The following is a 576,716-nucleotide window of genomic DNA, read 5'->3' as shown; positions in this document are numbered from 1 at the left end:
ACGCTCACCTGGATGAAGCGTCCGCCAAACGTCAAGAACATCTAAAGAAGAACAAAGTAAAGAAATACCCCTCGTAGGCTGCATCCGGTCCTGAGGAGCCGGGAGCGACTTATCCAGCAAAGGATCATGAACACAATTGAAATCCCCTCCCACAAGTAATGGTATATCAGAATGTTGGCCAAGAAGACGAATAAGTGAGGAGAAAAATCGAGATTCATAATTGTTAGGCGCATAAACATTACAAAGAATCAGGGGTTGACGATGAAGAAGCACCTTAGCAATGATATACCTACCCCCCGGGTCTACCCACTGCTCTTGGATGACAAAGGGTACCCCCTTCCGAATCAGAATCAGAACTCCCGCCTTCCGATCGATCGCCGGTGCTCCCAAATGCTGACCGACCCACCATGTTTGAAGCTTAGCATGCTCTGCTGCTGACAGATGTGTCTCTTGCAAGAAGGCTAAATCAGCCTTCTGACGATTCAAGGCTCGTAAAATTTTTGTCGTTTAATAGGTGAAGTGACACCATTTATATTCCAGGAAATACATCTAAGAGGCTTCATGAGAAAATGTAGAAGGATAATGAGCCGGTACCAAACCAGAAAGAAAACCGAGAGCAAGGCCGTCCCAGCCATCGACCCGCTCCCAGCTCCTCAATCCAGACCCGAGTTTCCACCAATGGACAGAAGGCCAAATACCAGGTTTCAAGAACACGAAAGAAGAAGAAGAAGAAAGAAGGAGGAAAAAGAGAAAGAGAAAAGAAGAAGAGGTAAGAACAAGAGGAGAGCCCAGCACACCCTCCCCCCCACTATCCCTCCCCCCCACCACCATCCCCCCTGTGCCATTTGTTTAATATGGATCATCAACTGGTTCAGTCATTTCGCTATCTACAGGTCATATTTGAGTCACAACTCTCCTTTCAAGACCAGATATCTCATGTACTGCAGGTCAGTTTTTTATCTTTTCATCATCTTCATTAAATACGAAATGCACTTGATTCATCTTCTCTGTATACTCTTGTTCAAGTTTTTATCATTTTACCACTTGATTAAAACTAGAGAATGACACGGGGAAAAAATCTGTCCCCGTCACCGCCCCGTCACCGCCGTTCCCTTCACCGCCCCGTCACCGTCACCGCCATCCCTTTCACCGCCCCGTCACCGCCACTGCCATCCCATTCACCGCCCCGTCACCGTCCCCGCTGCATCCATATAAGCCTTTCCGACTTCATCCCCTTGGCCCAGAATCATTTTCCCTTTCACTCCCTCCTTACAATTTGAGCCCGGAACACTAGCGATCGCACGGTCCCCGCAGCCACTACCTGCCTGCCCAATCGATCCTAGTGTTTAGCCAGCTCTCTCCCTTCTCCTCACCTTAGTTTATAGGTTTTCTTTTTTGGCGACCTGCACGCTTTCCCAAAGAGCCGCGCACGCGCGGCTGCTCAGTGTTCAATCTTCTGCTCTGCTGCAACTTCCTGTTTCCGGTTACGTCAGAGCAGAAGATCGAAACTGAGCAGCAGCGGGTGCACGGCTCTCTGATAGCGTGCGGGTCGCCGAAAAAGAAAATCTACAAACTAAGGTGAGGAGAAGGGAGAGAGCTGGCTAAACACTAGAATCGATAGGGCAGGCGGGTGTGAGCTGCGGGGACCGCGCGATCCTTCATGCCTCACTGTGGGGACAAGACCCATTCACCGCCCCGCGGGCGGTGAATGGCCTTGTCCCCGTCGCCGCAGCGACTGCTAGTTTTCTTCCCCGTTTTCGGCGGGTGACCCGCGGCTAAAATGCGGTGGCCGCGGGTAAACCGCCACCGTGTCATTCTCTAATTAAAACACTGTCTATATATACTGAGTAACAAAAATCATAATTGCTCCACAAACACGTCAGAAATAAGAAAGGAAAAAGAAAAGGAGAGAGGAAGACAAATGGGAAGAAGGTACAAGACAGTTTAAGAAATACATGGAACATGATAATGCAAGCAAAATTGAGATATATTTTGCAGGAGATATATTGTACATGCCACACGCCTTACTGAACATCAATATAGCTTGCACAGGGCTTGCAAAGGCTTAATATCAACATTTCCTCAGACTGGAATTACTGACCAGTGCCATACACCGTCAGCTCTTAACGTAATTTGTCCTTTACGCACATGGATAGAAACGCTTGCCTGGAGATTTGCAGCACTATTCTGCAGAATTAGTCACACATCAGAGAGTCAGGCTGTCCATTTTCTCTGTCACACAAAGGAAGTATGATTATGTTGCACCCTGCTTATATTCCCTTCATTGGCTTCCTGTTCAATATCAAATTCAATTTAAGATTTTGTGTTTTAAAGTTTAAGACTCATCACTATTTATTTAGCATCAATGTTTGTTCCTTTAGGTCTGCTGCAATCTCTAGATGGCCACCGTTTGTCACTTCCTCCACTGAATGAAAGTCCATTATGAAACAACTCATAATTCAACTTTCTTTTTTCGGAGACTAAAATTATGGAATTCGCTGCCCACTTACATCTGGTCAGAATTGTCATTCACCAATTTAAATGTCATCTAAAGGCCTTCTATTTCTGATCTGCCTGTAATCTTGAGGAGCCTGGAGTCTGGACCATGACTACTACAGTAGTAGTGAGAGAAGAACATAAGAATATAAGAATTGCCGCTGCTGGGTCAGACCAGTTGCCAATCCTGCCCAGCAGTCCACTCACGCAGCGGCCCTCAGGTCAAAGACCAGTGCTCTAAATGAGTCCAGCCTCACCTGCGTACCATCAGAGGAGAATCCTGAGGCTCAGGGCTAAGAGACAAGGCCTAATGAGAAAAACAGGCCAAGGATAAAATGAATTCTATAAGACTTCATCTCTTATCCATAACTGCTGACAGCATTTAAACAGTTACTGGGGAAAGTTTCATGGAGAAGTAATGGTCGCAAGAAAAGTTATTTCAACAGGATAGCATGAGGTGTCATGGAATGATGGTCACAGGGCGGTGACTAAAAATAACTCATATGTGCTAAATATACAACACACGGGAAGCACTGATAGAAACATAGAAAAAAGCAGCAGAAAAGGGTTATAGCCCACCAAGTCTGCCCATTCCAAGTATCCCCTCCCCTGAATTTACTCCCTTAAAGATCCCACGTGAGTATCCCATTTTCTCTTAAAATCCGTCACGCTGCTGGCCTTTATCACCTGGAGTGGGAGTCTGTTCCAATGATCCACTACTCTTTCGGTGAAGAAGTACTTCCTGGAGTCGCCATGAAACTTCCCTCCCCTGATTTTCAGCGGATGCCCTCTGGTGGTCGAGGGTCCCATGAGCCAGAAGATATCATCTTCTGACTCGATGCGTCCCGTGATGTACTTATATGTTTCAATCATATCTCCCCGTTCACTTCTTTCCTCAAGTGAGTACAGCCGCAATTTTTTAAATCTTTCTTCATACGTGAGATCCTTGAGCCCCAAGACCATCCTGGTGGCCGTTCGCTGAACCGACTCGATCCTCAGCACGTCCTTTCGGTAGTGTGGTCTCCAAAACTGAACACAGTACTCCAAGTGAGGCCTCACCATGGCTCTGTACAATGGCATCATAACTTCAGGTCTCCTGCTGACGAAACCTCTGCGGATACACCCCATCATTTGTCTTGCCCTGGAGGAAGCCTTCTCCACTTGATTGGCAACCTTCATGTCCTCACTAATGATCACCCCTAGGTCGCGTTCCGCCGTGGTCCTAACCAAGGTCTCACTATTTAGTACATAAGTTCTACGCGGGTTTCTCTTACCCAGGTGCATTATCTTGCATTTTTTAGCATTGAAGCCTAGCTGCCAAGTAGTTGACCATTGTTCCAGCAACAGTAGGTCATGTGTCATATTATCAGGTAATAAGCTTTTGCCTACTATGTTGCAAAGTTTGACGTCGTCGGCGAACAGAGATACCCTTCCTCTAAGTCCTTGCGTCATATCTCTTATGAATAAGTTAAATAGAATCGGGCCCAGGACCGAGCCCTGCGGCACTCCACTGATCACGTCCGATGCTTCGGATAGGGTACCGTTCACCACCACCTTCTGAAGTCTACCGCTCAGCCAATCCCCAACCCATGTAGTTAGAGTGTCTCCTAATCCTATCGATTTCAGCTTGTTCAGTAATCTTCGATGAGGGACGCTATCAAATGCTTTACTGAAGTCCAAATATACCACGTCCAGTGACTCTCCGGCATCCAGTTGTCTAGTAACCCAGTCAAAAAAGCTAATCAGATTAGATTGGCAGGATCTACCCTGGGTGAACCCGTGTTGTTGTGGATCACACAGTTTTTCTTCATCTAGGATTGTGTCAAGATTCTGTTTGATCAGTGTTTCCATGAGTTTACACACTATAGACGTGAGACTCACTGGTCTATAGTTTGCTGTCTTTGTCCTGCAGCCCTTTTTGTGGAGTGGGATTACGTTGGCGGTTTTCCAGTCCAAGGGGACCCTTCCTGTGCTTAGGGAAAGATTGAAAAGAACAGATAATGGTTCTGCCAGGATTTCCCTTAACTCCCTGAGCATTCTGGGGTGTAGGTTATCCGGTCCCATGGCTTTGTTTACTTTGAGTCTTGATAGTTCGTCATAGATGCTACTGGGCGTAAATTCAAAAATCTTGAAATGGGTCTCTCTGGTTATCTCCCGTCTGCAGCTGTGGACCAGCTCCCGGCGCTTCGCAGGTGAACACTGAACAGAAGTATTTGTTTAGTAGTTCTGCCTTCTCAGAATCTGATTCCGCAAAGTTACCGTCCGATTGCTTCAGGCGTACTATCCCATCTTTGTTTCTTTTCCTGTCACTAATATAGCTGAAGAAAGATTTATCCCCTTTCTTAATTTTCCGTGCTAGCTCTTCCTCCATTCGGAGTTTGGCTTCTCTGACTGCTGTTTTGACAGCTTTAGATCTGTCTAGATAGTCCTCTTTCGCCCCCTCTCTGCCTAAATATTTGTAGGTGATAAATGCGTCTTTTTTCTGTTTAACTAGGTCTGAAATTTCTTTACTGAACCATTGGGGTCTTTTGTTTCTCCTGCGTTTACTTACTGTCTTTATGTATTGGTCTGTTGCTTCGTGTAGGATGGACTTCACGATAACCACAAGGCCAAGAGGTCAAAGAAGGAGGAGGCCACTGGGAAGGGAGGGGTCTAGGTTCATGGGGGTCTGGAAATTAGCATGCAACAAAATCACCTCCAAAACCAACCACTGTGGTATTAGAAGAAAAACTGCTTAATGCCAAGCCTCAGAGACCTTGTATTCAAGCAGCAAACTGCTGGATACACAGACAGGTCAGAGTCTCAATCACTGGCTTATGGCATGTACTTTTTTCTTTTCTTTTTTGCTTTTAGATAGTGTTTAAATTCTCATATAAATTATTTTGACTTATAAGTTTTAAATATTAGAAGCATGTTGAAAATATCAAACATTCAGTGATCGTGCATAAACTGAAAGAAAGCACTTATCTTTAGAGTAGTAGCTATCGGCACTGCAGTTAAAGCTACTACTCTAAAGATAAGTGCTTTCTTTCAGTTTATGCACGATCACTGAATGTTTGATATTTTCAACATGCTTCTAATATTTAAAACTTATAAGTCAAAATTATTTATATGTTACTGCACCCTAGCAAGTAGGATAACTGAAAATACAGCTGCGCTCAGGGCCCCCTCACTGTACTACCAGCAGTTAGTTAGATGGCTACAAGCCTTGCAATTGAGAACCCTGATCCATAAGACAGTCAATCAGTCCAATTAATTATTTATTTGAAACATTTATATTCTGCAAATACCTATGAGGATTACAATAGCACATTCGTAATCCAATAACAACATTGCATACTATATAACAAAAAAAAAAAATACCATAAAATCATTGCTCTTCAACATACTTACAGAAACAATAATGGCCTCAATCTTAATACTACCCTCAACAAGTAACTCCCCATCAAATATTCCTTGAACACATCAAATAATCCTCCAACACATACTCTCTTCAAGAGATCCCACAACCAAAAGCACCCCTCCTGAGTAGAATCTCAAAAGCACCACCCCAAGTAGATTCTCCCCCACCCCCAATGATTTTCCCAGGACTCACCTAGATGTCTCTCTGATAATCAAATGCACAAGACAGGAGCAGTCTTCCTCTATCCTGCCCAGAAGCTGCTCTGGGTTCAAAATGGAAGCTATGACCATAGAGGAAGTCTAATGATTCTACAACTAGCATTCAATCTGCCATATCTACTGCACAAACTTAATGAATTTTAGTAAACATGCCCCAAAATGTACTATAAGTAAAAATAAACTTCAAATTGAAGGAAAACATAGCGTTAGAAGAATGAAAACAACATTTGTATATATCATAATTTAAGAAACAGTATGGGCCTAAAGCAAGTTTGTCCAGATTTTAATTGAGAGTAGAGCAGGGGTGTCTAACCTTTTGACTTCCCTGGTGGCCGAAAAAAATGTTTCTGGGGCCACACAAATGCGCAAACGCTGCAGCAAGACAGAGGAGGGAGCTTGCAAGATGGTAAAACCTGAGGGCAGCAGAGGAAATCACTGCATTGCCCTGGACCGGGACCGCACAAAATACTTCACGGGGCCGCAGGTTGGACATCCCTGGAGTAGAGGGAAGTAGAAGGAAGTTGTAATCGACTTTAAATTCCTACTAGGAAATAAATAGGCTCAACAGATTATAAACCTACTCTTTAAATGACTGCTGCTCCCAATAGTTTGGGTAATTCATCTCCCTTTCAAGTGGATAAAGCTGTTTGAACTATATTGGATTGACCTGAACATCAGAAATAAGAAAGGAAAAAGAAAAGGAGAGAGGAAGACAAATGGGAAGAAGGTACAAGACAGTTTAAGAAATACATGGAACATGATAATGCAAGCAAAATTGAGATATATTTTGCAGGAGATATATTGTACATGCCACATGCCTTACTGAACATCAATATAGCTTGCACAGGGCTTGCAAAGGCTTAATATCAACATTTCTTCAGACTGGAATTACTGACCAGTGCCATACACCGTCAGCTCTTAACGTAAATTGTCCTTTTCGCACATGTATAGAAACGCTTGCCTGGAGATTTGCAGCACTATTCTGCAGAATTAGTCACACATCAGAAAGTCAGGTTCTCTCCCCTGAGATTCACTTCCCAATTCACTCTGTTATTTCTTTACGTTCTTTTGCTAATTGACGGAATAGAAGGTACAAGTGTAGGAACTGGACGGATATTTTCCCAGCAAATTGGTTCATTAACTTTTTGCAGTGTGCAGAGTATCATTCTATAAAGAATGCATTACACATTCATAAAATATTCAGAAAACTAGTAATTAAACAGAAAAGCATGCTATAGTTTATAACAGTGTATGCAGCAAATAGCTAGTTAGGAAATGGGGACAGCTTTTCTCAGAAAACATAGATGAGAGCCAAGTTTACTGCTTTTACTTCAGTAATAACTCACTCCCCTCCCCCCCTTTATCAAGCTGCACTAGAGGTTTTTAGCACGGGCCATCGAGGTAAGAACTCTGATGCTCATTGGAATTCTATGACTGTTGGAGCATTTACTGAGGTTCCGGCCCTAGATGTATTTATGTGGAAGGGTCCAAATGTTTCTAGAGGTTCCGGCCCTAGATGTTTTTATGTGGAAGGGTCCAAATGTTTCTAGAGGTTCCGGCCCTAGATGTATTTATGTGGAAGGGTCCAAATGTTTCTAGAGGTTCCGGCCCTAGATGTATTTATGTGGAAGGGTCCAAATGTTTCTAGAGGTTCCGGCCCTAGATGTTTTTATGTGGAAGGGTCCAAATGTTTCTAGAGGTTCCGGCCCTAGATGTATTTATGTGGAAGGGTCCAAATGTTTCTAGAGGTTCCGGCCCTACATGTATTTATGTGGATTACTTATTTGTTTTAATAAAGCCATCAACTTGGACATCAATTCTCCACAAGTTTTTTTGTTTACGTTTGTGGTTTTTTGAGGAGGAAATAGGGTCAATTCCTTTTGTTGGTTTGGGAGCTTTTACTGTACCAGCTCATGCTAAAAACCTCTAATGCAGCTTGAAAAAAAATGCTCTCAGTCTGCAGATTGTGAAACATTGCAGGCACACCTGGATCGGTAGCATGGAATATCCTTGGGTTTTGGTCAGGTAATAGTGACCTGGATTGGCCACCGTGAGAAGGGGCTTAAAGGACTATTGGTTTGACCCTGTAAGGCTATTCTTATGTTCTTATGACTTTGGGGTTCATGCATTTTTCCCAGTGCCTAAATCTGGGTACCATTTACTGAATTTGACCCTATGTTTTCTATTTCACATACATAATATTGGCTAGAGCAAAAGAGTAGAAACACACTGGATAGATGCATATCTTTTAGACCAGTGTATCGCAAACTGTGTGCCGTGGCAAGATTCTGGGTGTGCCTTGAGACACCAGCTGCCAGGAGAGGTGCCAGTCCAAGCTGACTGCCTACAGGATGTGCCTCTCATGGGAAGAGGCAATCAGCCGGCACCAACACCTCTCCTCCTCGCTGGTACCTCTCCTCCTCTCGCCCCCCTCGCTCCCACTGGCGTGGTAATAGCAAGCTCAGGGCCCTGTCTGGAGGGCCTCAGCACATTTGCGGATGTTGATGTGGTGACATCACACATGCTTGTGATATTTATTGCATTGACATCTGTGCCCTTCAGACTTAGCCCCAAGTTTAGCGGCTCTAAAAAGTTTGCGAGACAGTTTTAGACCTTAGGAAATCCAAGATTAGATCTTGATTTTACCTGAAGAATCAGAGTTGGATGAAATCCAAATTGAATCTGAAACAGATTTTGTTTAGCCGATATAGGGCTCCTCTTACTAAATGGTGCTAGAGATTTTTAGCATGGGCAGGCAAGAATTCCTATGAGCATTGGAGCATTTACCTCACTAGCCCACTGTCATTTGCTAGGCCCCTGTCTAGGTTAGCAGTTGGGCTTAACAGCATTCTCAATAAGACTGGTGTGGTTCTCCCTAGAAATGGGGAGGCCCTTCAGTTGAACCAGACTAGGCCTCTGCCTAACATACAGGATTATACTGAACAGTGGAAAACAAAAATAGCACTCCAAGGCAAATAGTAATAATTGAAATAGGACGCTCTCAACATCCTATTTCAATTTTAGAAAACTGGTAAAAACGAGCTTGTTCAATCGATTTGTTAACTAAGAATCTTCTCAGCTCTGCTTACTCAACCAGTAACATTACACTATATTACATTAGTGATTTCTATTCCGCCTGTGCCTTGCGGTTCTAGGCGGATTACAGATTAGAAGAGATATGGACATTACCGAGAGAATTACATAACAGTGATTCATGTACTTTACATGATAAGGTAGAGAGTTACAAATTATAAGATTTCTGGATTTTTCCGAAAGAATTACATAGCAAAGAGTCAGTGTTTACAGGATACAGTGGAGAACCCCAATGAACTACACAGCTTTCATATTACTTCACTATGTAAGATTGTATAGCTCTCATATTCCTTCATCACGTAAGATTGTATTGTAGACTTTACATTACATTACATTAGGGACTTCTATTCCGCCTATACCGTGCAGTTCAAGGCGGATTACAAAAGAGCTAACTGGACATTTCCAGTGAAGTTACAACAGTTTGGGGGGGGGGGTTGTTGTTTTTTTTTGGTTACAAGGGAGGAGGGTACCTGGATTAATTCTGGAAGAACTTGCAAATTGGATATTAAATTGACTGTACGTTACTGTGTGATATAACAAATAGATTACAGTTAGAGTACAAATAAGATTACATTACATTTCAGGGATCTGAATACTTGGTTGGTGTTTTGGGGAGGAAGAGATTATTTAAGTGGAGGTTTTGGGGGAGAATTTATCTAGGAGGAGGGGGAAGGGTTGGGTTAAGATATCTGGATACATTTTTTGAAAAGTAGGGTTTTGATTTCTTTTCGAAAAGATTTGAAGTCACCGTTGCTGTCAACAGGTTGGAGATGGAGTGGTTAAGTTTTGCTGCTTGCGTCGCCAGAAGGTTATCAAACATCTTTTTGCACTGAGTGCCCTTGAGTGGAGGAAAAGCAAAAGGGTTCGGAGTTCTTCTTTGTCTTGAGGTGAGGATCTGGTTTAGGCAGTTGTTTAGATAGGGGGGGGGGGGGGTAACGTTTAATGCTTTGAATAATAGATAGTAGAATTTGAATTGAATTCGTGCTTGCATAAGTAGCCAGTGAGAGTCTAGGAAGGCAGTTGTAATATGATCATATTTTTTCAGGGAGTAGATCAGTCTGAGGGCAGTGTTTTGTATAGTCTGAAGTTGTTTTATCATGTTGGCAGGACAAGGTAGATAGAGGGAGTTGCAATAGTCCAGTAGACCTAAGACTAGGGATTGGACAATTAGCCTGAATTATGCTGGGTCGAAGAATTTTCTTATTTTACGTAGATTTCTCATAATTAAAAAAGCTTTCTGGGATGTTTTATTGATTTGGGACTGCATTCTGCAGCATCTGTCTATCGTTACTCCTAGGAGTTTGAGTTCGGGCTGTATTGGGTATTTGGTGTTTTTAATTTTCAGTTCTGTAATGGTGGGAGTTTTGGCCTTTTCGAGCAGAAATAATTTTGTTTTATCTGAGTTTAGTTTCAGTTTGCGGTCTACCATCCATTTTTCCACTGCATCTAGGGTTATTTCCAGTTTTGCTGTAGTGGTGGGCTCTAATGGGTCAAAGGGGAGGAGTATGGTGATGTTGTCTGTGTAGCTGAAGGATGTAACATTTAAGTTATCTAAAGTGGCTCCAAAGGAGGAAATAAAGAGGTTGAAGAGCGTAGATGATAGAGGTGATCCTTGTGGAACTCTGCATGGGTTGGACCATGGTTCTGATTTGATATTATTGGACTTTACCCTGTAGGTTCTTGATTTGAGGAATCCTTGGAACCAATTGTAGACCTTGCCTGAGATCCCAATGGCATCAAGTATCTGTAGCAGTATGGAGTGGTCGACCAGGTCAAATGCTGCGGAGAGGTCAAGTTGAATTAGCATCATCTTTTTGCCTTTGCTAATTTGCTGTCGAGCTGTGTCTAGTAGTGTTACAAGTAGTGTTTCTGTGCTGTGGTTGGTTCGAAATCCTGATTGTGAGGGGTGAAGTAGATTATGGTCTTCCAGGTAGTTGGTGAGGTATTGTGCAACTAGACCTTCTATTATTTTAACGTATATTGGTATTGAAGCGATTGGTCTGTAGTAGAGAATGACACGGTGAAAAAATTGGTCCCCGTCACCGCCCCGTCCCCGTCTCACCATCCTCTGCACCGCCCCGTCACCGCCATTCCCTTCACCGCCCCGTCACCGCCACTGCCACCCCATTCACCGCCCCGTCACCGCCACTGCAACCCCATTCACCGCCCCGTCACCGTCACCACTGCATACATAAAAGCCTCAAACGGGTACGATTTTATATACTTTTCTTACATGCAAAGGGGTTGGAAATAAAATAATCTTATTGGCTTTGCACTCTGATTAAAAAAAAAAAAAGAACCAGCTCAGTGCTGCAAGAGTAGCCCAGCCAGACTTCAGCACGGAGCTGGTTTTTTTTTTTTCAAACAGTCCTACTAGAAACTTCGAATATGGCTTAGTAAAAGAGACCCTAAAAGCAAATAATCTCACCTGCATCAGAGCAAATGAAAATTTCAGCATGAGAATGTGTATGCTATTGGAAAGAGTAGCTCAGCCAGACCTCAGCACGGAGCTGTTTTTTTTTTTTTACACAAACATTCCTTTCCTTACCTCAGCTTGTAACCGACGAAGTTTTCAGGTTTTCAAAAAGCTGCGAAATCCAAATCCTCTGCTCGGCTCCGAAATCACAATCGCTACTGCTGCACTACAAGCCATTAAATATCATGTGCGGCAGTAGCGATTGGTCCCCTACTTTGATCTGACAAATGAGGAGCCAGTATATTGGGGGGCGGAGTCAATGCGGCAACGTGCAAGTTGGATCGAGAGTTGGAGGAGACAGACAACATGGCGGAGACATCAAACACCCGGTCACGAACACGGTGAAACACAGGTAAATAGCGGTTCCTAGAAGGGGGTACATTGGCCTGCGGGGACAAATCTTTTCACCGTTTTTGCGGGCGGTGAAAACTTTTGTCCCCGTGTCTGTGGCGATTTGGCTATGGAGTCTCCATAACCCGCAGGCAAACCGCAGCCACGCCGCGGCTCACTGCGGGGATCGCTCCCCGTGTCATTCTCTAGTCTGTAGTTGGAGGGGTTATCTATTGGGCCTTTGTGGTCTTTCATGATTGGGGTGATTATGATCTCTCCAAGGTCTTGAGAGAATTGACCTTCTGTTAATGTGGTTTGAATCCATAGCATGAGGTTGGCTCTGAATGTGGTGGAGGAGTTTGATAACAGGTAGGTGGGGCAGTTATTTAGGTCGCAAGAAGCTTGGCTGTATTTTTTGTAGAGTCGATTCATATCCGACCAATGTAATACGGGGAAGACTGTCCAGCTTCTGTCTGCGGCGATGGCTTCTCCTGTTGAAGGGTTTGTTGTTATCTTGTCAAGGTGGGTGTGAGTATTGTTGAATGCGGTTCTGATCTTGGTGATCTTATTTTTGAAATGATCTGCTAGTTGAATAGCTGTCGGTGGGTGGTTTCCTTGTGTAGCTAGGTGAGGTTTGGTGTCGGTGAGATTTTTTACTAGATTGAATAGCTTTTTGTGTCTAGGGTTTCCGTGCCTATCATTTTGGAGTAGTAGGCTTTCCATTTTTCCTTGAGTTTGTTCTTGTATTGGTTGATTTGAATTCTCCATGCTGTTTTTGTGTGTTCTAGGCTCTTTTTTTTCCATTCTCTTTCTAGTTGTCTGCAGAGCTTTTTTAGTTGGAGAAGTTCAGTGTCGAACCATTTGTCTGACGGTCTGCAGATTCTGGATTTTGAATTTTCAGGAGCTAGCTCATTCAGGATGGTTTTGCTTACAGTATGCCATTGTGTTATAAATTCGTTGGGGGCTATATTGGTGATTGCGGGGGTCTGCTTTGTCCCAGAATGTGGAGGGTTCAATTTTTTGGCGTGTTTTGAAGGTTTTGGGAGGGGGTTGCTTGTTATTGCGTTGAGCCCAATTGATGTTAAAGGTGTATTTGTAGTGATCTTACCAGAGATGAGGTGCATTTTGGAGATGGGGTGCATTTTGGGTGGAGGAAATTTTTAGTTTGAGGGTGAGAATTGTGGACTGAAGATCTTGGTTTTGGGGGTGGTCTTTTTCCCCAGCTAGTAGGTATGCTGATATGGTTGAATGAGGAGCAGTCTATCAGGTTTCTGGTAGAGTAGAGTTTTCTGGATGGTTGAGGATGCCTGTAGGATTCTGTTAAGGTTGGGATTGAGGATGTATGGTACCCTGCTGTTTTTCTGTTGGTTAGGAATAGGAAGAGTAGTAGATGGATGAGTAAACTTGTTGTTAAACCGGGAGACATTGTGTTTTTGTGTGTAGAGAGGTATCTTCTTTTTGATTGTAACCTCTTTGCTGATTGTCCAGCGCTTCTTGCTGTAAACCGCCTCAAACTTCTATGGCTTTGGCAGTATATAAGAATAAAATTATTATTATTATTATTATTCATGGATAAGTTTAAGGTTTTATTTGGTGCATCAGCTGGTCAATCCTGTTTATAGCCAACTTCAGTCAAGTAAGCACAAAGAAAAACAAGCAAGCATTAAAGAAACCAAAAACACTTATCATTTCCAAAAGGTCATGAAGCACACTTAGTAAAACACCCTGGATTTTGAATCTGTTCATTAGGACTTTTTAATCCATGAGGTCTTACCATAGGACCTATAGGGACCCCTGAGTAAGACTGTATTGTTGAAACACGGACCGTGTGGGGTCCAAAGTTCCCAGTGTATTGAGTTCTAGATATTTTTATGTGGATTACCAAGTTTAATTTTTAATAGAGCCTACATCTTGAACATCAACTGTCCAGTCTTTTGTTTCTCTTAAAGTATTATTGCCACACAGAAACCCTGGTGACAAGAACGTTCTAGTCAGCTGCAGAGAAAACTCTGCGCTGATGAGAAGTTCTCAGGAGCGGAAAGAGAGAACTTTTAAGTCCATAACTTGAACACAGGTGAGTGAGTTTAAAAAAACATACAGTAAAGAACAAAACATCTAGGTAGCCAGAACCTCCAGGCTTGAAACTCAGGTTCTCTGCACTGCAGATGAATTAAACACTGAATTTGGTAAACCTTTCAAACAGCCGTGAATGAATATAATGTCCTTGTAGTATAGTCTGTAACAGTACTGGGGCAGAGAATGATTTTCCCCAGCTGCCTAACTTTTCCAGCACAAGTTCTTAGAGCATTTCCTTGCTATTAAACTCTGCTTATCAGGCTTATCAGCAGCAGATAAACTTTAGCAAACCCAACACAGTGAGTTTCTCAGTGGAAACAATTATGTAAATCAGGTTTTTTATCTGAGCAGAGTGAACAGTCCCGGTAACTTATTTCTGGATTCTCAAAAGTTTAACGTCTTCACTAAACTGTTTTCCTACGGTTTAGCCTGCACACAATTTAGTGGTCGATTATCAAAACGGTTTATCTCTGTTTTTAGTGAGGTTTCTAGCAGTCTCCAACACTAACATGCAAATGGGTTCTTCAACATTAAAATGAGCACTCCAGTGTATTCTTTAAAATTGCCGAGCCATACTCCATGAGCGGCGTCGGCTTTTTGCGACCAAAATCAGCGACTGGTCCAGGGGTGCCGGTACAGTAACAGCACTGTTTAAAACTCTGGCATAGTGCTAGAAAAGCCATTTTGAGAAGCACCCCCCCAAAAAAAAAAAAGTGGGAGAGATGCCCATTCTCTCCCACTGGCACACAACACTCTTCCCTTCCCCGCAGCATAAGAGAAGCATACTCTCTCCCGCTGCTGAGCGAAGCCCTCCCCCAGCAGCGGAAGAGATGCCTATTCTCTCTCACTGCATCACAACACCCCCCCCCCCCTGACTCCATCCCTTCTCCCCTGTATCTTTAATTAGATAGCTGACCAGAGGGATGCCTACTCCCTACGGCCAGCTGGCCCATCTCTTCCAAAATGGCCCTTCCCCTCTCCAATGCATCCTGGGATTCACCAGGGAGGGGCATGGGGCTCTAATTGGCACATGTTGTTTATACAACCTGGGCCAATCAGAGCCTCAGGCCACTCCTCGGATGCACCAGGAAGGGGCCTAAGGCTCTGATTGGCCAGGACGCTTAAGACCCCTCCTATGTTAGCTCCATTGGCAGGACTGATGTATCCATAGCTTCTTCCTCACCTGTGCTCTCCTCAGCCATCTCTACATCCTGCCCTTTCCATGGCTGAAGGGAATGGCTCCTCCCTTCACCTTCCTGCCTCCCCTGCAACAGATTCAGGGCTCTATCTTTAAGCGTGTCATGGTTCTACCCATCTCTCCTAGGGAGGAGTAAGGGCTGTAGCTCTCTCGGGAGCTGAGCCTGGCTTCTCTTAAAAGGCATTTTAGTACGAACATAAGAATTGCCGCTGCTGGGTCAGACCAGTGGTCCATCGTGCCCAGCAGTCTGCTCAAATGGAGGCCCTTAGGTTAAAGACCAGTGCCCTAACTGAGTCTAGCCTTACCTGCATATGTTCTGGTTCAGCAGGAACTTGTCTAACTTCGTCTTGAATCTCTGGAGGGTGTTTTACCCTATTGCAGCCTCCAGAAGAGCGCTCCAGTTTTCTACCACTCTCTGGGTGAAGAACTTCCATATGTTTGTATGGAATCTATCCCCTTTTATCTTGAGTGCCCTCTCATTCTCTCTACCTTGGAAAGGTGAACAACCTGTCTTTATCTACTAAGTCTATTCCCTTCATTATCTTAAATGTTTCGATCAAGTCCCCCTCTCAGTCTCCTCTTTTCAAGGAAAATGAGGCCCAGTTTCTCTAATCTCTCACTGTACTTCAACTTCTCCAGCCCCTCAACCATTTTAGTTGCTCTTTTCTGGACCCTTTCAAGTAGTACTGTGTCCTTCTTTATGTACGGCGACAAGGGCTGGGATGAGTTTCTTTTTTCCCCTCTTCCAATGTCCTCTCATTTGACTCACTTTAAAAACCTCCAGGGTCCTTTCCGCATACCCCCTCTCCAACTGGTTTGGCAACTTCTGCTGAGTGTCACTGGACTCATACCTATCCTGCTCTGTTTCACTGTCTGAGAGGTAGTCATTCAATTCCAGAACTTTGCTGCTAACCTGGTCTGCTCTTCTGACCAGGGACCGTGTTTTAATTCTACTTTCCCCTGAGACAAAGCCAGGGCTAGCAGTGGGTTTGCCATATCATGCTAAAAACCTCTAGTGCCTTTTAGTAAAACCCAGCAATTATTAGGGATAATTTGAATTTATGCAAAAATTAATGTACCCAAGCACAGACAAGTTTTTAAAAAATAAGCAGAACATAGGTAAAAGGGTGTGTCTATGGGTGTATCTGTGATACATAGAGATTTAAATCAAAACAAGAGAGGCTTTTAATTATATTTATTCAATTCTATTTGTAGTATGTCTCTGTTCACCTCCAATTAGTGGACATCCAGGTTTAAAGGAGGAGTATGGAGGTAAATCAGATACAAGTAGATATGATTGCTCCCATATAATGTAGCAGGCTGCAAATCCATCCCACTCCTACAAAGGATCTGAAAAACTCAGACACGATGGACAAATAATACCCCTAAAACATGTGCAACTGGCCAGAGAGATAGTCCCACAAAAAAAAAAAAAAAAAAAAGGCAGAATGAAGGGATCTAGAGGAGGACATGGTGTGAGATCATGGAAGCAAGGCAGGATGACAAGCCCGTATGAAGGGCTTTGTAAGTCAGGGAATAAATAGTGATGGAGTGGAAGAGAAGTGCCACTCAATCAAACCATCTGGCTTTAGCTAGTAGATGAATGGACATGTTTTGGATGGTTTGTAGACACTTTTGAAGATCTGGAATTTAATCCAGCATTATACTAGGTTGGAATAGTCTTTTGGCTCCGAGCACTGTTGCAGAAGTTCTTTTACCATAGCATTGATTTGAGAGACCACACATTCATTCACAATAGCATTTGATATAACTTTGAAGACTCCTGAAGCAGGCCTGTTTGGCCAAAACATGTACATGTCGAGTCATTGAGCTATTGGATGATTAAACATTACATTACATTAGTGATTTCTATTCTGCCAATGCCTTGTGGTTCAAGGCGGATAACATCAACGTTATCAAGAATTACATAAAAGTTTACAGGAATAGCATAAGCATTAGCAATAGCATTAAAAAATAGGTGTTATGCACGTTAGGCATGGGCGTGGCTACGTGTTAGGTGTCTTCTTACAGAATCACTGCTCTTAAGCAGTTTACACGCTCAGCTAGGTGCCTAACTTTTAGTTATGCCTAGAGCTGGTCTATTTATTGGGCGCCTCCAAAATAGGTTCCGCTCAGCGTGATTAATTAAACAGCACCCAATTTTACTTGAATCGCACTGAACAGTGCCTAACTTTTGGGCACTTCTTATAGAATTTGCTCTTAAGTGACTTGACTAAGATCCCAAGGAACAGTGTGGGATTTGAACCCATAACCTCAGGGTGCCAAGACTGTAGATCTAACCACTACACCACACACAATTCTGGCAGGCTTGAGGCTCTCTCTGCACCCTCCCAACACCATCCTTGACATATTCCAGGTTATTTCTATTGTGCATAGGAAGAACTGTCTATCTTGTTTCTTTGAAATTGTACTACATGCAAGGACATGCAAGGGGCTTCAGTTTAATTTATATTTCTAAGTTAGTCTGTATTAGGCATTTGTGTTCTCTGTGTGTGACTGAGATGTTCTGTTAGCATGACTATTTCATGTAGCATTCTGTAGTAGTTGGACTTGTCCAGTTTTTGCTCTGGATGTATTGATATTTTAGGGTCCCGCTGTAATATTTAGGGCACTGTATTTCATAAGTAGGATCCTTGTTTTGGAAGTTAGTGCTGGTTTATGCTTGATTTCAGGAATTATTTGTGTTTATTGTATTTTCTTTTAAAATCTTACATATTAATCGCAAATAATCACTATTAATGATTGTTACCGGACAATGTGATTTATTGTGATTAAATATTTTTTTTACCTTTTTAAATTTCAGCAGCGGGGAGGTGGTAGGTGGAGGAGTCGGGACTCATGGAGGTTCCTGTAGAGTGTAGTATCAAGCGCACAGTCTTCGCAGGCCGCATAAAACAGCTAGGCGGGCCTTGTGTTTGACACATGCTCTAAAACAGTGTTCTTCAATCTTTTTACACCTATGGACCGGCGGACAAAAAAAAATGATTTTGTGGACCGGCAAACTACTAGGGCTGAAATTTAAAAACCCCATTTCCGCCCCGTCTCCGCGAGCTCGGTCCTCGCAAACCATCTGATCCCATCCGCACAAGCCTCAGTTATGATTTTATACTGAATGTATTTTATTAAAGTATAAAAAGAAACAATATTCTGTACAATTGTCATTTTATAAATACAAATAATACAGAGCAAGGATCAACAAAACCCCTGTCTCCCCTCCCCTTCACATATAATAATAATAATTTATTTCTTATATACCGCTATACCGTGAAGTTCGAAGCGGTTTACAATAAAGATACATTTGACAGTACATGGGATAGAAACGGTTTACAATAAAGATACGTTTAGTCAGTACATGGGATACAAGTGGATTATAGTAAAGATATATTTTGTCAGTACATGGGATGCAAGTGGGTTACAATACAAGTGGTTTACTATCAAGGTGCATTTTGTCAGTGTAAGGGATACAGGTGGGTTACCATAAAGATACATTTAGTCAGTACATGGGTTACAATAAAGATACGTTTTGTCAGTACATGGGGTGCAGGGGTTACAATATATCCCCTCTACTATCAAGAAAACTGAATAAGCCAAATTATTACAGAATGCTACACAGAAATATCATGCTAACAGAATACCGCAGTCACACATAGCAGGAATAGGGTTAGGGGAGTGCAACTAGGGCAACTGCCCCCCTGGTCAGAAAGAGCCCTAAGCCACTGCCTGCACTTTGCAGTCCCCAGTTATGTCTAACACCAGCTCTAGTAGGATATATATTTCAAATCTGATATATTCTAATCACAAAATAGAAATAAAATTATTTGTTTCTACCTTTTTGTTGTCTCTGGTTTCTGCTTTCATCTTATTTTCACTCTCTTCCTTCCAGCATCTGCCCTTTCTGTCTTCAATCCAGCATCTGCCCCTTCCATCTACTGTCTGACTTCTCCCCCTTCTATATGGTTATTTGTCTTCTTTCTATGCCCCTCTCCCCTTTCCATCCAGCCTATGCCCCTCTCTCCTTTTTACATGATTCATTCCAGCTTCACTGCACTCTTCATTTTTATCTCTCCTACACCAGATCTAGCATCTTTGTCCCTCTCAATTTCTCTGCTAACCCCCCTTCCCATCTCATTCCTGTCTCTCCCCTTCCCCTCCTCTAATCTCCCTGCCAGCTGTTTCCTTCCTTTTTTCTTCTTCCTTCCCTCCTCCCCCTGTCCAGCAGTAACTCTCTTCCCTTCCCAGCAGCATCTCTACTTCTCCCTCCCTCCAGGTCCAGTAGCAGCTGTCCCTTTTTCCCGTTGCCCAGCAGCTTCCCAGACTCCTTCCCTCCTCCCCTCCCAGCATGATCTATCCTTCTCCCTCTCCAGGTCCAGTAGCAGCTGTCCCTTTTTCCCCTTGCCTAGCAGCTTCCCAGACTCCTTCCCTCCTCCCCTCTCAGCATGATCTATCCTTCTCCCTCTCCAGGTCCAGTAGCAGCTGTCCCTTTTTCCCCTTGCCCAGCAGCTTCCCAGACTCCTTCCCTCCTCCCCTCCCAGCATGATCTATCCTTCTCCCTCTCCAGGTCCAGTAGCAGCTGTCCCTTTTTTTTTCACCATGCCCAGCAGCTTCCCAGCCTCTAACAGTGGCTTTCTGCCCTCCCTGCAACTCTTCTTACTTGCCTGTGCGGCGATTCAATATGGCAGCCTCGGGTCCTTTGTTGGGTCGCACCGCCTCTGAGGAAAGCGGAGGTTGCATCATCAGAGGCGGCCCGACTCAGCAAAAGCTCCAAGGCTTCCTTCCTGAATCGCTGCTCTTGTAAGTAAAGAGAGCCGCTGGGAGGGGAGAAAGCACGCTGTCGGAGGCTCCCCATTATCTCTCCGGCCCTGCGCAAACTACAGCTCTTCAATCTTGCCGGTCCTACGCAGACCGGCAGGAAATTAAAGATGTTGATCTCGCCAGTCCTGCGCGGACCGGTAGGAATTTTCTGCAGACCGGCACCAGTCCGTGGACCAGCGGTTGAAGAACTGTGCTCTAGAAGGCCCAGCAGGACCTAGTTCATTCCCCCGACCCTCCCAAACTCCCACTCATCCCTAGCACATTTTTTCATTTACAGTCTTAATTCATAATTAATTATTCTAGTTAAGATAACAAGAGGGGCATTTTCATTTCAGAGTTTTAATTATAGTACCTGGACTGAGCTTTGCTCAAGAAAGTGGGTGAATGGTTATGATGGGGTTGTTGTTTGGGTTATCTTGTGTAGGTATTAGGGTGCACATAGACAGGCCCAGAGCCCTATGGGCATGGTGGATTGGCCTAGGTCTAATAATTGTTTTGGGAAAGGCTAATAGTTGTTTTGGGGGAGGGAGGGAGCGGGAATTGGGATGGGGGGGTTCGTAAAACCTCCCTGATGCTACCCTGAGGCACTGGCCAATATTCAGACCAGTGCCTGCTTATCTCTGCTTCTAAAGTTAGGGAAGGTTTTTTGCTGATCTAACTTTAACCACTTAGGGGCTGATTCTATAAAAGGCACCTAAATCCGCCCGCACCTAGAAAAATGGCGCCGGCTGCATGTCAATCACATGTAGGTGCCATTTACAGAATCATAGCTAAAACGGCACCTATGTAAAAACTTAGACGCCTGAAATGTAAGCGAGGGTTTTAAAGGCCTACGTTTTTGGAGAATTATACTTAGTGGAGCCACAGAAATGCCCACTTAAATGTTAGGCACTACTAAATGCACTGCGATAGATACCTACTGCCCAATTTTAATATTTTTTTTTTTTTTACCAGTTATTGAGTCTATTGATGGTATTTTGCCAATTAAGTTATCCAGTTAGTGGTGTGAATTTTGTCACTAACTGGATAACTACTGGCTCCTCCTTGACTCTTCCAAGTACTACTCATGGACAGATATGGCACCAACCGTGAAATGCAGGAATGTTTAGTGATGATATTCAGTGGCACTGTCCAATTATTGCCTCTGAAAGTCAGCACTTAGGTGGGCACAAGTCATTTAAGTGGGCAGGAGTCTCTCTCACCTGGTTACAGACCCTTTTACTAAACTGCGCTAGCAGTTTTTAGTGCCGGGAGCTACGCTGAATGCTGTGTGTGGCTCCCAATGCTCACAGAGTTCCTATGAGCGTCGGGAGTAGCGAGGGGCATTCAGTGTGGCTCCTGGCACTAAAAACCAGAAGCGCGATTTAGTAAAAGGAGGCCTAAATATCTTTAAATATTGGATGAGTAGTTTTTATATAACAGTCCAGATTGTTGTCTTTCCAAATGCGTGGTAATCTCTAAGACCTGGTGTAATATTTCCAATGTTGCCTTTTAACAGATTCTGTGTCATATATACAAAATGGAACTCACCATTGCAACGCAAAAAGGTTATGTGAGTAAATTTCAGAAAGTCTGGGGACCGTTAACAGATTTTTGTAATGAATGATTAACTTTTTCCATGATAAGATATTTGATTAGAGGGGAAAGGAGTGGGATTTTATTTCTGATTATTACATAATATATCAATATTTGAATGAATTCACAATAAAGATGATTTTATGTATTATTGAATTGGGAGGGAGGGAGGGATGGGGGATTATTATATTCAATAAGAATGATATAAATTTAGATTTCTTACATAATATTTTAACATTATAGAATACTAATTTTCTAATGAAATGTTAAATTTGATGCTAATATGTGAGTTAATCAAGTGTGTATCTTTAAGTTTTATATGAGTTTATTTGATATACTTGTTGTAACATACAAAAACGAATAAAGAATTATAAATCAGATTCTGTGTCTAGTTTCATAGGGTGTGGCCATTGCGAGGATGGGGGGATGGAGGGGGTCCCTCAATGATCCCTCTCCCTCTTAAGGATAGCTTGCATGTTAGTAGCAATGCTTATGTTATAAAGGAAAAAAATCACTGCCTGTCCTTATCTCTGGTGTTAAGAAGCTCGATTTCATCATTCCTAAGGGTTTCTTCAGTAATCTACTCCTTTAAGTTCATATTGCAATAGTTAAGTTTTACTTTTCCCCACTGAATCTTGCTGTTCATTTCCTGTGGGTCTGATAATGGCTTCACAGCACAGCCTTGAATCGAGTTTTGCCAAATAGCCAGAATGTTCCACTGGGTTGGTGTGTACTGCTGTTATTACCCTGCTAATCTATGCCAAAACATCAGCTTTTAATTGCATGTTTTGTTTTCCCTTTGATTTTTTTTTAATCTATGCTCAGTTTAGCAGTTGTGCTACAAATGAAAACTATCTCAGCTGGATGTAGCTTATAATTTCGAAACACTTCCACTACAGTTTTCTTCAGAAAGCCAGCCTTAATAAATGTCTGATTTCTTTCCCTGTAGCTCGCTAGCAAATCTTTCATTGGCTGTATTGCTCATTAGTGAGACAGATAAGAGAGACTTGATCATTAAAACAAGATGTCATTCCAGCATGAGAACCAAAAAAAAAAAAAAAAGGAATTAATTCAAAAGGTTCTCATACAGAAATGTCAAACAGGTTACAGTGGATCCCTTTAAATTGTTATAATTAGACATAGCTTTGCGGATTGAAGTAAAAAACTTTAATATCACTTGAAATTTTCCTGCTCCTGCCAGTTAAATACTTTGCTGTCTATATGGTTCTTGGTTGCTGTATGAGTAGTACATTTCTCAGTTTAATACATTGAAATAAAAGGAAAAAAAATGAAAGAAAAAGATAATACTTCTTTTACTGGACTTAATACACATTTAGACAAGCTTTTGAAACCTCTTTCAGGTCAGGATAGTATAAGCAAAAATTAACCATATCCTAATATGGGTCTTTAAACATTGACAAATTTTATGAAACATTTGTCCCTGTAAAATTAACCCCTCCCTTTTACAAAACCATAGTGCAGTTTTTAGTGCTGGCCGCGGTAGTGACAGCTCCGACGCACATAGGAATTCTTTGAGCATCGGAGCCATTACCACTGTGGCCAGCGCTAAAAACCATGCTATGATTTTGTGAAGGGGGGAGAGGGGTAAGTGAACTACCTATGACAATGTTCTTTCATTGTAGCCTTTGTACAATTTTAATCTACCTGAACTTTAGATGAGGTTCTTATATACAGTAGTCTGCTACCTTTATTTTAAATGGATATTTTTGTTTAAAATGTACTGAACTTTAGTCTCCATGTTTCTTGCTAGTTTTTCCATATAGTTCTAAATTATGGTCTTTAAAAACCATATTCTATAAACAGCGGCTGAAGTTAGGTGCCTGCAACAAAGTGCTTAGCCAATCTAGGGGCCTAACTAAATTATTCAATTAGGCTTAAAAAAGCACCATTAAAAAACAATTTTTAAAAATTAATTAGCAGGTGGGCACCTATCACTTCAAGGTAGGCATCTACTCCAAGGTGCCTACCAGAAAGTGGGCATAGTTAAACTAAACTAAACCTTAAGTTTGTATACCACATCTTCTCCATAAAGATAGAGCTCGACACGGTTTACATGCAATTCAATAAATGAGGGAACGACATAAGAAATTAGAGGTTATGAAGAGGATAGCTAGCTTTACATTTTAAATAGATAACTTTATGTTTTGGAGAAAAGCCAGGTTTTCAGATGCTTTTGGAATAATTGGATTGAGCCTAGGTTCAGCAGCGGGGCAGGGATGTTATTACAAAGCTCAGTGAATTTGAAGAAAAGGGATTTCCCTAATTTACCTGCATACATGATGCCTTTTAACGAGGGGAAAGATAGTTTGAGTATGTGGGCGGATCTGGTAGTGTCAGGTCTCGAAGAATTCCAGGATAGTGGGATTAGGGGAGGAAGAATGCCATGTAGGATCTTGAAAATTAGGCAGGTACATTTAAAGTGAATCCTAGAAATCACTGGAAGCCAGTGAAGTTTTGATAGAAGCGGGGAAACATGATCAAATTTGCTTTTTGCGAAGATCAACCCAGCCGCAGTGTTCTGGATCCGCTGAAGTCTTTGAAGATTTTTCTTGGTTAGACTTAGATAGATGGAATTACAATAGTCCAGTCTGGAAAGAATGATTGATTGTACAAGGACAGCAAAATGTTGTTGGCGGAAGCATGTGAAGACTAAAAAAAAACAACATTTTTTTACCAGAGAGTTGAGATGATCATTAAAGGAAAGTGTAGAGTAAATAATGATGCCCAAAACTTTGCTTGAGAATTCGATCTGAAGTGAGGGACCAGAAGGTAGTGGAATGAGTGTGGGTGACTGATCTAATTTTAGGCCAAGCCAGAGTAGTTTTGTTTTGGAATCATTCAGCTTCATTTGTACAGAGGGCCCAGGATTAGAGTTTCGTTATGCAAGCTGTTATATTTTCAGTGAGGTTAGTGAGGTTCGAATCTATCTCAAGAAGGACAAGGATGTCATCTGCATATGTAAATAGAGTTTCAAAGGGAGATAGATGGAAGAATTTCAAAGAAGACATATAAATGTTGAAAAGAATAGGGGATAGGGGTGATCCTTGGGGAACACCACTTCAAGGAGAAGACATGGTTCCATTCATGTTAACAGTGTAAGAGCGGGATCGTAAAAATTTGGAGAACCAGTCTAAGACTGTGGAATCAATGCCTATCTCAGAAAGTTGGTAAATTAGGATATTATGGCCATAGATAGATCAACATCAAAGGCCATAGATAGATCAAATTGTAGTAGGATAGCAAACTTATTACAAGATTGAAGTTGTTGAATCTTTGAGATTAAAGAGGCCAGCAGGGATTCAGTGCTGAAATTGGGTCTGAAGCCATATTGGCAAGGTAATAGAATGGAGAATCTCTCTAAATAAGATGAGAGCTGATTGGATATAATAGCCTCGAGCATTTTGGTCAGGAGAGGAATATTTGCTATAGAACGATAGCTGGAAGGGGAAGATGGGTCTAGATCAGCTTTTTTCAGTAGTGGGGTCAGGGCAATGTGTTCCATTTGTATGGAAAATAGGCCAGATAGTAAGGCTGAGTTGATAAGTCAGGTGAGAGATGAAATAGCCTGCACGGGAATTTTCTCATAAAGGTAGGAAGAAAACGGGTCCAGGGCACATTTGCAGGATCTTAATTTGTGGCACAGTTTAGAGACCTGGGCTTCGGATACATGCTCAAAGACTGTCCAGGATCTGTCTACTGGGATAGGGTTAGTGTTGCTGGGCACCAGAGAATTGTAAGTGACTGCTAATGGAAAAGAGCTTCTTATAGTAGCAACCCTTTGTTGAAGAATTTTGCTAGGTCGTCCGCTGCTGGAGAGGAGGGGAGAATAGGAGTCATTTTTAGAGGTTAAGGAGTGCCAGATGTTAAACAATGTGCTGCTATGGTTATTGGATCTGGTGATTTTGTCACCGTAGAAATTCTTCCTTGCTTTTTTTAGTACTGTATTGTAGAACTTGATACTGTCCCTCCAGGACTGTCTATCTGCAGGGGATTTAGATTCTTTCCATTTATGCTCCAGTACTTGGCATTTCTGCTTCACTTTTCTGTGGTACGGAAGATACCAGGGGGCCTTACGGGAGTAGGAAACCGTTTTAGTAGATAGAGGGGCAAGAGAGAAGTATGTAGACTCAAGAGAGGTTTACCCAGTTGTGCCAGTTGGTTTCTGGGGTATCAGGTTTGGGACAAAAGGAAAACTGGTTGAGAAATTGGGTCCAGAACTGTTCACTTGCAATTTTTTTACAGAAGGTAATAGATTTTGTGGCACGGGGTTGAACCCCAAGGTGAGACATGCAAATGGGGAGACAGAAGGTACCTTGAAAATGGTCGGACCAAGGGACATGTTCCCAGTGAACACCTACGGCTAGAGTTTTGTAGTCCATAAGGTCAAGGAAACTAATGATGTCTAGGGTGTGCCCCTTTTCATGAGTTGGAGAGGGTTTAGAAGAGGGAAAGCACAGAGAGGTGAGAAAGTTGTTTAATTCCTTCGCATCCTTGCTGGTGTTATCGTCAAGGTGGATATTGATATCACCAATAATCAGTAATCTTTGAAATTTTAGCAAAGCGCTTGTTATGGTCTCGAAAATGAGTTCAGAGGATTTATTCCAAGGGATTAGTAGACAATATAGTAGCAAAATTGGGAGTATCAAGCAGAGGGAATATTATCATCCTCAACCGTCGGCACAGTCGGCCAATCAGACCTTAGACTTAGTAGGGATGGGCGGACCCGCTATGCCTAAGGCCTGATTGGTCCAGGCTTCTAGAGCCTGGGCCAATCATGCCTTAGGCTTCGGCGGGAAGGGCCAGGAAGGGGCGGGCCCGCCTCATTTCGACGAGATGTGCCTGCTTGCTCGACGTGCAAGACCCATTTGTAAGAACAGGTTTGGTGGAGTGGGGGTTATTAGCGCCGGGGGGGGGGGTGCGTCTTCGGGCAGGAGGGATTAGGCACCCTCCTGCCAGCGACCGATATTGTCGGGGGGGGCGGTCGGTAGTGTCGGGGGGGGCGGTAGGTAGTGTCGGGGAGGGGGGTGCGTCTTCGGGCAGGAGGGTTTGGGCACCCTCCTGCCAGCGATCGGTCAGGGGGCCACGGCCCGCTATACTTATAGCGGCAGAGAGATCCCTTGCCGCGATAAGTGTAGCGGGCCGTGTCTAATCTAACCCGATTCTCTAACCCGCGTCTGTATACAGAATCAGGGCCTAGGTGTCTTGCGGGCCTCGCCTTCAATATAGGCGGCCTGCCTGGGGAGCATTTAAAAAAAAAAAAAAAACGTGCATCCCGATTGGCTGATTAGACAGCTGTAGGACGCCTACAGCTGCCTTAAATCAGGACGCACTTTTAGAGAATCAGGCCCTTTGTGTCTCCTTTGGGAGCTTGTTCCATGCATTTGCCTTTTTCTGTGAAGAAATATTTTTCAATTTAACTCCCGTATCTTATATCATGACCTCTTGCTCTAGAACTTCTCTTCCACTTTACAATATTTGCTCTTTCTACATTATTTATGCCTCTAAGGTTATTTGAATATCTCTGGTAATCTTGAGTAGAGGGAAAACAGAACACAAAATATGCCGCTGATGGGTCCTGAACCGAGGAAGGAAACTGAAGGAGCTGAAAAGAAAAAGACTGCAACATTTCTTCCCTCTAGTATTATTATTCCCATGCCCTGCATTTTAAAAATACATATTTAACATATTCACAAATGTGAAGTATTAAGAGGATTAATTCAGAGGAGAAAAGATAAAGCATAGACAAAAGAAATAAAGAAAGAGAACACCAGGAGTGGACTTGGAAGAAAATATTTGCTTTCCTTTGATCCTTTCTTTGGGTATTGTGGTTGCTACTGGGAGGGAAGGGGGAGAGGAGTTTAGGGGGGCACATTGAAGAACAAACGGCATGCCCTCTCTTATGGAGTACAAGGGGGGAAGGGAGGTGGTGTTTTTGCTTTGTTATTGGATAGGAGAGTATTATCTGTTATGGGGTTCAGCTGTGGGAAGGTGTTCCTTTGTTAGCATGGAATTTGCTGTATTGGGCAGCAGGTGTGTGGGAACTGGAGCATCTCGACTTGTGTGCTGTGTTGTCTTGTGCATTTTGTTATTCTCTATAAAACGTTTAATAAAAATTTAAAAGAAAGAGAATACAAATAAAATTAGCTATTAGAATAACAATATGTACCCATTCCACCAATGCTATAAGGAGAGTTGAGAATTCTTGAAAGAATATATTGCCCCTTGTATACACTTTTATAGCAGCATTAGAAACTATTCTCTGTTTTACCTGAAACCATTGAAATTAAGAAAAATGCAAAAATAGTGAAGTAAGTGTTTTACAGAAATTGCCATCTGTATAGTTTTATATTTTAGGAATCATTGCACTTCATGAAGTGTAGGTTTAAATCCTTGGGCAAAAGAGGCATGGTTTAAAAAATTTGCACAAGCAGAAATAAAGATCAATGAAAACATTTTAGGCGATTTATTTTTCTTGGATTCAAAATAAATACAGTCAACTCCGCTTAAGTGCACGCCTTTCGGACCGGGACTCCACGTGCGCTTAAACAAAGTGTGCGCTTAATAGGGGAGGGGGAGGCTGTAGTTATGCCGGCTCAGTTTAAATATGGCGCATGGGCTGCTGGAGCCTAAAGTACATGAAAGCTATGCCCTACAGCTTGATAGGAAGCGGAACATTCTCTTTTCCAGCTGTCCCAGCACTCACTTTCCCAGCTGTCCCAGCACTCACTTTCCCAGCTGTCCCAGCGCTTATGCTGCTGTGTGAAGCCTAGCCATTTCCAGTCAGAACGTGATTGCATTTAACCGGAGTGAACGTAATGTGAAAGAATAGAGGTTGGACCTATGATATCAATGCACATAAGCGGATTGTGTGCTTATCCGAATTGCAAATATCCGGAGTTTACATCCATTGACTTTAATGTAAAAAAAACAAAACAAAAAAACCAAAACGGGACCGTGGTAGTAGGCTGCAGATAACCAAAACGTGCACTGAGGTGGAGTTAACCATATTAATTAATTTACTCCCACCCCCTTTACAAAACTGCAGAAGCGGTTTTTAGCGTAGGCCGGTGTGCTGAATGCTCTGCGCTGCTCCCAATGCTCATAGGAACTCTATGAGTTTCGGGAGCAGAGCATTCAACGTGCAAGCCTGCGCTATAAACCACTTTTGCAGTTAGTAAAGGGGGGGGATATTTATTTATTGGAATTTATTAACCGCCTTTATAGAGTTGGGCTCTCTCAAACAAGTTATGGTAAATAAGTAATGTAAATCTGTATCATCCAATACAAAACTGGAAGAAAATGACCACAAATCCCCTCATTCTATAACATGTGCTTATAAAAACTCCAAATTCTGTATATGGTACATAAGGTTGTGCACAGACAATGGTGTGCATAGCCGATGTACACGTACAGCTTAATTGATTAACTGGCCTAATTGGCACTGATAATTAGTTATTAATACCTCATAATTGATGCTAATTGAGAGTAATTAAAAGTTATGTACACAGCTTGGAAAACACAATTCTGCAAAAAGAATGCACCAGTTACAGTGCATGAATTTGGAAAGGGGTTGTGGCCAGAGGCAGAGTGGAGGTGTTCCTAAAAGTTAAGTGCATTGTTATAGAATATATCTGATACACACATGACTTAGGCACAGGTATTTAGGCCTGGTTTTAGCTGAGCCTAAATTATGTATCACACACCAGTGCTAAGCATGATACTATAAAAGGTACGCATACCTTGAACTATCATCTTCAGATTAGAAGGCAAGTACCTTCTAGGCAAGGATGTTCTACCTCTTGAGAGTCTACTATAGCCAGCCCATGACTGTGTCTTGTTTTCCTTTGGTTCTTTGCTTTCAATAATTCCTGAGCGTTTTTTTTTTGTGCTGGATATACTGCAGGAGATACAATGACATTAAGAATTACTTCAAGCGATCCTATTTCTTTTCTTGTTCAAGTTAAGTATTCAAGTCTCAGGAGTCCTTGCTAGTGATTCTATAACAGAATGAACCAGCCAAAGTTAAAAAAAACCCAGATTTATTTACGATGATAATAGAAAGAAATTCAAGTGACGTGTAAAAGTTTTAAATGATGTAATGTTGTGCACTTGTAAGATGGAAAAATGAAAAGAATTATTTAAAAAAAAAAAAAATTTAAGCTAAAAAAATTTTATTTTATTTTACTTGATTACCATGTATTTTACTTTTGAGTATTATTTTCCTGCTTTTCTTCAACTTTCTGTACAAGTGGATACTTGATTTATAACATGTAAAAATTTGATAAATAAATAATTAAAAAAAAAAATAAGATAGGAGAACTCAACCAAATTTGAATCTAACCCAAATCTATAGGGAGAAAAATACCACAACATGAGTGGGTTGATATTCAAAGCAATCAAGTTTAATTATTTTTATTTGAAGTTTATTTAAAATTTGATAAACCACTTATCAGATATTTAAACGGTGTACATAATAAAAATGATATTAATATGGGTTAACAAATACTTACTGGCAAACAAAACAAATTATTCACACAAGCGGAAAAATAGAAGAAATACAAAATTTGATAGGACAGAGATACAAAAAAGGAATGAACAGTAGGAGAGGATCTAAGTACCAGAAACAGCCGCTGCCTGTTAAATCTCCTGTTTGGGGCTAACTAATCATTTATACAGCACTTAATTGGTTAGTACTGTTGAAAATGTCTGATTAATGCCTATCCTGAAACTGGAATTTTTTTTTTTTTTGGGGGGGGGAGTTTCTAGGGCAGAGTCAACACTTGGACAGTTAAGTACTGATATTTAGCATGTAAGCTGACAGCATAACTAGAAAAACAGTACCACACAAAAGTCAATCCTATGTTTATGTGGTACACCATAACTGGTTAAGTGCTGAATATCACACTTAACTGGCTATACTTTAAGGCCCGGATTCTGTAACCAGTGCCGTTGTCAGCAACCACATTAAAAGTGGCCACTGACTACATGTCAATCACACGACAGTGTCGGGTATAGAATCGCGCCTCCAGCAAAGGTAGGTACCAGAAATGTAGGCCAGGGTTTTCCTGGTCTATATTTCCGGCACCTACCTATGAAGTAAATTGCGCCTCCGTAGGTGCTTTAGGCCACCTAACACCACTTCTGGCAAATATTGTGGTTGACAGTGTCAAACGCAGGGGACATATCTAATGTTATCATTAGTTAACATTTTCCACTGTCAAAACCCATCTTGATAGAATTGAATAGTGAAATCAGTAATGTCCCTGTATCATGAAATCCACAATATCTAAATTGATTGTTGTCCAAAATACTACAGCTCTCTAAATAGTTCACCAATTGAGAAAACACAATCAGTTCAAAAACCTTAGCAAAGAATGACAAACACGAAACTGGTCTATAATTCTCAGTCTTTACCCTTCAATAAAGGAGAACCCAGCACCATTTTCAATTGTTCAGGTACACAACCTTCCTGTAAAGAACCATTCACAATGTTCAAAAAAACATGAATAAAAGGGTCCTTCAAAGATTTAATAACAGAGGGATGTAATACATCAAATTTATAAATCGTATTCTTAATTTTACCAAACACACTAATTAACTCATCTTCTCTCACCAACTCAAATGAGAATAGTATAAGAAATTTTCATCGAGACATGCGATTCTGGGCAAAAAGGAGGTAAAGTCTTATTGGCCGTTGTCATATTAGAGGGTGGAGAATATTTTTGGAAGGAACCGATCAGGATCCTGATGCAGTTTGAATCCTTGTCTGTTGGTTTTTGCTTCCCGGCCTGGATCTACATCACAAGGAAATGTCCTCAGTCTTAAGCCCTAATTGTATAAATCCATGTAAGTTTGGTATAGTGACACCTGGTCACCCAGACTAGGAAAGTATATGATTCAAAGTCTAGGAGTGTATATAATGAATGTAATGATGTCACTATAACCGCCACTGTACCTGGAGAGCAAGACCAGAGTACTTTCTGAATCCTTTCCCAGAGCTCAGGAGGAAGGGAGAAATGAGTATATTAAGAAAGTCCATCTGGGCACCCAGAATCTTCCAACTTAGCTCCGCAGGTTCTGGACTGTTATCAATCAAGGCTAAAGGAAGAAGAGTTGAAAAGATCCTTGAGCATCTGAGAACAACATGCCACCCAGGGCACAGCAACATCTCCTTGTAAAAACATAAATAAATAAAAAATCTCAGGGCCAATGCCCAGGCCAGGATTGATCCTGAAGGCCAGAAGGCAAAAAGCCACATAAATATTTCATACTCTTTAAATAAAGTAGACTTTTCCAATAGGATTATCATATGATGCTGGAGACAGGGAAGCTCAATGTGAATGCGAGAATACACTTTCTTACTGAGAGGATTACTGTTTCTTATTGATTGTATGTGATGATCTTAAAGTGACCAAATAGGTTAAAAAGGTGATGGTGAAAGCTAGAAAGATGCCAGGGTATTTAGGAAGAGGTATGGCCAGTAGGAAAAAGGAGGTATTGATACCCCTGTATAAGACTCTGGTGAGACCTCATTTAGAATATTGTGTACAATTCTGGAGACTGCACTTTCAAAAAGTATAAACAGGATGAAGTCAGTCTATGGGAAGGCAACTAAAATGGTTGATGGACATCAAAAAGCATACTGGGACAGATTTAATTATCTCAATATGTATATGGAGGAAAGATGAGAGAGGGGGGAGATATGACAGAGCCGTTTAAATTCCTATGTGGCATAAATACACATGAGGAGGGTCTCTTTCATTTGAAAGGAAGCTCTGGAATGAGAGGGTATAGGATGAAGTTAAGAGGTGATAGGCTCAGGAGTAATCTTTTTACAGAAAGGGTGGTAGATGTGTGGAAAAGGTGGTGGAGACAGTGTCTGAATTCAAGAAAGCGTGGGATGGTCAGTGGGATCTCTTAGAGAGAGAGGAAGAAAGAATGGTTACTGCAGATGGGCAGACTGGATGGGCCATTTAGCATTTATCTGCCATCATGTTTCTGTTTCTATGAAACAGTTAAACTGACTTCCTTTGCTGTAACAGTTAGAGCTGTTCAATAAATGCAGATCTCTAGGGAAGACAGTTAAGTATCCTGAACTGTGAAGAGCACCGATTTTGGTTTTTTGACTGATTTTGTAGACAGTATGTAAAACTGCCTCCACTTTAACCAAAACATTTAATAGTGACGTCTGATCAGGCTATGGCTATCTGTCATCATGACCTTGATAGACTCTGCTCCCGACTTTAATAAGATATAACAGCTTCCAGACTACCCAAAGGTTCCTAGCTTCCCTCCGAGATATCAAAGGTGATAAAAGGTGGCATTAAATTAGCATCCGATAATGGAATTTGACTTCAGAAGTATACATTAAATATGATGCGGCATATAAATAGTCTATTTAGTTAAAGTAATTTTCTTACTTAAAGGTGAGCATCCAGCTGTAATAGATTTTTGGGTCATTTAATGGATTATATAGCTGGCATCTTATAAAGTTAATTAGCTTCAACATTTCATTTAAGGTTCAATTCACTCCATTGTTATAGACAACATCTTAGCAAACAGTGCTGAAAATGAGTTTATATGTTTGTTTTCTTCAAATAGCAACCATTGTAAAAGGAACATTCAGGGCATGTAAACATTTATTTGACAAAATTTGGGAAAAATACATTATGGAGGGGATGGAGCCACCAAAGATACTAATACCTTCCACTCTACCTCCAGCCTGACCCAAAAGGGGCTATTTATCCAATTACTTATGTGGCTCTTATTCACCTTCTGGGAGACATGACACCAAGTACATTTAGAACTAATTTTAAGCCGCCTCCCTTTTGGGAAATTCATTTTATTTTCCAGCTACTGAAAATTAGGGGAGCCAATGTCAGCCTAGCATTGGGTTAGCCTAATCAATAAACTTGCATAAACTTTTGGCCAAAGCACAAGTTGATGTATCCCACTAGATATAAAAGAGAACTTTGAGCGATCTCAAGTGCTCACAGCTAAAAGCCTGATGTGTATTTCAGGCTAATAACCACACGGTGAGCTATCATTGATCTTTTTTTGTTCTCTTTTTCAATTTTTCTCAATTTTTTGAGCATTTATATATTTTTTTATTTATTGACCTTATTTTTTACTGGTCTTCATGTCTTATTTTTTACTGGTCTTCATTAATTTCATAACAGTATTTCTCTTTGAAAATAAACCCTAAGAAGTGCTTAGCTTCATAACTATAGGATACTTAGCTTCAATACGACGATGGAAGATCTCCGTTTCGCTCATGCATTTAAAGGAGCTTCGTCAGGACACCGCCAGCAAACATACTCTTAATACTGACGGCTGCAAACACAAACTTTCAGAAGCTCAGGAAATTCCAATATCGTCTGCCTAACGGTTCAAGTTGAAGTTCAATAGATTCTATATTTAGAATAAGTTTCCAAGCTATAAAAGGCTCCTCTTGTATCACTCCCCTTCTCTTGCTCTATCTCTGGAACCCGAAGCTTAGACCATCACCCCCATCCTCCTTTCTCTCTCTCTCTCTCTCTGCCTCTCCCTGGAACTTCATGCTTCTCTCTGGACTCTGTAAGGCAGGGAAACTGCTTTGCTTTCTCCTTAATTGTAATGCTTATGAATATTGCTTTTCTGTAAGCCTATTTCTATAATATATTCTTTATGCCATCACTTCTGGCTGTGCTTCTTATTTGATTCTACTCCTGGTGGATCTTCTGTAAGGTATTGAACTTGGGACCTGGCATTTTTAAGGGCGCCTAACATAACCCCTACAACCTTACACTAACCACCCCAATACTCTAACCAGCTCCCATGTCACAGGCACCAGTTAAAGAATTGTGTTACCACTTAACTGATCAACTGAGAGGCAGTGCCTCCCCCCTCACCCAACACTGTTTGTGGCAGGAGGGATGCCCAATTATTTCATAAACTCCAGAGATCTTAGTAGCCATAAGCTGCATCATAGAATTGTTTCCAGAAAAGCGTTCATCTGAACAATAAGCAATCATCAGCTCTAATTCTGGTGTGCAACAGAGGGATCTTTTTGGCAGACATTCAAATCAAGAAACCATAATTACATGCTTCCACACTCTAGAATAATGAAAACGATCTACACTGCAATGAAGAAAGGAACAGAAGATTAAAGGCTGAATTAGAGTGCTGAAATGTTTCTTTATCGAAAACAAAAAGCTGGGTTTCCAGCAAGTATAAACAATTTTCACTGCCATAAATATTAGGCAACAGTGATTCAAAAATACACCTTTAAGAATTATGACCTGAGGGAAGGAATAGGTAACTGAGCAATAAGAAAGAGAAGGGCAGAGGTATAACCATTAACAACAAGATGTCATCAGGCACTTCCCTGGAGGTCACTGATTATATATGAAGGGCTGCTGAAAAGTTCTCAGCCCAACCATCAAAGTTAGGGCAGTCTCCATCGAGGGCTATACACTTAGTCCAGTGATTTTCCACTTTTTACATTCCACTGAAAAAATCACTAGCCTAATGCTGGGTTTTACTAAGCAGCGTAAGAGCATTTTACTGCAGGCCAGCGAGGTAAGTGCTCCGATGCTCATAGGAATTCAATGAGCATCGGAACATTTACCTCACTGGCCCGTGCTAAAAATGCTTCTCTGTTGCTTAGTAAAAGAAGCCCTAAGGCCCAGATTCTGTATAAGATGCCTGGTCTCAGAAGCCGACGGGCGTCCTATATAGTATCGGGCCTAAGCCTGCCTAAAGTGAACCCGCACAATCTACGGGGGATGGGGGGTTCTGGTAGGAGGGACTGGGCATCCCTTCTGCCAGTGATCTACAGGTGGGATGGGGGTGGGGGGGTTCCGGCAGGAGGGATTGGGCATCCCTCTTGCTATGTTCATTCGGGCGGGACAGGCGGCTGCTAAACTTATCACAGCAAGGAGATCCCTTGCCATGATAAGCTTAGCGGCTGCGTCTACTTACAATGTAGGCCTGCATTTTGCTGGTCTACATTATACGCATCTCCCGTTGGCCCCTATGGAGACACTTACGACCGCCTAGGTCCGCATAAGGCTACATCCGGGGAAAACCACACCCACGCCTAGCCTTAGGCAGGCTCCCTAGGCTCCTGCCAATGTAGACAGCCTGCCTCGGGAACTTTTTTTTTTTACGTGCATTCCGATTGGCTGGTTAGACAGCGGTAGGACGCCTACTGCTGCCTACAATCAGGATACCGTTTACAGAATCCAGCCCTCAGTGAATAGCCCCCGATGAAGACTATCTCAACTTGTTTGGTTGGGCTGAGAACTTTTCAGAGCCCACGTATAATAAGTGGAGTCAGATTCCTTACAACCCCAAATACAGTGTTGCCACCACAAAAGAAAGGGAAAACATTCTCCTGACATCAAATAATGATAAAAGGATATTTTATGCCAAAAAAATAAAAATAAACTAGTAGTATTTTATTAAATGAACCTTCAATATATGCTCTTTACTGTGGAAATTAACAGAAATGTAATATACTTTGCTAATAGCTAAACACGTACACTTTGGTATAGTTCCAAATACTCAAGCAGTCAATATCTTCTTGAGGTAATCAGGATAAAGCCTGTGATGCTGTTCAACTCCTTGCTACAAGGCCTTATGCTACATGATGTATAAATTTTAGTTCCATATGTACAAGATCATCAGAAGACCCTTGCATCATCCGTACTTTAAAAAAAAATTTAACTGGTGTCCATAGAGAGCAATGGTAGAGGAAAAAAAAAAAGCCACTAAATAACTGACACTATAAAAGTCAAATATGCACCATTCTTCCAAAATGCCCCATACTGTGCTTCTGTCAGGTCAACAATCTGCAAATCAAATTCCTACACCTGCTGCATTTCAATGCAAAATTAATCTTGAACATACACCACGGGTATTTGTAAATGGGAGAAGCTACATCTGCCGATACCATAAATTTTCCAAATAAAGTAAAAAGCCACCAAGTACCAGAAATATTCTTTGGATCCACAAAATACATTCTACAGCTAAATCCTGCAACATTTGAAAGGGTTAAAATCTCCTATTATGCAAAGGTTGTCCCAAAAATCATGGGCTCCTTTTACTAAGCCGCAATAGCGTTTTTAGCACGCGCTGAAACCGCTGTCGCAGCTTAGTAAAAGGAGCCCCATATCTGTCATCTCTGCCAAACCACCCAATTCACTGGTTTGCCTGTGATTTACACCTTTGGATTATTTCATATAGTATAAACAACAAATAATTATCGTTTGCATCTTTACCCTGCACCTTCTCAAGCCTCTGGAAAACAGCCACAGTAGTCTCCATAACAGGAATCTTCTTCACCTTTGAATAGGAGCCCATCCTTGCCAAATAAAAAATTGGGGTAGGTGACACCAAGGCCTCCTCTACCTCCAGCTAAACTGGCTTATTTTTGCAAACCACTTGCTAAAAACCAATAACCACCCGGTTGCAATATACTGTATAAGCAACATGATAATAAGCAAAATTTGATAAATTAAATCCCCCAAATTTCTTATTTTGTTACAAATTTCCATATTGTAATCCTTGAAGACCGATTTTTCCAAAGAAACTTAAGACCCGTTTTATGAAGCTGTGTTACACTTTTTTTTATTGCCAGCTTCGGTAGTATTAGCTCCAACGCTCATAGAAACTCTATGAGCGCCAAAGCTTTTACCGCAACGGCCGACAATGAAAAAGCCTAACATGACTTAATAAAATGGGGGTTAGTAATAATACTCATACTTTCCAGAGCCTTACAAAAAGTCACTGGGAAAAGGAAAGATAACATGCTTATCCCCTTTTACGAACGCATAGCACAGGTTTTAGTGCCGGTAGCGGAGATAACTGCTCCAACTCTCATAGGAATTTTATAAGCATTGGAGCAGTTACTGCCGCTGCCAGCGCTAAAACCCGCACTATGTGTTCGTAAAAGAGGGGGATTAGAGCATAATTAATTTTAGGAGTCAATACCATCTCGATAGTGTCCATTCAACCTCACTAGGATAGATACAATGTTGATCAAAATTTTCAAAAATTCTTTTAAGGAGGTTGACAAAAACATTTTTACTTGTGGTACCCTCCAAGAAAACTCCATACCAAATTTCTAAATATTTAATATAGGATGGCCTTCATTGAAATGGATACCAAGCAACATCTTCTTGTAAACTCTTTTAGATAAGGAAAATATTCAGACTTGTCCAAATTCACCCTATAACCTGAAATCTTTGACACTTCATCATCATCATTTTGTTGCATACAGAAGGAAACACATTTGTCTTTCTGGTATTGTACTGCTTATAGAGTCTGGCTTTCTTAGAGGTTTGAATCCAAGCAAAGAAACAAAGATCTCCACACACAAAAGTGGAGTCTTCAAACTATTCCAATCGTGGTGGTCGAGAGTACTAAGAGACTATGAAAAGATTCTCTACAGCATTCCAAAGTTTTATTCTTCTTATATTACAGCTTTATTAACAACTAGTCTTTAAGCCCATTACATTAACGGGTGCTAGAAAGCAGCCCCTTTTCCCTCTCCCCCTCCAGTTCCTCCCTGATTCTCTCTCCATTAACGGATGCTAGAGTCTGTATGTCTGGTTTTGTTTTGTTTTTTATTTGTCTCTTTCTCCTTGGACGCTCTCTGTCTGTCTGTCATTCTTTCTGTCTGTGTCTGTCCCTGGCCCCCTGTCTGTCTATCTTTATTTCTAACTCTATGCTCTTCCCTCAATCCTGCATGTGACCTTTTTTCTTTCTCCTCTCCACTTCCTTCCAACGTCTGCTTCCCCTGTCCCCCACACTTCCATTCAGTGTCTGTCTTCCTCTCTCTAACCATTCCATCTACTATTCACCCTCTGTCTTGCCCCTTCCATTCACTGCCCTCTCTTCTCTTTCCATCCATTGTCTGTTCTCTCTCTATCTGTTCCATATGGCATCTCCTCCTTCCTTTTCCCTTGGTCTGGCATACCTTCCTCCTTCCCTCCATTCCCTGCCATCTCTTCTTCCCTCCAAGCCATTCTCTCCCCCTCTGCTCCCTTTCCTCTTGGCGGCAGCAGCAGCAGCATTCACAATTCATTGCTGTTGCCGGCTTCAGGTCTTCCTCTCTGGCGGGTTCTGTCTTCATGAAAAGAGGAAGTAGGCAGGACCCGCCAGAGAAGAAGGCCTGAAGCCGGTAACAGCAGCAAATTGTAAACGCTGCTGCTGGCTGAATCACCCGAGGCAGATCGCTTCTCTCCCCTCCCAGCCCAACCCTCGGTAACTCTCTTATGTCTCCCTCCCAGCAAGATGACCTTAAGACACTTCCAACAGTGGACAAACTGCCGGCGCCGCCATTGTGAAACCACCACCGCAACCGCCACTCTCCTGCCGGTTCTCTAAGCGCAAGTAATAGGGGTCCGACACACAGCCAAATACAGCCGCCCTGAACCTACCCGGAGACTCACTGCGCGGGGGGAACCGCCGCCGGCGTCGCCGCTATCACCACCCCCCTGAGCCGCCACTACTGCTGCATCCGTTGCTGCCCCGCTCCCCACGCTGCGGACCCAGGCCGGGGAGGAGGCGGTGGTGGCAACAGCAACAACAGTGGATTCCGGGAGCAGCGGCTGCCTTCTCCGCCTCCCTCGCCGGCCGACTGCCGAGATTGAGGAGCCACCACCGCGAAAAACTTTGTGCGGCCGTTGTAACGCTGGTAACAGGAGAGCAGGATGTCCAGCCTGGAGTCCGCGCATGCGCATTCCTGCGGCCATGGAACTACTGATCATGGAAGCACGCGGATAGGAATGCGCATGCGCGAGTTAGCCTTTTATTATATAGGATGACTCTTTAATATTTCAGTTTTTATCTGCCCATTTCTAATTTATGGTCTTACATTCTGTATTGAATGAGAGCTTGTCTGTGTTCTGCATTTGTGACTTGAGGTGAAGGATTCTGTTAATGTGTAGTTCCTATAGTAGCTTCTTCTAGTTTTCTAACAGTAGCTGTAATGATACTCGTCTAGTACTTGGTGTGATGTTTAAAGTGTTTTTCTAGACCAGTGTCTCTCAAACTTTTTTTTTAGCCTTGGCACACTAAACGGAGCAAATGTTTTCGCAGCATATTATAACTGCAAAGTCAACAAAAGCCAGCAAATTGCAAAGCCAACAAAAAATTAGATTTCAGGGTTATTTATTTAAAGTTCTTTAAGCCATGTATGGGTAATTGTAACAACGATGAAACTAAAGTAGATAGAACAAAATTGCTAATCAATGCAATGGATGTACTTGTTTGAGTGCAAATTAACTCCAAAACGTGGCTCGAGAGTTGGCAAGCTAACATGTATTTCTCTTTTTTTTTTTTTTTTTTAATTTAATTACTGTCAGAACTGAAAATCTAAGTTTGCAAAGATTAGAAGACCCAAATGGTAACAAAGCTTTGATTGCTTTGTTGTTCAAGTTAGGATAACAACTGCATTAAAAATAAATTTACTTGTCTTTAGTTTTCAAGGACCAATCACATCAAAGAATGATGCTTGTCTGAGTGGTTGTATCCTTATGCACACAGACACTCATAACATTGACAGACTCTTGCATACATGACATACATGTCATCTATTACATTGTTTCTCAACCTGCGGTATGCGGGCTGCCTGTTGGGGTACAGGGGCTGGTTGCCACCTGGGATCTCTCCCTGCCTGCCCTCCTCATCTTGCTGAAGCCATCACCGCCGATTTTTCCCTGCCCCACACCTGAAGCCGACACTACCACCTGACAAGCTCCATTCCTCCCACCCACCCCCCTGCCAAGCAGCAACAACAGGGAAGGGACGGCCAGCCCACAAGCCTTCCCCCCCTGTTGTCAATCAGGGACTTCCTTAGACTTCTCCCTAAGGAAGTCCCTGACTGGCCGAGGTGCCCCAGGCCCCACCAAAGGGAGGAGCCCGAGGTGCCTCAGCCAATCAGTGCTTTAGGCCTCTCCCCATGCATCAGATGATGTGCCGGGGCGGGGCATAAGGCCGCTATTGGGCAGCGGCCGGCAGCAGAGTAGGAGCAGGAGGAGTTTCCTCCTGCTCCTGAAGATTTTGGAGCAGCGTAGGAGCAGAAGGAGGGTCCGGGCACCCCTCCTGCTCCCGAAGATGTTCGGAGCCTCCAAGGAGCAGGAGGAACCGGGCACCCCTCCTGCTCCCAACTATTTTAAAAGGTACCGGGGTGGGTGGGCTGGGCCTGACTGTCTGGGCCGACCAGAGTTGGGCCGGGGGGTGGGAGGCCTAGGAGCAGGAGGAACTGAGCACCCCTCATGCTCACAACTTTTTACTACCGGGGGTGGGCCGTGCCAGTTAGCGAGGGGAGGGCGAGGGCAATGCTGGTCGGGGGGGGGGGGGCGGGGCAAGGTCTGTACTTCATGCATGCAGCTTTTTCTTTTTTCAAACGCTGATGGCAGGAGGGAATTGGCATTGCTCCTGCTTTTTTCTCTGGTCGGGGATGGGGGGCGGCCGTGCTTGGAGGGCACGTTTTAATGAGAGGGTACATATTTTTTTGACAGGCCTTCCTGTCTTTTAATTCTTTTTTTTTTTTATGGGGCAGATATTTTTCATGTGTAAAACACGCAAAATATCTGTGCCATGGAAGAAAATGAATAAAAAAGACAGGCAGGCCTGTCAAAAAGCCTGCAGACCTGAAGGTAACTCAGTTACCAACAGTAGTAAAACCCGACTCAAAATAGCCAAGCAGTTGTTAGTGAATCAATCGCGTGGCTATTTTGCATGGGGTTTTACTAATTTGCATGGGACGATCGGGATCGGATCGCTACAGGCGTTAGTGAATAGTGCAGGAGGGAAATCTGGTCATAAAGGGCTCGCAAATCAATCGGTATACGATCGGTTTGCTTAGTGAATCTAGCCCTTGGTTGGCAGGCGGGGTGAAGCACCCCATTCCTCTAGGCATGTCACCCCACCCTGTGCCTGCCCACAGCTGCAGTCTACAGGTGCACAGCTGTTGGCTCTTCTGGCCCCCTATCCAGGAAAAGGAAGTTAATTTCAGAGAGAGCAAGGGATCAGCAGAGCTGAAAGCTGCACGCCTGTAGACTGTGGCTCCACAAGTGCTCAATGCACCCCTTACTGTCTGTACATAGGGTGGGCTTCATCCACCACCCTGCCCTTGGTACGCCACTGAAGCAACCTGTTATAAAATTATTCTCAAACGGGATAAATGAATGGATTCTTGAATCACAGAAGATTCAGCTTCTTTGTAATTAATGCTATTCTATGACTCTGGGGCCCAAAGTGACAAAGTATAATCTCTTCCACTCAGACAGTAATCTTCTAGAGCAGCTCTGCAGGTAAAGAAGTGTTGTATACATAGTTAGAGGCTTTTATAAAGCTGCCTGCTGGATACAAATGTAAAATGACGTGCATGACTGCACATGGACTGAGTAGAGGCATTCCTGCTGGTGGAACTGGATGGGAGTCAGCATAATATGGTGATGCTTTTTGGTGGAGTGGAGGCCTAGCTACGAGTTCAGTTAAGGAAATGCAGGTTTATTTCTCAGTGCTAATCAGATGCAAAGCTCGCTAGGTATATCATGAAAAAAGAGCCAGTTTTCCCCAGTAACAGACTTTGCCCAGCAACAGCACATAAAATCTCTGCTAGCAGTAAATAGAGCCCACTGCTTTAATACCACAGATGCTAATCGGTTCAGCGGACGGCCACCAGGATGATCTCGGGGCTCAAGGGTCTCTCGTACGAAGAGAGACTGAACAAATTGCAGCTCTACACTCTCGAGGAACGTAGGGAGAGGGGAGACATGATCGAAACATTTAAGTACCTCACGGGACGTGTCGAAGTGGAAGATGATATTTTCTTTCTCAAAGGACCCTCGGCCACAAGAAGGCACCCGCTCAAACTCAGGGGCGGAAAATTTCATGGCGACACCAGAAAGTATTTCTTCACAGAGAGTGGTTGATCATTGGAACAAGCTTCCAGTGCAGGTGATCGAGGCAGACAGCGTGCCAGACTTTAAGAATAAATGGGATACCCATGTGGGATCCCTACGAGGGTCAAGATAAGGAAATTGGGTCATTAGGGCATAGACAGGGGGTGGGTAAGCAGAGTGGGCAGACTTGATGGGCTGTAGCCCTTTTCTGCCGTCATCTTCTATGTTTCTATGTTTCTAATGTCCCCTCTGACAATGCCACATCTAGTTTCTTATGTGCAAGCTGCCTCGTTTCCAGGCTGCTAAAGTTGTTACAGGGAGTGAGCAAACATCTGTTAGATAAGAAATTGAGAAGAAAAGCAGCAGTATCCAGTTACACGTGCCTAGGGTTACCTAATATCCGGATTTACCTGGACATGTCCTCATTTTAGAGGACTGTCCAGGCATCCAGACGGCTTTTCCAGGTTTTGAAAAGCTTGCAACCAGGGACCGCGTCAGGAGGGCATCTGTGCATGCGTAGATGCAACATGGTGGTCATATGCATGCAAGCATGTGTGTGACATCATTGCATCACATCAGCGCATGTGCAGATACCCTCCTGATGTGGCTCCACATATGAGAAGAGGTTGGGGGTGTGGCTGGGGAGAATGGGGCGTGGCTTGGGAGGAACAGGGTGGGGATGGGTAGGCATGGGGGCAGGGCCATGGTTCCAGATTTTGCAGTCGTAAAATCTGATAAATCTACACATGCCTATTGAAGAGGATCAGACAGCAAGCACAGAAAAGTGTCTGAGGGCCAGATTCTCAAAATTTAAGGTTGCCTTTAATGCAGTTGCTAGACCAGTTCCATCCAGTTTAGTGTGCATTTATTTTAGCGGCGGATTATCAAAATGGCTTACTGTGGTCTTTTCTAAGCTTCCTAGCCATCTCCAATTCTGCCATACAAATGGGCTCATCAATATTTAAATGAGCACTCCGGGCCATTCTTAATCAGCGCCTGGAATCAAGCTTTTGGCAACCAAGCAATTCATCAGGCATGGCATCAGCTTTTGGCAGCCAAAAAAAATCTGTGACTTGTCCAAAGGTGTCAGTACTGTGAAAAGCACATCTCTGGTGTGTGTTTTGACTATGGCTCATGGAAACCCCCCCCCCCCCCCCAAAACTACACGATTCGCATAAATTATTGTTTTGTTTTTTTCTTTGGGGGGGTAGACAAAAACACACTTCTTGAGTGCGTGTATTATAGCCGTGTCTTATGTTCTTCTGGCTGTGGTTCATGATAAAATTTGACATTAAAAACAAATTACATGATTTACATCAGTGGTTCCCAAACCTGTCCTGGGGGACCCCCAGCCAGTCAGGTTTTCAAGATATCCCTAATGAATATGCATGAGAGAGATTTGCATACCTGTCACTTCCATTATATGCAAATCTCTCTCATGCATATTCATTAGGGATATCTTGAAAACCTGACTGGCTGGGGGTCCCCCAGGATAGGTTTGGGAACCACCGATTTACATGAATTATAGAAGTTCTTGGGGGAGAAAAGGCATGTCTTATGTGCGCTTGTTGAAAGCCGACGTTGCATCTCCCCTCCCTTCCCTTCATCCAATAGCCCTGGCACGCCTATGATTGACACACTGCTTACGGCATTGCTTTTCCAGGCAAATGCACGCATTTGCACCTCTTTGGTGGTGAATTCTGTGCATGTGGCAATCACTATCATCAGTGACTCATCTCATGTAAATTTTAACAAAACTTTGCTACTCTCCACCAACCTCATTTGCATGCACATTTTTTTTGAGAATGACTCTCCTTTTTGAAATTGCTACAATAACGGCTGCAACAGCGGCCCATCTGATTTTATCATGACGTGTTGAGAATCTAGACCTGAGTGTTGGTAAAGAAAAGCTGTTGGAACTGACTCCTTTCTTGCAAGTTTGAATCATTGAAAGTACTGCTGTCAGACTTATTTTTGGTTTGAAAAGGTTTGATCATATTATTCATTTCTACCATGAGTTGCATTGGCTGCCGGTTGAGATGCAGGTCATTTTTAAGTTAGACTGTATCTATTATAGAGTGGTAGCTGGTGAAGTCCCTTCTTATATGATTGATTTTATTTTGCTTCTCCATTCAAAAATATTCTTGAAGCTCTAAAGCCTTGCTGACTTTTCCATCGGTGAAAGGATATAAATTTAAGAGATATCATGATCGCATGCTCTCATGTCAGGCTGCAATTTGGGATAAGGATTTCAAATCTTTGCAATTTTCACTTTAGAAAACAGTTGAAAACATTTATTTTCAAAATTTGGGGGATCTTAATATTTTTTTCATTCATCATTTGTATCTCTAGTTTAATCTTTTATAAACCGCATAGAACTTAAAGGTAATGAGGTCTAAAAATGCATATTATCCAAAGAGCTTTGAAATCATTTTCAAATGAAATATAAAAGAAACAAGAAAATGCATTTCGGTCTCCACTTGCACACTGCACAGGCCATTCGCAAACAGTGCATACCCATAACAGCGCATACCCAAAACTGAAATGACAGACTTGAAATCCCTCCCCCCTCCCCAAGACTGGTATGGAAAATATCAGGTGCATTCCTAATTATGAACTTCATTCATACTCTTAAGTAGATATTTGCACTTATAGAGATGAGATGTATAAATATTAAAATATGACTCAGCATGGTCTTACAATACTTCCATGAATAAGCAAAGGGCTTCTACAATACAACTTAGTGTATCCCACAATTTTCAACATGGAATCAATGCGGCTCACAGCAAGACAATTGTATGTTAATGATTCAAGGTAATCCTTAACCCTATATGTCATGTCTGTCTGTCCAAGTTAGATTGTAAGCTCTTCTGAGCAAGGAGTGCCTATTAAATGTCAAAATGTATAGCGCTACATATGCCTTTCAGCACTATATAAGTGATAAATAGTAGTAGTAATGTAAATTGATGTCTGCAGAATTTACTTAATAAAGATGCAGCCAAGTTTTGCCACTGATATCAAATGATGAAGTGTGGTGTTGTCTATTTGCTATCCTTGGCCCAGGCCAGGGGAAGGAGGTCGCAGCCCCGGCAGGTAGGTGGTGAGAGGTCATTGCTGTCTACGTGGTCACTATTGAGACTGCTAGCATTCAGTTTGTTGGAGTTCTACAGAAGGAAGCATAAAGCTCTGGTAACCTGATAAAAAATACCAGGTTGGGGGCAATTTTGTTTTGCTGGGCAAAGCACAAATGGCAAGTAAATTATATGCATGTTATTTATTTATTTGGACTTTTAACTACTTTTTCATGAAGATATTTACCCAAAGTGGTTTACAATACATTGAATAGTAATAAAGTACTCTTAAATATTTCCCTATCCCAGCAGGAGTAGATTGGGATTGAACTCATAACCTCAGGGTGCTCAGACAGCAGCTCTAACCACTAGGCGACCCTTTGTGCTGAGTAGCCCAGTAAAAAAAAAGGGGGGGGGGAACTGTGCCTGACACCTGTGCAAAAAAAACCAAAGCAATAGGTTCAGCTCTTCTACACAGGAATAGTAAAGCTCCCGATTGCTGAAGCTCACAAGCAGTTTATAAAACTGTTTTATTTTTTATTTTTTGGTTAATATGGATGCAACTGTTGTATATGTTATGTAAGTGTGTGTCCCGCGCCTAATATATGCATTCTGATGATAAGAGCATGACATATACTCACATAACAGATGCACAAACTGCTACTGGCAGCTCTAGACCTGCCAAAAAATTTAACCCAGAAAGAGGTGGGCGTTCCCTTCTGAGCATTATAAGGAGTGCTCATTTGAATACTAATGAGCTCCTTGTAATGCATTTGCTTAGGGTTCTCAGTGGCTGCTACTCTGATTGTAAAAGCCCCTGAGAACTCTTTAAAGCAGTCTTGTACAGCAAGCCTTTGAGAATCTCCCTCTAGTCTAGAGTCAATGTCTAGAGAGCTACAGTGACAGCAGAACAGTTAAGAGTCCTCTAATTATCAACTAGAACTCCTATAACTACTCCTATAACTTAAAGACTTCCAAACAATGCCTTTACCTGAAATATAATGACTTAGGCAGAGAGTTTATCTCATTTTTATTTGAGTCTCTACATCAGTCTCAACCAAAAGTCTGAGAAGCCGATATACAGAGTGATTTAAGTTGGCCAGAGAGGCTCTGGCCTGCTTAAATCGTTGATCAGGGACAAAATGCCAATATTCAGAGGGCACTAAGCTGGGCAGTGCTGCTTAATATTGGCTTTGACTGGCCCCCAAAAGTGGGCTGGTCAGTGGTGGGCCAGGGGGCAATGCTGGGGAGGAGCCAGGCTTATGAAGACTCCAGCGATCTTCAGCCAGGTTAAATTAGCTGGCGATGGGAAGCATTTTAAAAATGCTGACTGCCACAGGATGAATATCGGGTGTGTGTGTGGGGGGGGGGGGTTGTCTCTGAGGAACTGATGCTAGGCGCCTATGTTAATTTTTTTTAATTGGTTCAATCAGCACTGTTAATTAAACAGCGCCTTTAAAACCAATTAAAAACCAATTTAAAAATTTGTTTTCCAGTAGGCACCTAACTTGGTATGTGCGATGTAGGCTTCTACACTAAGGTGCCTACCGGTGCCTAGTGGTACCTACTTGGAAAGTAGGTGCACCAGGAAGGGGAAGGCCCACCATTTTAAAGAGGTGGGCCTGCCAGCCAGAGGAAGTAGGCATCCCTCCAGCCGGCCATCATTGGAAAGATACAGGGGGTGTCGGGGAGGTGGGGTACCCTGGCAGCAGGAGAGAGTGGGCATCCCTTCTATCAGGGGTCTCAGAGGGGTAGAATCCCGGTGGTGGGAGGGAGAGGGCACCTCTCCTGCCAGGGGTGTGAGGGTTGGGGGATGAGGACTCAAGTGGCAGGAGATAGTGGGCATCCCTTCTACTGTCCTTCAATTTGGGGTTCTTTGTTTTTGTTTTTTTAATTTGCTGGGGAGGGAATCTGATCTGTCAAGTTTTACTTTCCTGTCAGTGCCTGAACAATTAGTGCTCAGGTACTGATTGGAAAGTAAGGCTACGACAGCTCAGACCTTGTTGGAAAATTTTGGCCACAAATGTGGCACAACGAGGTTAGGGAATCACCTGGTGATAAGAATTGCCCAGAGTGTTCCTTTAAATATCGATGAGCCCATTTTAACATTAATGACCTCACTGTACTACATTTGCTTGGCAGAGTCAGAGACTGCTAGGAAGTTCAGAAAAGGCCGTTCTGATAATCGGCCAGGAAAATACTGGCACGCTAAACCAGCTGGAACCAGTTTAGTGACCATGTTAAGAGCACGGCAAATTTTAAGAATCCTGCCCTCAGTGTCTAACCCATAATGGAAAGGGTAGAACTTGGTGGGAGTTCAAAACAGTGAAGTCGACCTGCAAAATATTTATTTGGGTAAAACTGATTTGTTCACTTTCAATGGAAAAAAGAAAACTCAGAGTACATTACAATAAAATTACAACACTATAGAAACACAGTAAATCAAAAACAAAGCCTGAACCTGCTAAGGCCTCTATTAGGAGCAGTCCTATAACCAACATCCCTCATCACTGAGTTGACCCTTCAATATTCCCCTATTTACATTCCACAAACAAATAGTCATATCTTTACATGCTTACAGAACTTCAAATGACCAAAAAGGCTGATGCAATAAAGCTAAAAGCTGCATTCCAGGTAACAGTTAAGTGAGCCAGAGACAGGAGAGAACTAGCTAGCAGCTTTTGTTGAGAATCTCAATGACCTATTGGGAATAAACCACATCAGCAAAGCTGCCAAATAGGAAGGAACATTTCTCTACAAACACGTGAACACTAGCATGAGAATTCTGAATTGGATCCTTCATTTGACAGAAAGCCATTTCTCATCAGCCTTGCAGAAGTATTTTGGAGCAGCTGCCAATTGATGCCCTAAGCACAGCCCAATAATGGTGCCCCTCAGACTTTCCACTGCTTAACATACAAGACATTGAAACTCAAGCGCTAAGAAATATCATTATTGTGTGAAACAAATCATCATATATACAGCATTTATAATGATTAGAAAAACAGTGACATTCATGATGGATATAAGAAGGTATAGTATGAATGATATATTTTATATAGGTATATACAAGTAGGTATGTATACGCAGGTAGATTGATATATTATAGGCAGAAATAAGAAAGAGGATTGATTATGGTTTAAGAGGGTTGTATTGAGAACCAACTCAGAAAACGCTAACTCTGTATTGTAACATCTTTACAAAAAGCACAAGTATTGATTAAGATTTAATAATATCTGTATTGAAACCATACCAGGAAATACAAACGCTGTATTGTAACTCCAATACAGAAGCTCATGTATTTTAACACCATTACAAAGCTCATATAAACTACTCTGAATTACATTACATTATATTGGTGTCTTCAATCCCACCAATACCTTTCAGTTCTAAGCGGTTTACAACAAGAGTTGGCCTGGGCATTCCCAGGGAGAATATATGGTTAATAGATGTAGTAAGCGTTGGGATCTGTGTAGGGTCGGTCAGGTTTAGTTAGATCATTTGACAAATTTCTTGAATAGAAAAGTTTTAAGCTCTTTCCTGAATGTTTTGTAGTTGGGCGCTATAGTCAGCAGATTGGAGAGGTGAATTGACTCCCTCAGTCATTAGCAGTGGTATAGAAGCTTTCAATATACAATAATGATTATGAAAGATAGCAATGAAAGAGTTAAGGGTATGATAGCTAGGGAAAAATATCAGTGGTTCCCTCAGAGCTGACACTAGGAGGGGGGTGGGGGTGGTGACAAACAGGGCAGCTGCTCTGGGACCCACAGCTCCAGAGGGCCCCCATGGACTGGGACTCACCTTTTAAAATGCAAAGGGGGTCGCTGGCACAGTAGAGATTCTGTAGTTTTGCCCGCAGCTTCCTCAGTACTGTTCCTCTGCTGCAATCTGCCCCCTCTGACACAACTTCCTGTTTATGCTTGGACTGACCGCAGCAACCCCTTTACATTTTAAAAGGTGAGGGGGGCTTCAGAAGGTGGTAGGGACATCTTGACCCATGGGGACTCCCTGGAATAGCTAATTTTTAAATGAAAGGAGATATGCTGGATAGGAGGGGATGTGGTGAACTTGGTGATGGGAAGAGAAGGAGGAGAAAGGGGGAGAAGCTGGATGAGAGAGCATTGGTGGGTAGGGAAATCAAAGGGGGGGGGGCAGAGAGAAGAGGACCTGTCCTGGACCACAGCATGTCTGACACTGGCCCTGGGTGACTCCTTCCCTTTGTAGCATAAGCATGTGCTTATTATGCTCAATGGCTAATCTAGGGCTGATTTGATCTTATTAATATTATTATAAAACAGATTACAATAAACCAAATGACTCAGTATCAGAGTGAATTCATGTAACTAGATCTTACCTATTCACTAATAACTATAGCTGGCACCATTTGTACTAAAAATAAAAGGAGGTCTTACCCAGTGCTGATATTTGACCCCTAAGTAAGCTACAGATTGTGTTTCCATCAATGCTTGGGAACTCCAAGAGAAGTTAAATCAGGTAAAGCAGGAACCAGTATAAAAATGTAATCAGCATATGAAAATAAATGTTCATCACATTCTAAATTTATAGATCCTAGAGAAGTCAAACATATTTTTAAGAACTGGAGAAATAAGAGAACCTTGCAAAACTTCACAAGATGTTTGCCTAAGCATGAAAGCTTCTCTGTTCATTCCAACTCTAAAAGTTCTATCTATAGCATGCAATTGCAAGGGGTATTAACAGGGAAGAAGCATAGGATGCTATAATAATGGAAGGTTTTTATGCCTATTGTAACCCAGCCCACCCCTGTGAGAACTTCTTACCACATTCAAAACTTTGTAGTCCTGTTGGCCAAGGATTTTCTGTGAAAACTGAATTAACAAAAATGAACTCCTCCCAAATGTTACCGAAGCAGGTGGAATAAAGCTTATATAAGAACTGCCATACTGGGATAGACCTAAGATCCATCAGGCCTAGTATCCTGTTTCCAACAATGGTCAACCCAGGTTCCAAGTATCTAGTTTAGTTCTAGATTTATCAAATAAGGTAAGGTAAAATAGCCTACCTAAATTCTCAAAATACCAGAACTATTTAAGTGCAATAATTTTTTTTTTTTTTAACCCTGATAAAATTTTAACTCCTATAACAAAACTCTTAATAAACAGAGAACTATGTTTAAATTGTATCCTACTGGCCAGTGTTACAATCTAACATATGAACAAAGTTGCAATTCTCAAAGTCTATAGCTATATCATTTACTTAGCCGAGTGTGATTTTATTTCCAATGTTTCTAGCAAAACAGATGTGTCTGGCACGTTACTTTAACTCAATTTTATAACCCAGACCCCAAAACTTTGTTTCTTGCGACGTTTTCAGGCTTGCTTGACTCTCTTCTGTTCTCCTTCTTGCTTGCGACATCTTCTCTCTTCTCTTGGTCTTGACCCTTACTTTTTTCTAATGAAAATAACCTGTCTCCCTCGGTGAGTGCTCTAAAAGACAGCCTGCCAGTCAGGATTCCTTTACTGTAAAATACTGACTAAAGAAAATAAAATTACCCTTATTCTATATTCCTAACTACACTAGAACATATATTCCCTGTCTCAGCTACTGAAGAGAGATTTGGAATGCAGCTCCTGGAACTGCAGCTGCTCTGGAACCCACAACTTGCTCTCTCTTTTTCTCTCTCATACACTCTATAGAGAAGATGTAAAGATAACCCTTTCTGTCTTTCATCACAGGTTCACAAACTTAATATCTTTTTTCAGAGCATTAGGGGTCCTTTTACTAAGGTACACTAAAGATCAATGCACACTAAATGCTAAGGCACCTATTATATTCTATGGGCGCTTTACCCTCTCTTTTACTAAGGTGCACTAACCAATTAGTGCGTGCTAATCAAATTAGCGTGCACTAAATGCCAACGCGTCCATGGGGCTCCTTTTACTAAGGAGCGTTAGGGCCTTAACGCGTGGAATAGCGTGCGGTAAACCTTAACGGCAGCATTGAGCTGGCGTTATTCTAGAAGCATACCGCGTGGTAATTTCGTGCATGCGCTACAAACACTAGTGCACCTTAGTAAAAGGAGCCCATAGACTAACATGCCACACGTTAGCTTTTAGCGCGCACTAAATCAATAAGCGCGTGCTAATCAGTTAGCGCACCTTAGTAAGAGGGCCTTAGTATTTAGCGCACGCTAATCTTTAGTTTGTGCTAAATCGGTTAGCTCGCCTTAGTACAAGGACCCCTTAGAGAAAACCTATTTTGCTTTTATTTACAGTGCAACTGTCAATCTCTTATTCTCATTTATTTTCTAATAGTTCTATAACTAAACTGTTAATAATTATCCCTAAATCCCAATTTATTATTTTTTTACCTAGATAGATTTAAGTACCAGAAGAGCAACTTTTAATGGCTCTGTTTCTAAACAAAACATGACTTTGTTTCTAAGGGCCTCTTCTATCAAACTGCGCTAGCAGTTTGTAGCACGGTGAGCCGCGCTGAATGGCCCGCACTGCTCCCGATGCTCATAGAGTTCCTATGAGCGTCGGGAGCAGCGCGAACCATTCAGTGCAGCCCTAAGATTTTCCTTTTAATTAGGAATTTATAAATTGATTTCTGGATTAATAAATAAAAAGCCAAAAAATAGTCTTAGAGACATTTGGAGCTTCGAGATCCTGTGTCTCGTTGGCCACAAATTTGGAATTGGAGATTAAGATGTACAGCGTCAGCATCTATGAGACAAACATGGTTATTTTTGTTACATAGAATTTTCTGGACCCCAGTTAGATTACATAAAATAGATAGTTCTAAGTCTAAGAGATGCTGGCATTGTCATATTGACATAGGGACTCTGGATCATCTGTTGTATTTTTGTCTATTTATATTAATATTTTGGAAATCCATATGGGGACAAATTAATCTAGTTTTAGATTCAAATATTTCATTAACATATGAGGCTATAATTTGTGGAACAATTTTACATGTTAAACCCACTTTAGATAAGTATAAAAGTCGTCTATTTTTAATTCTTACAGTATAGCCATTCAATTGATTACAAGTAATTGGAAGAATCATGATAGAATAAATTATACTTTCTGGTGGATGAATGTGTGTACTATATACAAATATGAACAAATTAATGCAGAGTGTAGGGGACTTAGTGGAATATTCAACAAAATTTGGTGCCCATTGACTACATTTGTACAAATATAATACTGTATTTTGTCTTACTTTTTTCTTGGTTTATTTTTCTTTACACATCCAGGGAGGGTGGGGGGTTGGGGGGGGTTGTGAGGAATTATTGATAATGATATTTTAGGTAACTTGGTTTCATTTTATATTATTTACTTGGTTCTTATGTTATTACTATATGCAAAATAATGTAATTATTGAATGATAGTTCTGTTATCTACCGTATTTTCGCAGATATAACGCGCACCCGTGTAAAACGCGCACACGGGTATAGCGCGCAGAAATCACGATGATATGTACAAAAACTTTTGTATACCGCGCTCACGGGTATACCGCGCATGATGCCCGACGCTCCTTTCGCCCGCCCTGACTTTCCGTGCGCTGTCCCGACTCTCCGTTCACCCCCCCTGACTTCCGTGCACTGCCCTGACTTTCCGTGCGCTGTCCCGACTCTCCGTTCACCCCCCCTGACTTTCCGTGCACTGTCCCCCCTTGAAGTCCTGTCCCCCCTTGAAGGTCTGTCCCCATCCTGAAAGCCTGATGCCCCCCCCGACGTCCGATACATCCCCCCCCCGGCAGGACCACTCGCACCCCCACCCCGAAGGACCGCCGACTCCCCAACAATATCGGGCCAGGAGGGAGCCCAAACCCTCCTGGCCACGGCGACCCCCTAACCCCACCCCGCACTACATTACGGGCAGGAGGGATCCCAGGCCCTCCTGCCCTCGATGCAAACCCCCTCCCCCCAACGACCGCCCCCCCCAAGAACCTCCGCCCGTCCCCCAGCCGACCCGCGACCCCCCTGGCCGACCCCCACGACACCCCCACCCGCCTTCCCCGTACCTTTGTGTAGTTGGGCCAGAAGGGAGCCCAAATCCTCCTGGCCACGGCGACCCCCTAACCCCACCCCGCACTACATTACGGGCAGGAGGGATCCCAGGCCCTCCTGCCCTCGACGCAAACCCCCTCCCCCCAACGACCGCCCCCCCCAAGAACCTCCACCCGTCCCCCAGCCGACCCGCGACCCCCCTGGCCGACCCCCACCCGCCTTCCCCGTACCTTTGTGTAGTTGGGCCAGAAGGGAGCCCAAATCCTCCTGGCCACGGCGACCCCCTAACCCCACCCCGCACTACATTACGGGCAGGAGGGATCCCAGGCCCTCCTGCCCTCGACGCAAACCCCCCTCCCCCCCAACGACCGCCCCCCCCCCAAGAACCTCCGACCGCCCCCCCAGCCGACCCGCGACCCCCACGACCCCCCCACCCCCCTTCCCCGTACCTTTGGTAGTTGGCCGGACAGACGGGAGCCAAACCCGCCTGTCCGGCAGGCAGCCAACGAAGGAATGAGGACGGATTGGCCCATCCGTCCTAAAGCTCCGCCTACTGGTGGGGCCTAAGGCGCGTGGGCCAATCAGAATAGGCCCTGGAGCCTTAGGTCCCACCTGGGGGCGCTGCCTGAGGCACATGGTCGGGTTGGGCCCATGTGCCTCAGGCCGCGCCCCCAGGTGGGACCTAAGGCTCCAGGGCCTATTCTGATTGGCCCACGCGCCTTAGGCCCCACCAGTAGGTGGAGCTTTAGGACGGATGGGCCAATCCGGCCTCATTCTTTCGTTGGCTGCCTGCCGGACAGGCGAGTTTGGCTCCTGTCTGTCCGGCCAACTACCAAAGGTACGGGGAAGGGGGGTGGGGGGGTCATGGGGGTCGGCCAGGGGGGTCGCGGGTCGGCTGGGGGGGCGGTCGGAGGTTCTTGGGGGGGGCGGTCGTTGGGGGGGGGAGGGGGGTTTGCGTCAAGGGCAGGAGGGCCTGGGATCCCTCCTGCCCGTAATGTAGTGCGGGGTGGGGTTAGGGGGTCGCCGTGGCCAGGAGGGTTTGGGCTCCCTTCTGGCCCGATATTGTCGGGAAGTCGGCGGTCCTTCGGGGTGGGGGTGCGAGTGGTCCTGCCGGGGGGGATGTATCGGACGTCGGGGAGTCAGCCGGGCAAGAGGGCTTGGGCTCCCTCTTGCTCCGATCGTGGATGCGGGTGCGGGTGGGAGCGCGTGCGAGCGGTCGTTCGGGGTGGGGGTGCGAGCGGTCCTGCTGGGGGGGGGTGAATCGGGCGTCGGGCGGGGTGGGAACTATGTTTAAAAACTTTTGTATACCGCGCTCAGGCATATAGCGCGCGAGGGGTATGCGCGGTAGGTAAAAACGCGTATAACGCACGCGTTATATCCGCGAAAATACGGTATATAGATATTAGTGTTATGACTGAATGCAATAATATACTGTTCTTTTATTTATATAACACTGTTCTTGTTTAAAAATCAATAAAGAATTATACAAAAAAAGGAATACATAAATTCTCAACAAAATAAACCCTAGTAGCTCTAATGTATTTTTCTACAGGCTACTAGAATATTTTTACCATCAAAGTTTCTTTTCTCTTGTCTTACAGCTGAAAGTAGTAACAGCCCTTTCCTAAAATTTCCTTAACAGCTCTCTTATCTGCTACTGAGTCTCATGGGAAAACAAACTACAGTACTTCTAAGAACTCACTCACACTATAGTAAATATGTTCCCCAAGCTATTAATCATTCAAACCCCATGCTCACGTTTCACACAAACAGACACTCAAAAAGCAGCTTCCCTGTGCGATGCTTGATTTTGCCAGTGACAGTTGCTAACAGAACTTTTTTTAAAAAAACATTTAACAATCAACATTTATTACATCAGAACTATACTACTCAAAATTCTACTGATGACACGTGCATTGCAGAATTCCAAAAGCTGCACAAGCAGGCACACAGTTTTTCCTTAACAAAGTATCAATTAATATCAATTTTCCTGAATATTATTTCCGCAAACTTAGAACAATGCACTTTTGAATAAATGATGCACTGACATTAGCAATCAGATTTTTTTGCGCTGTTAATTAAAAAATATTTGTAACCTCTGGTTACACTCACCTTTGCAAATTTTACAAATTTTTAATTATATTTAAAATACAAATTTAGATTATTATAATTTTGTCTCCGCTCTACTTTCTCTTTTATTTTTTAAGTAACTGCCCTCTCACCCCCTCACCCCCAGTTTTTAGTGCAGGCAGGTGCGCCGAATGCTCTGTGCTGCTCCCAGCGCTCATAGGAAATCTGGGAGTGTCGGGAGCAGCAAAGAGCAATCAGCGCGACAGCCTGCACTAAAAAACGCTTTCACGGTTTTGTAAAAGGGGGTATGAGTTACAGAGCTAACAATTTCAAATTAAGAACATAAGAATTGCCGCTGGTGGGTCAGACCAGTGGTCCATCCTGCTCGGCAGTCCGCTCACAAGGCGGCCCCCAGGTCAAAGACCAAATGCTCTAAATGAGTCCAGCCTCACCTGTGTACGTCCCAGTTTAGCAGGAACTTGTCCAGCTTAGTCTTGAAACCCTGGAGGGTGTTTTCCCCTACAACAGACTCCAGAAGAGCGTTCCAGATTTCCACCACTCTCTGGGTGATGAAGAACTTCCTTACGTTTGTACGGAATCTATCCCCTTTTAACTTCAGAGAGTGCCCTCTCGTTCTCCCTACCTTGGAGAAGGTGAACAACCTGTCTTTATCTAAGTCTATTCCTTCATTATCTTGAACGTTTCAATAATGTCCCCTCTCAGTCTCCTCTTTTCAAGGAAGAAGAGGCCCAGTTTCTCCAATCTCTCACTGTACGGCAACTCCTCCAGCCCCTTAACCATTTTAGTCGCTCTTCTCTGGACCCCTTTGAGTAGTACCGTGTCCTCCTTCATGTACGGCGACCAGTGCTGGACGCAGTACTCCAGGTGAGGGCGCACCATGGCTCGGTACAGCGGCATGATAACCTTCTCCAATCTGTTTGTGATCCACTTCTTTTTCATTCCTAGCATTCTGTTCGCCCTTTTTGTCGCTGCAGCAGGCGCAGAGGACACACAGTTAGGTAAAGAGGTTTCCTGCACTATTAGTACCAGGTCATACCTAGAGCTAGTATCTAGGCTATTACTACATAGATACATTAGGCCGCCTAATGCTACTTCTGGTGGCGCTGGATGGCCTAAAGTGCCTATGTAGGCACAATTCTGCTGCATTTTATTTAGGCGCCAGTAGGCGTTTTAACAGTGCTGTTTCCTGCCATTTTAAACTGCTTATGTTATCTAACAGGCACTAGTAGGGCACCTACCTGCACCTAAATTTAGGCGCCAGTTCTAGAATTTCACCCTTAGTGCCTGTGTTTGTTAATTAATTTCATCCCCCTTTTACATAACCGCAAAAGCGTTTTTTAGCGCCAGCTGGTCCATTGAATGCTCTATGCTGCTCCCGACACTCACAGAGTTCCTATGAGCATTAGGAACAGCATAGAGCATTCAGTGTGCCGGCCTGCAGTAAAAAAATGCTTCCGTGATTTTGTAAAATGGAAGGGGGGGATTATTTAGATTTGGCTTACACCTTTTCAGTAGTTGGAGGTCATGGAGAGATCTGCCTTTGGATTTTTTTGAGATGGAAGCAAGTGCTATTTTCCCCATTGTTTCTGGTAATTGGCCTTGGTTTAGGGAGGTATTGAAAAGGTTGGTGATCCAGATGATGATTTGCTCGGGCGCGGTTCCAAGGAGGTAGGTGGGGCAGTTGTCCAGGGGACTGTGACGTGCGGAATGCGGTACGGAGGAGAGGAAGCAAGCAGGAGGTAGAAAGGAAAAATTATGTTCTTACCTGTTAATTTTTTTCCTTTAGACGCAGCAGATGAATCCAGAGACCAATGGGATAACACACATCTACCACAGGTGGAGATAAAGAAACTGATTAACAGGCGGTCTATTGGCTGGCACACCTCCTGCATCTTCAGTATTGCTCCTTGTCCAAGCATCCGTAACCATCAATATGCTTAGCAGGTAAAAAACTTATTTCCCATAACAAATTTCAAAAGGTAATAATACAGAATACAACTATCAATAATAACAGACTTCGAAAGTTGCAAAAGAAAAAACCGACAGTCAATATCCAGAAAGGGTGGGGCTCTGGATTCATCTGCTGCATCTAAAGGAAAGAAAATTAACAGGTACGAACATAATTTTTCCTTCCTTAGCAACAGCAGCAGATGAATCCAGAGACCAATGGGATGTAGCAAAGCAATCCTCAATCTGGGTGGGAAGCAAACGCCGCCTCTGCAACAACCACATGCGCCCTCACATCCAACCGGTAATGCTGAGATAAAGTATTCTTGGAAGACCAAGTAGCCGCCATTGCTCTGGCTGAATGGTCATGAAGTTCTTCTGCGAAGTAAGCGTAAAGAATGTCCTCCTGGACTCTTCGAGTGATCGAGGCTTTGGACGCTGGGGGGCCGCTGCGGGAGCGGACTGCTGGGCATGATGGACCCCTGGTCTGACCCAGCAGAGGCAATGCTTATGTTCTTATGCATCCCTTGAAAAAGAGGTGATCTAAATGACTAAAAGTCATTAGAAACCTACAGATTGCAGAGAATGCTACGCACTTTTAAAAAAATGCAGTGATGAAAAGCTCGTCTCCCCATTCCTCATCCCAGTAAGAAGGAAGGAAAAGTGAGAACGGCATAAAAGAAAGGATGACACCACCTTAGAAAGAAATTGTGGTACTGTCCGAACTGACACCCCAGAATTTGTAAATCAGAAATAAGAATCCCCGCCGTACAAGGCCTGCAACTCAGAAAACCACCGAGCTGAAGCCATGGCCACAAGAAACACCGTGTTCAATGTCACAGCCTTTTAGAGTCTCAAAAGACAAGGTTGAAATGAAGCCTTCTGTAAACTGCGAAGAAGTACCTTAAGACTGTACTCCAGACAGGGCTTAAGAGGTGTACGAATATACTGTAATCCTTTTAGGAACTGAACTACATGAAGCTGAGAAGTAAGCGAAGAGCGAGATACCTAGCCCTTGTAACAAGCTAAGATTGCTACTTGAAGCTGAAAGGAATTGAATGCTAAGCCCTTGGCAATACGCTTGTGCCAAAAAAGAAAGAATATAAATCATAGAACTCTGGAAGGGTATCAATGTTGAGAAGTACCCAAGAAAGGAAAAGCCTCCAAACAGAAGCATAAGCCACAGGTGAAGACGTCTGTATTGCTTGGAGAAGAGAAGAAATAACCTGCTTCGCAGAAACCTTACACATCAGCCATGACTTTTCAAAAGCTAGGTCGTAATACCAAAATAGGACGAATATCCATGTTGATCGGACCCTACGTAAGTAAATCTGGAGATACCAGGAATCTCAACAGTTCGGCCGTTGAAAGACTCATCAGATCTGCATAGCAAGGATGGCACAGCCAATCCGGAGATTCTCTAATTACTGTGCCCTGAAAGCGAGTTTGAGATGGCAAATCTATCCAATCATCAGCCAGGGGAAAACATTTAAAAAGAGAAACCAGAGGCGTGAAAGAAGCCACTCCCTGCGTCTGCTGAAGAAGCTAGGAAGCTTTGAATTTTGAGATGATGCCATTAGGTCTAGTTCTAGGAGATCTCACCTTTATACAAAGAGCTGGAACGCCTGAGCAAATAGTTCCCAATTTCCAGGATGTAGAAGATTTTACTACTACTTCTACTACTATTTATTATTTCTAAAGCGCTGAAAGGCGTACACAGCGCTGTACATTTTAACATATAATAGACGGTCCATGCTCAGATTTTGTGGTGAGAAAGTCTATCTAAACCCTTTTCCTGTCCTGTAAAATGATGTGCTGACAGAAGAGGAAGATGAGATTCCACCCATTGAAGTAGAACCATTACTTTACTCGACAACTGAGTACATCACGTACTTTCCTGGCTGTAGAGAAATACCACTGTCATAACACTGTCCTAAAAAGACCTTTATCGTCATTCCGGAAGAATGGTCTGAAACTCCTGAAACAGTAGCATGACCATGCTTCAGTCCAGAAGAATGAACGAGCACTGTGTCTCCTCTTAATACCAGACTCCTTGCGCTGAGGATTGAAGGAACTGAGTCCTACAACCCGACAGCCTGGGATGATTGGTGACTTTGAGCCAGTCCAGAAAACCAAGGCATGCCTTTGAAAAGATTAATCTCGCTGAGCCACTAAATTATATTGAGCGATGCTTGAGGAGCCTACTGGATACTACAATTGGAGCCTTGAGATACCGGGAACCACTGGAACAAAAGCGACTGCTGTAGCATTCTCATGTGAAAGCAAGCCGAAGTTCCCAGTGGAGTCACCACCTTAGATCCTAGAACCTGTACAGAATCCCATACTCTTGTTTTTGGTGACTGATGAAGGCAAACCTGAGACTGTAACCTGTCGCCCCAGTCTCTGGGAAGAAACATATTCCTCTCCTACGTGAGCAACATCCCCTGATATTCCAATAATTAGTACAGGAGGAAAGAGCTCTTTGGAAATTTGAAGATTCACATCCAAAGAATTGAAGAAAAGAAGTTCAAATAAAAGAAATCACCCATTTGTGTCTGACAAATTGACCTGGCTGGAAGACATCCAAATCAAGCAGTCGTCTAAGAAAGAAAGTACCTGAATCTCCTGTTTGCACCAAAACGCCACTACTGCCCTCATTTTAAAAAATGTTCATGGAGCCGTGGCTAGGCCAAATGACATCTGCCAAAACTGATAGCGCTGCTCAATGAGAGCTAAGTGAAGTTAGTGCAAATTCAGTGTCCATAGGGAAATTGTAAATATTCTCACAGTTTTTCTCCAGAAATGTCTAACTCTGAGAAACTAATTTACCAGAATGAGATCCAGCCCCCATCTGACCAATTCTCCCATCTTAGGCACTATGAAGTAAATGGAATAACTTCCCTTAGTTCCGGAAGAACTAAAACTACAGCCCCGAGTACCAGTAACACTTAAAAGGAGTCTCGCACGAACGTAACCTTTGGAAGCTCAATACATAGTCACTCCAAGAAAGAATCTGAAATGGGAGGAAGATTCAAAGTTGCATCCTGAAAAATGCCCAAAGCCCCCTGACCTGACATCATAGTATCTTCCCCCTCATGAGAAAGCATAAAGAGTTACCAGAGGAAGTGAAGACCCCTTCAGAATGAAAAGCAGACAGTCAGGGAACAGATGGACAAGATCTGTAAATGCTGTAAGAAGAAAGGAACTTTCCCAGAAAAAAATCCAGCTTTGTGATGTAAGACGGAGTATGTTGGAATTCTGAAAACAGTGCTAACTCCATGTAATGTTAGCCAAAAACTTACTGCCTTTAAAGTGAAGACGTACTAGACGTAATCTAGAAGATGCATTAACCGCCCCATGGGAAACAATCTGCATTCTGCACCCTAATTGTTATCAGATAAAGCTCACTTCCCTAAAGAAAGCTTCAGGGATGGTTCCAACAGCCACATAGCATTTGCTATTCTGTGGGACTGGGAGAATAGATAACTTGTCCCTGGTTAGAAGGAGCCACACAGTTCTTCCTGCCAGTTTGAGGGACTGTCTAGCAGGTGCCACGAGAACATGGCAACCTGAGAAATCTGTGCGAGAAGCTTTGAAACTTGCAGTCCCTGGCACACTAGAAATAGAAAAGACAGTTCAGGAATCAATTCTATAGTGCTACCAGACACACACAGCGCTGCACAGAGGCACAAAGAATAAGAAAACCTCTAAATCTACATAGACTCAGCCTTCAGGGACCCTGAGAGAGACAAGAACAGTACAGTACAGTACAGAACAGTACTTAGGAAAATAAGCACACGCCTTATGCGCTCAGTCAGGAACCGGCTATGTGAAGAACCCACACCTGGAGCCATCCAAATATTTACCTCCACCCGGCCGTATGAAACACAGAGTACTCTCATGCCGCTGACATCACTGTGCAATAATTTGCCTTCTGCCGACCCATAACGGCAAAAAAACCGAGATTGGGCGGCTGAGCAATCTCTTTCTTAAGCACCGTGAGGCATAACAGTACAGTCGCAATTAAAGTAGTTAAGTCTTTTCAAGCAGAGAGAGTGGAGAAACACACACACAAGGTATATCACCGCAACAGTGGCAAAAGCTGTTGAAACACTCCTGACACGTAGAAGCCCAAAAACAGGGAAGCCACGGGATAGTGATCTAAGTCAGCAGCAAAATAAACTCTGTGAACGCTGCGGTGCTCCCGTTAGCGCTGGAGACCCAAGCGCGTGCTTGTTTCATGCTGAAATGAGCTGGCTCTATCAATAATGCATTAAAAAAAACCTACCCGGAGCCAACCATTAAAATATTTTTCCCACTGTCAAGGTATAAAATGCTTAAAATAAACATTGGAGAGAAATAAATGGATGCTGCTTCATTCTCAATTTAGGAAAATAAGCACACGCCTTATGTGCTCAGTCAGGAACCGGCTATGTGAAGAACCCACACCTGGAGCCATCCAAATATTTACCTCCACCCGGCCATGGGAACTGCCAAGCAGAGTCCGCCTCGGGGAGAAATCCCACTACAGAGTACGAAAACAAGCGTGCGTCTACAACACATAGGAAGGCACTAGTTCCGTCAATGGAGCTCTATCCATACACTCGAAGCCCTTTACTGAATAAACTTCATAGAAATTTAAATTTACTTGTCAGTCACTAAACCATTTCCACAACTCTACAAAATACAGCGTTTGATAAAAATAACATATTCCTTCTGTAGACTCACACCGAACCCACAGCTCCACCACAACCAGAAACCAGAAAAGAAGTTCAAATAAAACATATATTCACAACTTTGTTGATAGTGCCGGGAGATGCCAGTTGCTCAGCACTATGAGGGCAGAATTGTTTAATAGTCACTGTGGTCTCTCTCTCTTTTTTTTTTCTTACAGTGAAGGGAAAGAAGAAAAATTGAGACCCAGTCAGACCCTCTATCATTGGAGGGAGGGTGAGGCAGGGACCTGGAGAGGCCCAGGTGTAACCCCTAAAGCCAGCACCGTTCAGCCGGACACCCCTGTCTCACTGAAGAGAAACCTCAACAGGAGAAAATAATTTTCCAGTCACAGCCAGAATTCAGGAGCTAGTTGAATAGCGACCATCACGTGCTGGGAGATAGAGCATACTGAAGATGCAGGAGGTATGCCAGCTAATAGGACCATCTGTTAATCAGTTTCTCTATCTCCACCTGCTGGTAGATGTGTGCTATCCTATTGGTCTCTGGATTCATCTGCTACTGTTGCTAAGGAAAATTGGATACAAAGTCAGAAGGAAGTGCAACCAGAGACTCATGAAATCACTAGATAACAAAGGTAGGAAAAATGATTTTATTTTCAATTTATTGATCAAAATATATCAGTTTTGAGAATTTATATCTGCTGTCTATATTTTGCACTATATTTGTCTATTTTTCTATAGTTGTTACTGAGGTGACATTGCATATTTTAAAGTCATCTGCCTTGACCTCTGAAAAAAACCTGAATATAAGTGATTAACATTTTCTATGCGTACAATGTGCTTTGTTTTTTAAAATTTTGTGGTTACCATTATGTATTAATAATATTATATTGTGTGTACTATATATGAAAAATAGATGGAATAAATTGCATTACAATTAGTACTATTATTATGGGGGTGGAGTCAGGGGTGGAGCCTGAGCAGGGGTACTCGGTTGATATTTATTAGACTTAGGGGGTACTTGGCTTGAAGAAGTTGAGAAACACCGCTCTACCTGTTAAGTTGGGCCCAGCTCTGGTTCTTACAAATAAACTTAACTGTGTACCCTTTCCCAGCATCCAGGTAAGAAAGGGGGGTTACATATATCCCAGTCATGGTTCTCCATCAACCATGTCTCTGTGATCACCACTAAATCCAACTCAGCCTCCTCCATCACAGCCTCTAGATCCAGAACCTTGTTTCCCTTACTTCGAGCATTAATATATACTGCTTTCCAGACGTTGCCCCCCTTTTCCCATTTGTGTAGAGGTATTTTGTGATTCACTTACCTGAGGGCTTATACTCACCTGGGGGCTTTGATCCCTCTTCATTAGGTAAGAAAATGTCAAAGGCAAAGCTTGGCTGTTTCCTTTATTAGTTTCAAACTCCTTTTCTTCTCTTCCTTTTATTGTTCACATTCCTCATTTTATTGCTCCCTTTCCTCTCTTTACCTGTCCCTCTGTCTCTTTGCTCATCTCTCCTTCTACTGACTCTCTGCCATCTCGCTCCTCTCTCCCAGCCCCCACTCAGAAATCAATTTACTGTCAACTCAGAATTGTTGGCCAGTTTAGGCGAGTGAGGAATTAAACGGCAGTTTAGGGAAGAACTGTTTCTCTGTGGTAATGCCAGCAATTTCAAGGGGCAATTAGAGCTCTCTCAAGCTGGGTGAGTTATAAACCTGTCACTGGTCTCTGCAGTGAGCTGTCTCTGCCCCTCCTGCTGCCTACACCAGTGAAACCACAATTTTTCTCTTTTGTCTTAAATGCCACGGCGAGCACCCATTTAATAAACAGAGAGGCTTAATAATGTACATATTTTTCAAATGTAAGCGGTAAAGTAATGAAGAAACAAATAAACGTCCTGCGGTTTTGTTAACTATCAATTTATTACTGTATTATTTGCTGCGTGGGCAACACTAATGACCGTTTTGTAAACTCATGCAGTTTTTCACTTACCAAGTGATTATTTAGGAAGTCTAGGATTTTTGAGCAGGTTTACTTAATGCAAACAAAATGCATTGCAAACTGAGTCTGGTGTTATCACACAGCGCCCACGGGCCAATGCTCAAAACTCTGGCACTGTTCAGAATAGCGCTAGGAAATACTGCAAAAACACTGCAGCAAAATAACTTTCCAATGTAGCACGCAAACTGTATGCGCACTATTAGTGTTACACATTGGGAAGAACATGCCTGGTGCGTGTGCTCATGAGCTGTGCAATAAGCCTTTATGAGGAGATTCACCCACGATGCTGTATAGCAAGTACAATTCAACATAAAACTTACAATTTTGTTAACAGCATATAAGAGTAGTAAAAAGGCCAAATATAAACAAATATGAGTGAGGTATTAAGTTTGAAGCAGGAGCCAATATGTGCTATCAGTTTTGAATTTGCTCCGACTCATACGAGGGGGACGAAGAAAAGTTCTCAGCTCCGTGGGAGTGGGTTAGTGACCACTACGGGAGTGTGAGGAGTCATGCCTACATCCCTCCATTTGCCATCTGGTCAGTTTGGGCACCTTTTAGGCACTTATTTGGTATTACAACAGATAGAGCCCCAAATGTCCAAACTGTGCTCTGGATGTATTCTTAAATGTATAATTATGGCAGAAAAATGTTCAGTTCTGATTTCTTTGCCTTCCGGGTCAGTTAGGACATAAGCATCGCCTCTGCCGAGTCAGACCATAGGTCCATCGTGCCCAGCAGTCCGCTCCCGCGCCGGTCCCCCAGGTCAATGACCTGTAAGCAGTCTTTTACTTAAAACATTTTGTCCTGCATAGTATCCCTCTAATTATACCCTTCAACCCTGGAGAAGCGGAGACTGAGAGGGGACATGATAGAAACTTATAAAATCATGAAGGGCATAGAGAAGGTGGAGAGGGACAGATTCTTTAGACTAGCAGGGACAACTAAAACAAGAGGTCATTCAGAAAAACTGAGAGGAGACAGATTCATAATGAATGCAAGGAGGTTCTTCTTCACTCAGAGGGTGGTGGACACCTGGAACGCGCTTCCCGGAGAGGTGATAGGACAGAGTACAATTCTGGGGTTCAAAAAGGGACTGGATGATTTCCTGGAAGCAAAGGGAATAACAGGGTACAGATAGAGGTTTACCTTACAGGACATTGAGCGAATAGGGTATGGATATTTTAGGTTAGGTAGGGAACACTTTCAGGTCATGGACCTAGGGGGCCGCCGCGGGAGCGGACTGCCGGGCACGATGGACCCCTGGTCTGACCCGGCAGAGGCAACGCTTATGTTCTTATGTTCTTATGTTCTTAATCCCCTTTGCCTTCAGGAACTTGTTCAATCTCATTTTGAAACCCAAAATCGTACTCTGCTCTACCACCTCCTCTGGAAGCGCATTCCAGGTGTCCACCACCCTCTGAGTAAAAGCTGTGACTGGTGACCCCTCCTAAGGAAGAACGAACGAAACTGGAGTTAGGGGTCAGAAATTTTAACATGGCTATTAGTTTTCTACTATAGCACGTTTAAGCACTGGCACTTTATTTTCACCTGTGGTTATTGATAATATATTCTATCAGGCACCTGCCACTTGCGATAAGTAAACTTACAGTATTCATTATTGATTACATTGAGCGGGTGGTTTTGGGACTGTAAAGGCGATGATGGTCCAAACAATAGCCACAGTTCGGTGTTATCACTGAATAGATGGTTAAAGGGTCTGAGCACTTTACAAACATAATTTTATTACTTTAATGTTACTAAATTATTTAGAGCAGAGATTTAGAAATTGAGATTCGATTTAGTCATCACAGATTACAATTAATTATCTCCCTAGAACAGGGGTCCCCAAAGTCCCTCCTTGAGGGCCGAATCCAATTGGGTTTTCAGGATTTCCCCAATGAATATGCATTGAAAGCAGTGCACGCACATAGATCTCATGCATATTCATTGGGGAAATCCTGAAAACCCGACTGGATTCGGCCCTCAAGGAGGGACTTTGGGGACCCCTGCCCTAGAAGTTTGAGAAAAATGTTCAAGTCATAAAAATGCCCTAGTCCCGCCCATACCATGCCACTAACACCTCGCCCTCTTTGAGATTTAGACAAACTGCAGAAGAACAGCATAGATATTCTTTTAGAAAATAGACTTTTTCACCCCCTTTTCTTTTTCTCTTGCCCTTTATGCTCCTTAAACTTCACGCTTCTACATTCCTTCTAGGGCTTTACCTGTTTTGGTTTTAGATATTGTGGTGAATTGTACACTGCTAGATTCCTCCTCCTGTTCACTACTCCTCATGTACTTTCACTGTATTCAAGTTTGAGGACTGTTATTTTGTTTTACTGAAATATTAATAAAAGTTTTGAACTAAAAAAAAAAGAATAGACTTTGAAAATAGTAAATTGGAACGATTTGGTAAGAAAAACATCCAACTGCCCCTTTATGCCATTTTCTTTTATGTCTTTCTTTTTTTGAAAATGAGCCCCTTAGGGCTCCTTTTACTAAGCTGAGATAGCGTTTTCTGTGCGCACGCTAGACGCTAACGCCAGCATTGAGCTGGCGTTAGTTCTAGCCGTTTGGCGCGGGTTTAGTGCGTGCGGCAATTCAGCGCATGCTAAAAACGCTAGCGCAGCTTAGTAAAACGAGCCCTAAGGGGCTCATTTTCAAAAAAAGAAAGACAGAGCCTTTAGTCTCTATGTTATAAGTGTTCAGCACAATGACTTAAACTCCAGTGCACTCCCTGGCAGGAAATCAATTAGGAATAGGCTGCAAGGGCTCCTGATTTCTGGAGCATAAGACATTGGAAATTGAGTTAACTGCTGGTACATAAAGGATACTTTCTCCTTGATGCACAGGCATCGCTATGGGGTGGCAGTTCTGATCCCAAAATATAGATTTGCTTCTCATTTGCCACCCCAACCAGCATCCATACCTACAAGGCATAAATATGCATGAGGTGAGTCTCTTTCATTTGAAAGGAAGCTCCAGAATGAGAGGGCATAGGAAGAAGTTAAGAATGATAGGTTCAGGAGTAATCTAAGGAAATACTTTTTTTTATAGAAAGGGTGAAGATGCATGGAACAGTCTTTCGGTAGAAATGGTGGAAACAGGGACTGTCTATCTGATTTCAAGAAAGCCTGGGATAGGCACATGGGATCTCTTAGAGAGAGGAAGATATAATGGTTACTGCGGATGGGCAGACTGGATGGGCCATTGGGTCTTTATCTGCTGTCATGTTTCGAGGTTGAAGCATCTAATCTGCTTCTCCTTAGGGCAAGGGTTTCAAAGTCCCTCCTTGAGGGCCGCAATCCAGTCGAGTTTTCAGGATTTCCCCAATGAATATTAAATTGAAAGCAGTACATGCACGTCTCCCTTGAGAAGCATACAGTGATATGGGGACTAAAACTATGCCAGGGTACAACTGGCGGGGCCTCCGCGTGTGCGGATCACCGGACTTGATGGACCCAGGGTCTGATCCAGAGATGGCAATTCTTATGTTCATACATATTCTTTGGGGGAATCCTGAAAACCTGACTGGATTGCGGCCCTCAAGGAGGGACTTTGAGACCCCTGCCATAGGGTCATCGAGCTGCTCCATATGTATAATGCTGCATTTACATTTTTCCTGTATGCCTTTGTGCTGTTCATCTCTAAATTATTCCTCCTAAAATATGCCAGTATAATTCATCACCATATGCAATGGATTCTGATTTGCATACATGAATACAGCAATGCCTAAAATTCTTTAAATAAACTATCTAGGATGTGCCTCTGAAGTGTATTCTTCTAGCACCATGAAAAAGGCTGCCTCCTCCTTTAGCACCAGGAGACTTTAGCTATAGTTGCAGCATCTTTCTGTTCTGCTCTCTAAAGAATGTACAGTGCTGCAACTATAGCTAAAGTCTCCTGGTGCTAAAGGAGGAGGCAGCCCACTCTCTCTCCACTTTCCTTCAGCACACGCACATAAAAACAAGCAAGTAATTTATATCATTTTCATTCTATTCATTCATAGAAATTAAAGTCTAAATAATGCCAGTCACATAACAAAACATGATTTTACAAAAATAATTCCCTGCACAGTCAAGCCTTCAAGGATTACTAGATGTCTTTCAGCAGTTCCCCTCCCTCCCTCCCCCTTACCTTTGTGGCCAAGTCAAAATGATCTACCAACAATAAAATTTTTAAAACACAAAGCACGCTGTACGCAGAGAAAATGTTAATTATCATTTATATTCCGCGGGTTTTCAAAGAGGTCAAGGCAGATGACTTTATGCAATGTCACCTCAGTAACAACTATACAAAAATAGACAAATATTCCCCCTCCCTTTTTACTAAAACGCGATAGTGTTTTTTAGCGCAGGAAGCTGAATGCCCCATGCCCCTCTCTCAACGCTCATAGGCTCCCTGCGCTAAAAAACACTATTGCGGTTTAGTAAAAGGGGGCCATAGTGCAAAATATAGACAGCATATATAAATTCTCAAAGCAGACACATTTTGATCACTAAATTGAAAATAAAACCATTTTTCCTACCTTTGGTAATTTCATCAGTCTCTGGTTGCACTTTATTCTTCTGACTGTGCATCCAATATTTCTTATATTTCTTCCCTTCTTTCAGCCTCCTGTATGCTTCCTCTCCTCCAGACCTCATTCCCTCCCCAAACTTTTTCTTTGTTTCACCCTGCCCCTTCTTTCTTTTTCTCTCTCTCTCTCCATACCCCCTTTCTTTCTGTATGTCTGTTTTTCTCTCTCTCACCCTGCCCCCTTCTTTCTCTCTCCACACCCTCTTTTGCTCTGTATGTCTGTCTTTCTCTCTCTCTCTTTCCGTGCCCCATTTTTCTTTGTTTCACCCTGCCCCCTTTCTTTCTTTCTGGCTTCCTGTCCCCCCTTTCTTTCTCCCTGCCCTCCCCTATGCCACCACCATTGGGAAAATGCTGCCACCGCCACTGGGGAATAGGCTGCCACTGCCGCCATCGGGAACAGGCCGGCGCCGAGTTCGCCCTGCTTCTCTTCCCCACGGGGCCGACCAATTCTCGCCACCCGACGTCAATTCTAACATCGGAGAGGACGTTCTAGGCCAGCCAGGCAGCGATTGGCTGGCCCAGAACGTCCTCTCCGACTCAAGTGGCTAAAGAGCCGTAGTTTGCCAGCCTAGGGAGAACACTGGAGAGTGGCCAGCTGTGCACCCCTTGGGATGTAAACCCGGGGCGGGGCGGACCGCCCCCCCCCACCCTGGTATGCCACTATCTGTACCTCACTCCCTCCCTATGACCAAAAATTCTCCTTTCTTCTATTCCCCATGTACACAACCATCTCTTTCCCTCCCTTCCTCTCTCCCAAATCCATGCCTTCTGTGTCCAAAAACCCATTCCCTCCCTCACCTCAGCTTCTCTTTCCCTCCCTTCCTCTCTCCCAAGTTCATGCCTTGTGTCCAAAACGCACTCCCTCCCCCCTTTTGTGTTCCGCGTTTGCCTCCCAGCCCATCTTTGCAACTTTTTCAGCAAAACGAAGCTCAAGCCGCGAGGCTTGTCTTCTGTTTCCTGCCTGCCCTGCCGCACACAAATAGCCGACCGGAACTATTCTCCGACGTCAGCACTGACGTCAGAGTGCAGGTTTTGCTTAAGCCCTCCCTCCGACGTCAGCGCTGACATCGGGGAACACTTGCGATCGGCTATATGTGAGCGGCAGGGCAGGCAGGAACAGAAGACGAGCCTCGCGGCTCGAGATGTATTGAACTCTGCGGGTCCCCTGTCCAGCTCTCTCCTGTCTACATGGGGCAGTCCGCCCCTCCCCCTAGACTGTGGCCTAGGACCCTGGGGGAGCCCGGGCCCCCTGTCAGCTCTGGGCCCCTGAATGCAGGACTGGTGGTACTGCCCTGATGGCGGCCCTGTAATAGACCTGCGATTCTAAAGATGTGCTAAGGTTTGGTACTTAAGATGAACACCAGCCCCAGCTAAATGCTCCTGCACAGAATTCTCATACATTAAGCATCCAGCCAGACTGGATTGTTTATCAAGAAGATAGGCTACTTGATTAGGACAAAGAAGCCAGAGACTAATCCCATCTACCCTTCCTGCAAGTGTTACACCTTCCTTATCAATTAAGCTAACCATTGTTTCAAACAGTTTACAAATTATAAACAGAAAGATACTGGGAAATACAATAGTTTCTATTTTTAGAATAAGATTCCAACCTATAAAAGCTTCCTCTCTGCAACACCCCCCTCCCTCACTCTCTGGAACCTGAAGCCTGGACCATCACCCCCCTCCCTTCTCTCTGGAACCTGGACCAACCCCTCCCCCCTTCCCTCTTAACTGTAATGCAGGTAAACTGTCCTCTCTCTCTCCCTCACACACACCCAAGCAGTCTCTGAATCCACTCTGTATTTGTAAAGCATACATCTATTTCTTTCTGTACATTTGTAACCCAGTATATGCTGGATGTATAACTCTAACATTGCCTTTCTGTAATATTAAGCCTATTTCTGCACTATATATTCTTTATGCAATTACTTCTGGCTGTCATTGTCAGTAATTTCACTTCCCAAGGAATCTTCTACGAGGGTTTCGAACCCGGGGCCTGGCGGATTGTAAGGCCGCCACAATATATCATTGGGGCATATTTGCTTCAACATTACCTCTCCAAAACCTTACATTTTGGGCAGTTGCTAATCCTTACATTTGGGGGGGCTAATCCTTACATCAACCTCTTTATTTATTTTTAGTATTTATATACCACTTATAGCTTAAGTGGTTTACATTCAGGTACTCTAGCTGGGGGGGGTGGGATGGGGAGGTGTGGCCCACCAGCAGAGCTGCTGCCCCTGCACCCAGAGACTATGAGATCATATCCCAGGGCTGCTCCCTGTGAACCTGTTTAACAACCTATCAGTAATAATTCAAATTCATATATAAATTTACCGAATCATAACATAAGTGCAGTACTTCAGCTAAGAGTTCAATAATCACTTCTTTTGTATCAAGGGATTAAAACTGATTTAAGAAATTTGTACAATTGGTATATGATTACACATTACTAATTCATTCAGTGATCACCCTGATGATTAGAGTGACTATTATAATTGTGTGCAATCTTTTTAATCATTCAGCATTTCATATATTATTGCCTTGGATCATCGGAATTAATATAGTAATCCTTCATGATCGTTTTACAGAAAAACTGCTTAAATAGTCATCAATCCTTTATTATGAATTTATTTAACAATTTTAACAAAATTTTTTTTCTTAAAGCACTTATCTTTCTTAGCTGGAACTAGAGAATGACACGGGGAAAAAATCTGTCCCCGTCACCGCCCCGTCACCGGGCCACCATCCTCTGCACCGCCCCGTCACCGCTGTTCCCTTCACCGCCCCGTCACCGCCATCCCTTTCACCGCCCCGTCACCCCACTGCCATCCCATTCACCGCCCCGTCACCGTCCCCGCTGCATCCATATAAGCCTTAGTACTGTAATATTTAGCTTATTCCTTTCTTATAAATCAAAGTTCCTGCTGCTGAACTAGAGAAAGAGATGTTCAGCTGGCAGGGCTTTGTTTATAAATTTTTATCAACACAACTAATATACTATTTTATCCTAAAGCAAAAAATAAATAAATAAATATAATTTTTTTTTCTACCTTTGTTGTCTGGTTTCTGCTTTCCACATCTTCTCATTGAATTCCTTCCATCCACTGTGTGTCTTCTCTCTGCGTCTTCCATTTGCTGTTACTGTGCCTCTCCCTTAACCCCCCCCCCCCCCCAATTGGTCTAGCACCCATCTTCTTCCCTCCGCTCCCGCATAGTCTGGCATCTGTCTTCTTCCCACTCTGTCTTCCACATTTCCCTTGGGGGTCTGTTCCTCTCCACCCTCCTTCAATGTCTGTTCTATTCCTTTCCACCACCACCCTTCCCTCCCTCCTTTACCATCTGTTCCTTTCTACTACCCTTCAGCTCCTCTCGCGTGGCCTATCTACCTTCCTTCCTCTTATTTTCATGGCACGTTACAATGTAATTTGTGCAAGCCACTGGAGCCTGCAAGCTCGGTCCCTGTCCCATCCCCACAAACCATCTCGCTTCTGTGCTCCTATTTTCTCCATTTCTAATATCTCCCCTATGTATCTGTCATTGCCCCCCCTGTGTCCATATACCATCCCCATGGCATGTCCCCTTTATGTCTCTGTCCCTATGCCCCATGCACATAATTTCCCCTCTTTCTGTTACCTTCCTGTGTCCAGATTTCCCCTATCTTCCTCTTCCATACCAGTGTGTCTCTTCTTTTCAACCCCATCTAGCTTTTTTCCCTCTTTCTTCCCCCCCCCCCTTCTTCTAGCATCTGGCTCACCTGCCAGTCCTTCCCTTTCTTTCCTGCTGTGGGTTTTTCTTTCCGACTTCATCCCCTTGGCCCAGAATCCTTTTCCCTTTTACTCCCTCCTTCCAATTTGAGCCGGGAACACTAGCGATCGCACGGTCCCCGCAGCTCACACCCGCCTGCCCAATCGATTCTAGTGTTTAGCCAGCTCTCTCCCTTCTCCTCACCTTAGTTTGTAGATTTTCTTTTTCGGCGACCCGCACGCTATCAGAGAGCCGCGCACGCGCGGCTGCTCAGTGTTCAATCTTCTGCTCTGCTGCAACTTCCTGTTTCCGGTTGCGTCAGAGCAGAAGATTGAACACTGAGCAGCCGCGCGTGCGCGGCTCTCTGATAGCGTGCGGGTCGCTGAAAAAGAAAATCTACAAACTAAGGTGAGGAGAAGGGAGAGAGCTGGCTAAACACTAAAATCGATTGGGCAGGCGGGTGTGAGCTGCGGGGACCGCGCGATCCTTCATGCCTCACTGCGGGGACAAGACCATTCACCGCCCCGTGGGCGGTGAATGGCCTTGTCCCCGTTGCCGCAGCGACTGCTAGTTTTCTTCCCCATTTTCGGCGGGTGACCCGCGGCTAAAATGCGGTGGCCGCGGGTAAACCGCCACCGTGTCATTCTCTAGCTGGAACTCTGTCGGCTGGGGTCTCCTACTGACATGTTTCACCTCTTCAGCTGTATCAAGGCTGAACCTTGTGCATAAAAAATATAATTATTTAATCTATCATTATTTAACACGTTGGCAGGAGTCCCCAACTGACAGAGTTCCAGCTAAGAAAGATAAGTGCTTTAAGAAAAAATATTTTGTAAAAATTGTTAAATAAATTCAAACAAGTGAAAATAGAAAAAAAATAAAAGGATCGATGAAGATTTAAGCAGTTTTTCTGTAAAATGAACATGAAGGGTTACTGTATTACTTTCGATGATCCAAGGCAATAATATATGAAATGCTGAGTGTTTAAAAAGATCACACACAATTATAATAGTTACAATATGTCTAAGCCATAAAGAAAAAGTGTATTAGCTCCCAGGTGGAATGGAGGAAACAATAATGAGCCAAATCCCTTAACAAGGGGAGCAGAGTTTGTTCAATGACCCAACACAGCCTTGTTTCAGCAAATTGCTTCTGTTAGGTCTAGGGAATACAAAGACAAGGAAAGAAAATCCAACAAATTTGCAGTAAAAAAGCGGTAAACCAAAACCAAAGAAAATACTGCAGACAAATGTACAAGATACAGGCAAAGTTTATTTTGAACAAACAGATTGTTGCGTACACATGAACCACTTTTTACAGAATATGGGACCCAACACGGTCCGTGTTTCAATCAACAAACACGTCTTCCTCAGGGGTCCCATAGGATGGTGGTTACCAAACACTCACAACAAAAATGCCTGATCTGTATGCTGTGTGCTTCATTTGTTTTTTGGCAGAATATGTTCATTGGTAACCACCATCCTATGGGACCCCTGAGGAAGACGTGTTTGTTGATCGTAACACGGACCGTGTTGGGTCCCATATTCTTTAAAAAGTAGTTCATGTGTACGCAATAATCTGTTTGTTCAAAATAAACTTTGCCTGTATCTTGTACATTTGTCTGCAGTATTTTCTTTGGTCTAAGAAATACAAATGCATAGACACAACATTGCCTGCAGCTTCTTGTGAGTCAGCAGTCAACTTCCATGACAGATAGCCCTGCTACTGTCCCCCAACATCTTTCTATTTTCAGGAGCAATGAGGTTTAGAGAGACAGTGAAGGCTTAAGGGATGATGAAGAAGGAAAGAATATGAAGCCTCACACTATAGCCATGTTGGTCATGTATTTTTATGATATATATATATATATATATATATATATATATATATATATATATATATATATATATATTTTATTTTATTTTTTATTTTTTTTTGAGCTGATAAACTAATGTATTTTTTTAAACTATGCTTTGCCTGGAAATATACCGCTGTGTTATAGTGTATTTCCCTGGCTATTTCAGGGAGAGCAACCAGCAGGAGAATCACTGTCCACTAAGGTCCTCATCATCCCTAGCACAGCATTCTATTAGGACGTTCAGAGTTTGGTTTATCTTACCTCATCGAACCTGGCTTCATCCTCACAATTCTCAAGTACTCTTGTGTAAAAGGAGAGTCCTGTGTAGAAGGGAAAAAAGAAAAGAGCTTTGTTACTTCTCCATTTACTCTTTTAAGCCAAATCAGCCACTAGAAGCCAGTCTATGTTCACAGGCCGAGTCTAGCTGCACAATTTACATGATTTTTTTTTTTTAAAGCCATGACAGCTTTCATATTGTTGTAATAGCTTTCATCAATCCTTTATTCGTTTACTGTAACATCTTATTTTTAGGACTTTCTAAACTCTTACTTGATTAAGGCGCATCACATTACTCAAAACGCCACAGCATGTTTGATTTCTGGAATTGCTCGCTCTGACCATATTACGCCTGTGTTAAAATTATTACATTGGTTACCAGTTCAATTTAGGATTTTAAGCTAGCACTGTTACTGTTTAAAGCTTTAAAAGACATTTATTTATTTATTAAATTCATTCTATCCCTTTCTCCCCAACAAGCTCAGAACAGGTTACAATTTGCCAAAGTTACAGTGCAAGATTTTCAATACAAGTTATTATCTCAACGCGACATATACTGAGGATGTAGTACCAATACACATTTCTTTGTAATCCACCGGCCATAGGCAGGGAAATTAGCCCATCCAGTCTGCCTATCTATACCATCTACTATCCCCTCATCTCCCTTAGAGATCCAACGTACTTGTCCCAAGCTTTCTGGAATTCAGATACACTTTATTTTTTTCTCCACCATCTCCACACATTACTTTCTGTGAAAAAGTATTTTCTTACCTTTATCTTATGCCCCCTCATTCCAGAGTTTCCTAAGCTTGAATGTGACAAAATAGATGGTGAAATAACTTACAAGTATTAGCTAGATTTGAATCTGGCTTCCCCGGTTCATGGTCTGCTGACCTAACCACTAGGCTATGCCTCCATTCATCTTCTGAAGAAGAAATGTTTCTTGAACAAAATAATATAGGTCCTACAATTATAATACACTCTGAAATCTACTTTGAAAATATATAAACCAGTGTGTGGATTGAGATCTGCGAATAAGGGATTCCTTGATATACCTTCCTTCAGACAAGTCAGATTGTTTACGATTGCTGGACCAGTGTTTTGGCATTCTTTACCAGGTAATGTCAGAGAAATAGATCTAATTTGAGCTTTACAAAACAAATCCAAGCTTTCTATTTATGCAGACCTATACCTTATTCTGGATAATTTTAAAAAAAGAGTTGAAATTCTTGAGCATATCAATTCCGTGTGTTCATTTTTGATGATGTGTATTTGATTTGTTTTAAATTATGAATGTGAATTGTAAGCCACTCAGAATAGTAGATGGTGCGGGGTAGAAAATTTTTAAATAAATAAGTGTCTCTGCTGTGGTCAAGTGAGGCTAGGTTTACCATAAGGCTCCAGAAAACAGAGGACTGATTGAGACATCCGGGTTTTACTTCCATTGGAAGCAAAAGGATAGACTGAGACATCGGGGGTTTACTTCTATTGCTTTCAACAGAAGTAAAACCTGGATGTCTGGAGCTATATGGCAACCCTAGGTGAGGTTGTAAGCACCAATGAGCTGGTGGTTGTGCAGGATCATACTGAGAAACACAGTTCTAGACCACTAGGAAGAATGTTGCGAAATCATATGAATAAAACAAGTCAAGGAGAATGAGAAATCGGACAAATCCAAAATGTGAAATCAAACTACATTAGTGAATCAAGTAATCCCTTGGTTCTAAAAGAAATAAAATATATTTGCTACAGTGAATCAATCAACATGGTGAGATTTCAGTAACCCTGGCCTTCTGTTTAATTAAGTTTTGGATTTCTCATTCGAATCTCATTAACCTTAGAGGATACATTCTGAGGATAACTGTCTCTTTTCTGACGAAACTAGTCATGTGAGAAGGCAGATGTTCTGTTGCTAAGGATATAGTCTGGAATTTGCAAAGGAGCCATATTTTCTCAGGCTTGCTCTTCTAAGGATGCATTAATGGCACGGCATTGTCGTGTGGAAAACTTGGTTTTGTTTCCCAAGCCCAGCTTCTACTTATTCTGGAAAAGGGCTGCTCATTTTGGGCATTCTCATGGACTGCATTCCTACTGAGTTTTCTTGTTGTCTCCAAGTGACCATGCTGAAGATCTCAGAGATCACATAAGGAATTTGAACAATTGCTCTAAGTACATCTAACAGAGAGATTCTGTATATCATGTTCTTCTTGTTGTTATTATTCCATACCTGTTATTTTGTTTTCAAAAACAATATATTCTTTCCCAAACTAACATACTTTGCCCCACAGAAAGAGTAAAACACACAAAAAAAGAAGATAAAAAATCTCTGTACAAAAAGGAGCAGAGATGACCAGGAGTATCAAGCTGGAAGAACAACTTTAATTACCGTCCAATATATGCTTCAAACACAAGAGTCATGAAGAAGAGGTGCCATCAACTGGGATGTTTTTCATCAAGCAAGATCTTTATTAGGTCTTTATTCAATTTTTTTACTCATACCTAATAAAGATCTTGTTTGATGAAAAACATCCTGGTTGATGGCATCTCTTCTTCATGACTCTTGTGTTTGAATATTCAGTGAAAGCTGGGGCAGAGAAAAAGGGCTTTGGGAGTTTGCTCTAGAAACTGATCAGGAAATGGTTGGACCATGGGACTGGAAGGCTTGAGGCATATGAAAGGGCAAGGGAGTCAAAGTGACAAGGGAGTCAAAGTGACATGAGAGATCCAAAGTATTAAGAACATAAGAATTACCACTGCTGCGTCAGACCAGTGGTCCATCGTGCCCAGCAGTGCTCTAAATGAGTCCAGCCTCACCTGCATACGTTCCGGTTCAACAGGAACCCGTCCAACTTTGTCTTAAACCCCTGGAGGGTGTTTTCCCCTATAAAAGACTCCGGAAGAGCGTTCCAGTTTTCCACCACTCTCTGGGTGAAGAAGAACTTCCTTACGTTTGTACAAAATTTATCCCTTTTTAACTTCAGAGACTGCCCTCTTGTTTGCTCTACCTTGGAGAGTTTGAACAACCTGTCTTTATCTACTAAGTCTATTCCCTACAGTATTTTGAATGTTTCGATCATGTCCCCTCTTTTCAAGGGAGAAGAGGCCCAGTTTCTCTAATCTCTCACTGTACGGCAACTCCTCCATTTTAGTCGCTCTTCTCTGGACCCTTTCGAGTAGTACTGTGTCCTTCCCCAAGTACGGTGACCAGTGCTGGATGTAGTATTCCAGGTGAGGGCGCAGCAGCAGCATGAGTAAAGAAAGAGACAAGTTCAAGTTGAAATAGATCAAGGTCAGAAAGAAATGAGGTATACTGCCTGTTGAAAGAAGCAGGAGTACCATGGTGGTGGGCATGGAAGATGCCCAAGATGACTATATGCCATAATCCTTTTTTATTTCTTGACCAATACTCTGGAATTATTTGCCTCAACTCCATGTACTGAAATGTCTTAAAGGAAATTCAGAACACTATTGAAAGTTCATATTTTGGTTAGTTGTGGTGGGAGCTATCCTGCTAGAAAGTCCCTGCTAGAGGTTCCCTTGCCCCGATTACCCTATTGCAGGGGTAGGGAACTCCGGTCCTCGAGAGCTGTAATCCAGTTGGGGTTTCAGGATTTCCCCAATGAATATGCATGAGATCTATTTGCATGCATACTTTCAATGCATATTCTTTGGGGAAATCCTGAAAACCCGACTGGATTACAGCTCTTGAGGACCGGAGATCCCTACCACTGCCCTATTGTGTACTTACTAGAACTGAAGTACTGTATGTCTGAATATGTTTAGATTATATATATGAGGAATTTTCAAAAAGGTCGCTGTACTTTTATTTTTTTAAAAAAAAAACACCATTACATTACAATACCTTCCAGATCGATGCGTTTTACATCAAGAGACTGTGCATCACAGTGAAATACAAGAGAAAAATCTTCCTCCTTACTTTCCTAAGAATTTTACAAAAAAAGAGATGTCTTTAATAGTTTTTGGAAAGCATATATGAAATCGAAGAAGCAAACAAAATATGCAGCTCCGAATCCCAACTAGAAGCCTGATATACAATTCTTTGATGCAGAAATTTCTTATAAAAAACAATGAAGTTATCTTTAGTAGACAAACCGTTTAAAAAAAAAAAAAAAGTAAATTGTTCTAGTAAATAACCAGGTGCCTGACCATGTACGGCTTTATAACAGAGCATCCCAAATTTAAACCAAACCCGGGCCTCAAAAGGCAACCAATGGAGTAACATGATCTGATTTCTTCAAATCAAAAATTAGGCCCACAGCCGCATTCTGGATTTTGTGCAATCTATGCAAATATCTCAAAAGCAAATTACATCACTACCTGCGAGGTGAGCCAGCTTGCCTGACTGATTAGCCATATGACATTCTACGACAAGTCCTCTTACCACTTCTCCCACCCCAACCATTTCCCATGAAAATATGAAAGTGCGGAAACTGATCGGAGAACCCTTGTATATTTTTTTTTTTTGGTACACTGCTTTATCTTGTGCATCAGTTAAGTAAGTCTAGAAAGTTCCAATAAACAATAAATGATAAGTCAGGCAGATTCTGGAGGTAAACTTGTTCCAGTTTACTTCAGACCTGGGAATGTGAAGAAGATTCACTGGCTATGTTTTGTTTTAAGAGATGACTCAAATATCATTTTGCAGCTGTTATTGTTCCCAGTTGCCTTTATAGTGAGTGTTAGGTGACAAATAACTTATGCTTAACAAAGAAACAGGCTAACCCTCTCAAAATTTGAGCAGTATTTCTCCATTTTTCATTTCAAAATTAATTCACATTTCTAGTTTTCTAGATATTAGAATAAGCTGGGTGCAGGGCAGGATTAATTCTTCAAGGGCACACAAGTACACTGCTCCACCCCTGCCTCATCCCCATTTATTTACCTGTTTTATTTGTTTTTATGCTTTTTATTAAAATGATTATATGTATATACTCTTTTCCTCATCTTCTTCTCATTCTCTTCCTTCCATCTCTCCTCCTGCCCCCCCCCCTCCTCTTGGTCTGGCATCTACCATCTTCCCTCTGTTCCTCTCATGGTCTGGCATCTCTCTCTGTTTCTCCTCCCCTGTGGTTTTTAGCATCTCTCTCTTCTCATTTCCTCCACTCAGATCTGATATCTCTCTCTTCTCTTTCCTTCTCTGGTCTTCCTTCTCTATTTTCTGCCTCCGTCTAAATTAAATTCTCTATTACTATTCAGTTCTCAGTTTCCCTCTTTTCATTGTATCTACTCACAGCTTGCCACCCCTTTCCTTCACCCCTCCACTATCTCACTAACTCTATCTTCTTTACCCCCCCCCCTCATTCAGCATGTGCGAAAGCAGCAGCAATGGAGAAGAGGTGAGGGCCCCTCACCTCCTCACCACTGCTGCTGCTTTCCCATATGCACCTGACGCTGACGGCACAAATTCTCCCCACTTCCATCATCTGCCCCTTTCTCTCTCCACCCCAGGCCCATGTCCCTCCCTTCCCCTCACCTTCGCACGGCAGGTCAGTCACCACACCTTTTTTTCTGTGGGTTTTTTCCAAACGAAGATGGGTCCCGGACTAGGTCCTTAGCATCTCTGATCCTACAAGAAGTTACCAGGATGAGTCTGTGATATTGACTTTACTTATCCCTGGCTTCTCATCTTGGTTCCTATGAGCCTCCTCCCTTCTCTCTACGTCCCCAAGTATCCACAGGACAAGCTTACCTACTCTGTCTACAAACCATCTGGCTGATTCAGGCAACATGATAAAAGAGTTGAAAACCAGAAAATGAAGACAAATCCAAATGTGACAAGCGATTGAATGGCGAAGAAAGTGAAAGCAACCTTTCCATACATCCAAAATGCGAGGCTATTTTATCCTAGGTAGAGTGACAGTCACACATTCTTCAAAATATCCATATCTGGGATATAAACCAATATCCAAAAACTTCAATAACTAAAATCTGAGCTCTCGGTTCTAGAATCATTATTTATAATTTGTTGGTCTCCATTTCAAAGCTGTAAAACGAGAGAGCAAGAGCGAGCGAGCGCGAGAAAGAGCGAGCGCGAGAGAGCTGTCTTTCCTTGTTATACTGACATTTTTGGATAATATTGTGTTTCCGGTCGTTGCCCCCTTGATTCTTGTTTTTAAAAAATCCCTTCCTAATACAGTCCATTGCTAGATTCTTGCAGCTCTGTCCAGTTTTAAAAATCCTTGGTATGTAAATATAAGCTCAGAGACAAACCATTTGGTTTGTAAACATGTCTACAGAGTACGGATGAGCAAGTATTGGCAATTGTCTTCAGATCTATCCATGAGATATCCTCAGCTACTCGTGTCCTGGCCCAATCTGTTAACAGGTCTATTTTTTTTTCCAGTGGAGATACCCTCTCTTCTCCAAACAATCAAGCTGGAAAAGTGAACTTTTACAAAAAAACTGTCATAGAAGGAAGCTGATATTGAAAAGGACAAGTTAAGTACCTAAATTGCTGATTCTAGGAAGATATGAAATGATTCTCCTCTGTCATTACAAACTGAATACTTCACCATCTGTTTTACTCTGTTTTTGTTTTGTTTTAGACCTCTGAAAGGGGGCACTCTTATGTATTTCAGTACTGCCAGAGGCAAAAAGTAATAAGCCTTCAGTTTGGGAGAAGTCTCCAGTAATTTAAAATTCACCTCAACATCTGCAAACTGCTCAAGCTACAGCTTCCTTAATAAATATAATTTATATATCCGGTGGACACTCCTTGAAACACTGGAATCAATTTATATTAATGATCTCTTTATTCACCACTGCGAACTTCTAAATATTTAATACAGTGCAAACAGCAATGAAATGCATTAAACTAACAGAGAGAGGTTAGCCTTTAGTACGGAATAAAGTTATCTCCGACTGAATCTTAAGGACCATAATTATAGAAAGGGCAAATAAACCACACTCTAATGGACGCTTGGCTTTGTGCTCTTTCCGCACCTCCCCCCACTGGGCAATCCCATTGATAACCAAAATTGGAAACCTGATCAATCCCCCCCCAAACCCCCCCCCCCCCCAAAAAAAAAAAACCAACCCACAAAACCCACCTTAAATGACTAGTAATGAAGAAGTGCGAGCTCGCTCTGGTGTGAATTATAATCATAGGGTTGAAATCTCCGGTTGAGCGTTTCAAGCCGTTTGAAAATCTACATTCCACTTAGTAAATGCGATCACACATTATAGCTTTCTACGCCTGTGTTTTAAATGCTATTTCAATCTGTGGCTTCATTAGGACCAAAGCACAACATATTACCTCCTGTAGGATCGCGATCGCGGCAGGACAGATTAGGCCACGATTGTTGTGGTGATAGATGGGCAGGTTGCAGGGGCTGCTGAGCTGATCGCGGCAGCCGCATTCAACTCAGCGACCCCTATTCATAACTTATATCTGTTTTGGCTATAATTGCAGTACGACTAAGTCTAGGTTGGCCACCTCCCACCCTTTCCCTTCCTCTAAAAACACCTCTTTTTGCTCTAGGCATTCAGAAGCAAGATAAAGGAATAAGCTAGTTTTAGATACATCTAAAACCAGCTTTGATTATCGATACTTGGACGATCTGTCTTTTTGATCGACCAAGTACCGATTCAGGCCACTTTTTGAACGTTGGTTTGTTTTTTTTAATTATTATGAGCCCCAGATTGAATCTGTTTGTTAAATAGCTGTGACTTCACGTCTCCTTTGAGAGTCTAATTACTTCATTAAATTCATTTTATGCTCCACAATTTGCATAATTATTTAGAAGGAGGAATTTCAAATTCTCAAACTAATAAGGAAACATGACCAATGTGAATTGCATATTGGCAACTGAAGTTTTGCTATGTAGTTAGCTTTTCTTTTCCCTAACGGGCCGTTTTTCTAAGCTGCACTAAACAAATAGGCTTAGGCATGTCCTTACATAAGAACATAAGAAGTTGCCTCCACTGAGGCAGACCAGAGGTCCATCTCGCCCAGGGTTCCGCTCCCGCAGCGGCCCATCAGGGCCATTGCCTGAGCAGTGGTCCCTATTTCTATAACCTACCTCTACTCCTATCCCTATAACCTACCTCTACTCCTATCTATACCCCTCAATCCCTTTGTCCTCTAGGAACCTGTCCAAACCTTCTTTGAAGCCCTGTAACGTGCTCCTGCTTACCACAGCTTCCAGAAGTGCGTTCCATGTATCCACCACCCTCTGGGTGAAAAAGAACTTCCTAGCGTTTGTTCTAAACCTGTCCCCTTTCAATTTCTCCAAGTGCCCCCTTGTACTTGTGGTTCCCCATAATTTGAAAAATCTGTCCCTGTCTACTTTTTCTATGCCCTTCAGGATCTTGAAGGTTTCTATCATGTCTCCTCTAAGTCTCCGCTTCTCCAGGAAGAACAGCCCTAGCTGTTTCAATCTGTCAGTATATGAGAGATTTTCCATACCCTTTATCAGCTTAGTTGCTCTTCTCTGGACTCCCTCAAGCACTGCCATGTCCTTCTTGAAGTGTGGTGACCAGCACTGGACACAGTACTCCAGATGCGGGTGCACCATTGCACGATACAGTGGCAGGATGACCTCCTTTGTCCTGGTCGTGATACCCTTTTTAATGATACCCAACATTTTGTTTGCTTTCCTTGAGGCTGTGGCACACTGTGCCAACGCCTTCAATGTTGTGTCTACCATAACTCCCAGGTCTCTTTCAAGGTTACTAACCCCTAGTAGTGATCCCCCCATTTTGTAAGTGAACATCGGGTTCTTTTTCCCTACATGCATGACCTTGCATTTCCCTATGTTGAAGCTCATTTGCCACTTTTTGGCCCACTCCACCAGTATCGTTAGATCCTTTTGGAGATCTTCGCAGTCTTCCGTGGTTTTAACCCTGCTGTATAGTTTGGTGTCATCCGCAAATTTAATGACCTCACAATTTGTTCCCGCCTCCAGGTCATTAATGAATATATTGAACAGGAGCGGTCCCAGCACCGAGCCCTGCGGAACTCCGCTCGTGACCCATTGCCAGTCTGAGTAATGACCCTTTATTCCAACCCTCTGTTTCCTGTCTGCCAGCCAGTTTTTGATCCATCTGTGGACCTCCCCTTGCACCCCGTGGTTCCATAGTTTCTTAAACAGTCTTTCGTGTGGTACCTTGTCGAAGGCTTTTTGGAAGTCAAGGTAAATGATGTCTATGGATTCCCTTTTATCCACCTGGCTGTTTACCCCCTCAAATAAGTACAATAAGTTTGTGAGGCATGACCTTCCCTTGCAGAAGCCACGCTGACTCGGCTTTAGCTGTCCATTGTTTTCGATGTATTCACAGATGTTGTCCTTAATCAGCGCTTCCATCATCTTTCCCAGGACCGAGGTCAAGCTCACCGGCCTGTAGTTTCCTGGGTCACCCCTTGAACCCTTCTTGAAGATGGGCGTGACATTTGCTATTTTCCAGTCCTCTGGGATCTTTTCAGTTTTTAAGGATAGGTTTTATATTTGTCGAAGTGGCTCTGCTATTTCGTTCCTTAGTTCCTTGAGTACCCTTGGGTGAATGCCGTCTGGACCTGGCGATTTGTCTATCTGCCTGAGGACATCCTCTTGGCTTACCTCTAGTTGGACCAACTTATCTTCTTGATCTCCATATACGATCTCTTCGGGTTCCGGAATGTTGGTTGTGTCTTCCCTCGTGAAGACTGACGTGAAGAACTCATTTAACTTGTCAGCCATCTCTTTTTCCTCTTTTAGCACTACCTTTCTGCCTCCATCATCCAAGGGTCCCACTTCCTCCCTTGCTGGTTGCTTCCCCTTAACGTACCTGAAGAATGATTTAAAGTTTGTTGCTTCCCCCGCCAGTCTCTCTTCGTATTCTCTTTTTGCTTTCCTAACCACTCGGTGACACTCCCTTTGGTGTTCTTTGTGCTCCATTTGGTTGTCCTTTGTTTGGTCCTTTTTCCATTTTTTGAATGATGTTTTCTTGTTACTTATCGCCTTTTTCACTGCATTTGTTATCCACACTGGGTTTTTTCTTCTATTTTTTTTTTTTTTTGCACCCTTTCCTGAACTTGGGGATGCACAGGTTCTGTGCTTCGTGCACAGTGCCCTTGAGTAGGGTCCAGGCTTTTTCTACGGACTCCATCTTCCTTGTGTTGCCGTTGAGTTTCTTTCCCACCATTTTCCTCATGGCATCGTAATTCCCTTTTTTGTAGTTGAGTGCCGTCATTGTGTTCTTTTCACCTTTGATGATCCAATTTCTAGCCTGCACTGGATCATGTTATGATCGCTGTTACGTGTGCCTTTCCCATATGCTAAGCCCATTTCTAGTGCAGCCATTAAATAGGGCTTTTTTTTTTTTTTCTATAATTGTATTTGTTTCATTTATATTAGCATTAGCACATATCCATTTGAATAAATTATCTCAGGATAGGCTGGAGTTACAGTAGCTTGGTTAGCAACTCCAGCAGTGGGGCACTGTGGCCGGTGCCGAGTGGACTTCTACAGCCTGTGTCCCATGGGTGGCAATATGGATCAGAAGCAAGAATGTACATTTTATCACATTCATATAGTCTGAGTACAGGTCTTGCCTATCTCAGGGGAGAAGGGAAAACCATCTTACAGTAGAACTCAGCAAGTAAAATGAAAAATTACTGGATTGTGGGTTTAACATTGACTGAATGTGATTGTTGGACAGACTGGATGCACCACACAAGTCTTTAACTGCCATCATATACTGTGTTACTATGTTAGGTGTTAAGGGCTCTGAAGTTATGGATGTTTTAACAACTTAACATGGTGGTAATGTCCAGCGCACTAGCTGATTGGCACATCCATACCAGTTTTTTAACCCGACATCCCCCCAAAATAAATTAAATATTAAATAGTGCTTGTGTAGCGTGTTCTGATGCCAAAACTAATGCAGAATGCTTTAACACTTTTGCTGTTAGGCACATGATAACGTAGCACAGCTTAGTAATAGGGCTACTATATCTTTTTCCATATTCCTCTCACATTGCACCATCTTTCTCTTTTATGTTTTCATTTTATCTGCCTTTTCCTCTTATCTGTCTTGCTTATCTTGCATTTTCTATCACCCAATCTCATTTCAAACTTTTTCTCTGCGGTTTCTCAGTCTTCATCTGTTTTTGCAAAAGCTCGTGCTTCATTAAATTGCTTAGTTTATAAGATACCACCTACCGGTACCTCTGTCAATTTTGTTAAACCAGGCTAATATGGCCTCCCCCTACAAAAAGGAGGGGTGTGTGACTAGGATTAAGTTAGGCGAAAATAGATTCTCATGTTTGCATTAAAGGGATTTGAAGGTGGCAGAAAAGGGAATTTCCCGTTTTATTGACCTTTTACAGGAAGGAGTAGTGATGTCACTCATCCAATTTCAAGAATTGGGGGTATGGTTACAATTTTTCCAATATTTTCAGTTGTGACTTTTTTAAAGGCTTCAGTTTGGAGGGGTATTAGATTGCAGATACCTGACCTTCATTCAGTGCAGGTAAAGCTATGAGCTAAGTTGATATAATAAATTTATCTCCCTTCCCCATATATATGAGAGAGAACTAAATATCAGCTGTTAATTTTTCACATGCTGTTCTAAAATGTGCACGTTTTAATAAAAATATTTTCTTGGCAAACTTCAATGTTCAGAGAAAGCGAACATGACAATCTCACGATCAATCATGTTTGTGTGAAGTGCACCCCCTGCTGGCAGATGGGAGTATGGCTTACACAAATGAACTTTAAAATGTCATCTTCCTAACCTGTTGATGATGCAAAGTGCAGAGCCAGAAGTATACAAGCAATAGCACAGTATGAATGGACTTATTTTTTTTACATATTCAAATACAGTACTGTATATGTATAAAAGCTTCCAAACATCAATGAAAGGCAGTCACAGTTTTTGAGAAAGTGCCATCTTCTCTATTTAAAAATTGGGATGTTCTTATTTTGCTTTCTGAAAAGATGAGAATACTTGACTTGGATACATAGAGAGGCAGCTGCCTCAGGCTGAATCATTCTTATTCTGAACAGGCTACAACAAGATTCTGATTAGAACATGTAGCAGACCAAGATGCACTCTCACCATGTCTCTTATGTTAAGCATGCATTCCAAGAGCTCTGGAAGAACTATGGGAATGCTGTAAAATAAAACCATTCTCCACACCATCCTTGAACATATTAATGCCTCAAGTATTCATAAAAGGAAGTGTTTTCTGAAATGTTTCAAGCACGTCAGGGCTTCAAAATATTCTAAAAGATATCAAAGCACTCAGGGCTGCTTTTAGAAACGCTGGGGCCAGGGCAGAAATTAAGAAGGAGGCCCTGATCTCCTCTCCGAACCCCCCCCCCCACCCCCACTGATATCCCCACCTCTCATTACTACCACACATAAAACAATTTTAAATGATTTCTTTACAAACAAAACATAGACAGACCTTTACCAAAGGTTCATAAATAGAAATGGAACTGGGAACCCCAAGAAATTAAACTCAGCAAGTATTACAACACTGGAGAAATAAAAATAGATATGCACTTCTTTCTATATTGAACACACAGGGATCCCAGGCCTAGGTCCATCAAAAATTAGCCATTTCCCTTGCCGTAGCTCAGGGGAGTCAAAGTCCCTCCTCGAGGGCCGCAATCCAGTCTGGTTTTCAGGATTTCCCCAATGAATATGCATGAGCTCTATTTGCATGCACTGCTTTCATTGTATGCTAATAGATCTCATGCATATTCATTGGGGGAAATCCTGAAAACCTGACTGGATTGCGACCCTTGAGGAGGGACTTTGACACCCCTGCCGTAGCTGGTGTGGATCCCAAAACCCTGCCAGTTGAAAACCATTTCCTCCAGTCTGGCAGCCAGTAATCTCCAAGCTCTGCAGCTAGCGGCAGTGTCTCTGAGCTGCCACCAGCTGCGGAGCTTGAAGAGTTCTGGCCGCCAAACTAGAGGAAAGCTCTTCAGCCGCCAGGGCTTTGGGATGCCCACCAACTTAGGTATTTATATTTTGCATTTGTAAGAGGTAGGAGGCATGGGGCATGGCAGGAAGAAAATTTACTGCCTGTCATTTTATTGGACTAATACATTTCTCAATTAGCTTTCAGAGGTCAAAACCTCTTTCTTCAGGTCAGAAAAGTATACTGTTGTCACATGCAACTTCCTGTTTCCGCCGGTTCAAGTCAAAGGAGAAGTTTCAGGGCAGCTGCAACTAGTGAGAACGGCTGCTGCGTCAGGGCCCCTCTGAGAGAGAAAACTTTGGTTTGGGGGGGGAGGGAGATGGCCCAACAAAGGGAAGAGATGCTCCGACAAGGGGAAGAGATGCCCGGGGGGAGCTGTGGGTCCCAGGGCAGCTGCCCTGTTTGCCCTCCCCTAAAAACACTGAACATTTTTGGGGTGAGAGAGAGAAGAAGCAAATGTAATTTGGAAACCTATTTATATTCCTCACTTTTCAGACATACATCAGGACAAGGCAGATTACAGCAATTAACAATAATTGAACACATTAGTGATAAAAGCATCAGTACATTTAGAAACTAATATAAATCAAGGCACGTTTAAGGCTATAATCAATACTGCTCATTCTACCATATCAGAACACATGCCGAGTTTCAAGTTCAAAAACATGAGTCAGTTCGAGTCTGTTTTGTATGCTTTTCCCAATTTACTGAATGTCAGTCTGTGATCCATGCACTCAAAGGCTAAGATATTCTACTGTAAATTGCTGATTTATTCTGAAAGAGCTAATACAGAAGCCCAAGTATTTTAAATTCATCTTCTCTCTCATTATCCTACAAACACCCTCCTAAGGGTAATTTTATAACAGGTTGCTTAGGTTGGGAGGGAAATACTATTTGATGCTAATTTATAAAGACACAGAGGCAACTATGTGTATTTATAAAAGTGCTCCAGAAAAGCTGCTGAAATCATGGCCGAAATTAAACTGCAGATATTTACACAGGATTAGTTACAAAATGGCCATGTGTAAAGTATGTATGTAAACTACAAATCTGTGCACACACCACCCAAAAATCTGTTCCACTTACACGAAGTTATGTAAAAATATGCCTTCAAAAAGTTACCCCTCCCCTATTTCTAAAATGGAAAATTGTAATCTTGGATGTGCACCTTTTGATGGAGATCTGGACTGATCTGTGCATATGACTAACTTATGGGACAAGTGAATTCCACTAATATGGAACAGGAGGATGTTACTGGCCAGACTTTACGGTAGATGTCCTGCAAACAACGGGATGGTTGGATAGGCTGAAGTGAACTTGGATGGCAACTTCAGCATTTGGAACCTATGACAATACCAGACTTTACAGTCTGCAGCCCAGAAATATCAGAGAAGAGACAAGTTAATTACATTACATTAGGGATTTCTATTCCGCCATTACCTTGCGGTTCAAGGCGGATTACAAAAGGTTAATTTAAAAACAGAGTTACAATGATTAGCTAGAGAGGTAGGTTGTAGATCTTATAGACATTTAGCGGGTTGTTGAGGGTGAGGTGGTTTGTAGTAGAGTTGATAGGTGGTCAAAGTGGAGGTTCTTTTGTTATTATTAGTGCAGTAATGGGTAGATCGAGCGTCAGTTTTAGTGTTACTAAGAGGTCGTGATGTTATTGCTGCTTCAGGAATTTCTTGAAAAGTGTGGTCTTTATTTCCTTTCTGAATGTCCTATAGTCTACTTATGGGCAGACTGGATGGACCATTCAGGTCTTTATCTGCCTTCACTTACTATGAAAAAGCAGAAGTCCCTAAAGACCCTAGGTTTCAGTCAGCAAGTCCTAAAACCAGCCCTGTCACCGAGAATAAACCCAGGAGTATTGTTAATCAAGAGCAACAAAAGGCACTAGGAATTAAAGGCTTTCCTAGTCCAAAGGCTTATTTGCCCTTGCATAATAAAGGTCCACTGAATATTAATCCAGTCCCACATTCCACATTTCCCAAACCAGGTGAAGACAAGAGAAGGGGTGGGGTAGAACAGGAGCATAGAGAACACAGGAGAAAACTCTAGTGCACACAAGCTGGCTGCCTAAGCTGCAGACAGTTAGACCTTCAGATTCACTGGTGGAGGTAGTTAAGCAGGCAAGGAATCTGAAACCAGGCAGAGAGCCTCATTCCAGGAGAGAGCTTCCACCACAGCAGACAGCTGAACCCAGAACGCTCCATTCCTTTGATGTAGCAAAGCAATTGCAGATGCCCAACTATCACAGCCACTAAAGGGAGAAAGGCTGACAAAAGGAACCAGGCTAAAGAACCATTGGAACCCAGTCAAGCAGATAATTTTCTACGAGGTATAGCCCTAATACATGAGAAAAGTCACTGTCTGAGGAAAGTGGGAATGAGCCATGTTTAGAGGAAAGTATGGAGTGCGAGGAATGTGCTTGCTCAGATGATAGCAGTGAAATACAATGGGAGCCAGAAGTTCAGACTTAATATACGAGTGGTTTCAGCACTGTGACTATGTTTCATCCAAACGGCTGCATTAGAGGTAAAAAAATCAAACATATGCAATATTGAAACAATTAGTTAATAAAAATAGCAATCCTCCATCCTAATACTATCACGAAGTACTCTTCAGAAACACTGATCTAATGAAGCTGCAGAGGTCCTAACCAGCTACTGTGAGCTCAGTCCTGATCTTCTTGCTCCTGTACCACTGTACCTGTACAATGTGTCACCCACCCAGCCCCCGCTGTGTAGCAGTAGTGCTGGGACGGATGACTAGGCCGACATATGCAAGCCACTCTAGAAGGAGAATGGCCCTTCAGGGTGAGAACGCCAAAATTGCACAAGTCAGGTTCAATACAAAACTCAAACAGTAAAAAAAAATCCAAAAAACACACCAACTTTCAAACAGCTCTGGCTTTTAAAGGATAAGTTCAGTTTTGCTCTATCACCTTTTCCAAGGGTGACAAGCTCAGGCTTTCAGGTAAGTTTATTAAGCAGGCCTCATTATCCTGCCAGCAGAAAGCAAAAAGAAAAAAACAACCCTGGTACTAAACAGTCAGCCAAGACTTTGCAAGTCCCACAGAGTTCAGTTCTTTCTGGGCTGCTTTCAAGTTTCAAGTTTATTAGGATTTTATATACCGCCTATCAAGGTTATCTAAGCGGTTTTTACAATCAGGTACTCAAGCATATTTTTCTGTGGCACACCCACAACCCCACCCCACTCCACCCTCAGCCCCTCCCTCCCCCCCACAAACCTCGTCTCATTTTCCCCGAGCTCGGGGCCGTGCCTAGAAGGTCTCTGACCATGCGTGGACATCGATGCAATGATGTCACATGCATGCACATGATTTCGTGTGTTCACAGGCCCTCCAGACGCAGCCCCGAGCACAGGTAAAATGAAAGGAGGTCCGCTTAGGGGGCAGAGAGGAGAAGAAGCGCCCACGCGGGAAGTGGCTCAATCCCTGGCAGCACACCTGGATCTCGCCGCGGCACAGTTTGCGATTCATTGTAGTCGGGTATATTGCTCCAGGCATGAGAAAACTGGGATTGAAATAATAGTCAGTGATGACATTTAGTCAGGTTGGGAGTCGCACAATGAGCTCCTGAAGTCTGCTACAGAAGGCCGAGTCGAGAGTTGCTGCAGAACACAATGTCTGGACCCAGGTACAGATTTATTTAATTTGATATACCACCTCATTAGAAGAGCAATCTAAGCGGTTAACAATCACAATAAAATATATCACACACTGGAAAGAAACTCCACAAAACCAGATAGGAAAGACCCCCCAAAGCCCCCTCAAACATACACAACAAAAATCCAAGTTACTTTCTCTTGTAACAAAGAACATTAAACATTGATGGGGGAAACCAAACAAACAGACTGAAAGAGTATCCCTCATACCTTCATGTTCACAAGAGAACCTGGAAAGGCTTGTTGAAACAAAATATACCTTAAGCTGTTTCCAGAAACAATTTAAAGAATACTTCTCTCACAAATAAGCAGGTAGGATTGACTTGTCTAACAATTAGGGGCATTTTCAAAACATGAAGACATCCTCCCCAAAAAGGCATAAATTGGCACTTGGACATTTTTCTGGCCAAAATGTCCAAGTGCTGTTTTTAAAAAAACAACTTTCTGGACATCTTACAAGGCATCTTAGCTGCTGAGTATCCAGAACTAAAGGGGGGGGGGGGCATGTGGGAGGTGTGTCCTGGGAAGGCTTAGACTTGGACATCTTGTGGTAATAATCAAATCTTTCCCAAGACATCCTGGACAGAACTTAGACGTTGTGAGCTAGACCTGTTTTAAAAGCATCTAAGTGCCAAAAGGTTACACAAACTGACCAGTTGACCACTGGAGGGATTAAGTTATGGTCCCCCTACAATCTCCCAGTGGTCACTAGTCCCCCTACACCCCCCCCCTTAAAAAAAAAAAATCTGAATGAAACAGTACATACTTGTCTTTAGAACAGCAGCACCTGGTATGGGAAAACCTAGCAGAGTAGCACACCGGTGGGTATAGTAGGTTTGGGGGGAATTTGGAAGGGCTTCCAATACATTGGTGAGATGTACTTCTGGTACCCTTCATGTGAAGTTCACAGCACTGCCCTCTAAGGTGCTCCACTCCTCTATTAGGATGTCCATGTGGCCAGTCCATTACAATGCTGGCCCCTCCCATTTCCAAATGCTTTGAATTTGAACATTTTGAACTTGGCCAGTTTTGAGGTCGGCAGTGGCGAATAAAGTTAGATATCCTAAGGGTTGGACATCCTGGCACCCAAGATATCTAAGTAGGCAATTTTTTAAAAAACAGTGTTGTCGGTTTCGAAAATGGCCATTTCTCCACCTTCGGCTTTGGGAGAAACATCCAGTCAGACTTAGAAGTCTATCAAAAATGGCCTTCCACATGTACTGCAAACTATACAATTGCTCTAACCTTCACCTCAAAGAAATGAAAAATCCTCAAGCAACCTAATTACAGTATAATGGTCTTTCTTTCTATATAATTATTGAAAGCTGGAATAACCTCTCAGCATTGGAGAAAAGAAGTTACAAGCTGTAATATGATCCATCAGTGGGTAATTAGACAATGGCTGTACCAATTCTAGAGGGAACTGCAGGGATGGAACATTGCAAATTATTGGCTTTTATGATGGGAGGAAATCACATACCACTGTTATTTACAAACATAAATAATGCCATCATTCAAAGCTGAAGGGTATGAATATAGATAGATATTGGAATGTATATATTGTAAGGAGGGAGCAGGAATGTGTTCATGGGGAATACATAAACATCGCCCTAATGGGACAGACCAAAGGTCCATCAAGCTCTGTATCTTGTTTCCAACAATGGCCAATCAGGTCACAGGTATCTGGCAAGATCTCAAAACAGTAAAATTGATTTTATGTTGTCTAGCTCAGGAATAAGCGGTGGATTTTCCCAAGTCCATCTTAATAGTTTATAAACTTTTCTTTTAGGAACTTATTCAAACCTTTTTTAAATCCTGCTAAGGAAGCTAACTGCTTTTAGCCCTTTCTCTTTCAACAAATTCCAAAGCATAATTACACTTTGAGAGAAGAAATATTTCCTCAAATTTACTTTAAATTTACTACTTAGTAGTTTTTTGCAGGGCTCCCAGTGCTTGTATTTATGGAAAGAGTAAACAAGCAATTCACATCTACCCATTCTCTCTACTCAGTATTTTATAAACCTTTATAGTCTTTCCAACACAACCCAAAAAGGCAGGATTTCATAAAGAAACCTGGCTACAAAGCTACTAAATAGAAGGGGAAAAAAAGACAGGTGAGACTTTTTACATTTATCTCTGCTTAGTTGTTGGTGTTTTGGAAAAGGAAGAAGGGATCTCTCCAGGCTGAATAACTAGAACTGCAGTCCATGTGCTGTGTTAACTGAAATTTTAAAGAGCTGGTGATACTGAGCTTTGGACTTGGCAGAGAAGCCTTGCATCTGAGAACTGGTGGAACAGTGACTCTTCCAGGTGGGAGGGAGGTCCTTCAGTGGAGCTACAACCGCAAGGAGAGGCAGAGCTCTGAGACCAGACCAGACAAGCCAGGTGGTTTAAAAATTAGATTCTAAAATTCTAACTTTAAGGTACCTCGGAGCACAATGAAAAGCCTTGTTTCTTTCTTACCACTGCTCAAAATTCACATAACTCCTGAAAGCCAAGGCTGGAACAAAAAAACCCTCAAGACTTGATTTTGAAGAGTGGGTTAAATAAAAGCTTGAGCAGATCAGAGGGGACCCAAGCTAATACTACTTATCAGAAAGAATGAACATGGGCCCCATAATTTTATGCCAATTCCTTGTGTATGTGGCAGCCCCTTAAATATTTAGAGATTAGGATCATTTGTGATTATACCTGCTACTGCAACAAAGGGTTTGGGATGGAGGGAGGGGCCATGACCTCGAACAGGTTATAAATACTAGCATTAAATTAAACTTTATAATTGCAGAATAAAAATGCAGGATGAAAAGTGCAGAGCACAGATTTGCCACAGCGATCAGTTTAGCGGCCACAGCAGGGAACCCCTCCCCCTCATGAAGTTGGCCGGCAGGAGGGATTGCCCATTCCCTCCTGCCAGAAACCCTGAAGCCCCCCCCCCTAATGCCTGCTGCAAGAGAAGTGCCCAATTCCTCTTGCCACCACCGAGACATCCCTCGGCAGGAGGGATGCACACTCCCTCCTGCTGTTGGCCCCATCATCCCCTGAACCCCCCCAACCCCTCCTTCAATCTCCCTCCACCCAAATGCCCCCGTACCTTTCTCTGATGGTCAGCAATGAATATGCCCACACCATCCTGTCGGTAGGCCCGCATCCACAGAGTGGCCTAAGAGTCCGATTGGCCAGATCCCTTAGACCACCCCCCCATGGGAATAGTCTAAGAGATCTGGCCAATCGGAATTGGAGGCCTTAGGTACCTGGGCCAATCAGGATACACCAGGAAGGGGAAGGCCCACCAATGGGCATCCCTCCTGTCAGGGGAAGTCTTGTAGGGGGTGGGTGTTGCAGCAGGAGGGAGTGGGCATCCCTCCTGCCTGGGATGTCTCAGGGGGTGGCAGCATGAGGGAGTGGGCATCCCTCCTGCCAGGGGATTTCTCGTGGGTGGTGGCAGGAGGGAGTGGGAATCCCTCCTGCTAAGGGATGTCTCAGTGGCGGCAGGAGAAATTGGGCACGCCTCCTGCCATGGACATTCAGGGGGGAGGCTTTGTAGGTTCCAGCAGGAGGGAGTGGGCATCCCTCCTGCCGGCCAGCTTCATGGGGGAGGATGGGTTCCCTGCTGCGGCCGCTAAACTGATCACTGCAGGGGGTTCCCTTGCCGCAACAGGCTTAGAAGCTACATCTATTTGAAATGTAGACAAGCATTTTGCTAGCCTACATTTCAGATACCTAGGGCTGCCTAAGCTCACCTAAGGCCACTTCTGGGTGAAACCACGCCCACGTCTAGACTTGGGTGATGTCACCTTGAGCCCCGACGTAAGGACACCATCTCTTTAGCCGCTGCCACAGGCAGCCAGCTCACCGCGGGACCAGAGTGCACCCGAAGAGGAAGCACTTTCATCCCGAGAGGCCAGTATGTCAGAGGGCTTGTTGACTGGAACATCCCAGAGTGATTCACTCTTCTCACATGAACCTGCGACTGGGGCACCTCAGGCTAAGGAAGGACAAGGCTTCATTGAGGTAAACCAGCCACAAGAACAATCTTTAATCACACATGCATATCCTTTCTCTGTGGTTAAACCTCCAGAAGTCACCTTAGAAGCTCTATGGGACTTGGTGGCAAGTTTGGGTAACTCTTTGAATCCTCAAATAAAAAACTTGGATAGAGAAATGAAAGAACAAAAATAAGAAATTAACTCTTTAAAACAAGATATATCCTCATTAAAATTAGATACTCAGGAAATTAATAAAGAGTTAAAAACAGTCAAACATAATCAAGACCAACTGGTTAAAGATAACCTAATTATGAGGAGGAAATTGGAAGCTCTGGAGAATAATACTCGGGCTAATAATTTGCGGATTATAAATTTTCCTAAGATCCTATCCATTTCCCCTCGAGACATGATAAAACAATATTTTGTGGAGGTTCTTAAAATACCTGAAAATTCCCTACCTCCTCTCACAAGGGCTTATTATCTTCCTGTTAAATCTCAAAATCCTGATAAAAAAAAGTAAATGTTGGGAATTCTCATGAAGGGCCATTGGATATTTCTGCTATATTGGAACAATCGGATAGAGAAGTGGCTACACCAGCCACTTTTTTACTGTCTGTGGCTTAAGCTCCAGACAAGGACTGGATCTTAAATCTTTTCTTCAAGAACAGATCTAAGGACTTCCTGGGATTCCATATTCAAATATTTCCAGATGTCTCCAGAGAGACTCAAAAAAGAAGAGAATTCTTAAATTTGAAACCTGGAGTGACTCAAATAGGGGGTCTTTTCTTTCTAAGATATCCATGTAAATGTGTTATTAGATATCATTCTTTGAAATATGTATTCGTAGAACCTTCTCACTTGACAAGCTTTTTCTCAATGAAACGTCTTGAAAATGATATAACAACAGCGCCTAATTTAAATTAGTTCTCTGTTCAGTAGTAGCTAATGTGCTTCTTTGATGATTATATTGATTTAACTATTCTACTCATTAAGTCTTGGATCTAAAATTAGAGGACTGGTGTGTGATTAAGTGAAACTGACTTTTTTCTTTTCCCCCTTTTTTATAATTTGAGTGAAGCCCCTTGCTTGACTATATTAGATTACGGGATGCTTGGGCTCGTGATTTAAATGTAGAATTGTCTGAGGATGTGATATTGAATGCTATAAAAAAGTTACTAATTTATGGCAAATATACTGTATTTTGGAAACAACATTACAAATTGGTTCTCCGATTGTATATATCTCCTCGGCGAGCTCATTTGGCGGGGCTTCGTCCAACTGCAGCTTTGCAGCACTGTAATGCCCCTGAAACTGGTCTAGGCCACATGTTCTGGACTTGTCCTTCAGTGCAAGCCTTTTGGGAGTCTATTTTTCTCTTTGTGGACCGCATCTGGAACATCTGTACAGCGTATCTATACAGCGCTCAGCTTTAGTGCTGTTTGGTGCCTCCCCACACTTCCATTTATGTCGACCTGTGGGCAGCAGCATTCCTCCGTTGGACTGTTTTGACAGCAATAAAGTGTATCTTGCTTAAGTGGGTGGAGGTGGAGGCTCCTGACTATTGACTTTGGCGATGTCGCCTGATAACGCCCCTATCATGGGAGTGCAGAGGTGTGCAAGATATTTCTTCTTTACCTGAACAGGCCTTCCAACGCACTTGGGAACCCTTTTGGACCACTATGACACCGGCGGCACATAGCCGCCTCTTGAATTGTTAGCCTTAGTTAACTCTGTAACTCTGCTTTGTTTAGTGTCTCTTTGTCAATGATTACTTTGTTTTCTTTGTATGGAGTACCTCTTGTGTGAGGGGGATCGGAGGAGGGGGGGGAGGAGGGGGTCGGGGGAGGGGTTGCTTATGGGTGAATTCCTGAGCTGATCTTGTTGCATTTTGTACCTCTGTTTCTGGCTGTTTTTTTGTGCTCAATAAAATATATTTGACAATAATTTGAGTGAAGTATCTTTCAATGATTGAAAGTAAACTTAAGTTAGAATGTCTTGGTCACACTTTTCTGTACAAGATGTATATGCTTGGTATAATTTTATAAAATTGTATAAATAAATAAAATAAAATAAAAAAAATAGACTTGGGTGAGCAAAAACAAATGTGTGTCCCAATTGGCTGGTTAGACAGCGGTAGGTCACCTACCGCCGCCTACAATCAAGGCGACATTTATAGAATTTGCCCCTTAGTCTAGTAATTTTCTGCTTTTTTGTTCCGTCTGATAAATAAGGAATGAGTACAAATTGTTTAGCTAGACTGCAGTTAGTGTAAAATACTGCCGCCAAATTGATAGTGGGTAAGAAAAAAAAAATTAAACCATGTAACACCTATATTGGTTGATTTGCATTGGCTGTCCATTGCAGAATGAATTACTTTTAAAATTTTATGTCTAGTATTTAAAACCTTGCAGGGTAAGTTCCAAAGTACCTTTCAGATAAGCTGACAACATATGCACCGTCACGTTCTTTGCAATCATCACAGAAACACGTATTTCAACTACAATCTCTGGATAACGTGAAATTGAGTAAGACATATGAAAAATGGCTTTTTGTTATGCAGGCTCTAGTTCGTGGAATAAATTGACAATTGAAATACAATTGAAAACTTGGCTTTTTGCTAAGAGTTTTCCGAAGTAAATTGAATCGAATTGTTACAAAGTTATAAACTAAATGATATAGGATTGGGGGGTGGGAATTGGGGGTTCCGGGGGAATCGGTTGGAGGAAGTGGGCATCCCTCTTGTCAATTGTGATGTGGGAGGGTGTCAATTCATTTGGGGGATTTCACCACTTCAGAGTGGTCGGCGGCAGGAGGGAGTGGGCATCCTTCCTGCCGACTGAAGGTATGTGTTGGGGGGTCCCCTGTAGCAGCTAGCTCAGCTGATCATAGCCATATCCTCCCTGAGCACACCTTTTGCTCCTTGATCATCCAATGGTCCCATGGATTCCCTTCCAGGTTTTCTGCTTCTGATGTACCTTAAAAAAAATGTTGCTATGGGGCTCATAATCAAAAAAAAAAAAAAAAGCGTCTAAAAAGTGACCTATATGGGTACTTGGACAATCAAAAAGTCTGATCATCCAAGTACCCATAATCAAAGCTGGTTTTAGACGCATCTAAAACTAGCTTAGGCCTTTCCCCAGCCTCTAAACGCATAGAGCAAAAAGAGGCATTTTTAGAGGGGAAAGGGCGGGCGGTGGGCAGGAGGTGGGCCGACCTACACTTAGGCGTACAGAAGGTATAACCAAAACATTTGATAGGTTGCTTAGTCAGCACTTATAAGTTTTGACTTATACCAAGTCAAAACAGATATAAGTGCCGAAAAAGTGGCCGCTGAGCTGATGCCCAATCTCTCCTGCCGCGGGTTGTGGCAGTTCGGGTAGAGGAGTGATCGCATTGCAGCAGGGGAGATGGCCAATCTCTCCTTCTGCGATGCATCACCCCCACCCCCCCCACCCCCGACAACAATCCAGGCAGGAGAGAGCCCAAGCCCTCCTGCCCCACTGAAAACCCACCCGCCTGACATGATCAGGGCAGGAGGGAGCCCAAGCCTTCCTGCCCTGCCGAAACCCCCTACCCCCTTCCCCCACTAAAATAAGGGCTGGAGGGATCCCAGGCCCTCCTGCCCTCGATGCAATCCCCCCCCCCGACCGTCCCCCTGAACCCCTGATCGGCCCTCCCACCCCCACCCCCACTTTCCCTCCCTGTACCTGAAAATCATTGGTCGGATGGATGGGTGCCAAGCCCGTCCCTCCGACAGGCCAACCATCCCCGGAATGGCTGGCCTTAAAGCCTGATTGGCCCAGGCAGCTCAAACCCCGCCCACAGGTGGGGCCTGAGGCGCCTGGGCCTATTCTGGGGTTTGAGCCGCCTGGGCCAATCAGGCACCCGTCCGTCCGACCAACAATTTTCAGGTACGGGGAGGGGCAGATTGGGGGTTCGGGGGCGGTCATGGGGGGGTTGCGATGAGGGCAGGAGGGCCTGGGATCCCTCCTGCCCATATTTTAGTGGGGGTGGGGGTAAGGGGTTTCAGCAGGCAGGAGGGCTTGGGCTCCTTCCTGCCCTGATCGTGTCGGGCGGGTGGGTTTTCAGCGGGGCAGAAGGGCTTGGGCTCCCTCCTGCCCTGATCGTGTCGGGGGTTCGGGGGTGCCGCGGGGCAGGAGGGCTTGGGCTCCCTCCTGCCCAGATTGTTGTAGGGTGGGAGGGGATTCTGTAACCAGTGTTTTTGACAGAATCCAGCTTTTAGCTGAAGGACTGGCTCCTCCTTCGCCTAAAAGCTTTTGTTTTGGGCGTTTGGGAGTTAGGCTTTTTTTTAGGTTGGTTATATGGTGTTAGTGTAGACGTAGTGATGGTCTGGGCGTTTAATCAGCTGAACGCAGAGGCAGGCCCTTATAAAAAAAAACCTCCTTTTGGACGTTTTTTTTTTTTGATAATGGACATTTTCCCTGCTTCTACTTTCAACGTTTAAGGCCATAGGCCAAAAGGGGACTTAGACTTTTTTTTATTATGCCCCTCCACGAGTTTTGCCTCTTTGGCAAGTTTCTCTTCATATTCTTTTTTTAGCTTTCTTTATCAATGCTTGTATCTAACTTGCCAGTGCTTATGTCTCTTCTTATTTTCTTATTTCATCTAGTTATAGAGTACCACCTACTATCATCTGTGATACTCTATAATCAAATTGACTTTATCTGCAGAGAACAGAGATGGAAATCTGCAATTTTGATTGTAAGGACAAAACATAACATAAGAATTGCCCTACTGGGATAGACCAAATGTCCATCAAGCCCAGTATCCTGTTTCCAACAGTGGCCAACCCAGGTCCCAATACTTAGCTACTAGATCCCAAGTAGCAAAACAGATTTTATGTTGCTTATCTTAGGAATAAGCAGTGGATTTCCCCAAGCCATCTCAATAATGGTCTATGGCAGTGGTCTCAAACTCGCAGCCCGGGGGCCACATGCGGCCCGCCAGGCACTATTTTGTGGCCCGTGGTCTGTACTAGTGCTGCCCACTCTTTGCAGCATCCTCCAGCTTCCCCCCTGGCCTCCCGCCCTTACCTTCAGATAATTACCACAGCCTGCAGAGAAGATCGCCAGTACTGTAGTGATCCTTGCAGGCTGCCGTTGTCCTCAGTAGCATGTTCCCTTTGCCATAATCCTGCTCCTGACGTCAGAGGAGGGGCGGGACCACGGCAGAGGGAACGTGCTGCGTAGGCCGATGGCAGCCTGCAAGGAACGCTACAGCACCGGCAATCCTCTCTGCAGGCTGCGATAATTAGCTGAAACTAAGACCAGGAGGCCAGGGGGGAAGCTGGAGGATGCTGCAAAGAAGGGGGGGAACATGCAGGCCTTCGGTGGGAGGGGGGGAGAAGATTTATAAACTATAAAGAGTTTTACCTCATGCAAAATTGTCATTTCTTTAATAAGACATGAACTATTTTTTCTACGGCCCTCCAAGTATCTACAAATCCAAAATATGGCCCTGCAAAGGGTTTGAGCTTGAGACCACTTGTCTATAGACTTCTCTTTTAGGAAATTATCAAAACATTTTTTTAAACCCCGCTAAGCTGACGGATTTCACAACATTCTCTGGCAACACATTCCAGAGTTTAATTACATGTTGTGTGAAGAAATATTTTCTCTGGGTTGTTTTAAATCTTACTTGGTAGCTTAATCACATGTCCCCTAGTCCTAGTATTTTTGGAAAGAGTGAACAAGAGATTTACATCTACCCCTTCCACTCCACTAATTATTTTATAGACCTCGTCCTCTATCATATCACCCCTGAGCCATCTCTTCTCCAAGCTGAAGAGCCCTAGCCGCTTTAGCCTTTCCTCATAGGGAAGTCATCCCATCCCTTTTATCATTTTTGTCAGCCTTCTCTATACCTTTTCTAATTCCACTATATCTTTTTTGAGATATGGCGACCAGAACTGCACACGTTATTCAAGGTGCGGCCATACCAAAGAGTGATATATTTTCATCTTTAACATTCTATTTGCTTTCTTAGCAGCTGCCGCACATTGAGCTGAGGATTTCAACTATGCTCAACAATGACATCTAGATCCTTTTCCTGGGCAGTGACTCCTAACACAGAACCCAGCATTACATAATCATAGTTTGGGTTCCTCTTTCCCACATGCATCACTTTGCACTTGCTCATATTAAACGTCATCTGCCATTTTTACACCCAGTCCTTCCAGTCTCACAAGGTTCTCTGATTGTGATAGTGACCACAAGCTTTTGACATGCAAGATCAAAATAAAACTTTGCTAGAAGAAGATCATGAGAGGCCTCTCAAAATATGACATTGAAAATATTCCTTTAGACTACTGGATAAAACTAGACAACGGATTTGCCTGTCTTGATACAGGAGATAGAGAGCCCAAAGAGTTATGGAATGACGTCAAAACTGTAATTTATCAACCCACCTGCAACTCTGTACTATGACAAAGTCTTTTTGAACTGTTTGCATTAATATGTTGAACATTACTAGAGTTTCAGATTTTAGATTATTGGCAACTGCTAATAAATCACTTCACGGATTTTATTCCAGGATTATGGAACCCTTTGCCTAAATTATATGAGGTTTTAGACAGCTGTCTGATTCATAAGCAAATATTTTGGTAACTTTTAATAATATTAATGGGATGATTACTATATCATGATCATATAAGGGAATTCATCAAGGGGTGCTATTATATTCCTATGGGTGTCTTAGCATTTAGTGCATGCTTATCGTTAACACACGCTAAATCGGTTAGCACCCCTTGATTAATTTTTCCCATAATGTATTATTTTGTACTAATATCTGCTTTTGTTGGTTCCATTATTTTCACTGTGGAAGAACTTCTTACTACGAGCCGGCGAGATAAATGCTCCGTCACGCATTCAATTCCTATGAGCGTCGGAGCATTTACCTTGTTGGCCTGCAATAAGAAGCTGTATTGCAGTTTAGTAAAAGGAGCCCTTTGTAATAATGGGTTTTAATAAAATTATTAATCATTATTTAGGAGTCCTTTTACTAAGGTGCGCTAGCCGTTTTAGCTCGTGCTAAACGCTAACGCATCCATTATAGTCTATGAACGCGTTAGTATTTAGGCCCTCTTTTACAAAGGCACGCTAAGCATTTTAGCGTGGATTTAGCACTTGCTAAATTAACGCGTGCACTAACCACTAACGCATCCATAGGATAACATGCACATGTTAGCATTTAGCGCATGTTTCACGTGCTAATATTTAGCACACGCTAAAAAGCTTAGCGCACCTTTATAAAAGAGGGGGTTAGTAAAAGGACCCCTAGTTACATAGTCCAATTTAAATAGAGTAAATGAAATACATAGTCTACATCAACGGGAGAAGGCATCAAGAAAATTTTTTTAACAATTAATACTATACAAAGAAAATATAGACCCCATCTTTCTTTCTAACCAATTCTTCATTTGTAGTAATGTTTATATTATTGTTACATTTATTCCATTTTATTGGGATTTTTTTATTGTTCTTATTGTAACATGCCTTGAGCTGTTAGTTTAGGCATACTATAAATGCTTGTTTAAATTAAATTAACTTAAATATCCATTTCTGCTTTTGTTATTCATTTATGTATTTTCCTTGCCTTAAGCATTAGGAAAAGCATGCCATAAATCTATTAAAGAAATTATCACATGCACATAGACAAGAAAAAAAATAACTGAGCTGAAGCAGCTGAGCAATGCTGAAGCTGAGACACCTTTGAAGCCATCTATCCCTCAAAATGTATGCCCTACAGGCAAACCTGCCCATACACACACCCCATATCTATCCCCCTTCCAAAAACATAGAGAAGACTAACTGGGTTTTATCACAGAAGAAAATGATCCCAGAGAGAGCGATAGGCACAGATCTATTTTCTGCCAGATAATTCCTAATGGTCAAATTGGCCATACTTGGAGACAGGATGCTGGGCTCAGTAGACCTTAGTCTGACCCAATATGGCTTCTCTTATGATCTTAAATGCATTAGCTGGCACAGAATAATGGTAAAAAAGCATGTGTCAAGTCACATCGACTCACAATTTGCAAATCATATTCCGACATCCCCACACAGAAACACCCACATAATACCAGCACCAAACAACAATAACAGGTTTTCCAGAAATAAAAGAATAGATTGTCCACAACAAAGAAGTAGCAGCATTCTTCATCAGTCCAAAGCATCATAACAATAGCCAAAAAGTTAAAAGTAACTTTGGCCACTTTTCCCTCTGTGTTGAGCAGGGGTCTTCCAGCTGCTTACTCATTTTCCCGTCCCATCCCCGGAAGTTCTTTTCCTGTTCCCCATTCCTGCAAGTTCCATCCTCATCTGCACAAACCTCAAATATTTTAAAATCATAACTATTTGAAGCTTGTGTGGTTAAGGCAGAGCTTACAGGAATGGTGCAGGGACAGGGATAGCGACAAAACTCGCGGGGACGGGAAAATTGAGTTCCTGCGAGGACAAATTTGTCCCCGTGTCATTCTTTACTGCACAGCTCACCTGTCCCTTATTATTGAAAATGTGATTGTGAAACATCACCCCCCACACACACACACACACTGGCAAGACTGTAAGTGGACGACTCCCGCTCAGATTATGTTTATGTTTATTTTTTTATTTTTTTTATCTTTATTCATTTTCAAAAATTACAACAAGTGTACAACATTCATTCAGAAATACCTTAATTCATCACTTGACATTCTTATTTGTATTATTCCAAATAAATAATTATATAAGAAACCAATCCCTCCCACCCATATATCAATAAATAACAACTATCAATATATTATCCGTTATAATCCCACTCCCCCTTATCTTATCCAATATTCTGGTGTTTAAGATGTCTGATCACTAGAATAAATCGTCAATGGCCCCCAAATCTTTTTAAACTTATTATAATTACCATGTTGCAAAGCAAATACCCTTTCCATTTTATAAATATGGCACACTGAATTCCACCAAAAAGTATAATTTAATTTAGTATAATCTTTCCAATTCCCTGTAATCTGCTGAATGGCAACCCCTGTTAATATTAATAAAAGTTTATTATTATTAGCTGAAATTGGGCTTTTAAATCTCATTGAAGTACCAAATAATATAGTATCATATGAAAGGGCAACATGATTTTCTAACAATGAATTAATTTGGGGCCAAATTAACTTCCAAAAGGCATTTATATAGGGACAGAAAAATATCAAATGGTCCAATGTCCCAACTTCTAAACTACAATGCCAGCATCTATTGGATCTTGAACTATCTAACCTCTGTAAACGAATTGGGGTCCATAAAGCTCTATGCAACAAAAAAAACCAAGTCTGTCTCATAGATGCTGCCCTTGTAGTTTTTATTTTCCAAGACCAAAAACGTGGCCATTGAAAGGCAGAAATTTGATGCCCAAGCTCAATGCTCCAAATGTCCCTAAGACCAGTTCTTATTAAAAACTTTATATACCGCTAATATAGCCAAAAAGGGTCCAAGCGGTTTACAATACAGTATATGTAATTCAAAACAATTTTAAAAAGAACTCCATTCAAAATAGAAAAGGAAAGATAAAAGATTTTTTTTTCCTTCTTTTTTTTCTCTAAATACATATCTTCTATAATAATCAATAATAAATTTAATTAATTAATACCAACTAAAAAGTTTATTAAAATGAGCAAAATACAAACTGCAGTCCCAAACTCATTCCTTCAATTTAAAAAAGCCAATTGGAAAAAATGTGTTTTTAAATGTCTTTTAAAATTTATATACAATTCTTCCTTTCTCAGTTCTATAGGCAGACTGTTCCACAACCGTGGAACTAAATAAAAAAACGCACAATCTCTAGTTGAGGCAAGATGGGCCTTTAAAATATGGGGAACAGCTACCCTATTATCATTTAAAGATTGTAATAAACACCTCGGTGCATAGAACAATACCAAGTTGGAAAGGTACAATGGTTGCAACTCAAATAATGCCCTATGTGCCAACATCAAGATCTTAAATTTGATCCTAAATTCCATTGGCAACCAATGGAATTTCAAATATAAAGGTGTTACATGATCCCAAATATAAGCATGGCCTAGCAGCCTAATCGTAGCATTTTCTCCTGTTTATAGGGGCTTTAGTTGTCCTGCTCCTATATCTGCATATACTAAATTACCATAATCTAACATGGATAATATGAAAGCATGAATTAAGTTTCAAATTTTATTAAAATTTGATGTGCTCACAATGTCAAATATTTCAAAGCGTATTACGAATTTAAAATAGGGGAAAAACCATATGGGAATTTATTACAAAATAATGCATACATACAAAATTCAGTATAGATACTAAAGGAAAGGGGGATAAATTACAATCATTAAAGCAGAAAGAGAACATTTATGGGTAACACATCGGGGGGGGGGGGGCAAAAAAGATGCTAAAAGAGAAAAGAAAATTAAGTCCAAGAAATCCATGAAATCTTGAATGGCTCTAAGCTGTCTTAATGCCCCGAAACCCTTGGCAAACACAGATGACACTTATTGCTCAAAGTTCAAATCACAGTCAATTATGACCCCCAAATATCTAAAACTATTTACTAACTTTACACTATAATTATGTTGGGAAAAATCGAATTGCGGGGTTGTCTTATCTCCTGAAATGCAGCATGCCACTGTTTTTGACATATTTAAAACCTATTTATGTTCAGCCATTCCTCTAGACCATCTACAAGAGGACCTAGGTCTAACATTGTGAGAGATAATCTATAGACCAATAAAATGTCATCTACGTAAATATATGTACTAATTCCTAATTCCTGAATACGTCTTGCCAAAGGGCTCAGAAATATATTAAATAAAATTGGAGATGGAACTGAACCTTGAGGAACCCCAGAATCCCAAACTACTCCTTTTAGGCCAAGCTCACTCAAAATAATTTAACAAAAGCCCATGATCTACCAGATCAAATGCTGAACTCAGGCCTAATGATACAACCATAGTGAAATTCCCACTATCTAAGACTGAGTGAACTTCACTAAGAAAACCTGCTAATACTGTCTCAGTACTGTGCATTGTTCGAAATCCCGCCTGTCTTGGATTAAGCACATTTGTTGATTCTACATGACACCAATTGCTCTAAAACTATCCGCTCTGTCAATTTTGCTAAAAAGATTAGAGCAGGGGTGTCCAATGTCGGTCCTCGAGGGCCGCAGTCCAGTCGGGTTTTCAGGATTTCCCCAATGAATATACATGAGGTCTATTTGCATGCACTGCTTTCATTGTATGCTAATAGATCTCATGCATATTCACTGGGGAAATCCTGAAAACCCGACTGGACTGCGGCCCTCGAGGACCGACATTGGACACCCCTGGATTAGAGGGAACATAGAATGTAACCACAGAAAACTAATAGTTGGTGACTAGAGCATTGGTCTGAACATGTAAGCAGTGATTTAAAGTAGAGCACCAAGGTAAGGAAGGCACACAGGCATATGTAATGTACTTATATTAAAAAGGCAGCATATGCGTCTATGTGCCTTGGTATAGTACATATATGTACTGGTAAGAATCGGTGTTTAAATAACAATCACTCATCTAAATGTCTCCAGATCATTGGAAAAGGTGCTTAGAGGGGAAGGGGAGGTTCTTAGGTTCTGGGTGATCTTGTGTACATGCTTACTATTGTAATTGTATTCTGATTTAGTTTTATTTTAATTGGTATTATATCTTTAAATTATGGTTTGGTGTTTTTTTTTTAATTGTAAAACACTGAGCATTTCTTTGATCTGTGATTATGGCATAGAAACATGTAAATCAATGGAGGTTACCTGTGTACAATGCAAGCTAAATACGATGGCTGATTGAAAAGTAATGAGACTGCCTCTGTTTTTCTTTCCAAGAAGTAGATGTGGCAACGCTGGGCTGGTTCTTGTGAAGCTCACAGATCGACGTTTCTGAACCTGCAGTTGGACTCTCTCCGTGACAAAAGAATTTCCTAACATTACTCCTAAGTCTACCACCCCACAACTTCAGCTTATGCCCTCTAGTTCTTTATCGCTGGGTCACAGCGAGAGGAAGAACTTTGTACATTTTGTCATGGCAGACGAGGAAGACATGACTGCGAGAGTGTGCGCCAGAGGTGTGCGGTAATGAAACTCTTGAAATGTTACAGCAAGGATACGGTGGTGAAACACAAGATTCAATGGCACACCTCTGGCGTACTCTCACAAACACTTCTTTCTCACCTGCCATGACAAAATGTATGAAGTTCTTTTTCTCACTGTGACCCAACAATGAAGAACTAGAGGGCATAAGTTGAAGTTGTGGATGGTAGACTTAGGGCTGCTTTTGCAAAGGTGTGTTAGGGCCTTAATGCGTGGAATAGCGCGCACTAAAATGCCCCGCGCTAGCCACTACCGCCTCCTCTTCAGCAGGCGGTAGTTTTTCGGGTAGCGTGCACTAATCCGGGATGCGCGCTAAAAACGCTAGCGCACCTTTGTAAAAGGAGCCCTTAGGAATAATGTTAGGAAATTCTTTTTCATGGAGAGAGGCGGCGGTGAAGAGGAAAACAGTGACAGAATTCAAAAAAAAGTGTGGGGTGAACAACAGAGGATCTCTTAGAAAATGAATGGTATGCATTGAAGAACTAAGGCCAGTACTGCGCCGACTCGCACGATCCGTGTCCCGTATATAACAATTCGGTTTAGGATGGACTTGGAAGGGCTTCGACGGGAGCCCCAGCAATTTGGAACACGAGGACGGTGCTGGGCAGACGTTCACCGTCTGAAGCCCTGCCAACGTTGAGATGATTTGGATAGGCTTGGAGTGAGGCTCGACGGCAGCTCTAGCAGTTAGAACCTAAGGACAGTACCGGGCAGACTTCTAAGGTCTATGGCCCAGAAATAACAAAGAAAAATGACGCTTTCATTTACACATGATCATGAAATTATAATGCATATAATTATAGGGCAGGTTGGATGGACCATTCAGATCTTTATCTGCTGTTGGCTGGTGTAAATGTTCACACCTAACAGTAGACAGTGGAATGCGTAACAGCTAGTATTCTATAAGATGTGTGTGTAAGTGCCAGGCATGTAAGTGCCCCCAACTCACTCATGCCCCGGTCAGACCCATGCTCCCTTGCAACTGTGCACTGTGGAAACTGTACACACATTTTGTAGAATACTGACTAAGGGCAATTATGTGTATACCTGCTAATTAGTGCCATTTACCATCCATTAAGGCAGGGGTGTCCAATGTCGGTCCTCGAGGGCCGCAGTCCAGTCGGGTTTTCAAGATTTCCCCAATGAATATGCATGAGATCTATTTGCATGCACTGCTTTCATTGTATGCTAATAGATCTCATGCATATTCATTGGGGAAATCCTGAAAACCCGACTGGATTGCGGCCCTCGAGGACCGACATTGGACACCCCTGCATTAAGGAGTAGTAGCCTAATGGTTTGTGCAGTGGTTCCCAACCCCTGTCCTGGAGGACCACCAGGCCAGTCGGGTTTTCAGGATAACCCTAATGAATATGCATGAGACAGATCTGCATATAATGGCGGTGCCAGGCATGCAAACCTGCTCCATGCATATTCATTAGGGCTATTCTGAAAACCTGATTGGCTTGGTGGTCCTCCAGGACAGGGTTGGGAATCATCGGGCTAGATCCTGGGGAACTGGGTTCCATTCGCACTGCAGCTCCTTGTGACTCTGGGCAAGCCACTTAATCCTCCATTGGCCCAGGTGCAAAAGACACCTTAAATTGTTGAGCCCACTAGGGACAGGAAGAGTTCCTGTGTATATGTGTACAGTGCTGGGTAGGCCTAGCAGTGATATAGAAATGATAAATAGCAGTAGTAGGTTGGTAAAGCTAATTAGCATCTAACTATTCAATTAAGTTATGCACCTAATTGACCTTATTCTATAATTTGGGCATTTGCATTCTAAGCCTCAGGGTGGGCATGTATGTTTATAGAATGAGGGGGTTAGTGTGCATTCTTTAAGAAGTGTGTCCTATTATTGGGAATGACATTTTGTTGCAAAGGACAGTCAGTCCTTAGTAACCAGCAAACAAGTTTCCTACAGGAAAGTTAGGGTGAGGGGAAAGTACGGTAGTTTGGTGTGACAGAGAACCTCAGAGCAAATAGTTCCAGCAGTGAACAGCGGGTGCTCAGCCCATTATAAACTGAAAATACAGACTGTAAATGTAAAATCTATCACTGGAAAAAAAATTAAATAAAAAATAAAAGCCTGACTTCTGGCATGGCATAGCACAGAGAAAGAAAACAGGAATTAGCCCCACGAAGGTAGAGGTTTTCCATTGCAATCTAGCAATAAACACTTTTTCATCTTAGGCTAACTGCAGAAACAGCATTGTACTGTAAATGCAAAGCGAAATTTCAAAATAGTGGGGGAAGTTCATGCAGACTGAAGTCAGGTGTGTAAGAAAAAAAATGCAAAGAGGCATAAATATTTTCTTCTTTTACGAAGGAAGAAAAAGACCTCAGAGACCCACACAAGATATAAAACAAGTGAATCTGTTTTATATCTGTGGTGGGTCTCTGAGGTCTTTTTCTGGTTATCCATAAAAGAAAAATAAAGATTGATATCCCTTTGCATTTTCTCATATACATTTGACTTCTGATGAATTCCAGATTTGCATTTTGTCAGGGTTTTAGCATCTTTTTTTGGTGAAAGTTCATGCAACCCCAGCCCTGCATAGAAACCCCACTGAGAATCAGCAGTGGCATTTTCCTTAATGCAACCCAAGATCTCGATTAAGTAACTTCCTCTGTCTCCTCTTCACTCCAGTATCACCAACTAGGGAAATCGCTGTACTGGGGTGAACCCGTTCTGAAAAATCCTGGGAGCATGTGCCTTCCTTGATGCGAGTCTTCTCGGTCTGCAGGAACAAGGGGGCACTAACTCTTGCCGAGGGATTTACTGCAAAATGGATTCTATACAGGACAATTTGGCTGTGTTTCAATGACTTGTATGGAAACAGAATGGAGTGGGCAGCCACGGTAAACCGGAGGTTCAACTGGCTTATTTACATCCGTGCAAAAGGCATGAAGAGCACTTAGCATGCCGCAGGGCTTCATCGCCCTCCAGCAAAGTGGCTTCACAGTTTTATTCCAGTTGCTCCCCATCAGCAAGGCTAATGTCATTTAAGGAGTAAGTCAAAGATTTCCAACCCGGGCAGTGCTTTTGGACTTATTTCATTCATTCATCGCCCCCCCCCCCCCTTCCCCCTTTTGCGGCGCATAAAGACCTGAAACCCTACCTCTGAAAGCCACTTTGGCTATCCTGTCGCCTTTGCCTCGCAGATCGGTGACCGTCTTCAGGTGGACCAGGAGAGCCATGCCTGGGGCTGGGCTCAGCGAGCGCGAGCGCCTCCGGCCAGAAGCAAGAGAAGACGCTGCTCACGTGCGGTGCGGGCAGGCTGCTCTCCCTTTCACTTCTGTCCTTCTCCGGCGCAGCCTCCTCGCACGCGCCCCACAAGAGAATTCTCCTCCCACGTCGGGCTAAATTCCGCGCGCGCGCTGACTAAGCCGTTGGTAAATTATTCAGCAGCTCTGGGTCCCTTCTGTCAGCTGCTCTGGCTTCTCGCGCCTTCGTCGCGCTGCTGCGGCTGTTGCCGTGGCTTTCCGGGCGCGCGCTGCTCTGCAACTAGCACCGGAGTTTGGAGGGGACCGACCCGCCCGCGGGCTTCTCGGGGGGAGGGGGGGGGTCTCAGGACACAGCGTTGCCCGAAATGCAGCAGCAGCTTTTGGAGAGCTTCTCACCTTTCAGGACCACGTCTTTTCCCTGTTTCCTTCCATTCATGTACTTCTCCTCCCCCCCCCCCCCATCACGTTTAAATCTGGGATTTTAACAGCGATTGAAAAGTTCACACTCACTAAATCTATATCTCGGGCAGGAACAATATCCAATACTTCTTTTTAGCATACTGGTAGCAGAGCTAGCATCCAGAATTTCCAGCCTACAAGGTCAGTATGTTTCTCATATTGGTGGATCCCAGTTTGCCCAGTGTAAATTTGGAACCTCAAGCACTCTGTTTTAGGTGCAACTAATATTCTGTTATTGAGACAGACATGGGGGAAGCCACTGCTTGCCCTGGATGGGTAGCATGGAATGTTGCTACTCTTTGGGTTTTGGCCAGGTACTAGGGACCTGGATTGGCATCCGTGAGAATGGGCTATTGGGCTTGATGGACCATTGGCCTGACCCAGTAAGGCTATTCTTATGTTCTCTCTTTCCTTTATGTATTTGGGTAGTAATTTTATAAGACTCGATTGAACTGTGGCACTAAAGCATTATGGGTTAGCATTATGGGTTAACAAAAGCATTATGGGTTAACTCTTTAGACACAAAGAATGCACTATGGGCTAGTTTCTGTAAATGGCACCCAAAGATAGGTGCTAAAATTATACACACTCAGGGGCTCATTTTCAAAGCACTTAGACACACAAGGCCGGATTCTTAAAAAAGCTGCTGAAAGTTAGGTGCCTGCTGGCACCTAACTTAAGTGTTTTAATTGGTTTTACGTGGCATAATTGATTGCACCATTAAAAATCAATTAAAATGGATTTTTTAAAAAATTAGGCGCCCTCTGAGATTAGCGCCTGAGACCACGGCGCTAGCGGCTGAAGCCCAGAAGTGGGCATGTTTAAGGGGCAGCGCCGGTCTTCACTGTCACTAGGCGCCACTGGCCGCGGTTCTACAAGGACCCTAGGCACTGGAAATGTATGCCTGTAAAACCCTGGCCTACATTTCCAGCACTTAGGGTCCTTGCTGGCCATGATTCTGTAAGAAGCGCCTGTCCGTGAGTGACAAGTGGTAGGCACCACTTTTCTAGGCACCTGTCGCAGCGGGCGCTACTTACAGAATCATTACATTACATTACATTAGTGACTTATATTCCGCCTTTACCTTGCAGTTCTAAGCGGATTACAGTATAAGACAGCTGGACATTTCCAGGAAGTTACAATTTAAGGGATGCTTACAGTTCTAAGCGGGTTATAGTATAAGATAGCTGGGCTTTTCTAGGAAGTTACAATTGGGGGATGCTTACACAGTAGATGCAGGGAATTACAATTTAGGGGATGCTTACATAGTAGATGCAGGGGGGTTACAGTTTAGTGAAGGTTTAATAGAGGAGGCAGAGGGGAGAAGTTGGGGAAGGGAGGAGGGATGAGGAATACTATTAAGGAAGAAGAGTTTAGGGTTGGTTACTTGTTAGGGTCGGTGGGAGGTTGTATAGTTTTGGGTTTTGATTTCTTTTCGGAATGATTTAAAGTCACTTGTAGATGACAACAAGATGGAGATATAGGGGTCCAGTTTCGCTGCCTGCGTCGCTAGGAGAATCAGCCCCACAAAGTACCATAGTATTCTGTAAAGGGTGCTCTGCGTGGAATGACCTTTACGGAACACTATATGGCACTCAAAACTGTGTGTGCAAATTTGGGAGTGCACCCTGTCTGCATGTGCAATTTGAGTAGCAAAACAATTAGCTCCAGTAATTGAATGCAAACCAGCAATTATTGATGTTAATTGCCAACAACTTGGATTTACGCATGCATTTTGTTTAGCACTATTCTATAAAGATACACTCATAGAAACATTATGGCAGATAAAGACTAAATGGCCCATCCAGTCTGCCCATCCACAGTAACTATTATCTCGTCTTCTCTCTAAGAGATCCCACGTGCCTATCCCAGGCTTTCTTGAAATCAGACACAGTCTCTGTCTCCACCACCTCTTCTGGGAGATTGTTCCATGCATCTACCACCCTTTCTGTAAAAAAGTATCTCCTTAGATTACTCCAGAGCCTATCACCCCTTAACTTCATCCTATGCCCTCTCATTTCAGAGCTTCCTTTTAAATAAAAGAGACTCGACTCATGAGCATTTCCATTACGTAGGAATTTAAACATCTCTATCATATCTCCCCTCTCCCACCTTTCCTCCAAAGTATATAGATTGAGATCTTTGAGTCTGTCCCCATACACCTTATGACGAAGACCACGCATCATTTTAGTAGCCTTCCACCTGACCGACTCCATCCTGTTCATATCTCCAGAATTGTACACAATATTATAAATGAGGTTTCACCAGAGTCTTATACAGGGGCATCAATGCCTCCTTTATCCTACTGGCCACAATCTTTTAGCACACAACTGAAAGGGGAGAGTGGCCACAGGTGGAGCATGTACTAAAAAATGTGCTCCATATTATAGAATTTGGGAGATCCATGCCTAACTTACAAGCAAGGATGTACACCAGGTTTCAGCTGGTATAAATCTTCATGGCCAAAGTTAGGCACAGATCCTGGCACTATACGCTATTCTGTTTGCTGGCCCTGCAGGTAGGGAAGGAAAGTACGAATGCAGGAGTCTGGGGAGGAAATTGAGCCACATGAAGAGAGTAAAAGATGTGAGGCATGAGGGATTCAGGCATTCTATAGATTACACTAGCCAACACTCATTTTGGTGCCTCAAATGGTAGACCTGATTCTGGGTATATTTGACCTGCTGTTTCCAAAAATGGTACCGGTTTTCTCCTATCAGCTCTAGTTTTTGAGATACAGAACATGTGCCATATACCACTCTTCACTCTGCGTGTCCATTATAAAACCAGGATATTTTAATGTAGTGTTTAAATTAATATCTTTTAAGCATGAAGGAAACATATTAAAAATTAAAAGAAAAGTGTATAACAAAAAAATATATTTATTTCATACCAAAAGAACAAGTTTGTGATACAAACTTTCCCGTCATTCGACACACAAGAAGCTCCTTTCGTAAGACTTCCAAGAGTGGGATCTACCAGGACAATCCCGCCCAAGATTCTAATAGTCTGCCATCATGTGTGCATCCTTGGTATCTGACTTTCATTATTTTTATGTCTTGGTGAAATCTTTCACCTTGCTCTTTGTGTAAGTTTCCAAGTTTCTCTGGAAAGTGATCTAAGTGATTGGGCAGATAATGGACTTTAACGCTCATGTTACAGCTAAGCCTGTTGAAATGAAAGAGCATATCCTCTACTAATTGTGTGTAATTGTCTGCCTTCTTGTTGCCAATAAAGTTTTTCACAAGAACAAATGAAGACCAGGCACATGATTCGATTTCGTTCATTGATGCTATGAAATGTGGGTCATTTATAAGTTGTCTGATCTGTGGACCATCAAAAATTCCTGTCTTCAGTTTTTCTATGGTAAGTCCAGATAACATATGCGTAATGGGGCTCATAATCAAAACTTAAACATGTCTAAAAACCCACCCAAGTCGGCACTTGGGGGGATCTAAAAGACAGATTGTCCAAGTGCTGATAATCAAACCGACTTTCTGGATGTGTTGAGGGATTTTTTTTATGCCTTTGAATGCCGCTGTGTGCCCAGAGCTGAAAGGGGCATATCTGGAGGAGTGGTTAGGGCAGTATGTGAATGGGATGTGGGCCGACCTAGACTTAGTCATCCTGCAGAGATAATCGAATGTTATACTAGACATCCTGGAGGAAACTTAAACATTGTGAGTTATATGATGTAAAAACAGGTATAAGTGCCAAAAAAGTATCCAAATTGACTGCAGAGACAAAGTAAAGACCCACACACACTCCCTCTGTGTTCACTGATCCCCTTACACCCCCACAAAGATCATAATAAAAAAGTACATACCTGTCTCCAGAACATCAGTACCTGGTATAGGAAAGTGTAATAGAGCTGCATACATTACATTACATTACACTGGTGACTTCTATTCCGCCTGTACCTTGCAGTTCTAAGCGGATCACAGTATAAGATAGCTGGACATTTCCAGGAAGTTCCAATTTAGGGGGCGCTTTCACAGTAGATGAAGAGGACGCTTACATCGTTGATGAAGGGGAGTTACAAGTTTGGGGGCGTTAACTAGTAGAAGTGAAGGGGAGAAAATTGAGGAAGGGGGAGAATGAGGATTACTAGAAGGGAAGAGGAGGTTTAGGGTTGGTTACCTGATAGGGTCATTGGGGAGATATTAGTGGAGGTGTCTTAAATAGCCTGGGTATAGTCTAGTGAACCATAGAGAAGAGGACCCAGGCCCATAAGCCACTCTAACCATTACATTTATGGTGGAACATGTGTGCCCACCAAATTCATCCCAAAGCTCTACTCTGGAATTCTTTTCCTTTTTTAATTGATGTACACCGCAGTGTTATAACGAAGAGCGGTATATAAATATAAGTAAGCATAAATATAGACATACACTGCTGCCATATAGGTGCTACCTGCAGCCATAAGGGCTTTTGGGGTTGTAAACAGCTAGGTATAGTGGGTTTTGGGGGGCTCACCTATGAGTTCTGGTGAGATGTTTAGCTGGCCCCCTTTTTGTGTTCACAGTAGTGCCCTGTAAGGTGCCCCACTGCTCTGTTCCATGACTGGGTGGCCAGTCCATCACAATGCTGGCCCCTCGCACGTCCAAATGGTATTATTCTGGGTGTTTGGAACTTAGACAAATTTTTGGTCGAAAATGTGGTACAAAGATAGACGTACTGGCAGTCTGGACAAACAATAGTCTGGATGGTAGATGCATAGAACATTCTCCCGAAAGAGGTGGTAGAAACAGAGACTGTCTGAATTCAAGAGGGCCTGGGATAGGCACCTGGGATCTCTCAGAGAGAGAGAAAGAGATAATGGTTACTGAGGATGGGTAGACTAGATGGGCCATTTGGCCTTTATCTGCCGTCATGTTTCTATGGATGTCCAGATAAACAATTTCCCCCTCCCCCCCAAAAAAAATATTCTAGATGTATTTTCCGAAAATGGGCATTTTCCTACTGCTGACTTTGGGCATCTAGCGCCATACACCCAAATTGGACTTAGACTCGTGTTTTGATTATGCCCCTCCACGTATTCAATGCACAATCTGTCTTTATTTAAAGCCTTTACAAATTGTTTCATGAGGCCTAGCTTTACATGCAGTGGTGCCATCATGTGTGCATCCCAACTTCCTTGGTATCTGTCTTCAATTGTTTTTATGCCCTAGGAAAGTGCATTAATCCTGGCCTTATGTGGTGCTAAGATACAGGGTGGAAAGAGCTACCCCGAGGTTGTGAGCTTGATCTCAGCCTAGTCCTTGTGACTCTGGGCAAGTCATTTAGCACTCCATTGCCCCAGGTACCACAGTTAGATTGTGAGCCTGGGAAAAACCAAGATTATCTGCTTACTATTCAAAGTACTGTAAATTACTTTGGGTGAATCTTTTAATGAAAAGGCGGCTAATCTAAATTTTAAAAAAATACATGTTTTAAAATGAGATAAGTATAGCTTTTGGTAGAACTCTTTACGTCACATATTCAAAATGGAAGGGTAATTGCCATGCAGCAGGGGAATTTTAAGAAATTTCAGGTTATTTGGGAGCCATTAACAAGATACTGTAAAGACTGAAATTACTGCATAGAATAAATATTCCCTTTTGTTCATACATGTCCAGGGTGGGGTAGGGGGGTGAGAATATTTTATGATTTTTTATGCTTATAATTAATTGTTGGGTATAAGGGAGGGGGGATATTTGATGCGAGTTAGAATTTGATGATATATTAAGTGATATTAAAGTATAAAATGATTGTATTTTATGTTACACTTATTGTGAGTTTTAAAAATGAAAAAGATTTATAAATAAAATAAAATGAGATAACACACATGCATATCAATGATTTTGACTTCCGGTACCTTGCTTTTTTGTAGAGCTGAGGCCTGCCATATTAAGAACATAAGAATAGCCTTACTGGGTCAGACCCATGGTCCATCAAGCCCAGGGGCCAATTCAGGTCACTAGTACCTGGACAAAACACAAAGAGTAGCAATATTCCATGCTACCAATCCAAGAATTTGTCTTAAAACCAACTACGCTATCTGCTCTTACCACAACCTCTGGCAATGTGTTCCAGAGCTTAACTATTCTTTAAGTGAAAAAAATATTTCCTCCTATTGGTTTTAAAAGTATTTCTCTATAACCTCATCGAGTGTCCCATAGTCTTTGTAATTTTTGACAGAATGAAAAATCGATTCACTTGTACCTGTTCTACTCCACTCAGAATTTTGTAGACTTCAATCATATCTCCCCCTCAGCCGTCTCTTTTCCATGCTGAAGAGCCCTAATCTTTTTAGTCTTTCCTCATACGAGAGGAGTTCCATCCCCTTGATTAATCCTTTACCTGTATCACAGATTGGCAGAAGAGAACAATCTTTCCATACATTTTCTTTAAAATAATGTCAAATTTAAGACTTCACTTTTGTTTGAAAATAGGTGAACTATAGCAGACCTTTGTGTACGTGCCATCTAGTGGTTGTTTGTATAATATCTCCTTTTCAAGCATCATTGCTTCTGTTTCCCGTACTAGAAAATGAAATCCATTCTTCCAAAACAGTTTTGTTAATTTAAAAGCATATCATCTTATTTTCAAGGGTTTAAACAGTCTCCGGATATCAGGAGATGCCTGTAATCTGATAAGATGTTCAGGGAAAATTTGTATTTCTGGTCTGTCGGTTAAAAGGAAATGCAGGGACAAATTTGTAGAGGTTATTTTAATATATAAATTCAGTCAACTGTGGGCCACTATTCTCTTTCTAATAAAGATTTGCTACATGTATAAATAAGCTTTACAGCAAACTACTGCCAGAAACTTTGCCATAGGATTCAGTCAAAAAAGATACTTGCACTTATGCCCACTGGTTTTCACTTGATTTTGAAGTAATGAGCAGCTCTGCATGATATTACATGGCAGCAGCTCATTAATTCTGAATTTAATAAAAGTTGTTGCATAGTGAACTGCTACCTGAGAAATTGCAAAGTTTTTCTATAAATGAGCAACCCCACCAAAAAAAACATTTTTAGTATTTCTGCAGCATTTTAGGGCAGTTTTAACGGTAAAAACACTTCACCATTTAGTACATCGGCTATTTGTTTGCTATGGTTATGTAATTGTATCTAGTGAAAGAGTTCCAACCCCCTCCTTAGTTACTTGGGACTCCTTTTATCAAGCAGCGGTAGAGCGTTTTACTGCAGGATGGTGAGGTAAATGCTTCTACGCTTATTCAATTCCTAAGAGCGTTGGAGCATTTGCCTCATCGGCCCATGGTAAAACACTATTGCTGCTTGATAAAAGGAGCCCTTGGTCTTCTAGAAAATAGCTGAGCAGTTCTTTTTTAAAAATATTCTTTATTCATTTTTAAAACTTGCAATAAGTTCAACAGCATATAACATCAATTTATATTTAAATACATCACTTCATATCCTATTAAAATCTAATTCAGATCCCATATCCCTCACTCCCCCATATTCAATAACTTTCATCAAACATAAGAAGACATATAATAACCCCCCTCTCCACATTATAAACCTAAATACCCCCTCCCCCTTCTCCCTCCACCTTGGATGTGCATATTTAAGGGGAAGCAAAAAACCAAATCCAAGGAGGAAAACAAGGTTCAACTGTCTGCAGTGAAAAACAATCCAGAACAAACAAAGCAAAAAACTGCAGACCTTGTACACGATGCAGGCAGGCTTTATTATGACAAGTAAATTTAGGTTAAAAACCTTTTACCAGGTGAGGGACCCAACACGGTCCGTGTTTCGGACTAACCTTCGTCAGGGGTCCAATTTTGGTAAAGCAGAAAATTATCAAAAGAAAAAAGCCTTGGTTGATTAGCCGATAGGTGACATGCTGAAAAAACCGCCCGGGCGGTTTTTTCAGCATGTCACCTATCGGCTAATCAACCAAGGCTTTTTTCTTTTGATAATTTTCTGCTTTACCAAAATTGGACCCCTGACGAAGGTTAGTCCGAAACACGGACCGTGTTGGGTCCCTCACCTGGTAAAAGGTTTTTAACCTAAATTTACTTGTCATAATAAAGCCTGCCTGCATCGTGTACAAGGTCCATATTTAAGGGGAAACAATGATAGCTGAGCAGTTCTTGACGTGGACTGGGTCCAGGAAATAATCAAATCCAACTTCCTCTCTGTAGTTTACAGTATCTTTTTTTAAACTTTAAGTCCATCTATATACCATCCCACGATTATTACAATTGCACTTGCAATTTAATTGAACAACAAGCTAATTTGCACAAATAATTGGCTTCTTAGCAAGTAATTATTGGTAATAATTAAAAGCAGTTAGAAGTTCTGCACCTAAATTTTATACACAAGTTAAAAAAAGAGGGTGCAGAAAAGGGTGGGTCATGGGCAGATTGGGGACTTTACTTTGTTACATGCGTAGTTATAGAATATGGGCATTCACACTTCAGTTTAGATGCAAGCATTTGCAAATGGCCACACCTAAATTTAGTCATAGTTCCCAGAAGTAAGTGCCATTCTATAAACCACAGCTTATGAACAGCACTTTTTTCAGTGCTGATTTTGGGGTGCCATATATACAGTAGAATTTAACCCCAAACAGTGGTGTAGTGAGGGTAGGAGGTACCCGGGACGGTGGCCCCCCCTGCCCTCCTCTCTGCCCCCTCGCTCCTTCCATGCCACACTTGTGCCCTCCCTTCCCACTCCTTCGCTGGCGTGAGCAGCTTCTTCAGTCTGCTGCTCGCACTGCCTTTCCTTCTGATGTCACTTCCTGGCTCCGCAACCTGGAAGTGATTTCAGAGGGAATCGCAGGTTAGAATAGATGTTCACGCTGGCAAAGATTTTAAAGAGGTATGGGGAGCGGGGAAGGGAGGGCACGAGCATGACATGGGGGCAGAGAGGTGCCAGCGCCCCCTCCAAGATGGTGCCTGGGGTGATCTGTCCCCCTTACTATGCCACTGACCCCATATGAATAAAGGCTGTGAGATAGAGCACATCCATAAGCTAAAGGCAGACAAGGCCCGTAAGAAGTTGCTGGCTGACCAGGCTGAGGCTCGCAGGTCCAAGACCAAAGAGGCACGGAAGCGCCGTGAAGAACGCCTGCAGGCCAAGAAAGAGGAAACCATAAAGACCCTTTCCAAAGAGGAGGAAACTAAGAAATAACAGCTCTTGCTGTCTATATGTAGTATACTTATAATTGAGACTTAATAAAGAGAGATATACAGGCTCTAAAAAAAAAAAAAAAAAGAAGAGGTTGAAGGGGGTATGAATAAGTTATGTGAGTATGGGGAGAAGGGAGTGGGGAAGAGTGGAAGGCTCTATATTGAGGACAGGTTGGGGGTGAATAAAAGCCACAATGGGGCCCTAGAATATTAAATTGTTTATAGGATAGTGGGAAGAAACAAGAACAGGATTGTGGTCCAAGTTTATGTTCACTCTGGGGCTTATATTCCACCAATATGTTTTGTGTATTTGTGATTGTCAACTTTGCCGAAAGAGAATTTGTTTGAAGAAAAATAAAATCATAACAATAATAAAATGCATCATAAACAACACTAAAAGAATATATTCCAGAAACATACATGTGAATGAAAGAAACACTTAAGGAAAAAAAACCCCAAATGCTTTTAGTTTCTTACCTAGAAGAAGGAATCATCAACTGATAACTCAATGCAAGGATTTCCATAAGAATGCTCAAGCATGAGCATTAGATAATTAAACTTAGTAAATAAATAACCACCTTAAAACCAACAGATTCTGCAAATGAACTTACAGGTTTATAAAGGTTGAGGATTTATTGAACATAATTTGGGAACCAAGTTGCTTAAGACTTTGTTCATCAACACTACTATTTTAAACTTAGCTCACCAAGTCATAGGAAGTCAGTGAGAACTAGAAGAAATAAGCTCAAAATAATAATAATAATAATAATTTTATTTTATATACCACCATACCCAAAAAGTTCTAGGCGGTTCACAACAATTAATCATAGTACAAACAATGCAAATCATTGAAATTCAACATGTTACATGCATGCCATATAAAGAGGATGCAAACAATCTTAAAAAGAATAAAAAGTTATAATGATAAAATATGTTAAGAACCCAGCCTGTTAAATAATTGAGTTTTTATCTGCTTTCTAAAATCAAGATAAGAAGAGGCATCTAGCACAATTTTGGCATGCCATGAATTCAGTTTGGCCGCCTGAAAAGAAAAGGTTCTTTCATAGAACCTTTTATAATGACATAGGGCTCCTTTTATCAAGGTGAGTCAAACATTTCATCACACGCTAACCCCTGCGGCACACCAAAAAACTAATGCCTCGTCAATGGAGGCGTTAGTGACTAGCGTGGCAGGTGGTTGAACACACAGTATTCCATGCATTAACCACCTACCACAGCTTGATAAAAGGAGCCCATAGTTTTAATGAGGGAAAAGCAAACAATTGTATTCTTCGAGAGCTCTTATTATTATAACTCAAAGTAAAGTGAGGGTTGAGTATTATGTTTTATGATCATCCAATGAATAAGCAAACGGCATAATTTTGTATGAGCTGTAGAACATAATGAATTACAATAGGCAAGCAGACCAATTTGCCTGTACAATATCTCTACAGAAAAAAAAGAAAGCATTTAATTTATGCAGCTTTCATTTGCAGTTGGTATGATAAATGAATTTTGAAACAAATAACTATGAGGCTCATTTTCAAAAGAGAAAAATATCCAAAAAGTGGCATATAGGGGGCGGATGGACTTTTTTCTCACCAAACCCCTCCAATTCGCTTTTTTCAAACCCTATTTTCTAGATGGATTTCTATGCTGTTCATCTGCAGTTCGTTTAAATCTCAAGGGGGCGTGGTAGAGGTGTGGTTGTAGAATCGTGCCTACCAAGTTAGGTGCTTAACTTTCAATTAATTCCAATTAGTGCCAATTAAGAGGTTGTAAGAACTGATTATCAGCATTGATTTAGCCTATTATTCAATTAAGTTAGGCACCTACATTGGTGCCTAACTTTAGGCATACTTTATAGAATTTGGAGCCTATAAATAGGTGCCTATGAGATGCCTGACAAGAAACGGTTCTATAAAGGAACTAATGTAGATACTTCCTTTCCTTCATAGGTACTAGCGTAACTGGCTGGATATGTGCACATTATTTAGGCATGAGCCCATGCTCCAGCCATAGAGCTAATATAAGTGAGTGCCCTTAAGTGCCAGGGATATGCATATAGGGCTAGATGCTATAAAGAGTGCCCTAGTTAGGCACTACTGGGCACCCCTAGCAATGCCTAACAAAAATCAATGCACAACCCAAATTGTTTCAATTAGCTTAAATGACTGCGCCATTGAAGTTAATTAACAATTTAAAAAAAAAAAATCAAAAAATCCAAGCGGAACTCGGAGCAGCACCTAGTGATGCTTAAGTTGAGGCGCCTTTCAACACCTACCTGAAAAGTAGGCATGGTTTGGGGCAGAGAATAGGTGTGGTTGACTTAGGCGTCACTAAGCATCCGAGTTAAGCACCTGAAAATTAGGCCCGGTAAAATCTGGCCTAAGGTACTGGCGTCTACTGATGCCTAAGTCCGCTTAGACTCTGCTAGGAGTGATTCTATAGGTGGCACCCAATGGTTGATTGACAATCACATGGAGCGGTGCCTATAATGCAGGTGTATTTAGACACCATTTATAAAATCTTGTCCATAATTTATAGTATTCTATAAGTTATGAACATGTGCGTTCTGCCCACACTCTGACCCTGCAAATATGCACTATGCAAGATACTCACAAATTTACAAAATTGCGCAAAGAGAAGCATTTTTGAAAAAAATGACAAAGTGAGAATTGGGGTGTCCTACACATAATGTATGAAAGAAACAACCATCTCACAGCAATTTTTTTAACCAGGAATGAGGGGTTGAAGAGGATTAAATGAGTGTAGGTGGCTTACAAAGTAAGGATGCTTGAGTGTGAGGTAAGAAGATGGCAGAAGGAGGGGCAAATGACTGATGGGGGAGGTGAATGAGGAGATGATTGTGAGAGAGAGAATGAAGGGGGAGGATAATGACTCTACCAAAATGGAGTAGGGATTAAAAGGGAAGAGACAGAGAGCTACCGAGACTGGGGATGTGCGCTTATTAGGGAAGAAATGTTCTCACTATATACCCTCCTTATACATAACCTTCCTATAAATATTGTGGAGAGGAGGAAGAGCTGGGAGTACATAAGTGCATGTTGCTCTTCTTCAGACAGCTGGACTTTATGAATGCCTTTGAAATTTATCAGTATTCAATGGAGTACAGCTTCCTAATTTTATTTATTCTCCATATATGAGTATCTCTCCTTTCCATCTGCATATATAGTGGTATTTGATCTCTCAGCTGGGCAATTCCAGGAGGTGATTCTTTTTCTAACATCATATTTTTCAAGAAAGACTTTTAGAACAATGTTTGCTTACATGTCTAATTTAAGGTTAGATCATAAAACGACGACAGCACAAGGTTGTATATATTTTCCCTCTTTATTCCCCAAGGTTCATTTTCTATCAAATATTAGAAAAGCAATAACCTTGCTTAACACAATCATAATAACCTTCAAAACATACCGTTTCATCTTTTTGTCCAACTCAATATGTAATTTAAAATGATTCTTCACCATTACAAAGCCTTTACTACTTAGCATTAGATATTACTACCTGTATAAATTTTTTTTTTTTTTAAATCCTTCCCTTATAGCAGGGGTGTGAAACTCAATCACATAAGGGGCCAAAATCCAAAACACAGGCTAAGTTGTGGGCCAATTTTTTTTTTTTATTAAGATACTTAGGGCTTCTTTTACTAAGGACATGGAAATTACTAACGCTAGCTCTACGGAGGTGTTAGTGTGTAGTGTGCTGGGAAATGTAGCATGTGCTAAAACCACTAGCACACCTTAGAAAAAGGAGCCCTTAGGCTTAGTAGAAGTATAGATCCTTCCTCATCCATATCACACGCCATCCTCATGCACTAATCATGTTCTGAAAATAACAACAAGCACGGTCAGGCACTTGAGTGGAGCGCTTTAGCTTTTACACTAGGACTGGGTCCTTCTGCCTGCAAATGGGTACTGAGGCAGCGCATTCAGGCGCTTGGATGCGGCACAGTCACTGCGGGTCACATAAACCGGCCAGGTGGGCCGGATTCGGCCCGCGGGCCTTGTTCTTGACATGTGTGACTTATAGTAATATTAATTTAGCTGACACTAAACTTATTCCATATCCCCTTTCTTATTGTCCAGAGGAGGCGAAACAAAGCAAGGATGTAGCACCTAGTCAGTCCTTGCAAGCATTTGGCACATTTGGTAAACACTGCGGGTCAAAGCCTTATGACTCCCCCAGCACTAGTGGTCTCTTATATCCTTCTCTCTCTTCTTGTAAATGGAAATTGCATAGGGCAGGGGTAGGCAATTCCGGTCCTCGAGAACCGGAGCCAGGTCAGGTTTTCAGGATATCCACAATGAATATGTATGAGATGGATTTGCATGCACTGCCTCCTTGAGATGCAAATCTATCTCATGCATTTTTATTGTGGATATCCTGAAAACCTGACCTGGCTCCGGCTCTCGAGGACCGGAATTGCTTACCCCTGGCATAGGGAAAGTGACTGCATCACAATTCTACAAATGCATGCTTCTGCTGTTATTTTACCTGCTTTCTACTTCCCTGAAAATCACAGCTATTCATCAAATTCTGCTTGGAGATTTCTGAAAATAATCCAATAATCCGTTATTCATTTATTTCTTTCCTAGCCTCTCCCCCCTCCCCCCCCCCTTTTTTTACTAAGCCGTGGTAGAGGTTTCTACTGTGGCCCAGAGCGTTAAATGCTCCAATGCTGCTCCAACGCTTATAGAATTCCTATGAGCGTAGGAGCATTTAGCACCCCAGGTTGCGTTAGAAACCTCTACCCTGGCTTAGTAAAGGGGAAGGGGGGAGGTTAAATTTGCAACAGGATTTCCCATTTTTAAAAACTGATATAACTTATTTGGTAGAAATTCTTCATTAAGGCCCTCTTAAGCCATGTTAGGGATTTTTATCGCTGGCCACTGTGTTATAAACTCTAACACTCATAGGAATTCTAAAAGCATTGGAGCTTTTACTACAGTGGCTGGCGATAAAAAAAAAACAAAACCCTAACATGGCTTGATAAAAAGGGGGGCCTAATTTTTGCATTTTTCTAGTATCTGTTTTAAATATTTTGCCATAGTCCCAGGCACCTGTTGAATCTCTAGATCTCCATCCAGAGTTAGGCAAGTAATATATTATTAAGTAACATATTGGGCTCCTTTTATAAAGGTACGCTAGGGGGTTAGCCCGTAGGACATTTCATCACACGCTAACCCCCAAGGGAAAGTCAAAATACTAACGCCTCACCAATGGAGGTGTTAGCGGCTAGCACGGCAGGCGGTTTAACGCATGGTATTCCGCGCATTAAGCCCCTACCGCACCTTGATAAAGGAAGCCCATTATGTGTGTTAGTATTATATGTTATAGGTCTGTCCTATCTATTTTTTTGGCGTTCTTTTCTTTTATTGTATTATTATTGTAGACCGCTTGAACCTGTCATAACATCATGCGGTATAACGAGTTTTAATAAAACATTATAATTTACCCCCCTTTTACAAAACTGTGCAAGCGGTTTGTAGCGCCGTCTGGTGCGCTTAATGCTCTGCGCAGCTCCATCAGTGACGCGGCAGAGGGAATCACTTGCAGAAGGCCGCGAACTGCGAAGCAGCCTGTTTAGAATGCTGCGGCTGCCGACGAGTGCTGGAGGGAGGTTTGTCGGTCGTCTCGCGGTGGGTTGGCAGGGTTTGCATGGGAGGGAGAGCTAAATGTTCCTTTTCAGAGGGGCTCTGGCTACAGGGAGAGAAGCGGTCTGCCCTGGGTGCTCCATGGTCTGGCATCTTTAACTTCTTCAGGCAGCACCAGCGTTTATAATTAGCTGCTGTTGCCGGCTTCAGACATTCCTCTCTGCTGAGTCCTGCCTACTTCCTGTTTCCATGAAGGCAGGACCAAACAGAGAAGAAGGCCCGAAGCCAGCAACAGCAGCAAATTGTGAATGCTGCTTCTGCCTGAAGAAGTTCATGACGCCAGGCCTTGGAGCACCCACTTAGGGGCTTCAGGAAAGGGAGCAAAGGGGGAGAGAATTGTTGCACCCAACTGGAGGGAAAGGAAGGAATGAAAGAAGATGCCAGGGCTTGGAGGGAAGGGAGGGAGGAAGAGATGGCAGGGCATGGAGGGAAGAAAGGGAGGGAGGAAAAGATGCCAGGGCATGGGGGAAGAGAGGAAAAGAGATATGCCATGACATGGAGGGAAGGAGGAAGGTATGCCAGACCAAGGGAAAAGGAAGGAGGAGATGGCAGAACATGGATGGGGAGGGAGAGATGAAAGGAAAGAAGAGAGATGCCAGGGAATCAGGGAAGGGAAGGAGACAGATGCCAGACCATGGGGTGGGAAGGAAAGGAGAAGCGAGAGATGCTAGAGCATAGGGGAGGTGGTGGTGACAGAGAAAAATAGAGAGGTGGCAGAGCTGAAATGAATCATGTACAAAGGAGAGAAGGGGCATAAGATAGACAGTTTATGGAAGGAGCATAGATAGAAGGAAGATGCCATATGGAATGGGGAGAGGGCGGACAGTGGATGGCAAGGGCAGAGAGAGAGGGCAAACAAAGAATGGGCTGATGCTGCATGGAAGACAGAGAAAGGACAGATGCTGGCAAGAAAGAAGTGAGTGAAGATAAGATGATTAAAGCAGAAACGACAAAAGGTAGAAAAAGATTTTTTTGTCAGTAAATAAGATTATTATTATTATTATTATTATGATATCTGGTTTTATTTAATGTTAGTAGCTAGTTTAAACCGACTCCTAAAAACATGGTTCTTGAAAAGAAATTTGGCTCTCAAAAGAAATCTTAATTGTTGTACTGCTGATCTTTGGCTCTTTTGGCTAATGAATTTGCCTGCCACTGCTCTAGCAGTAGTACTGCAAGGGGACAGTAGGCACCATTTTGAACCCAGATCCAGACAGGGCAGGAGTGGAAGAGGGTGGCTCCTGTCCCTTCTGCTAGATGACTAGGGATAGCTCTCAAGTAAATTCTGAGGATGCTGAGTGGAGCAAGGTGAGTTGAACAGATTGTGAGGGTGCTGATTTTTTTTTTTGGGGGGGTGTCTGATCAAGAGTACAGATTTTGGAGGGGTTTGGAATGGAGGATGTTGGATTGAGGATGTTGAGTTGGGGGGGAGGAGGTGGTGACTAGACTAATCTTTTTTATGGGTTTCAGCTGCTATTCAGCTGGGTCCTGCATGAATGTCTTATGTGATCCTGGTTGAATATTGATTGGGGCCTGCATAAAGTGTCAGAGCCCAGCACATACATAAAAATTGCCACTGCTGGGTCAGACCAGTGGTCCATCGTGCCCAGCAGTCCGCTCACGCGGCAGCCCCCAGGTGAAAGACCAGTGCTCTAAATGAGTCCAGCCTCACCTGCGTACGTTCCAGTTTAGCAGGAACTTGTCCAACTTTGTCTTGAATCCCTGGAGGGTGTTTTCCCCTATAACAGACTCCACAAGAACGTTCCAGTTTTCTACCACTCTCTGGGTGAAGAAGAACTTCCTTACGCTTGTACAGAATCTATCCCCTTTCAACTTTAGAGAGTGCCCTCTCGTTCTCCCTACCTTGGAGAGGGTGAACAATCTGTCTTTATCTGCAGTATTCCAGGTGAGGGTGCACCATGGTCTGTTACAGCGGCATGATAACCTTCTCCGATCTGCCTAGATATTCAGTGCTGATAGTTAAGGGTTAAGGGTTAAGGCCCTTCTTTGAATATTCAGGTCAGGCCAGCAGCAGTCAGTGCTGAAGAAACATGGTCTACTGCTGGCTGAATATTGACTGGTTTAGTTATATCTCTTCCCAGTCATCTTTTCTTTAAGCTGAAGCGTCCTCTTTTCATATGGGAACTGTTATATCCCCATTATCATTTTTGTTACCTTTGTCTGAATCTTTTCCAGTTGTATTATGTCTTTTTGATTTGAGATGACCAGAGCTGCACACAGAGACATTATGATATTCTCAGTTTTATTCTCCTCTCTTTTGGAATAGTTCCTAGCCCATTCTATTTTGTGTTTTTAGCAGCTGTGGCTGAAAATTTCCAACATATTATCCACAACAACTGCAAGATTTTTATCTTGGGTAGTGACTCTTAATTCTGAATCCAGAATTTTTTTTACCTGTAATTGAAATTACAGTAGATTCTGTTAACTGGAACTGAAGCAACCAGAGCTCTCAAGCAACCGGCAAAAAAACAACAAAAACTAATCATAGAAATACTGTAAACTTTGAATAAAAATGAAAATAAAATCAATTTTTGGCAGAAATTTAAGTGTAAACTTGGCACGCCACACCTGAGTATGCCCACGCTTTGCCTACCACATGTCTAGTAGTTTGTCTGGAACAGTTTATGGTATGGCATGATATGGGGTATAGTATTACTTATGCCTGTTTTTAATAGTAACTCTCAAGCAACCAGAAACTACATTTATCCGGCATCTATCAATCCCCATGGATGTCGGTTATCTGAGAGTCTACTGTATTTTTTCTTATGTACATCAGTTCAATTGCCCCCAAACGTAACAGCAAAAGCAATGCAAACAAATACAACAAATGGTTCGACATCGAACTTCTAAAAACGAAATAACTAGCCAGACGATTGGAAAGAACCTGGAAAAAAACAGGAGAATCAGCAGACTGTAACAAATGGAGAGCTATTATAAAAATATACAAACAAATGATAAAAGACAAACATAAAGCATTCTACTCCACTAAAATTAACTCATCTTGCAATGATTCGCAAGGAATCAATACAAAAGAGCTATTCAACCTGGTCACAAATTAATTTGACACCACTCGATACACCATACCCACACACAACACTAAGTTACCCTCTGCAAATAACTTAGCGCTGCACTTCGATTCAAAAATTAAAAACCTTAGAAACCACTGCTCAACAAACGACCCTAATGATCATCAAATAGCTAACACCCAAGGAAATGACATACCAGCAGACATGATCTGGAGCTCCTTTCAAGACCTAAAATGGAGTGATTACACCAAACTATACAACAAATACTCAAAAACTTATTGCGTTCTGGACTCATGCCCCCCAGAAATTATGAAAGCGGCACCATTACAATTCAAACTATCGCTGCTACAATACCTGGCCCACAACTTAAAAAATGGGAAGTTCCTCTCTAATAAAGGTCACATAACAATAACCCCAATTCTAAAAAATTGCAAAGAACCCTCAGCCCTAATAACCAACTACAGACCGGTAGCATCCATTCCGTTTATTGTAAAAATCATGGAGGGACTAGTACATACCCAACTGATGGACTATCTTAATCAGTTCTCTCTTCTACACGAAACCCAATCCGGTTTCAGATCTTTATTCAGTACGGAGACAGTAATTGCAGCTATTTTAGACAACCTGTGCCTACTGTTTAGCAGGGGCCTCAATGCATTGGTTATGCAATTCGATATGAGTTCAGCCTTTGACCTGGTAGACCACAGGAAAATGCTACAATGCCTAGACGCCATTGGTGTCAAAGACGAGATGCTGAACTAGTTTCGTGGCTTCCTTACATCCCGCATCTATCAGGTACATTTCAATTATGAGCTTTCCGATACCTGGAGCTATCCATCCGGTGTGCCACAAGGTTCACCATTGTCTCCATTGCTATTTAACGTCTACATGTCTTCATTGAGCTTGCAATTAACTCAGCTGGGGATAAAACTATTCAGTTATGCAGATGACTTCACGATTATAATCCCATTTGCTGACTCTATCTCGGAAACTATTCCCAAGGCTTCAGAAGCCATAAACATGATGGAGCAATGGATGACAAACTTCAAGCTCAAACTTAATTCAGAAAAAACAAAATTCTTCATTGCTTCACCACATCCGTTTGACATCAATGAACTTAATCACCCCATCCAGCCCACCATAAAGATACTAGGCGTAACCATGAAAGACCAGGTGGACTCCTTAAACAAAAAGGGTTTCTTCACTCTCTGGAAACTCAGATCCATACGTCTGCATTCAGAACCCTGGTCCAATCCCTCGTACTAAGTCAACTTGACTACTGTAACATCGCCTACTTAACTATTTCCTAAAAAAATATGCGACATGTACAACTAATGCAAAATGCAGCGGTCAGATTAATCTTCGGACTAAAGAAATTCGATCATGTATCACCCTACTACCGGCAATTACATTGGCTACCGATGGAAGCACGCATAAAGTTTAAATTCGCCTGCTTCTGCTTTAAAGCGCTAAACGGACTTGCCCCTAAATACATAATTGACCTTTTCTCCTTCTCTGTCAACAGACACAAGAGAAGCTCTCATTCCTACTTCGTTTCCTCCCTAGTTAGAGGTTGTAAACTGAAAAACCACCATGAACACCTTCTTTCACATCAAGCAGCATTGTGGGGTAAAGACCTAGATCAACTACTTTCGCCCACTACTTATGAGGAATTCAGAAAATGTCTAAAAACTCAACTGTTCCTAAAGTATCTAGACAACTGACCCACTCATCTTCTTTCTCCTCCATAGTGATTCCTCTGTCCTATTAATCTCTTTCTCCTCAACAACGCATTTCCGGTCCTATTAACTCTCCTCTTCCCCCCTCTTAAATTCAATCAATTTGTACCTCGCTTAATCTATTGTAAACCACATAGAACTTAACGGTATTGCGGTATATAAACTGTTATTATTATTATTATTATTATTCACTTTATACTTATCTACTTGCTTTTAGATGCCCAGTCTTTTAGTCCCACAAAATCATTTTGGAAATCCTCACAGTCCTCAATCATTTTAATGGCTTTGAATAATTTTGTGTCGTCAGCAAATGAGATTACCTCACTTATCATTCTTATCTCCAGATCATTTATAAATATGTTAAATAGAACAGATCCCACAGATCATTTAATCCTTCTCTCTGTTGCCTGTTTTATAGTCAGTCTCCAGTCAACCATCAGGCAGCACTGCTTCCTATCCCATGAAACTAATTCCAAAGGAGTGTTTCATGAAGACTTTGTCAAATACCTTCTGAAAATCCAAACATGATATTAACTGGTTCACCATTATCCTTTTGCTTGTTTTTACCTGCAAATAAAATTGTAATAAATTGGTAAGGCAAAACTTGCCTTTACTAAACCCATGTTGACTCATTTCTATTAAAAGATTTTTGACTAAATGGTCAGTAATTTGTTTAATATTGCTTCATGCATTTTGCCTAGTACCGAGAGTTGCTTGGATCACCTTGGGAGATCTTTTTTTTTTTTTTGGAATTACATTGGCCAGCCTCCAATCCTTTGGAATCAGAGTTATGTGTTATTGTCATTATGTTGGTTGTTTGCCAGTTAAGAACATAAAAACATAAGAATTGCCGCTGCTGGATCAGACCAATGGTCCATCCTGCCCAGCAGTCCGCTCACGTGGCGGCCCCAAGGTCAAGACCAGTGCTCCAAATGAGTCCAGTCTCATCAGTTTAGCATGAACTTGTCCAACTTTGTCTTGAAACCCTGGAGGGTGTTTTCCCCTATAACAAATTCCGGAAGAGCGTTCCAGTTTTCTACCACTCTCTGGGTGTAGAAGAATTTCCTTACATTTGTACGGAATCTATCCCCTTTCAACTTTAGAGTGTGTCCTCTCGTTCTCCCTACCTTGGAGAGGGTGAACATTCTGTCTTTCTCTACTAGTTTGCAGGCTTTTGGGAAGGAAGGCCACATAAAAATTGACGAAATCTGAACAATACATTATGTAGTTATCTGGACTGCCTAATCCAGTCCTTTGACCCACTGCCTGCATGGACGTGTCATCTGGCTTCTCCTAGAAACATTGAGAAGCAAATCAGAGCTAAAAGTCTATGCAGGCACTAGGACAAAGCTAGGACTGGATAAACCCATCCTAATAATCAGCAGCCAGATGTGAAGCCTAGTAAAGGTGTGCACGGGGATAGGGACAACAAGAAACCTGTGAAAATCCAAGGTTTTGGTAACAAAAAAGTCATTAATACTGAAGGTACTACTACTACTATTAATTATTTCTATAGTGTTACCAGACGTATGCAGTGCTGTACAGAGTCACAAAGAAGACAGTCCCTTCTCGAAAGAGCTTACAATCTAAAGAGACAAGACAGGCAAACAGGATGTCATGGATACAGTTAAGGGGAACGTTTAATCTGCTGGCTGAGTTGGTGGGCAGTGGGGAGTAGGGTTATGGATTGAAGACTATATAAAAAAGGTGGGCTTTCAGTCTGCTTTAAAACAAGGTAAGGGAAGGGGCTTGGTGGACAAACTAGGGTAATTTATTCCAGGCATAGGGGGAAGCTAGAGGACAGGAACAAAGTCTGGAATTGGCAGTGGAGAAGGGTACAGATAAGAGCAACTTATCTGAGGAATGGAGTTCTCTGAGAGGTGTATAAGGAGAGAGAAGAGAAGAGAGATATTGAGGGGCAGCAGAATGAACATACTTGTAGGTCAGCAATAGGAGCTTGAATGGGGATAGGGATGGGAGGGGATGGATCCATAGTGAATAGGGACCAGATTATGTCCCCTTGCAAACCTGATTTTGAAAATCTAAAACACCAACACCTCAACGAAAATTTAAAAAAATCAAAAAAGTCCATGTTAACAATAAGAATATGTTTTTCTTGCAAATTTAACAAAGTTATGCCTATTATTTTGTGTTAAATTTTAATAATAATAATAATAACTTTATTTTTGTATACCGCAATACCACAAAACAGTTCAGAGCGGTTAGAGGATGCATTTTATGTTTTTTATTTATTTATTTAGTCATTTATTTAGCCCATCCTCCCAAAGGAGCCCAGAACGGGTTACAAGAGTACATTCATGGTATAGGTAGGACATACATCAGTGAGAAATACAGAGTTTACAGCATTTACAGTATAGACAAAGGGTCTTAGATTTCAGCATTTACAGTGTGGACATAACATACAGACTTAGAATAGAGACTTAGTGGACATGGAGGTAAAATAGCTTTTCTTAGCAGGTAGGTGCGTCTTTGATTGTTTGAGAATGTGGTACTAATTATGGTTATATTTGCGGTGGCAAACGAGTTTTAGTGAGATTCCGTTTGGTGTATTTGGTGGTGTCTTTGCGATCCATCCATCAGGGATGTTGACTAGGGTTGTTATGGAGCTGGGTTTGTAAAGAGGAAGTTTTTCACGGTGATCCTGAAATTCCAAAGACTGTCTAATGGATGGGGGGGATGGTGTGCCATAATTTAGGTAAGTAATGAGAATAAGAGCGTCTTCTGGCTGTTTCAGACTTGAGTAAACGCCAAGGTGGCAGGATCAGCTGTTTTTCTGTTTGGGATCTCAGTGATCAGTTGGGGACATACATTTGTAGTTTTGATGCAATGTAGTTTGGTGTCATCTTGTGGAAAGTCTTGAAGGCTAACACCAAGGCTTTGTTTGAATTTATAAATCCTTTAAATAGGATTGGGGATAGGGACAGAAAAGAAAACTGTATGATTGTGAGGGGACGGTAGCAATATGATGGGGATGAGTTGGGGAATGGAAAACAATTGACGGGGTCATGAGGGGATGGTAGCAATGGGGTGGGGATGGACAAGAATTGACTAGGAATGGTGAGGAAATGATAGCAATATGATGGGGATGGGGGGTAGGGACAAAAACGAATTCACTGGGGACCAGGGGGGGAGGGGGGACAATGGAGACCAGACTATGTCCTTGTGCACATGGTGGTGCTTCTTTTTCACCAGTGATACAGGATATGGCTGTTGACCCTGACTTCTCACTTTTCTAGCTTGTCTTAAAACCCCTGCATGAAGGAGCTATAAAAGGCACATGTGTCATCAAACATGCATTGGGAGTGTTAAAAAAATCTATTTAGGTGTTTGGATAAAGTAGACATCTTGAGATACAAACCAAAAAATATGACTGAGTGCTTGCTTCCTGACTACCATATATACTAGAATATAAACTGAGATTTTGGGGCCATACAAATGGCCCAAAACTAGGAGTCTTGGTTTATATTTGAATCCTCTCTGGCTCTGCACCACCCTGGCCCACCCTCCTTTGCCTCTGCTGGGCCTACCTTAAGCCCTGATGATATAATGGTGAGCCAGGACAGAAGTGATCCCGCATGTGTCCTGTCTTGGCCAACTCTGCACCACCCCACCTCCCGGACCTGTCTCATGCTTACCTTTAAAGCCCTGGTGGTCCAACAGTGAACCGGTGCAGGAACAATTCTCCTACGCTCCTGCTCCATGCACTCTCCCTATTGAAAATGGCTGTTGGGAGTTATCACAGCAACCTCAGGAGATTGCCAAAGTATCTAAGCTGCCTGGATTTGGGGTGATACATGCTAGCTGCTCACCACATAGGATAATCAAAGAATTTTAACAAATCTACATGCAAAAGACTTTAGAACAATGCTATTCACTCCCAGTCTCTGAAGACCACTGTTAGGACAGAATCAGGATATATCTTTTTTTTTTTTAAGTTCAAATAATTTTATTGAGATTTCCAGAAATGAACAAAAACCATATAACAGCAAGATCAAGCTATCAAACTAAGGCAATGCATCATTATATATCATTACATGGAAAGTATTCTGAGATCAGCCATAGCACTGCCAAACTAAATAAGAAACCTAAAATCAAAATAGTCAAATAGAGAGGAAAAAGAAAAAAAGAATAGGGTTGACTGCTTGGCTATATAATATCCAGATCATCTATTATATATATACATACACAACAGCGATTTCATATCAGACCTGACAATAGTCCAGGAACGGTTGCCAAATGAGGTTTGTTTTTTGAAGAGATCCTTTCCTTTCAGCCGCTACCAATTCAAATTTGGCAATAAGGCAGACTTGATTCCACCATGCAGAATAAGACAGAGTAGATGAATTCTTCCAATTGGATAGTATCTGTTTTATAGTAATGGATAGCAAAGCTTTAAGTAACTTGGCTTGAGGGTCAAGTAGAGGAGTCTGGAGTCCTTGCTGGCCATACACTACTATCGCTAATGTAATAGGTTCTGTAATGTGTAATATGGCACTGATGGTGCGCCAAGTTTGAGACCAGTAGTGTCGTATAATGGTGCAGTGAAAGATCATATGATCCAAGGTTCCAGGAGATGAATGGCAGGACCAGCATTTACCATCCTGTGAGTTATCCTTATGTGCTATCTTGGCCAGTTTTATTGGAGTCCAGAATGCCTTATGGATGAGGAAAAAGAGGGACTGAGTTGAAGCAGAGGAAGCAAGTGTTGAGTGCGATGTTTTCCAGATGTCACTCCAGTCAGATACTTCAAGTTCTAAACCTGTATCCTTATGCCATAACGAGTATAGAGTAGTAAGTGAGAAGGTATCATGTTTTCTCATGATTTTATACCATTGTGATGCCTCATGTCTGGTGTACGAGATTTGTTCACATAATAGTAACAAATTAGGAAGTTCGTCCTTAATCGGGTGTTGCTTCAAATGTGCTGTTATGGCTGATTTTAGTTGTATCCATTTGAAGAAATGAGTTTGTGGTAGTTTGTTACTTTCCACCAGTCTTTGAAATGGAATCCATGTAGAATTCGAGTAGAGATGACATAGACGGTGAATTCCTTTGGATTGCCATAAAGAGTTGTAAGTCGGTTTATTTTGTATGCGGATTTTACAGTTTCCCCAGAGTGGTAGTTGCGTAGTTTCGTTCCATGTCGGTGAAAACATTGCATCTATGTGTCTTAGAACTGTACAAGTAGATGCCATGATTGGTTGAAGGTGTTGAGAATCCTTCTGTCTAGTAAAAGGTAAATCTGCCAGATGAGTAGCTGTAACAAGCGAGCGTTCCAGTAGTAGCCAACGTGGTGCAGAGGCAACGTCAGTGGTATGAAGCCATCTGGATCCCTGCCTCAGCAAGAAAGCAATATGATAGTTTTTATAATTGGGAAAGTTCACACCACCTGATTCTTTATCATTTCTGAGCTTTTGTAGACTAATACGGGGTGGTTTGTTGTTCCAAAGGAAAGCTGTAAGTATTTTGTCCAATTTAGCATAGAAGGTAGATTTCATCAAGACTGGTAGCATGCTCAACGTGTAGTTGATTACTGGAGAAACCATCATTTTAATTGTATCCATCCTTCCCCACCAAGATAGTTTCAATGGGGACCAAGAAGACGTTAAGAGTCTAACCGAGTCCAGAATGTGGGCAGCATTGTGTTCAGAAGTTTCTTCTAGGTCAGGTGTGAAGTGTAAACCAAGGTATTTCAATTTGTCAGGCGACCACATCAGACCAAGATCTTTAATGGTCGATCCAACTTCCGGGCAGTTTAATGGCATCACTTCTGATTTGGATAGATTTAGTTTGTAACCAGAATGAGTAGAGTAGTTTGCCAGTAGTTGTAGTAAAGGAGATAAGGATTCAGGTGTGATATACAATAAGATGTCATCCGCATACGCTGACAGTTTGATATCCACTCCAGCATATGTGAATCCTTGTATGTGTGGTGATGCGCGAATTGCAATTAGGAGGGGTTCCAATGCTATGTTGAAGAGCAATGGAGACAGGGGACACCCCTGTCTCGTCCCCCTGCTAGGTGTAAAGGGTAAGGAAAAATGTTGGTTAGCATATATTTTGTTAGTCGGTGATGAGTATAGGACCTTAACCATGTTAATAAATATAGGAGACAATCTAAACCATGACATGACAGCAAACAAATAAGGCCATTCAACACGATCAAAAGCTTTTTCAGCGTCTAATCCAACTGCTACAAGTGGATAATCAACATTTTTGGCTAAGGAGATTACATGAGCAAAAGTTCTAGTGTTGTCGCAAGACAATCGATTGGGCATGAATCCAGTTTGGTCTGTATTAATCAATTTAGGCAATACCAATTGCAATCTAGTGGCTAAAATTTTTGCGTATATTTTGGCGTCTGAGTTGATTAGGGATAGTGGTCTGTAATTACCAACTTTAAGAGGATCTTTGTTTGGTTTAGGCAGTACAATCGTAGTTGCCTCAGTGAAGGATCCCCTAATGTCTCCAGTGGATTGCAAATAGTGATAAAACTCCAGTAAGTGTGGAGAAAGCCATTTTTTAAACACCTGATAAAATTCGGATGGCAGGCCATCAGGTCCGGGTGCTTTGTTAGTAGACATTAGACCTATTGCTTCATTTATTTCTTCTAAAGTTATTTCAGTTTCTAAGCCAACGTTGTCCGATTCATCTAGGCAATTATGTGTGAGGCCATTAAGAAAGGGGATGGAATCCCCAACTTGTTTTGTCTCAGTCGAGTAAAGGGTAGAATAAAATTCGTGAAATTGTGTAAGAATTTCATTGGGATTAGTGACCAGAGTATCATTATCAGTAGTTAGGGCTGAAATTGTGGATTTATTCCTTTTCCCTTTAAGATATGAAACGAGATGCTGGCCACATTTGTTACTATCTGAATAATATTTGGCAGTGTTCATAAAAATCTGTGATGCAGCTGTTTTGCTAAGGCAAGTATTATATTGAAATCTAATGTGTTGTAGTTTCTTAAGAGTTTGCATATCACTAGGGTTCGATTGGTGTAGGATCTCAAGATGTTTAAGTTCAGCTTCATAGGTATCCACTTCCTGTTTATTAGTTTTCTTTAGGTGAGCATTATAAGAGATTATAACACCCCTTATATATGCTTTAAATGCATCCCACACTGAAATCCAAGAATTATCCTGGGGTGAGTTTAAAGAGAAATAAACTTGAATTGCTGATTCTATGTGATCACAGAATTGCTTATCCTGGAGGAGACAAGTATTTAATCTCCACGTTCTCTGAGAAGAAGGGACAGGAAGTGTATCCAAGGAAAGGAGGACTGCAGCATGGTCCGATACACTAATTGCTTTTATGTCAGTTTGTGCAATGGATTTAACTAAAGATGAGCTTATCAAAAAGTAGTCAATACGTGAATATGAGGCGTGGGGTGCAGAGAAAAAGGTGTATTCTCTGTCTTCCATGTGGGTTATGCGCCACGGATCTATTAATTTAAATTGGGCAATAATATCTTGCAGGCATAACCAGGTTTTTGATTTTTTATGTTTATATATCGATTTTCTGTCTTTCAGGGGGTCGAGGATCAGATTAAAGTCATCACCTATTATAAAAGGGGTGTCTTGATAGGAATTTAATTGATCAGCTATGGTAGTGAAAAATGAGCAGTCCTCAACGTTAGGACCGTATATGTTTAGAAGACATAAAGTTTGGGAATTTATAGATATTTTTGTGGATATCCATCTGCCCTGAGTGTCAGTGCTATGTGAGAGAATCTTTATTTGGTTTGTGTTTCTAATGTAAGTTATAACACCATTCTTTTTGTCAACAGCAGGGGAGAATTGAGGCGGGTGAGCCCAGGAGAGAGATAATTTGGCAGAAGAGGTAGCGTCCAAGTGGGTTTCCTGCAGGAATATTACATCCGCAGATAATGTTGAGATGTAATTTAATATTTTTTTGGATTTAACTGGATTGTTTAAACCTTTAACATTTAAGGTGACACATGTAAGAGGCATTTATTAGAGAGAAAGTAAGAGCATAGCAAGCATACAACAGTACTTATGTATGTCAGGTCATATGAACTGTGGGTATCAAAGTATATGTGAAGATATAGCCAAGCAGTCAAAAAGAAAAGAATATAAAAACTGAAAATATACATATTATGTGATATATCAAACAGTTTACCACGGGTCAGTGAGCAAGGTGAAACTCCACAGCAGCCCAACTCCGCAGAACCACATTTTCATTAAATATGAACCCCTGTAAAACACAGTCGCAAAGTTATAACAACATTCAAATTATGTGACATTCACTAGTATACCAGTATTATATATTGTAGTGTTGCCAGCATACAGCGATAAATACTGATATTAAACCAGCTGTTATTGAGTCAGGTACAATCAATTGTACTCGGGCTTAATGTTTCCAGGTACTCTGCCAGTTCAGTGGGATTAGTAAAATCTTTCGTATGATTATTATAAGTGACCCTCAAGCGGGCCGGATACATCATTCCAAATCTCGCTCCCAGTTGCTTTAGTTTAGGGCGATATTCCAGTAGTTGCTTCCTGAGTTTAGCTGTTTGTTTTCCCAGGTCAGGCACAAATAGTAGTGTGTTCCCTTCAAATTTAATCGGTGCCTTAGCACGTGCTTGCTGCATAATTTCAATAACCTGCGAGTAACGTAAGAGGCGCACCACCGTTGGTCTGGGGTATTGCCCGGTTCTGTTAGGCAGTGAATTAGAGGGAACCCGGTGCGCCCGATCTATTTCAAAAGGTAGTTCAAATTTAAGATCAAGCAGTTTGGGAAGAGTAGTGTGTAAAAATTCACTCATATTTCGCCCCTCACGGGATTCAGGAATCCCAAGTATCCGAAAATTATTTCTTCTGGAACGATTACTGAAATCTTCAATTGCTGCCTCTAGCTGTTCTATACGTTTGGTTTGTTTAAGCAGTACTTTAATATTATTTTCAGCTACAGACAGTTTAGTGTCTGTAGCTTGTACCTGGATCTGGAGCTGAGCAAGGTCTTTTTTAAACGCTGCAATCTCTTCCTTGATTTCCTCGTTGTCAGCTTTTACTTCAGACCGCATGGCTCTGAGTTCTTCCAATATGGTCTGTGTTGAGGCCTCCTCGGACTTGGAAGAGAGCGCTTTTTGCGGCGATACCGGATCGGTATTTCGCCGTTTTCCAGGCTTGGTTGAAGCCATCGTGCTTCTGCCAGATTTCTGTGCCGTTAATTTTAATTTTTAATTGCAGAGCGCTCAGGGGTGATCGATACCGGCTACGATTCCGCGGGAGCCGCGTTGCTATGCGTCCGCCATTAAATGCGCTCACTAGCGCCCCCCCAGAATCAGGATATATCTAATGAATAGTTGAGACAGGTTTGCATGCATACTACCTCCTCCATTCTGTGCAAATCCCTCAAGCATATTCATCAGCGATATCTAGAAAATCTGACCCATTGGAAGTCTTAAGAGTGAATACCAGTGATTTGGACTAAAAATGGTCAGATACTTTGGAAATGACAAGAAAGAAGTTCCAGATATTAAGTCCTAGCATACTGTACTGTGTTAACCTATGTGTTCTAAATAGAAATTGACTACTGCCTCTCACTTTCCAATTCATGCACTTCCTATCCCACTTCGCCTTTCCCTTTCAGACCATTACTGGAATGCTTTTGATAATTCATTTACATTTCCCATATTGCAATCTTTTGCTTATGTGGCAATGACCTGAGCAAATGAATTTTTGGTCCAGAACGTTAGTCAAAGAGGACCAAATTCAGTACCAAATAAATGAGCGCTAAGCGCCATTCTATAGACCAGGGGTAGGGAACTCCGATCCTTGAGAGCCGTATTCCAGTTGGGGTTTTCAGGATTTCCTCAATGAATATGCATGAGATCTATTGCATGCACTGCTTTCAATGCATATTCATTGGGGAAATCCTGAAAACCAGACTGGAATACAGCTTTCGAGGACCGGAGTTCCCTACCTCTGCTATAGACCATGCTCTGAGTTGGGTGCCTTTCATAGAATAGCACTTAGCGTCAGGATCTATGCCTAACTTTTAGGTGCGAAGATCTATGCCAATTGAAACCTGGTTTAGATCTTTGCATATAAATTAGGTGCAGAGCTGCCATATTCGGTAACAGTGCACGTAGCTTCTTGGAGCGCCAATGACCCCCCATTCTCCTCCCAAGACAATGGCCTCTTTTCATATCTGTGCGTAAGAATTTATGTGTGCACCTTTATAGAATAACACCTAATAAGAGGTGTGCTTAAATTCTAATTATTGCTGATAACTGATGTTAGTGCCCAATTATTGGCACTGATTGGCTTGTTACTCATTAATTACTCATATGGTGCCCAATTTTGCGCACCATAATTAGAATTCATATTGATCCGGCCTTGGCTCCACTTCCAACCTGCTGCCCACCAGACATTTACAGAATCCCACCGCATCTAAGCTCCAATGGGAACACACCAGGCAACACTTGACCCTCTCAATGGAAATTACCAACAGAAAAAGATACAAACCCAGCTTTCTTTTTTTCCCTTAATGCAGCTCAAACAGAGAACAAATGGGCAGACCCCACAGACTCTCAAAGCTGCAGTCTGGGATGGATGCAAAGCAAGCAGCTGAGGTACCAGCAACAAGAAGCAAGTAAAAATAAGAAAACCAAAATCTTCCCAGGCCTAAAAAGCAACAGAACTGCACAGACTCACCACCTCCATGCCTGCTGAAGACTGAGAACAGACTGACCTAGGGGGACTGCACAACATATTTATTAAGTTAGTAAGTGAAAAAGGTATCATTTTATATATATTTTTTCTTTTTTTGTTGTTCTGTATTTATCATTTTTTTATTTCTGTGCATGCAAGTGGACTAATATGGGAACCAAACTGCATCAATGAGCTAGTAGATTATTTTGGCTATAGCTATTGTATGGTATAGCAGAATTTTATAACTGATTAGCATATTTTGAAACAAATAAAGGCTAGTTGTCTTCTTTGCCCAAGTAATTCTTTTCTCTTATATTATCTCATTAGTGTTACTTTATTTATTTATTTTGTATGATTTATTTACTGTCTTGTGAAGGAATTCACTCAAGGCGGTGATTAGGGAAAATGGCAGTGGCCATGTCATATGCATATATGACATGTATGGCTCACTGACATTGACTATAATGTCATCGGCAGATATAAAAATGCTCAATGCTGCCAGCTCAATATCTATCCCTACAGTTCAAAGCCTGCCAGAGCATTTTTACCCTTTCAAACTACTAATTCTTACTTTGAAATGCATTCCCAGCCTTGAGTCTCATTAGCTCTCATGATTATTTCCTTCAGTCCTAGTCACATCCACTTTTCTTCTTCCTCCATTAAGCAAGACGCATCTTGTTTTCATGCTTTTTCACTTCTGCATCCCATACTGGTGAATAAGCTTCCCCGTATATCCAAAATATCTTCCCCTCCCTCTTCACCATCTGGTTCCTACCAAAGTCATCTATTTCACTCTGCAAGTGTTTAATTTTTTTCTGTCTTTTTATTTTCTTAAATTGTTTCATACCATGCATTGTCATTGCTGCCATGCAAAAGAAAAATGAAGCGTTAAAGAATTTTTTCACAATAAAAGAAACATAAGGAAATTTATTCTATTAGAGAGGAAAACTGTTTCTTTCCTATGTGGGTAAACTGAGAAAAATACAACAGATGCTTGGTGTGTGCTTCTTTGGCAGCTATAATAAGCACTAAAGGATGAGAAGATTTAATTAAACAGTAGGTGTCATAGAGGATTGGACAGCTCAAGGAAATTGGCACAAGGTTAGAGTCTTTCATCTCTGAAATCACCAGTTCAAACCTACTCAGGTCAGTAAAGTGGTGGTTTCCAATGATGAAGTGTCTAGATAGCAAACAAATAGTCCTATAAATTGGCACTAATTACCTGCAGTCTCAATAAAGACAGCAGGCCCTGTTCACTCTAAGTTGAGTGGGAGTCCTCCACCTACAGTCCCGCTAGTCGGGGGTGCTGTTTCACTATCACTTTTTCAATAGTGAGGGACAGGCAACTACTACTACTTATTATTTCTATAGAGCTATCAGACATATGACCTGGTGCCCAAATTTGTGTGCTATTCCATAATGGGAGCTCTGTTTTGAGTACCCATTATAGAATAACACTGAGCACCAATTTTTTTGCTCATTGAGTGCCGTTTACTGAATCTAACCTCATATGTGGTATGAATAAGGTCAGTACTATACTAATTAGGGTTGGCAGAGATTGAAATGGGTTCAGTTTGAATCTGTGCTAGAAGAGTGTTGCATACACCCTGAATTTTTTGCAAAGTGTGTGCACTTACTGCATCATATATGATGGATTAGAAGCCATGCATGCAAAAAGCATAGAGATCCAAAATGGGAAAAAAGGATATCTCCTCCTTGGGCACCACAAAATAGATGGAATAACGACTGATGCCCAACGCGTTTAAAGGAACTGGAACTACAGCCATGGGGCTGACTAACTTCTGCAGAATGCCTGGGCCTTCCATGGAGTCCAACAAGGAGACTCTAGAAAAGCATTCTGCAGAGGCCAGGCAAGCTCTAAGGCATACTTCTAGAACCCACTGATCTGAAGTTATCTGGGACCATTGCTGATCAAAATCCTGCAACGGGCTCTGACCAGCACCAGCAGGTGGACCCGAACACCTTCATTGGGAACCTCTGGAGGCCCCTACAGCAGCAAATATGGAATCCTGACTGCCCTTCTGGTCCCTGTGAAAGGACTGAGTATGCTGGAATAACAGCCCCATGATTAGTTCTACCCAGCTGATAATGACGAACCTCCTGGAATTGCTCTGTAGCTGTCGAACTTCTTCCTGGAGACCTGGCCTTGTCCTCCAGAACTTTGGTTTCCTATAGACTTCTGACCAACTTATTCAGCTCCTCACCAAACAATAAGGAACCCTTAAAAGGGCTGTATAAAGAGAGGCGTAGTCAGTAGAAGAAAGAAGGTGTTGATGCCCCTGTACAGGTCATTGGTGAGGCCCCACTTGGAGTATTGTGTTCAGTTTTGGAGACCGTATCTGGCGAAAGACGTAAGAAGACTTGAGGCGGTCCAGAGGAGGGCGACGAAAATGATAGGAGGCTTGCACCAGAAGACATATGAGGAGAGACTGGAAGCCCTGAATATGTATACCCTAGAGGAAAGGAGAGACAGGGGAGATATGATTCAGACGTTCAAATACTTAAAGGGTATTAACGTAGAACAAAATCTTTTCCAGAGAAAGGAAAATGGTAAAACCAGAGGACATAATTTGAGGTTGAGGGGTGGTAGATTCAGGGGCAATGTTAGGAAATTCTACTTTACGGAGAGGGTGGTGGATGCCTGGAATGCGCTCCCGAGAGAGGTGGTGGAGAGTAAAACTGTGACTGAGTTCAAAGAAGCGTGGGATGAACACAGAAGATTTAGAATCAGAAAATAATATTAAAGATTGAACTAGGCCAGTTACTGGGCAGACTTGTACGGTCTGTGTCTGTGTATGGCCGTTTGGAGGAGGATGGGCAGGGGAGGGCTTCAATGGCTGGGAGGGTGTAGATGGGCTGGAGTAAGTCTTAAAAGAGATTTCGGCAGTTGGAACCCAAGCACAGTACCGGGTAAAGCTTTGGATTCTCGCCCAGAAATAGCTAAGAAGAAAAAAAAAAAAAAAAAAAAAATTTTTTTAATTGAATCAGGTTGGGCAGACTGGATGGACCATTCGGGTCTTTATCTGCCGTCATCTACTATGTTACTATGTTACTATGTTACTATGTTAAAAGGAAAATGAGTGAGCTTAGCCTCAGAAGTAGAATTGGTCAACCAACCTTGAAGCCACAAGGACCACTGGGCCGCCATACTAAGCACCATGAGCTTAGCCGAAGAGCACAAGTCATACGTGGTGTCCAAAAGAAAAGAAACACTCATCTCTATTTTAGCCCAATCCTGGTCCACCAGAGGCCAGTCATCAGCCTCCCTGTATAACATACATCTGCCCATCAGAAGCAGGCTCTAGCTACAAGACCACCACAAACCAATGCCTAAACCACCAAGGTCACATCAAAATTTTGCTTCAAAAGTGTCTCCATCCTATGGTCTTGAGGATCCTTAAGTGCATGACCACCACCAACTGGGATGATATTTTTCATGGTAATGCTGAATCCACCGTATCTATGACCAGAGAATGCAAAGAGTCCCTATCCTGCTCAGGGATGGGATACAGATGCACCAAAGACAGGAAATCCTAAAGGGGGGCATCCTGAGACTTCCACTGTATCGGTATCACATCTGATGTCCAGATGTATAGAAAGGGACCAAGATGCCTTACGAATATCCTTCAATAAGTGATCTACTACCTGCAGAGTTTCCTTAGGTGCTTCCTCTTACTTTTACTTATTTGCCTCACAAAAAGGTCACCCTTGCAATAACTCCTTTCAGTTATGCCCACTGTATTTCTACTCCTATCAGACATTCCCATCCAGACAATTCCTTGACGTAATCTACCATCCAAACAAAGTCAGTTTAAAAAAAATCTAAAACCTTTACTTTTGAATGAGCCCTCTCTATACCTTTCTTAATATTAAACCACACCATATTAAACCGTAACATGCAGTAATCACTGGATGCCAGATGATCACCCACATCCAGAGACGGAGCTGCTGCCATGGAAGATTCAAGTTTCCAAGTTTATTATTTTCTTGATATACCGTCCATCATAAAATAAATTTAAAAGCAAATGTTAAAAGAAAAAGAAAAAAAACCATCACAAAATTTAGTGAGGGGGTAACAAGACTTACGACTGACAAAACAGGGAAGGAAGGTACAAGAGGTGGCAAAAAATACATTGAGGTAAAAAAAATAAATAAAAGAAGGAGAAGGATGGATAGGACATGAATTTATCACTGAAAGTGAGACCCTACGGGAGGAAGGCCTTTCTGATTGATCCGACCTTGGCTCCATTTCCAACCTGCTGCCCACCAGACGTTTACAGAATCCCACCGCATCTAAGCTCCAATGGGAACACACCAGGCAACACTTGACTCTCTCAATGGAAATTACCAACAGAAAAACAAACAAACCCAGCTTTCTTTTTTTTCCCTTAATGCAGCTCAAACAGAGAACAAATGGGCAGACCCCACAGACTCTCAAAGCTGCAGTCTGGGATGGATGCAAAGCAAGTAGCTGAGGTACCACTAAAATTGGGGAGGTGGGAGGAGTAAGGAGTGGGACCCGGTCAGCTGGGGTTAACACCCCAAGGCTATGGAGACCCCCAAAGGACCCCATCTCAGATCAGCAATAAGAAAAAATTCAGTACTGAAAGGGAGCTGCTTTTTTTTTAACGTGATTCAGAAAAAATCAAACTAAGAAGCAAGTAAAAATAAGAAAACCAAAATCTCTCCAGACCTAAAAAGGGACAGAACTGCACAGACTCACCACCTCCATGCCTGCTGAAGACTGAGAACAGACTGACCTAGGTGGACTGCACAACATATTTATGGATGGCTTACAAGTCAATTGTTCTCAGTCTCCACCTACTGGAAGAGGTGCATAACCCATTCATCTGTGCCTGTCTGGAGGGATGCTATAAATTAAATATAGCTTTAGTTTGTTATAATAACAGATGGGGTTTTAGAAGATTTTGATGGATGCGATGTGTCTTGAGATGTTGTCATTACAGCAGGCATGTTTCTGATCAGGTTTTAATTACGGGGCACTGCTTCTTGGTGGGTCTTTCAATACAACTGAATTATTTCTATAGATGTGTATGGGTAGTTTAATGTTAGTTAAGTGCTTGAAATAACTGACTTTAAAATATGTAACATGTCACTCATGACACACAAATAAGGAATTGCTTGTCAATAAAAATTGCTAGCAGCCCTTCCCCAGGACTCAGTCCCTCAACCATTGTGCCAAATTTGTACTTCCAAATGCACACATTGGCCTTCATTCTTACTTTTTGGGATGGACTACCCTTGGCATCTCTGTACTTTAGTCCAGTGGCTTCCTTACCCACTGCTCGTAGCAAAGAAAAAAGTGATATAAAGCTGAGGAGCTTCTGTTTAGGCCAGTGATTCTCAATTTCTTTAAGCCAAGAACCCCTAAGTCAAACTAACATGACAACGTATATAACAAATACAGGTAACTGGAAATGGCATTCAGACCAAGATACTGTTGGCATGGTCTGTTATACAGTATTTCAGTCTCGTATAAACTGTTTGGCCCCTTGACAGGTGGTGCGTTCTTACATACTGAGTAAAATTGAACAATGAGACTTAATAGTGGCATACCAAGGGGGGATCGTGGGGAGGGGGAGGGTGTCTGCCCCCCAAGTGTAAGTTCTAGGAGACTGCACAACCAGCACACTGGGTCCAGGACCTCCCGCCCTACCCTGCCACTGCTGCTTTCCCGAACCAGCAATAGTAAACTTTAAATTCAGCCATCGCAGAACCTTCCTGCTCCTTCCCACGACTGCCAGTCCACTCCAATGATGTCACTTTCTTATTCTGGAGCAGAGCCGGCAGCCATGGAGATGTGCAGGAAGGTCCCATGATGGCTGCATTTAAGTTTACAAGTACTGTTGCTGGTTCAAGAAGCATACATCACTAGCGGGGAGGATTCTGGATGTCATTGGGATGGAGGGAGAGAGAAGGGAGCAGGATACTGGTATGGAAGGATGGTGGTGGGAGAGGGAGGGGTCAGATGCTGCTGGAATTGGGGTGCATGGAGAGAGAGAGATTGAAGAGGGAAAGATACTGGATGGAATTAGGTTGGAGGAAGAGACAGGGTGCAGATGTTGATGGAAGTGGGGATGGATGGAGAGTGATAAGGGGGCAGACATTGGATTTTAATGGGGAGGGGGAGAAGAGGAAGCAGATGTTGGAAGGAAGTAGGGAGGAGAGAGGGGGAACAGACACTGAATGAAAGTAGAAAGAGAGGGCAGACGCTGGATGGAAGTGGAGAGGACAGAGAGAGGAGAAGATGCTTGATGGATGGGGTAGAGATAGAGAGCATATGATGGACCAGAATTGGGGAACATCGGAGTAGTTTGGCATGTAGAAGACTTGAGGAACCTTTGGTCCAACATTATTTGTCAGCGAATCATGTCTGCACAGAATTTTAGTGTATGGTCCTGAATCATGTGCCACTTACAACCAGAGGAGGAGATAGGCGACGGATCCTCATGCAGAAAGAACAGGAATGGATTTTCCGTTTGGACACCGAAGAGCCCAAAGGACTAAATGCTAAAGTAGAGTAGCACATATTTTTTTTACTTTTTTTGATTTTGAAATGAACAACTTTATGGCTGAGGACATTTTAACACAGTGATCATCAGTTTCCAATTCAAAGAATAGTAGGTGCAAGCCCTTTCAGACTATTGGATGATGCAATTTGGCTCCTCCCATGTGATGTCATATGTTAGTAGTATAAAACTGGGCAGTTCAAAGCGGCGGCCATCTTTGCCATTTTGAGCGTTCATACATTTGCCGAATAAGTAGAAGTACGGAGAGGAGTATTCTGGCATTGGTCTTACTCTAATAGCGCTGTTTTTGCATTATTTTCACAGGAGTCCACTGCCCTGATGCAGCTATACAGCGAAATGCCAGCTAGCTTTACGTTGGCAGGAATGGACCGAAGCAAAGAAAACAGAAGCTGAGAGATATAAGAACTCCCTGCCTAATTGAAGCTAAGTTTATTATCAGTTTTTTGAGAGTTTTTTGATATACATCATCTTAAAATTAGGCAAGAGGGGGAGAGTGCCGATGAGGTTAGTTCCCTAGCTGGTGCTGTTGTATAGTTAATCACTGGCAACACACGGGGATCTGAGGCCTCTCCTCTATAAATAACTTTAAATGTATGATTAGTGGAGATAAGACTGATATGAGAAAACTTCATCACTGTTTCTAATTAAGAATTTGAAAATTGTATATAAGGGAGGTATTTTTAAGGATCCAATATATACCCTGACGCATAATATAGGATTGATGGTACCTATAAAAGTTAGGAAAATTTATTCCACCCTCCATAATTGTCTTTTGTAAAGATACTAGAGCAATTCTTGCAATTTTACCTAGCCAAATAAATTTTGTTTGAATACTATTCAATTTTTTATAAAAGGACCCCGGAAAAAAAACTGGCAACATACCCATTTGGTAACAAACCACAGGCAAAATCATCATTTTAAGAGTTTGAACTCTTCCCCACCAAGACAAATGTAATGGATTCCAATGTTCACACATTTCTGTGACCTTCTGCAATAAAGATTTTTCATTTACTTTCATTGTCTCTTCTAGCGTATTTTTTATCCAAATACCTAGATATTTTATACCCTCTTCCTTCCAAAGAAAGGGGAATGAATCAAATAAACCTTTTGTACAATGTACATTAAGTGGAAGAACCTCTGATTTACTCCAATTTATTTTATATCCTGAAAATTTCCCAAATTTCGCTATCAAATCCAGTAAATGTGGAATGGTTGTTTCAGGATTCCTCAAATGAAGCAAAATGTCATCTGCATAAGCAGATACCTTGTATTCCCGACCTGTGTAAGGAATACCCTGGATCTCCTTTGCCTGTTGAATAGCTAATAACAAAGGTTCCAGTACAATGTCAAAAAGCAAAGGAGATAAAGGACATCCTTGACTGACACCCCGCTGCAAACAGAAACGCTCTGACAAATTATTATTAATATACAATCTAGCAGTAGGGGAGCTATACTGTGTTTGAATCATTTGAATCAATCCAGAACCAATACCAAACCAATCCATTGCTTGATACATGAAGGTCCATTCCACACGATCAAAGGCCTTCTCTGCATCCCATCCCCAATAAAATGTTCAATAAATTATGAACTTTCCCATGAACCAACAATTAAATCCCTAAATTCATTAATCTACTGACCTAATAGTCAATCAACAAATATATTTCAATGTCTATAACACATAAATTAATATCAACTAGAGAATGACACGGGGAAAAAATCTGTCCCCGTCACCGCCCCGTCACCGGCCCACCATCCTCTGCACCGCCCCGTCACCGCCGATCCCTTCACCGCCCCGTCACCGTCACCGCCATCCCTTTCACCGCCCCGTCACCGCCACTGCCATCCCATTCACCGCCCCGTCACCGTCCCCGCTGCATCCATATAAGCCTTTTTCCTTTCACTCCCTCCTTCCAATTTGAGCCGGGAACACTAGCGATCGCACGGTCCCCGCGGCCACTACCTGCCTGCCCGGTCGATCCTGGTGTTTGGCCGGCTCTCTCCCTTCTCCTCACCTTGGTTTGTGGGTTTTCTTTTTCGGCAACCTGCGCGCTTTCCCAGGGAGCCGCACACGCGCGGCTGCTCAGTGTTCGATCTTCTGCTCTGCTGCAACTTCCTGTTTCCGGTTGCGTCAGAGCAGAAGATCGAGGCTGAGCAGCAGCGGGTGTGCGCGGCTCTCTGGTAGCGTGCGGGTCGCCGAGGAGGAGGATCTGCGGACTGGGGTGAGGAGAGGGGAGAGAGCTGGCTGGACACTGGAATCGATTGGGCGGGCGGGTGTGAGCTGCGGGGACCGCGCGATCCTTCATGCCTCACTGCGGGGGACAAGACCATTCACCGCCCCGCGGGCGGTGAATGGCCTTGTCCCCGTCGCCGCAGCGACTGCTAGTTTTCTTCCCCGTTTTCGGCGGGTGACCCGCGGCTAAAATGCGGTGGCCGCGGGTAAACCGCCACCGTGTCATTCTCTAATATCAACTAAAGATGCCCATTACCCTTGAATATAACATCAACCTTGTGTCTGCATCTAGTTGCAGGCCTACCCTAAAATAATTTATCAGGTCTTCTAGCAAGAGTAGCATTTGAACAAAGCCTACATATTCTGGATCAACTTTACACATTTTTCTTTAGTCCTTCTTATCTCAAATCTGCAGCAGTTTGCTTCCACTGATGCACAAAATAGCCTGGAAGCTTGTCTTGGAAGTTGATTTTTCACATGACAGGTGATGTTAAGGCTTCCCGTTAGTGCAGATTTTCTGCTAGCAGGATAAGACTCTGTAGGTGTTCATAACAAGAACTTCGGGGTGCACTAACTTGTTTGGCTCTGGATCACCGTATTTGCCTGCAAGAAGCCGTGCTATCTTATTGCTTGGCAAATGATCTCCTGCTAATGGGTCCTGTCCACATTTATTGCTATCTGACCACCGATTCACTGGCCGAGACAAACACTTGTGCTGCGTGATGCTGACCTCCCGCTCAGTCACAGAGATTCTTCCATTTTTGGTCATTGAGGATTTATTTTTTAAAATTTGTAAAAGTAACCTATCAGCAGAAGATGACCAAAGCACATCTACTATGGAAGTTTGAACTCTGTAAGGCCTCAACTGATTCAGGGGATTCAGTCATTTCAAAAACGCCATCTTGTAAACTTCCTGACCGTGCAGCATCGGAAGTCAGTCATGTAGCTCACAACCACTAAGCCTTTTGGGAAAAGCAGTCCATCTCTTCCATTCGGAAATTTGATCCTTTCAAAATATATCTTGCACCCTTCCCGTGGCAAAATTAATAATCCAGATACTGTATCCCAGCAGTTATGGTGCAGTAATATTATCATTCACTATGCTGTTCCATCTGATGTTAATCACAGCTTGTAACACAGAAATTCCAACTTGTTAAAAAGATATCAAAGCTTCACCTGTGAAATCAGCAGTTTAAACTCATTTCCTTAACACCCTATAGTAGTATCTCTCCTTTCCTCCGAAAGGTACCATCTTTAGTGGTATAAATCAGCGGCAGCAGTAGAGCAGAAGTCAGTTGTAAAAGCGAGGCAGAAGGCTACTCTTGCAGAGAATCACCATGCGGCTGACAAGAAGTTAATCCAGTAACTCTCAGACACAAAACACATCGGGAAAGGCAGTCCATCTCCGTTCAGCAAACATAAAAAATAAAAACAGCCCAAGTCTAAAACCAGCTCTGGCAGATCTGATTAGAATATGTCAGTTTTTAACATGTGCAACATAGAAAATAAATTACTTTTTCTATCTTTGTTGACGAGTCATTTTACTAACTAGGCTCTAGTAAAAGCTTTCTTCTGTTTGCCCCTCTTGCTGTTTCTCTGAGGTTGGGAGGTTCCCACCCCCCAAGAAACATAGTAAGAAAGGTTCACCAGCTCCAAAATATCATCCCCAGAGCCAGTGGAATAGTACAGAGGGACAGTCTGCCCCGGGCAATGCCTTGGTAAGGGTGCAGGCACCTGAACTCCTCTCCGCTCCCCCCCCCCTGCTCCTTCACCCCCCCCCCCCCATGTGCGCTGCTTCCCATTCCACGTACCTCTGTAATGAGCAGCAACACCCAACCTGCTATCGTGCCAGTGTTGGCTCTTCCTCTGATGTCACATCCTGGACCTATGCCTAGAAAGTGATGTCAGAGGAAAAGCTGGCGCGACATCAGGTTGGGCTTGCTGCTCATGCCAGGAACATTACAGAGGTACGGAGGAAGGGAAGCAGTGGCAAGGCAGGAGGGGGCAGGGAAGAAGTGTGTGGAGGTGGGGGCAGGGCAGAATTAACCAATAGGCCAAGTAGGCACATGCCTAGGGCCCGATATGGCCAGGGGGGCCCGATGAAGTTGGGCATCAACATTGTTTTTCCAAACGGTGATGGGCCCCTCCAGCATCGATCGCCAACACAGCCCCCCCGATCAGCAATACGGCCCCCCCTCCCCCATCGACGGAAAGTAAGACAAGCAAGCAACGCGGGTAAGAAAGGCAATGGGAACTGTAATTGTGCAAGCGGTGCTGCTTGCCCAAAGCTTCCTTCTGACGCAACTTTCTGTTTCTGCCTGGGCACATGGTGGGATGGGGCGGGGCAAGGGGCCCAGTGTACTTGTGTGCCTAGGAGCCCTCAATTAATTAATCCTGCCCTGGGTGGGGGCACTTTTCGCCCTCACTACACCACTGCCCAGAGCAACAACAAGAGGAACTTTGCAGCCTCAACATATCGCTTTTCACCCTCAGAGAAACAGCAAGGGAAGATCAGCAGCTCCATATCACCTCTCAGTGGGAGCTTATAGCTTGGGGACATCAAGCCCCTCTTGCTGTTCCTCTGAAGCTGGGAGGCTTCACCCCTAGACAAACAGCAAGAGTAGCTTAGTAGCCCCACAACATCAACTCTCACCCCAAAGCAATAACAAGAGGCGCTCAACAAATCAATCATATTATCTCTTAGTGGAACTTATACTGTAGATTGGGGTGGGCATGCCCTTTTTGCTGTTTCTCTGAAGGTGGGAAGAATTTTCCCCCCTCCCCCGAGTCACAAGAAAACAGACTTAGCAGCCCAAGAATATCAATTCATATCCTCAAAGAGGTGCTTAGCAGCTCTATCAACTCTCTAATGTCACCAGCCTACCACAAAAGCATTCCCTTCTATCTACTTAGAAGATTAAGATGACGGCAGATAAGGGCCATAGCCCATCAGGTCTGCCCACTCTACTGACCCACCCACAAGTCAACTATCCTAGGGATCCCACTCCTGGTGACAGGTTCCCTTGGCTTAACCCTCTAAGGCAGTGGTTCCCAACCCTGTCCTGGAGGAACACTAGGCCAATTGGGTTTTCAGGCTAGCCCCAATGAATATGCATGAAGCAAATTTGCATGCCTATCACTTCCATCATATGCAAATCTCTCTCATGCATATTCATTAGGGCTAGCCTGAAAACCCGATTGGCCTGGTGTTCCTCCAGGACAGGGTTGGGAATCACTGCTCTAAGGGATCCCACATGGGCATCCCATTTGCTCTTAAATTCTTGCACGCTGTTTGCCTCGATCACCTGCACCGGGAGCTTGTTCCAAGGATCAACCACTCTCTCAGTGAAGAAATATTTCCTGGTGTCGCCATGAAATTTCCCACCCCTGAGTTTGAGCGGATGCCCTCTTGTGGCTGAGGGTCCATCTCGATACGGCCGGTAATATAAACGACAGCAAGTAACAAGCAACTGTGAAGAGCTTTTGGGAGAGTGTGATCTTTCACTCAAGATAAATAAATGGGAACATCACAATGTTCAGTATCTCCCGAGTTTGAAATTTATCTTTCAGGAAAAAAAAAACAAACTACAAATCTGATACAGTCCTATGACGTACAAAAAACCGAGAAGGATTTGATTCTTCCGAGAGAGTTGGAGTGGAAATCGGTTGATTTAGTGGACGAGTCAGAAATTTGGTCAATTATTGTTTAATGTAAGCTTCTATACCGCTACTAATGACTGCCTAGTCAATTCTGAGAGGTTTACATTAATAATAATAATACCAACTTTATTTTTGTATACCGCAGTACCATAACAGTTCAGAGTAGTTAACAGATTAAGAGACTGTACATATACAGTGATGTTACAAATAAGTCAATCAGTTTAGCTTAGCAAGGCGGGAGTAGTCAGGAAATCCGGAGGCATGTCAGAGATACAAGGCAGGGAGGAGTCAGCGAAATATCAAAGAGATAGGTTTTTAATACTTCATAGAGATAGGTTTAATACTTCATAGACATAGGTTTTTAATACTTCATCAGGCCTTCTTTGTTGTTTTCTTTTTTTTTCCACATTTCATTCATGCCACACCCTTAATTTGCCTCTCCTCTTCTGAACATTTTTACAAATGCCTCTCTTTTCCATACTGACCCTTCCCCTCATGTTACCCCACCCTTCTTCACCACCACCATCACTTTTCTTTTACTGTGCCCACTCATACTAACCTCACAGTAAAGTGTTTTTTTATTTCTCCTTAATTAGTGCCGAAGCTGCAAGTTCTGAACTGAGGAACCAGAGCATGACTGCAGCCACAGCCACTATTGGGTCTCCTGACTTGACTGCATGGCCAGTGGTTTGGAGGAGGCCAGGAGAAAGTGACGCTTTCTGGCAGTGGTAGGTCAGCAAGCTCTACTTGGACAGTGTCAGGCCAAGGAGCAAGACTACAGAAATAATATATTGAAGTCTCCTAACTTGAATCCCATTACCCAGAGTTCAGAAGTGTCTAGAGCAGTGTTCTTCAACCTTTTTACACCTGTGGACCGGCAGAAATAAAAGAATTATTTTGTGGACCGGCAAACTACTAGGACTAAAATTTTAAAACCCCATTTACGCCCCATCTCCGCGAGCTCGGTTCCCGCAAACCATCTGATCCCATCTGCACAAGCCGCAATTATGATTTTATATTGAACGTATTTTATTAAAGTATAAAAAGAAACAATATTCTGAACAATTGTGATTTTATAAATACAAATATACAGAGCACGGACCAACAAAACCCCTGTCTTCCCTCCCCTTCACATATATCCCCTCTACTATCAAGAAAACTGAACAAGCCAAGTTATTATAGAATGCTACATAGAAATATCATGCTAACAGAATACTACAGTCCCCAGATATATCTCTAGCAGGATATATATTTCAAATCTGATATATTCTAATGACAAAATAGAAATAAAATTATTTTTTTCTACCTTTTGTTGTCTCTGGTTTCTGCTTTCATCTTCTTTTCACTCTTTTCCTTCCAGCATCTGCCCATTCCATCCAATGTCTGCCCTCTCCCCCTTCCATATGTATCTGACTTCTTTCTATGCCCCTCTTCCCTGTCCATCCAGCCTGTTCCTCCTCTCTCCTTTTTACATCATTCATTCCAGCTTCACTGCCTTCTTCATTTTTCTCTCTCCTACATCAGATCTAGCATCTTTATCCCTCTCTCATTTCTCTGCTGACCCCCTTTCCAGCATCAATGTTTCTCTACTTTCTCATTCCTCTAACTCCCCTTTCCCTCATCTGATATCTTCATTCCACCCTGACCCCCTTCCCCTCCTGTAATCTCCCTGCCAGCTGTTTCCTTCCTTTTTTCTTTCTCCCTACCCTCCTTCCTTTTTTTCCTTCTCCCTTCCCTCCTCCCTCTATCCAACATTAACTCTCTTCCCATCCCTTTCCCTCCTCCCCTCCCAGCAGCATCTCTCCTTCTTCTCCCTTCCCTCTTCCCTCTATCCAACATTAACTCTCTTCCCATCTTTTTCCCTCCTCCCCTCCCAGCAGCATCTCTCCTTCTTCTCCCTTCCCTCCTTCCTCTATCCAACATTAATTCTCTTCTCATCCCTTTCCCTCCTCCCCTCCCAGCAGCATCTCTCCTTCTTCTCCCTTCCCTCCTCCCTCTATCCAACATTAACTCTCTTCCCATCCCTTTCCCTCCTCCCCTTCCAGCAACATCTCTCCTTCTCCCTTCCCTCCTCCCTCTATCCAATATTAATTCTCTTCCCATCCCTTTCCCTCCTTCCCTCCCAGCAGCATCTCTCCTTCTAACTCCCTTCAAGTCCAGTAACAGCTCTCCCTTTATCCAGCAGCTTCCCAGCCTCCTACAGTGGCTTCCTCCCCTTCCAGCAGCTCTCAGTACTTGCCTGCAGGAAGTTGCCGGTAAAGCACTGCCCTGGCAAGTAGGAGAGCTGGTGGGAGGGGAGACAGCCACTGTGAAGGCTCCCCAGGATCTTGCTCGCACACGCTGACCATCTCCCTCCACCTGCACCTGAATCTGAAGCTCTCTCCGTTCTAATCGCAACTTCCCCGCGGCCCTCTTCAGCAACTTGGCAGGGGCGGGGATCAAGAAAGGCTGCCGACGTCAGGACCTTCACTCTCTGAGTCCCGCCTATTTTGTTTCAATTTCCTGTTTCCGAACAGGCGAGACTCAGAGAGGGAAGGCCCCGACGTTGGCAGCCTATCTTGATTGCCTGAGGCTGGGAAGAACATTAGTCAGCAGGAACCGCAGTTGGGAGGAACCGCAGTTGGCAGGAAATTTAACTGCTGACTTGATCTCGCCGGCCCTGTGCGGACCGGCAGAAATTTCTGCGGACCGGCGGTTGAAGAACTGTGGTCTAGAGGAAGGTGCTGTTATTTTGTTGGTGGAGGTTCACCATGAAGCAAAGCTCCGGCAGTGGCAGGCCATGGAGCAAGGCCACAAGTGTGATAAAATGGGATCTCGTGAATAGACTCACACAACCCTGGAATTCAGAAGAGATAAGAGAAAGGTATGCCTTTCTGGCAGCAAGGATTACCATATGGCTCCAAAAAAAGGAGGATGGATTGAGACATCCAGGTTTTACTTCCAGTGCTTTCAATAGAATTAAGCCCAGATGTCTCAGTCTGTCCTCCTTATTTCCATAGCTTTCAATGAAAGTAAATCCCAGATGTCTCAATCCGTTCTCCTTCTTACGGTAACCCTAAGGCAGGGGTGTCAAAGTCCCTCCTCGAGGGCCGCAATCCAGTCGGGTTTTCAGGATTTCCCCAATGAATATGCATGAAATGTAATGTAATGTAATGTACTTTATTTCTTATATACCGCTACATCCGTTAGGTTCTAAGCGGTTTGAAGAAAATATACATTAAGATTATAAATGAGAAGTAAGAAGGTACTTAAAAAAATTCCCTTACTGTCCCGAAGGCTCACAATCTAACTAAAGTACCTGGAAATTAATAAAGAAGAGAAAATAAAGATGGTTGAAAAAAGAAAAATTCTATGTGAACTTATAGGATGGAAATTAAACTGACAGTGAAGAACTGTATGAAAAATACATATGGAATGCAGTTAGAGAGGGTAGGTTACAATCTATTTATGGTATTTGTTTAATTGGAAGGTGTTAAGGTGGGTAATTTGGGGGAAGGTTATCTGAAGGTAGGTGAATCTTCTGGAGGTAAAAGAGGAGGGGTTAAGATATTTGGATGAATTTTTTGAAAAGCAGGGTTTTGATTTCTTTTCTGAATGTTTTGAAGTTGTCTATTTGCTAATAGATCTCATGCATATTCATTGGGGGAAATCCTGAAAACATGAATGGATTGCAGCCCTCGAGGAGGGACTTTGACACCCCTGCCCTAAGGGATCAAAATCATATTGCTACACATTGCACCAACAGAGCTCCTCTGCACAAGTTCCAAATTCAAATGCCAACTCTAAAAGACTGAACAAAAGGAGAACAGAGCAAGAGGAATCATTTTTCTTCCTAATGAGTACTTCCTGAGGATGTTTCTTTCAGTGGCGTACCTAGCATATGTGACACCTGGGGCCCATCATTTTTTGGCACCCCCCCCCCCATCTGTACGAAAAACATGATTTTTAGTAACAAGCAACACGTCACACATAAGTACCTAGGAAAAGGCAGCATCTTACATATTCAGTGAGCAGTAGTACATCAATACACCCATTATAAAACTAAATAAGCCAGACTAGTACAGATCAATCCTACACCGTCAATCCTAACAGAAAACCATGTCTTTCGAACACACAGAACACAGAAAATACCTTCACCTAGTATGGAATATGTCATCACAAACTAACCCCTCCCCCTTTTACAAAACTGTAGTGTGGATTTTAGCCACGGTGATAACAGCTCTGACGCTCATAGAATTCTGAGCATCAGAGCTGCTACCACCACGGCTGGCGCTAAAAAATGCTCCACAGATTTGTAAAAGGGGGATAAAATAGAAATACATAGACAAAGGTTAAATTGAACCAGCAAGAAGTTAGACTCTGCATACAATGCAACACCACAGAAACAGTGACACATGTTTCCTAAAGCAATAAATAAATAAATAATTTTTGTTCTACCTTTGTCTTCTCTGGTTTCTGCTTTCTTCATCTTCTTGTTACTCTCTTCCTTCCATCCACTGTCTCTCTTCTCTCTGCATCTTCCATTTGCTCTGTTACTGTGCCTCTCCCTTTAACCCCCCTTCCAAATTGGTCTGGCACCCATCTTCTTCCTTCCGCTCCCCCCATAGTCTGGCATCTCTGTCTTCTTCCCTGCCAGCGTCTTCTCCCCACTCTCTCTTCTCCATTTCCCTGCAGCATCTTCTCCCCCCTCTGTCTTCCTCATGTCCTTTCAGTGTCCTTCTCCCCCCCTGTCTTCCCCATGTGCTTTCAGCGTCCTTCTCCCCCCTCTGTCTTCCCCATGTGCTTTCAGCATCCTTCTCCCCCTCTGTTTTACCTTGTTTTCCTCTCCACCCCAACTTTCCTCCCTTTCTCCCTCACTGCCCCTTACCTTCATGGTGCTTTCTCCCCCCCCCTGGACAACAGGCCCGGTCCAACAAACCTCCCTGCCCTGTGGCTGGCGATGTCTGAACTGCCTTCTTATAGCAGCCGGAGCGTTGTAGTTGCATATGGCTGTCATAAAGGTCGCCTCTGATGCATCTTCTGGTTGTGTCAGAGATGACCTTTACGGCAGCCACATGCAGCTTCAATGCTCTAGCTCAGGGGTGCCCACACTTTTTGGGCTTGCGAGCTACTTTTAAAATGACCAAGTCAAAATGATCTACCAACAATAAAAAAATTTTAAAAAAACACAAAGCACACTGTATGCTGAAAAAATTTTAATTATCATTCCTATTCTGGGGTTTTTTCAAAGAGGTCAACGCAGATGACTCTATGCACTGTCACCTCAGTAACAACCATACAAAAATAGACAAATATACCCCTCTCCCTTTTTACTAAACCACAAATAGCAGTTTTTAGCGCAGGGAGCTGAGCTGAATGCCCAGCGCTGCTCTCGACACTCATAGGATCCCTGCGCAAAAAACCGCTATTGTGATTTAGTAAAAGGGGGGCCATAGTGCAATATATAGCCAGCAGATATAAATTCAGACACATTTTGATCATTAAATTGAAAATAAAACAATTTCTCCTACCTTGTCTGGTGATTTCATGAGTCTCTGGTTGCACTTTCTTCTTCTGACTGTGCATCCAATCTTTCTTCCCTTCTTTCAGCCTTTATGCTTCTTCTCCTCCAGACCTCATTCCCTCCCCCAACATTTTCTTCCTCTCTTCCTGCCCTTTCTTTTTTCTCTCTTCATGCCCCCTTTCTTTTTCTCTGTTTCCTTTCTTTCCTTCTGTCTCCCTGCCTGCCCCCTTTCTTTCTTTCTCCCTGCCCTCCCCCAAGCCATTGCCGCCGCCATCGGGGAACAGCCCCCCAAGTCACCGCCATCGGGTAACAGGCCCCAAAGCTGCCCCCGCCCCATGCTCTCCTTCCCTGTGTCGGGCCGACCAGCATTCCTCTCCCTGATGTCAATTCTGCCGTCGGAGAGAAAGTTCCGCCCAGCCAGGTAGCGATTGGCTGGCCCGAACTTCCTCTCCAACAGCAGAATTGACATTGGGAGAGGAAGGCTGATCGGCTAGGTAGAATTTTCCAGACCAGGCCAGCTGTGCACCCCCCCTAAGGCTGCAGCTGTGCACCCCCCCCCCCCCCTGGTATGCCACTGGTTTCACTACAGAGCTCTTCTGCACATGCCATGAGTAGCTTCTCTGCCCATTTCAAATTGAACTACTGCCACTGAAGGACACACAAAAAAGGGAGTCTGCTATTGAGATAGACATGGGGGAAACCACTGCTTGCCCTTGGATTAATAGCATGGAATGTTGCTATTATTTGGGTTTCTGCCAGTTACTTATGCCCTGGCTTGCCCAGTGTTGGAAACAGGATACTAGGCTGACTCAATATGACTATTCTTATGTAAAGGGTCTTCCTTGTTGGGGTACCTGGCAACCAACAAGGGTTCTTCCTTGTTGGTTGCCAGGTACCCTCTGCCACATGTCTCATATAGCCTCTAGAGTACATGTACCACATTTTGGGAAACACCGGTCTAGGCCACATAGATGACAGCCCTGTTGGTTCTGTCTTCTTCTGACATGGACTTCCTGTTTCTGAGGGACAGAATCAGCAGTCATGAGTGACATGGCCTAATTAACCACTTTGCACATTTATTTTTAGCTGAGGGCTAGGGAAACTGTGCTGCTGGACTAGGGGATGGGGGGGAGGGGTCCTGGCTGGCCACTACAGTTTGCCCAGGGCCCCATAGGAGGTTAAAGCGGCCAGTATGTGATAATATTTGAGTGATAATTCTGATTTCTTAATAATGAAGCAGGAAAATAATTTATAAAAGCACAAGCAGTGGAATATTATGAGTACCTAAAGCCACGGTTCAACAAACCCTTGCTCCACAAGGCATTATAAACTAACTTAGGGAAGAAGCAGACCAGAGGCAGGTTTCCTTGTATCTTCTTCAATCAAGTGCCCCACTGTTCCCTGAGTTAACTTCAAATGTCTACATATCCAGTCCGACACATCAAAGTAGCCAAATACAAATTCGGAAGCACTATCCTGTGGTCAGCACCACTCCCTGACCTATGCAAGCCAGAAAACATCCTAGAAACTAGGGTACCACGCCCCTTGCCCGCCTTCGCTTCCAATTTAGGCTAACCCAGGCAGAAGGGGGCGGTGCTAACACTAAGCAGGTGTGTCGGGGGGGGGGTGGAGATTGTTACCGTTGCCTGGCGACTGATTGTTTTGCCATTACCTCCGACAGGGGCTGTAGCAGTGGTCGGCTACCCCAGAGGGGCAGGACAAGCGCGCCTGGAGCTGCGCAGTGCACGCAGAGAAAAGCAAAGGCGAGCCGCTGCCCCTCCGTGATCCGGTTTTCATTATTCGCCGATCGATCTGAGCGGGACAGATGGCTACTAGAGGAGCGGGCACACTAGTCACCACCTACACTACCTCCTACATCCCGCCAGCTTTAATGCCAGGGTAAGGCAAACGCAGGTAGAGGGAAGGGGAAGTGCTCAAGTTTACTGCTGGTTGCATCGGGGGAAGTCTATAGAAACCAGAGAACTAGGCAGATGGAAGAGATAAGGTGGGTGGTGCAGAAACGGGAAAGAGGGAAGAGAGCATTGTAGGAGGAAAGGGGGATAAGAAATACAACTAGGAAGGAGAGAGAAGGGGGTGGGGGAACGGCAGAGAGGATGTAGTAGTCGGACCCCTGAAGAAGAAAGATTGGCTTTTGGAATGGATGTTCAGAGTCTCTATCAGCTGCAGGGATATAGGGTGAGAGGAAGAAGGCGAAAATAAGGTTCTGTGAACCAAGAGGTTATCTGTGAACATCAGGATAAAAATGCCCATATACAGGGCTGGGGCAGTGACTTACCTAGCATATGTGACACCCGGAGCCCATCATTTTAAACACCCCCCTATATATGACACTGGCTCCAGTGCTGTGCTGCCGGCAGGAAAGTTTGTGAGACACTGGTCTAGACACAGCAGTGTGAAAGGAACACTTTTATCAGTGTTTGTAAATTTATCGCATATCAATATGATATTGTAATACATATATGTGGACATCTTTCTTGACCATGTAATTCCTGACACAGACACTTTCATTCTAACATGGCACTGTGTTGAGTCCTACTTTTATCATTCTTATACTATATTTTTCACGTAATATGTTTTTGAATATTTGTTTTGTGGAGAAATCATATTTTTATTTACGGCTTTATTGAAGAAGCCCTTATAGTAACATAGTAACATAGTAGATGACGGCAGATAAAGACCCGAATGGTCCATCCAGTCTGCCCAACCTGATTCAATTTAAATTTTTTTATTTTATTTTTTATTTTTTTCTTCTTAGCTATTTCTGGGCGAGAATCCAAAGCTTTACCTGGTACTATGCTTGGGTTCCAACTGCCGAAATCTCTGTTAAGACTTACTCCAGCCCATCTACACCCTCCCAGCCATTGAAGCCCTCCCCTGCCCATCCTCCACCAAACGGCCATACACAGACACAGACCGTACAAGTCTGCCCAGTAACTGGCCTAGTTCAATATTTAATATTATTTTCTGATTCTAAATCTTCTGTGTTCATCCCACGCTTCTTTGAACTCAGTCACAGTTTTACTCTCCACCACCTCTCTCGGGAGCGCATTCCAGGCATCCACCACCCTCTGCGTAAAGTAGAATTTCCTAACATTGCCCCTGAATCTACCACCCCTCAACCTCAAATTATGTCCTCTGGTTTTACCATTTTCCTTTCTCTGGAAAAGATTTTGTTCTACATTAATACCCTTTAAGTATTTGAACATCTGAATCATATCTCCCCTGTCTCTCCTTTCCTCTAGGGTATACATATTCAGGGCTTCCAGTCTCTCCTCATACGTCTTCTGGCGCAAGCCTCCTATCATTTTCGTCGCCCTCCTCTGGACTGCCTCAAGTCTTCTTACGTCTTTCGCCAGATACGGTCTCCAAAACTGAACACAATACTCCAAGTGGGGCCTCACCAATGACCTGTACAGGGGTATCAACACCTTCTTCCTTCTACTGACTATGCCTCTCTTTATACAACCCAGAATCCTTCTGGCAGCAGCCACTGCCTTGTCACACTGTTTTTTCGCCTTTAGATCTTCGGACACTATCACCCCAAGGTCCCTCTCCCCGTCCGTGCATATCAGCTTCTCTCCTCCCAGCATATACGGTTCCTTCCTATTATTAATCCCCAAATGCATTACTCTGCATTTCTTTGCATTGAATTTTAGTTGCCAGGCATTAGACCATTCCTCTAACTTTTGCAGATCCTTTTTCATATTTTCCACTCCCTCTTCGGTGTCTACTCTGTTACAAATCTTGGTATCATCTGCAAAAAGGCACACTTTTCCTTCTAACCCTTCAGCAATGTCACTTACATACATATTGAACAGGATTGGCCCCAGCACCGAACCCTGAGGGACTCCACTAGTCACCTTTCCTTCCTTCGAGCGACTTCCATTAACCACCACCCTCTGGCGTCTGTCCGACAGCCAGTTTCTGACCCAGTTCACCACTTTGGGTCCTAACTTCAGTCCTTCAAGTTTGTTCAACAGCCTCCTATGAGGAACTGTATCAAAGGCTTTGCTGAAGTCTAAGTAAATTACATCTAGCATATGTTCTTGATCCAGCTCTCTGGTCACCCAATCAAAAAATTCAATCAGGTTCGTTTGGCACGATTTACCTTTTGTAAAGCCATGCTGCCTCTGATCCTGTAACCCATTAGATTCAAGGAAATACACTATCCTTTCTTTCAGCAACACTTCCATTATTTTTCCAACAACTGAAGTGAGGCTCACCGGCCTGTAGTTTCCTGCTTCATCCCTGTGACCACTTTTATGAATAGGGACCACATCCGCTCTCCTCCAATCCCTAGGAATCACTCCCGTCTCCAGAGATTTGTTGAACAAGTCTTTAATAGGACTCGCCAGAACCTCTCTGAGCTCCCTTAGTATCCTGGGATGGATCCCGTCTGGTCCCATCGCTTTGTCCACCTTCAGTTTTTCAAGTTGCTCATAAACACCCTCCTCCGTGAACGGCGCAGAATCTACTCCATTTTCTCGTGTAACTTTGCCAGACAATCTCGGTCCTTCTCCAGGATTTTCTTCTGTGAACACAGAACAGAAGTATTTGTTTAGCACATTTGCTTTCTCCTCATCACTCTCCACATATTTGTTCCCAGCATCTTTTAGCCTAGCAATTCCATTTTTTATCTTCCTCCTTTCACTAATATATCTGAAAAAATTTTTATCTCCCTTTTTTACATTTTTAGCCATTTGTTCTTCCGCCTGTGCCTTCGCCAAACGTATCTCTCTCTTGGCTTCTTTCAGTTTCACCCTGTAGTCCTTTCTGCTCTCCTCTTCTTGGGTTTTTTTATATTTCATGAACGCCAACTCTTTTGCCTTTATTTTCTCAGCCACTAGGTTGGAGAACCATATCGGCTTCCTTTTTCTCTTGTTTTTATTGATTTTCTTCACATAAAGGTCCGTAGCCATTTTTATCGCTCCTTTCAGCTTAGACCACTGTCTTTCCACTTCTCTTATGTCCTCCCATCCTAACAGCTCTTTCTTCAGGTACTTTCCCATTGCATTAAAGTCCGTACGTTTGAAATCTAGGACTTTAAATATCGTGCGGCCGCTCTCCACTTTAGCCGTTATATCAAACCAAACCGTTTGATGATCGCTACTACCCAGGTGAGCACCCACTCGAACATTAGAGATACTCTCTCCATTTGTGAGGACCAGATCCAATATCGCTTTTTCCCTTGTGGGTTCCGTCACCATTTGTCTGAGCAGAGCCTCTTGAAAGGCATCCACATTCTCCCTACTTCTTTCCGATTCCGCAGACGGAACATTCCAGTCCGCATCCGGCAGGTTGAAATCTCCCAACAGCAGAACCTCCTCTTTCCTTCCAAACTTTTGGATATCCACAATCAGATCCTTATCAATTTGCTGCGATTGAGTCGGAGGTCTGTAGACTACACCCACGTAGATAGAAGTTCTATCTTCTCTTTTCAGAGCAATCCATATCGCTTCTTCCTCTCCCCAGGTCCCTTGTACTTCTACTACTATTTATCAATTTTATAGCGCTGAAAAGTGTACGCAGCACTGTGCATTTAATATTCAATAGACGGTCCCTGCTTAGAAGAGCTTACAATCTAATTTGGACAGACAGATGGGACTTCTCAGGGTTGGGGAGTTTCTGGTAGAAGGAATGATGCAATGGGTATAGGTTAGTTCTGCCCGATTCAGGGAAAAAACTTTAGATTCGATTCGATTCAGCCTATTGAATTGGTTTTTCGATTCGATTCGATTTTCCTGCTCAATTGGATGTTTTTTTCAAACATCCTGGTGGGTTTATTTTATAGCCTCTTCACCTCCTATGCCTTCTCCTAACCACACTGGCACTGTGGTGTAACAAAATAAACAAAAAAGACTTTTCCTCTCTCTGTTAAATCCTAGCTCACGTTTGCGGTCTAATACCAGCTCTGGCAGGATACACGTTTTAAATCTGACATATTGTAATCACAAAACAGAAAATAAAATTAGTTTTTCTACCTTTTGTTATCTGATCATTATTCAAATCTTGTTGGTCCCAGGCTCTGGTTGTCTTCCGATAACTTGCTTGCCAGGGTCTCCTTCTTTCTTCTTTCTCCGTGCTAACCATCCATCTGCCATCTCCGTCCTCCCCTTCTGTTTCCCTTCCCTCCCCCGGAGGTCTCGCATCTTTCTTTTTTTCATCTCCATCCACAGATCCACCTTTTTTTAACTACCATTTCATCCAGCATCTCTCCCTCCTTCCCCACCACCCCAGGGTCCACCATCTCTCCCTTTCTTTTCCCAACTACCCTCCTATCCGGTATCTCTACCCCCCTCCACACCATCCCATGTGTCCAACTTCTCTTCCTTTCTGTTCCTTTCCTCCCTAAATCTCATTGTCCATCATCTCTCTCCCTCTCCTCTATTTTTAGACCCATTATTTCTTCCCCCCCCCCAAAGTCCAGCTATGCATGTCTCTTTGAAACCCCCCTTCCCTCCCTCCCTTGAAGGCCTGTCCTCCCCTTGAAGGCTTGTTCCCCCCCGAAGGCCTGCCTGTCCCTCCTGAAGGCCTATGCCACCATCCCTGGCCTGTCCCCCCTTGAAGGCCTGCACCCCCCCCTTGAAGGTCTGCATCCCCCCTTGAAGGCCTGGACCCCCACCAAAGCCTGTCCCCCTGAAGGCCTGTCCCACCCCGAAGGACTGCGCACCCTCCCTCTCCCCCTGGAAGGCCTCCATGTTCCCCCTGCCCTCCCTGCACTGTTTACCTTATAGGTGAAGCCTGCAGAGCAGTTCGCGATACTAGCGTCTTTGCAAACTGCTTTGAGCTGTTTCCTCTGCTGTGGTCCCGCCCCTCCTCTGACGTCAGAGGCAGGATCGCAGCAGAGGAAACAGCTCAAAGCAGTTTGCAAAGACGCTAGTACTGTGATCTGCTCTGCAGGCTTCACCTATAAGGTAAACGGTGCGGGGAGGCCAGGGGAGAAGTGGGAGGCCAGGGGGGAAGCCGGATGGCAAGATGGGAAATCGGACACCAGGAGGAGAACCGGACGCCAGGGGGGAGAAGCCGACAGCACCACTTCCCAACTGACCCTCCCTCCTCGCCCTCTAAAGCAGGTGCGGTAGCGGACGGCCAGCAAGAGCAGCGCTGCCATTTCTGCTTTAGGGGGCAAGGGGGGAGGGTCCGAATTGGGAAGCCGATTTTTGGGTATTTTAAATTGATTCGAATCGGTGAACCGATTCGAATCGTGAATCGGGCAGCACTAGTATAGGTACCTGACACTGAGTGGGAGTTAAGAGTTGAAAGCAACTTCAAAGAAGTGAGCTTTTAGCTTGGATTTGAATACCGCTAAAGATGGAACCAGATGTATTGACTCTGGAAGCCTGTTCCAGGCATATGGCGTGGTAAGAAAGAAGGGACGGAGTCTGGAGTTGGCAGAGAAGGTAAAGGTTACAGATAAGAGGGATTTACCTGATGAACGAAGTCCACGAGGTTGAGCAGAGGGGAAGATGAGTGAGGAGAGAGATTAAGGGCTACAGAGTAAATGCACTTGTAAGTCAGTAAGAGGAGTTTGAACTGTATTCGGAAATGGATGGGGAGCCAATGAAGTGACTTGAGGAGAGGGGTAAAGTGAGCATTGTGGCTCTCATGGAATATGAATCATGAAGCAGCATTCTGAATGGATTGAAGGGGTAAGACAGATGAGTGGGATACCTTGAGAGAAGGACATTGCAGTAGTCTAAGCCAGTGATTCCCAACCCTGTCCTGGAGGAACACCAGGCCAATCGGGTTTTCAGGCTAGCCCTAATGAATATGCATGAGAGAGATTTGCATATGATGGAAGTGATAGGCATGCAAATTTGCTTCATGCATATTCATTAGGGCTAGCCTGAAAACCCAATTGGCCTGGTGTTCCTCCAGGACAGGGTTGGGAACCACTGGTCTAAGCAAGAGGTGAGAGCATGGATAAGGGTTTTGGTAGTGTGCTCGGAGAGTAGAGGTCAGATTTTGGTAATATTATAGAGGAGGAAGCGACAGGTTTTAGCAGTTTGTTGGATCTGAGCAGAAAAGGAGAGAGAGGACTTAAAGATCACACCAAGATTGTGAGCTGAAGAGACAGGGAGGAGAGTGTTATCCACAGAAATAGAGAATGGCAGGAGATGGGAGGTGAGTTTATGTGGAAAGATAAGGAGTTCGGTTTTAGATGGCAGTGAGACATCCAAGCGGCAGGCAGGCTGAGAACTCTACAGGAATTCAGGCCCGTATTTCAGGTGTGCAGAGGTAGATCTGGGAGACATCATCATAGAGGTGATATTAAAAACCATGGGAGGAGATCAGTGTACCTAGAGAGTGGGTATATATGGAGAAGAGGAGAGAGGCCAAGACAGAACCTTGAGGTACACCGATAGACACTGGGATGGCGGTAGAGTAGGATCCACTGAAAGTGTGATAGGAGTGATAGGAAGAAAACCAGGAGAGCACAGAACCCTAGAACCCCAGTGAGGATAGTGTGTCGAGGAGCAGGTGGTGATCAACAGTATCAAAGGCAGCAGACAGATTGAGAGGGATGAGGGTAGAATTTTCTCCTTTTATAGTTTTTAGTTCACCCTTACTCTTGGGTTTGTTTGTTTTTTAAATCACTATGATAGCGCCTGCTTGGATCTACTGGCCCAGAGCCCAGAATATTCTAGAAAGTTCTGTATAACTGCTTCTACCTATGTGGCATTTCTCCTCAATAAGGATGAGGTGAGAGGGATTGTATAGATCCATGGTGAGGTCCCACCTGGAATACTGTGTGCAATTCTGGAGGCCACATTACCGTAAGGATGTGCTGAGACTGGAGTCGGTCCAGAGAATGGCCACCCGGATGGTCTCAGGACTCAAGGATCTCCCGTACGAGGAACGGCTGGATAAGTTGCAGCTGTACTCACTCGAGGAATGCAGAGAGAGGGGTGACATGATCGAGATATTCAAGTATCTCACGGGCCGCATTGAGGTGGAAGAAGATATCTTCTTTTTCAAGGGTCCTGCAGCAACAAGGGGGCATCCGTGGAAAATTAGGGGTGGGAAACTGCACGGGGACCAGTGTTCCCGCTAAGCTGCGCTGGCGTGCGCTGGCGCACAAAATGTTACATCGCAGCGCACAAGTTTCACGTCACAGCGCACACTCGAGCGGAGGTGAGAGGAAGCGGCGGCGGTCTGCCCTGATCGCCTAAGATGCAGCAGCGGCGGCTCCTTTCATGATCCCCGTAAATTACGGGGATGCCGCCGCTGCTGCATCTTAGGCGATCAGGGCAGACCGCCGCCGCTTCCTCTCACCTCCGCTCGAGTGTGCGCTGTGACGTGAAACTTGTGCGCTGCGATGTAACATTTTGTGCGCCAGCGCACGCCAGCGCAGCTTAGCGGGAACACTGACGGGGACACCAGGAAATTATTTTTCACTGAAAGGGTGGTTGATCGCTGGAATAGTCTTCCACTTCAGGTTACTGAGGCCAGCAGCGTGCCTGATTTTAAGGCCAAATGGGATAGACACGTGGGATCTATTCACAGAGAAAGGTAGGGGAGAGTCATTGGGGTGGGCAGACTAGATGGGCCGTGGCCCTTATCTGCCGTCTATTTCTATGTTTCTATGTGTGGCTATTTATGGTACAATAAAACACAGTAATATAACACAAAGGACTTTCTTGGTTTCCATATTCAAATTTTTCCAGATGTTTCGAAGGAATCTAAAAAAAAACCAAAAACGACGCCAGTTTCTTTTGCTGAAACCCACCACCACCAAGGAAATGGTAGAATAATAAATAAAGGTTACTATGTTTCTTTTAGTAAGTTGTTTGATTTCTAATTCATTATATTGTTTCTCATATTAGACATTAGGAGAAGGCATCATAATGTTCTGTGGATTCTCTGTGCTTTGTGTATGTTTTAGCTTTGGTCCACCTTCTGAGCCTTCCAACAACCCAACTACAAGTTTGTCTGTATCAGATAAACTGAGTTTGATATTTTCAGAGTGAATGCTTTGCTTCCAAGCTAAAGGCAAAACAAAGTATTATTACAACAAGCTGTCCTTCTCAGCATTCATTGTATATAACAGTATGTCCTTGAGACAGTTCTGTAGAGACATGTGAGTGACTTCATTAAAAATAGAAAGTAGAAGAACAATGGATCTGGATTGTTTAAAGTAGTGGTTCCCAACCCTGTCCTGGAGGACCACTAGGCCAATCGGGTTTTCGGGCTAGCCCTAATAAATATGCATGAGAAAGATTTGCATATAATGGAAGTGACAGGCATGCAGATCTGCTCCATGCATATTCATTAGGGCTAGCCTGAAAACCCGATTGGCCTGGTGGTCCTCCAGGACAGGGTTGGGAACCACTGGTTTAAAGAATGGTAGAACTAAAGGTCAGTAAACAGTTTAGATCAGTGTTCTTCAACCTTTTTACTCCTATGGACCGGCGGAAATAAAAGAATTATTTTGTGGACCGGCAAACTACTAAGACTGAAATTAAAACCCCTATCTCCGCCCCATCCCTGTGAGCTTGGTCCCTGCAAACCATCTGATCGCATCCGCACAAGCCTCAAATAGTTATGATTGTATATTGAATGTATTTTGTTAAAGTATAAAAAGAAACAATATTCTGTACAATTGTCATTTTATTAATACAAATAATACAGGGCAAGGATCAACAAAACCCCTGTCTTCCCTCCCCTTCACATATATCCCCTCTACTATCAAGAAAACTGAAGAAACCAAATTAGTACAGAATGATACACAAAAATATCATGCTAACAGAATACCACAGTCACACATGACAGGAATAGTGTTAGGGAAGGGCAACTAGGGCAACTGCCCCCTGGTCAGAGAGAGCCCTAAGCTAGCTGGAAGCTAAAGAAGCACTGCCTGGGCTTTGCAGTCTTCAGTTATGTCAAACACCAGCTCTAGCAGGATACATATTTCTAATCTGATAAATTCTAATCACAAAATAGAAATAAAATTATTTTTATCTACCTTTTGTCATCTCTGGTTTCTACTTTCATTGTCTTTTCACTCTCTTCCTTCCAGCATCTGCCCCTTCCATCCACTGTCTGCCTTCTCCCCCTTCCATATGGTATCTGCCTTCTTTCTATGCCCCTCTCCCCTTTCCATCCATTTTACATGATTCATTCCAGCTTCACTGCTCTCTTCATTTTTATCTCTCCTACACCAGATCTAGCATCTTTGTCCCTCTCTCCTTATTTCTCTGCTGACCCCCTTCCGAGCATCAATCTCTCTCTACTTTCTCATTCCTCTGTCTCTCCCCTTTCCCTCATCTGATCTCTCCGTTCCATCCTGACCCCTTCCCCTCCTCTAATCTCCCTGCCAGCTGTTTCCTTCCTATTTTTCTCCTCCCCTGTCCAGCAGTACCCCTTCTCCCTTCCCTCCTCCCCCTTATCCAACAGAAATTCTCTTCCCTTCCCTCCTCCCCTGTTCAGCAGTACCCCTTCTCCCTTCCCCTTATTCAATAGTAACTCTCTTACCTGCCCCTCCTTCCCTGTCCAGGAGTACCCCTTCTCCCTTCCCTTCTTCCCTCTCCAGCAAATTTTTCCTCTCTCTAGCCTAGCAGCAGCTCTGTGTGCTTTTAACTTCGCCACACAGTTGCTGCTAGCAGTAGTTTGGATGCGGTTTCATCAGGCAGCCTTGGGGCCTTTGTTAGGCCGGTCCACCTTGTATCATCGAAGCGGGCTGGCCTAGCAAAGGCCCTGAGGCTGCCTCATGAAACTGCAGCTAAACTACTGCTAGCGGCAGCTGTATGGCGAAGTTAAAAGCACACAGAGCTGCCACTGCTGGTCCTGGGGTGCAGAGACAAGATAAAGGCAGGAGGCATATGCAGCAGGAGGCCTGGCATAAGCAGTGAAGGCAGGAGTCCTGGCGAAGGCAAGAGGCATACGCAGCAGAAGGCCCAACATACGCGGCAAAGGCAGGAATCCCGGCATACGTGACGGCAACAGGAAGTTGCAAGCCAGCTGATGCCGGTACCAGAGCCTCTCTTCCTGCCCAGTGTGCGGTTTGTGGAGGGGACCCGAATCCTTCATGGATTGGCAGGAAATTTTTGCGGACTGGCACCGGTCCGTGGACTGGTGGTTGAAGAACACTGGTTTAGATGATAACCTTTTTATTTGACTAATTTTGTAAGTTCTAATCAGCTTTTGAGAGCTGATCAAAGTAAAATAAATAAAAATACAGTGAAGGGAACTCTTGAAAGCTAGTCATTAATATGGTAAATTAGTACAATAAAAAGATTATTGCCTACATCTTGAGACCCTTTTACAGAAGGGCATTAACCTTCAAATTCTGTATATAGTGCCTTACATTGTGCATGCAAATCAATGCGCACAACTGATCTGCATGCACAACTTAAGCCTAATCGGTGCTGATAAATATCAATTAATACCTCATAATTGACACCATTTAAAAGTTACATGTACAACTTGGTCAGCGTGTTCTGTAAAGTGCTGCGTGCCAGTTCTGGTGTATGAATCTGAAAAGGGTGTGGCCAGGGAAAGATCATGGGCAGTTCGTGAGCACTGTTACTATTTGTGGTTTGGGTTTGAAGAGCTGCCTATCACTTTTCATATAATACAGAGATCTGCTGAAGTGAACACCTCAGTATCTGGAGTGTATAGACTGCTCCTTGAAGAGATTCTACTACTTTATCACTTTACTAGTATTTTAGTCCGTTACATTAACGGGTGCTAGAATATATGTCTGTGTGTCTTATTTCTGTCTCTCTCTCCTTCCCGCTGTCTGTCTCTCTCCCTGGCCCTTTTTGTCTGTCTGTCTTTCTGTCTCTCCCTGCCCCTGTGTCTTTCTTCTTTTCTTTCTATCTGTCTCTCTCCCTGCCTCCTATGCAGCAGCATTTCTCTCCCAGCACTTCCCTGTGCAGCAGCCACAGCAGCATTCCCTCCCCTTCCATTGCCCTCCCCCCCACCACTTCCCTGTGCAGCAGCAGCGTTTCCCCTACCCCCTCCCTTTCCCTCTGTCCTCATCTATATGTCTCTGTCTCTCTCTCCTCACCTCCTGCCTCTGCAGAGCTCTCGAGCTCCTCCTCCTCCTCCAGCCAGTCTTCAGCGGCCTGCAGCTGCCGACAGCCGCCGCAGCCTTCAGCCGCCAAGGCCTGCCGCCGCTGCGGCCTGCAGCCGCCAACAGCCACCGCCGCTGCAGCCTGCCGCAGCCGACACTACCCCGGGGGATTCTCGCGCATGCGCACTCCTACCTGCGGGAGACTACAGCGCACGGAAAACGGAACACACAGGTGGGAGTGTGCATGTGCACTTAGGGTATTATTATATTAGATAAACTGGTTTGATTCCTCAGTAGAGACCAAAAACCAATAGTTTTCCTAAGATTTCAGCCTGGAATCTATCAGGGTGAATCCATGTCAGTGTCTGTGCCTGCAGCTGCAGATACCCTGACTTTAGATTCTGGAGAAAGAGCACAGAAATTAAACACCTCCCCCTGAAAAGTGTATGAACTCTTATCACACACTTTCTGACTTCATAGCTGGGATATGTGTGTTCACGGACTCCTCTTTGTAAGGGAGAGGGAGTGTGTAGACTTCATTTCATTTAATAAGTTAAAGCTAAGATTAAAACAAGAATGTAGCTGTAAAAGCTTATTTCACTAAAATTGGTGTCCTAAAATATGTTCTGAACCTTAAATTACTTTCACAATAACTTGCTTTAAAAAACACCCTGGGCACTACAGCCCTCTTCAGAAAGTACATTTAGTAGTTTTTAAATGAAACTTATTTTAAGCACTTTTGGATTAGATTCACTGCTCATCTAATTACTCTGAATGCCGAATCATGCAATTGTTCCCTGTAGACAGGTTTTGGGGGTTTTTTTGCTATGGATTCATATTGCTGAATCTCTCCTGCTATGGAAAAAGCCTACCTTTATATCCTACTAGTGGCTAGGTAAAATTTAAATACAATTGACACAAGAAACAGAGAGTAGGTTTAAATGGTCAATATTCTCAATGGAGAAGGGTAAATAGTGGGGTTCCCCAGGGATCTGTGCTGGGACTGTTGCTTTTTAACATATTTATCAATAATAAAAAACATAAAACATAAAAGCAATTTCTAGACCGCATAACCGTTAAGTTCTATGCGGTTAACAAAAGGTAAATAATAAGACTACAAATGGATGAAGGATCTTGAAAGTCTGTTGTTAATTACACAAATATTTGGAGAACGAATACGTTTTTAATTGTTTCTTAAAATGTAAATAAGAAGCAGAAGATAATAATAGATGTATAAACGCCTTACCCCAAGTGGCGGCTTGAAAGGAAAGTGTGCGCTCATGATATTTTTTAAAATTTACAACCTGAAACAGATGGAAATGTGAAAAGAGGATGAATTTTACGAGGACAGCTTTGTGTTGATATACGAGTAAAAAGATTCAACCAGATATTGCGGAACTTGACCTAAAGAACTTTATAGTAAAGGCAGCCCAATTTAAAGATGATACGTGTCTCCTCTGGCAACCAGAGCAAATCCTGGTAGAAAAGTGTAATATGGTCATACTTTAAACCAAAAATAAATCTGACCACAGCGTTTTGGACAATTCTTAGTCTGGAAATGTTCTTTTCAGTACCTGCAAGATAAACTATATTGCAGTAATCCAGTTGACTTAAGACCAAGGATTGAACCAACATTTTAAATGCAGGAAGGTCAAAAAATGCCCTCTGTGTACAATTTCCATAATGTATTAAACCCCTTTCGTATAAGAGTCCACTTGATTCTTCATAGATAAATTACAATCAAGAATCACCCCCAAGATTTTAATAGAGGAGTGAATAGGGTGCACCATAGATCGTATAGTCATGCTCTCCTTTGCGAGGAGATGCACAAAAAGAACTTGGTTTTATCGGGGTTTAATTTCAATTTATATTCCTTCATCCAGAGATAGGAATAATTAGTGACATAAATTTGCTGATGACACAAAGTTGTTCAAAGTGGTTAAATTGCAAGAGGATTGTGAAAAATTGCAAGAGGACACTGGGAGACTGGGCATCAAAATGGCAGATGACATTTAACGTTTAAGTGATGCATGTGGGAAAGAGGAACCTTAACTATAGCTACGTGATGCTGGGTTCTGTGTTAGGAGTCACTGCTCAGGAAAAAGATCTAGGTGTCATCGTTGAGGATATGTTGAAAGCCTCAGCTCAATGGGTGGTGGCTCAGAAAGCAAATAGAATGTTAGGAATTATCAGGAAAGGAATGGAAAACAAAGATGAAAATGTTATAATGCCCTTGTATCACTCTATGGTACTGCCACACCTAAAATACTGTGTACAGTTTTGGTTGCCATATCTCAAAGAAGATATAGTGGAATTAGAAAAGATACAGAGAAGGATGATGAAAATGATCAAAGGGATGGGACAACTTCCCTATGAGGAGAGGCTAAAGCGGCTAGGGCTCTTCAGCTTGGAGAAGAGGGCTCAGAGGTGATATGATAGAGGTCTATAAAATACTGAGTGGAGTGGAAAGGGTAGACGTGAATTGCTTGTTCACTCTTTCCAAAAATACTAGGACGGGGGACATGCGATGAAACTACTGAGTAGTAGATTTAAAACAAACCAGAGAAAATATTTCTTCATAGAATGTGTAATTAAACTCTGGAATTTGTTGATGGAGAATGTGGTAAAGTCAGTTAGCTTAGCAGAGTTTATAAAAGGTTTGGATAATTTCCTAAAAGAGAAGTTCATAGGCCATTATTGAGATAGCTTGGGGAAATCAACATCAAAAACAAGGAAATAAGCCCCATGAAAAGCTAACAATAAAATAAAGTGGGGAAGGAACCATTAACATCAATCAGAGATAAGACAAAATTTATTTCAACAAAATAAAATAGTTAAAACCAATCAGTGTAGCAGAACCAACACGGTCTGTAATTTGGCTTAAACCCCCCTAAGGGGCTACAATTTGCATCCAGTAGATGGCGATCTTGTAACATCAAAAACTATTAAAAGCGTATGATGTGGAGCATTAGGATAAACATTTCCAATGCAAAGTTCACATATTCATGGTTCCCATATGGAGACGTTGTGGCTAAGCAAACTGCTTATTCCTAGGATAAGCAGCATAAAATCTGTTTTATAAGCTTTGCTTGTTGGCAAAATTAAAACTAATGCAATCTTCTGATGATTTCAGAGCAATTTTGCAGAGTTTTGTTTGGCTAAACTGATTAGGTAAACCCAAGAGCAGAGCATTACAATAAACATCTTCTAAGGGCTCTTCAAATAGTACAAAATTTAGCTGCTATATTATTAACTGGTACATCAAAAAATCAACTTATAACTCCAATTCTTTGTACATTACATTGCCTCCCTATGCTTCAAGGAGTCAAATTTTAAGATTCTATTTTTGATTCATAAACTGTTATAAAATAATATTTCTTCTTTGACATCTATCTTGAAAATAAATAGACTTGTGAGGGTACTTGGCTCAGATTGATCTCAACTGCAGTCAATTCCTGCAGGCAATAAAATTCATTCTGTTGAGAACAGATACTGTACATTTGCAATTGCAGGGCCTGTCATATGGAATCAGCTGTCTGTCACTTTAAGGTTCTTGGCACCACTGTATTTAAAAAGCATCTGAAGGCTTTCTTTTTTATTGGAGCAGCCTATACACATTTGAAAGATGTAATTGGTTGACTTGACCTAGCACAGCTAAATAGGTTAGAATAGTGGTTCCCAAACCAGGACCTGGAGGCACCCCAGCCAGTCAGTTTTCAGGATATCCATAATGAATATTCCTCACAAATATTTACATGCAGTGGAGGCAGTGCAAGCAAATCTCTCTCATGAATATTCACTGTAAATATCATGAAAACCTGACTGGCTGGGAACCACTGACGCTTAACACCTAACCATCCCAATTCTTTAACCGGTGTCCATGTCACAGGTGCCGGTTAGAGAATCCCGTTGCGCTAAGCTGATTATGACAAAGGAATCTCCCTGCTGCAATCAGCTCAGCAGCCACAGCAGGAACCCCCCCCCCCCCAGTTGTGAATTCGGCTGGCAGGAGGAATGCCCCATCCTTCCCGCTGGAAACCCTGAAGACCCCCCCCCCCCCCCCAAATGTCCACAGCAGGAGGAGTGCCCAATTCCTCCTGCTGCCATCTCCACAAGATCACCAACAGGAGGGATACCCAGTGCCTCCTTCTGGAACTCCCCCCCCCCCCCCCCGAAGATCCCCAGTCCCTCCTGCCAGAAAACTCCCCCCCACAAAGATCAATGGTAGGAGGGATGCCCAGTCCCTCTTGCTGGACCCCCTTCCCAAAGATCAATGGAAGGAGGGATGCCCACTGCTGGAACCCCCCCTGAATACTTTCCCCCACTCTCACAACCCCAAGCCTACCCGGATCCTCCCACATCTTTTTCTTGTAGGCCGGCCGAAGGGATGCTTTTTCCCTCTGGCCGACGGGCCCGCCTCCACAGAATGAATATAAGAACATAAAAATAGCCTTACTGGGTCAGACCAATGGTCCATCAAGCTCAGTAGCCCGTTCTCACAGTGGTCAATCCAGGTCACTAGTACCTGGCTAAAACCCAAGGAGTAGCAACATTCCATGCTACTAATACAGGGCAAGCAGTGGCTTCACCCATGTCTTTCTCAATAACAGACTATGGACTTTTCTTCCAGGAACTTATCCAAACCTTTCTTAAAACCATCTACGCTATCTGCTCTTACCATATCCTCTGGCATTCCAGAGTTTAACTATTCTCTGAGTGAAAAAATATTTCCTCCTATTGGTTTTAAAAGTATTTCCCTGCATTTTCATCAGTGTCCCCTAGTCTTTGTAATTTTTGATGGAGTGAAAAATCCGTTATGCTTTTTTCAGATGCACTCTGACATTTATAGGGGAAAGTACAACTGTCAGGGACTAATGTCTAGTTCTCAGCCAATTACAAAGCTTTCAGTTCCTTGTGGTTTCCCTAGCTAATCAGGCTGTAAAAATCTAGACATGGAGAACAAGCTAAGCAATATAAACCCATAAGGACACTTCATTGTAACATTTCTCCAGAGAATTCATGGAATTGATGGCTGTGTTGGGCAGTGTTTGTACATTCTTCTGTTTTTGCTCTCTTAGGAGAGTTTACAAAGGATGTTCTGTCATTTCAGGCCCGCTGCACATTGCACTAATGCAAACAGCATCTGTCGAGTTTCACTTTCCTAGAAACCAAATAGGAATCGATCAAATTAATCAGCCAGTTTGAGAAGATGGGAGGTGATGTGGCATAAGTTGGAACAGAGGGGATGCAAGAGAGGATTGAAAAGAAGGAACATGGTGGTGAATGGAAGGGAGGCAGAATATTGGCCTCTTTTACAAAGCCGCGGTAGCGCTACGCTGCGCTAACGGCCCCAAAGCCCATAGAAATTTAAAGGGCTTCGGGGCTGTTGCAGTGCGGCTTTGTAAAAGAGGCAGTATATCATCATAGACTGATGAGATGCAGTTCTATGGGTGCACAGCATTGAAATTGATAGCAATTACGTGCATAGTATCCAGCAATTTATGAAAACTGATTTATATAGTTTAGTTCCTCATTAAACAGTTCTAGAGGCAAAAATATAGAGCCTGATATTCAAGAAAAGTTGGACTCCTAAATTAGGCTCTCTAGATTTATGCCAAACTTAGCAGCCTTAGTCAAAACAAAAAACAAGGGTGAAGAATAACTTCTTCAATTAGGTGAGGGTGATCAAACTTCAATATACACAAACTTACAAGTCACTTCCCTATGTCTCTCAATAATCCCGAAAGCAACGTCAAAAAGACGAGGCACTCCCAATAGCTTTGTCTTTTTGAACTTGTTTTAAAGATTTTTAAGAGACCCAGCCACCATTTCCAGTTATAAGTGATTGAAAAATGTCCTTCTTTGGTTCCCCGAAGCGGTGGGACGTCAGAACCTTAAAGCAGATACGTGTAATACTTATCTTTTGTAAATCCATGTTTACATTGAAGAAGTTGACTGTCTAGTACAGCTGTGGAAGCATAGGCCATGATTGGGGGGTGAGGCGATGGGCTCCTTTTACAAAGGTGCGCTAGCGGTTTTAGCGCACGCAGGCCGCTACCGCCTCCTTTTAAGCAGGCGGTAATTTTTCGGCTAGCGCGCACTGATCTTGTGGCCTGCGCTAAAAATGCTAGCGCACGTTAGTAAAAGCAGCCCTAGATTTTAGGTCATTGGCCTCAGGGTCTCTGAGCATATACTTTCTTTATATTTTAAATTGAGAGAAAAGTGCTAAGCATTTAAATTTATTGCTAATGACATAGGAGTGACTTGTATTTTTTGTGTAAATTTAGCAGCCTTGGCTGAAAATTCACCTTAACTTTCCCTTGAAGCTCCTACATTATCAGGCTGCATTAGGGCAATAACTCACATTATTTGTCCCTTAACATGACTTAAAGAGCAGTAATGCATAAGAACATAAAGAATTGCCGCTGCTGGGTCAGACTAGTGGTCCATCGTGCCCAGCAGTCTGCTCCCGCGACAGCCTCCAGGTCAAAGACCAGTGCCCTAACTGAGACCAGCCCTACCTGCGTACATTCTGGTTCAACAGGACGTTGCCTAACTTTGTCTTGAATCCCTGGAGGGTGTTTTCCCCTATAACAGCCTCCGGAAGAGCGTTCCAGTTTTCCATCACTCTCTGGGTAAAGAAGAACTTCCTTACGTTTGTACGGAATCTATCCCCTTTTAACTTTAGAGAGTGCCCTCTCGTTCTCCCTACCTTGGAGTGGGTGAACAATCTGTCTTTATCTGCTAAGTCTATTCCCTTCAGTACCTTGAATGTTTCAATCACGTCCCCTCTCAATCTCCTCTGTTCGAGCGAGAAGAGGCCCAGTTTCTCTAATCTTTCGCTGTACTGCAGCTCCTCCAACCCTAGCATGGCATTATCTAAGAAGTTAGTAAGGAGATGTACAACATACAAATGCAAGTAAAGCAGGTCATTATTATGTAAATGCATGATACAGCCTGTACAATAGCACCAGCTTTTATTTTAGAGCTCGGAACCATTGCTCCTGCACTGACCATTACTAGAAACATGATGGCAGATAAAGGCCAAATGCCCCACCCAATCTGTCCATCTGCAGCATCCAGTATCCCCTCATCTACCTAAGAAATCCCACATGCCTGTTCAGAGACAGTCTTTGTCTCCACCACCTCTACTGGGAGACTGTTCCACACATCTGCATCCCTTTCTGTAAAAAAAAAAAGTATTTAATTAGATTAATAATAATAACAACTTTATTCTTCTACACCACCATAGTCATATGACTTCTAGGTGGTTCACACTGAAGAGAGCTGGACAATCAGCGAATTACAAAATGCAAATAGTGAAAGTACAACATATAACACAAGAAATAGACAGAAGGAAAATATAAATTTAGTGTGGCTTCTGTTTAGGAGATAAATCTGTCAAACAGTACTGTTGTAATTTCTTTCCAAAAGCCTATCACCTCCTAACCTCTAGAGTTTCCTTTCAGTTGAAAGAGACTCGCCTCATGTCTATTTATGCAACATAGGTATTTAAACTTCTCTATCTCCCCTCTCCCGCCTTTCCTCCAAATTATACATATTGAGATCTTTAAGTCTGTCCCTATATGCCTTATGATGAAGACCACTGATCATTTTAGCTCCATCCTGTTTATATCTTCAGAATTGTACAATACTCTAAATAAGGTCTCACCAGAGTCTTATACAGGGGCATCAATGCCTCCTTTTTTCTACTGGTCATTCTCCGTATGTACCCAAGCATCCTTCTAGCTTTCACCGTTGTCTTTTCACCTTAAGATCATCATATACCAAAGTCCTGCTCCTCTTTCATGCACAAAATTCTTCACACCCTTAACTGTACCATTCCTCAGGTTTCTGCAGTCCAAATGCATGACCTTGTATTTCTTAGCATTAAATCTTAGCTGCCAAATTTCAGACCATTCCTCAAGCAATATAGTACCATCAGTCATCATGTACAGCTAGATAAAAAGTCTTGGGCATAATACATTATTTACTTTTGGTAGACAATTCATTTCACTTGGTAAATGTTAGGGGCCACCTGTTCTTACTGATTGGCTGAGTCGCTGGATCAATTTCTGATTGAGGTAAATAGAAAAATAGTATAACGTAGCAGTGGGGAAGAGGCCTGTGAAATGCAATGTGTGTTTCTTTTTTTGTATTCTGCAGGTATTGTGGGTACATCCCCAACAGATTGTATACTTATGGCGATACCATTGGAAATGCCGGCCTGAAATACTTCCAAGATTTTCGCTCTGCTGCCCTGAATTCCAGCAAAAGCCCATACTACCAGGGGGGACATTTTCCTACCCTTTACTCAAACAACCCTGACCTTGTTATAGGTAACAGATCACGGGGATTGGACAGATGGCTGCACACCCCAAACTGGTACAGGTTTAATGTGGATTTTGACCGGATGGAAGAGCTGAATGAGTTTTATAAGGTGAGCAACCGGTCAAATTGTGGTAATCAGTTGAGTATCTGTAAGATGGCAAGCCAGTGATTTAGGAGCCATCGTCCTCAAGTCAATTTTCAGCTGTTTATGCTGTGCACCTTATAGATATTTATCTAATTTTCATTTTGCCTCCAAATTAAGAATCACTCAACACAAAAGGAACATTTGAAAACACTAGCAAAATTCCATGCTTTATTTCCCACATTGAGGCAGCTGTGAACCATTTTGCTTGGAAATGTGTGCACAGTAGTAGAGAATAACACGGGGACAAATTTGTCCCTGTCCCCACAGGAACTCATTCCCCATCCCGTCCCCGCGAGTTTTGTCACTGTCCTATTCCTGTCCCATTCCTGTAAGCTCTGCTTTCACTGCACGAGCTTTGAACACATGATTTTAAAGTGTTTGTGGCTTGTGCAGATGAAGACAGAGCATGTAGAAATGGGGCAAGGACTGGAAAAGAATTTGCCAGGACGGGATGGGAAAAAGTTCCCATGGGGACGGGGAAAAATTTTGTCCCTGTGTCATTTTCTACACAGTAGCTCATTATTGTGCAATTGGAATAGTACAGCTTAAAGTAAACACTGCAGGCTGCATAATTCTGGGAAATATAACTAACCCTCAAGAGGTGTTGTTTAACACAGGAGATCCTTTCACTAACACAGGAAAGGTGACCCATAGGCAAAGTCGAGCTTACATGTTGACGTTTCTCTTTTAGGTCTACTTGTTTTAAAATAAAGTTCTAGAGCAGGGGTAGGGAACTCCGGTCCTCAAAAGCCATATTCCAGTCGGGTGTTCAGGATTTCCCCAATGAATATTGTCACCGACGGTCTCAGGGCAATGGGTCCAGGACCGCCGGGACAAGGGATGGCTCTTGTGTGCCGCTGCAGGTGACACAAGGAAAAAGAAAAGAAGGTTTAGCAAAAGGAGCCACAACCAAACCAGGTAAGTAAAAATCAAAACCAGGACTGGATTTATTCCTCAGAACAAAATAAACAGGTTGCTTCACTCATTTGTTCTTATACCAGTCCTCAAATAAGCAAAAATAAACTTTGTCAGGATTCCGAATTAAACAATAAAGTCCCAAAAACATTAGGGTTGGAATGACTAAATAGTCTCAAAGTTGTAAAAGGTCATTAAGGGGTTTTGAACCCATAAACCAGGAACCTTATCTTTAAGCAAAAATGGGCTCTTCATGTAATCAAGAGTTCCAGCTTGTAAAGTTCCATCAAAACAAAATAATTCAAAAAGAAACAGTCTTTACTCCTATCTGGAAGACTTTGGCTTGTATCAGTGCAACGGCACTGATCACTCCAGCAGCAGAAGTGCTGGGACAGTTGGTGTGCTCCATGTGGTGATATACTGCCAACAATTAAGCCCTCAATCTCACCTCATAAATGTGGGGCATACCCCACCACCTTAGCTTGCAAACAGTCACCCTTCCAAAAGGAAGAAAAAGAAAACTTTAAACCAAGACAGCATAAGTCCAGCACAGCTATTGACAAAAATCCTGTCCTGCTTCAGGCACAGCAGAATTAACAAAGAGCAACTTCAAAAATAGTCCCAACAGCAAACACAGTTATTTGTAATCCAACTAGGCCTTTCCAACACTTGCCTTAACCCAGCACAGCTCCATGGGTTGGACTCCGTTGTGCATCTCAGCAATTGGCTCCGGATCCAGTTCCATGGCTTGTGAGACTTCAGGTGGGTCGGTAGGTAGCTCTGCCCCGGCTTCTGTAAACTCCATACATTCTGGCAATGGATGGCCCTGCAGAGCTACCAGCCCTGAGCTTTGCAGCTGCTGCTGTCCCCAGCTTCTTCCTCTCTCCCTCTCTAGCAACTCAGAACTCTGGTTTAGGAGCTGGCAGCCACGCCCCAAACCCTCAGGTGTAGAGGATATCCGGTTAGTTCCTCTGGGATAGCGTGGGGAAGGGGAAAACTACAACTTAGCCCCCAGGCTCCCCCTACTGGAGACAGAAGAAAAGTCAGGTAAAATGCCAAACTGAGTTTTAACCTGCGCAGGCAGAGAACTGTATGCTCTTGAAAGGGGTCTAATTCTTGGGCCAGACCTAGCAGGCACAGTCTGCATATCACAATATGCATAAGATCTATTTGCATGCACTGCTTTCAATGCATATTCATTGGGAAAATCCTGAAAACCTGACTGGAATACGGCTCTCGAGGACAGGAGTTCCCTACCCCTGTTCTAGAGCAATCCTTCTCATATAGAACATAGGAATAGTCTTACTGGGTCAGACCTATGGTCCATCAAGCCCAGTAGCCCATTCTCACGGTGGTCAATCCAGGTCACTAGTACCTGGCCAAAACTCAAGGAGTAGCTATATTCCATGCTACCAATACAGGGCAAGCAGCGGCTTTCCCCATGTCTTTCTTAATAACAGACTATGGACCTTTCCTCCAGGAACTTGTCCAAACCTTCCTTAAAACCAGCTACGTTATCCGCTCTTACTTCAGAACTGTCTCCCTGTTTTGGTATAGCAATGCTTTTAAAAGTTTTCTGAATCTGAGAGTGGTAAAAAAATCACGGTGTTAATGGTAGTTGATTCCAGCATTTTGCTAATTGATATTGAACATAAGAATAGCCTTACTGGTCCATCAAGCCCAGTAGCATGTTCTCATGGTGGCCAATCCAGGTCACAAGTACCTGGCCAATACCCAAGGAGTAGCAATATTCCATGCTACTGATCCAGGGCAAGCAGTGGCTTCCCCCCCTGTCTTTCTCAATAATAGACTATAGACTTTTCCTCCAGGAACTTGTCCAAACCTTTCTTAAAATCAGCTACATTATCCGCTCTTACCACAATCTCTGGCAATGCGATCCAGAGCTTAACTATTCTCTGAGTGAAAAAAAATTTCCTCCTATTGGTTTTAAAAGTATTTCCCTGTAACTTCATCGAGTGTCCTAACCTAGTCTTTATAATTATTGACGGAGTGAAAAATCGATCCACTTGTTCCCATTCTACTCCACTCAGGATTTTGTAGACTTCAATCATATCTCTCCTCAGCCATCTCCTTTCCAAGCTGAAGAGCCCTAACCGTTTTAGTCCCTACCCTCTGTTTTCTATCTGATAACCAATTCTTAATCCACAACTGAACTTTGCCACCTATCCCGTGACACTTTAATTTTCTCAGGAGCCTCTTGTGAGGAAGTTTATCAAAAGCTTTCTGAAAATCTAAATATACTATATCAACCGGCTCACCTTTATCCACATGTTTATTCAGAAGAAATTGTCCAAACCAGGAAATTGTCCAAACCTTTCTTAAAACCAGCTATGCTATCCGCTCTTAACACAACCTCTGGCATATGTTCCAGAGCTTAATTACTCTCTAAATGAAAAAACATTTCTTCCTATTGGTTTTAAAAGTATTTCCCTGTAACTTCATCAAGTGTCCCCTACTTTTTGTAATTTTTGATGGAGTGAAAAATCGATCCACTTGAACCCGTTCTCCTCCACTCAGGATTTTGTAGACTTCAATTATATCTTCCCTCAGCCGTCTCTTTTCCAAGCTGAAGAGCCCTAACCTTTTTAGTTCTTCCTCATACGAGAGGAGATCCATCCCCTTTATCATCTTGGTCACTCTTCTTTTAATCTTTTCTAGTGCCGCTATATCTTTCTTGAGACAAGGAGACCAGAGTTGAACGCAATACTCCAGATGAAGTTGCACCATGGAGCAATACACGGGTATTATAACATTCTTAGTCTTGTTAACCATCCATTTTTTAATAATTTCTAGCATCTTGTTTGCTTTTTTGGCCGCCGCTGCACATTGAGAGGAAGGTTTCATCGTATTGTCTACGACACTCAGATCCTTTACTTGCGCACTAGGTGGACCCCCAACATCTGGTAACTGTGATTCGGTTTATTCTTCCCAATGTGCATCACTTTGAATTTGTCCACATTAAATGTCACCTGCCACTTGGACGCCCAGTTTTCCAGTTTCCTAAGGTCTACCTGCAATTTTTCACAATCCGCATGCGTTTAACAACTTTGAACAGTTTAGTGTCATCTGCAAATTTAATCACCTCACTCGTCGTTGCAATTTCCAAATCATTTATAAATAAGTTAAATAGCACCGGTCCCAGTACAGACCCCTGCGGCACTCCACTCTTTACTCTCCTCCATTGAGAAAAATGACCATTTAACCCTACCCTCTATTTCTATCTGATAACTAATTCCTAATCCACAACTGCACTTTGCCACCTATCCCATTGGATGGATAAGGTCATGTTCCTGATAGACTTTATATTATTGCATGCTGGGAATTGTAAGTAGAAAAGATTTCTGGTGGAATATCCGTTGGATGCGCCCTAGAGTAGGATGGCCAACTCTGTTAGGTAGTTGGGAGCATTCCCTGTTAGGATCTTAAAGGCAGTAATGCCTAATTTAAACATGATCCTTGTGATTATGGGCAGCCAATGAAGTTTTATATAGTAGGACTGTAGATGTTCCAATTTTCATAGTCCGTATATGAGTTTTACTTCTGCATTTTGAATTAGTTGTAGATGCAATAGCAACATTTTAGAGCAAAGAACTAATGTTACATTACAGTAGTCTAGTCAAAATAGGATTAGGGATTGCACTAAGATTCGGAAAGCCTCTGTTTTCAATTATTTTCTAATGGATCTTAGCTTTTTTATCACAAGGAAAAATTGTTTTATTATTGATTGTATGTGGCTCTTCATGCATAGGTGGTCATCAATTTCTACTCTTAAGATTTGGGATTGTAGCTCTAGTGGAAAGTCTATGTTGTCTACTGTAATCCTTGGAGTGTAGTGTGGATCAGTTGAGGGTCCTAGTCCAAAGAATTTTTTAAACTTTAGTTTGAGGCGGTGGGTTGAGATAATATTTGCATTTCCAGAAATCCTTGCTGTTTCAGGGATGAGACCCATCAAAGTCAATATTAAAATCTCCTAGCACCGTGAGGTCTTATGACAGTTGCTGATGAAGTCCAATAGTTTCTTCAGAACCTCAGTGGGGGAAGAAGGAGCAAGATTTATAACTAAGATTCCAAAAGCCATATTTTAATTTTAAAAAGATTTTTTTATTTATTTATATACCACTTATAGCCTAAGTGGTTTACATTCAGATACTCAAGAATTTTTCCCTATCTGACCTGGTAGGCTCACATTCTGTCTAATGTATCTGGGGCATTTATTTGTTTCAAATGTCCTTGTGGTCTATCTAGGTTTTTATGCCTATGAAGTTACGTGCCCTTTCTAGTTAGTAAAGACTTCCTCCATAACGGGGCTCTGAGGCTGTTCCTCCTAGACACTTCTGGACTTGTTTAGCTTGCTGTCATTAAAACTATACTTACACAGCCTTTTGGTTATTTTGTTTGGATTAAGTGACTTGCCCAGGGTCACAAGAAGCAAGGGATTTGAACCCACAGCTAGAGAAAATGAATGTAGATGATAATTGAAAAATTAGATTCCCATGGAAAAAGTTGTGCTACTGTTCCCCCTTTTTTAACGAGTCTAGATCCCTGGTAATAGAAGAAATTCATTGGGCAGCAGTTTCCTATAGTGAGAGAATTTCTCTCACCCACATTTCATTAAAGACCAGCATTGAAAGTCCCTCGGTAAGAATTGGATCTTGAATTAACTTGCTGTGTTTCATCAGATTAAGGATTTACATGAAAAGTGCCAGGTTCATGAAAAAAAATAGACTCTTGGAGACAGAGTCCTCATAGAGTCAAAAAACACTGCAAGAGCAGGGATCTATGTTACAGCCCAATCAAGCAATGAAAACTGTGATGATTAAAGATTGTATTAAGGCATAAAGTGGAGAATGTGTTGAGAGAGTGCAAATCTCTGATTGATTAGCTTTCCAAAGACACCTCTTATTATGCCTGGGGATATGTTTTAAAAATATTGTTGTGAAATTCTAAAAGATCCACTTGAATTAATACCACTGCTTGCTTAGCTATATACTCATATTTACTACATGCTAAGATAAGATCTGAGCAGCTGTCTCGGGGCTAGTGTCACAGATGTTCCATTGGATGGCTAAGCTTCATCAGAATTTTCTGAGTTGGAAATGTTAGCCCAGCTACTATGATTGTGTCGTTGACATTATCAGCAAATAGGGGACTAGCTCCAAAGGATCACATCTATGAACTGCAAGGCCGGAATATTTCCTAATGTCACAAGGACCACTCAAAAGAAGGGGAAGCAGGTTTTATTCTTAGCCTGGCATGTTTCAACCAGTGGCGCTGCCTGACCTGAAATTTTGGGTGGGCCCAGAGCTAATATGGGCGGCCACTATACATATAGGCATATCACTAAATAATGCCTTAGAGTGCACTTGATGATGGATTTCTAAGTAAACAGCCTTCCACAACAGCTGTTGATGTCCTGCATCAACATAAACTACATATATACTTAATGGAAACACCAACATTTTAAATATAGTTCTCTGGTCAAGTTTAAGATAGAGTTATGTATTATCACTACTAATGGATAATGGCAAACATCTCAACACACATGACAGTATCCTGCAAAATAGTTATAGCAATGACACATATCCTTCAAATTTTGCTTTATAACAAATGTAAATGCCTGATCAAGTTGTATTCATTACCAGGTAAATTACCTTTGACGTCTTTTTCCTTCCTGTGGCTTTACTGCCTTCTCTCTCTTCTGAAACTGACATTCAGCAGTCGCTAAGTCCAAATTCATGACAGTATTCCTTTCACCCGCCCCCCCTTCTCCTTAGAAAGGAGCAGATGTATCAAGATTTTTCCTTCTCTCTAATAATCCTTTGAAAGAGTCTTACTCTGTGCTAGCAGTTGAGAAGTGTCCTTAGCGGTGTGGAGGATGGAACTGGGCAGACTGGATGACTCTTTTTAGGTTCACTAAAGGAAGAGCACAGGGAGATTTTATTTGTTATATTTTTCCTATAGCAGCAAAGCCACCATGACTTAACATTATTTCCTTTCCTCTTTGCTGTGAGGCCTCTCCTTGGTAAATGCTATCCCTGGCAGGGAAGTGTGGTATTCACCTGTAGCAGCTACTTCACCCTTCAGTTGAGCTACCAGGTACTGATGACCGTCAGACCTTGGCTGCACGCACAGGGATTGGGAGAAGATCCTAGAGCACAGGTAGCAAAGGTCAAAATATGTACAGGGGAAGAAGCAGTTTCTAGAGTAGAACAACATATCAAAATGCATTTGCAAATTCTTTTAAATAAGATTGGTAGAGAAAGAAAGATTGTTCACCCTCTCCAAGGTGAAGAGAACGAGAAGGCACTCTCTAAAGTTAAAAGGGCATAGATTCTGTACAAACGTAAGGAAGTTCTTCTTCACCCAGAGAGTGGTAGAAAACTGGAACGCTCTTCTGGAGTCTGTTATAAGGGAAAACACCCTCCAGGGATTCAAGACAAAGTTAGACAAGTTCATGCTGAATCAGAACGTACGCAGGTAAGGCTAGTCTAAAATTGGGCACTGGTCTTTGACCTAAGGGCCGCCGTGTGAGCGGACTGCTGAGCACGATGGACCACTGGTCTGATCCAGCAGTGGCAATTCTTATGTTCCAATAGAATTGAGAGACTTTCTGTATCTTTCTAAAACATTTTCTCAGCTCTTATTATTTTTTCAGGCTCAGCTATGTTGTAATGTGTGTGTAGCTTCCAGTAAAGGAGACCAGCTACTTAATATTCCTTTCTGTATATAGGCTTATAAAATTACTTGGTAGACAGGACCAGTGATGCGTTAAATAAATTCAATTGCAATTTGATGCTAATGTACAATTCCAAAGCTGTATAACAGCATCTAGCAAATTAGTTGATAGCTTGAATCTTATTCTGTACTGTTGAGACACTATTAGTTCATTAAAGAATGAGGCACCTTCTTATGCTATTGAATAAAGCAATAATGCTGTCATAATCCAGTGAATCACAAAGTTCTCTCTCACATGATAAAAGTGACAAGTTATGAAGCATTGATGCTGTTGTGATCCTGTTTGTGGTAGAAAAGAGTTGCTCCACCGAGCCGATTGTTATTGGCAGTGTGATAAGTACTCTTAAAAGGGTGTTGAGATTTGGGAGAATACCTACATTGCAGTTGTCTAGCACTTTTTGAACCTTCCGCTACTTCGAGTTTTTGACGCTGAACAAATAGTATATTCCATTGTATAAGGCCTAGGGAATGGAACAATCTCCCTGGGTACATTCGTCGGCAACAGAGTATACAGAATTTTATAAGATTGCTTAAGCGGCATCTTTTTTGCCAGGTGAAATACAGGGTATGAGACTGTGTTGTTTATAAGGAAGAGATGATGACAGTAAGGTGCTGGTCACCTATGTATTTTATTGTTTGTATCTTTGCGTTGTGTTGTTAATAGTATTGTTGTATTGTGTGTGTATTTATTGCTGATTGTGTATGTAATTTTGTAATTATGTAATTTATTGTCGATTTGACCCGCTCTGGGTAAGGGCAGGATATAAATAAATAAACCAAACCAAATACTGATAATTGTACTTTATGGGGGCTGTAGACTCTTCAGCCAAAGGTCTTAGATGTTGGCATACAAGCCACAGAAGCAGTCATTCCATAGGCATCATCTTGAAAATGATTATTCAGTTCAGTTATCTGGCAGTCAGTAGCATAGTGAGGGTGAGAGGTGCCTGGGGTGGTTGTGCCCCTTCCCCACCCTCGTCTCTGCTCCCAACCGCCGCACACGCGCGATGCTTCCCTTTCCCCGTACCTCTGTAATGTTCCTGGTGCAAGCAATAACCCCCAACCTGCAGTTGCGCCTGCGTGGGCTCTCTCTCTGATGTCACTTCCTAGGCACGGGTCTAGGAAGTGAAATCAGAAGAAGAGCTGACACAGGTGCAACAGCAGGTTGGGGGGTGTTGCTGCTCACACCAGAAATGTTAACAGAGGAAGTGAAGAGGCGTGCACTCTCAGTAGTGGGGGTAGGGGGGTAGGGAAGGAGCGGGGTGTGTGGAAAGAAGGATGGGTGCCACGCCTCTACAAAGATGGCACCAGGGGCGAACCACCCTCCTGCCCCAACCTTACTACACCACTGCTGGCAGTCAATAATCTTATTCCACAGATGTCTCAAATCTTCCTTGATTTACACACAACAGTATTTACCCAAAGTGGAAAACACAAATATATCACTAATCTCTGCAGGTAGCTTTGTCTTTCGAGAGGAAAAACTATTCTACTTTTCAATACTGTACTTCTCCATGAGCTCCTCTGTTAACCTAAGAAGGGGGTAGGACTTGTATACTGCTTTTTTGTGGTTACATATATACATATATACAGGTACTTATTTTATACCTGGGGCAATGGAGGATTAAGTGATTTGTCCAGGGTCAGAAGGAGCAGTGCTGGGATTTGATCCCACAACCTCAGGGTGCTGAGGCAGCAGCTCTATCACTAGCCCTCGCCTCATACTTTATCAGTCATTTGATGTGTTCTCGCTAAACTGAACAAATATTTCTTTTAGACATGTTATCAGATTAGTGCAATCTTTTACAGACAAAGTGGCACTCTGTAGTCCGTTAGTGGCAAAATCACTATTTTCAAATAATTTCCTACACATAACTGCCAGAAACAAGATTCATTTGTCATTATTTGTTGTACGATAAATAGGAATTCAAGTCTTGAAGGTACAGCAGAGTTTGAAAATCCAGCAAGCACCTCAAGCCTATTCTTATCTTACATTTAGGAAATTATTGAAAACTCATCTATTTGATAAACAAGAATGTTGATATCTAAAGGGGGGGATCTCTCAGTCTGGAGGGCGAAAACCCCGATCTGTTGACTGCAGGGGCTGGCTTTACGCGGCAGCATGCAGTGACTCTGGGAGAGATCTCTCGGTCTGGCGAGACTCCTATCGGCTGCCCTGCAGGGGCTGGCTGTACGCGGCAGCATGCAGGGACTCCAGGAGAGATTTCTCTGCCGGGCCGAGTGCAGGCGAGGGGATTAGCTGAGCCAGGGCATCTTGAAGGCTCCTTGCCGCTGTAGCTTGTGGATCCCCCGCTGCTGCATTCTGATGAGGATGGCTGCTGGAGGAAGATTCTCGTGCTTCACTTCTCTTCATGAAGTCTCTCAGTGCCCTCTTCCTTAGCTTGCATGCACGTGGTGACATGTGCGCACAATGCAAGCAACATGGAAACCTTGAGCACCGGATCCAATCAGTGGGCGCACAATTCAAGAGGATCCAGTGCATTCATCCTTCTCCTGCATCCCAGTCATTTCTTTAGATGATTCAGGCATCTTCAAGGAGATGAGTAGAAAAGTTGTAATAGAGAGCTGTAGAAAATCCGACTGATGGGAACGGGCGGAAACTAAAGACTGGGGATTAGGGGGAAGCAGAGGGAAATGGGTAGGGCTCGGGCACACCAGGTCTTCTGATCTGTGGGCCTAAGGTTGAACTTGTTGAAAGAAGAGCATCTTCCTCTAGACGTGTTTTTTTGTTTCGATCTGCATCCCTGTAGCCTGGAATCAGCCGTACTCTTCCCTACTTCCTGTAGCACAGCGTCAGTTTAGCCCTCCCCCTTCCCCACCCCTCTTGTCCAATGTCAGCCATGCCCTCTCCTTCCTTTAGCATCACCCTCCTCCCAATAGAAACACACCAGCATTAAATATAAAACTTTTTTTTTTTTTTTTTATTAAAACCATCCTGGGCACTGTAGAGAGTATGGTTTCTAATCTTTGGTTTTGAACTCTTCTTTGTATGCTCTGATTTGGTGCAACATATGTGAATCTGATTAAGAGAGGAAGTTATCAAGGTGCAGTAATAAAATTAATTTTTACCACATCTTTAGTGCCAAAACATGACCTAATTGGGCTTTTGGAACTTCTTTTTTTTTTTTGTCTTTTATGAATAAAGACTGCTTCTGGACTGCTATATGTGTTGGCTATGGATTCTTCCACTGCTGGGTTTGGTTCTTCTGTCGTGGTGTGCCTCTTTTCATATCATGGTGTACAGGAATTAGAGTCAGGGCTCAGCCCCAGATAGCCTGTGTATCTAAGTATAGCAGTGTGAATCTTGCCAGCATTTTGCTAATCAGGTAAATCCCATCTCTGAGTACCTGAGCCATGAGTGGAGAGGATCTCATCCTGTCTTGGGTAACTTCAACTGAGTTTTTTTTTCATGGGAGGCAATTTCCAGGGTCCAGTGCACCTTTGAATAGGTATACTAATAGGAATGTAAGAAATTCAGCTGGAAGTAAATGGGGTTGTAACTACCAAATGTATAGGTATAGGACTTCTCTTACTTTTAGCAGGTATCCTCAAAAATTCATGACATATAGTCCAGTGATAGACAAAAATAAAGATAATTTCATATAAGTGCCAATGGGGTATCAGCAGTGGCGTACCTAACATATGTGACACCCAGGGCCCATCATTTTTTGACACCCCCATCTATATCAAAAATATGATTTTTAGTAACAATCTACATATCGCACAACAAGAGTGTATCTAAGAAAAGGCAGCATCTTAAACATTGCAGTGAGTACTAGAACACCAACATATACATTGTAAAACTAAACAAGCCAGATCCCGCTCAGTCAATTGATCCTGTAGTCAATGACAACTGAAAACTATGTCCTTTTCATACACACAGAACAGAGATACACCCTCGCTCAATATGGAATAATCACAAACTAAAAATAGAAATATGTAGACAAAAGTTAAACTGAACCGCCAAGAAACCAGACTCTGCATACAATGCAACACCACAACACCACATAAACAATGACACATTTCCCCTAATACTGTGCAAAATATAAAGACAGTAGATGTAAATTTGAAAAAACTGATACATAACAATCACCACTTTACAAATTAACAAATAAAAATAAAACAAATAATGAGAAATAAGAAATTACCATTTTATTGGACTAATCCATTTTTCAATTAGCTTTCAAAGGCCAAATCTTTCTTCAGAACAGTACAGTATACTGCTGTTATGGTATCCTGTCCTGAGGAAAGGGGTTTAGTCCAAAAAATTGCCTTATTTCCATTTCCTATTTATACATTTTTATCAGTACAGTTACAATACTACTTGATTCTAAATAAAGCAGCAAAAAATCTTTCTACCTTTTGTTGCTTCTGCTTTAATCATCTTCTATTTGCTCTCTTCTTTCTATTCAACATTTGTCCTCTCTCCCTTCCATGCAACATCTGCCCTCTCTTTGCCTCTTCCACCCAGCTTCTGCCCTCTCTCTCTACCACTTCCATCTACTGTCCACCCTCTCTCTCTTCCATATGGCATCTTCCCTCTTTCTATGTCCTTTCAATAAACTGTATATCTGGGTTCCCTTTTCTCCTTTGCACATGATTCATTTCAGCTCCATTTTTTCTGTCTTCACCCCCTCCCCTATGCTTTGGCATCTCTCTCATTCTCTTCTCCTTTCCTTTCTTCCTTCCCACTCCACACCATGGTGTGGTATCTCTATCTCCTTCCCTTTCCTCATGCCATGGCATCACTTCATCCCCCTCCCTGGTATCTCCTTTCCTTTTTTCCTTTCCCTCCCTCCCATGGACTTGGCATCTCTGGTTCCTCTCTCTTGTCTTCCTTCTCCCTCCTTCCCTTTCTCTCCCCAATTGGGTGCAGCAGCATGTCTCGCCTACTTGCCTGTGCAGTATTTCTACCCTCCCCTGCCCAGTATTTCTACTCTCCCCCCCTTCTCTGCCCAGCATGTCTGGCCGGCTCCTCTGCTGAAAGCCGCGGGCGTCCACTCCTCGCGCAATCTGCGGCTGCATCGGAAGCCTTCTCTCTGACGTCATGATGTCGGAGGGAATGCTTCCGACGCAGCTGCAGATCGCACGAGGAGTGGACGCCTGCAGCTTTCAGCAGGGGAGCCGGCCAGAAGATGAGCAACAGCGGTGAGCACCCACGGACACCCCCATTTACTGCCACTGCTGCTAATTAAGAAGCAGTAGCGGCAGAATAGGGAGGGGGGCCAGCTTTGCACTAGAGAGTTGCGCGGGGACAGAAATCCCACCTGTCTCCACCAAAATCCCACCCGTTCTCACCCATCCCCATGAGGAATCCCCTCCGTCCCCACCCATCCCCGCGAGGAATCCCCTCCGCCCCTGCCCGTCCCTAAAAACTTCAGAAATAGTTATTTCATTTAATTATGCTACTGAATTAAAGGCTCTGGTAGAGACCCATTTACAAATAAGCAAAGACACTTTATTAATTTGGAAATATTAATTGGGAAGAATACATATTTTGTAAACGGGTTTCTACCAGAGCCTCTAATGTAAATATAAATACTCAGCTGATGAGAACCCCCAAGCTGTCAGCTGAGGACTTCCTTTGCAGTTGGCCGGGGGTCCCTTTTGCCAAGCTTGGCAGGCAGCAGTAGCGTCCCTGAGTCACAGATGCTGGCACCTCAGTGGCTCATGGATGTTGCCAGCGACTGCTGTGCTTGGTGGAGGGGAGTTCTGGCCATCTCTAGAGGAGGTCCTCTGCTGGCGGTGCTTGGGGCTTCCCACCAGTCACAGCAAGGGTCAGCAAGTACTTCAACACTGTAGAAATAAAATCAGAAATGCATTTCCTTTTCTTTTGAACACAATACAAAGACACCTGCTGTATACATTTCCCAAAGCTAACATATTTTAGTCAAAAAATTCCGTTTTTTACCTTTGTTGTCTGGAGACTTATTTTTCCATAAAGTTGGTCCCAGTTTCTTTTTTCCGCTTTCCCATCTTCTGTAAATTCTTCTGTTGTTGTCCATTGGTTCCTCTTACCATGGTCCAGCATTTATCCCTTTCTCATCTTTCGCCCCTGCCCACCAATCTCATGCCCAACATTTCTCCTTCTATCACCCCTCTCCAGCATCATGTCACATCTCTCCCTCCATTCCCTTCACCACTATGTCCAACATTCCTCCCTCTTGCATCCATTTCAATCTGTCCGTTCCACCACAATATTTCTCCCTCTCATCTGTACCTCCCTCCCTCCCTATGACCAAAAATTCTCCTTTCTTCCATTCCCCGTGTACACAACCATCTCTTTCCCAAGTTCATGCCTTCTGTGTCCAAAAATGCATTCCCTCCCCCACCTCAGCATCTCTTTCCCTCCCTTCCTCTCTCCCAAGTTCATGCCTTCTGTGTCCAAAAACGCACTCCCTCCCCCACCTCTTTCCCTCCCTTCCTCCTTCCTCTCTCCCAAGTTCATGCCTTGTGTCCAAAAAAGCACTCCCTCCCCCACTTTTGCGTTCCGCGTTTGCCTCCCAAGTTCGACCTCCTGTTCCGCATTTGCCTCCCACGTTCGTGTCCAGCCCTCATCTGCCAACAAATTACCAACTTTCTCATCCAAATGGAGCTCGAGCCGCGAGGCTCGTCTTTTATTTCCTGCCTGCCCTGCCTCAGCACACATAGCCGACCGGAAGTCTTTGCATAAGCCCTTCCTCCGACGTCAGCGCTGACATCGGGAAAGACTTCCGGTCGGCTATGTGTGTGCGGTAGGGCAGGTAGGAAAGAAGACGAGCCTCATGGCTCGAGTTGTATTGAACCCCGCGGGTCCCCCGGTCGTCCCTGTTCAGCTCTGTACTGTGCACCCCCTTGGGGCATGTACCCAGGGCGGACCCCCCACCCCCACCCTAGGTACGCCACTGGGTATCAGACCACCCTCTGAGCAGCATAGTTCATTAGGGCTTAATTCCTCTTTCTTCCCATAAGGCACAACTTCTCTAAATCCTCATTTGTGTTAATACTTATCAATACTTTAAATAAGCTTAATTTCATAAGTTAATTTAAATATAATTTAATCTCATAATTTTGCTTTTCAGCCATCAATGTTAGTCCCCTCAATCAACGCGTTTCACTTTCTTTATCAAGGCATGGGGAAGCTACATAACTTTTTTCATCACTCATATAATTGTTATGTAGCTTCCCCATGCCTTGATATAGAAAGCAAAACGCGTTGGTTGAGGAGACTAACATTGATGACTGAAAAGCTAAGTTACGAGATTAAATTATATCTAAATTAACTTATGAAATTAAGCTTATTTAAAGTATTTTTGATAAGTATTAACACAAATGAGGATTTAGAGAAGGTGTGACTTACAGGGAAAAATGAGGAATTAAGCCCTAATGAGCTATGCTGCTCAGAGGGTGGTCTGATACCCCATTGGCACATATGAAATTATCTTTATTTTTGTCTATCACTGAACTATATGTCATGATATTTTTAGGTATAGGACTGACAGGATCTGCATTCACTCAGGTTTATAACTGTCTGAGGCTTCCAAGCAGTCACAGGGTATATGGTATTCCTCCTCATCCCCATTCTCCCTAATGGCTTCAGGCAGAATTAGATTTTGCAGACACACCTCAGGTAGGTGAATTACAGTTCTCAGCTCTGCTCAGGGGACAATGGCAGGCCACAAGGTCCACAATGGATCTTCTGTCCTTTTTATCCCATATCCACTGGGGATCCAGTGGATAAGCAACAGTCAGTATCTTAGGTTACAAGACAGCTCAGCTATGGGCAAGAGGCTGGGAGAGGGAACACTAGCCCATTGATCTCCCAGCAATTAAGCACAGATGCTGCTGACTGCAGACGTAGCTCCAGTCTAGATGTAGCTCCATTAGCAGCTGCCTTGCAATACTCTCATGTAGCTCCTTTGTCTCCTGTCAAAAGCCATCTCTGTGTTTTAGACAAGTTCCTGGAGGAAAAGTCCATAGTCTGTTACCGAGACACGGGGGAAGCCACTGCTTGCTCTGTATCAGTAGCATGGAATATTGCTACACCTTTGGTTTTGACCAAGTACTAGTGACCTGGATTGGCTACCTTGAGAATGGGCTACTGGGCCGGTCTCACCCAGTAAGGCTATACTTATGTTCTTACCTTTTCCTAACACCACCTGCTGACGGAAATTAAATCTGAACTATTAAAGCAAAGGAATGTATTCATGTTCTCTTAGTCTTCTGCGGCTGGCGTTATGATTGTAGTAGGTTTCCGGGTCTCGCCATGTCTGTGTAGAAAGAAACAATGTTTTAGCCATCATGCTGTGGCTTGGCTGAAACGTCTGTTCTTTCTACACAGACGTGGCGAGACCTGGAAACCTGCTAGAAGAATGTACAGTGGCGCCTCGCATAACGAACGCCTCGCACAGCGAACGCTGCGCACAACGAACTTCAAGTCTTGCTTCCCACAACGAACTTCGTTTCACACAACGAAGTCGCCCGAGCTGCATCCTTCCGCGCAGGCACTGCGCTTAACTGCCCTCTCTCCGCCTGGCTCCCTGTGCAGTGGCGGACCGTCGGCTCGCAGGGGCCCGGCGCCTACTGCTGATGCGTTGGGGGGGGGGCGGAGCTACTCTCGCCGCTTCCCCGATGCTAGAAAAAAAAAAATAAATGAACAGTTAAGTCCCAGTTTTTGCCGCTGAGACTCTGCCCTCTCTCACTGTAAAATTAGACTCTACTTAGTCTGTCTTTAAATTTAAAAAATGTGTGTTGTTTTAAAAAACAATTATGTTTTTAGATGTATCTAAATAAAAATAATAACAAAAAATTTATCTTTTTTTATGTCATCTTAGCATATTTTATGCTACAGAACGAATTATTTTTTTTAACATGTATTGTTATGGGAAAATGCGTTTCACATAACGAACTTTTCGCATAACAAACTTGCTCCTGGAACCAATTAAGTTCGTTGTGTGAGGCACCACTGTATTCATGTTTTCAATTAATCTCTTCACTGGCATAATTGCTTGAAACAAATGTTTAATTTTATAAACTACTTTGTTTGTCGATTGAAAGACAGCACTGCATATCAAGTTTGGCATAAGCATTTCTCTTGAGCTGGTATTTTCAATATCTATCTTGCCTGTGCCATAGCTGTCTCAGAAACATCGTGATCAATACCTTGACAGAACTGACACCATCCACAAGGTGCCATACTTCATATTGCCCGTGAAAGAGAAAGACAGATATATTGCTCCATATAATATGTGAGTATCTAAACCAATATGGCTGTTGCTTTCAGTCGTAGGCTGTTTCTGATGGCTTGTAATAGGCCCTGGGGGCCTGATTCTATAAATGGTGCCTATTTTTTTTAATTAGTACCCCCACCCTCTTTTTACAAAACTGCAAAAGCAGTTTTTAGCACTGGCTGGCACACTGAATGTAGAGAATGACACAGGGATGATTTTTTTTCCCCGTCCCCGCGGGGAACTCATTTTCCCATCCAGCAATGCCTCTTTCATAGAAGAGTGGTCAATAGAGATGGCGGTTAAACTGAGAGGATTGGCTGTATTGAAAAAACGTTACAGTGAAACATGCTGACACAGAGCTATTCCAAAACTGACCACAAACTAAGCTAAGTACTATTATTATTGGAAAATTGGTGCTATAACACTATTTATGAAATTATTTATGAAAATAGTTATATTTAAAATAATTCAAAAAAGTATTTATAATATAAGATTTGATCCTGTGATGAAGCGACATGTTAATCATTGGGGAGATGATTGTTTTGACCCCAGTGTTTTGTTTCTGAGGATAGGGAACTGAACTTTAGTGATTGGGTCCCTAGGGATGGTGATCTAAGGAAAATTTAAATTTAAACACAAAAGGTACAATTATTATAGAGTGTGTCAAACCTAATATAGGGACTCTGTTACTAAAGTACTCTAAAATCTGGACTTAGCACATGGAGAAATCCCACATTAAAATGTGCTAAGTCCAGATTTAAAGTGGCACTTTTAAAGGCATATTTCTATTTTATTGTTTGCAGGTCAGTGCACAAAACCTGCAAAAAAAAATAAAAATAAATAATGTGGGAGTACTTACCACCTCCTATTTAGGAAGATCTAAGTGCTTCTGCATTAAGGCCCCCTTTTATCAAGCTGTGTTAGGGTTTGTTTGTTTTTTTATTGCTGGCCACTGCAGTATAAGCTCCAATGCTCATAGAATTCCTATGTACATCAGAGCTTTTACCACAGCTGCCGGTGATTTAAAAAACCCTAACGCGGCTTGATAAAAGAGGGCCAAAGTCTGCATTAACTAATTAGCACATGCTAATCAGAATACACTAGCTGATTGACATGCCACACTCCCTCCCAAAGCGTACCCCCCCCTCCCCAGGCCCCCAAACCGTTCTGAGCTCCCCTGGGAGAGCAGTATAGAAAAAAACTGAATAAATAAATGTCCAACCTACTTCCTTCTTCCTCTCTGCTACTGCCTGTCTCAGTGCCTCCCTCAAAATGGGATCATTATTTAATTAAAAATATGGACAGTTCTGTCTCTTAAAAAAAAAAAAAAATGTTCAGTGAGTTCCTTCAGTTTTGATTTTGCTACTGATATTCTTTTACTAAATCTGATTAACTATCTTTTCATTTTTTTTTCCTACAGGGATCATAGCTCTCATTTATCACCACCATTGTAAAACCGAGCAGTAATCAGAGGCATAATTAAGAAACATTGTTTCCAAACACATCTGCTTCATATAATGTACCTTATGTGATATTATTGTTATTAGGGCTTTAAATGAACCTGAGTTTACTGTGGCATATGGTTCTCCTGGTGGAATTATGTGCATAAAAATTTATAATTCTGCGCAATGATTTTGAAAATTCTGTGCACAATTTCAAAATTCTACAAAGTTTATTTGAATTGTTTTACATAGAATTCCCCTATCCTAAGGCTTGAAATTCCTTCCTTCCTTTTCCTTTCTCAGGTTACAGAGAACCTCTCACTCCAACTAGTTTTGTCTCCCTCTAAATCCTATGTTTCTCTCTCACTCGCACCCTAAATCGCCTTCTTGGCCCCCATGGTGTGATATCTCTTTCTCGTTACTGGCTAAGAATCTCTTCCTCCCTTCTCACCCCCTTTCTAGTCTGGGTCACAGTCTTCCTCTCTCTATCCTCCCCCCCCCCCATTGTCTCCCTCCCTCCATGGCCAAGGAACTCTTCCTCCCTTCCCACCACCCCTTTCTGGTCTGAATCACTCTCTCTTCCTCTCTCTACCATTCCCCCTCCCCTACTTGTAGGTCCAGTATCCATGTCCCCTCACCCCACCCTACTTCATCCCACCACCTCTCTTCCTCCTTTCTCACCTTCCTTTCTGGTCTGTGTCATGTTCTTCCCACCCCCCACCCCCCTCTTATGGGTACAGCATCTAGATCCCCTCCCCTCCACCTTGTGGGTCCAGCATCCATGTCCCTTCCTCTTCCCCACCAAAAAAACTTTTGGCCATCATCCATGTTCCCTCCACTTCCCACCCCCAATTGTGGTCCACCATTCATCTCCCTTCCTCTTCCGCAGGCCTACCCTCTCTCTCTTTGACCATCCTCTCCCATAGCATCTCCCTGCTGTCCTCCTGCTCCTGACCCGACAATACCCCTCCACTCCGCACAGATCTGGCCTCCAATTGACCTCCCTCACTATGTGGAGCCGGTATCTCTTACCCAAGGGCACTCCCAAAACAGCAGTGGCAGTCAGCCAGCAGAGGCAATGCTGTGCAGAATTCTGCGCAGACCTGTTGTTTCTCACATTCCTGATTCTGCTACTGACCTGACAACCCCACTCCCCTTCCCCCGCATGGGACTGGCCTTTGACTGGACTTCCCCTCCCCATGTGGAGCTGGTTTCTCTTACCTGCAGGATCTCCCAAAGCAGCAACGGTGGTCAGCCAGCAGAGGCAGGGCTATAAACAAGCTGCTTGTGGCCAGTCTTTCCAGGGCCTTTTCTCTGCCATGTCAGAAGTATTGCAGCAAAGGAGAGGCTTTAGTGGGGCCGACTGCAAGCAGACTGTTTACAGCACTGCCTCTACTGGCTGACCACCGCTGCTGCTTTGTGAGGGCCTGCCGGTAAGAAAAACCAGCTACATACGGGAAGGGGATCCAATCAGAGGCCAGATCCACGCAGGGAAAGAGGAGGGGTTGTCGGGACAGGAGCAGAACCAGGTGGGTGGGAGAGAAACAGTCTGCACAGAATTCTGCACAGCTTGTGCACAATTCTGCGCGGATGGAGACTACTGTGAAAACTGCGCGCTGCACATTAGCACAGAATTCCAGCAGGGGTAATATAGCCATGGAGAAGCCGAAGGATGTAGTGGTTGTATAAGGATTTTGCATAGATGTGGAGGAATAGCCTAATGGTTAGTGCAGCGGGTTGAGAACCAGGAAAAATAGGTCTGATTCCTACTACCGTTTCATGTGACTCTGAACAAGTCACTTAACCCTTCACTGCCCCAGATACAAAACTTAGATTGTGAACCCTGCAGGGACAGAGAAAGTACCTGCAAATCTTAAATAATAAAACCCTAGAGCGCGCATGCTCTCTTGAAACTCCGTGATTCCTGGCGCCATGAGGTGTGCCTCCGTGCTGAATTCGATTTTCGAACACGGAGGCAGGCCAGAACACGGAGCAACTCCCCACTCGCTGTCACGTACCGCCAGAGTTCCTCATTGCTGCTGCTGATTCGGAGGGGGGGGGGGGCACAGGCGCACCTGCCAGGATCTTCCCTCTTCCCTGCTCACCCGCCTGCCACAGCTCCTCTCTCAAACGGGTCGGGGACCACGGGCGGGCGGCTCGCAGACAGGAGGCTGCCAAAACGCATCAAGCTTCCCCAGGTGGAGGGGGGGGGAGACGGCAAGCGAGGAGGGAGTCGGAGCAGGCCACAGAGACTGTCGGTGCCTGCAGGCCGCGGCTTCAGGCGGATGTCGGTGGAGGTAAGGGTTGCTGCTAGACAGGGGAAGAGGTGCTGATGGACGGGGGGTGGGCAAAAAAAGGAAGGGAGGCCTACTGCTGGACAGGGGGAACAGAAAAGAGGTACTGCTGGACAGGGGAAGAGGTGCTGATGGACGGGGGGGTGGACAAAAAAAGGAAGGGAGGCCTACTGCTGGACAGGGGGAACAGAAAAGAGGTACTGCTGGACAGGGGAAGAGGTGCTGATGGACGGAGGGAGGCAAAAAAAGGAAGGGAGGCCTACTGCTGGACAGGGGAAGTAGAAAAGAGGTACTGCTGGACAGGGGAAGAGGTGCTGATGGACGGGGGGCAAAAAAAGGAAGGGATGCTTGCTGGACAGGGGGAACAGAAAAGAGGTACTGCTGGACAGGGGGAGTAGAAAAGAGGTACTGCTGGGCAGGGGAAGAGGTGCTGATGGACGGGGGTGTGGCAAAAAAAGGAAGGGAGGCCTATTGCTAGACAGGGGAAGTAGAAAAGAGGTGCTGCTGGACAGGGGGGGCCTACTGCTGGACAGGGGAACAAAAAAGAGGTACTGCTGGACAGGGGAAGAGGTGCTGATGGATGGGGGCAAAAAAAGGAAGGAAGGGCTACTGCTGGACAGGGGGAGTAGAAAAGAAGTACTGCTGGACAGGGGAAGAGGTGCTGATGGATGGGGGGGCAAAAAAAGGAAGGAAGGCCTACCGCTGGACAGGGGGAGTAGAAAAGAGGTACTGCTGGACAGGGGAAGAGGTGCTGATGGATGGGGGGGTCAAAAAAAGGAAGGAAGGCCTACCGCTGGACAGGGGGAGTAGAAAAGAGGTACTGATGGACAGTGGCGACAGAAAAAGGAAGGGAGGCCTACTGCTGGACAAGAGGAGCAGGAAAGAGGTGCTGCTGGACAGGGGGGAGTTAAAACAAAGGGAGAAGGGCTGCTGCTGGATAAGGGGAGCAGTGAAGGGGTGGTGGTGGCACAGGGGAAGAAAAAGGAAGGGAGAATGGACAGGGGGAGCAGACAAGGGGTGGTGGTGGACAGCCGAGGAAAAATAAAGACAGAAAGAAATTAATACTGAAATAGGCTAAGGAGAGAGAGAGAAATAAATAAATACACATAAATAAATAAATAAATACATACACATATTCTAGCACCCGTTAATGTAACAGGCTTAAAGACTAGTAATATATAAACTGCTTTGATTGTACCACAGAAGGCAGTATTTCAGATCCATAACTCTCTAAGTAAACAGGCTTGCAATTCTTAAGCATTTCACTAGTTAGTGGCTTCAGTACATCCCAGGCTAGTAATGACTGAAACAGTAGCATAGTAAGGGGGAGAGGTGGGCCACCCCAGGTGCTATCTTGGTTGGTGAGCTGGCACCTCTCCTCTTGTCTGCCCCTGTACCTCTAACTCTTCGCCGGTACGAGCAGCATCTCCAACCTGCTGCTTGCGCCTGTCCTGCAGAGCTGCTCCTCCTCCTCTTCCTTCCAGTCTTGCTCCGTTTTTTCCCTCTTTATCTACTGCTGCCATGAAGTACAGTTTTTCTCCATCTTACTGCACCTCTGTCTGGTCTGAAGATGAAGCATGAGACTGTGGCTCTCTACATAGCAACACTTCCTCTGCCAGTCTCGCTGCCTCTGATTCAAATTTCTGGGACAGCATGTAAAACAGTAGTGGTAAGCAGAGAGCCATGGTCCCAGTCCCACACTTCTTTGTTGGTTGTTTATTAGTGTGGACCTGGTGGAGATGCAATGGGAGAGAGAAAAATTGTGCTTAGCCTCTCCTGCTTGTTTTGAATATTTCTTGCCATACCGTATACCTGGAACAGGTTGCCAAAGTCAATATGTCATGCTCCATCTCTAGCTGTTTTCAAATCCAAGCTAAAAGCCCACTTTTATTTATTTAGATTTCTATCCGATCCTCCCGGAAGCACAGAACGGGTTACAGCAAAAACATACACAGTAGGTTAAGGCAGTGGCGTACCTAGGGTATGTGGCACCCGGGGCCCATCATTTTTTGACACCCCCCCCCCCCCCCATGTAAAATTTTTTTTTTTTTTTTTTTTGCAATAACCATGAAATGGAATAAATGGTCAGAATAGAAACAGGCAGTGAAAATTTTCTTTTATTGAACCTCATTTATGTAACCATTATTCCAAACATAACATAACATAAATTATGTCTGAATTGTCATGACATCAGAAGTACATATGGAGTAGTTGCAGGTGATGCTTGGGACAGTTCTGATTATGTTAGTTTGGTTTTATGTGTTTTTTGAATAGAAGGGTTTTTATTTCTTTTTTTAAGGTTTTGTAGTTTGTGGTCGAGGTCAATAGGTTGTAGAGTTGGGGTCAAGTGTTGCAGCTCGAATGGCTAGGAGGTTGTCGAACAGTTTTTTTCTTTTGACGTTTTTGGTTGGAGGGTGTGTGAATGGTGCGTGAGTTCTCCTATGTCTGTTTCAAGTGGATTGAATTATTTAGCTGAAGAAATTAGTTACCCCCCCCCCATTCCACACACATTAATTCTCTTCCATTTTTGTTCCCATTATAAAAAAACACTGATAAGTTCCCAGGAAAAAAATACATTAAAATAAGAAGTGAAAACAGACTACCTCTTCCTCTCAACACACTGACATGCTACCACCACCACCAACACTAGGAACACCTCACCGAGTATGCCAGCAATGCTTATAAACTTTATAAAACACATTATTATATTTTCTTATAAAGCATATATTTTAACTGAACTCAGCCTTGCCATTCACAAAAATAGAAAAGTTCCCATTTCAAGCTGTCTCATGTACACTTTTCAAATCTAACATATTGTAATCACAAAACAGAAAATAAAAATATTTTTTTCTACCTTTTGTTCTCTGATCAATATTCAAATCTTGTTGGTCCCAGGCTCTTGTTGTCTTGCTTGCCAGGGTCTCCTTTCTCCGTGCTAACCATCCGTCTGCCATCTCTGTTCTCCCCTTCCGTTTCCCTTCCCTCTCCCGGAGATCTGGCATCTTTCCTTTTTTTTGTCTCCATCCACAGATTCACCTTTTCTCAACTCCCCACCACCCCAGGATCCACCATCTCTCCCTTTCTGTTCCCAACTATCCTCCTATCCAGTATCTCTATCCCCCCTCCACACCATCTCCTGTTTCCAAGTTCTCTCCCTTTCTGTTCTTTCCCTCCCTAAATCCCATTATGCACCATCTCTCTCCCACTCCTCTGTTTTTAGACCCATTATTTCTAACCCCCAAAGTCTGGCATATGCACGTATCTTTGAACCCCCCCCTTCCCTCTCTCCCTCTGTGTACTTTTACACCAGGACCCCCCTCCCCCGAAGGTCTGTCCCCCCTCCGAAGGGCTACACCCCACCCCTGAAGACCTGCACCCCCCCGAAGGACTTTACCTCCCACCCGAAGGTCTGTCCCCCTCTGAAGGCCTAAACCCCACCCCTGAAGGCCTGCACCCTCCCCGAAGGATTGTACCCCCCACCCGAAGGTCTGTCCCCCCCTGAAGGCCTGCACCCATCCCGAAGGCCTGCACCCACCCCGAATGCCTGCACCCACCCCGAAGGCCTGCACCCACCCCGAAGGCCTGCACCCCCGAAGGCCTGTCCCCCCCCTTGAAGGCCTGACCCCCCCCTTGAAGGCCTGCCTGCTTGTCCCCCCTTGAAGGCCTGTCCCCCCTTAAAGGTCTGCCTGTCCCACCCCCTTGTAGGCCTGTCCCCCCTTAAAGGTCTGCCTGTCCCACCCCCTTGTAGGCCTGTCCCCCCCTTGAAGGCCTGCCTGCTTGTCCCCCCTTGAAGGCCTGTCCCCCCTTAAAGGTCTGCCTGTCCCACCCCCTTGTAGGCCTGTCCCTCCCTTGAAGGCCTGACCCCCCCTTGAAGGCCTGCCTGCCTGTCCCCCCCTTGAAGGCCTGCACCCCCTTGAAGGTCGGCACCCCCCCTGAAGGCATACACCCCCCCTGAAGGCCTGTCCCCCCTTGAAGGCCTGTCCCCCCCCTTGTAGGCCTGCACCCCCTTGTAGGCCTGTCCCCCCTTGAAGGCCTGCCTGCCTGTCCCCCCCTTGAAGGCCTGCACCCCCTTGAAGGTCTGCACCCCCCCCCGAAGACCTGCACCCCCCCTTGAAGGCCTGCCTGCCTGTCACCCCCCTCCCCCTTGAAAGTCTGCCTGCCAGCCCGCCCGCCCCACCCTGAAGGCCTGATGCCCCGACCCACCCCGAAGGACCATTCGCCCCCCTGGCCTCCCCGCACTACCTATGAAGCAGCCGCAGCAGGATCGCGACGTCAGCTATCTTTGCGCTGCTTAGGAGCTGCTTCCTGCGACGCGGTCCCGCCCCCTCCTCTGACGTCAGAGGAGGGACGGGACCGCGGCGCAGGAAGCAGCGCCCAAGCAGCTGAGGGATTGCTGACGTCGCGATCCTGCTGCGGGCTGCTTCATAGGTGTGCTGGAAGGTCAGTGGGGCGAGCGGTCCTTCGGGCGTTGGGGGGGACTGAGCGGCAAGGCCGGGAACACCCCCTCAGGGCTGGTACCCGGGGCGGCCCGCCCCCCCCCCCGCCCCCCCCTAGGTACGCCACTGGGTTAAGGGCATGATTAGTTACAAAACATGATGTATATAGGAGGAAAGATTTAAAGAGGAGTCAATCCTGGTGTCCATTCAGCTGAAGAGGAAGGTCTTCACTGCTTTCAACTCTTAACTCCCACTCATGGTCGGATACCTTTACCCATTGTATCATTTCTTCTACCACAAACTCTCAAACCCCGAGATGTTCTGTCTGTCCAAATTAGATTGTAAGCTCTTCTGAGCAGGGACCGTCTATTAAATGTTAAATGTACAGCGCTGAGTACACCTTTCAGCGCTCTAGAAATGATAAATAGTAGTCGTAATAGGCAAGCAATCTGCAAAATCTATAAGATCCAGTCCAAAAACGAAACCAGCAGACCAGCATAAATTATTTTATTGCCAAGGTGTACTTGTACAGCATTACTCAGCAGCTCACAGTTAATTAAGCCTGGGGGGGGTGGGGTTTGAGGTTTTTCACTAACATAAATATGCCTTTTCAGGTTTAGGGTTTGTTTGTTTTTTACAGTACTGCCATTTTATAATTTGTAATATGACATCACGTCTTCTTTAAATATTAACTAGTGATGATATACGTATGTTCTTTTGGATGTGCTCTTCTTTACCAAATCCCTGGATAAGGTCAGCCTCAGTGGATCACACATTGTATCTTTTGTCTTGTTGCAGAGAAGGTGCAAAGCTTCAGGAATACTTACAAAATGTGTTTGGCAAGGACGAAATGGTAATGCTTTATTTTATTCTTCCAGAGAGAGAATGCTCTTGTGTAGCAATTATTTACAGGGTAGATCTGTAAAGTACATGCTCACAGTTGTGTACCAATTACATGCATAATTTATCAGAAGAATGGCATAGGCATGTGTATTTGCATACATATGCACATAGAAACATGATGGCAGATAAAGGCCAAATAGCCCATCCTGTCTGCCCATCCACAATATCTGCTACCTCCTCCTCTCCCTAAGAGATCCCACATGCTTGCCCCATGCTGTCTTGAATTCAGATACAATCTTCATTTCCACCACCTCCATCAGGAGACTGTCTATTCCACGCATCTACCACCCTTTCTGAGCCTATCACCTCTTAACTTCATCCTATGCCCTCTCCTTCCGGAGTTTTTCTTCATTTGAAAAGGACTCACCTCCTGTACATTAACACCACGGAGATATTTAAACATCTCTAGCACATCCACTCTCTCCTGTCTTTCCTCGAGAGTATTCATATTAAGGTCTTTAAGTCTGTCCCCATACAATTTATGACAAAGACTACTAACCGATTGGACTTTAGCAAAGCTTTTAACATAAACGCTAAAATTCTTCCTAAGCAGTATTCTGTACATGTATCTAAGTGTGTATTTTACAAATAGACTTACACACAGGTGGAGTTTGGGCAGACCATGCATGAGATGCATATTTAGGCATGTAACTAACAGAATACTGTGGTTTATGCATGTATATCTTAGATATACACACTTACACCACCTCTCTGGCTGGCATAAGTGTGCACATCAAATTTATAGGCATGTACAGTATTTTTGCTGTTATGCTAGTATTTCTTAAGGAAAAAATAGATGTTCATGTTCCTTTATAGAATAGGCTTCTACCAGGTGCCCAGTTACGTATAGAATCACCCCCAATGACATCAGAAACCGGGCTTGATATACAAAGCAATTTAACCATCCAGAAATGGCTCCTGATTGGTTAAATTGCTTGTTTGAGTCTCTCTGCTGATATTCAGAGGCACTTAACTAGTTAATGCTACTGAATATCATCACAGACTGCTAAACTCAAAGCCAGCTATTTTTTAAGTGATCCAAGGGCAGAACTGGCACTCAAGCGGTTAAGGACTGATATTCAGCACTCAGCCACCTAAGTTTAGCAATCCAATCAGACTGCATAAAAATCAGTCTATGCGGTATCATTTATGTGGTAGCTGAATATTGCACTTGATCATATAAGAGATAGCAGGCCACATAAACCTAGATATTCAATGTAGGTGCCTGAACGTGGCCTGGCATTAAATATCTGGGAAAAACACTAGTGGTTGATTTAAAAAAAAACAACAAAAAAAAAAACCACTTACTGTCGCGACACCCTAGGAGTCCAAAGGTAGAATCAGTGGAACTTGGAGGCTTGGAGGCTTTTTATATTTATTATAATTTTTCTCTGAACACAAATTAGTGCACTAGTCACTCACATGCAGCACTAATGGAGAGATATGTAATGTTTCTCAAGTCCTTAGTTGTTGTTATCTACTGCAACCCCACCAAAAAAAACAAAAAACCAACAAACAAACATTGCCCTCATTTGCTTTGGCAGATATTTTTGTTTTGTTTTTTGTTTTTTTAGCTCTCCAGAGTGAAATTTGTCTCTTCTCAAATATATATATATATATATATATAGTTTTTCAATATGTGTTGGTCCTGCAGGGTACTTGTGACCTGGACTGGCTGTGGACACAGAACTCCCAGCATGACATTTCTGTTCTTCAATATTTAAGCAGGAAGGAGCATGGTCTCTTCTCTGCTGGTAATCTGCTAGAATGTGGTAATGGGCCATCTCAAGTTGAATGAACCTAAGTGCCACTTATTTGGAAGAGGCTGGAACTGGCGTACCTAGCATATGTGACATCCGGGGCCCATCATTTTTTGACACCCCCCCCATCTATATGACAAATATGATTTTTTAGTAACAATCCACATATCACACAACAAGAGTGTACCTACAAAAAGGCAGCGTCTTAAACACTGCAGTGAGCACTAGAATACCAACACATGCATTGTAAAACTGAACAAGCCAGATCCTGTACAGTCAATTGATCCTGTATCGTCAATGCTATCAGAAAGCCATGTCCCTTTCATACACACAGACAGATACACCCTCGCCCAATATGGAATAATCACAAACTAAAAATAGAAATATGTAGACAAAAGTTAAACTGAACCGCCAAGAAACCATACAATGCATACAATGCAACAATGCAACACTACAACACAACAATGCATACATTGCAACACTACAACAACACATGTCCTCTAATACTGTGCAAAATATAAAGACAGTAGATGTAAATTTGAAAAAACTGATACATAACAATCATCACTTTACAAATTAACAAATAAAAATAAAACAAATAATGAGAAATAAGAAAATACCATTTTATTGGACTAATCCCCGTAAGCTCGGTCCCCATCTCCGCAAACCACTTGATTCCATCCACACAAGCCTTGAATTGTTTTATATTGAACTTATTATATTAAAGTATAAAAGAAACAATATTCTGTACAATTGTCAATTTATAAATCAGCGTCTTCTCCCCACTCTCTCTTCCATATTTCCCTTCAGCGTCCTCAGCCCACTCTCTCTCCACTTTCCTTCAGCGCACGCACATAAGAAAAAGCAAGTAATTTTATATAATTTTCATTCTATTCATTCATAGAAATTAAAGTCTAAATAATGCCAGACACATAACAAAACATGATTTTACAAAAATAATTCCCTGCACAGTCAAACCTGCAAGGATTACTAGATGTCTTTCAGCAGCTCCCCTCCCTCCCTCCCCCTTACCTTCGTGGCCAAGTCAAAATGATCTACCAACAATAAAATTTTAAAAACACAAAGCACATTGTACGCAGAGAAAATGTTAATTATCATTTATATTCTGCAGGTTTTCAAAGAGGTCAAGGCAGATGACTTTATGCAATGTCACCTCAGTAACAACTATACAAAAATAGACAAATATACCCCCTCCTTTTTTACTAAACTGCGATAGTGGTTTTTAGCGCAGGGAACTGCGCTGAATGCCCCACGCTGCTCTCAACGCTCATAGGCTCCCTGCGCTAAAAAACGCTATTGCGGTTTAGTAAAAGGGGGCCATAGTGCAAAATATAGACAGCATATATAAATTCTCAAAATGGACACATTTTGATCACTAAATTGAAAATAAAATCAATTTTCCTACCTTTGTTTGGTAATTTCATCAGTCTCTGGTTGCACTTTATTCTTCTGACTGTGCATCCAATATTTCTTCCCTTCTTTCAGCCTCCTGTATGCTTCCTCTCCTCCAGACCTCATTCCCTCCCCCAACTTTTTCTTTGTTTCATCCTGCCCCCTTCTTTCTTTCTTTCTTTCTTCGTGCCCTCTTTCTTTCTGTATGTCTGTCTTTCTCTCTCTCTCTTCGTGCCCCATTTCTTTCTTTGTTTCACCCTACCCCTTCTTTCTTTCTCTCTGTCTGTCTTTCTCTCTCTCTCTCTGTGCCCCATTTTTTCTTTTTCTTTGTTTCACCCTGCCCCCTTTCTTTCTGGCTCCCTGTCCCCCCCCATTTCTTTCTTTCTCCCTCCTCTCCCCTATGCTACCGCCATTGGGAAAATGCTGCCACCGCCACTGGGGAATAGGCTGCCACTGCAGCCATCGGGAACAGGCCGGCTCCGAGTTCACCCTGCTTCTCTTTCCCGCGGAGCCGACCAACTCTTTGCTACCCGGCGTCAATTCTAAAGTCAGAGAGGACGTTCCGGGTCCAGAACGTCCTCTCCGACGTCAGAATTGACGTCGGGCAGTGAGAGTTGGTCGGCCCTGCAGGGAAGAAAAGAAGGGAGAACTCAGCCTGCTTGTTCCCGATGATGGCAGTGGAAGCCTTTCCCCGGTGGCAGCCTATTCCCCAGTGGGTGGCCACCTGTGCACTTCCTTGGGGCGTGCACCCAGGGCGGACTTCCCCCCCCCCAAGTCCCCCCTCTTGGTACGCCACTGGGCTGGAAAAGTTCTGGTAGACAGGTTGAGTTGCCTGACCTTCATTCATGATCCCTGGATCAGAGTATGTTGAACATCAACTTCTTTCTCTAGGAAATCCTCAAGATATTCTAGATCTTTTTGTAATGACTACAAAACAAGAACATGTTGGCTTTCTGATTTAGAAGGAGGTCACAATACTCCTTCCGGTGCAAACAGCATATGATTCCATAAAGATGGGTTGTGAACCCCAACTAGCAGGTTGGATTGTAGAAAGCACCAATCATTTTTCTCAGCTCCGCATTCTAGTTTCCCTGTGCAGTGCTCTCTCCAGTCAACTTCTACAAGTGAGTTGAGAAAGTGTCTTTCCTCTGCTCTGCACTAGATTTGTTATTTTTGAGTATTAATCCAATCTTTTTATAGGCTTTCCCATGCTAAAGTTCCAAGTAATGCTAGGACAACTCTGCCTTGTAGAAGGGTCAGATGTTGGGGTCTGAAGCCAGGAGGACATTTTTTTTAAAAGCATCTGCCTAGCTGGCCTGCTCTAACACTTGAAATTGTGAATAGGTTCCCTGGGAGCGGTGCTTGCCCCTGCGGAGTCTGGCGCTTCAGCGCAGGCTGATTAAACCTCATGACTGCCGAGGAGGCTTGGCTGAGGTCGGCTGTATTTCCCCTCCCTCCCCCAAAGAATTGTGTGGGAGCATGAGCGATTGAGGGTTTCAAGTTTTGGAACCTAAATAAAAGGCAGCCTGAAGAGACAAGGCACTGGAGCCACCCTTGTTTGTCTGAGGCAGAAATTCCTTCTTCATTTCCAGCTGTAGTGAGAAGCTGATGCTGGCACAGCACATGGAAGTTCTGTAAATACAGCTCATTACTGTCTAGGAGGAAATTGAGGGGGGAAATTGAGGGGGTCAGAAATTGGCAAAACAAAAGTTTTCTAGGATTCCCGAGCATCTCCTCCACCTCTAAAATGCTATGTTCAGTGTTTCTGAACTTTCAGTTTTGCTCCCATGGGCCATTCTTTTAGTGCCAAAATGCTGCGGCGGCAGCCATCTTGTACTTTATTTTAAAAACCTATATCCAGTGGCGTACCAAGGGGGGGGCGTGGGGGGAGATCCGCCCCGGGTGCCAAGCCCTGAAGGGGTGCTCCTGGTCCGGTCCGATTCTCCCCCCCCTGCTCTGGGCGTTGCGTCTGGAAACAGCCTGCAGCAAGATCGCAATGCCAGCGATCTTTGCCTGCTTCGGCTGTTTCTTCCGCCATGGTCCCACCCCTCCTCTGACATCAGAGGAGGGGTGGGACCGCGGTGGAGGAAACAGCCGAAGCAAGCAAAGATCGCTGGCATTACGCGATCTTGCTGCAGGCTGTTTCCCCAGGGAAATGAAGCGGGGAGGCCGGGGGAATAAGCAGTGCTTCATGGTGGTGGGGCCGAGCGGTCCTTCGAGGTAGTGGGGGGGGGCAGCAGGCCTTCAGGGGGACAGGCCTTCATGGAGAACAGGCAGGCAAGCCTTCAAAGGGGGGACAAGCCTTCGGGGGGGGGGGACAGGCCTTCAAGGGGGACAGGCAGGCCTTCGGGGGGGTGACAGGCCATCGGGGGGGGTGCAGGCCTTAGGGGGGGCAGGCCTTCCAGGGAGGGCACAGGCCTTCAAGGGGGGAACAGGCCTTCAAGGAGGGGACAGGCCTTCGAGGGGGGTGTAGGCCTTCAGGGGGGGGGCAGGCCTTTGGGGGGGACAGGCCTTCAGGGGGGGCAGGCCTTCAAGGGGAACAAGCAGGCAGGCCTTCAGGGGGGTGCAGGCCTTTAGGGGGGGTGCAGGCCTTCAAGGGGGGGACAGGCCTTCAGGGGGGCAGGCCTTCAAGGAGAGCAGGCAGGCAGGCCTTCAAGGGGGGGGGACAGGCCTTCAGGGGTGGGAAGCAGGCCTTTAAGGGGGGGACAGGCCTTCAGGGGAGGGGGGCCCTGGTGTAGAAGTACATGGAGGGAAGGAGGAGGGGTTCAAAGAGACGTGCATATGCCGGACTTTGGGTGGGAAGAAATAATGGGTCTGAAAATAGAGGAGAGAGAGAGAGAGATGATGGACATGGGTTTTAGGGAGGGAAGGAACAGAAAGGGAGAGAAGTAGGACACAAGGGATGGTGTGGAGGGGGGGATAGAGATACTGGTTAGTTTCAAGTTTCAAGTTTATTAGGATTTTATATGCCGCCTATCAAGGTTATCTAAGCGGTTTTTTACAATCAGGTACTCAAGCATTTTCCCTCTCTGTCCTGGTGGGCTCACAATCTAATTAACGTACCTGAGGCTATGGAGGATTAAGTGACTTGCCCAGGGTCACAAGGAGCAGCGCGGGGTTTGGAGGTTAGGAGGGTAGTTGGGTAGTTGGGAAAAGAAAGGGAGAAATGGTGGACCCTGGGGTGGTGGGGAAGGAGGGAGAGCTGCTTGATGAAAGGGTAGTTAAGAAAAGGTGGATCTGTGGAGGGAGACAAAAAAAAGGAAAGATGCCATACATCCGGGGGAGGGAAGGGAAATGGAAGGGGAGGACAGAGATGGCAGATGGATGGTTAGCACGGAGAAAGAAGGAGACCCTGGCAAGCAAGTTATCAGAAGACAACCAGAGCTTTGGACCAACAAGATTTGAAAAATAACCAGACAACAAAAAGGTAGAAAAACTAATTTTATTTTCTGTTTTGTGATTACAATATGTCAGATTTGAAATGTGTATCCTGCCAGAGCTGGTGTTAGACCGCAAACGTGAGCTAGGATTTAACAGAGAGAGGAAAAGTCCTTTTTGTTTCTTTATTTTATTTACACCACAGCACCAGTGTGGTTAGGAGAAGCCAAAGGGGGGTGAAAAAGCTATAAAATAAACCCACCAGGATGTTTGAAAAAAAAACACCCAATTGGGCAGGAAAATCGAATCGATAAACCAATTCAATAGGCTGAATCGAATCAAAATTTATTTTCCTGAATCTGGCAGCACTAGTTTGCGACTTTAGACTTTTAGTCTTAGACTTTAGGACCTGGTATTGGGGAGAGATGGCATCCTCAGTACTTTATAATGCAAGTGAAATGAGGATTTGGTCAGATTTTTGAAGGGTCTGCACTCTGCAGAAGAAAAATATTGTATAGGCCGGGGACATGAGACAGCAGGAAATGGGAACTTTTCTTCCTTCTATTTTTGTGAATGGAAAGGCTGAGGATGTCAGAGAGTTCAGTTAAAATATGTGCTTTATAAGAAAATATAATAATGTGTTTTATAAAGTTTATAGCTTTGTTGGCCTACAGCGTATCAAAGTGTTGAGAGGAAGAGGTGATCTGGGAAATTCTGCTGATCAAACTCCGGGCCCATTTCCACCCCCCAGTTAGTCCACTCCACTCAACTGGTTCACACACTGAGTGGGTCTTTGGGTGTTGTTCCTGGGTAGTTGTTTTGGGATCTCTTCCAGTGGTTTGTTAGTATCTCCTTCTGGTCCAAGGAAGGAAACTTTGTTAACCTTAGCACTGACCTACAGAATATGTTTGTAACAGCGCTGCTTGTGTGGCATTAGTCTATGTAGTGATCGAAAGAAAAAACCAGACCTTTGCACATTTTTGCACTATATGGTGGGTGTATGAGGAGATTCACATTTCCTGCACAGCTAAGTCCGTGTGAAGTTACCTTGTGCTGTATTTGACATCTAGCAAAGTCTCTGTTTGGAAGGAAAGATCTCAGCTTAAAAATGAAGTGGTCAGAAGTTATGGTAAAAGCAGATAGCGTAGCTGGTTTTAAGAAAGGTTTGGACAAATTCCTGGAGGAAAAGTCCATAGTCTGTTATTAAGACATGGGGGAAACATCTGCTTGCCCTGGATCGGTAGCATGGAATGTTGTTACTCTTTGGTTTTGACCAGGTACTAGTGACCTGGATTGGCTTCCATGAGAATTGGTTACTGGGCATGATGGACCATTGTCTGACCCAGTTAGGCTATTCTTATGTTATGTTCTCATCTGTAGGGGCCTTTGTTTTCGCTTCTTATTTTAATGTATTTTTTTTCTGAGAACTTATCAGTGTTTTTTATAATGGGAACAAAAATGGAAGAGAATTAATGTGTCTGGAATGGGGGGGTAACTAATATCGTCAGCTAAATAATTCAATCCACCTCAACCAGACATAGGAGAACTCACGCACCATTCACACACCCTCCAACCAAAAACGTCAAAAGAAAAAAACAGTTCGACAACCTCCTAGCCATTCGAGCTGCTACACTCGACCCCTAACTCTACAACCTATTGACCTCGACCACAAACTACAAAACCTTCAAAAAAGAAATAAAAACCCTTCTATTCAAAAAACACATAAAACCGAACTAACACAATCAGAACTGTCCCAAGCCTCATCTGCAACTACTTCATTTGTACTTCTGATGTCATGACAATTCAGATATATTTTATGTTATGTTATGGTATGTTTGGAATAATGGTTACATATATGAGGTTCAATAAAAGAAAATTTTCACTTCCTGTTTCTATTATGACCATTTATTCAGTTTCATGGTTATTACAAAAAATATTTTTTTACATGGGGGGTGTCAAAAAATTATGGGCCCCGGGTGCCACATACCCTAGGTACGCCACTGCCTATATCTGACTCCAAAACATCTTGATTTTGGTTTAAATAGATTGTAATGGACTCCTCAGGTGGTTTTACCCCTATATCATGGCAAGTTTGCACTGAATGGGTGTCTGAGGAGCACAAAGGGCTCCACCTAGTACTTTTCTATATATATTGCATAGGTCTTCTCCTCGGACACCAGGAATTGCTCTAGTGTTAATAAGAAAGTTTCAAGTTTATTAAATTTTTGTTATGTATGCAATATCAAAAGCTGGTGAAGCTTGAAGAATAGTCTGAAATTGAAGGTCCAACAACTTCACTCCTGCAACAAGTTCGCTGTCCTTCTTCAATTTGACCTTTCTGCGGCTTTCGACATTGTCCATCATGACATACTAATCCTCCAACTTTCTGAAATTGGCATAAACTCCACAGTCTTAGATTGGTTCTCAAAATTCTTACGTTCCCGCTCCTACTTCGTTAACATGAATGGAACCTCATCCTCCCCTTGGAAACCGATCTGCGGAGTCCCCCAGGGCTCACCCCTATCCCCGATTCTTTTCAATGTTTATATGTCCTCCCTGAAACTCCTCCAACTATCCACCTCGGAGACACTTTACACCTACGCCGACGACATCCTTGTCCTTCTTAAGACCGACTCTAACCTCACCAACCTCGCTGATAACATCTCATCTTGTATAACAAATCTCCAATCCTGGGCTCGCACCGTTCAAATGAAACTAAATGAGACCAAAACAAAACTACTTTGGCTCGGCCCAAAACTAGATCAGTTACCCACCCTCATCCCTCTATCCTCTGGCACCAATCTGCAGCTTGAGCACTCTAGCAAAGTTCTGGGAATCATCATTGACTCCTCATTGTCCTTCAACAACCACATCAACTCCCTAGTAAAAAAATGCTTTTTCAATCTTCACATGCTAAGAAAAGTCAGATCCTGCTTTCACCAACAACATTTCGCTGTCCTTGTTCAATCCATTATTCTATCCAGACTAGATTACTGCAACTCCATCTACTTAAGCCTAACAAAGAAAAATCTTCTCAGACTTCAGCGGATTCAGAACACCGCAGCTAAACTAATCTTCGCAAAAAGCAAATTCGACTATGTCTCCCCGCTTCTGTCTAAGCTTCATTGGCTCCCAGTCATCCTCAGGGTTCACTACAAATGCGCCTGTCTAGCCTTCAAATCTCTCCACGGCATCCTTCCTCCCCTCTTTCCACTATCTTGGCTCTCCTCGAGTCCTGACTCCTCCAGATCCTCTCAAAATTTCAAACTATCCTTCCCCTCTTTAAAAGGCATATCCCAAACAGGAAAACTTGGAACATCCCTCCTCTTCAGGATCACCGAGCTGTGGAACAGCTTTACTGCCCATCTTCGGAGTTCGTCCTCCCTCCAACACTTCAGAAAACATCTGAAAACTTGGCTTTTCTCCAAAATGTAACTCCCTCCCTCTCCATTATTCTAAGTCCCCCATTTCCTTTCTGTTTACCAATTCTCTTCCTCTTTCCATTGTAGTTCCCTTCTTGTTTTAATTCCTGTAAACCGTGTCGAGCTCCACTCCTGTGGAGGTGACGCGGTATATAAACTTAAGGTTTAGTTTAATTTTAGTTTAGAAATTTGGCAGCTAAAATTTAATGCTAAGAAATGCAAGGTTAAACATTTGGGCTGCAAAAACCCAAGGGAACTGTATAGATTAGGGAGTGAAGAGCTTATGTGCATGACAGAAGAGCGGGACTTGGGTGCAACTGTATGTGGCCAAACAGGTTGAAAAGGTGATGGCGAAAGCTAGAAAGATGCTAGGTTGCATAGGGAGAGGTATGGCTAGTAGGAAAAAGGAGGTATTGATGCCCATGTATAATACTTTGGTGATACCTCATTTAGAATATTGTGTACAATTCTGGAGACTGCACCTTCAAAAAGATATAAAAAGGATGGAGTTGGTCCAGAGGAAGGCTACTAAAATGGTATGTGATTTTCGTCATAAGGCGTATGGGAACAGACTTAATTTTCTTAGAAATCTTTCTTCTCATGGTTCTTATTTGTTTAAGTTAACTATTGTAAACCGAGTCGAGCTTTCCTAAAATGAAGACTCGGTATATAAAGCCAAGCATTAGATTAGATTAGATTTAAAGATCTCAATCTGTATACTTTGGAGGAAAGACGGGAGAGGGGAGATATGATAGAGACGTTTAAATACCTACATAATGTAAATGCGCAAGAGTCAAGTCTCTTTAATTTGAAACGAAACTCTGCAATGAGAGGGCATAGGATGAAGTTAAGAGGTGATAGGCTCTGGAGTAATCTAAGGAAATATTTTTTACAGAAAGAGTGTAGATGCATGAACAGTCTCCCAGAAGAGGTGGTGGAGACAGAGACTATGTCTGAATTCAAAAGGGCCTGGGATAGGCACGTGGGATCTCTCAGAGAGAGAAAAAGATAATGGTTAATAATAATAATAATAACTTTATTCTTCTATACCGCCACAATCTTGCGACTTCTAGGCGGTTTACAATCAAGAGAGCTGGACATTCAGCGAGTTACAATGTGCAGATAGTCAGAGGAAATACAGAGTGCGGAAACATTAAGGAAGCAAAATTATAGATATACAATTTGCTGAGCGAGAGTATACGGTATACAGATTAGAAGAAATTTCCAAGTGGGCCTGTTAGGAGAAGGCCGTGCAATTCAAAAAATTACTGCGGATGGGCAGAATAGATGGGCCATTTGGCCTTTATCTGCCATTATGTTTCTATGTTTCATACATAAGCAATGCCTCCGCTGGGTCAGACCTGAGGTCCATTGTGCCCAGCAGTCCGCTCACACGGCGGCCCAATAGGTCCAGGTCCTGTGCAGTAATCCTCTATCTATACCCTTCTATCTCCTTTTCCAGCAGGAAATTGTTCAATCCTTTCTTGAACCCCAGTACCATACTCTGCCCTATTACGCTCTCTGGAAGCACATTCCAGGTGTCCACCACACGCTGGGTAAAGAAGAACTTCCTAGCATTCGTTTTGAATCTGTCCCCTTTCAACTTTTCCGAATGCCCTATAAGAACATAAGCAATGCCTCCTCTCAAAACCACCACTTATCTTGTGCTGCTCTTCTTCAGGATGTATGAGACAGACCAAATCTCAAATCCCTACATGAGAACCCCGTTTCGCAAAGCACATCTTCAGGGATTAATCCACAATTAGCTCCACATTCAGTAAGGGAAAAAGTGACGGAGCTACTTTTGGCCACTTTTTCTCTTACTGAATAGCCTTACTGGGTCAGACCAATGGTCCATCAAGCCCTGTAGCCCGTTCTCACGATGGCCAATCCAGGTCACTAGTACCTGGCCAAAACCCAAGGAGTAGCAACATTCCATGCTACCGATCCAGGGCAAGCAGTGGTTTCCCCCATGTCTTTATCAATAACAGACTATGGACTTTTCCTCCAGGAAATTGTCCTAAACTTTCTTAAAACCAGCTATGCCATCCACTCTTACCACAACCTAGGTTCTGTTCTAGAACAGGTTCCTACCACGCTGCCTTGGGGCAGCTAAGTGGATGTGCCCACTTATAGAATTACCATCATTATGGACCTCATAATGATTTATTTAAAAGCCATTTTAATCCATTTTTAAATATTTAAATAATAAGTTTGAGGTTTTTTGAATATGAGAGAATAAACTCTTCTCTTTTTGATGGATACAGAAGGGGTCCTTCTCCGCTGATGGCAACTCTGAAGTGTATCCAATATACACAACTGGGTAAATTTCAAAAAAAGGAGATTTGTTCCCAAATGACCATAAACAGGCAAAAAACTAGTAAAGGAACAAGCTACTTTAAATACCTTTTTAAACGAGAGTGGCGCTCAGAATCCAAGATGGAGTAAAAAAACTTCAAATTGGGGTGCAAACCCCTAAAATGCGTTTTTTATAGAATCAATCATTGCACCATTTTGAGTGAAAAGGTAATAGAAAGTGCTTATTGAAAAACACTCTTGCTTTAAATGTCCAATAAATGTCCAATAAAGTGAAAATGTTCCAACTATTATATAAGTTCAACTACATGAGTTCAAATCAGAACTTATCTTAATGGTTCAGATAGCGTTGACCCGGCGAGGTTCTGACGCGTTTCGCCAATCCTGGCTGCCTCAGAGAACCTACTGCACTGCTAGTGAACTACTGCTTAGTTTAAAGGTGCTTCTTTATCTGGTACAAAGGAACTTCTTTTACATTTTCAATAAGCACTTTCTATTACCTTTTCACTCAAAATGGTGCAATGATTGATTCTATAAAAAACGCATTTTAGGGGTTTGCACCCCAATTTGAAGTTTTTTTACTCCATCTTGGATTCTGAGCGCCACTCTCGTTTAAAAAGGTATTTAAAGTAGCTTGTTCCTTTACTAGAACTCTGAAGTGTAAACATGAAAATTTGGAAATGCTCAAGTGGAGATCTATGCTTTAGGCTCTTTAAAGAAGGAGCTGAGATTAGCAATGCATATTTCAACACTGCCATCTAGTGTTACAAGTGGTTGTTCAGTCTGTGCAGAAGAATCTACTTCCAAAAAACAAGTATCCTGTCCATGATAGCTAGCTGTAAAACTGAATGTGATCTACTTAGGATTATAACTAACATGGGTCTTCCAGGGTTTTATTCATCTAAAAGCACTAATGTACATTAATGAGGATAGCTGCAAATTAATGCATGTTGTCAGTAGGCACCATTGAAATAAGGATGGCTGTTGAGTAACAATGGAGCTCATTATCTAAAGAGAAAAAACATCCCAAAATGGCATAAAGTGACATTTGGATGTTTTGTTTGCTAAAATGGCTAAATTACCATTTTTGAAACTTTTTTTATTTTTTAGTAATTTTAATTGTTACAGTGTGGCAACATAAGAACAGGAAAAAGAGGAAAATCTTTCAAAGAAATAAAAAATCAAACAAAGAAATTACTTTCTTCCATATCTAGAGAAAATCCATAGTAATTCCTTTTCAGCCACTACATGCTATCCCTTGTATGCTGTTACACCATGCTAACACTCCCCTGTGAAGTGACCCCCCCCCCCCCCCCGAATCTGGATTTCGCAAAATGCTTCATCAGGAGGGGAAGCTCTCAGGGACTGCAAAATCAGAGAAGGACAACCAGCCAGACCCACACCAAGGAAACCTTTCTGAATGTCCTTCCCTGACTATGTAGTCTCTGAGAGTTTCCCCTCCTGATGAAGCATTTTGTGAAATCCGAATCGGTGGGTCACTTCACAGGGGAGTGTAGCATTGTGTAACAACATACAAGAGGTAGCAAATCATGGCTGAAATGGAATAGCACTGCTGAGAAGGCAAAAATAAGTATCTTGGCTTTATTTGAAGGTTTTGGATGGTATGGGACTTTTTGAATGCTGTGATGGTCCCATGAGCCACTGTTGCTTGAACCCATTGAGCACGTAGGTGGTTGGTCTGAGCACTTCACTTAAAACGTATTTTTATTTGTATATTTAATGATTATGTTTTATAACGCATACTCTGTGATAAATTGTTGGAGAAATTTACTACTGTACCACATTTTCACTATTTGGTAAAACACACACTTTTGCTGTGTAGCATGCATTAACCCCTATATTCTATATATAGTTCCTAAGGCTGTGTAGACACATTAGCGTGCATAGCCGATGTGTGCATACAGCTTAATTGGCTTAATAAGCACTGATGATTTCCAATTAAAACCTGTTAATGGATTCTAATTGGCATCAGTTAGAAGGTACATGCAGAACTTGGTAAGTAGGTACATTGCTCAAAGTGTTATGAGTTATGTCCAGGAGCGGACTGTGGGCAGATTGTGGGCATTCAGAAAAGTTATGTGCCAACCAGTGGGTCAGCGCATAACTTAGGCGCAGGCATTTAGGCCTGGTTTTAGCTGGCCTAAATGGATACACCTAATATGACACACACTGGCACTATAGGCCTGATTCTATAAATGGCACCTATAACAGCAGACGCCTAGTAAAATAGCATCTGCCGCATGTCAATCAATCTAGGCACCATTTATAGAATAGCGCCTACTGGTGCCTAAATGTAGGCCTCAGTAGGCACGAGTACTTAGGTAAAAAGGATGGAACTCCTCTCGTATGAGGAAAGACTAAAGAGGTTAGGGCTCTTCAGCTTGGAAAAGAGACAACTGAGGGGAGATATGATTGAAGTCTACAAAATCCTGAGTGGAGTAGAACGGGTACAAGTGGATCGATTTTTTTCATTCCATCAAAAATTACAAAGACTAGGGGACACTCGATGAAGTTCCAGGGAAATACTTTTAAAATCTATAGGAGGAATTTTTTTTTTCAGTCAGAGAATAGTTAAGCTTTGGAATGCGTTGACAGAGGATCTGGTAAGAGCGGATAGCATAGCTGGTTTTAAGAAAGGTTTGGAGGAAAAATCCATGGTCTGTTATTGCGAAAGAGATGGGGGAAGCCACTGCTTGCCCTGTATCGGTAGCATGGAATATTGCTACACCTTGGGTTTTGGCCAGGTACTATTGACCTGGATTGGCCACCGTGAGAACGGCTACTGGGCTTGATGGACCATTGGTCTGACCCAGTAAGGCTATTCTTATGTTCTTTTTTTTAAAAATGATTTTTATTGATGCAACCAAAATCACAGCAAGAAAAAAAAGGCATAATACAAGGTTATACAAAGACAGTGGCTCTTTTGATCCATAAGCAACTTCCCTTTCACATGCATAAAGTCATTCAGGACAAAGAGGGTAGATTTGTGATGGTCCTAGGGGAGCCTAGGGGCCATAAGCTGATTCTTTGTAATGTATATACCCCTAATATTTAGAGTCATCGTTTATTTTCAGGGCTGATGGCGAGACTGGCACAACACCCGGGATACCAAATAGTCCTGGGTTGGGACCTCAATGTTCTTATGTTCTAATGTAATAATGGCGCCTGCTTTCATTACCTACATTGTAGGCACCTGCTGGCACCTAAGCCTTTCTACACTGTGGCGGGGTCAGGGATAAGCCTAGCGCTGGCAACCCGGCTCCCACCCCAGGCGCAGGATGGAGCGCTCCCTGGAGGACTCCCGCTGGATAATCCCAGTAGAAAGTACAATACACTGCTCACTTTGTAAAGTTCAGACTTTTCTTTTTATCATCCCCAGTTCAAGGCACTGGGTCTCAAATAGTCCGTCTTGGCTGAGTGGACTTGAAACAAAGAATACATCAGCAATGCTTCTCCTTTATAAGAGAGTCCAGACTGCTGTTCTGGCAGATAAACCAAAAATAAACAAAAACGTCTTTTTCTTCAGTTTCACCAATTGTGCCTGTGGATACTTCAGGAAGCTTTTCCCACCTGACCCATCTGAAGTACAGCGCCCCCACTACCCTTATGCTCCTGGGGTAGGGGCTGGGGAACCATTCACCCTTTTCTGACTGGTTTAAGTCCCCACCCAAAAGTTCCCCTATTCAGGACTATGTAACGTCAGGTCACTGAATTCCCGTTCAGGCTTTTCTCGGAGGTTAATTAGGGTTCTCACCTCCTTCACTCTCTCTGCAAGGCCTATCTCTCGGGCTCTAATTGACACATTCACACTTCCTTACAGTCCTGCCTAAGGGAGAAAGAACGCTGCACAGAAAGACGTTAACTTTCATTCCCTTCCCCCATTCATTACCTTATTTACTGTAGTTAGATAGGAGATCCCAGGCTGCCAGACTGCACTCCATTTCACTTCCTTCAGAGACCTCTATCTCTATCTCCATTAGGGACTCCCCGTTCTCTGAGGCTGGATAGAAATTCCCTTCAGGGGCAGCTACCGGCCAGCCCTGCTCTGGAAGCCTTTCTCCTCCCTTGAGCTTCTGCCTGGGAGCCAGAAGTTTGTTAATTCGTGAGGGCTGTAGGACAGCCTGTTCCTTAGCCCTGGGCTGTGAAAGAAAACTCCTAGCTGTTTCCTTCCTGCTCTGCACGGCACGTCTCTCCCTTGCAGTTCCTGAGTTCCCCTAAGTGTTCCTAGGTGTGTTGGTTTTATGCTGCAGGCTGTTCCCACTCTCCCTCTGGGTTCTCTTGCCTGTCAGCTCCGCCCCTTTCCTTAACCCTTCCTGGGCTAGTTTTCTTTCCCAGAGGCTTTACTGGAGAACTGCCCAAGGAATTATAAAAGGGATTATAGTGCCCTAAATCAGATATTGTGGTTTCTGCCCTTCTCTCTCTGCCTTGCCCTGCCTGTTGGCTCTTTGTAATAGGAACAGGGATAATGGGTAGCTTCCTGGGCTTAGGAATAGGGGCAGCCCTTTGCATGGCAGGGTTTAAAACCGGGTTTAAACTGGTGACAGGAGCTTCCCTGTCACAACACCTACACTCTGCTACTAACCACACTTACTTATTAGGTGCTGCTAGGCGCTGGCAGGTGCCTACCAGCACTTACATGTAGATGCAGATAAGCATCCTGTTGAATTCCATGCAGAACTCAAATTAATTTTAATTTTTTTTAATCCAATAATCATGCCAATTAGGATGATTTAAAAGTTAAGATATACACAGAACTTAATAGACATTGTCATTTTTCTAGGCGCCTAGCGATACCTAACCAAGGTACTATAGACAAAATCTGGCCTTAAGCGTGATTCTATAAGGTTCATGTAACTTTTACAGAATCACACTGTACTAGTTTTTAGGTGCCATATGTAGAATTAGACCCTAAGGGCCTGATTCTGTATAGGACACCAGAATTAGTTGCCGCCTAAGCAGCGGCTGAGAATCACATACCAGCTTTCTATACAGAATCGCGTCTGTTCTAATGGACAGATGCCTAACCCAGCCTAATCTGCCTGATTCTGTGACCGATGCGTATGTCACAGGCACCAGTTTGAGAATCCCTGTGCTGCGATTAGCTCATCAGCTGCGGCAGGGAAACCCTGCCCCCAACATCCCCGGCAAGAGGGATTCCTACTTCCTCCTACCGGCACCCCTGAAACAATCGCCGGCAGGAGGCATGCCGAATCCCTCCTTCCGCCACCCCTGAAACAACCCCCGGCAGGAGGGATTCTCAATCCCTCCTGATGGCACCCTCCTCAACATCCCTGTCAGTAGGGATGCTCACTTACTCCTGCCAGCACCCCCGACCCCTAACAACCACCTCTCAAAGCCCACCCAGACCCCTGGACCTTTTTCAGCAAAGCCGGCTGAAGGGATGCCTGCTCCCTGTGGCTGGCAGGCTTCCTCTTCAGAATGGTGGGCCTTCCCCTTCCCGGTGCATCCTTGGATGCACCAGGGAAGGACCTGATTTGCCCAAGCACCTAAGGCCCCTCCAATAGGAAGGGTCTTAGGCACCTGGGCCAACTGGAATCTTAGGCCTCCTTCCCAGTGCATTCTGGGATGCACTGGGAGTGGCCTAAGACTCCAATGCCAGATCCCTAAGGTCATTCCCATGGTAGACATGGAATGGCATATATAGTAAGAAAGATACAATGTATAGTAGAGTGGGAGAAAAATGTGACACACTGACAAGGTGTGGCAAAGCACTGTATGACAAAAACACGGTTATATGGTAGGGTAGAGCATATGATGGGCAATATAAAGCGTCAAATATAGACAACCTTAGATATAAATATAATTTATCCCGTTTAGGACCTCAGCGGTGCTAACTGTGAGAAGGTTTCATTCACAGATATACAAGCACAGAAGTCTTCATCGGTCTCAATTTTTTATGTATTTTTTCTATATATAAGTTTAAATTGTAATACTTCATTTGATAAATAAGTTTTTGAAAAAAGTACTCATCTCTTTTAGAGAAGCATAGCAGGGGCTCTTCACCAACATAGGCTATGTTTCGCCCAGGGGGCTTTATCAAGGTATTTTCCCCTGACAAATCTTTATTGCAATATAAAGCGTGACAGTTTGCAGAAAGGTGGGCGGTGAGCGAAGCGCATAAGTGTTTGAGATTTGTGACAGCATGCCATAATTCTTTTATAGTGCTTCTCATAGTAAAGAAGGATGAACTATAAATCCAGAGTTGTCATGCCTATTCTCCAGTATCTTCAAGCTTGTGTCCAATACAATTCATACTCAGATTCATGCTACCTGATTACATTATGTCTGCTCTCAATTTTTCTCTGGTAACCACTGTTTGTTTTATCTCCAGCTGTAAGAATTATGAGAATTCCTGGTCACATGATGCTCACTGGCACGCTTCATGTATTGAAGAAAATTCTTCAGATGTATTTATGGATGTATCCTCATTCTTGTTTAGACAGCATCAAGTGCTAGAATCACTGTTTCTGATCAATAAATGCATATTGGTTGTAGGACATAAACAGGTGTAAGTAATTTGCTTTTCCCCTATAGCAGATATGGTTAAAAAAGGTTTGGACAAGTTCCTGAAGGAACAGTCCATAATCTGTTATTGAGACAGACATGGAGCAAGCCATTGCTTAGTCTGGGATCGGTGGACCATTGGTCTGACCCAGTATGGTTAGTCTTATGTTCATGCCTGAGAAAAAATGCTCCATAACTCTCACTATACTGAAATGCTCAACAAAGTACAGGAACCATCCACTATGTAAAGAATTCAAACACACCAAAATGTTTTTTTGTCGTATCTTCCACATAACTCTGACAATTCTTATGAAATTTAGTGTGTCGTGTCCTGCATGAAGTTGATGTAAAATGTTATAAATATTTCCCACTGCACCACAACACTATCTTGTGAAAATGAATTATTGCTATGGGATAAAACACAGAAGCAGATGATAGTTTTTAAACAGTCTCTGTATCAAAATGGTTTTCACTGCAGAAGACCGAATTCCGATAAAGAACTTAGTACTGTTAAAAGGTTACAGCAGTCGACGATTGTTGAAAGAGATCCCACAGGAGAGTTGGAACAAAAATTGTCTTGATGTGCTGCTATGAAAATCTGAGCAACGGGCACTGTGGATCGTAAGCCAGGCAGCAGATGACTGCAATCGATTCGCACACAAGAGCACATTGACATTATAAGTGATCCTGTAATGAGCCAGGAAGATGCGCTGCAAACACACCGAACAACTCCTCAAATAGTAAGAGAGGCAGGAATATGCCAGACAACTGTGGTTAGGATAATTTATGACAATCTGAAATTAAAGTGTCTTACAAAGCGTCGTGTCTAAGAGTTAACTTTACACAACAAAGACACACGCCTGAAATGGTGCAAGCAGCTTTTGACCAAGTACCCGGAGCACAGCATCAGCTTCATCTGGTTTACAGCTCCACCGATTAACACACAGAATGATTGCCTGTACTTGCTTTCAACAACATTGAAGCATGAAGTTAATGCCAAATGCCTACCTTCAGCCAATCAGTCATGGCCTTGGTCGCAATCTCAAAACTCAGATTCACAGATCTGTTGTTCATTGATCCTAGGATTAAGATCAGTGATGCATACTACCGGGGCATCCTCTTGACACAGAAGCTGTTGCCAGCGATCCATCGCATGTTGGGAGACTACTTTATCTTCCAACCGAACAATGTCCTAGCACATTAGACAAAGGACACTGTAGAATTGCTACATCGAGAGACCCCCAAACTTCATTGGTCCAAATCTCTGGCCTGCAAATTCACCAGACATAAACCCAGTTGACTGCCAGATCTGGGGGCTGATACAGGAGTGCGTCTACCAGACAGCAATATCTGACATTAAAGGCCTTAAACAGCACCTTATCTCTTTGGTCTAAACTGAAGCAGAACATCGTTGACAAGTCCATAGATCAGTAATGGCCAAGGCTGAGGGCGTGCCTTTGTGCAAAGGGAGCACACTTCAAACATTTGCTTAATTGAAATATTACTTTTTGACTTTACATTTTTCTGCATGATATGTCATAAAATTTTCTGATGTGTTTTTCATTCAGTTCACAATTCATTTTTACAAGGTAGTGTTATGGTGAGGTGGAAAATATTTACATTTTACATCAACTTCATTCAGGACATGATGCACTAAATTTCATAAGAATTGACCGAGTTCTGTGGAAGATATGTCACAAAATAAGTTTGGTGTGGTTTTTATAAGTTCACAGTGTGTGTATATATATATATACAGTGGTACCTTGGATTACGAGCATAATCCGTTCCAGGAGCATGCTCGTAATCCAAAATGCTCGTTTATCAAAGCGAGTTTCCCCATAGGAAATAATGGAAACTCGCTTTGATAGGTTCCCACACACCCCTTCCCCCCCCCCCGAGGCCAGCAGCGCTGTTCCCCCCCCACGAGAACCGGCATTGCTCCCCCAGAAGGCCCCCCCCGCGAACTGGCACCCTCCCCAACGCGATCTGCACCCCCCCCCGCCGCCATCAGGCACCCCCCACCGCTACCTGAGGTCCCCCCAACCCACCCGAACCCTCTTCTTACTTTGCTGTAGCCTCCGCAGTGGCACCGGCATGTCCTGTGCATGGTGCCGGTGCCTGAAGATCTGCTTCCTGTGCTGGGCCTTGAGAGTTCACGTTCGACGTGAGTTCATGTTCGACGTGAACTCTCAGGCCTTGAGCATGCGCACATGCTCAAGGCCCAGCACAGGAAGCAGATCTTCAGGCACCGGCACCATGCACAGGACATGCTGGTGCCGGTGCCACTGCGGAGGCTACAGCAAAGTAAGAAGAGGGTTCGGGTGGGTTGGGGGGACCTCAGGTCGCAGCCGGGGGGGTGCCCGATGGCAGCGGGGGGGCCCAATGGTGGCGGGGGGGGGGGGGGCCGGATTGCGGGAGGGAGGGTGCCGGTTCGCCGGGGGGGCGCTCGCAAATCAAAGCGCGCTTGGTTTCCGAGGCGCCGATTTTGTGAATGTTTTGCTCGTCTTGCAAAACACTCGCAAACCGGTGCACTCGTAAACCGAGGTACCACTGTGTATCAAATATTGTATATTATATATTGGGGCATCATATATTGAAAACTGTTGAAACAATATCTCAGAATAATAATGTAAAAAAAGTAAAAATAGAAGCCTCACGTGTAACTGGGCAAAGGTTACGGGGGACAAAAAGTGTCAAGAAAAGTGTGAAATAACTTGTAAGATTCATGGCTCCACATCATTCTCTTCTTGGTTGGGCTGAGAATTTTTCAACAGTCCTTTATGCAAGGGAATTAAAATAAAAAATAGTTTTCTGTCCTTCCCCTAGCAATTGGAGATCAATGTCACCTCCACTTTGCCTGAAATTAATCACGTTGAAAACCAAGTTATCTCAGATTGTCAGTAGAATGACCAACCTCATTCCAGTGTTCCACAAGAGGTGCTGACATAATATTATTAATGCAACTAAGATGTTCCATGATTCTTGCTTTAATCATTCTTTTCATTTTCCTTATATATGTGAGAGGACAAGGGCACTGAATTAAATAAATTATTTATTTTGTGTTACAATATGAAGTATATTTTAATAGCAAATATTGAAGTACTAAGGCCAGTACTGGGCAGACTATGGCCGTTTGTTGAGAATGGGCTGTGGAGGGCTTCAGTGGTTGGGATGGTGTAGATGGGCTGGAGTGAGCTTTGATAGAGACTTGGAACCTAAGCCCAATACTGGGCAGAGCTTTGGATTCTTGGACAGAAATAGTTAAGAAGAAAATTTTTTTTAAATTGAATCAGGTTGGGCAGACTGGATGGACCATTTGGGTCTTTATCTGCTGTCATCTACTACGTTACTATGTAAAGGAAAAATATTTTTTGTTTGTGGGTATACAAAATTGGAAGTCTCCCAACAGTAATGGCACATACGACTTCTACCACCTTTGGGAAGATTACTTAAATTGGGCAGCCGAGACACTGTTAAAAAAGAGGGTACTAGCTTATATCTTAAGTTTTTTTTTCTTCTACAAAATGTTTATTTATGAAACATGGATGTCCCTCCAAAATATGCCAGTTTCTGTGAATTAGTTTTTGAATGGTTACCTATAAGATAAGAAAATTTCAATGTGTAAATAGTATCTGGTGCTTAGTTGCCAATCTGTCTCAATAATAGATCTTCCCTATTTTTCAAACAAGCTTTAGAATAACCTTCTTGAATATAGTTTTTGGGGCATCCCCTATGTTAAAATCTCTCAAACGTGTCCTTTGCTTGTTCTTGGAAATCAGAATTGTTCATGCAGATTCTTTTTAGCTTCAGGAAAAGGCCATAGGGTAGATTTCTTTGTAAGGTTTGGTTATAGAAACTAGTGTAATGCAAATAAATGCTCCTGTCGGTAGGTTTCCTGTATACTATGAAATATGTATCTTTTCAAATGAGGAGATATAAAATAATTAATTTTCTGATTATGAAATGTGATTTTAAAAGAGAGATTAGAATCGCTGGTATTAAGTCATGTAAAAAAAAAATCTTCATGACTGGAACATATATATATACATCTGATTTTATATATATATATAGATGATAGAAATAGTGTGCTCAGTGCTCCAACTCATAATTATACAAATAGACTAATGATTATGGGGAACTATCATCGCATCACAATGGGATCCTTTTACTAAGGCGCGCTAGCCGTTTTAGCGCATGCTGAATATTAGTGCGTGCTAAACACTAACGCATCCATTATAGTCTATGGATGCATTAGCGTTTAGTACATGCTAATATTTAGCACACACTTAAACGTCTAGCGTGTCTTAGTAAAATGATCCCTATGTTCCCTTTCATAGCATCAACAAAAGTTTTGTAACAATCAAGAAAATTATTAAAATTAAAAATACTAATCACTTAGCTTGAAAGTTGTAATATCGATTATGTTGATAATGTTGGTAGTGGGTTGTCAATAATTCTCTTCACATGACCATAGTCAAAAAATTAATGACCAAAAATTATGCAGAAGTGGTTAGTGAAGATTGTGCAAAACTTCAATCATAATTCCAGTAAAATTGTGCCAATAAGTGTTCAAATAAAAGTCTCAAATTAAATCCTAATCAGATTCCCTTATCTTGGAACATAACATTATTTTTTGTGAGTATGATAGTTGTAAAACTGAGGAACAGATAATTGGGTATCCCACAGTTTAAATTCTACAAGTGTATTCTCAATAATTGCAAGCACCTCTTTCAAGGGAATATTGGTGTATAATGTGTCAATATCCAATGCAACTAATAACATATCTGAGAGGTCTCCATCAATCTCATCTAAAAGGGTGATCATATGGGCTGAGTCCCTAATGTATACAACAATATTAGGGATGTAAGAAATGATCCAAAAAAAGTGGAAAGGGGGTCGAGTACAGAACCATTAGCAGACAAAATGGGTCTACCTGGTAGTCTAGTAATGGATTTACTTAAATTGGGCAGCCGAGACACTGGTAAAAAAAGAGGGTACTAGCTTATTTCTTAAGTTTTATTTCTTCTACAAAATGATTTTAAAAAAGTGTCTAAAGTGGAAATCACAGGAGCTTTGACTGTAAGAAAGTCTCTTTAGTCTTGAGATAACCTTCTCCAAAAGCTATGTTTACAATTTCAGAAATTTCTTCTGCAAGACAGTGTTGGGGTCCTTTTCTAAGGGTAAGTGATAGTTTCTACCACTAGAGCTAGACTAGTTTGCAAGTGTTCCCTGACCCTAACTAAATTCACTAACCTTCTGCCCGATCTGATCCGCACCGATTGGGCTTGCCAATCCAAAATTAAGCGACTGCTGAGGACCAGTCACTTACTGTCCCTACCAACTCTCCTGCTCTCTTCTGCCCTGCCTCTCTGTGAGCCCATGGCTTTAACCCGTAGTTTTAACCTGTGGGTTTAAAGCGGGACTGCACTACAGCATGTTCTGTTCCATGTTGTTCCAGTCTGGCTTCAAAGTGTGCTCTGTTTCATTGAAATGATTCCTTAAGTCCACTCGTGGGGCCAGTGAGTGCAGCCATCCCTCCCCCTTTTGTTTTGACCTCAAGTTTGTGCGAAGAGCAAGCGCATGCGCGGATCACATCTACAGGCAAAGAGAATGGTCTGTGCATGCGTCTGGATCACTCTGCAGCAATCCGTGGAGTCTCTGCGAGGCGTGCTTCTGATCACTTCATTTGCATGAGGACTTTGTAGTGAATCAGTCTCCTGGCAAGGCTCGGCCACAGATCGCACTGATCGGTGAGTTTAATGAATCTAGGCCTTAATTGGCTCTGAATCTCTTGCACATAGTCAAGTCTGGATCACAATCCCCCCCACCCTTATATACTGGGTTAATGACAATATTGTGATTGTCTGTCAGGATTCAGACAGCCTCATGTTCATCTCTGTTCATGTTATACAGTTGCTTTTTCTTCTTTTCTAATTTAATTATCTCCCATTCAACACAAAAACTGAAGGCTTCTATTAAAGGATTTATGGACTTGTGTGTGCTTTGTGGGGAATTTTTTTCTACATTTATTTATTTACACCATTTATATCCCACACAATCTACTATCCTCGATGGGGTATAAAATAACATTCACAATAAAAACAAAACAAGCATCATGCCACAATTAAAATTAAATAAAGACTATTACATAAAACCACCACTTCAGTTCAAGTCAACGTGAAAGTCTATTAAAATAAAAACATTTTCAAATTCTTGTTAAAAACTTATAGATTATGCTCCAGATACAAAGAGAAAGGTAATGCATTCCATAGTTTAGGGCTGTTCACATAAAAGATCAAGGACTTGTAATCTGACTTATTTAGTTTCTCAGAATGGTACTGCTCACCCCTAACAACCTAGTTTACTGTAAATGGTAAGTTATGACATCTTCAACTTTCCAACAGAGGGACTTAATTTCTGGGACATCCAAGTGCTGATTTTTTAAATCATTTTCCTGGACATCAAACGAGATATTACATCCACTGTTCAAGGGGGCTGTTAAGAGGCATGTTATGGGTATGCTTTGGGTGGGCTGTGGGTATGCTAGACTTGGACATCTTGCAGGGATAATCAAACCTTTCCCAAGACATCCTGGACAGAACTTAGACATTTTGGGCTAGACCTCTTTTGGAAATGTCTAAGTGCAAAGAAGGTACCCAAACTGACCAGGTGACAACTGGAGGGATTAAGTAACAACCCCCACACTCCCCCAATGGTCACTGACCCCCCCTCCCACCCCACAAAGATCTGAATTAAACAGTACATATTAGACTCTGGAACAGCAGCATCTGGTATGGGAAATCCTAGTAGGTGTCTTAAGTAGCCAGGTAAGTGGGCTAATGAACTATAGAGAGGAGGAGCCAGACCCATAAGGTACTCCAACCACAATATCTATGGCAGGGATGCCCAAATGGTCGATCGCGATCGACCAGTAGATCGCAAAGGCAACGCGAGTGGATCGCGTTGTCTTTGTAATCTTTTTCTCCCTGCTGCTTCCCCAAGCCAGGCCTGGCGCGTACAAGCGCCGAACTCACAAAACTTCACCTCCAACATCAATTCTGACATCAGAGAGGAAGTTCTGGGCCAGCCTGGATGGCCTGGAACTTCCTTCCCGACGTTAGAATTGATGCCGGAAGTGAAGTTTTGTGAATCCGGCACTTGTACGTGCCAGGCCTGGCTCGGGGAAGCAGCAGGGAGAAATTGCATTGGTGGCTTGGGGGTGGGAGTAGGGAAAGAATCGGGAAGTGGAGAAATCAGCACGATGACTTGGGGGGGGGCATGGGGAGAGAAAAAGAAAGGCAGAATGAAAGAGGAGGGCCAGGGGGAGAGAGAACGAAAGGCAGAAATAAAGGGAGGGGGCAGGGGGAGAGGGAAAGAAACGCAGAAAGAAAGAAATATTGGCTTTACAGAAGAAGGAAGTGCAACCAGAGACTCATGAAATCACCAGACAAAAAGTAGGAAAAATTATTTTATTTTCAATTTAGTGATCAAAATATGTCCATTTTGAGAATTTATATCTGCTGTCTGAAACGGACCTGGTCCGGTTCTGGTCCCAAAACCGCCCTGCACACACTCTATCGCCTCTCAGATATCTGGAGACAGTCTCTTTAGGAAGAAAGGATGCTCAGGCTCAGATTTGTCCCAAAGAAATTGTCCATTTATTATGAGTTTTTCATCCATTTTTATAGCATTATACAAGGGTCAGTTTTTTCAGCATATGACCATAGGAAAAACCATATTTGGTAACAGGATACATAAAAGCAACAAAAAAAGGTAGCAAGCACAAGGAAGAGGGGGGGGGGGTGTCCATAACTATGGCATATAATACTGTGCTTTATTGTCTAAGGTCTTTCTTAGCAAATATTTCTTGTCTACAGGAGAAGCAGGATCGTTCAACTAGAACACGGGCTGTGGGGAGTTCAGGACATGAAGAGGAATGACCTTGGCACAAGTAGCTAGCTTCAGAACAGGATGTAAAAGTAGCTATTCAGCAGAATGAAAACTGATTTTTCTTTTATATGTTACACAACCAGGAATAGAAAAACTTACAAGGTATATATACAAGGAATATATGTGCCCCTTCACTGTCTATATTTTGCACTATGGCCCCCTTTTACTAAACCGCAATAGGGGTTTTTAGTGCAGGGAGCCTATGAGCATCGAAAGCAGCGCAGGGCATTCAGCGCAGCTTCCTGTGTTATAAACCGCTATCGCAGTTTAGTAAAAGGGGAGGGAGTATATTTGTCTATTTTTGTATAGTTGTTACTGAGGTGACATTGCATATTTTAAAGTCATCTGCCTTAACCTCTGATAAAAACCCCGAATACAAATGATAATGAACATTTTTCTCTGCGTACAGTGTGCTTTGTGTTTTTTAAAATTTTATTGTTGGTAGATCATTTTGACTTGGTCATTTTAAAAGTAACTCGCAAGCCAAAAAAGTGTGTGTACCCCTGATCTATGGTGTTAAGTATGAGCCCATCAAAACTTAACAAACCCCTACTGTACTGCCATATAGGTGCCACCTATAGCTATAAGGGCTGTTGGGGTAGTAAGTGGGTATAGTAGGTTTTGGGGGAGTTTGGAGATCTCACCACAAATTATAAGCGGTATATGGAGAGATGTACATCTGGAACCCTTTATGTGAAGTTCACAGCAGTGCCCTCTAAGGTGCCCCACTGCTCTGTTGGCTTGTCTATGTGGCTAGTCCATTAGAATGGTGACCCCTCTTGTGTCTAAATGATGCTGATTTGTAAATTTCTAACTTAGACGTTTTGGTTGAAAATGGCATATAAAGGGAGTCTTTTACTAAGGTGCGCTAGCTGATTTAAAGTGCACTAAATGCTAATGCACCCATTATATTCTATGGACGCGTTAGCATTTAGCTCGTGCTAAATCGGCTAGTATGCCTTAGTAAAAGACCCCCCAAATTAGATGTCCTGGCGGTCTAGATGTTTTGGTGGCCAAGATGTTCAAATAGGTGATTTAAAAAAAAAAAAAATTATTTGGACATCCTTTTCAAAAATGAATGCTTCTCCACTTCCGACTTTGGATGTCTTCGGGAAAAGTCCAAATTCGGACTTAGACGTCCTATAAATATGGCCCTTCATGTAACATGATTTTTGTTCTTGGGCAGTAAGTGTAATTTCTTAATTGCTTATGTCTAAAATGTATAGAAAATGTCTGTTATTTCCATAAAGCTTTGCTTTTGTGACTAGCATAGTCAAATTTTGCAATTTACCTACTTAAAATGAGAAAATGCTGAATTTTCATCTTTTCATTCTTATAAAGTCACAAAAAGCAACATATGAATCATAATTAACATGTATTTATATTGAAGTTATACAAAGATGACCACAGAAGATTTAGAAGTGAGTAGTTTTTCTAGATTTGTGATTATAGTGTAAGTCACTTTCACAAATCAGTCCCCAGGTGTAGTCTCCCATCATGTTCTCATTATATTGACCTTGATAGTGGTGTTCAAAGTCCAGTATATTCTGGTGGAAGCAATCACCTTGCTCCTCTAAGTTTGCTCCCTGTAAGGTTTTGGATGGGGTGATGTTGCAATAGACATGCCCCCAATGAGGTAAGGTGGCAGCCTTATAATCCACCAGGTCCCAGGTTCAATACCCTCATTGAAGGTTCATTAGAAAGTGAATTCAATGACAATGACAACCAGAAGTGATTGCATAAAGAATATATTGTGCAGAAATAGGCTTAATATTACAGAAAGGCAATGTTTAAGAAAGATACATCAAGCATATGCTGGGTTATAAATGTACAGAAAGAGAAAGAAAGAAGCTTTACAAATACAGAGTGGATTTAGAGACAGCCTCTGTGTGAGGGCAAAAAGAGAGAGAGAGAGAGAGGGTTAAACCAGGGTCCAGAGAGAGAGAGAGAGAGAGGCTTAAACCAGGGTCCAGAGAGAGAGAGAGAAAGGTGTTGCAGACCCTGAGAAGGCTTTTATAGGTTGGAATCTTATTCAGTGGCGTACCTAGGGTATGTGGCACCCGGGGCCCATCATTTTTTGACACCCCCCCCCCATGTAAAAAAATTTTTTTTTTTTTTTTGCAATAACCATGAAATGGAATAAATGGTCAGAATAGAAACAGGCAGTGAAAATTTTCTTTTATTGAACCTCATATATGTAACCATTATTCCAAACATAACATAACATAAATTATGTCTAAATTGTCATGACATTAGAAGTACATATGGAGTAGTTGCAGGTGATGCTTGGGACAGTTCTGATTGTGTTAGTTCGGTTTTATGTGTTTTTTGAATAGAAGGGTTTTTATTTCTTTTTGAAGGTTTTGCAGTCTGTGGTTGATATCAATTGGTTGTAGAGTTGGGGGTCGAGTGTTGCAGCTCGAATGGCTAGGAGGTTGTCGAACAGTTTTTTTCTTTTGACGTTTTTGGTTGGAGGGTGTGTGAATGGTGCACAAGTTCTCCTATGTCTGTTTGAAGTGGATTGAATTATTTAGCTGAAGAAATTAGTTACCCCCCATTCCACACACATTAATTCTCTTCCATTTTTGTTCCCATTATAAAAAACACTGATAAGTTCCCAGAAAAAAAATACATTAAAATAAGAAGTGAAAACAAAGGCCCCTACAGATGAGAACATAACATAAGAATAGCCTAACTGGGTCAGACCAATGGTCCATCATGCCCAGTAGCCCATTCTCATGGTAGCCAATCCAGGACACTAATACCTGGTCAAAACCCAAAGAGTAGCAACATTCCATGCTACCGATCCAGGGCAAGCAGACACTTCCCCCATGTCTTAATAACAGATTATGGACTTTTCCTCCAGGAATTTGTCCAAATCTTTCTTAAAACCAGCTACACTATCTGCTTTTACCATAACTTCTGGCCACTTCATTTTTAAGTTTAGATCTTTCCTTTCAAACAGAGACCTTGCTAGATGTCAAATACAGCACAAGGTAACTTCACATGGACTTAGCTGTGCAGGAAATGTGAATCTCCTCATACACCCACCATATAGTGCAAAAATGTGCAAAGGTCTGTTTTTTTCTTTCGATCACTACATAGCCTAATGCCACACAAGCAGCGCTGTTACAAACATATTCTGTAGATCAATGCTAAGGATAACAAAGTTTCCTTCCTTGGACCAGAAGGAGATAAACCACTGGAAGAGATCCCAAAACAACACCCAAAGACCCACTCAGTGTGTGAATCAGTTGAGTGGAGTGGACTAACTGGGGGGTGGAAATGGGCCCGGAGTTTGCTCAGCAGAATTTCCCAGACCACCTCTTCCTCTCAACACATTGACACGCTGCCACCATCACCACTAGGAACACCTCACTGGGTAGGCCAGCTATGCTATAAACTTTATAAAACACATTATTATATTTTCTTATAAAGCACATATTTTAACTGACCTCTCTGACATCCTCAGCCTTTCCATTCACAAAAATAGAAGGAAGAAAAGTTCCCATTTCCTGCTGCCTCATGTCCCCGGCCTATACAATATTTTTTTTCTGCAGACCCTTCAAAAGTCTGACCAAATTCTCGTTTCACTTGCATTATAAAGTACTGAGGATGCCATCTCTCCCCAATCCCAGGTCCTAAAGTCTAAGACAGTAGCGCAAACTAATGCTGCCAGATACAGGAAAAAAAATTTTTGATTCGATTCAGCCCTATTGAATTGGTTTTTCAATTCGATTTTCCTGCCCAGTTGGGTGATTTTTTTCAAAACTCCTGGTGGGTTTTATAGCTTTTTCACCCCCTTTGGCTTCTCCTAACCACACTGGCGCTGTGGTGTAAATAAAATAAAGAAACAAAAAGGACTTTTCCTCTTTCTGTTAAACCCTAGCTCACGTTTGCAGTCCAACACCAGCTCTGGCAGGATACACATTTCAAATCTGACATGTTATAATCACAAAACAGAAAATAAAATTAATTTTTCTACCTTTTGTTGTCTGGTTATATTTCAAATCTTGTTGGTCCAAGGCTCTGGTTTTCTTCTGATAACTTGCTTGCCAGGGTCTCCTTCTTTCTGCATGCTAACCATCCATCTGCCAACTCTGTCCTCCCTTTCCATTTCCCTACCCTTCCCAGGAAGTCTGGTATCTTTCCTTTTTTTCATCTCCCTCCACAGATGCACCTTTTCTTAAATACCCTTTCATCCGGCATCTCTCCCTCCTTCCCCACCATCCCAGAGTCCACCATCTCTCCGTTTCTTTTCCTAATTACCCTCCTATCCAGTATCTCTATCCCTCCTCCACACCATCCCTTGTGTCCAATTTCTCTCCCTTTCTGTTCCTTCCCTCCCTAAATCCCATGGTCCATCATCTCTCTCCCTCTCCTCTATTTTCAGACCCATTATTTCTTCCCCCCCCCCAAAGTTTGGCATATGCATGTCTCTTTGAACACCCCCTTCCCTCCGTGTACTTCTAAATCATGGTCCCCCCCCAAAGGCTTGTCCCCCCTTAAAGGTCTGCCTGTCCCACCTTGAAGGCCTGCACCCCCCTTGAAGGCCTGCACCCCCCCTTGAAGGCCTGTCCCCCCCCTTGTAGGCCTGTCCCCCCCCCTTGTAGGCCTGTCCCCCCCCTTGAAGGCCTGCCTGCCTGCCTTTCCCCCCCTTGAAGGCCTGCACCCCCTTGAAGGACTGCACCCCCCCCCCCCGAAGGCCTGCACTCCCTTGAAGGTCTGCACCCCCCCGAAGGCCTGCCCCCCCCTTGAAGGCCTGTCCCACCCCCTTGTAGGCCTGTCCCCCCCTTGTAGGCCTGTCCCCCCTTTAAGGCCTGCCTGCCTGCCTTTCCCCCCCTTGAAGGCCTGTCTCCCCCTTGAAGGCCTGCACCCCCCTTGAAGGCCTGCACCCCCCCTTGAAGGCCTGTCCCCCCCCTTGTAGGCCTGTCCCCCCCCTTGTAGGCCTGTCCCCCCCCCCCTTGTAGGCCTGTCCCCCCCTTGAAGGCCTGCCTGCCTTTCCCCCCTTGAAGGCCTGTTCCCCCCCTTGAAGGCCTGCACCCCCTTGAAGGTCTGCACCCCCCCAAAGGCCTACACCCCCCCCCGAAGGCCTGCACCCCCCTGAAGGCCTGCCTGCCCCCCTTGAAGGCCTGCACCCCTTGAAGGTCTGCCCCCCCCCCCGAAGGCCTGTCCCCCCTTGAAGGCCTGCCTGCCTGCCTGTCACCACCTCCCCCTTGAAAGCCTGCTTGCCTGCCCGCCCGCCCCACCCTGAAGGCCTGATGCCCCGACCCACCCCGAAGGACCGCTCGCCCCCCTGGCCTCCCCGCACCACCTCTGAACAGCCGCAGCAGGATCGCGAAGTCAGCGTCAGCGATCCCTGCGCTGCTTCCTGCGCCACGGTCCCGCCCCTCCTCTGACGTCAGAGGAGGGGCGGGATCGCGGCGCAGGAAGCAGCGCAGGGATGCTGACGCTGACTTCGCGATCCTGCTGCGGGCTGCTTCACAGGTGGTGCAGGAAGGTCAGTGGGGCGAGCGGTCCTTCGGGGGTGGCGGGGGACTGAACGGCAAGGCCGGGAACACCCCCTTAGGGCTGGTACCCGGGGCGGCCCGCCCCCCCACGCCCCCCCCTAGGTACGCCACTGATCTTATTCTAAAAATAGGATCTATTGTACCAGGCCATGGTGCGGCCTCACCTGGAGTACTGCATCCAGCACTGGTCGCCGTACATGAAGAAGAATATAGTACTACTCGAAAAGGTCCAGAGAAGAGCGACTAAAATGGTTAAGGGGATGAAGGAGTTGCCGTACAGTGAGAGATTGGAGAAGCTGGGCCTCTTCTCACTTGACAAGAGGAGACTGCAAGGGGACATGATCGAAACATTCAAAATACTGAAGGGAATAGACTGTTCACCCTCTCCAAGGTAGGGAGAATGAGAGGACACTCTAAAGTTGAAAGGGGATAGATTCCATACAAATGTAAGGAAATTCTTCTTCACCCAGAGAGTGGTAGAAAACTGGAACGCTCTTCCGGAGTCTGTTACAGGGGAAAACACCCTCCAGGGTTTCAAGACAAAGTTGACCAAGTTCATAGTTCTTGTAAACCGTGCCGAGCTCCACATCCATGGAGATGATGCGGTATATAAACTTAAGGTTTAGTTTAGTTTAGTTCATGCTAAACTGGTGAGACTGGACTCATTTGGAGCACTGGTCTTGACCTTGGGGATGCCGCGTGAGTGGACTGCTGGGCAGGATGGACCATTGGTCTGGCTCAGCAGCGGCAATTCTTATGTTCTTATATTTCTGTTCATAATTTGTAAACTGTTTGAAACAATGGTTAGCTTAATTGATAAAGAAGGTGTGACACTTGCAGGAATGATGGAATTAGTGTGACTGGCTTTTTTGTCCCATTCAAGTAGCATATCTTCTTGATAAACAATCCAGTCTGGCTGGATGTTTAATGCATGTGAATTATGTGCAGGAGCATTTAGGTTCTATCTGCATCAACATTCCAGAGTCAGATTGATATAATGTCCCATAAGCCTCTGCTGAGATTAGTCCAAAAGAAAATGCTGACAGCTAGCAATGTAAGGCTGGGTTGACACTCCCATGTTCTCCTTGAATGTTTCAAGACGAACATCAAGGACATGGACAAAGACATGGACTTTGAGAGTCATCCTACAGCCCTACACCACTGTGACAAAGCTGTTCCAAGCTGCTTTCTCCTTTCTAGTTAGCTTCTTAGGAAATTACTTGTACTCCAGGAATTTCTTTATTTGTGGAACAACAAAGACACTAGCTTTGACCTTGCCCTAAGACAGATTAGGGAAAATATCTTGAAGGTACTTGAAGATTATCTAGAGCTCTGACAAATTGTTTCATTAGGCCCAGTTTGATGTGCAGTGGTGGCATTAGCACTTTCACAGGGTCCACCAGTGCTTCTCATTTGACATTGTTTCTCCCTACAAAGCACTTGGTCTGCTATGACCAGTCTCACCTTTGGTAGTGCGCCTTTGTGTCTCTGCTATCTCAAAGACAGAGAAAGCAGGGAAACTTGGTAAAATTACCATGGAGACCCATTAGGAATGCCATCATTTTGAAGTCTGATAACCTCCCAACCATACTCATTATACTTCAAGTGACTAGTAAGGTCTTCATGCTGTTGCAATCCTTTTTGAGATGCACAGAGTGAGCCAATGGAAGAGATAGGTATTTGCTCCCATTATGGAGCAACACAGCTTTGGTGCTCCTGGATGAGCTTTCAATAAAGAGAGGCCAAAAAAAGTAAATTTTAAAATATCAATACCCTGGTCACAAAAGCAACATTTGAGGGGCATGATAGCCATTTTCTATACTTTTATGGCATAGGCAATTAAGAAAGCATCCAATTTCATCTCATAAACTTCTCAAATAAATATGTCTTCAGACCTTTCTGAAAGAGCATATATGAAGATTGATTTTTCAATGACTTGAGGTACTGTAGAGCATCCAAAATATGCACAGACTGATAAGTTTACGAGATATTTTTTTAGTCTAATTCCTTTAAATGAAAGTGCAGCTATATCTAGTCTATGAAACATTTGACTTGAATAAGATCTAATTAGAAAATATATTAGTTTAAAAATCTTTAAAATAAAACAAGTTTTAAATGCTATTCTTATTTGGAATGATAACCAATAAAGCTCTCTGAACTTGCTCTAAATGAGTCAAATTCTCTTTTTGTTATAATCCAAAAACTTCTATGCAACAACAAAAAACATGTTTGTCTCATAGATGCTGACAATGTACATCTCATCCTCCAAGTTCAAATTCGTGGCCATTGAGATGCAGAAATTTGCTGCTTTGTCTCAATGCTCCAAATGTCTTTAAGTCTAGTTTTTGGTTTCTTATTCAAAAATTCAGAAATTAATTTATACCACTTGGCTGCCTGATGCCCCAGGAAATCTATCTGGAAGCACAGACCTGGTAAGCTATACTGAGTTTTTAAGTTACACCAATCAGGGAACCCTTGTTAGATTACAAAAATTAGATAGTTCTAAGTCAAATAGATGCTGGCACTGCCATCTCGATATAGGGACACTGGATCATCTGCTCTTCTTTTGTCCTTTGATAAGCATTTAGCGCTCCAGACCATGATAGAAACCTCTACTGTGGTTTGGTAAAGGGTGGGTAAATTATGTTTATCTCACTTTCAAAATAGTTGAAAACATATTTTTCAAAATTTTGTGATTTCATAGCAGTCTCATAGCTGAATATCATTATTATTGTAATTCAGGATTTATGTATCCTTTTCTTGTATTGCTAACCCACTCTGAATCCAATTTTAGGGATAAAGTGGGCAAAATAGGAGTGAAGTATCAAGTACATTTGTGAGTGCATTTAGGTGATATTCTATAACTTGATGCCCAAGTGTTCTAGTAGAACAAGCTGCATTCTGTTCTAAAATATATGACATGGACATCCATTTTTGATGTTCCTGGTTGGAGATCCTTTCTAAGATGCAGTTCCATATGTGGAATAAGGGGTTCCTGTGAAATGAGCTCTCTTTTCAGTCTTCTAGCAAGCTAGAAAGTTTTATATCACATAGCAAACACTGGTGATTGGAAGAAAGAGGATGGGTATTAATTTGTATATATATTTTATGTTGTGATTTTATGTGTTTACTGTAATCAACTGACATGGAGAAATTAGGTGAAAAGAGGATCAACCAAGAAAGTACTGAATACAAGAATATGATTATTATTTTTCAGTTTTCTTTTATTGCTTTAAAACTTTTTACATAAAATAAGCAAAAGAAGTTAATTTTTTGAAAACAACATTTATAATATACCAATACAAGCAACTTAATCCAATAAATACTTTGTAGTATTTTGTAGTTCTCCTACCCTAAGGAAGCAATAAATGATTCCATAAAAAGTACCACAGTAGGGTGAATTATATATTTTTGTGAAACATAGTAACTATGCTAATCAAAGTTTTATAACTAAAATATGTGCTTCCAATAACCTTTGTTTAAATAATTTCCCACAAGAAATGGAAAAGATGTCACTTCTTTCCTCATTTGATAGTGGCAGTCAGAATAAATTTTTGGATCAAGAATCATTTCTTACAAATTTGACAAGTTTGTTTTCAGTATTACTTTTAACCTGGAGAAAATCATCACTTTATTTTTAAAACATAGTAACTAAATTAAACAATAGCAACAGTATACAAATTGAAAAAACTTTTTCACATACAGAAAAAAATGGGATAAAATTAGGAAGTTGGATTCTGCCTTTTCATGTGGGTTATGAAATAGCCTAGGGTAGGTTTTAATCATGGGGCTTACTTAGAAATATGTATATGCTGGATGGGTGAAAAGGCAGCTGAGGCCTCCATAGGCTACCATGTTTTTTTTCTTTGGGGTAGAAGAGGAAAAGGAATTCTATAGACCTCACCATTAGGCACCTTAGACTGATGATGCTCTCAGGAAACGTTAACATTTTAAGATGTAATCAACTTTCTTATAGTAGGGGTACTTGTGAAATTTTTGCACTATTCTGATGCCATGTTAATCAGCTGCTTTAAATGAATTTACATGTAACAGAACTCAGTAACTGGACCACATTGTACTTAATGTGACAACATATTTTTAGCATGCATTAAACACCAATTTCTGCATTTGGAGGGTAATTCTAGAAAGGGTGCCTGTCTGGAGCAAATTCTATAAAGCAAAGAAGACACCTACTTTTCCTTTATAAAATATAAGCTTAATAGGTAAAATATGCATATGTATATAATTTAGACACAACTACTACACAAGCCATAGAGTGATGCAAATGTTTATACTTAGATTCTTTAAAGAATATGTATAAATTGTACTATTCTTTGTGCCCTGCCATGCTCCACACATTTGTAAACCCACCCTCAAACTACATGCTGTCACATTTAGATGCCATTTTATAGAACAGTGTGTAGCTGAATATGGGGCATTTACACATCTCAGGTCCATGTAATCATACTTTTTAAAAATCCTTTTGTAATTTGAAATATAACGTTATTGTTCCGTCACTTTTTCTTAGAAACAAAGCTCTGTGAATTTTGAGGTAAACTCTTTAAATGATTTATAGGCTTCAGTCATTGCCTTTGTATGGTGCTGCAGACAGAAATGTTTCAGGTATAAAGTGAAGTCTCTTCCTTTTTCATCATTTATTCAGAAATTAATTCTAAAGGAACTAGAAAAAATATTTGCAGTTAGATACTTCTTGCAATATCTACTAGCCAAGCTATACAAACAGGTAAAATTGTGGTACATGGATATGATTCAATCAACAATCTGAAACAATGTCAAAACAGAGAATTTTGTTCCTGCATATTGGCATTTAATGAAATAAAATAACACTCTTTTCAGGTACAGTGGCAAAATAATGCTCAAAATTTAGGAAGTTGGTTGGTTGAGTTGAGAACATTTCAGCACCTGATTCTATAAATGGCACCTAAAACATACAGGTCCTTTTACTAAGGTGCTTTAACCATTTTAATGTGCCAAACGCTAATGCATCCATAGACTTATAATGGTTGCGTTAGCGTTTAGCATGCGCTAAAAGAGCAAATGCACCTTAGTAAAAGAGGGGGATAGGCACTGAGGAACGCAGCACATGGAGAAATTTTGTATAGGACGCCAGTTTCTACAGCTGCCTAAGAAGCGGCTGAGAATTGCACACTGGCGTCCTATACAGAATCACATCTGCTCTAAGGGACAGGTTCCCAACCCCGCCTAACCAGCCTGATTCTCTAACTGACACCTATGTGACAGGTGCCAGTTAAGGAATTGTGCCTGATCCCTTGCCATCAGCTGATTGCAGCAAGGGAATCCTGCTGTGATCAGATGAGCAGCTGTGGCAGGGAACCCCCAAAGCCACACATGAACTCGGCCGGTAGGAGATATGTCCACTCTCTCTTGCCCCAGAGCCTCCCCTTCCAAATCAAGCTGGGCAGGAGTGATGCCTACTCCCTCCTGCCCCAGAGCTGCCACCCACCTCCTGAGGCAAACCGGGCAGGAGAGATTCCCATTCCCTCCTGCTGCCATCTCCAAAATTCAAACCACCCCAACACCCCTCCAAGGCTCAGACCCCCCCACACAGCACTCTTAACTCTACCCTCAAACTCCCCCCCTCCCCGTACGTTTCAATTGAATGGTCGACTTTCCTGTCACTCCAAAATGGTGGGCCTTTCCCTTTCCTGTGCATTCTGGGATACACCGGGGAGGGGCCTAAGGCTCTGATTGGCACAGATACCACAGGAGGGGTCTTTGGTACCTGGACTAACTAGAATCTTAGGCCATTCCCACTGCATCACAGGATGTACTGGGAAGGAGATCTAAGACTCCGGTTGGCCAAGAGGCCTTAGACATCTGAGCTAATCAGGGCCTTAGGCCCTTCCCTGGTGCATCCCAGAATGTAGTGGGAAGGGGAATGACCGTCATTTTGGAGTGTATTTGACACTTGATCCACTTGTTCTCATTCAGATGTCTTACGTTCAATATGCGTTGTTTATAATGGCCTCAGAAACACCACCTGAGACTCATATAAATTCATTGTCTTAGGTTTTAAGTGCTGCCTCCTCATTGGGACAATTATTAAAGCATAGCTCTCTCCATATAAGTTATGTGATATAAACAAATAAATAGTTCTACTTATGTTTATATTAAAGTGATTAGTGACTTATTTGATGTGTGGTCGTCTGTTGAGGGGTAACTTAGCCAACATGTTTCACAGACTCCCACGGGTGGGACATAGTCATACCAGGTTACAACTTGCTTCGCCGGGACAGGGAGGGCAAAATGGGAGGTGGGGTAGCATTATATACTAAAAATGACATTAAGGTCACCAGAATCACAGATGTACAGTACACTGGGGAATCCCTTTGGGTAAATTTGGCCAGAGGGAAGGACAAATGCCTGGCGTAGTATACAGACCCCCAAGACATCAAGAAGACCTAGATATGGAATTAATCGGAGATATAGAGAATATCACCTTGCGGGGGGACACAGTATTGGTAGGTGACTTCAACATGCCCGATGTGGATTGGGTCACGCTTTCCTCTGCTTCCGGCAGCAGCAGGAAGCTATTAAACTCTTTGCATGGAGCAGGACTCAGGCAACTGGTATTTGAGCCAACAAGGGATCAAGCAATTTTGGACCTGGTACTTACCAATGGAGAAAGTATCACAGAGGTCTCGGTGGGTGAAACTTTGGCCTCCAGTGACCACAATATGATATGGTTCAATCTCAGGAAAGGTTTCACGAAATCTACCACACTGACCAAGGTTCTCAAGTTCAAGGACACAAACTTCCAAGACATGGGAGACTTCGTTCACCAGGCGCTACAAATCCAAGCAGACACCAACAGCGTGGAGGAAATGTGGTCAACTTTGAAAACCACCATACAGGAAGCAAACGGAGTAGGAACAACAAGCCACAGTGGTTCTCTACGGAGATCTCAGACCTCATCAAAGAGAAGAAAAAAGCATTCATCTCTTACAAACAATCAGGGACACAGGACTCCAGAGTAGATTATCTGACCAAGCCAAGAGCCGTCAAAGCAGCAGTTAGGGAGGCCAAATTCCGCATGGAGGAGTCTCTAGCAAGGAACATCCAGAAGGGAGATAAATCCTTCTTCAGGTATATCAGTGACAGAAAAAAGAACTCGGGCGGGATAGTACGACTCAGAAAACCAGACGGAGACTATGTAGAGACAGACTCGGAAAAAGCCCAACTGTTAAATGAATACTTCTGTTCAGTCTTCACCCGCGAGGCACCGGGAATCGGCCCTCAGCCACAGACAAGGATTAAATCAGTACACCCGTTTAGTAATTTCAAATTTACACCCAGCAGTGTCTACTGCGAGCTGTCAAAAATCAAGGTCAACAAGGCAATGGGGCCTGACAACCTACACCCTAGGGTACTCAGGGAGTTGGGTGATGTCTTGGCGGAACCGCTATCCGCGCTCTTCAATCTCTCCCTTAGTACAGGTAACGTCCCGATGGACTGGAAGACGGCTAACGTCATTCCACTACACAAGAAAGGCTCCAGGATAGAGATGGCAAACTACAGACCAGTGAGTCTCACTTCAATAGTGAGCAAACTAATGGAAACCCTAATCAAACGCCAATTGGATAGGATCGTGGACGAGGAGAATCTACAGGATCCCCGCCAACATGGATTCACTAAGGGGAGATCCTGCCAATCCAATCTGATCAGCCTCTTTGACTGGGTGACGAGGAAGCTGGATGTTGGTGAGTCCCTGTACATCGTCTACCTGGATTTCAGCAAAGCATTTGATAGCGTGCCACACCGCAGGTTGCTGAGCAAGATGAGTTCTTTAGGTTTGGGCGACACATTAACCAAATGGGTTGGGAACTGGCTTGGGGGTAGGCTTCAGAGGGTGGTGGTGAATGGCACCCCCTCCGAAATGTCAGAGGTGATAAGTGGAGTGCCACAAGGCTCCGTCCTGGGCCCGATCTTGTTCAACATCTATATAAGAGACTTGATAGAAGGGCTCCGAGGTAGAATAACATTATTCGCCGATGATGCCAAACTGAGCAATGTAGTGAGCAAAAGCACAACAGACAAAAAAGCAATGGCAGACGATATGGTGCATGACTTACTTCTGCTGGAGCACTGGTCTAGGTCCTGGCAACTCAGCTTTAATGCCAAAAAATGCAAAGTCATACACCTGGGAAGCCAAAATCCATGCAAGATTTACACCCTAAATGGCAAGATTCTGACAAGAACTGAAGCAAAAAGAGACTTGGGGTGATTGTCAGGGAAGACATGAAGGCTGCAAACCAAGTGGAGCAAGCTTCATCCAAAGCAAGGCAAAACATAGGTTTCATACGCAGGAGTTTCGTCAGCCGTAAACCTGAAGTCATTATGCCACTGTATAGATCCATGGTGAGACCGCACCTGGAGTACTGTGTGCAATTCTGGAGGCCGCATTACCGCAAGGATGTGCTGAGACTGGAATCGGTCCAGAGAATGGCCACCAGAATGGTCTCGGGACTCAAGGAGCTCCCGTACGAGGAGCGGTTAGGGAAATTGCAGCTCTACTCACTCGAGGAACGTCGAGAGAGGGGAAATATGATTGAGACATTCAAGTATCTCACGGGCCGCATCGAGGTGGAAGAAGACATCTTCTTCTTCAAGGGTCCCGCGGCAACAAGGGGGCATTCGTGGAAAATCAGGGGCGGGAAACTGCACAGTGACACTAGGAAGTTCTTCTTCACTGAAAGGGTGGTTGATCGCTGGAATAGTCTTCCACTTCAGGTTATTGAGGCCAGCAGTGTGCCAGATTTTAAGGCCAGATGGGATAGACATGTGGGATCTATCCGCAAAGATAGATAGGGAGGGTCACTGGAGTGGGCAGACTTGATGGGCCGTGGACCTTATCTGCCGTCTATTTCTATGTTTCTATGTTTCTAAACGGTTTTATCAAGGCTGTAACTCCCTTTGTGTAATTTAATGCTGCTCTATTTGACCACTATTAGGCCACTTTTTAGACGTTTTTTTTTTTTTTATTATGAGCCCCTATATGTTTTTACTAATAATGTATACTGCCTAGAAGTCTGAATAGGTGGTATAAGAAATTTTAAATAAACTTGCTGCACTTCTTTGAGGGAGTGAACATGCAGATAGACAAGGGCGACCCGGTCAACATTGTATTTCTGGATTTTCAGAAGGCATTCGACAAGGTTCCACATGAACGACTACTTCGGAAAATTGCAAGCCATGGAATCGAGGGTGAAATACTCACGTGGATTAGAAACTGACTGGAGCATAGGAAACAGAGAGTGGGAGTAAATGGACAATACTTGGACTAGAAGACCATCACCAGTGGGGTGCCGCAGGGCTCAGTGATTGAACCCGTGCTCTTCAACATTTTTTTTTTTATTAATATATTTTTATTAATTTTCAAAGTTATTACCAAGCATTTTCAACAGACTGGACTTGCCCTTAGATACTGATTTTCTGGAAATCAATTTGGGGACATATTAATAATATTTTAGAATCTGAGATTCCGTTAACTTATGAAATAGTAATTTGTGGTACCATTTTACATATCAAGGATCCCCTAGATAAATATAAAAGATGTCTCTTATTAATTATGACTAGTACAGCTATACAAATGATTACACGAAACTGGAAAAACTGGGATAGTCTCAACTTTACATTCTGGTGGGCAAGTTTATGTCTAATTTACAAATATGAGAAAATGAACGCTGATTTGTTAGACAATATAAAAAACTTTAAATTAATTTGGGGCCCATTGTCATCTTTTGTAGAATTATTATAGTTATGATTTTCGTTGTTAGATAAAATGCACATCCAGGGAGGGGGGTGGGGAAGATTATAAGGTCTTTTAATTGATTATTTATACAGATGATAATAGGAGGGAAGGAGGTTTGATAAATAAGTCTGATTAATCATATGTATAACTTATGTTTAAAATATGTATAATATATCTCTGAACATATGATACAATTTTATAATTACTTTAATGATAAAGATTAGGATGGGTGGGGGAGGGTAATGATCTGTATGAATCTTGTAAAATTATAAGTGATATCTAAAGTGTTAAATGTATAATCTTATGTTGTTTCCACTTATTGAAAGTGTTTTAAAATGAATAAAGATTATTTAAAAAAAAAAATAATAATAAGACTGGACTTTTCCTCCAGAAAATTGTCCACATCTTTCTTAAAACCAGTTATGCTATCTGCTCTTACCATAACCTCTGGCAATGCGTTCCAAAACTTAAATATTCTCTGAGTGAAAAAATATTTCCTCCTATTGGTTTTAAAAGTATTTTCCTATAATTTCAAGTGTATCCTAGTTTTTGTAATTTTTGATGGTGTGAAAAATTGACCCACCTGTACCCGTTGTACTCTACTCAAGATTTTGTAGACTTCAATCATATCTCCCCTCAGCCATCTCTTTTCCAGGCTGAAGAGCCATAACCTTTTTAGTCTTTCCTCATACAAGAGGCGTTCCATCCCCTTTATCATCTTGGTTGCTCTTCTTTAAGCTTTTTCTACTGCCGCTATATCTTTCTTGAGATAAGGAGACCAGAATTTGCCCTTAAATAAACACACAGCTAGCCAGTATCCATGGACAGATTTTACACCCACTGCTGCTAGCACAGCACACAGAGGTGGTGGGGTAAACACAATAGAGCAGGCAGTGGGGAAGTCAATTAGGCAATCTTTTGGCCAGCCAATGAGTGCTACTGCTACACCAGGTGTTGGAGTTAAACAGCTTGCTGATTCACAGCTAGAGAGCACCTCCAGTTGCAGAGAGAATCCCAGGCATGGCACACTTCACTATGTGACTACAAGGAGAGGAACTGATCCCAGGCACTCAGCAGAATGGCAGATAAATCTTATCAGAGTTTAAGCTAGTCATTTAATAGCTTAGAGCATGAAGTGTTATCTGAACCTGAGGGGAGCATAGCTGAATCAGGAATGTTCATTGACAGGAATGAGTGTGTCTGAAGTTTCTCAATTAAGTGAAGAAATGATTTGGGAAGCAGGGAACTGAAAATCCCAAAGTCTGTGAGGTTGTTTGGCTGTATGTGTGTGAAAGTAAAGTTCACATCATTTAAAACCACACTATTGAAAAGTAGTACTTCATAGTGAAGGGGGAGGGGAACTCTTAATCCTTCTCTGTCCTAGCACAGTGAGGCCATACAACTAAAAATGTTTTCATGCATGGGTGTTTCTCTATGGAATAAATTTTGAGGTCAATTAAGACTATGTTCAGATCGTCTTAGCTTTAAGAGATTGCTTAAAACAAAGCTTTTTGTCGATGCATATATGTGAATTTCTAAGCAGGATTTTATATTACTGTGTTCTAAGAAGACTGCTTAAATCTAAGCTTTTCGTCGTCGTAGATCTGTGAATTGCTCCCTAGGATTTTGTTCTTCATCTAACTGTAATGAAAGTGAAGGATGATACCAAGGAGTTTTTAGGTTCCACTTCTTGAGTTGCTTTGAATTATTGTGTAATGTTATGTATGTGTTATTTTTATGTATGTTATTTTGAAAACCGCTGAGACTCCAGGCAATAAATAAATTTTTAAAATAAATAAATAAAATAAATAGCATTGTTTGTTTAAGTGATTTGAAAACCCATCTACTGAATCCCAGCTCATTCAGGGGTCTTAACCCTTAAAGAGGGGATATATGTCAGGGAAGCTTGCCCCTTCCATTGAGCCAGGAATGATATTTAGAGACTCAGTGAAGAGCTGAATCAGTAATACTGGTTAATGATTAAGCTCAATTCATGGCAATATGAGAATGTGAAGCAGAGCACAGAGGTGTCCTTCACCTTAATGAAATGGTAGTATACTACGGGGTCCATAAGCCATAGTAGTGGCCAGGATAAGGCATGCTCCGAGCCTGAAGCTAAGAGGCTCCAGCATTAGCCTGAACTGAACTGTTTATTACAGCCACTAAAAACACTAGTGGCAGAAGCCATGGTATGAGATGATCTTAAAGTCCTGAGCCAGTTGGGCAGCTGCAGTTAACTTAAGAAGTGAAAGAGAAGAGGATTCTTGGGAGGCTGTCATATGTACTTTGTTTTCAAATGACTAACGAATTATTACTGGAAAGCATATGTTTGGGGTTTTTTTTTTCTTTTTCTTTTTGTGGAGGAACTGATATTCTTTATAAGCAGAGCCATGCTGAAGGAAGTATTCTAGTGAATTTTGGTCTTGTTGCAATGTCCCTGAATGGGAGCCAATAACTCTTTATTTTGGCACAAAAGTGTGAACTACTGTTTGTGGGTAGCATTCCTACCTAGGATCATCCCAGTTACCGCTCAACTGGGGCTGTATTGAGAGCAGGGCTTGGCTTACGCTGACCCCTCACCTCGCCACAACAGTTAGATCTGAGAACACAAAAGTCCTGGAGAAAGAAGACTGCTGGTGGCCAGGAAAACTCAAAGAGGCAACAGAGATAACAAGATACCTTAATAACTTCAATGGAGAGAAAGGGCTCTCCATAAACAAAGCATTGCAACTGCTCATCCAAAAGAAATTTAGCGCAAAAAAGATTGGGGTCAAGAACTAACACTTTCTCCCTCCATCTCATAGTTTCCAGCCTCTATTCTGACAATTTAAAAATGTGACCAACAGACTTTCCCATCAGAATTTAAAATTATGTATAATGGACTTTCCCACCAAAATTCAAATTAATGACCAATAGACTTTCCTTCCTTAATCACCTCAAACCCCAGCCAGTCAGGTTAGAGGACCCACTATATGCAAAGACAAACTGCAGATCTCACAGCATTCTCTGAAAAAGCCACAGCATGATTACTGAAACATTGGTTTTACCTACCCAGACGCAGCGAAACCCAGACAACTGCAACAATCATAGCTGTTATTCTTATAATTTTGATCCATGGCCTGAGGTATCTTTCAAACATTTTTTCCCTTTAGCAGATCAGCTTCTAAATATTTATGGTATATTTATTATAAGGTCCAGCCTACCAACATTATAAAATGGGTTCTACTTATGCCTCTAATTAACCAGTCAAGAACCTTGATTCAAAATACAAGTATAACAGTTCTTACTTTAAGAAATCAGGGATTTTGGACATGGCAATTTCAAAATCTTCAAAACTCAGCATACTGTCATTATCTAGGTCAGCTTCATCTAGCACCTGTATATAAGTAAGAGGGAATAAAATAAAAATAAGAAACCAAAAGAAAGAGTTAAAGCAACTTTATTTCCTTGAATAATTATCTTACTTCGAAATACATGAATAAATATGATCATGCTAATAATTTAAAAAAAAATTTACATGCATAAGTAGAGGATTATGCAAAAAACAAAACAAAACCCCCCATGAAACAACAGTTTTAATGCTTGAGTAAAACAATATTAAATACCTATAATGTGTGTTGTCCAAGGGCAGCATAACATAAGCTCTCATTGATTAGTAGTATCATCTGATAGAGTCTAATGCAGTAAAAATGAGTAAATAGTTCTTTAAGCTTCAAGAGCTTTTTTTCATGTTCAATTACCTATTTTGGGAGTTCCTATGATGATGTCCATAGCCCACTCAATTTTATATCAAGCAAATATCAGTTGAAATACAAAGGAATCCAACTCCCAGGGAAGGTGGGTAGGTAAGGTGAAGATATATTCTGCTGACCTCAAAGGACACCCGTTGTATGTAAGTAATTTTGTTTTCTCTGAGAACAAGCATGATATGAAATCCTTATTGATGGATAGTGTCACTCGACAGAATAGTGTGGTAAAATTGAGTAAATAGTTTTTGAAGTTTAGAAAACTTATTAACGCCTTCAACTATATGTAAATCCTAATTATGTACATAGGACATTGAGATGGCCTTAATTCAAACTAGCATGACTTTTATCAGTGCCAATGCAATATGTATGATCCTCATTGTCCCTATTCCTATATACAGCATGATATGGACTTGAAGTACAGTGCACACACATAGGGATTGATATTCAATGTGGTTTAAATGGGCAGGAGAGGCTTCAGTATGACTGCTGCAGTATTCTCTGGTTAGTGCCAGGGTGGTCTGAAGGTAGAGATAGGGATAGAACAGAAAGATATGCAAGCACAGGAGATATTCAGTCCTAGCTTTATCCAATTTGATATATAGGTGCTGGCTCTAAATACCATCTGGCACCTGCATAACTTCTGGGTTTACAGCACTGCATATGTCTAGTAGCACTATAGAAATGATAAGTAGTAGTAATCTTTCAAAAACTGGAAATTCAGTGCCATTGACAAGATACAGACCAGTATTGAATGACTGATTAACTGCCATTAAGTTAAGGTCAACTCCTGGTGACCATAAATTGACTTTCTACAGAATGACCTGTTTTCTATTTGTGTGCAGAGCCTTTTAATGGAGCATTCATTGTTGTTGTGATTGTATTAATTCATATTATTTTTTTTTTTTTAATTCTCTATTCATTTTAAAACTTTCATCAAGTGTACAAAAATTGCAACACAATAACATAGATTTAACCACTTGTACATCTTATCATTATAACTTATAGTTGTAAATATAACCCTCCCTCTCCCATCCTGAAATCCCTTTAGTAATTTTTATTTTTCATATAATAGAAACCCTCCCCCCACCCCACCCTTATCTTACATATTAAATATAGAAATATTAGAAAAATGAATAAAGAATTATAAAAAAAAAAATTCATCTTATTGCTAGTCTTCCACAACCTCTTTTTCCTTTAGCCTTTCCTAGTTCATGATGGGCCTCAGAAAAGTAGCCCGCTTCTGATGATAGTATGACAAGATGAACGATTAAGTGGATTGTTTTCATTCACTTACTCACAAGTTACAACAGATGGTGAAAGTGGTCCGCGTTCATGTCTATGCACCTTTGGGCATGTCGGATCATGTTGGCTGAAACTGCTTGCACCTCTTCAATAGTGATGCTACAGATAGTGTATGTGATGTTTTCCTTGAGTTCATCCAGGATATGTGAAATGTTGGCGTACACTTTCTGCTTTAAATTACCCCACAGATAAAAATTGCATATGGACATGTTTAGGGAATATGGTGGCCATAACCCCTTGCGCACAGGGAGAACACCATCTTTCTGGCACCGTATTAGAGGTGGGCTACTTTTCCATGGCCAACCCTATATAATTACCTTTCCCAGAAACTTTGCCTTTTGAATAATATGGCCAGTCTAGTCAGTCTAGTCATGTAAGCTTCTAGTGAAAAATCAGATTTTATTTGGTTCCAGGACCCATCTGTTCGATTTCTTGGCTGCCCATGATATTCTAAACATACATCTCCAGCACCATAACTCAAATGCCTTAGTGCTCCGTCCTTCTTTATAATGGTCCAACTTTTGTATCTATACTGTGTAATTAAAAAATATCTTGTCTGTATGATTTGAATCTTTATTGGTAATGAAACAATGTACATAAGAATAGCCTTACTGGGTCAGACCAATATTCCATCAAGCCCAGTAGCCCGTTCTCACAGTGGCCAATCCAGGTCACTAGTACCTGGCCAAAACCCAAGGAGTAGCAATATGCCATGATACCAATACAAGGCAAGCAGTGGCTTTCCCCGTGTCTTTCTCAATAACAGACTATGAACTTTTCCTCCAGGAACTTGTCCAAACCTTTCTTAAAACCAGCTAAGCTATCTGCTCTTACCACATCCTCTGGCAATGTGTTCCAGAGCTTAACTATTCTCTGAATGAAAAAAAAAATTCCTCCTATTGGTTTTAAGAACACTTCCCTGTAACTTCATTGAGTGTCCCCTAATGTTTGTAATTTTTGACAGAGTGAAAAATCGATCCACTTGTACCCATTCTACTCCACTCAGGATTTTGTAGACTTCAATCATATCTCTTTTCCAAGCTGAAAAGCCCTAACTGTTTTAGTCTTTCCTCATACGAAAGGAGTTCCATCCCCTTTACCATGTTGGTCGTTCTTCTTTGAACCTTTTCTAGCGCCATTATATCTTTCTTGAAATAAGGAGACCAGAATTGAATGCAATACTCCAAATGAGGTCATACCATGGAACGATACAGGGGCATTATAACATTCTTAGTCTTGTTAACCATCCCTTTTTTAATAATTCCCAGCATCCTGTTTGCTTTTTTGGCCTCCGCCGCACATTGGACAGAAGGTTTCATTGTATTGTCTACAATGATACCCAGATCCTTTTCTTGGGCGCTAACCCCCAAGTTGGACCCTAGCATCCAGCAACTGTGATTCAGGCTATTCTTCCTAATGTGCATCACTTTGCATTTGTCCACATTAAATTTCGTCTGCCACTTGGACACCCAGTCTTCCAATTTCCTAAGGTTCGCCTGCAATTTTTCGCAATCCGCATGCATTTTAACAACTTTGAACAGTTTAGTGTTATCTGCAAATTTAATCACCTCCTCGTCGTTCCAATTTCCAGATCAGTTATAAATAAGTTAAATAGCACCGGTCACAGTCCCTGCAGCATGCCACTGTTTACTCTCCTCCATTAAGAAAAATGACCATTTAACCCTACCCTCTGTTTTCTATCCGATAACCAATTCCTAATCCACAACTGAACTTTGCCACCTATCCCATGACTCTTTAATTTTCTCAGAAGCCTCTCATGAGGAACTTTATCAAAAGCTTTCTGAAAATCTAGATACACTAGATCACCCAACTCACCTTTATCCACATGTTTATTCGCATCTTCAAAGAAGTCAAGCAAATTTGTGATGCAAGATCTCCCCCGGCTGTAATATAGGGCTAGATTCACTAAAGTCAGAGATCGTCGCTAAACCTGTTTAGCGATGATCGCTGCTAACCGACCCGATTCACTAAAAGGCCCACCATGTGATTTCCCCCTCAATCGCTCATTTTACGATCCGGCCACACAAATTAGTAAAACCCCATGCAAAATAGCCAAGCGATTATTCACTTACATTGCTTGGCTATTTAGCATTGGGTTTTATCGATCCTAAAACCCGATTGCTATAGACCTGTCAGTATTTGTGTTACTGACAGGTCTGCCTGGTTGTTGTTTTTTTTCATTTTTTTCAATGGCACAGATATTTTGCATGTATTTACACATGCAAAATATCTGCCCCATAAAAGAAAAATGAAACAAATCCCCCACCACTGCCAACAGCCCTCCCCAAATGACCCCTGAAATCACGTGCCCCCGCAACAAATGTGGTGACCTACCCTAAAACAAACGGCAGTAGAGATGAACACTCCCTCCTGCCCTGAAGGCACCCGCTCCCTTCGCCCCCCCAAAAAAATGGCAGGAGTGATGCCCACTTCTTCATAAAAGATGGAGGGGGGGTGGTCTTTCCTGGAAGGAGGGACTGAGCATCCTTCCTGCCTTCTTTTCAGGGGGAGAGGGTAAGGGGAAGGTCTTTCCTGGCACGAGGGAGTGGGCTTCCCTCCTGTCATCTTTTTGGGTCTGGGGGGGGGATGGGACGGTGGCTCAGGGTTGCTAGCATGGGGGGGGGCTTTTTTAATGGGACAGATGGTGCATGTTTAAGTCACACAGAACATCTGTTCCATTAAAAAAAGCAGTCCTGACAGCAGTGACAGGAGGCTGCTTCTCCTGTCACTACTTTATAGGGCTCTGCGCATTTGTCAATCGTTCACTGAGTGATTGAGTCGGTAGGTTTGCATGCAAATGATTTGCACCTCCATGGAAATCATTTGCATGCAAACTTGATATTGATTCAATCACTGTTGGAAAATCAGCCAGAGAATCGGCTAACAGTGATTGAGTCGCTATCTTTAGTGAATCTAGCCCTAAATGACTTAACAATCTTCTATAAACCCTTTGTTGCAATTCTCTCAGGTGCTATTCTGCTATGTTCCTCGACTACTGGAGCCTTTGTTGCTAATGATTGATCTTAAAAGGCAGAAACTGTTTCAATGTCAGTGTGCTCGCCATCAGTTCAGAAGTTCATTTTTTATCCTATTGTCATCATTTTTGTCTTTGGATTCAGTCACATTTATTTTGTTTCTTAACTTTATTAAGAAGGGATCTCTAAATCTTCTTCACTTTTAAGTTTTAGGATAGTGTCATTAGCAAGTCACAGTTTCACTTGTTAAGAACATAAGAGATGCCGCTGCTGGGTCAGACCAGTGGTCCATCGCACCCAGCAGTCCGCTCACGCGGCGGTCCTTTTGGTCAAAGACCAGTGCCCTAACTGATTCTAACCCTACCAGCATACATCCTTGTTCAGTAGGAACTTGTCTAACTTTGTCTTGAATCCCTAGAGGGTGTTATCCCCTATGACAGCCTCCGGGAGAGCGCTCCAGTTTTCCACCACTCTCTGGGTGAAGAAGAACTTCCTTACGTTTGTATAGAATCTATCCCCTTTCAACTTTAAAGAGTGCCCTCTCGTTCTCCCTACCTTGGAGAGGGTGAACAACCCGTCCTTATCTTCTAAGTCTATCCCCTTCAGTATCTTGAATGTTTCGATCATGTCCCTTCTCAATCTCCTCTGTTCGAGGGAGAAGAGGCCCAGTTTCTCTAATCTGTCACTGTACGGCAGCTCCTCCATTTTTATATTAGGTCTAGGAAAGGATGTTATCACATTTAGACATTCAGATTGCGACAGTGACCTCAATATGCTCTCAAAACACTCATTCTAGGAACATAGATCTGGGAATGTCTAGTTTACTTGAAAGTACTCTGTGTGGATGTTACAAAATCAATATTTAAACATTCTTGTCACATGAATGTCCATTTCAGCTTTTTGAGATATCCATATACTTTGAAAATAAATGCCTTAAAAGTCTATGTAACATGAAGCTACCTAGGTAATTTTACTTGGCTAATAAACCTCTGAAATGGATTCAATCATGTTACCATTATAACTTCCAGATTACCTGCATGATTCCAGATTAAGGCTTTGAAAATTTACCCCATACTGTATAACACTTGTAATGATGCCATAAATTGTCTTCCTAAAGGTGGCAGTATCAGTTTAAAAATAAACCAAGGAACCTTGCTGAAAATGTATTTTGTTTGTGATTCTGCAACATTTCATGTTCTGTGGCCAAAAGTATTGCAGAAAACAGACTTGTAGTTCATATAAATGTGGATATTTTGATTATATACATTATTATTGTACTTCGCTGAGAAATGTGGACTAAGGGGAACATAAGAATAGCCTTACTAGGTCAGACTAATAGTCCATCTAGCCCAGTAGCTCATCCTCACAATGGCTAATCCAGGTTACTAGTAAAAAGTAGTAACATTCCATGTTATTTATCCAGGGCAAGCAGTGGCTTCCCCCATGTCTATCTCAACAACAGACATATGGGTTTTTCCTCCAGAAAAATATCCAAACCTTTTTTAAAACCAGCTATGTTAACTGCTCTTACCATAACCTCTGGCAATGCGTTCCAGAGCTTAACTATTCTCTGAGTGAACAATTATTTCCTCCTATGGGTTTTAAAAATATTACTCTGTAACTTCATTGAGTGCCTAGTCTTTGTAATTTTTTTAAAAAAACTTTTAGCTTTTTTTTGGCGATGCACATTATCTCATACAGAGCAGAACATCCACAATCACAGTAATAACAGGAACGATATAACTAGAACAGGGATCTCAAAGTCCAGTGTTCTCCCCAGCGCTTTTCAGCCGGGCGCTCCGCCCAGCAAATTTAGTTGCCCGCCCAGCTGTCATCTGCTGAATCCTGCTGCCGCCACTGCTTAACGCGCAGCCTGAAGAGCCGCCGAAAGACTCCCGCCCGACTTAAAACCAAACCCAGCAAGCAACTCGAACCCGGCTTCCCTCCGAAACCGGAAGTTACGTCGGGGGGGGGGGGGGTGTAGGGAAGAGAAGCCGGCACGGACCATTAGAGCCCCGGAGCATGCGGGAGATAGGCCAGCCACAGAGGGAAGCTTACTTGCTCTTGCTTACTTCAGGCATTTCTCGCTGCCGGGTCCTGCCTACTTTCTGTTTCCGCGAAGGCAGGACCCGGCAACGAGAAAGGCCCGAAGTAAGCAAGAGCAGCAAATTGTAAGCTTCCCTCTGTCGCTGACCTTTGGGAGATAGGTCAGCGACGAAGGGAAACTTGCAACTTGCCTTTGTCTGTAGGAATCTGCCGGGTGTGTGAGACGGGGGGGGGGGGGAATGGGAGGAGAAAAGCTGCTGTACCCAATTAGAGGGGGAGGGGGAAGATAGATGCTGGTGCTTCTGCTGTACCCAATTGTGGGGGGGGGGTTAAGAGAAATGCTGCTGCTGCTGCTGTACCCAATAGGGGGAGGGGGAGGGGGAAGAGTCATGCTGCTGCACCCAATTAGGGGGGAGGGTGAAGAGAAATGCTGCTTCTGCTGTACCAAATTGGGGGGGAAGAGAAATGCTGATAATACTGCTGTACCCAATGGGGGAGGGGGAAGAGAAATGCTGCTGCACCCAATTGGGGAGAGAGAGGGAAGGAGGGAGAAGGAAGATCAGGAAAAGGAGGAAAGAGATGCAAAGACCATGGGAAGGAGGGAAAGAAGATACAATACCATGGAGTGGAAGAGAGAGATGTCAGGGCATATGGGGGGGGGGGAAGCAGGGCCAGATTAAAGGATAGGCCCAGTAGGCACAGGCCTAGGGCCCAAAATAGTCAGGGGGGCCCGCCAGTGCTGTGCTTTGGGGCCTTACCCTTGCTGGATTCGCTGGCAATAGCAACCTCATTATCATCCTGGATGCCCCCCCAACCCGATCTGACCCTCCTTTACTTCCTTCCCTCATCAGTGACGTGCCAGAGGGAATCATGGCAGGAGAAAGCCCTGAAGCAGCCTGCTTAGAGTAGAGCAGTGCTGTTTAGAGTCTTGTGATGGGAGGGAGGGAGAGAGAGGAGGGTCGTGGAGGGGGGGGGGAGAGTAGCAGTCTGCCCCGGGTGCTCGGCCTGGTGTCATGAACTTCTTTGGCTAGCAACAGCATTTACAATTCACTGCTGTTGTCAGCTTCAGGCCTTCCTTTCTGCCAGGTCCTGCCTACTTCTGTTTCCATGAAGGCAGGACCTGACAGAGAAGAAGGTCTGAAGCTGGCAACAGCAGTGAATTGTGAATGCTGCTGCCTGAAGAAGTTCATGACGCCAGGCCTTGGGTGACAGAAGGAGGAAAGGGAGCAGAGGAGGAGAGACTTGCTGCACCTAACTGGAGGGAGAAAGAAGATGAGGGAGGGAATGAAACGAGATGCCAGGGATTGGAGGGAAGGGAGGGAGGAAGAGATGCCAGGGCATGGAGGGAAGAAGGAAAGTATGCCAGATCAAGGGAAAAGGAAGGGGGAAAGGAAGGAGGAGATGTCAGAGCATGGAGGGGGAGGGAGAGATGGAAGAAAAGGAAAGGAGTGAGATGCCAGAGAATCAGGGAAGGGAAGATACCAGACTGTGGGGTGTGAAGGAAAGAAAGGAGAAGAGAGAGATGTCAGAGCATAGGGGACGGGGTGGTGACAGAGAGAAAAATGGAGAGGTGGCAGAGCAGAAATCAATCATGTACAAAGGAGAAGAGAAGGAGCACAGGATAGATAGTTTATTGAAGGAGCATAAAAAGAGGGAAGATGCCATATGGAACGGGGAGAGGGCAGACAGAAAGTGGATGGAAGGGGCTGATGCTGCATGGAAGACAGAGCGGACAGATGCTGGCTAGAAAGAAGAGTGAAGACAAGATGATTAAAGCAGAAATGACAAAAGGTCGAAAAATTTTTTTGTTGCTTTACGTAGAATCAAGTAGTATTGTATCTATTGATTAAAGTTTATAAATAGGAAATGGAAATAAGGCAGTATTTTGGGGACTAAACCCCTTTCCTCAGGTCAGAACAGGATACTATAACAGCAGAGGTGCCCAAATGGTCGAGCGCGATCTACCAGTAAATCGCAAAGGCAATGTGAGTCGATCGCGTTGCCTTGGCAATCTTTTTCTTCCTGCCTCCCTGAGCCAGGCCAGGCGTGTACAAGCACCGGACTCACAAGACTTCACCTCCGACGTCAATTCTGATGTCAGAGAGGAAGTTCTGGGCCAGCCAATCGCTGCCTGACTGGCCTGGAACTTCCTCTCTGACATTAGAATTGACATCAGAAGTGAAGTTTTGTGAGTCCGGCGCTTGTACATTCCTGGCCTGGCTCGAGAGAAATCGGCATGATGGCTTAGGGGGTAGGGAAAGAATCGGGGAAGTGGAGAAATTGGCGCAATGGCTTGGGGGGGGGGGGAGAGAGACAGAAAGAAAAAGGGAGGGGCAGAAAGAAAAAAATATTGGACTTATAGTCAGAAGAAGGAAGTGCAAACAGAGACAAATGAAATCACCAGACAAAAAGGTAGGAAAAATGATTTTATTTTCAGTTTAGTGATCAAAATGTGTCTGTTTTGAGAATTTATATCTGCTGTCTATATTTTGCACTATGGCCCCCTTATACTAAACCGCAATAGCGGTTTTTAGCGCAGGGAGCTTATGAGCATCGAGAGCAGCGCAGGGCATTCAGTGCATCCCCCTGCTCTAAAAACCGCTATTGCGATTTAGTAAAAAGGGAGGGGGTATATTTGTCTATTTTTGTATAGTTGTTCCTGAGGTGACATTGCATAGAATTGTCTGCCTTGACCACTTTGAAAACCCGCGGAATATAAATGATAATTAACATTTTCTCTGCGTACTGTGTGCTTTGTGTTTTTAAAAAAATTTTATTGTTGGTAGATCATTTTGACTTGGTCATTTTAAAAGTAGCTCGCAAGCCCAAAAAGTGTGGGCACCCCTGCTGTAGAGCCATTTCTTGTATGACTGGGCTATATTTATCTTTTTTTTTAGTTGTTTAAATTCATGCAGAAATAAATGGCTAGATTGAACCTAATGACTTCATTAACGCCTTTCCCTTTTTTAACCTCTATACCATTTGAAAGAGGGCAAATACTTCTTAAATTTAGTAAAAATATTCTGGCACAAGTGTCAAACCTTAAAAAAGGAAGTCATATTGAGCATTGGAAAATAATAATAATTAACTAATACAAATAGTACACATTTAGGGCTCCTTTTACTAAGTTACGATAGTGGTTTTAGCGTGCGCTTAGCACACGGAGGAATTGCCACATGTGCTAGATGCTAATGCCAGCATTCAGCTGGCGTTAGTTTTCCCACGTAGCGCAGGGGTTTGCGCGCACTAAAAATGCTAGCGCACCTTAGTAAAAGAGGGGGTTAATTTTCCCCACCACCTAATTTCCCCATCCCGCCCCACCCGGCTACTTTTTCATGCCACCCGTCTGGAAAAAATTTCTGGGGAGAACACTGAAGTCCCTCCTTGAGGGCCACAATCCAGTCGGGTTTTCAGGATTTCCCCAATGAATATGCATTGAAAGCAGTGCATGCATATAGATCTCATGCATATTCATTGGGGAAATCCTGAAAACCTGACTGGATTGTGGCCCTCAAGGAGGGACTTTGAGATCCCTGAACTAGAAAGTTCCATAAACAGAATTTCCAACATTATACAAAATACAGCCAAAAGCATGAGGTCCCCCCCAAGAACCTCACAATACCAAACCCCACAATCACTGTACAGTTTTTTTCCACTCATAACATTGCCATTTCCTAAAAAAGCTCCCTATCCTATGATGTTTTAAGGCCATCAGCCTATAAAAAGAGTGCCAATCATCCAATTTATTCAGCACTAATTGCATATCATGTGAAGCAGGTAGTTTCCAACTGGCAGCCAGCACAAGGTGAGCCGACGTTAGAAAAAGTTTGCCAAAGCGAACTTTCCCCTCATCCCAAGTATTAGCATAATGATGCAGGAATGCCAATCCAATTGAGGGCTCTAGAGCTTTATCGAGAATATAGGATAAAGTGTGAAATAGAGAGGTCCAAAACTCCCGAGCCATTCCACAGTCCCACTACATATATAGGTAGGTACCTGGAAGCCCATATCCCCAACAGCACTGACCATCTCCCTCTCCAGACAGCTTTGCCAACAAAACATGGTTGTAATACCAGCTTAACAAAGCTTTATACCCATTTTCCACATCACAGTGGCCAGGTCAAGCACAGCCGTATGCTTCCAAGTCATTTCCCAATCCTCAGGGGTAAATAACCTGACCCAGATCCACTTCCCAGGCAGTCATATATTTCAAGGACACATCAGACCTACTATTGAGGCAGGCATATATAGTAGAATTCATGCCTTTTCTCACCTCAGGGCCCAACAGCTTTATAACTTCAGTCCCCCCTCTCCCCCAAGAAGTTCTCTCAGGATCCCAGCTCTTAGTCTTTGTAATTTTTGATGGATTAAAAAAATCGATCCATTTGTACCCATTCTAGACCACTCTGGATTTTGTAGACTTCAATCATGCTGAAGAACCTTAACCTTTTTAGGCTTTCCTCATACGAAAGGAGATCCATTCCCTTAATCATCTTCGCTCTTTGAACCTTTTCTATTTCAGATAAATCTTTCTTGCGATAAGGCAACAAGAACTGAACGCAATACTCCAGGTTAAGTCGCACCATGGAGTGATACAGAGGCATTATAACATTCTTAGTCTTGTTAACCATCCCTTTTTTAAATAATTTCTAGCATCTTTTTTGCTTTTTTGGCTGCCGCAGCAGATTGAGCAGAAGGATTCATCATATTGTCTACAATGACACCCAGATTTTTTATTGGATGCTAACACCCAAGTTGGACCCTAGCATCTGGTAACTATAATTTGGATTATTCTTCCCAATGTGCATCAGCAGGGTTTAAAAAAGATTTGGATAATTTGCAAAAACATAAGTCCATAGGTCATTATTGAGATGGCTTGGGAAAATCCTAGGATAAGCAGTATAAAACCTATTTTATTACTTGCAATCTAGCTAGGTACTTGGGACCTGGGCTGGCCACTGTTGGAAACTAGATACTGGGCTCAATGGACCTTCGGTCTGCCCCAGTATGGCAATTCTTATGTTCTTAGTTAGCGCCAGCTTTAATTCCACCCTTTCAGTGCAATTCAGTTAACATATGCCAAATGTATTTTCTCAATTTTGAACTACTTTCTGATTTCTTTTTTTTTTCCCCCCATTTCCTATATCTGGCCCTAGGAAGGTAATTCTTTATCAGGACACCTGGTTTAAGAGAGGTCAACTGGCACCTACCTAGGCAATATTTTATAAAGACACTGGCATAAGCAGCATAACTTGTGCCTATTTTGCAGGTGCAGATACTCGAGCAGGTGTAAATGTTCATGACTGAATTTCAAATACGCACATAGAAACATGATGGCAGATAAAGGCCAAATGGCCCATCCAGTCTGCCCATCCGCAGTAACCATTATCTCTTCCTCTCTCTAAGAGATCCCACGTGCCTATCCCACACTTTCTTGAATTCAGAAACAGTCTTTGTCTCTACTATCTCTTCCGGGAAACTATTCCACACATCTACTACCCTTTCTGTAAAAAAGTATTTCCTTAGATTACTCCTGAGCCTATCACTAGCGAATGACAGGGGGTACAAATTTTTCCTCATCTCCGCAGGAACTCATTATTTCATCCTGCCCCAGAGAGTTATTTTCCTGTCCCTGCCCCATTCCTGCAAACTCTGTCCTCATCTGCACAAGCCTCAAATACTTTAAAATCATAAGTGTTCCAAGTGTTCCAGGCTTATGTGGTTAAGGCAGAGCTTGCAAGAAGGGGGCAGGGTCAAGGTCAGGAGCAGGGACAAAACTCGCGGGGATGGGACAGGGAAATTGAGATCCTGTGGGGACGGGGAAAAATTTGTCCCTGTGTTATTCTCTACCTATCACTTCTTATATTCATCCCAAGCCCTATCATTTCAGAGCTTCCTTTCAAATGAAAGAGATTCGACTAATGCACGTTTATGCCACATAGCTATTTAAATGTCTCTATCATATCTCTCCTCTCCCGCCTTTCCTCCAAAGTATACATATTGAGATCTTTAAGTTTGTCCCTATACGCCTTATGATGAAGACCACACACCATTTTTGTAGCCTTTCTCTAGAACAGGGGTGTCAAAGTCCCTCCTCGATGGTCACAATCCAGTCAGGTTTTCAGGATTTCCCCAATGAATATGCACGAGATCTATTAGCATACAATAAAAGCAGTGCATGCAAATACATCTCATGCATATTCATTGGGGAAATCCTGATAACCCGACTGGATTGCGGCCCTCGAAGAGGGACTTTGACACCCCTGCTCTAGAACAACTCCATCCTTTTAATATCTTTTTGAAGGTGCAATCTCCAGAATTGCACACAATATTCTAAATGAGGTCCCATTTTTCCTACTGGCCATACCTCTCCCTATGCACCCTAGCTTCCTTCTAGCTTTCACCGTCACCTTTTCAACCTGTTAGACCACCTTAAGATCATCACATACAATCACATCCAAGACCTGCTCTTCTGTCGTGCACATAAGTTCTCCCCCCCTTAAACTGTACCATTCCCTCAGGTTTTTGCATCCCAAATGCATGACCTTGCATTTCTTAGCATTAAATTTTAGCTGCCAAATTTCAGACCGTTTTTCAAGCTTCTCCAGGTCTTTCTTCATGTTATTCACACCATCCGGCGTGTCTACTCTATTGCAGATTTTGGTATCATCCGCAAAGAAGCAAATCTTACCCGACAGCCCTTCAGCAATATTGCTTATAAAAATGTTAAAAAGAACAGGCCCAAGAACAGAACCTTGAGGCACACCACTGGTAATCTCCCTTTCCTCAGAGTGATCTCTATTGACCATTACCCTCTGTCTCCTTCCACTCAACCAATTCCTGACCCAGCCCTTCACTTTGGGGCACATCCCAAGGGTACTCAGTTAACTTATTAAATGCTTGTGTGGAACTCTGTCAAAGGTTTTGCTAAAATCTAAATATACCACATCTAGCGTACTCCCTCTATCCAATTCTCTGGTCACCCAGTCAAAGAAATTGACTGTATTTGTCTCCTATTTTGTCTCCTAATCTGACAAGATCTACCTCTAGTGAATCCATGTTGCCTCCAGTCCTGTAAACCACCAGATTCCAGAAACTTCATTATTCTCTGTTTTAAAAGTGTTTCCATTAATTTGCTTACTATAGAAGTCAGATTTACTAGCCTGTAATTCCCTATTTCTTCCTTACTTCCACTTCTGTGGAGAGGAACCACATCCGCCCATCTCGTCCTCGCCATCAGGCTCTTTTAGCTTCTAGAATGAGACCTTAGTATTTTGCTTCTCTAGAAACTTCAACTTATTTTCCTATAAAACAGCCTCTTTGAACAGCTGGGGTATTTTTTGTATAAAGTAGTCCAGAATTGATCAGCCAGTGGACTACCTTCTACCACCTCCCCCAAAAAGGTTTATCAATTAAGGACCTTGGTGTGGCTTACTACTTCTTGTATTTTTTTTTTATTTATAAAAAAATATTTTAGAAACCTGCATTTTTTCATGAAAGTTACATCGGAAGGAGAGACTCGACTGGAAGAAGGACCCAGAGCAGCCCTGCATGCAATATTGCCTCATCTTCCCCAAAGCTTCTGTGAGGCTGGTAGGCCCGACCTGGAAGGTGCAAAGGGGCTGACCCAGGGGAGTCGCAAAAGGTTTTTTTTTTTTTTTTTTGCAGGTTTTGACCTGTGATCAGGAGCATGGGGGGGGGGGGGGGCTGTTGGATCTGTGATAGGGAGGGAAGGGGGCTGCTGGATTTGTGAGGGGGGGCTGCTGCTACTGCACTTGCAAAGAGGGGAGGGGGTTGCTTGGACTGCTGGACTGGCTGGAGCTGAAGGGAAGGGATAGAGTTACTGGATTTGGTCTAGGGATTGTGGTGGAAGGGCAAGAGGTGCTGAGACCATTTGGGTGGAGTGGAGCTAGAGGGAAGGGAAAGGTGCCAGACCCACACCTGGACACTGAAGGGAAGGGATAGAGGTGTTGGACCCAAGGGAAGGGGACTAGAGGGAAGGGAGAGAGGTGCAGGGCCTGCAGGGAGGAAGAGAGAGAAGGGAAGGGAAAGAGAAAACCTGAAGCTAGGGAATGAAGGAAGAGTGAATGAAATAATGAACATAGCAGAGGGAGGGAGGAAAGAGAGAGTATGAGAGACACATTGGTATAAGGGAGTAAGAGAGGGGAAAAGAAAGCACAGTTATTTATCGTAACAGGTGTTATCCAGGGACAGCAGGCAGATATTCTTGACTGATGGGTGACGGCACCGACGGAGCCCCGGTACGGACAATTTTAGAGTGATTGCACTCTAAGAACTTGGAAAGTTCTAGTAAGCAGCACCGCGCACGCGCGAGTGCCTTCCCGCCCGACAGAGGCGCGCGGTCCCCAGTTAGGATAAGCCATCTAAGAAGCCAACCCGGGGAGGTGGGTGGGACGCAAGAATATCTGCCTGCTGTCCCTGGATAACACCTGTTACGGTAAGTAACTGTGCTTTATCCCAGGACAAACAGGGAGCATATTCTTGACTGATGGGTGACCTCCAAGCTAACAAAAAGAGGGATGGAGGGAAGGTTGGCCATTAGGAAAACAAATTTTGCAAAACAGATTGGCAGAAGTGTCCATCCCTTCTGGAGAATGCATCCAGACAATAGTGAGATGTAAAAGTATGAACTGAGGACCAAGTAGCAGCCTTGCAGATTTCCTCAATAGGCGTGGAACGGAGGAAAGCTACAGATGCTGACATAGCTCTAACTCTATGGGCCGTGACAGAATCTTCCAGTGTCAGTCCGGTCTGAGCATAACAGAATGAAATGCACGCTGCAAGCCAATTAGACAACGTACGTTTAGAAACAGGACGTCCCAATTTATTCGGATCAAAGGACAGAAAGAGTTGGGGAGTTGATCTGTGGGGCTTAGTACGCTCTAAATAGTAAGCTAGAGCCCTCTTACAGTCCAAAGTATGTAGAGCCTATTCTCCAGAATGAGAGTGAGGTTTCGGAAAGAAGACAGGCAGAACAATGGATTGGTTGAGATGGAATTCAGAGACAACCTTAGGGAGAAACTTTGGATGTGTACGCAGAACCACCTTGTCATGATGAAAGATTGTAAAAGGTGGATCCGCAACTAGTGCATGTAGCTCACTAACCCTCCTGGCAGAGGTTAGAGCAATAAGGAAGACCACTTTCCACATGAGAAACTTGAAAGGAGTCGTAGCCAAAGGTTCAAACGGAGGCTTCATTAAGGCGGAGAGAACCACATTGAGATCCCAGACTACAGGGGGTGCTTTAAGAGGTGGTTTCACATTGAAAAGACCCCGCATGAACCTGGAAACCAAGGGATGAGCTGAAAGGAGTTTCCCATGAACTGGCTCATGAAAAGCAGCAATAGCACTGAGGTGGACTCTGATGGAAGTAGACTTGAGACCAGAGTCAGACAAAGAAAGAAGTTAATCCAACAAAGTCTCCACTGCAAGGGACGTAGGATTATGATGATGAAGAAGACACCAGGAAGAAAATCTTGTCCACTTCTGATGATAACATTGCAGAGTTGCAGGTTTCCTGGAGGCATCCAGAATAGAACGAACGGGCTGAGACAACAAAGTATCATTCGAAGTCAGCCCGAGAGATACCAAGCTGTCAGGTGCAGAGACTGTAGGTTGGGATGCAGAAGGGTCTCCTGATGCTGTGCAAGCAGAGAAGGAAACAATGGAAGAAGAATAGGCTCCCTGGAACTGAGTTGAAGTAGAAGGGAGAACCAATGTTGTCTGGGCCATCGTGGAGCGATGAGAATCATGGTGGCCTGTTCCCTCTTGAGCTTGAACAAGGTTCGTAACATGAGAGGTAGCGAATGGAAAGCATACAGGAACAGATTGGACCAATCCAGGAGAAATGCATCTGCTGTCAGACGGTGAGGAGAGGAGAGTCTGGAGCAGAAGAGGGGCAGCTGGTGATTGTGAGGAGCTGCAAAGAGGTCTATCTGAGGAGTGCCCCACTGAGTGAAGATAGACTGTAGAGTTAAAGGATCGAGAGTCCACTCGTGAGGCTGGAGAATTCTGCTGAGTTTGTCCGCCAAGGAATTCTGCTCTCCCTGAATGTAGATCGCCTTCAGGAAGAGTTGGTGATCTGTGGCCCAAGCCCAAATCTTCTGGGCTTCCTGGCACAAGAGGCGAGAGCCTGTCCCACCCTGCTTGTTGATGTAGTACATTGCAACTTGATTGTCTGTGCACAGCAGGAGGACTTGAGGAAAGAGAAGATGTTGGAAGGCCTTGAGGGCATAAAACATCGCTCTGAGTTCCAGGAAATTGATGTGATGTTTCATTTCCTGGACTGTCCAAAGACCTTGAGTTTAGAACTCGTTCAAATGAGCTCCCCAGGCATAAGGGGAGGTGTCGGTGGTGATGATAAGTTGATGAGGAGGTAGATGGAACAGAAGACCTCTGGAGAGATTTGAAGATATCAGCCACCATTGCAGAGACTGACGAAGAGACGATGTCACAGATATGTGTCGTGAGCAGGGATCCGTCGCTTGGGACCACTGAAAAGCTAGGGTCCATTGAGGAGTGCGCAGGTGAAGACGTGCGAAGGGTGTGACATGAACTGTGGAGGCCATGTGACCCAAGAGTATCATCATTTGCTTGGCAGAGATGGAACGTTGAGGAAGTACCTGCTGACATAGAGACTGAAGAGTTTGAAGACGGTTGGACGGCAGGAACGCTCTCATGAGGACTGTGTCCAGCACCGCTCCAATGAACTGAAGTCTCTGAGTAGGGATGAAATGAGATTTGGGTAGATTGATCTCGAACCCCAGAAGTCGTAGAAACAGGATGGTTTGGTTGGTGGCCAGAAGTACTGTCTGAGATGAATTGGCCTTGATTAACCAATCTTCCAGGTAAGGAAAGACTTGAAGGTAGTGAGAACGTAGAAAGGCAGCCACCACAATCAGACATTTGGTGAATACTCTTGGAGAGGAGGCAAGACCGAAGGGCAGCACCTTGTATTGGTAATGACAATGATGGATCATGAAGCGGAGGTACTGTCTGGAGGCCAGATTGACCGGTATGTGAGTATATGCCTCTTTGAGATCGAGGGAGCATAGCCAGTCGCCCTGATTGAGAAGAGGGTAAAGAGTGGCCAGAGAAAGCATTCTGAATTTCTCTTTGACCAAGCATTTGTTGAGATCGCGAAGATCTAGGATGGGTCTGAGATCTCCTGTTTTTTTGGGGACTAGAAAATAACGAGAGTAGAATCCCTGTCCCTGCTGATCTAGAGGAACCTCCTCTATGGCGTTCAGAAGGAGGAGGGATTGAACCTCTTGAAGAAGGAGGGAAGACTGAGGAGTGTTCAAAGCAGACTCTTTTGGCAGACCTTGGGCAGGAAGAGTCTGAAAGTTGAGAGAGTAGCCGTGGCAGATGATGTTGAGGACCCACTGATCCGAGGTGATGGTTTCCCAACGGCTTATGAAATGAGTAAGACGTCCTCCTATTGGCAGCAGAAGATGGGTAGATGGTGGGATACTGGCTATGTCCTGGAGAATCAAGTCAAAAGGGTTGTGAGGATTTCTGTGGAGGAGGCGGCTTCACTTGTTGTTGCTGCTGAGCTGGTCTAGTGTTTTGCCTCTGTTGTTGCCTCTGACGCCTGGGTTGTTGAGGGGCCGGTGGCAGAGGACGAGCCACAAATCGACGTTGGTAGGCCAATTGCTGGCGAAAGGGCCTGGTGGGTGGGGTCTTCTTTTTTGTTTTGAGGAGAGTATCCCACCTAGTCTCATGAGCTGAGAGCTTTTGGGTAGTGGAGTCCATGGATTCTCCAAACAGCTCATCCCCCAGGCAAGGTGCATTAGCCAGTCGATCTTGATGATTGACATCAAGTTCTGAAACTCTGAGCCAAGCCAGTCGACGCATGGCCACTGACATAGCCGTGGCCCGAGAGGTCAGCTCAAAGGTGTCATAGATCGACCTGACCATGAACTTACGAAGTTGTAAGAGCGATGAAGAAGTTTGGCGAAAGGCAGATCTTTTTCGGTCAAGGAGGTACTTTTCAAAAGTGGACAAATTCTGAATGAGATGCTTAAGGTAGAATGAGAAATGGAAAGCATAATTCCCTGATCTATTAGCCAGTATCGCATTCTGATATAACCTTTTGCCAAACTTATCCATGGCCTTACCTTCTCTGCCAGGAGGGACAGAGGCGTACACACTAGCTCCCGTGGATTTCTTTAAAGTGGATTCCACCAAAAGAGATTCATGAGGGAGTTGTGGTTTGTCAAAGCCCGGAATAGGTATGACCTTATATAAGGAGTCCAGTTTGCGGGGAGCTCCTGGGATGGTCAAAGGTGTCTCTAGATTTTTGTAGAAAGTCTCTCGTAGTATATCATGGAGAGGCAATTTTAGAAATTCCCTTGGAGGCTGGTCAAAATCCAGTGCATCGAGAAATGCTTTGGATTTTTTGGATTCAACCTCCAAGGGAATAGAGAGGGAGTCACACATCTCTTTAAGAAAAGAGGTGAAAGAGGTTGCATCAGGCTTAGAGGATGGATCTAAAAGAGAAGGATCCTCGTCCCCCGATGAACACTCACCCTCAGAGAGAAGAGGCTCCTCTGAGTCACCCCACAGATCAGGGTCCCTTACTTGAAAGCTGCGGTCCCGGGACTCCGGTATGGAGGGTTCTAGGTGTCGAGTTTTGCGAATCGATTTACCAGACCTCTGGGAAACGGTACCGGGAGATGTGATAGGCTGTGTCGGTGCTGAAGTTTGCACAGCCTGGTGTAAGGACCTGGGTTCCGGCGCTAAGATTGGCATGGATACTGATGAAGCCAAATGCACCGGTACCGACAGAGTGGATGCCGATAAAAGAGGATGTTCCATCGCCGGTACTGGTGTCTCAGACCGGACCGGGACTGGAAGGCTCGGTTGCAAAAGAGCAGGAAGGAGCTGCTGTAATTGCTCCTTGAGCTGAGCCTGCAGGACGGCGGCAATTCGCTCGTCCAGGGAAGGCACCGGAACCGCTTTTTTCTTCTGCGGTACCTTCGGTGCCGCTCTACACTCCGAAGAGGAACCCGAGGTCGAGGGGCTCACCTCAATCGGAGCGGAGCGCTTCCGCGGGCGCCTCGAGGTCGGCAGGACTGGGCTCGCTGCTACTGAGACCGGAGGACGCTCCAGCGGGGAAGGCTTCTTAGCCGGCTTACCTGAGAGATGCGACGCTGGCGCGGTGTCGATGAGGTAGGTGCCGACTGCGTCGGTGCCGAAGTCGGAGCCGGTGCCGCCGAATCCGACATATCGGTACCAAATAATAACTGCTGCTGGATCTGTCGGTTTTTTAAGGTTCTCTTTTTGAGAGTGGCACAGTGGGTGCAGGTGGACGCTCGATGGTCAGGACCCAGGCACTGTAAACACCAGTTGTGCGGGTCAGTGAGAGAAATGGGCCTCGCGCACCGTTGGCACTTCTTAAATCCGGGTTGGGGGGGCATGAACGTAAAGACGGCTTCTGCCAAATCGAAGGCCAAGGCCTCGATGGTGGCAGCAGGCCCCGCCGGGGCAAACCCGAAAAAAGAAGAAAAAAAGAAAATTCTTTTTTTTTTTTTTTTTTTAAAGAAAATAAGAAAAAGAAAAAAAAAAGGGAAATATCAATTTCCAAAACGGTTTACGCGAGCGAAAAGAGAAAAAGGTTTCAACAGCCGTTGAAAATGCGTCTTCTTAGCTCCGCGGAAACTAAGAAACTGGGGACCGCGCGCCTCTGTCGGGCGGGAAGGCACTCGCGCGTGCGGCCTACTAGAACTTTCCAAGTTCTTAGAGTGCAATCACTCTAAAATTGTCCGTACCGGGGCTCCGTCGGTTCCGTCACCCATCAGTCAAGAATATGCTGCCTGCTTGTCCTGGGATAATGTTGGGTATGGATGGGAGCATAGGAACAGGGACAAAAAGGGGAATGCTGCATCGGGGTGGTATATGGAGAAAGGGGTAATACTAGACATGGGAGGGTATATGGACACAGAGAAAAGATGGCTAGACATGGGGGAGAATATGAACTAAAAGGAAGACACTGGACAGGGTGAGCATAGGGATATAGAGGAATGATACTATATACGTGGAGGGGATATACTAGAAAGGGATGTATAGGAGACGTAAAAAGGGGGATGCTGAATATGGGAAACAATACATACATAGAGATGGAAAATGGATGGTGAGCATGGAGAGAGGAGACATGTCAAATGGTCAGGAGACCCTGGCAAGTGAGTTAAGAGAAGACAAAAGAAAACAGAGACCAGCGCTTGAGACCAACATGATTTGAAGAATAAAACGAGACAACAAAAGGTAGAAAAAAATAATGTTATTTTCTATTTTGTGATTAGAATATATCGGATTTGAAATATGTTTCTTGCAAGAGCTGGTGTTACACATAACTGGGGACCGCAAAGCCCAGGCCACGACCGTGCTTCTTTAGCTTCCAGCTGGCTTAGGGCTCCTCTGACCAGGGAGCAGTTGCCCTAGTTGCACTCCCCTAACACTATCCCTGTCATGTGAGATTGCAGTATTCTGTTAGAATAATTTTTCTGTTTAGCATTCTGTAGTAATTTGGCTTATTAAGTTTTCTCACTAGTGGAGGGAATATTTGTGAAGGGGAGGGGAGACAGATTTTATTGATCCTTGCTCTATATTATTTGTGTTTATAAAATGACAATTGTACAGAATATTGTTTCTTTTTATATTTTAATAAAATAAGTTAAATATAAAATCATAACTATTCGATGCTTGTGTGGATGGGATCAGTTTGCAGGGACGGGGACCCAGCTCGTGGGGATGGGGACCAAGCTCGCGGGAACAGGGACCGAGCTTAGGGACCAGGCAGAGATGGGGCCAAATGTTTCCATCATGTCATTTTCTAGAGGAGACCCCTGATTCTTAAGTTCCTGGCACAGGATGTACACCCCGTCACAATGATACACATTCGTCAGATGTACAAAAAAGTTATCTTCATGCAGCTGACTACTCTGCCACTACCACTTAATTTTCTAAATCTGCAGTTTATAATCAAATTGACCAACATACCACAGAAAGCAAATCCTTTCTGTGAAGTGGCAGTTATAATGGAACTGTTCCATTTATTGAAAAAGGAAACAGGATTCATGTCTTCAAAATTAGCCACTTCCCGCTCACAATGAATAATGAAATTGACCTTAATCATTGGGCCATGTGATTTTCTCACAAGCTAGTTCTCAACTGATAAAACTCAATCTGGCACCCTTAACCTGCCGATAATCAATCTACTGTGTGACCAGGGTAAGGACACAAATTCACACAGAATTATTATACACAAATTGACCATATGGCCTTGAAGAAATAACATCCAAATTATGCTCTGTAACATGAGTGGGGGATACCACCAGCTGAACAAACCCCAGTGAAGCTACTGCAGAGAGATCCAGAATGACAAGACATTAAATAAAGTTAGGAGACAAAATAAAACAAGGAACAACATAAAATTTTCCTGATGCACATCCATACTATCTATGTGCTTTAAAGGATTGTAAAAACAAACAAACACACATACATGGTCAATCAGTTGTATAATTTCATTCTCCTCGATTTCTTCAGTATTTGTCAAACGATGGATAATAGTTGTAATATCATCTTCATCTATATAATCATTTTCATTAAAATCTGTTTGAAAGATACAGAAATCAATGAGAGGAATGCTGTTTATTTTTTTATCTGACAAACAGGTCAAGGAGATAAACAGAGTAAAATTTGGTATCTATTGCATTTACTACAATATTTCATATCTCATTTGGTTCTTTTCATTCTTCTAATAAGACAGTGTGAATTGGTGACAAAGACAAAGGGCTTCATTCTTCAAATATTTGAAGACAAAGAATTGAGTAAATATGTGGCGCTTTATGCACTACACAATTTTTCTTTCACACTGCCATTGTTCTGCCACTAGAATATTTGCACACTGTATTGTGTGTATTATAGTTCAGCATGTGACTATATTTACTTTCTGCTTAGTGTGTAATCTCTTCTCCAAGTGGTTATTCCTTTGTATGTGACCTCCTGCAACTCCAGGATTGCGGGTTGGAATTGAACACGTGGAGGGGCATAATAACAAAAACATCTAAGTCCCCTTTTGGCCTAAGGCCCTAAACGTTGAAAGTAGAAGCAGGGAAAATGTCCATTAAAAAAAAAAAAAAAATCCATAAGGAGGTGTTTTTTTTTTTTTTTTAATTCTTTATTCATTTTTAAAACTTTCATCAAGTGTACAACGTATCATAATAAACACAATTAATCAGAGCACTTGCATATCTTATCATTATAATCTAAACATACAAATGTAACCCTCTCCCCACCCTCTCTCAAATCTCTTCATTCATAATAAGAAACCTATATTTGTATCCCTCCCCCCTCCCATTACTATTTGTTGTATGACTAATAGAAAAATGGCATTTAATCATGACAAAAAGACGTTAATGGCTCCCAAATTTTAATAAAATTATTATAATTTCCATTTTGTATCGCTGTTGATCTTTCCATTCTATATATGTGGCATAATGAATTCCACCAAAAAGGAAGGTTTTTTTTTTTATAATGGCCTGCCTCTACATTCAGCTGTTTAAATGCCCAGACCACCACTATGTCTACACTTACCACATATAATGAACTTCAAAAAAGCCTAAGTCCCAAACGCCCAACACAAGAGCTTTTAGGCGAAGGAGGAGCCAGTCCTTCGCCTAAAAGCTGGATTCTGTAACTGATGTCTATCAAAAAGAACACCGGTTACAGAATCCACTCCCCACTCCCAGGATGGCGGTAGGACAGATGGTTCATCTCCCCTGCCGCGATAATGATCCCGAAGTGCCGTCAACCGCAGCACTTCGGATCACTATCATGGCAGGAGAGATAGCCAATCTCTCCTGCCGCGATCCATCACCCCCGACATGACCGGGGCAGGAGGGAGCCCAAGATCTCCTGCCCGAAGAACTGCCACCCTCCCCTACACGACCGGGGCAGGAGGAAGCCCAAGCCCTCTTGCCCAAAGAACCGCCACCCTCCCTGACACGATCTTGGCAGGAGGGAGCCCAACCCAGCCCATGTGCCTAAGGCCCCGCGGGGTTTGAGGTGCTTTGGCTAATCAGGCCCTAAGGCCCGCCATTCGACGGATGGTGGGCCTGCCGGTGGGCTTGGTTTTTAGGTACGGGGGGTGTCGAGGGTGGGGGGTGGTGTCGAGGGGTTGGCAGGGAGTTGCGGGTTTGGCGGGGGGCCGATCGGGAGTGAGTTCCATGTTTGAGGGGCTGTGACATAAAAAAATGAATTGCCGCCATGTTAGCGAAATTTGCCCTATCAACAAGTAGACTTTGACCCAGCGTCCTTCAGCATCCTTAGATTGTGACAGTAACTTGATGTCTGTTCTGGCTCGTATTAATATAGCTGTACCATTCTTTTTTTGCACAGCTGGAGATGCAATGACAGGTGTGAACCATTTAGTTTTCAATTTAGAGGATTCGAGAGCATTGAGATGGGTTTTTTGAAAACACACGATGTCAGGGGATTTCTTTGTTATGTAGTCCAGTACTTTTTTCCATTTTATAGGGTTATGAAATCCCTTGACATTTAATGAAACTATTTTTAGCATCAGTAAATCATGTGGCTCATTTTCAGAAGAGGACACTGTTGCTTGGAGTACTGGTACGCAGTGGCGTACCTAACATATGTGACACCCGGGGCCCATCATTTTTTGGCACCCCCCCCACCATCTATATGAAAAACATGATTTTTAGTAACAAGCCACAAGTCACACATGAATACCTAGGAAAAGGCAGCATCTTACATATTGCAGTGAGCAGTACAACATCAATACACCCATTGTAAAACTAAACAAGCCAGACTAGTACAGATCAATCCTAACAGAAAACCATGTTTTTCGAACACACAGAATACAGAAAACACCTAAGCCTAGTATGAAATATGTCATCACAAACTAACCCCTCCCCCTTTTACAAAACTGTAGTGTGGATTTTAGCCACGGTGGTAACAGCTCTGACACTCATAGAATTCTGAGCATCAGAGCTGCTACCACCATGGCTGGCACTAAAAAACACTCTACAGTTTTGTAAAAGGGGGGATAAAATAGAAATACATAGACAAAGGTTAAATTGAACCAGCAAGAAGCTGGACTCTGCATAAAATGCAACACCACAAAAACAGTGACATATGTCTCCTAAAGCAATAAATAAATAGAAAATTTTTGTTCTACCTTTGTCTTCTCTGGTTTCTGCTTTCCTCATCTTCTTGTTACTGTCTTCCTTCCATCCACTGTCTGCCATCTCTCTGCCCCTATATGGCATCTTCTCTCCTTCTATGCCCTTTCCAGAAACTGTATGCCTCCCCCTTCCATCTCTCCTTTCACCCCCATTGGTCTAGCATCTCTCTCCTCTCCTTCCCTCTCCCACATCTCTCTTCTGCAATCCCTTTCTTCCCTCATTTTCCTTTTCAATTTATTTTCTGCATCCATCTAGATTACGTTCTTACTACCCTCTCATCAATTTCCTTTTTTACTGTTTTCCTACAGCTCGCCACCTCTTTCCCTCACCCCCTCCAGCATTTCCCTAACTCAATCCTTTTCCCCCATCATCTGCCCTCTTCTCTCTCCCCACTTCCATCATCTGCCCCTTCTCCCTACTTCCATCATCTGCCTTCTTCTCTCTCCCCTTTCTCCCCACTTCCATCATCTGCCCCCTTCTCTCAATCTCTCCATCCACCACAGGCCCATCTTTCTCCCTTCCTCATCTCTCCGATTTTGGCAACAAGATCTGCAACCCCCCGCCCCCCCCGTGATGACACTGAAGATCGGCAACGGGCCTCCTTCTACCCCTGGCATCAACAGAATTTCAGATCGGCAATGTGGTGCTCAGTCAAAAGCGGAAAAAGGAAGCTGAGTCAGAGGGAAGCTTTTGACATGAGCATTAGGGAATAACACAGGGAAAAAATCTGTCCCTGTCACTGCACCGTCCCCTTCACCGCCCCGCCACCGCCATTCCATTCACAGCCCCATCACCGTCCCCTTAGCACCCATACAAGCCTCAGTACTGCAATATTTAGCTTATTCCTTCCTTATAAATCTAAGTTCTGGCTGCTGAACTGGAGAAAGAGATGTTCAACTGGCAGGGCTTTGTTTATAAATTTTTATCTACACAACTAATATACTACTTTATCCTGAAGCAAAAAAAAAAAAAAAAATAGAATTTTTTTTTCTACCTTTGTTGCCTGGTTTCTGCTTTCCTCATATTCTCATTCAATTCCTTCCATCCACTGTCTCTCTTCTCTCTGCGTCTTCCATTTGCTCTGTTACTGTGCCTCTCCCTTTTTCCCCCCTTCCAAATTGGTCTGACACCCATCTTCTTCCCTCTGCTTCCCCCATAGTCTGGCATCTCTGTCTTCTTCTCTGCCAACGTCTTCCCCCCACTCTTCCCCATTTCCCTTCAGCATCTTCTCCCCACTCTCTCTTCCCCATTTCCCTTCAGCGTCTTTTCCCCAGTCTCTCTTCCCCATTTCCCTTCAGCATCTTCTCCCCCCATCTTCCCCATATCCTGTCAGCGTCTTTCTCCCCCCTCTGTCTTCCCCATGTCCTTTCAGTGTCCTTCTCCCCCCCTGTCTTCCCCATGTCCTGTCAGCGTCCTTCTCCCCCTCTGTCTTCCCCATGTGCTTTCAGCGTCCTTCTCCCCCTCTGTTTTCCCCATGTCCTTTCAGCGACCTTCTCTCCCCGTCTTCCCAATGTCCTTTCAGCGTCCTTCACCCCCTGTCTTCCCCATGTGCTTTCAGCATCCTTCTTCCCCCTCTGTTTTACCCATTTCCCTTAAGCATCTTTTCCTCTCCACTCCACCTTTCCTTCCTTTCTCCCTCACTGCCCCTTATCTTCGTGGCGCTTCCCCCTTCTCGCACGACCAACAACAGGCCTGGTCCGACAAACCTCCCTGCCCGGTGGCCGTGAGTATAAATTACCTTCTTACAGCAGCCGAGCGTTGTAGTTGCATATGGCTGCCAGTTGCATCAGAGAAGACCTTTAAGGCAGCCACACGCAGCTTCAATGCTCCAGCTGCTGTAAGAAGGTAATTTAGACTCACGTTCACAGGGCAGGGAGGTTTGTCGGACCGGGCCTGTGGTCGGTCGGTTGGTCGGGTGGGCAAGCGCCACAAAGGTAAGGGGCAGGGAGGGAGAAAGGGAGCTGTTTCAACACCATTCACCGCTGAATTTTCCAGACCTGGCCTGCTGTGCACCCCTCCCTAAGGCTGCACCCGGGGCAGACCGCACCCCCGCCCCCCTCCTTGGTACGCCACTGCTGATACGTACATGTAACTGCTTGAAGACAGAAGAAGATAGGATTACTATTGAGCAAGGTTGAAAAAGTCATGACATCCAGGTGACCTACACTACTAATCAGCTGCAACTGTAGCTGGTAGAAAAACCCCATAGGTAGAAAGTGTGAGAGTGCTGCCCAATCGCTGCACTGGCAAAAAATAAAGAATTGATTAGATAGCAATCCATCAGTGGGAAATCAATAAATATAATTAGTTGGGTGAGCAGTTAGGGAATATAAAGAAACTAAATATGATTTGATTTTGAGAGCCAGAGCCTTCCTAATTATATTATATCATTATACATCTATATTGGTAAGTATGAATTAAACAGAGAAGTCAATTTATGCGGACATTGAGTATTGAAGAGGAGCACAAGAAGGTCAATAATACATACAACATGATGGGTACCTCTAGCAAAGGAAAGAAAAAGATATTATGACATGGGTATATAATAGGCTATAGGGAAATATTATTATTTATCATTACAATCATGTCCTAAAATTAATAGAGTGAAATAAGAGGATATGTAGCAACGTTTCAATGTGTGAAGAACAAAAATTAAAAGGGGTGAAGTATTTCATTAGTGTAAAATAAAAATCATGTATTTATAGGATCCCATGTATGATGAAAATTCATATAAACACAGATTCCAATGACATCATTCACTAAGGTCTGTGACTGTAACGCATAACTAGGTTATAACATTTCATTTGCTAGTATTCAATAAAGTGAGATAATAAGATTACAGTAGAGACAAAAAGAAAATAAGAGTACATTGCTAGCATAGCTAAGGTTAGAATCCATTATATAAGTCTTGCCTATATTTAATTAATGCAAGTGAATATTAATAATAGTGATTCATTCAGGATTTCTGGCAAACAAGAAAAATTGAGTGATATATCAGGGAGTTTCCATAGCTAATTATTAATTCATGAGTCATCGGGTGTGTCTTAAGTACCGGTAATCGTATATCAATCAATTATATTACGGATGATCATGCAAACAAAGGAAATATTGAAAAGATAATAAATAAGTTTTGACTATATTTCTAAGAAATATATAAATAAATAAATAAATAAATAAAATAAAAGTTAAAATAAAATTGTGCTTTAAAAATAGTGAATCAATGCATTATAATGAGGTAAGATATGAAGTTAAAATAGTAAAATCAAGTCAGAAATTCATGTAAAAGGATATAATAGTAGTGCTCTCCTAAATAACTTAATATGTAATTGGTTAATCGCAACAGAAAAAGAAATATCATAATTATGGATTCATCTGAACCAATCTGTAATAAACATTTTGAGAGTAGGAAATAAGTACATTGTGGTAACCGAGTAATAGAAAACATTAAAGTTAATGAACCAGTCTTCAATAGCTATAAAAAAGTAAACAATGTGATGCTTATTTCTGGCGGACCATCTTCTGCTGATACGGGCGAAAGAAATACCACGTGGTGGAAACTGTGTATGGGCGCCAGAAACCAAACATGAATTCATTCAATAACCTGATATATGGAGGTTAGCAATATGAGACAACAAAAGTTAGACTCAATTGATGCTGGTCAGTTGTTGTTCCTCTAAGACAGGGGTAGGGAACTCCGGTCCTCGAGAGCCATATTCCAGTCGGGTTTTCAGGATTTCCCCAATGAATATGCATGAGATCTATTTGCATGCACTTCTTTCAAAGCATATTCATTGGGGAAATCCTGAAAACCCGACTGGAATACAGCTCTCAAGGACCGTAGTTCCCTACCCCTGCTCTAAGAAATCCGCCAGTTGTTTTGGATCAGTAAAATTTTTGGTGGAATTATTCAGAGTGACCCACATGGTGGCTGGGTACATCATGCCAAACTGCGCTTTAATCTCTCTGAGACGTGGACGGAAGGCATGTAGTTGCTTGCGTTGTTGTGTGGTGTTTTTACTCAGGTCAGGCACAATGAGAATATTGTGAGTTTAAGTGGTGCTTTGGATTTCGTCTTTTGCATGACCTCCGTGAGCTGGCTGTATCTCAGAAAGCGAATGATGATAGGCCTGGGGTAGCGTGCGTTGGTCGGTCTGAATGATGGGACTCGGTGGACTCTGTCTAGCTCAAATTCTTTAGAAAATTGTATATCCAATAGCTTCGGGATAAAGGATTCCATGAATTTGATTGTATCCTTCCTTCCCTTCCGGCACCCCAAGTACTCGTAGGTTGTTTCTTCGAGATCGTAAATTCATCTCCTCCAATTCTTTTTCAAGCAGCACCATGCATTTAATTTGGTGCTGTAGTGTAGAGATGGTTGCTTGAGTACCTTTATGTTTGGCTTCCATCTCATCCATTTGCAGTTGGATTTGTGCAAAATCCATTCTCAGCGAAGACAGGTCAGATCGCATTTCTGTTATTTCATCTCTGGTTTCATTGAGCATGTCCTGCATGGCGTGAATTTCGGCAAGGACCGTATGGATGGTGTCGGCCTCATCCTTGTCTTCTGTTTTTTTGCTTGGGGAAGCAGGTTCCAGTTTATTTTTCTTATTTATCTTTGTGGTAGACATATTAAATGTTTCCTGTTATCGAGTTTAGCATATAAAATCAATTTAATCACTGATGAAAGCACGATTTTATGCCGATTTTGCCAGAGCGTTACAATCCAGCTGCCATGTCTCTCTGCGCTCTCTAGCGCCCCCACCAGCTTTGATTATGGGTACTTGGACATTCAGGCTTTTTGATCGTCTAAGTATCCATTTAGGCCACTTTTTAGACTTTTTTTTTAAAAAATATTATTATGAGCCCCCTAGTGTATAGAATCCGGAAGGGACATAACAGTATTTGTTATTTTCAAAACTTATTTTCTAGATGGATTTTAATGCTGTTGATCAGTAGTTTGTCTAAATCTCAAGGGTGTGTGTTAGAGGCGTGGTCTGGGTGGGACTAAGGTGGGTTTATGACTTGGATGTGTTTTTGCTATAATCAAACATTTAAGAATACATCCAATGTACAATTTGGAGATTTGGGGCTAGACCTATTTATGAAAAAGTTCCAGAAAGGTACCCAAACTGACCAGATAATCACAGCAGGAATGTAAACATGACCCCCGCCATACTCCCCCAGTGATCACTGACCCTCTCCCCCCTCCAAAGATGTGAATGAAACAGAACATACCTGCGTGTATGATAGCTTCTGATGTTATGGCCTTCCTAGAGCAGCAAGTAGGTTTCTGGATTAGTCTAGTGGGCAATATAGTCAACCATAGAGATGGGCAAATTCTATTGTACCAACATATAGATGACACCTACAGGTATAAGAACTATTGGATTGGTATATAGTTGGGTCCAGCAGGTTTTTGGTGGGTTTTGTAGGGTTCACCTTACACTATAAGGGAGTCATAGTGAAATATGTACCTGGGCCATTTTATGTAAAGTTCACTGCAGTGCCCCACTGCTCTGCTGGGACGTCTGTGTGGCCAATCTATTAATAATGCTGACCTCTCCTACATCCCAATGGCCTGTTTTGTACATTTTTCTTTTGGATGTGTTTTTTTTCCAAAAATGGCTCAAAAGGATAGATGCATATCTGAAAAGTGACTATTTGAGAATGGGCATGTTTAGTACTGAATTTTTGTGCATCTTCCACAAAATGTCTAAACTTGGATTTGGGCATCATATCAAAAAATTCAAAATTCAAATATTCATGACCATGATTTTTCTGCTCTTTTTCATTGTAACGGTATTTTATGTATTCATTTCATATTTTCTTTTCTCACAGAAAGATGTGCATAATGAAAGTAGCCACAGACATGATATGCTGTGGAAAGTTCTAAGCGTCATGTCAGCATCAGATGGGAACATCTGGAAGGAGTGGAAATGCGCTGTGCAATACTGAAAGGAGCGATTGTAATGGCAAAAAATCTTTTTGTGAGGCAAATAAGTAAAAGTAAGAGGAAAAGAAGACTGCTTTGGTTCTCAAAAGTAATAGCTGAGAAGGGAAGGAATAAGAAATTAGCTTTCATAAACTACAAAAGATCGCAGAAAGAGGAAGACAGGCAAAAATATCTGGAAAAGTTAAGAGAGGCTGGTCGTGTAGTCAGGAAAGCAAAGATGCAAATGGAAGAAAAAATAGCTGACACGGTAAAACAGGGAGACAAGACATTTTTTAGATATATTAGCGATAGGAAGAAGTACAAAAGTGGCACTGTGAGACTCAAAGGAGAAGGGGAAGAATATGTAGAAGCTGATAAAGAAAAGGCCGAATTGCTTAATAAATATTTCTGTTCTGTGTTCACGGCTGAAGCACCGAGAGCAGAACCGCAGAAAATAAACGTGAATATGGATGGAGGAGTAATAGACCCTGATCAATTTTACAGAGGGTTGTGTTCGTGAGGAGCTAGCTAAAATAAAGGTAGACAAAGCGATGGGGCCGAATGGTGTACATCCTAGGGTACTGATGGAACTTAGGGATGTTCTGGTAGCTCCGCTGACTGGCCTTTTCAATGAGTCTCTAGAGTTGGGAGTGGTACCGGAGGACTGGAGAAGGGTGGATGTGGTCCCTCTCCACAAAAGTGGAAGTAAGGAAGAACTAGGGAATTACAGGCTGGTACGTCTGACTTCTGTGGTAAGCAAATTTTTTTTTGTTTTTTAAATTCTTTATTCATTTTCAAATCTTATAACAAGTGTACAATAATCAAACAGAAAAATTTTTTAACAAATCACTTGACAATCTTACTTATAATCCTTAAAATATATAAATATAAAAGAATTCCTTCCCACCCACCCATTTATTAATAATAATACAATTAGCAATTATTATCTTTCCCAATCCCACCCCCTCTATATCTTAACTAATACCAAGGTGTTTAAGATGTCTGATCATTAGAATAAGTAATCAATGACCCCCAAATCTTTTTAAACTTGTGATAATTTCCTTGTTGCATGGCAAGCACCCTCTCCATTTTGTAAATATGACATATTGAGTTCCACCAAAAGGTATAATTAAGTTTAGTATAATCTTTCCAGTTTCCAGTAATCTGTTGAATGGCAACCCCTGTCAATATTAATAAAAGTTTATTATTATGTGCAGAAATTGGGCTTTTGAATCTCATAGATGTACCAAATAATATAGTATCATATGAAAGGGCAACATGATTTTCTAACAATGAATTAATTTGGGACCAAATTAACTTCCAAAAGGCATTTATATAGGGACAGAAAAAAATAAAATGGTCTAATGTCCCAGCTTCTAAACCACAATGCCAACATCTATTGGACCTAGAACTATTCAACTTCTGTAATCGAACTGGGGGTCCATAAAGTTCTATGCAACAAAAAGAACCAGGTCTGTCTCATAGATGCTGACCTTGTAGTTTTTATTCTCCAAGACCAAAAACGTGGCCGTTGAGAGGCAGAAATTTGGTGCAAATTAATGGAAATACTTTTAAAACAGAGAATGGTCAAGTTTCTGTAATCCTGTGGATTAAAGGACCAGAGATGACATGGATTCACTAGAGGTAGGTCTTGTCAGACAAATCTGATCAATTTCTTTGACTGGGTGACCAGAGAATTGGACAGAGGATGTGAGCTAGATGTGGTGTATTTAGGTTTTAGCAAAGCCTTTGACAGTGTTCCACACAGATGTCTAATAAATAAACTGAGTGCCCTCGGAATGGGTCCCAAAGTGACAGGTTGGGCCAAGAACTGGTTGAGGGGAAGGTGACAGAGGGTAGTGATCAATGGCGATCACTCTGAGGAAAGGGATGTTACCAGTGGTGTGCCTGAAGGCTCTGTTCTTGGGCCTGTTCTTTTTAACATTTTTTTAAAATAATATTGCTGAAGAGTTGTTGGGTAAGATTTGCCTCTTTGCGGATGATACCAAAATCTGCAATAGAGTAGACACGCCGGATGGTGTGAATAACATGAAGAAAGACCTGGAGAAGCTTGAAAAACGGTCTGAAATTTGGCAACTAAAATTGAATGCTAAGAAATGCAAAGTCATGCATTTGGGCTGCATAAACCCGAAGGACCGGTACAGTTTAGGAGGTGGAGAACTTATGTGCACGATAGAAGAACGGGACTTGGGTGTGATTGTATGTGATGATATTAAGGTGGCCAAACATGTTGAAAAGGTGACGGCGAAAGCTAGAAGGATGCTAGGTTGCATAGGGAGAGGTATGGCCAGAAGGAAAAAGGAGATATTGATGCCCCTGTATAAGACTTTGGTGAGACTTCATTTAGAATATTTTGTACAACTCTGGAGGGCGCACCTTCAAAAAGATATAAAAAGGATGGAGTCAGTCCAGAGGAAGGCTACTAAAATGGTATGTGGTCTTCATCATAAAGCGTATGGGGACAGACTTAAAGATCTCAATCTGTATACTTTGGAGGAACGGCGGGAGAGGGGAGATATGATAGAGACGTTTAAATACATTACATTTCTATTCCGCCATTACCTTTCGCTTCAAAGCGGATTACAAAAAGAGTTATGGAAGAAGGGTTACAACGTTAGATCAGAGAAGGTTTCCAAGAGAGGGAAAAGTAGGATCTGGGGTTAGGGAGGGGATGGTAAGAGGGGGGTTAAGCTTTATCATGGTATTAAGCTTTATTAAGGGATTTCTTGAAGAGTATAGTTTTTATTTCCTTTCTGAACATCTTGTAGTCTGGGGTTGTTGTCAATAGGTTGGAGACTTGGTTGTCTATCTTGGCTGCCTGAGTGGCCAGTAGTCCGTTGTATATTTTTTTTCCGTTTTACTTCTCTGATTGGGGGGGTAAGTGAATGGGATGTGTGTTTTTCTATGCCTGGTAGAGGTGGTTTGGATGAGGCGGTCGTTTAGGTAGGTTGGGCTGTCTCCATTTATAGTTTTAAATAGTATACAGTAGAATTTAAATTGTATTCTTTCCTGGATTGGAAGCCAATGAGAATTGATGAATGCCTCAGTAATGTGATCATGTTTTTTCAATGAATAGACGAATCTCAGAGCTGTATTCTGAATTGTCTGTAGTTGTTTAATCATTTTTGCAGGGCAGGGGAGGTAGAGGATGTTGCAATAGTCTAGGATACTTAGGATTAGAGATTGTTCTAGGAGCTGAAATTGTGTTTTTTCGAAGAATTTTCGGACTTGTCTAAGGTTTCTCATAACTGCGAAAGATTTCTGTATTGTTTTGTTAATTTGGGGTTGCATGGTGCAGCCTTTGTCAATAGTCATACCTAGAAGTTTTAGGGTGGTTTGCAAAGGGTAGTTGATAGAGTTGATTTCTAAGTTGGTTATGGTTGGGATTTTGTTATTTTCTAGGAGGATGAATTTAGTTTTGTCTGGGTTGAGTTTCAGTTTGTGGTCTTCCATCCAAGTCGTAACTGTAGCTAGAGTTCTGTGTAGTGTGTCTGACATTAAGAGCATTGGTCAGTCGAAAGGAATGAGGATGGTGATGTCATCAGCATAGCTATAAGAGGATAGGCCTTGTTTGTTCAGGTAAACGCCAAGAGAGGCCGTATATAGGTTGAAGAAAGTAGGGGACAGTGGGGACCCTTGTGGAACGCCGCAAGGGTTGGACCAAGGTTTGGATTTTTCTTTGTCTGATTTTACTTTGTATGTTCTGGATTTTAAGAAACCTTCAAACCTTCAAATACCTACGTAATGTAAATGCACGAGTCGAGTCTCTTTAATGTGAAAGGAAACTGCAATGAGAGGGCATAGGATGAAGTTTCCGGAGCAATCTAAGGAAATATTTTTTTACAGAAAGGGTGGCAGATGCATGGAACAGTCTCCCAGAAGAGGTGGTGGAGACAGAGACTGTGTCTGTATTCACATAGGCCTGGGATAAGCACGTGAGATCTCTCAGAGAGAGAAAGAGATAAGTTACTGCGGATGGGCAGACTAGATGGGCCATCATGTTTCTATGTTTCTGTCAATAAATTACAAAAAAAACCCCAAAAGACAAATAAACCCTCACGAAGCCGGAGTGAAAGAGTGACTGTGCTTTTTTCCTTTTGGTTTAAGTATTGGATACATTTAAACATATACCCCCTCTTTTACAAAGCCTGATACCGTGAGCCACTGTGGTAACTGCCCCAAGTCTATAGAGATTTAAAGGGCTTTGGGGGTTTTGCCAAGCGGCAGCTGCTAGAATGCCTTTGTAAAAGAGGGGGGGGGGGGAAAGTAATTTAGTTATATAAAAAGCTCTGGAGGTTTTATAGACTGATGATCATTTCAAACAATCCATGTTACAAGCTTTTTCTTACAGTTGATAAAAGGGTTGAATGATGAGTAATTGACTTTTGTATCTGACTTTGTGGTGTATTTACCGTATTTTTTGCTCCATAAGATGCACTTTTTCCGCCCCCCCCAAAAAGGTTACCTTTTTTCATTCTGGCACTATTTTTAATTTGGCAGGGCAGGCCCTGGCCTCCCTCTTCTTCCCCTCCCCCATTACCTTTTTTTTTCATTCTGGTGCCAACCCTTGCTGGACGCGACTGTCTGGTCCCTGCGAGCAGTGATAGCTGATGCAGCTGTCTCTGAGTCCTGTTCTTTTCCCTTGCGGCAGAGCGGCACACAAGGCTGCCTACCCGCTTCTGCGCTGCTTCATGCGAGAATTGAGTTCTCACGGGAAGCGGACTGGGACTGGGCAGGCAGCTTTGTGTGCTGCTCTGCCTCAAGGAAAAAGAACAGGAATACTGTGTACAATTCTGGAGGCCACATTACCACAAAAATGTGCTGAGAGTTGAGTCGGTTCAGCGAATGGCCACCCGGATTGTCTCAGGACTCAAGGATCTCCCGTATGAGGAACAGCTGGATAAGTTGCAGCTATACTCACTCAAGGAACGCAGAGAGAGGGGAGACATGATCGAGATGTTCAAATATGTCACGGGCTGTATCAAGGTGGAAGAAGATATCTTTTTTCTCAGGGGGCCCACGGCAACGAGAGGGCATCCGCTGAAACTCAGGAGTGGGAAATTTCATGGTGACACCAGAAAATATTTCTTCACCGAAAGAGTGATTGATCGCTGAAATGATCTTCCACTGTAGGTAGTTGAGGCCAGCAGTGTGCCAGATTTTAAGAAAAAATGGGATTGGCACGTGGGATCTCTTCATAGAGGTAGGTAAGGGTGGGTCATTGGTGTGGGCAGACTAGATGGGCCGAGGCCCTTTTCTGCCGTCAGTTTCTATGTTTCTATGACTCGGAGGCAGCCGTGTCAGCCGTCACTGCTCGCAGGGACCAGGCAGTCACGTCCAGCAAGGGATGGTGCCAGAATGAAAAAAAGGTAATGGGGGGGGGAGGGGTTAGGAGAAGAGGGAGGCCGGGGCCTGCCCTGCCAAATTAAAAATAGTTACATGGGAGAGGCCGGGCCTGGAAGGGGGGGCTGCCTGCCTGGAAGGGGGAGGCCTGGGAGGTCTGCCTGGGGGGCTGTCTGGGAGGGGGAGACCTGCCTGCCTGCCCTGTCCCTACCTGCCTTCCAGCTTCTAGGCCTGTCTGCCCTGTCCACTAGACCACCAGTGGGGGGATAGGGTACAGAGCCTGGCAGGGACAGGCACACGGTGCAGAGCCTGGCAAGGTGTATAGGGTTGGGTGAAGAGCCTGGCAGGGAGAATTTGGTTCAGAATGTTTTTTTTCCTTGTTTTCCTCCTCTAAATCTAGGGTGCATCTTATGGAGCGAAAAATACTGTATGTAGTTCAAAGAAGTTATAAATAGATTCAATATATCTCTATTCTTTTGGAAATCTTTAAGTATGTTCTCATATGCTTTGAGGGGAATTTTTGATTGGACATCTATGTCTGAGTTTGGACATTTTGGGAAAGACGTCCAGAAATCCAGTAGAGAACATGTCCATTTTCAAAACTGTAAGATGTCTATTTTTTTTTTTTTTTTTAATGACCTATCTAGATGTTTTGGCCCTTAGTGCGTCTATCTTTTTTGGCCATTTTTGTATATGAAAATATCCAAATGAAAAACGCACAAAACAAGCTATTGGGACAACCTAGCGGCTTGCATTCTTATTAAACTGGCCACAATGACAGCTGAGAAGAGCACTCTAGGAGGTACTGCAATGAATGTCACATTTAAAAGTCCCAGGTACAAGTGTCACTATAACCTGCTTATAGTGTATGGTGAGCCCTCCAAAACCCACCCAAAACTTACTGTACCCTCCTGTATACCACCACAATAGCCCTTATGCCTGTAGGTGTCATCTTTATATAGGTACAGTAGGTTTTCGGTGCGTTTTAGAGGGCTCACTATACAATATAAGAAGGTTACAATGATATGTGTACCTGAGACTTTCTAATGTGACATTCACTACAGTGCCCCTTAGAGTGTCCCTCTGATCTGCAGAACTGTGTTTTTTTGTGGCCATCTGAAACTGGAATGTACTTTCACCTCTTTGGGTGGTGATGGTGGGGTTGGTGACCATTGGGGGAGTAAGGGGGATCATGCCTTAATCCCTCCAGTGGTCATCTCATCAGATTGGGTACCTTTTAGACCCTTATTCATTTTTAAAACAGGTCTAGCCCCACATGTCTTGACGTTTTGTTAAAAGTTTGATTATTCCTGCAGAATGTCCAAGTCTTAAGCCCACCCAAAACACACACCCTTAAGATTTAGACACACTAGAGACATTTTGACTGGTAAGATGATTTATGCCATCTTTTGGATGTCTATCTTTTTTGAAAATGAGCCCCTTTATGACAAAGACCGCTGACCATTTTAGTAGCCGCCCTCTGGACTGACTCCATTTGTTTATATCTTTTTGAAGATTTGGTTTCCTGAATTATACTCAGTATTCTATATGAGGCTTCACCAGAGCCTTATACAGGGGCATCACCATATCCTTTTTCCTACTGACCATTTCTCTCCTTATGGATCCATGAATCTTTCTAGCTTTCACCATTGACTTGGTGTGTTTGGCTACTTTAAGATCATACTTTTCAAGTACCTTTCTTATTTCTAATCTTAATGTATATTTTCTGTAAACCGCTTAGAACCTAACGGATGTAGCGGTATATAAGAAATAAATTACATTACAAATTACATTACATACTTGCTATACAAGGGAACTTTAATAATAAAAGGTGATATACAATATCTCAACTTTCGTTAATCACCTTACAATACCATACTGTATGAATAATCACTTCAAAACTTTGAATGTGCTTAATAGTGAACAATCAGACCCACAACTATAACCCAGTGAAAATTCACGGAGTAGCTATGTATAGAGACCATCATTGCATGTTCACTGTCTCTCCCACCAATAACCATAGAACATATTTTTTAACAACTCCAATAAATCCTCCATTGGAAACAAAAACAACTTATCTTGGTATATTTGGTGGTAATATGGCCAACACAGCTGCTCTGGGCACCTCCTTAATCACCATAACTGATTAACATATTTTGTCTTTGTAGTACCCATCCTGAAGAAGCCAACTGGTGAAATCTAGGTTGGGGGGGTCGGTGAAAATATACCAGTTCAGTTATGGTGATTAAGGAGGTGCCCGGAGCAGCTGTGTTGGCCATATTACCACCAAATATACCAAAATAAATTGTTTTTGTTTCCAATGGAAACATCTATTAATAAACTCATCAAATAAAGAGAAATCACTTATAAATATAAACCATTTTAAAAAATGTATAGGGATGCGGATGGGGGTGGGAGATATTTCTTTTTCTGTTGTATAATATGGTGGATTTTCAAGTGTTATTGTCTTATATATTGTTTAATATTTGGCTGTACACTTGTGAATTATAAAATGAATAAAGAAATTTTTAAAAAATGTGCTTATTAAAGCTTCTTTTCATTAAGGAATTAAGATGAGTTGACTACTGAAAAAATGATCAATTATTACTATTTTTAAAAAATAATAAAGACATTTTGCTATGAAGAATAATGTAGAAAATTTTCATAGGAAAACTTACCATAAACACGAAAAGCATATTTTATTTTTAAATTGAAAGGCGCTTGTTCACTTAAGACTGAAGCCATTTCCAGAAAATTTTCAAAAGAAAAAGTCCCATCTTCTCCAGAGAATACTTTACAAATTCTATCACGGAAAGGGTTTACCTGAATTGAAAGAAAAGGCTATTGAAGTTTGCTGACCATCTATTAATTAGAAGCACTGCAAAGTTAGAAAATAAAACAAACAACCAGTTACTAAGTTTAAGTTTATTAGGATTTTATATACCGCCTATCAAGGTTTTCTAAGCGGTTTTACAATCAGATACTCAAGCATTTTCCCTATCTGTCCCGGTGGGCTCACAATCTATCTAACGTACCTGGGGCTATGGAGCATCAACAAAATAACTACAGAACCAAATAATTCACACACTTTTCATTTCATACAGTATTTTTTTCTACCTGATCCACTAGTCACTATACCCAAGCACAAAATTATCATTCTCTTGGGTAATTCTGTACCCATGGAGGGGCATAATAAAAAAAAGTCCCCTTTTGGCCTAAGGCCCTAAACGCTGAAAGTAGCAGCAGGAAATATGTCTATTCTAAAAAAAACATCCATAATAAGGGTTTTTTTTTTAGAATGGCCTACCTCTACATTCATGTTTCCACTTCAGCAGGGATAAAGTAACTAGGAGTCAGAAAAAGCACTAAACTATGAAAGAGAACAGACTGACTCTATAATTAGCACAACCAAAGGGGAGGGCCCGCTATACAAAAACTCAGCTCAGAGAAATAAAACTCTGAAGAGGGAGAGGTAACCCCCTCTTAGGGAAAGAGTTTATCTTCCAATCATTGCTTAATCAATGTTAAAAGCGAGTCCAGCTCAAAGGTGTAAAAATACTTTAACTGTGTATATGTCTCTTAATTGGAATACTGTATACACTTAAAGCAAAAAAACTTTTGCATTCAGGTTGACACTGGAAACTCTAAATGCACTTAGCTTGGTTGTAAAGAAATACTCATCAGGGTCCCTCAGGAGACCCCGCCAAACTGATTTGATTCTGCTAAGGAGTAACAACCATGAAAGATTCAAAAGAGATCTGAAATGCAAAAACAGATATCAAAAATTGCAATAGATATGGGCAACGATACTCAAAAAGCCACAAACCTATGCAAAAAGTAATAAGGCTTATAGCTGACATAACAGACAGGAGCACAATGATGTACATACCGTCCAAAAATGTAAAAGATTTCCATGCAACGGAGAACACCGGCACCCGCTCCGATTTTTAAACCGGAGGGAGGAGGGAAACCGGACGTGACAAACGTGATGACATCATCGAAACACTAACAAAAGCAAAAAACTTCAAAAATACACTACAGAGGCCAGACATGATCAGAGGAACGCTACCCACTCGATCTCATTGTTGAGGCCATATGGGTGGAGAGTATTGAGGTCAAAGATCCATTTCTGCTCTCTTCTCCACAACATACGAGCTATGTCACCACCCCTGGTGTTACAATCACGGTCCAATACTGTAAATTTTAGATCAGTTACGGCATGATTCTTGCTCTGCCAATGTTGCACCAGGGGGGCTTCCTGCACTCCAGTGCGTATGCGGCTCATATGTTCTCCAATACGGAGCTTCAAACTTCGGGTAGTGCTCCCCACATACACAAGCTGGCACGGACAAGATATGGCATAAATTACATGATGTGAATTGCAGTTAGTCACATGCTGAGTATACTTGTATCGAGGAGATAATGACATTTGTTGAATGGGGACACTAAATTGACAGACTTTACAGTGTCCACATGGGGAATGCTGACCCCTCAAAGAGTTAGAAGCCACTAGACTTAGAAACTGTGAATGTGTTAGTTGCTGTTTCAAATTTGGAGATTTAGAAAAGGCAAATCTGGGGACATCTTGGAAAGCCTCATGATACTGCATAATAGGCCAATGACGTTTAATAATTTTCTTTATTTGAAAGGCATGAATAGAATAGGGTAACACACAAACCAACGAACTGGCATCTGATTTGTGATGCGATTGTAACAGCAGAGACCGGTTAGCATATAAGCCACGTTTATAGGCTTTCTTGAGCACAGACGGGGGATTGCCCTTCACTAGAAATCTATGTCTGACTTCGTCCGCTCTGTGAACATATTCCTCCACCGTGGAACAGAGTCTTCTAAGACGTAAAAATTGTCCAGTTGGTATATTGTTCCTTAGATGTTTCGGGTGGAAGCTGTCATACTGTAACAAGTTATTCCTATCTGTAGGCTTGCGGTAAATGGATGTATGGAACTGACCATTTTTCAATATAATATTGATATCCAAAAAAGAGACCTGATGATGATCCGTGGTCATTGTAAACTGTAAGTTGGAATCGCATTTGTTGAGCCAATCAAAAAAACGACCCAGGTCCTCTGAAGTGCCAATCCAAATTGCCAGCACGTCATCAATGTATCTCTTCCAAAATAGAAAAAATTGCCAGAACTCAGAAGGATACAGGAATTTACTTTCAAACTGAGAAACATAAAGGCAAGCTATGGAAGGGGCCATCTTAGACCCCATGGCAGTGCCTTTGATCTGTTTATAAAAATCTAGGTCAAATTGAAAGTAATTCATGTTAAGTGCTATTTGAGCCAAATCAAGCAAAAACTGTCTCCTGGTATCTGACATATCCTGAGCTTGTAATTCAACCTTAATAACCTCAATGGCTTCTTTTTGAGGAATGTTAGTATATAAAGCTGAAATATCAAAGGTCAGTAATATGGCATTTGCTGGTATGTTCTGAAGAGAAGCTAAAAACTGAATCATACTAGTGGAGTCTAAGACATAAGAGGGGGCCAGAGGAACCCTGTCTTTAAGATACAGGTCTAAAAAAGCAGATAAAGGTTCCAAGAGAGATCCTATTCCAGAAACTATTGGTCTACCTGGAGGGTTAGATAAAGACTTGTGAATCTTTGGGACAAAATAAATAACAGGTATACGAGGATGTTTACAACTCAGAAACCTAAACTCCTTGTCAGTAATAACCCTGGTTTCAAGAGCCTGCACCAATACATGAGAGATGACATCTTGAATAGATTGTGTAGGATCATTCTGCAACAATGTGTAATATGTGGGGTCACATAGCTGTCGTTGTGCCTCACTGACATATGAACTTCTATCTTGAATAACTATTCCTCCACCCTTATCTGCTGAATGGATGACAATACTAGTGTCAGATGCCAAAGAAGACACTGCAACTTGTTGTTGTCTAGATAAGTTGAAACGGATAGGAGGCGGGTCTTGCTCTAGACCACCAATATCTCTTAATATTAAATCTTCAAAGGTTTGAATGTGTGGATCAACAACACCCGGAGGACACCAAGAAGATTTAACATGAAAAATTGGATGGCTGTCTTGAGGTTGGTCAGTGGAGATGTCTTCTGTGTAAAAAATTTTTTTAAGTTTACAGGATCTTATAAATTTAAACACAGCCACTCTGGTGTCAAAAGCCCCATAACGACTAGTAGGGACAAAAGAGAGACCCTTATTAAGAACTGATGTTTCTATAGGAGATAAAGCACGATGGGAAAGATTGAAAATATTAGATGTTAAGGTTGCAACCGAGGTTGTTTGGATCTTACCGGCCTCTTGTTGGGTGGTTTGGAGCCACCCTGAAAATGGACATTGTGAGATGAGGCCTGAACAGTTCCCTGTCGTGATTTATTGTCATCTTCTGATGTGTCTGATGATGTTTGTGTATATATGGGACGCTTTGGACGTTTAATATTACGAGTTTTGTCCATCCACGCATACACAAACCCTTTAGTATAGTCCATCTCGTCCCTACGTAATTTTTTAATCTTGTTTTTTCTTAAGTCCTCCTTAAATGCATCGATTTTTGAATTAATCTCTTGTAATGATTTGGTGTAATCATCAGTATTAGTGCTATTTTGTAAAGATTCTTTGGCTTGTTTAAGTTCATCTTGGTAGGTGTCTAGTTCAATCTTAGTAGTTTCTATCACTAGAAGCATAAGGTCCAAGGAGCATTTGTTGAGTATAGCATTCCATTTATCAAGAAATGCTGTGTTGTCTAAGAACAGACTAGGTTCTGTCCTCATCCGGAGACCTCTGGGAATCCTTTTTAAGCGACAGTATTCAGCTAATGTGGCTGCATGCAACTCAGCACGGACTATGCGTTTCTGCAAATTTTCTAAGTGTTCCCAATCTGTAGGAATGGTGGTATTGTCGTCTGAGGTAAATAAATGAAAAGCTGATAACAATTCTGAAGCTTGTTGCTCATTATAAGAATGTGCTTCCCATCCTATGGCAGCCATGGTGCTACCCTGCACTTAGATGCAACTATGTTTCCACTTCAGCAGGGACAAAGTAAATAGGAGTCAGAAAAAGCACTAAACTATGAAAGAGAACAGACTGACTCTATAATTAGCACAACCAAAGGGGAGGGCCCGCTATACAAAAACTCAGCTCAGAGAAATAAAACTCTGAAGAGGGAGAGGTAACCCCCTCTTAGGGAAAGAGTTTATCTTCCAATCATTGCTTAATCAATGTTAAAAGCGAGTCCAGCTCAAAGGTGTAAAAATATTTTAACTGTGTATATGTCTCTTAATTGGAATACTGTATACACTTAAAGCAAAAAAACTTTTGCATTCAGATTGACACTGGAAACTCTAAATGCACTTAGCTTGGTTGTAAAGAAATACTCATCAGGGTCCCTCAGGAGACCCCGCCAAACTGATTTAATTCTGCTAAGGAGTAACAACCGTGAAAGATTCAAAAGAGATCTGAAATGCAAAAACAGATATCAAAAATTGCAATAGATATGGGCAACGAAACTCAAAAAGCCACAAACCTATGCAAAAAGTAATAAGGCTTATAGCTGACATAACAGACAGGAGCACAATGATGTACATACCGTTCAAAAATGTAAAAGATTTCCATGCAACGGAGAACGCCGGCACCCGCTACCTCTACATTCAGCTGTTTAAATGTCCAGACCACTATTACGTCTAAATTTACAACACATTATCAACCCAAAACTAGCCTAAGTCCGAACAGCCGCGACCCACGGCAGGAGAGATGCCCAATCTTTCCTGCCGCGTTCGAGATCCACCCCACACCATTACTGGCAGGTGGGAGCCCACCCCCTCCTGCTGAGGCAACCCCCCACCCCCTTTAAAATATGGGCAGGAGAGATCCCAGGCCCTCCTGCCCACGATGCACCCCCAAACGACTGCACCTCCCAAACCCCCGATTATCCCCCAAACCCCGCGACCACCCCGGACACTCTCTCTTCACTTATATTACTTGGCCGGACAGATGGGTCCAAAGCCCATTCACCTGGCAGACCTGCCATCCTTCGAATGGCGGGCCTTAGGGCCTTATTGGGCCAGGTACTTAAGGACCTGCCCACAGGAGGGGCATTAGGTGCCTGGGCAAACGGAATTGGCCTAGTTGCCTTAGACCCCTTCTGTGGGCGGGGCCTTAGGCATATGGGCTGGGATCCATCCGTCCAACTAATATAAGTGAAGTAGGGGTGTCGGGGTGGGTGGTCTGGGATCGTGGAGTTCAAGGGGGGCCGATCGGGGGTTTGGGGGCGGTTAGGGTGTGTGTCATGGGCAGGAGGGCCTGGGATCCCTCCTGCCTGTATTTTAAGGGGGATGGGGGGTTGCAGGGCTCATGCCTTGGCAGGAGGGGTTGGGCTCCCTCCTGCTGGTATTGGTTCAGGGGTGGGGGGTGGATCACGGCAGGAGAGACTGGGCATCTCTCCGATCGTGATCATCCCTTCCCCCGAACTGTCAAGAACCGCGGCAGGAGAGATTGGGCATATCTCCTGCTGCGGGTCGCGGCAGTTCAGGGGTGAGGCGATTGCGATCGGGGAGATGAGCCTCTCTCCTGCCAAGATTGTTGCGGTGGGGGGTAGGCAGGTTGCCAGGGCTGCTGAGCTGATCGCGGCAGCTGCAAATAGCTCAGAGGCCCCTTTTCGGAACTTATACCTGTTTTAACTTGCTCAAGTTTTTGGTTATACTTGCTATATGACTAAGTCTAGGTTGGCCCACCTCCCACCCTTTCCCCTCTTCTAAAAATGTTTCTTTTCACTCTAGGCATTTAGAGGTAAGGAAAAGGCCTAAACTGGTTTTAGATACGTCTAAAACCAGCTTTGATTATCGGTACTTGGATGATCTGGCTTTTTGATCATCCAATTACCGATTTAGGCCACTTTTTGGATGTTGGTTTTTTTTTTTTCTATTATGAGCCCCTTGGTGCCCAAATTATCCCCAAATTCTTTATATAGAGCCTAAGGCTGTGCATGTACATTGGCATGTGTAGCCAATGTGTATGCACAACTTGAAATGATTAGTTGGCTTAATTGGCACTGATAATTGGCAATTAGCACCTCATAACTGACACTAAACCCTTCCTCCAATTGCTGGGGAAATTCATCAGATATCTGAAATGTTACAGCTACGCAGACAACATCCAACTAATCATCCTACTAAAGAAACAGGACTTGAAAACTAAACAGAAGATAAAAACGGGTCTACAAAAAAATCTTCGGATGGTTCCAAACAAATGGCCTAGTAGCCAACAAGAAAAAACTGAACTACTAATAAACAAATTGGGTATAAACAGCTCAAGTTACTAACTAACCATAAACAGTAACACCATAAAATCATCCATGGAGGGAATGAGAAACCTAGGAGTATTGCTGACTCCAAACCTAGATATGACAATACAAATCCAACGCATCGTGAAAAACACCTATGGCAAACTATATTGGGTTAGAGGACTAAAACCCTTACCTAACCCATCAAGCACTGTCCAATGTAATAATATCCCTGGTACTCTCAATCTTTGACTAGTACAATGCAATCCTGCTGGGCGTTCCAAAGTACATGATTGGGCAGATTCAAATAGTACAAAATGCAGCAGCAAGATTTCTACTGGGTAAAAATCAAAGCAGACGAGTGCTACCCCATTACTGAAAAAGTTACACTGGCTCCCAATTGAAAGCAGGGTCAAATTCAAAATCATGTTGCTGACCCACACAATCATTCATCTTTCAGAACCACAATACTCAGCAACCAGACTACTGAACTATACACCAACATGCGTCATGCGATTCAGCAAGGAATACCTACTGGAAATACCCTCCTATAGAGACATAAATTACAAAAGCATCAGGACAAGAATGTTCTCAGTGATGGCTCCAATGTGGTGGAACTCCCTTTCAAAAGAATTAAAACTAGAAAAGGACACCAGAATGTTCAAGAAAGAGAAATATAGACCATCCTTTTCATAGACTACTTTAACTAAGAAACATTCAGGAGGGAATAGCAACGAGGAAGAAATAATGGTCAAACCCCACTTGGAATATGGCATAATGAAAACAGGAAAATTCATTAAAACTCAGACAATAGAAGCATAATTTATAAAATGAATATGTTATGGTATAAATATGTAGGATAAATGTAGTTATAGGGTAAACATAGTAATCTAAAATGCATTGTATTTGGGTTAAATATGTATGATAAATGTAGATATAGGGTAAATATATTACATTACATTAGGGGTTTCTATTCTGCCATTACCTTGTGGTTCAATGCGGATTACAAATGGATTGTCCGGAGATTAGAAGTATTTAGGGAGTAGTTTGTACATTTCTTTGAGTTGTTAAGGATTACATCTAAGTTGTCATCCCTCCTGCTGGAACACCCGAAACAACCCCCAGCAGGAGGGATGCCCACACCCCCTGTCAGCATCCTCCTGAATACATGAGACCCAAACCCCCACCCCGACACACTCCCAAACCCTGACCCTCCACCCTTCCAAAGCCCACCCAGACCCCTCCCCTGTACCTTTTTCAGCAAGGCCAGCTGGAGGGATGCCTACTCCCTCTGGATGGAAGGCCCACCTCTTCAGAATGACAGGCCGTTTCCTTCCTGGTGTATCCTGGGATGCACTAGGGAGGGGCCTAAGGCACTGACTGGCCCAGGCGTTTAAAGTCCCTCCCATAGAATGGGCCTTAGGCCTCCTTCCCAGTGCATTCTGGGATGCACTGGGAGTGGCCTGACTCTGATTGGCCAGATCCCTAAAGCCACTCCCATGGCTCAATGCTCCCATTCACAGAGCCCAAAGGCTCTGTCTAAGAGGAGGGAACTGAGAAAAAAATATATTATGACTAAAACGGAGAGAAAAAAATGAAGGAAAGGCACCAAAAATGGAAAATGTTTGATGCACTGGGAACACTGAAGACACAACTTCTCAGCTCCATGGAAAATGAAGAACTGCAGGTCCCGTGAGCCAATAGGAGGTGGGAAGGTACTGATTCACACACGGTTTGGGCAGTGACAGTCCACTTGGTATCTGTCAATACCAGGTTCTGTGGATTACATCTGTGAGAATATTACACCTGCTTGTCATCAGAGAAAGAAGTGGTCCAATGTAAATAAATGTCAGTTTTACTATAAAGTGGTTTGCTTTCCTCTTACTTAGGGAAAAATTTTGTCTTGCCTGATAATTTTCTTTCCTTTAGTCCTACCAAACCATTCCAGAACCAGTGGGTTATGTCCATCAACCAGCGGAAGGAGATAAGGAACCAATGTGGCTGCTTGTGGTCTACAGCAGCAGTTCTTAACATTTTGTTTACCATGGACCCCCTTTAAATATCTTTTGTTGCTCTGGACCAAGAGAGCTGGATCGAGGACATATGCTAGATGTAATTTACTTGGATTTCAGCAAAGCCTTTGATACAGTTCCTCATAAGAGGCTGTTGAACAAACTTGAAGGGCTGAAGTTAGGACCCAAAGTGGTGAACTGGGTCAGAAACTGGCTGTCGGACAGACGCCAGAGGGTGGTGGTTAATGGAAGTCGCTCGAAGGAAGGAAAGGTGACTAGTGGAGTCCCTCAGGGTTCGGTGCTGGGGCCAATCCTGTTCAATATGTATGTAAGTGACATTGCTGAAGGGTTAGAAGGAAAAGTGTGCCTTTTTGCAGATGATACCAAGATTTGTAACAGAGTAGACACCGAAGAGGGAGTGGAGAATATGTAAAAGGATCTGCAAAAGTTAGAGGAATGGTCTAATGCCTGGCAACTAAAATTCAATGCAAAGAAATGCAGAGTAATGCATTTGGGGATTAATAATAGGAAGGAACCGTATATGCTGGGAGGAGAGAAGCTGATATGCACGGACGGGGAGAGGGACCTTGGGGTGATAGTGTCTGAAGATCTAAAGGCGAAAAAACAGTGTGACAAGGCAGTGGCTGCTGCCAGAAGGATTCTGGGCTGTATAAAGAGAGGCGTAGTCAGTAGAAGGAAGAAGGTGTTGATGCCCCTGTACAGGTCATTGGTGAGGCCCCACTTGGAGTATTGTGTTCAGTTTTGGAGACCGTATCTGGCGAAAGACGTAAGAAGACTTGAGGAGGTCCAGAGGAGGGCGACGAAAATGATAGGAGGCTTGCACCAGAAGACGTATGAGGAGAGACTGGAAGCCCTGAATATGTATACCCTAGAGCACAGGTGTCAAAGTCGGTCCTCGAGGGCCAGAATCCAGTCGGGTTTTCAGGATTTCCCCAATGAATCTGCATGAGATCTATTTGCATGCACTGCTTTCAATGCATATTCATTGGGGAAATCCAGAAAACCCGACTGGATTCCGGCCCTTGAGGAGGGACTTTGACACCCCTGCCCTAGAGGAAAGGAGAGACAGGGGAGATATGATTCAAACGTTCAAATACTTAAAGGGTATTAACGTAGAACAAAATCTTTTCCAGAGAAAGGAAAATGTTAAAACCAGAGGACATAATTTGAGGTTGAGGGGTGGTAGATTCAGGGGCAATGTTAGGAAATTCTACTTTACGGAGAGGGTGGTGGATGCCTGGAATGCGCTCCCGAGAGAGGTGGTGGAGAGTAAAACTGTGACTGAGTTCAAAGTAGCGTGGGATGAACACAGAAGATTTAGAATCAGAAAATAATATTAAATATTGAACTAGGCCAGTTACTGGGCAGACTTGCACGGTCTGTGTCTGTGTATGGCCGTTTGGTGGAGGATGGGCAGGGGAGGGCTTCAATGGCTGGGAGGGTGTAGATGGGCTGGAGTAAGTCTTAACAGAGATTTTGGCAGTTGGAACCCAAGCATACTACCGGGTAAAGCTTTGGATTCTTGCCCAGAAATAGCTAAGAAGAAAAAAAAAAAAAAATTTAAATTGAATCAGGTTGGGCAGACTGGATGGACCATTCGGGTCTTTATCTGCCGTCATCTACTATGTTACTATGTTACTATGTCATGTACTTTCTCTCAGCCACTCAGCGCCATTTACTTGCATGTTCTCACTATGTACAGAAAAGCACAGTTACTTACCATAACAGGTGTCATCCAAGGACAGCAGGCAGATACAGTGTTCCCCCGCAAATTCGCGGTTTGTAAATTGTGGACTTGCTCATTTGCAGTCTGCTCTGACCGCCTCTTCCTGTAGTAAAGTCGGGCTACATCAATCAGGAGCTGCATGTCAAAGCAGCTCCTGATTGGTGTAGCCCAATTTTACTACAGGAAGAGATGGTTGGAGCAAACTGCGAGTGATTTTTTTCACCCACCAGCACTCCAGCATCACTCTACTGCCTCTCCAGCTGCGCTCTCCTGCCTCACCTGCCTTTTGGCAGGCAAAAAACCGCATTCATGTTTTTTTAAAATTCACGGGAGTTCCTGGAACAGAACCCCCTGAATTTTGGGAGAAGAACTGTATTCTGTGCCGGGGCTTCCTTGGTGATGTCACCCATGTGTAAGAATATGCTGCCTGCTTGTCCTGGGATAATATCAGTTATTTTCATAACCGATTTTTAGTTTTGTTTATTTTTAATGGTAGGTTAGAAAAGCCAAATTTTACATAAACAAGCAATGGAAATTAAGATTTTGTTCTAAGTTTCCTGTTCTTTCTTGCTTCCTTTCATTCATACTTTTTCTATATTTTTAAATGCAAAACATCATAGCATTTCTTCAAGCCTTCATAGATCCCCTGTGAGGACATTATGGCCCCCTGGGTTAAGAACTGCTGTCCTACAGAGCACCTTGCAATAAAATGCTTCATTTGTACAAGAACTGCTGAATCTGGTCACTGAGTAACCCTGAGATCCACCCCCCCTCCCCCGGTTACTGATTATGGGAGACTTTACTCTACATATTGAAACTTCAGACACTACTGCTGCTGCCTTTCTTGATATGATAGCAGCTCTAGGATTCACCTAGGTGATCATATCTCTAACCCATTAAAAGGGCCATATGCTGGACTTATTCTGCAAAGGGGCTGAAATCCTTGGACACAAGTCTGGTGGCATCAAGATAACACCCCTATCATGATATTTATCATTTTCTAATTAAATTTTCTATTAAGGGTTACATTAAAAAATGGGCCTACCCAAAGTTTGGAAGGAAATTTGAGACATGAAAAATCTGAGCTGCCACATGACTTGGCAACAGTGGTAAACAGTAATGTTTATAGTGATTGGCAGCTGAGATTAACACGGGGGTACAGCTGATCAGTGTCAGTGAACAATGTTATAATTGACAAGCGAGGTTAGCAGTTGAGGTCCGAGAGTAACTAAGAACGTCTGTTAATTTTGAAAATAGGTGTGTTTGTGTAACTACTCATACCCACTGAACCAGATTTACCTAAAACATTCAGTAAAATGTCTGCCTGTCTAATCGCAACTCAGGAAATGGCAAACAACAAACTCTACCTGAATCCAAGTAAAACAGATTCTTTGGGGTCCTAACTCAAGTGGACAAATACCTGACTTCAAAATATATTTTGGGAAGTATGAACACCCCTTAAAATTACAGGTAGGAATCTTGGGATACTGCTAGACAAGTGTTTCTCAACACGTGGTACGCGGGCTGCCTGTTGGGGGTCCATGGGCTGGCTGCCACCAGGGACATAGGAACTAAGGAGGGAATAGAAAGGGAGAATTGTTGGACATGAGCCTGTGAGTGAGAGATTGTGCACATGGGGAAAGGAAGAAAGGAAAATTGGGCATAGAGAGAGAGAGGAGTGAAGTAGAGATGCATGGGGAATAGAAGGATGAGTGGGAGAAATGCTGGATGTGGTGGAGAGGGCAGATTGAAGGGGATGTAATGGGGAGAAATATTGGACATAATGATGGAGGGAGATATGTGGCATTGTGCTGGAGAGTGGTGATAGAAGGAGAAATGAGCATGGGGCTGGTGGGCAATGGTGAAAAATGCTGCACATTATCTGGGGGATGAGAGAGAGAGAAATGTTTGATGTGGCAGTAGAGGGGGGTGGAGAGATGCCTGGATTTCTCAAGACAGATGGACAATGAGAGAGAGAGAGGGAGACATATTGCCAATAGGGGTGGAGGAGAGATGTTTGGGGGTGGGAGAGATGCCTGGATTTCTCAAGACAGATGGACAGTGAGAGAGAGAGAGGGAGACATATTACCAATAGGGGTGGAGGAGAGAGGAAGAAAAGTTGGACTCATGGAGGGACAGAGAGAGATGTTGGGTAGGGAAGGGAATGAGGTCCGGAGGAGAGGAAGTATGCAGGAGGCAGAAAGAAAGAAATATTGGAAATGCAACCAGAGACTCATGAAATCACCAGACAGCAAAAGTAGGAAAAATAATTTTATATTCAATTTAGTGATCAAAATATGTCAGTTTTGTGAATTTATATCTGCTGTCTATATTTTGCTCTATATTTGTCTATTTTTCTATGGTTGTTACTGATTGCCTATTTTAAAGTAATCTGCTTTGACCTCTTTGGGAAAAAAACCTGTGCGTATAGTGTGCTTTGTGTTTTTTTAATTTTGTGGTTATCATTATGTTATCATTAATAAGATTATATTGTGTGTATATGAAAAATAGATTGAAGAAATTGCATTACAGTTAGTACTGTTATTATGGGGGTGGGTCTGGGGTGCAGCTTGGGCGGGGGTACTCGGTTGGTATTTGTTAGGCTTAGGGGATACTTGGCTTGAATTCAAGAGGGCCTGGGACAGGCACGTGGGATCTCTCAGAGAGAGAAAGAGATAATGGTTGCTGCGGATGGGCCATTTGACCTTTATCTGCTGTCATGTTTCTATGGTGGAAACAGATACTGACTGTGTCCGAGAAACACTGTGCTAGACTCATCACTCAATCTGATCCTGCAGATTCAAACAACCTTTAGAAATTGTCTCTATCATATTCGGCAGCTATGAAATTTCTCTCCATATATTGAAAAGACATGTTAGACCACAGAGATCCATGCCATGTTAACATCACTACTGGACTACTACAAAAGAGTTTGCATCAGCTGCAAGTAATTCAGAATGCTGCAGCATGAATGCTGCAAGAGGCTGCAAGAGGCATGGCCATATCATACCTTTCCTGCACAAACTACATTGGGGTCATTCATTGGGGGGGGACCATTATTGGAGGGACTTTTTTTTTTTTAACGGGAAAGGTATTGTGCATGTATAACACACGCACAACATCTGTGCCATTAAAAAAAGAAAAAAGCCCCAACAGCTGAGTCACAGGAAGCTGCTTTGGGGCTTCCCCTGCCACTCAGCTGTTTGGGCTTCCCCAAACTGGCTCTGCGCATGTGTCAAAGTTGCTCTCACACCGACTGATCGGATGGGATTATGTTGAACCTCTGTGCAAATCATTTGCATCAAAACTTGTTGGCCAGAATTGACCAAAAAATTGGCCAACAGCGTGTTTTGTGCATCAAGCCCTGGGTCAGGAGGTGACTGAAAATTCACGGGGATAAGTTTGAGGCTTTGTAAAATAGAAGTACCTGTACTTTGAACTGAGAAATGATATGAAAACAAAAGAACAATTCAGAATGGAAGCATGTTAATTAATATTTAAGTAGGGTGGTTTCTGGACTGGTCTAGTAGAACCAGTGGCGTACCTGGCATGTGTGGCACCCCCCCCCCCCCATCTGTACGAAAAACATGATTTTTAGTAACAAGCCACACGTCACACAAGAGTACCTAGGAAAAGGCAGCATCTTACATACTGCAGTGAGAAGTAAAACAGCAATACACCCATTGTAAAACTAAACAAGCCAGACTAGTACAGATCAATCTAACAGAAAACCATGTCTTTCGAACACACAGAACACAGAAAACACCTTTGCCTAGTATGGAATGTCAAAACAACTTACCTCTCCCCCTTTTACAAAACTGTAGTGTGGATTTTAGCCACAGTGGTAACAGCTCTGACGCTCATAGAATTCTGAGCATCAGAGCTGCTACCACCACGGCTGGCGCTAAAAAACGCTCCACAGTTTTGTAAAAGGGGGGATAAAATAGAAATACATAGACAAAGGTTAAATTGAACCAGCAAGAAGCTGGACTCTGCATACAATGCAATACCACAGAAACAGTGACACATGTCTCCTGAAGCAATAAATAAATAGAAAATTTTTGTTCTACCTTTGTCTTCTCTGGTTTCTGTTTTCCTCATCTTTTTGTTACTCTCTTCCTTCCATCCACTGTCTGCCATCTCTCTGCCCCTATATGGCATCTTCTCTCCTTCTATGCCCCTTCCAGAAACTGTATGCCTCCCCCTTCCATCTCTCCTTTCACCCCCATTGGTCTGGTATCTGTCTCCTCTCCTTCCCCTCTGCTCTGGCATCTCTCTCTCTGCTCCCTTACTCCTGTTCTTCCCTCTCAATTTATTTAATGCCTCTGTCTAAATTCTTTTTTACTATTCAGTCCTCAATTTCCCTCTTTCACTGTGTCTACCTATAGCTTGCCACCTCTTTCCCTCACCCCTTCCAGTAACTAACTCTATCCTCTTCCCTCAATCCTGCATGTGCCCTTTTTTTCTTTCTCCTCCCCACTTCCTTCCAGCATCTGCTCCCCCTTTCCCTCACACTTCCATTCAGCAGCTGTCCTTCCTGTCCCCCACACTTCCATTCAGTGTCTGTTTCCCTCTCTCTACCCCTTCCATCTACTGTTTACCCTCTATCTTGCCCCTTCCATTCACTGCCCTCTGTGCTCTTTCTATCCAGTGTGCACCCTCTCTCTCTCTCTCTCTTCCATATGGCATCTTTCCTCTTTCTATGCTCCTTCCATAAACTATCTATCCCATGCCCCTTCTCTCCTTTGAACATGATTGATTTCAACTCTGTCACCTTTCCGTTTTTCTCTCTCTGCCTGGTACACTCGCACCCTCCCTTCCTCCTGTTCCTCTTTAAATCTTTGTCAGCTTGAGCAGGTTTTCCAGCTTGCTGCTCACGCCGGCATTGGCTTTCCCTCTAATGTCAATTCCTGTCCCCGCGGCCAGGAAGTGATTTCAGAGGAGAGTCAGGCCGGCACAAGAAACAGGCTAAAGAAGTTGCTTGTGCTGGTAAAGATTTAAAGTGGAACAGGGAAAGCAAGGAAAGGGCATAGCATTGGGGTGGGGTGGAGAGGTGACGACACCCCCACTAAGATGGCGCCCAGGGTGGTCCGCCCTCTCCCCCTTACTACGCCACTGAATCCAATAAGCTTCAGGGGTCCAGTGTCTGATGACTGAAAAAGTCTGCTTGAACGTTGTCCACTCCTGCCATATGCGCTGCAGACAGCTCCACAAAGTGTCTTTCCGCACACCAAAAGAGCAGCTGAGCCTCCATGCTCAGAGAGGGACTCTTCGTACCCTCCCTCCCCCCCGAATACTGATGTAAGCCACCGCCATGGCATTGTCCGTGAACACACGAACGGCTCGATGACGGAGAAGACCCTTGAAATGGAGAAGGGCCAGCCGAATCGCCCACACTTCCAGGTGATTGTTCAATCACTTGCACTCTGAGGGTGCCCACCGGCTCTGAACCAGAACAATCATGCACACTGCTCCCCAGCCTTTGAGACTCGCGTTTTTGACAGGATCACCCAATCCGAGATCCTGAGTGGAAGTCCCCTGGACAGCGAGAGAGGACGCAGCCACATTAGACTGTTGCGTGCCACCGTCGACCAGGGCAGAGGTGCATATAACGTATCCCTCTGTGGATTCCAGCACAAAAGCAGAGCCTCCTGCAGCAGACACAAACAGGCTCTGGCCCATGAGACCACATCAATCATTGCCACCATGGTCCCCAGAACCTGGAGATACTGCCAAGCCTTTGGGATCGGAGTGGCCAGAAGGTCCCTAATAACCTGTTGTAGCTTCTCTTGATGGGACATGGATAGAAACACTTTCTGACTCATGTGAAATGGAACTCCCAGGTACTCCAAATCCTGGGCTTGAGGTGATTCTTCCTGAAGTTGAACATCGATCCCAGACGTTGCAGCAACTGTACCACCTGTCGGATAGCCTGACACCCCTCAGACAGAGAAGGAGCTCTGATCAACCAATCGTCCAGATACGGGTGAACCAGGACACCCAGGGTGCAGAGATGGGCTGCCACCACCACCACCACCATCACTTTGGTGAAGTTCTGGGGTGCCATTGCCAATCCAAAGGGCAGTGCCGCAAACTGGAACAGTTACCCCAGAACATGGAATCGCAGATACTTCTGGTGGGCCAGGAAAATGGGAATGTGGAGATATGCCTCTGTCAGATCCAGGGAGGCTAGAAACTCTCCCGGCACCATCGATGCGATCACTAAGCACACTATCTCCATGTGGAATCGAGGGACTTTCAGGGCTGCATTGACTGCCTTGAGGTCCAAAATTGGTCTCCAATTGTCGGATCCTTTCTTTGGAATAATGAAGTATATAGAGAATCTCCCAGAGCCTGATTCTCGATCCAGCACGGGTTCGAATTGTTTATTGTTTATTCAAATTTTTGATTAAACGCTTAATGATACTACAAAGCGTTGTACAAGGTTTAAAATAACATTTAAACAAATTTAACAATTAAGACATATCTTTATATAAAAATTTCTAGACTGACGACAATTACATACAGGGTAATTACGGACCTGAAGGCCCCTAAACATAAATGGGAAGGAGGGGAGAAATACAATTAATATAGAAAATGTGAGAAACACTTATGGTAAACACAAAAGGGACTGGGAAATTGAATGTAAAAAACAAGAGTAGATTAATCTCTAAGTTTCAGATAATCAATTAAAAGCATCTTTAAAAAGAAAGCACTTTAAATTACCTTTAAAATTTTTTATATTTTTTTCTTTTTTTAAATCTAAATGAAGAGTATTCCAGATCATAGGGGCTGTCACAGAGAAAATGGAAGTGCGACGAGTACCGAATGCCACAATATGCCTGCAACCGAACCACCTTCTCGGAGCGGCCCAGAAAATGGACAAAACTCCAATTTGTAGCCATCTTTGAGAACCTCCAGAACCCAGCGGTCTGAGGTGATGGCCTTCCATTCCACCAGAAAGGCTAACCTCCCCTCAATGTGCAGCAGAGGAGACATTAGCCTGACGTCAGAACTGTTTCTTAGCAAAAGCCGCTGGCCGACTTGCCATGGACTGCTGATGGCAACACCCACCAAAGTGCGGTCTGGCAGACGACGAAGACTGTTGTCCTGTGGAAGGACCTGAATATGAACGAGAATGCCAGAAGGGATGAAAATTAGAATGTCCTGAACTCCAAGAAGGGCGGGACCTGCTCCCAAGGCAATGCCTTGGGTTTACGATCCTGAAAACTGGCCATAAGGTCTGGACGAAAAGAAGCTGACCCTTGAAGGACAACCGACTCAATGTAGCTTTAGAAGATGAATCACCAAACTATTGCTGGATCCAGAGTATTCTGTGAGCCAAAACAGAATAGGTGTCACACTTGGCAAAAACTTTCACGATGTTGTACAAGGCATCAGCCATGCAGTCCACTCCGGAGATGAGAAAATCCAAATCACGAAGCACCACAGTGTCAGAATCATGGTGCAGCTTGGAATGGCATGCCTGGGCCATGAAGGAGGAGGCCGTCGCTGCTTTAACTCCAGCCAAACAGATGCTTAAGGATGAAAACCACGCATCGATCCTGGACATCCTTCAGGACATCCCCATTGCTGGGGAGTGATGTGCTCTTGGTGACCTGCGCCACCGAAGAATCCACCTTCAGGTAAATAAAGCACATGTTAAAGCCATCCGCCATGGAATAAAGCCACGCCATGGCTCGAGAACATTTCAAGGGACCCTCTGGAGTCTCCCAGATATCTATAAGAATCCGCACAATGCCAGGATCATCAGGAAAAGAGGCAGAGAACCGTCAAAAACAGAGATTTTAGGGATTGCTGGAGGGGGCGTAGGGCATGCAAGGAAACCACCTATAAACCCCTTTTTAAAGACCCTGCAAAATCTCTGATTCAAGCTGTTAGCTTGTTCTCACAGAAACTCAGTATCTTTTTTTACTCACTGTAAAATGTGCTGAAAGAAACTGCAGGCAGAGCTGAAACAGCTCACAAGGAGATCCTGTGCCTTAGGGAACTTGGAAAACTGGATTTCAAGTCTTCTGACTGCCCAACCTCCACCACCCTTGTGCAAATACCTTCTGGAGGATTGTAGTCTGGCTCCGATCCTGGTCACGCCTACATGGAACTGCTCAGCCTGTGCTCCACCCAACTAGCGGATGAACCTGGAGTGAGAAAGTTTCTAAGGGAATGGTCCCTGAGCTCAAATCTGATGTGCAGGCTGTCCAGGGGGCTTACTGCCAGGCAGGGAACCCCCCAGAAGCAGACGTTCTCTGATGGTCTGCGATCTCCCGCAGTCAAGGATGTCCCCACAGGGAACTTCCACAGCATGAGGGCGAAAACCACAAACAAAAAATACTGAAATATCACTAAAGTAAACATGAGCAGAAAAGATAAGCTCCTACAGCCTGACTTGTAGGAAGAAAGGCTGATGAGCACAGGAGCATGCTCAGTGATGAGGTATGAGGGGAGGGGGTAAAAGCCTTTGAAGTTTGAGGCTTCCTACAGATCCTGGCAGGTGGAGAGAAATAACCCACTGATCCCGGAATAAAGTGGGATTGTATAAGAAGTCTTGGTTTTAAGTGTTATAAAAAGCTAAAAGTCAAATATTGGTAAAGCAACTCAGGCTACAGCTTTATTATTTTTAGATAACAAATACATGCTAATTAAGGGGCCTTTTACCACACTGCAATTAAAAGGGGCCTTAGTGTGAACTTATGCAGGTCATTCATACACACTAAGGCTGTTTTTACCATATGGGTACAATGGTCGAATTTCTATTTTTTAACATTAATGGTCATGCCCTAATTTTTTCATTAGCACGTGATTCCCTACCTCCACCCATTATGTAGGTAGAAAGGGTTCATGTGCTAACCATGTGCTAATTTGTTAGCATATGGCAATGTAGCTGCATTAACCTATTAGTGCACTCTCAACCTGCCCCCAGAGCTAAAAAATAAAATCAGTTTTTAGTGACTGGGGGCAATTCCAAAATAACTGCGGAATGTCTGAGCATGTCCTGCTGTAAGGCAAATTAAGCACAAGGTAAAGCTTATCACAGCTTAATAAAAAAAAAAATCAATAAAAATAAAATTGTTGAGCTTACCTGTAGTGCTGGTAGAGAGCACATTTGCTTGACGGACAGTCTAGCATGTCTAGGATTTATACCAATGGGACATAAATTCAGAAAAAGTTCATGTATACTGTGAAAATGGAAGAAAATACTGGATATAACTTAAAAATTAATTTGGAGATAAAGCCAGTCAAGTACTTATACTTTCACTAAAAAGAGATTAGGTTCTTACCTTGATAATATATTTTTCAGTAGAAAGGGATGGTAGGCTGAGGGTAGACCATCTGTGCTCATGAGCATTCTGCAGAAGATGTCAATCAAAGCTTTTCAAATTCTCCTACTTATCCTTGGTCTCTGCTGTCCTCTTCAGTTCATACCAAAGCCAGTGACAGCCCTACAGAACAAGATAAGAGAAGAAGGGGTATGAGGAATTCCCTGAAACCAGGTGTCTGATCTGCTCAGATGAATTTAAAACAATCACTGAAGAAACAGTAATGTAGTTAAAATGTTAGCAAGCCTCTGAGAGGAACAATGAATGTAAGAAAATACAAATTAAGCAAGAAACAAACAGCCCAAACATTTGTGGAACTCAACCATTCCTCCCTTGTAATCCTACATACAGACTCTTCATAAACCAATAGTCTGATTGACAGTAAAATCATAGCTGTGGAGCTGACCATTAAGCTTGAGTCAGAAAGCAGGCACATCAGATAAATTGCTGGACTTGTATCATCCCTACCTACTGGAAAATATATTATCAAGTTAAGAACCTAATCTCTTTTTCCAGTGCAATAGGGATGGTATGCTGAACTATAGGGACGTATCTAAGTAGTCCCCAAAGGGTGGGAGAGATGGTTTTGCACATAGTACTGAAGGCCCAAAAGCAGCATCTTCTTGTACTGCTACGTCCACCCTGTAGAATTTGGTGAAAGTATGAAGGGAGGATGAGGACGCTGATCTACATATCGCCTCAGGAGGAATTGCCCTTGCTTCCGCCCAAGAGGAGGCCACACTTCTTGTGGAATGCTCTTTCAATGAGATAAAAGGCTGTTTGCCACAACCAATGTATGCAGAAGATATAGCTTTATGAATCCATTCAGAGATGGTGGCCTTGGAAGTGGGTCTGCCTCGTCTCGACTGATTGGTTAAAATGAAAAGATGATCTGAGATGAAACTCATTGGTCATCTCCAGGTAAGGCAATAGGACTCTCCTAATGTCCAAAACTTTTAAGGCTTTGTCTTTCTTCTTGGACTCTATGAGGTGAAATGCTCTTGATCGACATGAAATGCCGAAATGACCTTCGGTAGGAAGGAGATAACAATACGCAAGGTTACTCCCACTTCTGTGAACCTGATGAATGACTCTCTGCATGACAGGGCCTGCAATTCTGAGACTCTCCTGGCAGAAGTAATTGCCACTATGAAGACTGCTTTGATCGTCAGATCCATGAGGAAAGCCTCCTGTAAGGGCTCATACGGGGTTTTGCTGAGTCCTTCTAAAACTATATTAAGGTTCTAGGATGGAAAAAGGTCTCAAATCAGGGGCCATAGTCTTAGGGTGCCTTTCAGGAGTTTGATAGTGTCTAGTTGTGCCACTAGTGAAACTCTCTTCTTTCGGCCCTGGAAGAATGAGAGCCCTGCTACTTGAACTCTAAGGGACACCACTACCAATCCCTTGTCAAGACCCTCTTGGAGGAATGTCAGTACCGACAAGATGGGGGCATTGCCCAGTTCCAACTTCTATCTGCTGTACCTGCACTGAAATTAGCATATGCTGAAACCGTTGTTGGTTTTTGGCTCTAAGGAGAGTAGCAATGGTTCTGAGGGCAAGCTCTTCTGTTCCTCCCTAGATGATACCATTGCTTTGGTATGTCACCTAGCAAACGGAATCCGGAAGGGACATAACAGAATGGAAGATTAGATTTATACCTTCGATAATCTTCTTTCTGTTAGTCCCTGTAGGATTCCATATGACCCGCTCTCTCTGTGTACACTCAGTTGTTTGCCTTGATGATTCTCCTTACAGGCTTGAACACTTTCCAGCCTGCTGACAGATCCTGTGGAGCATTTTCTGTGGGTATACACATTACCGAAGGCCTTTCTTGGGGTGCTCGTTGCACATCACAGGTTAGTTCAACATTGTTCCTCAATGTTTTTTCTGAGTTGCCTTTGTGTCTGTTTATTGCTTGTTAATATTTTGCAGAGCAAACTGGTTCAAGAATTACTTATGTTGCTGATGATCCACCCCCATACCCCCTTGTCATGGATTTATTAAGGTATGTTGCTTAGCTTTGGGACTTAACTGGATATGTTTGCTAGCTATCAAGCTAAGGGGGTAGAGCATGTGTTCAGGAAAGTTTGTGGATTTCTGCAACTCCCAGATTGTGGGTTGGGATTGAAAACCTAGAGTATGGAATTCTACATGCCTCAAGAAGAAATACACAACCTTGTCTGTAGACGAAGAGAAGGCCCAGATACTCCAGGGACTGGGAAGATGCCAAGCATCTCTTCCTGAACTTGCCAACATCTGCAACAAAGACACTACCGTCTCCACCATACTTTCATACTCCTGACGAGATGAAGCCCAGATTAACCAGGTGTCCCGGAAAGGGTGGACTTGGACTCCCTGCTGGTGGAAAGCTACCACTACTACCATCACCTTAGTGAATATGCAAGGCGCTGTCATGAGGCCCAAGGGCAGAGCTGTGAACTGGAATTGCTGCTTCAGAGCATGGAAAACGCAGAATCCGGCGATGCTCCAGGTAGATCGAAATATGAAGAAAACCTCTATGAGAGTTGCTAGAACCTCTCCTGGACAGACAGCAGTTGTCATCGTGCACCCCGTTGCCATTCAGAAAAGAGGAATCCGCAAGAAGCGAGTGACCAACTTCAGATCCAGAATGGGTCTCCAATCCTCTGAGCCACCTTGGGATATGATGAAGTACAAGGAGTATCCACCAAAGTCTGATACGTGTTCTGGAACAGGTTCCAGCATCCTGATGTCTAAGAGGCGTTACAGACTTTTGGAGACCCTGGACTTCATTCCGGTCGACGTGTGAGAGTCCAGAAATAAGGCGGGCAAATGAGGACTAACTAGTATTCAATGAAAGTAGAGTCCACTTCTGATAAAACGGAGAAATCAGCCTCTGAGATGAGGAAGCTGACCCCTGGCATCATCGGAGCTTTTTAGACGCAGCCACTGCACAGGAACCAGAGGCCTGAGGATGCCTGAAATTGGAACTGTTGTAATGTGGGCATAGCCCTGGGAATGTCTCTGGGAGGAAAACCTGTGGATCACTGATGACACCTGCGGGAGGAATGAAGAGCGCTATGAACTCCTCCCGATGTCCGGCAAAACTTGTTCACAGGGAAAGACTTAGGGTGGCGCACAGCAACACCTGTGTAGAGGTCATTCAGACCTGTATCAACAAGAAGCTGGCCCTTGAAAATACATTTGCATAAGGAGACCCTTGAGGCAGTGTCCCCAGTCCAAAGACGGATCCAAAGAGTTCGGCATGCAGATACTGCACCAACAGAGAATGCACTAAGAACTTGAATGAGATAATAAAGGGCTTCCGGTACCTAATCCACACCAACCATTACCAGCAGAGGATAAGCATGCACCTCCACAGAGAAAGCACTGCGCAGGCTGAAATGTCATGCACATGCCTTGAAAGAAGCAGCCGCCGCTGCTTTGCTACCCAAAGATGCCACTAGAAAAAAAAAAAAGTTTTTAACATAATATCCACCCTGCAATCCCAAGAGTCCTTAAACCTCACTCCCCCATCACTAGGGAGGACTGCACACTAGATAACCTGCACCATGGCAGAATCTACCTCAGGCTGGCCAAATCTGCTGAAAATCAGGATCTAGGGTGATAAGTTTAGACATAGCATTACAAGGTAGGAAAGAACTTACTGGGGCATCACATTGTTCTGAAACCAGACCAAGGAGCTGTGGACTGAATGGAAAAAAGGGCATGGGAGAACGGTCCAGGATCGAAGCCTGAGAAGTGAAAAGTGGAGAATCCAAATGGAGCTCTTTCAGAACATCAGCAGTAAAGAGACAGACAGAAGCCTACTTAAAAATCTGTGAAGAAGGGTCATCACCCAAAACTGGACTCTTAGGGCAGCCGAGTAGACCAGTCCCAGCAAAGGCATCAGCTAGATTCAAAATAAAGGCAGTGGCAGGAGACAGAAGAGTCATAATATCTGTATGGCAACCACTGCAATTGAGGTCTGCCACTGCCAGAACAGGTCTGCCACTCCTGAACAGGAAGTTCTGCCACAGGCAAAACAGACTGAAAAAGACCTGACACACCCTCCGGCTACATCGAAATGAGCGGGGTCTGAAGAATATGCCTTTCAGAAGAGCCCAAAAAAATCTGGTTCAAAGACCCACCCTGCAACCATGGCAGCCCAGCCCAAGATTACTTGGGGAGGCATAGTCTGAAGTTCCGCCCCTCCTCCAGTGTGCTATGGCACGCAGTACACGGTTGCTGATCCGGCGCAATTTACAAATTTGGCAGATTAGGGGCTAGGGAGTCCATCCCAAATGATTTTGTATCAAACAGAGGTTTTTGAGGCAGAAATAAAGCTTAGAAAAAAAGATAGTTTTTAAAATCCAAGATGGTCGCCGCCACAAATTTGCACTAAAAACAGCAAAAATAGACAGGTCAAGAAGGATGAGGATAGAGTAAAGGCCCTTAGCTCAGGCCATGAACAAGTCATTGCAGACCTTAGTGAGGGCAGTCTCTGTGGAGTGTTATGGGTGAAAACCAGATTGCAGAGCAGGGGTGGGGAACTCCGGTTCTCAAGGGCCGTAATCCAGTAGGGTTTTCAGGATTTCCCCAATGAATATTTATTGAAAGCAGTGCATGCAAATAGATCTCATGCATATTAGTTGGGAAAATCCTAAAAACCCGACTGAATTACGGCCCTTGCGGACCGGAGTTCCCCACCCCTGTAAATAGAGGATCGAGAATCTGTCGACTTGAAAGGAAGTCCAGGCAGCGACGGAGAATAGCATGCTCAAGTATCTTAGATAGAATGAATGTTGAGAAGCATACAGTATGCTTTGTGTAGTTTAATTTTGTGGTTAACTATTATGTGTTGTTAATAAAATTATATTGTGTGTATATATGAAAAATGAATGGAAAAATGGTATTACAATTAGTACTATTATGGGAGCGGGATCTGGGGAGGAGCTTTCGGGGGTCTCCCTCCAAACAATAAAGGTGCCGTAAGGCAGTAAGATGGGCCAAAAAAGACTACGAGGAAAAAATAGCCAAGGAGGCAAAAAACTTCAAGCCATTCTTTCGATATATTAAAGAGAAACAACCCGCGAAGGAAGTGGTGGGACCGTTAGATGACCATGGAATAAAGGTAGTGCTAAAGGAGGACAAAGCCATTGTTGACAAACTGAACACATTTTTTGCATCTGTATTTACCGAAGAGGACATACACAACATATCGGAAGCTGACAGGCTATACACAGGAAATGATGACGGGAAACTGACAGGGTTGACGGTCAGTCTAGAAGAGGTATGCAGGCAGATTGATAGGCTTAAAAATGATACATCCCTGAGACCGTATGGCATCTATCCGAGGGTAATCAAGGAACTGAAAAGGGCTATAGTTGAACTGCTTCAACTAATAGCCAATCTGTCGATCAAATCGGGAAGGATTCCAGAAGACTGGAAAGTGGCATATGTTACGCCTATCTTCAAGAAAGGTTCGAGGGGAGATCCGGGAAACTACAGACCGGTGAGTCTGACCTCGGTACCGGGAAAGATGGTAGAGGTGCTGATAAAGGACTGCATCATTGATCACCTTGACGGACACAATCTGATGAGGACAAGCCAGCATGGATTCAGCAAAGGAAGATCTTGCTTGACAAACTTGCTGCACTTCTTTGAGGGAGTAAACAGGCAGATAGACAAGGATGACCCGGTCGACATTGTATATCTGGATTTTCAGAAGGCGTTCAACAAGATTCCGCATGAACGACTACTTTGAAAAATTGCGAGCCATGGAACTGAGGGTGAAATACTCATGTGGATTAACAACTGGCTGGCGAATAGGAAACAGAGAGTGGGGGTAAATGGACAATACTCGGACTGGAAAAGCATCACGAGTGGAGTTCCACAGGGTTCGGTGCTTAGACCCGTGCTCTTCAACATATTTATAAATGACCTGGAAATTGGCACGACGAGTGAGGTGATTAAATTTCTCTCTCTTTTTTATTCACTCCTATTATTTGGCTTCTGTGTTTATTGATTTCTGATTAAGTGTGAGTGTGGTTTTTCTGTTAAACCATTATATAGAACATCTTTGAGGTGAAAATAACCAGGTGGATCGCTGAAATGGAGTCTCAGGGTGAGGAACGATCTATACTTCTACTAAGACTAAGTATCTTAATAAAGAATTCGGCCTGCGACTTAGCCTGTGTTTTAGATTTTGGCCCCTTATGTAATTAAATTTGACACCATGTCTTAGGGAGAGGAGGAGATAGTGAATGCTGTGGATGAGCAGACTGGATGGGCCATATCTTTTCGAAGGTGCAGTCTCCAGAACTGTCTCCACAGGTGACAGGACAAAAGAACGCCAGACCAAGCTGTGCTGACATTTCAGCCCAGACAATTGGGCATAAGACTCCATCGCGCCGCTGTAAAAGTTAATTTTAAAGAGCTCTGACGGGGGTGTGTGTGGGGAACCCCCAGTTTACTTCATACTGTTCGTGCTGCCATTGGCTGCCGTTGGGGGGGTGGGGGCATGGGGGTGCAACCCTCCACATTATACAGAAAACTTAACTTTTTCCTAAAAAAATCAGGAAAAAGTTGTTTCCTCTATAATGGGGGTTCCAACCCCCAACCCCCCCCCCCCCAACGGCAGTGAGAACACTAACTCACACCCCCATCGGAGCTCTTTAAAATTAACTTTTCCGGCAGCACGCTGGAGCCTTGTGCACAATTGTCTGGGCTCAAATGTCGGCGCGGCTTTGTCACACGCGCAAATGACTGCGAATCATCTCCATATAATCTATTCCCTCCAAAGTCAACTGAGGACATACTTCGTCACCTGGCATTGAAGTCTGAATTAACCTAGTGTGGCATGCCCTTGCTGCTGCAGCTTTGATTCCCAAAGCCAGAGACTCAAATTGCCTTTTTAGGGCCATGTCCACCTTGCGATCCTGCACATCCTTTAGCATTACGTCTTCTTCTCTATGTAAGGAGGTTTGCTTAGTAACCTAAGTCACCGTGGAATCCACTTTTGGCTGAACAAAAAGCTGTTGAAATTCAGGAGCCATAGGATAAAGTCGAGACATAGTCTTCACCACCCTTAAGGAAACTTCCAAGGTCTCCCACTGATCTGTGACTAACGAATTGATGTCTGGATGTGCAGGAAAAAACATAGTCTGAGAATTAGTGCCACTCATGACCATGCATTGTGAGGTCGACAGCTGCTGAGATTCTGACATACTGAGGGGGTCCTCCCTCTGCTCAAAGGCAATCACTGCCTTTTGACTTCAATTCTCTGTAAGAGAACCCAAATCCTCCAGGAGCAAAGCCTCGCCCTGGGATAATTAAGTCATGGAGTCTGATCCCAATTCTTTTCCAACTAGTCTTGCTGGCCCAGAGGCAGGATCTTCTCCAGTGTTGGAGCATTCTGAAGGGGAATCTTCATTTGTGCCAGCACTGGCACACCCACAGGCGGTACAGGGGGGCCCTGAAAAGTAAAGTAAGTTTTCCATAAGAGATTAACGAAGTCTACACCGACACCTGTGGCTTGGATGCTGGTATCAATGGTGATGCAGCTTGCTCCAGAGAGGATGCCATGGATGAAGATGCACCCCTCGAAGTTGAAGCGAGCCACATTAATGGTCTTTACTTGGCCGGTACAACTAGACTCGATACCTTAGTGGCCTGAGACCCCGTCTGGGGAGCTGGTGACTTCTTAGCTGGCTTACCTCACGGAGCTAGAGCCTGCGACACTGATGGCAATGCCTTTGATGTCAATGGCTTGGACGGTACTGAAAGCATCTGCGATGTATCCATGGTATCGAAGATAAGCCTTTGTTGTAGAAGGCAGATTTTAATGGAGTACTTCTGCAAGGTCGAACAGCGCATACACGATTCCACGCAATGGTCCGGGCCCAGGCACTGAATACACCACTTGTGTGGATCAGTTAAAGAAATAGTGCGCTGGCACTGACCGCACTTCTTGAAGCCAGTTAATGGGTGGGACATGGGAGGGAAAACCTCCTCAGCCAAATCAAAACTCAAAGGCTGAGGTGAAGGCAAAGGCCCCGCAATTAAAAATGGTTTGAGAAAAAAAATAAACATTCTTCTTTTTTTTTTACGAGAAAAAAGTAAAGAATAAGAAAAATCAGAAAAACACATAAGCTAGAAGGCAAAATAAAACAGAAACCGTTTCACACACGACTTTGTAGCTCCGTGGAAAACTGAGAACTGAGGAGCTGTGCGCCTACATTGGGCGGAAAAGCACTCATGCATGTGCAATGCAGTCAGTCGCAAACTTAATAAAGTTCTTAAAGTGCTTCAGCAGCTATCCGTACCAGGGCTCCATGGATAACGTCACCCACATGTGAGAATATGCTGCCTGCTTATCCTGGGATAACTGATGCCACAGCAGGCTGCTTCCCATGAGAATTGTGGACCCTGAGCAAAGTGCTGCTCAATGGCAAGATAGCTACCATTCCCACTGGTGGGAAACTCCCATAGGCCAACAGCACTCATGCCCCTGTGCCTGCAGGCACAGGGTCACACTGTCTGTTGCAGGCCCAAATTCCTCCCCTGCTGTAGCACCTCCTAAATCAGCTCCATCTCTCAGCAGACAAAATTACCCTGCCCCAGAGCTTGTGGGTCAGCGGCCAGTGGCAGTCTTTCTTGAGCATAGCTGTACTGCCGAGCTACCTGCCCCCCCACATTCCACCCCCTACCCCTGCCCACTGCCAACAGCACAGACTTTAGAGTGCTCTTTCACTCTTGTTTCTTTTTCTGACTCAGTACTGGAGAAGGGGGAAAGAGAACCCACCTTCTAAGTACCAATATCTGTCTTATCATTCCCTTTGTAATTCCCCCACTTTAGCACAGTATATTGATGCACCTTCTTGCCCAGTTAGCCTAGATTGTAAGCTCTTTTGAGCAGGGACTATCTTTTCTGTGTTTTGATGTACAGCGCTGCATATGTCTAGTAGCACTTTAGACATGATTAGTAGCAGACTTAAGTTCTGCTCATAACACAAATGCCCCACCTAAATGTCAGGGCCCCAATGGGATCCAGCCCCCCAATGCTCCAACCCCATTATGAGCAGACCCTTGCTGTATTAGTGGGAAAGTCCTCAGACTGACCCTTGGAACCTTATCACAGCTCTGGTAATCTCCCTGACCTTAGACATTAGCCCAAGTTCCTGGGAATCAGGCCCAAAGTAAACCCACTGCACCAATTCAGACTGCAACCTTCTGCTGGAATCAAAGAATACAGTACTGGCAGAGTTCAGGTCTTCACAAATCTTAATAGGGATAATGAAGTCAATGAAAGTTAGTGTCCTCTGATTCGTCTGCTAGTTGAAGAACACTTGTCTAGACTGGTCTAGCAGGTTGTTAAGGAAAGCATATTTAATGCTGAAAATTTAACATACCTTGTTTCCCTGAAAATAAGACACTGTCTTATATTAATTTTGGGCCCAAAAAAGGCACTAGGTCTTATTTTCGGGGTAGGCCTTCTTTTTTCCATGTACAATGATCATCTCTCCCTTCCTCTCCTCCACCCCAATTCTTCCTATTTCTTTTCTCTCCCCCACATGTGCAGCATCTTTCCTCCCCTCTCACCCATCCCTTTGTGCAGTATCTTTATATCCCTCCCTCCCATTCCCCCTGTGCAGCAGAACCTTTGCAACTTCTATCCCTCCCTACCTCCCAACCCTTGTGCAGCAGAACCCTTGCAGCTTGTATCTCTCCCGCCGACCAAAATACTGTACCTGTCTAGATTGCTGCGATGCTGCTGTTTGTTACAAAATACAGTATTTCGATCTCGTGGTTAGTGGGAGAGATGGAAGGGGCAGTGTGGGGGGGGGGGGGGCACGTGCGGGAGTCTTGCTGCCGGCAACTAGGGCTTATTTTCGTGGTTAGGGCTTATATTAAGACCTACCCCGAAAATCAAGCTAGAGCTTATTTTCGGGGAAACACAGTAGTTATTGTAGTATCCTTAGATAGGTCAAACAAATGTAGGCCTTATGGACCTGTGAATACAGAACAGTCAGGCAGCAGAGCTGTTATATGTTAACCAAAGATTAAAAAAATAATTTACTTACTGTAAAATTTCAACTTTTCTCAGAAATGTCAGTGCCTACAAAAAATACGATCAAACTTTCACACTTAAGTTCATATTTGCTTTCTGCTTTGCACAGTTCACATTTTCACTTACACACATATACATAAAACTCATACCAATTAAAAATCATTTTCCCCAAAGATCAAAATTTTAATGTAAATGAGGCCATTTTTGTTATGAGGAATTTTTCCAAATGTTCTAGGCTAGATCGTCTTAAAAATGTTAATTTTAAATCACTGATCACATCACAAGAATATTTGATTACAAATGTCAGATATGTTGATCCCTGATCTAATCTAATCTTTGATATTTTATACAAATTCATCCCAACAGGAGGCCTGTGCTAGAGGTTTTTAGCATAGGCCGTCAAGGTAAGTGGTTCTATGCTCATTGGAATTCTCTGAGTGTCGGAGTATTTACCATGTCAGCCCGTGCTAAAAACCTCTAGCGCAGCTTGATAAAAGGGGACCTTAGATTGTAAGCCCTCCCAAGGAAATGAGTGTGTGCGTACTGGAATACGAACATAAGAATAGCCTTACTGGGTCAGACCAATGGTCATCAAGCCCAATAGCCGGTTCTCACGGTGGCCAATCCAGGTCACTAGTACCTGGCCAAAACCCAAGGTGTAGCAATATTCCATGCTACTGATACAGGGCAAGCAGTGGCTTCCCGCGTGTCTTTCTCAATAATAGACTATGGACTTTTCCTCCAGGAACTTGTTCAAACCTTTCTTAAAACCAGCTACACTATCCGCTCTTACCACATCCTCTGGCAATGCATTCCAGAGCTTAACTATTCTCTGAGTGAAAAAAATTTTCTCCAATTGGTTTTAAAAGTATTTCCCTGTAACTTCATGGAGTGTCTCCCAGTTTTTGTAATTTTTGACGGAGTGAAAAATGGATCCACTTGTACCCATTCTACTCCACTCAGGATTTTGTAGACTTCAGTCAGATCTCCCTTCAGCCGTCTCTTTTCCATGCTGTTTTAGTCTTTCCTCATACGAGAGGAGTTCCATCCCTTTTACCATCTTGGTTGCTCTTCTTTGAACCTTTTCAAGCGCTACTATATCTTTCTTGAGATAAGAAGACCAGAATTGTACACAATATTCCAGATGAGGTCACACCATGGAGTGATACAGGGGCATTATAACATTCTTAGTCTTGTTAACCATCCCTTTTTTAATAATTCCTAGCATCCTATTTGCTTTTTTGGCCGCTGCCGCACATTGGGTGGAAGGTTTCATTGTATTGTCTACGATGACACCCAGATCCTTTTCTTGGGCGTTAATCCCCAAGGTGGACCCTAGATTCCGGTAACTGTGATTCAGGTTATTCTTCCCAATGTGCATCACTTTGCATTTGTCCACATTAAATTTCATTTGCCATTTGGACGCCCAGTCTTCCAATTTCCTAAGGTCCGCCTGCAATTTTTCACAATCCGTATGCGTTTTAACAACTTTGAACAGTTTAGTTTCATCTGCAAATTTAATCACCTCACTCGTCGTTCCAATTTCCAAATCATTTATAAATAAGTTAAATAGCACAGTCCCACTACAGCCCCCTGCGGCACTCCATTGTTTACTCTCCTCCATTGAGAAAAAATGACTATTTAATCCTACCCTCTGTTTTCTTTCCGATAACCAATTCCTAATCCACAACTGAACTTTGCAACCTATCCTATGACACTTTAATTTTCTCAGGAGCCTCTTGTGAGGAACTTTATCAAAAGCTTTCTGAAAATCTAGATATACTATATCAATCAGCTCACCTTTATCCACATGTTTATTCAAAGAAGTCAAGCAAATTTGTGAGGCAAGATCTCTCTCGGCTGAACTCATGCGGACTCCGTCTCATTAAATCATGCTTGTCTATGTGTTCCACAATTTTATTTTTTATAATCGTTTCTACCATTTTGCCCGGCACCGAAGTGAGGCTTACCAGTCTGTAATTTCCCGGATCTCCCCTAGAGCCCTTTTTAAAAATCGGCATAACATTGGCCACCCTCCAATCTTTAGGTACTACAGACGATTTTAGCGACAGGTTAGAGATCACTAACAGCAGGTCAGCAATTTCATTTTTTAGTTCTTTTAGTACTCTAGGATGTATACCATCCGGTCCTGGTGATTTATCACTTTTTAACTTGTCAATTTGGCTCAGTACATCTTCCAGATTCATCAAGATTTCTTTCAGTTCTTCCGCACCATCACCCTTGAAAACCATTTCCGGTTCAGGTAGATCTCTTACATATTCTTCCATAAAGACCGAAGCAAAGAATTCATTCAGTCTTTATGCTATGGCCTTATCCTCCCTGAGCGCCTCTTTTGCTCCTTGATCATCCAACGGTCCCACAGATTCCCTTCAAATGTTTTCTGCTTCTAATGTACCTAAAACAACTGCTATGAGATTTTGCCTCTTTTGCAAGTTTCTCTTCATATTCTTTCTTAGTAGTCTTTATCAATGCTTTGCATCTAACTTGCCAGTGCTTGTGTTTCTTCTTATTTTCTTCATTCGGATCTTTTTTCCATTCTTTAAAGGATGTTTTTTTGGCTATAATAGTCGCTTTCACTTCACCTTTTAACCATGCCGGCTCTCATTTCCTCTTCTTTCCACCTTTGCTGATACGTGAAATACATCTGGTCTGGGCTTCCACGACGGTATTTTTAAATAACATCTACACCTGGTTTACAGTCCTAACCTTTGCAACTGATTCTTTTAACTTCTTTTTAACCATTTTCCTCATTTTATCATAGTCACCCTTTCAAAAATTAAACACCCCTACAGTAGATTTCTTTGCGATGCTACTCCCGGTATCAGCTGAAATTTGATCACATTATGATCACTGTTTCCCAGCGGACCCAACACAGTTAACTCTTGTACTATGTCTTGCATTCCACTAAGGACCCAATCTAAAATAGCACTCCCTCTTGTTGGTTCCTGGACCAGTTGCTCCAAAAAGCAGTCATTTATGATATCTAGGAATTTTACCTCCCTAGCACTCCCCGATGTAACATTTAACCAGTCAATGTTTGGGTAATTGAAATCACCAAATACTCAATCAATACCCTATATGGAACAGACAGGGGACTCAAAGACACTGCAAGGCCTCACCAAGAGATACACACGCATCATTCACTCAGTCGCAAATGGAAAAAGAAGTGGAGAAAAAACCTCAGTTCAGCTTCATATGGCAAAAAACTCCACTTCTTGTATAGCAAGCAGACACAAATAACCACTTGCACACGTGTGAAATATAAACAATAGTGAAAAAATGGCACTGTAGCAGCCCTCAGAGAACCAGCATGTAAATCAGCACGCCAGAAAGTGATCATGTGGATAAATTAGCACCTCAGCACAGCAGTCACTAACATTGCTTCATGAGCAGAAAAAAGCAAATAAACTTAGGGCTCCTAGCACTAGCGGTTTAACGCGTGTAATACCGCACGCTAAACCGCCGGCTGCGCTAGCCGCTACCACCTCCTCTTGAGCTGACAGTAGTTTTTAGACCAGTGTGGGGGTTAGCGCGTGATGAAAAGTCGCACACGTTAACCCCGCTAGTGCAGCTTAATAAAAGGAGTGATGGAATCCAGGCTTTCTCCAAGGCACCCGCTATTAGTACTAATACACCCGGACACCGCAGCCAGTTGACCCGACAGGGAAATATCCGCTTCACCTTGCTGCATCAGAGGTTTAAATCTTACTGCATCACAGGCAACAAATCAGGACCCTCCGTGCAGAACACACTCCAGCTCCACACATGAACCACTTCTGGTGCAAAGAAACGCCGCAGCTCAAGGCTGTTAAGCCCATCCAGACTCCACTCCCTGAACCCATACACCAATCACCAGGCTACATCAGCCAAAGACCGCCGCCCACTCAATCTGGGCATTCAGTCCATCAGGCTGGACAGATTGCAGTGTGTAAATCCATTGTTGAACTGAGGCTTTTTCTCCACTTTTTTTTCTTTTTACATTTGCGACTAAGTGAATGAAGCGTATGTATGTGTTGGTGAGGTTTTGCAGTATCTTTGAGTCCCCTGTCTTTTCCAAATAAGGTATTGATTGAGTATTTTGTGGTTTTACATGCCCTTTTCCTGAGGTGTTTGAATAATTGAAATCACCCATTATTATAGTGTTGCCCATTTCTCCAGCTTTCCTAATCTCTGAAAACATTTCTTCATCTGTCTGCTCATTTTGTCCCAGGGGACGGTAGTATAACCCAGCCTTTATATTCCTACCTTCACACATGGAATTTCTATCCATAAGGATTCCACATTGCTATCTATGCCATGCAGAAAGTTTATTTTATTTGATTCAATTCCCTCTTTAACATATAGCGCAACCCCCCTCCAATTTGATCTACTCTATCCTTGCAATATAATTTGTACCCAGGTAACACAGTGTCCCATTGATTGTCCTTTCACTAGGTCTCCAAGATACCTATTATATCTATCTCATCATTCAGTGTTATATACTCCAACTCTCCTATTTTATTTTATATGCTTCTAGCATTTGCATACAGACACTTCAAATTGTGCTTTTTCCTTGCAACTACAAGCTGCTGAGAAGACAGGGAAAATTTGAGTCTTTTACTCTGCCTTCCTCTTAAAACTTCCTGGCTTTCTTTCACCATTATTGGAACCTCTCTATCGGGACTCCCTAAATATCCTGTTTCAATAGTATCCTCCAAGGATACCTTACACCGAACCATCCGCTCTAGGGCGACTGTCGGCTTTCCCCCACATCTCAGTTTAAAAGCTGCTCTATTTCCTTTTTAAACATTAGCATCAGCAGCCTGGTTCCATTCCGGTTAAGGTGGAGTCTGTCCTTTCGGAACAAGCTCCCCCTTTCCCATAAGGATGCTCAGTTCCTAATAAATCTAAATCCCTCATCCCTGCACCATCGTTTCAACCACGCATTGAGACTTTGGAGCTCTACCTGCCTCTTGGGTCCTGCATGTGGAACTGGGAGCATTTCTGAAAATGCAACCCTGGAGGATCTGGATTTCAGCTTTCTACCTCAGAGCCTACATTTGGCTACCAGAACCTCCCTCCCATATTTTCCTATGTCATTGGTACCTACATGTACCAGGACAGCTGTCTCCTCCCCAGCACTATCTAAAATCCTATCTATATGACGCGTGAGGTCTGCCACCTTCGCACCAGGCAGGCAAGTGACCAGGCAATCCTCACGCCCATCAGCCACCCAGCTATCTACATGCCTAATAATCAAATCACCAACTACAACCACTGTCCTAACTTTTCCCTCCTGGGCAGAAGCCCCTGGAGACACATCCTCGGTGTGAAAGGATATTGCATCCCCTGGTGGGCGGGTCCTAGCTACAGGACTATTTCCTACTTCACCAGGGTGATGCTCTCCTTCTAGGAGACCTCTTTCCTCCAAGGCAGCACAGGGGCTACCAGACGTGGAACTTCTCAGCAACATCCCTGTAAGTCTCCTCTATGTACTTCTCTGTCTCCCTCAACTCCTCCAAGTCTGCTCCTCTAGCCTCAAGGTAATTTACTCATTCTCTGAGAGCTAGGAGCTCTTTGCAGTGAGCACACCTTGATTTACTGCTTAAAATAGTGTAAATCTAAATTTTAAAAAATCAAAACAAAAAACTTTAAGCTATAAAAAGTAAAAATTGGTGAGTTCATTAGAATCTCCTTTGAGCCATCCCTATTTCTAACAGAAGCATTATATGAATGAGGAACAGAAATCATGATGTTTTTCTTTAGAGAATAGAAATAAATAAAAGTTAATGCAACTTTGCTTGCACACCTGGACTGGAGAACAGGATAACTGGGTGATGTTGGGTCATCAATAATTCACAGGTCTCCCTGGGATTTCTCTAGCAAAAGGCAGCTCATTTTTTTTCTCTTGACCACACTGTGTGGCAAAATCTGTATAATAGTTTAGTAGGGCCTCTTCTTTCACTCTGTGCTGTGCTGGGCTGAGCTAGGAGGAAAGAATAAGTGGAAGCATGGGCCTCACTTTGGCATCTCAAGTAGGGCCTCTCATAAGAACATAAGAATAGCCTTACTGGGTCAGACCAATGGTCCATCAAGCCCAGTAGTCCATTCTCACAGTGGCCAATCCAAGTCCCTAGTATCTAGCCAAAACCCAAGGAGTAGCAACATTTCATACTACCGATCTAGGGCAAGCAGTGGCTTCCTCCATGTCTCTGTCAATAACAGACTATGGACTTTTCCTCCAGGAAATTGTCCAAACCTTTCTTAAAACCAGCTATACTATCCACTCTTACCACAACCTCTGACACCTATTCTCTGAGTGAAAAAAATATTTCTTCCTATTGGTTTTAAAAGTATTTCCCTGTAACTTCATTGAGTATTCCATAGTCTTTGTAATTTTTGACAGAGTGAAAAATCGATCCACTTGTACCCACTCAGGATTTTGTAGACTTCAACCATATTTCTCCTCAGCCATCTCTTTTCCAAGCTGAAGAACCCAAACCTTTTTAGTCTTTCCTCATGTGAGAGGCGTTCCATCCCCTTTATCATTTTGGTCACTCTTCTTTGAACCTTTTCTAGTGCCCATGTTCAGAAGAAAGCTGGGTGGATTCAGGCACCTTAGGCAGGTGTATTCTCTATATATAGACTCCCCTGCACTTTTGCAATCTCATAAAATGGTGGAGCCTCCCCTCTAGGATGTGCCAATAGTTAACATTTCCTGCCAGATGCTTTACCAGTGGTATCTTACACCAGTTCGCTTGTACCGTATTTACTCGCAGACATCTGACTTGTGTTGCAGGCAGTGTGGGCAAAGAGGTACGTTTTTGCACATTTGGTGGGATTGTCCTAAAGTAGTCCCCTATTGGTCTATGGTGTTTGATATTCTTACTGAAATTTTTCATAGGCTCATTCGTAAATCTATGGGCAGTGCTTTATTGCATATGCCGCATGGGGCGTTGCCGCGCTCCTGTCAGACTTTGGCTTTTCATGTGTTTACAGCTAGCAGACTGTTGCTGGCTGCACAGTGGAAGCAGGTTCATCCACCTACTAGGCAGCATCTATTGGGGAAATTAGCTTTTGTTTTTCATATGTCTAAATTGACAGCTCTCATGCATCATCGCCTCTCTCGGTTTTTGAAGGTATGGGTTCCCTACATTAAGTGGTGATTGGTTCCCTAGTGGTCTCACCCAGCTACTGTTGTGGTTCATAGTTTATTCTCTGCACTCATATGGGGTGGGGGGTTGGGAGGTGGGAGGGTGTGGGGTTTTGTTTTGTCTCATGCTGAAGAATCCCAGTATGACATCTAGCAGGGTAGGTGGGGGGATGTGATATATATATTTCCTGCCATCCTAGGATTAGTATTGGGCCATTTTTCTGTAGGCCATATAACATGAATGTATTGAAGCATGCCCTTATTGCATTCAATACACTGCAAGTTGGTTCTTGTGGAGGCTGGAATGTTTTTAAATACCAGCATTCAGGTTCCATGATAACATGGCCAATGTAAATGTTAAAACTACAGGGGTCTGTCAAACCAGTAACCCATGGGATTGGGCTTTCTTCTTGTTCCCAGTAGGACAATAAAAAGAACTTTTTGTCCACTGAAAGGGTATCTCCATTCCTGATTATGCTCATATGTAATTGTAACCATTCTTTGGGTTTGAATGTACTCAAATGTAATTGTAAATCACCTTGAACCTTTAATGGCATAGAGCAGTGTTTTTCAACCGCTGTTCCGCGGCACACTAGTGTGCCGCGAGATGTTACCTGGTGTGCCGCAGGGCCGCCATCAAGGCAGTACTACCAGTCCTGCATTCAGGGGCCCGGAGCTGACAGGGGGCCCGAGGCAGGGGCGCCAGTAGCTCGCCAAGGCAAAGTGAGTCGATCACCCAGGACTCACTTTGTCTTGGCGATCTAATCTATCGAGCCGATAAGTCTTCTTCTCCCCGACGTCAATTCTGCAGTCGGAGAGGAAGTTCGGGCCAGCCAATCGCTGCCTGGCTGGGCGGAACTTCCTCTCCGATTGCAGAATTGACGTCAGGGAGAGCATGCGTCGGCGTCGGCTTTGGGGCCTGTTATCCATTGGTGGGTCCTGTTCCCCGATGGCAGCGGCAGTGGCAGTGGCTTGGGGAACGGCAGGGAGAAAGAAAGAAAGGGGGCAGGCAGGGAAACAGAAGGAAAGAAGAGAAACAGAAAAAAAGAAAGAAAGGTCAGGGAGAGAGGAAGAAAAAGTTGGGGGAGGGAATGAGGTGTGGAGGAGAGAAAGCATACAGGCTGATAGAAGGGAAGAAAGATTGGATGCACAGTCAGAAGAAGAAAGTGCAACCAGAAATCACCAGACAAGGTAGGAAAAATGATTTTATTTTAAATTTAGCAAAGTGGAGGCAGTATTACCACAGTTTTCAAAGGAATTTGCCCAAATAACTTAATAGTTAACTGGGTAAATTCCCAGAGATGAAAACTTCCCTTCACTTACTATGCACAGTTCTGAATTTATATCTGCTGTCTATATTTTACAATATGGTCACCTTTTACTAAACCGCAATAGTGGTTTTTAGCGCAGGGAGCCTATGAGCGTCAAGAGCAGCGCTGGGCATTCAGCGCAGCTCCCTGCGCTAAAAACTGCTATTGTGGTTTAATAAAAAGGATGGAGGGTATATTTGTCTATTTTTGTATGCTATAAAAACCAAATACAGAGAGAGACTGAGAGCTGTTGACGAAGAGCTACGTGTGTGTCTTTCTTCGATTCCAGTCAGAATATCAGCTTTGTGTTCAGCCAAACAGGCCCAGGTTTCGCACTGAATAAAGTATTTTATAATTTTTCACTATTCTGTTTACTTAATATTTCATAATAAAGTAATTATAAAATACTTTCTTTGTGTTTATTTGATTCCTATTCAAGAGAATTATTTTATATATAGTCAATATAGGCACAGAGTTAAATTTTTTAACATTTTCTAATGGTGGTGTGCCTCGTGATTTTTTTCATGAAACAAGTGTGCCTTTGCCCAAAAAAGGTTGAAAAACACTGGCATAGAGTGATCCATAAATCCTAGATTACATCTCACAAACTGCTCCAGTTCTGTCCCAAACATAGAGCTACAGTTTGCAGTCAGGTTCTAGGAACAGGCTTTGGTTGAGACACTACCAAGCTAATCCCCACGGGTCATCCACTCACGGCTCAGAGGCTGCCCTTGATGTTGGACACTATAACCCAATTTTTCATCTCTCATTGTTCTAGTACTGATGATGTAACTCACAGCTGCTGGTTCCCATATGTCATGCCCTTCTTTCCCATGTTGCAGCCTGATTCTCCATCTTAGGACATAAGCATGGGAATGGTAGCCATCTTGGCAGTGGTATTTTTGGTGGGAAAAGTCTCAAAAGTCCATAAAACTTCAAATTTTCACTAAAATAATCCAAAAGTTGAAAACCACAAAATGAACGCACACTTGTCATTGGTAGGGTCCCGGTTTGGGTGCCAGTTTGTAAACTCCCAGCCATGCAGAACATTGGATCTTTCATGTAAGGTCTCCTTGAGGTAAAAGAATGCTCTGTAACTACAGACTGCTTTCAACAGAAAAAGGGGAGATATCAAAGAAGATGCTGCAACAGTCAGATATGAACATGTAATTTTGGTAGCAAGTAATCTTTTCCTATTTTATCCCTTGTTTGAAAAGACGGAATTGCATTCTAAAAACTCCAAAGAGATTATGGAAGACTGACTGGCCAATTCTACTATTGCAGCAGGAGTCCCTCCAAACAGTATTGAGATATGAATGTATGGACAGTTGCAACCCTGCAAATTTATTTCATGGAGGCTGGACTAGCAATGCTGCTCCCCTATCATCCAACAGTAGTAGCTCAAGGTGAATTACATTTAGGCACCAAACCTGGTGCTCTAACCACTAAGCTACTTCCCACATGCATTTCACAAATCTGCTAGTGATTCCTCCTTTGTCTGTTTTAAAGCTTTAATGCTTGGGACCCACATGGAAGGCATGGGTAGGACCACCAAGCACAGACCAGTGTAAATATTTGGATGCTTTGTTGAGTGATTATTTTTACATTTCTATTGTTTAATGGTGCTCTTTTCTTTTAATTGATTTTATTTATTATTGTAAGCTGCTTTGACCTTCTGCACTAGCGAGGTATCAAATACTTAATAAATATAAAACATAGTGAGGGCCAAAGGAAGGTGTAACAACTGCAATCCAGATAAGTTATACTCGTTATGTTTTACCCTGCTAAACATATAGTACTGCAGTGACTGAATTTTCAGCAACACTGTTAAATATATAACAGTACTGAATATTGGTGTTAATTTAAACTTAGCCTGACACTCATTATATTGGGTGAGGGCTATATAATTGGCTGTACCTCACCTCCACTTTTTTGCTGAGAATGACTAGTTTGAAGGTTGGAGGAGTGAGGGGATTTGAGCAGGAAACTGAGGAAGGTGATAGTTTAAGTGCACTCGCCCACCTGCCTGTTCCCTTTGAGTCTAGATGTGTATAGGGAGTGAGCTTGTAGGGTGTCAGCCTAGAGGCCTCTGGGAGATTATATCAATCTAACTCTGGCATGGGAATGCAGATAGACTCTGTGTGCAGTAGCCCTGATTGATTCAAGTAGCCCCGATTGAATCATGGCTAGCTAAAAGGTGTTAATGCCTGATTAAGAGGGTGCTTAGGATAATGGTGCACAGATCAAGCCAGAGACTTAATCCCATCAGGTTTCTCACCCTCCTTTGTCTATTAAATTAAAAAAAAAAGTATGGGAGATGTCAGCCTAGAGGCCTCTGGGAGATTATATCAATCTAACTCTGGCATGGGAATGCAGATAGACTCTGTGTGCAGTAGCCCTGATTGATTCAAGTAGCCCCGATTGAATCATGGCTAGCTAAAAGGTGTTAATGCCTGATTAAGAGGGTGCTTAGGATAATGGTGCACAGATCAAGCCAGAGACTTAATCCCATCAGGTTTCTCACCCTCCTTTGTCTATTAAATTGACCATTGTCTCAAACAGTTTGCAAGTTCTAAACAGAAAGATACTGGGAGATACAATATTTTCTCTATTCAGAATAAGATTCCAAGGTATAAAAGCCTGCTCTCTGCTCTATGAAGGGAGCTCTCTCTTTTCCTATCAAGCTATCATGGGAGAGGTTTTGGATCTCCCTCTCTCTGTCTATACTTCCCTTTATCTACGGAACACAAAGCTTCCTAGAACTGCAAGCTTCTATGTCCCTCTTTACCTCTGACCTCTGTAAGGCAGTGAGACTGCTTGCTCTCTGCTTAAGTGTAATGCTCTCTGCTTAATTGTAATGCTTATGAATATTACTTTTCTGTAAGCCTATTTCTATAATATATTCTTTATGCAATCACCTCTGGTTGTGTCTATTATTCTACTTCCTGGTGAGTCATCTGTGAGGGAACTGAACCTGGGACCTGGCGTTTGTCAGTACGCCTTTCACTTAACCCCTACCACCTAATATTGTGGGGGCCACTTTCAAACTGACATTTTACACAAAGCTTCCTAGAACTGCAAGCTTCTATGTCCCTCTTTACCTCTGACCTCTGTAAGGCAGTGAGACTGCTTGCTCTCTGCTTAAGTGTAATGCTCTCTGCTTAATTGTAATGCTTATGAATATTACTTTTCTGTAAGCCTATTTCTATAATATATTCTTTATGCAATCACCTCTGGTTGTGTCTATTATTCTACTTCCTGGTGAGTCATCTGTGAGGGAACTGAACCTGGGACCTGGCGTTTGTCAGTACGCCTTTCACTTAACCCCTACCACCTAATATTGTGGGGGCCACTTTCAAACTGACATAGGGCAGGGCTACTTAATTCTAGTCTTCAAAGTTCACAAGCAGGCCAGGTTTTCAGGATATCCACAATGAACAAGTATGAGAAAGATTTGCAAGCCAAGGAGGTAGTGCATAAAAACCCTCATAGTCATATTCATTGTGGATATCCTGAAAACCTGGACTGCCTGTGGCCCTCAAGGACTAGAATTGAGTAGCCTTGTTGTAGGGGATATGAAATAGTTTGGGGGTGGCGGGTGGGGGGGTTGTGCTTGGAATAGGCATTCTTCCTGCCATTTTTGCTGCTGGGGGGAGGGGAGGGATACAGAATCCAGCCCATTATTTCCAGAGATTTGAGGAGCTTTTAATTTTGGCCAGAAGCAGATCATTGGTTTAAATCATACTTTCAAGATCATTCAGCTAAAGTCCTCTTTAATAATTCATCATCTAACAACTTCACCAATTCCTTCGGGATTTCGCAAAGTTCAATTCTTTTCCCACTTTTATTTAATATCTTTTTATCACCTCTCCTAACTTTCAGTCAGTCTATTGGATTTTCCTCATTTGCATATGCAGATGACATCCAACTTCTATACTCTTTAAACTCTGCAGACCTAAAGGAGATAACCAGGGCTGTGGAGTCGGAGTCGAGGAGTCGGAATCGGAGGAAATTTCGGGTACCTGGAGTCGGAGTCAGAAGTACAAAAAACTGAGGAATCGGAGTCGGAACATTTATCTACTGACTCCATTTTTGAACTTGGCATACCAATCACGAGCGATTCTTTCAGCTATAGCACCCACTATATACACAGCACAAATGTTGCGAGCAGCTTCTGCGGCCTTAGAACCTTGATTAAAAGCAAAAAAAAGGTGGTGTCGAAAATGCTCATTTCTCTCAACTTGACATTCCATTTTAATGATCTGAAAATTAACCAGTGCTGTGGAGTCAGAGTCGGAGTCGAGGAGTTGGAGGAAATTTCGGGTACCTGGAGTCGGAGTCGGAAGTACAAAAAACTGAGGAATCGGAGTCGGAACATTTATCTACCGACTCCACAGCCCTGGAGATAACAACTATAAATAAGTTAAAACAAATAAGCCAATGGCTCAAGGACAATATGTTGGCCCTGAATGCAACAAAATCTTCTGTAATATTTTTCCCATGGAAAAATGATCTTAAATTTTCATCACAGATACTTCTAAATAACATCCCTCTCCAAATAGTAACTACAACAAAAATATTGGGAGTAACACTAGATCAAGAACTCTCTTATCAAAACCAAATTAGTTCAGTAGTTAAAAATTGTTTTTATAAGTTGCGTCTCATCAGATCATTATCAAAAGTTTTAAAACCTGAAGCTCTCAACATCCTAATCCACTCATTAATCATTTCTAGGCTAGACTATTGCAATGCTTTATACCATGGCATAACCAATAAAGAAATAAGAAGGCTACTGATAATACAAAATACAGCAATAAAAATTATTATAAATTCAAAAAAATATGACCACGTTACACCACTTTTACAAGCTGCACATTGGCTACCAGTCACACATAGAATAACGTTTAAAATCATACTGTTAACTTTTAAAATTCAACAATTACATGCTCCGATATTCCTGGATCGTTTTTTTATACCATATTCTCCACTTAGGGCACTTAGATCAACACAACATTTATTAACTATTCCTTCTTTAAAAATAATAGGGACCAGGAGACCTACCATTTTCTCGGTCATAGCTCCCCAGCTTTGGAACAATTTACCACTATATCTGCGTAATGAACCTTCCTTAGAAAAATTCAAGCGCTTCTTAAAAAGCTTTCTGTAAAAGGACGCATTCAAAACATAGACAGCAAAACTTACCAATTACTAAACCTTTAGACCTTTATCAATCTTATGAGTAGATTGCTATCAATCTTTCAAGCAGGTCACTAAATTATTCTTTTTTTTTTTTATGTGCTCCCACCACATGTGTTTTTCCCTAAATGTTTCTTTTCTTTCTTTAAAGATTGTAGTTCATCCCTCTTGCCTTTTGTACCAGTTTGTTTCAGAACGTATATAATTTGTAGCCAATGTCTTGTCCTCCCCTTTTTTTTTAAACAAATTGTTATACGCATTGAAATATATGATATTGCGTAGATAACAAATCTTAATAAACTTGAAACTTGAAACCTAAGAATTGCTGCTGCTGGGTTAGACCAATGGTCCATCCTGCCCAGCAGTCTGCTCACATGGCGGCCCTAAGGTCAAGACCAGTGCTCCAAATGAGTCCAGTCTCACCAGTTTAGCATGCACTTGTCCAACTTTGTCTTGAAACCCTGGAGGGTGTTTTCCCCTATAACAGACTCCGGAAAAGCGTGCCAGTTTTCTCTGGGTGAAGAAGAATTTCCTTACGTTTGTATGGAATCTATCCCTAGAGAGTCCTCTCTTTCTCCCTACCTTGGAGAGGGTGAACAGTCTGTCTTTCTCTACTAAGTCTATTCCCTTCAGTATTTTGAATGTTTCGATCATATCCCCTCGCAGTCTCCTCTTTTCAAGGGACAAGAGGCCCAGCTTCTCCAATCTCTCACTGTACGGCAACTCCTCCATCCCCTCAACCATTTTAGTCGCTCTTCTCTGGACCCTTTCGAGTAGTAACGTATCCTTCTTCATGTACGGCGACCAGTGCTGGACGCAGTACTCCAGGTAAGGGCACACCATGGCCCGGTACAGCGACATGATAACCTTCTCTGATCTGTTCGTGATCCCCTTCTTGATCATTCCTAGCATTCTGTTCGCCCTTTTCGCCGCCACAACACATTGTGCAGATGGCTTCATGGACTTGTCGATCAGAACTTCCAAATCCCTTTCCTGAAGGGGAGTGAGATGGTTTAGCGGAAGGCCAGTGAGAAGCAGGTTGTAGTAGTCTAGGCGAGAGGTGATGAAGGGATCTGATTTTAGCGATATTGAAGAGAAAAATGACAGGTTTTGGCAGTCATTCAATTGGATGTGTGAAGAGAAGGAGAGAGATGAGTCAAAGATTACCGCAAGGTTGCGAGCCAACAAGACAGGGAGGATGAGGGTGTTGCTCACAGAAATAGAAAACGGGGGAAAGGGAGACAGGTTTAATTTTAGATGGTGGTGAGCCATTCAGGTAGTGATATCAGACAAGCAGGTTGAAACCTGGGACTGAATGTCAAAATTTCAGGTGTAGAGAGATAGATCTATGAGTAGTCAGCATAGAGGTGATAATAAAAGCCATGGGAGGAGATTAGAGCACCAAGGGAAGAAGATGGAAAAAAAGTTGTCCCAGGACAGAGCCCTGAGGTACCCCAGTGGGATGGTGTTGGAGGATAATCCACCATAGCATATGCTAAAGGTGTGATGGGAAAGATAGGAAGAAAACCATGTGATAACAGAGCCCTGAAATACAAGTGAGGAATTGATAAGTAGGTGGTGATTTACTATGTCAAAAGCTGTGAATAGATTAAGAAGGATGAGAACATAGTAGAGGCCTTTGGATTTGGCCAGAAGCAGATCATTGGAGACTTTTGTAAGGATGGTTTCTGTAGAATGAAGAGGGCGAAAGCCCAGTTGAAGTGGGTCAAGGATAGCTTGTGATAAAAGAAAGTCAAGACAATGGTGGTGAACAGCACATTCAAGTAGCTTGGATAAAAAGGGGCAGAGGGAGACAGGACAATAGTTGGAAGGTCAGGTAGGGTCCAGCAAAGATTTTTTTGAGGAGTGGTGTAACAACGGCATGTTTGAAGGAATTGGACACAGTTGCAGTGGAGAATGATAGGTTGAGGATATAGCAGATAGAGGGGATGATAATGGTAAGTAGATGGGTGGGAATGGGATCAGAGGAACAGGTGGTGAGTTTGGAGGAGGAAAGAAAATGTGCAGTGGAGTGGGGTGGTGGTAGAGTGGGCTGGGGGAGGTGGTTTGACTGAGAACTCAAGGTTAATTTTGTGAACCCTGTTGTAGAAGTACTCAGCCATAGTCTCGAGGGACAGTGATGGAGGGGTTGGAGGTGGTGGTGGGGGGACCTTGAGTAAGGAGTTCAGTGTGGGAAAGAGGTGGCAAGGGTTGGAACCGAATCAGTCAGTCAGTCAGGTGTAGTAATCTTGTTTGGCAAGTGAGAGAATGGATTGGAAGGAGGTCTGGAGGAATTTGAAATGAATAAATTTAGTATGGGTATGGGATCTAGTATGGCACAAGAACATACGTAGTGAATTTTAGAGTTTAGCTAGGGCTGGGGTTTGAGGTGTGTGGGATAGGGGGTGTGAGGATATTTAAAACAGAGGAGAGAGTGGTGGTTTAGGAGGAAACAGCCAGACTTGTGTAGCATAGTGGTAGAAGAGGGGTCGATGGCATGAAGATTCCTAAATGTACAGATTCCATTTCTAGATTGTGGGGAAATTAGAGGAAATACTGTATCTGATTAGATTGCAAACTGCTCAGATGGCTATGCTGATGGGCAATATATCAAATACAAAATAATAATAAAAACGTGGCAACTCCTCCTCCCACGCCTCCAATTAAGTGCTACAGTAGTCTTGTTAATCATCCCTTTTTTAATAATAGAGCACGCCATCCAGGAGCCTTTCTACCTGGTTACATTTAACATTCAATAGAATAGACGGTCCCTTCTGAATAGAGCTATATACAGCGCTGCGTACGCCTTTCAGCGCTACAGAAATGATAGATAGTATTAGTTAGATCCCTTTTTGAATATTACCACCCGTGAATATAAATCTAAAATCTCTGATTCTTTGATGGTTCTATTCCAGTTTAATTCAATGGACTGGGCTTAAAGTCATTAGCGGCATCAAGATCCTCCCCCCCCCCAAAAAAAAAAAAAGAAGAAAGAAACACCTTTAAGTGAGGCAACCCTAAGCTAACCTGATACTCTAGTAATTCTCTTTTCTTCATATAAGTGCTTTCCATTACACCCATTGCAAGAGAGACGGGTAGCAGCGACGTCCGATCAGCTTGAGTTTACACCGTCACCATGGAGATCAACGAGCTTCGGCACTATGTCTCGAGCGGGCTGACTATTCGTTGACTACCGAGCTCCGGCCTTGTCCGGCTCCTGCAAGGAGCGAGGGAGGGGGGCTGGGGACTGAGCGAGCAGCCCGGCCAGACGTTCGTGGCGGGAATGGCGTCAACGGGAGCTCAACGCGTCCACCTGAGATTTGTATGAAGTCAAGTGAGTCCTACTTTGCCTCTTCACTTCGGCTGCATATTAAAGGAGCTGGTGGTTGTCGTTAACGGCATTGCTTTTATTTTTTTCGCTACTTTTCTTCCCAAAGGGGAGGAGGGGACATGAAATTGGTTATCTTTCTCTCCCTTTCCACATTTCCCACTTCTTTCTGCTTGACGTGTTCAAAACAAACAAGAGGAAAAAAATTTGATGAGTACGAACGTTTGAAAGCGTTTAACGCAGTGGTCTCAAACTCAAACCCTTTGCAGGGCCGCATTTTGGATTTGTAGATACTTGGAGGGCCTCAGAAAAAATAGTTAATGTCTTATTAAAGAAATGACAATTTTGCAAGAGGTAAAACTCTTTATAGTTTATAAATCTTTCCTTTTGGCTAAGTCTTAATAATATTGTAATTTATAGCTAAAGAGACATATGTTTAAGAAACTGTTTTATTTTACTTTTGTGATTATGATAAACATACAGAGGGCCTCAAAATAGTACCTGGCGGGGCCGCGAGTTTGAGACCACTGGTTTAACGTGATGTGACTAGCTAGCAATACAGCATCTTTAAATCTTCATCTGAAAGTCAGGTGACCAATTTTTTTTTTTTATGGAGATTACTGGAGAAAAGTCTGGGTGGGAGGAATCAATCCAGACAGCTTCTTTTCGAGCTTGAAGACCATTTAAAACCTACCCTGGTCCCAAGTATAGCTAGCACGGGACAAGATGCTGAGATGGGTCCCTGATCCCATCCCCTCCCCCTCACATTACTACCGCATAAAAACAGCTTTACAGAGAGCCCTTTACCAGATACAGAACTGGGATCTCTAAGAAACTAAACTCATTAAGAGAAATAAAAACAGATATGCACTTTCTGTACTGAACACAGGGGTCCTGGGCCCAGGATCTCCTAAAATTAGCCACCATCCTTGCTGGTGGGAATCCCGAAGCACTGCCAGTTCACGGAAAACCTCTCACGGCTCATCCTCTGGTTACCAGATTCATGAGGGGCCTTTTCAATGTGAAACCACCTCTTAAGCCCCCTCCGATTATCTGGGATCTTAATGTGGTTCTGTCCTCTCTCATGAAACCTCCTTTCGAACCATTGGCCACAGCTCATCTCAAATTTCTCACTTAGAAAGTGGTCTTCCTTATTGCCCTCACCTCTGCCAGGAGGGTCAGTGAGTTACATGCACTAGTGGCTGATCCACCTTTAACTGTTTTTCACCATGACAAGGTGGTTCTACGTACACATCCAAAGTTTCTCCCTAAAGTTGTCTCTGACTTTCACCTTAATCAGTCCATTGTCTTACCTGTATTCTTCTCGAAACCTCATTCTCATCCAGGAGAACAGGCTTAGCATACTTTGGACTGTAAGCGTGCTTTGGCTTACTATTTAGAGCGCACTAAGCCTCACAGATCATCTCCCCAACTTTTTCTATCTTTTGATCCCAATAAGTTGTGTCATCCTGTTTCTAAATGTACGATATCCAATTGGCTTGCTGCTTGCATCTCGTTCTGTTATGCTCAGACCGTACTGACACTGGAAGGTTCTGTCACGGCCCGACACTGGAAGGCTCTGTCACGGCCCATAAGGTTAGAGCTATGGCAGCATCTGTGGCTTTCCTCAGATCACCTCCTATTGAGGAAATCTGCAAGGCTGCTACTTGGTCCTCAGTTCATACTTTCACCTCTCATTATTGTCTGGATGCATTCTTCAGACGGGATGGACACTTCGGCCAATCTGTTTTACAAAATTTATTTTCCTAATGGCCAACCTTCCCTCCATCCCTCTTTTTGTTAGCTTGGAGGTCACTCATCAATTAAGACTATGCTGCCTGCTTGTCCTAGGATAAAGCACAGTTACTTACCATAACAGGTGTTATCCAAGGACAGCAGGCAGATATTCTTACGTCCCACCCACCTCCCCAGGTTGACTTCTTAGCTGGCTTATCTTAACTGGGGACTGCGCGCCTCCGTCGGGTGGGAAGGCACTCGCGCATGCGCGGTGCCGCCTACTGGAACTTTCTAAGTTCTTAGAGTGCAATCACTCTAAAATTGTCCGTACCGGGGCTCCGTCGGTACCGTCACCCATCAGTTAAGAATATCTGCCTACTGTCCCTGGATAACACCTGCTACGGTAAGTAACTGTGCTTTTTCCTGGCACCCTGATATTAATGTGTTGGGTCACGGAACATTGGGATGCTCCAGAAGAGTCCCTTAATGGAGCATTGGGATGCTCCGGAAGAGTCCCTTAAAGTTGCTGTATCCAATGGCACTGGAGTGTCACCAGCTGTTTGGCTCTGCCCAAGGTGGATTCCTTGGTAGCGCAAGTTACAAAGCGCACCAGGCATGGTGTTAAAGGATATGCAGGATCGCAGAGTGGAAGTGGTTCTCAAGAGGCTGTTCAAGGCTTTGGCCTTAGGAATCAAAGTGGCCACAGTAGCCTCCTTTGTGACCTGTGCCTACCATACCAGGTTACAGAGTCTTAAGCACGAGAGCGACAAGCCTTTTCCCCAGCTCTACTAGCAGAAGTGAATTACATAGCAGATGCTCTGTATGACATCCCTTTGGATCTCAGCCCGCTGGATGCTCTGGATCAGGCAATGGGCTGATGACTCCACCTCCAAAGCTTAAGAACATAAGAATTACCCCTGCTAGGTCAGACCAGTGGTCCATCGTGCCCAGCAGTCCGCTCACGCGGCGGCCCTTAGGTCAAAGACCAGTGCCCTAACTGAGACTAACTTTACCTGCGAATGTTCTGGTTCAGCAGGAACTTGTCTAACTTTATCATGAATCCCTGGAGGGTGTTTTCCCTATTAACAGCCTCCAGGAAAGCGTTCCAGTTTTCCACCACTCTCTCAGCAGACTTCCTTTTAAAGGGTAAATGTCCTTCAAGAAAGGACTGGATGAACTCATGACTAGCATAGCAGATTGTCATCCAAAATCTTTGCCTGACAGTAGATCTAGAACCTCTAGAGCAGTGTTCTTCAACCTTTTTACACTTATGGACCGGCGGAAATAAAATAATTATTTCGTGGACCGGCAAACTACTAAGACTGAAATTTTTTTAAAAAAACAATCGCTGCCCCGTCCCCGCGAGCTCAGTCCCACAAACCATCTGATCCCATCCGCACAAGCCTCAAATAGTTATGATTTTATATTGAACATATTTTATTAAAGTATAAAAAGAAACAATATTCTATACAATTGTCATTTTATAAATACAAATAATACAGGGCAAAGATCAACAAAACCCCTGTCTCCCCTCTCCTTCACATATATCCCCTCTACTATCAAGAAAACTGAATAAGCCAAATTATTACAGAATGCTACACAAATATCATGTAACAGAATACCACAGTCACATATGACAGGAATGGTGTTAGGGGAGTGGAACTAGGGCAACTGCCCCCTGGTCAGAGAGAGCCCTAAGCCAGCTGGAAGCTAAAGAAGCACTGCCTGGGCTTTGCACTCCCCAGTTATGTCTAGCAAGATACATATTTCAAATCTGATATATTTGAATCACAAGATAGAAATAAAATTATTTTTTTCTACCTTTTTTCATCTCTAGTTTCTGCTTTCATTGCCTTTTCACTCTTTTCCAGCCAGTGTCTGCCCTAAGAACATAAGAATTACCACTGCTGGGTCAGACCAGAGGTCCATCATGACCAGCAGTCCGCTCACGCGGCAGCCCTCTTGTCTAAGACCAGCACCCTAACTGAGACTAGCCCTACCAGCGCTCGTTCTTGTTCAGCAGGAACTTGTCTAACTTTGTCTTGAATCCTTGGAGGGTGTTTTCCCCTATAACAGCCTCTGGAAGAGCAATCCAGCTTTCTTCCACAGAACTTCCTTACGTTTGTACGGAATCTATCCCCTTTCAACTTTATAGAGTGCCCTCTCGTTTTCCCTGCCTTGCAGAGGGTGAACAACCTGTCCTTAGCTACTAAGTCTATTCCCTTCAGTACCTTGAATGTTTCTATCATGTCCCCTCTCAATCTCCTCTGCTCAAGGGAGAAGAGGCCCAGTTTCTCTAATCTTTCGCTGTATGGCAACTCCTCCAGCCCCTTAACCAATTTAGTCGCTCTTCTCTGGACCCTTTCGAGTAGTACCGTGTCCTTCCTCATGTACGGTGACCAGTGCTGGACGCAGTACTCCAGATGAGGGCATACCATGGCCCAGTACAGCGGCATGATAACCTTCTCTGTCTCTTCAGTCCAGCATCTGCCCCTTCCATTCACTATCTCTCTTTCCCTGCCATCTCTCCTCCTGCCCCCCCTCCCCATTTGGTCTGGCATCCATCATCTTCCTTCTGTTCCCCTCATGGTCTGGCATCTCAGTCCTTCCCTCCCCCCTGTGGTTTTTAGCATCTCTCTCTTCTCATTTCCTCCACTCAGATCTGATATCGTTCTCTGCTCTCTCTTCCCTTTTCTTCTCTGGTTTTCCTTCTCTATATTCTGCCTCCATCTAAATTAAATTCTTTCTTACTATTTAGTCCTGTTTCCCTCTTTTTACTGTGTCTACCCACAGCTTGTCACCCCTTTCCCTCACCCCTCCATTATCTTACTATTTTCTTACCCCTTTATTTATCTCCTCCTTCCATCCAGTATGTGTTCTTTCCCCACTTCCATTCAGCATCTGCTCTCCCCTCTCAACTGACATCCATCTGCCTTCTGCTCTCTCTCCCTTCTTCTCACTTCCATCATCTGTCCCCTTCTCTCTCTCATCTCCTCCATTCCATCATATGCCCCTTCTCTCTCTCTCCCCCCCCCCAACTTCCATCATCTGCCCTCCTTCCCCTCACCTTTGCGGGTCACTTTCTTTCCCCTGAGGGTGGTTCATGTCAGAGGGGAAGCTTTGGCCGAGCAGAACCGCTTGCAAGGAACAGTGGAACATATTGATTGATGTCCATGCTGGGGCCCGTTGCCGTTTGAAGGAAAAAAAAAAAAGGGACCTGCAAAGGCGAGAGGAAGGGAAACCTCCAGGACAGCTGCTCTTTGCCCTCCTTCAGCGGCCCAAGAGTCCAGACCAACAGTGGCAGCTCTGTGTACTTTTAACTTCGGCACAGAGCTGCCCCTAAGCAGTAGTTTAGCGCGGTTTCATGAGGCAGCCTAGGGGCCTTTGCTAGGCCGGCCCGCTTCGATGATGCGATGTGGGCCGACCTAGCAAAGGCCCTGAGGCTGCCTCATGAAACCGCGCTAAACTACTGCTTAGGGGCAGCTCTGTGCCGAAGTTAAAAGCACACAGAGCTGCCGCTGCTGGTCTGGAGGTGCGGAGACAAGGCAGGAGGCATACGCGGTGGAAGGCAGGAGTCCCGGCGAAGGCAGGAGTCCTGGCACAGCGATGGCAACTGGAAGTTGCAAGTCAGCTGACGCCGGCCTTTCGTTGCAGCGGGGACTGAATCCTTCGTGGACTGGCAAGATTTTTTTGCGGACCGGCACCGGTCCGCGGACCGGCAGTTGAAGAACTGTGCTCTAGAGGCTCAGGGTGCTCTAATTTTTAGGGCTGCAGGTGGTCTCTGCAGTATTCAGGAGCCACTTCCCAGAGATCCTTCCAGGGATACAGACAGAGGTTTGCCAAACCCAATGAAACCAGGCTTCCATTTCCAGTCCTGCTTTTTCCTCCAAAAAGCACAATGACGCCAGGTCCAGAGCAGTTCCCCTCAAGATAGGGATATGGCTCTTAGACTTTGTGCATGTTTGGCCTCAGATATTCTCAGACTGTTGAGTTCTAGAAATCATCCAGAGTGGTTACAAGCTGGAATTTTCACAGCCCTTAATGGACTGGTTTGTGGACTTCCAGTGGGTCGACCAGAAAAAGCACAGAGGCCACAGTGAGAAGTTTGTTGGAGATTCAGACCATAGAACCTGTGCCGCCTAAAGACTTGGGCTCAGGCAGATACTCACCTTGTCTTTTTCTCCTTACAGGCCATAGTATCATCCAAATGGTAGCTGGGTGCTGTGGGGGATTTCACTCTTCTGTGAGTCAAAAAGTAGAACATCTCGCTTTGGGATATACCAGTATGCAGTCAAACAAAAAGACAAGGAAGGAGTCTTTGCAACCAGTGATGTCTATTTAAACAATGGTCTCTACAATAAAGACTTATCACTGGTTGGAAAGACTCTTTCCTTGCCTTTTTGATTGACTGCTCTCTTCTGTGAGTACAATTGTTACTGATGGCAGGTTTCCAGTGGGTGCTCATTGCACACAGCAGGTTAGTTTTCCATTGTTCCTAATTGCTCTCTATGTTCACTGTTGGCTGTTTAATAATTATGTTGTTCTTTCTTACAGAGCAGCACAGAACAGACCTTACTTATGTTTCTGGGGAGATTCCCCCATGCCTCCTGCTTTGTTGTTACCTTGTTCAGTGTGGTTGCTTGGCTTTTTGACATAACTGCAGGGAGCTCTGTCTCTTTCTTAGTAGTAGTATGAGCACATGGTGAGAAAAGTGTGGATTTCTGCAGGTCCTAAATCACGGGAATGGATTGGACACCTTGCGTATAGAATCCTCCATGGACTACCAGAAATATTATCGAAAGTAAGAACCTAATCTTCCATTCAGGTTCTTCTTTCTCTCATGCATCATTTTGCATTTGCTCACATGAAATGTTATTTACCATTTTGACACCCAGTCTTGCAAGGCCCTCTTTCAATATTTCATAATCCTCTTGTGATTTAACAGCTTTGAACAGCTATGTATCATTAGTAATTTTAATTATCTCACTAGTTATTCCCATCTCTAGATCATTGATAAATATATTAAAAAGCAGCGGTCCCAGCACAGAACCCTAGATAACCCCACTATTTACATTTCTCCATTGAGGATATTGACCATTTAAACCTACTCTCTGTTTTATTTCAACCAGTTCTTAATCCATAATAGGACATTACCTCCTATCCCATGACTCTATTTCCTCAGAAGTCTTTCATGCATTCTTTATTCTAATTTTCTTTTTGACTGGTTGTACCCTGGTTTTCAGACTTCTCTTCATTAGGTATTTTTCCCGCTGCATAAAACGCACCTGACCATAAGACGCACCCTAGATTTAGAGGAGGAAAACAAGAAAAAAAACATTCTGAACCAAATTGTGTACTAATATATACCAGGCTCTGCACCCATTCCCCCTCACTCCCTGCCAGGCTCTGCACCCAACCTCACACTCCCTGTCATGCTCTGCACCCTGTCCCCCCTCCCTGCCAGGCTCTGCACCCAACCCCACACTCCTTACCAGGCTCTGCACCCTTTCCCTCTCCCTGCAAGGCTCTGTATCCAACCCCACACTCCTTGCCACGCTCTGCACCCTGTCCCCCCAGTACCTTTCTTTATCCCAGGACAAGCAGGCAGCATATTCCCACACATGGGTGACGTCACCGACGGAGCCCCGCAGCGGACAGCCTCGAAAGCAAACTTGTTTGAAGATCTCGATCTTTCGAGGACTGCATCGTGCCTGCATGCGTGCCTTCCCGCCCAAACTAGGGGGCGCATCTCCTGAGAGGATCCTCAGTTCATTTAATTCCGCGGAGACAAGAAGACACGTTTTTCTTCAGCTCTGCAGCACTTTTGCCTTCTCTTCACCGCGGCTGTTTCTTTTTTTTCAAAAAGTTCGGTCGCTGTGCTCTACTTTATTTCTCCTTTCTAAAATTTTTTTTTTTTAAAAAACAACAACAAATTTTTTGTTTCTTTTCTCTACGCTTGTCCGGCCGGTGAGCCTTGGGCCTAGGCCCAATTGCTCCTTCCGTTCGACACGGACTTTATTTTTTCTATGTCCCGGCCTCTCACCGGGTTTAAACGTTGTCGTCAGTGCAATCGTGTGATTTCGGTCACCGATCCCCACTGCCGCTGTCTACAGTGCCTGGGTCCATCCCATTCCCTAGAAGATTGTCATCGTTGTTTCACTCTCCACGGGCTTTTCGACGCAGGTGCGCCCAATTTTTTCAACTTTTCGGAGACATGGAGCAACCTTTGGATTCGACTTCGACCTCGGCGGCTGCCCCGGTATCGAAGGCTTCGACTCCGACAACATCGACGACTACGGTCTCGAAGGCTTCGACCCAAGTTCCGGCTGGAGCTTCGGTCTCAAAGGCCTCGACCTTGCCTGCTTCGGTTCCCTCGAAGATGGTGCCATCGGTGAAGTCTTCACTGGGGGGTAAGTCTCCGGGTTCTCTTTCAGGTACAGTACTCAAGAAGCCACCAGAGTCCTCTGCACGCCCATCTTCTAAGCGTACCTCCAAGATAAGGGAATACTCACCTTCGAGGTCGCCCTCTTCGGAGCGTACTGCTGCACCTACGAGATCAGAACCTTCTGGAGGTTCTGAACGATGCTGGAGGACATGCTAAAATCTATACTGACCACACAGATTTCCTCTTTAGTGGCTCAATTGGTCCCGTCCTCGACCTTGCCTCGGGTGGATCCGCCTGTCACCCAACCGGAGCATCCAGCATCTCGAGGCCGATCCCGGACACCGAAGAGAATACCTTCAGTATTCTCCCCAGAAATTTTTTCCAGCCGGGTAGCATGAAAAAGTAGCCAGGTGGGGCGGGATGGGGAAATTTGATGGTGGGGAAAATTAACCCCCTCTTTTACTAAGGTGCGCTAGCATTTTTAGTGTGCGCAAACCCCTGCGCTGCATGGGAAAACTAACACCAGCTCAATGCTTGCGTTAGCATCTAGCGCGCGTGGCAATTCCTCCGCATACTAAGTGCACGCTAAAACCACTATCGTAACTTAGTAAAAGGAGCCCTAAATGTGTACTATTTTTATTAGTTAATTATTATTATTATTTTCCAATGCTCAATATGACTTCCTTTTTTAAGGTTTGACACTTGTGCCAGAATATTTTTACTAAATTTAAGAAGTATTTGCCCTCTTTCAAATGATATAGAGGTTAAAAAAAGGTAAAGGCGTTAATGAAGTCATTAGATTCAATCTAGCCATTTATTTCTGCATGAATTTAAACTAAAAAAAAGATAAATATAGCTCATCCAGTCATACGAGAAATGGCTCTACAGCAGGGGTGCCCACACGTTTTGGGCTTGCGAGCTACTTTTAAAATGACCAAGTCAAAATGATCTACCAACAATAAAATAAAAAAAAAACCCCCACAAAGCACACTGTATGCAGAGAAAATGTTAATTATCATTTATATTCCACGGATTTTCAAAGAGGTCGAGGCAGACGATTCTATGAAATGTCACCTCAGGAACAACTATACAAAAATAGACAAATATACCACCTCTCTTTTTACTATATCGCAATAGCGGTTTTTAGAGCAGGGAGATGCACTGAATGCCCTGCGCTGCTCTCGATGCTCATAGGCTCCCTGCGCTAAAAACCGCTATTGCGGTTTAGTAAAAGGGGGCCATAGTGCAAAATATAGACAGCAGATATAAATTCTCAAAACAGACACATTTTGATCACTAAACTGAAAATAAAATCATTTTTCCTACCTTTTTGTCTGGTGATTTCATGAGTCTCTGCACTTTCTTCTTCTGATTATAAATCCAATATTTTTTCTTTCTGCCCCTCACCTTTTCTTTCTGTCTCTCTTTGTTTCTCTCTCCCCCTGCCCCCCCAAGCCATCGCGCCAATTTCTCCACTTCCCTGATTCTTTCCCTACCCCCTAAGCAACCATGCCGATTTCTCCCTGCTTCCACGAGCCAGGCCAGGAATGTATAAGCGCCGGACTCACAAGACTTCACCTCTGATGTCAATTCTTACGTCGGAGAGGAAGTTCCAGGCCAGCCAGGCAGTGATTGGCTGGCCCAAAACTTCCTCTCTGACGTCAGAATTGACGTCGGAGGTGAAGTCTTGTGAGTCCGGCGCTTGTATGCTCCTGGCCTGGCTCAGGGAGGCAGGAAGAGAAAGATTGCCAAGGCAACGCGATCGACTCACATTGCCTTTGCGATCTACTGGTCGATCACGCTCGACCATTTGGGCACCCCTGTTGTTATGGTATCCTGTCCTGACCTGAGGAAAGGGGTTTAGTCCCCAAAAAACTGCCTTATTTCCATTTCCTATTTATAAACTTTAATCAATAGATACAATACTATTTGATTCTACGTAAAGCAACAAAAAAATTTTTTCTACCTTTTGTCGTTTCTGCTTTAATCATCTTGTCTTCACTCTTCTTTCTAGCCAGCATCTGTCCGCTGCCTTCCATGCAGCATCAGCCCCTTCCATCCACCGTCCGCCCTTTCCCCGTTCCATATGGCATCTTCCCTTTTTTTATGCTCCTTCAATAAACTGTCTATCCTGTGCCCCTTCTCTTCTCCTTTGTACCTGATTGATTTCAGCTCTGCCACCTCTCCATTTTTCTCTCTCTGTCACCACCCCGTCCCCTATGCTCTGGCATCTCTCTCTTCTCCTTTGTTTCCTTCGCACCCCACAGTCTTGTATCTTCCCTTCCCTGATTCTCTGGCATCTCACTCCTTTCCTTTTCTTCCATCTCTCCCTCTCCCTCCATGCTCTGACATCTCCTCCCTAACCCTAACCCTTTCCTTCTTCCTTTTCCCTTGGTATGGCATACTTTCCTCCTTCTCTCCAATCCCTGGCATCTCGTTTCATTCCCTCCCTCATCTTCTTTCTCCCTCCAGTTGGGTGTAGCAAGTCTCTCCCCCTCTGCTCCCTTTCCTCCTTCTGTCACCCAAGGCCTGGCGTCATGAACTTCTTCAGGCAGCAGCATTCACAATTCGCTGCTGTTGCCAGCTTCGGGCCTTCTCTGTCGGGTCCTGCCTTCATGGAAACAGAAGTAGGCAGGACCCGGCAGAGAAGAAGGCCTGAAGCTGGCAACAGCAGTGAATTGTAAATGCTGTTGGTAGCCGAAGAAGTTCATGATTCCAGGCCGAGCACCAGGGCAGACTGCTACTCTCCCCCCCCCACGACCCTCCTATCTCTCCCTCCCTCCCATCACGAGACTCTAAACAGCACTGCTCTACTCTAAGCAGGCTGCTTCAGGGCTTTCTCCTACCGTGATTCCCTCTGGCACGTCACTGATGAGGGAAGGAGGGAGAGATAGGAAGGTCGGATCGGGTTGGGGGGCGCCCGGGATGATGATGAGGCTGCTGCTGCTGCCAGCGAATCCAGCAAGGGTGAGGCCCCAAAGCGCAGCACTTGCGGGCCCCCCCTGACCATTTCGGGCCCTAGGCCTGTGCCTACTGGGCCTATCCTTTAATCCGGCCCTGTTTCCCTCCCCCATATGCCCTGACATCTCTCTCTTCCACTCCATGGTATGGTATCTCCTTTCCCTCCCTCCCATGGTCTTTGCATCTCTTTCCTCCTTTTCCTGTTCTTCCTTCTCTCTCCTTCCCTCTCTCTCCCCAATTGGGTGCAGCAGCATTTCTCTTCTCCCTCCCCCCATTGGGTACAGCAGTATCATCAGCATTTCTCTTCCCCCCCCCAATTGGGTACAGCAGAAGCAGCATTTCTCTTCACCCTCCCCCCTAATTGGGTGCAGCAGCATGACTCTTCCCCCTCCCCCTATTGGGTACAGCAGCATCATCAGCATTTCTCTTAACCCCCCCCCAATTGGGTACAGCAGAAGCCCAGCATTTCTCTTCCCCCTCCCCCTCTAATTGGGTACAGCAGCATTTCTCCTCCCATTCACCCCCCCCCCCATCTCACACACCCGGCAGATTCGCTACAGACAAAGGCAAGTTGCAAGTTTCCCTTCGTCGCTGACCTATCTCCCAAAGGTCAGCGACAGAGGGAAGCTTACAACTTGCTGCTCTTGCTTACTTCGGGCCTTTCTCGTTGCCGGGTCCTGCCTTCACGGAAACAGAAAGTAGGCAGGACCCGGCAGCGAGAAAGGCCTGAAGTAAGCAAGAGCAAGTAAGCTTCCCTCCATGGCTGGCCTATTTCCCGCATGCTCCGGGGCTCTAATGGTCTGTGCCGGCTTCTCTTCCATACCTCCCCCCCCCCGACGTAACTTCCTGTTTCGGAGGGAAGCCGGGTTCGAGTTGCTTGCTGGGTTTGATTTTGTTTAAAGTCCGGCGGGAGTCTTTCGGCGGCTCTTCAGTCTGCGCGTTAAGTAGTGGCAGCAGCAGGATTCGGCAGATGACAGCTGGGTGGGCATCTAAATTTGCTGGGCAGAGCGCCCTGCTGAAAAGCGCTGGGGAGAACACTGACCTTCATCTGATTTTTCTCCGGACTCGCCTCCTCCGAAGCACCGGTCGAAGCCTTCGAGATATATTGCTTCTAAGCTTCGGAGGGAGTCTTCGGCTTTGGATACCGAGACTTCTCTGCCTCTTTCTTCAAAGTCGAAGCACGGATCCCGACACCATCGAGCATCGACTTGAAGTCCTTCTCGACCGAAGACTCCTCCGTCGAAACCGGCTCGTCGAGACACTTTAACCTCAGACCTCGACTCATTTGGTACCACGTACACCTGGTACTTCTCCACCCAGGAGCCTTAAGAGAAAACATTCTCTTACTCCACCTCACAGTGCAGCTTCTTCTGTGACTCTACGCCTTGACTCAGAACCACTCTCACCATATTCCAGAGAGGCTTCTCCTTCATACTCAGCACTTCCTAGATCTCGCAGTGTGTCTCCTGAGGAAGCATCTGATTCCAAATCCATTTCATTTGCCAAATTTATCTTTGATATGGGACAAGCTCTCAAACTAGATCTTCATTCTGTTTCTAAATATACTCCTGAATATTTAGCAGATATGGAGCTTCCTCATCCACCTAAAGAGTCACTACGTTTACCAATGACTCCTGTTCTCAAACAAACCTTTGTTCGTAACATGGAGACTCCTTATTCCATCACTGCCATTCCATCTAAATTGGAATCTCGTTATCGAACAGTTCCATGTAAAGGTTATGAAAAATCTCAACTTTCTCATCAATCCCTGGTAGTGGAATCATCTTTGAAGAAAGCACATCCTTCTAAAATCTACGCTTCAGTTCCTCCAGGCAGAGAAGGTCGTACCATGGATAAGTTTGGCCGCCGTTTATACCAGAACTCTATGATGGCAAGTAGAGTTCTTAATTATAGCTACATTTTTACATCTTACTTCAACCATTTTCTGAAGATATTACCATCTTTTTACCCGGACATCTCTACAACTCGTCTTTCGGAATTCAAACTCATCCTCAAGACTCTTTCTCAATTGCGACTCTTCATGTTACAAGCCTCATATGACGCTTTTGAACTCTCGTCTCGAGTATCTGCCTTTGAGGTAGCCATGCGTCGTTTAGCATGGTTACGTATTGTTGACATGGATCCCAATCTTCAAGATCGATTGGCGAATCTACCTTGTCAGGGTAACGATTTGTTCGATGACTCTATTGAAGCAGCTACCAAGCGTCTCTCAGAACATGAACGCTCTTTTGCTTCCCTCATTCGACCAAAACCTGCACCAACTAGAGGTTTTAAACAGACTCCACGTCGTTATCCTCAGAAAATGACTCCTGCTTTTTCCAGGCCTCCTCCTCGTCGTCCTCCTCAACAACAGCGCCAGCAAAAGTCTCAGACTCCTGCTGCCACCAAACCAGCTCATTCTTTTTGATAGTCTCAGCCTGAGCATTCCAATTTCTCTGTTTCCAAATTCTCCCCTCCCCATAGGGGGTCGTCTGTCCACATTTTATCACCAGTGGGAGCTCATTACATCAGATCTCTGGGTGCTTACCATCCTATGAGAGGGATACTCTCTTCGGTTGCTGCAGGTGCCTCCAGATCGCCATCCAAGAGAGTGTCCTTCCGATCAGTCGCACCTTCCCCTTCTTCTTCAAGAAGCTCGGGCTCTGCTTCGCCTGCGAGCTGTGGAGGAAGTTCCTCTTCCACAAAGGAACTTGGGATTCTACTCCCGTTATTTTCTAGCTCCCAAAAAGACGGGGGATTTGCGACCGATCCTGGATCTCAGAGCTCTCAACAAATATCTAGTCAAAGAGAAATTTCGAATGCTCACTCTGCCAACTTTATATTCCTTAATGGATCAAGGGGATTGGATGTGTTCCCTCGATCTCAAAGAGGCGTATACTCATATCCCTATTCATCCAGCATTTCGCAAGTACCTCAGATTTCAAGTAGGAAGCCTTCATCTGCAGTACCGAGTTCTCCCCTTCGGGTTGGCTTCTTCTCCCAGAGTTTTCACAAAATGTCTCGTGGTGGTGGCTGCAGCTCTTCGCAACCAGGGTCTCCAAGTATTTCCATACCTCGACGACTGGCTCATCAAAGCTCCCTCTTTTTCAGGGATTATTGCAGCGACCCAACAGACTATTCTTTTTCTACAAAGTTTGGGATTTCACATAAACTTTCCCAAATCTCAGTTGACTCCCTCTCTGTCTCTCCAGTTCATAGGAGCAACTCTGGACACTATCAATCTGAGAGCCTACCTTCCACAACCACGTCAGGCCGCCCTTCTTCAGATTTCTCAACAAGTCTTCCACCTTTCAACTGTTCCAGCACGAAAGATGATGGTTCTGCTCGGTCACATGGCTTCTACAGTTCATGTGATTCCTTTTGCCAGACTTCACCTTCGTATTCCTCAATGGACACTGGCATCCCAATGGCAGCAAACCGTGGATCCACCATCTCGACTGATTTCCATAACTCCTTCATTGCGGAAGTCTTTCCGTTGGTGGATGCTCTCTTTGAATCTTTCAAGAGGCTTGCTGTTCCACCCTCTTCCTCATCAGAAAGTCCTCACAACCGACTCGTCAACGTACACATGGGGAGCTCATGTGGACGGTCTTCGCACTCAGGGTCTATGGACTCAAGCAGACCGTCGGTGTCATATCAATCTGTTGGAACTCAGAGCGATATTCTATGCTCTCAAAGCTTTTCAACATCTCCTTCACGACATGGTGATTCTTGTACGTACCGACAACCAGGTAGCCATGTATTATGTCAACAAACAGGGAGGGACGGGATCTCATTCCCTAAGTCAGGAAGCTCTGAAATTGTGGCATTGGCCAATTCTTCACAACCTCTACCTCAGGGCTGTTTACATTCAGGGTCAACACAATTATTTGGCGGACAAATTGAGTCGTCTTCTACAACCTCACGAATAGACGCTCAATTCTCCTACTCTTCACCAAATCTTTGCTCGTTGGGGAACTCCGCAGATAGATCTGTTTGCATCATCTCTCAACTTCAAGCTGCCTCAATTTTGCTCCCGCATTTACGCTCCTCAACGTCTTGAAGCGGATGCGTTTCTACTGGATTGGAGGAATCAGTTCCTTTATGCCTTTCCTCCGTTTCCTCTGATTCTCAAGACTCTAGTCAAACTTAAGTCAGAACATGTCACCATGATTTTGATAGCTCCTCGGTGGCCCAGGCAACCTTGGTTCTCACTTCTACTTCAACTCAGCACCAGGGAGCCTCTACTTCTGCCAATATTTCCTTTTCTACTCACGCAGAGTCAAGGATCCTTGCTTCATCCCAATCTGCAGTCTCTACACTTAACAGCTTGGTACCTTTCTGCATAACAGATATGACGAAAGGACTTAGAGGAAGGGTATCACTGTTCGCCGACGATGCCAAACTTTGTAACATAGTAGGCAGATGCTTATTACCTGATAATATGACACACGACCTACTGCTGCTGGAACAATGGTCAAAAACTTGGCAGCTAGGCTTCAATGCTAAAAAATGCAAGATAATGCACTTGGGCAGGAGAAACCCCCGTAGAACTTATGTACTAAATGGTGAGACCTTGGTTAGAACTACGGCGGAACGCGATCTAGGAGTGATCATTAGCGAGGATATGAAGGTTGCCAATCAAGTGGAAAAGGCTTCCTCCAGGGCAAGACAAATGATGGGGTGTATCCGTAGAGGTTTCGTCAGCAGGAGACCTGAGGTTATGATGCCGTTGTACAGAGCCATGGTGAGGCCTCACTTAGAGTACTGTGTTCAGTTTTGGAGCCCACACTACCGAAAGGACGTGCTGAGGATCGAGTCGGTTCAGCGAACGGCCACCAGGATGGTCTTGGGGCTCAAGGATCTCACGTATGAAGAAAGACTAAAGAAGTTGCGGCTGTACTTGAGGAAAGAAGAGAACGGGGAGATATGATTGAAACGTATAAGTACATCACGGGACGCATCGAGTCAGAAGATGATATCTTCTGGCTCATGGGACCCTCAACCACCAGAGGGCATCCGCTGAAAATCAGGAAGTACTTCTTCACCGAAAGAGTGGTGGATCATTGGAACAGACTCCCACCCCAGGTGATAAAGGCCAGTAGCGTAACGGATTTAAGAAAAAATGGGATACTCACGTGGGATCTTTAAGGGAGTAAATTCAGGGGGGGGATACTTGGAATGGGCAGACTTGGTGGGCTATAGCCCTTTTCTGCCGCTTTTTCTATGTTTCTATGTTTCCTCAATTTTCTCAGTCTATTCGAGATATATTACTTGCTTCCAGAAAGCCATCAACTAGACAATGTTATGGCCAGAAGTGGACTAGATTTTCTACTTGGTGTTCTACACGTCACTTACAACCTATCTCGTCCTCCTTAGCATCAGTTCTGGACTACTTGCTTCATTTGTCACAATCTGGACTTCAAACTAAATCTATTCGAGTCCATCTTAGTGCTATAGCTGCTTTTCATCAGCCTCTCGATGGAAAACCTCTTTCTGCACATCCTATGGTTTCTCGCTTTATGAAAGGACTTCTAAATCTCCATCCACCACTTAAACCACCTCCAGTGGTTTGGGATCTCAATGTTGTTTTAGCTCAACTTATGAAGCCTCCTTTTGAACCGCTTGACAAAGCTCACCTCAAGTATCTCACTTGGAAAGCTGTGTTCCTGATTGCTCTCACATCTGCTCGACGAGTCAGTGAGTTACAAGCTTTGGTTGCAGATCCACCTTTCACAGTTTTTCATCATGACAAGGTGGTACTCCGTACTCATCCTAAATTCTTGCCTAAAGTTGTTTCAGACTTTCACATCAATCAGTCTATTGTTCTACCTGTATTTTTTCCAAAGCCTCATTCTCATCCTGGAGAAGTGGCCCTTCATACCTTGGATTGTAAACGTGCCTTGGCTTTCTACCTCCAACGCACTCAACTGCACAGAACATCTCCTCAACTTTTCATCTCATTTGATCCGAATAGGTTGGGACGTCCTATATCAAAGCGCACAATCTCCAACTGGATGGCTGCTTGCATTTCTTTCTGCTATGCTCAGGCTGGTCTTCCTCTGCAAGGTTGAGTGACGGGCCACAAAGTTAGAGCTATGGCGGCATCTGTAGCTTTCCTCCGATCAACTCCTATTGAGGAAATCTGCAAGGCTGCCACTTGGTCCTCGGTTCATACTTTCACCTCTCATTATTGTCTGGATACCTTATCCAGGAGGGATGGCCACTTTGGCCAATCTGTTTTGCAAAATCTTTTTTCGTAAATTGCCAACTTCCCTCCATCCCTTTTTACTTAGCTTGGAGGTCACCCATGTGTGGGAATATGCTGCCTGCTTATCCTGGGATAAAGCACAGTTACTTACCGTAACAGTTGTTATCCAGGGACAGCAGGCAGATATTCCCACAACCCTCCCACCTCCCCTGATTGGCTTCTTGGCTAGGTATCTGAACTGAGGATCCTCTCAGGAGATGCGCCCCCTAGTTCGGGCGGGAAGGCAAGCGCGCAGGCACGGTGCAGTCCTCGAAAGATCGAGATCTTCAAGCAAGTTTGCTTTCGAGGCTGTCCGCTGCGGGGCTCCGTCGGTGACGTCACCCATGTGTGGGAATATCTGCCTGCTGTCCCTGGATAACAACTGTTACGGTAAGTAACTGTGCTTTATCCCAGGACAAGCAGGCAGCATATTCTTAACTGATGGGTGACGGTACCGACGGAGCCCCGGTACGGACAATTTTAGAGTGATTGCACTCTAAGAACTTAGAAATTTCTAGCTAGCCCGCATCGCGCATGCGTGAGTGCCTTCCCGGCCGACAGAGGCGCGCGGTCCCCAGTTTCTTAGTTTCCGCGGAGCTAAGAAGACGCTTTTTTTCCCCCCCAAAAAATTTAATTAATCTTTTTTCTCTTTCTTTTTCGGTCGGTCCCGGCGGGGCCTGTTGGTATCATCGAAGCCTCGACCTTCGATTTTGCTACTGCCGTTTTTCCCTTCATGCCCCCTTCACCGGGCTTTAAGAAGTGTCAGCGGTGTGCACGCCCTATGTCTCTGTCCGACCCGCACAATTGGTGTCTTCAGTGCCTGGGTCCAGAGCATAGGGCTTCTACGTGCACCCGTTACGCTTCTCTTCAAAAGAGAACTTTGAAGAATCGCCAGATCCAACAACAGCTTCTTTTCGGTACCACCATGGAGAGTCCTCTGGCGTCGACCCCGGCATTGGCGGCATCATCCAAATCGGCGCCAGCCCTCTCGACACCGCAGGATGTGTCTTCGGTGTCGCACCTCACGGGTAAGCCGGCTAAGAAGCCATCCCCTACAGTCCTTGGCCCGCCAGTCGAACAAGCAGTGAGCCAAGTCCTGCAGACTGCGCGCCGGCCCCGTAAACGCTCCGCTCCTATTGAAGTCACTGCCTCTTCATCGGCATCTACTTCACCTGAGCATCGAGCGGCACCGCAGGTACCGAAAAAGAGAAAAGCGGTACCGGTGCCTTCGGGACCATCACTGGATGACCGTATAGCGTCCATTCTCCAGGTCCAGCTTAAGGAGCAGTTACAACAACTTCTCCCGGCTCTTCTGACCCCGAGCCTTCCAGTGTCAGTACCTGCTGAGCCTTCGGTGCCGATCGTCACCCAGCCTATTTTGTCAGCATCGACTTTATCGGCACTGCTGCATTCTGCCTCTTCGGTATCCATGCCTATTCTCTCGGCGGAACCACAATCCCCACCTGCTCGTCCTTTTAGGCAACAATCATCCTATCAGCGTTGTTTCTCAGCTCGACCTCTTCAACCTCATCCTCCTCAGCCTCGGAGACAACGCCAGCAACAGCACGAATAGGCTCGCCAACAACAACCTGTTGCTCAGCCTAAACATACTCAGCCCTTTTGACTTTCTTCTCCAGGGCATAGCCAGTCTCCCCTCTTCCTCTCCTTTACTACAACCCATAGGAGGATGTCTACAATTTTTTCTAAGCCGTTGGGAGGTAATTACAACAGATCAATGGGTTCTATCCATCATCACTCATGGTTACTCCCTAAATTTTCAGGCTCTTCCTCCATCAAGTCCTCCAAAGGAGTCTGCTTCCAACAGGTCTCAGTCCCTCCTTCTCGGTCAAGAAGTTCAGTCCCTCCTTCTACTCAACGCCATCGAAGAAGTTCCTCCAGATCAACGAGGTCAAGGATTTTACTCCCGGTACTTTCTAGTCCCCAAAAAAACCGGAGACCTCAGACCCATATTAGATCTCAGGGATCTCAATAAATGTCTGGTCAAAGAGAAGTTCAAAATGCTCTCTCTTGCCACACTCTACCCTCTTCTCACTCAGGGCGACTGGCTATGCTCCCTCGATCTCAAGGAAGCCTACACACATATCCCTGTCCATATGATGTCCAGACAGTATCTGCGCTTTCTCATCAATCATTCTCATTACCAGTACAAGGTGTTATCCTTCGGTCTGACCTCCTCTCCCAGGGTATTCACAAAATGTCTTATTGTGGTAGCCGCCTTTCTCCGCTCTCACAATTTTCAAGTCTTCCCCTATCTGGATGACTGGCTGATCAAGGCTCCTTCCCCTCAGGCAGTACTTCTTGCCACCAACCAGACCATCCGATTTCTTCAACTTCTGGGCTTCGAGATCAACCTTCCCAAGTCGCACCTCATTCCAACCCAGTGACTTCAATTCATTGGCGCAATACTGGACACTGTTCTCATGAGAGCGTTTCTTCCATCCAACCGCCTTCAGACCATCCTTCATCTCTGTCAGCAGGTGCTTCCACAGCTTTCCATCTCGGCCAAGCAAATGATGGTACTCATGGGGCACATGGCATCGACAGTGCATGTTACCCCCTTCGCACATCTTCACCTGCGCACTCCTCAATGGACTCTAGCTACCCAGTGGTCCCAAGCGACGGATCTCTGTTCGCAACACATATCTGTGACATCGTCTCTTTGACAGTCTCTGCAATGGTGGTTGACATCTTCAAATCTCTCCAGAGGTCTTCTGTTACATCTGCCTCCTCATCAGCTCGTCATCACCACAGATGCATCCCCATATGCCTGGGGAGCACACTTGAACGATCTACAGACTCAGGGTCTTTGGACTGCCCAGGAAAAGAAACATCATATCAATTTCCTGGAGCTCAGAGCGATGTTTTATGCCCTCAAGGCTTTTCAGCATCTCCTCTTTCCTCAAGTACTACTGCTTTGCACAGACAATCAAGTTGCAATGTATTACATCAACAAACAGGGTGGGACGGGCTCTCGTCTGTTGTGTCAGGAGGCCCAAAAGATTTGGTCTTGGGCGACAGCTCGCCACTTATTCCTGAAAGCTGTCTATATTCAGGGAGAGCAGAATTCCTTAGCAGACAACCTCAGCAGAATTCTCCAACCTCACGAATGGACTCTCGATCCCATGACCCTCCAGTCTGTTTTCGCTCAATGGGGCACTCCACAGGTGGACCTTTTCGCAGCTCCTCACAATCACCAACTGCCCCAATTTTGCTCCAGACTCTACTCCCCTCACCGTCTGGCAGCAGATGCGTTTCTCCTGGATTGGACCAATCTTTTCCTTTATGCATTTCCTCCTCTGCCTCTCATGTTGCAGACTCTGTTCAAGCTCTGGAGAGAACATGCCACCATGATTCTCATTGCTCCACGATAGCCCAGGCAGCATTGGTTCTCCCTTCTACTTCACAGCGACCACAGCGGAGACTGAAAGAAGGGAAATCTGCAATCCTGGTGGGAGACTCGATCTTGAGACAGGTGGACAGTCACATAGCAGGAGGGAGAGAGGATCGGCTGGTGACCTGTCTCCCAGGAGCAAGAACCAGGGACATCATCGACAGAATCGAAAGGATCCTGGAGGGAGCAGAGACGGAAGAGACGGCAGTGATGGTCCATGTCGGGACGAACGATGTCGCCAGGAGAGACTACAGCAGGAAGGCACTCACCGAACAATTCATGATCTTGGGAAGGAAGCTGAAGATGAGGACACAGAGGATAGCGTTCTCGGAGATCCTACCAGTACCGAGGGCTGATGTGAAGAGGCAGACGGAACTACAAGCAATAAATGCTTGGCTGAGGAGATGGTGTGAAGAAGAGGGGTTTCAATTCGTGAGGAACTGGACAACGTTCTGGGGCAAGAACAAGCTCTACAGGAGAGATGGATTACACCTGAGCACGGCGGGAACTAGACTACTAGCAAGCAACATCAAGAGATGAATAGAGCAAGCTTTAAACTGAGAGGAAGGGGAAAGCCGACAGTCAACCAGATGTTGATGATTCGGAAGACAGTATCCCAAAAGGATACTGAGTGGGGAAAGTGCAGGGAAGACACCAACAACGTCAAACACGCAATGGAATACCAGCAGAGCCAGACAAATCAGGAAAGGGATAGGAGGAATCTACTACATGGGGAAGTCAACAAGGGGCAAGAAGAAGAAAATGAACGTAATGAAGAAACACACCACGCCCCACAGGAGGAAGACAAGAGAGACAATAAACAAAAGTCTGCAGAACAAGAAGGGGACGGAAAGGAAAATGGATCGCAAGGGAAACCAACAAGAAAACAAATCCATCGAGACTTAAACTGTATGTACACTAATGCAAGAAGCCTGACAAACAAAATGGGGGAACTAGAAACCAGGGCCAAAGATGAGAACCTAGACATCATAGCAATCACGGAAACATGGTGGAACGAGGACAACAAATGGGACACAGCACTACCAGGGTACAAGCTCTACCGAAGAGACAGGACACATCAGAAAGGAGGAGGAATAGCACTTTATGTAACGGATACAATTCAATCGATCAGAGTGGACACACCAACAATTAATGAACAACTGGAATCAATATGGGTTAAAATACCAGGAAGAAAGGGAACCGAGATAAAGATGGGGCTGTACTACCGCCCGCCCGGACAAACAGAAGCAATAGATGAAGAACTGAGAGCTGAGTTGAGGCGAGAATGTAAAAACGCTAACACCATAGTTATGGGAGATTTCAACTACCCAGGGATAGACTGGAGCCATGGAGTTTCCAATTGTTCAAAGGAATTGGAGTTCCTAGAGGCTGTAGGGGACTGTTACTTGGAACAGCTCGTCAAAGAACCAACGAGAGGGGCAGCTATTCTGGATTTAATCCTTAATGGGCTGAGAGGACCTGCCCAAGAAGTGGAAGTAGCGGGACCTTTAGGGAACAGTGACCACAACACGATCCAATTCAAAGTGGAACTAAGTATGCCAAAGGGGAAGAGAACCACTGTAACAACGTTCAACTTCAAGAAAGGGAACTATGATGCCATGAGACACATGGTAAAGAGAAAACTCAAGAACAGCACCAGAAAGGCACTGACGGTGGACCAAGCCTGGACCCTTTTTAAGGACACAGTGAACGAGGCGCAAAGCCGATATATACCCAGATTTAGAAAAGGGGGCAGAAAGAATCAAGCAAAGGACCCAGCATGGTTAACAAGAGAAGTTAAGAAGGTGGTAGGAGATAAGAAAAAATCCTTCAGGACATGGAAAAAGGATAAAACTGAGGAAAATTGGAAAAAAGCACAGGAAGCACCAAAAAGAATGCCACCGCGTAGTCAGAACAGCAAAGAGAGAATATGAAGAGAAACTTGCAAAAGAGGCACGGAACTTTAAACCTTTCTTTCGATATGTGAAAGGGAAACAGCCGGCGAGGGAGGAAGTGGGACCCCTGGATGAGGGGGATAGGAAAGGAGTGGTAAAGGAGGAAAAGGAAGTGGCGGACAGATTAAACACGTTCTTCTCGTCGGTCTTCACAAAAGAGGACACATCCAATGTTCCGGAACCGGAAAAATTCTTCAAGGGGGACCAAGAGGAAATATTATCGTGCATGGAGGTAAGCCTCGAAGACGTACTCAAACAGATAGATAGGCTAAAAACTGACAAATCGCCAGGCCCGGACGGAATTCACCCAAGAATACTAAGAGAACTTAGAAACGAAATAGCGGAGTTACTGCAACAGATTTGTAACCTATCCCTGAAAACAGGGGTAATACCGGAAGACTGGAGGATAGCAAATGTTACACCTATCTTCAAGAAAGGAACCAGAGGCGACCCGGGGAATTATAGACCGGTCAGCTTGACCTCAGTTCCGGGGAAGATGGCCGAATCATTGATCAAGAACAGTATCAGTAAGCACATAGAAAAAAATAAGCTGATGAGAACAAGCCAGCATGGTTTCTGTACTGGAAGATCCTGCCAAACAAACCTACTGCACTTCTTCGAGGGGATAAGCAGACATTTGGACAAAGGTGACCCCATAGATATAGTATACCTAGACTTCCAGAAAGCCTTCGACAAGGTACCTCATGAGCGCCTTCTAAGGAAACTGTGGAACCACGGGGTGGAAGGGGACATACACAGATGGATCAAAAACTGGTTGGCAAACAGGAAACAGAGGGTAGGAGTAAAGGGACACTATTCTGACTGGAAAGGGGTCACAAGTGGCGTCCCACAAGGGTCAGTGCTGGGACCGCTGCTATTCAATATATTTATTAATGACTTGGAAACAGGGACAAAGTGTGAAGTTATAAAATTTGCGGATGACACAAAACTCTCCGGTAAGGTTAGATCTGTAGAGGAATGTAAAAAACTCCAAAGGGATCTGGACAAACTGAGTGAGTGGGCAGATAAATGGCAGATGAGTTTTAATGTGGAGAAATGTAAAGTTATGCACATAGGGAAAGGGAACCTGATGTACAACTACATGATGGGGGGGATGACATTGGGAAAAGGCAACCTAGAAAAGGACTTGGGGGTTTTGGTGGATAAAACAATGAAACCGGCAGCACAATGCGCAGCGGCCTCAAAAAAGGCGAACAGAATGTTGGGCATTATCAAAAAAGGTATCACTACCAGAACCAAGGAAGTTATCCTCCCGCTGTACAGGGCAATGGTGCGACCGCATCTGGAGTACTGCGTCCAGTACTGGTCGCCGTACCTAAAGAAAGATATGGCGATACTCGAGAGGGTCCAGAGAAGAGCGACAAAAATGATAAAGGGCATGGAAAACCTCTCGTATGCTGAGAGGCTGGAGAAGTTGAGGCTCTTTTCCCTAGAAAAGAGGAGACTTAGAGGGGATATGATAGAAACTTATAAGATCATGAAGGGTATAGTGAAGGTAGAGAGAGACAGATTTTTCAGACTGGCGGGGGCAACAAGAACTAGAGGACACTCAAAAAAATTGAAGGGAGATAGTTTTAGAACAAATGCTAGGAAGTTCTTCTTTACCCAGAGGGTGGTGGACACCTGGAATGCGCTTCCAGAGGGGGTGGTTGAGCAGAGTACGGTTTTGGGTTTCAAAAAGGGATTGGACGAATTCCTGAGGGGTAAGGGAATCCAGGGGTACAATTAGAGGGTTACTATACAAGACAAAATGCTCTTGAGTAATAGATCACTACAGGTCATTGACCTGGGGGGCCGCCGCGGGAGCGGACTGCTGGGCATGATGGACCTATGGTCTGACTCGGCAGAGGCCATGCTTATGTGCTTATATAACTCAGTTCCAGGGAGCCCATCCTTCTTTCTCTATTTCCTTCTCTGCTTACTCAGCATCAGCAGTCTCTCCTGCATCCCAACCTCCAGTCTCTGCACCTGACAGCTTGGTATCTCTTGGGCTGACCTCGACTCATTCCCTCCTTTCTCAGCCCGTCCGTTCTATCCTTGCTGCTTCCAGGAAGCCGGCCACTCTTCAATGCTATCAACAGAAGTGGACCCAGTTTTCTTCCTGGTGCCTTCTACATCATCATGATCCAGCTTCACTAGCTGTAGAACTAGTGTTGGATTATCTCCTTTCTTTGTCTAACTCTGGACTCAAGTCTACTTCTATCAGAGTCCACCTTAGTGCCATTACTGCTTTTCATGAGCCTGTTCACGGAAAACCTCTTACTGCTCATCCTTTGGTTTCCAAATTCATGCAGGGCCTTTTCAACGTGAAACCACCTCTCAAGCCCCCTCCTGTAGTCTGGGATCTGAATGTGGTTCTTTCCGCCTTAATGAAGCCTCCTTTTGAACCTTTGGCCACAGCACATTTCAAATTTCTCACTTGGAAAGTGGTCTTCCTTATTGCTCTCACCTCTGCCAGGAGGGTCAGTGAGTTGCATGCACTAGTTGCAGATCCACCTTTCACAGTTTTTCACCATGATAAGGTGGCTCTGCGTACACATCCAAAGTTTCTTCCTAAGGTTGTGTCTGACTTTCACCTTAACCAGTCCATTGTCTTACCTGTTTTCTTCCCGAAACCTCATTCTCTTCCAGGGGAACAGGCTTTACATACTTTGGACTGTAAGCGTGCTTTGGCTTACTATTTAGAACGCACTAAGCCTCACAGATCATCTCCCCAACTTTTTCTGTCTTTTGACCCTAATAAGCTGGGTCATCCTGTTTCTAAACGCACGATATCCAATTGGCTGGCTGCTTGCATTTCATTCTGTTATACTCAATCCGGACTGACACTGGAAGGTTCTGTCACGGCACATAAGGTTAGAGCTATGGCAGCGTCTGTAGCTTTCCTCCGATCCACTCCTATTGAGGAAATCTGCAAGGCTGCTACTTGGTCCTCAGTTCATACTTTCACATCTCATTATTGTCTGGATGCATTTTCCAGACGGGATGGACACTTCGGCCAATCTGTTTTACAAAATTTATTTTCCTAATGGCCAACCTTCCCTCCATCCCTCTTTTTGTTAGCTTGGAGGTCACCCATCAGTTAAGAATATGCTGCCTGCTTGTCCTGGGATAAAGCACAGTTACTTACCGTAACAGGTGTTATCCAGGAACAGCAGGCAGATATTCTTACGTCCCACCCACCTCCCCGGGTTGGCTTCTTAGCTGGCTTATCTTAACTGGGGACCGCGCGCCTCCGTCGGGCGGGAAGGCACTCACGCATGCGCGGTGCGGCCTAGCTAGAACTTTCTAAGTTCATAGAGTGCAATCACTCTAAAATTGTCCGTACCGGGGCTCCGTCAGTACCGTCACCCATCAGTTAAGAATATCTGTCTGCTGTCCCTAGATAACACCTGTTATGGTAAGTAACTGTGCTAAATCCCCCCCGTACCTTTTTAAATCCACCTATACCCCTGCCCCATCGTACCTTTTAAAAACACCCCGTACCTTTTTAAAACATCTCCGCCCCATTGTACCTTTTAAAAACACTCCCCCGTCGTACCTTTTTTAATACCCCGTATAGCCTGGGAGTCCAGCTTTCCGCGCTCCTGCCTGGGCCCGCGTCGATTCTTGATTGGCTGCAGTCAGTTCTCACGAGTCCCGTGAGAACTGACGAAAGCCATTCAGGAAGCGGCGCAGGCCCAGGCAGGAGCGTGGAAAGCTTGCTCCTGCTGATACACACTGGACCAGCAGGCTATAAGGGGGATTTAAATAGGTACGACGGGGGTGGGGGGTGTTTTTAAAAGATATGATGGGGCGGAGGGGTGTTTTTTAAAAGGTACGGGGGGGGGGGGAATTTGTATCTTCGCTGCATAAGATACACTGACAATTCCACCCAGTTTTGGGTGGAAAAAAAATGTGTCTTATGGATGAAAAATACAGTAAGTTTTTGGATACATCAGATTTGGTTTTGATGGTATGTTGGAAGCTATAAAATGTTGTTTCATGCTGATTTCTTACCTTTGACATAGGTATGCTGAAGAGTGGAAAAAATACCTCTCCCACTATAGAAACTAAAGTCAGCTCTGAACCTTTTTCTATTTCATCTGCTGTTAAGGAGACGTTATCCACTTGTCTGGACTAGTCTGGCAGGACTTAAGGAAAGGAAATTAGCAGATGAGTTTAAATTTCACCATTTTCACTTTCTTCCCAAATAATCCAGTGACAGGATGCTAAACATAGACTAAAGGTATCTCATTCCCCTTCCAGCTGATTGCTTTGCTTAACTTTTCCCCTTCCAGGTGCCTTTTTCAACCTCTCCTTCACAATCTTCTACAAATCATCTTTCATAGCTTTCATACCCCTACTCAACCATCAGCTAATATCCTGTTTCAGATCTTAAATTTCCCCATCCAAATGTTTAGCGACTATCAAACCTTTATTCATTAGCTGCAAAAAGGAGAATGTGATCAGGGTGTCTGCTGTTACCTTCTCTAGAATGAGTCTTTGAGCTATTGTGGCATACTCATCAATAAAGTTTTTTTTTAACTGTACACCCCTGGCTGATCTTTTGACATCTTGTTGAGGCCTGTTCTTGGCTTCCAATTCAGTACCTTTTCTAGAATACCACAAGTCTTTTTCTCTTGCTAATGCAGTAATATGCTGATATCTTACTACAATTTTACTCCTTTATTGTTGCCCCACTGGGGTGTAATATTGTGTCAAACATGGGGGAAGGGGCATAGGAACAAATTATGACTCTCTGCTCTAGGTTATTGAATCCTGAGAGATATGAAAAGAGGATTAGTGGTCAAAGAGCATAGATTCGAATGCCTAATGTAGGGAGATCCCAGCTTATATGCATTTTATAGCTCCTGCAAGGGAAGAATCTTGACTAGAGAATGACACGGGGACAAATTTTTCCTTGTCCCCGCAGGAACTCAGTTTCCCCTCCTGTCCCCGCGGGTTTTGTTGCTGTCCCTGCCCTATTCCTGTAAGCTCTGCCTTAACCACACAAGCCTCAAATACTTATGATTTTAAAGTGTTTGAGACTTGTGCAGATTAAATTAAAACTGAACTCATAAATACCTCTTTGAGATTAAACGGGTTAGATTACCCAATCAACTCTACTACCAAAATCCTTGGACCGATGCTTGACTTTTGAAGACCATACTAATGCTCAGGTTAAAAAATGTTTTATCACCCTATGGAAACTTCGTACCATCAAACACTATTTTGACTTCCCCTCTTTTCGACTGCTGGTTCAATCTCTGATCTAAAGCATCTTAGATTACTGCAATATTATATACTTGGGATCCTTTAAGAAAACCATCAAATGATTGAGAGTCATTCAGAATGCTGCCGTCCGTCTCATTTATGGTCTCAAAAAATCAGATCATGTAAGCCCGTATTACAAAAAACTACACTGGCTGCTGTTGGAAGCAAGGGTCAATTTCAAGTTTGCCTGCCTCTGCTTCAAAACATCCCCAATCTACCTGTCGCACCAATATGAATTTCCAGGCACCACTTGCACACGTAGTGCCCATCTGTTTGCTTTTCCATCCTTGAAGGGCTGCATTTACAAGAGATTACTTGATAGATCACTATCATTCCAAGCAGGCAAATGGAATAAATTTCTAACCACCTTCATTTCAAATGTACCGTCCTACCAAACCTTCAGGAAATCAATTAAAACCTGTCTCTTTGATAAATTTCTCTGACTCCTTTCCTGCCTTGCTGTATCTTTGAAATGCTTCCGGACAAACTACTCTTGGCAAGTCCTTTTCTGTAACATCGCTGTCTGTATACAGTCTCTTCCTCTGTAAACTGCTCTGAACTGCTTTTGATATTGCGGTATACAAAAATAAAGTTATTATTATGAGGATGGAGTTGCAGGAATGGGGCAGGGACAGGAAAAGAACTCGCCAGGATGGGACGAGAAAATGAGTCCCCATGGGGACTGGAAAAAATTTGTCCCTGTGTCATTCTCTAATTCTGACTCATGCACATTCCTGATACATTTGTTCCTGAAACTTTAGTACAAGCATTACTACAATTAATGCGATCTTTATTTTTTGAAAATTATGGTTGGTTTTAAACTGAATTCCTAAATATGAATAATACATATTTAATGATGTCTAAGGAATAAAAATCAAAACTACCATATATTAGGTATAATTTGACACCAAACTCTTTCTCATGGGAATTTTCAGATTAAAATATTATCAAAAATTGGCTTTTTCTTACTAATGCAAATATACAGTAAACCATTTTTGGTCAATTAGATGTGACTGATGTCATAGAATTTCACAGTGACTGATGACATCATAAAGCATTAATAGATCAAAACAACTAGGAATAGCTACATTAGTTCATTTAGCTTGGAGATAGTTAGTTAAGCTACATTAGTTCATTTAGCTTGGAGATAGTTTGTTAAGCTACATTAGTTAAATAGGATAACCATGCATAATTACCTTTTCAATTAAAAGGTGTATATTTACTATTTTTTTAGGGGCAGGTTTTACTAAATACAACCTTGTATTTCCATATGGAGTTATGGACAAATATTTCTTTTCTCGAGCAGTGAGGATACAAACAACAGTTACCTAATGGGCAGGCACTATGTATTCTCTATATATTCTCTTATATAGAAACTGGAGTTAGAGCTTTATCAACATGTCACGGAGGATAAAAGAAGCTATCTTGTTATCTAAGGAACTGGGGAGCTCAGATGAGAGTTTAGAAGGATCTGAGGAAGAGGAAGACATGCAACAGACTAGGCTCTATGTCCGAGACCATGTTCCTCTCAGTAAAGATTTTCACAGCATCTACAGCCTGCATTTCTCCCCTAATGGAAATCAACTAGCTGTTGGATTTGGAAATGGAGCCATACAGGTAAGGAGGTGTTAGCTTGTCAAAGGAGAAAAATTGAAGGACCGAGGATAATAAAGGGAGTAGATGAAGAGAGAATAAACTTGTTAGGGACCTTGTGTATAAGCTGAAAGGGAAGATTCTCAAAACCTGCTGTGCCTTTAACAATGGTCGTTAAACCGGTTCCAGCTGGTTTAGCGTGGAAATATTCAACCAGCCAATTCTCAAAGGGGTCACCGCAGTCTTTTCCGAGCTTCTTGGCAGACTCCGACTCTGCCATGCAAATGTATTCAATGAGGTAATTAATATTTAAACGAGCACTCTGGGTGATTCTCTATTATCGGCAGGCTCTGATTAGTCCAGGTTGCTTAGAGCTCCTCCTATGGGTCTTAGGCATCCAGGCCAATCAGAGCCTTAGGCCCCTCCTCGGATGTACTGGGAGTTGCTTTATGGCAGCGATGGGAAGGAATAGGCATCCCTCCCACTGGTGGGAGTGGGGAGATGCTTAACAGCAGCGATGGAATCCTTCCTGTTGCTGGGGTGGTGTTTTTCCCGGGGGGGGGGGGGGGAGTGTTGCTTTACAGCAACGGTGGGAGAGATTGGACATCCTTCCCGCTGTCAGTTGTGAGGGGGTTGCTTGACAGCAACAGTGGGAGAGAGTGGGCATCCATCTGCTGCTGTGTGTGTGTGTATGGGGGGTTGGAGTGAGTGGGCATCCCTTCTGCTGATCTTTGATTTGAGGTCTTTTTGTTTTTTCTAATTTGTGGGCATATTCTGCGCATGTGCCGATTGCTATCACCAGCGATTGGCACATGCAAATTTTGCAACCCTCTGGAACTCTCCATGAACCTCATTTGCATGCACGTTTTTTTAAAGAATGACTTGTCTCTTTGAAATCGTTACAATAGCAGGTGCGAAGGTGGCTAGTCAGATTTTGCCACGAACATTAGAGAATCTTCCCCTGAATTAGAAAAGAAATATAGAAATTTCTAGTGCAGTAGGTGTTTCATTCTGGACAAGTGGGTAATTTTCCCACAGCCGTGAGCCTTGGAGAAGGAATTTACTCTGGATTTTTTCTGTATCCCTCCTATTTCACAGAGGGCTCTGGTGGAGTGTTTCTTTATTTATTGTCTTCAGTTTTCTGTGCTTGTTGGTTCAAGTATTCAACTCCACCTGCGAGGAGAAGAAATTGACTGTAGTCTGCTGCTGACCTGGTGTCCCAGCTCTTTCTGAAAGGAGCGGATTATGTAGTTGATGTTTTATATGATGAACTTATAATAAATTAGTTATTTATATATTTATATTCATATTTTATTGTTTATGTTTGGTTGATTAAATATATACTTGGTTACATTGATCCTTGAGATTTTTATATGTACATTGCTGTTTCTAATCTAAATATTTCCCTAATATGTTTTTAATATTTTTTGTTGTTTGAATGTTGTTTATATTTTCATTAACGTATATTATATTATTATAGTGTTCACATGTCTTTATATGCGTTTATATAATTCTACATATTATCTATAGACTCCTGACGCAGGCCGTAGGGCCGAAACATGTACATGTCGGGTCGAGTATTATTGGAAGAATAAAGAATAACCTGATTGTCCAGACGGTTTGAAAGACATCTTTATTTGTTGCACCTTATCTTTATTGGACAATTCCACTTTTATTGATTATTCTATCTTTTGTGGATTTGTTTCCCCTGTGTTTTGCGCTGATGCTCTATACGACATCATTAGGGTTATGATCAAGGCTTTGGCTTATTCGATCTCTGTCCGCAGAATGCTCTGGATCAGACAATGGGCTGGAGATTCCACTTCCTAAGCTACCCTCAGCAGACTCCCTTTTAAAGGGCAGATGTTATTTGGGAAGGGTCTGGATGATCTTATCACCAGTGTGGTTGATCATCATCTGAAATCTTTGCCCGATAGCAGACCCAGCACCACTAGAGGCTCAGGGTGCTCCAATTTTCATGGCTCCAGGCAGTCTCGGTAGTACTCAGGAGCCATGTCACAGAGTCCCTACCAGGGTTACAGACAGGCAGAGGTTTGCCGATTTTCTCAGCAGGCAGACCTTGGATCCAGGTGAGTGGATGCTGTCAGTGTCAGCCTTCCATATTATTGTTCATTGCTGGGGTCAGTCAGGCTTCGACCTCATGGCAACAGCAAAGAACAAAAAGGCAGACAGGCTCTACAGCCAAAGATCCAAGCTTGGAAGCGCAGGTCTGGACGCTCTGGTCTAACTGTGGCCACAGAGCATGCTGTTATATGCAGTGGCGTACCAAGGGAGGGGGAGGGGGTCCACTCCGAGAGTGGCCCATAAGAGGGTGCTCTGAGCGAGGGCGACATCAAGATCTGACTCTGGGAACTTTCGGCATTCAGAATTTGCTGCTCTGCTGGCGTTGGACCTTTGCGGAAACAAGAAGTAGGTGGGACCTAGCAAAGAAGAAGGCCTGACACCGGTAAGAACATCGAGTTATGAATGCTGCGCTGCCGACTGGGGGGTGACAAAGAGAGGGAGAGGGAGGGAGGGAGAAAGAAGACCAGGGAGAGCAGAGGAAATAGAGATGCTAGACCATGGGGAAGGAAGAGAGGGTAGGGAAAGGAGATGCTACACCATGGAGTGGGAGAAGGAGATGTCATCATTGGGGGGGGGAAGAAGGGAAGGAGACACAGATGCCAGACCAGGGAGAAAGGAGGGGGGAAAGGAAAGAGAGGAGATTCCAGGATATGGAGGGGGAGGGAGAGATGAAAGGGAAGGAGAGAAGAGAGATGCCAGTGCATGGGAAGAGGGAAGGGAAGACTGTGGGGTGGGAAGGAAGGAAGGAAAGGAGAAGAGAGGAATGCCAATGCATAGGGGAGGAGGTGGAGGCAGACAAAATTAGAGAGGAGAAAAAGGGAAAGAGATTGGGACTTCTATACTGCCTTTTTGTTGTTTTATAACCACATTAAAAGCGGTTTACACACAGGTACTTCAAGTATTTTCCCTGTCTGGCCTGGTGGGCTCACAGTCTATCTAATGTACCTGGGGCAGTGGAGGATTAAGTGACTTGCCCAAATTCACAAGGAGCAGTGCAGGGTTTGAACCCACAACCTGAAGCTGTAGCTCTAACCACTAGGCACAGGGTAGACAGTTTATAGAAAGGTCATAGAGGGAAGATGCCATATGGAAGGGGAAGAGATGGCTGAGGGGAGATATGATTGAAATCTACAAAATCCTGAATGGAGTAGAACGGGTACAAGTGGATCGATTTTTCATTCCATCAAAAATAACAAAGACTAGGGGACACTCGAAAAAGTTATAGGGAAATACTTTTAAAACCAATAAGTAGAGAATGGAAATAAGGTAATCTTTGTATTGGACTAATTTTTTACTAACTTTCAAAGACCAAAACTCTCTTCCTCAGGTCAGAATAGGATACCATAAAAGCAGTCTACTATACTGACCTGAAGAAGGAGGTTTTGACTTTGGAAAGCTAATTGAAAAACGGATTAGTCTAATACAGTGGTGGGTGGGGGAGGGGGGCAGGGGCAGTCTGCCACAGGTGCAGACCATAAGGGAAGGAGACAGAGGCTAGACCATTAGGAAGGGAGGTAGGGAGCGATGGAAGGGAAGAAGAGGAGACGGATGCCAGAACATTGGAGAAGGGAAGGAGACTGAGAAGCCAGACCATTGGGAAGGAAGGAAAGGAAATGCCAGAGCATAAAGGGAGAGGGAGAGATGGAAAGAGGAGAGAGGCATAGGGGAAGGGAAGCAGATGATAGACCTTAGGGTGAATTGAGGTGGGAAGGAGGGAAGGAAAGGAGAAGAGATGAGGGAGGGAGTGGAGACAGAAAAATGGAAGGGACAGAAAAGAGAACGGATGGTGGATGGAATGGAGAGTGAAGAGAAGATGAGGAAAGCAGAAACCGGAGATGATAAAAGGTAGAAAAAAGATTATTTTTTTTGTTGTTTTAGAATATAGTTTTGTAGCTGTATTGATTAAGTTATTTCCGTTTTCTATTTATAAATATTTATCTTTTTATTGAACTAATTTTATTACATTTTTTACTATCTTTTAGAGACCAAAATCCCCTTTCGGGCAGAGTGGGGAGGGGGGTCCATCCCAGGTGCATCTCCTATGGAATGCTCCTCCAATCCCTTTTTATATTGGGAGGGTGTAAAAAATGATCTTCCCTAGGTGTTACATGCCCTAGGTATACCAATGGTTGTACGTATTTCCTCCTTGGCCCATGATAGGCCGAATCCCTGCAAGTCATCAAGTGAAGGTCATTCTGGGGCTCTAGACTGGCCACGCAGGTTGTGGTACAAAGTAGAGAATTACATGGGGAAAAAATTTATCACCATTCCCACCCCCATCCCCGTGAGCTTGTCCCCATCCCTGCCGCATTTCTGCGAGCTCAGTACCCGTTCCCACCTCGCAAGCTCGGTCCCTGTCCCCACCCTGCAAATTGTTAGATCCCATCTGCACAAGCCTTGAATAGTTATGATTTTATACTGAACTTATTTTATTAAAGTATAAAAAGAGACAATATCCTGTACAATTGTCATTTTATAAACAAATAATACAGAGCAAGGATCAACAAAACTCCTGTCTCCCCTCCCTTTCACAAATATCCCCTCCACTATTGTGAAAACTGAACAAATCAAATTACTACAGAATGCTACATAGAAAAATCAAGCTAACGGAATACTTCAGTTACACATAGCAGGAATAGTGTTAGGGGAGGGCCCGCTGGTCAGAGAGAGAGCCCTAACCCAGCTGGAAGCTAAAGAAGCTCCTATTTTAGCTCCGCTAATTCAGTTGAAATTGGGGATTAGGCTTCTTGGGTGCCTTTTTGGGTATAGCTGGTGGTGCCAGTTCTTTACCTATTCCCTGTGGCTCCATGTAGTGATAGGCCTACATTCCAGCTCCCTCCTCACTTTCCAAAATAATAAACAAACTGAGAAATGGCCGACTCAGAGGGAGTGCAGTAGTCTTGGGGCATTTGAAGGTCAAAGTTATAGTTGTTGGTGACCTCTACCAGTGAGTACTTTTCTTGCCCTTTTATTCCATTGACTTCCCTTCCACAGGCCCTCGGGCTGGGGACCCCTATACTTTCGTGTGCCTTGTTCCTTCCTGTGTGTCTGCTGCAGGGTTTGAGTCGGATGAGTATAGCAGCTTTCCAACATCTGGTGTTCAGAGCACAGGGAATTGGGTCATTGGTGGGTGTCAACATTGGCTGCCCCCTCCTTTCACGTAGTTGTGGTTCCCTTTGCCTGAAAACCCGGGTTAGTTCTATGGCTTCCTTCCTCTAATTTCCACGTTTCCTCTGACCAGGCAGAACACTCTGGCGGACCATCCCATTGCGGGACGCATCTTGGGTTCTGCCTACTAGTAGGGGGCTCTAGGAGTCAATGGCATGGGGAAACCGTTGGCAGAACCAAACTCTCCATTGGGTTGGCGGCTCCGATGACTTACACACTATGTTACCATTAGCCGCGGCCATTCAATCGCATTGCATGGGGGCTCCGGTTTGTTTAGACCATGCGTTCTCTTTCTCTCTAGGTTTTCATCCTCCCTCCTTTCCTGTTTCAAATGATCATCGGACCTCGGGGAGGGGGGGGGGATGAGAGGGGACTGGCCATCTGCCCTAGCAACTTGAAGGAATTTTTTAGTGGCCAACAGCTGCCTCGTGTTATGGCCTTGGCTGCCTCTTACATTAGGGGCAAGAGCCTCATTTGGCGGGAAATAATCAATGACTGTCATGAGGTGCCAGTTTGTTGCAGCAATAGCTTTTAAGAGGCTGTTCTTGCATTACAGACCTGCATTTCTAGGGAGTGGCTCGATTTTCCTTATCTGTCTGTGCCTGACCTGGCTCTGGGGTAGGGAGAGTGTGTCAGCCTTTCAGCCTGAGTCTCTGGTCCTGAGCAATGGTAGTTCTTGTACAATCCCTCTGGAGGCTGAACTTGAGGGATCTTGTATGTTTGGTAGCTTCTGCTGCAGGGCTACTAAAACTTGATCCCTCCCCTTTGGGCTGCCCGGGAGTTTCCTGTCATGCTCAGTTTTGTACCTGCAGCTTCTCTGCATGGTTGAAATCAGTGTCTTCTGCTCGTGATTTGTTTTCAATTCCTAGTCTTTTTAAAATTTATTTTGCGGGTTTGCCCAAGTGCTGTGGATCAACTCTGTGCGAGTGATCCTTTGGCGGGAGATCACAGACATTTTAAATTTTGTCTGCTTCTGTAGGGTGCTCTGTGAGCTTAAACTGCAGTTAGCCCTTTAGACAGCCTGCAGATTGGATTGGGTGTCCGGGATCAGGAGCCATCTCTCCCCTGGTTCATCCGCAAAGGGGTAGAGCGCAGGCTGCTGCAGTTCCATGGAGGTATGCCAGGATCGGAATCGCACTGCGTGTCTTCCTTAATTTCCCTGAGGGGTCCAGGTGGTCATTATCTTAGGTGACAGGGAAGGTGAGGCAGCCAGAAGATCTGAAAAAAATCCAGTTTAATCAGCTCCTGAGGTACTGATCTTCTTGCTTGTACTGTGCAATACAGGCTGTCATAGACTTTCATTGCAGCACATGTGGTGTCTATGAGTCACAGAGTTTGTTGATTTTGAGGGAGGCTCATATTGGGGTTTTGGGTGGTTTCCCTTCATGCCCTGGTCTCCCTCATCTGTAAAATTGTAAAATCACCATTTTTTTGCACTTTCCTGCGTTTTCAACGGGCGTTTTTCAGGCAAAATCAGCACTTGCGGCGGCCATCTTGGATTTTCTTTAAAGTTTTTTAAAAGCATATTTTTTGGTCTTAGAAGCTTCGTTTTTGCTCCAAACTTCACAGATGGCCACCTCAGGCAGGATAGCATCTATTCATGCCGTAAATGTAGTGGATGGCTGACAGATTCGCAGCCATGTATCACGTGCGCCATGGCACGCGAGGGGCATGAACCATGCATGGATCCCTCGCTATCCTCCGGGGAGGCCCTGCTTTCTTCCGATTCTGCTGGAGACGCGATTCCAGTGTCCGGGATGCCAAATTTGGGCGAGGAGGGCACTTCCGTGAAACGCAAGCGCAGTTCTGGGGAAAAGTCTCATAAGTCTTCAAAACATTTCAAATCTGAGTCCATCAGATCGGCTCTGGCCGCCGGAATTTGTGGATATGATGTATCAGGCTTTCATGAGAAAACGGGCTATGCCTTTGTCTCCCTCTCAGGCTCTGGTGCGGTAATCTGTTCAGCCTTTGGATTCCAGCATGTCAATCTGCTCCCTTGCTGGTTCACCTGAAAGCCAGCGGCAACTTCCCTGTGTCAGTTTCTATGCCTTTGCTATCGTGTGGCACGTCGGCAGGCTCTGCTGACGTGGTTAGCCTAGCGGATCTTGGGGATTCCCAGAACACTGATTTCCGCAATCTGGAAGAGGATCAGACGATACGCAGGCTCTTTAAGTCCAATTGCCTTCCTGATCTTAACTCTGAATCCCGGTGAACATTGAAACTTGATTCAGACTCAGCGGTTCAGGCGGAGTGTTCTGTCATGAGTTCTAAGCCCTCGCTTTCCACTGCATTTCCGAATCAAACGGATTTGGCGGAAATGCTCTTGGAGGTTTGGGAGGCCCTGGAGGGACCCCTGAAGTGCGGTAGGGCCATAGTTAAATTGTATCCCATGGCTTCTGACTTTTCCAAGTGCCTAGTCCCGCCAAGGATGGATTCGGCGGTGGCTCAGGTCACTACATAAGAACATAAGCAGTGCCTCTGCCGGGTCAGACCAGAGGTCCATCCCGCCCAGCAGTCCGCCCCCGCGGCGGCCCAAAAGGTCATGACCTGCCTTAATCACCAGAAGGGGCCCCCTTGCCCCCTAGGTTTCTCATCGAAGTCCTATCTTCCCATCAATGTCCTAACCCTCCGGCCTTGCACCTGCACGACCTGGTGAGCTGTCTATACTTATGCAACACCCCAGCACCTCCCTCAGTACCCCACGATCCCCTTTTCCCTCAGGAATCTGTCCAATCCCTGTTTGAATCCCTGTACTGTACTCTGCCGGATCACTTCCTCCGGGAGCGCATTCCATTTGTCCACGACCCTTTGAGTGAAGAAAAACTTCCTTGCATTTGATTTGAACCTATCTCCCTTCAGTTTCTCTGAGTGCCCCCTCGTACCTGTCGTCCCTTTTAGTCTGAAGAACCTGTCCCTGTCCACCCTCTCTATGCCCCTAAGTATTTTGAAGGTCTCTATCATATCCCCCCTGAGCCTCCTCTTTTCCAGAGAGAAGAGCCCCAGTTTATCCAGCCTCTGCTGTGCCCTCCGCCTTTACCCTCGCAACTCTCTTCCTCCCCATGTCCCTTCCACCCCACCTCCCCGCTTTTCCCCGGGGAGTACCAGCCCCCTCTGTGCCCTCGGATGAAAGAGTTGTCCTGAAGGATGTCCAGGACCAAAGACTATATTTTGTCATGAAGCATCTTTTTGATTCCGCTGCGACGGGAGTGTGAGCTGCAGTGACCACTTCCTTTGTGGCCTGGGCATGTCATACTAAACTCTGTCAGGATCCTGAGAAGTTTATCCTTTGGGATCTTGACTTCCTAGTTTCTGGAGTGAATTATTTGGCAGATGCACTCTATGATACATTGAAAGTTTTTGCTAAGCTGGGATCTTATTCAGTTTCTGCTAGGAGAATGTTATGGATTCGCGAATGGTCAGATGATTCTTCATCTAAGGTTACGCTGAGTAAATTACCCTTCAAAGGTTTACTCTTGTTTGGCAAAGTTTGGATGACCTTATGGCAAGTGTGCAGAACCGTAAACCTAAGGTGCTTCTTGGCTCTAGACCTCGTCCATCCAAGGTCTCTGGTCCTGAGCAATGATAGGTCTGCGTCCACCATCTGTGTTTCGAGGTGAAGGACACTTGCTTAAAACAAAAAAAATCTGCAATGACTCTCCATTAGTTTCACATGGGTCGTTAGAGTACAGGTTCTGCACTGTTTTCCTTCACAGTTCCAGTTCTCATGGGGCTTCCTTCAGCTGGCCATCATGAGAGGCCATCTCAACTGGCCTGGCCTCCCCTTGATTTCCCGTACTCCTGCGCTCACTTCCTTTTGGCCTTTGGAGCCTTGCTGATTGCCATTTTTCCATAGCCTATACTTGAAGAGTATTGGCATATGGCTTAGGGGGGTGGGGAAACACTCTTATGGCCTCTGAGCCTCCTTCATGCCAGTCTCTCTTTGCTCCTTTCAGGTTTTTCTTATTTTTTTGGCTCCAGTAGGGGGCTTCTCTTAGCTCAGGACCTCTGTGACTTCCAGACGACGGTCCCTTTCTGTTTTAGGGTCCGCAATTTTGACAAGCTCTTGGGTCCATCTGAATTTAAGATAGCATGGGACAGGCATGTGGGATCTTAGGGAGAATAAGAGATAGTGGATGCTGTGGAAGGGCAGACTGGATGGGCAGAAACCCTTCTGGTCCATCCTCTCTTGGTCTGTGTATGGTATGTTGTGCTATTTTGTTCACAAATACCCCCATATCATGAGACTGCCTGCTTCCCCATCTTATGGTGTATTGCAACTTGTTTTGGTTTCTCTAGTCATTTTTTTCCCGTCTGTCCCTGCAACATGGTCTACTCCGATGGGCATTGATTGGGTTGTCCGTTAGGTTTTGGCCATCTCCCACAGAGACCTTCTCCTGCTGAAGCGGCAAGGTGACTGGATATGTAACATAGTAACATAGTAACATAGTAGATGACGGCAGATAAAGACCCGAATGGTCCATCCAGTCTGCCCAACCTGATTCAATTTAAATTATTATTATTTTTTTTTCTTCTTAGCTATTTCTGGGCGAGAATCCAAAGCTTTACCCGGTACTGTGCTTGGGTTCCAACTGCCGAAATCTCTGTTAAGACTTACTCCAGCCCATCTACACCCTCCCAGCCATTGGAGTCCTCCCCTGCCCATCCTCCTCCAAACGGCCATGCACAGACACAGACCGTACAAGTCTGCCCAGTAACTGGCCTAGTTCAATCTTTAATATTATTTTCTGATTCTAAGTCTTCTGTGTTCATCCCACGCTTCTTTGAACTCAGTCACAGTTTTACTCTCCACCACCTCTCTCGGGAGCGCATTCCAGGCATCCACCACCCTCTCTGTAAAGTAGAATTTCCTAACATTGCCCCTGAATCTACCACCCCTCAACCTCAAATTATGTCCTCTGGTTTTACCATTTTCCTTTCTCTGGAAAAGATTTTGTTCTACGTTAATACCCTTTAAGTATTTGAACGTCTGAATCATATCTCCCCTGTCTCTCCTTTCCTCTAGGGTATACATATTCAGGGCTTCCAGTCTCTCCTCATACGTCTTCTGGCGCAAGCCTCCTATCATTTTCGTCGCCCTCCTCTGGACCGCCTCAAGTCTTCTTACGTCTTTCGCCAGATACGGTCTCCAAAACTGAACACAATACTCCAAGTGGGGCCTCACCAATGACCTGTACAGGGGCATCAACACCTTCTTCCTTCTACTGACTACGCCTCTCTTTATACAGCCCAGAATCCTTCTGGCAGCAGCCACTGCCTTGTCACACTGTTTTTTCGCCTTTAGATCTTCGGACACTATCACCCCAAGGTCCCTCTCCCCGTCCGTGCATATCAGCTTCTCTCCTCCCAGCATATACTGTTCCTTCCTATTATTAATCCCCAAATGTATTACTCTGCATTTCTTTGCATTGAATTTTAGTTGCCAGGCATTAGACCATTCCTCTAACTTTTGCAGATCCTTTTTCATATTTTCCACTCCCTCTTCGGTGTCTACTCTGTTACAAATCTTGGTATCATCTGCAAAAAAGCACACTTTTCCTTCTAACCCTTCAGCAATATCACTTACATACATATTGAACAGGATTGGCCCCAGCACCGAACCCTGAGGGACTCCACTAGTCACCTTTCCTTCCTTCGAGCGACTTCCATTAACCACCACCCTCTGGCGTCTGTCCGACAGCCAGTTTCTGACCCAGTTCACCACTTTGGGTCCTAACTTCAGCCCTTCAAGTTTGTTCAACAGCCTCTTATGAGGAACTGTATCAAAGGCTTTGCTGAAATCCAAGTAAATTACATCTAGCATATGTCCTCGATCCAGCTCTCTGGTCACCCAATCAAAAAATTCAATCAGGTTCGTTTGGCACGATTTACCTTTTGTAAAGCCATGTTGCCTTGGATCCTGTAACCCATTAGATTCAAGGAAATACACTATCCTTTCTTTCAGCAACACTTCCATTATTTTTCCAACAACTGAAGTGAGGCTCACTGGCCTGTAGTTTCCTGCTTCATCCCTGTGACCACTTTTATGAATAGGGACCACATCCGCTCTCCTCCAATCCCCAGGAATCACTCCCGTCTCCAGAGATTTGTTGAACAAGTCTTTAATAGGACTCGCCAGAACCTCTCTGAGCTCCCTTAGTATCCTGGGATGGATCCCGTCTGGTCCCATCGCTTTGTCCACCTTCAGTTTTTCAAGTTGCTCATAAACACCCTCCTCCGTGAACGACGCAGAATCTACTCCATTTTCTCGTGTAACTTTGCCAGACAATCTCGGTCTTTCTCCAGGATTTTCTTCTGTGAACACAGAACAGAAGTATTTGTTTAGCACATTTGCTTTCTCCTCATCACTCTCCACATATTTGTTCCCAGCATCTTTCAGCCTAGCAATTCCATTTTTTATCTTCCTCCTTTCACTAATATATCAGAAAAAATTTTTATCTCCCTGTTTTACATTTTTAGCCATTTGTTCTTCCGCCTGTGCCTATATGTATAGGCTCCTGCTGTAACTGGGTATGTATAGGCTCCCGCTGTCTCTCTGTCATTGGGTTGCGGGATGGGCCTTGGCTTGCCTACCCAGCTTTGCGCCTCATGGAGTCCTCACCTATCTTGCACATGGTGTCACTGTCTCTTCCTTATGACAGTGTGTGGTCCATTCAGCTGCAGTGAATCTGGGGGTGTTATCTGCCAACAGCTTCTTACTATGCAGCACATCCAAACATAACAGCTTCGCTGGTGTTCGGCGGTTGTCCTTTACGTTTTCCCAATTCAGTTTTCACCTGACAGGCTCCTCTGTTGTAATGCAGGACGCCTTATGTCTGTACGGCTCAATTCCATTCTTGATAAGCTCTGCTGGTGGCCCAATTCCCCTGTTAGGAAGAGCATGGAGATCACCTGTCTGTTTGACTTTGGCTCTTTTCTAGGGTTCATCCCCTTTCCAGAGGTAAAGTGGCCCCTCCAGCTGCATCTATACGGATAGCATGCATCATCTCCTGCCCAGCTGAGGTGAATATTTTGGGAGTCTACAAGGGGAACCTTCTGCTCTTTTGACTCAGCTGCTTATATGGCTCTTCTCTATGTCTGGGAGTGGGACAGGGTGCCTTCATCCGCTTGATTGCAGTCTCTTCCTTGGCCTCCCTCCATTTCTGCAGCTTCATTTTCTGAATGCAGTATGGGATTCCTTCGGCCAGCCTTCATTACTTGAAGTCAAGCACTGTTCCGGTTGCATTGTAGCCAAGTCTCCCTTGTTGGAATGCAGTGTGCAGCTCCGGCAGCATCTATACCATGACTCCATCATGCAGCTTCATCTGTCAGGTTGTCATGAGCTCCACCGCACCATCTGGTTGTTGAGCCCAACTCCACTTGCCTTGTGGGGCATCTTCCTCTTTGGATATAGGGTTCGGCTCCACTTGCCTATTTGTTCAGCTGCACTGTTGGATGTAAAGCGCATCTCTCATTGGCACACCTCCATCTTTGGTTGTTGAGCATGACTCCATTTGGCATTCTGTCATAGCCTCTTCATTTGAAGTTGAGCGTTTATCTGCTTGCCTATTTGACCCAATTTCATCCTTAGCAGTAGACTGTGGTGCCTTTTGCCTGTTTGGCACTGCTCCAGCTTCAAATGTGGAATGCGACACCCCTTACCTACTTTGTGCTGCACCACCTCTGATGTTCAGGGCAGCTCCACTTGTTTGTTTACCACAGCTTCATCTTTGGATGTAGAGCACAACGCTGCTTGTTTGATTGGTGCAGTACCATCTTTGGATGTGTTGGGTGGTTCCATTTATCTGTTTTGTACTCCTCCATCTTTGGATGCAGGTCCATCTTCAGATGTAGAATGCTGTTTGGGATGTCTGCCTAGCCCGTCTCGATCTTCGGATGTAGAACGCCACTTGGGATGCCTGCCTAGCATGTCCCTATCTTTTGGATGTGGAATGCCGCTTGGGATGCCTGCCTAGCATGTCCCTATCTTTTGGATGTGGAATGCCGCTTGGGATGCCTGCTTAGCATGTCCCTATCTTTGGATGTGGAATGCTGCTTGGGATGCCTGCCTAATGCATCTCCATCTTTGGATGTGGCACACTGTTTTGTGTGCCTACCTAGCGCATTTTCATCTTTGGATGTTAAACGCCGCTGTGGGTGCCTGCTTGGCTGGATGCGGGCTGGGCGTGCCTCCATCTTCAGGTTAAACAGCCACGTTGGTTGGCTACTTCTTGCATCTTCTTCTCAGGAGGTAGACTGTTGCTTTTCATGTCAGACGGGTGCGGCCATGTATGCTTTTCCTGCATTCTAGGCAGGCCACAGTTTTGGATGCTGACTGGCCATGTCTCCATCTCTGGAGGTAGTGCTCCTCTCTCACACGCTCCATGGAGTCTGGGAGCTCCTGAAGGATGGGGGCACAGCTCTGTTTGGTTGTTTGCTGTGGCGCGGAGTTCTTCTTTCAATGTGGAGTGGTCCTCCCAGTTTATTTGGTTTGTTTGTTCTGTGCAGGCTGTTCTGTGGGTCTCCTTCCCTAGTGTTTGGGTGCCGCTGTACCGGGCCATGGTGTGCCCTCACCTGTAGTACTGTGTCCAGCACTGGTCGCCGTAACATGAAGAAGGACACGGTACTACTTGAAATGGTCCAGAGAAGAGCGACTAAGATGGTTAAGGGGCTGGAGGAGTTGCCGTACAGTGAAAGATTAGAGAAACTGGGCCTTTTCTCCCTCAAACAGAGGAGATTGAGAGGGGACATGATCGAAACATTCAAGATACTGAAGGGAAATAGACTTAGTAGATAAGGACAGGTTGTTCACCCTCTCCAAGGCAGGGAGAATGAGGGGGCACTCTCTAAAATTGAAAGGGGATAGATTACGTATGAACGTAAGGAAGTTCTTCTTCACCCAGAGAGTGGTAGAAAACTGTAACGCTCTTCCGGAGTCTGTCATAGGGGAAAACACCCTCCAGGGATTTAAGACAAAGTTAGACAAGTTCACAATGAACAAGAATGTACACTGGTAGGACTAGTCTCAGTTAGGGTGCTGGTCTTTGACCAGAGGGCTGCTGCATGAGCAGACTGATGGGCATGATGAACCACTGGTCCGACCCAGCAGCGGCAATTCTTATGTTCTCCATGAAACATCTTCTCTAAGAGGTGCCTTCTTTCTCCAGAAGGCTTCTTCAGAATGGATGCATTGGCTGTGTCACCCCTTCATTTCTGTCTCTAGGTGCTTTGTGCCACGGATCTTGGTTTCTCGCTGCTTTCATTCCAACCCTAACATGGATTGCTTTGTTATATCTCACTCATCTGCATTCATCTGCTACTGATGACAAGGAAAGAAACGTCATATATCATACCTGATAATGTTTGTTCCTTTAGTCACAGCAGATGAATCTAGAGCCCCGCCCTTTATGTTTTTTCATTTTCCGTACTTTTTTCCATTTGTTCCTTAGGAATTGGACCAGGAGGTGGCCTCAAAGTGCTCTCATCAGCTATGAGTAGGGAGTTCTGGGTCACTAGGTCTGTTTGATTGATCCTACTGCTTTCTCACAAGGAATACTGAAGTACCAGTGAACAGACCATCACATATATGGCAGAGCTCAGCTTTGTGCTTTCTATCTCTGCCTGCTGGTAGATGGACTTAACCCACTTGTCTGGATTCATCTTCTGTGCCTAAAGGAACGAACATTATCAGGTATGATACATAATGTTTCTTTGCCATGCTCCTTAAATCTAAGAAGCCGTCAATGGTCTCAGCCTATGCTACGGCGTCGGAGACTTTTCAACATTGGTGCACCCAGGAAAAGGTGGAGCTATTTTCAGTTCTGGTTTATGTGGCATTGGCTTTCCTCCAGGCCAACCTAGACAAAAGACTTAAAATGGCTTCCCTTCGAGTTCAAGTGGCAGGTCTCTCTTGCTTCAGAGCTTGAGACCGCAGATCTACGCTGGCATCTCATCCAGACGTAGCCAGATTTCTGGTGCGGGACTTTGCTCCACCCACCCCAGCATGTCAGACCTTGCTCCACCCACCCCAGTAAGTCAGACACTGTGCTTGTCTTTAAAGCACAGCAGGAGAGACTTTTTAACATCTCAGCTGTTTCCTTGAAGTCTGCCTGGTGATTTTGATATCCAACTACACATTACTTGTTCGATAGAATTCCGTCCAATTAACTATTGCTATGCCCTTCTTTTGAGTAATAAGTAAGGTTTTCTGAAGGCTGAGTTTAGGTCTCCCCAGCCTGATAGGTCCTTTCACTATATTGTTGTATGATATGACATTATTATCTGATTATATGCTTATGCTGTTTTTTTGCCGGCTCCAATTTTAGTTGAGTTTATTACCCCTACAGTGATTTTTTGACTAAGGCTCCAATTTTTAAGCTCTTTTCTAAGTGAATGATCACTCTTTTACCCGATATCACTGTTATAATTATTTTTAATCTGTTTTAATATGGATTTTATATACTGGGTCGTTTTGGTTTCTTCTCTGCTCAAATGTTAGTGATGTAAATTCAATGGGCTTATCTCCTCTAGATTCTCTAGAGCTAACCCTAACAGATTGTTCCTGTCTGGGTCAGAAAACCGCTGTTATTTTGGGTAACAGAAAACCTTTTCACAAGAAAATAATTCCTTCTAGAAATTTAATAGTTTTGAAGCCTATTCTGCCAGATAATAATGACTCAAAAGCTATTTTAGACTCCCTTACTGCGGTTCCAGTCCTTTATTGTAATGCCAGATCTGTCTGCAATAAACAGTAGATCATTAAGGATTTGATAACTGATTTAGACCCAGGTTTAATGCGTATCACCAAATCGTGGATTTCCCAGGATGACACTTTTACTCAACATGATATTTGTCCCCAGGGCTTTAGGAGCCTATTGTCCTTTAGAAATAATAAAAGGGGTGGTGGATTAGCTTTGATCTTTAAATCATTTTTTAATGTTCAATTACTTGAAAAGGCTAGTAGTCCAGAATTAAAGTTTTTGCTTGCATTTGTTAAGGATGAGCTTTCTTTACATCCTCTGGGCATTCTCCTTTTATATCAAACCCCAATCTCTTGGAATAGATCCTCTTCTATTATCTCTGATACGATTGCTAAAGCTTTATTTAAATTTCATAGATTATTAATAATAGGGGATATAAATTTGCATCTTGAGGATACCAGTAATAAGGATGTTTTTGATTTTATTTCTCTTCTCCAGTCATTGGGCTTTTCATTAGCATCTTTCACTTCCACTCATGAAAAAGGTCACTCGTTGGATATTGTCTGCTTCCTAGACCACACTACACTAAACAGACGTCTGTTGATGACTTCCGCTGGCAGCAAGTTCTTTAGACAGATCATTATCTCAGTGAATTTTCTTTACTTATTTTCATGTCCCATATCCCAGGGAAATCTCAGCAGAAAAAAACTATCATTTTCAGAAAGAAAATACATCCAGAACTTTTCTGGTATCAAGTTGTAGCCTCTCTCCCTCCTTCACCTAGAGAACATTCTATTGATGACAGTTGGAATAATTGGAGATTTCTTACAGAATGCACTTATCAATCTCTAGCGCCATTAATCTCCAAAACAATCTCTTATGATCGGAATGCACCGTGGTTTTTACCCATCCATAGAGTCTTAAAGCAAAACTGTAGGAAGCTAGAAAGAAAATGGAAAAAATCTCATTCAGAAACAGATAAATTAAATTGGAGGTATGCGATTAGAAAATACAACTTAGAACTAAGGAAAGCGAGAAAAACTTACTATGGATGTAAAATAGCCAAGTCTGATAATCAGAGTAACATCCTATTCAAACTTTGGCGCTCTCGAATCAGTTCAAATCCTAAATCTGATCAATCTCCATCTCCCTCAGCTGATGTTCTAGCTTGTTTCTTCCAAGATAAAATTCTCTTATCAGGCAATCCTTTCCTGCAGTAGATATTGGATATTTTTCTATATACTCTAAGGATCCCGCAATAGAGATCCAAGCAGATCGTTTCTGGTGCTCTTTCAATCCAGTGTCCGAACTTCAAGTTTCTAAATTGTGTGAAAAGATGAGAAAATGTAAATGCTTTCTGGACCCTTTTCCGTCATATCTATTTGCTAGTATTCCCTCACAAGCAATAACTTGGTTGACCACTCTTTTGAACTACTCACTGGAAAATAGATACTTTTCGCATTCCATGGGGCAAATAACTCTTACCCCTCTTCTAAAAAAGGTAGATCTAGATCCTACCATTTCCTTTCTTTATCAACCAATTGCCAACATACCTTTGTTGACAAAAATGATAGAATCAATCGTCGCTAGTCAACATACTAACTATCTTGAGAAATTTTCAATACTTCAACCATTTCAACATGGATTTCGTTCAAATTTCAGCATCAAAACCTTGCTGATCTCCCTACTTTCAAAAATTCAACAAGTATGCTATTTTGATTCAGTTTGATCTATCTGCGGCGTGTGACGTAGTGCATCACGACATTCTGCTTTATTTACTTTCAGACATCGGTCTTAATCAGACTGTTCTCGACTGGTTCTCTAAATTCTTATCATCTCGTTCCTATTCAGTTAACATTAAAGGTGACATCTCAAAATCCTGGTGGCCCCCTTGCGGGGTCCCTCAGGGTTCTCCGCTTTCCCCAGTCTTGTTCAATCTCTATATGACTGCAAGTTGTCAGCTTGGGAAACACTGTTCACCTATGCGGATGACATCTTTATATTAATTGAGATTGATTCAGATCTCACCAACCCAGCCTTTAAAATAATTATACAAATTTGGGATTCATATTTGCAAGATTTGCATCCTAAGGGTCGTAATGTGATTTTAAGTTGGATCTCTTAATTGGGCTTTTTATTAAGTTAATTGAAGAGAGTAACATTGGGTAGAGAGTACTATTGGATGAGAAGGGGTGGGTGTGAAGAGGGATGGTTAAGGTTTAAATTCATATAGATAAGTGGGGGTTTAATGATATTGGAATTTTTTTTATTATTATTATTATGTATATTAATAATTGATATATTATTGATGTCTTTTGATGCTGTATTTATTTGCAAGTTTTGTACCCTAAGAGCTGTAATGAGATTTTAAGTTAGATTTCTTTATTTATGAGAATATCATTGGGTAGAGAGTACTATTGGGTGGGATGGGGTGGGTATAGAGAGGGAAGGTAAAGGTTCAAACACATATAGATAAGTGGGGTTTATTGATATTGGAATTTGTCTTTTATTATGTTTATTAATAATTGATGCATATTGATGTTTTTTTTTATGCTATATTATTGTATTTGATGATATTCGTATCAATAAAAACTGTTTGAATCTAAAATAAATCATTGTATCTTCAAACTCTAAGCCTGGGCTATGTCTGTCCAGATGAAGCTAAATGCTGCAAAAACAAAACTTTTATGGCTAGGTCCAAAATTGGACTGTCTTCCTCCAACTGTAACTTTGGATTCTGGGGTTTCCCTGCAAATCGAGTTCTCTTCCAAGATACTGGGAGTTCTCATAGACTCTTCTCTTACCTTTAAGGATCAAATAAAACTCTCTTGTCAAGAAGTGCTTTTTTAGCCTTCAAATGTTGAGAAAGGTCAGAACCCTTTTCCACCAACAACACTTCTCTGTTCTGGTCCAATCTATCATATTATCCTGGCTAGATTACTGTAACGCTAACTATCTCGGCATAACAAAGACCTGCCTTCAAAGACTCCAACTGATACAAAATACTGCTGCAAAATTAATTTTTGGAAAAAGTAAATTTGGCCATGTTTCTCCTTTTAAACTTTCATTGGCTTCTGGTCTATCTCAGGATTCACTTTAAATGTGCATGTATTACTTTTAAAATTTTATATGGTATCTTCATCCCTCTTGTCCCTTTATTATGGAATGCTTATAGATTCTCCTATGCAAGAGGCACCCAACAATTCAAACTCTCCCTTCCTTCAGTGAAAGGAATCAAAGGAGACAAGAATTTCAGTCATTCCTTGGTTTTCAAATTTTCTCAACTATGGAACAAACTTCCTCTTATTTTAAAGGGGTCCTAGTCCTTTTCAACTTTTTCGTAAATCTTTAAAAACTATTTTATTTGCCGAACACTTTGGAAATTAGTCATATTAATATTTTCTGATTGTTACTTTTTAAATTATTTTTTTAGTTACTGTTAACTGAGTCGAGCTCCTTTCTGGCTGAAGACCCAGTATATAAAGCTAAGTTTTAGTTTAGTTTAGTTTAATATCAGGCCTCTGGTGAAACCTTCCTTCCCTTCGTGGGCTCTTAACATAGTTTTGCGAGGCCTCAGCCAGGCTCCTTATGAACCGTTGAAGGAAGCATCTTTGATGGATCTGGTGCTCAAAACATTTTTTTCTTAGTGGCTGTAACCTTGGCGAGATGGGTCTTGGAGCTCTAGGATGTATCCTGTAGGGAGCCTTTCCTTAGGATATCACATGACACTGGAGTCTCGTTATGCACAGTTCCGTCTTTCCTGCTGAAGGTGTTTTTGGCATTTCACGTCAATCAGGAAGTCAGATTGCCAGCGTTTCAGTCCATGGGTTTCAGCAGGGCCGGATTTAGATGAAAAGAGGCTCTAGGCTATTCCACTTATGAGGTCCTTTCACCTCCCATTTTTAAGTTTTCAAATTACATGAGAGATAATAAAATACATAATAGCAAATGGAATATTAATAAGACACACACCAAAAAGTATTCCAATAAATGCTCACTACTATGGAGAAGAATAGTCTAGAGATAAGACAATGTAGTTATTTGGAGAAAAGACCTCAGTTTCCTCATCAAGAGGTCTCTATGTCTGCCGTATACAACTTAAAGCAGCATAGGAGAAAACATCCCGGGTCAGAAAAACTCCACTACATGCTACTAGTTTAATAACTATTAATCGGAATCAAAAAGAACTAGTAGTAAGAAAAAACTTATCTCTTGACGTCTCAATTCTCCAGGTGAGACAAGAATCCGGTTGGATTATGTAGAAATGTCACAGTAATCTTCGTCCATTAAGACCCCCGACAGGCCCTGTTTCGCTATCGCTGCATCAGGGGAAGTCTCTAGAACTGAAGATCAAATGAACATGTAGGTATAATACCATTCATCTCTATATTATTACAAGAAGGAATAACATCTCGTTACTTACATGTGACACAAAACGTTGCTCTATAGATTCTATGAAAAAGAATGGCGGCTCGGCGTTGTGGGCAGGGTTTAAAAAGAAGGTATAAACTCAGAATTAACCAATCATATTAAAGGGGGCGCCCCCTTTAATATGATTGGTTAATTCTGAGTTTATACCTTCTTTTTAAACCCTGCCCACAACGCCGAGCCGCCATTCTTTTTCATAGAATCTATAGAGCAACGTTTTGTGTCACATGTAAGTAACGAGATGTTATTCCTTCTTGTAATAATATAGAGATGAATGGTATTATACCTACATGTTCATTTGATCTTCAGTTCTAGAGACTTCCCCTGATGCAGCGATAGCGAAACAGGGCCTGTCGGGGGTCTTAATGGACGAAGATTACTGTGACATTTCTACATAATCCAACCGGATTCTTGTCTCACCTGGAGAATTGAGACGTCAAGAGATAAGTTTTTTCTTACTACTAGTTCTTTTTGATTCCGATTAATAGTTATTAAACTAGTAGCATGTAGTGGAGTTTTTCTGACCCGGGATGTTTTCTCCTATGCTGCTTTAAGTTGTATACGGCAGACATAGAGACCTCTTGATGAGGAAACTGAGGTCTTTTCTCCAAATAACTACATTGTCTTATCTCTAGACTATTTTTCTAGATAATAAAATACATCATTACTGTGATATATATCAATATGTTAAATGAAACATGTTGTTATTGGTACTAAGCTTTATAAAAAATGTGACACGGATCTTGAGGCCCTAGGCTGAAGCCTAGTTACCCTAGTTAGCCTATAGGAAAATCCAGCCCTGGGTTCCAGGACTTAATTCTGAAGAAGCTGGATGTGAGAAGAGTGTTTCTTCAATATTTAGAAGTCACTAATGAGTTTAGGCTCTCTGACAATCTTTTTGTGCTGACCAATTCAGCTAGGCAAGGTGTGCCAGCTTCCAAAGCCGTGATTTTAATACCCCACTCCCCTGTACTCTCCGATCATCCAATCAAAACTTGCTTGCAATCCCTTCATTAAGACTTGTTAACTTCATGAGAAATAATATCCTTTCAGTCACCGCCCCATCACTCTGGAACTCAGCACTGAATTATTTACGAGAGATTACAACTTTAGATAATTTTAAGTCCAGCTTTAAAAACTATGCTTTTTAAAGATGCTTTTGCAGTATAACCATCCTTTTAAGGATGTTTTAACTCCTCTTTTATCTAGTCTCCAAGGCTTGCCCAGCCATTTGGGCTGAGCTTTCTGTTCCCCCATCCTTTCGTTTTTTCCCTTTTTGTTCTTTCCTATTAATGATTGTAGTTCTTCCCCCTCCTCTCGTGCCAGTTCGTTTTGGTCAGTCATGTTTGTCTAGATAGTTCACTTTTGATGTTTTTCTGATGTTGAGTCTTTAGTGTTTATCAGTTCCCTGTATTTTGTATCTTTTTTTTACTTATTATGTAAAGCCGCCTTGATTATGGATAAGACGAGATAACAAAATTTTAATAAACTTGTAAACTTGGATTTCTAGGTGGATCCATAGGACAATTTCATCAGCATACATTGTGTATGGTAAACGGTTCCCTGTTTCCTTTAAGGCACATTCCACCAGAAGTGTGGGCTTCGTCATGGGCCGAAGCTAGGGCAGTCTCTCCCATGGAGATTTATAGGGCGGTAACTCGGTCCACTCTTCATACCTTTGCTAAGTTTTACAGAGTGGATGTGGTGACAAGTGGGCCCTCAGTACTAAGAGCTGGCGCAATCATCCCGCCCTAGATTTCTGGGACTGCTTTTGTACATCCTACTTGTCCAGAATGACACACTTATTGCACTAGAAAAAGAGATTAAGTTCTTACCTTGCTAACAGATGTGTTCATTCCAGAAGCTTCTCCATATTCCTACATCACCTAGGTCTAAGAAAGGCTCTCACATGCTTGTGGACTAACAGTAGGTGGCAGCAGATTCTTCTGTGAAATAGGAGGGATACTGAAAAAATCTGGAGTAGATTCCTTCTTGCACAGCTCACAGCTATGGGAAAATTACCCACTTGTCCAGAATGACACACCTATCTACTAGAAAAGATATTAGCAAGGTAAGAACCTAATCTCTTTGTGGATGCATTGCTATATGTACTAAAATGATGATATTTTATTTTTATTCATATTTCAGATTGTAAATATGGAAACAGGAGGTCTAAAATCAACATTGTTTTCAGGTCATCGTACACGCCAAGCCGTAACTGCATTGAGTTATCATCCGTTAAGCAGTAAACTACTTGTAGCTGCAGGGGCTGATGGGATAATTTCTATTTATGACATTGAATCAACAAATGTTATTTCTTTCGCAGGTAATTTCTCTTTATGACACTGAATCAACAAATGTTATTTCTTTCTCAGGTATGGGTTATACTTATTTGATTTGTATGAACAGTAAATGACCACAGATAAAGGAAAGACCTGCACAGTTCATCCAGTCTGCCCAACAAGGTGGCCAGAACCCTACCCGCCACTCTGTGCAGGTTACACTCCTTTATGGTTAAACATTGGCATTGCAACCAGTGTAGCTGGCATAATTACCTCATATAGGCAGGTTTATATGATTAAACACTGGTTATCTATTTACCATCACACCAACCACAAATAGGCAATTATATGTTTTTTGGACAATATTTATCCTAGTTAGTGTATTCTCATATGTGGGTGGCATCATCCACGGAGCCCAGTACAGACATTGAAAAGTGCACTGGCACTTTAAGAATTCATAAACTTTTAGACTGCCCGCATTGCACTTATGCGAGTGCCTTTCCGCTCGATGAGGGCTCACAGTACCTCAGTTCATCGTTTTCCCAGAAGCTGAAAAAGAGCAGCGGTAGTGTCAATTCTTATGTTCTTATGCAGCCAAGCACTCTGGGAAGTTGAGTCCATAGAACATACTCTGTTTATATGTCTTAAATTAAGCATTCTAAATATTTATCTTAAACAAGAAACTGTTCACATGAGTAAGCCACTGAGAAATTTTAGCAAGTCCTCTTTGTATGCAAGAAACATCAGGTGAAATAGGTCAGTATGATGAATAATCAGAATGTCATCTGCATAAAAATAAGCTTTAAGACTAAGGTTTTGAATCGGTAACAAAAGTGGGCTTAGGAAGATATTAAAGAACAGGGAGCAGAGAGCCCTGGGGGACACTACTACTACAGGTACATGATCCTTTATGCTCTGGACCAGAGCATATTCATTGCCTGCTGCTGCCTTGCAGGATTTTCTGTGCCACATCCTGCCTTGCTGATATCACTTCCTGTTTCCTCCCCAGCTGGATGCGACAGAAGCTTGCGGGGCTGCAGCAGGCGGGGCTGCAGCAGGCAATGAATATGAATTGCTGTGACCACTGGCGACACCTCAGAGGTACACCAATGTGAGGTAAGATGAAAAATTGAAGTAATAGCATAGAGTAAATTCTTTACGGTGACTTTGGGGCCAGGATTCTTTTAGATGTTAAAAATGATCTTTTTTGTGTACAAATTAATAATGAATCAGCGTTACAAAAAAAAAAAAAAATTGGCTTATGGAGCTTTTTAGTTTTTAGAATTTCAGATAAAGGATCATGTACCTGTACTACTATTAATTATTTCTAGAGCACTACCAGACATACGCAAAGCTGTACATAGTCATGAGGGAGATGGTTCCTGCTTGAATGAGCTCACAATCTTATCCGGTGTCTCGTAAACTTTTTTTAAGCTTCGGTATACTAATGGAGCAAATATTTTTCGTGGCACAGAAAAAAAGAGGACATGTGGCTTTGCCCCGCCTCACTCCACCCCTACTTTGCCCTGCAGTCTCAACATCAGTTTTCCCACCTCTTTCGGTCCAGGCTGTGCTTCTTTAGCTTCCAGCTGGCTTAGGGCTCTCTCTCTGCCAAGGGGGCAGTTGCCCTAGTTGCACTCCCCTAATATTATTCTTGCCATGTGTGACTAAAGTATTCTGTTAGCTTGATTTTTCTGTGTAGCATTCTGTAGTAATTTGGTTTGTTCAGTTTTCACAATAGTGAATGGGATATTTGTGAAAGGGAGGGGAAATGGATTTTGTTGAACCTTGCTCCATATTATTTGTGTTTATAAAATGACAATTGTCAGAGGAGAAGCTTCCGCCCACACACACTCAACTGCAGGGCGGCACAGGCAGGCTTCATCAGTTTCTTTTCTAAAGTGCCGCGAAGGTAAGGGGGAGGGAGGGAGATTCTCAGGCCACTGAAGGGCTGTGAAGTGGCGAGAGGGAAGGGTGGATGCTGCGGGGACAGGGCAGTGAAGGGGATGGCGGGTTCGGGAACGGGACGGTGAAGGGGAAATCGGGGACGGGGCAGTGACGGGGACAGTTTTTTCCCAGTGTCATTCACTAGTAGAGGACTCCCACTAAGCTTAAAGGGAACAGTGGTTTCAGTACATAGACCATCCACCCTACCCACCAGATTTTGCTCCATCTATTTTCTGTTTCCAAACATTAAAAATAGTTTTTGAAAGGGTGACAATTTTCGAGTGGGTCAGAGGTGATTGCAGCAGCGGAGCAGTATTTCATTGATCAGAGAGTATTTTTTGGAAGGGTTAAAGAAATTTCAGACATGCCAAGTGTGTTGAACTTAGGGGTAAATATGTAGAATAACTTGTAAGTTTCATGGCTCCACATCAATAACCCACTGGTCTCGGAATATAGTGTGGATTTTCAAGAAAGATCAGAAAAGCTAAGAACCTAATCTTTCATTCAGGATTCCAGAAAATCATCCTGTATTTATAAAATTTGGCACCGTTGCCAGGCACGCACACAGGAAGGAGCTGGAGGTAAAAGGGAGGAGAGCTGCGATCAGACATCTTGCCTGAGAGAGGCAGAAAGAAAGAAAGAAAGACAGAGAGCAGGCAGGGAGAGAGACAGAAAGAAAGAAAGACGGACAGAAGGGGAGCCAAGGAGACAGACAGAAAAAAAGGCAGACACACAGAAAGACAGGAGGGCATGGAGAGAGAAAGAAAGAAAGACAGTGGGCAGGGAGAGAGTCAGAAAGAAAGGCAGATAGAAAGGGGCCAAGGAGAGAGACGGACAGAAAGAAAGACAGACACACAGAAAGACAGGAGGGCATGGAGAGAGACAGAAAGAAAGAAAGATAGTGGGCAGGGAGAAAGTCAGTCAGAAAGAAAGGCAGACAGACAGGGGGCCAAGGAGAGAGACAGACAGAAAGAAAGACAGACACACAGAAAGACAGGAGGGCATGGAGAGAGACAGAAAGAAAGAAAGACAGTGGGCAGGGAGAGAGTCGGAAAGAAAGGCAGACAGAAAGGGGGCAAAGGAGAGAGACAGACAGAAAGAAAGACAGACACACAGAAAGACGGCATGGAGAGAGACAGAAAGGGGGCCAAAGAGAGAGACAGAAAGAAAGACAGACACACATAAAGACAGGAGGGCATGGAGAGAGACAAAAAGAAAGAATGACAGACAGCTGACTGGGAGAGAGAAATAAAGAAAAAGACAGCGGGCAGGGAGAGAGAGACAGACAGCGGGCAGTGAGAGAGAGACAGAAAGAAAGACAGACAGCTGGCTGGGAGAGAGACAAAGAAAGAAAAAGACAGCTGTCTGGGAGAGAGACAGAAAGAAAGAAAGACAGACAGTGGGCAGGGAGAGAGAGAAAAAGAAAGAAAGACAGACAGCAGGCATGGAGAGAGAGACAGAAAGAAAGACAGACAGCTGGCAGTGAGAGAGAGAGAGAAAGAAAGATAAAGACAGCGGGCAGGGAGAGAGAGATAGAAAGACAGACAGACAGTGGGCATGGAGAGACAGAAGGAAAGACAGCGAGCAGGGAGAGAGACAAAGAAAGAAAGAAAGACACACACACACAGAAAGATGGGGCATGGAGAGAGACAGACAGAAAGAAAGAAAGAAAAACACATACACAGAAAGACAGGAGGGCATGGAGAGAGACAGAAAGAAAAAGACAGCTGGCTGGGAGAGAGACAGAAAGAAAGAAAAAGACAGACAACAGGCAGGGAGAGACAGAAAGACAGACAGCGGGCAGGGAGAGATATAGACAAAGAAAGAAAGACAAACACACAGAAAGACAGGGGGCAGGGAGAGAGAGACAGAAAGAAAGACAGAAAGGGGGCCAAGGAGAGAGACAGAAAGACAGACACACAGAAAGACAGGGGCCAGGGAGAGAGACAGAAAGAAATACAGACAGACGGGCCAGGGAGAGACAGGGGGGAAGTGCGAGAGAAAGAAAGAAAGAAACGCCTCAGCTCCCCATTGTGCTAAAAGTCTACACATTTATTCTAGCACCCATTAATGTAACGGGCTTAAACACTAGTATCTTATAAAAACTAACTATGATGCTTACAATATGATATCTCGTACTACAGCTGTAGCAATTGCATCTCATCGTACAGCATGGCTTAAAGCATCAGACCTTAGAGAAGATCTCCATGATAAATTAGCAGATGCTCCCTGCTTAGGAGATAGTCTTTCAAAGAAGATTCTTCAACCATACATGAACTTTCAGCTTCCTCTTCAGATCAATCTTAGCAATTTCAGAGCTTACCACCAGCAATTTTTCCAGCAGTACTATTCACGCAGACGCTTTGTTCCTTATAACAAGTCACCTTTTTCAAAGATCACAAGGTGCTGCTTACCAGCAAAAGCCATGTCCGAAGGACAGGAAAAAAGCAGCTACATCCCAGCTTCCTCCACTTAAACCTAATCCTAGTTTTTGACAAACTACCAGTGGATGGATGGGTGTGGCTATCTCAATTTCTCTCAGCATGGCAGCGAATCACGACTGACAAATGGGTCCTCACCATTATATCTCAAGGATACTCAATTTCCTCTCTCACTATCCAGCCAACCATCCTCCTCCACCGTCCATCACACCTCCTCAGCACATTCCACAACTTTCAGAGGAGATATCTCTTCTTCAATCCAATGCCATCGAAGAAGTACAACTCCATCAAGCAGATCTAGGGTTTTTTTTCTAATCCCACTCAAGGCCTCTGTCCTATTCTCAACCTTTGTCCACTTAATGCCTGCCTCAAAAGAGAAGAATTCAGAATGATTTCCCTTCCAGCCATTCTACCGCTCAGAAAAACAACTGGTTAGTTGCCCTAGACCTCAAGGATACCTACACCCACATTCTTATTCATCACACACACTGGAAATTCCTTTGATTCAAATTTCTCAACAACCACTACCAATACAAGGTTTTGCCTTTTGGCCTTTCTTCAGCATCTCGAGTCTTCACAAAGTGCCTGGCTGTGGTAGCTGCCTATCTGCGGAGGTACAATCATGCAGTTTTTCCTTACCTAGACAACTGGCTTCTCGTAGCGCATTCTGAGGAACAGTTGCTACACATGATCCACTTCACCATTCAAACCTTGCAAGATCTCAGTTTTCTCATCAGCTTCCAGAAGTCACAACTCAAACCAGTTCACTCCCTCTCATACATGGGAACAAACATCAACACAATTACAGCAAGGGCCTATCTACCAGAAGATTGACATCCGACCATAATTTGGTTGGTCTCCCATTTCAGACAGTCATCTCGAATCACAGCAAGAAACATCTTACGCCTACTGGGTCATATGGCTGCATTCCTATCCCTGGTGCCCCATGCAAGACTTCACATGCGTCCTCTCCAATGCCACCTCAAATTACACTGGAATCATCATGTACAACCACTTTCAAAAAGCATTCCCCTTCCAGCGTACTTCAAGGCTTCAATTCTATGGTGGGTTTCCTCAACTCACCATCACGACGGATGCTTCCACTAAGGCTGGAAAGCACATTTTGACCAAATTCAAACTCAAGGTCAATGGACTTCAGCAGAGATATGTCTTTACATAAATCACTTGGAACTTTGAGCAATTTTCTATGCTCTTCAAGCTTTCAGTTCTTACATTCCCAATCGTCAAATTCTAATTCAAACAGACAACCAAGTTGCAGTGTTCTATGTGAACTTAAGCAATGGGGCTCCAGTTTACACCCTCTTTGCAGAGAAGCTTACCGTCTTTGGACCTTTGCACTATTGTTTCACATAGACTTGCATCCTTGCGGATTCGCTTAGCAGGAAATTCAACCCACATGAGTGGACAGTAAACCCAGCCGTGCTTCATCATCTGTTCCAGCTGTGGGGAACTCTGCTGATAGACTTATTTGCTACTCAAGAAAATACACAATGCCAAAGATTTTGTTCTTTACACCCAGCTCCACAGGCCATCACAAGAGATGTATTTTCCATTCCATGGAGCCAACATCTCCTTTATGCCTTCCATCTAGTTCCTCTCATTTCCAGGGTCCTTTGCAAGGCCCTCAAGGACAAGGCTCACTTAATCCTAATTGCTCCCTGTTGGCCAAGACAGATCTGGTATCTTCTACTCCAGGACCTTCTCGATGCTCCACCACGTCCGTTAGGGCATCATCCTTCTCTATTTTCACAACACAACGGGCATCTGCTGCATCCCAACCTTCGCAGCCTCGGCCTCATAGCATGGAAATTGAGACACACATCTTAGATAGTGTCCCAGTTTCCCAATCAGTAAAGGCTGTACTCCTAGCAGCCAGACGTCCTGCAACTAGAAAATCTTACCAGTCCAAATGGAAACAATTCTCAATTTGGGCAGCTTTTCAATCTCAGGATACTCTCCAATGTTCAATCCCTTCCCTCTTAACCTACTTAAAAGAATTGCCACTGCTGGGTCAGACCAGTGGTCCATTCGGCCCAGCAGTCCGCTCATGCGGTGGCCCTTAGGTCAAAGACCAGTGCCCTATTTGAGTGTAGCCTTACCTGCATACGTTCTGGTTCAGCAGGAACTTGCCTAACCTTGTCTTGAATCCCTAGAGGGTGTTTTCCCCTATAGCAGCCTCTGGAAGAGCGTTCCAGATTTCTACCACTCTCTGGGTGAAGAAGAACTTCCTTACATTTGTACGGAATATATCTCCTTTTAACTTTAGAGAGTGCCCTCTTGTTTTCTCTACCTTGGAGAGGGTGAACAATCTCTCTTTCTCTACTAAGTCTATTCCCTTCATTATCTTTCAACAATTTCAGCATATCATCCTCATGTTAATGGTAAACCTATTTGTCAACACCCCTTGGTTGCTCATTTTCTAAGAGGTCTTTCCAACCTTAGACCGCCACTCGAGAGAACCTCTCCCTTCATGGAATCTTAATATTGTCCTCGATTAACTCAGGTCAGCTCCCTTTGAACCTCTGGAATTTCTTACTTGGAAAGTAGCCTTTTTAACAGCACTAACTTCGGCCAGAAGAGTCAGTGAGCTTCAAGGTTTAGATTCGTAATATCCTTATCTGCAATTTTTTTCCACGAAAGTACAGATGAGGACACATCCAAAGTTTTTTTCCAAAGGTGGTTACTGACTTCCATTTGAACCAAATTATAACCTTACCATCTTTTTTCCCCCCTCCTCATGCTTCTCCAGCGGAGAAAACCCTTCACACATTGGATTGCAGACGTGCATTACTTTTTTAACTGAAACGCACTGCTGATTTTCGTACAACCAATCAGCTTTTCATCTCTTTCAACCCTTCTACCCAGGGTCAACCAGTTGCTAAGAGGGCGATTTCCACATGGATTGCGCATTGTATTTCTTTCTGTTATAAACGAGCCAAGATGCCATCTCCTGGCATTGTGGGAGCACATAAAGTACATGCTATGGCTTCCTCAGTGGCACATCTTCACTCCATTCCCATTCAGGACATTTTTAATGCTGCCACATGATCTTCAATGAATACGTTTTCCAAACATTATTGTTTAGACCAATGGTCTCAAACTCAAACCCTTTGCAGGGTCACATTTTGGATTTGTAGGTACTTGGAGGATCTCAGAAAAAAATAGTTAATGTCTTATTAAAGAAATGCCAATTTTGCATGAGGTAAAACTCTTTATCCCAGGACAAGCAGGCAGCTATTCTTGACTGATGGGTGACGGCACCGACGGAGCCCCGGTACGGACAATTTTAGAGTGATTGCACTCTAAGAACTTGGAAAGTTCTGGTAGGCCGCACCGCGCACGCGCGAGTGCCTTCCCGCCCGACAGAGGCGCGCGGTCCCCAGTTTCTTAGTTTCCGCGGAGCTAAGAAGACGCGTCTCTCTCAACGGCTGTTGTGAGAGGATTTTTTTGTGACTTCCCGCTCGCGTAAACTTTTTGAGGAATCTTATTTCCTTCCCTTTTTTCTTTATTTTCTTTCTTAAAAAAAAAAAAAAAAAAACACTTTGTTTTTTTTTTGCCTGTTTTTCGGCCTTGCCCCGGCGGGGCCTTTAGCCACCATCGAGGCCTCGGCCTTCGATTTGGCTGAAGCCGTTTTTACATTCATGCCCCCACAACCCGGCTTCAAAAAGTGCCAGCGGTGTGCACGACCAATTTCACTGACTGATCCTCATAATTGGTGTCTCCAGTGTCTTGGTCCCGACCATCGAGCGTCAACCTGCACCCGCTGTGCAACTTTAAAAAAGAGAACTCTTAAAAATCGAGAGATTCAACAAAAATTATTGTTTGGTGCCGAGATGTCTGATTCTACACCGGCACCGACATCGGCACCGGCGCAGTCGGCACCCACATCATCGACACCACGCGATACCGCGGCGGTGTCGACTCCAGGTAAGCCGGCTAAGAAGCCTTCCCCGTTGGAGCGTCCTCCGGTCTCGATGGCAGCGAGTCCAATTCTGCCGACCTCGAGGCGCCCACGGAAGCGCTCCGCTCCAATAGAGGTGAGCCCCTCGACATCGGGGTCCTCATCCTCGGAGCGTAGAGCGGCACCGCAGGTACCTTTTAAAGAAAAAGACGGTACCGGTGCCTTCCCTTGAGGAGCGTATAGCTGCTGTTCTGAAGGCACAACTTAAAGAACAGCTACAGCACCTCCTACCTCCAGCCCTGGCATCGAATTTACCGGTACCAGTCCGGTCTGAGCCACCGGTACCGATAGTAGACCGTCCTATTTTATCGACGTCCACTCTATCGGTACCGGTACAATCGGTTTCCTCGGTCTCCATGCCGATTCTGGCGCCGGAGCCGAGAGCTCACCATCAAGCTGTACAGACTTCGGCTCCGGTGCGTACTATAGCATCTCCCGGTACCGAGTCAGGCAGGTCGGGGAAGTCTCTTCACAAGTCCCGGCATTTAGAGCCTTCCACTCCAGAGTCTCGAGACCGGAGTTTTCAGGTTCGAGACCCTGACTTATGGGGTGACTCGGAGGATCCTCTTCTTTCGGAGGGAGAATGCTCTTCTGGTGATGAGGACCCGTCTGTTTTAGGAGCCTCCTCTAAACCAGAAGTGTCTTCCTTTTCTTCATTTTTGAAGGAAATGTGTGATGCTCTCTCCATTCCCTTGGAGGCTGAGTCAAAGAAATCCAAGGCTTTCCTTGATGCCTTGGACTTTGACCAGCCTCCAAAGGAATACCTTAAACTACCTCTCCATGATATATTGAGAGAGACGTTTTATAAGAATCTGGAATCTCCTTTAACTATCCCTGGAGCTCCTAGAAAGTTGGATTCCTTGTATAAAGTCATTCCTATTCCTGGGTTTGACAAGCCCCAATTACCTCATGAGTCCCTTTTAGTTGAATCCACTTTAAAAAAGTCCAAAGGGGCTAGTGTATATGCCTCAGTCCCTCCTGGCAGAGAGGGCAAATCTATGGACAAGTTTGGTAAAAGGCTATACCAAAATGCTATGTTAGCAAATCGATCAGGAAATTATGCATTCCATTTCTCTTTTTATCTTAAGCACCTAATACAAAATCTTACTGCTTTTGAGAAATATCTTCCTGATAGGAAAAAGTCTGCTTTTCACCACACTTGTTCATCTCTTTTACAGCTTCGAAAATTCATGGTAAGATCTATCTATGATACTTTCGAGCTGACCTCCAGAGCCACTGCCATGTCAGTGGCCATGCGAAGGCTAGCCTGGCTTCGTGTTTCAGAATTGGACGTTAATCACCAGGATAGGCTAGCCAATACACCTTGCTTAGGGGATGAGCTGTTTGGAGATTCCATGGACTCCACTACCCAGAAATTATCGGCTCATGAGACCAGATGGGACACGCTTCTTAAACCTAAGAAGCCTCCACCAACCAAGCCCTTTCGTCCACAATCAACCTACCAACGTAGATTTGTGGCTCGTCCTCTGCCTCAAACTGCACAACAACCTAGGCGTCAGAGGCAACAGCGTCCAGCTGCTAGACAACCTCAGCAACAACAGCAGGTAAAAGCTACTCCTGCACAAAAGTCTACCCAACCCTTTTGACTTGGTTCTCCAGAACATAGCCAGTCTTCTCCCTCCTACTCAACTTCCACAGCCTATAGGAGGACGCCTTTCTTATTTCATAAGCCGTTGGGAACTTATCACGTCAGATCAGTGGGTTCTGAACATCATCCACCACGGCTACTCTCTCAACTTTCAAACTCTACCTCCTCCAAGTCAACCAAAAGAGTCTGCTTCGCACACTCAGTCTTTCCTTCTTCTCCAGGAGGTTCAATCCCTTCTCCTTTTGAACGCCATAGAGGAGGTTCCTCTAGATCAAAAGGGACAGGGATTCTACTCCCGTTACTTTTTAGTCCCCAAAAAAACAGGAGATCTCAGACCCATTCTAGATCTTCGCGATCTCAACAAATGTTTGGTCAAAGAAAAGTTCAAAATGCTCTCTCTAGCCACTCTTTATCCTCTTCTAAATCAAGGCGACTGGCTATGTTCTCTCGATCTCAAAGAAGCATACACTCATATACTGGTCAATCTGGCCTCCAGACAATACCTACGCTTCATGATCAATCGTTGTCATTACCAATACAAGGTGCTACCCTTCGGTCTTGCCTCCTCTCCGAGAGTATTCACCAAATGTCTGATTGTGGTGGCTGCCTTCCTGCGTTCTCACCACCTTCAGGTCTTTCCTTACCTGGACGATTGGTTGATAAAGGCCAATTCATCTCAGACTGTTCTCCTGGCCACCAACCAAACCATCACGTTTCTTCAACTTCTGGGGTTCGAGATCAATCTACCCAAATCTCATCTCATCCCCACTCAGAGACTTCAATTCATAGGAGCTGTCTTAGACACAATCCTCATTAGAGCGTTCCTGCCGTCCAATCGTCTTCAAACGCTTCACTCTCTATGTCAGCAGGTGCTTCCACAGCGTTCCATCACAGCAAAGCAAATGATGGTTCTCTTGGGTCACATGGCCTCTACAGTTCATGTCACGCCTCTTGCACGTCTTCACCTGCGCACTCCTCAATGGACACTAGCTACCCAGTGGTCCCAAGCAACGGATCCTTGCTCACGTCACATATCTGTGACATCATCTCTTCGTCAGTCTCTACAATGGTGGTTGGTATCCTCAAATCTGTCCAGGGGTCTTCTGTTCCATCAACCTCCTCATCAACTAGTCATCACCACCGATGCCTCCCCTTATGCATGGGGAGCTCATCTGAACGAGTTCCAAACTCAAGGTCTTTGGACTGCCCAGGAAAAGAAGCGTCACATCAATTTCCTAGAACTCAGAGCGATGTTTTATGCCCTCAAGGCCTTCCAGCATCTTCTCTTTCCTCAAGTTGTCCTGTTATGCACAGACAATCAAGTTGCGATGTACTACATCAACAAACAGGGTGGGACGGGCTCCCGCCTCTTATGCCAGGAAGCCCAAAAGATCTGGACTTGGGCCATAAATCACCATCTATTCCTGAAAGCTATTTACATTCAGGGGGAGGAGAATTCCTTAGCGGACAAGCTCAGCAGAGTTCTCCAACCTCACGAATGGACAATCGATCCTGTAACTCTACAATCCATCTTCGCTCAATGGGGCACTCCTCAGATAGACCTCTTTGCAGCTCCTCACAATCATCAGCTGCCCCTATTCTGCTCCAGACTCTACTCACCTCACCGTCTGGCAGCGGATGCTTTTCTCCTCGATTGGTCCAATCTGTTCCTGTACGCTTTCCCTCCTCTGCCTCTCATGTTGAGAACCTTGTTCAAGCTCAAGAGGGATCAAGCAACCATGATTCTGATTGCTCCGAGGTGGCCCAGGCAACATTGGTTCTCCCTTCTACTTCAACTCAGTTCCAGGGAACCTTTTCTTCTGCCTCTGTATCCTTCTCTGCTTACTCAGCATCAGGAAACTCTTCTACACCCCAACCTACAGTCTCTGCACCTGACAGCTTGGTATCTCTCGGGCTGACTTCTCATGATACTCTCTTGTCTCAGCCTGTTCGTTCAATTCTGGATGCCTCCAGGAAACCGGCCACTCTGCAATGTTACCATCAGAAGTGGACACGGTTTTCTTCCTGGTGTCTTCTTCATCATTATGATCCCACTTCCCTTGCAGTGGAGACATTGTTGGATTATCTCCTTTCTTTGTCAAACTCTGGCCTCAAGTCCACTTCAATCAGAGTCCATCTTAGTGCTATAGCAGCTTTTCATGAGCCAATCCATGGAAAACTCCTCTCAGCTCATCCCTTAGTGTCCAGGTTCATGCGAGGTCTTTTTAATGTGAAACCACCTCTTAAAGCCCCTCCTGTTATCTGGGATCTTAATGTAGTTCTTTCCGCTTTAATGAAGCCTCCATTTGAACCCTTGGCTACTGCTTCTTTCAAGTTTCTCACTTGGAAGGTGCTTTTTCTTATTGCTCTTACCTCTGCCAGGAGGGTCAGTGAGCTCCATGCACTAGTGTCGGATCCACCTTTTACGGTCTTTCATCATGACAAGGTGGTTCTGCGTACTCATCCAAAGTTTCTCCCGAAGGTTGTCTCTGAATTCCATCTCAACCAATCCATTGTTCTGCCTGTCTTTTTTCCAAAACCTCACTCTCATTCTGGTGAACAGGCTTTACATACTTTGGACTGTAAGAGGGCTCTGGCTTACTATTTAGACCGTACTAAGCCTCACAGATCGTTCCCTCAACTCTTTCTGTCCTTTGATCCAAATAAATTGGGACGGCCTGTTTCTAAACGTACGTTGTCTAATTGGCTGGCAGCGTGCATTTCATTCTGTTATGCTCAGACCGGACTGCCACTGGAAGGTTCTGTCACAGCCCATAAAGTCCGAGCTATGGCAGCATCTGTAGCTTTCCTCCGGTCCACGCCCATTGAGGAAATCTGCAAAGCTGCCACTTGGTCCTCAGTTCATACTTTTACATCTCATTATTGTCTGGACACATTTTCCAGACGGGATGGACACTTCGGCCAATCTGTTTTGCAAAATTTGTTTTCATAATGGCCAACCTTCCCTCCATCCCTCTTTTTGTTAGCTTGGAGGTCACCCATCAGTCAAGAATAGCTGCCTGCTTGTCCTGGGATAAAGCACAGTTACTTACCGTAACAGGTGTTATCCAGGGACAGCAGGCAGATATTCTTGCGTCCCTCCCACCTCCCCGGGTTGGCTTCTTAGCTGGCTTATCATAACTGGGGACCGCGCGCCTCTGTCGGGCGGGAAGGCACTCGCGCGTGCGCGGTGCGGCCTACCAGAACTTTCCAAGTTCTTAGAGTGCAATCACTCTAAAATTGTCCGTACCGGGGCTCCGTCGGTGCCGTCACCCATCAGTCAAGAATATCTGCCTGCTGTCCCTGGATAACACCTGTTACGGTAAGTAACTGTGCTTTATAGTTTAACTCTTTCCTTTTAACTAAGTCTTAATAATAATATTGTAATTTATATCTAAAGAGACATATGATCAAGAAACTGTTTTATTTTACTTTTGTGATTATGATAAACATACCGAGAGCCTCAAAATTGTACCTGGCGGGCTGTGAGTTTGAGACCACTGCTCTAGAAGGATCCTCTATGTAAATATGGATTCCTTTGATCTGTAAGTGTAGTTTAATGATAATTCAGAGTTTATTCTTGCAGAGGAATTGGAACTGTTTGCACCAGGTAATGTTAATGTTGAAGTTAGCTTTATCATTCATATATTGACAAGTTTCAAAGCTGTGCCACTCCTTATACTAGTGATTATGTCACAGGAAAAGCCATTTTCTCTATCTCCATATGTTGGAAGGCTGACATAAACTAATGTTTTTGGGCTGATCTAGTAAAACTCAAGGAAAGAAAATTAACTGGCAAGAATATATTTCTCCTTATCTAGCATTGCTCTTTAGAGGTTATCTTCCAAAGGCATTTATGGTTTTGCACACCAAACGATTGAAAAGTATCTTCTCTCAATATAGCTATATGTAAAATTCCATGACGTGTGCATTTTTAGTCCTGTTTAGAAAAGATGTTTCTGGAAATATATTTAGATTGAGGGCAAATATAATGCATATAGATGGCATTTTCATTTATATGCTGCATATGTTTCATGGAAATGCTCAGGTTCTTTGTAGTTGAGGCAAGATTTAAAGTGAAAATAATTTAATAATTTCTCTTTGAAAATGGGTGCAAAGACCATAGGTAAATAGTCTCAGTGGACTTTGTTCCAGTGCGCAGAGTTTGAAAATTTCACAGTTAAAACTTTTTCTTGAATGCTTTCCTTACTAGAAGCTGGGAATGAAATCAATGCCCTGGATTTCTGTTTGGATGGCAGCGTCTATGCTACAGCTGGCAAGGATAGGCATATTCGCTTGTATGATAGTCGCACCAATGAAGTAAGGAAAAATCTTTTGATGTATGTTGCTTTGAGACTAGTGTGATAAGATCAAAGGCATGTACAGTTGAAATAAATTTACAGAAATCATTGGGCAGTGCTGATAATGTACTGTAACTCAGATGTTTAATATTGGAAATGAGTAATCAGTGCTAAGAAGCTATTTGGAAAGATGAGCATGGGAAGGAACTGATGCCCAAATTCTGTAAAAGGTGCCTTAAGTTAAGTGGTGGTAGGCTAACTATTTCCATCTAACTTAACCAATCAAAATGCCGTTTTTAATAAAATGTAGGCGCCTAATGACAAGGTTTATAACAGAAGTGACCTCAGGCCTCTCCAAAACCGCAAGATAGGCACCCTAAATGTAGGCCTTTAAAACCCTGGCCTACATCTAGGGTGCCTCCTTTTTAAAAGTAGCTGCGATTCTATAAACAGCACCGTTGCTTCATTGACGCACAATCAGCAGCCTTTTCTTAAACGGCCGCTGATAATGGCTCCTTTTATAGAATCAGGCCCTGATTGTGTAATGCACAACTAGATATGAAGTAGTTAATGCATTATTAATTATGGAACAGAGAGTGTGATGGAAATCTAGTCAGAAATACTCCATTGGCTTGGAGAGAAATGTGTATTTTTAGTACGACAGATGCTTGATTCCTGAACACTTGGGTAGTCAACTTCTTCTCGTGAGAACTTAGAGAACTTCATTTGCATTTTTTTTGCTCCACTTCCCCATCCTCCTGGGCTATCCTTCAGTTCTCCAATTGTCTTCCTACAAGCAAGACAGTAGGATCTTATCTTTTCTGCTATACGGGAGGGGTACAAGCTTGAATTCTTTCATCCCCTCCTGGACTTTTTTATAGACTCTCCAGTGGGGAAGCCGGAAAAAGAGTCAGAGCAACAGTGCAAAGATTGCTAGATCTAGAAGCTTGTACCAGAGGAAGACTCAGACTCTGGCAGATACTCTGTATACTTCATTGTGCCCAATAGAGATTCAGAAGACTGGAGGCTGATTTTAGACCTCAAAACAGTAAATGTGGCCCTCAAGATACCACATTTCCTAATGGAGATGGTGAAGTCGATGATTGCATCGGTGGCACCAGGGGAATTTCTTGCTCCAGAACACAAGAAGTATTTGCAGTTCCTTGTGTTGGAGCAACACTTCCAGTTCATGGCCCCAATCTTCTGGCTAGCCATGGTGCCACAAACTTTCAACAAGGTAATAGTGGTGGTTGCAGCTCACCTGATGAGGTGAGTCGAAACTCCGCTTCCATGTCCAAGGTAAGTACCCACATTGCAAACAGTTCTTTGGGAGTCACACCAACTCGGGTAGGATACGCCTCACAGGGACTTAGCAAACACAAGATATGGAGGGCCATGTATGTCAATGCACACAGTTTAGGTAACAAAATTCTAGAATTGGAGGCTGAAATAAGGAATGCCGACCTAGATGTGGTGGCAATATCTGAAACTTGGTTCACGGACTCACATGGGTGGGATATGGCTATACCGGGCTACAATCTACTTCGTCAGGACAGAGAGGGCAGGTTAGGAGGGGGGGTAGCTCTATACATTAAAGAGGACATCAAAACCACAAGATGTCAAAGTACACCGGGGAGTCCCTCTGGGTAAACCTGGCAAGAGGCAGAGAAAAATGCCTGTATCTAGGTGTGGTATACAGACCCCCAAGACAACTGGAAGACATGGACGCGGAATTAATTGAAGACATAGATAATATCACTCTACGAGGAGAAGCTGTACTGCTAGGGGACTTCAATATGCCTGATGCAGACTGGAACTCATTTTCAGCGACAACCAGCGGTGGCAGGAGGCTCTTAACCTCCATAAAGGGAGCACGTCTCAAATAAATGGTAACGGAGCCCACTAGGGCCCAGGCGATCCTCGACCTGGTACTCACCAACGGGGAAAGCGTCTCAGAGGTCTCAGTAGGAGATACGCTAGCCTCCAGCGACCACAACATAGTATGGTTCAACCTTAGGAAAGGCTTCCCTAGATCAAACACGAAAACAAAGGTACTCAATTTCCGGGGCACAGACTTCGCACGCATGGGAGATTTCGTCCATCAGACGCTGCAGGACCAAGCGGAGACCGATGATGTAGAAGCTAAGTGGTTAACACTGAAATCAACCATACATGAAGCAACTAGCCGCTTCATAAAATCAGTAAATAAACGACAAAGAAACAATAAACCCCAATGGTTCACCGCGGAGATCTCGCACCTCATTAAGGAGAAGAAAAAAGCGTTTCTCTCCTACAAGCGCACGGAGAAAAGAGAGGCAAAAGTAGAATATAGGACCAGGTCTACAGCGGTCAAAATGGCAGTTAGGGAGGCAAAACTTCGAGTGGAAGAAATTCTGGCAAAAAACATTAAAAAGGGGGACAAATCCTTCTTCAGGTATATTAGTGACAGAAAAAGGAACACAGGCGGGATAGTACGCCTTAGAAGACCGGACGGAAGTTACATGGAAGCAGATTCGATAAAGCCGAACTACTGAATGAATACTTCTGCTCAGTCTTCACCTGTGAGGCACCAGGACACGGTCCGCAGTTGAAGGCAACACAAAGCACAGAAGACCCGTTTCAGAATTTTGAGTTCACACCAGGTGAAGTTTACAGTGAACTGGCAAGACTCAAGGTGAACAAAGCCATGGGACCAGACAATTTGCACCTAAGAGTGCTCAGAGAATTGAGCGATGTCCTGGCGAAACCGTCGGCTGAGCTATTCAATCTCTCCCTAAGTAAGGGGAAAGTTCCCCTGGACTGGAAATTAGCTAATGTCGTTCCTCTGCATAAAAAGAGTTGCAGGGCAGAGGCTGCGAATTATAGACCGGTGAGTCTCACATCAATAGTGTGCAAACTCATGGAAACACTAATTAAAAGCAAATTGGACACGATCTTGAATGAAGGGAATCTTCGGGATCCCAGTCAGCATGGATTCACCAAGGGTAGGTCCTGCCAATCCAATCTCATCAGCTTCTTTGACTGGGTAACAAGAAAGTTGGACTTGGGAGAGTCTTTGGACGTCGTGTACCTGGACTTCAGGAAAGCTTTTGACAGTGTCCCACACCGCAGGCTGCTAAGCAAGATGGAATCGATGGGGTTAGGAGAGACACTAACTGCATGGGTCAATGATTGGCTGAGTGGCAGACTTCAGAGGGTGGTGGTTAATGGTACCCTCTCTAAAACATCGGAGGTGACCAGTGGAGTGCCGCAGGGCTCGGTCCTGGGTCCACTTCTTTTCAACATATTCATAGGGGATCTGACTCAAGGGCTTCAAGGTAAAATAACACTATTCGCCGATGACGCCAAACTATGTAATATAGTAAGTGAATGCAGTTTACAGAATTATATGGCGCAGGACCTGCTTACATTGGAAAGTTGGTCCTCAACCTGGCAGCTAGGCTTCAATGCTAAGAAATGTAAGGTCATGCACCTCGGAAGCGGAAATCCATGCAGGACGTACTTCTTGAACGGAGAAACTTTAACTAGGACTTCAGCAGAACGAGATTTAGGAGTAATCAACAGTGCAGACATGAAAACTGCCAATCAAGTGGAGAAGGCTTCATTTAAGGCAAGGCAGATATTGGGTTGTATCAATAGAAGTTTCGTCAGCCGAAAGCCTGAAGTCATAATGCCGTTGTACAGGGCCATGGTGAGACCTCATCTGGAGTACTGTGTGCAATTCTGGAGGCCACATTACAGTAAAGATGTGCGCAGAATTGAATCGGTTCAACGGACGGCCACCAGGATGATCTCGGGGCTCAAGGGTCTATCGTACGAAGAGAGACTGAACAAATTGCAGCTCTACACTCTTGAGGAACGTAGGGAGAGGGGAGACATGATCGAAACATTTAAGTACCTCACGGGACGTGTCGAAGTAGAAGATGATATTTTCTTTCTCAAAGGACCCTCGGCCACAAGAGGCCACCCGCTCAAACTCAGGGGCGGAAAATTTCATGGCGACACCAGAAAGTATTTCTTCACAGAGAGAGTGGTTGATCATTGGAACAAGCTTCCAGTGCAGGTGATCGAGGCAGACAGCGTGCCAGACTTTAAGAATAAATGGGATACCCATGTGGGATCCCTACGAGGGTCAAGATAAGGAAATTGGGTCATTAGGGCATAGACAAGGGGTGGGTAAGCAGAGTGGGCAGACTTGATGGGCTGTAGCCCTTTTCTGCCGTCATCTTCTATGTTTCTATGTTTCTACGCAGGACGGGCATACAAGTCTATCCGTACTTGGATGATTGACTAATCAGAACTCAGTCCAAATCTGAGGACAGACTAGCGGTTCACCGAGTAATTCAGCTGCTGCAGAAGCTGGGTTGGGTGGTCAACTTTTAGAAAAGCCACCTGGAACTGGCACAGAGCTTGGAGTAACTGGGAGTCCAGTTCAACACAAAGTGTTCCTTCCGGAAGGTTGAAGAGAGAAGCTTTTGCATCAGATACAGGAGTTTTCGAGTGAGCCCATTCTGATTGTCTGGCAATGCTTGCAGATTATGGAATCAATGGTTGTCACCATGGACATAGTTCCCTGGACTAGAGAATAACATGGGGACAAATTTTTTCCTGTCCCCACAGGAACTCAGTTTCCCTGTCCCATCCCTGTGAGTTTTGTCACTGTCCTATCCCTTCCTCATTCCTGTAAGCTTTGCCTTAACCGCACAAGCCTCGGACACTTAAGATTTTAAAGTGTCTGAGGCTTGTGCAGATAAGGATAGAGTATGTAGGAATGGGGTAGGGATAGGAAAATAACTTGCTGGGATGGGAAAATGAATTCCCACAGGGACGGGGAAAATTTTGTCCCTATGTAATTCTATACCCTGGGTAAGGGCGCACTTGCATCTGCTCCTGGAAGCGCTCCTTTTCTGATGATGCCTGCAGAGGGATGCACTTCACCAGCAGCTTCCTTGGACAGCGGAATCCTGTCACAGTTTAGTCTGGTGGTTCAAACCACAATCTTTCACCACTGGGGTTCCCCTCCGCATCTCTTCATGGGTATCTTTGATGATGGATGCCAGCCTTTATGACTTTAATTGCAAGGGGCATCCAGTTCAGGGATGCTTCGCCCCCTTCCCAGAGAGAGTAGTTGATCAACTGTTTGGAACTTCGAGCTATCCACCCTGCAGTCCAGTAACTCTGGACCATGTTACAGAACAAAGCAGTATGAGTTTATCGAACAACTCAATGGCAATAGCCTTCGTCAATTACCAAGGGGGCACCATGAGCGCTATTCTACGCTTGGAAGCCCAATTTCTGGCATTCTCGGCATGGCATGTAGCAAGAGTGGATAATATGCAAGCAGATTTTCTCAGCTGGAAGACCCTGGATCCCAGGGAGTGGTCCTTTCTCAGGATGTTTTCAGCTACATATTGAATTTGTCGGGGTGCCCGACATTTGATCTGATGACATCGGCTACCAACAAGCAGGTGGTTCAATTCTTCAGTCAAAGATATGAGCTGGGTAGTGAAGGCCTTGACGCTGTTGTCCAATCCTGGCCAAACACAAGTCTTCTATGTGTCTTCCCTCCATGGCCCATGATAGGCTGACTTCTGCCCAGGATCATGGAGTACCAGACTGGCTGAGGAGACTGTGGTATGCATACCTGGTCCATCTGCAAAGGGATCAAAGTCTCAAACTTCCCTGTCATCCCTGGCTACTCATCCAATTGTCCTGCAGGATCCAGAACACTGTGGTCTTAAGCATGACTTTTGAGCACACAATACAGGGTTAGCATGTAAAGGCTATTTGGATGGAGTAGTCTCCATCATTATAAGATGCAAAAAAAAAAAAAAAAGTCAACTGTAGAAGCATATATAAAGGCCTGGAAATGTTTCCAAACTTGGTTCATTCAGAGGAACGAGGACCTGAGCTCGGCTTTGATTTCAATGACGCTCACCTTCCTCCAGAAAGGACTAGAAAAATGCCTAGTGGTTGGCTCTCTGAGAGTTAAGATTGTGGGTCTTTCCTGTTTTGGGACTAGGATTACTGCACATTCCGACGTAGCCAGGTTTTTGAAGTGTGCGTCATATCTCCGTTCTCCGGTGCATCAGTCTTTCTCCAACATGGAACCTTTGGGGTATATTTTCCTTGAGAGACCTTGCCATCAAGATAGTGTTTTTTTTTGTGGTGATCACTTCCGCATGAAGTGTATCGGAGCTCCAGGTTTTCTCAGGATTTTGGAGTCAGATGTAATCTTGTGCACAGTCCCCTCTTTTTTTGCTGATAGTGGTTTCTAGTTTCCACATCAACCAAGAAGTATGCTTGCCTGCCTTCACAACCTTGGGTTTGAGATAGGTGTTGAAATTATTGGATGGGCACAGAGACTCTTGCTGCCATATCTAAAAGCCATGGATGAATATTGATTGTTGGATCATCTTTTTGTTCTGGATGGGGTTGCCCATAAAGGTCAACCAACCTCGAAAGTGGCCATTTCAAGATGGATCCGTATGGCCATTTCTTCAGCCTATATCGGGTGGACAACATCTGCTTGTATTTGTAAAGACATACTCTACTAGCAGTGTTTCTTCCTCATGGGTAGAATAACTGGTGGTGTTCCCTGAAGAAATTTGTAGAACAACCACTTGATCATCTCTCCATACGTTCTTGATGTTTTACAGCAAGGATGTGGCAGCCAAACAGGACTCCGTATTCAAAACTTCAGTTGTTGACAGCAGGCTCATTGTCACACCTAAACTCGAGGGACTGCTTTGATATGTCCCAAAAGTTCTGGAATGGAATGTCTGTCGCATTAGAAGGAAAGATTTAGTTCCTAATCGTCTTTCTAGTAGACAGACATTCCATGCCCTGTCAGATGTTCATTTGCCCGCTTCCTGCCTTTAAGATGCCGGGGAATCTGGACATCTTATTTCTTTGTCAGGCCTAGGCAAGAATGGAGGACATGTTCAAGAACCCAAAGGGGTACATATAAAATCTCCCATGCTTTTGGTGCAGGTAGTGCTCAAGTTGATAACTTATTGTTATTTTCACCTTGTTATGTATTGTAAGGATTAAATTTTGTTTATCTATCTCATATATGTTTATTGATATGTTTAATTAAATTTTTGATTTCTCGAGTGTCCCCATACCCCTCTGTATTCTATTTCCTCTCAGGGCTGACTGTCTGCTTTGTTACGAACTGAGGAATTGAAGGACAGTCCAGGAGGATGGGGAGGCAGATCAAAAGAATGCAAATGAAGCTCCTTTCAAGAGTTCTCGTGAGAAGAGGTTGACTGTTCAAGTGTTCAGGGATGGAGTGTCTGTTAACTGGAAAGAAGATTAACAAGGTAAGACACTATTCTTTCCACGGAGGTCATTAGCTAGAAACTGGAATGCATTTGCATTGTGGTAACAAGATTAATAAGAAGATATAAAAACTGTTTCATTGCTTTGCTAATCATTTTCTTCTCTCCTTATTATAGATTCTTCATATCCTTGAAGCTCCAGATATCATGAACAATGATGATCTTACTCTAACTAGTGGTCATTCACGGAGAATTTTTGCCTTGAAGTTTCACCCTAATGAATATCATATATTTCTGACAGGAGGCTGGGACAATTCCATAAAAGTAACATATCTGTTTACGTGTGTTATGCAAGAGAAAGGTGTATAAGATGAAATATAAATATATGAAGCTATAGACAACACTGTAAAAATACATGTGACCCCTATTCAACTGAACAGTAGCTGGATAAATTTACATGTCTTATCTTTAATCAGATATTTAAATATCCAGATATGTTAGTGTCTCTAAATGTAGTAGTTAAAGACATATAAATGACTGTTCAATTATCTTAGTTCTGCTATATCTTCAGGTGATTTATCAAGATAATTTTCTAATTGGATAGTAGTTAAATATTGCCACTATCCATCTAAAAAGTAAGCTTATGCTTAACACCCAGCTAAAAAGTAAGCCTGTGCTTGACACCCTTCCACTCTTTATTTTATTTATTTTTATATTTTTATTTATAAGATTTAAAAAAAACTATGCACAAGAAATAACTTGCTTTAGGAAATAAAGCTACATTAATCTGTTAATATAATGTAAAGAAAGTAATAGAGGATTATAATATCAGAAGATATAGCTAAGTAAGACCAAACAATAGAGAAGGAGATCCAGTAAAGAAAAGGGCTATCAGAAAAACATCCAAAAGATATAGAAAGAGGGAAGAGGACATTCTCTTTCTGACAGGAGAGAAAAAGATGACACATATCTCTGAGTAAGTATACATTATTTTTGCTCTGATCTTTGATAATTTGGGGGATAAAAACTAAATTGTAGGTTATTTTATATAGACCGTTTAGATCTTAAAAGAGCAAATTTGGCTAGTATCCATAGACTGAAAGCCTTTTATAGTTTAACTTTTTACTGGTTTTAAACTTGAACTTTCTGCTAGAGATAGTCTCTAGCATGCAGAGTACGGTCTGGTTATTCTTCATTCCCTCCCACCCCTAGCTCATTTCATTACTTATGATCTTAATTTATAGTCAATTATTTAATTAGGACACAGGAGAACTCTTTATTATATATTCTTACTATACCCCCTTTTACTTAACCCCCTTTTACTAAACTGCAGTAGAGTTTTCTACCGCAGCTCAGAGTGCTAATACTCCAATGCTGCTCCGACACTTATATAATTTCTATGATCGTTGGAGCATTGAGCGCTCCGGGCCGCGTTACTTGCTAAGAATCAAACACTAAATAAAGCATACAATATAATCCTAAGGCTCTCTATACTAGTCTAATATATTCCTAGTACCTTAATAGAGTGTAATTAATCAGCTCAATAAGATGCAGACAGAAGTCTAGCACCAGGAGTGGTGCTACCCAATCTTTTCCACTGTGTCACATGTATGATTATCTCCCAGTTAGCAAGAAATTATATGTGTGCTCACTGCAAAGAGCCCCTAGCTCTCAGAGAACGAGTCCTTTCCATTGAGGCTAGAGTAGCAGAGGAACTGAGGGAGACGGAGAAGTACATAGAGGAGACCTACAGGGATGTTGTAGGGAAGTCCTACCTCCAGTCTGGAAGTCTCTGTGCTGCCTTGGAGGAGGAAGATCTCCTAAAAGGAGAACATCACCCTGGTGAAGTAGGAAATAATCCTGTAGCCAGGACCTGCCTACCAGGAGATACAATATCCTCTTGCACTGAGGATATGTCTCCAACTTCTGCTCAGGAGGGAAAGGTTAGGACAGCAATTGTAGTTGGTGATTTGATCAATAGGCATGTAGATAGCTGGGTGGCTGGTAGGCATGCAAGTCGCCAGGTCATTATCCTGCCTGGTGTGAAGGTATCAGACCTTATGTGTCAGATAGGATTTTTGATAGCGATGAGGAGGAGCTGATTTTCTTAGTACATGTATTTACTAGTGCTGCTTGATTTCTGATTTGAATCGATTCACTGATTCACATCGGGTGAATTGATTCCTTTTTTAAAAAAATTGGCCTCCCGATTCGGTGACTAACTCTCCTCCCTGTGCGTTCAGATCTGCTAAAGCAGGATGCCTCTCTGGGGGGCGTGGCTTAGCGTGCACACAAAATGGTCGTGTGATCGCAGCGCTCCTCTTACCTGGGCAACCGTTGAATAAATAAAGATTTCCTTTTAAACTGTTTTCGGCTGAAAACATCGGAGAGGACAGCGGGAGCATGGCGAGCACCCGACAGAGTAAGAGTGAAACCGGAGGGGCTGTGAAAAGGCAGAAGCAGGATCAAATTACCCCGAATAAGGTTCCGCTTCCTGATGATGTATCAGAGGAGTTAAGCAAAGCTGAAGTTATGGGGGAACTGAGGCAAATCAAACAAATGCTGACAGAGACTGTGAGTAATATGGCAGAACTGAAGGAAGAAATCCTGAATATACACAGACAAATGGAGGTAGCTAATAAAAGAACAACAGAGTTAGAAGTTAAAATGGAGAGCTTAGAATGTGAAGGAAAAAGATGCAAAAATGACAGTTTGGAAATAATTCAATTGAAAAGTCAGCTGGAAGATTACGAAAACCGTGGAAGAAGAAAGAATATAAAACTTTTTGGAATACAGGAAAATTTGGAAGGGAAAAATGCAATACAGTTTTTAGAAAATTTAATTCCTAGATTATTGCAGTTGGATTTCAAACAGCCTTTGGAAATAGAACGGGCACACGGGATTCCAATAAAGAGTCTGGAAAATCAAGGGAGACCAAGACTATTAATATTCAAGATGTTAAGATACCAGCAAGCAATAGAAATTTTAAATGCTGCCAAAAAAGATAAAAACTTAAACTATAAAGGATCCAAAATATGGTTTTTACCAGACTTTGCTAAAAATACAGCAAATATTAGGAAGAAATTCCTTGATCTGAGATCTCAATTAAAGGAAAAAGGATATAAGTATGGGTTATATTACCCAGCAAAAATGAGGGTATCTTGTGGGGATAAATCTTTGTATTTTGTTGATCCGGAAAAACTAAAGACCTTTCTTTCAAAATCAGAACCTATGTCATTTTAGCACAATGGGTGTTGAAATGAAGGGATAAATACTAAGACTGGATTGGTGGATATTGAACAAAAAATTAAATATAAAGAACTTTGGGACTTTAGTTTGTTGGAAAAAGAAGAATATGCAACAAAGAACAGGAAATAAAAATGGACAAGTGAAAAAGAAAATAAAAGAATGATAGACTGATAGAAGAAAGAAGGATAGACTGGAAAGACATTAAAGTGAAGTTATTAGACTGAACTTTTAGGAGACTGAAAGATGGATGGTTGGAGTAAAGAATGAACAAAAGGATTAAAGAACTGGACAAATTAACACAAAAGGAAAAGTGAAGACTGAATAGGAAAATAAATAGATGTGAAGAAGAAGAAAGCAGGACTGATAGACTAAAAGGATATTATAAAAAAAAAAAATGAATGACAATTGGCAGTCAAAAGTCTTTAAGAGTGGATGGATGGAGATAAGAAATAAATATGAAAGTTCAGTTTATTTAATAAGTCAGAAAAGGAGAAAGTAAAGAATGAAAGGACAATAAGGAAAAGATTGCAGAATGGACTAATGATAGAAAGGACAAGTTATATGATATTTAAATGCAAGTAAAGGAAAGGAAAATGAATAATATAAAAGAAAGATACATAAGAATTTATTGGTAGCTGAAGGAATGTAAAGATTAATGTTGTGATAATATAGTTTTAAAAAGATTGGATTTAATTTGGAGAAGAGGAAATATAAAAAGGGGGGGAAAAATTATTTTGAAAATGAAATACAAATGTTTAAATACAAATAGAGGATAAAAACTTATAAAATTGAAGTTTTGTTTTTTTTAAACAGAAATATATGAAGAGATGGATATTTGTTGTTGGATATTTAAAGGAGGATAGGAGAAGATGGATTAGATAATATAAGATATAGGAAAATGATACTTTTTATTAAATATATGACTATGATAGAATTTTCTTGAATGAAATAAAATGTTGGGGGAATGAATTAGAGATTGGTGAAATGATAAAAATGCATTAATGGAATGTTAGGAAATAAATATGGTTATGTGACTAAAGGTTAAATAATAGATAGAGAAATTAATTACTTTAAAATGGAAAAAAGAAAAAAGGTTTTATGATTAGAAGAGAGATATAATTACCGTATTTTCGCGGATATAACGCGCACCATTGTAAAACGCGCACAGGGGTATAGCGCGCAGAAATCACGATGATATGTACAAAAACTTTTCTATACCGCGCTCAGGCATATAACGCGCATGCTGCCCGACTCTCCTCTGGCCACCCCGACTCTCCTTTCGCTCTCCCCGACTCTCCTCTGGCCACCCCGACTCTCCTTTCGCCCTCCCCGACTCTCATCTGGTTGCCCCGACTCACCCTGACTTTCGGTGCACTGCCCCGACTCTCCTCTGGTTGCCCCGACTCACCGTTCACCCGCCCTGACTTTCGGTGCACTGCCCCGCCTCTCCGTGCCTGTCCCCCTTGAAGTCCTGTCCCCCCTTGAAGGTCTGCCTGTCCCCCCTTGAAGGTCTGCCTGTCCCCCCTTGAAGATCTGCCTGTCCCCCCTTGAAGTCCTGTCCCCATCCTGAAAGCCTGATGCCCCCCCTCGACGTCCGATTCTTCTCCCCCCTCGGCAGGACCACTCGCACCCCCACCCCGAAGGACCGCCGACTCCCCGACAATATTGGGCCAGGAGGGAGCCCAAATCCTCCTGGCCACGGCGACCCCCTAACCCCACCCCGCACTACATTACGGGCAGGAGGGATCCCAGGCCCTCCTGCCCTCGACGCAAACCCCCTCCCCCCAATGACCGCCCCCCCCCCAAGAACCTCCACCCGTCCCCCAGCCGACCCGCGACCCTCCTGGCCGACCCCCACGACACCCCCACCCGCCTTCCCCGTACTTTGTGTAGTTGGGCCAGAAGGGAGCCCAAACCCTCCTGGCCACGGCGACCCCCTAACCCCACCCCGCACTACATTACGGGCAGGAGGGATCCCAGGCCCTCCTGCCCTCGACGCAAACCCCCCTCCCTCCAACGACCGCCCCCCCCCAAGAACCTCCGACCGACCCGCGACCCCCCTGGCCGACCCCCCCACCCCCCTTCCCCGTACCTTTGGAAGTTGGCCGGACAGACGGGAGCCAAACCCGCCTGTCCGGCAGGCAGCCAACGAAGGAATGAGGCCGGATTGGCCCATCCGTCCTAAAGCTCCGCCTACTGGTGGGGCCTAAGGCGCGTGGGCCAATCAGAATAGGCCCTGGAGCCTTAGGTCCCACCTGGGGGCGCGGCCTGAGACACATGGTCGGGTTTGGCCCATGTGCCTCAGGCCGCGCCCCCAGGTGGGACCTAAGGCTCCAGGGCCTATTCTGATTGGCCCACGCGCCTTAGGCCCCACCAGTAGGCGGAGCTTTAGGACGGATGGGCCAATCCGGCCTCATTCCTTCGTTGGCTGCCTGCCGGACAGGCGGGTTTGGCTCCCGTCTGTCCGGCCAACTTCCAAAGGTACGGGGAAGGGGGGTGGGGGGGTCGGCCAGGGGGGTCGCGGGTCGGTCGGAGGTTCTTGGGGGGGGGCGGTCGTTGGAGGGAGGGGGGTTTGCGTCGAGGGCAGGAGGGCCTGGGATCCCTCCTGCCCGTAATGTAGTGCGGGGTGGGGTTAGGGGGTCGCCGTGGCCAGGAGGGTTTGGGCTCCCTTCTGGCCCAACTACACAAAGTACGGGGAAGGTGGGTGGGGGTGTCGTGGGGGTCGGCCAGGGGGGTCGCGGGTCGGCTGGGGGACGGGCGGAGGTTCTTGGGGGGGGGCGGTCGTTGGGGGGGGGGGTTTGCGTCGAGGGCAGGAGGGCCTGGGATCCCTCCTGCCAGTAATGTAGTGCGGGGTGGGGTTCGGGGGTCGCCGTGGCCAGGAGGGTTTGGGCTCCCTCCTGGCCCGATATTGTTGGGGAGTCGGCGGTCCTTCGGGGTGAGGGTGCGAGTGGTCCTGCCGGGGGGGGGATGTATCGGACGTCGGGGGGTCGGCCGGGCAAGAGGGCTTGGGCTCCCTCTTGCTCCGATCGTGGATGCGGGTGCGGGTGGGAGCGCGTGCGAGCGGTCGTTCGGGGTGGGGGTGCGAGCGGTCCTGCTGGGGGGGTGAATCGGGCGTCGGGCGGGGTGGGAACTATGTTTAAAAACTTTTATATACCGCGCTCAGGCATATAACGCGCGAGGGGTATGCGCGGTACGTAAAATCACGTATAACGCGCGCGTTATATCCGCGAAAATACGGTAGATATATTGTGGAGAGGTAGTGAGTTTGTCTCAATAAAGGATAAAGGGGTTATTAATAAATATTGGTTGCCTGGGGGGGAGGGGGGAAGTTGGGATTACTGTCCAATGTGTGTCCTTAAGCAGTCATTATATTGGGGAGGGAGGGGTGGGAAGAAGGTGGGTATTAAAGATATTACTAGGATGATTAAGGAAAAGATTAATAAGGGATTGGGTAATTTGGAGGTAAGAATGTGTGCCATGGGGAGAAGTTTTTTAGATCTTAGTTATGGAAGAAAGGAAGAGGAAGATTATGATAAGGAGTATAAAATATATTATGTCTTAAGATATTTTCTATTAACGTCAATGGCCTAAATCATGTAATCAAAAGGAAAAAGGTATTATCATTTTTAAAGAAGCAAAACGCGGATGTTTATTGTCTGCAGGAGACCCATCTTAATATAAAGGAATCACAGAAACTAACGGGTGGGTGGGTGAAAGAATGTTTTTTTGCTCCAGCAGAGGGTAAAAAAGCAGGAGTAGCAGTTCTTATAAATAAAAAGTGTATGGCCAATTTTAAGATAGTAAATTCGGACCCACATGGAAGATGGCTACATGTTGATATAAGTATGGGAAATAATGCCCTGACGTTGTTCAATATATATGCCCCTAATTCGAATCAATCAGAATTCTTTAAAAAATTGCATAGTATGTTGTTACCACTGGCTGCTTCTAATTTAGTGGTGGCTGGAGATTTTAATGCTGTAATGGATCCATTAATGGATAAAAACCAGGTAAAAGTATAAAATCTTTAGGTTTAGATAATTTGGTTCAATCGTGATTTGAAGGATATATGGCGTATTCTTCATTTTAATGATCAGGAATTTTCATTTTGTTCACAGGTTCATAAATCATTTTCAAGAATAGATTATATTTTTATTTCATCACAAGGTGCAGCAAGTGATTAAGGCTTCCATTGATCCCATTATCATTTCGGATCATGCGGGAGTATGGATAGATTTACAATTAGATCAATTAGAAAATAGAAGACCTCTTTGGAGATTTGATAATGCATTGCTTGTGGATGAAAAATTTTTGGAAAATTTTAAAACACAAATTAGTGATTTCTTTCAAATTAATTTAGTGGAAGATACATCTTGAAAATGTATGGGACGCTTTTAAAGCGACTATGAGAGGTCATATTATATCATATTCGGCTTTTGTTAGGAAACAGATTTAAAAACAGTATATAGAGTTAGAAAAAGAAATTAAAATACTAGAAACTAAATTGGTAAGCAAATGGGAACATGATGTATTACAAGCTCTTTTAAAAGCAAAAGGTAAATATAACGAATTAGCTTCAAAAATGATAAGAAGAGACTTGTTTTCCAAACAGACAATGTATTATGGAAATTCTAATAAGGCGGGAAGATTATTGGCAAATTATCTTAAAGCAAAAAAAAGAAGAACTAACATTAATGGGATAAAAGATGATAATGGTATAATAACCAATCAAACGGATATAATTTTAAAGCAATTTCTAAAATTTTATAAGGACCTGTATTCTTCCAAGCCTTATTTGGAGAGGCAAAAAGATGGTAAAAATTTTTTAGATTTAATTATTGGACCTAAGGTTCCTGATCATATAAAACAGAGTTTAGATGAACCTATATCATTAAAAGAATTAGAAACAGCGTTGAGATCTCTTAGAGTTGGATCCGCTCCAGGTGGTGATGGTTATACAGTAGAATTTTATAAAACATTTCAAAATGTCCTTTCCCCATATTTACTAAATTTATATCAGACACAACTTATAAAAGGTGATATTAAAGGTACTATGGCTGAATCAATAGTAATTGTTTTGCCTAAGCCAAATAAAGATCCTACTTTGGTTTCAGACTACAGGCCTATATCTTTAATAAATGTGGATAATAAACTTTTGGTGAAAATTTTGGCTTTGAGATTAGCCAAAGCTCTCCCACATATTATAGACACGCATCAGACGGGTTTCGTTGCTAAAAGACATTCCTCTAATAACTCTAGATTATTGTTTCATATGTTAAATTTATTTAAAAAAATGGATGAACCGGCTTTTACAGTTTCCTTGGATGCAGAAAAAGCGTTTGATAGGGTAGAATGGAATTTTATGTATCAGGCTTTAGAATGGTTTGGTATAGGTTCTGGATTTATACAAATGGTAAAAACATTGTATAGCTTCCCGATTGCAAGATTAAATATTAATAATATGATATCTGATGGTTTTCAATTGCAGAGGGGAGTTAGACAAGGTTGTCCTTTATCTCCTTTGTTATTTGATGTTGTATTAGAACCCTTATTGTTAGCAATACAGCAAGCAAGGGGGATACAGGGTATTCCATATTCTGATATGGAATATAAAATTTCGGCTTATGCGGATGATATTTTACTTTATTTGAGGAATCCAGAGTCTACCTTATCTTGTCTATTGGAATTAATTGATATGTTTGGCAAATTTTCAGGTTATAAAATTAATTGGAGTAAGTCTGAACTTATACCTTTAAATGTTCATTGTGTAAAAGGATTATTTGACGCTTTTACGTTCATATGGAAAGAAGAAGGATTTAAATATCTTGGCATTCAAGTTAAAAATACAATTGAAGATACAGTAAAAGAAAATGAAAAATTTGTATTGAAAAGAGTTACAGAGTTATGTGAGCAATGGAATCCGTTACATCTTTCTTGGTGGGGGAGAGTTCAAACTATTAAAATGATGATCTTGCCTGTAGTTTGCTACCAAATGAGTATGATACCTATTTATTTTCAGGGGTCCTTTTATAAAAAGCTTAATAGCATTTTAACGAAATTTCTTTGGCTTGGTAAAACGCATAGAATAGCTTTGGTATCTTTGCAAAAATCAATTAAGGAGGGAGGGGTAAATTTTCCAAATTTTTATAGGTACCATCAAGCCTATATTTTACGTCAGGGTATGTATTGGATCCTCTCAGAACTGATAGATAATGCACCGGATTGGTTATATTTGGAATGGCGCCTTATGTTTCCCCTAAATTTAGTTCATCTTCCAAGTATCAACATGCCTAGAAGATACAGAGAAAATAAGATATTAATGGATACTTGGAAAACGTTGAGGTTTATTAGTAAATTAACACCTGTCCCAATAAACAAGTCAACTAATCAGTCTTTATGGATAAACTCCAAGATTAAAATTGGCGGAGCTCAAATCCTTTGGAAGGAATGGATTATTGCAGGCATTAGATCTCTGAATGATGTTATTTCGGAAGGTAAACTGCTGGAATTTTCACAATTGCAACATAGATTTGGTCTTAGTAAAAAACAAAGTTTTAAATGGTTGCAATGGCAAAGGCCATTCAGGTTGGGTTCCCTGAATGGAAAACATTGAATAATCAATATAGTTTAGAGTTCTTATGCTTCCAAGCAGACTTCCTAGGGCATCAAGCCGCATTGTGGTATAAATTAATATCTGGATATTTGAATAAAAAAACAAAAAATGGTCTAAGAGACATTTGGAGTATTGAGATTAAGCATCAAATTACTGCATCTCAATGGCCACTAATTTGGTCTTGGAGAATGAGATGTACAGTGTCAGCATCTATGAGACAAACTTGGTTCTTTTTATTACATAGAGCTTTTTGGACCCCTACACGTTTGCAAAAATTAGATACTTCTAAGTCCAATAAATGCTGGCACTGTAATCTGGAACCTGGGACGTTGGATCATTTACTATATCATTGTCCCTACATTAAAAGTTTTTGGAATGCAATTTGGCCACAAATTAATAAATTGATGGAAAATCATGTAGCAATATAATATGATACAGTGTTATTTGGAATGATGATGAGAAAAAAAAGTCAAATTTCACCAGAAAATAACAAGCTTTTACTAGTCATGACAGGGGTTGCCATTCAGCATATAACCAATAACTGGAAGAATCATAGTAACCTTAATTATACATTTTGGTGGAATACAATTTGTCATATATTCAAAATGGAAAGAGTAATAGCAATACAAAGAGGGACATATCCTAAATTTATAAAAATATGGGGGCCATTGACAAAGTATTGTACTGAATGAATAATAGGATTTATCTTCTTCTTTTCTTCTTTTTCTTGTCTTCTTTATGGCACACATGGAGGGGGGGTAGTGAAAATAATTTTACATAACATGTTATAATATGGTATACAATATGTATAAGGTGATTGGAAAGTACTTGAAGGGTGAGGGGTGGGAGAGGGGATAAAAAAAATTTGTTCAGAATATTATGTAATAGATATAAAAGTGATATTGTGTATTCATTAGTTGTAACTCAATATTTTGTACACTTCATGTAAAATATGAAAATGAATAAAGAATTATAAAAAAAAAAAAAGATCTGCTAAAGCAGGAGCGGCAGTGCTGCCTCTTGCTGGCTGTCCGCTACCGCTCCTGCTTTAGGGGGCGAGGGGGAGGGTCAGTTGGGAAGTGCTGTAGTGTCCTCCAGCTTCCACCTGGCCTCCCGCTCTTAACTAAATTACCACAGCCTGCAGAGAGGATTGCTGTGCTGTAGCGATCCTTGCAGGCTGCCGTCATCCTCAGCAGCACGTTCCCTCTGCTGTGATCCTGTCCCTGACATCAGGGGAGGGGCGGGACCGCAGCAGAGGGAACGTGCTACTGAGGAAGGCAGCCTGCAAGGATCCATACAGCACCGGCGATCCTCTCTGCAGGCTGCAGTAATTAGCTGAAACTTTGCGAGGCCAGGGGGAAATTGGGGGCACATGCAGGCCTTCAGGGGGGAGCCTTGGTGCAGAAGTACACTGAGGGCGAGAAGGAGGGGAGGGATTTCAAAGAGACGTGCATATACTGGACTGGGGGAAGAAATAATGGGTCTAAAAACAGGAGAGGGAGAGAGATGGTGGACAATGGGATTTAGGGAGGGAAGGAACAGAAAGGGAGAGAAGTTGGACACAAGGGATGATGGGGATGGGGGATGGGGGATAGAGATACTGGATAAGAGGGTAGCTGGAAAGAGAAAGGGAGAGCTTGAGGACCCTGGGGTGGTGGGGAAGGAGGGAGAGATGCAGGTAGGGCTAGTCTCAGTTAGGGCGCTGGTCTTTGACCAGAGGGCCACCGCATGAACGGACTGCTGGGCACGATGGACCACTGGTCTGACCCAGCAGCGGCAATTTTTATGTTCTTATGGATGAAAGGGTAGTTGAAAAAAGGAAAGATGGTGGATCTGGGGATGGTGGAGTCCATCACTGCAGCTGCGGAGATGGAGATGAAAAAATGCCAGACCTCCGGGGGAGGGAAGGGAAACGAAAGGGGAGGACAGAGGTGGAAGATGGATGGTTAGCACAGAGAAAGAACAATGAAGGAAACCTTAGCAAACGAGTTATCAGAAGACCAACATGATTTGAATTATGACCAGATAACAAAAGGTAGAAAAAAATAATTTTATTTCCTGTTTTGTGGTTACAATATGTCAGACTTGAAATGTGTATCCTGCCAGAGCTGGTGTTAGACTGCGAACGTGAGCTAGGATTTAACAGAGAAAGGAAAAGTCTTTTTTGTTTGTTTATTTTGTTTTACACCACAGCGCTAGTGTGGGTAGGTGAGGGCAAAGGGGGTGAAGAGGCTATAAAATAAACCCATCAGGATGTTTGAAATAAACACCCAATTGGGCAGGAAAATCGAATCAAAATCGATTCAATAAGCTGAATCGAATCAAATTTTTTCCCCCGGAATCAAGCAGCACTAGTAGGTGCCAATGACATAGGAAAATGTGGAAGGGGGGTTCTGGAAGCCAAATTTAGGATCTTAGATAGAAAGCTGAAATCTAGATCATCTGGGATAGCATTTTCAGAAATGCTCCCAGTTCCTCACACAGGAGGACCCAAGAGGCAGGCAAATCTCTGAAGTCATAATGTGTGGTTGAGACAATGGTACAGGAATGAAGGATTTAGATTTGTTAGGAACTTGACAACTTTCTGGAGAAGGTGGAGCTTATTCCAAAAGGATAGACTCCACCTTAACCGGGATGGAACATTTTAAAAGGAGATAGAGCAGCTTTTAAACTGGGATTGGGGGAGGGAGATCCAACAGTCACCCAGGCGTGGATGTTCGATGTGGAGTATCCTTGAAGGATACTATTGAAACTGGATATTTAGGGATTCCCAATAGAGAGGTTTCAATAATGGTTAAAGAAAGACGGGAAGTGTGTAAGAGGAAGTCACTGAACAAACAATACAAACAAAAGCTAAAAGAAAGGCATACTACACCAATCAGATAGGCATAGAAATCCAAGACACCAAAAAACTTTTCAAACTACTAAAGGAACTCACAGACACCAAACCCTACCTGGCCACCAAAACCGCCCCTTCCCCCATAGCCAATCAATTGGCTGAATTCTTCAGAAACAAAATATCAACAGCCAGAAACACCTTCACCGGAACCCCAAACCACCTCGATGAAATCTTGAAACCACCTAAAGAAAACGAGGCCTACGCAGCAGACAGAAACTGGTCAGATTTCCCAGACACACAATGGCACGACCTAGACAAACTCTACAAAAAATACTGTCATGCAGCCTGCGACTTCAATCACTGTTCCCCATACCTGTTAAAAGCCGCCAGCTCTAGATTCCGCACCCGCCTCATGCGGTGGATTAGTTACATGCTCACAGAGGGTCAATTTCCACAGGAAATCGCCGAAATCATCATAACCCCTATTCTGAAAGACCAAAGGGAGCAACAGATCAGCCATCCAATTACAGACCTATAGCCTCAATATCGCTACACGTCAAACTAAGGGAAGTCCTCGTAGCAAAACTTCTCACCGAATATTTAGAAACCCACAACATTCTTCACCCCTCACAATCAGGCTTCAGAGGCAACTACAGTACGGAAACACTACTAGTCTCACAGCCAAATAATACCTAAGCAAAGGCAAAAAAATGCTACTCATACAACTCGATCTCACAGCGGCATTCGACCTAGTAGATCACGACATCCTACTACAAACACTGGAGGCAATAGAAATCACAGGCAAAGTCTACAGTTGGTTTGAAGGATTCCTCCACTCAAGAAGATACAGAGTAAAAGCAAACAATGAACAATCAGAATCCTGGAACAACCCTTGCGGAGTTCCCCAAGGCTCCCCACTATCACCAACACTCTTCAACTTTTACATAGCCACACTTGGCACATGCTTAGACAAACAAGGCATAGCGTCATACAGCTACGCAGACGATATCACCATCCTCTTGCCTTTCGACCAAACCACCCCCAACAAAATGAACAAACTACACATTGCACTAGAAACAGTGTGAAAATGGATGAGAGACCACAATTTAAAACTGAACCAAGACAAAACAAAATTCTTACTTCTAGAAAGAAACAAAAACCCAAGCATAACAAACATAGAAATAAACTCCATCACATATCCCTTACAACCCAACCTAAAACTGCTGGGAATAATGATAGACAAAGGCTGCACCATGCAACTTCAAAGCAGAAAAACAGTTCAGAAGGCATTTGCAACCATGCACAACTTAAGACAAGTCCGAAAATACTTCAACAACGAACAATTCAAACTCATAGTACAAGCGCTAATCCTAGGACTCCTGGCTACTGTAACATACTTTACCTGATCTCCTTTGATGCTTCTGTTGGCTGCTACTTATTCATTGAGTGTTTAAGTGTTAGTATGATTGAGCAGAACAGTTGATTTGTTTGGGAAATTTCCCATATTTTGACCTTCACATAATGTTGATGGAGCTCTTGTTTGCTTGGGTACTGACTGCAGATGGCATAGGAGGATCACAGAAAAATAGGTGAAATAGGAGGATCACAGAAAAAATCTAGTTATAGTTTATAGTTTATTAAAAATTTGATAAAACGCTTTACATTACATTTCAAAGCATTGTACATTTAAAATAAAAAATAAATAATGAATAAAAACAATACAGGAACAGACATACTAAGGGGAGGGAAGGAATAGAATAAAAGGGAAGAATGGGAAAAATTACAATTCTTAAAAAAAAAAAAAAATAAAACCAGGAGAAAAAGGAAAGGATTGGGAAGAGTTTTAATATTGAGAAAAAATAAGGCTGTATTAAGATGATATAGGATTTATCAAGATTAGATAGGATACATTAATCATATGCACCCTTAAAAAGGAAGCATTTTAAGCTGTGCTTAAACTTAACCAAATTTTGTTCTAATCTTAGATGTAATGGGAGTGAATTCCAAATAGAGGCTGCTGTTACAGAAAAAATGTATGAGCGACAAGTGCCGATTACTTTTAGAGAGGGAACATTAAGGGTAAATTGTGATGAGGATCTTAAGATTGTAGGGGGATCATATGGAATAAGAAGTCTATCAATAAATGCTGGTGCATTAGTCTGTCGAGTCTTAAAAGTAAGGAGGGCGATTTTATAAATGATCTGATGCTGAATGGGAAGCCAGTGAGCATTCTTCAATAGAGGAGTAATGTGAACAAATTTTTTGAATTAGTGATAATTTTTATTGCGTTGTTTTCTACAAGTTGAAGGCGTCTAATGTCCTTTTGGTATAAACCTTTATATAATGAATTACAGTGGTTGATTTTAGATATTATGAGAGAATGAATTAAGATCTGGAGAGATTTAAGGTCATGCTTAACTTATAGAAACAGTTTTTGATGAGAGCACTAATTTGAGAACGATAGGAAAGATTGTTATCAATTAGTGAATTCCTACTGCATATGGCACACAGCCATGGGGAAGATAACCTGTTCTATAGCGCATGTTAGACAGGTATACACATTATGAATAGATATTATACCTCACTATGACCAGCAGGTAGAGACCGAGACAAAAACTTGTTGTACTATATTAGCTGAGGCTCCCTCTAGCAATCCAGTCCATCCCAGTCTCCAGCAGCAGGTGGTAAGACTAATTTGGCTCCCCTCTTAGTATAATTGGAATTTGTTTTGGAATCATAGGTTCCCCTTTCGTGCCAGACGGAGCTTGGATGGGTCCTTTTTGGGGATCCGTCTGACTTCGGGGGTGTTAAACAGACGAGTCTCGTGCTGGGTCCCTCCCCCACCTTCTTCCACCTCCCCAAATTTTTGTAGAGGTACCTCAGCCGGCAGCCTGGCCCCCGTGGTTGGTCAGGCTTCCAGCTTTGAGAGCCATGGAGCCTGTTCTGATTAACTAAAATTGTCCTACATAAAATATCATGAGGCTGTGCTGGTAAGAAAGGGTTCCGTTTCCTTCCATTTGCTGTCTTTTGCTGTTATTTCTCATCTAATCGGCACTTTTTCCAGTTAGGGCGATTTTGCAGCACAATGAGTACTCCGCAGGGGAAAAAGTGCTCATTGTGCTCTAGTCACGAGGCACTCGTGGCCGGCCAATGCAAGTGCTGCACAGGCCGGAGCGGTGGGGGATCCTCGTCGACTTTGGGAGCCGGTGACCAGGAAACCCCACCGCTGGTGCTTCACGAGTCAGCCACAATTTCGGGGGAAGCCTGGGCTTCCTCCGCCTCCCATGCAGGAGTTTCTCCAGCCACCGACGGTCAGGATACAAAGGATTCCCTTACCACCAGAGCGGCTAGGGATTCCCTTGCCGCGATGGAGAGCTCGTCGACCTTGGCGGCAGGAAACACCCTGGATTTTCAGGCGATGTAGGCCTTGAGCTCTGTTATGGTGGTTTCTGTCCAGTTTTTCAGCAAGAAACACCTCCATCTTTTCCATGTCCTCAGGTGACCTTGCCCCTGTATTGGAGAAGCAGGGGCAGGTTTGTGCTGGGTCCCTGCTGTGGCAGGGCCACTGGAGGGTTTTCCCCCCTGATTTTATTTTAGCACTTGGCAAGGCTTGTGTGCTGGTGGCTGGAGGTCCTGTTTCCAATCCGGGGATCTCGGGGGGTGGGGTTTGTGCCCTCGACGTCTGCTCTGGTTCAGCCCCAGACAGCGCTGGTTTTTACCCCCCCTCTTTCCTCCTTTCTCCTCCAAGCGGCTGAGGGTCTCTTGGGTCAAGGTTTTTTGTCCAGAGGAGTCAGATGTACTTTATGAGGACCTGGACCTTTGGGGAGATTTCCAGGGGTGGGTTCGAGCGCCCGTCTGTTGGCAAAGATGTGTCCATGGTGTGCATTTTTCAGCGGGACGGCCTTCATGAGCTAATTCTTCAGGTCTCCTCTGTTTTAAACTTTGAGGACACCATGTCGGAACCCCCGCGTATGGTGGACCCCTTGCTTAAGGGGATTCGCTCTGCTTCCCGCTCTTTACCAATACATCAGGATATTCGGGATCTTATGCTCACACAGTGGCAGGTGCCGGAAGCACCTTTTCATTTTTCGCTCTCCATGGCCCACCTGTACCCCATTCCTGAAGGGGATAGGGACACTCTGAAGTCGCTGGTGGTGGACGGGGTTGTCTCGGCCATCTCTAAGTGGCATACCGTACCTGTTGAGGGATGTGCAGCCTTGAAGGACCCTGAGGAGTGAAGTTGGAGTCCCTCCTTAAACAGAGTTTTGATGTGACAACTCTGGCGGTCCAGACGACAATGTGTGGCGTGCTGATGGCTAGGGCATGTTTTCGCTGGGCCGAGCATGTACTTGACAGTAGATCTGAGGAATGGGAATTGGTAAAGCATGAAGTTGCCAAAATTGAATTGGGTGCTTCTTATCTTTCAGATCCTATGTATGACCTCTTGCAAGCTTCTGCTAAATCATTGGCTTTTGGAGTGGCAGCATGCCGTAACTTGTGGATTTGCGCTTGGTCGGTGGACATGGCATCCAAAGCTAAGTTGACAAAGTTTCCCTTTAAGGGGTCTTTCTTGTTTGGTGAGGACTTGGACAAGTTGGTTCAGACTTTAACTGATTCTATAATGCCTCGTTTGCCTGAGGATAGGACTAGGCAACTGGCTCGGGGTGGTGCTGCTCATGGGCTTGGACGTGATTTCGCTGCAACTGCCCTGGTCGAGGGGCTGCCTCTTTTCAGTCTCCTGGGCTCTCTAGAGGCAGGTTCTTCCAGCGCATGAAGTTCTTTCTTGGGACCCGCCGGGGTGCGGGTAGCACCCCCGCTGGGTCCCTTTCCGTTCGTCCTGCCCAATGATTCCTTGCCGTTGCCCATCTTGGTTCCGATGGGCACCCGGCTGCGAGATTTTTATCCAAAGTGGGCAGAAATCATGTCTGATCAGTGGGTTCTTGCCAGATCATTTTCTCGCTTCTCCCTTGTAGTGGCATGGAAGCAGCAGGCCTTTCGCCAGACCCTTCAAAGATAGTTGGATCTCCATGTGGTGGTTCCAATTCCCCCTCAGTAATTGGGCACAGGTTGGTACTCAATTTACTTTGTGGTGCCAAAGAAAGAAGGGACCTTTTGACCCACCCTAGATTTGAAGGGGTCAACTGGGCTCTTCACGTGCCATCCTTCCGCATGGAAACTCTGCGGTATGTGATTCTGGTGGTTCAGCCAGAAGAATTTCTGACCTCTCTCGGTATGACAGAAGCCTACTTGCACATTCCTATTTGGGCCTCCCATCATCGCTTCCTGTGCTTTGTGATCTTGGAGCAACACTATCAGTTCTGTGCACTTTCCTTTGATCTGGCCACGGCTCCGAGGAAGTTCACCAAGGTGATGGTGGCCATTGCGGTGGTTCATCTCTATCTGGACGACTGGTTGATTTGAGTGAAGTCGTTCCAGGAGAGCATCAGGGTCACGGCTTAGGAAGTGGAGTTTCTGCATTCGCTGGGATGGGTCATCAACCTTTCCAAGAGCCAGTTGTCTCCATCTCAGCGTCTGGAGTATCTAGGAGTTCTGTTCGTCACCTCCTTGGGGAAGGTCTTCCTTCCGGAGTCCCGGGTAAGCAAATTGAAGTCTCAGATTCACCTGCTTATGGCATTCCAGTGTCCTGGGCCCAGGATTTCCTCCAAGTCTTGGGGTCTATGGCAGCTTCCCTCGACGTGGTGAGGTGGGCTCGGGCCCACATGCGTCCTTTTCAGTATGCTCTTCTTCGGAGGTGGTCGCCTCAGAGGCATAGTCTGGATCATCCTGTTCTCTTCGGGGCTTGGCTCGTTGTAGTCTTTGTTGGTGGCTCCAGACCTCCCATCTTGTACAAGGGGGTGAGTGGACTAGCCGCAGAAGACGGTGCTGATCACGGATGACAGTCTTCTCGGTTGGGGAGCTCAGTGTCTAGGTCACCCAGCTCAGGGCACCTGGTCAATAAATATCTTAGAGACCAGAGCCATCCGTCTGGCGTTATTAGCCTTCCAGTCCTTTCTGTTGGTCAAGACAGTAGGTCAGTTGTTTCGGATAATGCTATGGAGGTGGCTATGTCAATCATCGGGGCACCAGGAGCACTTTGGTGGCACAGGAGGTGGCTCTGCTCATGCTCTGGGAAGAGTATCATCTTCAGGACATCTTGGCCTCCCACATAGTCAGAGTGGAGAATGTTCAGGCAGACTTTCTCAAACGTCACGTGCTAGTTCCCGGAGAGTGGTGTCAAAGCCACGTGGCTTTTCAGTTGATGGTGCAATCTTGGGTCATCCCCTCATGGACCTGATGGCCACAAGTGTCAAAGCCAAAACACCCCGCTTCTTCAGTCATCACAGAGATGGTCAGGTCGAGGGCCTGGATGCTCTGGTTCAACCATGGCCAAAGGAGGGCTGTTGTATGTGTTCCCTGCTTGGCCATTAGTGGGTAGAGTTCTTCTCTGCATAGTTCGACATCCAGGTCTTGTGGTTCTGTTGGCTCCGGATTGGTACGTGGATTTGGTGAGGCATCTTGTGGCGGATCCCTTTCCTCTGCCTCTCTCGGCCAACCTTCTGACTCAGGGTCCCATTCAAATGTTCGATCCAGGTCCCTTCTGTCTTATGGCTTTGCTCATGAAAGGGCTCCCTAGATAAGAAGGGGTATTAGATAAAATGATCTCAACCCTCTTGAGGTCTCAAAGACTTTCTACTTCTTGGGATTTTGTGCGGATTTAGACGTATATTTGAGGAGTGGTGTGCTGCGCATTGAGTGGTCTCTTCACGCTTCCTTGCCTAACATCTTGGAGTTCTTGCAGGATGGCCTGGACAGGGGCCTGGCTTGGTTTTCTCCCTGGGTTCAGTTTGCAGCCTAGTAAGCCTTTACATGGGTCGTTGAAAGGTCAGCGTTTGACTACCATTCCTGCTATGATTCGCTTCTTGTGGGCGGCCAAATTACTCAGTCCTCCCGTGCGGCCCTTTGTTCCATCTTTGGATCTTAATTTGGTCCTGTCCTGGTGCATCCACCCTTTCAACCTTTGGGTGACTGCTCTTTGAAGGACCTTACTCTTAAAGCGGTCTTCCTGGTGGCAGTTTCATCTGCTAGATGTGTTTCTGAGCTGCAGGCTTTCTCTTGTAGGTCTCCCTTTCTCGAGTTCTCTAGGGAGTGGGTTGTCTTGCGGCCTGTTCCTTCTTTTCTGCCTAAGGTCGTTTCTCTTTTGAGAGTGCTTCGGGATACTTCGATCCAGACCACAAAGTCTATGGGACTTCGATCTACAGCTTCTAGCCCTATATCTTCACATAAGGCATTGCCCATTTCGAGGCATAGGGCGAAATTTCCTCGACCTTGCACGATACCTTCTTCCAGGCAGCACTCTCATCGCCGGTCGATGCCCTCATCAAGGTGCAGGTCCTCCTCTAGAGAGAAGCCTTCCAGCTCTTCGAGGCCTCCAACTCCTCAATCCAGGATACCAATAGCAGAACCTGAGGGCTCCGCTTCTCCCAGTGTCTTGTCCCAGTCTGCTTATTCGCTGGGCTATCAATACTCTAGGGAGGCTTCGCCGTTGTTTTCCACTCGAGGTGCCTCGAGGTCATTGAGTCCCTCTCAAGGCCATTCTCTTGTGGGTCAATTGTCCTTTTCCTCCTTTCTTCGTCAAATGGCTGAAGACCTGGATCTTAAATTGGACTCTGGTTTTAAGTACTCTAAGACGTATTTAAATGAAATAAATATGCCTCGGCCTCCTGCAGAGTCTATCAAACTCCCTCTTAACAGGCTTCTTTCTCAAACTTTCAAACAAAACCCGGAGATTCCTTATGCCATCCCTGCTGTTCCAGGCAAGTTGGAATTGAGGTATAGAACTGTACATTGCAAGAGCTTTGAGAACTCACAACTATCTCATTAGTCCCTTCTTATGGAATGTTCCTTAAAGAGGAGTCATCCTTCCAGGGTCTATGCTACCGTACCTCCTGGCAGAGAGGGCAGGACCATGGACAAGTTTGGCCGTCGTCTTTATCAAAATTCGATGATGGTCTCCAGGGTTTTAAATTATAATTTTATCTTTACTACTTATTTCAAGTATTTTGTTGATATACTCCCTGTTTTTTCTAAAGACCTTGGTCAACACAGGCTTTTAGAGTTCCAGCAAGTCATTGCTACTTTAGCACAACTCAAGTTACACCTTCTTCAATCATCTTATGATGCCTTTGAACTTTCCTCGAGGGTCACTGCTTTCTCAGTAGCGATGCACTGCCTTGCCTGGCTTCGCACCATTGATATGAATCCCAACATTCAGGATCATCTGGCCAACATTCCTTGTGAAGACGATGACCTCTTTGATGAATCGATAGAGGCTGCCACCAAGAAGTTGTTTGAGCATGAGAAATCTTTTGCTTCCATCGTCAGACCAAATCCTAAGCTAGCTCCTTCCAAGCCTACTCAACCTCTTCTATCCTATCAGAGGCGTTATCCTCCGAGGGTAGCTCCTTACACTCGAGCACCTCCCACGAAACCTCAACCTTCTGCTGCACCAAAGGCTTCTCAGCCTTTTTGACTGTCTCAAACAGAGCAATACCGCCATCGTTCTGCCTCTGTCCTCTCCTCTTCCCATTGGAGGTCGTCTCCATAATTTTTACCATCGATGGGAGACCATTACATCCAACCTCTGGGTGCTGTCAATAATTACGGAAGGATACTCTCTTCATTTCACTCAGATTCCACTAGAGCTTCCTCCAAGAGAGTATCCTTCCAATCCATCCCAGACTGCCCTTATTCTTCAGGAAGCTCAAGCTCTGCTTCATTTCCGTGCCATCGAGGAAGTTCCCTTGGAACACAGAGCAGGGGTTTTTACTCCCGTTGCTTCCTAGTTCCGAAGAAGACGAGCAATCTTAAGCCCATTCTGGATCTCAGGGCTCTCAACAAATTTTTGATCAAAGAAAAATTTTGCATGCTGTCCCTGGCATCCCTTTATCCCCTTCTAAATCAGAACAATTGGTTATGTTCTCTAGATCTCAAGGAGGCTTACACTCACATCCCTATTCATTCAGCCTCCCATCAGTACCACAGATTTCGGATGGAGAATCTGCATTTTCAGTACAGAGTGCTACCTTTCGGCCTGGCATCATCTCCCAGAGTGTTCACCAAGTGCCTAGTGGTGGTGGCAGCAGTTCTGCGGAACCATGGTCTTCAGGTGTTCCCCTACCTGGATGACTGGTTCATCAAAGATTCAACATCTCAGGGGGTTGTAGCGACCCAAAGGCCTACATGATTTCTACAAAGCTTGGGATTCAAAATCAACTTTCACAAATCCCACCTTCAGCCCTGTCAGAGCCTGCAGTTCATCGGAGTTGTTCTGGACACTGTCCACCTCAGAGCATTCCTTCCTCAGCAGTGTCTGGATGCTATTCAGCTTTGCTGCAAAGTGTCTTCCCTTTCTTCACTCTCAGCGAGACACATGGCCTCGACCGTTCACGTGACTCCTTTTGCCAGACTTCACCTCAGAATTCCTCAGTGGACCCTGGCATCTCATTGGGCGTAGGCTTGCTACCCACTCTCTCAACACATTGCAGTCACTCCTTCGTTGAGACAGTCTCTCCACTGGTGGATGCTCTCTTCCAATCTCTCCAGAGGTTTACTGTTTCAGACACCCCCTCATCAGAAGGTTCTCACGACAGATTCCTAGACCTACGCTTGGGGGGCTCATCTCGACGGTCTCCGTACTCAAGGCCACTGGTCCAGCATGGATCATCAGAGTCACATCAATCTGTTGGAACTCAGAGCGATCTTCAATGCTCTCAAAGCTTTTCAGCATCTTCTTCATGACCAGGTAGTCCTTATTCAGACAGACAATCAAGTAGCCATGTACTATGTCAACAAGCAGGAAGGAACAGGATCTCTCCCTCTTTGTCAGGAAGCTCAAAGGGTGTGGGAGTGGGCGATCCATCACATCACCTTCCTGAAAGCAGTCTACATTCAAGGGGTGAAAAACTATTTGGCGGACAAATTGAGTCATCTTCTACAACCTCACAAATGGATACTCAATTCCTCGCCTCTTCATCATAATTTTTCTCAGTGGGGAACTCCTCAAATAGATCTCTTTGTGTCTCCCCACAACCACAAACTGCCTCAGTTCTGCTCCAGGATATACTCTCCTCATCGCCTCGAGGCAGATGCTTTCCTTCTGGAATGGACGGATCTCTTCCTGTATGTGTTCCCTCCATTCCCTCTCATTCTCAAGACTCTTGTTAAGCTCAAGAATGATCATGCCACCATGATTCTAATAGCTCCTTGGTGGCCCAGGCAACCCTGGTTCTCCTTTCTACTTCAGCTCAGCAGGAGGGAGCCATACCTTCTACCAGTTTTTCCATCTCTGCTTACACAGAGTCAAGGATTTCTTCTTCATCCCAACCTGCAGTCTCTACACCTGACAGCTTGGTACCTCTCAACATAACTCCTCTTCAGTTTTCTCAACCTGTTCGGGACATTTTAGAGACTTCCAGAAAGCCTGCCACTAGACAATGCTACCACCAAAAATGGACTAGATTTTCTATGTGGTGCATCTCTCATAACAAGGAGCCTCGAGATACCTCCTTGTCTTCTGTCTTGGATTATCTTCTGCACTTATCTACCTCTGGTCTCAAATCTACATCCATTTGAGTCCATCTTAGTGCAATTGCTGCTTTCCATCAGCCTATTGAAGGGAAACCCCTTTCTGCTCAACCTGTAGTTTCCAAATTTATGAAAGGACTTTTTAATGTCAAACCTCCTCTCAAACTGCCTCCAGTGGTTTGGGATCTCAATGTTGCTCTTGCTCAATTGATGAAGCCTCCTTTTGAACCCAAGGATACGGCTCATCTGAAATATATCACTTGGAAAATGGTGTTTCTCATTGCCCTTACATCTGCTCGAAGAGTCAGTGAGCTGTAAGCTTTAGTTGCTGATCCAACTTTCACAGTTTTCCATCATGACAAGGTGGTCCTCCGTACTTATCCTAAATTCTTACCTAAAGTGGTTTCAGAATTTCATCTCAATCAATCCATTGTACTTCCAGTATTTTTTCCAAGGCCTCATTCTCATCCTGGAGAATCAGTTCTTCATACCCTGGACTATAAGCATGCTTTGGCCTTCTACTTAGAATGTACCAAATCACACAGATCTGCTCCTCAACTTTTTGTCTCCTTCGATCCAAACAAGTTGGAACACCCAATTTCTAAGCGTACCATCTCAACTGGATGGCTGCTTGTATCTCTTTCTGCTTTGCTCAGGCTGGACTGCATCTACAGAGTCGAGTCACAGCCCACAAAGTCAGAGCCATGGCGGCTTTAGTGGCTTTCCTCAGATCCACTCCTATTGAAGAAATTTGCAAAGATGCCACCTGGTCCTCGGTTCATACTTTCATCTCTCATTATTGTCTGGATGTTTTCTCCAGAAGGGATGGCCATTTTGGCCAGGCAGTATTTCAAAATTTATTCTCCTGAATTGCCAACACTCTCACCATCCCATTCTGGTTAACTTGGAGGTCACCCACATGTGAGAATAGGCTGCTTGCTTGTTCTGGGATAAAGCACAGTTACTTACCATAACAGGTGTTATCCAGAGACAGCAGGCAGCTGTTCTCACAACCCACCCACCTCCCCTGGTTGGCTTCTTAGCTAGCTATCTGAACTGAGGAGATGCGCCCTGTGCTGGGCGGGAAGGCACTTGCGCATGCGCAGTATGGCAGACTCAAAACTTCTGAGTTTTGTCAAGCAAGTCTACTTGTGAGGCTGTCCACATCCGGACTCCGTGGATGATGTCGCCCACATGTCCCTGGATAACAGCTGTTATGGTAAGTAACTGTGCTTTCTCTGCATCACAGTTTTTAAGAAAGTATCTGATTCTATGAATCCTCTTGGAAATCCTTTATTCTGCCGTCTGTCTGTTAAAGGGATCCATTTTTTCTGTGTGAGAATTTTTCTTCCCACACTGGCTACTTGGTTAAAAAACAGCCTGTGATCACCTAGTGCTTGTTCCTATCTTGTTATTTGCCGCATCATTTCCTTTAAGCCCTCACCATGAGAACAAGACTGCTACCCCCCTCCTCCCAAAATAGTCACCAGGGAATATTCGGACATGCCTGTTTTTAAGATGTATTTGTAACTAAAAGGTTTTGTGAGTAGTAAAATAATGCCACATTTTGGATTTTAAAGTCCTGTTAAACCTTTCCACTACAGTCGCTTTAACATTATCAGCCACAAAATGATGAACCCCTCTTTATTTTAATAAATTCTTCAGAGACCTATTTAAAAATGATTTATTCTTGTCTGTTTGTATTTTTTCAGGTGTATGACCAAGATTAAATATTGTTTCAGATGCTTTGGCAACTTCATGACTGGTTTTTGTTTTTAAACTCACAACCCATGCTTATTTTGACAGGATATCTATAACTGTTAAGATGTATTTGTAATGGTTGTTATAATGAGCGAAAGAAGACATACCAACTAAATCAGCTTGCCATTGTACATCTACGTCTTACACAATTATTTTGTTTCTTTTAAAAAGGGCCCTAGCAGGTCTGTAAATTATAAGCATCTTGACCTGTGACCCATCCTGCTACATCTTTTCTGTTGATTGTTTGCATGGCTCAGAAGAAAAACACAACCCTCTGCCACAAAAACTGAAACTCTTTTGTCAGATGTCAAACCTCCTGGCGATGCCAGCTCCTACAGCTTGGCCCTATTTCCAGGTTCTAGGGTCAATGGCAGCAACCATAGAAGTTGTCTCTTGGGTGAAAGCTCATATGCCCCCTTTTGGACAAGCTATTGTCTCGCTGGTCCCCGCAGACTGATTTGATCCAGATGCTGCTATCCTGGATGATTTAGGCACTTCAGAGTTTGCTTTGATGACTCCATCCAGAGGAATGGCATGCCACATATCCTCTTGGGTGATCCTGGTGACAGTTGCCAGCCTGTATGACATGGTGGGGTCATTATAAGGGTCATCCTGTTCAGGAACTCTGGTTGCTCTCTCAGAGGAAATGGTCTAGAAACTGACTAGAACTGCTTGCCATTCATCTTATGATACTGCTACTAGAGAACTCCCTGAAAGGCACAGAGGTCATGGTTCTCTCAGACAATGCCATAGCGGTTGTCTATGTCAACAGGCAGGGAGGCTCCAAGAGTGCTCCGTTGTGACTAGAGGCCTACTGGTCATGACTCATGTATCTTTTGCACTGGAAGATAAGATTAGGTTCTTACCTCAATAATCTTCTTTGTAGTGGAAAGGCACATTAGTCTTGATGGCCTGCCCTGTCAGATATTGATTTTGCCTGCTTATTGTCTCAGACAGGTATGTGTTTCCAAAGGTGGAGATCTTCTCCTTTCAGACAGGTCTGAAGAGGAAAGAGACATCTCTATTGCTAAGAGGCAAGTGTGAGTATGGGAGATCCATAAATGTTAGTGGTAGTCGCACTCAGGTAGGTAGCTTGTTTGATCCACCTTGTTTCCGTAATGTTGTTTATTATCATTGTTTGCTTAACAATAATTGTTGCAGAGCAGAATAGAAGTGCAGTGTTCTCCCCAGAAATTTTTTCCAGCCGGGTGGCATGAAAAAGTAGCTGGGTGGCGTGGGCGAGACGGGAAATTTGGTGGTGGGGAAAATTAAGGGCTCCTTTTACAAAGATGCGTGAGCGCCTTAATGTGCGGAATAGCGTGCGCTAAATTGCCGCGCATGTAGCCGCTATCGCCTCTTAAGCAGGCGGTAGTTTTTTAGATAGCATACGCTAATCCGGTGTGTGCGCTAAAAACACTAGCGCACCTTTGTAAAAGGAGCCCTAAATGTGTACTAATTTTATTAATTATTATTTTTCAATAATCACTATGACTTCCTTTTTTTAAGGTTTGACACTTGTGCCAGAATATTTTTACTAAATTTAAGAAGTATCCAATTCTAGAAGTGAATAATTAGATATTCGCCCTCTTTCAAATGGTATGGAGATTTAAAAAAGGGAAGTGCGTTAATGAAATCATCAGGTTCAATTTAGCCATTTATTTCTGCTTGAATTTAAACAACTAAAAAAAATAAATAAATATAGCTCATCCAGTCATACAAGAAACGTCTCTACAGCATCTCTAATAATATTTTGATCACTAGATTCCTTCCTGAGGTCTCACTGAGGATATGAAATAGATGCGATCCCCACTTTCAAACCTCTTCCACATAATTTATGGAGAGGTGTTACTGAGCCTTGAAGGAGACCTGTGTGATCGCACTACAGAAAAATAAAAAAGTAGCAGATAAAAATCAAAGTGAGAGCTAGGCAAAACAGTTTAGGTAAAAATGCAGGTAATAATTAGCAATGTATTAAAAAATATTTTATTTTTATTTGCTTATAATGTCATTTGAAAGCTTTTTGATGTTAATACAGCTTTAATTTAATTCATTATAGTATGTGTGTGTGTGGCGGGGGGAACAACACCTACATCAACAGTCAAGTTAGAATAGGGTCATTAAATCCAGTGGCGTACCTAGTATATATGACAGCCAGTGCTTATCATTTTTTAATAACCCCTTCCTCTATATAAAAATAGTTATTTTTAGTAATAATCCATGAGTTACACAACAAGGGTGCACCTAGGAAAAGGCAGCATCTTAAACACTGCAGTGAGCACTAGAACACAAACACATACATTATAAAACTAAACAAGCCAGATCCTGCACAGTCAATTGATCCTGTACAGTCATTGCTAACAGAAAGCCATGTCCTTTTCATACACACAGAACAGAGATATACCCTCGCCCAATATGGAATAATCACAAGCTAAAAATAGAAATATGTAGACAAAAGTTAAACTGAAACGCCAAGAAACCAGACTCTGCATACAATGCAACACCACAGAAACAGTGACACGTACCCTAATACTATGCAAAATATAAAGACAGTAGATGTAAATTTGAAAAAACTGCTACATAACAATCACCACTTTACAAATTAACAAATATAAATAAAACAGGGAAGAGAGAAATAAGAAAATACCATTTTATTGGACTAATCCATTTTTCAATTAGTAGTAATTAGCTTTCAGAGGCCAAATCTTTCTTCAAGATAGTACAGTATTCTGCTGTTATGGTATCCTGTCCTGACCTGAGGAAAGGGGTTTAGTCCCCAAAAAACTGCCTTATTTCCATTTCCTATTGATAAACTTTAATCAATACAGTTACAATACTACTTGATTCTACGTAAAGCAACAACAAAAATTTTTTTCCACCTTTTGTCGTTTCTGCTTTAATCATCTTCTCTTCACTCTCTTCTTTCTATTCAGCGTTTGTCCTCACTCCCTTCCATGCAACATCTGTCCTCTCTCTTTGCCCCTTCCACCCAGCCTCTGCCCTCTCTCTCTCCCCCTTGCATCCACTGTCCACTCTCTCTGCCCTTTTCATCCAGTGTCTGCCCTCTCTCTATTCCATATGGCATCTTCCCTCTTTCTATGTCCCTTCAATAAACTGTATATCCTTTGCCTTTTCTCTCTTTTGTACTCTGTGCCCTTTGTACTCTGTGCCTTTGTACTCCTGTGCCCTTTCTCTCCATTTCAGCTTCACCCCCTCTCAATTTTTTTTGTTTCCACCACTTCCCCTATGCTCTGGCACCTCTACCCCTTCTCTCCCCCATGCCCTGGCATCTCTCTCCTCTCCTTCCATCTCCCCCTTCCACTCTATTATCTGGCATCTCTTCTTCTTCCTTTCTCTCCTTCCTTCCTTCCTTTCACCTGGTCTGGCATCTGTCTCCTCCCCCTTCCCCCATATGCCCTGACATCTCTCTCCCCTCCATGAGCTGGTAGCTCCTTTCCTTTCCCTCCCTCCTATGGTCTTGGCATCTCTTTCCTCTCCTCTCCCTTCTCTGGTCTTCCTTCTCCCCTCTCTCTCCCCAATTGGGTGCAGCAGCAGCACTTCTCTTCCTCTCCCCCCCTCCCCAATTGGGTGCTGTAGCAGCATTTCTCTTCCCTTCCCTCCCCTCATGCCCTGGAATCTCTCTCCTATGTCTCCCTCTGCTTCCTTGCTCTGGCACCTTTCATTCCTTTCCCTCTGGTCTGGCATTTGTCTCCTTAGTTTCCCTTCCCTCCCCTCCCCCATGCCCTGGCATCTCTTTCCGCTCTCCCACCCCCTTCATTATCTTACATCTCCACTCCTTCCTTTCTCTCCCTCCTTCCTTCCTTTCCCCTGGTCTGGCATCTGTCTCCTTCTCCCACCCATAGTCTGGTATCTCCTTTCCTTTCCCTCCCTCCTATGGTCTTGGCATCTCTTTCCTCTCCTCTCCTTTCCTTTCCCTGGTCTTCCTCCTCCCCCATTGGGTGCAGCAGGAGCATTTCTCTCCCCCCTAATTGGGTGCAGCAGTAACAGCATTTCTCTCCCCCCATCACTTCCCCCCCCCGCCTCGTTCGGCAGATTCGCTACAGGCTAAGGCAGGAGATAGGTCAGCGACGGAGGTAAGCTTACAACTTGGAGCTCTTCCTTGCTTCGGGCCTTCCTCGCTGCCGGGTCCTGCCTTTATGGAAACAGAAAGTAGGCAGGACCCGGCAGCGAGGAAGGCCCGAACCAAGCAAGAACACCAAGTTGTAAGCTTTCCTCCCTGCCCTATCTCCCGCCTTAGCCTGTAGCGAATCTATTTCTCGGACCTTCTTCATTTCTCTTAGGTATCTTCTCCCTCCGTTAGCCAGCAGCAGTTACTGAAGCACGCAGCTGCGAGCTTCCGCCTCTCCTCTTTCTGATTGGTTTCGCTTTGTGCAGGAGCGTCTTGTGCGATAAGCTGCAGAACAAAAGTAAACACGACGTCGGGGTTCTTCCTGTTTGTGCACTGGGTCATAATGAGCCTGCAGCCCCTGCCTCCAACTGCGACTGTAAAAATCGACCAGCAGTAGGAAAATTGTTTAAAAAAGTAAAGCTGAAAACCCTTTTTCTGGCGCTTAAAAAAAAAAAAAAAGTCAGGCGGAGGCGAATTTGCAGCCAAGATGACAGCCGGGCGCTCACCTAATCTAACCTGGCGGTGCGCCCGGCTGAAAGGCGCTAGGGAGAACACTGAAGTGACTTGTTAGGGAGGTTCCCATACCCCTCCTTATTTTTATTCTTATAGTGGCGTACAACTGCTTTGGGGCAAACTGAGGAGCTGCAGCACAGCCCAGTGAGAAAGGAGATGTAGCTGAAAAAAGTAGATGACGACTTCTACACAACTCATAGTGGTCAAGAATCATGTGCCTTTCTACTAGAAAGAAGATTATTAAGATGAGAACTTAATCTGCCCATCTCAAAATATTATGATTGATTATCTTCACTGCCAATTCAGCAGAAACACCAGTGTGCTGATTCTTCAGCTGGATCTTAGCAATACCTTTGATCTAGTAGATCATGATATCCTGTTGAGATGTTTAGACTCAATGGAGATCTCAGGCAAGGTCTGGAAATGGTTCCAAGGATTCTTGAAAACACAATCTTATCAAGTGATTAGTGATGGAAATTATTCTCACCCTTGGAACAATCCTTGTGGTGTACCCCAGGGCTCTCCGTTGTCGTCTACACTGTTTAACATCTATATTTCTCCACTTGGATATCTATTGCAGAGTTTAAATTTGAAATTTTACATATATGCTGATGACATCTCTATTCTGTTTCCTTTAAACAAGTTTACTGTGGAAGTCATAAATCAGATATCATCCATATTATTTCAGACAGAGCAATGGACTATTAGTTTCAGGCTAAAACTCAATACGAGAAAAACAAAATTTTTTTTAGTCAGTCCCAATGATAAAATAACAGAAACATCGCTTTGTCTTAATGGACATGTCTATCCAATAACCAATTCCATAAAAATCTTGGGTATCACGCTTGACTGCCAACTGACTTGGATCAATCACACAAATTTGGTAGTACAAAAATGTTTCTATATATTGTGGAAATTATGGACCATTAAAAAATACTTTGATCCAGTATCTTAGATTAATTGTACAATCACTGATCCTACCCATTCTGGATTATTGTAACATCATTTATTTGGGATCTTCCCAAAAGATTTTAAGAGGACTGAGAACAGTTCAGAATGCTGCGGTTCAATTGATATTTGGTCTGAAGAAGAACGACCACATTAGTCCTTATTATCGATTATTGCATTGGTTAGCGTTGGAAGCAAGAATACTAGTTAAGTTTTCTTGTATTTGTTTTAAGATGATTTCAGGAGATTCTCCAATTTATTTGTTCCCGTACTTTGAATTTTATAGACCATCAAGGATTACTAGAAGCTCTAGCTTATTTACCTATCCTAAGCCAAATGGTGTCAGATATAAGACCTTCTTTGATAGGACCTTAACATTTCAGGCAGGCAAACTTCAATGTTGACTTGGTGAATGTCTTCATCAAACCATGTCTTACTGTTCTTTTTGAAAATTAGTAAAGTCTGCTTTGTTTGATAAATTTATCACATAATTAGGTCTTTTTAATATTGTAATTATTTTATAACTTTTAATCCTGTTTTTTTTTTAAATTTTATGACATGTATGTACTTCGCTGATTGTTCAGTTTTTTATGGTGTAAACAGTCTAGAAGGTAATGACAGTATAAAAGAATAAATTTATTATTATTATTATACGTGGGCTTGTAATATAATAGTGGACATTGACAATCCCTCCATATTAATCTGAGGTCTGATGGTAAGAAACCTCAAATTGTAGCAAAGGATCTAAAGTAGTCAACCATGATTTCAATTTATTCAATGTGGATGTCCAAATTAAAAAAAAGAATACCATCAAGGAAACACTTCCAAATCAAAATAAAAGAAAAATAATGTGATGAATATATCTTCTTCAAATTCTGCCACATACAATGTTGCTACTTGAACAGTCAACAGATGCTCCCATTGCTAGCTCGTGTATCTGCTAATAATAATGCCCATCAAACCAAAAATAACTCATAAAGAACACATTTCACCAGTTGTACCAAAAAAGTAATGGAGATTGTACATGGTTGGAGTCTTTCTTCAAATAACATAGCTGTTTTTAAGAAAGGTTTGGACAATTTCCTGAAGGAAAAGTCCATAGTCTGTTATTGAGACAGACATGTGGGAAGCCACTGCTTGCCCTGGCTCAGTAGCATAGAAGGTTGCTACTTTGGGGAGTTTTGCATACTATAGCTATCAGCCTTGTAATCTCCCTGGGAATGCCCAGGCTAATTTATTGTAAACTGCCTAGAACTGAAAGGTATTGGTGGGATAGAACACATCAATGTAATGTAATGTATTGTACTAGTGACCTGGATTGGCCACCGTGAGAATATGCTGCTGGGCTATATGGACCATTGGTCTGACCAGTAAGGCAATTCTTATGTTCTTACGTTCTTATCACAAGTAATACTCCCTCCAGGAAGAATCCTAGTATACAAGGGGACCACGTCTAAAATAACCAACCAAAATTTCCTTGCAATAGGGATGGTATGCTGAACCAAGGGTCTGCTCCCTTGAGTTCATAACAGGACAAACTGAATACTGTTTTCAGCACCTCCTCCTTCTTCCTGCTCTTTGCTGCTTCCGGTCAGTTATTTCTTCTACAGCGAGCCTGCTCGATCTTCTTTGTTTTTCAAGTATTTTTGAGGTTTTTGTGCAGATTTTGTGCTTCTCTTCAGCCTGCGTGAGAGGAGTAGTCTTCGGTCTACAGCTGACAGGTGGATCCTGCAGAGATCTTCTCAGCCAACCTGCTGGAACTGTGGAGCTCAGGGTTTTCCCCTGCTGTTTGCTCACTCCTTGACTTGATCAGGAGTGCAGCACAGGCTGTAAGGGCACCAATTGTGTTTCTTCGGAGCAAACACAGTGTCTGCTGCACTTTCTTCCCCACTTCCCCCCCCCCACACACACACTCTTTGTGGTGCTTGGATTCTGGTCCCGGGGCTTGAGGCTCAGTCTGGCTGGGGCCCGACTGGCAGCTGAAGAGGCAGCTTTCCTTATAGCAGAGGTCCTCTCCTATTCCAGCTACCTCGAGAGGATCTGTGGGAAGCTGCAGCACATTTTTCTAGCATGTGGTTTTTGAGTAGGGCTGTCACAGCCCACAGGGCAGTTCGGGGGGGGGGGGAGGGAAGGAGAGGGTTCTGAAATTGTGGTTTTTGAAGTTATATGATGCTATAGCCTTGTTCCCGCGCCCCAAAATTCCTAAAATCACTGGGTTATGAGGTCCTCCAGTGAAATTACAGCTGTTTTTTTCAGCAGGAAATTCTGGCAGTGGCCAACTTGGATTTTTCACGATTTAAATTCTAAGTTCTCAAACTTCTTCAGAAAGACTCGTTTTTTATTCTAACACCAGGGATGGAGTACTCATGCTCCAATGCCATGATTTCATGCCGGATGGGCAATTGAAGAGCGCTCATGTGCTGTGTGTTCCCCTGTGCATGCTTGCGAGGCGGGAATTTTGAGTTCAGCCTCTGATCACCTTGTTAATGCTGCCAAACGACTGTTGGGATAAATAAGGAATGATTTTACACTTTTAGGGTCCAGTGATGTGGCGCCAGTGCCTAATAAAGGTTCTGATGGCCCCAAAGTAAAAAAAAAAAAGCGGTTTAATCCTCCACTTGAAAGGGGTTATCAGTCCTCTATGTCCTTTCTGTTTGACTTTGTGAACTTGCACTGGCAAGCCTATGTCAGCAGTGCTGTGGCACCTTCTGGGTCAGCTGGAGAATGACCACCTATGCAGCCTCCCAATATTCCAGTATCTGCTTCTTCATGGAGGTCCATTTCTTCTTGGACACCGACAACTGGTCTGACGGGGTCCCTGAGGATGATGATCCTCTCTTCCAGAGAGATGCCTTGGTTAGAGACGATGAGACACTGGGCGAAGTGGATCAGGGTCTGAGTGCTGCTGCGGATTGGACGAGGACCCCTCAGTTTGCAGGCTGTTTAAGTCTACTGCTCTGACAGATCTGCTGATTGAGTCTCTGAAGGAGCTCAAAATCGATCTTCCTCAGCCTGCTTCCTACTGTTCACTGTTGAGTGAGGTCTGCTCTCAGCCTACCAATATTTCTGCACCACAGATGCTTCCTTCGGTTTCATGTCCTGGAACAGTATTTTAAATTCAAGGCTCTTCCGTTCGGCCTGGCTACACCCCCCCCCCCCCCCAGAACTTCACCAAGGAGATGGTTGTAGTGGAAGCTCACCTGCGCAAACTGGGTTGGCTAGTCCACCCTTACCTGGATGACTAGCTCATCAGAGCACCCTCACGGGAGGGAGCGGAAAGAGCAGTTCAGACCAGCTTATCGACACTTCAAGGTCTGAGATGGATTGTCAACTTAAAGAAGAGCCAGCTGTAGCTCGTTCAGTCCTTAGAGTATCTGGGTGTCAGATTTGACACAGAGAAAGGCCAAGAGTTTCTTCCAGAGCCACACAGACAGAAACTTGGAGCCAAATTTCAACTCTCCTGGCGCAGCAGTCTCTATCGGTCTGGAATTATCTTCAAGTTCTGGGCTTGATGGCGGCCATGATAGAAGTGATTCCTTGAACAAGAGTGCATATGCACCCCCTGCAGCACTCTTCTTTCTCGCTGGTCTCCACAGAAGGACCCTCTGCATATTAAACTGCTCTGGATGTTGGAGGCCCACTGCAGCATGTCCTAGTGGCTTTGCCCTCAGTCACTGTTCTCCAAGATGCCACTAAGGATTGACTCTTAGACCAAGCTGACAACAGATAAGAACATAAGAAGTTGCCTCCACTGGGTCAGACCAGGGGTCCATCGCGCCCAGCAGTCCGCTCCTGCGGCGGCCCATCAGGTCCATGACCTATAAGTGATCCTTTGACTAAAACCTTTCAATCCTCATTATTCTTCTATCCATACCCTTTTATGGATGCTGGACTGTGAATGATACTGCGAGGATCACCCTGTGTAGGGCGATGGTCTCCATCACAATGCCATTGGTCCATCAACAGGCTGGAGCTCTGGGCCATCCAGTTGGTGCTGATTCAGTTTCAGCCCTGGTTATCAAACAAAGTGGTCAGAGTGTTTTCCGACAACGTGACAGAAGTGGCTTACATCAACTGGCAAGGAGGCCCCAGAAGAAGACGAAAGCTCTCTTCTGCTGGGCAGAGACTCATCTTCTGGCCATCACTGCAGCTCATGTTACCGGAGTGCAAAATGGGCAGGCAGATTTCCTCAGGAGGTAGACTCTGGACCCGGAAGACTCCCACCTCAAGCATTTCAGAGCATCATTGACCATTGGGGCTGCCCTACATTTGATTTCATGGCGATGGTGAGCAACAAAAAAGCGGTGAGATTCTTCTGCCACAGATACAAGCACAGAAGCGCTGAGATCAATGTGCTGGTTTATCCTTGGCCAATGGACAAACTCCTGTATGTGTTCTCTCCCTGGCTTATGGTCAGAAGAGTCCTGAGAAGAGTGACCAGACATCAGGGTCAGGTTATCCTAGTAGCACTGGACTGACCTCGATGTCCCTGGTATGCAGACCTAGTGTGTCTTCAGATTGGCTGACCTGTGAGACTTCAGCCATTCCAGGGTCTTCTCTCTCAAGGTCCAATTGTCCTACAAGATCTGGAGCACTTTGGTCTCATGGCATGGCTCTTGAACACTCAGCTTCGAACTGAAAAGAATACTTGGTTCTGGTTGTATGCACTCTTTTGAAGCTTGCCACTTTCGCAGCATGCACTATGGCATGGGATACCTTCCAACACTGGTGCCACAAGGAGCAGCTGGATCTTACACAGCTTCAGTTTCTGCTGTCCTTTCCTTTCTTTGAGAAGGTTTGGATATGGTGCTGGCGGTTTCCTCACTGAAAGTTCAAGTGGCTGTAATTTCTTGTTTCAGATCCAAGGGTGCCAGATGTTCTCTTTCTGCATGCCCAGATGCTGTCAGGTACTTCAAGGGTGCTGTAATACTGTGGCTCCTGGTTCTCCAGCCCTTGTCTGTCCTGGAATTTGAATATCGTGTTGGAAGGGCTCTTGAGGGCTCTGTTTGAGACCTTTCAGGATGCTACCCTAATGGATTTGACTATCAAAATGGTGTTTCTTGTTGCCATCACTTCTGCGAGGCGTGCTTCTGAACTGCAAGCCTTGTCATGCAGGCACCCTTACTTGCATATCACAGAGGCTGGGGTTTTCTTGAGGTTCATTCCCTCTTTCTTGCAAAATGTGGTCTTGACATTTCAGATCAACCAGGAAGTCTGTCTTCCAGCTTTCCAGCTCTCAGGTTCTAAGAAGACGGATAAGGTCCTGAAGTCCTGGATGACTGGAGGGCTATTTTGCGTTACCTGGAGGTTACAAACGACTTTCGCCTCTTGAATTACCTGTTTGTGTTGATGAATCTAGCTAAGAAGGGGAGGCTGACTTCTAAGGCTACCGTTTCAAGATTGATTAGGTCAGCTATTTTGTCCTGCTACATTGTATGCGACAGGCAGCCTACCTTCCCTCTTGGAGCGCATTTGATGAGAGGGATTGCCTCTTCCTGGGCTGAAGCCAGGATAATTCCTTGTGATGACATTTGCTAGGTAGCGACTTGGTCGCTCCTTCAAACTTTCACCAAATTTTATAGGGTGAACATAGCAGCCCAAGAGGACTTCTTCTTTGGTGCCTCTGTTTTTTGGGTAGGCTTATCTCTCCCACCCGGGGTTTCTGGGACTGTTTAGGCACATCCCTTGGTTCATCATACCATCTCTTTTGCTCTGGAAAAGAGATTACCTTCTTACCTTCATAATATCTTTTCCAATAGATAGAGATGGTATTCTGAACCTTTTGCCCATCATTGTCGATGTGCCTGCCTGGACCTACTACTACCTGAAGGCTGCATCTCTGACCTTTCTGCCAGCCATTGTGAATTGGAAGAAATTATATTTGAATATATACAGTTACTTAGGGTTTTCCCCACAGTTTCACAATTTATTATGGATTTTTGCTAATAAAGTTTGGTATTTGTTCCTTTCCTCTCTGTGGCATGTTTCTAAGCTCTGTGTTTATATTTATGAGCAGGTCAAAGTCTTGTTGAGGGGATCTCCTCATTCTTCTGCTGTTCTCTCCTGTAGGGCTGTCGCCAGCCTTGAAACTAACCGACGGGGGGCAGCAGAGCAGGGAGAAGTAGGAGGTGCTTAAAACAGTATTCAGTATCTCCTACAACAGACTCGCAGGAATGGATGCAAGACCCTTGGTTCATCATACCATCCCTATCTACTGAAAAACATATTATCAAGGTAAGAACCTAATCTCTTTTTAGATGGAATTAAGGTTAAGATCTGTAGTTCTCTAAGTATGTGTGATGTGTCCTGCATCTTCACCTTGTTCATATAAGTTCATAACATCGGTTATAAGTTCATAACATTGGTTCCTTGTTGGCCATGCCTGTCCTCTTTTAAGTGAGCCTGGTAGCAAGGGATTTCCAAATATGAAAATATAATGTCCTGCTTCTCCATCGTAGCAGTTACCATAACCCCTAGTCAAATGCATTACAAGGATCTCAGTATTCTAATGAGCATTACATGTAATGCACTAAAGGGAACACCTGACTGTCCTCCCCTCCCCAGTAATAAAATATTGCTTCCAAAATTTTCCGACAGTTCTGGAGCTGCCGGTAGCTGCTGTGCCTGTGCTATGTGAGCACACAACACATGTACAGCAGCTACTCCCAAAATAAATGCCCATTCCCTCCTGCCTCAGGGTGCTCCTACCTAACCTAGCCTACAGGCAACACCCCCTGACACCCCCCCCCACACCTTTAATAGAAGAAAATGCAGGAGGAATACCTCCTGCCTCAGGCCCACCTACTTGGCCTATGACTGCCCCCCCCCCCCCCCCCAACGGCAAGAGGGATGCCCACTCCCTCCTGCAGGCAGGCCAGCCTCTTCAAAATGTGCCTTCCCCTTCCCGGTGCATCCTGGGATGCACTGGGAGGGACCTAAGGCTCTGATTGGCTCAGGTGTCCAAGGCCTCTACCCCCTATGACTCTAATTGGCTCAGGGACTTAAGACCTCTCTCCTGTGGAAGGGTACACACACAACAGCTGCATCCATTTAAAATAGCTGCTTTCTCGTCCCCGATCAACTGAGCCGCCGGACACCCTGAAGCCACCAGCGGTTTTAATAATAATAATAAATTTATTCTTGTATATCGCCCTACCACAAAGTTCCAGGCGGTTAAAAACAAAGAAGAACTGTGCAATCAGTGAAAAATCCATCAGGTAAAATATAAAAAAGATGATTAAATAAAAGAAGAATATTACATAATTATTTGACAAACTTATCACACAAGTGTGTTTTTAAAAATTTTCTAAAAACATAAGAGTCTCTTTGACTTCCCTTGCTGCTCAGCTGTTTGGGGCTTCCCCTGCCACCTCAGCTTATAGCAGCCGAGCCGACAGGAGAAGCCCTAAACTGCTGAGCAGCAGGGGAAGTTGCTTTGGGGAATCCTGCTGCTCAGTTGATTGGGGCAGGGAGAACAGCTTGACAGCCTAACATGGAGAAGAGCTGTGACTAGCGATTGCTCTTCTGAGTAAGTGCCAGGTACAGTTTCTTCCCCTTTTACTGGCGATTCTCTGCAGGAATAGGTTGCATATAATTTGCATGCTATTGTGCTAAGCATCGCCAGCAAAACAAAAATTTGCTCCCACCATGGTACTTTTTGCCGTGGTGTCAGAGCTTTGTGCATCCTGCCCTCAGTATTAAACTATAAACTATCCTGAACTGTATACTGAATGTCTTCTCTGTTGCAGAATAATATTTAGGAGTTTTTCAAGCATTCACTAGAGCTTTCTTTAGTTTAATTCCTTGTTTATCTGCTTTTCTTTTCCTGTTGAGATTTGGGACAAGCGTATGGCGAAAGAAGCACGAAGAGTGATAAATGGACCTCATATTTGTGGCCCCGGTATTGATATCAAGGTAAACAATGTTTTTGTTTATCTAAGGGCAGGCAAGATGAATAAATCACAGAAGAGGGTGATGTTCTCATTCAGTGCCAACATATAGAATTTCCTAGAGAGGTTTTTCCTAGCATGTGGAAAATCTCCAGCCTCGCTGTCTCTATGTGTCCATTGGATCTATTTTTCCCTTACTCTGGCAAAACGTTTCTTCTTATCAAATTAGACTTCTCAACCAATTTGATTTTTCAGTTCTGGCTGGTACTTTTCAAAGCATTTTAAACCTGTATCTGTGTAAGTTTGCAGATGATATCAAAATCTGTAGTAAGGTAGACCCCCTTGATGGTGTAGATAACATGAAGAAGGACGTATTAAAGCTTGAAGAATGGTCCGGAATTTGGCAGCTTAAATTTAATGCTAAGAAATGCATTTCATTTGCAAAAACCTGAGGGAATGATACAGTTTTGGGGGTGAAGAACTTTTGGTGATTTTCTTCTGCGGGGTACAGAGGCATCTTATCTGCAGACCAGACATGGACTTTGATTGCCTACGCCCTTTTTGCACCCCTTCGGGCATTTACTTTCAAGTTGAATGAGACCACAACTGCCTTCCAGGATTAAAGCTCAGCTTATTGTTCTATGACTGTGGACATAGACTGCGGGATGTGAGTGGGGGGATTCAGAGGGGCTCCTGCTCCTCACATGGTGGGGTGTGCCAAATTTACTGTTGGTGAGAGTGAGTGGTGGTATTTGTGTTTTTGATGGAGGAATGCTGTGGTCTTCCATCATCTTCCCCCCTTCCCCTCACTGTTGGTTGCGGGCCTTGCCAGGGGGGATCCTGGGAGATTCAAGAAGCATGTTCTCTAGGGCACAGTTCTTCAACCATCAGTCCGCAAAAAAATCTTGCCGGTCTGCGAAGGATTCGGGTCCCCGCCGCAACGAAAGGTGCCGGCGTCAGCTGACTTGCAACTTCCTGTTGCCGTCGCTGTGCCGGGACTCCTGTTGCGTATGCTTCCTGCCTTGTCTCCGCACCTCCAGACCATCAGCGGCAGCTCTGTGTGCTTTTAACTTCGGCACAGAGCTGCCCCTAAGCAGTAGTTTAGCGCAGTTTCATGAGGCAGCCTCGGGGCCTTTGCTAGGCTGGCCCGTTTCGATGATGCAATGTGGGCCGGCCTAGCAAGGCCCCGAGGCTGCCTCATGAAACCGCGCTAAACTACTGCTTAGGGGCAGCTCTGTGCCGAAGTTAAAAGCACACAGAGCTGCCGCTTGCCTAAAGACTCTTGGGCCGCTGAAGGAGGGCAAAGAGCAGCTGTCCTGGAGGTTTCCCTTCCTCTCGCCTTTGCAGGTCCCTTTTTTCCACCTTTTTTTTCTTCAAACGGCAACGGGCCCCAGCATCGACATCAAGTAGGTTCCACTGTTCCTTGCAAGCGGTTCTGCTCGGACAAAGCTTCCCCTCTGACATAAGCCACACTCAGGGGAAAGAAAGTGACCCACATAGGTGAGGGGAAGGGGGGCAGATGATGGAAGTTGGGGGGGAGAGAGCGAGAAGGGGCAGATGATGGTATGGAGGAGATGAGAGAGAGAAGGGGACAGATGATGGAAGTGAGAAGAAGGGAGAGAGAGCAGAAGGCAGATGGATGCCAGTTGAGAGGGGAGAGCAGATGCTGAATGGAAGTGGGGAAAGAACACATACTGGATGGAAGGAGGAGATAAATAAAGGGGGAAGAAAATAGTAAGATAATTGAGGGGTGAGGGAAAGGGGTGACAAGCTGTGGGTAGACACAGTGAAAAGAGGGAAACAGGATTAAATAATAAGAAAGAATTTAATTTAGATGGAGGCAGAATATAGAGAAGGAAAACCAGAGAAGAAAAGGGAAGAGAGAGCAGAGAACGATATCAGATCTGAGTGGAGGAAATGAGAAGAGAGAAATGCTAAAAACCACAGGGGGGAGGGAAGGACTGAGATGCCAGACCATGAGGGGAACAGAAGGAAGATGATGGATGCCAGACCAAATTGGGGGGGGGGGCAGGAGGAGAGATGGCAGAGAAAGACAGACAGTGAATGGAAGGGGCAGATGCTGGACTGAAGAGACAGAGAAGGTTATCATGCCGCTGTACCGGGCCATGGTACGCCCTCACCTGGAGTACTGCGTCCAGCACTGGTCACCGTACATGAAGAAGGACATGGTACTACTCGACAGGGTCCAGAGAAGAGCGACTAAGATGGTTAAGGGGTTGGATGAGCGAAAGATTAGAGAAACTGGGCCTCTTCTCCCTCGAACAGAGGAGATTAAGAGGAGACATGATCGAAACATTCAAGATACTGAAGGGATTAGACTTAGTAGAGAAGGACACTATTCACCCTCTCCAAGGTAGGGAGAACGATAGGGCACTCTCTAAAGTTGAAAGGGGATAGATTCCGTACAAACGTAAGGAAGTTCTGTGGTAGAAAGCTGGACCGCTCTTCCAGAGGCTGTTATAGGGGAAAACACCCTGCAAGGATTCAAGACAAAGTTAGACAAGTTCTTGCTGAACAAGAACGTGCGCTGGTAGGGCTAGTCTCAGTTAGGGTGCTGGTCTTAGACCAGAGGGCCGCCGCGTGAGCGGACTGCTGGGCATGATGGACCACTGGTCAGACCCAGCAGTGGCAATTCTTATGTTCTTAGGGCAGACGCTGGATGGAAGAGAGTGAAAAGGCAATGAAAGCAGAAACCAGAGACGACAAAAGGTAGAAAAAAATAATTTTATTTCTATCTTGTGATTCAAATATATCAAATTTGAAATATGTATCTTGCTAGACATAACTGGGGAGTGCAAAGCCCAGGCAGTGCTTCTTTAGCTTCCAGATGGCTTAGGGCTCTCTCTGACCAGGGGGCAGTTGCCCTAGTTTCACTCCCCTTACACCATTCCTGTCATGTGTGACTGTGGTATTCTGTTACATGATATTTATGTAGCATTCTGTAATAATTTGATTTATTCAGTTTTCTTGATAGTAGAGGGGATATATGTGAAGGGGAGGGGAGACAGGGGTTTTTGTTGATCTTTGCCCTGTATTATTTGTAAAATGACAATTGTATAGAATATTATTTCTTTTTATACTTTAATAAAATATGTTCAATATAAAATCATAACTATTTGAGGCTTGTGCAGATGGTATCAGATGGTTTGTGGGACCGAGCTCGTGGGGACGGGGTGGCGATGGTTTTTTAAAAAATTTCAGTCTTAGTAGTTTGCCGGTTCACGAAATAATTATTTTATTTCCGCCGGTCCATAGGTGTAAAAAGGGTGAAGAACACTGCTCTAGGGGACAAAATGGGATTGTGTTTGTTGTTGTTAGCCACCTTTCGGGGTGGCTTTGAGTGCATGAGGGACCCTGGGGCCATTGTATATGTCTTCTTGGGTGGCTTTGGGTTGTCCTGGGCTCTGATTTCTTGTAGTAGGGTGGTTATGTGTGTATGTGTGTGTCAGAGTATCTGCCTGCTGAAGATGCTTACTTCCTGATTGTATAGTGGGAAGTCTGGCTGATCCGACGGGAGAGGTTGTGAGGGGAGGTTGGGATGGGGGGTTGGGGAGAGCTGTTTGCAATTTTCCCGAGTTAGGATCTTTTTTCCACTTTGATAGATGGCGGGTTTCAAAATTGTCTCCTATAATGTTAGGGAGTTGAACTCTCCCCACAAACGTACAGCATTGTTCAGAGAGCTAGTGTGTCTTCAAGCGAAGGTATGCTTCCTACAAGAGTCCCATCTTTCCAGATCCCATGAACGGTACTTGTGGGATTCTAGATTCCCTTTGATGTATTGGGCTTCTATGGGGGCCTCCAAAATGAGAGGGATGGGCATTCTGTTAGCCAGGACCCTGCCAAGGGAGGTTAAGTGAGTGGTCCAGGATCCCCAAGAATGTTATATTCTTGTAGTGGAGGTTCTCCAAGGTTGCACTTACACTTTTGCTAATCTCAGTGCACCGAATGAGGGACAGGGAGACTGTTTCTAAGAGATGACATCTAAGATATTACAATATAAAAAGGGCTCGCTGATCATTGGGCTCGTACTTTAGAATAGATTTTATTTTAATAGAGAGAAAATTGCTTCATAGGTTGAACTGAGCTGGAATTGAGCTGCAGAGTTGGTCTGACCACTCACTCAATGAAGAAATTCTTTCTCTATTAAAATAAAGTATTCTAGAGTACAAGTGGTGAATGGATGAAAAATAAGTGTAGTCCCGGTCTCTAGGGTGCAGTCATTTCCACCCATCCTCCAAGTTAAGATCTCAGAGGAAGCGGCGCAGTTCAACCTTATCCCTCCTACCATAGGTTACTTGGCTGCCAGAGTTATCCAAAGATGGAAAAAGTGTCACATTCAGGTCGCCCTCCCAACTATCTTTATCTTTATAGTGTAATATTTTAGATGTCATCTCTTGGAAAAAGTCCCCCTGCCCCTCATTCGGTGCACAGAGATTAGCAAAAGTGTAGGTGCAACCCTGGAGAACTCCCACCACAAGAATATAACATCCCTGGGGATCCTGGACCACTCACTTAACCTCCAGTAGCAGGGTCCTGGCTAACAGAATGTCCACCCCTCTCAAGTGGTTATATCTTGATGGGGGTCGTCTAAAGCACAGGTCATACATATGTGAGGCAGAATGATAGTCTCCTGGATGATCCTGAGATCCTTTGTAGGATTCAGACTGTTATCGATGAAAATATCCAGTTTAATGTGGGCATTGAGACTTCCCAGGGGGCAGTTTGGGAAGGTTTAAAGGCAGTAGTGTGAGGTCATCTTATCTCGGTGACGACCCATAAGAAGAGATAGAGGCACAGGAGGTTCTAGGTCTTCGCCATATTGTTGCCAAGTTAGAGGGGACTCATAAACATCAACCATGGGAGGGAGGGGTCTTTAACTGCCTTCGGGAGGCCCTAGAGCCTTGCAGGCATATGAGTTTGAATATGTGCAGTTTCAGGCCCAGCTCCTTCAGCAGAAATATTTTGAATAGGAGGAGTGTGTGGCATAGTGGTTGGAGCTACAGCATCAGCACCCTGGGGTTGTGGGTTCAAACCCTGCACTGCTCCTTGTGACCCTGGGCAAGTCACTCAGTCCTCCATAGCCCTAGGTACATTAGATAGATTGTGAGCCCACTGGGACAAATAGGGAATATGTTTGAGTACCTGATTGCAAAACCACTTAGATAACCTTGATAGGTGGTATATAAAAACCTAATAAAACTTGAAACTTGAATATAGCAATAAAGCTTCTCGCATGATGGCCAATACATTGAAACTCAGAAGGTCTAGTACCAATTGGTTCTGTATTAAGCGACTCTCTGGGGGTGAGGTACGAACTGAGCGCAAAATACGGGACTGCTTTTTGCAATTCTATAAGACTCTATACTATGCAGAGGATGAGGCCTCAGAAGCTGACATAACAACTTATCTCGACTTGCTGCAGTTCAACTCTATTATGGCCATGGGTGCTCTGAGACTGGATAGACCAATTAACCTTAATTGAGGTGCTTCGGGCAATGAAGCTGGGCAAATCGCCCAGATTGGATGGCTTTATGCTCAAATTCTACAGAACCTTTCAAGATTTGCTTCTCCCGTTACTTCTATCTTTATTTAACTTCTTGGAGGCTGGTAGCCAGCTCCCACACTTTATGCATCTTGCAGGGATTACTGTACTCTATAAGGAGGGGGAAGGATCCTGTGACCTGATCCTCTTATCGACCAGTCTCATCGTTGGGAGTGGATACTAAGATTTTTGCTTGAGTTCTTGTAGACAGGTTGATGAGAGGAGAAAAAGAGGGAAGAGGACATTCTCTTTCTGAGAGGAGAAGAGTAGAAGACATATGTTTGGGTAAGTGTACATTATTTTGCTCTGAGCTTTGATAAGTTTGGGAGGAAAAGCTCAATTGTAAGTTCCCTTCAATAGACAGTTTAGAGCTTAAAAAAGCAAACTTTACTTAGCTTGTTTCCATAGGATAATAGCCTTTTATAGTTCTACAGTTTTGTAACTTGAACCTTCTGCTAGAGATAGTTTCAGGCAGGCAGAGCAGGGTCTGGCTTAATCTCCATTCCCACTCATCTAGCTCATTTCTTTACATATTGTCGTAATTTATTGCCAATTATTCTAATTAGGACAACAGGAGAACTCTTTATATCTCATTACCTGCAAAGAAACAAGCACTAAATAAAGCATACAATATAACCCTAAAACTATCTAAGAAACAAGCATTAAATAAAGCATATAATATAATCCTATGGCTCTCTATATTTAATATATTCCTAGTAGTTTAATAAGGTTTAATTAATTAATCAGCTCAATAATAAGATGCAGACAGTACTCCAGCAGCAAGAGGGGAGCTATCCAGTCTTTTGCACTGTCACATGTATGATTTTCTCTCGGTTGGCGGGAAGTTATATGTGTGTGCTTGCTGCAAAGAGCTCCTAGCTCTCAGAGAACGAGTATGTTCTCTTGAGGCTAGAATAGCAGACTTAGAGGAGCTGAGGGAGACAGAAAAGTGCATAGAGGAGACCTACAGGGATGTTGTAGAGAAGTCCCACCTCCAGTCTGGTAGCTCCTGTGCTGCCTTGGAGGAGAGAGATCTCCTAGAAGGAGAGCATCACCCTGGTAAAGTAGGAAATAATCCTGTAGCTAGGACCTGCCCACCAGGGGATGCAATATCCTCTTGCACCGAGGATACGTTTCCAGGGACTTCTGCCCAGGAGGGAATGGTTAGGACAGCTGTTGTAGTTGGTAATTCGATCATTAAGCATGTAGATAGCTGGGTGGCTGGTGGGCCTGAGGATTGCTTGGTCACTTGCCTGCGTGGTGCAAAAGTGGCAACCTTGCACGTCACTTAGATAGGATTTTAGATAGTGCTGGGGAGGATCCAGCTGTCTTGGTTCACATAGGTAGATATAATAGGCATCTCAGAGACCTGGTAATAGGATAACAATCAATGGGACACTGTATTACCTGGGTACAAATTATATCGCAAGGATAGAGTAGATTAAATTGGAGGGGGGGGGGTTGCGCTATATGTTAAAGAGGGAATTGAATCAAGTAAAATAAACATTCTGAATGACAAAGGTAGCAGTGGAATCCATATGGATAGAAATTCCATGTGTGAAGGGAAGGAATATAAAGATAGGGTTATGCTATCGTCCCTCAGGACAAAATGAGTAGACAGATGAAGAAATATTTTCAGAGATTAGGAAAGCTGGAGAATTGTGCAATAGTATAATAATGAATGATATCAATTACCCGCAAAATACACAGTAACTCTGTCCTCTTCTATTAAGAATGAGGCAATTGAAACAAAGCACCTAAGTGGATAAAAAGACCTCACATAATAGAATGGAACTTAACATAACATCTGCTACTGAAAGCAAGTAAGTTCACTTATCATCGGTCAGAAAAAAAACTCCACTTCAGTGCAGCAAAATTTCTTAAGTGCCTCAATCAACAATAGGAAAACACAAAAATAGAAAAGTCATAATCCTGCTCACATTCAGTATTCATGGAAGTTCACACTATAGCAGTCCTTTACTAGTGAACCATTTACAAAATCTTAATGGTATAGGAGCAAAGGGAAGAAGAAAAGCAGTGCTGTATCCCAGAGTGCAATAGTCAAAGGCTGCCACAAATAAAGTCAGAACAGGCCAGAACACAATCCAAATCCTCCCCCCCCCCCTTAATATGTCATTATCATAGAGTACACTCCAGCATACTGAAAACTTGATCCAGCAAAATAATCATTCAGTTCAAGGAAACAGTTCAAAACAGTCAAAAATCCAGTAGCAGCCTATAGAGAAAAAAAGCATTACTTAGCTTTAGTCACTGCACAGCTTAGCCAACTCACTTCTCTGTTGACTATTGCACTCTGGGATCAAAGAGAAAAAGGGGCGCTCAGGGAGGATAAGGCCATAGCGGAGAAACTAAATGAATTCTTTGCTTCGGTCTTTACAGAAAATGATGTAAGAAATCTACCTGAACCGGAAAAGGTTTTCTAGGGTGATGATGCGGAGGAACTGAAAGAAATCTCGATGAATCTGGAAGATGTATTAAGCCAAATTGACAAGTTAAAAAGTGATAAATCACCTAGACCGGATGGTATACATCCAAGGGTACTAAAAGAACATGGAATTGCTATCCTGCTGTTAGTGATCTGTAACCTGTTGCTAAAATCGTCTGTAGTGCCTGAAGATTGGAAATTGGCCAATGCTACTCCGATTTTTAAAAAAGTTTCCAGGGAAGATCCAGGAAATTGAAGACCGGTAAGCCTGACTTCAGTGCCGGGCAAAATGATGGAAACATGTAGACAAACATGATTTAATGAGACAGAGTCAGCATGGGTTCAGCCAAGGGAGATCTTGCCTCACCAATTTGCTTGATTTCTTTGAAGGTGTGAATAAACATGTGGATAAAGGTGAGCCGGTTGATGTAGTGTATGTAGAATTTCAGAAAGCTTTTGACAAAGTTCCTCATGAGAGGCTTCTGAGAAAATTAAAGTCATAGGATTGGTGGCAAAGTTCAATTGTGGATTAGGAATTGGTTATCAGATTGAAAATAAAGGGTAGGGTTAAATGGTCATTTTTCTCAATGGAGGATAGTAAACAGTGGAGTGCCGCAGGGATCTGTACTGGGACCAGTGCTATTTAATTTATTTATAAATAATCTGGAAATTGGAACAACAAATGAGGTGATTAAATTTGCAGATGACACTAAACTGTTCAAAGTTGTTAAAATGCATGCAGATTGTGAAAAATTGCAGGCAGACCTTAGGAAATTGGAAGCCTGGGCGTCCAAGTTGCAGATGAAATTTAATGTGGACAAATGCAAAACAATTCACATTGGGAAGAATAACCCAAATAATAGTTACCGGATGCTAGGGTCCACCATGGGGGTCAGCGCCCAAGAAAAGGATTTGGGTGTCATTGTAGACAATATGATGAAGCTTTATGCTCAATGTGCTGCAGCTAAAAAAGCAAACAAGATGCTAGGAATTATTTTTAAAAAGGGATGATTAACAGGTCTAAAAATACCTCTGTATCGCTCCATGATGCAACCTCACCTGGAGTATTGTGTTCAGTTCTGGTCTCTTTATCTCAAGAAAGATATAGCGGCACTAGAAAAGGTTCAAAGAGGAGCAGCCAAGATGATAAAGGGGATTGAAATCCTCTCGTATGAGGAAAGACTAAAAAGGTCAGGTCTCCAGCTTGGAAAAGAGGCGGTTGAGGAGAGATATGATTGAAGTCTACAAAATCCTGAGTGGAGTAGAACGTGTATAAGTGGATCAATTTTCACTCCATCAAAAATTACAAAGATTAGGGGACACTAGATGAAGTTACAGGGAAATACTTTTAAAACTAATAGGAAATATTTTTTCACTCAGAATTTAATTAAGCTCTGAAACGCATTGCTAGAAGTTGTGGTAAAAGCGGATAGCGTAACTGGTTTTAAGAAGGGTTTGGACAATTTCCTGGAGGAAAACTTCCTGGAGGACAATTTCCTGAAATCTGTTATTGAGAAAGACATGGGGCAAGCCACTGCTTGCCCTGGATCAGTAGCATGAAATGTTACTACTCTTTGCGGTTTGGCCAGGTACTAGTGACCTGGATTGACCACTGTGAGAACAGGCTACTGGGCTTGATGGAATTGATTGGACCCAGTAAAGCTATTCTTATGTTCCTATGGTACCCTGGCTGGTGTATCCTGATCAGTCTGGCTTTAGCACTGATGATAGGTGGGCGATAACATCCAATGGGTGGTAAACCTGAGAGAGTAAGCAACACGGTCTAACCAGCAAGCGGTCTTTTTGTCGGATGATGCAGAAAAGGTGTTTGACCATGTCTCCTGGTTGTTTTTGTTTCAACTCTTGGCATGTAATGGTTTGTGGCCTCAGATGATAAACTTAAATAGAATCATGATGGCAGATAAAGGCCAAATGGCCCATCTAGTCTGCCTATCCACAGGTCGTGTCGAGATGGAAAACGACATATTCTTTCCCATGGGACCCTCGGTCACAAGGGGGCACCCGCTTAAACTCAGAGGAGGGAAATTTAGTGGTGACACCAGGAAGTACTTCTTCACGGAAAGGGTGGTGGATCATTGGAACAAACTTCCAAGGCAGGTGATCAAGGCCGCCAGCGTGCTCGACTTTAAGAATAGATGGGATATCCACGTGGGATCCCTACGAAGGTCGAGCTAAGGAACTAAGTCATCAACAATCAGACTTAATGGGGTGGGTCAGTAGAGTGGGCAGACTTGATGGGCTGTGGCCCTTTTCTGCCATCATCTTTCTATGTTTCTAACCATTATCTCTTTCTTTCTCTGAGAGATCCCACATGCCTATCCCAGGCTCTCTTGAATTCAGACACAGTCACTGTTTCCACCACCTCTTCTAGGAGACTGTTCCACGCATCTACCATAAAAAAGTATTTCCTCAGATTACTCCATAGCCTATCACCTCTTATCTTCATCCTATGCCCTCTCATTGCAGAGTTTCCTTTCAAATAAAAGAGACTTGACTCATGCGCATTTACATTATTTAGTTATTTAAACGTCTCTATCATATCTCCACTCTCCCGCCTTTCCCCCAAAGTACCCAGATTGAGATCTTTAAATCTGTCCCCATACACCTTATCATGAAGACCATATACCATTTTAGTAGCCTTCCTCTGGATCGAATCCATCCTTTTTATATCTTTTTGAAGGTGTGGCCTCCAGAATTTTACACAATATTCTAAATGAGGTCTCTCCAAAGTGTTATACAGGGGCATCAATACCTACTTTTCCCTTCTGGCCATACCTCTCCCTAGGCAACCTAACATCCTTCTTGCTTTCGCCATCATCTTTTCAACCTGTTTGGCAACCTTAAGATTATCACATTCAGTCGCACCCAGCTCCCGCTCTTCTGTCATGCACATAAGTTCTTCACCCCCTAAATTGTACCGTTCCTTTGAGTTTTTGCAGCACAAATTCATGACCTTGCATTTCTTAGCATTAAATTTTAGCTGCCAAATTTCAGACCATTCTTCAAGCTTCACCAGATTTTCTTCATGTTATTCACACCATTCAGCGTGTCTACTCTAGTACAGATTTTGATATCATCCTCAAAGAGGCATATCTTACCTGACAACCCAATATCGTTTATAAAAATGTTAAAAAGAACAGGCCCAGTAACAGAACCTTGAGGCACACCACTGGTAACATCCCTTTCCTCACAGCGATCTCCATTGATCACTACCCTCTGTCACCTTCCATTCAACCAGTTCTTGACCCAGCCTGTCACTTTGTGTCCCATCCCAAGGGCACTCCGTTTATTTATTAGACGTCTGTGTGGAATAGTGTTAAAGGCTAGCGCACATCCTCTATCCAATTCTCTGGTCACCCAGTCAAAAAAATTGATCATATTTGTCTGACAAGACCTACCTCTAGTGAATCCATGTTGCCTCTGGTCCTGTAATCCACAGGATTCCAGAAACTTGATCATTCTCTGTTTTAAAAGTGTTTTCATTAATTTGCTTAAAACAGAAGTCTAACTTACCGACCATGCTTGCTTGAGTTGATTGTGAAATTTAGAAAATTTTCAGGTTATAAGATAAATTGGAATAAATCAGAAGTTCTTCCATTGAATGTACATTGTACAAAAGGTTTATTTGATGCGTTTTCTTTCGTATGGCAGGAAGATGGATTAAAATATTTAAGAATTTGGATCAAAAATACAGTGGATGATACAATGAAATTAAATGAAAAATGTTTATTGCAGAGGGTCACAGAAATGTGTGAGCAATGGAATCCTTTACATCTGTCTTGGTGGGGGAGAGTACAAACTGTTAAAATGATGATTCTACCAGTGGTTAATTACCAAATGGGAATGTTACCGGTTTTTTTCCAGGGGTCTTTTTATAAAAAGTTAAATAGTGTTCTAACAAAATTTATTTGGCTGGGTAAATCTCCTAGAATTGCTTTAGTGTCTTTACAAAAGCCAATTAGGGAGGGGGGTAAATTTTTCTAATTTTTATAGGTATCATCAGGCCTATATTTTGCATCAAGGTATGTATTGGGTCCTCCCAGAGCCCATTGATAATATCCAAGACTGGTTTTGGTTAGAATGGCGACTTATGTTTCCTTTGCGACTTGGTCATGTTCTTAGTATCAAATTGCCAGGATTATATAAAGATCATAGAATATTTGTTGATACATGGAAAACTTTACAATATGTAAATAATCTAACTCCTATTCCGATAAATAAATCAACATATCAAACGATTTGGTTAAATCCCAAGATCAAAATTGGCGGTTTTAAAATCATCTGGAAGCATTGGATGATGGCGGGAATATGTACATTGGAAGATGTAATATCTAATGGTAAGCTGCTTGAGTTTTCACAATTGCAACATAAATTTGTCCTTAACAAGTCACAAAGTTTTAGATGGTTGCAATTGAAGCAGGCCATTCAGGCGGAGTTCCCAGAATGGAAAACTCTTAATAATCAATATAGTTTGGAATTTTTATGCTTTCAGGTAGATTTCATGGGACACCAGGCCGCACAGTGGTATAAATTAATATCTGGATTTGTGAATAAAACACCAAAAACTGGTCTTCAAGACATTTGGAGCATTGAGATCAAGCATCAAATTAATGCGTCTCAATGGCCACGGATTTGATCTTGGAGGATGAGATGTACAGTGTCTGCATCTATGAGACAAACATGGTTTTTTCTTTTGCATAGAGCTTTTTGGACCCCTGTTCGTTTACAAAAATTAGATAGCTCTAAGTCTAATAGATGTTGGAACTGTCATCGTGAGGCTGGGACATTAGATCATCTTTTATTCTATTGTCCATTCATAATATTATTTTGGAAATCAATTTGGCCTCAAATAAATAGGATGTTAGAGAATCCGGTGGCCTTGACATATGATACTATTTTATTTGGCATGACAATGAGAGCAAAGAGTCAAATTTCATCAAATAATAATAAACTTTTATTTATATTAACTGGTGTAGCCATTCAGCAGATTACATACAATTGGAAAAATTATGATAGATTAAATTACAACTTTTGGTGGAATTCTGTATGTCATATTTACAAAATGGAGCGCACAATAGCAACACAGAAAGGATATTTTAGTAACCTTCAGAAGATTTGGGGACCATTAACAGACTTTTGTAATGAGTGATAACATTTTCCCAAAGTAAGATATTGGATAAGAGGGGGTGTGGGTGGGTATTATTAATCTTATATGGTAGATGAATATATCACTATTTTGGGATGGTATTTTCTGTAACGGGAGGGGAGGGGATGGGAAGGTTTTTTATTCTAATAATAATTGTTTAGATATTTAGTGTATTACATAATATTCAAGTTATTATGGAACATAAGTATGGTTTGGAATGTTGTATTTGATGTATTACATGAAAGATAATCAAGTGTGTATTTATAAGTTCATATGATTTTATCTGATGCACTTGTTGTTATATACAAAAATGAATAAAGAATTAAAAAAAAAAAAAGAAGTCTAACTTACCGGCCTGTAATTCCCTACTTAAACCTAAACTAAACCTTAAGTTTATATACTGCATCATCTCCACAATCGTAGAGCTTGGCACGGTTTACAGGAGCTTAGTAAAAAGAAGAAACTCCATAGTAAGGTTACAGGAGCTTAGTATAAAGAAGGTTTACAGGTGCTTAGTACGTAGTAAGGGTTAGAGGAGGAATATAGAGGGAGGAAAGTGTTACATTTTTGAGAATAGACAAGTTTTCAGATGTTTTCGGAATAGTTGGAAGGAGCCCAGATTCCAAAGCTCTGTGATTCTGAAGGAGAGAGATGTCCCTAATTTTCCCGCATAGATGACGCCTTTTAACGAGGGGAAGGATAGTTTAAATTTTTGAGTGGATCTGGTGGTATCTGGGCTCGAGGAGTTCCAAGATAGTGGAATAAGGGAGGAAGGATGCCATGTAGGATCTTAAAAGTTAGGCAGGCACATTTAAAGTGAACCCTGGAAATTACTGGAAGCCAGTGAAGTTTGGACAGAAGTGGGGAGACATGGTCAAATTTCCTTTTGGAAAGATTAGCTTAGCTGCAGTGTTCTTAATCCACTGAAGTCTTTGAAGACTTTTCTTGGTTAGACTTAAATAGATGGAGTTACAATAGTCCAGTCTGGAAAGGATGAGAGATTATACAAGGACAGCAAAATGTTGTTGGTGGAAGCAGGATCTCACTTACCTCAGCATGTGAAGGCTAAAAAAGCATTTTTTTTTACCAAGGAGTTAAGATGGTCATTAAAGGAGAGTGTAGAGTCAATGATGATGCCCAAAACTTTGATTGAGAACTCAAGCTGCAGTGTGGCGCCAGAAGACAGTGAAATGAGGGTGGGTAGCTGCTCTAAATTTGAGCCGAGCCAAAGCAGTTTTGTTTTGGACTCATTCAGTTTAATTTGTACAGTGAGAGCACAGGATTGGAGATTCGTTATACATGAAACATAGAAATATAGAAATAGACGGCAGATAAGGGCCCATCTAGTCTTCCCACCCCAATGACCCTCCCCTACCTTTCTCTGTGAATAGATCCCACGTGTCTATCCCATTTGGCCGTAAAATCAGGCACGCTGCTGGCCTCAATAACCTGAAGTGGAAGACTATTCCAGCGATCAACCACCCTTTCAGTGAAAAAGAATTTCCTGGTGTCCTTGTGCAGTTTCCCACCCCTGATTTTCCACGGATGCCCCCTTGTTGCCGCGGGACCCTTGAAAAAGAAGATATCTTCTTCCACCTCGATGCGGCTCGTGAGATACTTGAATGTCTCGATCATGTCACCCCTCTCTCTGCGTTTCTCGAGTGAGTACAGTTGCAACTTATCCAGCCGTTCCTCGTACGGGAGATCCTTGAGTCCCGAGACCATCCGGTTGGCCATTCTCTGGACCGACTCCAGTCTCAGCACATCCTTACGGTAATGCGGCCTCCAGAATTGCACACAGTATTCCAGATGGGGCCTCACCATGGATCTATACAATGGCATAATGACTTCAGGCTTACGGCTGATGAAACTCCTGCGTATGCAACCTATGATTTGCCTTGCCATGGATGAAGCTTGCTCCATTTGATTGGCAGTCTTCATGTTCTCACCGACGATCACCCCTAAGTCTCGTTCTGCTTCAGTTCTTGTTAGGATCTCGCTATTAAGGGTGTAAGTCTTGCATGGATTTTGGCTGCCCAGGTGCATGACTTTGCATTTTTTGGCATTGAAGCTGAATTGCCAGGACCTAGACCAGCGCTCCAGTAGGAGTAGGTCGTGCATCATGTTGTCGGACATTGAATTTATGTCTGTTGTGCTTTTGCCCACTACATTGCTTAGTTTGGCGTCATCGGCGAATAATGTTATTTTACCTCGCAGCCCTTCTGCCAAGTCTCTTATAAAGACGTTGAATAGGATCGGGCCCAGGACCGAGCCCTGGGGCACTTCACTGATTACCTCCATCATTTCGGAGGGGGTGCCGTTCACCACTACCCTCTGAAGCCTACCTCCAAGCCAGTTCCCAACCCATTTCGTCAATGTGTCGCCCAATCCTATAGAACTCATCTTGCTCAGCAACCTGCAGTGTGGTACGCTATCGAATGCTTTACTGAAGTCCAGGTATACGATGTCCAGGGACTCCCCAACATCCAGCTTCCTCGTCACCCAGTCAAAGAAGCTGATCAGGTTGGATTGGCAGGATCTCCCCTTAGTAAATCCATGTTGACGGGGATCCCGTAGATTCTCCTCGTTTAGGATTGTATCCAATTGGCGTTTGATTAGAGTTTCCATTAGTTTGCACACTATTGATGTGAGACTCACCGGTCTGTAGTTTGCTGTCTCCATCTTGGAGCCTTTCTTGTGGAGTGAAATGACGTTTGCCATCTTCCAGTCCAACGGGACGTTACCCGTACTAAGGGAGAGATTGAAGAGCGCGGATAGCGGTTCCGCCAAGACATCACACAACTCCCTGAGCACCCTGGGGTGTAGGTTGTCAGGCCCCATTGCCATGTTAACCTTAAGCTTTGACAGCTCGCAGTAGACACCGCTGGGTGTAAACTCGAAATTACTAAACGGGTCATCTGCGTCAACCCTTGTCTGTAGCTGAGGGCCGAGTCCTGGCGCCTCGCGGGTGAAGACTGAGCAGAAGTATTCATTTAACAGTTGGGCTTTTTCCGAGTCCGCTTCTACATAGTCTCCGTCTGGTTTCCTAAGACGTATTATCCCGCCTGAGTTCTTATTTCTGTCACTGATATACCTGAAGAAGGATTTATCTCCTTTCTGGATGTTCTTCGCTAGAGACTCCTTCTTGCGGAATTTGGCCTCTCTAACTGCTGTTTTGACGGCTTTTGACTTGGACAGATAGACTTCCCTAGAGTCCTGTTTCCCTGATTGTTTGTAAGAGATGAATGCTTTTTTCTTCTCCTTGATGAGGTCCGAAATCTCCGCAGAGAACCACTGTGGCTTATTGTTCCGTCGTCGTTTACTTACTGATTTAACATAGCGGTTTGTTGCTTCTTGTATGGTGGCTTTCAAAGTCGACCACATTTCTTCCACGTTATTGGTTTCTGCTTGCCTTTGTATCGCCTGGTGAACGAAGTCTCCCATTTCTTTGAAGTTTGTGTCCTTGAATTTGAGGACCTTGGTCAGTGTGGTAGATTTAGTGAAACCTTTCCTGAGATTGAACCATACTATGTTGTGGTCACTGGAGGCCAATGTGTCGCCCACCGAGACCTCTGTGACACTTTCTCAATTGGTAAGTATCAGGTCCAGTATTGCCTGATCCCTTGTTGGTTCCAACACCAGCTGCCTGAGTCTTGCTCCCTTCATAGAGTTTAATAGCCTCCTGCTGCTGCCGGAAGCAGAGGAAAGCGTGTCCCAATCCACGTCAGGCATGTTGAAGTCACCTAACAATACTGTGTCCCCACGCAATGTGATATTCTCTATATCTCCGATTAATTCCATATCTAGGTCATCCTGTTGTTTTGGGGGTCTGTATATTACGCCAAGATACAAGCATTTGTCCTTCCCTCTGGCCAAATTTACCCAAAGGGATTCCCCAGTGTAGTGGACATCTGTGATTCTAGTGACCTTAATGTCATCTTTAGTATATACCGTATTTTCGCGGATATAACGCGCACCATTGTAAAACGCGCACAGGGGTATAGCGCGCAGAAATCACGATGATATGTACAAAAACTTTTCTATACCGCGCTCAGGCATATAACGCGCATGCTGCCCGACTCTCCTCTGGCCACCCCGACTCTCCTTTCGCTCTCCCCGACTCTCCTCTGGCCACCCCGACTCTCCTTTCGCCCTCCCCGACTCTCATCTGGTTGCCCCGACTCACCCTGACTTTCGGTGCACTGCCCCGACTCTCCTCTGGTTGCCCCGACTCACCGTTCACCCGCCCTGACTTTCGGTGCACTGCCCCGCCTCTCCGTGCCTGTCCCCCTTGAAGTCCTGTCCCCCCTTGAAGGTCTGCCTGTCCTCCCTTGAAGGTCTGCCTGTCCCCCCTTGAAGTCCTGTCCCCATCCTGAAAGCCTGATGCCCCCCCTCGACGTCCGATTCTTCTCCCCCCTCGGCAGGACCACTCGCACCCCCACCCCGAAGGACCGCCGACTCCCCGACAATATTGGGCCAGGAGGGAGCCCAAATCCTCCTGGCCACGGCGACCCCCTAACCCCACCCCGCACTACATTACGGGCAGGAGGGATCCCAGGCCCTCCTGCCCTCGACGCAAACCCCCTCCCCCCAACGACCGCCCCCCCCAAGAACCTCCGCCCGTCCCCCAGCCGACCCGCGACCCTCCTGGCCGACCCCCACGACACCCCCACCCGCCTTCCCCGTACTTTGTGTAGTTGGGCCAGAAGGGAGCCCAAACCCTCCTGGCCACGGCGACCCCCTAACCCCACCCCGCCCTACATTACGGGCAGGAGGGATCCCAGGCCCTCCTGCCCTCGACGCAAACCCCCCTCCCTCCAACGACCGCCCCCCCCCAAGAACCTCCGACCGACCCGCGACCCCCCTGGCCGACCCCCCCACCCCCCTTCCCCGTACCTTTGGAAGTTGGCCGGACAGACGGGAGCCAAACCCGCCTGTCCGGCAGGCAGCCAACGAAGGAATGAGGCCGGATTGGCCCATCCGTCCTAAAGCTCCGCCTACTGGTGGGGCCTAAGGCGCGTGGGCCAATCAGAATAGGCCCTGGAGCCTTAGGTCCCACCTGGGGGCGCGGCCTGAGACACATGGTCGGGTTTGGCCCATGTGCCTCAGGCCGCGCCCCCAGGTGGGACCTAAGGCTCCAGGGCCTATTCTGATTGGCCCACGCGCCTTAGGCCCCACCAGTAGGCGGAGCTTTAGGACGGATGGGCCAATCCGGCCTCATTCCTTCGTTGGCTGCCTGCCGGACAGGCGGGTTTGGCTCCCGTCTGTCCGGCCAACTTCCAAAGGTACGGGGAAGGGGGGTGGGGGGGTCGGCCAGGGGGGTCGCGGGTCGGTCGGAGGTTCTTGGAGGGGGGGCGGTCGTTGGAGGGAGGGGGGTTTGCGTCGAGGGCAGGAGGGCCTGGGATCCCTCCTGCCCGTAATGTAGGGCGGGGTGGGGTTAGGGGGTCGCCGTGGCCAGGAGGGTTTGGGCTCCCTTCTGGCCCAACTACACAAAGTACGAGGAAGGCGGGTGGGGGTGTCGTGGGGGTCGGCCAGGGGGGTCGCGGGTCGGCTGGGGGACGGGCGGAGGTTCTTGGGGGGGGGCGGTCGTTGGGGGGAGGGGGTTTGCGTCGAGGGCAGGAGGGCCTGGGATCCCTCCTGCCAGTAATGTAGTGCGGGGTGGGGTTAGGGGGTCGCCGTGGCCAGGAGGGTTTGGGCTCCCTCCTGGCCCGATATTGTTGGGGAGTCGGCGGTCCTTCGGGGTGAGGGTGCGAGTGGTCCTGCCGGGGGGGGGGGGATGTATCGGACGTCGGGGGGTCGGCCGGGCAAGAGGGCTTGGGCTCCCTCTTGCTCCGATCGTGGATGCGGGTGCGGGTGGGAGCGCGTGCGAGCGGTCGTTCGGGGTGGGGGTGCGAGCGGTCCTGCTGGGGGGGTGAATCGGGCGTCGGGCGGGGTGGGAACTATGTTTAAAAACTTTTGTATACCGCGCTCAGGCATATACCGCGCGGTACGTAAAATCACGTATAACGCGCGCGTTATATCCGCGAAAATACGGTAATGCTACACCTCCTCCCATTTTGCCCTCCCTGGCCCGGCGAAGCAAATTGTAACCCGGCATGACCATGTCCCACCCGTGGGAATCTGTGAGCCAGGTCTCAGATAACACCACCACATCCAGGTCGGCATTCCTCATTTCTGTTTCTAATTCCAGGATCTTGTTTCCCAGACTTGTGTAAATAAGTCATCTTTTACGATCCATGATTCCGTGATGCACAAGAATCCAGGGTCAAAATCCCCAAATAGGTCCTTTAATATTTGAGTCTTGTTGCATGCAGATCTTTCGGGTCTGGGATGAGAGAATCAGAGGCAAGGTTGGGCAGATTGGCAAGAGGAACGTGCTTTAAACAGGTGTAATTAATTCCTCCTTCTTCCTTACTTCCACCTTTGTGGAGAAAGACCATATTGGCCCTTCTCCAGTCCTCTGGTACCACTCCCGACTCTAGAAACTCGTTGAAAAGGTTAGTCAGTTGGGTTACCAGAACTTCCATAATTTCCTTCAGCACCCTCTGATGTACACCATCCAGCCCCATCGCTTTGTCTACCATTATTTTAGCTCACGAACACAACCCTTTGAAAATCGATCAGGGTCTATTACTCCTCCATCCCTATTCACGTTTGTCTTCTGCGGTCCCACTCCCAGTGCTTCAGCCGTGAACACAGAACAGAAATGTTTGTTAAGCAATTAGGTCTTGTCTTTATCAGCTTCTACATATTCCTCCCCTTCACCTTTGAGTCTCACAATGCCACTTTTGCACTTCTTCCAATCACTAATATATCTAAAAAAATGTCTTGTCTCCCTGTTTTACCGTGTCAGCTATTTTTTCTTCCATGTGCATCTTTGCTTAACCGGACTACTCGAGCAGCCTCTCTTAACTTTTCTAGATATTTTTGCTTCTCTTTCTCTTTCTGTGATCTTTTGTAGTTTATGAAAGCTAACCTCTTATTCCTTACCTTCTCAGCTACTACTTTTGAGAACCAAAGCAGCGTCTTTTTCCTTTTCCTTTCACTTACTTGCCTCACAAAAAGGTTTATCGCCCTACAATCACTCCTTTCAGTTTTGCCCACCGCATTTCCACTCCTTCCAGGCGTTCCCATCCAGACAATAATTCCTTAATGTAAATCCCCCATCCGAACAAAGTCTAGAACCTATGCTTTTGAATGAGCCCCCTCTATACCCATCTTAATATTAAACCATACCTTGCAGTGATCATTGGATGATAGATGATCACCCACTGTAACATCAGAAAAATTTTTCCCATTTGTAAGCACTATGTCAAGTATGACACCATCCCACATGGGTTTCATTACCAACTGCTGGAACAGTTCTCCATGTAAAGAATCCAGAATCTCCCTACTTCTAGAAGACCCTGCAATAGGGATACCCCAATCAACATCCGGCATGTTAAAATCACCTATTAGCAAGACTTTCCCTTTTTTAGATATATTCCGAATGGTTACTATTAAATCTCTATCTACTGTCTGTGAAGGAGGCCTGTATATCACACCAATGTAAATATATTCACCATTCCCTCTTTCCAAATTGATCCACAGTGCCTTTTCCTTGCCCTGCAGATCCTGAAATTGTGTGGCTTTAATATGATCTTTAACATATAACCCTACTCCTCCTCCTTTTCTTCTTACCCTGTCTTTCCGGAACAGATTATAGCCCAGTATAACTACATCCTAGTCATGGTTTTCTGTGAACCATGTCTCTTGATCACCACTATATCCAACTCCTCTTCTTCCATCACAGCTTCTAGATCCAGAATCTTGTTTCCCATACTTCGAGCATTAGCATATACTGCTTTCCAGACAGTGCCCCCTTTTCCCATCTGTGTAGAGGTATTCAGTGATTTACTTAACTGAGGGCTTATACTCACCCAGGAGCTTTGATCACCCTGCCCCCATAACTTCTAGTTTAAATCTTTCTTTAGTAAATTAGCCTGCCTGCTGGCAAAGACACATCTTCCCTTCTTTGATAGATGCACACCATCCCTGCTCAGCAGCCCTTGAAAGATTATCCCATGATCCAGGAAGACAAAACACTCTCGACAACACCATCTATGTAGCCACGCATTCATCTCCAGGATGTGTGCTTCTCTGCCCTGTCTTTTACCCTCGACAGGGAGGATGGATGAGAATACCACCTACGCACCTGACTGCTTCACCTTCTCTTTCAGAGCCACAAAGTTACTTTTGATACGTTTGCAGGGGTATCTGGCAGTGTCATTAGTGCCAATGTGGATGAGCAGCATCGGATAGTAGTCATCAGGCTTGATGAGTCTCAGCAAGCACTCCGTAAAATCTTGGATTTTGGCAACAGGCAGACAGCATATGTCTCGTGACATGTCTAGTCTGCAGATGGATTTTTCTGTACCCCTCAAAAGGGAATCACCAACTGCCATTACATTACACCTCCTAGTGATCACGGATCTAGTAATTTGGGGGATTTCAAGTTTTGGTCCTTCTTTTCCTTGTTATAGAACTCTATTTAGTTCCCCCTTAGGGTATGTGAAAATGAATGGGAGTTATTCTGATATGTTTGAGTTGGCCCAGGGAATGAGGCTGGGGTGCCCTCTGTCCCCGATCCTTTTTGCCCTGGTTGTGGAGCACCTGGCCCAATGGATATGGGAGAACCCTGATGTAGTAGATGTCCAGACTTCCGGGGGAATTATAAAATCAATTTATTTGTGGATGATATTTTATTCACTTTAACTGACTGAAAGATCTCTGGCAGCAGTTGAGGAGGAATTTCTGCGTTACAGTAGATTCTCAGGTTTTCTGGTAAACATGTTCAAATTAGAGTTGTTAAATATTACCCTTCCCCCGGATCAAAAGAGGGCCTTGCACCGTCTCTTCCTCTTCCGTTAGGACCAGTGAAAGGTGCTATGCGCTGTTTAGGAATTCATCTGGGCCCTCCCTCCCTTCGCCTTTATGATTTAAATTGCGATCCGATATTTCAGAGAATTAGAGAAGAATTGAATATTTGGGAAAAGTTCTGCTTTTCATGGTTTGGTAGGATTGAAGTAGTCAAGATGATGATTTTACCTCGACTTTTATTTTTTTCCAAACGCTACCGAACTGGGCGGATAGAAAGGTGCTTGAGGTTATGTAGTGGTGGATTTTTGCCTTTGTTTGGGCCCACAAGCATCCACGGATTAGTGGAAAAATATTGCGCCTACATAAATAACTAGGTGGCCTGGTGGTCCATCCCTTTTGAAATATTATCAGGCGGCCCAGATGAGGACGCTTCTGGAGTGCCTATTCAAACTTGCAAGCCCTGGGTAGATATCAAACAGGGTAGAGATGACTCGATCCCCCTGCTACATTTGCCATGTCTCCTGGGTGGCAGGAATTACACAGGGGGTCTGGAAGCGTGGTGACTGCCCTGTGGGTCTGGCGCTCTTTGAAGTGTCTGGCTTACAGGGAAGGCGACACTCCTGTTATACCCCACTCCGGTTTAATCCCAAATTTGTTCCTGGGGATAGGGCGGGGGACTTTCAATGGTGGTAATTTCAGGAGTTGGTCTGTGTGGGGCAATTTGTTGACATGGAGGGGTGGAGGGTGCGACCCTTTAGTGACCTCCAGGAAAGGTATGGCTTTGAATCTAAATATTTTTTTCCCTATCTCCAAGCGAAGGACTATATTCAACGGGCTGGGATTCTGTGAGAACTCCTTTGGGGGAAAACTGAATTTGAAAAGCTATTGGACCTGAAGATGAAAAAGGGCATGATTTCCGCTATATATGCCTGTCCCTGAAATATATGTCGGCTTGGGAAGCAGATTTGGGCCGGCGCATAACCCCTGAGCAATGGGACATGACCTGGAAGCATACAGCTACACTTGGCCTGGCCACTGTGATGGTGAAAAATGGTTGGAAAGCATTGTTGTGTTGGTACTATACTCCTGTGTTGCTAGCAAAGCTCTCTGAAGGAAGAGATGGAAAGTGTTGGCGGGGATGCAGGTTCCCACTACCTACTTACATATGTGGTGGGAATGTGGAATGGCTTGGGGGTTTTGGATTTCTGTATTTCAGGTCTTTATCATTTGTATTCCTGCATCATTATGACACTACTTGGGATGAGGGGGAGGTTGATTTTACTAAACTATTTGGTATTCCTGCATCATTATGACACTACTTTGGATGAGGGGGAAGTTGATTTTACTGAACTGTTTGTAATGGCAGCTTGCCTTATGCTAGCTGCCAGTTGGAAACAGCCTGCTGCCACAGATGTGCAATTTTTTGCTGAATAAATTGGACAACTGGTATTCTCTATATAGGCTGACGGCCTTGAAGTATCACAGGATGGGGAGTTTCATTAGGAAATGGTAATGCTATGAAGAGTGGAAGAAAACTGTACAGTGAGCATGTTGCTCAGTTTTGTGGGATTTTTTTTTGGGGGGAGGAGGGAATTATGCTGATCGCTGATTTTGTATAATGATATTCATTCTGTATATGATGCCTCTCAGTTATATAGTTCTTGTTCTTATTGTGCTTATGGATACTCTGCTGTGTATAATGTGACTTGGCAAAAAATAAAAGCTATGAAAAAAAAAACTCCTAATGACTATTATCCAATGCTGCTCATCCATGATGGCACTAATAATACTGCTAGGTACAGTTCTGAACATATCAAAAGTGATTTGGTGTCTCTGGGAGAGAAGGTGAAGCAATCAGGTGCGCAGGTGATATTCTCGTTGATCCTTACTGACGAGGGTAAAGGCCAAGGCAGAGAAGCTCGCATCTTGAAGATGAATGCATGGATGTTGTTGTCAAGAGTGTTTCGGCTTCCTGGACCGTGGAATAATTTTCCAAGGGCTGCTGAGTAGGGATGCTGTGCATCCATCAAAGAGGGGAAGAAGTGTCTTCAACAGCAGACTGGCTAACCTACTGAAGAGAGCTTTTAACTAGAATCATTGGAGCAGTGTGATCAAAGCTCCCAGGTAAGTATAAAGCCTTCAGCTAAGTGAATCACTAAATACCTCTGCACAAAAAGAGAAAAAAGGGCAATGTTTGGAAAGCAGTACATACTAATGCTTGAAGTATGGGAAACATGGTTTTGGTTCTAGAGGATTTGATGGTAGAGACTGTTGGATTTGGTGGTGATCACGGAAGTGTGGTTCATGGAGAACTGTGACTGGGAAGAGATATACTTTAGTTATATCAGGCTATAATCTGTTCAGGAAAGATAGGGTTGGAAGAAAATGAGGATGAGTGGCATTATATGTTAAAGATATGAAAATAAGAATAGCCGTACTGGGTCAGACCAATGGCCCATCAAGCCCAGTAGCCCATTCTCACGGTGGCCATTCCAGGTCCCTAGTATTAAAGCCACACAATTGCAGGATCTACAGATCTGGAAAGAGGGAATGGAAAATGTATTTACATTGATGTGATATATAGACCTCCTTCATAGACAAAAGAAGTGGGCAGAAATTTAATAGTAGATATTCAGAATATAGCTGTAAAAGGGGAAGTACTGCTAATAGGTGATTTTAGTATGTCAGATATTTATCAGGATATCCCTATTGCGGGGTCTTCTAGAAGTAGGGAGATAGTAGGGAGATCCTGGATTCTCTACAAGGAGATCCGTTCCAGCAGTTGGTAATGGAACTCACGTGGGATGGGGCCATACTGGACTTAGTGCTTATAAATGGAGAAAATTTTTCTGATGTTGTATCTGGTATTCATTTGGCATCCAGTGATCATCGCATGGTATAATTTTATATTAAGACAAGTGTTAAGAGTGCTCATTCAAAAGCAAAGAATCTAAACTTTAAAAAAAACCAACTCTAACTTTATTCAGATGGGGGATTACGACAAGAAATTGATGTCTGGATAGGAACATCTGGAAGAAATAGGAAAGCAGTGGGCAAAACTGAAAGGAGCTATTTTAAGGACATTTTGTAAGGAAAATAAGTAAAAGTAAAAGAGGAAAAGAAAGCTGTGTTGGTTCTCAAACGTAGTAGCTGAAAAGATTAGGAATAGAGGTTAGCTTTCATAATCTACAAAAGATTGTAGAAAGAGGAAGACAGGCAAAAATATCTGGAAAGAGAGGCTGATTGTGTAGTCAGAAAAGCAAATATGCAAATGGAAGAAAAAATAACCAACATGGTAAAATGGGGAGACAAGACATTTTTTAGAATTATTAGTGATAGGAGGAAGTGCAAAAGTGATATTATAAGACTCAAAGGTGAAGGAAAGGAATATGTAGAAGCTGATAAAGATAAGGCTGAATTGCTTAACAAACATTTCTGTTCTGTGTTCACAGTTGAAGCGCTGGGAACAGAACTGCAGAAGACAAAAGCAAATAGGGCTAGAGATGTGGTGGATCTTGATCAATTTTCAGAGGATTATTTTCATGAGGAGCTAGCTAAAGTAAAGGTGGACAAAGTGATGGGGCCGGATGGTGTACATCTGAGGATATTGAAGGAATTTAGGGAAGTTCTGGCGGCTCTGCTGGCTGACCTTTTTGATGCTTCTCTAGAGTTGAGAGTGGTACCAGAAGACTGGAGAAGGGCGGATGTGGTCCCTGTTCACAAAAGTGGAAGTAAGGAAGAAGTAGGAAACTATAGGCTGATAAGTATGACTTCTGTGGTAAGTAAATTAATGGAAACTCTGTTTAACAGAGATAAGTGAAGTTACTGGAATCCAGTGGATTACAGGACCTGAGGCAACCATGGATTCACTAGAGGCAGGTCTTGTCAGACAAATCTGATCAATTTCTTTGACTGGGTGACCAGAGAATTGGATAGAAGTTCACTAGATGTGGTGATTTAGATTTTAGCCAGGCCTTTAACAGTGTTCCACACAGGCATCTAATAAATAAACTGAGTGCCCTCAGCATGGGCTCCAAAGTGATGGGCTGGGTCAGGAACTGGTTGAGTGGAAGTTGACAGAGGGTAGTGGTGTGTCTCAAAGTTTGGTTCTTGGGCCTATTCTTTTTAACAATTTTGCAAGCGATATTGCTGAAGGGCTGTCTGGTAAGATTTGCCTCTTTCCAAATGATACCAAAATCTGCAATAGAGTAATAATAATAATAATTTTATTCTTATATACCGCCAAAGCCGTAGTAGTTCGAGGCGGTTTACAACAAGAGGAGCTGGACAATCAGCGAAGATAGGTACAAAGTAAAGTTATAAAGTACATGTAAGCGGATACAGGGATAGGAAGGGCTGGAACAGACTGCGAACAATCAATGAGAATAGGCGCACTGTACAGTCATCAATACATGTAGGCAGAGAACAGAGCGGGAATGAGAGATCGTAGTAAAAATCAGTTGGAGTAAAGCAATAGGGCAATAGGAGCATTTAGGTTACAAATCGGTTGTACAAGTTAGTTGTACAAGTAGACATGCTGGATGGTGTTAATAATATGAGGAAGGACCTAGTGAAGTTTCAAGTTTATTAGTGTTTTTGATTAATCGCTTAATCATACTTCAAAGCGATGAACATACATAAAAAAAAAAACATTTAAAATTACAATATTAAAAAGTAATACAATATTTAACATAAACATTAAAATAAACTAGACTATATACAAACTTAACAAACAAGAAAAAAAAGGGCGAAAGGGATTTGAACTACAAATTATTATAGAAAGAGTGGTCGGGGAAAAACACAAGGTCGGGGATATAAGATGTCTGGTCAAATTCAACATAGTTAATAAATCCCAGGTTGAGAATTATTACTCAAAAGCATCTTTGAAAAGGAATGTTTTTAAATTAGTCTTAAATTTATCAATATTGTGTTCTTCTCTTAAATAAATTGGAAGAGAATTCCAGGCTTGTGGGGGCCGTAACGGAAAAAATAAATTGTCGTCTAGTATTGATGATCTTGAGAGAGGGAATTGTCAATAAATGTTGTTCGTTTGACCGTAATGTTCTATTTGAGGAGTAAGGAATCAATGATTTAAAAATAAATGCGGGTGTTTTAAAAAGTATTGATTTAAAAGTAAGTAAGCATAATTTATAAGTTATTCTATGAGATACCGGAAGCCAATGAGCGTTCTTAAGAAGTGGTGTTACATGATCAAATTTTTTTGTTTTTGTTATAAGCTTGATGGAAGTATTTTGTATAATTTGTAGACGTCTAATTTCTTTTTGTGCAATTCCTTTAAAAAGGGCGTTACAGTAATCGATTTTAGAGATTACTAAGGAGTGGATAAGAATATTAGGTGATTTAGAGCAGAGGTATTGCGAGAGGGAACGGATTTGACGAAGTCTTTAGAAAGATGATTTGATGATACTACCAATATGTTCGTGAAAAGTTAATTTATTGTCGAATATGACTCCTAAGATTTTAATGGTATTAACCAATTGCAAAGGAATATTTTTTATAGTAATAGGGGCAATAGGTTTAGGAGTTTCTTTCCATGGGAAAAGCATCGTCTTTGTTTTTTCAATATTAAGGGCTAACCTGTTTATATCTAACCATTGATGAATTTGTTCAAGTTTATTGTTAATTGCTATGATATCCAAAGAATGGTTTGAAATTTGTCAGCTAAGATTTAATGCTAAGAAATGCAAGGCCATGCATTTGAGCTGAAAAACCCAAGGTAATGGTAATACTTGGTGAAGAATAATGGTGAAGAATTTTTATGTACAAAAGAGGAACAGGACCTGGGTGTGATAGTATGTGATGATCTTAAGGTAGCCATGACAGCGAAAGTTAGAAAGATGCTTGGAGTGCATAGGCAGAGGAATGGCCAGTAGGAAAAAGGAAGCACTGACGCCCCTGTATAAAACTCTGATGAGATCTCATTTAGTATACTGTGTACAATTCAGAAGACTGCACCTTCAAAAAAATATAAACAGGATGGAGTCGGTCTAGTGAAAGGCTACATCATAAGGCGTTCATGGGCAGAATGAAAGATCTCAATATGTATACTTTGAAGGAAAGGTAGAAGAAAGGAGATATGTTAGAGACATTTAAATACAATCAGCAAAAACGGCTGCGTCAGGGCAATCACATTCTCTCCTGCTCCTGACAACCATTGTTCGGCGAAACAAGATCCTTGTTGGTGACATCCAGTTCCTTGTCTTTTGTCAGCGTGAGAAGTGCTATAGCAGGAAGATCTACTCGCTGCTGTTTGTGCCATCATCAGAAGATAAGTGAACTGTTTTGTTCTTTTTCTGGCTCCCTGTGCACAGTGGTGGCTTTGGTCCCATTTTGAAAAATTACATTTTGAAACGTGTGGAGTTTTTTGCCTATGATACAGAGCAGGACTGGTTAAGAATTCATTGGGTTGCTGTCCGTACATTGTTGATAAGTTGAGGCTTTTTCTCCACCTATTATAAATGTACTTTCATGGGGTATTCCCCACCACTAGGCTAATAACAATTTTTTGCTGATTGTATTTATATTTTGTTATTGCGATTTGGATTCTTGAGAGACATTTAAATATCTACGTGGCATAAATAGCATGAGGTGAATCTCTTTCAACTGAAAGAAAACTCCAGAGTGAGAGGGCATAGAATGAAGTTAAAGGTGATAGGCTCAGGAGTAATCTAAGGAAACACATTTTCACAGAAAGGGTGGTAGATGTGTGGAATAGAGAATGACACGGGAAAAAAATTTGTCCCCATCCCTACAAGCTTGGTCCCCCGTCTCCACCCCATCCCCACAAACCATCTGATCCCATCCGCACAAGCCTAGAATAGTTTTATACTGAACTTATTTTATTAAAGCATAAAAAGAAACAATATTGTGTACAATTGTCATTTTATAAATCAAAGTTCTGGCTGCCGAACTGCCAAACTAGAGGAAGAGATCTTCAGCTGGCAGGGCTTTGTTTATAAATGTTTATCAACACAACTAATAAAGAAATATAAATTTTTTTTTCTACCTTTGTTGTCTGGTTTCTGCGTTCCTTATCTTCTCATCATTCTATTTCTTCCATCCATTGTCTGCCTTTTCTCTGCTTCCATATGGAATCTGCTCTATTTCTATGCTTCGACCTGAAACTGTGCCTCTCCCATCTGTCCCTCCCCCATTGGTCTGGCACCCATCTTCCTTCCACTCCCCCATAGTCTGACATCTCTTCTTCCCTTACCTCCCCCAGTTGGCATTTAGCATCTCTTTCCTCCTTTCTTCCCCTCAGATCCAGCATCCAGATCCCCTCCTTCCATCCAGTATGTGCTCCCCTCAGTGGCGTACCTAGGGTATGTGGCACCCGGGGCCCATCATTTTTTGACACCCCCCCCATCTATATGAAAAATATGATTTTTAGTACCAATCTACATATCGCACCACAAGAGTGTACCTAGGAAAAGGCTGCATCTTAAACATTGCAGTGAGCACTAGAACACCAACACATACATTGTAAAACTAAACAAGCCAGATCCCGCACAGTCAATTGGTCCTGTAGTCAATGCCAACTGAAAACTATGTCTTTTTCAGAACACACAGAACAGAGATACACCCTCCCCCAAAATGGAATAATCACAAACTAAAAATAGAAATATGTAGACAAAAGTTAAACTGATCCGCCAAGAAACCAGACCCTGGATACAATGCAACACCACAAAAAACAGTAACACATGTCCTCTAATACAGTGCAAAATATAAAGACAGTAGATGTAAATTTGAAAAAACTGATACATAACAATCACCACTTTATAAATTAACAAATAAAAATAAAACAAATAATGAGAAATAAAAAAATACCATTTTATTGGACTAATCCCCGTAAGCTCGGTCCCCATCCCCGCAAACCACCTGATTCCATCCACACAAGCCTTGAATTGTTTATATTAAAGTATAAAAAGAAACAATATTCTGTACAATTGTCAATTTATAAATCAGCGTCTTCTCCCCACTCTCTTCCCCATTTCCCTTCAGCATCCTCAGCCCACTCTCTCTCCACTTTCCTTCAGCGCACGCACATAAAAACAAGCAAGTAATTTTATATCATTTTCATTCTATTCATTCATAGAAATTAAAGTCTAGATAATGCCAGTCACATAACAAAACATGATTTTACAAAAATAATTCCCTGCAGTCAAGCCTGCAAGGATTACTAGATGTCTTTCAGCAGTTCCCCTCCCTCCCTCCCCCTTACCTTTGTGGCCAAGTCAAAATGATCTACCAACAATAAAATTTTAAAAACACAAAGCACGCTGTACGCAGAGAAAATGTTAATTATCATTTATATTCCGCGGATTTTCAAAGAGGTCAAGGCAGATGACTTTATGCAATGTCACCTCAGTAACAACTATACAAAAATAGACAAATATTCCCCCTCCCTTTTTACTAAACTGCGATAGCGGTTTTTAGCGTAGGGAGCTGCGCTGAATGCCCCACGCTGCTCTCGACGCTCATAGGCTCCCTGCGCTAAAAAACTCTATTGCGGTTTAGTAAAAGGGGGCCATAGTGCAAAATATAGACAGCAGATATAAATTTTCAAAACGGACACATTTTGATCACTAAGTTGAAAATAAAATCATTTTTCCTACTTTTTTGTCTGGTGATTTCATGAGTATCTGGTCCTTCTTCTGGTCCTTCTTCTTTCTCTCTCCCCCTGGCTCCCCTCTTTATTTCTGCCTTTCTTTCTCTCTCCTCCTGGCCCCCCTCTTTATTTCTGCCTTTCTTTCTCTCCCCTTGGTCCCCCTCTTTCTTTCTGCCTTTCTTTCTCTCTCCCCCTGGCCTCCTCTTTCTTTCTGCCTTTCTTTCTCTCCCCCTTGACCCCCTCTTTATTTCTGCCTTTCTTTCTCTCCCCTTGGTCCCCCCTCTTTCTTTCTGCCTTTCTTTCTCTCTCCCCCTGACCCCTCTTTATTTCTGCCTTTCTTTCTCTCTCCCCCTGCCCCCCCCTCTTTATTTTTTCCTTTCTTTCTCTCTCCCCCTAGCCCGCACAAAGCCATCGTGCCGATTTCTCCACTTCCACGATTCTTTCCCTACCCTCACCCCCAAGCCAGTAGCCGATTTCTCCCTGCTCCTTCCCCGATGTCCTGATGTCCTGAACTTCATCGGGCAGCAGCAGCATTCACAATTCACTGCTGTTGCCCGCTTCAGGCCTTCCTCTCTGTCGGGTCCTGTCTTCATGAAAACTGGAAGTAGGCAGGACCAGGCAGAGAACAAGGCCTGAAGCCGGCAACAGCAGCGAATTGTAAACGCTGCTGCTGCCCGAAGAAGGTAATGGAGCACCGAGGCAGTCCGCTTCTCCCCCTCCCAGCCGAACCCCCGCTGACCCTCCTATCTCCCCCCCCCCCCGTGAACCTTTCCGACCTTCCCAGCGAGAGCAGCAAACCTCCTTCGCGGCTTTCTCCTCCCTCTGCCGCGTTACTGATGACGTCATCAGTGATGCGGCAGAGGGAGGATAAAGCCGACGCTACTGGAGGGAGGTTTGCTGCTTTCGCTGGGAGGGTCGGAAAGGTTCACTTGGGGGGGGGAGAGATAGGATGGTCAGCGGGGTTTCGGCTGGGAGGGGGGAGAAGCGGTCTGCCTTGGTGCTCCAAGGCCTGGCGCCATTACCTTTTTCGATAATGGCGCCGATGCTGCTTTCGCTGGGAGGGTAGGAGCGCGATAGGGACCGGGCCAGCTGTGCACCCCCCCCCCTAAGGCGGCACCCGGGATGGACCTCCCCCTCGCCCCCCTTGGTACGCTACTGCCCTGGGGAAACAGCCTGCAACAAGATCGCGCGATGCCAGAGATCTTTGCCTGCTTCGGCTGTTTCCTCCGCCGCGGTCCCGCCCCTCCTCTGACATCAGAGGAGGGGCAGGACCGTGGCGGAGGAAACAGTCGAAGCAGGCAAAGATCTCTGGCATCGCGATCTTGCTGCAGGCTGTTTCCAGACGCGACACCCGGCGCAGGGGGGGAAACTGGACCGGACCGGGAGCACCCCCTCAGGGCTTGGTACCCGGGGCGGACCGCCCCTCCCGCCCCCCCCTTGGTACGCCACTGGCTCCCCTCTCTCCTCCCTACTTCCCTTCAACGTCTGTTCCACTCTCTCCCCTCCCCACTTTCCTTCAGTGTCTTCTCCCCTCTCTCCTACCCACTTCCATGCACGTCTGCTTCCCAATCTCTCCTCCCTATTTCCCTTTAGTGTCTGTTCCTATCTCCCCTCCCCCTCTCTCTCCACTTTCCTTCAGCGCCCTTTGCACAGTCCAACAGCCACCTCCCTCCCGATCGCCGCAGTCCAGGCATCTCCCACCTTCCCTTCTCCTCACCTTTGCTGGCAATTTTCATTTTTGTCTGCAAGCAGTCCGAGCCTTTTCTCACGTTGCGTGTGGCTGCACTGAAACTTCTCTTCTGGTGCAACTTTCTATTTCCGGTTGCGTCAAAGGAGAAGTTTCAGGCAGCCGCATGTGACTTGTTTAAAGGTTCGGGCCACTCGGAGACAGAAAAATGAAAATCGACAACAAAGGTGAGGGGAAGGGGAGATGCCCGGACCACGGTGATTTGGAGGAAGGAGATAGGGGGTTGCTAGACTGCATGATCATGAGGGGTGATAAGTGAGGCAACACTTGCAAAATACTTAACTGCGGGGACAAGGCCATTCCCCGCTCCACAGGGCGGTGAATAGCCTGTCCCCGTACCCGTGGCAACCAAGTTTTTTTCTTTCCCATTTCAGCGGGTTACCCTTGGCTAACCGCAAGTAACAGTCACCGTGTCATTCTTTAATGTGGAATGGATTTCTAGAAGAGCTGATGGAGACAAGACTGTGTCTGAATTCAAGAAAGTGTGTTTTTCCTCTGGCCAGTGTTTTGATTTCTTCATCGGGAAAGTGGTTGTGCAAGAACTTGCAGGCAAGATAATATGGACCAGTTCCCTGATGAAATTGAAACACTTGCCATGTTGGCAGTAGGTCCAGAAGAACAAGACATGTTTGGAACTTATTGAAACTCACTGAAAGAAAAGAAAAAGGAAAGAAAACATAATAGTTGTCTGAATAAGATTGAATAGTTTGATTGGAATAACAAAATAATGCATAAAAAAAGAAATGGGAAAACTATGATGACAAATGTAGCTATGAGTGCATAATTATATTGCACTCCTTATAGTTTACTGCAGATAGTCTCTGTTGTTCATGTTTTTTGCTGGTAGATTGATTTATGTGTTATGCCTTTTGTGTGCTCTAAATTTGTTTGCTGGATGTTGCAATTTTGAATTTTTGTGTTGGGCTGATTTGGCGCATGTAAATTGATTTATAGAGAATATAGTAAAAACAGTTAGCTTAAAAAGGTTTAAAAAAGATTTAGACAAGTTCTAAAATAAAATAGCCCATAATTCTGTATTAAGATAGACTTGGGAAAATCTACTCTTATTCCTGCAATAAGCAGCATAAAATCTACTTTACATTTTGGGATCTTTTCAAGTATACTGGGTTTGATGTTCATTTGATGTGTTCCAGTATGGCGATGCTTACGTTATCTAGAGGCTAGTTTGCTGTTTTTCAGACTCAGTTTCCTAGCTGGATTGCCTATTTATTCTTCTGAAGAGGTTTCCTTTCTTGTTAGGATTCCACTGTTTTCAGTAGGTTCTGTCAGGGCTTTAGCCATTAGAACTTTCTGTCCTAAGGCTCCATTTTGCCATTTCTTACTAAACTCAGGAACACTAATGTGTGGAGACAGATTTTGATCAGCAATGAGGGTCAGACCTACTGCAACAGTCCTCCATGAACAGTCAGTTTTCCTTACAAAAAAAAATGTTCTTCCAATGCAATTTAGGTTTGTGTTTTTTGTATTTCTGTGGAACCTGGCCAGGTATGGAAGTAGCTAGGCTGCTGGATATGTCAGTACTCTTGTTTTCCCCTCCCCCTTCCAGAATGCATGGCAGTAGAAGTTGTTCTGAAGCTAAGCCTTCTCAGTTAATTGGAGGAATGTCCCCACTTCTCTAGCTAAAGTGCAGACAACTACATTGTCATCAGGTTTTGTTGCATCCTCTATTTTGACTGATTGGGATGATTATTATGAAGTGCCACAGGATTGCAGTTAAACTTCTTTGCAGCTCTAATACATAGTGGTGGACATGGCAAGTGAGTGCATTTTTCATCTTCTGCAAGAGTTAGTTGACTTTTGAGAAGTCTGGCAATTTCAAGGATCAAAATTATTTCTTGAGCCATACCTGCTGTCACTTTCCTAAGATGAAGAATTTCATGTGCCATGGAATTGAATTCCATCAGATTAGGCTATGATACATTCTTTTTTTGGACTTCTGAGTTGTTAACGAGAGAATCTTCCTCTGCCATGGATTTTATTCTCGACTATTTTGGAAGGGTTTAATGAGCTCCCTTGTAAGCAGAGCAGAATTCTAAGTGTCAAGTGTTCCATTTCCCCTAACACAGCTCTAGCAAAACAGGTAATTTTCCTTTCAGGAAAATTATTTTGAGGACTGCTGTTGGAGACATTTAAGATACAGAAAAGACTAGTATATGACTCTTGGTGGATTGGTGCTGTGTGCCAGTGTCCAATCACGGTAAGGATTTGGGTGGGCGGGGGGCGATGCCAGTTCTCGGGAGTGAAGGCACGCATATCGAGTCAATGCTCGGTTTGCGAGGCAAGATTTGCAAGAGTGTTTTGCTTGTCTAGCAAAACACTCGCAAACCGCATTACTCGCAAACCAAGGTTTGACTGTACTTGAAATTTGGGAGAAGTTGTGAGAAGCAAAAAAAATACAGCTATGTGAAGAAGAAAGAAAGAACAAAGTATTTTGAATGTTTTGGCTGTGGCGTTTCAATGAAATTTGTTGTTTTGAAGAGGTTTGAACAAATATTTTAGGTCTTTTACTCCATGCTTAGGTATTTTATTAGATGTACAATAGTATGTGCCATTCTTTTGTGCCTCTTACTGAGTGATTGTGTAACTGCATTCAATCCCCTTTATTTGTTTGTTTGGTGTCACACCAGTAGTGCAATCACCAACAGGAAGTAAAATATTGTATATGTTAATTTTTCATAGTGAAAATTTTAGCCAGTATATTTATACTTATAGGATATGTGAATGTTAGTGAATGCCATAAACTTTTCCTATAAATAAAAATTAATTTGATTGCCTGTTTTATTAAAATTAGATTTTAATAAAACAGTTCTGCATATTTGCATTTGTTTTGGTTATTGATCATAAGGACATGTTAAAATGATAAGTTGTTGTGCAGTGATATAATCATGCTTTAAATTCTCCTTATGTTTCAGGATAACAAAATATTGACCGGATCATGGGTTGCACGCAATGCCTTGCAACTGTGGGATTATCGATCCGCACAACTGGAAAAAAACATTCCTTTCCCAGGAAGATTATTTCATGGAGAATTTCTCTATGCAGCAAAGTTCTGTAATAAGAATGTAGTCATTGCTGGAGGAAGTGGAACCTATAGTGCTTGTGCTGTGGATTATAAAACAGACAGGGTAAGATGTGAATTCCTATTTTAAACATGCTGGTGTAGGACACTAATCAATTGCACTAAAGTTGTTAACAATACAATGGATCAGGAATGCTGATGTAGAATAGATTACCTATTCCAAAAGGTGGAGTCAAAGTAACCATTAGTGTTCATAAGGTTAACCATAAAAGGGACAATTTTTGAAGATTCACACTCACCTGCAAACTCATGTCCCCTCACCTAACCCTAATCCCACTTAGTTTTCTCCAAATTTTGCCCACTGTAAGGAGAGGGATTTGAAATAGAGAATGACACGGGGAAAAAATCTGTCCCCATCACCGCCCCGGCCTACCATCCTCTGCACCGCCCCGTCACCGCCGTTCCCTTCACCGCCCTGTCACCGTCACCGCCATCCCTTTCACTGCATTGTCACCGCCACTGCCATCCCATTCACCGCCCCGTCACCATCCCCGCTGCATCCATATAAGCCTTAGTACTGTAATATTTAGCTTATTCCTTTCTTATAAATCAAAGTTCCTGCTGCTGAACTAGAGAAAGAGATGTTCAGCTGGCAGGGCTTTGTTTATAAATTTTTAGCAACACAACTAATATACTACTTTATCCTAAAGCAAAAAATAAATAAATAAATATAATTTTTTTTTCTACCCTTGTTGTTTGGTTTCTGCTTTCCACATCTTCTCATTCAATTCCTTCCATCCACTGTGTGTCTTCTCTCTGCGTCTTCCATTTGCTGTTACTGTGCCTCTCCCTTCACCCTCCCCCCAATTGGTCTAGCACCCATCTTCTTCCCTCCGCTCCCCCATAGTCTGGCAACTGTCTTCTTCCCACTCTGTCTTCCACATTTTCCTTCAGGGTCTGTTCCTCTCCACCCTCCTTCAATGTCAGTCCTATTCCTTTCTACCACCACCCTTCCCTCCCTCCTTTACCATCTGTTCCTTTCTACCACCCTTCAGCTCCTCTCAAGTGGCCTATCTATCTACCTTCCTCCCTCTTATTTTCATGGCACGTTACAATGTAATTTGTGCAAGCCACTGGAGTCTGCAAGCTCGGTCCCTGTCCCATCCCCACAAACCATCTCGCTTCTGTGCTCCTATTTTCCCCATTTCTAATATCTCCCTTATGTATCTGCCATTGCCCCCCCCCCCCCCCTGTGTCCATATACCATCCCCATGGCATGTCCCCTTTATGTCTCTGTCCCTAAGCCCCATGCACATAATTTCCCCTCTTTCTGTTACCTTCCTGTGTCCAGATTTCCCCTATCTTCCTCTTCCATACCAGTGTGTCTCTTCTTTTCAACCCCATCTAGCTTTTTTCCCTCTTTCTTCCCCCCCCCCTGCTTCTAGCATCTGGCTCACCTACCTGTCCTTCCCTTTCTTTCCTGCTGTGGGTTTTTCTTTCCGTCTTCATCCCCTTGGCCCAGAATCCTTTTCCCTTTCACTCCCTCCTTCCAGTTTGAGCCGGGAACACGAGCAATCGCACGGTCCCCGCAGCCACCACCCGCCTGCCAAATCGATCCTACTGTTTAGCCAGCTCTCTCCCTTCTCCTCACCTTAGTTTGTAAGTTTTCTTTTTCGGCGGCCTGCACGCTTTCCCAAAGAGCCACGCATGTGCGGCTGCTCAGTGTTCAATCTTCTGCTCTGCTGCAACTTCCTGTTTCCGGTTGCGTCAGAGCAGAAGATCGAAACTGAGCAGCAGCGGGTGCGCGGCTCTTTGATAGTGTGCGGGTCGCTGAAAAAGAAAGCCTACAAACTAAGGTGAAGAGAAGGGAGAGAGCTGGCTAAACACTAGGATCGATTGGGCAGGTGGGTGATGGCTGCGGAGACCGCGCGATCCTTCATGCCTCACTGCGGGGACAAGACCATTCACCGCTCCACGGGGCGGTGAATTGCCTTGTGCCCGTCCCCGCAGCGACTGCTATTTTTCGTTCCCCGTTTTGGCGGGTTACCCGCGGCTAAACGCGGTGGCCGTGGGTAAACCGCCACCGTGTCATCTCTAATTTGAAACCCTGTTTTTATGCACATAGGTGTGTATTTAGCTGTGTACTAAATAATGAAAATTTCCCTCAAAGTAGATGAAGCAGAAATTAAAGAAGAGGCATATTCAATATTAATATATAAATAATATTAAATGTATACTGCTAAGTTTGCCTCTGCTTTTCCCTAATGAGAAACTCCTTACATATTATAAATAAATAAATAAATAATGAAATGCTGATTTGATTTGGTGTATGCCTTACAATTTTTTAATCCTATGATGCATAGAGATTTGATACTAGTAATTGATAAGATGAGGCAATTCATAAATTTATCCTAGGACAAGCACACAGCTTATTCTCACATGTGGGTGGCATCATCCACGAATCCACAGACAGTGGTAAAAGTATACTTGCACTTCTAAGTTTTCTGAAACATGCTGATCAGGGTGATGCAACCACAAGAGCAGTTTCTCAATATCAGCATAGCCTGGAAGATCTTCTGAGAATGGGGCACCCCTCTCTGTAGATTTTTCACCACTCATCTGAACAACAAGGTCTTTCATTACTGCTCCAGACTGAAATCACACAGCAGAAACAGATATGTTTTCTCTACTTTTTTAGTTAGCCTCCAGAGATCCATAGAGACTGGACTGTTTTCTGATCCTCGTCAACCAAAACAGGAGACACTTCTACTTCCCATCCTCCAGACCCTAGCCTTCATGGCATGGATGTTGAGAGGTTAATGGTTGACTCTTTCCACTTGCATGAGGGTTTCTTCTGTGTTCTGATTACTTCCAGAAAATATTCTACTAAGCAGTCAAATAAATTTAATTAAGGATCTTTCCTACCTAGTTGATTTATATAATTTATTGTTAGTTCCTAATGATAATTGGTCGCTCTTTAACTTTGTGATCTACTTAGAACCACTTATGAAGAATTGAAGAGGCTTGCCTTCTGTTATGAGGGCAAGGCCCTAGATCGGAAGTCCTCAAGGTCCAGTACCTAACCTGGCTTTCAAAATTTCTATAATGATATGTATGAAATCTATTGACATTTACTGCTTCCATTACATGCAGATCTCATACATATTTATGGAAATCCTGAAAACCAGGCTGGGCTGTGGAACTCAATGGTTGGGAATAACTAATGAGATAATTAAATCTGCTGACAACACAATGTTGTTTAAAATTGTTAAAGCACAAGAGAATTGTGAAAAACTACAAGAGGATCTTGCGAGACTGGGAGACTTAGCATCTAAATGGCAGATGACATCAGCTCAGTGAGCAGCAGCCAAAAATACAAATAGAATGTTGGGAATGATCAGGAAAGGAATGAAAATAGAGATGAGAATGTTATAATGCCCTTGTATCACTCCATGTTGCAGCCACACCTTGAATATTGTGTGCTATTGTGGTCGCCACTTCTTAAAAAAGATATAGGGAATCACTAAAGGTACAGAGAAGGACAACAAAAATGAAAAAAAATAGATGGGATGACTTCCCTATATGGAAAAGCTAAAGTGGCTAGGACTGCTCAGCATGGAAAAGAGACGACTCGGGGGAGATATGATAGAGGTCTATAAAATACTGAGTGGAGTGGAACGGGTAGAGGTGAATCGCTTGTTTACTCTTTCCAAAAATACTAGGATTAGAGGGCATGTGATGAAGCTACTAAGTAGTAATTCTGTTCTGTCCCTTCCAGATTCAGTACGCTAGGTGTTCGATTCCTTCCCGCAATCTGGGAGTTGCAGAAATCCAAACACTTTTGTGAGCACATGCTCCTCCTACCTTAGAGAGAGAGTTAGAGCCCCCTGTAGTTTCAATTTCTGCAAGCAATCCATGCATAAGTATTTTGGATATGCTCTGCATCGTTTTCTTCTTTTTGGACTTAAAGTTATTTTATTTTTCCGATGGCTTAAGTGCCTTGAGAGACCCCATACGGTGTCCTCTGCCGGAGGAAAGGATGCAGTCCTGTGGAGCCAGACTGCTGCTTCACAGAGAAGCTTCAGTGGATCTGTGAGCCAGCCTGCTTGAGCCACCCTGCTTGAGCCTGCTTGAGCCAGCCTGCTTGAGCCCGGATTCTGTTTAGGACGGCCCAGGAGAGGCGTCCTATACAGAATCGGCCTACACTAAACCCCGATTCTGTAACCAGCGTCCATGTTACAGACGCCGGTTACAGAATCGGGTTAGAGTAGACGCGGCCGCTACACTTACCGTGGCAAGGGATCTCCCTGCCGCGATAAGTATAGTAGCCGCCTGTCCGATTGCCGGCAGGAGAGTGCCCAAACCCTCCTGCCGGAAGATGCCCCCCCCCCCCGACACTACCGATCACCGGCAGGAGGGTGCCCAATCCCTCCTGCCAGAAGACGCCCCCCCTCTGCATCCCCCCCCGCGCTAAAAGCCCCCAAACCTCCCCCCCACCAAACTAACCTTTAATTGTTGGCCGGACAGGTCTTGCCCGTGCAGCCAGCAGGCCCGCCTCGTCGAAATGAGGCGGGCCCGGCCCATCCCGCGAAGACTAAGGCCTGATTGGCCCAGGCTCTAGAAGCCTGGACCAATCAGGCCTTAGGCATAGCGGGTCCGCCCATCCCCACTAAGCCTAAGGCCTGGGCGAATCAGGCCTTAGGCTTAGTGGGGATGGGCGGACCCGCTATGTTCCAGGCTTCTAGAGCCTGGACCAATCAGGCCTTAGGCTTCGCAGGATGGGCCGGGAAGGGGCGAGCCCGCCTCATTTCGACGAGGCAGGCCTGCCGGCTGGATGGGCAAGACCCATCCGGCCAACAATTAAAGGTTAGTTTGGTGGGGAGGAGGTTTGGGGGCTGTTAGTGCGGGGGTGGAGGGGGGCGTCTTCCTTCAGGAGGGATTGGGCACCCTCCTGCCAGTGATCAGTAGTGTCGGGGGGGACATCTTCCGGCAGGAGGGTTTGGGCATCTTCCGACAGGAGGGATTGGGCACCCTCCTGCCGGCAATCATACAGGCGGCCGCTATACTTATAGCGGCAGAGAGATCCCTTGCCGCAATAAGTATAGCGGCTGCGTCTACTTACAATGTAGACCCTCATTTTGCTGGCCTACATTGTAAGCGTCTCTTCCTCTATTAGGAAGACGCGTAGGACCGCCTAGGTTCGCCTAAGGCCCTTATGTGAGCTTAGGCATCTTGCGGGCCTCCCTAGGCTACCGGAAGCGCCTTCAATATAGGCAGCCTGCCTGGGGAGCATTTTTTTTTTTAAAACGTGCATCCCGATTGGCTGTAGGATGCCTACAGCTGCCTAAAATCGGGACGCACTTTGTAGAATCAGGGCCAGAGTCCATTCCCCTGGGAGTTTGCTTGACCTCTGACCCTGTTGGGGGTTTAAGTGCAGGCTGTATACATCCTGAGTAAAAATTTCCCTCTAGGTTTCAGGGTGCAGGCTTTGTTTCCCACCCCCAGTCACATGGAGAGTTTCTGTGGGGGCGGTTACAGTCGGGATGATTTTCCAAGGGCTGCTGAGCAGGGTTGGTATACATCTAAGAAGGGAAGAAGTGTCTTTGGCTGCAGGCTGGCTCATCTACTGAAGAGGGCTTTAAACTAGAAGTGATAGGGCAGGGTGATCAAAGCCCCCGGGTGAATATAAGCCCTCAGGTAAGTAAATCACTGAATACCTATACATGGATGGAAAAGGGGACAATGTCTGGAAAGCAGTATATACCAATGCTCAAAGTATGGGTAACAAGATTCTAGATCTAGAAGCTGTGAAGGAAGAAGATGAGTTAATGAAAACGCTTTTAAAACATAGAATTGTGAAGTTTCTGGAATCCACAGGACCAGAGGCAACATGGATTCACTAGAGATAGGTCTTGTCAGACAAATCTGATCAAGTTCTTTGACTGGGTGACCAGAGAATTGGGTAAAGGGAGTGCGCTAGATGTGGTATATTTAGATTTTAGCAAAGCCTTTGACAGTGTTCCACACAGACATCAAATAAATAAACTGAGTTCTCTTGGGATAGGCCCCAAATTGGCGGGCTAGGTCAGGAACTGGTTAAGTGGAAGGCGACAGAAGGTAGTGGTCAATGGATGCTTCAAGGGATGTTACCAGTGGTGTGCATGCCAAGGTATTCTAGCTACTGGTCTTATCCTAAGGCCTTAGGTATGGGGGTCAGCGCAATAGCTGATATTGATTTTGGATATATACGAATACCTCTTTCTAAGCATATAAACAATATTTGTCAACTATAGCAAAAAAAAGAAATACATTCCAGCATTTAGCTGGGCAAATATCCAAGTAACAAGATTCTTTTGAGAGCCTCCTCAGCTAGCAAGATACTATTTCTGAAGTAACAGCAGAAAATTCTTTCAAACATCTATCAACCAGCAAACCTTCACTCATGTAGGCATTTATAATGTCTATTTCAATACAGTCTCCTAAGGTATGTGTAAATGACTCTTCTTTAGCACTCTCCAGACCAGTAGAGGTTAACTTTACGAATGGTATATATCTAATCATGACCAGCAGGTGGAGACTGAAAACAAAACTTTGGGACAGTATATCCTAGCCCCTCCTCTCTATTTCCCTCAGTCTTCTTTCAGTCTCCAGCAGGTGTTGAGTGATCTGTACCCATCTCCCTTGGTAGGGCTGTTGGAAATTGTTTAGGGGGTTTATTGTCCCTGGTTTTAGCCGGACGGAGCTTGGGCGGACTCTGTTTGGGGGTTCGTCCGACCTCGGGGGTGTCAAACCCGGCGGGTCACGAGCGGGGTCCCTCCCCCCACTTCCTCCACCTCCCCACATTTTTTTAGAGGAGCCTCAGCAGTAAGCCTTGCCCCCTAAATCAAGCAAGGCATATTGCTTCGAGAGCCTGTGGAGTCTGTTCTGTAAAAAAAAAAAAAAAAAAAAATCCTGAGGTAGTGCTGGTCTGGAGGGTTGTATCCCTTTAAGAAAACTGTATTTTACTGTATTTTTTCAACTAACCGGCACTTTTTTGCAGCTAGGTCGCGTATGGAGCAATGAGCACTTCTAAAGGGAAAAAGTGCTCATTGTGCTCCAGACGCGAGGCACTCGCGGCCGGCCTGTGCAAGCGGTGTTCAGGCCGGTGCGGTGGAGGAGCTCCGTCGGCAGCGGCTGCAGGCACCCAGAGCTCCCCGCCGATGGTGCCTCGCGAGTCGGCAGGGAATGGTGGGGAAGCCCGGTCTTCTCCGTCCGCCCACGGAGGGATTCCCCAAACCGCCGACGGTCGGGTTTTAGAGGATTCCCTCTCAGCTGATTTTTTGACAGCTGATGCCGGCTTGCCTGCTTTAGCGGCTGAGACTATTCAGGTTTCTCAGCCGCTTCAGGCTATGGAGGGAGCTTTTTTGGCGGGAAAACCGCCTTCTTCTCTGTCTGGCCCCTCCATTTTGTCTTCCACCTCAGGTGACCTTCCCCCTGTTTTGACTATGCAGGGGCAAGGTTCTGCTGGGTCCCCTGCTGTGGCAGGGAGTCCCTTGGGACCCTCGGGGGGTTTTTCTCCTGAATTTTTCTTTTCTTTATGCAGAGCCTATTTTCAGGCGGCTGGGGGTCCCGGTTGCGCCCAGGGGGTTTCGGGGGGTGGGTTTTCCTCCGCGCTCCCTGCGGCTTTGCCTCTTTCGTCTGGCGTGACGTCCCCTCCGCCGCCTCCCTTGTCCAAGCGTCCGCGGGTGTCGTGGGACGAGAATTTGTGGTCGGAGGAACGGGTCGGTCTGGAGGAGGACCTGGACCCTTCTGAGGAGTTCCAGGACTCTCTGGAGGGGATGGAAGCTGGCGGCGGGTTGTCGGATTTCCCGTTCTCCAGTGACGAGGCGTCCGTGGTGCGCCTTTTTCAGAAAGATGAGCTGCCTGACCTTATTCAACAGGTTTCTTCGATTTTGCGTTTTGAGGACGCGCCGCCGGAGACTCCGCGTGTGGGGGACCCCCTGTTACGGGGGATCCGTTCCGTTTCCCGCTCTTTTCCTATGCATCAGGATATTCGGGATATTATTCTGGAGCAGTGGAAAACGCCGGAGACGCCGTTTCGGCTGGCGCGCAGCATGGCTCGCCTGTATCCCATTCCTGAAGGGGATCGGGCTACGTTAGCTTCGCCAGTCGTGGATGCGGTGGTCTCGGCAATTTCCAAGCGGCATACCGTGCCTGTTGAGGGCGGTTCTGCCTTGCGGGACCCTGAGGAGCGCAAATTGGAGAGCATCCTTAAGCAAAATTTTCAGGTCTCTGCCTTTGGGGTCCAGGCGGCTATTTGTGGGGGACTGGTCGCTCGCGCCGTGTTTCGGTGGGCGGAGCGGGTCTTGGATCGAGAGTCTGACGACTGGTCTCTGGTGGATCAGGAGGTTGCGAAGATTGAAGATGGCGGCTTCATTCCTCTCAGATGCTCTATATGACTTGGTGCGGATCTCGGCTAAGTCTATGGCTTTTGGCGTGGCCGCAAGGCGTGTGTTGTGGCTGCGCGCTTGGGCGGCGGATGCTGCGTCCAAAGCTAAGCTTACTAAATTTCCCTTTCGGGGGTCGTTTTTGTTTGGAGAGGACTTGGATAAGTTGATTCAGACTCTGTCGGACTCGAAAGTTCCCCGTCTGCCGGAGGACCGTGCCCGCCCGGCGTCTCGGGGGGGTGCGGCCCGGGGGCGTTTGCGGGATTTTCGCAAGTATCGCCCTGGGCGTGGGGCTGCTTCTTTCCAGTCTCCGGGATTTTCCCGGGGTCGGTTCTTCCAGCGCATGCAGCCCTTTCAGGGGGCCCGTCGGGGGGCAGGGAATCCCTCCACCGGTTCCCCCGCTTCCCGTCCTGCACAATGACGCCTTGCCGGCGCCCCCTTTGGTTCCGGTGGGGGCCCGGCTGCGCGAATTTTTCCCCAAATGGGCCGAGATCACGTCCGATCAGTGGGTCCTGGAGGTGGTGCGGGACGGTTATGCCCTGGAGTTCGCCCGCTCTCTGCCGGATTTTTTCCTCGCTTCTCCGTGTCAGACTCCGGGGAAGACGCAGGCTTTTCGCCAGACCCTTCAGCGCTTGCTAGATCTCAGGGCAGTTGTTCCGGTGCCCCCTCCGGAGTGAGGCACGGGCAGGTACTCCATTTACTTTGTGGTGCCCAAGAAGGAGGGGACCTTTCGGCCCATCCTCGATTTAAAAGGGGTCAACAGGGCTCTCAAGATTCCCTCTTTCCGTATGGAAACTCTGCGGTCGGTCATTCTGGCGGTTCAGCCGGGGGAGTTTCTCACTTCTCTCGATCTGACGGAGGCCTACTTGCATGTTCCCATTCGGGCCTCTCATCAGCGTTTCCTGCGCTTTGCGATCTTGGGTCGGCACTTTCAGTTCTGTGCGCTTCCCTTTGGGCTGGCCACGGCTCCTCGGACGTTCACCAAGGTGATGGTGGTCATCGCGGCAGCCTTGCGGTCGGAGGGCATTCTGGTACACCCCTACCTGGACGACTGGTTAATTCGGGCAAAGTCGTTGCAGGAAAGCTCCCGGGTTACTGCTCGGGTGGTGGAGTTTCTCCGGTCGCTGGGCTGGGTGGTCAACCTTTCCAAGAGTCGGTTGGTCCCGGCTCAGCGTCTGGAGTACCTAGGGGTGCTGTTCGACACCTCCTTGGGGAAGGTCTTCCTCCCAGAGGGCCGGGTGAGCAAATTGCAATCTCAGATTCGCCTGCTTTTGGCGTCCCGGTGTCCTCGGGCGCGAGATTTCCTCCAGGTCTTGGGGTCGATGGCGGCGTCCCTGGACGTGGTGAGGTGGGCGCGGGCCCACATGCGTCCTCTCCAGTATGCTCTGCTCCGGAGGTGGTCTCCCCAGAGGCACGGGATGGATGTTCCGGTTCCCCTGCGAGGCTTGGCGCGCTGCAGTCTGCGTTGGTGGCTCCAGACCCCTCACCTAGTTCAGGGGGTGGGTCTGGATCTCCCGCAGTGGACGGTGCTCCTGACGGATGCGAGTCTCCTGGGTTGGGGGGCTCAGTGTTTGGGTCACTCAGCTCAGGGCACCTGGTCCGCGGAGGAGGCCGCCTGGTCGATCAACGTGTTGGAGACCAGAGCGGTCCGTCTGGCGCTGTTGGCTTTCCACTCCCTGTTGCTGGGCAAGTCGGTCAGAGTGCTGTCGGACAATGCCACGGCGGTGGCTTATGTCAATCGTCAGGGGGGCACCAAGAGCACTCAGGTGGCGCAGGAGGCGGCTCTGCTCATGGTTTGGGCGGAATCCCATCTGCTGGACCTCTCGGCCTCTCATATAGCCGGAGTAGAAAATGTTCAGGCAGACTTCCTCAGTCGTCACTTCCTAGATCCAGGAGAGTGGTGTCTCGGCGCCGAGGCGTTTCAGTTGATAGTGCAGGCTTGGGGGCAGCCCCTGATGGACCTGATGGCCACGGGTGGCAACGCCAAAGTGCCCCGCTTCTTCAGTCGTCGCAGGGACGGTCTGGCCGAGGGTCTGGATGCTCTGGTCCAGCAGTGGCCAACGGAGGGGCTGTTGTATGTGTTCCCTCCTTGGCCGCTGGTGGGCAGAGTGCTTCTTCGCATCATTCACCATCCGGGTTTGGTGGTGCTGGTGGCGCCGGATTGGCCTCGACGTCCGTGGTATGCGGATCTGGTGAGGCACCTGGTAGCGGATCCTCTTCCTCTGCCTCTCTCGGACGACCTTCTGATGCAGGGTCCCATTCCCATGTTCGACCCGTCTCCCTTCTGTCTTACGGCGTGGCTCTTGAAAGGGGTCGCCTTAGCAAGAAGGGATATTCAGACAAGGTGATCTCTACACTGTTGGGGTCCCGGAGGCTTTCTACCTCTCGGGCTTATGTGCGGGTTTGGCGTCTCTTTGAGGAATGGTGTCGGGCGCGGGGAGTGCCCTCTTTTCGCGGTTCTCTGCCTAACATTCTGGAGTTCTTGCAGGATGGCCTGGATAGAGGCCTGGCTTGGTCTTCTCTCCGGGTTCATCTTGCGGCCCTGTCGGCTTTTCGAGGGTTGGTGTCAGGTCAGCGTTTATCGGCTCTTCCTGATGTGATTCGGTTTTTGCGGGCGGCCAAGTTGCTTAGGCTTCCCCTACGGCCCTCGGTTCCCTCTTGGGATCTTAATCTGGTTCTCTCTGTTTTGGTGCGTCCGCCTTTCGAGCCCTTGGACGACTGTTCTTTGAAGGACCTTACTTTGAAGGCGGTCTTTTTGGTGGCCATTACTTCTGCTAGGCGTGTTTCTGAGCTGCAGGCTTTCTCTTGTAGGGCTCCCTTCTTGGAGTTTTCTAGGGAGCGGGTCGTCTTGCGGCCTGTTCCTTCCTTTCTGCCGAAGGTTGTTTCTCCTTTTCATGTCAATCAATCGGTGGTTCTCCCGGTCTTGGGTGGTCGGGAGGGCTCTTCTGAGCAACGGCAGCTGCGCAAGTTGGATGTCGGTCGGGTCCTTCGCTCTTATGTGCAGCGGACCCAGGAATTCCGGAAGTCCGATCATCTCTTTGTCCTCCTGGCGGGTCCTCGTCGGGGAGCTGGCGCTTCTAAGGCTACTATTGCGCGCTGGATCAAGGAGACGATTGCTTCCGCTTATCTTCTGAAACAGCAGCCTGTTCCGGAGTTTCTCAAGGCTCATTCCACTCGGGGTCAGGCGGCTTCTTGGGCTGAGTCGTCGCTCGTGCCTCCAGTGGATATTTGTAAGGCTGCGGTTTGGTCCTCCTTGCATTCCTTTGTTCGTCATTATCGGGTTGATGTGCAGGCGCGTCGGGACGCGGTGTTCGGTGAGCGTGTACTGGTATCGGCCCTTCGGGGGTCCCGCCCGTGAGAGGGACTGCTTTGGTACGTCCCATTCGTAAAGTTAACCTCTACTGGTCTGGAGAGTGCTAAAGAAGGAGAAATTAGGTTCTTACCTGCTAATTTACTTTCTTTTAGCTTCTCCAGACCAGTAGAGGTCCCCACCCTGTCTGTTGTTGTTGTTGTTGGGGCTGTTGCGCGGGCAGTTTTTGGTTTTTGCTGCGGGTTCTAGTATTTTTCTAGGGCCGGGGAGAATTGAAGAACAGCGGCTGTGGCTCGGCTGGCTTAGCTGGCGAGCTGTGGGGACATTCTTCCTTCGGGAATTTCTCCTCTGCATTTTCCAACAGCATTTTGGGTATGTTATTTGTTACTCCTTTCGGAGTATTGTTTTTTCTCTCTGTTGTTTTCCAGTTCTTGGTTCTGCTTGGCTATTCGGCAGACTGAGGGAAATAGAGAGGAGGGGCTAGGATATACTGTCCCAAAGTTTTGTTTTCAGTCTCCACCTGCTGGTCATGATTAGATATATACCATTCGTAAAGTTAACCTCTACTGGTCTGGAGAAGCTAAAAGAAAGTAAATTAGCAGGTAAGAACCTAATTTCTCCTTACTATTTATTTAGTTAATTATATTTATAATCCACTTAAAAACCTAAGTGATTCTCAATAAAACAAACATAATAGTAGAAACAGACATAGCAGTCAAGTTGGAATACCATGGCCTGCACACCACTGGTAACTGGAGAGTCAGTTTGGTTGTTGATATCTCTTTCCAGAATATGGTGAATTTTAGGAGTAGATGATCTGACCAAGGTACTTTAGATAAGGAATTAAGTTTAGGTAGGTTGTGCTTTTTGATAAAGAAGTGAGTAGATCTAGTTGGTGGCCTTTTTCATGTGTGGATTGGTGAAATAGGAGTTTGAGCTCATTTAAAAGGTCAAGGAATCTCAGGATTTGAGATTTTAAGTTGAGTTTAGATGGAGGTTGAGGTCTCCTATAATGAAAGTGGAATCATATTGTACCATGGTTCTTGAGATGATGTCTGAGAACTGTGGTTCAGCCTCTAGCCACTTTTCAGGAGGGATGTAGACTAGTATGCAGTAGATGGCGCTTTGGCAAGAGTCGCTATTTATTTTTACCATTTGTAGTTCCAAAAACATACCCAGACCAAGCCCTCTTGCCAAATGACACATTTTTCAGTTTTAGTTGCTTTGTAAAATCTAGATTTAGACAATTTATACAATATAAACACATCTAAAACCCAATGGTGATTCTAAAATAAGAACCTGAATATATGCACAATAACCATGTACAGGACAATAAAGTAAGATTGTCACCTTTTTTTTTTTTTGCAACATTTGCAACATAGTCACAGAGCATTGGGATGCTCCTGAAGGGTCCCTTAAAATAGCAAAGTCAATGGCTCAGCTGTATCTGATGGCACAGGAGTGTCAGCAGCTGTTTGCTAAGCCCAAGGTAGATTCCTTGTTGGCATAGGTAACCAAACACACCTCCTTACTAAGCAAGGGAGGTGTGGCTTTAAAAGATCTGAAGGATCACAGAGTGCATGTGATTCTTAAAAGACAATTTGAAGCAGTAGCCTTGGGAATCATGGCAGCTGCCATTTCAGGTTGAGGGTGCTTGATCTGGCTGGCTGGTGAGCCTTTGCACTAGCTCATATTGGCAGGAGCGAACTACTTAGTGATGCTCTCTAAAACATCATCAGAGTCATGAGCAAAGTTTCAGCTTATTCGATCTCAACCCTCAGAATGCTCTAGATCAGTGTTTTTCAACCTTTTTTGGGCAAAGGCACACTTGTTTCATGAAAAAAATCACGAGGCACACCACCATTAGAAAATGTTAAAAAATTTAACTCTGTGCCTATATTGACTATATATAAAGTAATTCTCTTGAATAGGAATAAAATAAACACAAAGAAAGTATTTTATAATTACTTTATTATGAAATATTAAGTAAACAGAATAGTGAAAAATTATAAAATACTTTATTCAGTGCGAAACCTGGGCCTGTTTGGCTGAACACAAAGCTGATATTCTGGCTGGAATCGAAGAAAGACACACACGTAGCTCTTCGTCAACAGCTCTCAGTCTCTCTCTGTATTTGGTTTTTATAGCATACAAAAATAGACAAATATACCCTCCATCCTTTTTATTAAACCACAATAGCAGTTTTTAGCGCAGGGAGCTGTGCTGAATGCCCAGCGCTGCTCTTGACGCTCATAGGCTCCCTGCGCTAAAAACCACTATTGCGATTTAGTAAAAGGTGACCATATTGTAAAATATAGACAGCAGATATAAATTCAGAACTGTGCATAGTAAGTGAAGGGAAGTTTTCATCTCTGGGAATTTACCCAGTTAACTATTAAGTTATTTGGGCAAATTCCTTTGAAAACTGTGGTAATACTGCCTCCACTTTGCTAAATTTAAAATAAAATCATTTTTCCTACCTTGTCTGGTGATTTCTGGTTGCACTTTCTTCTTCTGACTGTGCATCCAATCTTTCTTCCCTTCTATCAGCCTGTATGCTTTCTCTCCTCCACACCTCATTCCCTCCCCCAACTTTTTCTTCCTCTCTCCCTGACCTTTCTTTCTTTTTTTCTGTTTCTCTTCTTTCCTTCTGTTTCCCTGCCTGCCCCCTTTCTTTCTTTCTCCCTGCCGTTCTCCAAGCCACTGCCGCTGCCATCGGGGAACAAGACCCACCAATGGATAACAGGCCCCAAAGCCGACGCCGACGCATGCTCTCCCTGACGTCAATTCTGCAATCGGAGAGGAAGTTCCGCCCAGCCAGGCAGCGATTGGCTGGCCCGAACTTCCTCTCCGACTGCAGAATTGACGTCGGGGAGAAGAAGACTTATCGGCTCGATAGATTAGATCGCCAAGACAAAGTGAGTCCTGGGTGATTGACTCACTTTGCCTTGGCGAGCTACTGGCGCCCCTGCCTCGGGCCCCCTGTCAGCTCCGGGCCCCTGAATGCAGGACTGGTAGTACTGCCCTGATGGCGGCCCTGCGGCACACCAGGCAACATCTCACGGCACACTAGTGTGCCGCGGAACAGCGGTTGAAAAACACTGCTCTAGATCAGGCCATGGGCTGGAAATTCCTCCTCCAAGGCTACCCTCAGCAGACTTCTGTTCAAGGGACAAATGTTGTTCAGAGAGGGATTGGTCGATCTCATGACCAGCATGTCAGATTGTCAACAAAAATCTGTACCTGACAGCAGACTGCAAACCTCTAAAAGCAGCCTAATTTTCATGGCTGCAAGCGCTTTTGGCAGTACTCAGGTGGAGCCTCCTTTCAGAGATCCTTCCAGGGAGCCAGACAGAGATTCTCAGGTCCAGGCAAAGCCAAGCCACCAATTCTCATTCTGCTCTAACCTCCAAGAAAGTACAATGGTGCCAGGTCCTAAGCTGTTCCCCTGACGATAGGAGTATGGCTCTCTGGATAAGTGGAGGCCTGGGCACAGATCTTATCAGACTCTTGGGTGTTGGAAATCATTTTGAGCATTTACAAACTCTAATTCGCCCAGCCCTTAATGTTCTGATTTGTGAACTCCCCAGCGGGGTGACCAGAGAAAGCAAGCAAGTTTGCAGCTACAGTTCAGCAGCTGTTAGATATTCAGGCCATAGAGTTTGTGCTGCCTGAAGATTCAGGCTCAGGCAGGTACTCCGTATATTTGTCATGCCCAAGAAAGACTCAGACAATTGGCGACCCATTCTTAACACATCAATGCAGCATTGAAATACTGTGTGCTATTCTGGTTGCCGTATCTAAAAAAAGATATAGTGGAATTAGAAAAAGTACAGAGGAGCCGCTGGTGTTGCAAGCAGCACAGAGTTTACCATCGGGGCAGGCAGCCCCCGCAGCAGCCTGACGCCTTCAGCGTGCAGGAGAAGGGTCCTTCCAGACTCCTTTAAAAAGGATCCAAGCCGTGACCCAAGGTCATAAGCCTGGGGCCATGAATCCGAAGGGGCGAGGCCAAAAGGGTAGGACATGCTCCTTTTTAGCCCCTTCGGTGCCCTTTAGGAGTCGGGAGTGGGCCAATATCGTTTCCTACTATCATGGGCAAAAGGAAGGCAAAAGTTATGCCATCTACCTCAGGTATTGGTCCAATGGATCATCATCTTTTGGCTCCTTCTTTGCCGTGGATGGAAGAGCAGGTGACTTTAGATATTGAGTCTGCTTCCCTCTCCTCTGGGGAACTGTCACCTCCTCCTGGGCAGACTTGCACGGTCTGTGTCTGATATGGCCTTTTGGTTGAGGATGGGCTGGGGAGGGCTTCGATGGCTGGGAGGGTGTAGGATGGGCTGGACTGAGCTTTGATGGAGACTTCAGTAGTTGGAACCCAAGCACAGTACTGGGTAGAGCTTTGGATTCTTGCCCAGAAATAGCTAAGGAAAAAAAATTCAAATTGAATCAGGTTGGACAGACTGGATGGACCATTTGGGTCTTTATCTGATGTCATCTACTATGTTACTATGTAAATATTGTTGGGATATTAGAGAATCCCTCCATAGAAGAAGGCGTAGCATCCGCATTACAATTGGAAACAACATGATAGATTGAATTATATGTTCTGGTGGAATTCGGTATGCCACATATACAAAATGGAACTCGCTATTGCAACACACAAAGGATACATGAATAAATTTCAAAAAATATGGGGACCATTAACAGATTTTTGTAAGGAATGATAATTTTTCCTATAAATAAAATTTGGAAATATCTGAAGACCGTTAACATGATTTCTCTAATGAAAAATTAACTTTTCCCATGATAAGATATTTGAAAAGAGGGGAATGGGGTGGGCTTTTATTTTTGATTATTACATACTAAATTAATATTTTAAAGAATATACAATAAAGTTGATTTATGTATTATTGATTGGGAAGGAGGGAGGGATAGGGGATTATTATATTCAATAAAAATATCAGAAATTTAGATTCATTGTATAATATTATAATTTTATAAAATAATGTTTATCAAAAAAAAAAATGTTAAAATTGATATTAATATATGAGTTAGTCAAGTGTGTATTCAAGTTTCTATTGAGTTTATTTGTAACACTTGTTGTAACACAAAAAATGAATAAAGATTTGTAAAACGAGAAAAAAAAAAAAAATAGGTCTATAGTTTGATACCAAAAAAAAAAAAAAACAAGTTTCTACTCTAACTGGACTGGAGGATCCAGTTCAACTTGATGTGTCTAGAACCAAAGGGTTTGACTCCTGTGCAGATGGCCATGAAGTCAAACCCTAATGTTCTACCTAAAGATAAAGTTATCACTTTAAACGATGTATGGCTAACTTTTGATAGAATTGAGTCATCATTGCAGAGCACCGTCTTGAAATTATGTCAGTTCTCGTCAGATATCACTGTAAAAATGAATGAGCATGAGGCTCAAATGGTAGAAACGGGAAATAGATTGGATAAATTAGATCAAGTTGTGAGTAATTTGCAGAGTGCCGCCACTTCTAACATTAAAGATAGTATATTGCTTCATGCTAAAATGGAGAACTTTATGAGAGTTAAGAATCTACGTTTCTTAAATTTTCCTCTTACTCATTATCTTTCTCCATTAGAGCTTTTGAGAATGTATATGAGGGAGATATTGCAGTATGCTAATGTGGAAACTTTTGAACCTGATAACCTTTATTACATTCCAAGAGCAGCTAAGGAGATAGTAGATGAAGGGGAAATGGATAAATTAGTATCACCTGTTAGTCTAAATGTATCACAGTTTTTAGAATCATCTAAAGACGTGGAGGGGCATAATCGAAAGGGACGTCTAAGTCCGTTTACGTCCATCTCGCAAGTCGTCCAAAGTTAAAAAGAGCCTAAGACACATTTTCGAAAGATACGTCCAACTTTTTTTTACTTTCGAAAATCGTCTAATTATACGTCCTGCCGATCTGATCGTCCAAGCCGCTAAATCGTCCATCTTTATACCACATTTCCGTCCAACTGTCCGTCCAAGTGCAAAACGCCTAGAACAAGCCCTGTTGGACGTGGGACGGGTCTGCAAAGTGATGGACGGCATACCCAGACATGCCACCTAAATAGTGGGATACCTTACAGGGCACTGCTGTGAACTTCACAAAAAGGGTGCCATGGCTTCTCCTCACTACAGCTCCCTTATAGGTGACAGTGAGCCCCCAAAACCATCTCCAGAATCCCCTAGACCCACTTATCTACCACCCCAATAGCCCTTACGGCTGCAGGAGCCACTTATATGCCAGTAAAAAAGGGTTTTGGGGGTGTATAGGGGAGTGCACATGTTTAAGTATGAATGCGGTTATTACAGGGGCTTATGGGCATGGGTCCTCCTCTCTATGGATCTCTAACCCACCCCAAGACGACTTAAGCTGTCTCTGGGCTGGACGACTAGGCTTTCCTATGCCAGGCGGCCAGGTGATGATAGTCTGGAGGCTGAAATTTAAAGTTGTGAATAAAATTTTTATGGGGGTGGGGTGGTTGGTGATCACTGGGGTAGTGTGTGGGGGGTCTGTGTTATGTGTTTGCAGTGCTTATCTGGTGGGTTTAGGTGGGTTTTTGTGACTTAGACTTAGACTTTTGTGACTGTGACTTAGACCATGTTTTACATGGTCTAAGTCACAACATCCAAGTTCCGTCTAGGCTCTGTTGTTAAACTTTCAGTTATACATGCTATATGATTAAGTCTAAGCCGGCCCACGTCCTACCCATCTCCCGCCCTCGACACGCCTCTCAAAACGCCCAGTTTAGCTTTGGACGTTGAGCGGCAATATGAAGGCCTAGGTCGTTTAGAAATACGTCCAAAACCCGGTTTTATTGTCGGCGCTTAGACGTTTTTGAGAAATGTTCGTCCAAGTGCCGACTTGGGCCGGTTTTTGGACGTTTTTCTCTTTCGATTATGAGCCCCATAATAACCAAACGAGCTACACTGTTGGTTGTGTTCAAAACAGAGTAAGAAAAACAGGCTATTTTAAAGCTATATTTTATGAAAAAACAAGACTTGTTTTGTGGCCAACGGGTAACAATTTTTCCTGACGTGTCTCGACAGACTCAATTTAGGAGGAAGCAGTTTCTACAGTTCAAGCCAAAACCTTTTGTTGTGGATGCGACCTTCTTCCTAAAATTTCCTTGCAAATGCCTTATCTCATATGCAAGTGCTAAATGTGTGTTTTGGGCCCGGTCCAGTTAGATGATTTTCTCAAAGATAAACCTTTGCTGATAATTTCTTAAATTTACTTTATGCCTAAGAGGATGTTTGTTGACATTGAAATTGTGAGCCACAGGGGGGAGATCTAAGATTGTGGATGCTTAACAGTGGTGTTCCGATCACTTATACATTTTCTTCACTTTGAGTTCCATGGCTGTTATTTGCCTTGTTCATTATGCCGCACACCAAGAGGAAGGGAGTAGTGAGAGTGATGCGGTCTGTGGCTCTCACCTCCTCACCAGTTCAATAGACATTGCAGCAGTTCTTCAAGCCGCAGATCCCCGCTGACCCCAATATACCCAGCGGTGGCAGACTTCTGCTTCGGCTCAGAGTGGGGGAGCATTTGAGACATTGGATTTGCAGATCTCTCTCTTGCCGCCGATCTCTGTACCGTCCTACCCAGCGAGTATGCAAAGTGGGGACTCCTCCGGAGAGGAGGGAGGGAATGGTCCCGGAGCAAGCAGTGGGTGGAGTCAAATTACTGGCTGGAGACCAGGAGCAGAAGAACCCTGAGGCTTTGGGAGCCTCAACAAGTAGCCCTGGGGTTACTCTGAATACTCTCCTGGAGGCCATACGAAGAGTGGATGAAAAGATGGATAAGACTTCGTCTGATATGCAGGCAGACTCTTTTTTTTTGAACGTAGAAAAAGGGAAACAAGAATGTTTAGATAAGATTGAATTAGAGACTCTTTCTTTGAAAAAATCTATTTCTATAATTGTCAGAGAGCAAACTTTTATCCTACGCAAGATTGAAATGATTGAAAATCATAATCGTCGTTGAACTTGAGAGTTTTCAACTGTCCAAAAATCTTAGATATGCTACCGGTTGAAGTCTTTAAAAAATTTCTGGTGGAAAATTTGAACTTTCCACCAGACCAGATGCCACCTATTAATAAAGCATATTATCTACCAGCTCTCAAAAGAAATCCTGAAATTAATGACTTACCTATATCTGAAAATTTACCAGCTTTCACGGATCTACAAAATTTAATGGCAGTTTTGGAAAACTCTTTTTCTCAAACTAAAGAAAGAGTCACATTAATTGTTAATTTTATTATTGAACAGGATCTTAATTCCATTATGAGATTATTCTTTAAAAAACAAGCTTCACTTTTTTGTGGTCAACGCATATGGTTATACCATGATGTAACTAAAGCAACTCAAGAACGGTATAAATTATTTTTAATAATGAGAAGAAATTAAGAAATTGGGTGCGACCTTTATGTTGGCCTACCCCTGCAAATGCATTGTGAAATGGGTTTGAAATATGTTTTTTATTCACCTGATCATCTAAGATTTTTTGGGACTTAAAAGGGTTAATCAGATGGGGTCATTCTAGCTCTAAAAATTAAGACCGGGAAGTTTAGACATATTCGCCTTTCTTCTTAATTTGTTCTTAAGATTTATCTCTCTGTAAAAAAAAGTTTTTTGATCTCCCCTATGATAAATGGTAGTCTAAGAAAGAGTTTCTTCAACTAAAATTAAATTGTTGATAACTTGTATTTTGAATTAGGTTTTTTTCTTTCTGTTGGAATATAACTCTGTAAGAAAAGGTACAGAGAAAGGCAATGAAAATGATGAAAGGGATGGGATGACTTTCCTGTGAGGAAAGCTTAAAGCAGCTAGATCTTTTCTATTTGAAAAGATATGGCTTAGGGGTGATATGATAAAGATCTATGGTATAATGATTGGAGTGGAAAGGGTAAATGTGAATTTCTTGTTCTTTCTGTCCAAAAATACTAGGACTAGGGGGCATACGATAAAGCTACTAAGTAGTAGATTTAAAACAAATTTGAAAAAACATTTCTTCACACAACATGTAATTAAACTCTGGAATTTGTTGCCAGAGAATGTGGTGAAATCAGTTGGCTTTACGGGGTTTAAAAAAAGGTTTAGATAATTTCCTAAAAGAGAAGTCCATAGTCTATTATTGAGTTGGCTTGGGGAAATCCACTACTTATTCTTAGCATCACTACTTGGGATCTAGCTAAGTATTACTGTATAACATTTTTAGTCCTGCTTGCTACCCTTTTCTAATAATTCCTAGCATCTTGTTTGCTTTCTTGGCTGCAGCCGCACATTGGGTGGAAGATTTCAACATATTGTCCACAATGATACCCAGATCTTTTTCTTGAGTGCTGACCTTCAAGGTGGACCCTAGCATCGGAGTTTAAGTCTAACTCATTGATTGCATTTATGCTTATATTTGGTCATTTTACTATTGTTATGCTTTTAACGAAATTTTATGTTTTATGTCGAACAGTATGGATGTACACTATCTTGGGTGAATCTGTTCATAAAGGCAGTTAATAAATCCCATTAATAAATAAATAGCTGCATGCCTTTACCAATTTGATCCATTCTTTCATTTCAATATAATTTGCAGCCTGGTACCATGATGCCCCCTTTGTTAGCCTCCTTCCACTAGTTCTATGAAATGCCTAGTATGACTAAGAACATAAGAAGTTGCCTCCACTGGGTCAGACCAGAGGTCCATCCCGCCCAGTGGTCCGCTCCCGCGGTGGCCCACCAGGTCCTTTGACCTGTGAAGTGATTTGACCATTTTTATATCCTACCTCTGCTTCTATCTGTACCCCTCAATCCCTTTATCCTTTAGGAACCTATCCAAACCTTCCTTGAACCCCTGTACTGTGGTCTGGCTTATCACAACCTCTGGAAGAGCATTCCATGCGTCTACCACCCTCTGGGTAAAAAAGAACTTCCTAGCATTTGTTCTGAACCTGTCCCCTTTCAATTTCTCCGAGTGACCCCTAGTGCTTGTGGTTCCTCACAGTTTGAAGAATCTGTCCTTGTCCACTTTCTCTATGCCCTTCAGGATTTTGAAGGTTTCTATCATGTCCCCTCTAAGTCTCCTCTTCTCCAGGGAGAACAGCCCCAGCATTTTTAACCTATCAGCGTATGAAAAATTTTCCATACCTCTTATCAGTTTTGTCGCTCTTCTCTGGACTCCCTCGAGTACTGCCATGTCTTTCTTGAGGTACGGCGACCAGTACTGGACACAGTATTCCAGGTGCGGGCGCACCATTGCACGATACAGTGGCATGATGACTTCTTTCGTCCTGGTTGTGATACCCTTTTTGATGATGCCCAGCATTCTGTTTGCTTTCTTTGAGGCTGTCGCACACTGCGCCGATGGCTTCAATGTTGCGTCCACCATCACCCCCAGGTCTCTTTCAAGGTCGCTCACCCCTAGCAATATTCCCCCCATTTTATAGCTGAACATCGGGTTCTTTTTCCCTACATGCATGACCTTGCATTTATCCACATTGAAACTCATTTGCCATTTTTTTGCCCACTCCTCTAGTCTCGTCAGGTCCCTCTGCAGGTCTTCACAATCCTCCTTGGTTTTGACCCTGCTACAGAGTTTGGTGTCATCAGCAAATTTAATGACCTCACATTTCGTCCCCGTCTCCAGGTCTTTGATAAATATATTGAACAGGAGTGGTCCCAACACCGATCCCTGAGGGACTCCGCTCGTGACCCATTGCCAGTCTGAGTAATGCCCTTTTACTCCAACCCTCTGTTTTCTGCCCGCCAGCCAGTGTCTGATCCATCGGTGTACATCCCCTTGCACCCCGTGATTCCACAGCTTCTTAAGCAGCCTTTCGTGAGGTTCCTTGTCGAAGGCTTTTTGGAAGTCGAGGTAAATGATGTCTATGGCTTCCCCCTTGTCCATCTTGCTGTTTATTCCCTCAAAGAAGTACAGTAAGTTCGTGAGGCACGACCTACCCTTGCAGAAGCCGTGCTGGCTCGCCTTCAGTTGTCCATTTTTTTCTATGTGCTCGCAGATTGTGTCCTTGACCAGTGCTTCCATCATCTTTCCCGGGACTGAGGTCAAGCTCACCGGCCTGTAGTTTCCCGGATCTCCTCTTGATCCCTTCTTAAAGATGGGCGTGACATTTGCTATTTTCCAGTCCTCTGGGATCTCCCCAGTTTTCAAGGATAGATTACATATTTGGCAAAGTGTTTCCGCTATTTCGTTTCTCAGTTCCTTTATTACACTTGGGTGGATGCCGTCCGGGCCCAGTGATTTGTCGCTCTTCAGTCTGTCTATCTGTCGGAGGACATTCTCTCGGCTCGCCTCTAATTGGACTAACTTTTCATATATTTATTAGGATTTATTAACCACATTTATGAAGAGATTCGCCCAAGGCAGTGTATAAGTAGAGCTTCTTTTCAGAAGATAAGTACAGGTACAAGATCTTTTATCTGAAATTCTGAAAAGCTCCAAAAACTGAAATTTGACATGAACCAGAAGTAATCAATTTCCCCAACATGGCACATGGTGAAACCAGCACAGGTGTATGTGTTTGTCCCGTTCTCTGCACAATTTAAGTCAGGGCTGGAAAAAAGGCAAAGAGAGCTGTAGATTCCACTCAAGGTGGCAGTGAGAAGTAGAAAAGGTCTGTCTTTTTCTGACTTAATATTACCATTCCAAAAACTGAAAAACAAAATATGCCTGTCCCAAGGATTTTGGATAAAGGATCTTGTACCTGTAATAGCAGTTACTTAACATCATCATAGTTTCTGCATTTTCCAACTTTAATATCTCCCCGAGATACTTCCTAAAAAGGATCCTTTTTTTAAGTCTTTATTCATTTTTAAAACTTTTAACAAGTGTAACATAAGATGCAATCATTTTATACTTTAACATCACTTAATATACCATCAAAGTTTAACTCACATCAAATATCCCTCCCCCAGGAGTGTGTGGCGCAGTGGTTGGATCTACAGCCTCAGCACCCTGGGGTTGTGGGTTCAAACCCCGCGCTGCTCCTTGTGACCCTGGGCAAGTCACTTAATCCTCCATAGCCCCAGGTACATTACATAGATTGTGAGCCCACCGGGACAGAGAGGGAAAATGCTTGAGTACCTGATTGTAAGAACCGCTTAGATAACCTTGATAGGCGGTATATAAAATCCTAATAAAACTTGAAACTTGAAACAATTGTTCTTAAGCATAATAAATCATAAAGTATTCCCTCCCCTCCTCCCCACCCTGGACGTGTATGAACAAAGGGAAAAATAATCATTCTGTACAATATTTTGTTAATGGCTCCCAAACATCCCTAAATTTCTTAAAATGCCCCTGCTGTATGGCTATTACCTATTCTATTTTAAAGATCTGGCGTTATGAATTCCACCAAAAATTATAATTCAACTGATCCCAATTTTTCCAATTTTTCATAATTTGCTGTATGGCAACCCCTGTCATGATGAGCAAAAGTTTATTATTATTAGAAGAGATTTGACTCTTGGCTCTCATGGAAGTACCAAATGACACAGTGTCATATGATAATGCCACTGGATTTTCCAGTAGATTATTCACTTGGCCCCAAATGGATTTCCAAAAACTAAGTATCAATGGACAATAGAATAGTAAATGATCTAATGTCCCAGCTTCGAGATGACAGTGCCAGCATCTATTAGACTTAGAGCTATCTAATTTCTGTAAATGAACTGGGGTCCTAAAAAGTATCCTATGGGATAACAAATAAATAGGATGGAAAGTATATAATCCTCATGTTAACTAACATGGCTGATAATACAGTGTATTTAACTATATCTCCAGAAATGGTGTAAATGTTCATAGTGTCAATATTCTGTCGTAGACTTTAAGGGGCTGATAATCGAAAAAGAAATACAGTGGTACCTCAGTTTACGAGTGCACCGGTTTTCGAGTGTTTTGCAAGACGAGCAAAAAATTTGCAAAATCGGTGCCTCGGAAACCGAGCATGGCTCGATTTACGAGCACCACCACCCCCCACGCAATCCGGCACCCTCCCCCCCACGATCCGGAACCCTGCCCCCGCGATCCAGCACCCCCCCACCACGATCCGGCACCCCCTGCCACGATCCGGCACCCCCCCGACACAATTGGGCACTCCCCCCGGCCGCTTCTTACCCTCATCTGGGCACCCCAAAGATCAGCCTCCTCGTCTGCTGAGCCTTGAGCATCTGGCGGGGGGGTGCTGAATGATGGGGGTGCCGGATCATGGCGGGGAGGTGCCCAATCGTGTCGGGGGGTTGCCGGATCGTGGCGGGGGGGTGCCAGATCGAGTCGGGGGAGGGTGCCGGATTGCAGGGGGGGCCTTCGAGGGGAGCAATGCCGGTTCTCGGGGGGGGGGGGAAACGCATCAAAGCGAGTTTCCATTATTTCCTATGGGGAAACTCGCTTTGATAAACGAGCATTTTGGATTACGAGCATGCTCCTGGAACGGATTATGCTCGTAATCCAAGGTACCACTTTACGTCCAAAAACGGGCCTAAGTCGGCACTTGGACGAACATTTCTCAAATACGTCCAAGTGGCGATACTAAAAATGACCTAGGCCTTCATAGTGCCGCTGAACGACCAAAGCTAAACGGAGCATTTCGGGAAGAGAGTCGAGGGCGGGAGTTGGGCGGGACGTGGGCCGGCTTAGACTTAGTCGTACAGCATGTATAACCGAAAGTTATACAGCCCACGATCGACAGAACTTGGACAAAAACCCACCTAAACTCATCAGATAAGCACTGAAAACATATAATACAGACCCAAACACACTACCCCAGTGATCACCGACCCCCCCACCCCATAAAAATTTTAATCACAACTTTAAAATTTTGCCTCCAGACCATCATCACCTGGCTGCCTGGCATAGGAAGCTTAATCGTCCAATACAGAGGCAGCTTAAGTCATTTTGGAGGTGGGTTAGGGACCCATAGAGAGGAGGACCCATTCCCATAAGCCCCTGTAATCACTGCATTGATACTTAAACATGTGCACTCCCCTATACACCCCCAAACCCCTTTTTGACTGGAATATAAGTGGATCCTGCTGCCATAAGGGCTATTAGGGTGGTAGATAAGTGGGTCTAGGGGATTCTGGAGATGGTTTGGGGGGCTCACCATGACCTATAAGGGAGCTGTAGTGAGGAGAAGACATGGCACCCTTTTTGTGAAGTTCACAGCAGTGCCCTGTAAGTTACCCCACTATTTAGGTGCCATGTTTGGGTATGCAGTCCATCACTTTGCAGACCCCTCCCATGTCCAACAGGGCTTGTTCTAGGCGTTTTGGACTTGGATAAAAAGTTGGATGAAAATGTGGTATAAAGACGATTTAGCGACTTGGATGATCAGATCGGCAGGACGTATAATTAGACGATTTTCTAAACAAAAAAAAGTTGGACGTAATTTTCGAAAATGTGTCTTAAGTTGTTTTTTACTTTGGACGACTTACGAGATGGACGTAAATGGACTTAAACGTCCCTTTCGATTATGCCCCTCCACTTCTTCCATCTTAGTCATTCTCACATAGACAATTTAAATTCTGTTTTATGTGTTTACAACCTGCACAGCATTCTCTATTTAAATAGCTCTTGACTCTTTCAGCGTTTATTATCACATTTCTTTGGAATATTCTGTCTTCTGCATTTTCACACTATTGTTGAAAATACTCATTCTGGACTATGTGCTTCTGAGTGACTCTTGGTTTCCCCCCAGATTCTGTTTTTGATTAGTGGCAGCAGCCTGTCCCACCTTTGGTTAAGGAGGATCCATCCTTTCAAAATAGAACTCTCCTTCACTCGGATGCTGTCCAGTTCCTAACAAACCCATGTCTCTCCTCTATGGTGTCATTCATGCTTTGAAATTTGAAAGCTATACCTATCTTTTGAGTCCTATAAATAGATCAGGAAGCATATCTGAGAATACTATTCTGGAGGGCCTGGATTAAACTTTTGCTTGAGGTAATAAATAGAAATAAAGAAGATTAAAAAAAGATGATACCTTTTTATTGGACTACCTTAATACATTTTATGATGACTTTTCAAAAGTAACCCTCCTTCTTCAGATCAGAAATGAATATAGGCTGTTGCTAGGTTTCCTTTAAATATCACAGAATTTATCAGTTTTCTACAGAATCTTCCTTTTCTGTGTTAAGTCCTGTTCCAGACCTCCTTCATTGTTGAGGATAACTCTTTAATCACAGAAAATGCTCCTTTGTTTGTAGCTACTTCAGTTGGAATCTATATGGCATCTCCCATGCATTTGTTCTCTCTTTTTTAATACTTAGATACTTGGTGAAGTTTCACTGATGAACAAAACAGTACAGACTTTGGATGTCGCATGCCATGGAAAGGTGGTGGCTGTTGCTGGAGTTGGAGGGAATCTTCATATTGCTGAGTTATGCTGAAGTCTTAAGGTCAACAAAGAGAAATACTTAAGAATAAACAAGTAAAGGTCTTGCCTCATCCATTTCTAATAAAGCCTTCCATACCCTGCATTATTTGTTAAAAAGAGTCTGTGTGGTCTTTAAATGGAGTTGTGATTATGCAAATGTCAAATTTCTAAGTGCAGTTAACCCGTAAATTTTCCATTAATTGTATTGTACTTTCTTTTATTGTTTCCTTTCCTTTAAAGAATCACCGAAGTATCCTTAGTTATCACAATAAAAACATTAAAGTTTGTATGGTATTCCACGCATCATACTTTTGCTTCAACAACACTATCTTTTTCCATCTTCACATCTTCCTCCATATAGTCAAGTGAGGCTTCTTGTCCATGACTATACCAGTAGTAGTAGTGGATAAAGGACTACAGGAGAGATCTTGTTTTCTCCCTATCTTTTACTTCCACCCAATACATATAGGGCTAAAATTTTAACGACTTGTAATCTGAATAATTTGAATTATGTGCTTCTGTATATATTTTGCTAATGGAAAAAAACCTAGTAGTATCTTGTAAAAAAATAAATAAGCACATACAGAAAGTGAATTGATAGTTACATATGTTGACTTATAAAGGCTGTTGGTTTGGGGAGATGGAGGGCATGTGAAAACATAGAATATTTTTCAACATGATATAAAAGATGTGGATTAACATAAAGAGAATGAATAAAGAATAGGCTGCAGAATGGGTGCTGGAGTTTAGGGGGAGGATTGTATGTGAGGAACTGTGTAATTTATACAGTAGTAGACCACTGTGAAGGAATAACATGAGTGGTCATGGTTATGTATTTGTGATAGTGCATTTAAATGATGGTTTGTTCAAGTGATTTGATGTTTCAAATAAAAATGAAAAAATGAAAAAAAGAATGAGTAAAAATTAATGGGAGGTGGCAAAAGAGAACAACATCATTTTTGTAAGTTTTCCATGCTTTATATACTGTAAGGGTATTTTATTGTCTGTGCAGGGTAAAATCATCACTAGAACCTTCAGGAATAGGAAATGCAGTTAATCAAATATTCTGTTACGTCCCTTCCGGATTCAGTACGCTAGGTATTCAATCCCTTCCTGTAATCTGAGAGTTGTAGAAATCCTAACACTTGTCTGAGTTCTCCCACCTTAGAGAGAGAGTTAGAGCCCCTTGCAGTTTTCAATTTCTGCAAGCAATCCGTGCAGAAATCTTCTGCTCTACTCTGCATCTTTTTCTTATTTTTTTCACTTAAAGTTTGTCTATTTCAGTGACTTGAGTGCCTTGAGACCCATTTGCGGTGGTCCTCTGTCAGAGGAAAGGATGAAGTCCCACAGAGCCAGACTGCTTCTTCATTGAGAAACTTCGGTGGATCTGTGGAGCCAGCCTGTATGCCACCCTTCCTGGATTTGGGGCCCATTCCCCTGGAGCTCACTTGCCCTCTAACCTTGTCGGGAGTTTAAGCGCAGGCTGTATGTGTCCCGAGTAAAAATCCTGAATGTTTCAGGGCACAGGCTGCATTTCCTGACCCCAGGCACATGGCAAGGATCCAGGGGGGGGGGGGTCAGAGGTTACAGTCGGGTCTGACCGACTGCCAGTCCAAAGATCTTCAAGTCTGGTCCTTTTGGAACTATTCTGAGGCATAAAATCCTTTTCCTCCATTGAGCTGCCATGTACAAGGCTGACAGGCAGGCAATTCAGAGACTGTGAGTACACCTCCATTATTTCCTATGGGAATTTCAGGGGTGGTCTGTGAAACTCTCTAAAACTAATATTTGAGAGTTTCTGAGCATAGGATTCAGGTCTCCCATCTCCCCAAAACCAAAATCACTATTTTAAATTTTATTTTTGCCTTTTTTGGCAGAAATTCACTGGCGGCAGCCATCTTGGATTTTTATTGTCTTTTTTTTCAAAGTTTATTTCTGCCTCAACCTCTCAGTTTGATTAAAAATTATTTGGGATGGACTTCCCAGCCCCTAATCTGTCAAATGCGCGCATTGATTGCACTGGATCAACAACTGTGTACTGTGTGTCACAGCATGCTGAGGGAGGGGGCGTGAGCTTCAAGCTTTGCCTCCTTCGGGTCCTTCAGGGCTGGGGAGCTGGCCTGGGACCGTGATTTCGGGAAAAAATCCCACCTAGATGCCATTCTGGAGTCTTGCACCAAACACCGACATTACAAGTCTGAGGACTCTTTTGTCGTGATGTGGGCACCTCAGCAAAGTCCTCCAATGGAAAAGGGCTGTGAATTTTCACCAGATTTTATTTGGCTCCTCTGGAAAGTGTATTCTTCAGACCCTGCTTGTTTGATGCAGGCTGCGGGCGTGTCGGTTTCTTCTCCGATGGTTGTGCCAGTGGCAGAGCTCTCTTTTCCGGAGCCCTCTCTTATGGATATGGCAGGGCTTGATTGTATTAGTTGCCATGTGGATACAATGTCTATTATGTCTCCTGACACTGCTTCTATTTTGGATCCGGCTGATACCCTTGCTGGGGCTTGTCAGTTCAGATTTAGGTGAGGATCTCTGTCCGCAGGCTTTTTTAAGCATGGCTCTGTCCACCATTTTATTGCTGTGGTACTGAAAGAGCAAAAAATTAGAATCTCTTTTCAAGTCACAGTGTTCAGTCATAGACTGTTCTAATATGCTGTCCTCTTTTTTTCCACAGCTTCTTGGTCTCGTTACAGAACAATAGGATACACCAGAAAGCTCTTTCTAACTCTCTAAAGCTCTGACTAAGCTTTATCCCCTGGCACCTGATTTTTAGCAGTTTTTTGAGCAACCTAAGGTCGATTCTGCTGTGGATCAGGTTACCTGATGCACAGCCCTCCCTAGTGATGGGAGAGTAGTTCTAAAGGACTCCCAGGATCACAGTGTAGATTTTATATTAAGAAAACTTTTCAAAATGGCTTCTTCAGGTATCAAGGCAGCGGCTGCAACCTCTTTTGTGGCACGTGCCTGTCACACGAGATTGTGCAGTGTGCTCTCTGCGGACGTGGATGCCTGTCCCTAGATAGTGATGGATGGTGTGGATTATGTAGTGAACACCTTTTATGATCTCATTTGAGTTCTTAGTAAGGTCTCAGCTTATGCAGCATCTACATGCTGGACTCTTTGGATCTGTCATTGGGCTGGGGACACTGCCTCCAATTCCACTGTAAGCAGACTTCCTTTCAAGGGTCAGCTTCTTTTTGGCAAAGGTCTTGATGATCTCATGGCCAGTGTTGCTGATTGCCACCCTAATTCTCTCCCTGTAAACAAGTCTTGCCAGACTTCGGGATTTGACCGTAGTAATTTTCGTCCCTCCTGTCAATTTTCATCAGAGATCCTCGGCCTCATCCTCCTAGAGGGGAGTTTCTAGCGTCCTTGGATCTCATGGAGGCTTACCTAAAAATTCCAATATTTCTGGAGCATTGCAGGTTTCTGCGTTTCCATGTTGTGCAACAGCATTTGCAGTTTGTGGCTCTTCCCTTTACTTCATTGTGCCAAAGAAAGACTCAAGAGGACTGAGGCCCATTCTGGATCTCAAGTAGGTCAATCACTTCCTGCAGATTCCTCATTTCCGAATGGAAACTGTGCGCACAGTCATTGCTGATGCCTCTCCTGGGGAATTTCTAGCGTCCTTGGATCTCCTGGAGGCTTACCTCCGTATTCCAATATTTCCGGAGCATTGCAGGTTTCTGAGTTTCCATGTTGTGCAACAGCATTTGCAGTTCGTGGTTCTTCCCTTTAGACTTGCAACAGCTCCCCACACTTTCACCAAGGTGATGGTAGTTGTAGCAGCTTTTCTCTGAAGGCAGGGTGTCCAGGTCCATTCTTACTTGGATGACTGACCCGAGCTTTGTCTCAAAAGGAGTGTGAACATGCGGTAGAGATGGTGATCTCTTCTACAGGGCTTGGTTGGATTGTCAAGTTCAAGAATAGCTAGTTGACACCATCACAGACTTTGGAGTATTCAGGCCGTGTGTTACTTCCCGAGCCATGCAGACAGAAACTTCATCAGCAGATCAGAGATCTCCTGAATCTTCCAGCCCCCATGGCCTGGCATTATCTGCAGGAGCTGTGGTCCATGGCAGCCTCCTTGTAGACATTCCCCTGGGCCAGAGCACACATACACTCTCTACATGCATCTCTCCTCAGTGGTCTCCACATTGTTATCACCATCAGATGTCACTCCCCTGGACAGAGCCAGTGCACAGCAGTCTGCACTGGTGGCTTTAGGAGGAAGCTCTCCTCCAGGGCAAGCTTCTTCAGATCTCAGAGTGGATGACTCTTTTGACAGATGCCAGCCTGTCAGGTTGGGGTTCTCACTGCAGGGACTGCTGCATTCAGAGGCAGTGGACTCCTCATCAGAAGCATTGATTAATCAATCGTCTGGAGCTTTGGGCGATTCGTCTGGCGTTACTTGCTTTCCAGCCCACTCTGAAAGGACAAGTGGTGTGAGTGTTTTCAGACAACGCCACACTGATGCCATATGTAAATCATTAAGGGGGCATAAGAAGCTCTTCCGTGTGCCAGGAAGCTTGCATGCTGTTTTGCTGTGCGAAGTTACATTTTCTGTATGTCTCGGTGGTACATGTGGCCAGAGTCGACAATGTAGAGGTAGTCTTCCTCAGTTTAGAAGTCCTGGACCCAGGAAAATGGGCTCCCTTGCGGAAAGCGATTGTACAATGCTGGGGTCAGCCCCAAATGGACTTGATGACTTCAGCAGAGAACTCGACATTCAGGCGCTTCTTCAGTCGAAGAACAGAGTGCAAAAGCTTAGGGCTGGACGCCTTGGTTCAGCCCAGGCCGGATCATGAGTTCCTTTATGCGTTTCCTCCATGGCCTCTGGTTGGTTGGGTTATCCACCAGATTGTGACACATCCCGGCCTCATGATTCTGGTTAATCTGACCTGGCTTCTTCGCTCATGGTATGCGGATATCTTTTGTCTCAGCGGAATAGGAAGCCCAAATTACCTCTTCATCACAACTTTCTCAGTCAGGTTCCGGTGCCCATGGAGAACCCACAGTGCTTTGGTCTTACTGCATGGCTCTTGAGCGTTCAGCCTTGATGAGGCGCGGTTATTCAGATGTGATTATCTCAACGTTTTTGAAGTCCAAAAAATTCTCAACTATGGCTTCTTATGCAAATGCCTGGAAGGCTTTCCAACAGTGATGTGATAAGGCCCATTTGGAGCCTGAGCGGGCTCACTTTTCAGTGGTCCTGACTGTTTTCCTGGTCGCCATTGTCTCAGCAGAGTGTAATTCGGAGCTTCAAGCTCTTTCATGCATGGAACTCTTTCTCCAAATCACGGATGCAGGAATTGTTCTCCGTACTGTACCTTACTTTCTACCGAAGGTGGTTTCCGCCTTCCATGTCAACCATGGAGGTTCGTTTGCCTGCATTTCATTCCACAGGCTGTGAGCGAAAAGATCAGATTTTGTGCAAGCTGGACTTCAAGAGAGTCTTGCTCTACTATTTGGAGAGGACTAATGATTTTCAGCTGTCTGATCATCTCTTTTTCCTCACTACTCCGCCTTGACATGGTCAGCCAGCATTTAAGAACTCGATCACTCGATGGATTCATATGGCCATTTCTGCATCTTATATCACCCGTGGCAAACAACTGCCAGTTTCCCTTAATGCCCACTCGACTAGAAGTGTTGCTTTTTGGGCGGAGTCTCGCGAGATTCATCCAGATGAAATTTGCAGGGTGGCTACTTGTTCCTCTCTTCATACCTTTACCTGCTTTTACCGGGTGGATGTGGCAGCTCGCTCTGATACTGGTTTTGGGACCTCGGTATTGTGGTTAGGCTTTTCTGTTCCTCCCTAGATGCTAGCAACTGAAGAGTTAACCTCTCAAAGCAAAAGAAACTGTGAAGTCTGATGATTTGATGCAGGCTTTATTAAAATAAAAAGGTAATCCACAATCTTAAAAACAATGAAATTCACCCACAACTTTTAGTCAATGAAGAGGACCCATCAGACTCCACAGTTTCTTTTACTTTGAACTTTTTCCTCCATAGATGTTTTGGTATGTCACCTAGTGTACTGAATCTAGAGGGGACGTAACAAAATGGAAGATTAGGTTTTCACCTTCGATAATCTTCTCTCTGTTAATCCCTGGAGGATTCAGTATGGCTCATCCTCTCTGTGTAAACTCAGTTGTTCTGAATCGCCTGCTTTCTACCTCAGTTATTCTCCTTACAGGCTTGGGATCTTCAGCCGGTAGACGGATCTTGTGGGGAGTTCACTCTTCTGTTTTTCTGTGTTGCCTTTCAGCCAGTTTATTGTGTATTTTCATGTTTTGCAGAGCAGACCAGTTCAGAAATTGTTTATGTTGCTGGGGCACTTCCCCAGTACTCCCTTCCATGTCATGGATTTGTTCAGGTATGTTGCTTGGCTTTGGGATTGAACTCAGGGGGCTCTAACTCTCTCTCTAAGGTGGGAGAAGCATGTGCTCAGAAAAGTGTTAGGATTTCTGCAAATCCCAGATTGTAGGAAGGGATTGAACACATGGAGGGGCATAATAAAAATAAGCGTCAAAAATCCCTTTTTAGCTTAAGTTAGTAGACGCTGAAGTTGGCAGTAGTGAAATGTCCATTCTTAAAAAATACATCCAAATTTAGTTTTTTTTTTTGAGAAGGGCTACCTGTATATTCAGCAATCTACTGGCCCAGACTGCCACTACATCTATCCCTATACCACATTCCCGACCAAAAAATCGCCCAAGTCCCAAACACCTTAACCCAGACCTTTTAGGCAAAAGAGGGGCCAGTCCTTCACCTAAAAACAAGATTCTGTAACTGGTGTCTGTCAAAAAACAATGCCGGTTACAGAATCCTGTAACTGCCCCCCACCACCACCACAACGATTGTGGCAAGAGAGATGCCTAACATCTGCTTCAATCGCGATCCTCCCCCCCTCATGAACTGGCAGGAGAGATGCCCTTCTGGATCCTCTCCCCCTACGACAAACCCGAAAACCGGCAGGAGGGAGCCCAGGCCCTCCTGCCGAAAGCGCATCCCTGAAACAACCCCCCCCCCCCCCCCCGACAATACCGGCAGGAGGGAGCCCAAGCCCTCCTGCCGGAAGGCGAGCCCCCGAACCCACCCACCCCCCGACAATACAAGCAGGAGGGAGCCCAAACCCTCCTGCCAAAGACGGCCCTCCCACCCCCTTGTGAATCCCCCGAACCCACTCCCAACCCCCTCCCACTACCCCGTTACCCCCCCCCCAACACACACACTAACCTTTTAGTTGGATGGACAGACGGCCTGGGCTCCCTCCTGCCGGTATTCGGGTTTGTCGGGGGGGGGGGGGGGGTCCAGCAGGAGAGATTGGGCATCCTGCCTGTTTGGGGGGGATCGCAATCGTGGCAGGAAAGATTAGGCATCTCTTATGCCGCAATCATTGCAGTGGGGGGTGGGCAGGTTGCTGGGACCGCTGAGCTGATCGCAGCTGCCATGATCAGCTCAGTGGCCCCTATTCAGAACTTATACCAGTTTTGACTTGTTCTAAGTCAAAACGTATAAGTTCCTACTAGGCCATCTCCCTAGACTTTTGGTTATACTTGCAGTACAACTAAGTCTAGGTCGGCCCACCTCCCGCCCTTTCCCCTCCTCTAAAAATGCCTCTTTTCGCTATAGGCGTTCAGAGGCAGGGTAAAGGCCTAAGATGGTTTAAGATATGTCTAAAACCAAGTTTGATTATCAGTACTTGGATGATCTGTCTTTTTGATCATTCAAGTACCGATTTAGGCCACTTTTGAACTTTTTAAAAAATTATTATTATGAGCCCCCTAGCGTACTGAGGGCTATATTTTCAAAAAAGCGCTAAAAAAAAGGACAGGCTGCTAATGCAGCCCTTATAGTAGCGACTGTAAAAAAAAGTGAGTCATTCTCCAAATAACACTCATGCAAATGGGCTTGGTGGAGAGGAGCAAAGACTCGCTAAATTTGCATGTGCCTATCACTGGTTACAGTGATGGGCATATGCACAGAATAAACACCCCCCCCCCAAAAAAAACAACAAACAAACCAACAACAGTGGGAGACATGCCCAATGTCTTCCACTGCCAAACAACACCCCTCCCCCCAACTTCTATGGGTGGGGCTTTAAGCCTCTGGGCCAATCAGAGCCTTAGGCCCCTCCCTGGTGCATCCCAGGATGCATCGGGGAGGGGAAGGCCCGCCATTTTGAAGAGACGGGCCAGCTGACTGGAGGGAGTAAGCATCCCTCTGGTCAGCCATCTGAAAAGGGGGGGTTGTCAGAGGTACGGGGAGGGGGTTGTGTGGCGACAGGAAAGTGTGGGCAACTCTCCCATTGCCGGGGGGAGTTGGGGTGTTTGTTGGGCAGGAGAGATTGGGTGTCTCTCGTGCTTGGCAGCGGGAGACATTGGGCATCTCTCCCGCTACTGGTGGTGTGTATCAGTTGGCGGAGGGAGAGACAACATCTCTCCCATTGCCAAAGGGGGCTATAAAGCAGTTAAAACACACGCCACAAGATGCACTTTTTAACAGTGCTGTCAGTGTACTGGCACCCTGAACCAGTCGCTGAGTTTGTCGCCAAAAGTCGACACTGCTCTTGAAGAATGGCTCGGTGATTTTGAATAATCCACTGGAGTGCTCATTTCAATATTGAAGAGTCCATTTGCATGGCAGTGTCAGTGACTGCTAGAAAGCTCGCTAAAGACTGAGATAAGCCGCTTTGATAATCTGCCGCTAAAATACATTCAGGCTAAACTGTCGGAAACTAGTTTAGCGACCACATTAAAGTTTTGAGAATCTGGGCCTGAATCCTCCTGGAACTAACAGAAAGATTTTCGAAGGTGAAAACCTAATCTTCCATTCTTTTTTAATCCCACTGTTCCCTGGACTAATGGGCTATTTTCCCATACTCGTCAGAGCTTATAGAAAGCCTCATTATTCAGAGACTTGAACCCCTCCCCTCTTACCTATGGACTGTTCTCCCAGGAATCAGTTTCTTTGCTTCAAGCCAGACTATAGGAGATTGTCTTCTCTGCTCTTGTTTATTTTCTTTAAATTCAGTCTTTTCATTCGTGGGTTTCTCCCTTGAACTGCAGAGGTTCTCCGCTGGAATAGCTCTGGCTTACAGAAATCACAGACTTTTTGAAAAGTCTGCTTCCAGGGGACTGGCTGCTTATCGATGCACCATCTGGATAGCCTGCACTTCAGATCGGGGCTCAGGGACCGTTCCGTTGAGAGCTTGTTCACCCCATGTTCATCCGCTAGTGGGTCGAGTGCAGGCTGTGTGGCTCCGTGGAGGTGTTCCCAGGATTGGGGCCAGACTGTGTTCCTCCACCAGGTGTGTGTGTTGGTGTGTCTGAGGGTGGCAGAGGTACCCAGCCATGGATGTTGGGCTTGTGGAGCAGTCAGAAGATCGGCAGTCCATCTTGCCTACTTAAGGCAGAGGATCTCCTGTAACAGATTTGGCTTCTCTGGCAGCATTTCCAGACAGCACATGGAACAGTGCGTGAAAGGCTAAGCCTGAATCCCTGATTTGATTTTTTTTTGGGGGGGGGGTCTTAAAAAGGGGGTTTTGGGTGGTTTCTCTGAGGGTCCCTGTACTTTTCCCGGGCAATTTTTTTGTAAAATCAGCACCTGCAGTGGCCATCTTGGATTTTTCCAATCTGATTTAAAAGCTATTTATAGCCTCTGCAAGGTTCGTTTTTGCAGGAAAACTACTCAGATAGACTCTCTAGGTGGATTTATGTCCCGTTTGTGGTGGATGGCTGTCAGGCACGCAGTTGTGTTCCATGTGCACTGTGATGTGGGAGGGGACAAGATGTGTTCGACCCAAGTACCCTCAAACTCTGAAGGGGTCTTACTACCGTTTCTGCCCATGAGCCTGAAAAAATGATGTTTTAGGGCCCCCATGGTGTGCACAGTTGACGCTCCATGGAAATGCAAGCAAGTTTTGGGGGAAAAATCTCACAAGCCCTCCATTTGTTCCAAGAAGGGTTCGCAGGAGGAGGCTTCTGCCCTGGAGAAGGCTCTACTTTAGGTTGGACGCTTTTAACCAGTGTTTTGCTTCCCTGAAAGTAAAAGTGGAGGAGGAGGGGTCCTGAAGAGTGTTCAGGATCGTAGAGTGGATTTCATTCTTAAATGCCTGTTTGACTCTGCGGTCACCAGAATTAAGGTGGCTTCCGGCTTCCTCCTTTGTGGCCAGGACATGCCATTCTAAGCTCTGCCATGATCCTGACACTATTGTGTTCAGGGACCTTGATTTCCTAGTTTTGCAATTTGATTATATGACCGATGCCCTGTGACATGTTGAAAGGCTTCACTAAGTTTTTCACCTATTCCATTTCAGTGTGTAGGATGCTGTGGATCAGACAGTGGTCCTGCAACTCTTCCTTGAAGCAACTTTGAGCAGGTTGCCCTTCCAGGTACAACTTCTGTTTGGTAAGGGTCTGGATGATCTCATGGCTAGTGTGCATGACCGCAGGCCCGTCTTTGCCTGTCAACAGGCCCCGAGCCTCAAGGGGTTCGGGACAGCCTCCTTTTCATGCTTTCAGACATTCCCATCAGTACTTGGGGGCCTCTTCTGGCCAGCATTCCTCCTTGTCTATCAGACCATGGTTTGGAGGTTCTTGGCAGCAGCCACTCACAGGGAGCCATCCGGCGGTGCCTGCAAAGAAACTATTCTGATTCCAGGCCTGTGCCCGATCTCCTGCGGATCAGCAGAAACTCTGACAGATTGTCAGGGACTTCTGGGCCACCCCAGTTCCAAAGACTTGGCAGTATATCTAGGTTCTGGGGACCATGGTGGTGACAATGGATATGGTCCCTTGGGCCAGAGCCCATTTGCGTCCATTCTGATTTTGCGCTGGAGCCCACAGTGGGATGTGTTACTTGCTCCAGTATCTTAGACAACAGTGGTGTAGAGCAATCTATCCTGGTGGCTGTGCCCTCTTTCTCACTCCAGGGGTCTTCCCCTCTGGATTTCCAAGTGGGTAATTCTGATGACGGATGCCAGTCTCAAAGGCTGGCATGCTATTTGCAGTGACCATCCTTGTTCAGGGTCGGTGGGTCCTCTCAGAGTGAAAGTGGTCGCCTGGAGCTTTGGGCGATTTGACTGGCTCTCTTACACTTGGGTCATCTCTGGCATTGGGCCGTCTGTGTCTTCTTAGACAATGCCACATCGGTGATTTACATCAATCGCCAAGGGCACAAGGAGCGCCTCCCTGAGCATGAAGGCCCAGTTTCTCTTCCAGTGGGCGGAGACACACCTAATGACGCTGTCAGCGGCACACGTGGCTAGAGTAGACAACGTCCAGGTGGATTATCTCAGTCATCAGACTCTGGACCCCAGGGAGTGGTCCTTGTCCCAAAGGGCATTTGACTGCATAGTGGAATGGTGGGGTTGCCCCATGTTCGATTGCATGGCATCAGCAGCCAACAGGAAAGTGGATTGGTTCTTTAGTCAACGTCGTGAGGTCTGCATGCCTTCCCTCCGTGGCCCATAATCGGGCATCTATTGAGAAAGGACCACATGGGACAGGTGGTCCTCATTGCGCCTGTCTGACTGAGGCACCTGTGGTATGCAGACCTGGTTCGGCTCCAGCAGGAGCAGGGGTTTCAGCTTCCGTGTCATCCTCATCTCCTCACACAGGGTCCGATTGCATTGCAGGATCCAGACTGCTTTGGGCTTACAGCCTGGCTATTGAGTGCACGGCCTTAGTTAATAGGGGCTAGTCTTCAGCCATCATTGCCAATTTCCTCTGCAGCAAGAAGAAGCCTACTCGAAGGCTTGGAGATGTTATCAGGCATAGTGCATTTAGAGGCACGAAGATCCATTTGTACCATCGGTTCCTCGGATACTGGAATTCCTTTAGGATGGCCTGGCCCAGGACTTTGCTGTGGCTTCTCGTCGAGTCCAGATTGCCGGTCTTTCTTGTCTTGGCCCTAATCCCCTGAGGGGCTCCATGGCCTCTCATCTGGATGTCATCTGTTTTCTGTGAAGCACTTTGAGTCTTCGGCCCCCGTTGCAGTTACCCTGTCCATCCTGGAGTCTCAATCTGGTTCTCTAGTCTTTGGCTCGTTCACTTTATGAACTCCTGAAGAGAGCCCTGGATCATCTTTCTGGTGGCCATTACGTCCACCTGGTGTGGTGTTGGTCACTCTTCCCTCCTTTCTTCTGAAAGTGGTTTCGGCTTTCCTTGTTAATCAGGAAGTTTGGTTTCCTGTATTTGCTTCCTTTGGTTTGAGGGAGCAGGACCTGGTGTTACGGTCCCTGGATGTATGCAAGATTCTGTTGCATTACCTGGAGGTTATGAACTATTTTCGGTTCTCTGACCATCTCTTTGTTCTGGCAGGTCCTGCCCTCAAGGGCAGGCTGGCTTCCAAGGCTACCATTTCCAGATGGATCCGTATGGCCATTCCTTCTGTTTACATAGTGACCAAAAAGAAGCCTCCCCCCTCATGGTGAGGGCTCATTCTACCAAAGGCATCTCGTCCTCTTGGGCAGAGTCGTCAGCGATCTCTTTGGAGGAGATTTGCAGGGCCATTACCTGGTCCTTTTTGCATACATTCACAAAGTTTTATAGGATCGATATGGTGACCAAGCAGGATGCTGCTTTTGGTTCTTCTGTTTTGGTGGCGGGCTTATCAGACCCACTCTGACTCTCTGGGACTGCTCTGTTACATCGCACTAGTTCAGGATTAGATTAGGATTGTACAAGAATGAAAGATTAGATTCTTACCTTTGTTAATCTTCTTTCTTGTAAATCCACACTCTATTCCTGGAGCCTGCCCTGGGATTTGCTGATTTGCCTATTGTCTGCCTTTACAAGTATTGATAAACTGGATTTCTGTTTTTTGACCAGCTTTTCTAAGAGTGCCATCAGAATGGGTTTAGCACTTAGTTATGGGTGGTCCCTAGTTCAGGTGCCCCCTTCTGACAGTGCAGACCGTGTCTCCTTATACTGTTTTTTGTCTTTCAGGTTCCTAATATTTAATGACCTGTTTCAATTGTTGCTGATGGTTTAAATTTCTTGATATGATCTGATTAGACTTATTTGTTAGGGAGTGTCCCTATGCCCCTCGCTTTTGCCTTTGTCCTCTACAGATGTTCCTGGCTGCTTTGACACAAACTGATTCCTGGGCGAACAGTCCTGAGGTAAGAGGGGAGGGGCTCAAGTCTCTGAATAATGAGGCTTCCTACAAGCTCTGGCGAGAGTGGGAAAATAATCCACTAGTCCAGGAATAGAGTGTGAATTTAAAAGAAAAAAGGACTAGAGGTAATAGCTAGAGAATTACACGGGGACAAATTTTTCCCCGTCCCCATGGATACTCATTTTCCTTTCCTGTCCCTGCCCCATTCCTGCAAGCTCTGTCCTCATCTGCACAAGACTCAAATACTTTAAAATCAAAAGTGTTTGAGGTTTGTACGGTTAAGGCAGAGCTTACAGGAATGGGACAGGGAAAGCAACTAAACTCATGGGGGATGAGACAGGGAAATTGAGTTCCTTCGGCGGCAGGGAAAAATTTGTCCCTGTGTCATTCTGTAGTAAGAACCTACCGGTAATCTTTCGATCTGACCATTCTCCAGCTCTGCTAAACCTTATAATGTAACCAGTCTCCAGTTCTAATATTCTCTCAGTTGAAAACATCCAACACTCTTAAAATGACAGTAATATGTCTTTTGTATCTGGGTGGGATTATCCATATATATTGTATATATGATGAACAAATCCAACAAGAGCTAACTGAAATAAGTCAAAATTTCTATTTCATTCTTTTCACCAAAATATACCAAAGCTATACCTAACTAGATGTGAAGCAATACAGCTTATAAGACTTCTCTTTCAGAAAAAGTACATATAATATAGCTTTACCTTGCTTTCTTCCTTGATGGAATTAACCATCGCTAGCTACCATACATAAATTCTTCCAACTGGACCTTCCTTTAGCGGTTTATTGCCTTCCTCAGTCATTTTGGGATAGAGCACAGAACTTTAATTTTGAAATATTGTATTCATTAGAAAATGAAAAGTACTGCTCCTCTACAATTGCTGATTTTGGTGAAACTAAGAATTATGTAAAACACTAACTAGTATAAAATGAAAAGGTATCTTTTCCAGATGCATCAGTGGACATCCATTTATTTTTTGGCAAATGTCACCACAACCACAGGAAATGTTCCTTGAAGAAGATCCAGTTCACATCCTATGTACCTCTGTAGTTCAGTGGGTGATGTACCTATGGATACAGTTTTTAGGCAGGTAATATTCTCTCACCAGCAGTACACAAAATTTTAAAAGTACTTTTTCAAAGTAGATGTATCAAGATGACAAAAAAAGTTCATCTGCTGAAAACGTCTAAATCACAATTATTGAAAAGGCAGAATTTGGATGTTTTCCACTGAGTGTCCAAATAGCAAGGGGGCATATTGTGGAAATATTTTGGGTGGGACTAGGGGAGGTCCAAAATAGAACATCTTTCAACAATAATATAACAGTAAGACACATCCAAGTCTTAAAATATTATTTTCTTTAGATGTTTCAATCACAACCAAGTTTAAAAATTCTCTGAGTGATTTGCTGACCATTGAATGGATTAAAGCTTGACCTTTCCTTAATAACACAGTGCTGTCCTCCTTCCACCTCCCTAAGAAGTGAAATTGAAAGGGGATACCATGTGCTGTGGCAGCATCAGGAATTATGGGCATATCCAAAAGAGCAGTAAACATTTCCATTAGTAGCTTAGTAATCAGTGCAGTGGACTATGAACAAAGGTATCCAGGTCCAAATCCCACTCTGCCTAGTACATCTGTGGTTGAAATTGTGAGCCCAGCAAAACCGCCACATTACCTTAATACAGGAGACACATGCAGAGTGGAAAGATATTTATTATTTATTTATTTTGATTTATTAACAATCCTTTCATGAAGAGATTCACCCAAAGCAGTTTACAATATATTGAATCTAAGGAGATGTAATGTAATGTAATGTAATGTAATTTATTTCTTATATACCGCTACATCCGTTAGGTTCTAAGCGGTTTGAAGAAAATATACATTAAGATTATAAATGAGAAGTAAGAAGGTACTTAAAAAATTCCCTTACTGTCCCGAAGGCTCACAATCTAACTAAAGTACCTGGAAATTAATAAAGAAGAGAAAATAAAGATGGTTGAAAAAAGAAAAATTCTATGTGAATTTATAGGATGGAAATTAAACTGACAGTGAAGAACTGTATGAAAAATACATATGGAATTCAGTTAGAGAGGGTAGGTTACAATCTATTTATGGTATTTGTTTAATTGGAAGGTGTTAAGATGGGTAATTTGGGGGAAGGTTATCTGAAGGTAGGTGAATCTTCTGGAGGTAAAAGAGGAGGGGTTAAGATATTTGGATGAATTTTTTGAAAAGCAGGGTTTTGATTTCTTTTCTGAATGTTTTGAAGTTGTCTGATATTGTCATAAGATTGGAGATGGAATGGTTGATTTTTGCTGCTTGTGTTGCTAGAAGGTTGTCAAACATTTTCTTGCGTTGTGTGCCTTTGAGTGGGGGGAAGGCGAAAGGGTTCGATGTTCTTCTGTGTCTTGAGGTGGAGATTTGGTTTAAGCGGTTATTTAGATAGGAGGGGGAAGAGCCGTGTAATGCTTTGAATATCAGGCAGTAGAATTTGAATTGGATTCGTGCTTGTATGGGTAGCCAGTGAGAGTCTAAGAAGGCAGTTGTTATGTGATCATATTTTTTGAGTGAGTAGATCAATCTGAGGGCGGTGTTTTGTATGGTCTGGAGTTGTTTTATCATAGTGGCTGGACAAGGAAGATATAGGGAGATGCTGAAAAGTTCTCATCCCAACCAACTTCCTAAATTCTGAGCATTATTTTGCTACTGTACCAGAAAAGTGTTTTCTTATTTTGCAAAGTGCCAATTTGCAGAATCGTGGTTCAATCAATGATCTGAAACAATGTCAAAACACTTTTGATATTGTTTCAGATCATTGATTGAACCATGCCATTGAAAAGTGTGAAATTTTCAAGTGTGGAACTCCGAGCCATCAAGAAGTTCCTATTCCTGCATAAGAAAATTCCAAAGGAAGTCCATGAATGTATGATGCAAACTTTGAGGCACAAATGTCCATCATACTCAACAGTGAAGAAATGGCGTGGATATTTTGAGATTAAAGATGCAGCAAGGCCAGGAGGTCTCAAACAGTGTCAACTTCTGAAATTGTTGACCATATCCGTGACCTGATTTTGGCATATCAGCGAATATCAGCTAAAACAATTGCGGAGGTACTACAGATATCCAGGGAACTTGTTGGGTATATAATCCATGAGCAGCTGGGTATGCAGAAGCTGTCAGCCAAGTGGGTGCCCAAATGTTTGAATGCTGACGAGAAACAACATCGAGTAGACCCTTCTAATTTGATTTTGCAGCATTTTCAGCAAACTGGTGACAACTTGTTTGGAATGATTAGTTACACCACTATGATCCTGAGGCAAAACAACAGTCCATGTGATGGCGGCATTCAAAGTCTTCAGGAAAGGTCATGGCTACAGTGTTTTGGGATAACAAAGGTATTGTAATGACTATCTTCCAAGGGGCCAAATGGTTAATGCAGAATACTACTATGCCAATTAAAGGAGGCATTGAAAGAAAAGGAGAGGGAAGCTGCAGAAAGGTGTTCTCTTTTAGCAAGACAAATGTACCTGCTCACAAGGCTGGCAAAATGATGGATGTTTTGATGCAGTTGGGATTTCAGTGCATAGACCATTCACCCTACTCGCCAAATCTTGCTCCATCGGACTATTTTCTGTTTCCAAACCTTAAAAAGAGTTTGAAAGGGCAACAATTTTCAAACGATTTAGAGGTGATTGCAGCAGCGGAGCAGTATTTCGGTGATCAGACACCAAGAGTATTTTTTGGAAGGGTTACAGTAACTTCAGACAAGATGTGCCAAGTGTGTTGAACTTAGGGGTGAATATATGTAATGTAATGTAATGTAATTTATTTCTTATATACTGCTACATCCGTTAGGTTCTAAGCGGTTTGAAGAAAATATACATTAAGATTATAAATGAGAAGTAAGAAGGTATGGAATAAATATATGGAATAAATTATAAGTTTCATGGTTCCATATCATTCCGTTCTTGGTTGGGCTGAGAATTTTTCAGCACCCCCCTCATAGTATTCAATACTCTTAAGTATTTTCCCTATCTGCCCCCAGCAGACTCGCCATCTAACTGTGGTGCTGGGGCAATGGAGTGTTAAGTGACTTGCCCAGAGTCACAAAGAGCAGGTTGAGATTGAACTCAAAACCTCAGGGTGATAAGGCAGCAGCTCTAACTACTCAGCCTCTCCTTCACTGGTGTACTGTTAAGTACAATAGGTTTTATTCTTCCTGAAGGGCTTAGGGTACAAAATAAAGGAATTATGATGGGAGTTGTACCTGGGTGTTATTGTTTAAAGTCCACTGCAGAGAGGTCATGTGACGCTATGCTCGGGCAGACTTTGAACATCATCTCTTCTGTCACTCACCTAAATGAGCCTGAAATTTTCAGCGTTTTAGCCCTCTCTGTGTGTTTGTTTGCTGTATTGTGCCTCCCCCAACCACCGACACAATGTATCTGAGCTTGTGCATTGATTTATGGCGGTGAAACTGGCACGTCAGAATCGAGAGCAGAGTAAAGCTGTGGATGACAAAATGGTGGTGGCTGTGAGCCCAGCAGAGCCCTCTGTCGCTCCTATGTGGGTTGCTGAGATTACCGCTGAGGTCATGGCGGCTTTGGAATCTATTCTAGATAAATGGCTCCAACCTATTGATGACAAATTAGAACAGCTCCAGGAGAAGCTAGATAGAGTTGGCTGGGACTGGAAAGCTTCCAGCAACGTGTCAGCGAAGTGTAGGACTGTGTGAGAGGAGTGGAGAATACTCACGAGCAGCTGAAATGCTTGTAGGCTTTAGAAGATAAAGTTGAAAACTTGGAGAACCCAGCCAGGTGGAACAATCTCCAATTTGTGGGACTGTCTGAGACTTTGTCAGAGTCTGATGAGCTCAGGACATTTTTGAGCACTGGATCCCGAATTCCCTGGGCCTCTCCGAGGCTCTTGGTCCCTTTCAGATAGAGCGGGCCCATAGAGTTGGGCCTTGACGGGAAGCTAATACCCGGCCCCAGGTAGTTATCATTTGGGTACTTAATTTTGCACACAAGGCAGCCATCCTACAAGCGCTTCATAGGGGACAACTGCTGCTTTATGAGAACTGCAAAGTCCTTTGTTTCCAGGACTATTCAAATCGAGTGGCTCAACAGCAGAGGAGGTTTATCCCCATTTGTTCCACTTTATTTGTTCATAAGATACAATTTGTACTGCTGTACCCTGCCCACCTTTGAGGGTCCCACAATGGCTCAACCTGGATCTATGCATCTCTGTCGGAGGCCCAGGACTTCCTTTCACAGCTGGACGGAGCCAGTGGCCTTCCAACTTCTACAGCCCCGTGAACCGGGTGGCTTGGGTTGAGCTCTGTGACTGTTACCATGGATATCTGCTGCCCCACCTTCTGCCCACTCTGGCTGTGGTCCCTGCACTTCCCTTTGTTTTTCCTTGAAGGGGGTCGTGCATTGTACTGGAGTTTGACACTTTTTGCCCTGGTCTAGCTTCTTGGGGGAGCCTTTGGGGTGGGCTCCTCATCCTTCCTGGGTATCCTGCCTGATTGTTGATTCAGCTGGCTGCCAGGTAGCCGGCTTGCAAGACATTGTGAACTCTTCTTTTGGAGGATCAGCCACATAGTGCCTCTGCGATCATAGTACTTGGTTAGACTATTGCCTGTGTAACTGACGGACTGTTTCTTTTTCTATTCTTTTGGGACATTATATTGTTGTTGAAGATTTTGTTGGCTGGTTTCTTGGTGGGGGGTGCGTGTTAGCTATGTGTGTGCTGGATGTGTGTGCTTGATTGCTTGGGGGGGCCACGAATGCCTGTGTTTTTGTTGTTTTTTTTTCTCTCCTAGCCACCTTCTGGCCAGATTGGTTGTGGGCTGGTATCTGCTGCTGCCTGCAGTTTTGGGGCAGAGGTGTTTTGCTTTTCTGGCTTGCATTTGGGACATGGTCTCCCGGATACCTTGCTCTTGTATAGTGCCTGGCAGCTCACGTACTCGATGTTGTAAGTTAAATGTGTACAAGGGGGTGGGGGGTGAGTGATTGTTCTGTGTAAGCTGGCTGAGTGTTTGCTTGTGAGGGTTCGAGTGTATGGGTGCTGTTTGGAGGCTTATTTGCTACCAAGCCTTTTTGTTCTACAGGGCCTCTACTAGTTATTTGAAGTTTGTATGCCTTTGCTGGGGGAGGGTGCGGATTGTCAACCAGCTGTTTTCAAAGGTGGGGATTTGGGGGCTTTCTTGTGTATAGCTAATAATATTATGGGAGTTCTGCTTATTGTGGATTGGGTGAGGGTTTGTTATACTGTTGTTCATGTTTGGGCATTTCGGGGGGCTGGTGTCCTAAAGTGACTGATTCTCATTTGAGGATCCGGGTATGGGGTGCATGGGCTGTGGGTATAGGGGGTGGTATGGGTGGGGGAGGGGATGGGAAAGCTTGAATGGGGTATTTTGACTTCAGAGCAGGGAGATACAATTTTAGTTTTGGGATTAGAATGGCTGGGGAGGTGTCCAACCAGTGATGTAGCTACATCTGATAGGTTGTATTTGTATCCTGGAGTCCGCTTGCTGGGACAGAGCTCTAAGATTCTACAGGTTTTATATCAACACTTCGTGGACTTACCATTTAGTTTTTTCCTATGGTCCGGGTGGTGACTTGGAACGTTGGGGGTGTTACTTCCCCATGAAATGCGCAAAAATCATTCACAATTTACAAAGGCTTAAGACAGATGTTGTGATGCTTCAGGAGCCACACTTTACCATGGTGGAGCACTCTAAATTGCAATGGGGTTGGATGAGTACCTGTGCCGCAGTGGCTAGATTGGGGAGGAGATGTGGGGTGGCCATTTTTGTCAGGAAAGGAGTGGTGGCCCATCTCGTTAGGTGACGTCTGATTCAGAGGGCCACTATGTCTTATGCAAAGCCTGTGTTGCAGGATAGACTGTTCTTTTGGGTAGTATTTATACCCCTAATTGCTATAATCATAAATTCTATGTTGTTGAGCGGTGATTTTAATATGGCCTGAGATCCATCCATAGATTGCTCAGCCGCGCCCTTGTGTCATCATGCTCTGGACAGTAGAGGTCTCCCATCTTTGTGTCAGTACTTGGATCTGGTTGATGTATGGCGGATCTTGCACCCTTCTGAGAAAGACTATACTCATATGGCAAGAGCGCACTCCACACAATCTTGTATTGATTATTTGTTAATCTCGCAGGCAGTTTTTTCCCAGGTTGTACAGGCAGAGATAGGTCCTTATGTGATTTCTGACCATGCCTGGATGTGATTGGAGTGGGCTCCCCCAGGCTAGGTGGATCATAACTTTCAGTGGATGTATACCCTATGGCTTGCTAATGACCCCAAATTTTATGACTCTGTGTTAGTTTACTGGAAAGATTACCAATATCATAATAGGCAACACAGAGCTGACCCGTTCCTTTATTGGGAGGCCACCAAGGCGGTTCTTCGTGGTCATATCAGCTATGTTACCCAGGCCTGGAAAAGTCAAGACCATGACAGTTTGCGTTTATCAAGTCACTTGGTAGCCCTGCACCATGCTTATGGGCAATACCCTACTGAGGCTAATCAGCAGGCCTTGCTTGCTGTACAGGTCACTCTGAAGAAGAGGCTCCATCAGCATACAACAAGACCATGGCATACTATAGGTATGAACTCTATGCTTATGGTAATAAGTGTGTCTGTTTGTTGCCCCGATTGATGTCTCATAAGGAAGGCAGACAGAAAATTCTATCTTTTCAGTTAAATGATTCTTGGCCTGTCACCTCTGATGAGGCCATTTGTCAGGCGTTCTGGGACTAGTATGCTACTCTGTATGCTGCACCGTTGGAGCAGGGCTTGCCGGGTGATTTGTATTTAGATATGCTGGCTTTGCCTCACCTGACAAATGATCATTTTACCCTCTTAAATGCCCAGTGTCTGCGGCTGAGGTGAATTTGATGTGGAGGCTATGCCAGAACATTTGAATGTAGCCCAAATCATTGTTCTTCCCAAGCCATGGTGGGATCTAACTCAATTAGAATCTTATCGTCCTATCTCCTTGCTTAATTGTGAAGTGAAATTGTTGGCTAAGGTTTTGGCAAATCGGTTGGCACTTGTGATCCCTGAGATTCTTCATGAGGCCCAGTGTGGGTTTATAAAAGGCAGCTTGGTGGAAAAGAGCCTCAGGAAGTTTCTCACCTCAAGTTTCAAGTTTATTAAAAATTTGATATATCACCTTATCAATTTATTTCAAAGTAGTTATACATTTTAAAATAGGGTAAAAACAAATAATACAAATTAACATAACTTTAACAAAAAACATACTCGACAAAACAATAACATACTAGATTAGACAAATGGGTACGAGTGGGAAAAAAAGGATAGAACTACAATGGTTAAAGAAAAGTAAGATATAAAGGTATAAACATAAGTAAGGGGTTAAAAACAAATAAGTCCAATACAAGCGGACTCATAAAAATTTTTATAAAATTTAAAATCCTTAAAAGGACATTTATACTTGAAAGGCATCTTTAAAAAGGAATGTCTTAAGAAAAGATTTAAATTTCTCAAGATTAGTTATGCCTCCTAAAGCATTTGGTGCTGAATTTCAGAGTGCTGGGCAACTACTGAAAAGATAATGTTTCTTCTAGTGTTAATATGATTCAGGGTTGGAATTGCTAATAAATTTTGCTCCGAAGAATGATGAAAACGCGATGGATATAGATTTGTATCATTGGCACCCCTCCCAGAATCTTGGCAGTCTTCCTTGCTTAATTTGAGGTGCAGTGTTGCTCGAATGTTATGCTCAGGTCCTATATAGGGGATATTTCACTCAGGTTCAGCTTCATAAAATTGGAGGTGTTGCTTCTCCTTTGTGCAAATGTGGTAGGGCGCCAAATCAATTTTTGCATGCTCTGTGGGAATGCTGGCACATTATGGCCTTTTGGGCTACGGTGGTACAATACTTATGTTCGCTTTTGGGCCGCTTTGTTGCAGGCACGGTGGAACAACTGGTGTTGGATATCCCAGGCTCTTTTGGGGCATTACCTAAGGGGAACTGCTTGCTTTGTCGTAAGGTGTGTCTCCTGGCTCGCAGATGCATCATGCAGCAATGGACTTCACCTGATCCTTCCACTTGTTGGCAGTGGAGGGTTCAATTTCATACATTGGCTCTTTGGGAAGCGCAGGAGGTGGGATCTCTCTTAAATGCAAGCGTCATTTTTTGCTTCTTTGGGACCCGTGTTTATGCTCTTTATCTCCTAAGGGGCATAGGCTCATCTTAAACACTCTTGTTTAACTGTTGTGGCTCAGCTGGATGCCTCACTAGCTTAGGATCTTCGTATCTCCCTGCTCTGGGAGGGGTCTACTACTCCAGAACGGAAGGTCCAGGCTGGTTGTGTGCCCTAGGGTCATCTGAATCAAGGCCCTGGGGGCAAATGTTTTTACTTCATTGCAGGCCTAATTTGCCTAATTCCTTTATTGGAGTCCTAATATTCTGGAGGCTTTATTCGGGGGGGGGGGGGGAGGGGGAGGGAAGGTGGTGTGGGGGGATTTTCTTTGCCGGGGGGGGGGTTGGGTTCGAGATTGGGAGGTCTTTGTCTGGATAGGGGGATAGGGTGGGAGGGGTCCTATTCTTTTGTTAAAAATATTTTGTCACTGTTTTCTGGCAGAGTTCTCGCTTCTTTCAATTGTATGCTGTATACTTGTCTTTTTCTGATTATCTGTTTTAGGCAGCCAAACACCATTGTGATTATGGCTAACGCTGAAAGTGGCGTTGGCAGCCTAAAGCGCCTCTGTAGGCCCGATTCATATCATACCTGGCCTACATTTCCGGTGCCTACGTTTGTTAGAGATGCAATTTTGTACCCAGTGCCTTGGCGTGGCTGCCAACCCTGACAATGGTCACAAAATCTGGGCCTATGTGGCCATTTATCTCAAAATGATGCTAAACAGATATTCTTGTGCTGGTTGTTTGGTGTTTTTTTTTTTTTGGGGGGGGGGGGGTTATAAGTTGGGATGTGTCAGTTTGGAAAATGACTCTTCTTTTTAGTCTTCTGTTCAACTACATCCATCTTAGATCCATTTTTGAAAGGGAAACCCAAACGTTTTTTCTGTTTGAAAATGGCTCTTAAGATGGACTTTATTTTTTTGACAAGGTAAATGTCCCAGGACTAGATGCATTAAAGCCAGTGATCATTGCTAAACCTGTTTAAAACTGCTTTAGAGACTATCGCATTTGCCCACCTGATGCAGAAAACAACTCGCCACTTGGTTTTCTGCAGATCACTCATTCTCTGATCCAACCATGTGAATAAGCTCATTAATATTAAAATGCCATGTAAACTAGTAGAGTGATTGATACCCTAACATGGCTTCCCAATGCACTCAAAAAAGTGATCACTTTTAGCAATCCAAAAAAAAAAACAAAAACGACTGGTCAAGACCAATCGCTTACCTGTCTAACCTTTTTTTTAAATGGGCCATAGACTCCTTTCCCTTGCAGGATACAGAGGAAGGAGCCTTAGGCCCTTATTGGCTCAAACGTCAATCAGGGCCTTAGGCCCATCCCCGTGCATTACATAATGCACCAAGGAGGGAAAAGCCCGCCATTTTAAACTAGTGGGCCTAGGGTTGGGACGGACTGAGCTTCCCTCCTGCTCCAACTTCTCTGAAAAGGTATGGGGGGTTCGAGGGAAGGGTTTCATGGGACCTCCAGTGGCAGGAAGATGTGGGCACCCTCCTGCCTTTTATTTAGGGGGGAAGGGGGAGGGTAGGAGATGTTTGGTGTGGTTCTTTGGTAGGAGGGAGTGGGCATCCTTCCTGCCTTTTTTTCAGGGGGGGAATGGGGAGGGGAAGGGATGTTTGGGGGCTGCCTAGCAAAGGGTAGGCCTTTGGCAGCAGGAGGGAGTGGGCATCCCTTTAGCCATTTCGCTGCCGAGGGGGGCGGTTAGCATGGCAGATGGGAGAAGGGCATCCTTCCTGCCATTTTTGTCTTGCGGGGGTGGGGTGTGTGTGACTGGCAGGAGGGAATGGCCATCCCTCCTGCTGATTTTCACTAGTGCAGAAAAGGATTCCCGGAGACTTTGGGGAGGGCTGTCATTGGCAGTGGCTAAGAAATGCTAGGTTATGCATTTAGGCTGCAAAAACCCGAGGGAACGGTATAGTTTAGGGGATGAGACTTGGGTGTGATTGTATGTGATGATCTTAAGATGGCCAAATAGGTTGAAAAGGTGACAGCAAAAGCTAGAAAGATGCTAGGGTGCATAGGAAGAGGTATGGCTAGTATCATCATATGGCCTTGCCAAGCAGTAATACTCGTCACATATCCACCCCCAGGCACCTTTGTTCTCTGTTAAAACAACACAAAGAACAGGGTTAAACACACACCATACATTCTCTTAAAACCCTAACCAGGTCTCTCCAGCTCCTGGTCATTCTCTGAGTCCTCCCTGACTCTATCTCTGACCCTGTATTGACCCACCATCCTTGGCAGCTTCCAGTGCCATTTACTGGTCACTCTGCCGATTGCCATTGTCTTAGCCGGTCGCTCCGCAGGAAGTTCCTCAGAACTCTGGCCAAAGATCCTAGGGTCTACCAGGCTGCCTCCAACCTTGGACTCTAATAGCACTTCCATCACTCAGTCATCTTATCCTGCACACACACATTGAGGGGCTCCTAGCCCCTAACCATTTTCTCACATATTCACATCCTAAGGACTTCCAGCAGCTCCATTGCTCAGTCATTTTATCCTAATGCATGCATTGAGGGCCTCCCAGCCCCTCAGCTGTCATTGCAGACTCACGCACTAAGGACTCTCTTTCCTGGATTCTCCTTCAAAGGTTCCACCGCCGGTCATCAAGCCTGTGCCATTTCCTTGACTCCAAGCTCTACCGGGTGCTCTGGCTACTCTTTAGCTCTTTCATGCTGGTGTTTAGGTATCCATGGATCCTCCCACCACCAGGCTTCACTGTAGCACCAGATTTCTGCCAATGTATAGGTCCCCATGGACCCTCCCACCACCAGGCTTCACTTCTCTACTGCACCAGTCCCTCCTCTCTCAGGACTGGTCAGCCTTATCACACTGCTGCATCAGACTCCCCTGTCAGCAGTGGCCTTAAGGGCTTACCAGGAGTTAGGCAAGCATTCCTTCTCCCAAGGGTCACCCAGCTCCTAAAGGAGTTCTCTGTGCTGGAAGCTGTTCTTTTCAGCACCACAATCCACTCAGGATGTGTGAACAGCTACCAGCAGCATTTTCAGCTCTATGCAAATTAGCTCTTCTCTCAGGGTCCATGGAAAACTGTAAGATGGCTCAGGCAATGGACAAATCCCTTAGAGAAGCCTGGGCCAAGGTTATAATCAGACCTATATGGGCAATTTGACCCCTCTAAGATAGCTCTCCCATATTTCAGAATAAGGAAGGATTTATTGTATAAGGTGAACAAGGTAACCCTGGAAAGGGAAGAGATAAAACTTGCACCCTTATCGCAGGCAGGTCATGCAGTTAGCACATAATCACCTGTTAGGAGGTCACTTGGAGGAAGAGAAAACCTGGGAACAGATCCTTGCCTGTTTTTTTCTGGCCAGGTGTGTATAAGCAAGTACTGTGTTTCCCCGAAAATAAGACAGGATCTTATATTAATTTGTGTGTCAAAAATAGCACTAGGGCTTATTTTCGGGGAAACACGGGTATTTACCCTTGACACTTCCCATGTTTAGAAGCCAGGATACCCTTTTTTGTCTCTATTTTTTAAAATGAGATCAGACCCAAGAACAGCCTGAGACTAAAAGTTCCCCCTCAGAGACCAAAAAAAGGGACCTGTGCTCAGCAGGAGACATGAGGGGGAAAAGAATGGGCCGAGTCCCCTCCCCTATACAGGGCTTTCCAAACTCCCATGCAATGTCATGCCAGGTGCCCAAAGATGTCAGAAACACCGTCACCACCAACCAAATTAGGGTCCAAAGCTGGAGGCATGTATGAACTGCAGCAACAACTGTGCTGAAAGCTGACTATATCTCCTTCATACATACCCAGTGCATGCTAACGTCCCGAACTGGGCCTCCATCGGCTGACCCTGAGGCAGGAGCATCATACTGGTGTGCCAGGGATCCACATTGCCTGAAGGAGCCAAACCACATTTTTAACTACTGGTACCTCAGAGGAGCTAAAGAGCGGTGGCAGTGCTCTGAATGGGCTGCTTCATGGCCTTCCCCGCCGGGGCCTTCACACGGCAGAGGGAAAACCCCGGCAGGGATGGCTGCAGAGCAGCCCATTCAGAGTGCTGCCATCGCTGCTGTTTTGGAGGCTTCTGAGGTATGGAAGGCTCACAGTGGAAGGGCCAGTGGGGTTCCAGTGCATAAAGGGATGGGAGGGAAGGATCTTAACTAGGGCTTATTTTGGGGGTAGACCTACCCTGAAAATCATGCTAGGGCTTTCAGGGTAGGTCTTATTTTTGGGGAAACACAGTAGTACTCTTGTCAATCTTGCCCAACCTGCCAGCTGAGAAGTCCTGCATGGGGTTCCACCTGCCCCTCTTATGCCCATTGTCAATACACTGTTTGACAGGGTGACTATGGATTTTGTAGGGCCACCATAATGAACCACCTGTGACAACAAATGCATCCCAGAGTGTGGGACAGTGGTTAAAGCTACAGCTTCACCACCCTGGGGTTGTGGGTTCAAGCTCACACTGCTCCTTGTGACCCTGGGCAAGTCACTTAATCCCTCCATTGCCCTAGGTACATTAGATAGATTGTGAGCCTGACGGGACAGATAGGAAAAAATGTTTGAGTACCCGAATAAACTCATGTAAACCATTCTGAGCTCTCCTGGGAGAACGGTATAAAAAAATGGAATGACTAAATAAATAAATAGAATCCTGAATTATGCCACCCAGAGGTCATTGCACTGCATAATATGAAAATTATTACCATGGCCAATGCTTATGGAAAGTCTTCTCCCACATTGGATCAAGACACTACTTTTGTGTCCCAAGTCATGAAGCAAGTGTGTGCCCTGCTAAAAGTAAAAACCTTGTCAATATCAGCATATCATCCACAGGCAGATGGTCTGGTAGAACACTAACAAGACTCTTGAGCAAATGTTGAGGAAGTTTGTGACTGAAAACAGGAAGAACTGGGTCACTCTTGCTCTTTGGGCGGTGCCCCAAAGTCCAACAGGATTCTTTCCATTTGTAGATAGAGACCTTGGAGAATTCTAGATATCAGATAAGCCCGGGAGTAGAAATCCAGTCCAGGGAAGAACTTGGAAAAGTATATGTTCAGCATTCAGGAAAGTGTTCAGAACATGCATACATTATACTCGTATTTTATAATGTGTGCGCATGTGAATACCCATCTACATAGATGCCAGCAAATATTGGTACATACTTATACAACAATGTGCTGCTTGCAAATGGTCATTACACACATAATCTCCCTAATTCAATTAAAACTTGGTGCAGAATTTAGGTGCCAACAGATGATTTTGGCACAGAAAAAGCAGATTGCGCTAAGTATGATTCTATAAAGACCTTAATCAAGTGCATAACTTGCTCATCATACTTATTTTTTGTGTGCCAAAAAAGGAGATGGGGATGGGGTGGAGAGTGGATGGAAAAGGGGTGTTCCTTGGAATTCAGCACAGAAAGCATATTCAAGAAATGATACAGATCCATATGACACAAAAGATCCACACCAATATTTGCACATGCTATTAAAAAAACTTTCAAGTCCTGCCGCACTTGTCTTTTGGGACTCAGAAAGTATGTTAGCATGCTCTACTGTGTTTCTGGTGATATTTTGCAGTTTGGTATATGCCTTAACCATACTATATACCCTAATTCACCTACATTCTGTCCTTGCTACTCTATTCCTGCTCCATCTCTCTTCATCTCTTCCTTCCCATTCATCTGCTGTCTCTTACATCCACCCCCACTCCCTTCCCTGATCCTCTATACCAATGGCCTTTGGCAGCCCAGAAGCTTTCTCTCTGATACTGTTCCCTGTCCCCGCATAGCTGGGAAGCAGTAGCAGAAAGAAAGCTTCCAGGCTGCCGAAGGCAAGAGTAAGAGCAGTGCTGCTGGGAATGAGAACAGTGAGCAAGCACCGGATCTCATTGGCAGAGAGGGACTTTGGATTGGTGTGTAGGTTGCTCAGAAGGTCTCCATGGGCCACCATTCTCTTGCGGGCCTTGCATTGAAGACCATTGGTAACCCCCTCTCGCGGTGAGAGTTTACCGTCCAGTCATTGCGAACTTCATACTCAAGGTCACTCTCTGAGACTTTAGGTTGATTCAGTATTGTATTTTAACTTTTTTCAATATATAACTCTCCTTAGTTTCATATAGTTTTTAAGTAATTTTTTAAAATGTTGGCTTACATATAGAAAATCACTGGAATACTAATTAAACTTCACTTATCTTTTGAAAAGTGATCTAGGGGGTCCCAACGTGGCCCCGTTTCGACATCTGCTTCAGGAGACTCAGTTAGAAACTTGCATAATTCTCAATCCAAAGTGAAGGTTTGACAAATTCTTAAATATCTTAAATGTCAAACCTTCACTTTGGATTGAGAATTATGCAAGTTTCTAACTGGGTCTCCTGAAGCAGATGTCGAAACGGGGCCAAGTTGGGACTCCCTAGATCACTTTTCAAAAGATAAGTGAAGTTCACATCTCTGAGCATATTCACATCTCTGAGCTAACCACATAAACATCGGATCACTCTCTTGAGACAAGTTTTTAAGTGAAGTCAGTTTTTTTCAAATATCTTCACTGACTTCCAGTATTGGATACACGTTCCCTGATTGTTTTGGAAACAAAGATGGATGTAGGGCAGAAAGTAAACATAAGAATTGTCACTGCTGGGTCAGACCAATGGTCCGTTCACATGGCGGCCCTTAGGTCAAAGACCAGTGCCCTGAGACTAGCCTTACCTGCGTACATTCTGGTTCAGCAAGAACTTGTCTAACTTTGTCTTGAATCCTTATAACAGCCTCCGGAAGAGCGTTCCAGTTTTTTACCACTCTCTGGTACGTTTGTACGGAATCTATCCCCTTTTAACTTTAGAGAGTGCCCTCTCGTTCTCTCTACCTTAGAGAGGGTGAACAACCTGTCTCTATCCACTAAGCCTATTCCCTTCATTATCTTGAATGTTTTGATCATGTCCCCTCTCAGTCTCCTCTTTTCAAGGGAGAAGAGGCCCAGTTTCTCTAATCTCTCACTGTACGGCAACTCCTCCAGCTCTTAACCATTTTAGTCATTTTTCACTGGACCCTTTCAAGTAGTACTGTGTACAAGGGGCCTTCAGGTTCTGAACAGGTGTAACTTCACCAAATGGATAAGAAGGCCCTTGAAACAGAGTTGAGCACAGACAAAAAGAAGTTCAACCAGACAGTTAAAGATTAGAAAAATAAAATCACCAGACAACAAAAGTAGGAAAAATAATTTTTATTTATCTATCTATATTTTGTACTGTTAAGGAAGAAATGCATTTCTTTCTATTTCTCTGTTGGTGTACTACATGCGAGTTTGGCATCTTAGGGTTTTCATTTGTGTATATTCAGACTTTTAGTTTGTGGTCCTGTATTTGCATAGGTTTTATCTGTGTTCTGCACGTGTGACCAAGGCCAGGTGTTCTGGTAAGAATGATATTTGTTGGCTCTCCTTCAGCCCTATTGGATCCAAAATGGTCCTCATGTGTATCTGCAGCAGCTGTTTGTCTTTGGTGTGTCTCTGTGTTTGTTATAATAGTGTCATTGTATGGCTGCTGTGTGTGTGGCTGCAGGGAGAATGAGTGATATGTAATTCTTTGCTGCCTGGTGTCAGGCTTGGCAGAGACAAAGACAAGAGAGGAGAGAAAGAAGGAAAGGCATGGTGCAGGGGTATATAGGCCTAGGACCTGGTTCATGGACCTCACAGGCAGGCAGTACAGGTCTCCCTCCATATTTGTGGGTTCGGCACTTGTGACTTCGGTTATTCACAAGTATTTTGCAATGGCCTCACTCACGTGATTTCATTTTGCCTGAGACAGAGCTGACTTCTCCCCCAAGTGACATCATCCTGGGATGCCGAGATAATAGTCCAGCGCCAAAGAAGTGTGTGACTGTGAGTTTTGCTTCAGCATGGATGGGCAAAGGCCAGCGTCAGAGAAGTGTGTGACTGTTTTGCTGCAGCATGATTGGGCTAGGGGTTACCAGACATCGGGGAAAACCCAGACATGTCTTCTTTTTTAGAGGACTGCCGGGTACCCAGATGGAATTTCCAAAACTTGGCAGTTTGTCTAGGTTTTGGAAAGCCCCGACGAGCTCCAGCTATATCTGAAGGGCCTCTGAGCATGCGTGGATGACGTCATACTCATCTGTGCATGCTTAACGTGACCATTTATTTTTTTCATCAAAACGGTACATCTATTAATATTCAGCCCTGCCCCCAATCCCGCCCTAGCCCCACCCTAATCCCACCCTAGCCCCGTCCCCAATTTCTTCCATTAATTTTTCATGTAGACACAACATCTTATTAATTCATATTCATAATGGTAAACATAAAATAAAAAAACCCCACAAAGCACACTGTACGCAGAGAAAATGTTAATTATTTACGAGTTTCGGGGTTTTTTTTTCAGATGTCAAGGCAGATTACTTTAAAATATGCAATGTCAGTACCTATAGAAAAATAGACAAATATAGTGCAAAATACAGACAGCAAATATAAATTCTCAAAACGGACACATTTTGATCACTAAATTTAAAATAAAATAATTTTTCCTACCTTTGTTGTCCGGTGATTTCATGAGTCTCTGGTTGCACTTCCTTCTGACTGTGCATCCAATCTTTCTTTCGCATCCAACATTTCTTTCACAATCCAGCCCCATCCCCTTTGGGTCCAGATCTCTCTCTCTTTTCCCTCTGTTACCCTCCCCAGACCCAGTGTCAGTTTTCATTTGTACCTTTGTTCCAGGTCTCCCTCTCTCCCCCTCCTCTGTTATGATCTTAAATCTCCCTGCTCTTCTCCAGGGTCTCTCCCCCTCTGTCTGAACTTCCCATAGTCCTGTATCTGCCTCCCCTTTGGTCCAGGCCTTTCTCTCTCTAGTCTTTCTAATCTGCTTACAACGCACCCATCCCCCCTTCTTTGCCTCTTTCTTGCCTTCCTTCCTCCCTCCCAGCAGATTTTAGCATATCGCTCTTCTCCTTTTCTCCCCTCAGATCTGGTATCTGTCTCCTCCCCTTCCCCCCTGCTCAGGCAACTCTCTCTCTCTGCTCATCTCTCTTGTTATTCTCTGTTCTTCCTTCTCAATTTATTTTCTGCCTCTTTCTAAATTCTTTCTTATTATTCAGTCCTCAATTTCCCTCTTTCATTGTGTCTACCTATAGCTTGCCACCTCTTTCCCTCACCCCTTCCATATCTAACTCTATCTTCCCTCAATCCAGCATGTGCCCTTTTTTTCTTTCTCCTCCCCACTTCCTTCCAGCGTCTGCTCCCCCTCTCTCTCCACTTCCATTCAGTCTGCCCCCCTCTCCACCACATTTCCATTCAGTGTCTGTCCCTCCTCTCCCCCTGACTTCCATTCAGTGTTTGTCCCTCCTCTCCTCCACACTTCCATTCAGCGTCTGTCCCTCCTCTCCCCCACACTTCCATTCAGCGTCTGTCCCTCCTCTCTTCCACACTTCCATTCAGTGTCTGTCCCCCCTCTCTCTACCCCTTCCATCTACTGTTCACCCTCTGTCTCACCCCTTCCATTCTTTGCCCTTTCAGCCCTTTCCATCCAGTGTCCCTGCCCTCTCTCTCTTCCATATGGTATCTTCCCTCTTTCTATACTCCTTCCATAAACTGTCTCCTTTGTACATGATTCATTTCAGATTCACCCCCTCTCCATTTTTCTGTTTCCCTATGCTCTGGAATCTCTCTCTTCTCCTTTCCTTCCTTCCCACTCTATTCCATGGGCTGGCATCTCTATCTCCTTCCCTCCCCCATGCCCTGGCATCTCTTTCCCTCCATGCTCTGGCACCTCCTCTCCCTCTGGTCTGGCATTTGTTTCCTGTCTCTCCCCCATGCCCTGGCATATTTCTCCTCTCCTTCCAACTCCCCCTCTCCCTCCCCCTCCATTATCTGGCATCTCCTCTCCTTCCTTTCTCTCCCTCCCTCCTTCCTTCCTTTCCCATGGTCTGGCATCTGTCTCCTTCCCCCCCCATGCCCTGGCATCTCTCCCTCCCCCTCCATGGTCTGGTATCTCCTTTTCTTCCCTCCCATGGACTTGGCATCTCTTGTTCCTCTCCCTTTTCCTTCTCCCTCCTTCTGTGTCAGCATGCCCCCTATCTACCTATTACTTCAATATCCAGAACCTCCTTTTTCTTCTTATTGCATCCACCCCGTGTCCAGCATCTCCCACCTGTCTTTCTACTCACATCATGTCTGTTTTTCCCCTTCACCCTACAACCTCCATGTCCAGCATCTTCCTGTGTTCCTTTTTTTTCTTCCTTATCTGATTTAGCAGCTTTCTTCCCTTTCCTGAGCCAGCCAACCCACCATCTTCCCACATCCCATTCCAGTACCTCCCCTCTTTTCCCCAACTTAATAGGCCTGAATAGAATAGAAGTCCCTCAGAGTGTTCCAGTGCTGCTGTGAGACTGGAGGCAATTCTTAGCTGCTATCAGCCCTGCCTTTGGCTGCGCCAGTAATGCTAAACTGGACGGTAAAACCAAAGAGAGACGCCCGGGATTTTTCCACTTGCCTGCATCGCTCTAAGTTCCGCTGCTCTTGATCCTGCTCCTCAAAAACAGGAAGTCATTTCAGAGAGGGGCGGGATCGAGAGCGGCAGAACTTAGAGTGATGCAGGCATTGGAAAAGTCCTGGGCGTCTCTCTTTGGTTTTACCGTCCAGTTTAGCATTACTGGCACAGCCGAAGGCAGGGCTGATGGCAACTAAGAGCTGCCTTGCCATCCCCTAATACTGGCCCTGACAATAGGGAGGGTGATTCCGGACCTGGTGGGCCCCCCCTGATCATTTTGACGCTGTAGGGAGGGAAGGAGGGAGGCAGGCTTTAGCGCGGGAGGGGAAGTGATCGCCGGTCCCTTTTCCCCTCGCACAGCTTCGGGACGCGGTGGGTCGGGACAACAGGACGGTCGGTCCCATAACGGGACGGTTCCGTTGAAAATGGGACATATGGTCACCTTATGCATGCTCCAAGCCCTCTAGATGCAGCTGGAGCTTGTTGGGGAAAAAGAGAGGAGGTTTGTGAAGGCAGGATTGGAGGCTGAACTGGGAAGAGCCGGGCCAGAATAGGGTGGGGTCATGTGTCCAGAAACTTTACCATATTCTGTTTACATTTTATGTTGACCTCTCTAGGGAAGCAGGTTTTTTCATTGTAAGAGATGGTGCTGTAGAGAAGAGGAGGTAGCCTAGTGGTTAGAACAGCTTGACCTGACACCCAGAGTGGGGACCTAATCTTACCACTGGTACCTATAACTTTGAGCTGTTCACTTCACCCTCCAACACCACAGATACACAAATCAGTATGCAAATAGAACTTTCTTGTGCTGTGATTAAGCTCTTTACTCTGCATTATATCCTGCTTATACGAGGGTAAATCAAAAAGTAAAGGCAAAATACATTTAATAGCTTTAATAGAAGTAACTATGAGCAATTGAAAATATCACTTTTCTACAAAGACCCCATGCAAAATGACACTTTTGTTGTATTGTTCAACTAGCTTCAGCATTACTGCAGATAAGTTTTTGGGCTGCTCCCAAAGCCAGGCGAGCACTGTTTCCTTTACTTAATCATGCTTTGTCTTTTGCTTTCCGAGTCGCAGTAATGTGCCCATGTCTCATCCAGTGGTGTACTTAGCATATGTAACACCCAGGACCCATAATTTTATTATCTCCCCACCCCATCTATATGAAAAACATGATTATTAGTAACAATCCACACGTCGCACAACAAGAGTATACCTAGGAAAAGGTAGCATCTTACATGCTTCAGTGAGCAGTAGAAAAAAATACACCCAATGTAACAATAAACAAGCAGTACAGATTGAGCCTGCACAGTCAATGTTAACAAAGAACCATGTCTTTGTTACACACAGAACATAGAAAACACCTTCGTCCAGTATGGAATATGTAATCATAAACTACCACACACACATACATCCTTTCACAAAATCATAGTGTGTTTTTTTAGCACCGGCCACGGTAATAACAGCTTCGATGCTCATAGAATTCCTATTAACGTTGGAGCTGTTATCACCATGGCCGGTTGCTACAAACCACGCTACAGATTTGTAAAAGCAGGGGGGAGGGGAAGTAAAATAGAAATATGTAAACAAAAGTTAAACTGAACCACCAAGAAGCTGGACTCTGCATACAATGGAACACCACAGAAACCATGACACATGTCCCCTAATATTGTGTAAAATATGAACATAGCAGATGTAAATTTGAAAAAGCAAAGAAATAGAAACATGATGCCAGATAAAAGCCAAATAGCCTATCTAGTCAGCCCATCCACAGTAACCATTATCTCTTCCTCTCTCTAAGAGATCATCACTTTACAAATTAACAAATAACATAAGAACATAAGAATAGCCTTACTGGGTCAGACTAATAGTCCATCAAGCCCAGTAGCCCATTCTCACAGTGGCCAATCCAGGTCACTAGTACCTGGCCAAAACCCAAGGTGTAGCAATATTCCATGCTACCAATACAGGGCAAGCAGTGGCTTCCCCCATGTCTTTCTCAATAACAGACTATGGACTTTTCCTCCAGGAACTTGTCCATACCTTTCTTAAAACCAGCTACGCTATCCGCTCTTACCACATCCTCTGGCAATGCATTCCAGAGCTTAACTATTCTCTGAATGAAAAAAAATTTCCTCCTATTGGTTTTAAAAGTATTACTCCCGTGACCTGCAATAACTCCCCCAACCCCCTTTTATGAAGTTGCATTTGGGGGGAGGTATTGCAGGCTACGGCAGTAAAAGTTCTGGCACTCAAAGAATTCCTATGAGCATCGGTGCTAATATTGTCATGGCTGGTGATAAATAAGCTTAATGCAGCTTCCTAAAAGGGGGGATTAAAAAAAAATGGAAAGTAAGATAATACCATTTTATTGGACTAATACATTTTCAATTAGCTTTCAGAGGCTAGAACCTCTTTTCTCAGGTCAGTAAGGTATACCGTTGTTACAGTATCCTGTCCTGACCTGAGGAAGGGGGTTTTGATCTCTGAATTAGTCAAAAGTGGATCACCTTATTTCCATTTTCTATTTATAAATATTTATCAACACAGCTACAATATACTTTATCCTAAAGCAAAAAATAAATAAATAAATAAATAGAAATTTTTTTTCTACCTTTGTTTTCTCTGGTTTCTGCTTTCCTCATCTTCTTGTTACTCTCTTCCTTCCATCCACTGTCTGCCCTCTCACTGCCCTTCTATATGGCATCTTCTCTCCTTCTATGCCCCTTCCAGAAACTGTATGCCTCCCCCTTCCATCTCTCCCTTCACCCCCATGGTCTGGCATTTCACTCTCTCCTCTCCCTTCCCTTTCCTTTTCTTCCATCATCTTCCTTCTCAATTTATTTTCTGCATCTGTCTAGATTAAGTTCTTATTACCCTGTCATCAATTTCCTTTTTCACTGTGTCTACCTACAGCTTGACACCTCTTTGCCTTACCTCCTCCAGTATTTCACTGAATCAATCCTCTTCCCCCCATCCGGCATGTGCCCTCTTTTTATTTATCCCCTCCTTCCATCATGTGCCATCTTTCTCTACCCTTCCATCCAGCTTATTCTCCTCTCTCTGTCCATTTCTACAGTGTCTGCTCCCTCTCTCCACTTCCATTAAGTATCTGCCCCACTCTTTCTATCCTCCCATTCAGCATCTGCTCCCTTCTCTCTCCCATTCACTCTTCCATCCAGCATAGGCTCCCCCTCTACCCTCCCCACTAACATCCAATGTCTGCCATTTCTCTCTCTCCATCCACCACTCTTCCATCAGCATCTACCTCTTGTCTCTCCCTTCCCTCCACTTCCATCCTCATCTGCCCCCTTTCTTTCCCTCCAACCCAACCCAATTCAGTCCAGTATCCTTCCCCCTTATGTCTCTCTCCCGGGACCTTGCTGCACCTTCCCGGCTGCTTGCTCTGCTCCAGAACAAATAAGTGACATTGGAGGAAGTTGACCGGCAGCAGCGGGGAGGTGCAGTAAGGTCCTGTGATGACTGCGGCTGCCAACTCTGCTCTGCAATAACTGAATTTAAAGTTTATTGCCACTGGTGCTGTTTCAGGAAAGCAGCAGCGGCAGAGTAGGGCAGGAGGTTCCAAACCCTGTATGCCAGCTGTGCACCCACTTAGGGCGTGCACCCGGGGTGGAAAGCCCCTCCTACCCTCCCCTTGGTACACCACTGGTCTCATTGCCAGTAAAAATTCTCTCCAAAATACTTAGGTCTTCTTCATATCATCTCAAGAACAGGATCACAGCCTCTACAAGTCATCATGCAGATATGAGTAGCATCTTCCACCTGCTGCTCAAACCAGCCTTGGCTCCCTTCTGATGTCACATCCTGGTTTGATGCCAGTGAACATTTAAAGAGGTACCGGGGGGGACAGATAAGAGGAGAGGCACCCAGGGCAGTCCGCCTCCCTCCCCCACACTCTTACTATGCTGCTGACTAGACACAAGAAATTGCTAAAGGTAGGCCTTGGGGAGGGGTATACAGGAGAGTGGAGGCAGTGGTTTTGTGAGTGAGGGTATCTTGCAGCAGGGGAATTTGGAAGGGAGAACTTTGTATTCAGGGATATTAAGAGGGATCTTCAGGGCAGTGACGTACCAAGGGGGGGTGTGGGGGGGGGCGGTCTGCCCCAGGGTCACGCCTTAGGGGGGTTGCACTGCCGGCCAGGTCCGGGTCATCCTGCCCTACTGTGCAACAGGACCTGCACCTCTGTGCGGCTGCCGGTAGACTCCCTCTGACTTACTTGCTCTGGAGCAGAGTAGGCAGCTGCGCTGAGGTGCAGGAAGGTCCCCCGATGACTCGTCTGCCAGCTTTGCTCCGAAAGAAGTAAGTTATGTTGAAGGGGGTGGACCCGGCAGATGCAGTCATCGTGGGACCTTGCCACAACTCCCTGCATCTGCTGGGTCCACCCCCTCCGACGTAACTTACTTCTTCCAGAGCACAGCCTGCAGACGAGTCATCGCAGGACCTTCCAGCACACGGCTGCCGACTCTGCTCCAGAGCAAGTAAGTTGGAGTGAGGTAGACAGGCATCTGCAGTCATCGCAGGAAAGGAGCAGGACTGCTGGAATGGAAGAGTGGTGGAGGGAGAGAAAGGGGGCAGGGTGGCATGGAAGGGTGGTGCTGATGGAATTAATGTACAGGGAAAGGGGAGAGAGACATAAGGGGGAAGGATACTGGATGGAATTGGATTGGAGGAAAAGAAAGGGGGCAGATGCTGATTGAAGAGGGGTGGATGGAGAGAGAAAGGGTAGACATTGGATGTTAGTGGGGAGGGTAGAGGGGGAACCTATGCTGGATGGCAGTGCAGATGGGAGAGATAAGGGAGCAAATGCAGGAAGGAAATGGGAGGAGAGAAAGAGGGGAGCAGATGATGAAAGTGGACAGAGAGAGGAGAAGGTACTAGATGGAAGTGGTAGAGAAAGAGGGCACATGATGGAAGGAGGGGATAAATAAAAGGAGGGCACATGATGGGGCGAAAAGGATTGAGTTAGGGAAATACTGGAGGGGATGAGGGAAAGAGATGGTGAGCTGTAGGTAGACAGAAAAAAGGAAATAGATGAGAGGGTAGTAAAACGTAATCTAGATGCAGAAAATAAATTGAAAAGGAAAATGAGGGGAAAAAAGGGAAAGGGATTGCAGAGGAGAGATGTGGGAGAGGGAAGGAGAGGAGAGAGATGCCAGACCAATGGGGGTGAAAGGAGAGATGGAAGGGGGAGGCATACAGTTTCTGGAAGGGGCATAGAAGGAGAGAAGATCCCATATAGGGGCAGAGAGATGGCAGACAGTGGAAGAGAGTAACAAGAAGATGAGGAAAGCAGAAACCAGAGAAGACAAAGGTAGAAAAAATTTTTCTATTTATTTATTGCTTTAGCAGACATGTGTAACTGTATATGTGGTGTTGCATTGTATGCAGAGTCCAGCTTCTTGCTGGACAATTTAACCTTTGTCTATGTATTTCTATTATATCTCCCCTTTTACAAAACTGTGGAGCATTTTTTAGTGCCAGCTGTGGTGCTAGCACACTACAGTTTTGTAAAAGAGGGAGGGGTTAGTTTGTGATTACATATTCCATACTAGGCGAAGGTGTTTTCTGTGTTCTGTGTGTTCGAAAGGAGCAACAAGAGAAAAATCCAGCGAAATCTGCAGTAGAATCCACCAAAAGAGGAAAAACCAAACAAAACCTACAGACTGTGTACAAGATGCAGGCAATACTTATTATACCAAAGTTAAAATGCAGTAATATAAAACCTTTTTACCAGCCAAGAGACCCTGGTAAAAAGGTTTTATATTACTGCATTTTAACTTTGGTACAATAAATATTGCCTGCATCTTGCACACTGTGTGTTAGAAAGACATGGTTTTTGGTTAGTATTGACTGCAGGATTGATCTGTAGTAGTCTGGCTTGTTTAGTTTTCCAATGGGCGTATTGATGTTGTACTGCTCACTGCAGTGTGTAAGATGCTGCCTTTTCCTAGGTACTCATATGTGACGTATGGATTGTTACTAAAAATAATGTTTTTCATACAGATGGGCGGGAGGGGTGTCAAAAAATGATGGGTCCCAGGTGTCACATATGCTAGGTACGCCAATGCTTCAGGGCAGTGGGCCATTAATAAGAAGGCCTTGTATTTGAGAGGCAATGGGTGGAGGACCTTCTGGACATTCAGAAGGGGGTCTTGTACTCAAAGACATTATAATGGGGGGTGTTTGGGATGGGGGGAACTGGCAGTTTGGTCAGCTCTTTTATGAAGCAGTATAGAAGCACTGGGCTGTGCCTTAGCAGCCTGATGCTATCAAACAGTGTTGCTTGAAAGGTTGATTACAAAGCAGTGCTATTCATATAGCACTAAACTACTACAGGGAAAGGGGTTGGGGCTTATGTACTACCTTTTTGTAGTTTTACAACCACAGGCAAAGCAGTTTTATATACAGGTGCTTCAAGCATTTTTCCTATCTGTCCAGGTGGGTTCACAATCCATCTACTGTACTTGGGACAGAGGAGGATTAAGTGACTTGCCCATGGTCACAAGTAGCAGCATAGGGTTTGAACCCATAACCCCAGAGTGCTAAGGCTGTAGCTCTAACTACTATGCCATACTCTCCTCCTATAGGAAATTAAGGTATTGTAAAAGTCTGGTTTTTACCAAAATAACTACATCCTTATATATAGATGTGCCAAATAATGAAGGAAAACAGCTTTTCTAACAAGCACATGAATAATTAATAGAAAAATTAATAGAAAAATAGCTTTCTTCCCAGTTGCTGACAATAAATAAAAAGCAAGAAAAGTGAATAAGTCTCAGTACTGATGAATTTTTTCTTTTTTTTAACAGAGTAGAAATTGCTAGTACCAGGAACAACAATTGGTTCGGTGTAGTTTAATGATTCTCTATTTTTCCAAATCATTTATTTTTCAATCTTCCAAACCCTCTTCTTGATGAGAATAGTTTTAATAACACTCAAGCACTCTAGAATGTTTTTAATCAAAATAATATAGTTCATTCTTCATAATCCAATGTGGGCATTAGCCCTGATTGGTTTGGTAGAAATAAATTGGACAATCATTTCTGCAGCAGAACCTATAAATCAGGGGTGTCCAATGTCGGTCCTCGAGGGCCGCAATCCAGTCGGGTTTTCAGGATTTCCCCAATGAATATGCATTGAAAGCAGTGCATGCAAATAGATCTCATGCATATTCATTGGGGAAATCCTGAAAACCCGACTGGATTGTGGCCCTCGAGGACCGACATTGGACACCCCTGCTATAAATGAATCGTGCACAGATAATATTTAATGATTAGGATTTAACTCACCAAGCACTGGGAAGAACTTGATTCAATTGCAATTTTTTTCTCTGTTTCCTATTGCTGGTAGCTGGTACTTCAGGTGATTCTGCAGTGTCATCATGCAATTTGTATTCCAATGACTGGGAAAAGACTAAGGGCTACATTTCAGTTTCACAATACAAATGATGCAGAACCTGCAGATCAGTTTGTTCACATGATTTTAAACCAGGATATTTTTTGCCTGAGGAGTTAATCTACTTCAAATTCTTTTCTTTTTTTTTAATTTAAATTTTTTAACATATCCAAACAAGTATACAGGATATGGGAATTTACACAAAAAAATAGAAATATTATTTCTTAATACAACTTAAATCAGTCATAGAAAATCAGAAATCCCATCAAGCCCACATCATTGAATAGAAAGAATTGAATTACATAACAACATAAAATTTGGTAATCAATAAGGGATAACCATACCTTTAATTTTATAGAGGCATTTAACTATTTAAACTCGTATTTTCATTGAAATTATCATAGCCAAGAAAGGAAAATTCTACCCCAACTTACAAAAAGGAGGTTACTAAGAATGTTCAAGAAAATACTCTAATTGAATAGGATCAAAAAAATACGTAATCTTTATCATGAAAAGTTACCAAACACTTACACGGAAATTTCAGAAAAAATGTGGCACCGGATTCCACTACCTTAGATTTCAAAGCTAAAAAAGCTTTTCGTCTAAGTTGGGTTACTCTTGCCACATCTGGAAATATTTGGATTCTAGCCCCACAAAACATTGCCTGTTTATTTTTAAAATATAGTTTCATTATCAGTACCTTATCACTCTCATTTGTGCATGAAATTAAAAGGGTAGACCTGGTTTGTATTGTATCTTGTGAGTCTTCAAGAAATTCCGTCAAATTCATATCAATAGAAGCCAATTGGTCTATTCCTTGTTCCACAGTAATTTTTTGTTTTTTAGGTATATAATAGAGTGTAGAAATAGGTACTGATTCAGAGTTAGTTAACTCCAAAACCTCTCTGAGATACTTACGAAAAGAATCTCAGGAGAGATCAAACGTGTTTCAGGAAAATTAATCAGTCACAAGTTTCTTGCCCTTGTAGCATTTTCCATTATTTCTAGTTTAACATGTATAGAATGTGAATCCTTTATTGCTGACATGGAAGATGCTTGTAGGTTAGAAACTTGCTTCTCTATCTTAATTGTGCGTTCATCCAAAACTTTAATATTAGAATCAGTGGCGTACTTAGGGTATGTGGCAACCGGGGCCCATCATTTTTTGACACCCCCTCCACCCACCCTCCATGTAAAAAATATTTTTTGTAATAACTATGAAACGGTATAAATGGTCAGAATAGAAATAGGGAGTGAAAATATTATTTTATTGAACCTCATATATGTAACCATTATTCCAAACATAACATAACATAAATTATGTCTGAATTGTCATGACATCAGAAGTACATAGTTGCAGGTGATGATTGGGACAGTTCTGATTGTGTTAGTTCGGTTTTATGTGTTTTTTGAATAGAAGGGTTTTTATTTCTTTTTTGAAGGTTTTGTAGTCTGTGGTCGAGGTCAATAGGTTGTAGAGTTGGGGGTCGAGTGTTAGGAGGTTGTCGAACAGTTTTTTTCTTTTGACGTTTTTGGTTGGAGGGTGTGTGAATGGTGTGCGAGTTCTCCTATGTCTGGTTGAGGTGGATTTAATTATTTAGCTGAAGAAATTAGTTACCCCAACCCCCCATTCCACACACATTAATTCTCTTCCATTTTTGTTCCCATTATAAAAAACACTGCTAAGTTCCCAGAAAAAAAATACATTAAAATAAGAAGTGAAACCAAAGGCCCCTACAGATGAGAACATAACATAAGAATAGCCTAACTGGGTCAGACCAATGGTCCATCATGCCCAGTAGCCCATTCTCATGGTAGCCAATCCAGGTCACTAGTACCTGGTCAAAACCCAAAGAGTAGCAACATTCCATGCTATCGATCCAGGGCAAGCAGACACTTCCCCCATGTCTTAATAACAGACTATGGACTTTTCCTCCAGGAATTTGTCCAAATCTTTCTTAAAACCAGCTAAGCTATCTGCTTTTACCATAACTTCTGGCCACTTCATTTTTAAGCTTAGATCTTTCCTTCCAAACAGAGACCTTGCTAGATGTCAAATACAACACAAGGGAATTTCACACAGACTTAGCTGTGCAGGAAATGTGAATCTCCTCATACACCCACCTATAGTGCAAAAATGTGCAAAGGTCTGTTTTTTTTCTTTCGATCACTAGATAGCCTAATGCCACACAAGCAGCACTGTTACAAAAAGTCAATGCTAAGGTTAACAAAGTTTCCTTCCTTGGACCACAAGGAGATACTGACCAACCACTGGAAGAGATCCCAAAACAACTACCTAAGCACAATACCCAAAGACCCACTCAGTGTGTGAACCAGTTGAGTGGAGTGGACTAACTGGGGGGTGGAAATGGGCCCGGAGTTTGCTCAGGAGAATTTCCCAGACCACCTCTTCCTCTCAACACATTGACACACTGCCGCCACCACCACCACCACTAGGAACACCTCACTGGGTAGGCCAGCAATGCTTATAAACTTTATAAAACATATTATTATATTTTTTTTATAAAGCACATATTTTAACTGAACTCTCTGACATCCTCAGCCTTTCCATTCACAAAAATAGAAGGAAGAAAAGTTCCCATTTCCTGCTCTCTCATGTCCCCGGCCTATACAATATTTTTCTTCTGCTGACCCTTCAAAAGTCTGACCAAATCCTCATTTCACATGCATTATAAAGTACTGAGGATGCCATCTCTCCCCAATCTCAGGTCCTAAAGTCTGAGACAGTAGCGCAAACTGCCTGATTCAGGAAGAAAAATTTTGATTCAGCCTATTTAATTGGTTTTTCGATTCGATTTTTCTGCCCAGTTGGGTGATTTTTTTTCAAAAATCCTGGTGGGTTTTATAGCTTTTTCACCCCCTTTGGCTTCTCCTAACCACACTGGCGCTGTGGTTAAATCCTAGCTCACGTTTGCGGTCTAACACCAGCTCTGGCAGGATACACATTTCAAATCTGACATATTGTAATCACAAAACAGAAAATAAAATTAATTTTTCTACCTTTTGTTGTCTGGTTATTTTTCAAATCTTGTTGGTCCCAGGCTCTGGTTGTCTTCTGATAACTTGCTTGCCAGGGTCTCCTTCTTTCTTCATGATAACCATCCATCTGCCATCTCTGTCCTCCCTTTCCATTTCCCTTCCCTCCCCAGGAAGTCTGGTATCTTTCCTTTTTTCATCTCCCTCCACAGATCCACCTTTTCTTAACTACCCTTTCATCCGGCATCTCTCCCTCCTTCCCCACCACCCCAGGGCCCACCATCTCTCCCTTTCTTTTCCCAATTACCCTCCTATCCAGTATCTCTATCCCTCCTCCAAACCATCCCTTATGTCCAATTTCTCTCCCTTTCTGTTCCTTCCCTCCCTAAATCCCATGGTCCATCATCTCTTTCCCTCTCCTCTATTTTTAGACCCATTATTTCTTCCCCCACAAAGTCTGGCATATGCACATCTCTTTGAACACCCCCTTCCCTCTGTGTACTTCTACACCAGGGTCCCCCCCAAAGGCCTGTCCCCCCCTTGAAGGCCTGCACCCCCCTTGAAGGCCTGCACCCCCCCCGAAGGCCTGCACCCCCCCCCCCGAAGGCCTGCACCTCCTTGACAGCCTGTCCCCCCCTTGAAGGCCTGTCCCACCCCCTTGTAGGCCTGTCCCCCCCCTAAAGGCCTGCCTGCCTGTCCCCCCCTTGAAGGCCTGCCTGCCTGTCCCCCCCGAAAGCCTGTCTCCCCCCATGAAAGCATGTCCCCCCCTTTAAGGCCTGCACCCCCCAGAAGGCCTGCCCCCCCCCCGGAGGCCTGAACCCCCTTGAAGGCCTGTCCCCCCCTTGAAGGCCTGTCCCACCCCCCTGTCCCCCCCCTTAAAGGCCTGCCTGCCTGTCCCCCCTTGAAGGCCTGCTTGCCTGTCCCCTCCCTGAAAGCCTGTCTCCCCCCATGAAGGCTTGTACCCCCCTTTAAGGCCTACATCTCCCCCTGAAGGCTTGTCCCTCCCTTGAAGGCCTGCACCCCCCCCCGAAGGCTGCACCCCCCCAGAAGGCCTGCACCCCCCCCCCGAAGGCCTGCACCTCCTTGAAGGCCTGTTCCCCCCTTGAAGGCCTGTCCCACCCCCTGTCCCCCCCTTAAAGGCCTGCCTGCCTGTCCCCCCCCCAAAAAAAAAGCCTGTCTCCCCCATGAAGGCTTGTCCCCCCCCCTTTAAGGCCTGCATCTCCCCCTGAAGGCCTGCCTGCCCGCCCCACCCCGAAGGACCGCTCGCCCCCCTCTCCCACCCCGACGTCCGGTTCTTCCCCTCTGGCCTCCCGGCACCATTTAGAGTAGAAGCAGCCTGCAGCAAGATCGCGATGTCAGCGATCTTGAGCTGCTTGTGCTGTCCTCCGCCGGGGACCCGCCCCCCTCCTCTGACATCAGTGGAGGGGGCGGGACCGCGGCGGAGGACAGCATGAAGCAGCGCAAGATCGCTGACATCGCGATCTTGCTGCAGGCTGCTTCGGTACTCTTAATGGTGCGGGGAGGCCAGAGAAGAAGAACCAGATGTCGGGGGGTGGGGGGAACAGATGCCGGAGCACCCCCTCAGGGCTCGCACCCAGGGCGGTCCGCCCCTCCCGCCCCCCCTTTGGTACGCCACTGATTAGAATCAACATTCACTAGTTTTCCTACCACCTCCTTTGAAAAATCCTGAGACTGAGTCATGACTGATTTCAACATTTTCTCCATCCTAACATTAATTTGCCACAAGTCTTTTAGAGTCGCTTCCTGTTTATTTTCTTCAGAGCCTTCCAGATCTTCAACCAATGGTATGATCTGAGGCATTTTTTCATAGGATACTACCTGGGCAGTCTGGGGCTCTGAGGCTTCCTTAGAAGCATTAGTACCAACTTCGGGTGCCAGTTGAACAGGATTTAAAAGAGGGAGAGGAGGAGTTCTTTCAGGAGAGCTAAGTGAGGCTCCTGAAAATTGTTCTGATCTCTTTGTCTGTTTAGTATTAACCTCAATAGATGTCAAATTCTTATTCATTGGGCCTGAAGATACAGGAGTCGAGAACTCGAGACTTTAACTTTTGCATTACGTTTCCCCATTAGAAGAAAGTTTTTGCAATATCATTATGCAGACATAAATCAAAAGGGGACTCCAGTCACTAACCTCACTCCAACTGTCTCCAAGTGGCTCCAAGGAGCTCCCAAGGAGCCTAGCATACAGTGGCGTACCTAGGGGGGGGGCGGGGGGGCGGGCCGCCCCGGGTACCAGCCCTAAGGGGGTGTTCCCGGCCTTGCCGTTCAGTCCCCCGCCACCCCCGAAGGACCGCTCGCCCCACTGACCTTCCTGCACCACCTGTGAAGCAGCCCGCAGCAGGATCGCGAAGTCAGCGTCAGCATCCCTGCGCTGCTTCCTGCGCCGCGATCTCGCCCCTCCTCTGATGTCAGAGGAGGGGCGGGACCGTGGCGCAGGAAGCAGCGCAGGGATCGCTGACGCTGACTTCGCGATCCTGCTGCTGCTGTTCATAGGTGGTGCGGGGAGGCCAGGGGGGCGAGCGGTCCTTCGGGGTGGGTCGGGGCATCAGGCCTTCAGGGTGGGGCGGGCGGGCAGGCTTTCAAGGGGGAGGGGGTGACAGGCAGGCAGGCAGGCCTTCAAGGGGGGACAGGCCTTCGGGGGGGGGTGCAGACCTTCAAGGGGTGCAGGCCTTCAAGGGGGGCAGGCAGGGCTTCAGGGGGGTGCAGGCCTTCGGGTGGGGTGTAGGCCTTTGGGGGGGTGCAGACCTTCAAGGGGGTGCAGGCCTTCAAGGGGGGGAACAGGCCTTCAAGGGGGGAAAGGCAGGCAGGCCTTCAAGGGGGGGACAGGCCTACAAGGGGGGGGACAGGCCTACAAGGGGGGTGCAGGCCTTCAAGGTGGGACAGGCAGACCTTTAAGGGGGGACAGGCCTTTGGGGGGGGACCATGATTTAGAAGTACACGGAGGGAAGGGGGTGTTCAAAGAGACATGCATATGCCAAACTTTGGGGGGGGGGGGAAGAAATAATGGGTCTGAAAATAGAGGAGAGGGAGAGAGATGATGGACCATGGGATTTAGGGAGGGAAGGAACAGAAAGGGAGAGAAATTGGACACAAGGGATGGTGTGGAGGAGGGATAGAGATACTGGATAGGAGGGTAATTAGGAAAAGAAAGGGAGAGATGGTGGACTCTGGGATGGTGGGGAAGGAGGGAGAGATGCCGGATGAAAGGGTATTTAAGAAAAGGTGGATCTGTGGAGGGAGATGAAAAAAAGGAAAGATACCAGACTTCCTGGGAAGGGAAGGGAAATGGAAAGGGAGGACAGAGTTGGCAGATGGATGGTTAGCATGCAGAAAGAAGGAGACCCTGGCAAGCAAGTTATCAGAAGAAAACCAGAGCCTTGGACCAACAAGATTTGAAATATAACCAGACAACAAAAGGTAGAAAAATTAATTTTATTTTCTGTTTTGTGATTAAAACATGTCAGATTTGAAATGTGTATCCTGCCAGAGCTGGTGTTGGACTGCAAACGTGAGCTAGGATTTAACAGAAAGAGGAAAAGTCCTTTTTGTTTCTTTATTTTATTTACACCACAGCGCCAGTGTGGTTAGGAGAAGCCAAAGGGGGTGAAAAAGCTATAAAACCCACCAGGAGTTTTGAAAAAAATCACCCAACTGGGCAGGAAAATCGAATTGAAAAACCAATTCAATAGGGCTGAATCGAATCAAAATTTTTTTTTCCTGTATCTGGCAGCATTAGTTTGCGCTACTGTCTTAGACTTTAGGACCTGGGATTGGGGAGAGATGGCATCCTCAGTACTTTATAATGCAAGTGAAACGAGGATTTGGTCAGACTTTTGAAGGGTCTGCAGAAAAAAAATATTGTATAGGCCGGGGACATGAGACAGCAGGAAATGGGAACTTTTCTTCCTTCTATTTTTGTGAATGGAAAGGCTGAGGATGTCAGAGAGGTCAGTTAAAATATGTGCTTTATAAGAAAATATAATAATGTGTTTTATAAAGTTTATAGCATAGCTGGCCTACCCAGTGAGGTGTTCCTAGTGGTGATGGTGGCAGCGTGTCAATGTGTTGAGAGGAAGAGGTGGTCTGGGAAATTCTGCTGAGCAAACTCCGGGCCCATTTCCACCCCCCAGTTAGTCCACTCCACTCAACTGATTCACACACTGAGTGGGTCTTTGGGTGTTGTTTTGGGATCTCTTCCAGTGGTTTATCTCCTTCTGGTCCAAGGAAGGAAACTTTGTTATCCTTAGCATTGACCTACAGAATATGTTTGTAACAGCGCTGCTTGTGTGGCATTAGGCTATGTAGTGATTGAAAGAAAAAAACAGACCTTTGCACATTTTTGCACTATATGGTGGGTGTATGAGGAGATTCACATTTCCTGCACAGCTAAGTCCATGTGAAGTTACCTTGTGCTGTATTTGACATCTAGCAAGGTCTCTGTTTGAAAGGAAAGATCTAAACTTAAAAATGAAGTGGCCAGAAGTTATGGTAAAAGCAGATAGTGTAGCTGGTTTTAAGAAAGATTTGGACAAATTCCTGGAGGAAAAGTCCATAATCTGTTATTAAGACATGGGGGAAGTGTCTGCTTGCCCTGGATCGGTAGCATGGAATGTTGCTACTCTTTGGGTTTTGACCAGGTATTAGTGTCCTGGATTGGCTACCATGAGAATGGGCTACTGGGCATGATGGACCATTGGTCTGACCCAGTTAGGCTATTCTTATGTTATGTTCTCATCTGTAGGGGCCTTTGTTTTCACTTCTTATTTTAATGTATTTTTTTTCTGGGAACTTATCAGTGTTTTTTATAATGGGAACAAAAATGGAAGAGAATTAATGTGTGTGGAATGGGGGGGTAACTAATTTCTTCAGCTAAATAATTCAATCCACTTCAAACAGACATAGGAGAACTTGTGCACCATTCACACACCCACCAACCAAAAACGTCAAAAGAAAAAAACTGTTCGACAACCTCCTAGCCATTCGAGCTGCAACACTCGACCCCCAACTCTACAACCAATTGATATCAACCACAGACTGCAAAACCTTCAAAAAGAAATAAAAACCCTTCTATTCAAAAAACACATAAAACCGAACTAACACAATCAGAACTGTCCCAAGCATCACCTGCAACTACTCCATATGTACTTCTAATGTCATGACAATTTAGACATAATTTATGTTATGTTATGTTTGGAATAATGGTTACATATATGAGGTTCAATAAAAGAAAATTTTCACTGCCTGTTTCTATTCTGACCATTTATTCCATTTCATGGTTATTGCAAAAAAAAAAAAAAAAAAATTTTTTACATGGGGGGGGGGGGGGGTGTCAAAAAATGATGGGCCCCGGGTGCCACATACCCTAGGTACGCCACTGCACATACATATTGGAATTTTGGTTGCTGCTGTGAGCCTACGGGCCTGAAGGCATGGCAGTGGGAAATGGAAGCAACCACTGCAGCAACAGCAAAAGGGAGGTAGGTAAGAAGATTTCATGGAAATTGTAGAATGGGTCTCTCTTATCTGTACCCTTCTCCTCTACTGCCAACTCCAAGATTTTTTTTCTCTCTCCCCATGCACCATCTCTCCCTGCCCTCCACCCTATGGCCAACATTTCTCCCTCCTCTCCACCACCATAAGCAAGATTTTTCCTTCTCACTCTTTTCTATCTCTTTGTTGCATCTCATGTCCTCTCCTCCACCCCATGTCCAACAATTCTTCCTCTCTCTTCCTATGTTGGCATCTTTCCAACCCTCCTATTCCCCTGCGCAGCAGTTTTCCATCCCTCCCTCCTATTCCCCTGCGCAGTTCCTCCTGACTGCACCCCCCACCCACCACCCCCACCAGATCTTACATACCTCTGGGCCTCCTAAAGCAGCAGCAGCAGCAGAAGCAGCGGATGCAGTGGCCAGCAGAGGCAGCACTGTGAACAGGATGTTTATGGCCTGCCCCTCCTGGGCTGCCTTCTGCCATTTCATCAGTGAGATCATCAGAGATGCGGCAGAGGGAAGGCCCGGCAGTGCAGGCCATAAGCAACCTGTTCAGACCATTGCCTCTACCGGCCAGCCATAGCCACTGCTGCTGCAACTTTAAGAGACCCGGACGTATGTCAGGTCTCACTGGTGGGTGGGTGTGTGTGTGTGTGGGGGGGGGGGTCATTGACTCGGTGAGTCTCATTTATAGGTTGCAGGGGATGCCAAAAACTCTAGCACCAGCCTTGGTGTTGGCACTGTGCCCATATAGAGAATGTGTATAGTATCCAGACATATGATGTGGCTGCTGTTTAACGTAAGCTAGCCACTGCACCAGCTCAAAGCAGACCCCTTTATTAATAGTGTATTGACGGCACTGATTGCAAGACACATTTGCCATTGAATTTTCAAAAGAACAGCTTAGAGGATGACATTTCTTGAACATTTTGATATTGCTTAGAATTCATTCAGTTCCTTCTTCTCCTTTGGGATTTGCAGATACTGAAATTTCTCCAGCAGAATGTAGAGCTGTCAATATTTATAAAACGCTCGCATCCTAAGGTAGCTCTATGAGTAATGTTTTATATTTGTATGGGTGTGATGCCAGTAGCTGAAGTTTCTTCTGCGCTTCATTTCCTGCCTCAGTGCATGCAGGTAATGTTCTTATCTCAGTATAAAATATACACACTACTTTATCCAAAATGTACATGTGGCAATTTTTTTTTCTATTAAATAGTATTTAGTTCTAGATTCTTCTCTGCCTTCTCTCACCATTAGGTCTTTCTATCTGTTTCTCACAAGAGATCTATCATCCAATATGGAGGGAATGCTGTATTTCCTTTCTTTGTCCACATCTGTTCTCATACATAATTCTGTAGTGGATTCCTATAGCCAGGGCATAATTTGTGGGGTAGCAGCCTGGAGCACAGAGAAGTGAGGGCACTCTGCCCTAGTCCCTCTCTTCCAAATAGCCTGCAGGGAAGAACAGGGTAGGTTATGAGACTGGAGCAAAGCAGGGAACAGTTACTATAATCTTTAATCCATTCCTTCTTCTCCTGTTACTCCTGCTCCTTGCCCACCAAAGCCTTTCAAGGTTGTATAAAAATTAGGTGCATTTTAAAGAATCATGCCTAGTGATGTCTAAAGTGGTCTTAGGCATCGCTAGGTATCCTAACCTTAGACACACCATATTTATGCCAGGATTTTCTTGGCTAAATTTTCTGACGCCTAAGTTCAAAACAGGTGCCTACAAATAAAACATACCCACGATCCGCCCCATAACCACACCAACTTGCCAGTCTAGGAGCCTAACTTTAGGCATCATTTATAGTATCTGATCCCGTTGGTCTGCAATATAATGCAGATGTCTTTTTAGGCATATTGATTATGTAACCCCGAAAACCCAGGAGAGAATAGAGAAGCACTGTAATAACACATCAGTAGCGGACAGAGAGGGAGCTGGTCTGAAAATCAGCATAAAAGGGCTATTTTGGGCTTGTGTTCAAACATAGGATTCAATATTTTTATTAATCCATTTCACTGAATAACATTTTGCAAAGGTCCCAGGCAGGGGTGAACTGAGCCCACAGCAAATTGATGAAAGCAATAATGAAACCATGCAATGAACAGCCATTTGTGAACTGCACAGACTGCAGATGCATTAGGACAGAATTGAAGCTGGGCTCTGGAGGTAAAAGTCAAGTAATTGAATCCCTATCTTACCTCCTCCTATATAATGAGAAAATCCAATTAAAATGCATACTTTAAGAAGTAATCATTAGGCGGCTAAAAAGGCAGATTCAAAGGAGAGAGAAATAATTATCCTGATGATCATGTTTCATTTTCTCAGCTCATTTAGTTTATTTCATGGTGTTTGCAAAGCAACTCATTTTAATTCAAGTTATATTTTGCTTAATTTTAAGAGTCTAAGTTGATCAGTTTACTGGGAATTCTGACAGCAGTTCTTAAACCTTGCCAAAGATGAATACCCTTTTGTCAGCTCTGTGGCAGAGTCGCTACCACTTACACAGGCAATGCAGCCCTTAAGAATTCAAAGTAAATTCCAGATGTACAGATACTCAATATGCACAGTAAATTTACATACTGCTCTACCTGATGATAAGCAAGGAGATGGGAGCTTTTCATCATAGTTTGGCAAAAACCTGCTGGGCACAAACGGATAAAGTATGGAAGTGATGTGGTCATTGCACTTACTGCCAGCATGTGCTAGGTACTGACCAATTGGTAATACCCAGATCAGAGAGGAAAAAGTTTTATTTAAGGACAGGTACTGATTGCACATTCTAGGCAGACATGTGGAGGGGCATAATCAAAAGGAACTTTTAAGTCCGTTTTCGTCTAAGTTAAAAGTCGTCCAAAGTAAAAAACAGCCTAGGACATATTTTCAAAAAATAGGTCCAAAATTTCTTTTGTTTCAAAAATCGTCTAACTATATGTCCTGCCGATCTGATCGTCCAAGTCACTAAATCACATTTTCGTCCAACTTTTTGTCCAAGTCAAAAACGGCTAGAACAAGTCCCGTTGTTCGTGGGAGGGGTCTGCAAAGTGATGGACTGAACACCCAGACATGGCACCTAAATAATGGGGTACCTTACAGGGCACTGCTGTGAACTTCACAAAAAGGGTGCCATGTCTTCTCCTCATTACAGCTCCCTTATAGGTCATGGTGAGCCCCCCAAACCACCTCCAGAATCCCCTAGACCCCCTTGGGGTGTATAGAGGAGTGCACATGTTTAAGTATCAATGCAGTGATTACAGGGGCTTATGGGCATGGGGCCTCCTCTTTATGGGTGGCCCACCCTCAAGATGGCTTAAGCCACCTCTGTGCTGAACAACTAGGCTTTCCTATGCCAGGCTGCCAGGTGATGATGGTCTGGAGGTTGAATTTTAAAGGTGTGATTAATATTTTTATGGGGGTTGGGGGGGATCGGTGATCACTGAGGTAGGGTGTGGGGGTCTGTTTTATGTGTTTGCAGTGCTTATCTGGTGACTTTAGGTGGGTTTTTGTGAACAAAAGACCCGGCATGGATAACTAATATAGTGAAGGAAGCGATAGGCAATAAGAAAAATTCATTCAGAAAATGGGAAAAAGACAAAACCGAGGGGAACTGGAAAGAGCACAGGAAGTATCAAAAAGAATGTCACCGTGTGGTTCGAAAAGCCAAAAGAGAGTATGAAGAGAGGCTAGCCAGGGAAGCACAAAATTTCAAACCGTTCTTTAGATATGTTAAAGAGAAGCAGCCGGCTAAGGAGGAGGTGGGACTGCTGGACGACGGTGACAGGAAGGGAGTGGTGAAGGAAGAGAAAGAGGTCGCGGAAAGACTTAACATGTTCTTTTCGTCTGCATTTACAAACGAAGACACAACCAACATACTGGAACCTGAGCAATTCTTCAATGGAAATCAAGCAGAAAAATTAACATCCATGGAAGTGAGCCTTGAAAGATGTGCGCAGGCAGATAGAAAAACTAAAAACTGACAAATTCCCGGGTCCGGACGGAATCCATCCAAGGGTTCTGAAGGAATTAAAGGAGGAGATTGCGGAACTACTTGCAGCAAATTTGCAACCTATCCCTGAAAACAGGCGTGATCCCTGAGGATTGGAAATAAGCCAATGTTACGCCCATCTTTAAAAAGGGATCTAGAGGTGACCCGGGAAACTACAGACCGGTGAGTCTGACCTCAATTCCGGGGAAAATGATGGAAGCACTGATAAAAGAAAACATCGATGAACATTTTGAAAGAAACAAACTTCTGATAACCACCAACATGGTTTCTACAGGGGGAGATCATGCCTAACTAACTTATTGTACTTCTTCGAAGGAATTAACAAACGGATGGACAGAGGAGACCCCATAGACATCATATATCTAGATTTCCAAAAAGCCTTTAACAAGGTGCCTCATGAACGTCTACTCTGGAAACTGAAGAACCATGGGGTGGATGGAGACATACATAGATGGATCAGAAATTGGTTGGCGGGTAGGAAACAGAGGGTAGGGGTGAAGGGCCACTATTCGGACTGGAGGAGGGTCACGAGTGGTGTTCCACAGGGCTTGGTGCTCGGGCCGCTGCTATTTAATATACTCATAAATGATCTAGAAACAGGGATGAAGTGTGAGATGATAAAATTTGCGGATGACACCAAACTATTTGGTGGAGCTTGGACTAAGGAGGACTGCGAAAAATTGCAAAGAGACTTAAACAAACTAGGGGAATGGGCGACAAGTGCGCAGCGGCCGCCAAGAGAGCGAATAGAATGCTAGGTATAATCAAGAAGGGTATTACTACCAGAACGAAAGAAGTTATCCTGCTGTTGTATCGGGCAATGATGCGTCCGCATCTGGAGTACTGCGTCCAATATTGGTCGCCATACCTTAAGAAGGACATGGCGTTACTTGAGAGGGTTCAGAGGAGAGTGACACATCTGATAAAAGGGATGGAAAACCTTTCATACGCTGAGAGATTGGAGAAACTGGGTCTCTTTTCCCTGGAGAAGAGGAGACTTAGAGGGGATATGATAGAGACTTACAAAATCATGAAGGGCATAGAGAGAGTAGAGAGGGACAGATTCTTCAAACTTTCAAAAAATAAAAGAACAAGATGGCATTCGGAAAAGTTGAAAGGGGACAGATTCAAAACAAATGCTAGGAAGTTCTTTACCCAATGTGTGGTGGACACCTGGAATGCGCTTCCAGAGGACGTAATAGGGCAGAGTACGGTACTGGGGTTTAAAAAAGGATTGGACAATTTCCTGCTGGAAAAGGGGATAGAAGGGTATAGATAGAGGATTACTGCACAGGTCCTGGACCTGTTGGGCTGCCGCGTGAGCGGACTGCTGGGCGCGATGGACCTCAGGTCTGACCCAGCGGAGGCATTGCTTATGTTCTTATGTTCAGATTTAGGCTGTCTCTGACAGGTCCCGTGGTTTTTTAGTAAGCCTCGCCCATCAGCGTTGTACGTTATGATATTGGAGCACGGGGGAAGTAGTTTTAAGGGCTTGGCCTGCTCAATGGTGGTGCATCGCCAGAGTTGTCTGTCAGCTGGGTGGAGGAGTTTTGCATCCCGGTAAGCCGAAATAAATGTATCGGCTGAACGGCTATTGGCTAGTATGTGATACAAAGACATGGTCTGAGGTTCTTCCTCTCCACAGATGAATTTATTGGATTCATTGCCATTTTTGGAAATATCAAATACTGAGGACATATTTCATATTTAACATTGAAGTTTGAATTCCATTTTTGTTTTGAATTTTGTTATTTTGGATTGTGGAATTTGGAACACTGCTTTTCTGTTTTGTTATTGACCTAAATACAAGCCAGGTACATTAGTATTCTATAATAAAGAGGTGGACAGGGGGGTCACGTGATGCAGCCTGCCTGAGAGGTCGCGCGCGAGTGGAGCTCCCTCCGAATCCCCTAAAAATCGGCCTTTAAATCTGGCTACTTACTGTTGCCGATGACTCGGAGCGGCGTGGAGAAGCAGAGCAGTGCCGTGTGGAGGAGGTAGAGGATCTGGCGATCATCGGGGGATCTGGTATGCCTGTAAAACCGGCGCGAGCGGTGAAAGATCGGCCTGCTCTGACTCCTGCCAAGATGGCGGACGAGACCGCAACTTTTACGGTCCCCGCAGGGGAGTGGGTGCAAGAGATCACTCGCTCCGTCTCAGCAGCGCTGGCGGACCGATTAAATAAACTGCAATCGGGCATGGAAGAAATGCATGAGAAATTTGACTCTCCTGCCCGCAGAATTACTGAGGTAGAACAAAGAGTAGCCGCGCAAGAAGACACGTGCAGCGGCCTTGATGCTAGAGTGCTCGTGCTACAAAGGGAAACAGAGCACTTGAAAGAGCAGCTTGATGAGCAGGAGAACCGGAGCCGCCGGAATAACCTTAGGCTGGTGGGGCTCCCGGAGACAGTTAAGGATGCAGAGCTTTATCATATTTTCTCTACATGGCTCCCAGACCAGTTGCAGCTGAAAGACTCTGGCTTGCTTTTTGCCTGTGAAAGAGCACATCGAATTGGATCTCCGCAACAAATGGAGAATAGGAGCAGTGGCGTACCTAGGGTATGTGGCACCCGGGGCCCATCATTTTTTGACACCCCCCCCCCATGTAAAAAAATTTTTTTTTTTTTTTGCAATAACCATGAAATGGAATAAATGGTCAGAATAGAAACAGGCAGTGAAAATTTTCTTTTATTGAACCTCATATATGTAACCATTATTCCAAACATAACATAACATAAATTATGTCTAAATTGTCATGACATTAGAAGTACATATGGAGTAGTTGCAGGTGATGCTTGGGACAGTTCTGATTGTGTTAGTTTGGTTTTATGTGTTTTTTGAATAGAAGGGTTTTTATTTCTTTTTGAAGGTTTTGCAGTCTGTGGTTGATATCAATTGGTTGTAGAGTTGGGGGTCGAGTGTTGCAGCTCGAATGGCTAGGAGGTTGTCGAACAGTTTTTTTCTTTTGACGTTTTTGGTTGGAGGGTGTGTGAATGGTGCACAAGTTCTCCTATGTCTGTTTGAAGTGGATTGAATTATTTAGCTGAAGAAATTAGTTACCTCCCATTCCACACACATTAATTCTCTTCCATTTTTGTTCCCATTATAAAAAACACTGATAAGTTCCCAGAAAAAAAATACATTAAAATAAGAAGTGAAAACAAAGGCCCCTACAGATGAGAACATAACATAAGAATAGCCTAACTGGGTCAGACCAATGGTCCATCATGCCCAGTAGCCCATTCTCATGGTAGCCAATCCAGGACACTAATACCTGGTCAAAACCCAAAGAGTAGCAACATTCCATGCTACCGATCCAGGGCAAGCAGACACTTCCCCCATGTCTTAATAACAGATTATGGACTTTTCCTCCAGGAATTTGTCCAAATCTTTCTTAAAACCAGCTACACTATCTGCTTTTACCATAACTTCTGGCCACTTCATTTTTAAGTTTAGATCTTTCCTTTCAAACAGAGACCTTGCTAGATGTCAAATACAGCACAAGGTAACTTCACATGGACTTAGCTGTGCAGGAAATGTGAATCTCCTCATACACCCACCATATAGTGCAAAAATGTGCAAAGGTCTGTTTTTTTCTTTCGATCACTACATAGCCTAATGCCACACAAGCAGCGCTGTTACAAACATATTCTGTAGGTCAATGCTAAGGATAACAAAGTTTCCTTCCTTGGACCAGAAGGAGATAAACCACTGGAAGAGATCCCAAAACAACACCCAAAGACCCACTCAGTGTGTGAATCAGTTGAGTGGAGTGGACTAACTGGGGGGTGGAAATGGGCCCGGAGTTTGCTCAGCAGAATTTCCCAGACCACCTCTTCCTCTCAACACATTGACACGCTGCCACCATCACCACTAGGAACACCTCACTGGGTAGGCCAGCTATGCTATAAACTTTATAAAACACATTATTATATTTTCTTATAAAGCACATATTTTAACTGACCTCTCTGACATCCTCAGCCTTTCCATTCACAAAAATAGAAGGAAGAAAAGTTCCCATTTCCTGCTGTCTCATGTCCCCGGCCTATACAATATTTTTTTTCTGCAGACCCTTCAAAAGTCTGACCAAATCCTCGTTTCACTTGCATTATAAAGTACTGAGGATGCCATCTCTCCCCAATCCCAGGTCCTAAAGTCTAAGACAGTAGCGCAAACTAATGCTGCCAGATACAGGAAAAAAAAATTTTTGATTCGATTCAGCCCTATTGAATTGGTTTTTCAATTCGATTTTCCTGCCCAGTTGGGTGATTTTTTTCAAAACTCCTGGTGGGTTTTATAGCTTTTTCACCCCCTTTGGCTTCTCCTAACCACACTGGCGCTGTGGTGTAAATAAAATAAAGAAACAAAAAGGACTTTTCCTCTTTCTGTTAAATCCTAGCTCACGTTTGCAGTCCAACACCAGCTCTGGCAGGATACACATTTCAAATTTGACATGTTATAATCACAAAACAGAAAATAAAATTAATTTTTCTACCTTTTGTTGTCTGGTTATATTTCAAATCTTGTTGGTCCAAGGCTCTGGTTTTCTTCTGATAACTTGCTTGCCAGGGTCTCCTTCTTTCTGCATGCTAACCATCCATCTGCCAACTCTGTCCTCCCTTTCCATTTCCCTTCCCTTCCCAGGAAGTCTGGTATCTTTCCTTTTTTTCATCTCCCTCCACAGATCCACCTTTTCTTAAATACCCTTTCATCCGGCATCTCTCCCTCCTTCCCCACCATCCCAGAGTCCACCATCTCTCCGTTTCTTTTCCTAATTACCCTCCTATCCAGTATCTCTATCCCTCCTCCACACCATCCCTTGTGTCCAATTTCTCTCCCTTTCTGTTCCTTCCCTCCCTAAATCCCATGGTCCATCATCTCTCTCCCTCTCCTCTATTTTCAGACCCATTATTTCTTCCCCCCCCCAAAGTTTGGCATATGCATGTCTCTTTGAACACCCCCTTCCCTCTGTGTACTTCTAAATCATGGTCCCCCCCAAAGGCCTGTCCCCCCTTAAAGGCCTGCCTGCCTGTCCCCCCCTTGAAGGTCTGCACCCCCCGAAGGCCTGCACCCCCCCGAAGGCCTGTCCCCCACTTGAAGGCCTGTCCCACCCCCTTGTAGCTTCTCCCCCCCCTTGTAGGCCTGTCCCCCCTTGAAGGCCTTCCTGCCTGCCTTTCCCCCCTTGAAGGCCTGTCCCCCCTTGAAGGCCTGCACCCCCTTGAAGGCCTGCACCACCCCCCTCGAAGGCCTGCACTCCCTTGAAGGTCTGCACCCCCCCCCCGAAGGCCTGTCCCCCACTTGAAGGCTTGTACCACCCCCTTGTAGCTTCTCCCCCCCTTGAAGGCCTGCACCCCCCCTTGAAGGCCTGTCCCCCCCCTTGTAGGCCTGTCCCCCCCTTGTAGGCCTGTCCCCCCCCCTTGTAGGCCTGTCCCCCCCTTGAAGGCCTGCCTGCCTTTCCCCCCTTGAAGGCCTGTTCCCCCCCTTGAAGGCCTGCACCCCCTTGAAGGTCTGCACCCCCCCAAAGGCCTACACCCCCCCCGAAGGCCTGCACCCCCCTGAAGGCCTGCCTGCACCCCTTGAAGGTCTGCACCCCCCCCCAAAGGCCTGTCCCCCCTTGAAGGCCTGCCTGCCTGCCTGTCACCCCCTCCCCCTTGAAAGCCTGCTTGCCTGCCCGCCCGCCCCACCCTGAAGGCCTGATGCCCCGACCCACCCCGAAGGACCGCTCGCCCCCCTGGCCTCCCCGCACCATCTATGAACAGCCGCAGCAGGATCGCGAAGTCAGCGTCAGCGATCCCTGCGCTGCTTCCTGCGCCACGGTCCCGCCCCTCCTCTGACGTCAGAGGAGGGGCGGGATCGCGGCGCAGGAAGCAGCGCAGGGATGCTGACGCTGACTTCGCGATCCTGCTGCGGGCTGCTTCACAGGTGGTGCAGGAAGGTCAGTGGGGCGAGCGGTCCTTCGGGGGTGGCGGGGGACTGAACGGCAAGGCCGGGAACACCCCCTTAGGGCTGGTACCCGGGGCGGCCCGCCCCCCCCGCCCCCCCCTAGGTACGCCACTGAATAGGAGACCTCGCACCGCGATCGCCCGCTATAACAGCTGGCGGGAGAAGGAAGCTCTTCTGAAGGCATACCGAAAGAAAGGACCCCTGGACTACCAGGGAGCAAAGCTGCTCCTCTTTAATGATTACTCTGTTCGAGTGGCAGCGCAACGCAAGCTCATGTCTCCTTTTTGCACCACACTCCACTCCAAAGGCATCCAGTTTGCCCTTACTTTTCCAGCAAAGCTGCGTGTCTGGAAGGATGGTAAATCCTTCACCCTACAGGATGTGAATGAAGCTCGCCGATTTGTGGACAACCTCTAAGTCCGTTTGCTTCTTGGGGTCCAGATCGCATTTGTTGACTGGCTGGTCCACCTCTGCTTCTTTGGCCTCACTTTGGGATACTGGCCACTGGATTTTGCGCCTGGCTTGCTGGATTCCGTCTTGGGGGACAGCGGTGCTACGTGCTGCGGTCTTCCTATCATGTATAGCCTGCACTAGCCCAGGCCTTGTGGATTGGCACTGGACCTTTGGCTATCCTGGACATGACCGGCAGTCTTTTCTGCCTGACTTGGATTGTTGATTATCGCTTTTCTCTGACTCAGTTGGTATTCTTGCTGTTCTTTAAATGTTATCTGAGTGAGGTTCTGGCCTATGAATCAGACAGTGTTTTCATCTGTTTTCTTGGTCTCGCTCATTGTCTCTGACTGGTAATGTTGTTGGGATTTTAGGCCTTTTACTGCTTTCTGTTGGGATTTTATCTAGGGGGGTTTGAGGGGATTCCCTTGCGAGCGGGGTGGGTAGTGTGCATTTTGGGTTGCGGGGCTTGGGGGGAGGGAGCTACCGCTATGGAACTTCGTAGGGTGGGGTGGCGGGGGTTGCAGGGGAATGTCTGGGATTGTATGACTGTGTTTGCATGGGGGGTGTGGGTGTTGGCGGGGGAGAGTTTGTGGGGAGTGCTTGACTACAGAAGGGGGAGCTGCAGGTATGGTGTGCATGGTCCTAGATGGGGGAGTGGCAATCATCTCCTTTCTACCCAGGGACTTAGCTGGGAGGTCCTGATGGGGTGGATGTCATCTACTATTGTTTATTTCCAAGTGTGTTGGCCTTTTGACAATGGCTGATTTGAAGGTGGTCATCCTTAACGTCGATGGCCTTCGGTCACCTATAAAAAGATCGAGAGTGCTGGCTTCATTGCGTAGATTGAGTGCCGACGTGGCCTTTCTCCAGGAGACTCATATGTCTCAGTTGGAATATTCCAAATTACGTAGAAGTTGGGTAGGGGAGGTGTACTCCTCTTCCTTTGGGGGTCGGCGGCGGGGAGTCGCGATCCTTCTTCACAAACACTTACCCTTTCAGTTTCACAAGCTGGTTCAAGATCGTGAGGGGAGATTTGTTCTGGTCTTGGGGGAACTTTGGGGAAAGAGACTGATGCTCTGCAATATCTATGCTCCGAATGTGTACACCCACAGCTTCTTCTCTACACTCCTCTCTAAATTGTCAGAATATACCGAGTATAACCTTATCTTGGGTGGAGACTTTAATATCACTGCTGATCCTAGTTTCGATTGTAAACCGCCCAGAGTGACGCCTCGTGATCACGCTGCAAGGGGGATTAACTTCCTGCTGGGCCACTTAGACATTGTGGATATTTGGCGCACCTTACATCCCAATGACCGGGACTTTACTTTCTTTTCTCATGCTCACACCACGTATGCCCGACTGGATTACCTTCTTCTCTTCTAGATCGCCGGTTGTTTACTGCGGCTTTACGAGCGGATATCTTGGACTGCACTGTCTCGGATCATGCTCCAGTGGTGGTAACCCTTTCTTTTTCTTCTACGGTTAGGGGTATGTCCTGGAAACTGTCTCCTCAATTGTATATGGATAAGGCATTTCGGGTTAACCTTAGAGCGCGCTGGGTAGATTATCAACTGACTAATCAGACCAATGATATGAGCCCAAGTACGTACTGGTATGCCTCTAAAGCGGTGATGAGAGGGCATATCATAGCGTACACGGCCCATAAGAGGAAAGAGCGGGACGGGAAGATACTGCAACTTACGAGTGAACTGCGTACCCTTAGGCAGCGCCATATTCAGTCGATGTCCGACTCCGATAAACAAGAACTCCGGTCGCTGAGGGAACAGATAGAGGGGCTGCTTAATGATCGTATGCGGACTTCTTTGTACTGTCACAGATACCAACTGTATCGCTGGGGGAGTAAAGCTGGGAAGCTTTTAGCTAATTTGGTGCGACCACCTAAAAAGAAGCAAGTTATTACATCCATTAAGGTTGCCCGGGGTACCGAGTACACCACAGCTCAGCAAATTCTTTTTACTCGAAGCTGTATGAAGCACGTTCCTTGGATCGAGAGGCTTTACTCTCTTTTTTCTCTGATCTTCGCCTTCCGGGTCTTGAGCCCTCGCAGCTACAGGCCTTAAATGCTCCGCTTACGACAGAGGAACTTTTGCGGAGTATCCGCTCCCTTACCTTGGCGAAAGCACCGGGCCCTGACGGTTTAGGTCCGGAATATTATAGTATTCTCCAGGATTTGGTGGCTCCACCCTTGTGCGCCCTGTATAATGGAGTGTCCATGGGCGCTGCCGCGTTTCCTGATAACCTTGCTCATGTGGTCTTATTGCCGAAACCGGGCAAGGACCATGCATTGGTGAGTTCGTATCGGCCCATCTCACTATTAGATCAGGATATTAAGCTGCTGGCAGCCACCCTAGCGCACAGGCTGAACGCCGTTTTGCCCGACCTTATTCACCACGACCAGATGGGTTTTGTTCCAGGCCGTTACGCTTCCATGAATTTGATGAAAGTGTTGGGAGCCATTCGGACTCATGCGGGGAGGGGGGGTACAATCAGCTATTGCGGGATTGGACATGGAAAAGGCGTTTGACAGCATCTCCTGGGAATATCTCTTTTGGACTCTGGAACAGTATGGATTTCGGGACTCATTTCTGGCATGGGTGAAGGCTCTGTATGTTGAGCCGCAGGCTCGCCTATTAATTAATGGGTGTTTGACAGCTCGTTTTGGCCTTCAGCGGGGCACCCGGCAGGGCTGCCCACTGTCCCCTTTATTATTCTTGCTGGCCATGGAGCCCTTAGCCATCAAAATTAGAGGGTGTGACCATATCCGGGGGGTGAGAGTGGGGGGCCGCGAATGTAAAATCAGCTTGTTCGCGGACGATATCCTTTTGTATTTAGATCAGGCTCCCATTCATCTGGATAGGGCTCTTGCAGAGGTGAGGGCTTTTGGGTTGCTTTCTGGACTTCAGGTTAACTGCTCTAAGTCGGAACTTTTACTGCTGTCTGGGGGCCCACCGGAGCCGTGGCATGCGCTTTTGGCTATCCCGCCCAAGGCAGCGCCTATGAGGTACCTGGGTATTTTCTTAAGCACACAGTCTTCCGTTCTCTATGCGGAGAATGTTCTGCGGCCTTTGGAGGAGATAGGCAAGCTTTGTCAGCGTTGGAAGGACTTGCCATTGGGCCTGATGGGCAGGATAGCGTTAGTCAAAATGGTCATGCTGCCGAAACTGTTATACCCATTGCAGACCATGCCAATTTGGTTGCGTCGTAGAGAAGAACTCAAATTCAAGTCGATTATCTCCAAGTTTATTTGGCGCTCCAAGGCTCCGCGAATTAGTATGGCGAAACTGATGTTGGATAAATCTGATGGAGGGCTGAATGTCCCTGATATTCGTCTCTACAATGTGGCTGCGCTCATGCGTTGGATACATGAAGGGCACTCGGGTTGTGAACGATACTCTCCGCCGGGCTGGGTAGAGGGCTGGACTCACCCTTTTCAGTTTATGAATCTGCTCCATTCCCAATCCGACCCCTCTCACCGGTATAGAGTTCAGCTGCAATCTATGTGGCCATTGCGGCAGGCCTGGCGTTGGTGGAGGCGCCGACAGGGGCTTAGCCCCACGGTGTCTCCATTCCTCCGTTTTCTGGGTAACTCCAACTTTCAGCCGGGCTGGGGGAACGCCGTGTTTCGGGGCTGGGCATCTCAGGGTTGCAAGGGCATGGAGCAGTTGCTTGAGTTGGACCCTCAGACTTTCCCATCTTTCTCCCAGGTTCAGCGGACCTGGAACCTCCCCAATCACTTTTTGTTTTCTTATCTTCAGGTCCGCCATTACTGGGAGACGGAACGTACCCATAGCCCGGGAGCATGGGCGTCTGGGAGGCTCGACACTCAATTTCACGCCACCCCGGCTTCTTTGAATAAGCTTTCACACTGGTATAAAATGTTGAAGCTCTCGAGTCCCACGGATGGGATTTCCAGAGTGAGAGAGGCCTGGCAGGGTGATCTGGGTGTATCTATTGATGAGCATCAGTTTCAGGAGTGTTTTCACACCCTTTATACTTTCACTAAATCTGTTGAGTACCAGGACACTCAATTTAAACTCCTGCACCGCTATTACTTAACTCGACAGCGGGGAGCCAGCTTGGGACTCTGGGACGATGCCACTTGTGTTAAATGCAAAAGTCAGCCGGGTACGTACCTCCATTCCTTTCTGGACTGCTCTAAAATTACCCTCTGGAGGGAGGTGCTGCCCATGCTAGAGGCTATCCTTCAAAGGTCGGTGGAGTGGGACTATGGGGTCTTACTATTGGGGATGCAGGAGCCACTTCGGGCACAGGGCCTGTTCGCCCCCCAGCGGCGCTTCATCTATAATGTCCTTCTAGTGGTTAAGAAAACGATTCTTTCTAGCTGGATTTCTGAAGCCCCCCCTATCATTGCGCTGTGGCATGCCAAATTACGGGACATGGCCACCTT

At 44.0% G+C, this 576,716-nt stretch overlaps 3 protein-coding genes across 8 annotated transcripts; 2 read left to right on the top strand and 1 right to left on the bottom strand.

The window, feature by feature from the left end:
- The first annotated feature begins 161,228 nt into the window (after positions 1–161,228).
- On the top strand, positions 161,229–227,745 carry FAM166C (family with sequence similarity 166 member C). The gene is made up of 5 exons (XM_033935885.1): positions 161,229–161,476; positions 180,783–181,056; positions 197,899–198,011; positions 206,964–207,018; positions 225,731–227,745. Exons 1-5 carry the CDS (start codon positions 161,403–161,405, stop codon positions 225,734–225,736), a joined length of 522 nt encoding a protein of 173 aa, XP_033791776.1. The 5' UTR covers positions 161,229–161,402; the 3' UTR covers positions 225,737–227,745.
- A 14,824-nt stretch (positions 227,746–242,569) lies between these two features.
- CIB4 (calcium and integrin binding family member 4) lies at positions 242,570–338,317 on the bottom strand. 4 transcript variants are annotated; one of them, XM_033939528.1, is made up of 8 exons: positions 338,209–338,317; positions 321,218–321,252; positions 311,115–311,276; positions 310,916–311,012; positions 291,454–291,598; positions 274,773–274,882; positions 252,444–252,532; positions 242,570–244,044 (listed from the first exon to the last, which is right to left on the bottom strand). In XM_033939528.1, exons 3-8 carry the CDS (start codon positions 311,180–311,182, stop codon positions 244,023–244,025), a joined length of 531 nt encoding a protein of 176 aa, XP_033795419.1. In that variant the 5' UTR covers positions 311,183–311,276; positions 321,218–321,252; positions 338,209–338,317; the 3' UTR covers positions 242,570–244,022. The 4 variants fall into 4 exon arrangements, with proteins under 4 accessions (XP_033795419.1, XP_033795417.1, XP_033795418.1 ...); XM_033939526.1 differs by lacking the exon at positions 338,209–338,317 and adding an exon at positions 337,891–337,992; XM_033939527.1 differs by lacking the exons at positions 321,218–321,252; positions 338,209–338,317 and adding an exon at positions 337,891–337,991.
- LOC117358073 (serine-threonine kinase receptor-associated protein-like) lies at positions 338,067–513,394 on the top strand. Of its 3 annotated transcripts, none has more exons than XM_033939523.1 (8): positions 338,067–338,197; positions 367,542–367,785; positions 390,466–390,514; positions 404,614–404,720; positions 412,162–412,308; positions 450,451–450,531; positions 485,851–486,063; positions 513,001–513,394. In XM_033939523.1, the coding sequence occupies exons 2-8, from the start codon at positions 367,567–367,569 to the stop codon at positions 513,118–513,120; spliced, it is 936 nt and encodes a 311-aa protein (XP_033795414.1). In that variant the 5' UTR covers positions 338,067–338,197; positions 367,542–367,566; the 3' UTR covers positions 513,121–513,394. The 3 variants fall into 3 exon arrangements, with proteins under 3 accessions (XP_033795414.1, XP_033795412.1, XP_033795413.1); XM_033939521.1 differs by lacking the exon at positions 390,466–390,514 and adding an exon at positions 390,288–390,465; XM_033939522.1 differs by lacking the exon at positions 390,466–390,514 and adding an exon at positions 390,288–390,465 and having other exon boundaries at positions 338,072–338,197; positions 367,606–367,785.
- The last annotated feature ends 63,322 nt before the right edge of the window (positions 513,395–576,716 follow it).

The sequence above is a fragment of the Geotrypetes seraphini genome, chromosome 3, assembly GCF_902459505.1.
Source record: "Geotrypetes seraphini chromosome 3, aGeoSer1.1, whole genome shotgun sequence".
Taxonomy (NCBI): Eukaryota; Metazoa; Chordata; class Amphibia; order Gymnophiona; family Dermophiidae; genus Geotrypetes; species Geotrypetes seraphini.
The sequence above is the reverse complement of the archived record's forward strand: the minus strand, read 5'-3'. Positions and strand labels throughout refer to the sequence as shown.

Bases quoted from the DNA above. Each gene is read 5' to 3' on its own strand.
- LOC117358073 (XM_033939521.1), top strand. From the start codon at position 367,567: ATGTCACGGAGGATAAAAGAAGCTATCTTGTTATCTAAGGAACTGGGG. The intron at 412,309-450,450 runs GTAACATATCTG...TTTCCTGTTGAG, and splicing joins GCTGGGACAATTCCATAAAA to ATTTGGGACAAGCGTATGGC. The intron at 450,532-485,850 runs GTAAACAATGTT...CTTATGTTTCAG, and splicing joins GCCCCGGTATTGATATCAAG to GATAACAAAATATTGACCGG.
- FAM166C (XM_033935885.1), top strand. From the start codon at position 161,403: ATGGCTACTAGAGGAGCGGGCACACTAGTCACCACCTACACTACCTCC. The intron at 181,057-197,898 runs GTGAGCAACCGG...CCTGTGCCATAG, and splicing joins AGCTGAATGAGTTTTATAAG to CTGTCTCAGAAACATCGTGA. The intron at 198,012-206,963 runs GTGAGTATCTAA...GTCTTGTTGCAG, and splicing joins TATATTGCTCCATATAATAT to AGAAGGTGCAAAGCTTCAGG.
- CIB4 (XM_033939524.1), bottom strand. From the start codon at position 337,944: ATGGGTGTAATGGAAAGCACTTATATGAAGAAAAGAGAATTACTAGAG. The intron at 321,253-337,890 runs GTTAGCTTAGGG...TATTTTTTGTAG, and splicing joins GAGAATTACTAGAGTATCAG to GCACTGACATTTCTGAGAAA. The intron at 274,883-291,453 runs GTAAGTTTTCCT...TCTTTCAAACAG, and splicing joins ATATGCTTTTCGTGTTTATG to ATTTTAATGAAAATGATTAT.